Raw genomic sequence first — 576,716 nt, 5'->3', positions numbered from 1 at the left:
GTGGTGTACCTAATAAACTGGCCACTGAGTGTATGTGTGTTGGATATGAATGCCTTTTTTAATACGATTGAGTTTTAGAGAGCACACTCAAAGACAATGTTGAATGTGAATCTGAGGCCTTTCAGGTAATGAAACCAATTTCAGGGCACCGTTTGTTTCTGGTTGAGGCAATTATGTTGAATTATTTCATACCCATCATCAGAAGTCAATCATCAGAAAAATAAGTAGTAATATTGTTGTAATGACTTAAATGTTTTGTTGTTGCCTAGTTTCCATTTCTAGTCTACTAACTAGCTTAAAGCATTAGCTATTGATTTAGATTTTTAACTTGAATTTCTAAAGCACAAGGCAAACAACAGGTGTTTTCACACCTTTCTCGTGAGTTGATAGTGATGCAACACCAGGTGAAATGGAACAGAAGATGCTGCTTAAATCAAATTACTCTCAGCATTGCTTAAGACCTAAGATAATTTAACACTGTACTAATTGTGATTGTAGTTTAAGAAGTGTGGGGGCCTTTAACTCTACCCCGTTCACACATATAATTAGAAGGAAAAGTTCATCTGAGTATAAGTCAGCTGTGAAACTAATCAAATTCAAGCAGAAAGTCGAAAGTCAAAACCTCTACAAATATTTATTAATTTTTTTAGTCATTTTTAGCAGACGCTCTTATCCAGAGCGACTTACAGTTAGTGAATTTTTTTTTTTTTTATACTGGCCCCCCGTGGGAATCGAACCCACAACCCTGGCGTTGCAAACGAGAGGCCACTCTAACAGAAAAATATATCTCCTATTTCTTATGCTAGGGAACACATCATCAAATCAAATCAAATATATTGGTCACATACACATGGTTAGCAGATGTTATTGCGAGTGTAGCGAAATGCTTGTGCTTCTAGTTCCAACAGTGCAGCAATATCTAGCAAGTAATATCTAACAGTTCCACAACAAAAACCTAATACACACAAATCAAAGTAAAGGAATGGAATAAGAATATATAAATATATGGATGAGCAATGTCATTATCAGAGTGGCATAGGCTAAGATGCAATAGATAGTATAGAATACAGTATATACAGTGGTGTGAAAAAGTGTTTCCCCCTTCCTGATTTCTTATTTGTTTCCATGTTTGTCACACTTAAATGTTTCAGATCATCAAACAAATTTAAATATTAGTCAAAGATTACACAAGTAAACACAAAATGCAGTTTTGAAATGAAGGTTGTTATTATTAAGGGAAAACAAAATCCAAATCCACATGGCCCTGTGTGAAAAAGTGATTGCCCCCTACAACCTAATAACTGGTTGGGCCACCCTTAGCAGCAACAACTGCAATCAAGCGTTTGCGATAGGTCTTTTACAGCGCTGTGGAGGAATTTTGGCCCACTTATCTTTGCAGAATTGTTGTAATTCAGCCACATTGGAGGGTTTTCGAGCATGAACTGCCTTTTTAAGGTCATGCCACAGCATCTCAATAGGATTCAGGTCAGGACTTTGACTAGGCCACTCCAAAGTCTTCATTTTGTTTTTCTTCAGCCATTCAGAGGTGGACTTGCTGGTGGGTTTTGGATCATTGTCCTGCTGCAGAACCCAAGTTCGCTTTAGCTTGAGGTCACGAACCGATGGCCAGACATTCTCCTTCAGGATTATTTGGTAGACAGCAGAATTCATGGTTCCATTTATCACAGCAAGTCTTCTAGGTCCTGAAGCAGCAAAACAGGCCCAGACCATCACACTACCACCACCATATTTTACTGTTGGTATGATGTTCTTTTTCTGAAATGCGGTGTTACTTTTACGGCAGATGTAATGGGACACAAACCTTCCGAAAAGTTCAACTTTTGTCTCGTCACTCCACAGAGTATTTTCCCAAAGGTCTTGGGGGTCATCAAGATGTTTTCTGGCAAAAATGAGACGAGCCTTAATGTTCTTTTTGCTCAGCAGTGGTTTTTGTCTTGGATCTCTGCCATGCAGGCCATTTTTGCCCAGTCTCTTTCTTATGGTGGAGTCATGAACACTGACCTTAACTGAGGCAAGTGAGGCCTGCAGCTCTTTGGATGTTGTTGGGGGTCTTTTGTGACCTCGCTGCGCTCTTGGGGTAATTTTGGTCGGCCGGCCACTCCTGGGAAGGTTCACCACTGTTCCATGTTTTCGCCATTTGTGGATAAAGGCTCTCACTGTGGTTCGCTGGAGTCCCGAAGCTTTAGAAATGTCTTTATAACCTTTTCCAGACTGATGGATCTCAATTACTTTCTTTCTCATTTGTTCCTGAATTTCTTTGGATCTCGACATGATGTCTAGCTTTTGAGGATATTTTGGTCTACTTCACTTTGTCAGGCAGGTCCTATTTAAGTGATTCCTTGATTGAGAACAGGTGTGGCAATAATCAGGCCTGGGTGTGGCTAAAGGAATTGAACTCAGGTGTGATAAACCACAGTTGAGTTGTGTTATAACAGGGGGGGGCAAACACTTTTTCACACAGGGCCATGTAGGTTTGGATTTTGTTTCCCCTTAATAATAACAACCTTCATTTCAAAACTGCATTTTGTGTTCACTTGTGTTATCTTTGACTAATATTTAAATTTGTTTTGATGATCTGAAACATTTAAGTGTGACAAACATGCAAACAAATAACAAATCAGGAAGGGGGCAAACACTTTTTCATACCACTGTACATATGAGATGGGTAATGCAAGATATGTAAGCATTATTAAAGTGGCATTATTAAAGTGACTAGTGTTCCATTTATTAAAGTGGCCAGTGATTTTGTAGGCAGCAGCTTCTCTGTGCTAGTGATGGCTGTTTAACAGTCTGATGGCCTTGAGGTAGAAGCTGTTTTTCAGTCTCTCTGTCCCAGCTTTGATGCACCTGTTCTGACCTCGCCTTCTGGATGTTAGCGGGGTGAACAGGCGGTGGCACGGGTGGTTGTTGTCCTTGATGATCTTTTTGGCCTTCCTGTGAAATCGGGTGCTGTAGGTGTCCTGGAGGGCTGGTAGATTGCCCCCGATGATGCGTTGTGCAGACCGCACCACCCTCTGGAGAGCACTGCGGTTGCCATACCAGGCGGTGATACAGCCTGAAAGGATGCTCTCAAATGTGCATCTGGACAAGTTTGTGAGGGTTTTAGGTGACAGGCAAAATTTCTTCAGCCTTCTGAGGTTGAAGAGACACTGTTGCGACTTCTTCACCACACTGTCTGTGTGGGTGGACCACTTCATTTTGTCAGTGATATGTACGCCGAGGATCTAAAAACTTTCCACCTTCTCCACTGCTGTCCCGTCGATGTGGATAGGGGAGTACACCCTCTGCTGTTTCCTGAAGTCCACGATCATCTCCTTTGTTTTTTTGACATCGAGTGAGAGGTTTTTTGACTATGAGTGAGAGGTTATTTTCCTGGCACCACACTCCCAGAGCCCTCACCTCCTCCCTGTAGGCTGTCTCGTCATTGTTGGTAATCAAGCCTACTACTGTTGTGTCGTTTGATACTCTGAAAATAGTTCACCTACCTTCAGGATGATGACCAATTTCTGGGGTGGATGGCTGAAAAGCTTGACTAAGTGTGTGGTACTACACGGCCTGAGTGCCGTACCAGGCGGTGATACAGCCTGACAGGATGCTCTCAATTGTGCATCTGGACAAGTTTGTGAGGGTTTTAGATGACGGGCAACATTTCTTCAGCCTCCTGAGGTTGAAGAGACGCTGTTGCGACTTCTTCACCACACTGTCTGTGTGGGTGGACCAGCTTGACTAAGTGTGTGGTACAACACGGCCTGAGTTTGAGTGTACAGTACCGGTCAAAGGTTTTAGAACACCTACTCATTCAAGGGTTTTTCATAATTTTTAAAAATGTTCTACATTGTAGAATAATAGTGAAGACATCAAAACTATGAAATAACACATATGGAATCATGTAGTAACCAAAAAAGTGTTAAACAAATCAAAATATATATTTATATTTGAGATTCTTCAAATAGCCACCCTTTGCCTTGATGAGAGTATTGCACACTCTTCGCATTCTCTCAACCATCTTCACCTGGAATGCTTTTCTTGAAGGAGTTCCCACATATGCTGAGCACTTGTTAGCTGCTTTTCCTTCACTCTGCGCTCCGACTCATCCCAAACCATGTCAATTTGGTTGAGGTCGGGGGATTGTGGAGGCCAGGTCATCTGATGCAGCACTCCATCACTCTCCTTCTTGGTAAAATAGCCCTTACACAGCCTGGAGGTGTGTTGGGTCATTGTCCTTTTGAAAAACAAATGATAGTCCCACTCAGCCCAAACCAGATGGGATGGCGTATCGCTGCAGAATGCAGTGGTAGCCATGCTGGTTAAGTGTGCCTTGAATTCTAAATAAATCACAGACAGTGTGTCAAGAGAATTCTATCTCTAATACTCAAACTTTGAATTATCCCCAGAGGGTGTAAGACTCTAGTTAAGAATGAATTAAACAAATTGTCCGGTCTGCAAGGGATCAGCCATTTTTATTCAATGAGAGCGCTCTCCCGCTAAAAAAAATCACACAAAGAAACTTTGCTCTGCCCACCTTTAGGCGGCCTGTAAATTTCCACAGTATAGAATGTTTAAATAGGACAGTTTCTAAGTCTCCTTTCTCCTGGAATGTCTGTCTCAGCAGTTTCTATCCCCCTTCTCCGTTAGCGGGTTTATTGTCTTATAACTCTAACACAGTTCACACAGTCATACAGTATTGGGGTGGAAATATTTTAGAGGAATTTGTATGTGTAGATTAATTACTATCACAGTGTCACCAGCAAAGCACCCCCACACCATAACCCCTCCTCCTCCATGATTTACGGTGGGAAATACACATGCGGAGATCATTTATTTACCCACACCGCGGCGCACAAAGAGAAGGCGGTTGGAACCAAAAATCTCCCATTTGGACTTCAGACCAAAGGACATATTTCCACCCGTCTAATGTCCATTGCTCGTGTTTCTTGGCCCAAGCAAGTCTCTTCTTCTTATTGGTGTTCTTTAGTAGTGGTTTCTTTGCAGAAATTCAACCATGGAGGCCTGATTCTCACAGTCCCCTCTGAACAGTTGATGTTGAGATGTGTTACTTGCTAGAGAGAGAGGAAGTGGGAAGTAACTTTCTACAACCGCTAAAGATAAACACAGCAGACGCAGCCATCATGCTAATGAGCCACACTCGCATCTCGGTTCCCGGCTTGTGTGCTGGTGTCATCACTCGCCCTCCCCCATGAGACTTCTGCTTCAGAAAATAAAGATGCTCCCAGCTCAGGTACACATAATTTCATATCACTGTCATTTGTCTGTAAAAACAAAGTGGAGCAAATAAAGTTGCCTGCTGTCACACTGCAAAAATGAATTTATGGCCATCAACATTAGCTATAACTATTTTGCCAGGTTTTGACATTGTACATGATGCATTGTCATGCTCATCTTCTTGATACAGTGAGGGAAAAAAGTATTTGATCCCCTGCTGATTTTGTACGTTTGCCCACTGACAAAGACATGATCAGTCTATAATTTTAATGGTAGGTTTATTTGAACAGTGAGAGACAAAATAACAACAAATAAATCCAGAAAAACGTATGTCAAATTTTTTTATAAATTGATTTGCATTTTAAAGAGGGAAATAAGTATTTGACCCCTCTGCAAAACATGACTTAGTACTTGGTGGCAAAACCCTTGTTGGCAATCACAGAGGTCAGACGTTTCTTGTAGTTGGCCACCAGGTTTGCACACATCTCAGGAGGGATTTTGTCCCACTCCTCTTTGCAGATCTTCTCCAAGTCATTAAGGTTTCGAGGCTGATGTTTGGCAACTCAAACCTTCAGCTCCCTCCACAGATCTTCTATGGGATTAAGGTCTGGAGACTGGCTAGGCCACTCCAGGACCTTAATGTGCCTCTTCTTGAGCCACTCCTTTGTTGCCTTGGCCGTGTGTTTTGGGTCATTGTCATGCTGGAACGACCCATGTTCAATGCCCTGGCTGAGGGAAGGAGGTTCTCACCCAAGATTTGACGGTACATGGCCCCGTCCATCGTCCCTTTGATGCGGTGAAGTTGTCCTGTCCCCTTAGCAGAAAAACACCCCCAAAGCATAATGTTTCCACCTCCATGTTTGACGGTGGGGATGGTGTTCTTGGGGTCATAGGCAGCATTCCTCCTCCTCCAAACACGGCGAGTTGAGTTGATGCCAAAGAGCTCCATTTTGGTCTCATCTGACCACAACACTTTCACCCAGTTCTCCTCTGCATCATTCAGATGTTCATTGGCAAACTTCAGACGGGCCTGTATATGTGCTTTCTTGAGCAGGGGGACCTTGCGGGCGCTGCAGGATTTCAGTCCTTCACGGCGTAGTGTGTTACCAATTGTTTTCTTGGTGACTATGGTCCCAGCTGCCTTGAGATCATTGACAAGATCCTCCCGTGTAGTTCTGGGCTGATTCCTCACCGGTCTCATGATCATTGCAACTCCACGAGGTGAGATCTTGCATGGAGCCCCAGGCAGAGGGAGATTGACAGTTCTTTTGTGTTTCTTCCATTTGCGAATAATCGCACCAACTGTTGTCACCTTCTCACCAAGCTGCTTGGCGATGGTCTTGTAGCCCATTCCAGCCTTGTGTAGGTCTATAATCTTGTCCCTGACATCCTTGGAGAGCTCTTTGGTCTTGGCCATGGTGGAGAGTTTGGAATCTGATTGATTGATTGCTTCTGTGGACAGGTGTCTTTTATACAGGTAACAAACTGAGATTCGGAGCACGCCCTTTAAGAGTGTGCTCCTAATCTCAGCTCGTTACCTGTATAAAAGACACCTGGGAGCCAGAAATCTTTCTGATTGAGAGGGGGTCAAATACTTATTTCCCTCATTAAAATGCAAATCAATTTATAACATTTTTTACATGCGTTTTTCTGGATTTTTTTGTTGTTATTCTGTCTCTCACTGTTAAAATAAACCTACCATTAAAATTATAGACTGATCATTTCTTTGTCAGTGGGCAAACCTACAAAATCAGCAGGGGATCAAATACTTTTTTCCCTCACTGTATATTTTATTTAGCTGGCTAGCTAGCTGACTACTATAATTAGCTAGCTAGCTAATAACACTGTAAAAAAACATAGTTTGGTGGAACGTGACCTAGCATTGAATGTACAAAGAATTGTAAGTGTGCATGTTTGCCAGTTGTGTTATTATAATAACTTAATAACATTTAGCGACAATGTGATTGTCATTTATTATGTACCTGTCTAGCTAGCTAACTTGCAAGCTCGTTTTCCTTATTACCTAATAGATCCGGTGAAGAGGTCAATGGAACGCTGTCATGAACCCTGCATCCTGAGTCGGTTCCTGCCTGTGTTGCCATTTTTCTGCTCGGAATCTCCAGTTTCCTGAGGGTTCGTGAACGCTCCCGGCCTGGTTGCCGGGCGACGTTGCTAGGCGGGAGATCTCCCGATTAACCGCACCTGCATCTCATCAGCGGTCTGCACACCTGGTCCTGATCATCACCCTTCTTAAGCCCTGACCTGACATCCATTCAATCAATTTCAATCAATTTTATTTTATATAGCCCTTCTTACATCAGCTAATATCTCGAAGTGCTGTACAGAAACCCAGCCTAAAACCCCAAACAGCTAGTAATGCAGGTGTAGAAGCACGGTGGCTAGGAAAAACTCCCTAGAAAGGCGAAAGCCTAGGAAGAAACCTAGAGAGGAACCAGGCTATGAGGGGTGGCCAGTCCTCTTCTGGCTGTGCCGGGTGGAGATTATAACAGAACCATGCCAAGATGTTCAAAAATGTTCATAAGTGACAAGCATGGTCAAATAATAATCAGGAATAAATCTCAGTTGGCTTTTCATAGCCGATCATTAAGAGTTGAAAACAGCAGGTCTGGGACAGGTAGGGGTTCCATAACCGCGAGGCAGAACAGTTGAAACTGGAATAGCAGCAAGGCCAGGCGGACTGGGGACAGCAAGGAGTCACCACGGACGGTAGTCCCGGCAGTATGGTCCTAGGGCTCAGGTCTCTCAGTTGGCTTTTCATAGCCGATCATTAAAGAGTTGAAAACAGCAGGTCTGGGACAGGTAGGGGGTTTCGTAGCGCAGGCAGAACAGTTGAAACTGGAATAGCAGCAAGGCCAGGCGGACTGGGGACAGCAAGGTGTCATCATGCCCGGTAGTCCTGACGTATGGTCCTAGGGCTCAGGTTCTCAGAGAGAAAGAGAGAACGAGAGAATTAGAGAGAGCATACTTAAATTCACACAGGACACTGGATAAGACAGGAGAAGTACTCCAGGTATAACCAACTAACCCCAGCCCCCCGACACATAAACTACTGCAGCATAAATACTGGAGGCTGAGACAGGAGCGGTCCGGAGACACTGTGGCCCCATCCGAAGAAACCCCGGACAGGGCCAAACAGGAAGGATATAACCCCACCCACTCCGCCAAAGCACAGCCCCCGCACCACTAGAGGGATATCCCCAACCACCAACTTACAATCCTGAGACAAGGCCGAGTATAGCCCACAGAGGTCTCCACCACAGCACAAACCAAGGGGGGCGCCAACCCAGACAGGAAGATCACGTCAGTAACTCAACCCACTCAAGTGACGCACCCCTCCCAGGGACGGCATGAAAGAGCACCAGCAAGCCAGTGACTCAGCCCCTGCAACAGGGTTAGAGGCAGAGAACCCCAGTGGAGAGGGGAACCGGCCCGGCAGAGACAGCAAGGGCTGTTCGTTGCTCCAGCCTTTCCGTTCACCTTCACACTCCTGGGCCAGACTACAGTCAATCATATGACCTACTGAAGAGATAAGTCTTCAGTAAAGACTTAAAGGTTGAGACCGAGTCTGCGTCTCTCACATGGGTAGGCAGACTGTTCCATAAAAATGGAGATCTATAGGAGAAAGCCCTGCCTCCCGCTGTTTGCTTAGAAATTCTAGGGACAATTAGGAGGCCTGCGTCTTGTGACCGTAGCGTACGTATTGGTATGTACGGCAGGACCAACTCGGAAAGATAGGTAGGAGCAAGCCCATGTAACGCTTTATAGGTTAACAGTAAAACCTTGAAATCCATTCCCTGCCGGATCGTTAGCCATGAACCGTATGTTTGTCAGTGTATCAGCCTTGGAGTTTCTAGCGTTAGTTTTGTTGTTTTGCGCCTTGTTGGCTTGCCGTGTACTTACCTCCGTTTTGTTTCTATCTGCAGTCAATCTCCTGGAACCTTCACCCAACCCCTGCCTGGTTGTCGGCGGCTGCCGAGCCATTCTTGGATCTACCACTGCACCTCCACCAACTCATCTCCGCCGTCCGCTCTGTCCCCTGGATTATTCTACATCGTTTTTTGAATCTGTTAAATAAATACTCACCTTCGTTTCAACTCACCTTGTCCTGGTCTGCTTCTGGGTTCTGGCTTAGTAAACCGTGACAAACGCAGACAATAGGGGATGGAAGAAGGATGAGGGATTGGCGCACATTCAATAAAGTGGATATTCGTCAAATCCGTCATTATTGATGTATTGAAACAAGCCCACAATGTGTTTACTAAAGTCTGATTTCGATATATTTGGCTGTTTTTGCTGCATAACATTTAGAAGTTGTCCTTTTCAGGTTTAAAAGAAGTGACTGCTAAATGCTAACTTCCGTTCATATAAGCTGTTATCATAGCTAGCGTATTAAAGTCGTTTTTAACTGTAATGCAGTTGATTGGATGTTGATGACATGAACATGTATTGGGGTTGACATCCATACAAGCATTACACTGATTTTTACCTCAACATAGTGTGAAATACACATGTAAACAATTGCCTAAATGTAGGATAATTTTGCTGAGGGGCAATGATGAAATTGGGGATCTTTCCCCCTCGGGTTTCCATGGCATTTTCATTGTTTGGTCGGTTTCAATTGACCTTTTTACCGCAGTTATAACAGAGCTTAGCAAACAGTCTTATAATAATAATAATAATATGCCATTTATCAGACGCTTTTATCCAAAGCGACTTACAGTCATGCGTGCATCATTTTTTTTGTGTATGTGTGGTCCCGGGGATCCAACCCACTACCTTGGCGTTACAAGCGCCGTGCTCTACCAGCTGAGCTACAGAGGACCTATATATATATATATATATATATATATATATATATATATATAGTGGCTTGCGAAGGTATTCACCCCCCTTGGCATTTTTCTTATTTTGTTGCCTTATAAACTGGAATTCAAATTGATATTTTTTACACAACATGCCTACCAATTTTTACACAACATTCCTACCATTTTGCACTTTGAAGATGCAAAATATTTTTTGTTGTGAAACAAACAAGAAATAAGACAAAAAAACTGAAAACTTGAGCGTGCATAACTATTCACCCCCCAAAGTCAATACTTTGTAGAGCCACCATTTGCAGCAATTACAGCTGCAAGTCTCTTGGGGTATGCCTCTATAAGCTTGGCACATCTAGCCACTGTGATTTTTGCCCATTCTTCAAGGCAAAACTGCTCCAGCTCCTTCAAGTTGGATGGGTTCTGCTGGTGTACAGCAATCTTTAAGTCATACCACAGATTCTCAATTGGATTGAGGTCTGGGCTTTGACTAGGCCATTCCAAGACATTTAAATGTTTCCCCTTAAACCGCTCAAGTGTTGCTTTAGCAGTATGCTTAGGGTCATTGTCCTGCTGGAAGGTGAACCTCCGTCCCAGTCTCAAATCTCTGGAAGACTGAAACAGGTTTCCCTCAAGAATTTCCCTGTATTTATTGCCATCCATCATTCCTTCAATTCTGACCAGTTTCCCAGTCCCTGCCGATAAAAAACATCCCCACAGCATGATGCTGCCACCACCATGCTTCACTGTGGGGATGGTGTTCTCGGGGTGATGAGAGGTGTTGGGTTTGTGCCAGACATAGCGCTTTCCTTGATGGCCATAAAGCTCACTTTTAGTCTCATCTGACCAGAGTACCTTCTTCCATATGTTTGGGGAGTCTCCCACATGCCTTTTGGCGAACACCAAACGTATTTATTTCTGTCACGCCCTGACTCAGGGGACGGTTATTTGTTAAGTCAGGGTGTGTATATTTAGTGTTGTTTTTATTTCTATGTTTAGTTTCTAGATGGTTTAGATCTATGTTGGCCAGGGTGGTTCCCAATCAGAGGCAGCTGTAGCTCGTTGTCTCTGATTGGGGACCATACTTAGGCAGCCTTTTGGCACCAGTCAGTTGTGGGATCTTGTTCCGTGTGAGGTATATTATTTTGTCTACCTTGGACTTCACGTTTCGTTTGTTGTTTTGTCGTGTGTTCAGTACGTAAATGAATATGAATTCATATCACGCTGCGCCTTGGTCCTTCTCGTTAATGAACGATCGTGACAGAAGATCCCACACATCCTGGATCAAGCAGCGTGATGAGGAGAGTGGATGGACTTGGGAGGAGATGAGCGAGATTCTGGCAAGAGGGATGGAGGCAATGATCACGGGGGATAGACAAGCCCCAAAAATGTTTAGTCTTGAACACTATAACACAATGTACCCAATTGGCTACTAATAGGCCTATACAGTGCCTTCAGGAAGTATTCAATCCATTACATTTTGATAAGCTAACATATGGTATTGTTTTAAGATGGTCATATTATGGATCATTTAGCTATTTGAGTTGGAATTGTAGGACCCCTTTAGTTACAGTTGAAGTCGGAAGTTTACATACAACTTAGCCAAATACATTTAAACTCAGTTTTTCACAATTCCTGACATTTAATCCTAGTAATGTGAAATGTCAGAATAATAGTTTGGAATTATTTATTTATTTAAGCTTTTATTTCTTTCATCACATTCCTAGTGGGTCAGAAGTTTACATACACTCAATTGGTATTTGGTAGCATTGCCTTTAAATTGTTTAACTTGGGTCAAATGTTTCGGGTAGCCTTCCACACGTTTCCCACAATAAGTTGGGTGACTTTTGGCCCATTCCTCCTGACAGACCTGGTGTAACTGAGTCAGGTTTGTAGGCCTCCTTGCTCGCACACACTTTTTCAGTTCTGCCCACAAATGTTCTATGGGATTGAGGTTAGGGCTTTGTGATGGCCACTCCAATACCTTGACTTTGTTGTCCTTAAGCCATTTTGCCACAACTTTGGAAGTATTATTGGGGTCATTGTCCATTTGGAAGAACCATTTGCGACCAAGCTTTAACTTCCTGACTGATGTCTTGAGATGTTGCTTCAATATATCCACATAATTTTCCTTCCTCATGATACCATCTATTTTGTGAAGTGCACCAGTCTCTCCTGCAGCAAAGCACCCCCACAGCATGATGCTGCCACTTCCGTGCTTCACGGTTGGGATGGTGTTCTTCGGCTTGCAAGCACCCACCTTTTTCCTCCAAACATAACAATGGTCATTATGGCCAAACAGTTCTATTTTTGTTTCATCAGACCAGAGGACATTTCTCCAAAAAGTACTATCTTTGTCCCCATGTGCAGTTGCAAACCGTAGTCTGACTTTTTAATGCCGGTTTTGGAGCAGTGGCTTCTTCCTTGCTGAGAGGCCTTTCAGGTTATGTCGATATATAGGACTCGTTTTACTGTGGATATAGATACTTTTGTAACGGTTTCCTCCAGCATCTTCACAAGGTCCTTTGCTGTTGTTCTGGGATTGATTTGCACTTTTCGCACCAAAGTACGTTCATCTCTAGGAGACAGAACGCGTCTCCTTCCTGAGCGGTATGACTGCTGCATGGTCCCATGGTGTTTATACTTGCATAATATTGTTTGTACAGATGAACGTGGTACCTTCAGGCGTTTGGAAATTGCTCCCAAGGATGAACCAGACTTGTGGAGGTGTACAATTTTCTTTCTGAGGTCTTGGCTGATTCATTTTGATTTTCCCATGATGTCAAGCAAAGAGGCACTGAGTTTGAAGGTAGGCCTTGAAATACATTCACAAGTACACATCCAATTGACTCAAATGATGTCAATTAGCCTATCAGAAGCTTCTAAAGCCATGACATCATTTTCTGAAATTTTCCAAGCTGTTTAAAGGCACAGTCAATTTAGTGTATGTAAACTTCTGACCCACTGGAATTGTGATACAGTGAATTATAAGTGAAATAATCTGTCTTTAAACAATTGTTGGAAAAATTACTTGTGTCATGCACAAAGCAGATGTCCTAACCGACTTGCCAAAACTATAGTTTGTTAACAAGACATTTGTGGAGTGGTTGAAAAACAAGTTTTTAATGACTCCAACCTAAGTGTATGTAAACTTCCGATTCAATTGTATATATATATATATATATATATATATATATATATATATATATATATATATATATATAAACAAGAGTTTACAAGTATTTGATAAAATATTGAATTTGGCCTTTACTATTATAGCCAATAGAAACACATTGAATAACATATTCATAAATGGCAAAAAGACAGTCAAAACATGTATCATAAGGCATAAGGTTTTGAAGTGTCTGTCCTATATCTAGGAGATTTAAGAAAGCTCAGGAAATATTGTAGCTCTTTTGGACACATATTTAACCCCTTATTTTTGTTGACACAAAACTACTTCCATCCTTCCATTCTTTTGTATGGGTTACCTTCAGACAATTCCCGTGACACTTGTGTAGAGCAAAATGGAGAAAACCAGCGTGTTCATGAGAGTCTCCCCTTTCATACAAACAAAAGGATTGAGACGCAGTCCATGCAAAAAAAACTGATATCTCTAGCTTAAATTGATGGATTTTGATGGTGATTTTTTTATTATGTTACTTAGATTGGCACATGGGTGCACCTTTTTTATCCTGAGCTTATTTAGGCTTGCCATAACAAAAGGGTTGAATACTTATTGAGGCAGTGTATCTAGCTAATAACCTGGAGAAAACATTTTTATGCCATCACTTGTTGGTTTAGTAAAGCTACCCAATGACTGTACAGTAACTTGCCAATCCACAGTAACAGCTTATCCAGTACAATGTCTGCCTACTTATTAATTAACATTTATTAACATATTCATTAGAATGACTTTTATGAAAATGTATGTCTGAATATGTGCAGACATTCTATTTAAAAGTGATGTGAATGAATTGCATAAGATTCAATCATTCATAACTTATCTTCCAAAATAGAGGATAGTGATATAAACTGGAACAGGCTTTGCTAATATGAATGTTTACGATAGGTCCATTCCACTGATTGTTTACTGTCCTGCACGTGTTTGTGATCTGCAGGATGGAAACTACAACCCTGACAACTAGGACAGCAGTGGCAGCACTTTTGACTTAGGCCAGAGCCCATCCAGGGAGGCAGGCAGAGGGTGAGGGTGAGGCTGTGGTCGTGGTCGAGACAGGGGAGCAGAGGCTGAGGTGCTTCGGCACCCTGGCGTCCCGTTAGGGGTAGAGGTCGAGGAGGCAGGACCAGAGGACATCCCATAGGGGAAAGTGAGGACAGTGCCAGGATGGAGGGGCTTCTGCAAGACAGGTTTGTGTTGGTTGGGGCTGTCAGGTGATCCATCTCCATTCCTGGAGATCTGATGTGCATGCATGTTTTACATTTAGCATTTTGATTCCTATAATCAAAGTACTGGGGTTTATCTAACCTCTGGCATGTGAACTGTTCTTACCGTTACATATAGAAATATAATGAATGAGGCTAATATGGTTCCCCACTGTAATTTAACATCTACGGGATCAGTGTCCCGTATAGGGGATGGCTGAGGTAACGTGCGCTAATGTGATTAGCATGACTGTTGTAAGTAACAGTAAACCTTCCAGGACATAAACATGTCTTATATGGGCAGAAAGCTTAAATTCTTGTTAATCTAACTGTACTGTCCAATACAGTAGGTATTACAGTGAAAAAATACCATGTTATTGTTTGAGGAGAGTGCACAACAACAAAAAACGTATCACGGCAACTGGTTTGATACATTTGCCTCTGAAGGTAAATAATGTACTTACATTCAGTAATCTTGCTTTGATTTGTCATCCTAAGGGTCCCAGAGATAAAATGTAGCATCGTTTTGTTTGATAAAATCCATTTTTATATTCAAATGTAGGAACTGGGTTCTACAGTTTGAACCCCTGCTGTCTCTGGCTCCACACCCACCCCGTTCAGCCATCTAGATGTGTGAAAGTTAGTGTATAAGCTAATGATCCATCATGTATGACATTCCTGGGAGTGTGTAAACTTACATTTTATAATACCATATCATTTTTGTATGTTCTCTATAGTTATGTAGTTGAAAATGCAATGCTTCACTGGATAAATCTGAAACTTTGCACACACTCACACTGCTGCCATCTAGTGTCCAAAATCTAAATTGCGCCTAAACTGCAATATTTTATTGTGGCCTTTCTCTTGCATTTCAAAGATGATGGAACAAAAAAAAAATAGAAACTGCATGTTTTTTGGTTTGTATTATCTTTTACCAGATCTAATGTGTTATTCTCCTACATTAATTTCACATTTCCACAAACTTCAAAGTGTTTCCTCTCAAATGGTATCAAGAATATGCATATTATTGCTTCAGGTCCTGAGCTACAGGCAGTTAGATTTGGGTATGTCATTTTAGGCGGAAATTGAAAAAAAGGGTCCGATCCTTAAGAGGTTAATCAGGAGTGCTAGATTTGGGTTGGAGAAAAAGTATCATGTAGCTCATAGACACACAATGATTGACACTATGTTTCCTGCTGATCTGTTTTTTCAGGATTATATCAGGAACCTGAACCTGGAGGAAGCTTATCTAGAGGTGTTCGATGGATATGAGCCTGGACTTGTTTTTGATTTTCTAAGCTAAGGGCCTACGTTATCTGGAAAGCCAACTCCCCCTGATGTTCCAGACTGGTGTGGGTGCCATTGCTGCCGGCTGATGGCCACCGATCTGGCGAGGAAGTGCTGTGGCCAGGGACCAGACACATGCATCAGCCGGATATCGCATTTTGATCTGTATGTACTGTTGAGGGTTCATCTGATGCTGGCAAACCGGCTCCGGGATGACCTCCTAGTACAGAGTGAAAGGCGGAACCAGGAGCAGCCCACAAAGAGCTATGCCATGCAGCTTACAGGCAGTATGTAACATGGAGGTGTGGTGCCCTGGGAGCTGGCAACAGGGTTCTCATTCCAAACTGCTGTGTGTGGCAAATCAGGACTCCATGATCCAAAGTGGGCTTTTTTCCTGGGAGGTTGTAAATAGATAAGTCCTGCCATGTATATGTGTACTATTTATGTTTAATCAGTGTTCAGAGTTCATTACACCTTTGATAAAGATAGATACTTTGACAAATGTCTGTGTGGTCATTTTTATCATGCAGCAAGTAGTCCATTTCATCTGTGGTTATGTTACTCCAGCAGTGTTGATGCTGATGGGAGAGAAAAATAAAAAGTATTTAGTCAGCCACCAATTGTGCAAGTTCTCCCACTTAAAAAGATGAGAGAGGCCTGTAATTTTCATCATAGGTACACGTCAACTATGACAGACAAAATTAGGAAAGAAAATCTAGAAAATCACATTGTAGGATTTTTAATGAATTTATTTGCAAATTATGGTGGAAAGTAAGTATTTGGTCAATAACAAAAGTTTCTCAATACTTTGTTATATACCCTTTGTTGGCAATGACACAGGTCAAACGTTTTCTATAAGTCTTCACAAGGTTTTCACACACTGTTGCTGGTATTTTGGCCCATTCCTCCATGCAGATCTCCTCTAGAGCAGTGATGTTTTGGGGCTGTCGCTGGGCAACACAGACTTTCAACTCCCTCCAAAGATTTTCTATGAGGTTGAGATCTGGAGACTGGCTAGGCCACTCCAGGACCTTGAAATGCTTCTTACGAAGCCACTCCTTCGTTGCCAGGGTGGTGTGTTTGGGATCATTGTTATGCTGAAAGACCCAGCCACGTTTCATCTTCAATGCCCTTGCTGATGGAAGGAGGTTTTCACTCAAAATCTCACGATACATGGCCCCATTCATTCTTTCCTTTACACGGATCAGTCGTCCTGGTCCCTTTGCAGAAAAACAGCCCCAAAGCATGATGTTTCCACCCCCATGCTTCACAGTAGGTATGGTGTTCTTTGGATGCAACTCAGCATTCTTTGTCCTCCAAACACGACGAGTTGAGTTTTTACCAAAAAGTTATATTTTGGTTTCATCTGACAATATGACATTCTCCCAATCCTCTTCTGGATCATCCAAATGCACTCTAGCAAACTTCAGACGGGCCTGGACATGTACTGGCTTAAGCAGGGGGGACACGTCTGGCACTGCAGGATTTGAGTCCCTGGCGGCGTAGTGTGTTACTGATGGTAGGCTTTGTTACTTTGGTCCCAGCTCTCTGCAGGTCATTCACTAGGTCCCCCCGTGTGGTTCTGGGATTTTTGCTCACCGTTCTTGTGATCATTTTGACCCCACGGGGTGAGATCTTGCGTGGAGCCCCAGATCGAGGGAGATTATCAGTGGTCTTGTATGTCTTCCATTTCCTAATAATTGCTCCCACAGTTGATTTCTTCAAACCAAGCTGCTTACCTATTGCAGATTCAGTCTTCCCAGCCTGGTGCAGGTCTACAATTGTGTTTCTGGTGTCCTTTGACAGCTCTTTGGTCTTGGCCATAGTGGAGTTTGGAATGTGACTGTTTGAGGTTGTGGACAGGTGTCTTTTATACTGGTAACAAGTTCAAACAGGTGCCATTAATACAGGTAACGAGTGGAGGACAGAGGAGCCTCTTAAAGAAGAAGTTACAGGTCTGTGAGAGCCAGAAATCTTGCTTGTTTGTAGGTGACCAAATACTTATTTTCCACCATAATTTGCAAATAAATTCATTAAAAATCCTACAATGTGATTTTCTGGAATTTTTTTATTCTCAATTTGTCTGTCATAGTTGATGTGTACCTATGATGAAAATTACAGGCCTCTCTCATCTTTTTAAGTGGGAGAACTTGCACAATTGGTGGCTGACTAAATACTTTTTTCCCCCACTGTAAGTGTCAATGGCCATTGAAAACCAAATGATCATAGTTTTGATTCCAACTCAATGAAATGCAATATTTGTTTTTCATGTTTTTATTAGGAAAAGGTTATAAACCTTCTAATATTAAACACCTTCCTAATATTGAGTTGCTCTGTGTAGTCTCCGTAATGGCATCGCTGTTCCGGAATCCAGCCTCTTGCAGCTTAGTCGCCTCTTTAGTTCTGGCTTGTATGTAGCTGTATGTCTTTGGGGATTTGACCAAATTTACTGTCCATTTTCTGGATTATAATTATTTGGTCCAGATACACAAACGTTAGTGTACTGACCTACTGAACATTACCATTCCTTTGCCCAGATTTAGATTAGGTTTTGGCTGCATGCTTTTGTGCCATTGCTCAAGGCATTTAACCCCAAATCTGCAGCCGATCTGTGGCTGAAACTTTCTGCTCCCAGTCTTTCGTGTTTGTGTGTAGTGTGAAATCATGATCAAAGTTATTGATAATAGGATACAGTAGAGAACTTGCAGAAGGTATTTACATCAAGTACTATACACCTTTCTACCTCCTTTGGCCATCCTTCTTGAGCTGGGCAAGGTCTGTCTGTGAAAGTTGTAGTTGATGGCAGCCAAAAGAGTTCTAGCAGCATACTCGGTGGAGAGAAGGAATATCTCTTGGCTGCGTACATGAGCAGATAGTTTTGGAAGAACTCCAGCTCTGCTGTTGATCTGTGAAAATATATTTAGAATATGTCATTACTAATTCAACACATATCAAAAGTGTTAAACAAATATAAAATACTTGTTTGCCTAAATTGGAATTAGTGGTAATTGAGTATGTAATCAAGTAATACCCCATAAATTGAAATAATAAATTACCCACCATGACGACTTTGTGCATACCAACAATTCAGGTATTTGGTAATGTCCTTTAGCCAACTCTTGTTCAGCACAATCTCAGTCAGGGCCAGTTGAGCTGGTGATCCTCTTTCCAGCCATTCCTTGGAAAAAGGGTTCTCCAGACTACTGTGGTTACATTGTCCGAACATCCAGCTGTGCTCGTTGACAACGTGATGAATTACGCTGGTCCAGTTGTCCTACGAACACACAAGGAAAGTTACAAGTCAACAGTGCCTCGAAACGAGAGCCTTTTAATCACATACTGTAGGTGCTATGCCAGGATTACAGTATGTCCGGAAGTGATGCAACCTTATGTCTCAATTACTTCAATTATAATTTGCTAAGACTTTGTATCCAGCATGAACTGGTCGTGTGTCTGAGAGACCTTGCAAGAATGCCAGAAGTGATTGACAATGTCTTTGGCCCACTGAAGTAAGGCTGACGTGTGACGCTCCTGTCCTGCCTAACAATCATATGGGCCATTAGAATATATTACACAAACTCAAATATAGGTTTTTACAGATAAGAATTCAGTTTGTTGAAAAGTGCATGCGTGTAGAATCACTTAGTGCAACTATTTTCCTGAAAAGGTTTTTGGCTCCATGTAACATGTCCAGGCTGTTAGTAACACCTGTGTCTTTGAACGTACCCTTTTCTGGGTCTAAGACAGAGAATCATAATTCATATCTTATTCATTTTAGCTATGCAACTAATTCTAACAGGTTATAGATTAGTGACAACATAGTGTTGTGTAACTTAACTCGTTCAGGTCCACTTCTATTATCAGCCTGTCCATAGTCCTCACAAATGCTTCCTTCTCCATGATGGAAGAGTTACTCTGTGTTTCCCTCTTGTTGATGTTGACCACAGAAATTCTCTCTTTGGACTCATTTTCCATAACGCTGTATGAATGAAAGCATAACCAAACATGATTCAGCCAAGTTTCAACGAAAAAGGTAATCAGGAGCATGATTGAAGGACTTGATAACCCTAAAAAACATTCCTTACCTGTAAGTCCAGTACTGAGCTGAATGGCCAGGTGAATTCATTCTACCATCAGCTGAAAGACATAAAAGTTGGACAAGTGCATTGTAATAGGTGTAGCAGGTGAACAACAAGGAAAAGTAATATTAAGTATTAGATATGAAACATTTGGATTACGATATACTGTACCAGTCAAAAGCTTGGACACACCTACTCATTCAAGGGTTTTTCTTTATTTTTACAATTTTCTACATTGTAGAATAATAGTGAAGACATCAAAACTATGAAATAACACATATGGAATCATGTAGTAACCAAAAAAGTGTTAAACAAATCAAAATATATTTCACATTTGAGGTTCTTCAAAGTAGCCACCCTTTGCCTTGATGACAGCTTTGCACACTCTTGGCATTCTCTCAAACGGTCAGGTTTTCACTCAGGGAAGGATATGGAGAGGGAATCACTCTTACACATACTGATCTGTCTTGGGAAGCTGAGAACTGCTGAACAGCATTTATTTAGATGTCAAAATGTCAATTCTTCCTACTGATATATTGTCTTGTAAGCCAAAAAAACGTGCCATGTGAAGTTCATTGTAAAGCAGAAAGCAAAAGTGCAAGCGTCCATTGAATTTAGGGAGCCATACATGTCTTCTTAAAATCTAATTCTATATAGAAATGTTTTCAGCTTGAGTTATTTTATCGGCCAAGGCCACGAATACAGAGTTTTTACCCCCGCCCCGCCCCCACTGGAAACTTTGTTCTCAAATCTTAGGATCCAAAACACGTTCTGCACATGTGTTATTTACACACATTAACTTTTCTTTCTTTACTCACCCTCTTCTGAACCCTAAAGCAATTTGATCAATATGATGATGTAGTGGCAGCCTATAGACGGGTTGGTTGCTTAAGAGAGTGGAGATGGAACCAGACTCATTAATAAATTCGACACTCTCTCATTGCCCCCCGTACAAAAACTCCTCAACTACTTAATAATTAAGGATCTGCTTAACGTGGATCAGCCTCTTCCATCTAATCATTGGTTTTTAGGAGCATATCAACCCACATGGCTAATTGAAAGATGAACGAGGTCCACACATCTGTCCAGTTGGTGACGGTAATGCTCCTGGCCAACCGCCATATACTGTAAAATCCACAGAAGAAGAAGAAAAATTTGCTAGCAACAGCAAGCTAGCTAAATGTCCATAAATATTTGATTTCTGTTTTAACCTGTCCCAAATTGATATAGTTGGTTCACAGTTGGTTTTGGTATTTTAACTTGCGTTAAACGTGTCTGGTAGGGGTAGACAACATTTGTATTTTGTATTTATTATGGATCCCCATTCCTGGGGTCCAGCAAAATTAAAGCAGTTCATACAATTTTTTTTTACATTACAATGCAGTCACAGATTTCACAACACACTGTGAGCCCTCAGGCCCCTACTCCAGCACTACCACATATCTACAGTATAAAATCCATGTGTACGTGTATGTTATCGTGTGTGTATGCATGTGCCTGTGCCTATGTTTGTGTTTCTTCACAGTCCCCGCTGTTCCATTAGGTGTATTTTTATCTGTTTTTTCAATCTAATTTTACTGCTTGCATCTGTTAGTTGATGTGGAATAGAGTTCCATGTAGTCATGGCTCTATGTAGTAATGTGCGCCTCCCATAGTCTGTTCTGGACTTGGGGACTGTGAAGAGACCTCTTGTGGCATGTCTTGTGGGGTATGCATAGTGTCCGAGCTGTCCACCAGTAGTTCAAAAAGACAGCTTGGAAAATTCAATATGTCAATACCTCTCATAAATACAAGTAGTGATGAAGTCAATCTCTCCTCCACTTTGAGCCAGGATAGATTGACATGCATATTATTAATATTATAGCTCTCTGTGTACATACAAGGTTCAGCCGTGCTGCCCTGTTCTGAGCTAATTGCAATTTTCCTAAGTCCCTTTTTGTGGCACCTGACCACACGACTGAACAGTAGTCAGGTGCGACAAAACTAGGGACTGTAGGACCTGCCTTGTTGATAGTGCTTTTAAAAAGGTAGGGCAACGCTATATTATGGACAGACTTCTCCCCATCTTAGCTACTGTTGTATCAACATGTTTTGAACATGACAGTTTACAATCCAGGGTTACTCCAAGCAGTTTAGTCACCTCAACTTGCTCAATTTCCATTATTTATTATTTATTAGAAGATTGAGTTGAGGTTTAGGGTTTAGTGGATGATTTGTCCCAAATACAATGCTTTTAGTTTTAGAAATATTTAGGACTAACTTATTCCTTCCCACTCAGTCTGAAACTAACTGCAGCTCTTTGTTAAGTGTTGCAGTAATTTCAGTCGCTGTAGTAGCTGACATGTATAGTGTTGAGTCATCCACATACATAGACACACTGGCTTTACTCAAATTCAGTGGCATGTCATTAGTAAAGATTGAACAAGTAAGGGACCTAGACAGCTGCCCTGGGGAATTCCGGATTCTACCTGGATTATGTTGGAGAGGCTTCCATTAAAGAACATCCTCTGTGTTCTGTTAGACAGGTAACTCTTTATCCACAATATAGCAGGGGATGTAAAGCCATAACACGTGTTTTTCAGCAGCAGACTATGATCAATAATGTCAAAAGCCGGACTGAAGTCTAACAAAACAGCCCCCACAATCTTTTTATCATCAATTTCTCTCAGACAATCATCAGTAATTTGTGTAAATGTTGAATGTCCTTCCCTATAAGCATGCTGAAAGTTTGTTGTCAATTTGTTTACTGTAAAATAGCATTGTATCTGGTCAAACACAATTTTTTTCCAAAAATGTACTAGGGGTTGGTAACAGGCTGATTGGTTGTCTATTTGAGCCAGTAAAGGGAGCTGTACTATTCTTAGGTAGCGGAATGACTTTTGCTTCCCTCCAAGCCTGGGGGCACACACTTTCTAGTAGGCTTAAATTGAAAATATGGCAAATAGGAGTGGTAATATTGTTTTCCTAGATACGGCTACTATATTGTGATCACTGCATCCGATGGATCTGGATACTGCTTTCAAGCTAATTTCTGTAGCATTAGTAAAGATGTGATCAATACATGTTGATGATTTCATTCCTGTGCTGTTTGTAACTACCCTGGTAGGTTGACTGATAACCTGAACCAGGTTGCAGGCACTGGTTACACTTTGAAGCTTTTTCTTGAGTGGGCAGCTTGATGAAAGCCAGTCAATATTTAAATCACCCATAAAATATACCTCTCTGTTGATATCACATACATTATCAACCATTTCACACATGTTATCCAGATACTGACTGTTAGCACTTGGTGGTCTATAGCAGCTTCCCACCAGAATTGGCTTTAGATGAGGCAGATGAACCTGTAGCCATATTACTTCAACAGTATTTACCATGAGATCCTCTCTAATCTTTACAGGAATGTGGTTCTGAAATAAACAGCAACACCTCCACCATTGGCATTTCTATATTGTCTGTAAAGTTATAACCTTGTATTGCTACCACTGTATCATCAAAGGTATTATCTAAGTGAGTTTCAGAGATAATCAGAATATGAATGTAATCTGTTACTAGGAAATTATTGATTTCATAAACCTTTCTTAAGCTACATATGTTAACATGGGCTATTTTGAGCACTTTTCTACTGGGATGCTTGTTTTCATTGCTTTACTGGGAAGCTTAGCAAAAGTAGATATGCTTATGTTATTTATGTTAGTGCAGGGTGAGCTGCACACGGTGTACTTCCTCCTAGGGCACACCGCCTCTAACAGTATAAAGCCTGTTCATAGGCACATGATTACCGCAAACAATAGTTGTAGGATCAGCAGAGGCATTCAGGGCAGTTAGAGGAACATAAATTGTGCACAATGGCGGAAAACGTGCAGTGCCGGTTTGGTCAGCATGTTAGGCATTAGGGTTAGCTGTGTGGTTAAGGTTATGGTTAAGATTAGGTTTATAATCAGATTTTATGCTTTTGTGGCTAGTGACCACTGCAGCGCTGCCTCCATGGGAACGTCCCTGCAAACAGAAATTAGTCGTTAGGACGTCCCCAGAACATCACAAAATGGTTGCCTAAAGTGGTCAGGACGTTGTGTAATTGTCTCCTGGAGGTTCTTGTCTTGTTCCCGGTTTGTCCCAGGGACTTCCCCGAGGATGTTTTTAGGATGTTCTTGGGATGGAGACGTTAGCTGACTCATTAGTAGTTTGCTAAAATAATTTGAGCATGCATGCACGCACACACTCTCTCTCTCTCTCTCTCTCTCTCTCTCTCTCTCTCTCTCTCTCTCTCTCTCTCTCTCTCTCTCTCTCTCTCTCTCTCTCTCTCTCTCTCTCTCTCTCAGACAGACTCACTCACTGATCGACTGACTGATTCACTGACTGACTGACTGACTGATTCACTGACTGTCCGGGGTTGTAGTTGTGTATTGAGGGGGTCAATTGTGTCATTTGAAAGTCTTGATATTATTGCTAAAGTCAGGTTTAGAGCTTGGATTCAGGAATGTGGTTTGGTGTGTAGTCAGCTATTACTGAAGCATGAAAATAAAATATTCCATTAAAGTTAGTACACTATTGATGGAAAAAATTGACCCACTTCATAATGTAATAATAAACACATAGTGTAATTATTATACATGATGTGAAAAAACTTTATTACGTTATGCGTACAGCATATTTATTACATTATTGTCAAGTTATTACATTATCAGCATTTATTGCATTATAAATGCTATAGTTATTACATTATTTGCAGCTATTACATTATTGCCATGTTATTACATGATCAGTTGCTACAGACCATTCCAAAAATATATATGAAGACTACAACCTTCTCTGTCTGTTGTAACAGATATTGCCGTAGCACAAGCAAGACGCAGTCGTTGCATTGGGGCAAAACAATTTGTGTTTTGTGTGATTATGTAATCTTTAAAGTTATGCTGCCATACAGCCAGGAGTCTGCCTCCTGTTTAGCCAATGTTTGCAATGATGATGAAAAAAGAACATTAAATCGCTATTGACTGCCTGTCTGTATCCAGCTTGTTTTAATATGCTGTGTAAGCTACAATTAGCTTGCCTAAATAGCTGCATGTAGGCTAACTCCTCGATCAGACCGACAGAGTCATTGCATTTTGGTACATCAGAAGCACATTCATTTCCAATGAAATGCTGCATTTGTCTTGCAACATTGCGTAGCAGAGGCAGTTACAGTACTTTCTGTGTGTTACTAATGTTGGATTTATCCAACGTGTGCATCAAATTGTAAGCGTGGACTTGTCAGAAATAGTAGCGAAAGGTAAATGTTGAACTTTGGTTGCACACACATCCACATAAAAATTTGGATTACATATTGAAAAAAAGTTTGATTGTAGAATTTATTACTCAGCATTGATGCAATAAAGCTGTCCGTCTGATCTCCTCCTGAACTCTCCTCCTGAAAAAAGAACATGAAATTGCTAAACAACCTGTTTGTGTCGCAATGCCTACTGTTACCACAGACAAATAACAACGTTTGTTGCAAATGTTTAGTGTACAAGCGGCAGCTGAGTCGCAGAGTGACTGAGCACTGAGCAGCAGCTGACAGGAGGTAGGCTAGTCGATCCCGCATGAGCAGAAATCTCCATATTCTTTGCAACAGCAAGTTGGGTTCCAGAAAATCTGAAACCGCAGCCTCTCCATATATGATCTGCTTAACTGTGGAGTTCAAGAGCTTTGTTGAATGTATGACATGGCTCTCTCCTTGGTGTGACAACACTGATGTCCTGCTGTGTGTCATGTGCCTCTTGTGCCACAATGCTGTGAAATTAAATAACAAGTTTGGGAAAACATGAGCACATCTAAATGCATGACCAACGCAACACTTCCTTGTGTGTGAACGTGTGTGTTTGCTTGTTTGTGTGTTACTTTGCTTCTGTATGTGTATTACTTTGTGTGTGTGTGTTACTTTGTGTGTTACTTTGTTTGTGTGTGTGTGTGTGTGTGTGTGTGTGAATGTGTGTGGGGGGGGATGGGTGCACACGCACACGTGTATGTGTGAATAGGGGAGCGCTAGACAGTTTCAAAGTCGATGAGGTTGTTTTTTGCAGACTGCAATATGCTGATGCAGTTTTTCCACCCTGCCCACATAACTGCACATTGAGATCACACTCTGAAGCTGACTCTGAAGTTCTTGGAGGACATCATTCTGCAGTGGGGTGACGATCACACTAGTTAAAACCCCTGTGGGTCTAAGCCCTTAGATTGCAATATCTACTAAGCTAACATACAGTACCAGTCAAAAGTTTTGACAAACCTACTCATTCAAGGGTTTTTCTTTATGTTTTAAATATTTTCTATATTGTAGAATAATAGTGAAGACATCAAAACTGTGAAATAACACATATGGAATAATGTAGTAAACAAAAACGTGTTAAACAAATCAAAATATATTTTATATTTGAGATTATTCAAATAGCCACACTTTGCCTTGACGACAGCTTTGCACACTTTTGGCATTATCTCAACCAGCTTCACCTGGAATAATTTCTTTAACGGTCTTGAAGGAGTTCCCACATATGCTGAGCACTTGTTGGCTGCTTTTCCTTCACTCTGCCATCCGACTCACCCCAAACCATCTCAATTGGGTTGAGGTCGGGGGATTGTGGAGGCCAGGTCATGTGATACAGCACTCCATCACTCTCCTTCTTGGTAAAATAGCCTTTACACAGCCTGGAGGTGTGTTTGGTCATTGTCCTGTTGAAAAACAAAATGATAGTCCCACTTAGCCCAAACCAGATGGGATGGCGTATCGCTGCAGAATGCTGTGGTAGCTATGCTGGTTAGTGTGCCTTGAATTCTAAATAAATCACAGACAGTGTCACCAGCAAAGCACCCCCACACCATAACACCTCCTCCTCCATGCTTTACGGTGGGAAATACACATGCAGAGATCATCCGTTCACCCACACCGCATCTCACAAAGCCACAGCGTTTGGAACCAAACATCTCCAATTTGGACTCCAGACCAAACTACACATTTCCACCAGTCTAATGTCCATTGCTCCTGTTTCTTGGCCCAAGCAGGTCTCTTCTTCTTATTGGTGTCCTTTAGTAGTGGTTTCTTTGCAGCAATGAAGGCCTGATTCACACAATCCCCTAAGAACAATTGATGTTGAGATGTGTCTGTGACTTGAACTCTGTGAAGCATTTATTTGCGCTGCAATTTCTGAGGCTGGTAACTCTAATGAACTTATTCTCTGCAGCAGAGGTAACTCTGGGTCTTCCTTTCCTGTGACAGTCCTCATGAGAGCCAGTTTCATCATAGCGCTTGATGGTTTTTGCGACTGCACTTAAATACATTTTTAAAGTTCTTGAAATATTCCGTATTGACTGACCTTCTTGTCTTAAAGTAACGATGGACTGTTCTTTCTCTTTGCTAATTTGAGCTGTTGCAATAATATGGACTTGGTATTTTACCAAATAGGGCTATCTTCTGTACCCCCCTACCTTGTCACAACACAACTGATTGGCTCAAACGCATTAAGAAAAGAAATTCCACAAATTAACTTTTAACAAGGCACACCTGTTAATTGAAATGTATTCCAGGTGACTACCTCATGAAGCTAGTTGAGAGAATGCCAAGACTGTGCAAAGCTGTCATCATGGCAAAGGGTGGCTAGTTGAAGAATCTCAAATATAAAATATATTTTGATTTGTTTAACACTTTGTTGGTTACTACATGATTCCATGTGTGTTATTTCACAGTTTTGATGACTTCATTATTATTTTACAATGTAGAAAATAGTCAAAATAAAGAAAAACCCTTGAATGAGTAGGTGTGTCCAAACTTTTGACTGGAAGTGTATATACACTGAACAAAAACTATAAACACAACATGTAAAGTGTTTGTCCTATGTTTCATGAGCTGAAATAAAAGATCCCATAAAATTTCTATGGACAAAAAGCTTATTTCTCTCAAATTTGATGCACAAATGTGTTTACATCCATATTAGTGAGCATTTCTCCTTTACCAAGATAATCCATCCACCTGACTGGTGTGGCATATCAAGCAGCTGATTCAACAGCATGATCATTACACAGGCCACTCTGAAATGTGCAGTTTTGTCACACAACACAATGCCACAGACGTCTCAAGTTTTGAGGGAGCGTGTAATTGGCATGCCGACTGCAGGAATGTCCACCAGAGCTGTTGCCAGAAAATGGAATGTTATTTTCTGTACCATAAACCACCTCCAATGTTGTTTTTTGAGAATTTGGCAGTACATCCACTGGACTCACAACCACAGACCACATGTAACCACGCCAGCCCAGGATCTCCACATCCGGCTTCTTCACCTGCGGGATCGTCTGAGACTAGCCACCCAGACAGCTGATGAAACTGTGGGTTTGCACAAAAATCAGGGAAGCTCATCTGCGTGCTTGTTCACTTCACCAGGGTCTTGACCTGACTGCAGTTCGGCGTTGTAACAAACTTCAGTGGGCAAATGCTCACTGGCACGCTGGAGAAGTGTGTCCTCGGGTGTGTCCAAGGGATAAATGCACCTTTCCCCCATTCATTGTGCAGACTCTCTCCATGCAGACACACTGTTGAAGTTTGGTTGAGGCATTTTTGTGGCTGTATTGTTTGCTTTGGCACCTTTCACATCTATGCACGCATCCACTCACACTACTGATTACTGACTACACACACACCATTGTTAATTGTATATAGTGTGCTTTAGTTAATACATATATTTTGTTTTTCCTTATCTCCACATTATCTCCCTATTTGTTATGGTCTAGGAGCCGGTTCATGACACACCGCAACAAGATCCTGAGGCCCATTGTCGTGCCAGTCATCCTCCGCCATCACCTCATGTTTCAGCATGAAAATGTACGGCCCCGTGTTGCAAGGATCTGTACACAATTTCTGGAAGCTGAAAATGTCCCAGTTCTTTCATGGCCTGCATACTCATCAGACATGTCACTACACTGAGCATGTTTGGGATGCTCTGGATCAACTTGTATGACAGCATTTTCCAGTTCCCACCAATATCCAGCTACTTCGCACAACCATTGAAGAGGAGTATGACAACATTCCACAGGCCACAATCAACAGCCTAATGAACTCTATGCGAAGGAGATGTGTCACGGTTATGAGGCAAATGGTCACACCAGATACTGCCTGGTTTTCTGATCCATGCCCTTACCTTTTTTATTAAGGTATCTGTGACCAACATCTGTATTCCCAGTCATGTGAAATCTATAGGGTAATTCATGTATTTACATTGACTGATTTCCTTAACTGTAACACAGTGAAATCTTTGAAATTGTTGGCGTTTATATTTGTTTTCAGCGTACATGTAGTTAGGTGTAACAGTGACTAGGCCGACAGGATAGATAAACAGAGTAGCAGCAGCGTGTGTGAAAGAGTCAATGTGGTCAGTGTGTGTGTGGCGTCAATATGTGTGTGTGTCCCCATTGAGTGTGCATAGAGCCAGTGCAAGTGAGTCAGTGCAGAAAAACAATAAATAAAATGTTGTCAATGCAAATAGTCCGGGTAGCCATTTGACTAACTGTTCAGCAGTCTTATGGTGTTGATGTGAGCCATGACAAGCCTTTCAAAGTATTTCATGGCTACAGATGTGAGTGCTACGGGGCGATAGTCATTTAGACCGGTTACCTTGGCGTTCATGGGTATGGGGGCTATGGTGGTCTGCTTGAAATATGTAGGTATTACATATTGGGTCAGGGAGAAGTTGAAAATGTCAACAAAGACACTTACCAACTGGTCAGCACATGCTCTGAGTACGTGTCCTGGTAATTCGCCTGCGGCCTTGTGAATGTTAACCTGGTTAAAGGTCTTACACCAGCTACGGAAAGCGTGATCACATAGTCGTCTGGAACACCTGGTGTTCTCATGCATGGTTCAGTGTTGCTTGCCTTGAAACCAGCATAAAATATGTTTAGCTCGTCTGGTAGGCTCGCGTCACTGGTCAGCTCGTGGCTTTGTAATCCATGATAGTTTGCAAGCCCACCCACATCTGACGAGCACCAGAGCCGGTGTAGTAGGATTCGATCTTAGTCCTGTATTTTTTTTAAACTCTTTTTGTTGTTGATTATTCAACTACAGAACAATACAATACAGCAAGAGTAAGTACTACAACAAAAGGTAACTGAACCGTCCCCAACCCTCCCCCCAAAATAAAATTAAAACAATATTACAAAAGAAAAATTATAAATAAAACAATTAGAATAACGTTTATGCTAATTAGGACTATATACGACAAAAGACAAGAGAGACCAACACATACACAAAGCAATACAAACAGTACATTACAGAGAGACTGTCACGTTCGTTGTATAAAGGATTGGACCAAGGTGCAGCGTGGTATGCGTACATGTTTAATTTATTAAATAAACACTTGACAAAAGCAACTGAACGTGAAGTTCTAAAGGCTAACAGCAACAAGCCTAAACTGAAACAGAAACAAGATCCCACAACTAAAGGTAGGCAAAATGGCTGCCTAAGTATGATCCCCATCAGAGACAACGATGGACAGCTGCCTCTGATTGGGAACCACACCCGGCCAACATAGAAACAGAATAAACTAGATTCTATCCAAATCACACCCTGACCTAACCAAACAGAGACTACAGGTGATCTCTAAGGTCAGGGCGTGACAGAGACAATACGTACATCGATCTACAAGCCCACATCCACCAACCCCAATGGAAGTGTGTCCATATAGTTCAGGAAGGGTTGCCATATTTTCACAAAGTAGCTGAATTGATTACTTAAAGCATAGGTAATCTTCCCCATAGGAATGCAGTTATTCATTTCAGTGAGCCATCTTGTAATTTGGAAAGGGGGAACTGATTTCCATGTCAATGCAACACATTTTCTTGCAGTGGCAAAGGCAATTTCTGTAAATTTGATATTGAAGTTATTCCTCAAATTCACATTTATAAAGTTACCCAGAAGGCATATTTCAGGGTCAAGTGGGAAAGGGACCTCCATAATTAAGGCCACTGTATCACAAACATCATGCCAGAAGGCTTGTAATTTAGTACACTGCCAAGTAGAATGCAAAACAAGTGGCTTCTGCTGTTCCACATCTAAAACACATTTCTGATATTTCAGGGTTATATATATGTGACGTCGGAGGTGTCAGAGTTGGTGGAGGAAGTTGTAATGTATAAGTCTGTATCTAGAGTTGATGGTTGCTGATACACTATCTTGGATAGGTCTGACCATAGCCCCTCATCAATTGTAATATTAAAATCAGATTCCCATCGCTCTCTTGACTTATGTACATCTGGTTTTGGGCATTGTTGCATTAGCAATGAGTACACTCAGGATATACATCTAATTGAGCCATGGTTTTCATGGAGTAGTTGTTTAATATTTAATAGATTTGGTATGGTCATATCTCCAAGAGTGCTTCTGAGAAAGTTTCTTAACTGTAAATAACAAAATAAAAATTATTGGATAACTGTTATTTATTTCTCTTTCAGTTGCTCAAATGACATAAGCAGCCATCTACATAATAATGTTCTAAATGCGTTATTCCCTTCTCAAACCAATGTTGAACAATTTTGCTAGCCAAGATCATTGGCAGGAGTCTGTTTTGCCACAGGGGTGTTTTAGTCTTGTTTCAGACCAAATAAATTACACATTTCATGCCAAGATCTTACTAAATTGATGTTACAGGGATTACTAGTTTTGTTGATTTAGTCTTGGGGTTCCACTTGTAGATAATATTACTCCCAACCTCTTCATTAAGAGCAAACATTTCCATCTGAGTCCAAGATGGGGCTGGTTCAGTTTCAAATAATTTGCGCTGCCCAATAATACATCTTCAAATTTGGTAGGCTATAATCCCATGTTAATTTGTCCAGGCTCATCCTTTTACGGTTCCATAAACATTTTCTTATGGTCTTGTTAGGTCTTGGGTAGGGATATGAAATAGATTGAAATAGGTCCTCTGTAGCTCAACTGGTAGAGCACGGCGCTTGTAACGCCAAGGTAGTGGGTTCGATCCCCGGGACCACCCATACACAAAAATGTATGCACGCATGACTGTAAGTCGCTTTGGATAAAAGCGTCTGCTAAATGGCATATTATTATTATTATTATAATCTTAAGCAGAATGTTCATCTTAATATAGTTAATTCTCCCAAATAATGTATTCTCCCATCTATTCAAGTCATCCACCACCTTCTGAACCAAGACAGAGTAGTTAAGCTTGTACAAATTTCTTAAGTAATTATCAACTGTGATTTCTAGATATTTGAACCACTGTGGCGACCATCTGAAGGGACCTGTCTGTTCACAGATTATATAATCAAAGCGAGTCAGTGGAAGTATTTCACTTTTGTCAATGTTGACTTTGTAACCTGATGTAGAGCTGTATGTACCTAAAAGCGTCTGTAGTTTTGAGATGGATCCAATCAGGTCAGAGAGGAACAAAATGATGTTTGTAGAACAATGAGATCTTTTGCGTTACCTGGCCCACCTGAAAGCCCTTTATGCCAGGATCCGTTCTTATGGCCTCCGTCAGGGGTTCTGTGGCTAGCACAAAAAGGAGCGGGGAAAGTGAACAGCCCTGTCTACTACCTCTAAAGAGTGGGAAAGTGGCTGACATCATGCCATTAGTGGTGATCTTAGCTTGCGGTTTATGGTATAAAGTCTTAACCCAGTTGACAAACGACGGACCACAGTTAAACTTAGCAAGGACCTTGAATAGGTATGGCCACTCCAGCCTATCAAAGGCTTTTTCAGCTTCTAGAGGTACTGCTATACTAGGATCGCTCCTCACACTGGCCATGTGAATTACGTTAAATAACCTGCGCAAATTATTGGTGGAGGATCGTTTCTGTATAAAGCCCGTTTGATCAGTGTTGATCAGGTTTGGCAAATATTTTCCTAATCTATTAGCCATCACCTTAGAAATCAATTTATAGTCAGCATTGAGGTGCAAGATCCGGCTATAGGAAGAGCATTGTAGAGGATCTTTATTTTTGTCATGTATAACTGTTATAATAGCTGTGAAAAATGAGTCCGGTAGGTTCTGCATCTCAGCAGCTAAATTCAGAATCAATCAAGAGAGTGTCACGGTTTCGGCCGAGGCTGCTCCTCCTCCTTGCTCGGGCAGGCTTCGGCGGTCGTCGTCCCCGGAGTACTAGCTATCACCGTTGTATGTTATCGATGTTTGTTTGGTTTTGTCTTTATTGTACACCTGTTTCCGTTTGGGTTAATGATGTCCCCTATAAGTTTCTCGTTTTGTTAGTCGTGTGTTGTGTGTTGTTGTTCGCCTGTCATTTGGTGCTGCTCGTAATTTTCGTATGTTGTTTATTCTGGTCCGTCGCACTGTTTGTTTCGTGCGCCTAGGATTAGTGTTTTACGCACTGCTGCGTATCGTTCGCCTCCTGTTTTGTTGAGGCCCAGTGTCTTGTTTAAGTTGTGTGCAGTAAAGTCGGTTTGACTTAGCTTCTGTGTCCTGCGTGTGACTCCTCCACCACATCCACATCAGCCGGTTCTGACAGAGAGGAATAAGCAAATCCTTAAACTCTTTATAAAACTCTTGGGGAAAGGCATCATCTCCTGGGGATTTGCCGGATTGTACAGAGGAAATTGCCTTTTCAATTTCTGTTTTTGTAAAGGGGCGATCTAGTTCATTTTGGTCTTCCTGTGTGAGGTGCGGTAGTTCAATAGTAGACAGAAAGTGTATAACTTAGAATAGTATTGTTTAAATGACTCATTCATCTCTTCCGGGTAGTGAGACACTTGACCGTTCTGTGTTTTCGATAGAGTTGATGGTTCTCAAATTCTCCTCAGCTTTTATCTGCCAGGCCAAGACCTTGTGCGTTTTCTCCCCCAATTCATAATATCTTAGCATAGTTCGAAGAATAGCCTTTTCAGTTTTGTAAGTACTTAGGGTATTTTATTTTATATTTCTATTCACTAATGAGTGGTATGTTTCTAGAGAGACAGATTTTTGGTGTTCCTTTTCTAATAATAGGATTTCGTTATCTAATTCATTCAATTCAGCAGTGTATTTATTTTTGAGACCTTTGGTATAGGAAATGATTTGACCCCCAAGAAAGGCTTTTAATGTATCCCAGAGTACAAAACTATTAGGAGAAGACGGACAGTTTGTTTCACAGAAAAACTTAATTTGGTCTCTGATAAATGGACAGAATTCTGTCTGTTTCAAAAGAGTTGGGTTTAGGCGCCATGTATAGGTCCCTTGAACTCTATCCGGCATCCAAACAGAAATTGTGAGGGGAGAATGATCTGAGATAGTTCTGCATAAATACTCAGTTTCCACAACTCTATGGGTTAACTATTCTGATACGAAAAAATAATCAATACGGGTATGAGAGTAATGAGGGCAGGAGTAGAATGAGTAATCCCTATCTTGGGGTGGAGCTGTCTCCAGGTATTTCATAAATTATAAAGTGCATTTGGCTGACTTAGTCAATGAGGTTGCTTTAATTGAGGATCTATCCAGAATCAGATCCAGACAAAAATTCAAGTTGCCCCCAACTAAGAGTGTTCCCTGAAATTCTGCTACCTTGAGGAATACAGTGCATACGAAAAGTATTCAGACCCCTTCCATTTTTCACATTTTGTTACGTTACAGCCTTATTCTAAAATGGATTAAATAAAAATGTTTCCTCATCAATCTACACTCAATACCCCATTATGACAAAGCGAAAACAGGTTTTTAGAAATTTGTGAAAATGTATTAAAAATAAACATAAATATTCAGACCCTTTGCTATGAGACTCGAAATTGAGCTCAGATGCATCCTGTTTCCATTGATCATCCTTGAGATGTTTCTACAACTTGATTGGAGTCCACCTGTGGTAAATTCAATTGATTGGACATGATTTTGAAAGGCACACACCTGTCTATATAACGTCCCACAGTTGACAGTCCATGTCAGAGCAAAAACCAAGCCACGAGGTCGAAGGAATTGTACGTAGAGCTCCGAGACAGGATTGTGTCGAGGCAATGATTTGGGAAAGTGTACCGAAAAATGTCTGCAGCATTGAAGGTCCCCAAGAACACAGTGGCCTCCATCATTCTTAAATGGAAGAAGTTTGGAACTACCAAGACACTTCCTAGAGCTGGCCGCCCGGCCAAACTGAGCAATCGGGAGAGAAGGGCCTTGGTCATGGAACCCGACAGAGCTCCAGAGTTCCTCTGTGGAGATGGGAGAACCTTCCAGAAGGACAACCATCTCTGCAGCACTCCACCCATCAGGCCTTTGTGGTAGAGCGGCGATTGAACTCTTTGACCTGAATGCCAAGCGTCACGTCTGGAGGAAACCTGGCACCGTCCATACAGTGAAGCATGGTGGTGGCAGCATCATGCTGTGGGGATGTTTTTCAGTGGCAGGGACTGGGAGACTAGTCAGGATTGAGGGAAAGATGAACGGAGCAAAGTACAGAGAGATCCTTGATGAAAACCTGCTTCAGAGGTTCACCTTCCAACAGGACAACAACCCTAAGCACAAAGCCAAGACAAAGCAGGAGTTGCTTCGGGACAAGTCTCTGAATGTTCTTGAGTGGCCCAGCTAGAGCCTGGACTTGAACCCAATCGACCACACCTCTGGAGAAACCTGAAAATAGCTGTGCAGCGACGCTCCCCATCCAACCTGACAAATCTTGAGGGGATCTGCAGAGAAGAATGGGAGAAACTCCCCAAATACCAGTGTGCCAAGCTTGTAGCGTCATACCCAAGAAGACTCGAGGCTGTAATTGTTGGCAAAGATGCTTCAACAACATACTGAGTAAAGGGTCTGAATACTTATGTCAATGTATATTTCATTTTTTTATATACATTTACAAACCTGCTTTTGCTTCATCATTATTGGTTATTGTGTGTAGATTGATGAGAAAGAAAAACACAATTTAATCCATTTTAGAATAAGGCTGTAAAGTAACAAAATGTGGAAAAAGTAAAGGGGTCTGAATACTTTCCGTATGCACTGTAAATCTGGTGAAAACATATCGTTTGTTTACATGGATATTGGGATCTTCTCGCATTGATCTGTCCTTAGCAAGTAAGCTATGGTATAATCCAGCAAAGAAGTCCTACCGGTTATGCAAGTAATAAGGCAGGATAGTGGCACACAGCCCAGCTAGCAATGAAATTAGCCTGGTCCGCTTGCCAATCAACCATGTCCTGAGCCGGTCGCCTACAGTCCGCAGAGAAAAGTTGTGACTTCTTTGGGAGTTTTGAAGAATCTTCTCTGTCTGCCATGGATGATTCTCATTGTTGCAGGTTGAAGCAGCACAAAGGGAAAGTCCTTGGTGGTAAGTTATTATTTCACTCAGTCGAATTCCTTCCTGCAATTGACCATCCCGGGACTCATGTCTAGAAAGAATGTAATCGCCTCCCCGTTGTGTAGAATCCCTCCCTTCTCCTTGAAATGTTTGGCAGCGGTTCTGTGAACTTTTTCTCTGTCCTGGTACCTCAGGAACTGGACGAGGAAGGGTTGTGGTTTCTGATCAGGGGATGGGCGAGGGGTGAGTGACCTGTGTGCCCGTTGGATAACCAGGGGCTCAGCAAAATGTTCTTTGCCCAGTAGGGAGTGGATAATGGCAGCAGAAAAATGTATGTGGTCCATCCACTCACAGCCCTCGCAGAGACCGATAATTTTAATTTTGCTTCGCCTACTGTAGTTTTCCGATTGGTCAACCTTATTCATCAGGTATTTGTTGTTTTTGAACAGTTTCTGTAATTCCGTCCCCATGCCCTCTAGCTTGTCCTCAGCAGTGCTGCTGCGATCTTCAGCATCTTCCATTCGGGATCATAGCATGTTGATAGACGTTTTCAAACCTGAGATGGAGTTGTTGTTTTCAGTCAGCTGTGCGGAGATGGAGCAGCTTATCTCAGCCGTTTTCAAGTTAAATTGTGTTGTGAGTGAGTCATTGCCTTCTTTGATCACTTTGAGGATGTGAGCAATCCTAGCTTCTTCCTGAGGTGTCATGGTGCCATCTTGGGTTTCCAAGGAGGCCATGGTCAGAGGTTCTTTCTCTGTCATTTATTGGTCTGTTGCGGTGCTTCCCTTGCCTTTTTTTTTGTCTCGTAGGCATATCACCACTCTTGGCTACAGTGTGGTAATCAGTATGGGTGAAGTTATCAAGTTTTAGGATACATTAGAAAAATATTTATCGGGAGCTCTCAGTCACGCTTCTTCCTAGCTTCCTTAGTCTTGTATTGGCACTTTGCCTGTTTGATGGTTCGTCAGAGGGCGTAGCGGGATTTCTTATAAGCATCCGGATTACTGTCCCACTCCTTGAAAGCGGAAGCTCTAGCCTTAAACTCAGTGCGGCTGTTGCCTGTAATCCATGGCTTCTGGTTGGGATATTAATTTACGGTCATTGTGGGGATGACGTTGATGCACTTATTAATGAAACCGGTGACTGATGTGGTAAACTCCTCAATGCCATCGGATGAATCCCGGAACATATTCCAGTCTATGCTAGTGAAAGTCCTGTAGCTTAGTATCTGCTTCATTGGACCACTTCCGTATTGAGCGCGTCACTGGTAATTCCGGTTTTAGTTTTTGCTTGTAAGCAGGAATCAGGAGGAAAGAGTTATGGTCGGATTTGCCAAATGGAGGCGAGGGAGAGATTTGTATGCCTCTCTGTGTGTTGAGTAAAGGTGGTGTAAAGTTTTTTCGCCTCTAGTTGCACAGGTGACATGCTGGTAGAAATCAGGTAAAACGGATTTCAGTTTTCCTGCATTAAAATCACCGGCCACTATGAGTGCCGCCTCTAGGTGAGCATTTCTTGATTGCTTATGGTCCTATACAATTCGTTGAGTGTGGTCTTAGTGCCAGCATCGGTTTGTGGTGGTAAATAAACAGCTACGAAAAATATAGATGAAAACTCTCTTGGTAAATAGTATAGTCTACAGCGTATCATGAGGTATTCTAACTCAAGTGAGCAGAACCTCAAGACTTCCTTAATATTAGAGTATGTGCACCAGCTGTTGTTAAGAAAGAGACACACACCACCCCCCTTGAGTTTATTACACAATGCTGCTGTTCTGTCCTGCCGATGTGTAGAAAAAAAACAGCTACATTTCTATTTTCCATGTCATTGTTCAGCCACGACTTAGAGAAACATAGGATATTACAGTTCTTCTGATCACATTGATAGGATAGTCTCGAACAGAGTTCTTCCAGTTTATTCTTCAGTGATTGCACGTTCGCCAATAGAACGGAGGGTAGAGGCGGTTTATCCACTCGCCGATGTAGTCTCATCAGGAGTTGTCCTCTATAACGCTGACTCTTAAATTGTCGAGTGTCGGGGATTTGGGTCCGGGATGAGCAGTATGTCCTTCGCTGCCGACTCATTAATGTAGAAATCCTCATCCAAATCGAGGTTAGTGACTGCTGTTCTGATGTCCAGAAGCTCTTTTGGCTATAGGAAACATTGTTATTATCAGCAACAAACAAAAAAACACAAAATGACACAGTTGTTCAGGAGCCCGTATAATGGATGATATTCCCTCCAGCCCATTCTCTTTGGATAATAGCACACGTGATGAAACACTCTTTGTAAGATGATAACCAAATGGTGATAATTAGCATGCGAAAGCATGCATGTGAATTCATACAACTTGCCTCTGCTCTCTAACCAAATAGTTCCCTCCTAAAAACAGCCAGCCCTGGAGGACTCTGGGGAATTGGTGACAAAACATACAAACAAACATATGACAAAGAAAATGTAACTAGTCTGCCCACCAGGAGAATCCAAAATATTTTTCCCGAATAGCAGCTCATTTGCTAGGGAGGACTAAACAAAGAAAACCCTCCAAAAATGCCTACCTAATGTAAGGGACATAAACTAACAAACTTTTAGAGCAGCGATAAGTCTTCTCCAAAACTTTCTCGTTAATTTATCCAAAATAACGATATCACTTTTTTAGTTATCAAACTTGATTAAAAACACATGACACACATTGCAATGTTAATAGCGTATACCTTTTAAAGTTCCTAGGCTATACCCTGTTCCCAGCCCAAACACTCACAACCGGCTTCCAAGCCGCTTCTCCCCAAACAGCGTTGAAGATGTCACTGCAATGCAAATCATGGTTTTACATAGCTGTTATTTACTTGAGTAAGCGTTAAAACATTTACAGAAAATTAAACAATAGTTAGCTTACCAAAAGACGACAAACTTGCAACAAACACAGGCCACGGGCTAAGGACAAGGAGTGTGCACCCGCCTTTGTCATCCGTGGCAGAAACACAGGCTCACCCATCGAAAATTCCGTCTTGCTAACTTATCCCCAGTGGCACCTCGTCCCACACCAGCCACCAGTAGTGCAAGTATAGATCAGTGCATCTACTAGGCCTACTACTACTACTACTGGTTCAAAAACTAAACTACTGAAACCATATCAGCAAGAACACAACATAGCAGAGAAATAGGCTCAGGGTACTTGTTAAATGTTGGAGGGCTCCTACAGTGAATGCACACTGAGTGTACAAAACATTAAGAACTCTTGACATAGACTGACCAGGTGAATCCAGGTGAAAGCTCTTATCCCTTATTGATGTCACTTGTTAAATCCACTTCAATCAGTGTAGATGAAGTGGAGGAGACAGGTTAAAGAAGGATTTTTAAGTCTTGAGACAATTGAGACATGGATTGTGTATGTGTTCCATTCAGAGGGTGAATGGGCAAAACAAAATATTTAAGTGCCTTTGAACGGGGTATGGTAGTAGGTGCCAGGCACACCGGATTGTGTCAAGAACTGCAATGCTGCTGGGTTTTTCCACACTCAACAGTTTCCATTGTGTATCGAGAATGGTCCACCACCCAAAGGACATCCAGCCAACTTGACACAACTGTGGGAAGCATTGGAGTCAACATGGGCCAGCATCCCTGTGGAAAGCTTTCGACACATTGTAGAGTTCATGTTCTGAGGGCAAAATGGGGTGTAACTCAATATTAGGAAGGGGTTCCTAATGTTTGGTATTTTCAGTGTATAACAGTATTTCTCTAAGCCAGGCACACTCAGACCATGAACAGACCATGAACCCAACCGGATCAGGTCCTACACTGTAGAATAGAATACCAGAGCCAACAACCCTAAATCTGTGATAACCTCTGAATACGTAGGATTCTTTAGTGTAATATTGGTCCAGAATGCATTTGTTGTGGATGTGCATGCTTTACTGTACTGTGTTCATAACCTAAGAAATACAAACACTGAAGTCTATCTTACTGTGTTTTCTGATAGTAGACAGCATCCTGGTGAGAATTGTTTCAACTACTGGCATTCATACATGTATTTTTACATTATGATCATATAAGCATTTATCATATTTATGTATTATAATAATATAATATAATATGCCATTTAGCAGACGCTTTTATCCAAAGCGACATACAGTCATGCGTGCATACATTTTTGTGTATGGGTGGTCCCGGGGATCGAACCCACTACCTTGGCGTTACAAGCACCATGCTCTACCAGCTGAGCTACAGAGGACCAAAAAAGTATTCATGTTTATTGAGTGTTGATTTAACAGTATAGAATAAGTCCCTTTAGTAATATGGTACTTTAATACGTCAATGCAATCCTTTTTTTTTGTCCATACAGTAATATACTTACTGATCCACAATCCCTTAGTGGCTGTGGCCTTTTTTGCTTTCTAATACCCATTCCTGTGAAAGTAAATCATGAAATATATCACTGCAGATTTTCATCTTCCTACAAGCGTGGATGGTGCTGTCATTTCATTTGCTGTGCATATATTTACATGCCATGCTGTGGAAACTAGAGCAAATGCTCTATCTTACTGTTCGACTCTGTTTTGTGGGATGTCTTTCGAATGGATTTATTTCTCCGTGACATAGTGTAGGCTGTATGTAAATACTTCTATAATTTTAATGGTAGGTTTATTTGAACATTGAGAGACAGAATAACAACAAAAAAATCCAGAAAAATGCATGTAAAAAATGCTATAAATTGATTTGCATTTTAATGAGGGAAATAAGTATTTGACCCCCTCTCAATCAGAAGATTTCTGGCTCCCAGGTGTCTTTTATACAGGTAACAAGCTGAGATTAGGAGCACACTATTAAAGGGAGTGCTCCTAATCTCAGTTTGTCACCTGTATAAAAGACACCTGTCCACAGAAGCAATCAATCAATCAGATTCCAAACTCTCCACCATGGCCAAGACCAAAGAGCTCTCCAAGGATGTCAGGGACAAGATTGTAGACCTACACAAGGCTGGAATGGGCTACAAGACCATCGCCAAGCAGCTTGGTGAGAAGGTGACAACAGTTGGTGTGATTATTCTCAAATGGAAGAAACACAAAATAACTGTCAATCTCCCTCGGCCTGGGGCTCCATGCAAGATCTCACCTCGTGGAGTTGCAATGATCATGAGAACGGTGAGGAATCAGCCCAGAACTACACGGGAGGATCTTGTCAATGATTTCAAGGCAGCTGGGACCATAGTCACCAAGAAAACAATTGGTAACACACTACGCCGTGAAGGACTGCAGCGCCCGCAAGGTCCCCCTGCTCAAGAAAGCACATATACATGCCCGTCTGAAGTTTGCCAATGAACATCTGAATGATTCAGAGGAGAACTGGGTGAAAGTGTTGTGGTCAGATGAGACCAAAATGGAGCTCTTTGGCATCAACTCAACTCGCCGTGTTTGGAGGAGGAGGAATGCTGCCTATGACCCCAAGAATACCATCCCCACCGTCAAACATGGAGGTGGAAACATTATGCTTTGGGGGTGTTTTTCTGCTAAGGGGACAGGACAACTTCACCGCATCAAAGGGACGGGGCCATGTACCGTCAAATCTTGGGTGAGAACCTCCTTCCCTCAGCCAGGTCATTGAAAATGGGTCGTGGATGGGTATTCCAGCATGACAATGACCCAAAACACACGGCCAAGGCAACAAAGGAGTGGTTTAAGAAGAAGCACATTAAGGTCCTGTAGTGGCCTAACCAGTCTCCAGACCTTAATCCCATAGAAAATCTGTGGAGGGAGCTGAAGGTTCGAGTTGCCAAACGTCAGGCTCGAAACCTTAATGACTTGGAGAAGATCTGCAAAGAGGAGTGGGACAAAATCCCTCCTGAGATGTGTGCAAACCTGGTGGCCAACTACAAGAAACGTCTGACCTCTGTGATTGCCAACAAGGGTTTTGCCACCAAGTACTAAGTCATGTTTTGCAGAGGGGTCAAATACAGTGCCCTCCACAATTATTGGCACCCCTGTTTAAGATGTGGTCGAGGACTGGTCACACATTTAGAAAAAAAAAAAACTTGAAATCATGTGTCCCACAATTATTGGCACCCCTGATGTTAATACTTTGTACAACCCCCTTTTGCCAACAAGACAGCACTTAATCTCCTCCAATAACATTTCACAAGATTGGAGAACACAGAGAGAGGGATCTTTGACCATTCTTCTTTGCACAATCTTTCTAGATCATCCAGTGTCCTGGGTCCTCTCTTATGCACTCTCCTCTTTAGCTCGCCCCCACAGGTTTTCGATTGGGTTGAGGTCTGGGGACTGAGATGGCCATGGGAGGACCTTGAGTTTGTGACTGCTGAACCATTTTTGTGTAGATTTTGCCACATGTTTTGGATCATTATCCTGCTGAAAGACCCAATGACGACCCATCTTCAGCTTTCTGGCAGAGGCCATCAGGTTTTATTTAAAATGTCCTGGTAGTTCAAAGCGTTCATAATGCCATGCCACCTAACAAGGTTCCCAGGGCCTTTGGAAGAGAAACAGGCCCACAGCATCACAGATCCTCCACCATACTTCACGGTGGGCATGAGGTGCTTTTCGGCATACTCATCTTTGTTTTACGCCAGACCCACTTAGAGTGTTTGTTGCCAAAAAGCTCAATCTTAGTCTCATCTGACCAAAGCACCGATCCCAGTTGAAGTCCCAGTGCCGCTTAGCAAACTCCAGATGTTTACGTTTGTGAGTGTTAGTGAGAAAAGGCTTTTTCCTTGCATGCCTCCCAAACAGCTTGTTGGCATGTAGAGAGCGTCTGATGGTTGTTTTGGAGACTTTGTGACCCCAAGATGCCACTCTTTGATGCAATTCTGTGACAGTGAGCTTAGGACTTTTTTTTACTTCTCTTACCATCCTCCTCACTGTGCGTTGTGGCAAGATAAACTTGGGACCTCTTCCAGCCTTGTTTGTCACTGTTCCAGTTGTTTTAAACTTCTTAATGATTCCTCTGACTGTAGATACGGGCAAGTTAAGGCGAGTGGCTATTTTCTTGTAGCCATTGCCTGACTTATGAAGGTCGACACAAATCTGCCTTACTTGAATGGTGTGTTCTCTTGTCTTTGCCATGTTGACAAATGGGTAAGAGAATTAGGCCTCTGTGTCACGTCATATTTATACCCCAGGGAAACAGGAAGTCATGAATTACTAATTAAAAGTTCCTAGATACCCTGACCAACTTTAGCAACTACAGAAAAATGTATTTGTAAAAAAATCTATTAAAATTTTCTGCGGAATTGTTAGGGGTGCCAATAATTGTGGGACACATGATTTCAAGTTTTATTTTTTCTAAATGTGTGATTTTTTTTTTTACCACCAAAGTAATGTACTTAAATAAAAGGTTGGATTTTTCTTTTTTTTTTGCATTTGGGTTCTATGTTGTTTAAAAAAAATGAGAATTTTTGGAGGTCCTCGACCACATCTTAAACAGGGGTGCCAATAATAGTGGAGGGCACTGTACATATTTCCCTCATTAAAATGCAAATCAATTGATAACATTTTTGACATGCGTTTTTCTGGATTCTTTTGTTGTTATTCTGTCTCTCACTGTTCAAATAAACCTACCATTAAAATTATAGACTGATCATTTCTTTGTCAGTGGGCAAACGTACAAAATCAGCAGGGGATCAAATACTTTTTTCCCTCACTGTACACCATAGCCAAATACATTTAAACTCAGTTTTTCACAATTCCTGACATTTAATCCTAGTAAAAATTCCCTGTCTTAGGTCAGTTAGGCTCACCACTTTATTTCAAGAATGTGAAATGTCAGAATAATAGCAGAGATAATTATTTATTTCAGCTTTTATTTCTTTAATCACATTCCCAGTGGGGTCATAAGATTACATACACTCAATTAGTATTTGGCAGCATTGCATTTAAATTGTTTAACTTGGGTCAAACATTTCAAGTAGCCTTCCACAAGTTTCCCACAATAAGTTGGGTGAATTTGGGCCCATTCCTCCTGACAGAGCTGGTGTAACTGAGTCAGTTTTGTAGGCCTCCTTGCTCGCAAACGCTTTTTCAGTTCTACCCACATATTTTCTATAGGATTGAGGTTAGGGCTTTGTGATGGCCACTCCAATACCTTGACTTTGTTGTCCTTAAGCCATTTTGCCACAACTTTGGAAGTATGCTTGGGGTCATTGTCCATTTGGAAGACCCATTTGCGACCAAGCTTTAACTGCCTGACTGATGTCTTGAGATGTTGCTTCAATATATCCACATAATTTTCCTTCCTCATGATGCCATCTATTTTGTGAAGTGCACCAGTCCCTCCTGCAGCAAAGCACCCCCACAGCATGATGCTGCCACCCCTGTGCTTCATGGTTGGGATGGTGTTCTTCGGCTTGCAAGCGCCCCCCTTTTTCCTCCAAACATAACGATGGTCATTATGGCCAAACAGTTCTATTTTTGTTTCATCAGACCAGAGGACATTTCTCCAAAAAGTATGATCTTTGTCCCAATGTTCAGTTGCAAACCGTAGTCTGGCTTTTTTATGGCGGTTTTGGAGCAGTGGCTTCTTCCTTGCTGAGCGGCCTTTCAGGTTATGTCGATATAGGACTCATTTTACTGTGGATATAGATGCTTTTGTACCTGTTTCCTCCAGCATCTTCACAAGGTCCTTTGCTATTGTTCTGGGATTTATTTGCACTTTTCACACCAAAGTATATTCATCTCTAGGAGACAGAACGTGTCTCCTTCCTGAGCGGTATGATGGCTGCTTGGTCCCATGGTGTTTATACTTGCGTACTATTCTTTGTACATTTGAACGTGGTACCTTCAGGCATTTGGAAATTGCTACCAAGGATGAACCAGACTTGTGGTGGTCTAAATTCTTTTTCTGAGGTCTTGGCTGATTTCTTTAGATTTTCCCATGATGTCAAGCAAAGAGGCACTGAGTTTGAAGGTAGGCCTTGAAATACATCCACAGGTACACCTCCAATTGACTCAAATTATGTCAATTAGCCTATCAGAATCTTCTAAAGCCATTACATACTTTTCTGGAATTTTCCAAGCTGTTAAAAGGCACAGTCAATTTAGTGTATTTAAACTTCTGACCCATTGGAATTGTGATACAGTGAATTATAAATGAAATACTCTGTCTGTAAATAATTGTTGGAAAAAATATTTGTGTCATGCACAAAGTAGATGTCCTAACCGACTTCCCAAAACTATAGTTTGTTAACAAGAAATTTGTGGAGTGGTTAAAAAAACGAGTTTTAATGACTCCAACCTAAGTGTATGTAAACTTCCGACTTCAACTGTATTTCGCTCCAATTTTGTGCACAAATTTGTTTACATCCCTGTTAGTGAGCATTTCTCCTTTGCCAAGATAATCCATCCACCTGACAGGTGTGGCATATCAAGAAGCTGATTAAGCAGCATGATCATTACACAGGTGCACCTTGTGCTAGGGAAAATAAAAGGCCACTCTAAAATGTGCAGTTTTGTCACAAAACACAATGCCACAGGTGTTTCAAGTTTTGAGGGTGTGTGCAATTGGCATCCTGACTGCAGGAATATCGACCAGAGCTGTTTCCTCCAATGTCATTTTAGAGAATTTGGTAGTACGTCCTACCGGCCTCACAACGGCAGACCACGTCTTACCATGCCAGCCCAGGACCTCCACATCCAGCTTCTACATCTGCGGGATCGTCTGAGACCAGCCACCCAGACAAGTAATTCAGGATGCAAGAGAATAGTTAAACACTTAGTGGGAGAATTGTTACAAAGTATTTAATATTACAGTACCGGATTCACATGACAAGCGGTATGTGAGTAGCCTATTGTCATTTGAATGAAAGGCATACAAAATATCTCCGTTTATATACTGCTTTGCAAGCTAATTCCATTCAACAGTTGCCAACCATTATTGAGTGTCACTCCTCACCACAATAGCATCACCCTATATGGTATCGTGTTGCACCCTAGTCAGTATATTCCATCACGTACTCCTTCTAAGATTAGCACCAGTGGCCTCCCATCATCCCTGGCCCGCATACATTCTGGCACCCACCAGTGACAGAAATAAATACATGGAATGTCCTCATCCTCCAAATCCCATGCAGCTCACAATATCAAAGACATTAACAAATCCTGAGTAAAAAGACGTCATATCACACACCCAATTAATTTCTGCACAACACTGTCAGAAACCGTCTTAGGGAAGCTCATCTGTGTGCTCGTCGTCCTCACCAGGGTCTTGACCTGACTGCAGTTTGACGTTGCAACCAACTTCAGTAGGCAATATCAGGGGATATCGTTCTCTATAGTGGGGAGAACAAGTATTTGATACACTGCCGATTTTGCAGGTTTTCCTACTTACAAAGCATGTAGAGGTCTGTAATTTTTATCATAGGTACACTTCAACTATGAGAGAGATGGAATCTAAAACAAAAATCCAGAAAATCACATTGTATGATTTTTAAGTAATTAATTTGCATTTTATTGCATGACATAAATATTTGATCACCTACCAACCAGTAAGAATTCCGGCTCTCACAGACCTGTTAGTTTTTCTTTAAGAAGCCCTCCTGTTCTCCACTCATTACCTGTATGAACTGCACCTGTTTGAACTAAAAGACACCTGTCCACACACTCAATCAAACAGACTCCAACCTCTCCACAATGGCCAAGACCAGAGAGCTGTGTAAGGACATCAGGGATACAATTGTAGACCTGCACAAGGCTGGGATGGGCTACAGGACAATAGGCAAGCAGCTTGGTGAGAAGGCAACAACTGTTGTCGCAATTATTAGAAAATGGAAGAAGTTCAAGATGACGGTCTGGGGCTCCATGCAAGATCTCACCTCGTGGGGCATCAATGATCATGAGGAAGGTGAGGACCTGGTCAATGACCTGAAGAGAGCTGGGACCACAGTCTCAAAGAAAACCATTAGTAACACACTACGCCGTCATGGATTAAAATCCTGCAGCACACGCAAGGTCCCCCTGCTCAAGCCAGCGCATGTCCAGGCCCGTCTAAAGTTTGCCAATGACCATCTTGGTGATCCAGAGAAGGAATGAGAGAAGGTCATGAGGTCTGATGAGACAAAAATTGAGCTTTTTGGTCTAAACTCCACTCGCCGTGTTTGGAGGAAGAAGAAGGATGAGTACAACCCCAAGAACACCATCCCAACCGTGAAGCATGGAGGTGGAAACATCATTCTTTGGGGATGCTTTTCTGCAAAGGGGACAGGACGACTGCACCGTATTGAGGGGAGGATGGATGGGGCCATGTATCGCGAGATCTTGGCCAACAACCTCCTTCCCTCAGTAAGAGCATTTAAGATGGGTCGTGGCTGGGTCTTCCAGCATGACAACGACCCGAAACACACAGCCAGGGCAACTAAGGAGTGGCTCCGTAAGAAGCATCTCAAGGTCCTGGAGTGGCCTAGCCAGTCTCCAGACCTAAACCCAATAGAAAATCTTTGGAGCGAACTGAAAGTCTGTATTGCCCAGCGACAGCCCCAAAACCTGAAGGATCTGGAGAAGGTCTGTATGGAGGAATGGGCCAAAATCCTTGCTGCAGTGTGTGCAAACCTGGTCAAGACCTACAGGAAACGTATGATCTCTGCAATTGCAAACAAAGGTTTCTGTACCAAATATTAAGTTCTGCTTTTCTGAAATACTTATGTCATGCAATAAAATGCAAATTAATTACTTAAAAATCATACATTGTGATTTTCTGGATTTTAGTTTTAGATTCTGTCTCTCACAGTTGAAGTGTACCTATGATAAATGTCCAATTCACAGCAAAATTCGCCCAGTGGATTTTGTCTCCTTTTGACCATTTTAATAGAAAACAATTAAAGTAAGGTACTTAATTATTACACAGAAAATATTTGATATTGAGATAAAAACGGCTGCATTGGAACACTAAGAAGCATTAGGGACAGATTTTGACTATGCATCCTTCTAAACTAACCCCTGATGTGTACACCAAACTGTATTGCTCCTTACACAACCATAGGGATGGCATATTCAGGGGTTTTCTGATTGATGCTAAGATTTCAGTGGAACATTGGGATATCATGATTTTGTAGGAAATCATTTAGTTCTCTGTTAAAGGCTCTGCATGGTCAATCCGACATCTGCAGTGGCCCTACAGCATTTACTGTGATGGCACCTCAATTGCGTCAAACCCTCCATACGAAGCCTCCGACCACTTTTTCGGATCAAGCATAAATTGTCATTTAAAGTTAAACTTTGCAAGTGCAGTGTGTGAGAGCTTCTTTACTTTGAAGTTCTCTGTAACAACCCATGCACTAGCTACATAATACTAACTTCAGTGTAGCTATTAGTGGTGAGAAAATACAATTATAATTCCCATTTCATTTCTTATTATCTTTGTTTAAGGCCGGGACTATCAATGAAACAAAACAAAAACAAAATGTGAGGGAAAGTAATATTATGATAAAAGTAAGTATATGATTGATTCTAAGTGCAGTCATTAGACCATGCCCAAACCTGAGCTGGAGTTGATGAGGCATAATACCAGGCTCAGGATTTGAAGTTTAAAAAAATCTGCCAGCATGGACGCCTCCTTTTTCAAACGTGCGCATCCCAATCCCTAAACATCATACCAGACTGATGGTGTATGGATGCTTACCTTGATATGCAAAAGAGCGTGGCAAGACAACAGTAAGCAATAAACATGCTAAATTAAGTTTGTAGCAACCACTTCTCTGTGGCAAAATAAAGCACCACATCAAAAAGGCTTAACATTCTGTAAAGCTCAAGAACAGAGAGAGAAGTTAGTGGGCACGGCGGATGGCGCAGGGAAGAGGAGGTTGAGCCACGTAGTTTGATTTCTCTTTTCTGCCCATAAATTGTGCCCATAAATTATGCCCGTATAAATTGTGCCCGTATTTTGATTGGAATAAAATAATCATATAAAGTACTGTGCTTTAAATGGAATCATGCCTGTGCTCAAGGCCAGGATAATACTGTTTATGAAAGTGTAAAGCTCATCTATTTCTCTAAGCCTTCAATTTAAACGGAGTTAATGTGTGAGAGAGAGAGAGAGAGAGAGAGAGAGAGAGAGAGAGAGAGAGAGAGAGAGAGAGAGAGAGAGAGAGAGAGAGAGAGAGATGGGTAGACTATAAAAGTATAAGAGCCAGGAGTAAGAGAGTAAAAGCTATGAACACACATTCGGGGGAGGGGGGGAAGAAAGTGGGAAAAAAGAATGGAGAGAGGGCATAATGGGATAATGGAAGGGATTCTACATCAGTTGATTGGCGGAAACTAAAAAGGAGAGAGAGAGCAAGCGGATACATTAATGAGATTTCCCTCTCATCTGCCAATGTGTGTGTGTTTGTGTGTGGATCATCTCACAAAACACAAATCTAATCTATATCAAAATGAAAATATTTCCAAAGAGGATGCAGTTGTATGCTATCACAATGCTGTGATTCAATGGTTTCTAAACATAGAATTGGTGACACATTCCCAGCATATCAAATTTAGATTGCATCCAGAGTGTAATTATCAAATTCATTAATGTTGAATCTATTGATTGAAAAATCCAATCTTAATCGTTATTATTATATAACGCTCTTCACATACTGTAGTGGATGGTTGACTCTAGGTCAGTGGTTTGCAGGGGATGTAGCTCAGTTCGTAGAGCATGGCGTTTGCAATGCCAGGGTTGTGGGTTCGTTTCCCACGGGGAGTATAAATAAATAACAAATACAAAAAAAAAGAACAAAAAAAAGTTATGTATGCACTAACTGTAAGTCGCTCTGGATAAGAGCGTCTGCTAAATGACTAAAATGTAAATGTAAAATGTAAATGTTTGCAACCTTTTTCGGTTACTGTACCAACAACTGAATTTTGCTCTGCCCGGAGTACCCCTGAAGTACCCCCTCATTTGCATTTAACAGTAGGACTATGGTCTCATTAATCTTCTCATGTGCCCCATGTGGATACGCCAAGTACCCCCAGGGTGTAGGTAATACCTCATTTAATAGTCCTAATACCTCAATATCAAGAAAAAACATAACTTAACCTCTTCATCCCGAGGTTCCCCATATCCAGGGTACTCCTCCCGCAATCTCAGACAATGACGTAGTACGTATTTTAAACGTGTGAATACCTGAATGTTATAAACTACTGGAACGAAAAGCGTCTCAACTGTGAATCTAGCTAAACTGCTGTTGCCCAAATGAAATAATATTCCAACTCCAAGCAAATATATAAGCATATAGCAAAACCAGTACTGAATTTTGAAACCGTGCATGCACGTATATTCGTAGAGAGATAACTTATTTTTCTCAACCTATCTACACAAACGATACACCATTTGAAAGCTGCTACCTCACAGATTCCAACAGTGATAGCGGTGTTGCTCTATGATCAACACTCACTAAACTATTTATCAAAGAACGTCAATAACAAACGTCAATTTTTTTTATCACAACAAACTGCATCTTACCTTTGTTGTTTTGTTACCAAAAGTAGTGTCTGATCGAATAAAACCACTTGAAAAGATACTCTAGTGTGTCTCTCTCATTCCACGTCGATTTCAATGAGTTTACATCGTTTTACATGGCCAAGAATGTGTTTGAAGATGAAGTCAGTAGTTTGTTTCAATCACAACAGGCACTGTTTTGTTGCCATCTTCTGGATATATAATACAATCCCAGTGGCTTGCAATTGTGCTAATTTAATTCTACTGATCCAGAACTTTCGATAGAGGGGTCACATGTCAAAATTGACCAACCGGTTGTTGAAATATCCATGTGCGCACCTCATTGTATCACATTAGTTGACTTGCTGCATTACGCACGGTTACGCAGAGCGAACAACAGCACTTGACTTTCGGAGGGAAAACGCAAAGTTTATAAAATTATGGCAGGCTCTATTAAGAAATATACAGTTACAGAGGCGTTAGCAATTGTAACAGATGAAAGTTGGACTCCATGTATCCCCATTGACTCTGAATCGGACAATGAGGACCTGCTTAGACCAGACGAACCAGACCCCAACGACGAGAACAAAGGTTATCGTGACCAGGGCCCTACTCAAGCATCCTCTCAATCTTAAATAAGCATGCCCCATTCAAAAAATGCAGAACTAAGAACAGATATAGCCCCTGGTTCACTTCAGACTTGACTGCCCTTGACCAGCACAAAAACATCCTGTGGCATACTGCATTAGCATCGAATAGCCCCCGTGATATGCAACTTTTCAGGGAAGTTAGGAACCAATATACACAAGCAGTTAGGAAAGCAAAGGCTAGCTTTTTCAAACAGAAATTTGCATCCTGTAGCACTAACTCCAAAAAGTTTTGGGACACTGTAAAGTCCATGGAGAATAAGAGCACCTCCTCCCAGCTGCCCACTGCACTGAGGTTAGGAAACACTATCACCACCGATAAATCTACAATAATCGAGAATTTCAACAAGCATTTTGCTACGGCTGGCCATGCTTTCCACCTGGCTACCACTACCCCGGCCACCAGCTCTGCAACCTCCAACCCCCCCCCCCGCTTCTCCTTCACACAAATTCAGACAGCTGATGTTCTGAAAGAGCTGTGAAATCTGAACCCCTACAAATCATCTGTGCTAGACAATCTGGACCCATTCTTTCTAAAAATAGCAGCCGAAATTGTCGCAACCCCTATTACTAGCCTGTTTAACCTCTCTTTCGTAACGTCTGAGATCCCCAGAGATTGGAAAGCTGCCGCGGTCATCCCCCTCTTCAAAGGGGGTGACACTGTAGATCCAAACTGTTACAGACCTATATCCATCCTGCCCTGCCTTTCGAAAGTTTTTGAAAGCCAAGTTAACAAACAGATCACAGACCATTTCGAATTCCACCGTACCTTCTCCGCTATGCAATCTGGTTTCTGAGCTGGTCATGGGTGCACCTCAGCCACGCTCAAGGTCCTAAACAATATTATAACCGTGATCGATAATAGACAGTACTGTGCAGCCGTCTTCATCGACCTGGCCAAGGCTTTCAACTCTGTCAACCACCGCATTCTTATTGGAAGACTAAATAGCCTTGGTTTCTCAAATGACTGTCTCGCCTGGTTCACCAACTACTTCTCAGATAGAGTTCAATGTTTCAAATCGGAGAGCCTGTTGTCTGGACCTATGGCAGTTTCTTTGGGGGTGCCACAGGATTCATTTCTTGGGACGACTCTTTTCTCTGTGCATATCAATGATGTCGCTCTTGCTGCTGGTGAATCTCAGATCCACCTCTACGCAGACGACACCATTTTGTATACATCTGGCCCTTCATTGCACACTGTGTTAACAAACCTCCAAACGAGCTTCAATGCCATACAACACTCCTTCAGTAGCCTCCAACTGCTCTTAAATACTAGTAAAACTAAATGCATGCTCTTCAATCGAACGCTGCTGCCACCCGCCCACCCGACTAGAATCACTACTCTCGACGGGTCTGACCTAGTATGTGGACAACTACAAATACCTAGGTGTCTGGATAGACTGTAAACTCTCCTTCCAGACTTACATTAAGCATCTCCAATCCAAAGTTAAATCTAGAATCGGCTTCCTATTTCACAACAAAGCCTCCTTCACTCATGCTGCCAAACATGCCCTCGTAAAACGGACTATCCTACCGATCCTTGACTTCGGCGATGTAATTTACAAAATAGCCTCCAACACTCTACTCAGCAAATTGGATGTAGTCTATCACAGTGCCATCCGTTTTGTCACCAAAGCCCCATATACTACCCACCACTGTGACCTGTACGCTCTTGTTGGCTGGTCCTCACTACATATTCGTCGCCAAACCCACTGGCTCCAGGCCATCTATAAATCACTACCAGGCAAATCTCCGCCTTATCTTAGCTCATTGGTCACCATAGCAACACCCACCCGTAGTCTGCGCTCCAGCAGGTATATCTCACTGGTCATCCCCAAAGCCAACACCTCCTTTGGCCACCATTCCTTCCAGTTCTCTGCTGCCAATGACTGGAACAATCTCTGAAGCTGGAGACTCTTATCTCCCTCACTAACTTTAAGCATCAGTTGTCAGAGCACCTTACCGATCACTGCACCTGTACACAGCCCTTCTGAAATTAGCCCACTCAACTACCTCATCCCCATATTGTTATTTATTTTGCTCATTTGCACCCCAGTATCTCTATTTTTACATCATCTCTTGCATTTATCATTCCAGTGTTAATACTAATTGTAATTGTAATTATTTTGCACTATGGCCTATTTATTGCCTTACCTCCATAACTTGCTACATTTGTACACACTGTATATATATAGCTAGCTAGCTAGTCCTGCAAGGATCACAATCGAGTCTGTGTTTATTGTATGATAACACTTTTATTGGCTAAATAGAGGCCCACACGCAAGTTTACTTACAATAGAATGCTATGTGTATTATTTGTTGTCACTGAATTATCACTTTAGTCAACACCTATAGAGGTCTGGGAGAACATTGGAAACAACATCAAAACAGTTGTATTTTGATGGAATGTACACATATAGTGATATGTTAGTGAAATTAAATGACTTTTGCTGTCTGGTACCTGATAAAAGTCAAATGGCACTGATGGTGCCCAAATCAACCCAAATGTCTCCATTTGGAAATCCGCTGTGGTGAGTGTGGTGAAAGGAGTCAGGCGTAGGAGGGTAATCACCGAATTCAGAGTTTATTCCTTTGTTGACACACACATGCACTCCAATAGCGATCAACGAAACAGGCACAGGGGAAACAAACATCCCTGGCAATACACTGTAATGGAATCCAATAATACATAGGCACATGGGGAAAATCTACCCTGGCAACACAATGTTATGAGTAGCTCCACTGAGCTACATACTCTCACAATTAACAATCACCCACCAGGACAAGGGGGCAGAGGGAACACTTATACACAGACTAATTAGGGGATAGGAACCAGGTGTGTGTGATTGACAAAACAAGTGTGAAGATGATTGGGGCGGCAGTGGTTAGTACTCCGGTGACGACGAACGCCGAAGCCTGCCTGAACAAGGAGGGGAGGCAGCCTCGGCTGAAGTCGTGACAGTACCCCCCCCCCCCGACGCGCAGCTCCAGCAGCGCACCGACGGCCAGGAGGACGCAGAGCAGGGCAAGCCAGATGGCGACGGTGGAAATCCTGCAACAGGGAGGGATCGAGGATATTCCTCACTGGGACCTAGCACCGTTCCTCCGGACCGGCCCCCCACCTGACGCCTCAAATCCAGGATGGCACGGACAGAGTACGCCGGGGCCCCCTCGATGTCCAGAGGAGGTGGAGGAACCTCCCGCACCTCTGACTCCTGGAGCGGACCAACCACCACCAGCCTGAGGAGAGACACATGAGGGGTTAATACGGTAGTCAGGGGGGAGTAACAACCTACACATTTATATTTGAGTCATTTAGCAGATGCTCTTATCCAGAGCGACTTACCGTTAGTGAGTGCATGCATTTTCATACTGGCCCCCCGTGGGAAACGAACCCACAACCCTGGCTACCAACTGAGCTACAGGGGACTATACGTAACCTTGTTGATTCTCCTCAGGACTTTGAACGGCCCCACAAACCGCGGGCTCAGCTTCCGGCAAGGCAGGCAGAGGGGCAGATTCCGGGTCGAGAGCCAGACCCGATCATCCGGTACGAAGTCCGGGGCTTCACTGCGGTGACGGTCAGCGTTGGCCTTCTGACGATGCACGGCGTGCTGGAGGCGAACGTGGGCAGCGTCCCACGTCTCCTCCGTGCGCCAAAACCAGTCATCCATTGCAGGCGCCTCAGTCTGGCTCTGGTGCCACGGTGGCAGAATCGGTTGGTAACCTAAAACACATTGAAATGGTGTTAGGTTAGTAGAGGAGTGGCGGAGAGGGTTCTTGGCATATTATGCCCATGGCAAGAACACTGACCACTCCCCCGGCCGGTCCTGGCAGTAGGACCGCAGGAACCTACCCACATCCTGATTTACTCATTCCACCTGCCCATTTGACTCGGGGTGGAACCCAGAGGTCAGGCTGACCGAGACCCCCAGACACTCCATGAACGCTTTCCAAACCTTGGACGTGAACTGGGGACCTCGGTCGGACACTATATCCTCTGGCACCCCGTAGTGCCGGAAGACGTGAGTGAACAGGGCCTGCGCAGTCTGCAGGGCCTTGGGGAGACCAGGCAGAGGAAGGAGACGGCAGGACTTGGAGAAGTGAAGAACAACGACCAGGATGGTGGTGTTACCTTGGGAGAGGGGAAGATCAGTCAGAAAATCAATGCTAAGGTGAGACCATTGTCGTTGTGGAACTGGTAACAGTTGTAGCTTACCCGCTGGGAGGTGCCTATGTGCCTTACTCTGGGCGCACACCGAGCAGGAGGAGGCGTACACCCTCACGTTTAGCTAAGGTAGGCCACCAGTACTTTCTGCTCAAGCAGTGCACTGTACGACCGATACCTGGGTGACCAGAGGAGGGTGACGTGTGTGCCCAGAAGATCAGGATAAGAGCAGGCACGTACCGCAGCCCAGCTGGACACTGCGGTGGAGATGGATCTGTGCGTAATGCCCGCTCTATATCCGCGTCCATCGCCCATACTACCGGCGCCACAATGCAGGAGGCCGGGAGTATGGGGGTGTTGTCTCTGGGCCTCTCCTGTGTGTCATACAGGCGGGACAGTGCGTCTGCCTTCACTTTCTTCGTACCCGGAATGTAAGATAGTGTAAAATCAAACCGGGTGAAGAATAGGGCCCACCTGGCCTGGCGAGGATTCAGCCTCCTCGCTGCCCCTGATGTACTCCAGGTTACGGTGGTCTGTCCAGATGAGGAAAGGGTATTTCGCCCCTTCGAGCCAATGCCTCCACACGGTCAAAGCTCGGACAACAGCCAACAGCTCCCAATCACCAACGTCGAAGTTCTGCTCCGCCGGGCTGAGCTTCTTCGAAAAGAAGGCACAGGGGCGGAGCTTGGGTGGTGTGCCCGAGCGTTGGGACAGGACAGCGCCTATCTCTACCTCGGACGCATCCACCTCCACTACGAACGGTAGTGATGGATCGGGGTGGGCCAGTACCGGAGCTGAGGTGAACAGACCCCGCAGTCTCCTGAAGGCCAGATCCGGCTCAGAAGACCAGCGGAGCCGGGACAGCCCACCCTTCAACAAGGATGTGATGGGAGCTGCGACCTTGCCAAAGCCCCGGATAAACCTTCGGTAGTAGTTGGAAAAGCCAAGGAATCGCTGCACCTCCTTAACCGTGGTTGGAGTCGGCCAATTACGCACGGCTGAAATGCGATCTCCCTCCATCTCCACACCTGAGGTGATATTGGGCCATGGTCCCATAGTGTTTAGGGGCTGCAGCTGCATAAGTCCAATAAAGCATTCCCCATAAAACCTGAAGTTACTTTCAGGCGGAATCAAAACCTCCCAATTTATGCTGTGTTCTAGCTTCATGTAATCTGACACAGTAATACCCACATTAATTATTTCACTTCAAGATACTTCTCACATGTGTTACCTTTCTTTTGCTACCAAGATTATGTGTACAGCCCTTGTCGTTATGGAGATATACTCTATTCAATTTGGGCATGCATTTTCGAGGCAGGCACTTTAGCCAGGTGCCTAGTGATGAAGAGGTTAACTCCCCCACATTGTGTGCTTGCAGGGAAGTATCCCATCACAGGGCAAAACTGGCATTAATATTGCATTTTCCACCTTTACATCAGACCATTCATCATGTGTCAGGTAACTGCAAACACAATCTCACATTTACCATGCGTGTTATGCTGCCGAGGCAGACACACAGGAATCAGAGACACTGTCTGATCCTGCGATATTACCCCCCACAGTATCATGACAAGATCACGGCCCTGTTCAGCCACGTTCTGATGCATCTTAATGTGTCTTACATGTCTGGGCTTTTGTAACTTCTGGTGTTACACTTGATGGTGGGTGGACATATTTTTATGGTGCGTTAGGTTGGGTGGTGTGAAAGGTTTCTCATGGGGATAAGGGTTGCAGGGCTGCTAGAACTGACTGTTCTAAGACCGCTGAGGGGATGTCAGAGGCACAGCAGAGAGTTTTGTAGTGGATGGACAGGATCTCTAAACCATGTAGATCTATCTATTTACATGTAAAAGATGGACAGTATCTGTGCTTGAGAAGGCTTGCACTTCTACTGATCCCTTCCTCAGTGTTCAAATCTGTTTTGAGTGACACGTTCATACTGTATGGCTGATGGTTGGGTGATAATAAGTGTTGTTCACTCAGTTAAGTCATTACATTAGAGAGAGAGAGAGAGAGAGAGAGAGAGAGAGAGAGAGAGAGAGAGAGAGAGAGAGAGAGAGAGAGAGAGAGAGAGAGAGAGAGAGAGAGAGAGAGAGAGAGAGAGAGAGAGAGAGAGCAGAGAGAGAGAGCAAGAGAGTGAGAGGTGGAGAAAAAAAGATAGATCAAGAGAGAGAGGGGAGAGAGGGGGACAGAAAGAGAGATATGGGTGGGGGCTAAAAGTATGGGTGCAGGGGAGTGTTCTCCTGATATACTGGCTAAGGCATGGTTTCCCAAAACTCAGTCCTGGGGATCCCAAGGGGTGCATGTTCATTTTTTTGCCCTAGCACTACACAGCTGATTTAAATAATCAAAGCTTGATGATGAGTTTATTATTTTAATCAGCTGTGTAGTACTAGGGCAAAAAACAAAACGTCCACCCCTTGGGAGTTTGGGAAATGCTGGGCTAAGGTAAGAGGTCAAAGCAGACACTGTGTCTATGAAGTTGGGGGTCACTAAACTTCTTATTTTACTTCCTCTCACTGCAAGCTCACTGACCAGCTGTATCCTCAAGGGTGTGAGAGAAGTTCAAACATATTTACTTTTACTTTTACCAGGCCTCCTCCCTCCATTCCTGTACTCCCTCATTCCTCTAGAGTGGACTTAGAGCTCTGGAACCATTCCTCCAAAAGAAAGAAAGACAGTAACAAAGGTTCAGAATCCTTCAGGGCTTGGCTTTCACCTCACACATGTCCAAAGCAGTTGACTCTAGGTCAGTCTGACTTGTTTAAAGCACATTATAAAACTAAAGTGTTTGACCTCCAGAACGGCCCACATCAATCATCCCTAAATGACTGAAGTGGATAACACACCCCACAGTGAACCTAACACTTGAAAGTGCTCTAATTTAAACAGAATCACACACTTAATTTTTTTAAACCAGGTAAGCCAGTTAAGAACCAGTTCTCATTTACAACTGCGACCTGGCCAAGATAAAGCAAAGCAGTGCGGTAAAAACAACAACACAGAGTTACATATGGAATAAACAAAACCTACAGTCAATAACACAATAGGAAAATCTATTTACAGTGTGTGCAAATGTAGTAAGTTATGGAGGTAAGGCAATAAATAGGCCATAGTGCAAAATAATTACAATTTAGTATTAACACTGGAGTGATAGATGTGCAGAAGATGATGTGCAAATAGAGATACTGGGGTGCAAATGAGCAAAATAAATAACAATATGGGGATGATGTAGTTGGGTGGGCTAATTACAGATGGGCTGTGTACAGGTGCAGTGATCGGTAAGCTGCTCTTTAGTCATATACTCTATATTTACCAGACAGTTCAGTGCAGTGTAGTACAGTCCAGCGTGGGGGTTTTGTGCATAGCTAATTAGGCTCCATTACGAGTAAAATTCTGTATTTCATATTACTGTACACCTACTGTAATATAAATACGTTATCAAAGCAAGTACTGTGTAATGACACACAGTACAATACCGTAAAATGTACTTTATGAATGAATGAAATTCATTGGGTTTGTATTTCACAGTATGTTACTGTAATTAAAAGAGATTGGTACCTGCAGGTTGGCTGCTTTGTAAAGTGTTTGCACATTACAGCATATTATGAATAGTTGGTGTTTTATATCACTTGCAATTCTAGAGGCCTTAACAAAGGCTTCCAAACTGGCAGTGACTAAAGGGCAAAACAGATCAGAAGGACATGGCAAAATGCTCAACCATTTAAGGTTAAAGACTTGCTGCCACTCCAATCTGTCCCCTATACATTTTACACTTCATGGGGCACTATAACCACATATGAGTTAAATTGGTACAGCATTCTCACTCACTGGTGCATCAAATATAGCCTCTTACAAGGCACGCCTCAAAATATGTTAATGAGACAGAAACAACAATACCATGAACCCACGAGTGATCAAAAGGTTTTTGGCGCTCCAAAGATACAGTATGGGACTGTATTCTGTGGGGTGGAATTACAGTACCATTTGAAATACAGCAATTTTCCCACAATGTACCATAATTTACAGTATGCTGCAGTAACACATTTAAGAGTTTTTTTGTTGTTGATAATACCTAAAATTACAGTATAAATTACAGTTTTCAGTTACAGTGTATACATTCTGACAAATTGGCAGTCAGTCTAACCACTTGATAGCTATTTATTATCAGGCTATTCTCCACTGGTGGGATATCACAAGAGGTCAGGAACTAATCATAACCAGCATTGAGGCCCACTGTGAATGTCGTTTAATTCCAAAGCATAATACACAGATTCAGACACCATACCTGTTTGACTGTATTACACACAATAGAGTCACTGTCACATGAATATGATCCGCCGCTATAGGGATGGATACACTAACAGATAATGCTGTAAAAGACACATAAATAGCCCTCTCTGAAAGGAGAGCCATAACACGTTGAGGAGGAAATGCAAGGTCAGGGTGAAACCCAATGACTGCATTAACATTTGCACTTTTAGGTTTGCATTGATTACATGCTGCGCTTGGACTCGGAGGCTCTCTAAGGCAACACACTGTGCTCCAATAACTAGAAGGTGGTGATACTCAGCCACCAGAGATACAGTTGAAGTCAGAAGTTTACATACACCTAGGTTGGAGTCATTAAAACTCATTTTTCAACCACTCCACACATTTCTTGTTAACAAACTATAGTTTTGTGCATGACACAAGTAATTTTTCCAATAATTGTTTACAGACAGATTATTTCACTTATAATTCACTGTATCACAATTCCAGTGGGTAAGAAGTTTACATACACTAAGTTGATTGTGCCTTTAAATAGCTTGGAAAATTCCAGAAAATTATGCCATGGCTTTAGAAGCTTCTGATATGCTAATTGACATCATTTGAGTCAATTGGAGGTGTACCTGTGGATGTATTTCAAGGCCTACCTTCAAACTCAGTGCCTCTTTGCTTGACATCATGGGAAAATCAAAAGAAATCAGCCAAGACCTCAGAAAAATTATGGTAGACCTCCACAAGTCTGGTTCATCTTTGGGAGCAATTTCCAAATGCCTGAAGGTACCACGTTAATCTGTACAAACAATAGTACGCAAGTATAAACACCATGGGACCACGCAGCCATCATACCACTCAGGAAGGAGACGCGTTCTGTCTCCTAGAGATGAATGTACTTTGGTGCGAATTGCAAATCAATCCCAGAACAACAGCAAAGGACCTTGTGAAGATGCTGGAGGAAACAGGTACAAAAGTATCTATATCCACAGTAAAACGAGTCCATTATCGACATAACCTGAAAGGCCGCTCAGCAAGGAAGAGGCCACTGCTCCAAAACCGCCATAAAAAAGTCAGACTACGGTTTGCTACTGCACATGGGGACAAAGATCTTACTTTATGGAGAAATGTCCTCTGGTCTGATGAAACAAAAATATAACTGTTTGGCCATAATGACCATCGTTACGTTTGGAGGAAAAATGGGGACACTTGCAAGCCGACGAACACCATCCCAACCGTGAAACATGCGGGTGGTAGCATCATGCTGTGGGGGTGCTTTGCTGCAGGAGGGACTGTGCACTTCACAAAATAGATCTCAAGACATCACTGCAAAAGTGTTGCTCTCCCCTTTCTGGAGGACCGAGATCAAATAAAATCCTATTTTATTTGCCACATGCGCCGAATACAACAGCTGTAGACATTACAGTGAAATTATTACTTACAAGCCCTTAACCAAAAATGCAGTTTAAGATTTTTTTTTAAATAGCAAATAATTAAAGAGCAGCAGTAAAATAAAATAACAATAGGGAGGCTATAAACAGGAGGTACCGGTACAGAGTCAATGTGTGGGGGCACCGGTTAGTCGAGGTAATTGAGGTAATATGTACATGTGGGTAGAGTTAAAGTGACTATGCATCAATATTAAACAGAGTAGCAGCAGCATAAAAGAGGGGGTTGGGGTGGGGTGGGGTGAGGGGGCAGTGCAAATAGTCCTGGTAGCCATGATTAGCTGTTCAGGAGTCTTATGGCTTGGGTGTAGAAGCTGTTAAGAAGCATTTTGGACCTAGACTTGGCGCTCCGGTACCGCTTACCGTGCGGTAGCAGAGAGAACAGTCTATGACTAGGGTGTCTTTGATAATTTTTAGGACATTCCTCTGACTCCGCCTGGTATAGAGGTCCTGGATGGCTGTATCACAATCCGGCCGAGGAGAGGTTGTTATCCTGGAACCACACGGCCAGGTCTCTGACCTCCTCCCTATAGGCTGTCTCATCATTGTTGGTGATCAGGCCTACCGCTGTTGGCAAACTTAATGATGATGTCGGAGTCGTGCCTGGCCATGCAGTCATGTGCATAGTCAATATTGGACCTGACCTCAACTTTCCCCAAAATGCTGTGCTGCAGGATGACACACACTCTAAAGTGCATTCATGCACAGCAAAAAAACGTTGGTGAGGTCTCTAAAATCAGTTTATATGTTTTGCCTACTTCATTTTTACCCCCCCATATCCCATTTTCTCTGTTTTTTTTCTCTCCAGGTTTTCGACATCCCCAATTTGTTCAGGTTTTCCCCCAGTTTTATCACACTTTTTTAATAGAAAAACAACAACATTTGATTTTCTATGTTCACAACATGTCACGTTCGTTGAATGACGGGTCAGACCAAGGCGCAGCGTGATATGCGTACATGTTTATTTACTGATAAACACCATGACAAAACAACAAACTAAACAAAATGTGAAGTTTGGACCCTGGTGTGGGAGACCCCAAACCTGGAGAGGGGCTGAAGTCATGGTCTGGACTGGAGCCACTGACCGGAGCCGGACCAAGCACCGGTGGAGCGGACTGCTTTGGCTCCGGAGTGGAGCCGCTGACCGGAGCTGGATCAGGCACCGGTGGAGCGGACTGCTCTGGCTCCGGAGTGGAACGGCTGACCGGAACTGGATCAGGCACCGGTGGAGCGGACTTCTCTGGCACCGGTGGAACGGGCAAGGGCCGTGCCGGACTGGACAAATGCACCACTGGTCTGGTGCGAGGAGCAGGCACGGGCCGGACCGGACTAGGAACACGCACCACTGTCTTCTTGCGAGGGGCAGGAACGGGCCGGTCCGGACTGGCGACGCGCACCACTGGATTGGTGCAAGGAGCAGGAACAGGCCGGGCCGGACTGGCAATGCGCACTACTGGTGCGAGGAGCAAGAACAGGCCGATCTGGCGACGCGCACCACTGGCTTGGTGCCAGGAGCAGGAACGGGCCGGACCGGACTGTGAAGGCGGACTGGAGGTCTGGAGCGGAGAGCTGGCACAACCCGTCCTGGCTGGCTGCCCACTTTCGCACTACACGTGCAGGGCGCTGGCACAGGACGCACTGGGCTGTGCACGCGAACTGGTGATACAGTTCGTAGAACTGGCGCAGGATATGCGGGACCGAGGAGGCGTACTGGAGACCAGGAGCGTTGAGCCGGCACACCCCGTCCTGGCTGGATGTCCATCTTCGCACGGCACGTGCGTGGTGCAAGCACAGGACGTACAGGACTGTGCCGGCGCACTGGCGACACAGTACGTAGCTCCGCATAACACGGAGCTTGCCCAGTCATACGCCTCTTCGCGTGAGTACGGGGAGTTGGCTCTGCTCTAACGCTAGGCTCCGCCAACCACCCTGTGTGCCCCCCCAAAAAAAAATGTTATTGGGGCTGCTTCTCGGGCTTCCTCCTCGTCCGGCCTCCTCCGTGTTGCTGTTGCACCTCTCCTGCCTGGGCATCTACCTTAGCCCATGGTCCTTTCCCCGCAAATATCTCCTCCCATGACCACAAATTGGCCACCTGTGACATGGCCATCCGCTCCGCCTGGGCACGCTGCTTGGTCCTCGTTTGGTGGGATCTTCTGTCACGTTTGTTGAATGACGGGTCAGACCAAGGCGCAGCGTGATATATGTACATGTTTATTTACTGATAAACACCACAACAAAACAACAAATTGACAAAACGTGAAGTCCAAGGTAGCGCAAACACAACATACCTTACACGGAACAAGATCCCACAACTAGACAGTGCCAATAGGCTGCTTAAGTATGGGCCCCAATCAGAGACAACGAGCGACAGCTGCCTCTGATTGGGAACCACACCCGCCAACATAGAACTAGACATACTAGATCCTCATACATAGAACAAGCACAACAAGGAATATACACACCCTGACTCAACATATAAGCGTCCCCTGAGTCAGGGCGTGACACAACAATTCTTAAACCACATCAGGGGATGACTTTTGAGGTCTGTGAAAAATCTAAGAAACTTAGTGTAGTTGCCCTTTAATTCAGTGTGCATGCCCTGCACTGTTGTTTGGTTACAGGGTTTTCTGTAGCACAGTAATTGCACATGTGATGATTATGTATTCCATATACAGTTATTTGCATTGTGGCCACCAATATAATGGGTGGAGTAAAAGGCCAGCCACACTCCCTATTATTAAGAGGCCCATGAAATGACACCATATGTACATTCTACAGACCCTATTGAGTACTTCCTACAATGCTTTTACTGCGGCAACCAGAATAGTTTTTGCTCTATAAGCCAATATGTATTCCATATACAGCAATTCGCATTGGGGGCATTTATATGACCTTAGAACATGTTTTAAAACCCACATTTTATACAATGTCCCTTAAATATGAACAAATATGAATCATTGTTAATGTTTAGACAATTATTTTTCATATATCATTATATCTAGCAAAATCCAAGCCTAGCTACTAGATGGCAATAGCGCTCACTGTTGCCCCCTAGTGGCCGGTTTTGAAGGCATTTCCCGAAGTCCTCAGGACAAAATCTAATCTAATTGTATTGGTCACATACACGTGTTTAGCAGATGTTGTTGCGGGTGTAGCGAAATGCTTGTGCTTCTAGCTCTGACAGTGCAGTAATATCTAACAAGTAATATCTAACAATTTCACAACGTATACCCAATACACAAAAATCTAAGTAAGGAATGGAATTAAGAATATATACATATATGGACGAGCAAAATATAATATGCCATTTAGCAGACGCTTTTATCCAAAGTGACTTACAGTCACGTGTGCATACATTTCTAGTAATGGTTGGTCCCGGGGATCGAACCCACTACCCTGGCATTACAAGCGCCATGCTCTACCAATTGAGCTACAGAGGACCACGCAATGACAGAGCGGCATGGACTAAGATACAGTAGAATAGAATACATTATATACATATGAGATGAGTAATGCAATATATGTAAACATTATTAAAGTGACTAGTGTTCCATTTGACTAGTGTTCCAAGTGGCGAGTGATTTCTAGTCTGTCTATAGGCAGCAGACTCTAATGTGCAAGTGATGGCTATTTAAAAGTCTGATGGCCTTGAGATAGAAGCTGTTTTTCAGTCTCTCGGTCCCAGCTTTGATCCACCTGTACTGACCTCGCCTTCTGGATGATAGCTGGGTGAACATGCGGTGGCTCGGGTGGTTGTTGTCCTTGATGATATTTTTTGCCTTCCTGTGACATCGGGTGCTGTAGGTGTCCTGGAGGTTGGGTAGTTTGTCCCCGGTAATGCGTTGGGCAGACCGCACCACCCTCTGTAGAGCCCTGCGGTTTCGGGCGGTGCAGTTGCATTACCAGGCGGTGATACAGCCCGACAGGATGCTCTCAATTGTGCATCTGTAAAAGTTTGTGAGGGTTTTAGGTGCCAAGATACATTTCTTCAGCCTCCTGAGGTGCCTTCTTGACCACACTGTCTGTGTGGGTGGACCATTTCAGTTTGTCAGTGATGTGTACGCCAAGGAACTTGAAGCTTTCTACCTTCTCCACTGCGGTCCTGTCGATGTGGATAGGGGGGTACACCCTCTGCTGTTTCCTGAAGTCCATGATCATCTCCTTTGTTTTGTTGACGTTGAGTGAGAGGTTATTTTCCTGGCACCACACTCCCAGAGCCCTCACCTCCTCCCTGTAGGCTGTCTCGTCATTGTTGGTAATCAAGCCTACTACTGTTGTGTCGTCTGCAAACTTGATGATTGAGTTGGAGACGTGCTTGGCCACGCAGTCACGGGTGAACAGGGAGTACAGGAGTGGGCTGAGCATGCACCCTTGTGGAGCCCCAGCGAAGTGGAGGTATTGTTTCGGCGTCCAATTTCGAAGTCAATCTTGAGTGACCGGAACTTATGTGATACCCAACTGGGGACCAGAAATACCAAAGAGTTGCATCATTTGCTCATCCCGTATCACATGTTTACACAGCCACCATTTATCATTGGAGACAACTCTATGGATGGGTTTTCTTTTGGTTGATATAATTAATCAAGATCAAATCAAATATTTTCAAAAAGAACGGAAATCAAAAACATTTAAAGGGTCAATCTGCATTTGCTACATACATTTTGGACTTAAATTATTAATTATATGTACCCATTGATTGTAACCCATCAGAACCCAAAACATGAGTGTTATGTTTTGTTAATTACTGATGTCCTCTTTAAGAACGGAGCGCCCTTGGTCATGCACAGTGTTGCTTTATGTTATTCTTGTACTAACTAGCTTTAGTAAATTCCTTGTATTCGGAGTCTTTCTTATTATATCAATTAGTAATAAGAGCTAAGACACTACAATGAGCTTGTTTTACTGCAATGTTTTTAAACAAAGTAAATGTAAACAAACACCATCTAAAAACTATAATTTTGATATCATGGATGGTTAGTCTTTGCATCCATAGCTCTGTCTTTGAATTTGAGAGGGGTTACAATTCTCTAGCTTTTTACCGAAAAAGGGGTGGTGGGGGGGAACGCTTTGTTATTGTTTTAACTGCTGATTGCCGCTTTAAATACAGGTGGAGCTTGTCGTCTGAGTGTAGCGCCCATGTCTTCAGTAAATATTGCATGCAAATAAACTATAACGGTAAGCAGAAAAGGCATGGGAGAGAGCCCAATCGGCAAAAAGGAGGGTTGTCACACAACACTTTGGCCTGCAGTAACATCTAGATCAGGGCTCTCCAACCCTGTTCCTAGAGAGCTACCGTCCTGTAGGTTTTTGCTCCAACCCTAATCTAGTGCAGCTGAATCTAATAATTAGCTTGTTAATAAGCCAAATCAGGTCAGTTAAACTTGGGGCTGGAGCGAAAACCTACAGGAGGGTAGCTCTCCAGGAACAAAGTTGGAGAGGCCTAGTCTGGATGACACTGAGTGTACAAACATTAGGAACACCTTCCTAATATTGAGTTGCACCCCATTTTGCGCTCAGAACAGCCTCAATTCATCAGGGCATGGACCATGTTGACTCCCGTGTTTCCCACAGTTGTGTCAAGTTGGCTGGATGTCCTTTGGGTGGTGGACTATTCTTGATACACACAGGAAACTGTTGAGCGTGAAACTCAGCAGCGTTTGTCATGCTCGTTGATGGACGGGACGGACCAAGGCGCAGCGTGATATGCAAACATGTTTATTATAACGAATAAACACAATGACAAAACAATAAACCAATGACACATGAAGTCCTAAGGTAACACACAACAAACCTTAAACGGAACAAGATCCCACAACCCACTAGTGCCAAAAGGCTGCCTAAGTATGGTCCCCAATCAGAGACAACGAGCTACAGCTGCCTCTGATTGGGAACCACATCGGCCAACATAGATCTACACATAATAGACCTACAACATAGAATATATATAACAAAGAATATACACACCCTGACTCAACATATAAGAGTCCCCTGAGTCAGGGCATGACAGTACTCCCCCCCAAAGGTGCCGACCGCACAACATAAACATAACAGGGTAGGGGCCGGGTGGTCATTCCGCCTCGGAATGACCATTATCCCTGTTGCGCCCCTGGTCTGGTCTGGACCTCGGCGCGCTACTTCACCTCTCCTTCCTCCCACGATACGCCAGGCCCTGTCTGGACCCTGGTGTGGGAGACCCCGAACCTGGAGAGGGGCTGACGTCATGGTCTGGACTGGAGCCGCTGACCGGAGCTGGACTGTACACCGGTGGAGCGGACTGCTCTGGCTCCGGAGTGGCGCAGCTGACCGGAGCTGGATCAGGCACCGGTGGAGCGGACTGCTCTGGCTCCGGAGTGGAGCAGCTGACCGGAGCTGGATCAGGCACCGGTGGAACGGGCACGGGCCGTGCCGGACTGGACAAACGCACCACAGGCTTGGTGCGAGGGGCAGGAACAGACCGGGCCGGACTGGTGACGCGCACCACTGGCTTGGTGCGAGGAGCAGGAACAGGCCGGGCCGGACTGGCGACGCGCACCACTGGCTTGGTGCAAGGAGCAGGAACAGGCCGGGCCGGGCTGGCGACGCGCATCACTGGCTTGGTGCGAGGAGCAGGAACAGGCCGGGCCAAGCTGGCGACGCGCACCACTGTCTTGGTGCGAGGAGTAGGAACAGGCGGGGCCGGCGACGTGCACCACTGGCTTGGTGCGGGGAGCAGGAACGGACCGGACTGGCGACACGTACCACTTCCTTGGTGCGAGGAGTAGGACTGGGTTCCTTTATTAACCCCCGCTCCTTCTGCTGCCTAACCAGCTCCTCTCGCCGTGCCTCTACACCTTCCTTCTCCCGTCTAGCCTCCTGTAGCGCCTCCCTCTGACCAAATACCTCCTGCTCCCTCTGAACCAATAGCCCCCGTAATCTGGTGGCCTCCTCTCCTAACCAGCAGATCCGCCCTATCGCGGCCTCCTGCTGCCTCATCATCCACACCGTGTGCCCCCCCCCAAAATGTTTTTATTGGGGTTGCCTCTCCACCCTGATCCCTTTCAGGGCCTCCATCTTCCTTGCCAGATCCTCTCTTATCTCCTGCCAAATCCATCCTCTCTGCTCCTCGGCACACTGCTTGGTCCAGATTCTGGTGGGATCTTCTGTCACGCTCGTTGACGGACGGGACGGACCAAGGCGCAGCGTGATATGCAAACATGTTTATTATAACGAATAAACACAACGACAAAACAATAAACCAACGACACGTGAAGTCCTAAGGTAACACACAACAAACCTTAAACGGAACAAGATCCTACAACCCACTAGTGCCAAAAGGCTGCCTAAGTATGGTCCCCAATCAGAGACAACGAGCTACAGCTGCCTCTGATTGAGAACCACACCGGCCAACATAGATCTACACATAATAGACCTACAACATAGAATATATATAACAAAGAATATACACACCCTGACTCAACATATAAGAGTCCCCTGAGTCAGGGCAGTGCAGTTCTTGACAGACTCAAACCGGTGCGCCTGGCACCTACTACCATACCCCGTTCAAAGGCAATTAAATATGTTGTCTTGCCCATTCACCCTCTGAACGGCACACATACACAATCGATATCTCAATTGTCTCAAGGCTTAAAAATCATTATTTAATCTGTCTCCTCCCCTTCATCTACTGTACACTGATTAAAGTGGATTTAATAAATGACATCAATAAATTATCATAGCTTTCACCTGGATTCACTGGTCAGTCTATGTCATGGAAAGAGGAGGTGTTCCAAATGTGGTGGTTTTGAGGGACACCGAGATATGTCAATGGCATTGTTAGGTTCCTTGTGAAGACATGATAATTGACAGTTACTATATCCCTGTGTGTGTGTGTGTACGTGTGTGCTCCTGAGAAGAGAAGCCTTGAAAGGTCTCAATTACCACTTCATTATGTTTTTATTTTTTATTTATTTATTTAACCTTTATTTAACCAGGTGTTGAGAACAAGTTCTCATTTACAACTGCGACCTGGCCAAGATAAAGCAAAGCAGTGCGATAAAAACAACAACACAGAGTTACATATGGGGTAAAACAAAACATAAAGTCAAAAATACAACAGAAAATATATATACAGTGTGTGCGAATGTAGTAAGTTATGGAGGTAAGGCAATAAATAAATAGGCCATAGTGCAAAAATAGTTACAATTTCATAATTAACACTGGAATGATAGATGTGCAAAAGATGATGTGCAAATAGAGATACTGGGGTGCAAATTAGCAAAATAAATAACAATATGGGGATGAGGTAGTTGGGTGGGCTAATTTCAGAATGGCTGTGTACAGGTGCAGTGATCGGTAAGCTGCTCTGATAACTGACGCTTAAAGTTAGTGAGGAAGATAAGAGTCTCCAGCTTCAGAGATTTTTGCAGTTCGTTCCAGTCATTGGCAGCAGAGAACTGGAAGGAATGGCGGCCAAAGGAGGTGTTGGCTTTGGGGATGACCAGTGAGATATACCTGCTGGAGCGCAGACTACGGGTGGGTGTTGCTATGGTGACCAGTGAGCTAAGATAAGACAGGGATTTGCCTAGCAGTGATTTATAGACGACCTGGAGCCAGTGGGTTTGGCGACGAATATGTAGTGAGGGCCAGCCAACAAGAGCGTACAGGTCACAATGGTGGGTAGTATATGGGGCTTTGGTGACATAACGGTTGGCACTGTGATAGACTACATCCAATTTGCTGAGTAGAGTGTTGGAGGCTATTTTGTAAATGACATCACCGAAGTCAAGGATCGGTAGGATAGTCAGTTTTACGAGGGCATGTTTGGCAGCATGAGTGAAGGAGGCTTTGTTGCGAAATAGGAAGCTGATTCTAGATCTAACTTTTGATTGGAGATGCTTAATGTGAGTCTGGAAGGAGAGTTTACAGTCTAACCAGACACCTAGGTATTTGTAGTTGTCCACATACTCTAGGTCAGACCCGCCGAGAGTAGTGATTCTAGTCGGGTGGGCGGGTGCAAGCAGCGTTCGGTTGAAGAGCATGCATTTAGTTTTACTAGTGTTTAAGAGCAGTTGGAGGCTACGGAAGGAGTGTTGTATGGCGTTGAAGCTCGTTTGGAGGTTTGTTAACACAGTGTCCAATGAAGTGCCAGATGTATATAAAATGGTATTGTCCCCATAGAGGTGGAGCCGAGCGTCACCAGCAGCAAGAGCGACATCATTGATATACACAGAGAATAGAGTCACAGCATCCTGTTCAGTCTGTCCTCGGGAAAATAACCATTACAGCTCTACTGGTGTACAGTATGGGGTCCCTCTCTGAACTGATCCCTTGCACACAATACCCACATGAGATCCCTCCACGGGGCCATTAAATGGACGGAGATGATTTACTACGGAGCTGGACCGCCTGCTGTTGAGATACTTTCAGGGACAATGGAGCCAGTTGAGGTACAGTGCTATGGAAGTAGAGTGCCTAAAGTATTATATTAAGGTACAGCAGCTCATAGATTATTGCAGCCATTCAGATGTTGTTTTTCCGTACAGTATGCAAATCCACTCCAGATGCTTAGACTCTGAAGGACTCACATAGCACTCGCATACACATAGATACACACACATACACAGATACACACACAGGAACCCCTCGGCACCCACAAGCATGGTGTTCACGTGTTCTCCCAAGAGCAAAACAAAGCAGGGGAGGAGTGGGAAAGGAGAGCAAAGACAAAAGAGCAACCAGAGCAGGGATTCATGTAATAGGCATGATGGTGGTATGCCTGATCACCGACGATGATGAGACAGCCTATAGGGAGGAGATCAGTGACTTGGCAGTGTGGTGCAAGGACAACAAACTCTCCCTCAACGTCAGCAAGAAAAAAGAGCTGATCGTGGACTACAGGCAACTGAGGGCTGAGCACACCCCCATCCACATCAACAGGGCTGTAGTGGAGCGGGTCGAGAGTCATAGACGGTTCTCTCTGATACTGCACGGCAAGCGGTACCAATGCACCAAGTCTGGAACCAACAGGACCCTGAACAGCTTCTATCCCCAAGCCATAAGACTGCTAAATAGTTAACCAAATAGATACCCGGACTATCTGCATTGACCCTTTTTGCACAAACTATTTTGACTCATCACATGCTGTTTGTTATCTATCCTATTACCTAGTCACTTCACCCCTACCTATATGTACGTGTCTACCTCAATTACCTCGTACCCCTGCACTTCGACTCGGTACTGGTACCCCGTGTATATAGCCAAGTTATCATTACTCATTGTGTATTTATTCCTCATGTTGTAATTATTATTGACCACGAAGATTGTCATCTTTCCATTCACAATAATGGGGGATCCTGTTTTTTGCAAACAATGCCTGCAGTACCGCGGTCGGCCTTGAACTTTCGTGGCTTCAATGTGAGGGGGCAGTTGTGCTCCTCTGGAAACAACACATGAAAGGCGCATGATGCTGTTACTTCTTGTGGGAATTACGGAAATCATCTGAATCCATTCATATCAAAGCCATTTTGAAGCCATATCAAATAAGAGAACACAACGTAACCACCATACAACTGTTCATCTAGTGAGCCTAGCCCCAAAATAACCTCTTCATGCAATAAGAGGTGAGCACATGAGAGACTCTCAATGTGACCAATCTAGCAGGTCGATGTTGTGTGAAATCAAATGGATAGAATATAATGTTTATGCAATCGCCTGAATCGTTCAACTCTCTACTTTAGTATAAGAGGGCAACAAGAAGTCAGAGATAGGTGATAGCTCAGGAAGCTATGACTATGAGAGGAAATATACACTGAGTGAACAAACATTAAGAACATCTTCCTATAATTAAGTTGCACCCCCCTCTTTTGTCCTCAGAACTACCTCAATTTGTCGGGGCACGGACTCTATAAGTTCTCGAAAGCGTTCCAGAGGGATACTGGCCCATGTTGACTCCAATGCTTCCCACAGTTGTATCAAGTTGGCTGGATGTCTTTTGGTAGGTGAACCATTCTTGATACACATGGGAAACTGTTGAGAATGAAACACCCAGCAGCGTTGCAGTTCTTGACACAAACCGGTGCACCCGGCGCGTACTATAATAATAATAATATGCCATTTAGCAGACGCTTTTATCCAAAGCGACTTACAGTCATGCGTGCATACATTTTTGTGTAGTCCCGGGGATCGAACCCACTACCCTGGCATTACAAGCGCCGTGCTCTAACAGCTGAGCTACAGAGGACCACCGTACATACCCCGTTCAAAGGCACATAAATATTTTGTCTTGCCCATTCACCATCATGGACTGTGTGGCTCAGTTGGTAGAGCATGGCGCTTGCAATGCCAGGGTTGTGGGTTTGATTCCCACTGGGGACCAGTATGAAAAAGTAAAACGAATGTATGCACTCATTAGTACTACTGTAAGTTGTTTTGGATAATAGCATCTGCTAAATGACAAACATTAATCAATTAACATGTCTCTTCATCTTCACTGATTGAAGTGAATTTAACATTGTCATCAATAAGGGATCATAGACTGACCAGGTGAAAGCTATGTCATGGAAAGAGCAGGTGCTCTCAAGACTTTGCATAGTCAATGTATAATTCAACAATAGCTTTTTGGAAAATAGATTGGTTTACACTCATTTGAATAAACTAGTTTGACTTTTGACCCACTGGTGTGCCTGAAGTATTAAAATCCACTATAGCTATCAAAACTAATTACATTTGCTACCAAATGTGAAATTTTAACAGTCTTAATGCATTTCATCAAAATAGAAAGGACCAATATTTACATATTTACAATATATTACATGGCAATATTTAGAGAATAGAGTAGCAATATTTTGAGAATAAAGTCACAGTTAAACTTCAAGATTAAAGTAGGGAATTTGGTTAACTGCATTTCTCCCTGGTTCCCTGTTGCTGTGCGTGCCACCTTTGTAATGCCTGTTAGATGACCTTGTGAAACTATACTTTAGAATTCGCATAAGTAACAAGGAAATCCTTGCTCTTTTCGCACATAATAACCATATTATTATAGGTATTAGGACCTGGAAGAGGTTGTGCCACAGATTATTTTCAGATGCAGCAACCACAGGGACTCGGATGAAGTGTTTCATCAAAGTCTGTGTGGTTACATACATAGGTAGAAATGGGTGGATTGTGATGTCAGGACAACGAATGAAGTTAACGTTTTTGTGACCACATTTTTACTTATTTTGTATTTTTTGGGGGTGGGGTTACAGGTACAATTGGGGCTGTTGCGGTGACCATATTACTGCCACACCAGCAGTCAAGAGTCATGACCGCAGTAAAATTCCAAGTGACCCTTGAGTCATAGTAATCTCATTTGATATACTCTGGACAGGCTTTGGTAGTACCCAACTTGCTAACTACCATCAGGTCCTAATGGCCTGGTACTCAGGGGCTCTATTGTCTCTCTAACCACTCTGACATCAACGCAAATGCAATCGAAAATCACATCAAACACTTATCATCAAAACAAAATGCCTATCATACTTTAAAAAATCACCTCACTGTGATGATCAATTTGAAGAAAGAAGTTCAACAGCAGGTTGTAAAACATGGTTGTTGTGAATGTTGTTGCAAAGCCTAACACAACATAACGGACAGATGTTTCTAAGGTGATGATTCATTCAAAACTTACATACACATATTAGAGTTTCTGCATATGCATTGGCTTATGAGCCTAAGCCCAAAAATAAATCCTGATTTAAAATTATGATTGTGCCATTAAACAATACATAGCCTACCGCATATTATGCATGGAATAAAAACATAAAACTGATTTAAGATGTCTTTGGTACATATACTGAACAACAACCAAAAAACGCAACATGCAACAATTTCAAAGACTTTACTGAGTTACAGTTAGGCCTTAATCTATGGATTTCACAAGGGCAGGGGTGCAGCCATGGGTGTGCCTGGGAGGGCATAGGCCCCCCACTTGGCAGCCCAGGCCCAGCCAATCAGAATACGTTTTTTCCCACAAAAGGGCTTTATTACAGACAGAAATACTCCTGAGCACCCCCCGTCAGACGATCCTACAGGCGATGAAGACGGATTTGGAGGTCCTGGGCTGGCGTGGTTACATGTGGTCTTCGGTTGTGAGGCCGGGTGGGCATACTGCCAAATTCTCGCAAACGCTTATGGTAGAGAAACTAACATTCAATTCTCTGGCAACAGCTCTGGTGGACATTCCTGCAGTCATCGTGCCAATTGCACGCTCCCTCAAAACTTGAGACATCTGTGACATTGTGTTGTGTGACAAAACTGCACATTTTAAAGTGGCCTTTTATTATCCCCAGCACAAGGTGCACCTGTGTAATGATCATGCTGTTTAATCAGCTTCTTGATATGCCACACCTGTCAGGTGGATGGATTATCTTGGCAAAGGAGAAATGCTCACTAACAGGGATATAAACACATTTCTGCAAAACAATTTACCGAAATAAGCCTTTTGTGCATATGGAAAATTTCTGGGTTTTCTTATTTCAGCTCATGAATCATGGGACCAACACTTTACATGGTGCATTTATATTTTTGTTCAGTGTAATTGGTCTAGCCTATACTCCAAAATTAAACAAATTTGAGTAAACACCTTTGATTGTGGACTGTATTATTATACATACTGGGTGAACTGGTTACCTTATGCTACCCTCCAAAATGTCTATCCATTGGTCTGGGAGAGAACGTATAGCCCTAGGCGATGCTGTTGGTTAATTGCAGTTAGCCTACAATTAGTGAAGTCGTATTTTATTTTGAAAAGCATAGTAATAGGGAATTGTTTATATTTTCATAATTAATTGGGTGACACATTACCTTAGGCTATACAAAATATCTCACCACCATGCGTTTCTATCTCCTCTCGCTCCTTTATTCCTTTCTCGAGCGCAGATGGGCTGTCAGCAGTTTAGTGAAATACACTATATATACAAAAATATGTGGACACCCCTTCAAATTAGTGGATTCAGCTATTTCAGCCACACCTGTTGCTGACAGGTGTGTAAAATCGAGCACACAGCCATGTAATTTCCAAAGACAAACATTGGCATTAGAATGGCCTTACTGAAGAGCTCAGTGACTTTCAACGTGGTATCATCATAGGATTCCACCTTTCCAACAGTCTGTTCGTCAACTTTCTGCCCTGCTAGAGCTGCCCCAGTCAACTGTAAGTGTTGTTATTGTGAAGTGGAAACATATAGGAGCAACAATTTCTAAACGGTTCACCCGATATGGATGAAAATACCCTCAAATTAAAGCTGACAGTCTGCACTTTAACCTTATAGTCGTATCGTTTAAATTTTTTTGTCACTAGCTAGGTTTTATCGAATTGGCTAAAGGTTTTCATGCAAATACTGTAGAATCCACATGTGGTGTGTTTCCAACAAATTTACTTTTTGCGCATAAAAATCTAAATGTGCTTTTTCATGTACCGAATAAAAATCTAAAGTTCAACATGTTTTTATCGCATTTTCAACTCTACCGATTTTGTCACAATAACTGTTGCGTTAAATAGCAAATGTGTCTACTCTGGCAGACACAGTGTAGGTAGGCTGTGCAGGTAAACTAGTTTACATGATTAGATTGTTATGGATAAGAGCGAGAATATATTTTTTTGTCAAATGGCAGTCAAGCATGTCACCAGAATAAGACCCTAGATATTTATTGGAAAGGAGCATCAAGATCACAGTGCACTTTCCCACGCTGCGAAGTTCATTGCCTTTAAATTGTTTAACTTGGGTCAAACGTGTTGGGTAGCCTTCCACAAGCTTCCCACAATAAGTTGGGTGAATTTTGGCCCATTCCTCCTGACAGAGCTGGTGTAACTGAGTCAGGTTTGTAGGGCTCCTTGCTCGCACACGCTTTTTCAGTTCTGCCCACACATTTTCTATAGGATTGAGGTCAGGGCTTTGTGATGGCCACTCCAATACCTTGACTTTGTTGTCCTTAAGCCATTTTGCCACAACTTTGGAAGTATGCTTGGGGTCATTGTCCATTTGGAAGACCAATTTGCTTTAACTTCCTGACTGATGTCTTGAGATATTGCTTCAATGTATCCACATAATTTTCCTTCCTCATGATGCCATCTATTTTGTGAAGTGCACCAGTCCCTCCTGCAGCAAAGCACCCCCACAGCATGATGGTGCCACCCCGTGCTTCACGGTTTGGATGGTGTTCTTCGGCATGCAAGGCACCCCATTTTTCCGCCAAACATAACAATGGTCATTATGGCCAAAGAGTTTTATTTTTGTTTCATCAGACCTGAGGACATTTCTCCAAAAACGATGATCTTTATCCCCATGTGCAGTTGCAAACCGTAGTCTGGCTTTTTTAAGGCGGTTTTGGAGCAGTGGCTTCTTCCTTGCTGAGCGGCCTTTCAGGTTATGTTGATATAGGACTCGTTTTACTGTGGTTATAGATACTTTTGCACCTGTTTCCTCCAACATCTTCACAAGGTCCTTTGCTGTTGTTCTGGGATTGATTAGCACTTTTTGCACCAAAGTACATGCATCTCTAGGAGACAGACCCACTGGAATTGTGATACAGTGAATTATAAGTGAAATAATCTGTCTGTAAACAATTGTTGGAAAAATTACTTGTGTAATGCACAAAGTAGATGTCCTAACCGACTTGCAAAAACTATAGTTTGTTTGCAAGAAATTTGTGGAGTGGTTGAAAAAATGAGTTTTAATGACTCCAACCTAAGTGTATGTAAACTTCCGACTTCAACTGTACTATAAATTCATTTTAGTGTAAGGTATCCTGTCAGTTTAGTGAATGGTATCCTTTCAGTTGAGGGTAGTAGCGCTTCGCCTGTTTACCGGAAGTTGATGCTGTTGCTATAAAACGTATTGCTAGCTTGTTAGCGTAACAAATTAATATCTAGACATCTTACGACTTCATTAACAATGTCCATTGAGAACGCACAACAACTATAACACTTAGCTAAGCTAAGAATGACGTGAATAATCAAGTCAATAAATGTTTTCCTCCTCCATCTGTATTTGATGATTCATTATTTATGTCCATGCCTATGGTAAACCATATATGGCTCAAATTGGCACGCGATGCACTGTACACTGCTCAAGACAGACATACCACACACTGGCGGCAACTCACCACAAATTGTAGTCAGCGCTGTCTCTCTATAGTCATGTATTTAGTTTTCATGCCAGCTGTATTTGTTGTCAACTACCATCAGTTGGCTGTTCAAAGGACCGATGCTGGAAGGAGGAGGAGAAGACAGGTAGTTGGTCAAAGGAGGGCGCTGTTGAGGCGCTGTATTCTCCTTGACCAAAATGCAAATGTAAGTAGGCCACATTAAGTTAATTATTACACTCTGTACTGGTCTGTATGTATAGTGGTTCTTCCTTGAAAAGTTGCGTCGTACTGCAGCACAGCTTGCGGGCTGCCGCAGAATTCTATGGCACGTTATTTAAGTGTCAGCCATTGTTTCCATTAATGCTAGTTAGTGCTAGTTTGACCACCAGAGGGCATCTTTGAGATGCATTTGTCTGTTTTTAGTATTGGCTGTACTAGAGACATTAAACACTTTTTTTGTTAGAACAGACTATATGTGACTGGTTTTTAGAAATTTTGCTCAGTTCATTTGCTTAATATTATAGTGTGTCTATTCCAAGAAAAACGAAAATGCATAAAGGACTACTTTAGGGTCTTTCAGGAGGAACGGAAAATCTACTGGAGACATTTCAAAAATACTGTTAGACTTGGGGATTACGGTCACGGACAATGCTATTCGCAAACACTATCATCAGATGCCTGTGTTACGCCGAACACGAAAGCCCAGGAAAATGAGCAGGTACAATAGGCTACAATACTGTACAGTAGGCCTAATAATGCTAAAAGAATAATGCTTAAATTAATCCACTAATGGTCTTTACTGTCTGCTGCACATTTTTACAATGTATTCCATTTCCAGCGAGACTTTTCAAACCATCGACTCACTGATGGATGAAGATGATGAGCGATCGGCAAAGGCCATCTGCAATCTGCTGGCATCAAGGCACAACATCAACAACGCTCTAAATCACAGTCAGAAGACAGTTGAAGAAACTTGAGTGGACTTATGGAAATGCTCTGTAAGAAATGTTTTATATACAGCGCATTCAGAAAGTATTCAGACCCATTGACTTTTTTCCACATTTTGTTACGTTACAGCCTTATTCTGAAATGGATTACATTGTTATTTTAGCCCCCTCATCAATCTAAACGCAATACACCATAACACCTTATTTTTTTAAATTTATGTTTGATAATTTATTAAAAATAAAAACTGAAATCACATTTACATAAGTATTCAGACCCTTTACTCCTTACTTTCTTGAAGCTCCTTTGGCAGCGGTTACAGCCTTGAGTCTTCTTGGGTATGACGCCACAAGATTGGCACACCTGTATTTGGGGAGTTTCTCCCATTCTTCTCTGCAGATCCTCACAAGCTCTGTCAGGTTGGATGGGGAGCGTCGCTGCACAGCTTTTTTCAGGTCTCTCCAGAGATGTTAGATCGGGTTCATCCAGAATCTGGCTGGGCTATTAAAGGATATTCAGAGACTTGTCCCAAAGCCACTCCTGCGTTGTCTTGGCTGTGTGCTTAGGGTAGTTGTCCTGGTGGAAGCTCTGGAGCATTTTTTTCATCAAGGATCTCTCAGTATGGTGCTTTATTCGTCTTTCCCTCGATCCCGACTAGTCTCCCAGTCCCTATTGCTGAAAAACATTGCTACAGCATGATGCTGCCACCACCATGCTTCACTGTATGGATGGTGACAGGTGTCCTCCAGACATGACACTTGGCATTCAAGCCAAAGTGTTCAGTCTTGGTTTCATCAGTCCAGAGGATCTTGTTTCTTATCGTCTGTGAGTCCTTTAGGTGCCTTTTGGCAAACCAAGTGGGCTGTCATGTGCCTTTTACTGAAGAGTTGCTACTCTACCATAAAGGCCTGATTGGTGGAGTGCTGCAGAGATGGTTGACCGTCTGGAAGGTTCTCCCATCTCCACAGAGGAACTCTGGAGCTCTGTCAGAGTGACCATCAGGTTCTTGGTTACCTCCTTGACCAACGCCCCTCTCCCCCGATTGCTCAGCTTGGCCAGGTGGCCAGCTCTAGGAAGAGTCTTGGAGGTTCCAAACTTCTTCAGTTTAAGAATGATGGAGGCCGTTGTGTTCTTGGGGACCTTCTATTCTGCAGACATTTTTTGCTACCTTTCCCCAGATCTTTGCCTCGACACAATCCTGTCTCGTAGCTCTATGGATAATTATTTTGACCCAATGGCTTGGTTGTTGCTCTGACATGCACTGTCAACTCTGGGACCTTATATAGACAGGTGTGTGCCTCTCCAAATCATGTCCAATCAATTTAATTTATCACCGGTGGACTCCAGTCATGTTGTAGAAACATCTCAAGGATGATCAATGGAAACAGGATGCACCCAAGCTCCATTTCGAGTATCATAGCAAAGGGTCTGAATACTTATGTAAATAAGGTATTTCTGGTATTTATCTTTAATAAATGTGCTATAATGTCTGAAAACCTGTTTTCACTTCGTCATTATGGGGTAATGTGTGTAGATTGATGAGGGATTTTTTTTTAGAATAAGGCTGTAATGTAAAACAAAATGTGGAAAAAGTCAAGGGGTCTGAATACTTTCCGAACGCACTGTATATACAGTACCAGTCAAAAGTTTGGACACACCTGCTCATTCAAGGGTTTTTCTGTATTTTTTAAACAATTTTCTACATTGTAGAATAATATTGAAAACATCCAAACTATGAAAAATGTTCAACCAGGTTGGAGGCGAGGTGAGTAGTCATGCTGTACTTCGCTCCGCAGGTAATATGACACATTACATTACAATGGAACGATTTGATTAGTGTAATGTTAGCTAGCTACATAGTTGTATTTGTATCAAAGATAAAGGTGTAGTATAGAAAAACTATCGAGGTTAGCTAGCCAGCTACATTCGTTCGCAGCGACGCCGTTTTCCAAACAAAGTCAACACCACAGCCATTGCTAGCTAGCAGTACTGTAGCAAATAAATACAATATCCTTTTAGCCAGCTACATTCGTTCGCAGCGACGCCGTTTTTCAAACAAAGTCATCACCGCAGCCATTGCTAGCTAGCCAACGCTACCAGCACTGTAGCAACTAAATACAATATAATTTTAGCCAGCTACATTCGTTCGCAGCGACGCCGTTTTTCCAACAAAGTCAACACAGCAGCCATTGCTAGCTAGCCAACACTACCAGCTAGCAGTACTGTAACAGCTAAATACAATATAATTTTAGTCAATGAGAATTTTGCAACATAAAGCTTCCCTTTCTGAACATTCGAGATGTGTAGTCCACTTGTGTAGCTAGCATGACTGACTTTGTGCTAGCTAGCCAACGTTTAATTATTGCTGCGTTATGAAAGGAACTGGACACGAATGATCTGTTTAGTGTGTTAACACACTATTGGTAGTTTGTTGTAACCAAGTATTGGTGCTAAACCGTGTGTTATTAGATGCTAGCATGCTAGTTAGCTATGGCGTCATAGGATACGGTGCCCTGGGCGGCTTTCAAGTTAGCTAGCTGAATAAAGTAAGTTAGAGTCTATTCCTAGAAACATTGAACCGCTGTAGTTTACAACAATTCTAATTTCTAAAGAGGAAGTTGGGAGAGTTATATTCGGGTGTTTCAGTGAAACAATTATAGTTTCTGAGGTGGAAGTTGGGAGAGTTATATTTGGGAGTTGTGGTGAGGGAGGCCCCGCTCTCTCCTTTCCCAGATGTTTAGTTCATTTCATTCCGATCTCCTCTGCATTATTGTAGCCATTTGCTGCAGCCTGTCAACTATGCCTCTGCCTATCCCTGTTCTCTCCTCTCCGCACAGGCTACACAAACGCCTCACACCGCGTGGCTGCTGCCTCTCTAACCTGGTGGTCCCTGCACGCACCACACACCTGGAGTTCCAGGTCTCAGGCAGCCTCTGGAACTGCCGTTCTGCTGCCAACAAGGCAGACTTCATCCCAGCCTGTGCTACCCTCCAGTCCCTCGACTTCTTGGCGCTGACGGAAACATGGATTACCACTGAAAACACTGCTACTCCTACTGCTCTCTCCTCGTCTGACCATGTGTTCTCGCATAACCCGAGAGCATCTGGTCAGCGGGGTGGTGGCACAGGAATCCTCATCTCTCCCAAGTGGACATTCTCAATTTTTCCCCTAACCCATCTGTCCATCTCCTCATTTGAATTCCATGCTGTCACAGTCACTAGCCCATTTAAGCTTAATATCCTTGTCATCTATCGCCCTCCAGGTTCCCTTGGAGAGTTCATCAATGAGCTTGACGCCTTGATAAGTTCCTTTCCTGAGGATGGCTCACCCCTCACAGTTTTGGGGGATTTCAACCTCCCTACGTCTACATTTGACTCATTTCTCTCTGCCTCCTTCTTTCCACTCCTCTCCTCTTTTGACCTCACCCTCTCACCGTCCCCCCTACTCACAAGGCAGGCAATACGCTTGACCTTATCTTTACTAGATGCTGTTCTTCTACTAATCTCACTGCAACTCCCTCCATGTCTCCGACCACTACTTTGTATCCTTTTCTCTCTCGCTCTCCTCCAACACTACTCACTCTGCCCCTACACAGATGGTAATGCGCCGCCGCAACCTTCGCTCTCTCTCTCCCGCTACTCTCTCCTCTTCCATCCTATCATCTCTTCCCTCTGCTCAATCCTTCTCCTTCCAATCTCCTGATTCTGTCTCCTCAACCCTCCTCTCCTCCCTTTCTGCATCCTTTGACTCTCTATGTCCCCTATCCTCCCGGCCGGCTCGATCCTCCCCTCCAGCTCCGTGGCTTGATGACTCATTGCGAGCTCACAGAACAGAGCTCCGGGCAGCTGAGCGGAAATGGAAGAAAACTAGACTCCCTGCGGACCTGGCATCTTTTCACTCCCTCCTCTCTACATTTTCTTCATCTGTTTCTGCTGCTAAGGCCACTTTCTACCACTCTAAATTCCAAGCATCTGCCTCTAACCCTAGGAAGCTCTTTGCCACATTCTCCTCCCTGCTGAATCCTCCCCCCCCTCCCTCTCTGTGGATGACTTCGTCAACCACTTTGAAAAGAAGGTTGACGACATCCGATCCTCGTTTGTTAAGTCAAATGACACTGCTGGTCCTGCTCACACTGCCCTACCCAATGCTTTGACTTCTTTCTCCCCTCTCTCTCCAGATACAATCTTGCGACTTGTGACTGCAGGCCGCCCAACAACCTGCCCGCTGATCAACTCATCCTTGACCGCTGGCTATGTCCCTTCCGTCTTCAAGAGAGCGAGAGTTGCACCCCTTCTCAAAAAACCAACACTCGATCCCTCTGATGTCAACAACTACAGACCAGTATCCCTTCTTTCTTTTCTTTCCAAAACTATTGAGCGTGCCGTCTTTAGCCAACTCTCTTGCTATCTCTCTCAGAATGACCTTCTTGATCCTTACCAGTCAGGTTTCAGGACTGGTCATTCAACTGAGACTGCTCTTCTCTGTGTCACGGATGCTCTCCGAACTGCTAAAGCTAACTCTCTCTCCTCTGCTCTTGTCCTTCTAGACCTGTCTTCTGCCTTTGATACTGTGAACCATCAGATCCTCCTCTCCACCCTCTCCGAGCTGGGCATCTCCGGCAGGGCTCACTCTTGGATTGCGTCCTACCTGACCGGTCGCTCCTACCAAGTGGCGTGGCGAGAAGCTGTCTCCGCACCACGTGCTCTCACCACTGGTGTCCCCCAGGGCTCAGTTCCAGGCCCTCTCCTATTCTCGCTATACACCAAGTCACTTGGCTCTGTCATATCCTCACATGGCCTCTCCTATCATTGCTACGCTGACAATACACAACTAATCTTCTCCTTTCCCCCTTCTGATAACCAGGTGGCGAATCGCATCTCTGCATGTCTGGCAGACATATCAGTATGCATGATGGATCACCACCTCAAGCTGAACCTTGGCAAGATGGAGCTGCTCTTCCTCCCGGGGAAGGACTGCCCGTTCCATGATCTCGCCATCACGGTTGACAACTCCATTGCGTCCTCCTCCCAGAGTGCGAAGAGCCTTGGCGTGACCCTGGACAACACCCTGTCGTTCTCCGCTAACATCAAGGCGGTGACCCGATCCTGTAGGTTCATGCTCTACAACATTCGGAGAGTACGACCCTGCCTTTCACAGGAAGCGGCACAGGTCCTAATCCAGGCACTTGTCATCTCCCGTCTGGATTACTGCAACTCGCTGTTGGCTGCCTGTGCCATTAAACCCCTACAACTCATACAGAATGCCGCAGTCCGTCTGGTGTTCAACCTTCCCAAGTTCTCTCACGTCACCCCGCTCCTCCGCACACTCCACTGGCTTCCAGTTGAAGCTCGCATCTGTTACAAGACCATGGTGCTTGCCTATGGAGCTGTGAGGGGAACGGCACCTCCGTACCTTCAGGTTCTGATCAGTCCCTACACCCAAACGAGGGCATTGCGTTCATCCACCTCTGGCCTGCTGGCTCCCTTCCTCTGCGGAAGCATAGTTCCCCGCTCAGCCCAGTCAAAACTGTTCGCTGCTCTGGCACCCCAATGGTAGAACAAGCTCCTCACGACGCCAGGACAGCGGAGTCACTCACCACCTTCCGGAGACATTTGAAACCCCACCTCTTTAAGGAATACCTGGGATAGGATAAAGTAATCCTTCTACCCCCCCCCCAAAAAAAAAAAATAATAATAATAATAAATTAAAAAAACAAACAAAAAAATTGGTGGTAAAGTGGTTATCCCACTGGCTATAGGGTGAATGCACCAATTTGTAAGTCGCTCTGGATAAGAGCGTCTGCAAAATATGTAAATGTAAATGTAATGAAATAACACATATGGAATCATTTAGTAACCAAAACAGTGTTAAACAAATCAAAATATATTTTATATTTGAGATTCTTCAAATAGTCACCCTTAAATTCTAAATAAATCACAGACAGTGTCACCAGCAAAGCACCCCCACACCATAACACCTCCTCCTACATGCTTTACAGTGGGAAATACACATGTGGAGATCATCCGTTCACCCACACTGCGTCTCACAAAGACACAGCGGTTGGAACCAAAAATCTCCAATTTGGACTCTAGACAAAAGGACACATTTCCACCAGTCCAATGGCCATTGCTCGTGTTTCTTGGCCCAAGCAACTCTCTTCTTATTATTGGTGTCCTTTAGTAGTGGTTTCTTTGCAGCAATTCGACCATGAAAGCCTGATTCACACAGTCTCCTCTGAACAGTTGATGTTGACATGTGTCTTTTACTTGAACTCTGAGAAGCCTTTATTTGGACTGCAATTTCTGAGGCAGGTAACTCTAATGAACTTACCCTCTGCAGCAGAGGTAACTCTGGGTCTTCCATTCCTGTAGCGGTCCTCATGAGAGCCAGTTTCATCATAGCGCATGATGGTTTTTGTGGCTGCACTTGAAGAAACTTTCAAAGGCTTGAAATGTTCTGTATTGACTGACCTTCATGTCTTAAAGTAATGATGGACTGTCATTTCTCTTTGCTTATTTGAGCTCAAAAGAGCTAAAATAAACTTTTAACAAGGCACACCTCTTAATTGAAATGCATTCCAGGTGTTTACCTCATGAAGCTGGTTGAGAGAATGCCAAGAGTGTGCAAAGCTGTCATCAAGGCTATTTGAAGAATCTCAAATATAAAATATATTTTGATTTGTTTAACACCTTTTTGGTTACTACATGATTCCATATGTGTTATTTCATAGTTTTGATGTCTTCACTATTATTCTACCATATAGAAAATAGTAAAAATAAAGAAAAACCCTTGAATGAGTAGGTGTTCTTAAACTTTTGACTGGTAGTGTATATCAGGTTTAAAACGGTTACCTATCAACCACATACAAGCCTAACGTTGGGTAGTTAGTTAGATAGGATATAGTGCATATACTGGCAAGTTCAATGTATTAGTAGCCAACTAACGTTAGGTAGCTAGCTAACATACCGGTACATACTGCTGTAATGATATATTATGCAGTTCTTAAAGATGGCATAGCTAACAAATTGTCAGCCAACACAACGTGTAACGTAACTTATTTGAAAATGTCATACATTTTGTATTACATTGCTCAACATTTTCTTAACATTTGTTATAATTAGTTAAAGCAATGAATATATACTTTTTGGACTTCCATGTATATCTGCTCTCTTCGGACTTCAGCTGCATATTTTCCACCATTTTCTTCTAAATCTGAAAATGTTGTGAAGCTACGCCCATTTTCTGAAGAAAATAGATGCAGCGAGTCGTATTGCCTGCCCTGATAAGGGTGTGACAATTTCAACGGAAGGGGAGAAAGCGTGTCAATGCATGAAACACTGTCAGCAGTTCGAGGTAATTTACATGAGTGTGGCGGAGCTGTGTGGCCACAATCCATTTCTTGCTCTTCCCTCGGGATCTGTGCCTCACACTGTGAGTGGCACGTGTGTCGTCACCACCCTCCTCGATGACACTACCCCTAGGGTAGTGAGGTGCCATAGTGGATATAGGCAATGGGCCGAAACCCAACTCTGGAAGTATCTTATTCTCAGTGATCCTTGCTGTACAATTAAGATGGTGGAAGCCATCAACTCCAGTTCTCAGAGACACACACTGAGTGTGACCGAGTGTCCTATGTTGGACAGAGAGGTACCGGCGGAAATACTTGATTTGGTCATGCGATAGTGTAGCCCGATAAAATAAAGAATGTAGCTTGACGCCTAGGTACTCTATTCTCTAAATGGGCACCAAACAGCTCTTGAACCCCAGGCAGACCGTACACAAAGGGTGTGTGTCCTTGCCTGATAGCATAGCACCACACGGGTGTGCTGGTAGTGGGGGCAGTGGCAGGCCCTCTGCTTGGTTCTAACTGTGTAGGGGTAGCAGGCTCCATGGCTGCGAGAAATTGTTTTCCTCGAGGGAAGTGTGAGCTAGTTAGCGTTCGCCTCGTGGCTAATAGCCTAGCTAGTTAGTACACCGCTAGCTGGAGAAAAGCATGTGCTTCCCTTGTCTCTCAATGGACAAAGCGTGTCTCTCGATCATCAAGCTGTGAAGCTAGGGCGGTCAGTTTAGTCAACTCGGCACGAGTGAGAGTGGGTTGAGCTAAACGCGAGAGAAGAACTAGCAATTTATCCTTCCGGTAGAAAAGCTAGTTTGTTGTAGCTAGCCTTTCGGCAAGTTACCTGGGTTAGCTAAGCCTTATGGCGAGAGCGAGCCCTTTGTAGTGTCGTTAGCTAGCTTTCCAGCTAGCTAGATGAGAGACAGGAACTAGCAAAATTAATGTGTTGCAGGTAGTAATGCTGGTGTGGTTAGCTTGCTTTACAGTGAGCTAGCCAGGTGAGCTTAGCCCTTGCTGCGTGAGCTAGCCCTTGCTGCGTGAGCTTTGTTAGCGTGGTTAGCTAGCTTTGCAGCTAGCTAGCCACGTAGCTAAAACCTTGCGGCGAAGGCAAAAAAAGTATTGTGTGACGCTAGCTACAATGGAGACTGAAGAGTGGAAAATTAATTATACTCGAAGCAAAACTTTCCTTTCGGTCAGTACTCAACACTATCGACAGGAGCTGAGGTCCTACGTTCAGCAGCGTTAACCTCACGGTTCGCCTGAGAACAGTTCGGTAGGAAGACATGAATCTTGTCATGCTGAGCGCTTCAGTGAGCGTAGTCTCTTCTGCAAGGAAAAGAGACAGGAATGACCAGTTAGCGGGCGAGCGGCTACCTATATTGAGGAGAGGGGCTCACCTCATTCGTCATTCGACCTGTCTCCAACAGACACTGGGTGATTGGATTCTTCGAGCCAGTGATCCACCCGTAGGCGAATCCCAAAAGTGGCACATCAAAACGAGTATTAGAAATAGAAGAAGCCTCTTCTCACCATTACTGATGAAGTTCTTTGTCTGAAATGCAGGTCGTGAGACAAAGCACTATGCCTTTGTCCTCAAGGAGCCATTCAATCTTATATGTTCTTGGAAACATTTCTGACTATGATGGCCTGAAGGTTCTACATTTGTCTGTCTTTTATGGTTTTGGATACAATTCACATCTACAGAACTCATAGGTCTAAACGTCTGACTGATTTCACGATAAGCTTCCCTTACTCTTTAAATCGAAATATTTCCAGAATCAGTGACCCTGCAAAAATCTATCCAATTCAATATCATTCTGCAGATTATTGTATTGCACAAAGAATAAACTATTTCCCCTCAATGTCCTGCGTCATTGACGTCCAACTTGGCGTCTGATACATCGCAGTAACTGGGTTGTGGGAAATGTGCGCTGCCAAATGTGTCTTTGCAAAATAGTCTTCCTATAAGTCACATTTATTTTCTCCCTCTTGAATTATTCGGGAATAAATTATTCATTTGAGCTTTCTTAACTCTGCGGAGTGCAGAACAATCACTGAATCAGGTACAACATGTAGTTAGGCTTTTGTTAAAGTAACTCAAGCATTGCTAAACATGGAGCTACCAGGTTTCCCCTTACCCCTGTAGAGCTGTTTACCACTGACCAGCACAGGTTGCGTGATTAGAGCAATTCAAAAACCAACATACACACGAACACACACCATCTTACCCTGAAAGAAAAACACACGTTTCAGTGTTATCAGCATGCTGAGGTGTATGGTCACATATTCGATATTACATTGTGCATGAATAGATTCACCATACACAGCTATCTCTGACTAAGGTATAATGGGAGGCTATTAGTCTGGTAGGATTGCTGCACATGGATGAACTCAACAAAATATAATCTGTTTTAACCTAAACTAAAGGCTGTATTACACAAGTCATAACATTGCATTCATTGACTGAGCTTGGAGCTGTCCACTAGGACAATGTAAGCACTTTCTTCATGGCCATGACTACAGAGGCCTTGGCCAAGGCCTTGGTCCAAAGGCCTTTTAATCAATTCACTGGGCTGCACAGCAGCGTGGTTGTCTAAAATGCTAAACACATGTGAGTTGAGAATTTCAGACAACCACAAGTATGAGGTGTTTTTCCTGGCCGTCATGGTAATAAAGGATGATTCCATGATTGGTTTGGCTGGGTCGAGGAACGTTCACCGTCTGGGCGGTCAGCAGCTTCAAACAGAGTGACTCATATGAGTGGGCACTTCCTCTAAACAAGGACATTACTACTACCCTCTGCCATTAGAAAATACCAAATCAATGGCTAATGTCTGTGTGACTCAAGTGTACCACAAGGTTACTGTAGAGGGGTCTTGCCTTTCAGATTGTTGACTATATAGAAATTGAATAATTGACAAAGCAAATCGATAGGTCTTGATAAAAACTGTAATGAAATCAAGCTTACTTCTATTCCCTGAAAGTACGAGAAAATAACACTTAATGTTTCAATCATCAGACCTTTAACTGCCTTTAAATCGACATTATAGTGCATCTAAACAGCTTCCTTGCTTTGGACTGAATTGATAACCTTGTCTAAAGAAGGTGGATCCTCTGTTCTCTCACGTTATTGATGATCATCAGGGTGGGGGAGGAGGAGGAGGGGGAGGATATGTTCATAACTCACATTGTTGTGCTGTAAATCTGGCTGTCTCATGTGGGTGCATGGCATATTGATCGTTGTGCTGTTAGAAATATAGTCCTCCCAGCCCATTCCCACTGTGTTGATATATGGCCTTGTGATGCTGAGTCGAGCAGGTCTTCAGATATGTGCAAGGCTGAGACCAGGGCCGTATTGTGATTGGCTGACTCGCCCCATTTGGGGATGCCATACTGTACCTGTACAGCGTGAACAATGCAGGTGTGACTTTAATCAACAAAAATTACCCAAGAAATATTAGTACGCCAAACCCTGAAATTATGCCAAAACAAGAGCGAGATGGGGCCTTGAAAGGGAAGTCCTGCTTAATTGCCCAAACTGAAAGTAAACAAAGCTTTTTGAGGAATAGAGGCGCGTAGGAGGCAAGTTATTCCAATCAGTCCATTAAAATGACACCCCGCCAGGCGTCCCTCTGAGGAGGAAACTGTCTGTGGTTCAGTTAACTGAAGCCTTGAAGAGCAACAGAAAGACAAACGTTTATTTCCCTGTTTTGAAGTTGTTGGTCGATAGCCACTTGTCACATTTGTTATGTATTGCTTGAGGTAGAATAACTTTCTCGAGCATTGACAAGGCTTGAATCTGATTCCTGTCAAAGAAGCACAAACTTTTATGGATGATATGCAGTGTTGTACTGCATGCCCAAATGTGTGTATATAGTTATTTTAGTTTTGTCTCATCACTTATGTGCATATGGCTGGTTTCAAATCGGTATCCAAGTCAATTAAGCATTTGTATAGATTCAACAAAATATTTTCTCTCTCAGACGCCTGCAAGCCAATTTCAAAACAGTACACTTTTTCAAAGCAAATATGGAATGTTTTATGCAGATCACAGAAACACACCATAGACACATAATTCTTGCAAAAAACAGTCTACCAATCTATTATGCATTCAGAACGAACTGACAAAAATCTTCAGAGCGTAACGTCAGCTAACCGTAGTGGACTTAGTCAGCAAACTCAGCCAGATATAATTTCCAACCACAGTTTAAATGGAAAACGCAGGTTTTTGGATCTCCCAATACAGGCCAAGTATTTCAAGAGGCCGCCAGCAACTTCCATTGGCTGCATGTGCAGTGGAAACAGATGGGCTAGGGGCATTCAGTGGCAAAACGCCGTTATTATGGTAACACGGTGGTGAGTTACGGAAAAGGTTCCTCATAGTAACACAAGTCCCCATAGTTCACATTTGGATTGTTTTTAGATAGTTCCTCACCTAAAATGTTGTGAATTTACTATAGGCCTACACATTTCCGATCAGATCTATAAATGCCCATATGATGCAGTCAATACAGGATAAATGAATTTAGCATATTCATTATTTCAATGTGTTCCAGCCATACACTTCCCTTTCTATATTTGTCAAATATGGCTAATATTCCACCACAACTACAAAACAAAATATTTACATAGTTTCGCAAATCACTGTAAATGGAACCTCTTTTAGCTTATCTTTTAGCACATTTACAGTGTTAGCACTGCTGCAATAACATAATAATAACAGCAGAATGAACCGAGAGCATAAGCACAACCCGTAGGGTGACTGTATTTTGGCCATTTGTCCCACGTCCCGCAACCAAACAATCATGTTCCGCATTTTATTCACCTCCATTTGTAATTCATAGATAGAATAACCTCTATAAATTGGTCCAGTTTCAAGTCAAACAAAAGATTGATGCAGAAAGACAATGTTTCTGTCTGTATTCATTCGTCCCTCTTGACCTCATTAGATTTTGAATTGGAGCTGAAAAGATAATAGAGCCAGGTAACATTGGGAACAGATGGAGGCTAAATCTATTGCTCACTTCAGTACAATTGTCTATTATTTTGTACTAGAGTAAAAACTCACACATGATATGCAGAGCAAGCATTGTTTTTTCTGGTAATAGAAACAGCAACATAAGAGACAAATGTGGGAAGGTCATAACGTTTTCCAGCTGGTTGCTAATCCTAAATTGGTCCCAGTAGCCCGAATGAGGATGGATAGTGAGGTAAGGGAGAATCAGTGATCTGGGTTCAGTCTCTATCTGGGTTTAGTGGATAGCAGAGTCCACAGAGGGCAGGGAGATGGGTCAACATATCAGTTTATGTGTTCAGCAAATGGAGTCCTTACAGTGAAGACAGAGTAAGAAGAAAAGGAGGAGAGGTTAGGGGATACATAATAATACAATACATACAATTCAAACTATATATTAAGCTAGAATGTTGCAGACCTGCATTTAAAATACTAGAAACATAATTTGAAATACTTTAATGCGTATTTGAGTCAAATACTTTATTAGAAGCAATCTGCACAGGAATCGGCAACAGCAAGCGAGCACGGCCCACCAGTCAAAATATCACTTTCGTTCGAGCTGGAGAGCAGTCAGGCTCAAAAGCCAAACCACCATCAGGGATCCTAGCTACTGCTCAGCACTGGCAGCTAACAGCAGACCTGTAGGAGCAGCTGAAGTTCTCGCAGCACATTGTCAAGACAACTCTAGAGACCAGACATTACCCTGCACTCTTAGAAAAAAGGGTTCCAAAAGGGTTCTTCGGCAATCCCCATAGGAAAACCCTTTTTGGTTCCAGGTAAAAACCCTTTTTGGTTCTATGTAGAACCCTTTTTGGTTCCAGGTAGAACCCTTTTTGGTTCTAGGTAGAACCCTTTTGGGTTCCATGTAGATCCCTCTGTAGAAAGGAACCAAAAGGGTTCTACCAGCAACTAAAAAGGGTTCTTCAAAGGGTTATCCTATGGGGACAGCCAAAGAGCCCTTTAAGGTTCCAGACAGTACCTTTGTTTCTAAGAGTGTGCTCTCAGAGTCCACAAATAATATGCCATTATAATATGCCATTTAGCAGACGCTTTTATCCAAAGCGACTTACAGTCATGCGTGCATACATATTTTTTTTTTTGTGTATGGGTGGTCCCGGGGATCAAACCCACTACCTTGGCGTTACAAGCGCCGTGCTCTACCAGCTGAGCTACAGAGGACCACATTATACAAAGACCATCATTATTCTGGAGCTGACAGTCTTTGGGAAGATCGTCTGGAGGAGGTGTACGAGAGGAAGAGGGCCAAGTACGAGGAACTGCTCATTGACTGCCGGAAGCAGGGTTGGTAAGGTGCATGCCTATCGAGGTGGGCTGCAGGGGTTTTGCTGGGCAATCCCTCTACAGAGCCTACAGCACACTCAGCATCAATGGAGCGAAGAGGAGGAGAGCCATCAGAAACACCATTGAGGAAGCTGAAAAAACCTCAAGATGGCTCTTGATCAAGGGAGGAGATCCATGGGGAGCAGCGTAATGCCACCTGGACACAAGTTGGGGTCTGATCAACCTTGGCTGGGTCGCCTGGGCGAGGGTGTCTGATGTTGTAAGACACGAAACACCCTATGACCCCAGGTTACATCACTGATGATGTGTCCAGGGACATAAAGAGATGTATTCATTCCATCAATATCATAACTATGCAGTGTACCTCACTAACAGTTTATATATCTGGGAATGTTCCAGAAGTGTCCCAGGAGTGTTTTCCCAAGACTACTATGGAACAGTAAGAACGTTTTTAAAAGTCTCATAATTCTGAGAAATGTTCACTTCTGCAAACCTTACACATGTTCTAAGTCACAGGAATGATTTTCTGGTGGAAAGACTTAAAAGGAAAAGGGAGGCAGGGGAAAGTAACACTCTTAGAAAAAAAGTGCTATCTAGAACCTAAAAGGGTTCTTCGCTTATCCTCATAGAAGAACCGTTTGAAGAACACTTTTTAGTTCCAGGTAGAACACTTTTGGTTCTAGGTAAAACCCTTTGGAGTTCCATGTAGGACCCTTTTCACAGAGGGTTCTACATGGAACCTGTCGTGGATAATCATCACTATACTTATTAAAAATCAAAGTTCTTCCAGAGTTTTTGTAGAATCAAGATAGACTTTATTACATAGAGCAACAAAAGCCGAGCTGGTATGCAGAGCAACTAACTCACAACACTCGGCCTTCAGTTTATATACAATGTCCATTCCTGCTCGTTTTACATACTTTTAGCTTAAAACCCTCCCAGTTCAGTTTCTCCACCATTGTCTCCAAACTAGCATCTTTTGACCGCTCCGCCCACTCTCTTAATTTATGACAGTGGCGAAATCTGACTTCTCCTCCTATATTTATTTAGTTTGGATACAATGGTGGCCAAACCAAACTTTCCCATATAAAAAATAACAGAGCCATCTCCCGGCTCTGTTCTGTTTATTCCAAAACATACAAATCGATACTTAAATATGATTTAAACATAGCAGATCCATAACCCATTCTCAACCATATACATTTAAGACTTTCCTAATGCATTACCTCATACATAACAGTATAATCAATCAAGAGCCATCTCCTGACTCTGGCTCAGACTCCCTCCTTCTGTACCACTCGGTACCACACTCCACATCACTAAGTCTTATTGCTTCATCCTCCGTACCATTCTGTATCACACTCTGTCTTTATAATTAGCTATATTTTAATCTTTATAGTCTAGAAAGATTTACTATTTTTAACCTATGGTCTGACCTTGGGTACCACTCGTTACCATAAATAAATAAATAAATACCATGGCTCTGTATGGTCTCCTGAAAAAATACGCAACAAACCCGAAAGAGTTCTAACTGGAACCAAAAAGGGTCAAACCAACATATAAAAGCAACATGTGATGACAAGAAACTACACTTATAAAAACATTTGATCACATGTGAAAACATGATCTTATATGAAATAAATGTGACAATATGGGGATGCAAAATTTCAACATGTGATACCATGAAACTATATGTGAGAACATTTGAATGTTTTTCACATATAAAACTGCAAACTTGATTTTCACATGTGAATGTTTTTAACATGTGAAAATACTATTCCACATGTAAGAGTTAGATTCACATGTGAAATGCAATTCACATGAAATGGTGGTGTTAACATGTGGCGTCTACATTTAATACATGTGAACATATGGTTTCACATGTGAACAACTGACCTCACATATATCGATTTTCACATGTGAAATTGCACATTTTATGTGTTATTTTCTGCAAGAGAAGTAATGAAATGGTAAGTGGTACGCTGTTCAGCTAAAATAGAGTAAACATCTTTAATTAATATGATTACATTTGACATGATCACTTAGTGATGACTTTTGAATATGACCCCACCTGGGATTTGAACTCACAAATTATGGATTTGGGGTACACTGATCTTTCTGGTGTGCCATAATGTCCGTAGCATTCTCAGAAGTCCCCTACATATTCACTACCTATAATACATCTCTGCACTTAGCAAAAGAGTGCCATCTGCACTTCTGTTTTAGTTATGAGTTAATCTGACTATTCTCTCATCATTGATTTCCTTTACTTGCATTGCCTTCAGAAAGTATTCACACACCTTGACATTTACCACATTTTGTTGGGTTACATCCTGAATTTAAAATAGATTGAATTGAGATTTTTCTTCTTACTGGCCTACTCACAACACCCCATCATGTCAAAGTGGAATTATGTTTTTCAAGAAAATAAATGGTCTTGGGTCAATAAGTATTCAAACCCTTCGTTATGGCAAACATAAATAAGTTCACATAATAAGTTGCATGGACTATGTGTGCACTAATAATGTTTAACATGATTTTTGAATGACTACCTCATCTCTGTACCCCACACATACAATTATCTGTAAGGTCCCTCAGTCGAGCTGTGAATTTCAAACACAGATTCAACCACAAAGACCAGGGACGTTTCCCAATGCCTCGCAAAGAAGGGCACCGATTGGTCGATGGATAAACATTTTAAAAGCAGACATTGGAATATCCCTTTGAGCATGGTGAAGTTATTAGTTACACTTTAGATGGTGTATCAATACACCCAGTCACTACAACGATACAAGCGTCCTTCCTAACTCAGTTGCCGGAAAGGAAGGAAACAGCTCATGGATTTCACCATGAGGCCAATGATGACTTTAAAACAGTTACAGAGTTGAATTGCTGTGTTACCACAAGCTCCCATAATAGGTTGGGTGAATTGTGGCTCATTCCTCATGACAGAGCTGGTGTAACTGAGTCAGGTTTGTAGGCCTCCATGCTTGCACACGCTTTTTCAGTTCTGCCCACACATTTTTCGATAGGATTGAGGTCATGGCTTTGGTCACTCCAATACGTTGACTTTGTTGTCCTTAAGCCATTTTGCCACAACTTTGGAAGTATGCTTGGGGTCATTGTCCATTTGGAAGACCCATTTGCGACCAAGCTTTAACTTCCTGACTGATGTCTTGAGATGTTGCTTCAATATATCCACATAATTTTCCTTCCTCATGATGCCATCTATTTTGTGAAGTACACCAGTCCCTCCTGCAGCAAAGCACCTCCACAGCATGATGCTGCCACCCTCGTGCTTCACAGTTGGGATGGTGTTCTTCCGCTTTAAAACAAACCCCTTTTTCCTCCAAACATAATGATGGTCATTATGGCCAAACAGTTCTATTTTTCTTTCATCAGACCAGAGGACAATTCTCTAAAAAGTACGATCTTTGTCCCCATGTGCAGTTGCAAACCGCAGTCTGGCTTTTTTATGCCGGTTTTGGAGCAGTGGCTTCTTCCTTACTGAGTGGCCTTTCAGGTTATATCAATATAGGACTAGTTTTACTGTGGATATAGATACTTTTGTACCTGTTTCCTCCAGCATCTTCACAAGGTCCTTTGCTGTTCTGGGATTGATTTGCACTTTTCGCACCAAAGTACGTTCATCTCTAGGAGACAGAACGCGTCTCCTTCCTGAGCGGTATGATGGCTGCATGGTCCCATGGTGTTTATACTTGCATACTATTGTTTGTACAGATGAACCTTCAGGCATTTGGAAATTGCTCCCAAGGATGAACCAGACTTGTGGAGGTCTACAATTATTATTCTGAGGTCTTGGCTGATTTCTTTAGATTTTCCAATAATGTCAAGCAAAGAGGCACTGAGTTTGAAGGTAGGCCTTGAAATACATCCACAGGTACACCATCAATTGACTCAAATTATGTCAATTAGCCTACCAGAAGCTTCTAAAGCCATGACATCATTTTCTGGAATTTTCCAAGCTGTTCAAAGGCACAGTCAACTTAGTGCATGAAAACTTCTGACCCACTGGAATTGTGATACAGTGAATTATAAGTAAAATAATCTGTCTGTAAACACAAAGTAGCACAAAGTAGATGTCCTAACCGACTTGCCAAAACAATAGTTTGTTAACAATACATTTGTGGAGTGGTTGAAAAACGAGTTTTAATCACTCCAACATAAGTGTATGTAAACTTCCGACTTCAACTGTATATAGACCAAAAAATTTGAAAATTCTAATTAATAGATTTGCCTACAGGTATATGATTTCGTGAAGTGTCACTTCTTTCAGAGTAGATGTTTTCTCAGCAATCTACACACAATACCCTAAAACCTTTTTTTTTTATGTTTGCATATTTATTTAAAAAAATAAAAACACCAATACATTATTTACATAATTATTCAGACACTATGATACTCGAAATTGAGCTCAGGTGCATCCTGTTTCCATTGATCATCCTTGAGATCTTTCTACAACTTGATTGGAGTCCACTTGTGGTACATTCAATTGATTGGATAAGATTTCGAAAGGCACTCACCTGTCTGTATAAGGTCCCACAGTTGACAGTGCATGTCAGAGCAAAAACCAAGCCATGAGGTAGAAGGAACTGTCCGTAGAGCTCCAAGACAGGATTGTGTCGAGGAAGAGATCTGTGGAAGGGTACCAAAAAAGTTCTGCAGCATTGAAAGTCCCCAAGAACACAGTGGCCTCCATCATTCTTAAAACCTCTTAAGGATCGGACCCTTTTTTTCAATTTTCGCCTAAAATGACATACTCAAATCTAACTGCCTGTAGCTCAGGACCTGAAGCAAGGATATGCATATTCTTGATACCATTTGAAAGGGAACACTTTGACGTTTGTGGAAATGTGAAATTAATGTAGGAGAATATAACACATTAGATATGGTAAAAGATAATACAAACCAAAAAACATGTGTTTTAATCTATTTTTTTTTTTTTCATCATCTTTGAAATGCAAGAGAAAGGCAACAATATAACATTACAGTTTAGGCGTAATTTAGTTTTTGGCCACTAGATGGCAGCAGTGTGTGTGCAAAGTTTCAGATTGATCCAGTGAAGCATTGCAATACTGGACTATTTTGTATCAAGTCTGCCCAAATGTGCCGAATTGGTCAATTGATACATTTATCTCTGGGACCCTTAGGATGACAAATCAGAGCAAGATTACTGAATGTAAGTACATTATTTACCTTCAGAGGTGAATGTATCAAGCCAGCTACCGTGATACGTTTTTTGTTGTTGTGCACTCTCCTCAAACAATAGCATGGTATTTTTCACTGTAATAGCTACTGTAAATTGGACAGTGCAGTTAGATTAACAAGAATGTAAGCTTTCTGCCCATATAAGACATGTCTATGTCCTGGAAAGTTTGCTGTTACTTACAACAGTCATGCTAATCATATTAGCGCACGTTAGCTCAACCGTCCCATATACGGGACACCGATCCTGTAGAGGTTAAATGGAAGAAGTTTGGAACCACCAAGACTCTTCTTAGAGCTGGCCACCCAGCCAAACTGAGCAATCGGGGGAGAAGGGCCTTGGTCAGGGAGGTGACCAAGAACCCGACGGTCACTCTGATAGAGCTCCAGAGTTCCTCTGTGGAGATGTGAGAACCTTCCACGGACAACCATCTCTGCAGCAGTCCACCAATCAGGCCTTTATGCTAGAGTTGCCAGATGGAAGCCACTCCTCAGTAAAAAGCACATGACAGCCCACTTGGAGTTTGCCAAAACTTACCTAAAGGACTCTCAGACCATGAGAAACAAGATTCCCCGGTCTGATGAAACCAAGATTGAACTCTTTGTCCTGAATGCCAAGCGTCACATCTGGAGGAAACCTGGCACCATCCCTACGGTGAAGCATTGTGGTGGCAGCATCATGCTGTGGGGATGTTTTTCAGCGGCAGAGACTGGGAGACTAATCAGGATCGAGGGAAAGATGAACGGAACAAAATACAGAGAGATCTTTGATTTAAACCTGCTCCAGACCACTCAGAACCTCAGACTGGGGCGAAGGTTCACCTTCCAACAGGACAACAACCCTAAGCACAGAGCCAAGACAACGCAGGAGTGGCTTCAGAACAAGTCATGAATGTCCTTGAGTGGCCCAGCCAAAGGCCGGACTTGAACCCGATCGATTATCTCTGGAGAGTCCTGAAAATAGCTGTCCAGCGATGCTTTCCATCCAACCTGACAGAGATTGAGAGGATCTGCAGAGAAGAATGGGAGAATCTCCCCAAATACAGTTGTTCCAATCTTGTAGCATCATACCCAAGAAGACTCGAGGCTGTAATAGCTGCCAAAGGTGCTTCAACAAAGTACTGAGTAAAGGGTCTGAATACTTATGTAAATGTGATATTTCTGTTATTTTCTAAAAATAAATTTGCAAAAAAATCTGTTTTTGCCTTGTCTTTGCAGGGTATTGTGTGTAGATTGATGAGGGGAAAAAACGATTTAATCAATTTTAGAATAAGGCTGTAAGATAACAAAATGTTGAAAAAGGGAAGAGGTCTGAACACTTTCCGAATGCACTGTATATTATCTGATTAATGTGGTAGCTAGTTACCTGACAAGAACATGGCAGTTGATCAGAATATATCATGTTATCAGAAATTGCTGTCTGTCTAGACAGAAAAAAACTTTAGAACTGTGTATACATTTATTTTTATTTTTTTGATGATTTAGTTTTGCCTTTGTAGAGCAGTATGCTTATTCCAATGTTGGGATATGTAAATAATAATGTGGGGGGGGGTTGTCTCTATTAGTGAGACAGCGCCCCAGTCGGATAACTGTGACAAGACCGTGTAGCCTACTGCGCGCTCCTCAGCCGCCAGTGTTTGTACACACACATTCGCACACACACTCCCTGACACTCACGCGCACTCTCAGTGAAACCGTCTTCCCGGGACCAGCAGGCACGCACAATCTCTCGTCTATCACAGCGCATCGCGCACCACTGCAGTAAGACGGGAAGGCAGGCAGCGGAGCCCTGGCACTGTCACTTGTTTCAACACTCGGCATTCCAGGTAGTGCATCCGCAACTCTCCGGAAAATAAGAGGACTTACCACCGCCAGTCGAGGAGGAGGTATAAAACCACTAGGCTTATACCACTCAGAGACTAGCCCTACGGCTCGTGAAAAGTTATTCTACTTCGTGATTTCCCCACATTGGAAGTGAAACCTGCTATTTGAAAGAGGATGAGACTGTTACTCGTATCCATCGTCCTCTGCTTGAGCGCCGTTGTCCCACATTTTGTGAAAGGTGAGTAGAGGAGTGCAATTACTGGTTATGGATGGGGATAGTCGAGAGGAAGTATGCTATGCTTTAAGCCTGGATGGTTTTCTGTAAATCAAATGACATCAGCTAAAACATATTATCTGAGGCGAAAGGTGGCAAAATCCTTTAAATATGCACTGCTTGTCATGTTATGCAATTGGCAATACAGTAGACATATAACGTTACTGTGAGTGTTAAGTAAGTTATTTGGGGATTTGCCAATAGTGTATGACATTTTATGGAGATGATAATACCGATATTACGGAGTAATTCCCAGTTGCAATAGAATGTAAGCTATACATTTACATTTTAGTCATTTAGCAGACGTTCTTATCCAGAGCGACTTACAGGAGCAATTAGGGTTAAGTGCCTTGCTTAAGGGCACATCGACAGATTTTTCACCTAGTCGGCTCGGGGATTAGAACCAGCGACCTTTCGGTTACTGGCACAACGCTCTTACCCACTAAGCTACCTGCCGCCCCTATAGTCTAAGGCTCTATATGTTCTTATTTTTCTCAAATTCTGGCTATAAAACATTACTCTCCATGTCTACTCGTGTGGCTGGACCTCCAATTCTAACTAATAACAGTAAGAACTGAGGACTTCAGATTTTTTTTTTTCAGTCGCGTTATATCAAGTGCACTCTGTAGCCTATACGAGCGCAATTGATAGATACAGGAGGATATGCCAGAGCCACATCAGTGGAGTAAAATGATTTAACATTTTGATTATCTCGAAAGTTTGAAGATTGGCGAATATATTTGCTCTAGATCATTTAAGCCGACAATAATAGACTCGTGTTTAATTAAATAGCAGTGCATTAATGATATGTTCATTGTGCACATATGCAATTCCCAAATTAGGCCTAATCCTTTTGTTTAAGACTAAGACTATAGCATAATTTTATGCGTTGCCTTCTCACATATAATTAAGGCGACAGAAGCCAGAAAATGACAAATGTCCCGAGCTGATCAGAATGTGGAAGGTTTTAAGTAAAGAAGGATGGAACGAGATGTAATCTTGTTCGACATTTTCAGAGAATGACAAACCGTTGCTTCTTCTCCCCATTATTACATTAGTTGCAATGCAGAACCCATATTACGCATGATATCATAAAACATTTCGAGGCAATTCCACCTGGGATTCCATTGAATAGGCTACCAGTAGGACTGTTGCATGTTAAACTCTGCTGAGTTGGATTAGTCCAAAGATGGTGGTTAAAGGAAGATAGTTCACTCAAGCCATTTACCGTAAAAAAAAAGGTAAGTGCCGGTCTACTTAACTGGGTGTGTCTCCCATAGACACCAATGCAATAGCAGCTGGTTCTGGTCTACTTAGTTCATTGACTTTCATTGAACCAAAAAATAATAATAATACAAATAAAACAGTGAGTGGGGTGTCTCTCTTCCTCTTCCGTCTCTGATTAGGCTAAGGTTAATTGACTGCAGTTTGTGTAATGCAAATGAGTAATCAACATTGAGGGATTATGATTTGAGTTATCCCATGCAATTATGGTGACAATAGAAGATTTCATATTGCATTATGTTTTATACTGAGTAATTTTTACTTGATTAGCCTGCCAATTACCCTCCTTTGATATGTTCAACTGGTACTGAAAAATGTATGCACTCACTAACTGTAAATCGCTCTGGATAAGAGTGTCTGCTAAAATGACTAAAAATGTAAAAATGTTACTGAAGAGTGCAATGAGGGCAGTGTGTTGAAGCAATTAATTAATGAGCCATTATGAACATGTTTTCAAGTAATGCACATACAACTCAATGACTTCCAACATATAATGATATTTCTACTTCTGCTTTCAGTTTGTGTATGAGATGGTTAACATAAAGTAGAAAATGTATATATGAAAAAAAGTATGTATTCCTCTGTGTCTCTTGGCATTTGGCAACAGGTTAGTTAACCTCAGGAGCAGTGGAGGCTGCTGAGGGGAGGACGGCTCATAATAATGGCTGAAACGGAGCTAATTGAATGCCACCAAAAACATGGAAACCATACGTTTGATGTATTTGATACCATTCCTCTAATTCCACTCCAGCCCTTACCACGAGCCCGTCCTTCCCGAATAAGGTGCCACCAACCTCCTGTGCTCAAGAGTTCACTGTGTCAGTTAGGTCTCAGTCTTTCCTATTGGGCTCTGACTAGAGCAGTCATTGTAAGACTGCATGGGGCCCTAAGCCTCCCCGCTAGGCCCCTTAGTTCCAGTGAAGGGAAATCTTAAAGCTACAGCATACAATGACATTGTAGACGATTCTGTGCTTCCAACTTTGTGGCAACAGTTTGGGGAAGGCCCTTTCCTGTTTCAGCATGACAATGCCCCCGTGCACAAAGAAAGATCCATACAGAAATGGTTTGTCGAGATCGGTGTGGAAGAACTTGACTGACCTGCACAGAGCCCTGACCTCAACCCCATCGAACACCTTTGGGATGAATTGGAACGCCAACTGCGAGCCAGGCCTAATTGCCTAACATCAGTGCCCAACCTCACCAATGCTCTTGTCGCTGAATGGAAGCAAGTACCGCAGCAATGTTCAAACATCTAGTGGAAAGCCTTCCCAGAAGAGTGGAGGCTGTTATAGCAGCAAAGGGGGACCATCTCCATATTAATGCCCATGATTTTGGAATTAGATGTTCGACGAACATGTGTCCACATACTTTTGGTTATGTAGTGTAGGTGTCCGTGTGTGTTTGTGTGTGTGCGAGAGAGAGGAAGGGTAAGTATATTTTATTGAATGTCAGTGGTCTCTTTGTCAATCTGCAAGGAAATCATTATACAATTGAAGAACCCTTACATTTACCCATCAGCCCTGTGGACTGGAAATGAGTTCTGAGTCATGAGATTGTTTGTTTACACTGTGTGATATTGGCGATGACTGTTGATTTTACCTAGCGGATTGCCTTCGGATAATGTGGTGCTTGATTTGAGATGGGAGGGCAGCAGATGTTAGCTTAGTGTAACCTTAATTCTGAAAAGCTAAATGGTCACTGTGTCATAACATGATTATGAAGCTTTGTCAAGTGATGTGCATTATGTGTAATTCACTTAGATTTCCCTAAAAATTCCCAACCATACCTGGGTAATACTGTATGTGACCTGGCATAGTGCACTAGTTTCATAATCCTGTAGATGTCTATTAGAGCAGACTTGCAACTAAATTATATTCATTTACCATAATTGCATTAGGATATCCAAAACCTCAAATCAGTGTACAAACAAATTGCTGATATTAGTACAAGATGGTCTGTGGTATTTCTTAAGAACAACAGGCAGAGCATTATATATTTTATATATGCAGTGTCTTTGAAGACTAAAATACAATTTAAATTCCTAAATTGTCCTTGGTTAGTATTGAATTAAACATTTGAAGTCAATTGAAACTGATTGCCTCAAAAGAAATATGAAAAAGCTGCCCCCACTATAAAATAGAAAATAGATTTTGGTTTCTGTTACCAAGCAATTGCATATTAGTAAAACATGCGAGGCTAAAATAAATGCAGATGATAGCAATCTATCTGAAAGCCCATTACATATGTACACCATTCCATTACATATGTACACCATGGCTTATGTATAGGTCATTTTTAATAACACAGACTTGCAATCTACCTCACTGACCTTCACTCTCCCTGTAAATGGCATGGTCTTCAATCAATGGCGAGGGGTCAAACTATGAGATCATCAGCCGCGATAACTGTGAAAATCATGGGTGCTGATTGGACGACAACCCAAGCGTATGGAAATGCAACATAGGAACAACAGGAATTAATCTTTGCATAATGCCCTCTGCTCTTGATGAAGTGTCATTGACTGTACTACTCATTGTTCTCTTTTTTTCCTTGGGTGAAGTTTGATTGCATTATTCATTGGCAGGTTGACATTTATTGGGATGAATCTTGTCCCTGAGACACAACTGAGTGATTTCCGTTAGATGGGCCAGCTGCAAAGTCAAAATTGCCAATATTGTAATAATTCATGAAAACCAAAAATTGCTTTTTGGTCTTAATTTAAGGTTAGGGTTAGGCATTAGGGTAGGCATTAGGGTTAGCATCGTGTTTAAGGCTAGGGTTAAGGTTAGGGTTAGGTTTAAAATTGATTTTATAACTTTGTGGCTGTGCCAGCTAGTGCACTGTGACCACTATGCAGAGCTGCCTCCAGAACAAGAATCATGTTGAAAAACTCTAACCTGCTATTCATTGTCAGTGCAGATGCTGTTTAATCGTATTAATATTTGGCGCGTAGTTAATTTCTCTCTCGCTCTGACAGGCTAATGGCCGTTGTGGTATTTGTCTTTGCTGTGAAATTGTATGTGTTGTCCTCCCTGGCTTTCACGCCTGCCTTTGGGCTGGGCAATACGGCAAAAATATAATATCACAATTATGATTCAAGTGGGTTGCCAACGCGGTAAGCGTAACGCAACACTTTTTTTTGTGAATCACTTCCATCAATATCATGTTGAAATCAATAGAACAGGGGGAAAACGTTTGGAGTGTAACATTGTTTAAAGTGGCAATATGCAGTTGCTCCATCCATTTTTACTTTTACATGAATGATATATACCCATTGATTCTTGAAGAATATAACTTATAGATGCTCATGAGCTTAGTTCAACTGTTGTACCCCATCAGAACCCCAAATATAAGCTTGTTTTACTGCTTTGTTTGTAAACTAATTAAATTAAAACTCTGTATAGCCTCAAAACATGGCTAAAACTATAATTTTGATATCATGGATGGTCAGTCCTTGTATCCATAGCTCTGTCCATGAGTTTGAGAGTTGTTGCATCCCTCAGCCTTCTACGAAAGCAGTGGCGGGGTCTACCTTGTTATTGTTTGAACAGCAGATTGCTGCTTTAAACTAACACTATTCAAAGGCCACACATAAACTTGGAATAACCTATAGATGAGAAGGCTTATATTTATATTTTGGAATGTCGGATGTTCATTTCGGAAGGCTGCCATCACTGAAAAGGTAACAAACCACTTCAACAAATCAAGATGCGGCATAGGATATCAACAGTGATATCAACGGTTGGCTTCCATTTAAGTGATAGTTTGACTGTCAAATCCGTGTATTGGTGTGTGGCCAGCAACTTTTATAGAGAGACCGCCCTGAATATTCCGTGCCATTTGAGTTTGAAAATTAACTCTGCGTTTTAAGTCCTGTGCACCCCAGTGTGTGGCAAAATGAACGGTACAAAACAAAAAATATTGATCTGTTTTAAGCAATTGATCTTATGTCATCGTGATAACTGTAAACTTTTATACTAACATCACCAATCTGAGGTGTAATTCCACTACATGTTATAGGGTGAAAATGCAAGCTTGTGTAAGGTAGTAACACAAAGTGTCCAGATTAGGGAAATGAGCGCAATACAAAAATAATTTAATATGGAAAAATAATTCAATATATCAATTTGAGATGTTGCCCACTCACCAAAAATGACATCTAATTCTCACTCATTTAACCACTTAAAGAGTTTAAAAATGCTCTCAAACACAATTTAACCAAGCGTTTTAGACTAGAGCCTCCATAGTGTCTGTGCAGCAGCCTGAACGTTTGACGTCCCTACCATCAGTGACCTAAATAGGGCCCCATAAAATCTGTTTTATTTTTTGCGGAATTCCGTTTTAGTTTTCCCCAAATTCCGCTTTTTTGTTGTGTTTTTCCAGGTTTCAGAATGTTCCCTGTTTTTTCAGGTTTTCGCTCTCAAAATTATACTTTTTTAAATATAGAAAACCAACTACATTGGATGTTCTAAGTCTACAACAATGCTTAGACCACATCAGGACACCACTTTTGAGGTCTTGAAGAAATATAATATATTTTTTTATTTTTGAATGTAGTTACCCTTTAATTTAAGCCAGAATGTATTTAGCACTGTTGTTTGTAAAACAAATTTTGCTAAACAAGTTTGCAAAACAAATTCTTACTTGACTGATGCAATCATAATTTCATTCTGCCAGATAGGCATAGGCTACTTTATGGTTAACATTTGATTGAGAAGGTTTTTGGGAAAGCCTTTCCATCTACCAGAAGATGTTTATCATTAGCAAAAGTGGTAGACATACGCGCACCTCACACAGAAGGAACGGGCATTCCCGTGCCGTTGTCTCTTCAGAAAGTTGCATACAAATACGAATTGCTGATGCATTCTGTTCATGTCTTATTATAAACTTGGGCAAACTAATTAATTTTTCGAATAAGTTCAATACCTTTAGTTGATTTCCTACTAAGTTCAATATATTTTTGAATATTGTTAAATTCCGTTTTAATGTCTCGATTCTGTGATTCTTTCCGCGTTCTCCGTATCGCAGATTTTATAGGGCCCTACCTAAAGCTATAATACATGTTGTCCTATTAGAAATAGTATCATATGTAACAACATACAGTGCCTTCAGACCCCTTGACGATTTTTTCCACATTTTGTTGTGTTAAAGCCTGAATTTAAAATATATTACATTTAGATTGTGTGTAACTAGCCTACACAAAATAGTTCATAATGTCAAAGTGGAAATATGTTTTTCGATTTTTTTTATAAATTAATAACAAATGAAAAACTGAAAGGTCTTGAGTCAATAATTATTCAACCCCTTTGTTATGGCAAGCCTAAATAAGTTCAGGAGTAAAAATGTGCTTAACAAGTCACATAATAAGTTGCATGGACTCTGTGTGCAATAATAGTGTTTAACAGGATTTTTGAATGACTACCTCATCTCTGTGCCGCACACATACAATTATCTGTAAGGTCCCTCAGTCGAGCAGTGAATTTCAAACACAGATTCAACCACAAAGACAAGGGAGGTTTTCCAATGCCTCGCAGGGAAGGGCACCTACTGGTAGATGGGTAAAAAAAAAAAAAAAGCAGACATTAAATATCCCTTTGAGCATGGTGAAATTATTCATTACACGTTGGATGGTTTATCAATACACCCAGTCACTACAAAGATACAGGCATCCTTCCTAACTCAGTTGCTGGAGAGGAAGGAAACCGCTCAAGGATTTCATCATGAGGCCAATGGCAACCTTAAAACAGTTACAGAGTTTAATGGCTTTGATAGGAGAAAACTGAGGATGGCTCAACAACATTATAGTTACTCCACAATATTAACCTAAATGACAGAGTGAAAAGAAGGAAGCCTGTACAGAAAAACATTTTTCCGAAACATGCATCCTGTTTGCTATGAGGCACTAAAGTAAAACTGCAAAATGTGGCTAAGAAATTAACTTTGTCCTGAATACAAATCAAGATACAGTGTGGGGTTTTCTCATAAAAATAAAAAAAACACATTCAAATGTTTGAATTTTTCTTCCACTTTGACATTACAGAGTATTTTGTGTAGATCGTTGAAAAAAACAAACAATTAAATCAATTTTAATCCCACCTGGTAACTTTCTGAAGGATGTGCGGTGCAGGCTGGTTGGTTGGTTGAGGGTGGCAGAGAGTGTAAAAACCACGACACGTAATCAATGAGTGGCAGTGGATTGAAACGAGCTGTGTTATTTTTGTAATACTTTTTTTTAACCCTTTTCTAACCCTTACCCTTACCTTAACCACTAGAACCTAACCTCACCCTACCACTTACCCTAACCCTAACCACTCGCAAGATACTTATTAATGGCTCGGCCGGTCATCTCCTTAGCATTCTAATTATGTAAATGTTTCAATCCAATATGTGGCTCCTGGAAGCTGGACATAGGCAAATTGTAGTGATAGAGCCATTACGATAGAGCCCTCTGATCCAGTAAAACAGTTATTCGATTGTTCCGTTTGTGGTGTCAGTCTGTGTTACAGTAAGTGTGCTTAAACTTTGCAGTAAAGAACTCAGTAGCCCATTCGCTTACAGATTTGGAATTCATGAGAACCCTGGCTTGGATTAAGAACAAATGATGACTCAACTGCTGAAAGACTTTGTATATATGTCGAGGGGTGAGGGGTCATCACGTGACCTCGATGCTATTGTCCTTGGTAAGGTTTTGAAATAGCGGGTCAAATACAGTAGCATCGACTGGCAATGATCCACAAATATCCACATTTTGACTTTCCAAGTGATTCTGTACCAGAATTATGATTCTTGATGCTTTGTGATCTTTAGGCCTACGAGTGAGCTTGTTATTGTCATGTTACCTGGTAGTGATTCACAACTCTCTAACAACAGGGTAATACAATGATGATGATACTTTGCACTTCCATGCAAACTAAGTAAGTGGTATAAGGTGTTAAGTAAGTGTTTCCATTCATGTGTCTAAAAGGTTAGTTACATACCAGTTAAATAATGTTTCTCGGTAAGAGAATGTTATGTGACCACAATACAAAGACCAAATCAGAGGCCAATAGGTTTCCTAAGGTTTCCAGCGAGTTAGAGATTTGGAGTAAAACAGATTTTTTTAGCCTGTTTGTGAGATTAAAGTTGGACAGGCATTGTAAGGAGATTATGGATCCAGGAATTGAACAGAGGGATGACGCAGAGAGCTTTGGATGTGATTTATCTTTTATCTGTTCACAACAAACCAGAGCTAGATGCTTATTGCAATTTTTCGCTGGCCCTTTAAGGGCCGTTAGGGTCACACAATATTGTTTCTGTTTTGTTAATAATAGTATCCACGTTTTATCACTGATTTGGTAAAGGAGTGTTCCTCAAGATGGTAATGCTATTATCATTGTCTTGGCCTATATCTTTGAAAGTTTCTCCATGAATTTCAAAACATCAGAGTAGTTTTGGGTCAATCCAGGAATGTATAGATTTGGTTGGCCTGATATAGGTTTATTCAAGACCTCCAAAGTTGTTAAATAATTGATCAAGATGTACCGCCAATGATTTAGTAGTAGTAGTAAGTGCATAGAGCTTAAGCTTCCTTTAGTCAAAATACGATTGCAGAGTTAAAGAAATGAGCTCTATTTTGCTCTGATAAAATATCTCCATGAGAGACTGGATTGCCACTGCATTTTCAATAAGCCCAATTTTCTTATTATGGATAAAATGGGTGGAGGTGGCTTAAGATCTTTCCTCCGACATACCCCAGGAGATAGGGGAAGCTAATTTTAATTCTGGAGGGGTACACTCCAAATCATGGACTTCTTTACAATTTTGTTCTCCTGCAGCATGAATGCAGTGCATTCGGAAAGTATTCAGACCCCATGACTTGTTCCACATTTTGTTACGTTACAGCCTTATTCTAAAATGGATTAAATCGTTTTTTTCCCCCTCATCAATCTACACACAATACCCCATAATGACAAAGCAAAAAAATGTTTTTTGAGATTTTTGCAAATGGATTAAAAATAAAAAACTGAAATATCACATTTACATAAGTATTCAGACCCTTTACTCAGTACTTTGTTAAGACACCTTTGGCAGTGATTATAACATAGAGTCTTCTTGGGTATGACGCTACAAGGTTGGCACACCTGTATTTGGGGACTTTCTCTCATTTTTCTCTGCAGATCCTCTCAAGCACTGTCAGGTTGGATGGGGAGCGTCTCTGCACAGCTATTTTCAGGTCTCTCCAGAGATGTTCGATCGGGTTCAAGTCCAGCATTCGGCTGGGCCACTCAAGGACATTCAGAGACCTGCCACCACAATGCTTCACCGTAGGGATGGTGCCAGGTTTCCTCCAGATGTGACGCTTGGCATTCAGGCCAAAGAGTTCAATCTTGGTTTCATCAGACCAGAGAATCTTGTTTCTCATGGTCTGAGAGTCCTTTGGTGCCTTTTGGCAAACTCCAAGCGGGCTGTCATGTGCCTTTTACTGAGGAGTGGCTTCCGTCTGGCAACTCTAGCATAAAGGCCAGATTGGTGGAGTGCTGCAGAGATGGTTGTCCTTCTGGAAGGTTCTCCCATCTCCACAGAGGAACTCTGGAGCTCTGTCAGAGTGACCATCGGGTTCTTGGTCACCTCCCTGACCAAGGCCCTTCTCCCCCGATTGATCAGTTTGGCCAGGTAGCCAGCTCTAGGATGAGTCTTGGTGGTTCCAAACTTCTTCCAATTAAAAATGATGGAGGCCACTGTGTTCTTGGGGATCTTCAAAGCTGCAGAAATGTTTTTGTACCCTTCCCCAGATCTGTGCCTGAACACAATCCTGTCTCGGAGCTCTATGGACAATTCCTTCGACCTCATGGCTTGGTTTTTGCTCTGACATGCACTGTCAACTGTGGGACCTTATATAGACAGGTATGTGCCATTCCAATCAATTGAATTTACCACAGGTGGACTCCAATCAAGATGTAGAAACTTCTCAAGGATGATCAATGGAAACAGGATGCACCTGAACTCAATTTCTAGTCTCATAGCAAAGGGTCTGAATACTTATGTAAGTAAGGTATTTCTGTTTTTTATTTTTAATACATTTTCTAAAATGTTTCAAAACCTGTTTTCGCTTTGTCATTACGGGGTAACAAAATGTGGAAAATGGGAACGGGTCTGAATACTTTCTGAATGTGCTGTACATTTGGATTCAGTACAAAAAGCAACAATGCTAACTAACTGTGTGCAAACATAAAGAAACGTAGTGGCATAGTAATTCAAACTGTATTCAACACTCTCTCTCTCTTCAGAGCAATACATGTTTTACTTTAACTGAAAACCTAGTTGATTGAACAGGGACAGTTTCTTTAAGGCTTTGGGTCTAACAACCACTGGAAACCATGTGAATTATTGAAGATGTACTTTACACTGCAGAGGTGAGCTCTCTGCTTGATATACTCTACTTGTCAAGCCAGCACTTCTGGGTCATCTTTGGTACCCAAATATTGTTGATTATCTCTGTTGTAGAGCATGATAAAAAAAAAAGTGTTATGAAAGGTATAGTGGTTTTTATTGACGGTTGTGTCATGACATTTGCACATTAATGTCTGTTTTTATGACCAGATAAGCATAGACTGTACACAATGTCTCTGGGAATGTGGATTGGTATGCAAATGAGACTGTGTGTGCATTCATGTGTGAGTGAGAGCCATCCCCTTATTTAGTGTTGGCTAAATATTTTGGATGACATGGATGTCACAGATTTCTTACTCTGCTGCTGCAGCATTCCATCTACTCTATTCCACCCCCTTCCACTCTCTCTCTACCTCTCAACATCTATCTATCTCCTTACCTCTCCCTACCCCCTCTCTCTCCCTCTATTCCTACCCCTCCATCTCTGCATCTATCTCTCCCTCCGTCCCTTCCTTTGTCCCCCTCTTCCTATATTCCCTCTGCTCCTCTCTGCCTTTCTCTCCCACCCTCCCTCTTTCTGTCCTTCTCCCTATATCATCTCTCTCTCTCTCTTTCTCTCTCTCTCTCTCTCTCTCTCTCTCTCTCTCTCTCTCTCTCTCTCTCTCTCTCTCTCTCTCTCTGTCTGTCTCTCTCTCTCTCTCTCTCTCTCTCTCTCTCTTTCGCTCTCTCTCTCTCGCTCTCTCGCTCTCTCTCTCCTCTCTCTCTCGCTCTCTCCCTCTCTCCCTCTCTGCGTCTCTCCCTCTCTCCCTTAGCCAACACTCCTAGTGTGATGTTGTTAGGCATGTTAAGTGCATTAGACACAGGCAATATCCCAGGATTTGTCTGTGCATTTCATCCCTGTGCATTTCATCCCATTCTCAGACATCACCATGTGCTGTTAACTTTTATTTAATTTGATGTGCCAGAGCATGTAACTGTGTGTGTGTGTGTGTGTGTGTGGTGCAGGGATGCAACTGTTCATCTGTGTGTGTGTGTACAGTACAAGTGTGTGCGTGTGTGTGCGTGTGTGAGTGTGAGTGTGTGTGGGTGTGTGTGCTTGTGTGGGTGTGTGTGCATGTTTGTCATTGTGTGTGTACGTGTGTTTGTGAATACCAACTGTTTTTAACTCTGAAGCTTTGAGAGGTAACCCAGAAATGTCATCGCTAAAATAATAAATTATTTCAAGAATTGTTCCTCCAGTGTTTTGCTCGCAAAGATACTATATGACTGTAGAGCCAAAAGCTTCAGCCATCCCACCAATATAGACAGCATGTCAACCCTCTGATATGTTTCACCATACAGCCTAATACAGACTATTAGCCTTCTCCGTATATGTAAATGGTTGTCTTTTTTGGTATTATCAAGAATGATCACACCTATTGGACCTTATTGGAATAATACTATTGCGTATGAGAATGTGAGCAAGTGTGTGTGTCGGTAAGAGGAGCTCAGACAAGGCAAGAGCCTAATGTGATTTATTATTTGGGTTATTTGGGATAACAGATTATCCCAGGAAATTCTTGAGGGAGAACGAAGGTGCGATTAAGTTAAGTGGAATATCTCCAGTCCAGCTGTTTTAGATCACCCTTGGGGTGTTGGCTCAGACAGAGAGCAGCTCAAAAACAAAGCACAGGATGTTTGGGTGGTCCCTGCAACTGGTGTGCATTGCGTTGCAGTCCCTCACTCTCCAATCTTAAAAACATCAACACCAGAGGAGGAGATGTTAAGGAGGGTAAAAACTGATGGTTAGTGGAAATGTGCTCGCCCCTTCTGCTCTAGAGGCAGAGCATTGATCAAATAGGGCAAGGGTTACAGTCTCTTGCACCAGTACAGTGATTAAGAGGAATTCTTAAATTCAGAAGAGAGTTTGGGTTTGGGGAAGGAGGAGATTTTCTTTCTATCAGGTTTTTCCCTTTGATACGTTTCCCTGCTGCTTCCAAGGCACCTGCTCTCCCTTTAGGCTTTGTCATTCTCTCACTCCCCCTCTCCGATGATTTAGATGGTTCATTGTAGAAACTGATGGTTTTCAAAGGTCATGTTGTCTTTTATTGTAAAGATGTTCTATGTAGATCATATGTCTAACACTGCAGTGCACGTGTATGTTGGAAGAATGTGAAAGTGGAATGTTCATCGAATGTGGAATGTAGCATTAAATCTTATCTTGTCTCACTGATAGTCCCACTCATTTCACTAAAACACAGCAATCATCTGGGATGGGAATAAGGTCTGTTGGGAGAGAGAGTTTGTGTGTGTATGTCTGGAGAGAGAGAGAGAGTCTCTAGTCTGTACATTTAAGTCATTTTGCAGACGCTTTTATCCAGAGCGACGTACAAATTGGTGCATTCAACTTAGGATAGCCAGTGGGACAACCACATCTTGATCACAGTAAGTACACTTCTTCAAACAAGCAGCTGTGAGCAAAGTCAGTGCCATCAGGGACAACTACATCTCGATCACAATAAATTTCAGTCATTTAGCAGATGCTCTTATCCAGAGCGACTTACAGTTAGTGCATACATTTTCATACTGGCCCCCCGTGGGAATCGAACCCACAACCCTGGCGTTGCAAACGCCATGCTCTACCAACTGAGCTACAGAGGGCCACAAGTACATTTCTTTAAACAAGTCAGTGCTAGCAGGTGAAATAAGTCAGGTGTTAGTTTAGACAAAAGACAGTGGTAGTAAAGGGGGGGGTAGAAAGATTGCTATTATACTATTCACATCAGACAGGTGGGCTTTGCCACCTGGGTTTATTTTATATATTGATCTATATCTGTTAAATTTTGCATTTGCATCCAGTGTAGAATAGAATGGAAAACAACGAACAATATTTCCAGGAAAATGTTGGGTATCTGTGTCTAGCTGTGGTTTGTTAAATACCATTGTTAAGTTACTGAGTGGAGGAGTTATAACACCTAGTCAGGAAAAAAGTTAACTATTGAAAAGCAGATACTTTCCCCCCTCTATGTTTGTTTGCATGACATATTAAAATAACACAAAACAAGCAATTTCTTGTCCATTTGAAATTGTTATATTCTGAATACATTTTCTGTTACATTTCTGTCTTATTACTGACTCAGAAATATGTGGATTTATTATCTGATACTACATAAACATGCCAAAGACTGTGGTGTGTCCAGACGTTAGCTAATCGCTAACCACACCAGACCTTCCTCAGCTGTGTGTGTATATGTGTGTATGTGTGTGTGTGTGTGTTTGTGTGTGTGTGTTTTAACGTGTTGGTCATTGTACAGTAAGTCAGCTTGCACTATCAGCCTGTTTTGTAACTGCACAAGGACTTCTACTATACCAGGGGACTGAGCTATACCAGGGGACTGAGCTATACCAGGGGACTGAGCTAACATTCATTTTTTCACGGCACAATATGTTTGGCCGAACTTCTTCACAGTTACAGTGGAAGGCTAAAGGTTGATGTTACTGTATCTTTAGCACCCTTGCTACCATTTCGTTTGCACCTCCATTCACCAAGGCAGCCCACGTATGCAGGACTTGAGAAGCCATGGAATACTACAGTAGAGTACATTTGATTTGTTCACCTTGGCCCCTTTGCAGGCAGGACCTTGGTGATCTGGGCTGGCAGGATGCCAGGGTTAATCAGGGAGAGTTGTGTGTGCACACTGGGCATCCCCACCATAGCTGCAGGTCCTAGGCTGCTGGCCAGCCAAGCATGTAATCCATGGATCATGATGTGGGGTTCAGCTGCTTATTTAATGAAATCGTGTGCCCTTTAACCCCTCTGAGATTTTAATAAAAATGTATGTTTTTAGGTTGACGTACCATAGGCCTACAACATTTACATTGACATTTACGTGATTTAGCAGACGCTCTTATCCAGAGCGACTTACAAATTGGTGCATTCACCTTATAGCCAGTGGGATAACCACTTTACAATATGTTTTTTTTTTTTTCCTTCCCCGGGAGGAAGAGCAGCTCCGTCTTGACGAGGTTCAGCTTGAGGTGGTGATCCGTCATCCACACTGATATGTCTGCCAGACATGCAGAGATGCGATTCACCACCTGGTTATCAGAAGGGGGAAAGGAGAAGATTAGTTGTGTGTCGTCAGCGTAGCAATGATAGGAGAGGCCATGTGAGGATATGACAGAGCCAAGTGACTTGGTGTATAGCGAGAATAGGAGAGGGCCTAGAACTGAGACCTGGGGCACACCAGTGGTGAGAGCACATGGTGCGGAGACAGATTCTCGCCACGCCAATTGGTAGGAGCGACTGGTCGGGTAGGACGCAATCCAAGAGTGAGCCGCGCCGGAGATGCCCAACTCGGAGAGGGTGGAGAGGAGGATCTGATGGTTCACAGTATCAAAGGCAGCAGACAGGTCTAGAAGGACAAGAGCAGAGGAGAGAGAGTTAGCTTTAGCAGTGCGGCGAGCCTCCGTGACACAGAGAAGAGCAGTCTCAGTTGAATGACCAGTCTTGAAACCTGACTGGTTTGGATCAAGAAGGTCATTCTGAGAGAGATAGCAAGAGAGTTGGCTAAAGACTGCACGCTCAAGAGTTTTGGAGAGAAAAGAAAGAAGGGATACTGGTCTGTAGTTGTTGACATTGGAGGGATCGAGTGTAGGTTTTTGGAGAAGGGGTAAAACTCTCGCTATATTGAAGATGGAAGGGACATAGCCAGCGGTCAAGGATGAGTTGATGAGCGAGGTGAGGTAAGGGAGAAGGTCACCGGAGATGGTCTGGAGAAGAGAGGAGGGGATAGGGTCAAGCGGGCAGGTTGTTGGGCGGCCGGCCGTCACAAGTCGCAAGATTTCATCTGGAGAGAGAGGGGAGAAAGAAGTCAAAGCATAGGGTAAGGCAGTGTGATCAGGACCAGCAGTGTCATTTGACTTAACAAACGAGGATCGGATGTCGTCAATCTTCTTTTTAAAATGGTTGACGATGTCATCCACAGTGAGGGAAGGGGGGGGTAGGATTCAGCAGGGAGGAGAAGGTGGCAAAGAGCTTCCTAGGGTTAGAGGCAGATGCTTGGAATTTAGAGTGGTAGAAAGTGGCTTTAGCAGCAGAAACAGAGGAAGAAAATGTAGAGAGGAGGGAGTGAAAAGATGCCAGGTCCGCAGGGAGTCTAGTTTTCCTCCATTTCCGCTCGGCTGCCCGGAGCCCTGTTCTGTGAGCTCGCAATGAGTCGTCAAGCCACGGAGCAGGAGGGGAGGACCGAGCCGGCCGGGAGGATAGGGGACATAGAGAGTCAAAGGATGCAGAAAGGGAGGAGAGGAGGGTTGAGGAGGCAGAATCAGGAGATTGGAGGGAGAAGTATTGAGCAGAGGGAAGAGATGATAGGATGGAAGAGGAGAGAGTAGCGGGAGAGAGAGAGCGAAGGTTGCGACGGCGCATTACCACCTGAGTAGGGGCAGAGTGAGTAGTGTTGGAGGAGAGCGAGAGAGAAAAGGATACAAAGTAGTGGTCGGAGACTTGGAGGGGAGTTGCAGTGAGATTAGTAGAAGAACAGCATCTAGTGAAGATGAGGTCAAGCGTATTGCCTGCCTTGTGAGTAGGGGGGGACGGTGAGAGGGTGAGGTCAAAAGAGGAAAGGAGTGGAAAGAAGGAGGCAGGGAGAAATGAGTCAAAGGCAGACGTAGGGAGGTTAAAGTCACCCAGAACTATGAGGGGTGAGCCATTCTCAGGAAAGGAACTCATCAAGTCGTCAAGCTCATTGATGAACTCTCCAAGGGAACCTTGAGGGCGATAAATGACAAGGATGTTAAGCTTGAATGGGCTAGTGACTGTGACAGCATGGAATTCAAATGAGGAGATAGACAGATGGGTCAGGGGAAAAAGAGAGAATGTCCACTTGGGAGAGATGAAGATTCCTGTGCCACCACCCCCCTGACCAGATGCTCTCGGCGTATGCGAGAACACATGGTCAGACGAGGAGAGAGCAGTAGGAGTAGCAGTGTTTTCAGTGGTAATCCATGTTTCCATCAGCGCCAAGAGGTCGAGGGACTGGAGGGTGGCATAGGCTGAGATGAACTCTGCCTTGTTGGCAGCAGAACGGCAGTTACAGAGGCTGCCGGAGACCTGGAACTCCACGTGGGTCGTGCGTGCAGGGACCACCAGGTTAGAGAGGCAGCAGCCACGCAGTGTGAGGCGTTTGTATAGCCTGTGCGGAGAAGAGAGAACAGGGATAGACAGAGGCATAGTTGACAGGCTACAGAAAATGGCTACAATAATGCAAAGGAGATCGGAATGAAATGAACTAAATATCTGGGAAAGCGAGAGAGCGGGGCCTCCCTCACTTACGTTTCACTGAAACACCCAAATATAACTCTCCCAACTTCCACCTCAGAAACTATAATTGTTGTAAGCTACAGCGGTTCAATGTTTTCTAGGAATAGACTAACTTAGTTTATTCAGCTAGCTAACTTGGTACAGTATTCTTCCGTGAAAACCGTCCAGGGCACCTAGTCTATGACGCCATAGCCAACTAGCATGCCAGGCTCCAACAACACGGTTTAGCACCAAAACTCGGCCACAACAAACCACCAGTGTGTCAACTTGCCAAGCAGATCATACGTGTCCGTGTCTAACGTTGTGGGCTTGAGCGAGTCCGTCGTCAACTTATTCAGCCAGTTAGTTAGCTAGAATAGTTAGCATACTAGCTAGCCATTGCTTTCTGCCAACGAAAAAAAAACTCCACCCACGGCACGAACACACAGAGAGAGCCAAGCTAACGTTAACTAGTCACCCATGTCCCGAATTCCCTTGAACGACTCTGGCTACCAGTATGTAAAAAACAAAACACAAATGTAGGTTTTAACAACAAGTGAGACACTGTGAAAAAAAAGCTAGTATCGCATTGAAATGTTTTTATCAATGTTTCAGAGGCTGCTTCAAATCCCTCAAGTTTCCCAACACCCCCAGATCCAACATTCACAGCCCAAAAACATACAAAAATATTGTCTGCAACTGACAATTAGATATTGTAGATATATTTATTCCATTAGTGTAGGCAATCGGACTGACAAAATAATGTAATGTGGACTTCGGGTGGACCACCAAAGTAGAATTTTTCTGTTGGCTGTCAGTGTTCCTTTATCCGGTGTGAATGTGATAAATGTTCCTCACACTCCCTTCACTGAGTAACAGCCTCTTTGATCAGTGCTCAGGGTGCCCACCATCAACAAGTTGATGTAACATTGAACATATATCACAACCGTCAGTCTTACAAAACTGAGCTAAGAGTAATATCTTGTAGGGTGCAGTGATGTCGGCCTCAAAAGGCTTTTCTAGCAAAGCCCCTCGATTAAAAACTATCCTTATTCTAGTTGCATTGCACAGCATTCTCTCAGTCTCTATAGACAATCCAGTATTTGTTCTTCCCATGGAAAACATGGAGTAAATCTAAAAGTCCTCTGGGCAAATCAATAGGTTAATTTCTCCTTTCGGAGAGAATAGTAGCAATGCCAAGCCAGGTGGTACAGGAGGCTGTTCGCTGTGTTATGTTTGAGGAGTATGAAATATTCACTAGCATGTTCCCTCTTATCTGGCCCAGCTACAGTATAGCAGGCCTACTGTAAGTAATCTCTTCACACACTCAGACCTTGGAGTCTAAGACTGATCACACGTGTTCACAGAGAGCTCCAATTACAGTGGGGGAAAAAAAGTATTTAGTCAGCCACCAATTGTGCAAGTTCTCCCACTTAAAAAGATGAGAGAGGCCTGTAATTTTCATCATAGGTACATCCTATGATGAACAATCCAGAAAATCACATTGTAGGATTTTTAATGAATTTATTTGCAAATTATGGTGGAAAATAAGTATTTGGTCACCTACAAACAAGCAAGATTTCTGGCTCTCACAGACCTGTAACTTCTTCTTTAAGAGGCTCCTCTGTCCTCCACTCGTTACCTGTATTAATGGCACCTGTTTGAACTTGTTATCAGTATAAAAGACACCTGTCCACAACCTCAAACAGTCACACTCCAAACTCCACTATGGCCAAGACCAAAGAGCTGTCAAAGGACACCAGAAACAAAATTGTAGACCTGCACCAGGCTGGGAAGACTGAATCTGCAATAGGTAAGCAGCTTGGTTTGAAGAAATCAACTGTGGGAGCAATTATTAGGAAATGGAAGACATACAAGACCACTGATAATCTCCCTCGATCTGGGGCTCCACGCAAGATCTCACCCCGTGGGGTCAAAATGATCACAAGAACGGTGAGCAAAAATCCCAGAACCACACGGGGGGACCTACTGAATGACCTGCAGAGAGCTGGGACCAAAGTAACAAAGCCTACCATCAGTAACACACTACGCCACCAGGGACTCAAATCCTGCAGTGCAAGACGTGTCCCCCTGCTTAAGCCAGTACATGTCCAGGCCCATCTGAAGTTTGCTAGAGTGCATTTGGATGATCAATCAGTCAATTTTATTTTATATAGCCCTTCTTACATCAGCTAATATCTCGAAGTGCTGTACAGAAACCCAGCCTAAAACCCCAAACAGCTAGTAATGCAGGTGTAGAAGCACGGTGGCTAGGAAAAACTCCCTAGAAAGGCGAAAACCTAGGAAGAAACCTAGAGAGGAACCAGGCTATGAGGGGTGGCCAGTCCTCTTCTGGCTGTGCCGGGTGGAGATTATAACAGAACCATGCCAAGATGTTCAAAAATGTTCTTAAGTGACAAGCATGGTCAAATAATAATCAGGAATAAATCTCAGTTGGCTTTTCATAGCCGATCATTAAGAGTTGAAAACAGCAGGTCTGGGACAGGTATGGGTTCCATAACCGCAGGCAGAACAGTTGAAACTGGAATAGCAGCAAGGCCAGGCGGACTGGGGACAGCAAGGAGTCACCACGGCCGGTAGTCCCGACGTATGGTCCTAGGGCTCAGGTCTCTCAGTTGGCTTTTCATAGCCGATCATTAAGAGTTGATCCAGAAGAGGATTGGGAGAATGTCATATGGTCAGATGAAACCAAAATATAACTTTTTGGTAAAAACTCAACTCGCGTGTTTGGAGGACAAAGAATGCTGAGTTGCATCCAAAGAACACCATACCTACTGTGAAACATGGGGGTGGAAACATCATGCTTTGGGGCTGTTTTTATGCAAAGGGCCCAGGACGACTGATCCGTGTAGAGGAAAGAATGAATGGGGCCATGTATCGTGAGATTTTGAGTGAAAACCTCCTTCCATCAGCAAGGGCATTGAAGATGAAACGTGGCTGGGTCTTACAGCATGACAATGATCCCAAACACACCGCCCGGGCAACGAAGGAGTGGCTTCGTAAGAAGCATTTCAAGGTCCTGGAGTGGCCTAGCCAGTCTCCAGATCTCAACCCCATAGAAAATCTTTGGAGGGAGTTGAAAGTCCGTGTTGCCCAGCGACAGCCCCAAAACATCACTGCTCTAGAGGAGATCTGCATGGAGGAATGGGCCAAAATACCAGCAACAGTGTGTGAAAACCTTGTGAAGACTTACAGAAAATGTTTGACCTGTGTCATTGCCAACAAAGGGTATATAACAAAGTATTGAGAAACTTTTGTTATTGACCAAATACTTATTTTCCACCATAATTTGCAAATAAATTAATTAAATATCCTACAATGTGATGTTCTTGATTTTTTTTTCTCATTTTGTCTGTCATAGTTGACGTGTACCTATGATGAAAATTACAGGCCTCTCTCATCTTTTTAAGTGGGAGAACTTGCACAATTGGTAGCTGACTAAATTATTTTTCCCCCCACTGTATATCACATCAGTTCCTTGGCAGAATGCTGCAGCTTGATGTCAAGAACAAACCACTTTGATAGGGCAGGCCTGCACCTGGTGTGATTTGTGTGTGTGTTTGTTAGCAAGCATATGGTAAGATTTTGGTGTGTTTGTGTGTGTGAGTGTATGTGTGTGGTGAATAAAGTAGTATATATTTGATTGTATTTGAGTGGTGGAAAACGCTTTATACTCGCCATAACTAGGGCTGTGGCGGTCATGAAATCTTGTCGGCCGGTTATTGTCATGCAAAAGACTGCCGGTCTCATGGTAATTGACCGTTAATTAACATAAACAAGTTTAGCATCTGCAGGCCTCCACAAATCAAGCTGCATGCAAGCCACTGATGCACGCCTTTGGAACATCTAATACATCAATTTAATATACACCAACACAATAAATCCATTATTTATTTTAGTCAGGTCTAAAGAAATATTATGATATGAAGAAAATGTATATCAGAAGAACAGAATATGAGTTGGATTAATGTATGTTATCTGGCTATGCTCCATCCCATAGGCTGTAGGCTTGTTCATTTAGCAGACAATATATGCTTATAAGTCCAGTGCCATGGTTTTATATTATATGATTTTACAGTAAGAAGAATAAAAGTGAACTTAGCTGAATAAAATAGAAAGGATATTTTTCCCATATGCGGGTGCACATATGAAGTGGCTATGATGAGCGATGATTTGAAACAGGTCCTAAACACTAGATTTAGAGTTATTTGGCTACTTTAGTTGTGAATGATACAAACCTTAGAATGTCTTAGAAATTAAAACATACACTGAAGAAAAATATAAATGCAAAATGCAACATTTTCAACGATTTTACTGAGTTACAGTTCATATAAGGAAATCAGTCAATTGAAATAAATAAATTATGCCCTAATCAATGGATTTCACATGACCGGAAATACAGATATGCATCTGTTGGTCACAGACACTTTTTTTTAAAAGGTAGGGGCGTGGATCAGAATACCAGTCAGTATCTGGTGTGACAACCATTTGCCTCGCACTGGGCGAAAAGGGTCCATATCAGGGGATATCTTTACATAACACGTTTTTGATATTCTAGAGAATACAGACCATTTCCTATGCATATTTTGAGTTTTGTGGATATGCACCATATCCTGACACATTCTGAATCCAAATGTCTCTTTTAGGGATTACCCCGAATATCACACATGGACATTTCCTATGGCCGGATATGGACTCATTCAATATCCTGAGAGACCCCTTCACTTTTTCCACATTTTGTTATGTTACATCCTTATTCTAAAATGGATAGAATTATTTATTTTCCTCATCAACACAGTACGCCATAATGAAAAAGTAAAAACAGGTTTTTAGAAATTTTAGCAAATGTATAAAATTTAAATACAGAAATACCTTACTTACATAATTATTCAGACCCTTTGCTATCAGACTCGTAATTGAGCTCAGGTGTATCCTGTTTCCGTTGATCATCCTTGAGATGTTTCTACAACTTGATTGGAGTCCACCTGTGGTAAATTCAATTTATCGGACATGATTTGGAAAGGCACATACCTTTCTATATAAGGTTCCACAGTTGACAGTGCATGTCAGAGCAAAAACTAAGCCATGAGGTCGAAGAAATTGTCCGTAGAGCTCCGAGACAGGATTGTGTCGAGGCACAGATCTGGGGAAGGGTACCAAAACATTTCTGTAGCATTGAAGGTCCCCAAGAACACAGTGGCCTCCATCATTCTTAAGTGGAAGAAGTTTGGAACCACCAAGACTCGTCCTAGAGCTGGCCACCCGGCCAAACTGAGCAAGTGGGAGGGGGAGAAGGGCCTTGGTCAGGGAGGTGACCAAGAACCCGATGGTCACTGACAGAGCTCCAAAGTTCCTCTGTGGAAATGGGAGAACCTTCCAGAAGGACAACCATCTCTGCAGCACTCCACCAATCAGGCCTTTATGCTAGAGTGGCCAGACGGAAGCCACTCCTCAGTAAAAGGCACATGACAGCCCACTTGAAGGCACCTAAAGGACTCTCAGACAATGAGAAACAAGATTCTCTGGGCTGATGAAACCAAGATTGAACTCTTTGGCCTGAATTCCAAGCGTCACGTCTGGAGGAAACCTGGCACCATACCTACGGTGAAGTGTGATGGTGGCAGCATCATGCTGTGGGGATGTTTTTCAGCGGCAGGGACTGGGAGACTAATCAGGATTGAGGGAAAGATGAACAGAGCAAAGTACAGAGAGATCCTTGATGAAATCCTGCTCCAGAGCGCTCAGGACCTCAGACTGGGGGCGAAGTTCACCTTCCAACAGGACAACAACCCTAAGCACACAGCCAAGACAACGCAGGAGTGGCTTTGGGACAAGTCTCTGAATGTCCTTGAGTGGCCCAGCCAGATCCGGGTCTTGAACCCAATCTAACATCTCTGGAGAGACCTGAAAATAGCTGTGCAGCGACTCTCCCCATCCAACCTGACAGACCTTGAGAGGATCTACAGAGAAAAATGGGAGAAACTCCCCAAATACTGTTGTTCCAAGCTTGTAGCATCATAGGCAAGAACTCTAAACTGTAATCGTTGCCAAAGGTGTCTCAACAAAGTACTGAGTAAAGGGTCTGAATACTTATGTAAATGTGATATTTCCGTATTTTGTTTTACATATATTTGCAAACATTTCTTTTTGTTTTGTCATTATTTGATATTGTGTGTAGATTGATGAGAAAAAACAAACAATTTAATAAATTTTAGAATAAGGCTGTAATGTAACAAAATGTGGAAAAAGTCAAGGGGTCTGAATACTTTCCGAATGCACTGTATGTGACATCCTATTTTCTCTCTTCATGTTTACAAATACTGACTGTATACATCGCATATCTGTATTTTCTCAGCACATTCAAAATGTTAAACTATAGTGATTCCAGATATGCTTCTCTGGGCTGAGGTCCATGTCCTGATCTTGATATCAAATCAAATCAAATCAAATTGTATTGGTCACATGCGCCGAATACAACAGGTGCAGACATTACAGTGAAATGCTTACTTACAGCCCTTAACCAACAGTGCATTTATTTTAAACAAAAAAGTAAGAATAAAACAACAACAAAAAAAGTGTTGAGAAAAAAAGAGCAGAAGTAAAATAAAGTGACAGTAGGGAGGCTATATATACAGTAAAATAAAGTGACAGTAGGGAGGCTATATATACAGGGGGGTACCGTTGCAGAGTCAATGTGCGGGGGCACCGGCTAGTTGAGGTAGTTGAGGTAATATGTACATGTGGGTAGAGTTAAAGTGACTATGCATAAATACTTAACAGAGTAGCAGCAGCGTAAAAAGGATGGGGTGGGGGGCAGTGCAAATAGTCCGGGTAGCCATGATTAGCTGTTCAAGAGTCTTATGGCTTGGGGGTAGAAGCTGTTGAGAAGTCTTTTGGACCTAGACTTGGCACTCCGGTACCGCTTGCCGTGCGGTAGCAGAGAGAACAGTCTATGACTAGGGTGGCTGGAGTCTTTGACAATTTTGAGGGCCTTCCTCTGACACCGCCTGGTATAGAGGTCCTGGATGGCAGGGAGCTTTGCCCCAGTGATGTACTGGGCCGTACGCACTACCCTCTGTAGTGCCTTGCGGTCAGAGGCCAAGCAGTTGCCATACCAGGCGGTGATGCTAGTGATGCTTTTTGATATGCTGAAAATACAGCCTGGTCTAATAGACTAGACGTAACATCTGGGACACTCAAATTAGTATGATAAGTTACATTTGGTGTGGTTACATAAGTTCGAAAGTTATTTAAGGCAAAAACAAAAGGAGGGTAGTTGGTTGGGGTGGATGGGTAGGCGTATAATGCAAACGTCTACCAACCCAAAGGTTGTGTGTTTGAATCTCATCACTGACAGCTTTAGCATTTTAGCTAATTAGCAACTTTTCAACTACTTACTACGTTTTAGCTACTTTGCAACTACTTAACATGTTAGCTAATCCTTCCCCTAACCCTAACGTTAACCATTTTAGCTAACCCTTCCCCTTCCCCTAACCCTTTAACTTAAAACCTAACCTTAACCCCTAACCCCTAGCCTAGCTAACGTTAGACAGCTAGCTAACATTAGCGTTATCCACCTAGCCAACGTTAGCAACAACAAATTGGGATTCGTAACATATCATACGTTTTGGAAATTCGTAACATATTGTCCTATTGCAAATTCGTAACATATTGTACGTTAGCAAAATCGTAACATATCATATGAGTTGTAATTCGTAATATATTATACGAAATGGATGATGGACATCCACAAATTAATATATACCATACAAAACGTAACATATAGGGTCTCGGATTTACATACATAATCATACAAAATGCTCTGAGACCAGTTTGGAAAATAAGATTTCTGATGCATATCTGAGTTTTCAGTACATACTCAATAATTTGACAAATATGAAATTCATATTTTTCTTTCATGCACAAATCATTTTTGGATTCCCTCCGGATATCATACATGGTATGGCCGGATATTGACTCATTAGAGATGCTGAGATAGGCCTATGTGGACATCTTATTTTCTCTATATGATGACATACTGACAGTAGGCCTACATAGTATATTTTCTCACCACATACAGAGCATATGCTCTTGACTGAGGTCCATATCAGGATCTTGATATGCTTTTTGATATGCTAAATAAGGAAAATTTCTGATGCTTTATTTGAGTTGAGGACATGCTCAATATTTGACACATATTAAATCCTTATCAATCTTTCAGACACTAGCTATACTTGTTGTATTGCCTCTGCATAAAAGCACTGTAACTGGTAGCCTAGCAACAAGAATCACATATTTTCTGCTGTGGAGTTCCATCTGTCATTTTCTTATCTGGGCGTCACAAATGAGTGTGTAAACGGTGTGTGGTCGAACTGACAACTGGAGAAACAAAGAAGTGAGAAGCTGTTTAGAAAAGACCTCAAAGAAGTTCATATTAAAGTTAGTAGCTAATTTGAGATATTTTATTTATCTTAGTAACTAGAATCAAGAACGTTAGCTAGGCTTGATATAGGGGTAAAAGCTAACTTGTAGCCTAGCTAGCTAACAAATAATGAAATTACCTTCTCTACAGGGATTTTTTTTTTGCCTCCTATCAAACCTTAAGGTGACAGCTAATGTTTTTAAACATTTAGGCATATTTTGTATTACTTGTTAATATAAGCTAGCTAGCTAACTAACTTAACTAGCTAGCTAACTAGCAACTTGGCAAGCTAGCTTGTTACAGTGCACTTTGTCTTCATGAATGAAGTAGGTAGAGTAGCTACCTTGTGGTATGGGTATGTGAAATGAAAATATTTTCTTGCAATATCGACACAATTTTGATTAATGATTTATGCATTGACAGTTTGAAGTGGATCACAGACCAACACTACCACCATATTGGGTCTTGACTGCGAGGGGCCGCCGCTGACGACCCAAGCTGCACCCATCGCATCCATCGTCCATAACAAACAGGGCAGGCATGGGTATTGATGGTGTGCAACTTCTATTTTCTGTTAAATAATATAAAAAATGTTTCAGCAAAGATTGGGCTACGTTTGCAACTTTATAGAAAACATGTTTTTTGATTGGTGCTCTGGATTTTCTATGCTGCATTTAAAAAACAGAAATAGCAGAGATGTACTTTGGAAATAGCAACTTAGATTAAATATGACTATGCTTGCCTTTCCGTGCCTTTTACCTTACTAATGGATATGGTGCAAAGGCATGCTCAGATATGACATCTTCATGTGAAGAAGCACAATGATTTTTGGCGCCTGAACAGGTAAAATCATTTGGCCGCTTGACATTGATCATGAGTCGGATTTAGCCCATTTTCGATCAGGCATACGAGGATGAATTTTACAGGGGCTTGCGAAAGTATCCACCCCCCTTGGCATTTTTCCTATTTTGTTGCCTTACAACCTGAAATTAAAATGGATTTTTGGGGGGTTTGTATCATTTGATTTACACAACATGCCTACCACTTTGAAGATGAAAAATATTTTTTATTGTGAAACAAACAAGAAATAAGACAAAACTTGAGCGTGCATAACTATTCACCCCTCCCCCAAAGTCAATACTTTGTAGAGCCACCTTTTGCAGCAATTACAGCTGCAAGTCTCTTGGGGTATGTCTCTATAAACTTGGCACATCTAGCCACTGGGTTTTTTGCCCATTCTTCAAGGCAAAACTGCTCTAGCTCCTTCAAGATGGATGGGTTCCGCTGGTGTACAGCAATCATTAAGTCATACCACAGATTCTCAATTGGATTGAGGTCTGGGCTTTGACTAGGCCATTCCAAGACATTTAAAAGTTTCCCCTTAAACCACTTGAGTGTTGCTTTAGCAGTATGCTTAGGGTCATTGTCCTGCTGGAAGGTGAACCTCCGTCCCAGTCTCAAATCTCTGGAAGACTGAAGCAGGTTTCCCTCAAGAATTTCCCTGTATTTAGTGCCATCCATCATTCCTTCAATTCTGACCAGTTTTCCAGTCCCTGCCGATGAAAAACATCCCCACAGCATGATGCTGCCACCACCATGCTTCACTGTGGGGATGGTGTTCTCGGGGTGATTAGAGGTGTTGGGTTTGCGCCAGACATTTTCCTTGATGGCCAAAAAGCTCAATTTTAGTCTCATCTGACCAGAGTACCTTCTTCCATATGTTTGGGGAGAGTGTTTGCTTATTTTTATCTTTAAGCAATGGCTTTTTTTCTGGCCACTCTAGTGTAAAGCCCAGCTCCGTGGAGTGTACAGCTTAAAGTGGTCTTATAGACAGATACTCCAATCTCCGCTGTGGAGTTTTGCAGCTCCTTCAGGGTTGAAACCGTGATTTATCTGTGAAGAGCACACTTCTCCAGCCTGACAGTGGCCATCGAAGGTGAGCATTTGCCCACTGAAGTCTATTACGACGCCGAACTGCAGTCAGGTCAAGACCCTGATTAGGACGATGAGCACGCAGATGAGCTTGCCTGAGATTTCTGACAGATTGTGCAGAAATTCTTCAGTTTTGCAAACCCACAGTTTCATCAGCTGTTCGGGTGACTGGTCTCAAACAATCCCTCAGGTGAAGAAGCCGGATGTGGAGGTCCTGGGCTGGCGTGGTTACACGTGGTCTGCGGTTGTGAGGCCAGTTGGAGGTTGGAAGCAGCTTATGGTAGAGCAATTAACATTACATTCTCTGGCAACAGCTCTGGTGGACATTCCTGCAGTCAGCATGCCAATTGCATGCTCCCTCAAAACTTGAGATATCTGTGGCATTGTGTTGTGTGACAAAAGTTCACATTTGAGTGGCATTTTATTGTCCCCAGCACAAGGTGCACCTGTGTAATGATCACGCTGTTTAATCCGTTTCTTGATATGCCACATCTGTCAGGTGGATGGATTATCTTGGCAAAGGAGAAATGCTCACTAACATGGATGTAAACAAATTTGTGCACAAAGAGAGAAATACATTTTTAGTGCGTATAGAACATTTCTGGGATCTTTTATTTCAGATCATGTGTTGTGTTGTGTTTATATTTTTGTTCAGTATGTACTGTATAAGTTGCTTGATGCGACTATAAGCTATTGATGACTCGAGGAAGTCTCAAAAAAATTCCCTATTACTAGTCTATTTATAACAAATACAAATTCACTATAATTGTAGGCTAACTGTAATCCGCCCTGCACAATCAATGAACCAACAGCATTGCCTAGGGCAGGGATGGGCAACTGGTAAATTAGACTGGTAAATTAGTCTAGCGGCCGGCTATCTAAAGCATGGTCGAATTACCAACTGGCGTGGGACCCATTGATCATCAGTTATCATATTAAAAACTGCAAACATTTGCCCCTACTCTATGGCAAAATGTGTAGAATTGGAGGGAAATTAGCTGTAAAACTGAAAAATGTTCTCTCCACCACATGGCAAAATGAGTAGAATTGCATGAAATTAGTTATAAAATTGCAAAATCGTCTCACCACCTTGTCACGCTCTGGCTCCGGGACTTTGTATTTTGAGTCAGGGTGTGTTCGTTTTGGTTGTGTTTTGTTGGTTGGGTTGTCATATGGTTGGTTTTCCTTATTTGTTTGGTCAATGACTCCCAATCGGAGGTAACGAGTGTCAGCTGTCGGCTCGTTATCTCTGATTGGGAGCCATATTTAAACTGTGTGTTTTCACCTTGTGGTTGTGGGTTTTTGTTCCGTGTCGGTGTTGTTAACCGTGGACTTCACTATCGTCATTTGTTTATTTGTTTCGTGGTTGCTTTAACTTTAATAAAGTCAACATGTTCGCTCAACGCGCTGCGCTTTGGTCTCATTCGTCAGACGATCGTGACAGAAAAACCCACCATACCAGGACCAAGCAGCGTGTCCAGGAACAGGCAACCTGGACGTGGGAGCATCGTCGGAAGGACGAGAGGCACCCCCAAGAATTTTTTAGGGGGGGGCACACGGCATCGACGACGGGGCTGACGGAGGAGAAAAGGGGGCGGATCCAGGAGGCCACCAGGCCAGGGGTACACCGCCCTGTACGTCCTGTGCGGATGCCTCACACAGAGTGTGTGAGGGTAGGCATTCAGCCAGGACGGGTGGTGGCCGCTGTTCACTCCAGGCCTCCTATCCGTCTCCACAGCCCGGTCCGGCCTGTTCCTGCCACCCGCACCAAGTCTACGGTGCGCGTTGCCAGCCCAGCCCGGCCTGTTCCTGCTCCACGCACCAAGCCTACGGGGTGCGTTGCCAGCCCAGCCCGGCCTGTTCCTGCTCCACGCACAAAGCCTACGGGGTGCGTCGCCAGCCCAGCCCGGCCTGTTCCTGCCACCCGCACCAAATCTACGGTGCGTGTCGCCAGCCCGGTCCGGCCTGTTCCTGCCACCCGCACCAGATCTACGGTGCGCGTCGCCAGCCCGGTCCGGCCTGTTCCTGCCACCCGCACCAAGTCTACGGTGCGCGTCGCCAGCCCGACCCGGCCTGTTCCTGCCACTCGCACCAAACCTACGGTGCGCGTCGCCAGCCCGGTCCGGCCTGTTCCTGCCACCCGCACCAAGTCTACGGTGCGCGTCGCCAGCCCAGCCCGGCCTGTTCCTGCTCAACGCACGAAGCCTACGGTGTGCGTCGCCAGCCCAGCCCGGCCTATCCCTGCTCCACGCACCAAGCCTACGGGGTGCGTTGCCAGCCCAGCCCGGCCTATCCCTGCTCCACGCACCAAGCCTACGGGGTGCGTCGCCAGCCCAGCCCGGCCTGTTCCTGCTCCACGCACAGAACCTACGGTGTGCGTCGCCAGCCCGACCCGGCCTGTTCCTGCCACTCGCACCAAACCAGGGGTGCGAGTCGCCAGCCTGTTCCTGCTACTCGCACCAAGCCAGTGGTGCGAGTCGTCGGCCTGGTCCAGCCCGTTCCTGCTACTCGCACCAAGCCAGGGATGCGAGTCGTCAGCCTGGTGAGGTCCGTTCCGGCTCCACGCATCAAGCCGAGGGTGCGTATCGTCAGCCAGGTCCGGTCCGTTCCTGCCTCACGCGCCAAGCCAGGGGTGCGCGTCGTCAGTCCAGATCCTACCAGCTGGGTCAGATCGGACCGGGGGCGCTACGGGGGGGTTGAAGAAGGGTGGTGGTCAAGCCCGGAGCCGGAGCCGCCTCCGAGGAGTATGCCCACCCAGCCCTCCCCTGTTTGGGGTTTTTGAGGCGCGGTCGCAGTCCGCGCCTTTAGGGGGGGGTACTGTCACGCTCTGGCTCCGGGACTTTGTATTTTGAGTCAGGGTGTGTTCGTTTTGGTTGTGTTTTGTTGGTTGGGTTGTCATGTGGTTGGTTTTCCTTATTTGTTTGGTCAATGACTCCCAATCGGAGGTAACGAGTGTCAGCTGTCGGCTCGTTATCTCTGATTGGGAGCCATATTTAAACTGTGTGTTTTCACCTTGTGGTTGTGGGTTTTTGTTCCATGTTCGGTCAGTGTCACCGAGGACTTCACGATATCGTCATTGTTTTGTTGTTTTGTTTCGTGGACTTTAATTAAATAAAGTCATGTTCGCTCAACACGCTGCGCCTTGGTCCGCTCATTTCGTAGACGATCGTGACACACCTCATGGCAAAATGTGTAGAATTGCAGCAAACTTGCTTTAAAATGTACAATTTTCTCTACACCCCATGGCAAAATGTGCAGAATTTGTGAAAATGTATTTCATTTTGGAGTATAAACTAGACTAATTATGTGCCGAAGACATCTTAAATCAGTTTTATTTTATGTTTTACTGCCATGCGTAATATGCGGTAGGCTATGTATTGTATAATGGCAAAATCATAATTTTTATTCAGGTATTTAATTCGAGCTTGGGCTCATAAGCCTATGCGTATGCATAAGCTCTAATATGCTGATGGTCATTAGCAAATTGGGTACTACCAAAGCATGTCCAGAGTGCATAAGAGGAGATAACTGTGACTCAACGGTCACGTGGAATTTTACTGCGGTCATGACTTGTGACTGCCGGTGTGGCGGTAATATGGTCACCGCAACAGCCCTAAGCCCATAACTTGATAAAGACCTCTTGGTTTCTGATAGATTTCAACAACCATGCACATTTCAAACCGAGTGTAGAAAATTACTTCTGCTGTTGAAGGTAAAGCTCAGTTCCAAGAGACCTGCTGAGCTGGAGCAACAACAGTTAGAGAGGACGTGGAAAGGTGACAGGCAGCGTGATGGGACATTGGCAGGCATCTATATGGCACATCTGCAACAAGTGCCATCATCTCAAGATGCATCTGTGAATGACATCCAAAGAAATGTGGACCTGGATGGAAAGATAAAGTGCCACGGGGAGGGGTGTTGGTTAAGATGGTATCTGTTCTGATGCATTTGTGACTCGTTTCAGGAAACTATGCGTATGTCACTACTTCACAGGAGAGGCATTTGAATGTTGTTGTTTTTTGTTTTTATCAAAATGCGTTTTTTGGCCAGAAATGCCTTCTGGAACATGTGAACTTTCATGTTCCTTTATAACAAACTTATATGACATCTGTAAATATAAATACAGTTGTTAAATTAAGTTGGTTTAGCCACAGAAAAAGACAGGAACCTTCCTGATAGCCATGATTGGTTGAGATAATGAATGGGCTGGACATGCACCTTCTGTTTATAACTTGAGCTGCTCGGTATGTGTAGATAATCCTTTCTACTACAGCTTTTTTGAAAGATATCATGGAAAACTGTAAAAGTGTTTCTCCAGATTACATTTTCAAACTAAAGGCAACCATGACATCCGTGACAGAGAGGCAGAAAGATCTGATGATTCTTATGGCATTGCACACAGTCGGTGTGAACCAGAGTGACTTGACACAACGGGCCAAGCAAGCTGTACAAACAAAATGGAAACAACACAGGACGTCTTATTTAATGAAAGGGGCTGCAGTCTGCTGTGAAGCGTTAACCCATGTATACGGGTAAGAGTCTAGCTACATTTTCAGATATTATACGTTTCTAATTTTGTCAGAAAGCTATGACAATCGGTTTGTATTGCTACTACTCTATGGTTTGGGATTATGGTTCATTATTTAGCTAGCTAGCTAGCTACATGTCTAAACAAAAGACTCCAAGTTAAAGCGTACTGTTAGCTAGCTCGCTAATGTTAGCTGGCTGGCTCAATAGCTAACTTTACGTGTATGATCGGTGTAGTAATATTATTAGTATCTCAGAAATCTACTTATAGCCTAGTGTTAGCTAGCTAACTAACATTGAACCTAGTTGGGTAGCTTTAGCTAGCTATAACAATCAGTTTGTTTTGCTAGTACTCTATGGTTTGGGCTCCCGAGTGGCGCAGCGGTCTAAGGCACTGCATCTCAGAGCTTGAGGCATCACTAGAGACCCCCTGGTTCGATTCCAGGCTGTATCACAACCGGCTGGGATTTGGAGTCCCATAGGGCAGCGCACAATTGGCCCAGCATCGTCCGGGTTTGGCCATTGTAGGCCGTCAATGTAAATAAGAATTTGTTCTTAACTGACTTGCCTAGTTAAATAAAGGTAAAAATAAATAAAAACAATGGTTTGGGATTATGGTACATTGTTTAGCTAGCTACCTAGCTAGGTGTCTAAACAAAAGACTCCACTTCGCCAGATGATTAGATGACCCATCAAAGTTAGACAGGTATGTCTGGAGGTGATTTTGGCCATATCTTGTATAAACATGCTAAAATATTTGTCTTTGGAATTTGTCTTTTAGCATCAGTAGAACACGCCTGACTCTCCTCCACCAGTCATACAAGGAGAATGGTCTAATGCCTCCCATCAAAAAGAGAGCTGGCCCAAGCAATCACAGCTTACATCTGAAGCATGAGGACTTGCAGCGAGTTGTGAACTTCGTCAACAAATATGCAGAGGATAATGCAATAGTATTACCAGGACGCCACCCAGGACACAATCAATTTGGTGGAAAGCTGATGCTGTCTCATGTGACAAAGGAAGCTAAACTCCTAGGTATAACATTGGAGTGTCAATTATCATGGTCAAGTCATATTGACAAAGTTGATGTGAAGATTGGGGCGGGGTTTTGCTGTTATAAAAATATGTTATTCATTTTTTGACACAAAAATCAAATGTACTAGTTGTTCAGGCTCTGGTCTTGTCCCATCTTGATTACTGTCAAGTAATATGGTCAAGTGCAGCAAAGAAAGCAAAGTTGCAGTTGGCTCCAAACAGAGCAGCACGCCTTGCCCTTACCTGCCCATACAGAACTAACATCAACAACATGCATCCCAGTCTTTCCTGGTTGAGAGTTGATGAGGAACTCAAGTCCTTTTGTTCACCCGACCTAGAATACCTCACTATCAAATGCCGACTGTATTATCTCCCAAGAGAATTTTCCTCCGTTATAGCCACGGCCGTTTATATCCCCCCTCAAGCCGATACCACGACGGCCCTCAAAGAACTTCACTGGACTTTATGCAAATTACAAACCACATAACCTGAGGCTGCATTTATTGTAGCTGGGTATTTTAACAAAGCAAATTTGAGGACTAGGCTGCCGAAGGTCTATCAACATACCGACTATAGTACCCGCGCTGCTAAAACACTGGACTACTGTTATTCAAACTTCCGCGAGGCTTACAAGGCCCTCCCCCGCCCTCCTTTTGGCAAATCTGACCACGACTCCATTTTGCTTCTCCCTTCCTATAGGCAGAAACTCAAACAGGAAGTACCCATGCTAAGGACTATTCAACACTGGTCTGACCAATCGGAATTCATGCTTCAGGATTGTTTTGATCACACGGACTGGGATATGTTCTTGCGAAAATGTAGCTTGCGAAAATAATTTAGACGAATACACTGATACAGTAACTGAGTACATCAGGAAGTGTATAGGAGATGTCATACCCACTGTGACTATTAAAACCTACCCTAACCAGAAACCGTGGATAGATGGCTGCATTCGCGCAAAATTGAAAGCGCAAACCACTGCATTTAACCATGGCAAGGTGACTAGGAATATGGCAGATTACAAACAGTGTAGTTATTCACTCTGCAAGGCAATCAAACAAGCAAAACGTCAGTATAGAGACAAAGTGGAGTCGCAATTCAACAGCTCAGAAACGAGACGTATGTGGCAGGGTCTACAGACAATCACGGACTACAAAAGGAAATTCAGCCACGTCGCCTAGACCGACGTCTTGCTTCCGGACAAGCTAAACACCTTCTTCGCCCGCTTTGAGGATAAAACAGTGCCACGACGCGACCGCTACCAAGGACTGTGGGCTCTCCTTCTCCGTGGCCGACGTGAGTAAAACATTAAAATGTGTTAACCCTCGCGAGGCTGCCAGCACAGACGGCATCCCTAGCCGTGTCCTCAGAGCATGCGCAGACCAGCTGGCTGGTGTGTATACGGACATATTCAATCTCTCCCTATCCCAGTCTGCTGTCCCCACATGCTTCAAAATGGCCACCATTGTTCCTGTACCCAGGAAAGCAAAGGTAACTTAACTAAATGACTATCGCCCCGTATCACTCACCTCTGTCATCAAGAAGTTATTTGAGACACTAGTCAAGGATCATATCACCTCTACCTTACCTGCCACCCTAGACCCACTTCAATTTGCTTGCTGCCCCAATAGATCCACAGACGATGCAATCGCCAACACTCTGCACACTGCCCTATCCCATCTGGAAAGAGGAATACCTATGTAAGAATGCTGTTCATTGACTATAGCTCAGCATTCAACATCATAGTACCCTCCAAGCTCATCTATAAGCTCGAGGCCCTGAGTCTGAACCCCACCCTGTGCAATTGGGTCCTGGACTTCCTGACGGGCCGCCCCCAGGTGGTGAAGGTAGGAAACAACACCTCCACTTCGCTGATCCTCAACACTGGGGCCCCACAAGGGTGCGTGCTCAGCCCACTCCTGTACTCCCTGTTCATCCATGACTGCGTGGCCAAGCACACCTCCAACTCAATCATCAAGTTTGCAGACGACACAACAGTAGTAGGCTTGATTACCAACAATGACGAGACAGCCTACAGGGAGGAGGTGAGGGCTCTGGGAGTGTGGTGCCAGGAAAATAACCTCTCACTCAACATCAACAAAACAAAGGAGATGATCGTGGAATTCAGGAAACAGCAGAGGGGACCGCAGTGGAGATGGTGGAAAGCTTCAAGTTCCTTGGCATACACATCACTGACAAACTGAAATGGATCACCCACACAGACAGTGTGGTGAAGAAGGCACAACAGAGCCTCTTCAACCTCAGGAGGCTAAAGAAATTTGGCTTGGCACCTAAAAACTTTCACAAACTTTTACAGATGCACAATTGAGAGCATCCTGTCGGGCTGTATCACCGTCTGGTATGGCAACTGCACCGACCGCAACCGCAAGGCTCTCCAGATGGTGGTGCGGTCTGCACAACACATTACCGGGGGAAAACTACCTGCCCTCCAGGACACCTACAGCACCCAATGTCACAGGAAGGCCAAAAAGATCATCAAGGACATCAACCACCCGAGCCACTGCCCGTTCACCCCGCTATCATCCAGAAGGCGTGGTAGTACAGATGCATCAAAGCTGGGACAGAGAGAATAAAAAACAGCTTCTATCTCAAGGCCATCAGACTGTTAAACAGCCGTCACTAGCACATTAGAGGCTGCTGCCTATAGACATAGACTAGAAATCACTAGCCACTTTAATAATGTTTACATATCTTGCATTACTCATCTCATTTGTATATTCTGTATTCTAAACTATTCTACTGTATCTTAGTCCATGCCGCTCTGACATTGCTCGTCCATATATGTATATATTCTTAATTCATTATACTGTGGTATTTTAAATTTGTGTGACTGTCATGTTTTGTGTTTTTTGGGGACCCCAGGAAGAATAGCTGCTGCCTCTGCAAAAGCTGATTGGTATCCAAGTAAACAAATAAACACATTTAATGAACAATGTCTCCTAAATGCCTCAATGTACTGTTAAATATTCATTAATTTTCTTGATCACTGACACTGTTCTAAAAAGAAAAAAAATTGTGCACTACCCTAATCGCCTCGCACCTTTCCTTAATCCACCATGCCCCCTTAGCCAATTCGCATGCCCCACATTAATCACCATGTATTCAATGCAGATGTGAATTTCATTTAATGGCATGTTTTATGGATCATATTAACTGGACCACGAGAATTAATCAGGGCGATCTTCTCTCGGGAAGTGATAGCTGCAAAAGCCGGGGGAACCTCCAGGTCTCTAATGAATCTAGCAGCAGTAGGCTCTCCTGGCTCAGCTTGGGCCTGAAGTAGGGCATCAGTAATGAGACAGTAGAGAGAGGAGCAATCACACCACTCAGTGTTTGATGTGGTCAGCTCTGGGATCTGAGATCAGATGGATCAGTAACCTAGATGACTGGGTTGAACGGGTTGTCACGTAACAAGCTCTCTGCAGGAACTATTGGATGGGATGTGGGGCTCCTTCCATCTCGTCAATAATTCTGACTCCTGGTCTTTAGGATCATTTGATCCAATGTGAGAAAATGATTTTCTTATTACAGACATTAATTGTACTCAGGATTGTATATTTAAAATGTGTTATTGGGCTTAGTATGGTACATGTTCTGTATGATTATAGTTGGATTGTATATTGGTATTGAGTGGGTAGCAGGGAATGTCAAAGCTGTCATACTAGCAGACATCGGTTCCACCCCCATTCAGTGGCAGGGTGAAACCACAATGCCTTGGTGTTGGCAACAGCAGCAGAAAGTGAAGTGAGAATGTCAAAGGAAACACTCTGCTACTTAGAAAACCTCAAGATGTATCACTGTGCAGGGTTTAGATACACCATATGCCTGACTGGCATTGGCAATCCTTGAGAGGCACCTTTGTGTGAACGTCAGCTGGGTAACATTGTCTGCCAGAAGCTCCTTGGACTTCCTAGAGACTTGTCTATATTTGTGTGAAGTGTGCCTTGATTAGCTTTTGGTATTTTATGCAATTTGGCGCTGTCATATTTTGAATTCAAGAGACAAACAGACAAGACCACAAGCAAATTGCTGCATATGTTATTACATTACATTATCATCTATTCATTTTGGCATATGGTAGGCACGATAGAGTTTTGCAATTTGCCTTTGCAATTAAACAATATTCAATATTTCACAACAAGTTCAATTTAATAAAGTGGGGTGAAGAGTTGAAGTAAACATTCAAATAACCTTGAAGGCATTTACCACATACACTACAGTGCATTCAGAAAGTATTCAGACCCCTTGACTTTTCCCACATTTTGTTACGTTACAGCCTTATTCTAAAATGGATTTAGAAAAAAAATCCTCATCAATCTTCACATAATACTCCATAATGACAAAGCAAAAACAGGTTTTTAGAAATGTTGGCAAATATATTAGAAATAATATATAGTACTTTGTTGAAGCACCTTTGGCAGTGATTACAGCCTCGAGTCTTCATGGGTATGACACTACATGCTTGGCACATCTATATTCACTCAATGACATTCAGAGACTTGTCCCGAAGCCACTCCTGCGTTGTCTCGGCTGTGTGCTTAGGGTCGTTGTCCTGTTGGAAGTTCAACCTTCGCCCCAGTCTGAGGTCCTGAGCGCTCTGGAGCAAATTTTCATCAAGGATCTCTCTGTACTTTGCTCCGTTCATATTTCCCCAATCCTGACTAGTGTCCCAGTCCCTGCCGCTGAAAAATATCCACACAGCATGATGCTGCCACCATCATGCATCACCGTAGGGATGGTGCCAGGTTTCCTCCAGACGTGATGCTTGGCATTCAGGCCAAAGAGTTCAATCTTGGCTTCATCAGACCAGAGAATCTTCTTTCTCATGGTCTGAGAGTCCTTTAGGTGAATTTTGGTGAACTCCAAACAGACTGTCATGTGCCTTTTACTGAGGAGTGGCTTCCGTCTGGCCATAAAGGCCTGATTAGTGGAGTGCTGCAGAGATGGTTGTCCTTCTGGAAGGTTCTCCCATCTCCCGCAGAGGAACTCTGGAGCTCTGTCAGAGTGACCATCGGGTTCTTGGTCACCTCCCTGACCAAGGCCCTTCTGCCCCGATTGATCAGTTTGGCCGGGCGGCCAGCTCTAGGAAGAGTATTGGTGGTTCCAAACTTCTTCCATTTACGAATGATGGAGGACACTGTGTTCTTGGGGACCTTCAATGCTGCAGAAATATTTTGTTACCCTTCCCCAGATCTGTGCCTCGACACAATCCTGTCTTGGAGCTCTACGGAGAATTCCTTCGACCACATTGCTTGGTTTTTGCTCTGACATGCACTGTCAACTGTTGAACCTTATATAGACAGGTATGTGCCTTTCCAAATCATGTCCAATCAATTGAATTTACCACAGGTGGACTCCAATCAAGTTGTAGGAACATCTCAAGGATGATCAATAGAAACAGGATGTACCTGAGCTCAGTTTTGAGTTTCATAGCAAAGTGTCTGAATACTAATGTAAATGTAATTTCTGTTTTTAATTTTTTATACATTTGCAAAAATGTCTAGTTTTTCTTTGTCATTATGGATTATTTTGTGTAGATTGATGAGGAAAACAATTAATTTAATCCATTTTAGAATAAGGCTGTAACGTAACAAAATGTGGAAAAAAGGGAAAGGGTCTGAATACTTTCCGAATGCACTGTATATATGCGAAAGTATGTGGTGTAAAATTGAGTACCCAGCCATGCAATCTCCATAGACAAACATTGGCAGTAGAATGGCCTTATTGAAGAGCTCAGTGACTTTCAACGTGGCATTGTCATATGATGCCACCTTTCCAACAAGTCAATTCATAAAATTCCTGCCCTGCTAGAGCTTCCCCGGTCAACTGTAAGTGCTGTTATTGTGAAGTGGAAACTTCTACGAGCAACAACGGCTCAGCCACGAAGTGGTAGGCCACACAATCTCACAGAACGAGACTGCCGAGTGCTAAAGCACGTAGCGTGTAAAAATCGTCTGTCCTCGGTTGCAACACTCACTACCATGTTTCAAACTGCCTCTAGAAGCAACGTCAGCACAAGAACTGTTCGTCGGGAGCTTCATGAAATGGGTTTCCATTGCAGAACAGCCGCACACAAGCCTAAGATCACCATGCGCAATGCCAAGCGTTGGCTGCCATTGGACTCTGGAGCAGTGGAAACGCGTTCTCTGGAGTGATGAATCACTCTTCACCATCTGGCAGTCCGACGGACGAATCTGGGTTTGGCGCTACCTGCCCCAATGCATAGTGCCAACTGTAAAGTTTGGTGGAGCAGGAATAATGGTCTGGGGCTCTTTTTCATGTTTTGGGCTAGGCCCCTTAGCTCCTGTGAAGGAAAATCTTAACGCTACAGCATACAATGACATTTTAGACAATTCTGTTCTTCCAACTTTGTTGCAACAGTTTGGGAAAGGCCCTTTTCTCTTTCAGCATGACAATGCTATACAGAAATGGTTTGTCGAGATCGGTGTGGAAAAACTTGACTGGCCTGCACAGAGCCCTGACCTCAACCCCATCGAATGCCTTTGGAATGAATTGTAACGCCGACTGCGAGCCAGGCCTAATCGCTCAACATCCAACATCAGTGCCCAACCTCACTAATGCTCTTGTCGCTGAATGGAAGCAAGTCTCCGCTGCAATGTTCCAACATCTAGTGGAAAGCCTTCCCAGAATAGTGGAGGCTGTTATAGCAGCAAAAGGGGCACCAACTCCACATTAATGCCCATGATTTTGGAATGAGATGTTCAACAAGCAGGTGTCCACATACATTTGGTCATTTAGTGTATTATACAACATTGGACTATTCTAGATGTTAGTAGATGTCCAAGATAATAGTCAATCAGTATTGCATTTCTTAGCTCTTACTTCAGAAGATAGATCATGTCGGAAAATGCAGTTTTGGAGAGTTCCTTGAGAATATAATTACCATATCCTCTTGTATAAGTTTGGAGACAATTCAGATTGTTTCTCATAGTGTTTTGATAAACGCTGTGTCTGTGTTTATGGTTGTACATTATGGCTGTCCCTCGCCCATGATGAGTTGAGGTAGGATCTCTTCCAGAGACCGATGCCCTCTGTGTTCCTCTACAGGGCTTAGAGCTGGCCTTGCAGGCTAGGCAGTGCACAGTAATGAGGGTTATAGAAGTTAGAACAGGGACCAAATTATTTAACAATAAAAAATACCTTTACTACCACAGGGAAATAAACTGGGTGGACAACAATTTTGATTCAACCTCGGTTTTGAGGAAATGAAGTGGTGGAGGTCGTCTTATGTGGACGGAAGCACTTAACAGACAAAGTGGTGTGTGTTGATAAGCTAAGTCAAACCAGAAGGTGGTGTACTGTTGGCCTCTGGCTGGGAGGAAAGACCCTCAGTTCCTTTGAACGGTTTGGAAGGAGACATGGAGATGTCTGTGGCTGCTGAATCAGGTCTTTAGACATGGAAACCAAAGAGAAGAACACGTGTTTAAGTTCAAGTGATAATTGCGTTTGGGAGAAGCCACCTACCTCAAAGCGACCGAAGCACGACCACACCATGGTGATTATGGCTTCTGGTTCGGTCCCAAAATCACAGTCACCACGACTGTGACTGTAGGGGTTTGGGTTGCGAACACCAAGGGCTGACATCATCTTAATGAATGTCGGGTAAGCAAACAGTACGGTAGATGGAACATTCTCTGAGTTCAGGTCCAACATCAGATAATTCAAAGTAACCTCTCAAAGTTAACGAATGTTTGCGTGATATTGTGATACTTTGGCTTCCATCACATGCTGTATGTGTCATGCTATTAGTTTTGTTTATTTGAAATTAAGTCATCACTGTCTGAACCTTCCTCACAGCTTCGCTGCAGCCTGGATCCCATCAGCTCAGCAGAAGTATCTAACCCCTTAGGGGGCAAGTTTAAAGGATGCCTGCAGCGATTTACTGGATTCCCAGCACCACCAAAGGCCTCACTCATCTTCAAACCCCTAGCATGCTAGCAGCAGAGCAGATCCATCTCCCAGGGCTGCATCTTCCCAAAAGCAATTGAGCTATTTAGAGCTGAACGACCGACCTGTTCCCTGCCATTGCTACCTGCTACGGCTTTCACAGCGTTTGTGATGATCTCTTTTTATTTTCTCTTTTTTTTCCTCTTCTCGTCTGCTCAATTTTATTTCTCTTTGCATTGTTTTAGAGCTGCCTTTCTTTGAGAACAGATTCTTACTGTTGGCTTGTTAAGACCACAATGTCTGTCTTTCATGTTTGCCTGTGGTGCTTTGACTCTTTCTGCATATTTCTGTTGCGTTTATTCTCTCTGTTCTTTCTCTTACCCATGACCAAACAAGCTCATTACCTTTAGCCATTGCATCCAATTAACAGAAGAGAGTAAATTTTCTTTGATGAGAACCAATCATGTTCTAGTCACTTGCCATGTGTTCAAAAAGCCTCAATGTTCTTTTTCCCCCTTGTTGTGATTTTTTGTCATTTGGTGAACCGATGTGAAATGCAAGGATAGGCCTTTGATGTTCCCTTAAAATATAATTATATATATTGGCTTGTATCCAGTCAACCCATTCTCTTTGTGAAACCCAATAAGTGTTTTGGGGGGGATGGCGGTCACAGTCTAAATAGAGTTCTTTAAGTATTTATCACTGTGGAATCAATTTACAGCTAATCGTTCTGTAATGTCTCCTACTGAAAGTCTACCACAGGAGGTTGGTGGCATCTTAATTGGGGAGGACGGGCTCGTGGAAATGGCTGCAGCGGAATGAGTGGAATGGTATCAAATACATCAAAAACATGGTTTCCATTTTCTCCTTTCCAGCCATTATTCTGAGCCGTCCTCCCCTCAGCAGCCTCCACTGATGTCTACTTACCCCATAACGGGAACCGGGTTACCGAGATTTAACAAGAATTTCCGGCCAAACCCACTCCCTTTCCCATGGATAAATACAGTGCCTTCAGAAAGTAGTCATACCCCTTGACCTATTCCACATTATGTTGTGATACAGCCTGAGTTCAAAATGGATTAAATTGTTAATTTTTTCCCGCCCATCTACACACAATACCCCATAATGGCAAAGTGAAACATGTTTTTAGAAATTGTTCCACATTTATTGAAAATGAAATACAGAAAACCATTTCCATAAGTATTCACACCCCTTTGCTATGACACTCCAAATTGTGCTCAGGTGCATTACATTTCCCTTGATCATCCTTGAGATGTCACTGCAACTTGATTGGAGTCCACCTCTGGCCAATTCAATTGTCTGGACATGATTTAGAAAGAAACACACCTGTCTATATAAGGTCCCACAGTTGACAGTGCATGTCAGAGCAGAAACTATACCATGAAGTCCAAGAAACTGTCCGTAGTGCTCCGAGATAGAATTGTGTTGAGCAATATATCTGGGGAAGGGTATAAAACCATGTCTAGTGTTAAAACTTTCCAAGAGCACAGTGGTCTCCGTCATTGGGAAATTGAAAAAATATGGAACTACCCAGCCTAGAGCTGGCCATCCGACCAAATTGAGCAACTGGGCAAGAAGGACCTTGGTCATGGAGATGACCAAGAACCCAATGACCACTCTGACAGAACTACAGAGTTCTTTGGCTGGGATGGGAGAACCTGACAGAAGGACAACAGTTTCTGCAGCACTTCACCAATCTGGGCTTTGTCAGACAGAAGCCACTCCTGAGAAAAATGCACAGGACAGCACACCTGGACTTTGCAAAAAGGCATGTGAAAGACTCTGAGAGCATAAGGAAAAAGATTATGTGGTCTGATGAGACAAAAATTGAACTCTTTGGCCTGAATGCAAATCGCTATGTCTAGAGAAACCAGGCACATCTCATGACCCATCTAACACCATCACTACCGTGAAGCATGGTGGTGGCAGCATCATGCTTTGGGGATGCTTTTCAGAGGCAGTGACTGGGAGATTGGTAAGGATAGAGGGAACAATGAATGGAGCCAAATACAGGCAAATCCTTTATGAGAGCCTGCTTCAGAGTGCAAATGACCTTAGAATGGGGCGAAGATTTATGTTCCAACAGGACAATGACCCCAAGCATACAGCCAAAGCAACGCTGGAATTGCTTCAGAACAAGAATGTGAACGTCAGTGAGTGGCCCAGCCAAAGCCCAGACTTGATTCCCATAGAAAATCTGTGGAAAGACTTGAAGAGTGCTGTTCACTGCCGCTCCCAATCTAACTTAAGAGAGCTTGAGAAAATCTGCAAGGAAGAATGGGTGGAAAATCCACAAATCCAGATGTGCAAAGCTGCTACAGACATACCCAAGACAACTCAAAGCTGTAATACCCTTCAAAGGTGCTTCTAAAAAGTATTGACTCAGGCGTGTGAATACTTATGTAAATGAGATAATTCTGTATTTCATTTTCAATAAATCTGCAAACAGTTCTAAACATGTTTTCATTTTGTCATTATGGGGTATTGTGTGTAGATGGGTGAGAGAAAATATATTTAGTCCATTTTGAATTCAGGCTGTAACATAACAAAATGTGGAATAAGTCAAGGGTTATGAATACTTTCTGAAGGCATTGTAACTGCGAGAAACCGGTAAATTATAATACATTATTTATATGAACAGCATTTATATGGAACTATTAAATTAAATGCAATGTCTAAATCTGGGTGCTCTACTGCCTTCTCTGCTCTGCTATCTGTGTGATCAATCATCAACACTCAGGGTGGAGATAGACGGTGGATCTCAGTATGGACCGCAGTTCACGATGCATATATCATCTCTGGTAACTTTTTTTTGTGACAGGTACATTTGCTGCAGCATAGCCTTCCTACTATTGAGTTGCCCCCCCTTTTGCCCTCTGAACAGCCTCAATTCGTCGGGACATGGACTACAAGGTGTTGAAAGTGTTCCACAGGGATGCTGGCCCATGTTGACTCCAGGTTGGCTGGATGTCCTTTTGGTGGTGGACCATTCTTGATACACATGGGAAACTGTTTAGCATGAAAAACCCAGCAGCATTGCAGTTCTTGACACACTCAAACTGGTGCGCCTTGCACTTACTACCATACCCCGTTCAAAGGCACTTAAATATTTTGTCTTGCCCATTCACCCTCTGAATGGTACACATACACAATTCATGTCTCAATTTTCTCAAGGCTTAAAAATCCTTATTTAACCAATCTCCTTCCCTTCATCTACACTGATTGAAGTAGATTTAACAGGTGACATCAATAAGTGATCATACTTTAGCTTTCACCTGGTCAGTCTATGTTATGGAAAAAGTTCCTAATGTTTTGTACACTCATTGTATCTGAATGCTCGTCTAATTTATACATCTCCATCTGGCTTTCAGGGTCATCTTATCATTTTATAGTAAAGATTATTTTTTTAACAGCTGCAGAGTTTTAAAAACTTCTATCACTAGTATCATTGCTTTTATTCAGTGCACACGTGAGCACTCTCCCTGTCTTTCTCTCTCTCCATCAATTCCATTTAAATTGCATCCAAAATATATAATCCTGTTCAAGGTATATATACACTGTATGTCCAGTGGTGTGTTTTCATTGATGCCAAGGGAAGTCAGGCTTCTCCAAAAATGTACCATTGTGTTTAATAATTTTCCTTCAATTCGCAAGAGGCCGAATGTATCTCACAGGAGAAAGCATCCGAGCAAGCGAAATTGGTACTTTTTTTAATTAACCATGAATGGAGATAGGGATTTGGACTTGTGGTTCTACTTAATTCTCCATTAATTCATACATTGTTGTGCCCCTGGCTTGAGAGGATGGAAGTTCAATATGTAGCTAGATGTAGAAGGCTAATGTTAACTAGCTAACGTTGCCCATGAATGGAAGTTAGGCTAGCGATCAAGCATTTGGAAAGGTATCCTAGGAAAACAAAAAATAAAAATGTGTACTGTATGACAGCGTGATAGACTGTTTCGTCAACATGAAAGAGAGGGTGGCATTGGCATTTCTCTACAAGTATGGTGATTCAACAGACACACACACGCACACGGACACATAAATCAGAACCATGGAGAGCCACTTCATATTTAGCTGACGTTGATTGGACTAAATGGTTTTTGGTAACTTTTAGTTGACACTTTATTAGACTAAGCAGAGGTCATTTGATGATGTTGAAATGTTGACGTTGAAATGGTGCTGGAATAGTGGAGGCAGCTCCTGTTTTCTTTGCGACTTGCGGTAACACTCTGTGGTTCTAAATCAATAGTTGTTTAGTGGTCCGAAAATGTCTGAAACATTAACTTGCTTGACCATGCTGTAGGTCATGTAACTGTCTGTTACTGTACATGCAATATGCTTTGTGGACTTCACCGGACAGAGGTTGCTATCCAGATATGTGATAAAACAAAGGTGTGGTTGAATTTATTCTGCCACTGTGTCATCTTATTGTCTCGGCCTTTAGGCCTATATATCACGGCCGCAAGGCAAATGAATGAACAGCTTAAAGAGCAAACAACACAATTAACACATACAGTAGGCTTTTATTTGGGGGGTTACCCACGCACCGCTACTGTGTATGTCATAGCCAACCTCTTTCAGTTAATACATTCAATGTAGTATTAGACTTATATTTAGCTAATGAATGATGGGATAATATGCATAAGCTTCTAACCTATAGCCTCTGTCTTTACTTGCACAATACACACCTGCTCTCCACTGGCCTCTCTCCTTCTTAGCTCCTGTGGAGTCCCAAGAAAAGCTAGACTAGAATAGCTTGTTGGAGATTTTCTTTTAAATCATTTCTTATACTAATACACTATTCAAAGACGGATGCAAGCTTGCTCTTGTTTGCTGAATGTTAAATACAGCAGCCAAAATAACTCTCGGAGTTTGAAAGAAGAGAGACAATGTGCGGTTTTGATAGGTTATAGCTGTTATTTATTCAGACTGATAACCAATGTTCCCTCCAATTTTTTGGGCCGTTGAGCAAATTTTTGTTCTTGGGAGTGGAAACTTAAACGTTGTGAGAATTTTGTGCAACTTCCGGCGCGCGTTTACAGTGAACACTGAGGCTGTACCCTTACAGTTTTAGACAGTATTCAATAGGCTATTGTGGCTATTTGAGAATAATGTAGGCCTACCAACAAAACCAATGGAGCAAATCCCATAACATTTTCACATGGAAATAGCTTTTGATTTCTATGATATAGCCCACAGTAGCCTATATGTGGTGTTCAATGCAGGCCTACAATGCATGAGACTTAAAAAAAATGTTTTTATATTATGAAGGGCTTGACATTAATTCATTATTTTTTACTTGGTACTTTTTTACCATGGGCTAAATAGGTGACTTTAAATTGTATTGTGTTGTATGATGCAAGAAACCACAAAATCCAATTAATTATTATTACCATACAGAACATTTGACAATGTAGGCTACCCTTCTGCCTATTGGCTTATTTGCATATTCAAGCCTGTCTCAAAATACAAGACAAGCTTTTTACCTGACTGGCTTTTCAAAGACAGCTTGAAATGTAGCCTAAACATTTTCTGCTCCTGTAGAAAGCAGTAACTCCCCATTTCTGATCGATACTTATCTATAACTGGGCTAATAACTCGCTAACTAGCAACGAATATCAACAAATGTGCACACGCGAGGCTCTGATCTGAACTGATCTGAAAACTCGCAGGTGATTGAAAGACCACTAGTGGGATACCAAGATTTGCCAATCTTGGTGTTTTCTGGCAAATGCCAAACGTCCTGCACGGTTTTGCACATTTGTGGCCTGCTGGACATTTGTGGCCTGCTGGAGGTCATTTTGCAGGGCTCTGGCAGTGCTCCTCCTGCTCCTCCTTGCACAAAGGCGGAGGTAGCAGTCCTGCTGCTGGGTTGTTGCCCTCATACGGCCTCCTCCACGTCTCCTGATGTACTGGCCTGTCTCCTGGTAGCGCCTCCATGCTCTGGACACTACGCTGACAGACACAGCAAACCTTCTTGCCACAGCTCGCATTGATGTGCCATCCTGGATGAGCTGCACTACCTGAGCCACTTGTGTGGGTTGTAGACTCTGTCTCATGCTACCACTAGAGTGAAAGCACTGCCAACATTCAAAAGTGACCAAAACATCAGCCAAGAAGCATAGGAACTGAGAAGTGGTCTGTGGTCACCACCTGCAAAACCAGTCCTTTATTGGGGGTGTCGTGCTAATTGCCTATAATTTCCACCTGTTGTCTATTCCATTTGCACAACAGCATGTGAGATGTATTGTCAATCAGTGTTGCTTCCTAAGTGGACAGTTTGATTTCACAGAAGTGTGATTGACTTGGAGTTATATTGTGTTGTTTAAGTGTTCCCTTTATTTTTTTGAGCAGTGTATTTACAATGCCTTCCGAAAGTATTCACACCCCTTGACTTTTTCCACATTTTGTTGTGTTACAAAGTGGGATTCAAATGTATTCCATTGTACATAAAATACTCTGTAATGTGAAAATGGAAGAGAACTTTAAACATTTGTAAAAGAAATCATGAAAAATAAGACATTAATTCAAATCAAATGTTATTTGTCACATACACGTGTTTAGCAGATATTATAGCGGGTGTTGCAAAATGGTTGTGCTTCTAGCTCTGACAGTGCAGTAATATCTAACAAGTAGTATCTAACAATTTCACAACATATACCTAATACACACAAAACTAGTAAGGAATGGAATTAAGAAAATATACATATATGGATGAGCAATGACAGAGCTGCATGGACTAAGATACAGTAGAATATTATAGAATAGAATGCAGTATATACATGAGATGAGTAGTTCAAGATATGTAAACATTATTAAAGTGACTGTAAACATTATTAAAGTGACTAGTGTTCCTTTTCTTAAAGTGGCCAGTGATTTCAATAGGCAGCAGCAGCCTCTAATGTGCTAGTGATGGCTATTTAACAGCCAGATGACCTTGAGATAGAAGCTGTTTTTCATTCTCTCGGTCCCAGCTTTGATGCACCTGTACTGACCTCACCTTCTGGATGATAGCGGGGTGAACAGGCAGTGGCTCGGGTGGTTGATGTCCTTGATGATCTTTTTGGCCTTCCTGTGACATCGGATGCTGTAGGTGTCTTGGAGGGCGGGTAGTTTGCCCCCGATAATGCGTTCGGCAGACCGCACCCGATGATCATCAATATATCTTGATTAGATACAGTTGAAGTCGGAAGTTTACTGTACATATACCTTAGCCAAATACATTTAAAGTCAGTTTTTCAAAATTCCTGACATTTAATCCTAGTAAATATTCCCTGACTCATGTCAGTTAGGATGACCACTTTATTTTAAGAATGTGAAATAGTAGAGAGAATGATTTATTTCAGCTTTTATGTATTTCATTACATTCCCAGTGGGTCAGAAGTTTACATACACTCAATTAGTATTTTGTAGCATTGCCTTTAAATTGTTTAACTTGGGTCAACCGTTTCGGGTAGCCTTCCACAAGCTTCCCACAATAAGTTGGGTAAATTTTGGCCCATTCCTCCTGACAGAGCTGGTGTAACTGAGTCAGGTTTGTAGGCCTCCTTGCTCGCACACACTTTTTCAGTTCTGCCCACAAATGTTCTATAGGATTGAGGTCAGGGCTTTGTGATGGCCACTCCAATACCATGACTTTGTTGTCCTTAAGCCATTTTGCCACAACTTTGGAAGTATACTTGGGGTCATTGTCCATTTTGAAGACCCATTTGCGACCAATCTTTAACTTTCTGACTGATGTCTTGAGATGTTGCTTCAATATATCCACATACTTTTCCTTCCTCAAGATGCTATCTATTTTGTGAAGTGCACCAGTCCCTCCTGCAGCAAAGCACCCCCACAGCATGATGCTGCCACCCCCGTGCTTCACGGTTGGGATGGTGTTCTTCGGCTTGCAAGTACCACCCTTTTCCTCCAAACATAACGATGGTCATTCTGGCCAAACAGTTTTATTTTTGTTTAATCAGACCAGAGGACATTTCTCCAAAAAATACAATCTTTGTCCCCATGTGCAGTTGCAAACTGTAGTCTGGCTTTTTTATGGCAGTTTTGGAGCAGTTGCTTCTTCCTTGCTGAGCGGCCTTTCAGGTTATGTCGATATAGGACTTGTTTTACTGTGGATATAGATACTTTTGTACCTGTTTCCTCCAGCATCTTCACAAGGTCCTTTGCTGTTGTTCTGGGATTGATTTGCACTTTTCACACCAAAGTACGTTCATCTCTAGGAGACAGAACGTGTCTCCTTCCTGAGCGTTATGACGGCTGCGTGGTCCCATGGTGTTTATACTTGCGTACTATTGTTTGTACAGATGAATGTTGTACCTTCAGGCATTTGGAAATTGCTCCCAAGGATGAACCAGACTTGTGGAGGTCTACAAAAAAAATTCTGAGGTCTTGGCTGATTTCTTTTGATTTTCCCATGATGTCAAGCAAAGAGGCACTGAGTTTGAAGGTAGGCCTTGAAATACATCCACAGGTACACCTCCAATTGACTCAAATTATGTCAATTAGCCTATCAGCCAATTGACTCAAATTATGTCAATTAGCCTATCAGAAGCTTCTAAAGCCATGACATAATTTTCTGGAATTTTCCAAGCTGTTTGAAGGCACAGTCAACTTAGTGTATGTAAACTTCTGACCCACTGGAATTGTGATACAGTGAATTACAAGTAAAATAATCTGTCTGTAAACAATTGTTGGAAAAATTGCTTGTGTCATGCACAAAGTAGATGTCCTATCCAACTTGCCAAAACTATAGTCTGTTAACAAGACATGTGTGGAGTGGATGAAAAACGAGTTTTAATGACTCCAACCTAAGTGTATGTAAACTTCCGACTTCAACTTTAAGTATTCAACCCCCTGAGTCAATACATGTTAGAGTCATCTTTGGCAGCGATTACAGCTGTGAGTGTTTCTGGGTAAGTCTCTAAAAGCTTTCCACGCCTGGATTGTGCATTTTTTGCAATATTACTTCAGTGCCTTGTTGCAAACATGATGCAAGTTTTGGAATATTTGTGTTCTCTACAGGCTTCCTTCTTTTCGCCCTGTCAATTATGTTAGTATTGTGGAGTAACTACAATGTTGTTGATCCATCCTCAATTTTCTCCTATCACAGCCATTCAACTCTGTAAGTGTTTTAATGTCAACATTGGCTTCTTGGTGAAATCCCTGAGCGGTTTCCTTCCTGAGTTAGGAAGGACCCCTGTATCTTTTTTGTGACTGGGTGTATTGATACACCATTCAAAGTTTCATTAATAACTTTCCCATGCTCAATGGGATATTCAATGTTTTTACCCATCTACCCATAGGTGCCATTCTTTGCAATGCATTGCAAAACCTCCCTGGTCTTTGTGGTTGAATCTGTGTTTGAAATTCACTGCTCGACTGAGGGACCTTACAGATAATTGTATGTGTGGGGTACAGAGATGAGTAGTCATTAAAATAGAATGTTAAACACTATTATTGCACCAAGTGTCCATGCAACTTATTATGTGACTTGTTAAGCACATTTTTACTCCTGAACTTATGTAGGCTTGCTTATTGACTCAAGACATTTTTAATTGTACAAATTAATTAGGATAACCCTGCTTTAGAATGACACTTCCGGTTTTGGAAGGAAATACCAGAATACCTGGGTTTTGGCAGGAAATACCAGGTTACATGGGAGAAAAGTGATTTATTCTCGGGATGGAATATTTTAAAAATACCAGGAACATATTAAACCGTATTAGTGACGACACACATGGATCCACTTTAGAGGAGGGTGTTTAGGAGCCTTGTGTAAAGATGAGCAAACATCAGAGCAAAGCTAGGCCTATTAGAATGAGTCATCCCCACAAACTTTGACTTTGAAGATGGAGTAATGTTGTGTGCATATTACCAACCCCGTAGAAGCTTGTGACCAGTCTGACACCAGCTCACTCTCTGAACTAGTTTGAGTTCTATTCAGACTTGTGATTCCAATTCTCCCTCATTAGATTATTGTGCATGATCCAGCTGTCTGACCATTTCAATGAGCAGAGGGTTGTTCTCTAACCCCTTGGGACTCTGTGTTCTTGTCTCCCCGTGTCTTGCAGGGGAAGTTTACGAGCCCAATCCCTGCGAGAATGGGGCCGCCTGCCTCAATGTTCTGGCCGACGAATCCTTCTCATGTGAGTGTTACACTGGTTTCTCAGGAGCCAAACTTGTGTTAGTAGTGTGGAGGTTGATAAGTGAGATCAGAAACACCTGCTGAAATGACACAGGTGTCATCTGTGATTGTGTGTGCGTGAGTATATCCAAACCCATCATGGCCCTGTGCTTCGTTGGTGGTTGTGGATTGAAGGCTAGCGTTGCGCGTCTGTCAGTATGGTATCAGTGGTGTCATATTTAACTGTTCACAAGTGGCGAGGTGTGCTCTCTGTTTGAATTGTTAAGATGGTGTCCCATCTGGCGTGTGGCAGCTTGTCTCCTTGACTTCTGCTGTGCCCACCCCTCTTCATCACCCCTGCCTGCCCTCCTCATGGCAGTGAGACCCTTAATCCCAATTTACATGCTTCAGTCATCTGTACATGCCAATCCTAGAGATACTGTATACCATTTTCATGTACATTTCCCTCTCTCCTGCTCTATTTTGTGCTGCCTCTTTGTTGTCCCCCTTCCTCTATCTCTGCATCTCTCTCGCTCAAACCATATCCCCCCCCCCATGTGTATGTACTTTATGTATTATTTAAACATATGGCTTTAAAAGTCATGAAAAATGTAAACCCGAGAAGCTAGGGCTTTGACCCAACCACATGTTCACAAGAATGCAACTGAATGCAACTTTTAGAGAAGGAGAGCAGCAGCTGACTGGCATTTGCATATTATAACAGCTTTTACAAGACATTTTTGCAAACAACGCAATATGGCCTTTTCTCTGTTCTCAATTTATGTGACATATTCCGCAAAGTGCATTTGGAAACACACAATAAATCCATTGTGGAAATTATTTTAAGAATACTGCTGAACAGCACAATAGCTACTGAATGACATTTGGAGTCTGCCTTGTCCCTAACCCTCTGGGAAAGCTCTGTAGCATCTGACAGATTCTTAGCTCTGCCTGGAATAAATGTGAGCTTTGAGACCTTGACATGTCATCCACCTAACAGTTGGGGTTGTAGGAGAGCGTATTTGATGTACCAGAACAAAAACGTAAGAATGATATGTTAAAACACGGTGGGAGTGAATAAGCTCTGCTATGCCTGTGACAAAATATCTCCAAATCCCCTTAGTGTGCATGAATATTTGTTATCTGGCATTTGTCATCCGTAATTTTCTTCAGAAATCGACAAAGATTTGAAATGATTCAATCACGAAATGGATGTATCCCATTGCATTAAATGATGCGTCAACTTCTGTCTGCACCTCGGACCGCAATGCATCTCTCTACCATTAGGAAACACCATCATATCACACTCAATGTGGATACAAACACAATTGTTTTATTGCCATGTGTAGATGGGATGTTCCTCATTAAAGTCACCTCCGGTAACTTTGTAAGCAGTTGCTCCAACATTATGTTTATGTGGAATGGACAGTGCTATTGAGCACCTTACACACGATTCGTTTCTCACAGAGACACTTCAATGCAGATGTAGAAAACATATTGATTGAAAGTAGAAGACCGATGATCGTTCATGATCAGGAAGTTTATGTGTAACTATTGGCCTGAGCTGAAAGGGGGAAAGCATTCTTCCAGTCTGTCCCAGAAATGTTTTTTCTTTGACCTTTTCTTATGCTCAGAAGACCAATTTGATGCTCAATTTTACATTTGGTCTTTGGACACATTTGAAAAGAAAACAACCCCAAGGGGAGTACAATAATTATGTTATTGTTTACTTGCATATAATTATTATTTGGTTGCAAGACGTTTAAAAGACATGTAATGCATCCCTAATATGAGGCAGATGAGTGGTAACTCGAAGCTCATTCTTAAGAGTGCAGTATGTTAATTATTTTATTAAAACCACATGTCAACGTAGCAGCTAGTGGTTTGTGGATGGCTTCACCCATCACTTCTACAGTGCTGACGAGACTGGAAAATGGGGAAGGATGAAGACAGGACTAGAGAAAGAAACAGAGGGCCATTGTTTCTAATTCTACTGGGTACAGTGAGGAAGCATCAAACAACCTTGCATATGTCTGTGTGTGTGCAGGCGTGTGTGCAGGCGTGTAACTTACAGGGGGGGCAGCGGGGTCATGACCTTCCCCAATATTAGAGACAGACTAATTTGACCCCCTCAATAATATACCATGATGAATTTGTTGGATTGGAAATCATTTTCCCACCGTAGCTACTGGCTTTCTTTGTTTTTACACTACACAGTACTACTCAATTCATCATTTTATGCTTCACAGTTGGGATGGTGTTCTTCAGCTTGCAAGTCCCCCCTTTTTCCTCCAAACATAACAATGGTCATTATGGCCAAACAGTTCTATTTTTGTTTTATCAGACCAGAGGACATTTCTCCAAAAAGTACAATCTTTGTCCCCATGTGCAGTTGCAAACCGTAGTCTGGGTTTTTTATGGCGGTTTTGGAGCAGTGGCTTCTTCCTTGCTGAGCGGCCTTTCAGGTTATGTCGATATAGGACTTGTTTTACTGTGGATATAGATACTTTTGTACCTGTTTCCTCCAGCATCTTCACAAGGTCCTTTGCTGTTGTTCTGGGATTGATTTGCACTTTTCGCACCAAAGTACGTTCATCTATAGGAGACAGAACGCGTCTCCTTCCTGAGCGGTATGATGGCTGCGTGGTCCCATGGTGTTTATACTTGCATACTATTGTTTGTACAGATGAACGTGGTACCTTCATGCGTTTGGAAATTGCTCCCAAGGATGAACCAGACTTGTGGAGGTCTACAATTTTTCTTCTGGGGTCTTGGCTGATTTCGTTTGATGTCAAGCAAAGAGGCACTGACTTTGAAGGTAGGCCTTGAAATACATCCACAGGTACACCTCCAATTGACTCAAATTATGTCAATTAGCCTATCAGAAGCTTCTAAAGCCATGACATCATTTTCTGGAATTTTCCAAGCTGTTTAAAGGCACAGTCAACTTAGTGTATGTAAACTTCTGACCCACTGAAATTGTGATACAGTGAATTATAAGTGAAATAATCTGTCTGTAAACAATTGTTGGAAAAATTACTTGTGTCATGCACTAAGTAGGTGTCCTAACCGACTTGCCAAAACTATAGTTTGTTAACAATATATTTGTGGAGTGGTTGAAAAACAAGTTTTAATGACTGCAACCTAAGTGTATGTAAACTTCCAACTTCAACTGTATATACTGTATATATATACAGTTTTACAGCCCTCTAACCAATTGTACTATTATGTGTGTTTTTCCGCGTTATTTGTAATTTATTTTGTACATAATGTTTCTGCCATCGTCTCTTATAACCAAAAAGAGCTTCTGGATATCAGGACAGCGATTACTCACCTCGTATTGGACGAAGATTTTTTCTTCAACGAGGCGGCCGCGAAGGATATCATACAGACACCCGACAAGGCCCAAATCCCTGTCATTCGCGTGAGGAAGAGACGGAGATATCGTGGACGTAGATCGGGGTGCCTTGTAAGGATCCGACGGCGAGCGAGTAAACTGCCTCTTCCATCAATCCTATTAGCCAACGTTCAATCATTTGAAAATAAAGTGGATGACTTAAGATTACGGTTATCCTACCAACGGGACATTAAAAACTGTAATATCTTATGTTTCACCGAGTCGTGGCTGAACGACGACAATGATAACATTCAGCTAGCAGGCTATACGCTACATTGGCAGGACAGAACGGCTGACTCCGGTAAGACAAGGGGTGGCGGTCTGTGTATATTTGTAAACAACAGCTGGTGCACAAAATCAAATACTAAGGAAGTCTCAAGGTTTTGCTCGCCTGAGGTAGAGTATCTTATGATAAGCTGTAGACCACACTATTTACCAAGAGAGTTTTCATCTATATTTTTCATAGCTGTCTATTTACCACCACAAACCAATGCTGGCATTAAGATTGCACTGAATGAGTTGTACAAGGCCATTAATCAACAGGAAAACGCTCATCCAGATGCAGCGCTCCTAGTGGCCGGGGACTTTAATGCAGGGAAACTTAAATCCGTTCTACCTAATTTCTACCAGCATGTTAAATGTGCAACCAGAGGAAAAAAAAACTCTAGACCACCTTTACTCCACACACAGAGACGCATACAAAGCTCTCCCTCACCCTCCATTTGGCAAATCTGACAATAACTCTATCCTCCTGATTCCTGCTTATAAGCAAAAACTAAAGCAGGAAGCACCAGTGACTCGGTTAATAAAAAAGTGGTCAGATGACGCAGATGCTAAGCTACAGGACTGTTTTGCTAGCACAGACTGGAACATGTTCTGGGATTCTTCAGACAGCATTGAGAAGTACACCACATCAGTCACTGGCTTCATCAATAAGTGCATCGATGATGTCGTCCCCCACAGTGACCGTACGTACATACCCCAATCAGAAGCCATGGATTACAGGGAAACATCCGCACTGAGCTAAAGGGTAGAGCTGCCGCTTTCAAGGAACGGGACTCTAACCCGGACGCTTATAAGAAATCCCGCTATGACCTCCGACGAACCATCAAACAGGCAAAGAGTCAATACAGGACTAAGATTGAATCGTACTACACTGGCTCTGACGCTCGTCGGATGTGGCAGGGCTTGAAAACTATTACAGACTACAAAGGGAAGCACAGCCGCGAGCTGCCCAGTGACACAAGCCTACCAGACGAGGCTAAACCACTTCTATCCTCGCCCTGAGGCAAGCAACACTGAAGCATGCATGAGAGCACCAGCTGTTCCGGATGACTATGTGATCACGCTCTCCGTAGCCGATGTGAGTAAGACTTTTAAGCAGGTCAACATTCACAAGGCCGCAGGGCCAGACGGATTACCAGGACGTGTACTCTGAGCATGTGCTGACCAACTGGCAAGTGTCTTCACTGACATTTTCAACATGTCCCTGACTGAGTCTGTAATACAAACATGTTTCAAGCAGACCACCATAGTCCCCGTGCCCAAGGACTCTAAGATAACCTGCCTAAATGACTACCGACCCTTAGCACTGACGTCTGTAGCCATGAAGTGCTTTGAAAGGCTGGTCATGGCTCACATCAACAGCATTATCCCAGAAACCCTAGACCCACTCCAATTTGCATACCGCCCCAACAGATCCACAGATGATGCAATCTCTATTGCACTCCACACTGCCCTTTCCCACCTGGACAAGAGGAACACCTACGTGAGAATGCTATTCATTGACTACAGCTCAGCATTCAACACCATAGTGCCCTCTAAGCTCATCACTAAGCTAAGGATCCTGGGACTAAACACCTCCCTCTGCAACTGGATCCTGGACTTCCTGACGGGCCGCCCCCAGGTGGTAAGGGTAGGTAACAACACATCTGCCACACTGATCCTCAACACAGGGGCCCCTCAGGGGTGCGTGCTCAGTCCCCTCCTGTACTCTCTGTTCACCCATGACTGCATGGCCAGGCACGACTCCAACACCATCATTAAGTTTGCCGACGACACAACAGTGGTAGGCCTGATCACCGACAACAATGAGACCGCCTATAGGGAGGAGGTCAGAGATCTGGCCGTGTGGTGCCAGGACAACAACCTCTCCCTCAACTTGACCAAGACAAAGGAGATGATTGTGGACTACAGGGAAAAAAAAGAGGACTGAGCACGCCCCCATTCTCATCGACGGGGCTGTAGTGGAACAGGTTGAGAGCTTCAAGTTCCTTGGTGTCCACATCACCAACGAACTATCATGGTCCAAACACACCAAGACAGTCGTGAAGAGGGCACGACAAAGCCTATTCCCCCTCAGGAGACTGGAAATATTTGGCATGGGTCCTCAGATCCTCAAAAATTATACAGCTGCACCATCGAGAGCATCCTGACTGGTTGCATCACCGCCTGGTATGGCAACTGCTTGGCCTCCGACCGCAAGGCACTACAGAGGGTAGTGCGTACGGCCCAGTACATCACTGGGGCAAAGCTTCCTGCCATCCAGGACCTCTATACCAGGCGGTGTCAGAGGAAGGCCCTCAAAATTGTCAAAGACTCCAGCCACCCTAGTCATAGACTGTTCTCTCTGCTACCGCATGGCAAGCGGTACCGGAGTGCCAAGTCTAGGTCCAAAAGACTTCTCAACAGCTTCTACCCCCAAGCCATAAGACTCCTGAACAGCTAATCATGGCTACCCAGACTATTTGCACTGCAAACTATTTGCACCCATCTTTTTACGCTGCTGCTACTCTGTTAATTATTTATGCATATTCACTTTAACTCTACCCACATGTACATATTACCTCAACTAGCCGGTGCCCCCGCACATTGACTCTGCAACGGTACCCCCCTGTATATATAGCCTCCCTACTGTCACTTTATTTTACTTCTGCTCTTTTTTTCTCAACACTTTTTTTTGTTGTTGTTTTATTTTTACTTTTTTTTGTTTAAAATAAATGCACTGTTGGTTAAGGGCTGTAAGTAAGCATTTCACTGTAATGTCTGCACCTGTTGTATTCGGCGCATGTGACCAATAAAATTTGATTTGATATATATATATATATATATATTATTATTATTTTCTGTGCTCGTGTTTAGGCTGGTAGTTAAGAGTAACATTTTCTATGTTATGTGGATAGCGGAGATTATGTCTTTATTTGTAGAACAACGTGATAATACTCAATAGTGAACCTTTATATGTTCTTACATGACTACAAGGCCAGTAGGCCTACTGTGGTATATTGTACTTTATTGAAGAAACAATGCCTCAATTGGAAAGAAATGTGATAGGGAGAGTCATTTCTTATTATTTGGTTGTTTTTATCTTAACCTAAGAAACCGATGCAAAGTGCTTTGTTTTATAATAATATTTAAATTGTCTGTCACTGTTGCTGCATTTCATGTCACTTTCATTTACAATGTGGTGTTCATTAAAAGTTGGTCTTCAATCACTTTATTTTCACAGAAGAGTAACCTCAATGTTGGCATAATTTGGCTTAGTAATTGTCTGCAATTAAACATGTTAACTACTGTAAATCATCGTAATTGACATAGGCTACATTTCCAGCCGAATATTTTTATTTAAGTTGTAATATGTCATATTCTTCCATTTTTCTTTTTCATATTTCGATTTTGTTGTTCCTGATAGGCTGTTATTTCATTGGAGTGGGAGTAGTGAACTTAGACAATGACCATTTTCCATGCCATTTCCGTTGTCTAATATCAAGCCAGTTTAACGTCATAGCAAGGTCAGATCAGCTGGTCTTATAGTTTTATTCCTCAGTTTCGTCGTTGTAATCAAGCTTAGTTTATCCTGCAGGTGCATGTAATCTTCCGTTAGTAGCGTTTTAAGAAATCCAGTGGTAACCTGCAGGAGCAAGTTAAATTCTGCCATGATCTATTATATTGAGTAGATAGCCAAGTGACCACTCTAACAATGGAAATGCATGTCCTCAAAGATGGAAGGCAGGCGGGAGGAGGTGAGATCAGGTGGGACCATTCTAGCCAATGAGAGAGCAGATACGCTTATGAACAACAGGCACAACTCTGATATAAAGTAGTTTTTTTCAAAGTTGCCGAGATGCCACGTGTGTCCACTTATATCAGTGCATTAGTAACAACCTTACCATTTCAAAACTTCTATTCGATCAAATAAGCCTCACGTAGCATATTAGCAGTTACATTTTTTGTTGACTAAATTCGATACTCTCTCACTGAATTCCTCACTTCCTGGTATATTTTCGTGAACAGATTTTGGGTGGAGTAAACCCTCTCGCTTTGCCTCTTCCTCTATGGTTCTGCCTGTTTGTTGCAATCGAGCCATTACGTCTAAGGAGTGTTCAGATGGTGTGAGTTGAGCTCCAAGTAAAACATGGACTAAAATCAAGAGTACATACTGCTCCTACACAAGAACAACAAGAAGTTCACAGAAAGAAAAACATAATGAAATAGCATTACCATTTCCGGCCATCTTTACTGAAAGGAATCAGGCACAACATTATCCTTTCAAGTCTTCAATAATAATAATAATATGCCATTTAGCAGACACTTTCATCCAAAGCGACTTACAGTCATGCGTGCATACTTTTTGTGTATGGGTGGTCCCGGGGATCGAACCCACTACCTTGGCGTTACAAGCGCCGTGCTCTACCAGCTGAGCTACAGAGGACAGCCACATTAAGTACATCCATGATGATAATAATGATAATAATGATAATAATAATAATAATAATAATAATAATAATATAGAACTTGTTAGGTTTAACAGGATTAAGAAACACTTTCTCATTATTTAGTTCACGCTCTGTATTCTTCACTTTTACCTAAGCCCTTGTCTTCTAGAGAGAGCCTTATAACCAGACAATATATCAGTTATACATATCATGTTTTATACCTATGCTTCAAACCGCTTTGATCCAAAAAGAGGTTCTCCTTATGTGAATCATCAACCAATGGGTCTGCGAAAAGGCACTAGTGATGACTTATTCAAATGGTTCCCCTCCTCTTTCCCTGAGATGGTATTGTCCGTCGCATGATAAGACTGCCCTGGGACAGATTGGCTTAATCTGAATGACAACCAGGAGGAAGTAATAACCATCCATAATGTAAACAGGTACCAGCCCAGCAGCCCAGCACAGGCCAGATATGACCCCAAGGTGTTCTGAGGAGATAGAGGGAACCATGCGTAGCACACACGTACAACACCCCACAGATATCTGTGGGTGGATGTGTTAGAATAATCACAAGTTGCATTTGCCCAATAGTGGGGCCAGGAAATAGACGACATGGTTGCCATAGTGTAAACACAATCCGCCCCTACATGCTGTGGAACAATCAAGGGGTGTTTGAGCAAGTAATCTGTGGTTGTAGATATGCAGACGTATAAATTGCCCAATTCTGAATTAAAATATGCATAGATAAGTATCAATTTGCATTTGACAAATGATGGCCTTGTCCACATTACATACCGTTAATGGTAAACATAATGTTTTTGGCTGTAACATGTTACTTAGATCACTATTACTTCCACTGCTTTGACAGATAGTGTACCATTACGCAAAATGACATGGCATGAATTGCACAAGCCGTTTTTACCAACAGTGATTTCCCATTATTTTATTTATTTTATTTTACCTTTATTTAACTAGGCAAGTCAGTTAAGAACAAATTCTTATTTACAATGATGGCCTACACAGGCCAAACCCAGACGACGCTGGGCCAATTGAGCGCCGCCCTACGGGACTCCCAATCACGGCCGGTTGTGATACAGCCTGGAATCAAACCAGGGGGTCTGTAGTGACGCTTCAAGCACTGAGATGCAGTGCCTTAGACCACTGCAGGATTAATACTCATTCAAAGAAGAATGGGCAATTACAGAAAATAGGAACATGCTTACTGTGAGCTCTGAATAATCATATTCAAATCACTCGTAGTCAGATTCCTTGAACAATCTGACAATCATGGTCTCAGTGGGAGATAATTTGGTAAATCCAGGCAGAGCAGCATGTAGCTAGCAGTGGATCAGTGCGATAACAGCTTTTGGATGGCCTCGGACTCATAAAAGAACCACATGACTGGAGTTTCACAGCCCTACTGATACCCTGAGAGTCAGCCAGAGGAGAGAGAGCTCTGAGCTTCTGCCCAGAGGTAGTAGATAGGGGGGACCACACTGATGTTGGACCATCTCAAATCAATCAGACCTGGCCCACATACAGTACTTTCAAATACTTGAGATGCGCTTTCTTGCCTGGTACAATAGAACAAATCGAATAGTCCCAGAAGTGCAAATTCTGTCCACTCTGCACGCTGTTCATAAGTATAACCAGTTAACTGTAGAGTACATCTTAAATGGACCGGTGGTACATTGAGGCATAAGAATTGACTAGTAATTTATAAAGCAGGGCAACGATGACCTCGATGAATAACTAATGCATTATATAATAACTGATTAAATCCTTGGGCATTGAGAGCTCACAGTGATGTTTGAACAATGCTGAGCAGTGATGTCGTCGAGGGGTAATGCATATCACTCCTGCTGTGTGCCCTACAGCCCACGGCCCAACGACAAGTTCACAACCAATCTGGGTAATGGATCTTATCTCCATTTAGCAGTGTGGCATCAGGAGTGACAGTGCTGTCACCACTAATGCTGGCAGCCCAGACGCCACTCTCAGAGGTTGACAAATCCTGTTTGTGTCTGTCTAGTGGCCTAGTAATAAATCTAGGACGCTAGAACTTGGGTTGGAGATTTCGTGGATCTATTGGTTTAGCATTCCAGTGTTGCAGAAGGCCAACTGACGTAATGAATGGGTGTCTGTAATAGAACTGGTTTGTTTTGCAGTGAGTACACTCGTTTTTATAATAAAAGCTATATAATGCATCCATATAACTGTCTATGAATCATTGACAGATGTATGTTTTGATTTATGTAATGCGGTGAATGTGCATCAAATAATATTACTTGAATTGAATGCTTTGCGTTTACTGTGCCATAAATATATTATAAAAAATGTACAGTATATAGAGAGAGACAGATGTATATTAAAATGTCATCGCTGGAGATGGAGGCTTGTCAGACTATGAGCGGCAGGTAGCTTAGTGGTTAAGAGCGTTGTGCCAGAAACCAAAAGGTCGCTGGTTCTAATCCCCGAGCCGACTAGGTGAAAAATCTGTCGATGTGCCGTTGAGCAAGGCACTTAACCCTAATTGATCCTGTAAGTTGCTCTGAATAAGAGCTAAATGTATGAAATGACTTCTTTTTTAATGAAACCTCCCCTCATGTGGTACTATGATTGATGCTCACAGGGAAAGAACAGGCTGTGAACTTCTCGATTGGTTTGGTTTGGCTATTGTATGAATTCCGAGAATGGACTTCCCATGGAACCATTCACAGTAGGTAAAGAATTACATATGCAATTACATTGGTAAAGAATTACATCAAACCATGACATTCCCAGTATAATTCGATTATGTGAAGTATTTTTTCCGGGAAATTAGAGTGAGTGACAAATATCGGCACAACTCCAGCAAAAAACAAGAAGTATCTACTGATTAGAGTAGATTCAGCTCTGGTTATGATTGGCTCGTCCAATCACAGTCACTCATTCCTCTGCCAAACACCTGTAATTGGACAAATAGATCAGCCAATTAGTGAGGCATACATGAGAGGAATTATACAATGCATTGGCAAATGACGAAGATGGTTGAGTGGTTAAAAAGACCACCTTGTTGTGGGTGGTAAGCTAATATAATTATTTATTATAACTTTTTATGTGACATAATCTTCAAGGGCAACTGTATTGCTAGATTTAATGAGCAGAAAATAAAGATTATTCTCTCTCTCTGTTTCTCCCTCCCTCTCTCTCTCTTTCTCTCTCTCTATCTCTCTCACCCTCTCTGAGAAGCAACTGCTCATCTCACATACATCCTAGATATCATCACTCCTCCATTGTTTGTTCCATAATATAACAATCGGTGAGACTTAAGAGTGGGTGGGCTGAGCAGTGAAGTGACTGAGTATCAGTATTGGAAATGGCGCCAGAGAAGATGGCTGCCGTTTTACAGCCCTCTAACCAATTGTACTATTATGTGTGTTTTTCCGCATTATTTGTCATTTATTTTGTACATAATGTTTCTGCCATCGTCTCTTATAACCAACAAGAGCTTCTGGATATCAGGACAGCGATTACTCACCTCGTATTGGACGAAGATTTTTTCTTCAACGAGGCGACGCGACGGATATCCTACAGACACCCGACAAGGCCCAAATCCCGTCATTCGCGCGAGGAAGAGACGGAGATATCGTGGGCGTGGGTCGGGGTGCCTTGTAAGGATCCGGCAGAGTGAGTAAACTGCCGCTCCCATCAATCCTATTAGCCAATCTTCAATCATTTGAGAATAAATTGGATGACCTAAGATTACGGTTATCCTACCAACGGGACATTAAAAACTGTAATATCTTATAATTCACCGAGTCGTGGCTGAACGACGACATGGACAACATACAGCTAGTGGGCTATACGCTACATCGGCAGGATAGAACGGCTGACTCCGGTAAGACAAAGGGTGGCGGTCTGTGTATATTTGTAAACAACAGCTGGTGCACAAAATCAAATACTAAGGAAGTCTCAAGGTTTTGCTCGCCTAAGGTAGAGTACCTTATGATAAGCTGTAGACCACACTATTTACCAAGAGAGTTTTCATCTATATTTTTCATAGCTGTCTGTTTACCACCACAAACCAATGCTGGCATTAAGATTGCACTGAATGAGCTGTATAAGGCCATAAGTCAACAGGAAAACGCTCATCCAGAGGCAGCACTCCTAGTGGCCGGGGACTTTAATGCAGGGAAACTTAAATCCGTTCTACCTAATTTCTACCAGCATGTTAAATGTGCAACCAGAGGAAAAAAAACTCTAGACCAACTTTACTCCACACACAGAGACGCATACAAAGCTCTCCCTAGCCCTCCATTTGGCAAATCTGACCATAACTCTATCCTCCTGATTCCTGCTTATAAGCAAAAACTAAAGCAGGAAGCACCAGTGACTTTCAAGTTAATAAAAAAGTGGTCAGATGACGCAGATGCTAAGCTACAGGACTGTTTTGCTAGCACAGACTGGAACATGTTCGGGATTCTTCAGATAGCATTGAGGAGTACACCACATCAGTCACTGGCTTCATCAATAAGTGCATCGATGATGTCGTCCCCACAGTGACCGTACGTACATACCCCAACCAGAAGCCATGGATTACAGGAAACATCCACACTGAGCTAAAGGGTAGAGCTGCCGCTTTCAAGGAGCGGGACTCTAACCCGGACGCTTATAAGAAATCCCGCTATGCCCTCCGACGAACCATCAAACAGGCAAAGAGTCAATACAGAACTAAGATTGAATCGTATGACAACGGCTCTGACGCTCGTCGGATGCGGCAGGGCTTGAGAACTATTACAGACTACAAAGGGAAGCAGAGCCGCGAGCTGCCCAGTGACACAAGACTTCCAGACGACCTAAACCACTTCTATGCTCGCTTCGAGGCAAGCAACACTGAAGCATGCATGAGAGCACAAGCTGTTCTGGATGACTATGTGATCACGCTCTCCGTAGCCGATGTGAGTAAGACTTTTAAGCAGGTAAACATTCACAAGGCCGCAGGGCCAGACGGATTACCAGGACGTGTACTCTGAGCATGTGCTGACCAACTGGCAAGTGTCTTCACTGACATTTTCAACATGTCCCTGACTGAGTCTGTAATACCAACATGCTTCAAGCAGACCACCATAGTCCCTGTGCCCAAGGACACTAAGATAACCTGCCTAAATGACTACCGACCCGTAGCACTGATGTCTGTAGCCATGAAGTGCTTTGAAAGGCTGGTCATGGCTCACATCAACACCATTATCCCAGAAACCCTAGACCCACTCCAATTTGCATACCGCCCAACAGATCCACAGATGATGCAATCTCTATTGCACTCCACACTGCCCTTTCCCACCTGGACAAGAGGAACACCTACGTGAGAATGCTATTCATTGACTACAGCTCAGCATTCAACACCATAGTGCCCTCAAAGCTCATCACTAAGCTAAGGATCCTGGGACTAAACACCTCCCTCTGCAACTGGATCCTGGACTTCCTGACGGGCCGCCCCCAGGTGGTAAGGGTAGGTAACAACACATCTGCCACACTGATCCTCAACACGGGGGCCCCTCAGGGATGCGTGCTCAGTCCCCTCCTGTACTCCCTGTTCACCCATGACTGCATGGCCAGGCACGACTCCAACACCATCATTAAGTTTACCGACGCACAACAGTGGTAGGCCTGATCACCGACAACGATGAGACAGCCTATAGGGAGGAGGTCAGAGACCTGGCCGTGTGGTGCCAGGATAACAACCTCTCCCTCAACGTGACCAAGACAAAGGAGATGATTGTGGACTACAGAAAAAAAAAGAGGACTGAGCACGCCCCCATTCTCATCGACGGGGCTGTTGTGGAACAGGTTGAGAGCTTCAAGTTCCTTGGTGTCCACATCACCAACGAACTACCATGGTCCAAACACACCAAGACAGTCGTGAAGAGGGGACGACAAAGCCTATTCCCCCTCAGGAGACTGAAAAGATTTGGCATGGGTCCTCAGATCCTCAAATAATTATACAGCTGCACCATCGAGAGCATTCTGACTGGTTGCATCACCGCCTGGTATGGCAACTGCTTGGCCTCCGACCGCAAGGCACTACAGAGGGTAGTGCGTACGGCCCAGTACATCACTGGGACCAAGCTTCCTGCCACCCAGGACCTCTATACCAGGCGGTGTCAGAGGAAGGTCCTCAAAATTGTCAAAGACTCCAGCCACCCTAGTCATAGACTGTTCTCTCTGCTACCGCACGGCAAGCGGTACCGGAGTGCCAAGTCTAGGTCCAAAAGACTTCTCAACAGCTTCTACCCCCAAGCCATAAGACTCCTGAACAGCTAATAATGGCTACCCGGACTATTTGCACTGGCCCCCCACCCCATCTTTTTACGCTGCTGCTACTCTGTTAATTATTTATGCATCGTCACTTTAACTCTACCCACATGTACAGTGGGGAGAACAAGTATTTGATACACTGCCGATTTTGCAGGTTTTCCTACTTACAAAGCATGTAGAGGTCTGTAATTTTTATCATAGGTACACTTCAACTGTCCAGAAAATCACATTGTATGATTTTTAAGTAATTAATTTCCATTTTATTGCATGACATAAGTATTTGATCACCTACCAACCAGTAAGAGTTCCGGCTCTCACAGACCTGTTCATTTTTCTTTAAGAAGCCCTCCTGTTTTCCACTCATTACCTGTATTAACTGCCCCTGTTTGAACTCGTTACCTGTATAAAAGATACCTGTCCACACACTCAATCAAACAGACTCCAACCTCTCCACAATGGCCAAGACCAGAGAGCTGTGTAAGGACATCAGGGATATAAATTGTGACCTGCACAAGGCTGGGATGGGCTACAGGACCATAGGCAAGCAGCTTGGTGAGAAGGCAACAACTGTTGGCACAATTATTAGAAAATGGAAGAAGTTCAAGATGACGGTCAATCACCCTCGGTCTGGGGCTCCATGCAAGATCTCACCTCGTGGGCCATCAGTGATCATGAGGAAGGTGAGGGATCAGCCCAGAACTACACGGCAGGACCTGGTCAATGACCTGAAGAGAGCTGGGACCACAGTCTCAAAGAAAACCATTAGTAACACACACACATGGATTAAAATCCTGCAGCGCACGCAAGGTCCCCCTGCTCTAGCCAGCGCATGTCCAGGCCCGTCTGAAGTTTGCCAATGACCATCTGGATGATCCAGAGAAGGAATGGGAGAAGGTCATGTGGTCTGATGAGACAAAAATATTGCTTTTTGGTCTAAACTCCACTCGCCGTGTTTGGAGGAAGAAGAAGGATGAGTACAACCCCAAGAACACCATCCCAACCGTGAAGCATGGAGGTGGAAACATCATTCTTTGGGGATGCTTTTCTGCAAAGGGGACAGGACGACTGCACCGTATTGAGGGGAGGATGGATGGGGCCATGTATCGCGAGATCTTGGCCAACAACCTCCTTCCCCTCAGTAAGAGCATTGAAGATGGGTCGTGCCTGGGTCTTCCAGCATGACAACGACCCGAAACACACAGCCAGGGCAACTAAGGAGTGGCTCCGTAAGAAGCATCTCAAGGTCCTGGATTGGCCAAGCCAGTCTCCAGACCTGAACCCAATAGAAAATCTTTGGAGGGAGCTGAAAGTCCGTATTGTCCAGCAACAGCCCCGAAACCTGAAGGATCTGGAGAAGGTCTGTAAGGAGGAGTGGGCCAAAATCCCTGCTGCAGTGTGTGCAAACCTGGTCAAGACCTACAGGAAACGTATGATCTCTGTAATTGCAAACAAAGGTTTCTGTACCAAATATTATGTTCTGCTTTTCTGATGTATCAAATACTTATGTCATGCAATAAAATGCAAATTAATTACTTAAAAATCATACAATGTGATTTTCTGGATTTTTGTTTTAGATTACGTCTCTCACAGTTTAAGTGTACCTATGATAAAAATAACAGACCTCTACATGCTTTGTAAGTAGGAAAACCTGCAAAATCGGCAGTGTATCAAATACTTGTTCTCCCCACTCTACATATTACTTCAACTACCTCAACTAGCCGGTGCCCCCACACATTGACTCTGCACCCTACTGTTATTTTATTTTACTTCTGCTCTTTTTTTCTCAACACTTTTTTGTTGTTTTATTCTCCTTTTTATTAAAAATTAATGCACTGTTGGTTAAGGGCTGTAAGTAAGCATTTCACTGTAATGTCTGCACCTGTTGTATTCGGCGCATGTGGCCAATAACATTTTATTTTATTTGAACAGCTGGAAGCCATGCGGAAACTAGAAGCAGAGGAGTCATGCCCATAGGGGACACAGGGGCAGATTTCTCCTGTTTAAAAAAAATATTTTTTGTTGTTGTTTCTCTGTAATACTTACTAGGCACCTAGCAATTTTATTAAGTTGGCTTTAGCTAGCCCAGATAGGTTCCCAATCTCCAAACCTCATAACTAGCTACCAAGAAGCCATTTTAGGCTATTAATCAAGTTAGAGTAGCTAGCTTGTCTAACTATCTTAGCTGGCATGCCTGCTGGCAAGGTTGGTAGACCTAGAAAATACATATGATTCACTGCATCTCTGCTAAAATCTGGGTAAAAGATTGAAAGGAATGTGAGTCTTATTCATTACATTTGGTAATTGCCTGATTTTCAAAAATCAAAAATAACCACCAGTCAGGAGGATACAGACAGCTCAAGAGGTATGCTTAGATATGCAGAAAAATATACTGTACATAAATTGGAAACAAAATAATAATCCTACACCATGATTTCTTCCATTCATAAAGTGTGTAGGGTATGGCTCATTGGCATAGTAGATTTAGCGTGGTAAACAAGGAAATTATTAAAGAGTTTATTTTAGTTGTACAGAATGATTGTCAAATAGATAAATCGCCCTTAGTCTGCTCAAGAAGCAACATTAAAATGTTCCGATGATAATACCCACCAGAGGGTGAAATCATCTTGAAAAAGTTTGGTTGCAATCAGGACTAAAAGATAACACCAACATCGGCGCTATGGGGCGGTGAATCGGTGGTGGATGATGGTTGCAATTGAGATCAGCTGTGCATTTGATTTGAGCCCATATTGATGGTTTAATTAGATATCAGCTAGTGATAATATAGTGGCCATCAGTGGTTGCAATTGGCCCAACATTTTCAAACAATGTATTTATTTGCCTCAGAAAATATATGCAACAGTTGGCACGAGAGCAGATCAGTTGGGCAGATCTCCACTGAAAACATCTTCCCTAAGCTATATGTAAACTGAAGTATACACTCTTAGAAAAAGGGTTCCAAAAAGGTTATTTGGCTGTCCCCATAGGAGAACCCTTTGTGGTTCCAGGTAGAACCCTTTTTGGTTCCAGGTATAACTCTTCTGGGTTCCATGTAGAACCCTCCGTGGAAAGGGTTCTATGTGGAACCAAAAATGTTTCTTCAAAGGGTTCTCCTATGGGGACAGCCAAAGAACCCTTTTAGGTTCTAGATAGCACCTTTTTTTCTAAGAGTGTATGAAACAAATGTTAGGCCTAATGTGCAGCTCTTTTGCATAATGTTCATTATATTTCCATAACTCAGCACACATAATGATAGCACATTGGTTTATTGCACACAGTGGTTGAAAGGAAGTGAGAAACAATTAAGGACAAATAGAAACAAAATACAATGCAAAGCAAAGCACAATAGACCCATGAGTGTGCAGTTGAAGGGAGTCTGATCTGGAGCGAGACACAGCCAGATGTCTCAGATCACGCAGCCTTAAATCACTCTGACATGGACTGTTAAGTTTTTATAGGAGAAATTGGCCAGAATGTCTGCTACAGTGAAAACAAGTGTACTGCAGGAACCCAACGCATACATACTATTTTTCTCAGGAGGAGAAAATAGTTTGGGATGGTGAAGCATCCTAAAATGGTTGCTAAGAACTGTATTTTCATAGGATTTTTTTTATCTGAAACTATCTGAAACATCAGTTTGCTTTAATACCGACCTATGATTATTGCAGTTTTAATCAGTGTTGACATTTAGACTTTTTTTTTTTTATCTGGCAACTTCTTAAGTATAATACCGCCTTTAACATGTCATCAATTTTGACAGGATACAATAATTTCAAGTTGTATGACTGATAATGCAATAGTCATGTTATTTTCTCTTAATAAGGATTTGCAAATTGTAAGGAAAGTGCAGTTGGAACTTTTCCCATTATGGTCAAGCCTTTGAGTAGTTTTATAATGTTGTCAGCATTGCTTGAGTTTATTTATATTGTGGTGCTAGGGAAATGACAACCAAACCCTTATGCAAGCCTTATTTCATAGAATCGTACAGTGTAAAATGTCTTGCTGGAAGCCATTTTTACCTAACTATGTAACAAAAAACATAGTATTTATCAACAATATACAGAAATGTTTGGAGGCATTGGGAAAATAAAATAATACCAATAGTTCATTTGAGCGTTTGTTAGTTCTCCAATTTAAAAGAATGTTTGTTATGCCCCTAGTCCAAATTGTATTGAGCTGAGCAAAGTCAACAATATGTTTTTCTTGGCAAGCCACAATAAAATAACATTGCAGAGAATAATTCATCCTCATCCAACTAGCTCCAACAACAGCATACTGTATGAATGATCATACATACTGTAGATGTACTCGTACACACATACAAATGCACACACACACACGCACACACACAAGTCTGGACCGCTGGCCATGTTTTTGTGTGTGCTATCCAGGACAATTCCCCAGTGTTGGTGGGCTAGTCACAGACAAAGATAACATTGGGCTTACCGTCATCTTTGGAACACACACTTGATGTTGGAGGGGAAATTGGCCTGGATAATATATCATGGGAATAGCCCATATCTGTCTGTCTGTGTGGGTGTGGGTAAGTGTGTGCTCGTGTGTGCATACATGTGCACACTTATTGGTCCATAGAGTGGGTAAAGAGTAAGCCAAACAAGGAAACCGTAATAAGAGAACTGTGGAATGTGTTTGTTCTCTTGGTCTTGGGATCAGAGGAGTCCTCTGGTGCATGGGACAAATCCATGAGGAGCTTCTTCTGCCAGACATATTTCTCACATCAAGATTTAAAGAAAAATGTATTTGTCACATTCTTCATAAACAACAGCTGTAAACTAACAGTGAAATGCTTACTTAGGGGCCTTGTATAGTTGTTTATGGATGTTCATTCGTATGTGTGTGTTTTATAGTGTTCTTATGTGTGTGTTTTTATGCATATGTGTTTTATGTCAACTCTCAGCTAACAGATGAGCTGTCATAATACTGTAATCACCGCTATGACACTGTCCAGATGATAAAACATTAGAGGAGCCATGAGTTTTTCCAGACCATATGACCTCAACAGGCCCTAGTCATGAGTCATGTGTGTTTAGATGGACTGATGAGAAAAGTAATTTCATTAGCTTGGTAATGTGCAAGGTATTAGAAGTCTTAGAGACGTTTTTGCATCTGTCTGAGAAGTTACGCATGTTTTTAGGACAAGGGCCCCTCCAGAGAATATTGGCAGAGATAATGTTGATGTTTGGTTCTGAGAAAAGGAAATTGAGTTTGTTCCATGCATCTCTCTCTCTCTCTCTCTCTCTCTCTCTCTCTGTATTGTATTTGGAAAGAGAGGACTTGGCTAAAATGCTCAACAGGCTTTTAAAACACATGAAGTATCTTTATATTCCGTTAATTTTGTCCTCCAAGAATGGCTGAATATGTCCAGTCTGTCTCTGATTTCATGCACCTTGGTTGGAATGAAATGTTATTTACAGTGGACAGTGAAAAGGAGACTAGATACAGAGATGTACTGTATACAAAATATGCAAATGAAAAAATAGATGACAAAATTCTTAACTTGCTTGAAAACCAATAATTTATTTGGCCAATATGATAGCCAACTAACTCAACTCGAGTACAAAGGCAAAAATGCCTATACAATTGACAGTAGGCCTAGCAATAGAATAAACTCACACAACTGAGTATATCTGGCAGAGCTAATAACTATAGGACTACTTAGAGAAACAGCTACCATGAATAGGGAGAAAGGACCTGCGCTAACCTGGCATAAACCATTCACAACATTTCATCGATAATACACCGTCTAACTTTTCAATGAACAGACTGATAATAGGTTACACTTCACAGGCAATGCTATTGCACACTTGACATAACAATGGCCAACAATTAACATGTTCATCAATTCAAATACATGATTTGCATAAACATTAGTGTTTCTGGTAAACAACAAAAACACCCACTAAATGCAGAGCCGGCCCTAGGCATAAGCGACGTAAGACTGCTTAGGGCCCCGCAAACAATGTTTGTAGCTGAAATGTGTGGAATGGAGGCAAATGTTGCGACGTCGTCACAACTTTGAATACTGATGTCAGCATAGCCCTGATTCTCTCTCTCTCTCTCTCTCTCTCTCTCTCTCTCTCTCTCTCTCTCTCTCTCTCTCTCTCTCTCTCTCTCTCTCTCTCTCTCTCTCTCTCTCTCTCTCTCTCTCTCTCTCTCTCTCTCTCTCATGAGCACCTTACCCTTCCATTATGCACATTTGTCATTAGTATGCAGTGTTTAAGATGAAAATGTGCACATAAAATTGTATCATAATTCGAGAGGCCTCTCCTTATTATTAGACAGGCCCTCAACCCCTGAGAAATACAGACATACTCACCTTAGATTGCAATCTCATGTTTACATCACTAAAGTAACAGAACATGCATTCTATACACCCAGCCAGGAGCAGATTGTCCATCTGGCAATTCTGGCAAATACCAGATGGGCTGAAACATTTTCTAGTTGTGTGGGCTTGTTGAAATTGACACACACAAATATTTGTTTTATATAAAAATACAACAATGAAAAATGTGGCATGGCCGGCAGCTATGATTTTTGCATACTTTCTCTGTTATACTAGTCTACACTGAACAAAAATATAAACGCAACATGCAACAATTTTTTTTTTACTGAGTTACAGTTCATATAAGGAAATCAGTCAATTGAAATAAATAAATTAGGTCCTAATCTATTGATTCCACATGACTGGGAATACAGATATGTATCTGTTGGTCACAGACACCTTAAAGAAAAGGTAGGGGCGTGGATCAAAAAAACTGTCAGTATCTGGTGTGACCCCCATTTGTCTTATGCAGCGCCACACATCTCCTTCGCATAAAGTTGATCAGGGTGTTGATTGTGGCCTGTGGAATGCTGTCCCACTCCTCTTCAATGTTGCTGAATATTGGCGGGAACTGGAACATGCTGTCGTACACGTTGATCCAGAGCATCCCAAACATGCTCAATGGGTGCATGTCTGGTGAGTATGAAGGCCATGGAAGAACTGGGACATTTTCAGCTTCCATGAATTGTGCAAAGATCCTTGCGACATGGGGCTGTGCATTATCTTGCTTAAACATGAGGTGATGGTGGCAGATGAATGGCACAACAATGGGCCTCAGGATCTCGTCTCTGTATCTCTGTGCATTCAAATTGCCATTGATAAAATGCAATTATGTTCATTGTCCGTAGCTTATTCCTGCCAATACCATAACCCCATCGCCACCATGGAGCACTCTGTTCACAACGTCGACATCAGCAAACCGCTCTCCCACACGACACCATACATGCTGTCTGCCATCTGCCTGGTACAGTTAAAACTGGGATTCATCCATGAAGAGCACACTTGTCCAGCGTGTCAGTGGCCATCGAAGGTAAGTATTTGCCCACTGAAGTCAGTTACGACGCCGAACTGCAGTCAGGTCAAGACCCTTGTGAGGACGACCAGCTTGTAGATGAGCTTCCCTGAGATGGTTTCTGACAGTTTTCACAGAAATTCTTCGGTTGTGCAAACCCACAGTTTCATCAGCTGTCTGGGTGGCTGGTCTCAGATGATCCCGCAGGTGACGAAGATGGATGTGGAGGTCCTGGGCATGCGTGGTTATACGAGGTCTACAGTTGTGAGGCCGGTTGGACGTACTGCCAAATTCTCTAAACATTGTTGGAGGTGGCTTATGGTAGAGATATTAACATTAAATTATCTGGCAACAGCTCTGGTGGACATTCCTGCAGTCAGCATGCCAATTGCATGCTCCTTCAAAACTTGAGACAGCTGTGGCATTGTATTGTGTGACAAAACTGCAGGTTTTAGAGTGGTCTTTTATTGTCCCCAGCACAAGATGCACATGTGTAATGATCATGCTGTTTAATCAGCGTCTTGATATGCCACACCTGTCAGGTGGATGAATTATCTTGGCAAAGGAGAAATGATCATTAACAGGGATGTGAACTAATTTGAACACATTTGAGAGAAATACGGTTTTTGTTTATATGGAACATTTCTGAGATTTTTATATTCAGCTCATGAAACATGGGACCAACACTTTACATGTTGTGTTTATATTTTTGTTAAGTATGTAATGAGCCGTTGGCTGATCAGTGGGCAATGGCCGGCCGGTCATGCAAACTCGCATTCGAAATGCGCACCGGCCATTACGAGGGCATTGACCTGTATGTCTCATGGGTATTAGCCTACAACTGTGAAGTTCTTTTAGGACATTACATTTACTGTTGGATGAATACATGTCTAGTAGCAGTGGGTATTGCATTTGAAGTTAGCAATCTATATAGTTAATGTGTTTTGAGTTTCCACTTCCTCAGGTGTTGAAACCCAAATTATTTAGCCTATGATATTAGTTAGTGCACATAAAGATGTATGTTATTCATGTCTATTGAAAAAACGAACATCTGAAGTCCTATTTTGACAGTAATATATAGCAACTATAGTCTAATTGTCAACCCAAAATGATGTGGTAAGTTGGTGGCGCACATAATGATGTTGTTTGGTGTGGATAACATGCCAGGGGCAAATTCTTGTCCCAGTCCGCCCCGCAATACTAGTCTATTTTACATTTTTTGTCATTTAGCAGGCACTCTTATCCAGAGCAACTTACAGTAGTTAGTGCATACATTTTCATACTGGTCCCCCGTGGGAATCAAACCCACAACCCTGGCATCGCAAGTGCCATGCTCTACCAACTGAGCCACACAGGACCACAAATCCATTCAATGCGGCTGATCATTTGGAACGAGAAAGGAGAGAAGAGAACCCATTTTCTCTTGATGATGTCTCAGAGAGATGGAAAGAAAAACAACATGTAGATGTCATACAGTCTGGGAAAACAACACCATTACATATACCTCTTCCCCTTGGTCCTCTGTGTTTGGCTGGGTTTGTGTCTCTGTGTGTGAGGCAGACAGGCCTGCTCTAGTATATGATGGGGCAGAGATAGAGAGCTGTGATAATGATGGGAGACAGCCCAGGCCTCAGCCCTGCCACTCACCCATGGCATTGGAATCGGATTAGGATAGGGATTCAGCCGTGTATGCCTAGCAGAGTAATCCTACTGTACACTGGTCCAGAATGAGGAGTCCACATTAGTCAGAGGCCACTAACCAGTCTTTAAAAGCCACGGGCTGATGGGGTTTGGTCAAGTACTTGCATTTCATGATGGCACTGTGTACAAGTAGGCTTTTCTGTGGTTCTGTGTCTGGTTGATTGTCACCAGCTAACCTGTTCAATCATACATTATGCATGCATACTATTGTGTTCTGATGAAAAAATATATTGTGTCTGCAGTGTTGGTTGTACTGTACATGTGACTCAAAGTGAGATTATTAACTGAGTGTTTTAGTCATTCATCCATCCATCCATCCATCAATCAAAGGATTAGTCAATTATTTGATAAATTGAGTTTATTGCAAATGCAAAACATTCAGTGTTCACAATGGAGTTACACCATTAAATCCTTTAAAATTACCTCACAATAAATTAACTGGTCTCTCTTTCTCTCCTTTCTCCCTTCCTCCCCTCTTCCCTCCCTCTATCTCTACAGCAGCAGATAGTGAGGAGACTTCAGCAGGTGGGATATTTCTACACTTGGTAACTTGTGTTCCCCTCATTTGTGTGTGTTTGTGTGTCTGTGTTTGTGTGTGTGTGTTCTACTCATCAGCAGTACAATCATATGACCGTTCCTGTATCCATTCAACAGCTTTCTTACTCTTTCTCACTCTTTCACACTCTCAATTCACACACACACACACACACACACACACACACACACACACACACACACACACACAATGCAGTAACACCAACTCCCATTCAAGATAATACATAATGTGGTGTAACAACACACACACACACACACCGCACACACACACAGAACCATGTCGTTTTCAAGACCTTATCCCACCCTTCTCCTTCCTCATTGACTGGTGTGGCTCCTGCTGCATTGATTGATTGATCATGCCTAGTCAGCACTCTTAGGTTGACTGATCTCCAAGTGTCTTCCTTTTTTTTGTTAAGTCTTCTAAACTTTTTACCCCTTTTCTTTTTACAAGCTTAGATCATCACTTTTAGTGCCTCCTTCTTGTCTTTGAACCAATCAGAGACATTTGCTGTTCTCCCTTGCAACAGCAAATTTCACTTAACATTGATCTTCGTTGTTTGTCATTGAACGAGAACTCGAAACCACATTGGTCCCAAACACTGCCAAAAATCTAAACAAGTCAACAACATTTGATCACGCAAATATGAATGAAAGAATTAAACTCATGTTAGCCTGTTTCTTATTGAGTGATCTGTAATTGAGTCAATGTGAAAGTAGTGATTCTTCCATTAGATAACCTTTTTTGAGAGTCCTCTTCTATAAATAAGCCTCAATAGGCATTGTACACATTTTTCTAACTTGAAAATAGTTATGAATCAGGGTAGTTAGTTAGTGGAGAACTTTCCATCCCTGTAGCAAGTTCATATCTTAGCTTAGCTCTGGTTAGTGTACTTCCATAAGCACTCTTCCCCAAGGAGCTGGCTAATGATATTTAATTAACTTACTATTAGCATATGGTGCACAGCAGGGTTAAGATCAGCACAGTTGATTATCATAAATGCCCTCCAATGCAGCCTCTGCTGCCTCGGAAAGCATGTTTAGCAATCACATGCAATTTCCAGTTACCCTGAAAGTAAGGAACTTCTCAGAAAAGCTTTTTAGAAGCTCTGTAAGAATTTAATGGAGCAGTTAACAAAAGAATAACTGAAATATTATTTATTGTCATTTTAGACAGAAAAGCCACATGAATTTCACATGATCTTATGTGAAGTTAATGTGATAACATATGACAACATTTAAAAGCAACATGTGATAACATGAAACTACACTTATGAAAACATTTGAGAACGTGAAAATATGATCTCATGTGAAACAAATGTGACAACATTAGGATGCAACATCTTTACATGTGATACCATGAAATTACACGTGACAACATTTGAAAGATTTTCACATGTGAAACTGCACATAGCACGTGTTTTTTTTAAAGGGAAGTAATGAAATGGTTTGGGGGTTTTAAGGTAAGTGGTACACTGCTCAGCTAAAATAGTGTAATCATCTTTAATCAATATTATTACATTTGACATGAGATTTGAACTCACAACCTCTAGATTTGGGGTACACTGATCTTTCTGCTGTGCCACAAAGTCTGTAGCAGTCTCAGAAGTCCCCTACATATTCATTCAAAAGAGTGCCATATTTTAGTTATCAGTTAATCTAACTATTATCTCATCATTGATTTCATTGACTTATTTCAGCAATTTGAGGGTTATATGTATAGTTGTCTAAAGTTGGCATATTATTCTGTTTTAATGTTACTCCTGAATCACTATGATAAATATAATAGTTGTACTTGAGTGTATTTTTAACTAAATTGAGATTTACTTTAGTAAATCCAAAGGGTAGGAATACAGTTGAAATCAGTTATTGATACAGACATGGTGGCGTAGCAGGAAGCTCTGAATGCCGTGAACCAAGAGGTTGTAACTTAAAATCCTAGGTGAGGACATGTTCAATAATAACTGTATAAATAAACAAACACAATGTAATCAAGTGTGTCAAATATGTGAGTTGAAAAGACTGCATGAAGTTCCGGGGACATCCTAACGACTCATTTTTGTTTGCAGGGCATCAGCTGTGAAATCTCATGTGAAAACTATCCACGTGATAGTGAAACTTCATGTGAAATATCATCCCATTAAGTGTTACAGCACCACATGGTTTCATATGATTTCACATTGTGAAATCACGTGATTTTCCACATGTGAAATCATGTGTTCTTTCCGTAAGGGTTGAGCGAGTTCAGGCGATCTCAGTTGTTATTGTTTCTGGTTGTAATGGGACCACTTTGGGTATACAGGAACATCACATCTCTTAGCTATCTCCCTGATATTAATAGTCAGATAGATTAGCCTATGTATTGTTGGGGTCAATTCCATTTCACTCCCAGTCAGTTTTATTTGAACATTGAATTGTTCAATTGGAATGCAACTGAATTCCTGAATCCATGCATTTAGATGGATTTGACATATTCAACTGTGGCCAACTGTCAAGGGGTGCTGAAGGTGGGTGTGGTGCATGAATCAAGCGCAGGACGCAGAAGCTCAGTCCAAAATACTTTAGTGCAATATTCACGTAGAAAATAAGCACAATAAGCCCGAAGGCAAAATAACGGCGCACACAGGCGTCAAACAAACGGCGCACTAACATGTGCGAAAACCTCTCCAAAACACTGGAGGGAAGTACGTAGCTCCAACACAAAAACAGAAGAGCAATCACACACAAAGACAAACACACACAACGAGAACTAAATAGGACACTAACGAGGACTAACAAGATACAGGTGTACAACATCAAGACAAAACCAAACGAACATAAAACATAGATCGGTGGCAGCTAGTACTCCGGGGACGACGACCGCCGAAGCCTGCCCGAACCAGGAGGAGGAGCAGCCTCGGCCGAAACCGTGACAGTACCCCCCCCTTGACGCGCGGCTCCAGCCGTGCGCCGACCCCCGGCCTCGGGGACGACCAGGAGGACGCGGAGCAGGGCGCGCGGGATGGTCCCGGTGGAACTCCGACAGGAGAGATGGGTCTAGGATGTCCCTCCGCGGCACCCAGCACCGCTCCTCCGGGCCGTACCCCTCCCACTCCACGAGATACTGGAGACCCCCCATCCGGCATCTTGAGTCCAAGATGGACCGAACGGTGTACACCGGAGCCCCCTCGATGTCCAGTGGGGGCGGAGGAGTCTCCCCTATCTCATTGTCCTGGAGTGGACCAGCTACCACCGGCCTGAGAAGAGACACATGGAACGAGGGGTTAATATTCTTATACTCAACAGGTAGATGTAACCTATAACATATCTCGTTCAATCTTCTCAGGACTTTAAAGGGCCCCACAAACCGCCGACCCAGCTTCCGGCAGGGCAGGCGGAGGGGTAGGTTTCTGGTAGAGAACCAGACTCGATCTCCGGGTGCGTACACCGGCCCCTCACTGCGGTGGAGATCGGCGCTCGCCTTGTGACGAAGGACGGCCCGCTGCAGGTGGACGTGGGCAGCGTTCCACTTCTATTCCGAGCGCCTCATCCAATCATCCACCACAGGGGCCTCGATCTGGCTCTGCTGCCAAGGTGCCAGAACCGGCTGGTAACCTAACACACATTGGAAGGGGGTTAGGTTGGTAGAGGAGTGGCGGAGAGAGTTCTGGGCCATCTCGGCCCAGGGAATGTACCGTGCCCACTCCTCCGGCCGGCCCTGGCAATACGACCTCAGAAACCTACCCACATCCTGGTTGACACGTTCTACCTGCCCGTTACTCTCCGGGTGGTACCCTAAGGTAAGGGTAACCGAGACCCCCAAACGCTCCATGAACGCTCTCCAAACACGGGAGGTAAACTGGGGGCCTCGATCAGACACTATATCCTCGGGTACCCCGTAATGCCGGAAGACGTGGGTAAATAGGGCCTCAGCGGTCTGTAGGGCAGTAGGAAGACCCGACATAGGGAGAAGACGACAGGCCTTAGAGAACCGGTCCACAACGACCAGGATGGTGGTATTCCCCTGATAGAGGGGAAGGTCTGTCACAAAATCCACCAAGAGGTGGGACCATGGTCATTGTGGAACGGGCAGGGGTTGTAACTTACCCCTGGGCAGATGTCGGGGCACCTTACACTGGGCGCACACCGAGCAGGAGGAGACATAAACCCTCACATCCCTAGCCAAAGTGGGCCACCAGTATTTAGTGCTAAGGCAATGCACTGTCCGGCCAATACCCGGATGTCCAGAGGAGGGTGACGTGTGAGCCCAGTAAATGAGTCGATCCCGAATCTCGAGCGGAACGTACTTCCGACCCTCAGGACACTGTGGAGGGCTGGGGTCGGTACGCAACGCTCGCTCGATTTCGGCATCGACCTCCCACACCACCGGTGCCACAAGGCAAGACTCCTGTAGTATGGGAGTAGGCTCAACGGACCTCTCCTCCGTGTCATACCGCCGGGACAGCGCATCTGCCTTACCATTCTGGGACCCAGGGATGTACGTGATTTTAAATACGAACCTGGTGAGATACATACTCCATCGAGCCTGGCGAGGGTTCAGTCTCCTCGCTGCCCGGATGTACTCCAGGTTCCGATGGTCATTCAAAATGAGGAAAGGGTGTTGAGCCCCCTCAAGCCAATGCCTCCACACCTTAAGGGCTTGAACTACAGCTAACAGCTCCCTGTCCCCAACGTCATAGTTACGCTCCGCCGGGCGGAGCTTTTTTGAGTAAAAAGCACAGGGGCGGAGTTTAGGTGGCGTGCCGGACCGTTGAGAGAGAACGGCCCCTATACCAGCCTCAGACGCGTCTACCTCAACCTGAAAGGGTAATGCGGGATCCGGATGCGCCAGCACCGGAGCCGACGTAAACAGGTCCTTCAGTCTCCTAAAGGCCCTGTCCGCATCAGCTGACCACTGCAGGCGCACCGGACCCCATTTCAGAAGGGACGTGATGGGAGCTGCCACCTGTCCAAAACCCCGGATAAACCTCCGGTAGTAATTCGCAAAGCCCAAGAACTGCTGCACCTCTTTTACAGTGGTTGGAGTTTGCCAATTACGCACAGCGGACACACGATCCACCTCCATTCTCACCCCTGACGCGGACAACCGATAACCCAAAAAGGAGACCGACTCCTGGAAGAACTACACTCCCGAGTGGCGCAGTGGTCTAAGGCACTGCATCGCAGTGCTAGCTGTGCCACTAGAGATCCTGGTTCGAATCCAGGCTCTGTTGTAGCCGGCCGTGACCGGGAGACCCATGGGGCGGCGCACAATTGGCCCAGCGTCGTCCAGGGTAGGGGAGGGAATGGCCGGCAGGGATGTAGCTCAGTTGGTAGAGCATGGCGTTTGCAACGCCAGGGTTGTGGGTTGAAATATATAATCTAAGTCGCTCTGGATAAGAGCGTCTGCTAAATGACTAAAATGTAAATGTAAGAACAGAAATTTCTCTGCCTTGACATATAGGTCGTGCTCCAACAGCCTCCTCAATACACGACGCACCAGGGTTATATGCTCGGCTTGGGTAGACGAGTACACCAGAATGTCATAAATGTACACGACCACCCCTTGTCCCTGCATATCCTGGAAAATGTCATCTACGAAGGATTGGAAGACTGATGGAGCATTCATCAACCCATATGGCATGACGAGATATTCGAAATGACCTGACGTGGTACTAAACGCTGTCTTCCATTCGTCGCCCTCCCTATACGCGCTCCTGAGATCCAATTTTGTGAAAAACCGCGCTCCATGCAATGACTCTGTCATGGTCGCAATCAGAGGGAGTGGATAACTGTATTTCACAGTAATCTGATTGAGACCACGGTAATCAATGCACGGTCGCAACCCTCCATCTTTCTTCTTCACAAAAAAGAAACTCGAGGAGGCGGGAGAAATGGAGGGCCGAATGTATCCCTGTCTCAAAGATTCGGCTATGTAAGTCTCCATAGCTTTTCTCTCCTCTTGAGACAAAGGATACACATGGCTCCGTGGGAGCGCTGCTCCTGCCTGGAGATCAATCGCACAATCCCCCTGTCTATGAGGAGGCAACTGCGTCGCCCTAGTTTTACTAAACACGAGAGCTAAATCCCCATATTCAGGCGGAATGTGCAGTGCGGGCAATTGGTTTGGACTTTCCACCGAAGTCGCCCCCACGGAAACACCCAGACATCGCCCCTCGCACTGAGCAGACCACCCATCGAGAGCCCTCTGTTGCCACGAAATAGCAGGGTTGTGGGTGCTTAACCAGGGAATTCCCAGCACCACTGGGTACGCAGGAAAGTCGATCAGATACAGCTGCATAGTCTCTTCATGACCCCCCTGCGCACACATCCTAAGTGGTGCTGTGATCTCCCTAATCAACCCCGACCCCAACGGGCGGCTATCTAAGGCATGAACGGGAAAAGGTTTGTCAACAGGTAGGAGATGGATCCCTAAATCTAAACAATACTTCCGATCAACAAAATTCCCAGCTGCGCCTGAATCTACTAGTGCCTTATGCTGGGAATGAGGTGCAACCTGTGGAAAACACACAGGTATACAAAAGTGCGCAACAGAAAGCTCTGGGTAAGTGGGACGTCTACTCACTTGGGAGGCCCCCCAGTGCGTGGCCTGTTGTCTTCTCCCCGGAGAACCCTCCCCAGCACCTGGCCGCAGTGTGCCCTCCACGACCGCACTTGGTGCAGGAGACAGGCCCCCCTCGGGTTCCTCCTCCCTCCTTTCTCTAGCGCCCGGCACCCCGGGCTCCAGGGCTCGGCTCGGAGGTGCCGGAGGGCGGAATGGACGGACCCCCTCGGGACGTCCCACGGGTGGCCAGCAGGGTGTCCAGACGGATGGACATATCGACCAACTGGTCGAAGGTGAGATGGGTATCCCTGCAGGCCAACTCACGTTGAACGTCCTCCCGTAGGCTACATCGAAAATGGTCGAATAGGGCCCGTTCATTTCCACCCTCGTCCGCCGCTAGAGTCCGGAACTCTAGAGCAAACGCCTGTGCGCTCCTCCTCCCCTGTCTCAGGTGGACTAGACGCTCCCCTGCCGCTTTGCCCTCAGGTGGATGGTCGAACACGGCCTTGAAGTGGCGGGAGAACTCGGCGTGGGAGATGTTGTTGGCGTCCATCTTCCCTCCACTCGGCGTTAGCCCACTCCAACGCCTTGCCCGTGAGACAGGAGATGAGGGCGGAAACGCTCTCGTGTCCCGAGGGCACCGGGTGTACAGTGGCCAGGTAGAGCTCCACCTGCAGGAGGAACCCCTGACACCCGGCAGCTGTTCCGTCATACGCCCTCGGGAGCGAGAGCCGAATCCCCCTGGGTTCCGGACCTGGGACTGGTGGACCGGCCGATGGGGTTGGCAGGGTAGGTGGAGGTGTGGGTACCCCGCTGGCCTCCCATCGGTGCAGGGTGTTGATGACGTCCTGTAGAGCGGTCCCCAGTTGTCGTATCTGGTCATCTTGGCCGCAAACATGCTCCTCGAGCGACTCAGCCGTAACTGCAGATCCTGCTGATTCCATAGTGGTGTGTGATTCTGTCAAAGGGTGCTGAAGGTGGGTGTGGTGCATGAATCAAGCGCAGGACGCAGAAGCTCAGTCCAAAAGACTTTAGTGCAATTTTCACGTAGAAAATAAGCACAATAAGCCCGAAGGCAAAATAACGGCGCACACAGGCGTCAAACAAACGGCGCACTAACATGTGCGAAAACCTCTCCAAAACACTGGAGGGAAGTACGTAGCTCCAACACAAAAACAGAAGAGCAATCACACACAAAGATAAAAACACACACAACGAGAACTAAATAGGACACTAACGAGGACTAACAAGACACAGGTGTACAACATCAAGACAAAACCAAACGAACATGAAACATAGATCGGTGGCAGCTAGTACTCCGGAGGGGACGACCGCCGAAGCCTGCCCGAACCAGGAGGAGGAGCAGCCTCGGCCGAAACCGTGACACCAACACACTGCATTGCTGGATCTCTAGAAAACAGCCTTTATATAACCATTGTGATGTCACGAGAGGCTGTGTCCTGGAGGGACGTTACATCCCCCTGAGGTGGCTGCAAACCCAGACAGCTATGGCTCCATCTGCTGGTATGGTCGGGAACTCCACCCCTCTATGGCCAATCTTCCCACGCAGCTGAAACAAATGAGGAGCTGATGAGCTGAAGGTTTGGGAAGGGAAGAGAGACAGTCTCCAAGCTGGGCTCTCTGGAGAACAAGAGTGCTGCACGTCCACTTCCATGAGGAATATAAGGATTTGGAGATACTTACCTTTGGGAAATACTCACCTTTGGATATATGCACCTGTGGAAATACGTGAGAGACATTTGGAAGGACTTTTTGCTGGGTTGGCCACTAGCTGCAACGTGGACTACAGTAAGGCTGGGGAAAAGTTATCTGAGCGAGTGAGAATTATGATTTTGGATGTGGAAGAGACATACCTGAACTGTTAACCCTTAAAGAGCCACAAGAGAACAGAATTTTGTTATATTTTAGTTAATTTCCCAAGACCTATAATAAAATCCTTGTTTTGTTTGAACCTTGTCTCCTTGCACTACTTGAGCAATCCCGCTGAAAGCTGTGTAGCCTCTCGTGACGTCACAGATGGTGGAGAATACAGGCAAGCTCAAGCGTTAATAGTGCATGTCATAGGAGGATACCGAAGGTTTGATCACCCAGTTTTCCAAGTTGGCCGTAGGCTCCCCGCCGACTGAAATGGAGGACATATTGAAAGCCCTTGTTGCTGGCCAGCAAGCCCAGATGCAAGCAAACGTGGCTCTCTTGGAGGAGCAAAGAAAGCCAACCTTCTGAAGGCAGAGGAATTGCAGTTGCAGAGACAGAGGGTGGTCCAAAATACCCGCCCAATAAAGGCAAGTGACTTTATATCTAAGATGGGAGCTACCGATGACATTGAGGCATACCTGCATGCATTTGAGGCCACGGCCACTAGGGAAGCCTGGCCCAAGCAACAGTGGGTTGGTCTGTTAGCCCCCTTTCTAACCGGGGAATCGCTGAATGCTGTCCGGGACCTGGGCCCTGACCAGGTTACTGACTATGATGCCCTGAAGTCTGAGATCCTCAGCAGATATGGACTCACAAAGTTTGGTATGGCCCAGCGCTTTCACAGCTGGACCTTCCAACCAGACCAACCTCCTCGGGCGCAGATGCATGAACTGGTCCGAATCGCAAGGAAATGGCTGGATCCGCAGAGGAATACAGCAGCGGCGGTGGTGGAGGCCGTTGTGGTGGATCGTTACCTACGCGCCCCTGCCTTATGAGGCAAAAACGGGTCATCAGTCAACAGGCCTTGACCACGGCTGATCTGACCGTGGAAGCTGTGGAAAAGTACCAGGCCACAGCGGAGATGCTGAATGCTTCCCGAAAAAGACCCCCAGGAGTGCGGCCCCACCACAAATGGGAAGAACCCGTCCAAAGGACTCCAAGGTCTCGAACCCAGCCACGTCAGGACTTATCCCGGCTCAGGGGGAGCCAGAAACCAGGCGGGTCCAAGAAGAGTACACCAGGAGGGGGAAACTTCGACAGTGTTACCGGTGTGGGGGAGATGGGACATATCTCCTGGCAGTGTGGGAAACCAGCCGATGAACCTATGCCCACTGCGGAGTCCTCCAGCTCAGCACCCACACACCGTTTTGCCTCGCTCTTGGGAGTCGTAGATGGCGGCCCAGATCGACCCCCACCTGCCCGGTAACTGTGAATCACCATGATGTGGAGGCCTTACTGGATTCTGGTAGCCGGGCCACCCTGGTGCGTAAGGATTTGGTGGGCCCAACGTGTCTGACCCGGGGAAAGTCCTCCCAGTTTCCTGTGTCCATGGGGACACCAGAGAATACCCCATTACTGAACTTACAATGACCAGCACACGGGGGAACCATACACACGACGGCGGGGTGGTTGATTCCCTCCCCGTCCCTGTCCTAATTGGACGAGACTGCCCAGCCTTTTACCCACTCTGGAGAGAGTCTCAGGAGAGGATAACCCGAGTACCTCGGAAACGGAGAGGCAAGACTCATCCTGGGAAGGCTCCGGTGCAATCCTCCGAGTTACTCACTCCCGCCCCGGGCTCTGATAGGGATGGCAGGTGCCCAGACCGACACAGAGACGGAGCTACAGAATCTGGACAAAGAACTGTCTGGTCTGAAGGGGACCGCTGAGAGGTATCGTTTGTTAAAGCAACAGTTAGACATGAAGACAGAAGAGTTAGATATCCTCCAGGCTAAACTCCAACAGAGCTCCTTCCCTAAGCAACAGGAGGAGCTGGAGAGGCTGCGCAGGACCATCGAGGAGTGTGAGGAGACCCTGCGCAGTAGTAAGGAGGTCCAGAAGAAGGCAGAGGAGAAGTACAAGGTGTTGGAGAACAAGATGAAGAATGCGGAGGCAGAGAGAGAGAAGGAACTGAAAGCTGCTCAACAGAAGCTAAACTCTGCTAAAACCAAGGCTGATGCGTTCAGTAAGAAACTCAAGGAGAGACAACAGGAGGCTGAGTCCCTGGTCCTAGAGGTGGAGGAGTTGAAGAGAGAGCAGGCTGGCAAGCACCACGGCAATGCGGGACGCCCTCTCCCGGCGTGATGCCTTCTTAGCTGCCTTTACCCCGACGAGGACGTCGGTCCCGAGGGAGGGGATGTGTGATGTCACGAGAGGCTGTGTCCTGAGAGGACGTTACATCCCCTGAGGTGGCTGCAAACCCAGACAGCTATGGCTCCATCTGCTGGTATGGTCGGGAACTCCACCCCTCTATGGCCAATCTTCCCACGCAGCTGAAACAAATGAGGAGCTGATGAGCTGAAGGTTTGGGAAGGGAAGAGAGACAGTCTCCAAGCTGGGCTCTCTGGAGAACAAGAGTGCTGCACGTCCACTTCCATGAGGAATATAAGGATTTGGAGATACTTACCTTTGGGAAATACTCACCTTTGGATATATGCACCTGTGGAAATACGTGAGAGACATTTGGAAGGACTTTTTGCTGGGTTGGCCACTAGCTGCAACGTGGACTACAGTAAGGCTGGGGAAAAGTTATCTGAGCGAGTGAGAATTATGATTTTGGATGTGGAAGAGACATCCCTGAACTGTTAACCCTTAAAGAGCCACAAGAGAACAGAATTTTGTTATATTTTAGTTAATTTCCCAAGACCTATAATAAAATCCTTGTTTTGTTTGAACCTTGTCTCCTTGCACTACTTGAGCAATCCCGCTGAAAGCTGTGTAGCCTCTCGTGACGTCACACCATGTTCATGTCCTGTTTATGTCTTCTCAATCCCATCTCCTTCTTTAGATGGTTATAAAGATTTTCCTCTTTCTTGTTCAAGTATATGGCTTATTTGATCTTTTTTAGGGATAAAGTCTCTGTTTTCTTCCATACCAAAATAGATATTCTGCGTTTGGCATTCCACATCACAAGCCCTTTGAGTTTGTGAATGAAAAAATAAAAACAAAATGTAAGACAAAACACATGCAGTATAGGTTGATGCCATTTCAGTTACTCACTAATTTATGCACAAACATGCACACAAGCAGGCAGACACGTATGCAAACACACACACACACACACACACACACACACACACACACACACACACACACACACACACACACACTTCTCTGCCTAGTAGCCTCTACAGTGCATTCGGAAAGTATTCAGATCCCTTGACTTTTTCCACATTTTGTTATGTTATAGCCTTATTCTTAAATTGATTCAATAGTTTTTTGCCCTCATCAATCTACACACAATACCCCATAATGACAAAGCAAAAACAGTTTTTGTCTTGGGTATGACACTACAAGCCTGGCACACCTGTATTTTGGGAGTTTCTCCCATTCTTCTCTGCAGATCCTCTCAAGCTCTGTCAGGATGGATGGGGAGCGTCACTGCACAGCTATTTTCACGTCTCTCCAGAGATGTTCAATCGGGTTTCAGTCCGGCCTCTGGCTGGGCCACTCAAGGACATTCAGAGACTTGTCCCGAAGCCACTCATGCGTTGTCTTGTCTGTGTACTTAGGGTTGTTGTCCTGTTGGACGGCGAACCTTCACCCCAGTCTGAGGTCTTGAGAGCTCTGGAGCAGGTTTTCATCAAGGATCTCTCTGTACTTTGCTCTGTTCATCTTTCCATCGATCCTGACTAGTCTCCCAGTCCCTGCCGCTGAAAAACATCCCCACAGCATGATGCTGCCACCACCATGCTTCACCGTAGGGATGGTGCAAGGTTTCCTCAAGATGTGATGCTTGGCATTCAGGCCAAAGAGTTCAATCTTGGTTTCATCAGACCAGAGAATCTTCTTTCTCATGGTCTGAGAGTCCTTAAGGTGCCTTTTGGCAAACTCCAAGCGGGCTGTCAGGTGCATTTTACTGACGAGTGGCTTCTCTCTGGCCACTCTACCATAAAGGCCTGATTGGTGGAGTGCTGCAGAGATGGTTCTCCTTCTCGAAGATTCTGCCATCTCCACAGAGGAACTCTGGAGCTCTGTCAGAGTGACCATCGGGTTCTTGGTCACCTCCCTGACCAAGGCCCTTCTCCCCCGATTGCTCAGTTTGGCCGGGCGGCCAGCTTTAGGAAGAGTCTTGGCGGTTCCAAACTTCTTCCATTTAAGAATGATGAGTCCACTGTGTTCTTGGGGACCTTCAACGCAGCAGAAATGTTTTGATACCCTTCCCCAGATCTATGCCACGACACCATCCTGTCTTGGAGCTCTACGGACAATTCCTTCGACCTCATGGCTTGGTTTTTGCTCTGACATGCACTGTCAACTGTGGGACCTTATATAGACAGGTGTGTGCCTTTCCAAATCATGTCCAATTAATTGAATTTACTACAGGTGGACTTCAATTAAGTTGTAGAAACATCTCAAGGATGATCAATTTCGAGTCTCATAGCAAAGCGTCTGAATATTTATTTAAATAAGGTATTTCAGGTTTTTGTTTTTTATAAATTAGCAACAATTTTGAAAAACCTGTTTTCACTTTGTCGTTATGGGGTATTGTGTTTAGATAAATGGGGATTTTTGTTTATTTAATCAATTTTAGAATAATGCTGTATATTAACAAAATGTGGGAAAAGGGAAGGGATCTGAATTTCTTCCGAATGCACTGTATTTGCTGTTTGTAGACATCTCTCAAATAGAGGGGATATGTAAGTGTGAGATCAATGGAACCTCTCTATGAAAGGATGCCTGACATCGAGGCAACACAGCCTTCATTTGACTCTGTTCCCCAACACCATTCATGGCGTATCACACAGGAAGCAGCCAATGTTTGCTGTTTGATAGGGTCAGGTGTTAAACTATAAGCTTTAGTTGTGTTTATACAATGTGTACAAAACATTAGGAAAACATTAGGAGTGTACAAAACTGCTCTTTCCATGACACAGACTGACCAGGTGAATCCAGGTGAAAGCTTTGATCTGTTATTGATGTGACTTGTTAAATCCACGTCAATCAGTGAAGATGAAGGGGAGGAGACAGGTTAAAGAAGGATTGTGTATGTGCCATTCAGAGGGTGAATGTGCAAGCCAAAATATTTTAGTGCCTTTCAACGCAGTATGGTAGTAGGTGACAGGCGGTTTGAGTGTGTCAAGAACTGCAACGCTGCTGGGTTTTTCACACTCAACAGTTTCCCGTGTGTATCAAGAATGGTCCACCACCCAAAGGAAATCCAGCCAACTTGACACAACTGTGCGAAGCATTGGAGTCAACATGGGCCAGCATCCCTGTGGAATGCTTTTGACACCTTGTAGAGTCCATGCCCCGACGAATTGAGTCTGTTCTGAGGGCAAAAGGGTGTGCAACTCAATATTAGGAAGGTGATCCTAATGTTTTGTACACTCAGTGTAAATAAATAAGTGGAGAGAATCCTGTACCTGTAAAAAACTAAATGGTGCGCGTCTGACCCCATGGTGGAATAGAAACTGGGTAAATGTACAATATATGTTTTCTGCCTACCTTAGGTCATACAAAACCACAGATGTAGTATTGCTAAAGTTTTAATATGAAGCAGTGATTAATAAAACCAAGTGTGACACATTTGCACATTGTAGCAATCCCCATCATCTTAAGAAATTATCTGCAATTTTATGAGCATCAGGCCTTATCACTTCTCTTTATTGGATACAAAATGCACATTACTTTTAATTACTGGTTTTAATTAATGATGAATTTGATATTTATTTTTAATATGTGGTAAGGGAGCATCCATTCTTTCACCTGTGAGGGCCTTATTAGTCACCATAAACTTGTGTAATACATTAATAATGTATTACACGTTTAATGGGCACTGATCGGCCATTATGTTACAAAATACTTGACTTTCGGGGTAAAGTAGCACCTAATATATGGGCCTTGGTCAGCATTTCTGTGCTTCACATCAACTCCGAGACCTGGCCCACTCAGACTTTGACATGCTAAAACTTCCTCACCATCCTGGTACATTCAGCATGCTTTCTTGCACAGTGCGAGCTGCTTACAGTATGCATAATGGTGCTCCTAAAATAGCCAAGTCCATTCTCTTTCAATCTGCATATAATCTGTGCGATTCCACGTTGATGTTGGAGAAAAGGTACTGTGAAGCTGAAGGGAGTGAACAGCTTTGCACGCCATGTTCGTCCTCTTGTGAATTCAAGTGTGGGAGGAAGACCCTGTATGCACTAACACTACAGTCCCTCTGGGATTTTGCATGATATTTTATGATACTTGCGGACTAAAATGCTTAATTTTACTTCAGCAATTCTGACATTTTGCATGGCAATATGCAATGATTTTGTCCAATTTGTTGTGAAAATGCGCTGACGAGAGAAAACGTTTTATGCAATAATATTGCGATGATTTGACTGTTTTATGTGGAAATAGTGTGGTGATTTGTCAAATTTGCAAACCCTTACATAATATGCAGGTAATTGTTTATTTAGCAAAAAACATATTATCGCAGAATTTCAGAATCCTGGATGGACTGAATGCTAATTCCACATTATTGCAGATTTCTTCACATAATCGCAGTATGATCCTCTCCATGCAGTCTACTACACTATTTAAAACAGTCTTTGAACATGTTGCGGATGTTGAACAGATCACTTGCACACATAATTATGTGCTGATTTATTTCTAATTCATGTGGTGTCAGAAGCAGTGCTGACATGAAGCCTGGTCCTTAAGAAAGTAGCCATGTCTGTGTGCTGCACAGATGTACCTAAGAGGAGTCAGCTGAGGCTTATTCTGTGAATATTAAGGTCTCCTCGGAGGACAAAAATAAACTTTGTTTTTTATTTTGTTGTTACATGTACATTCTACACACATGTTCATACATGTTTTGTTTTTTTACAGTAATTACAGTAATTACTTAGCAAAAATAAAGTAATTTGATATTTTTATATGAATTGTGTTTTCAGTCATAACTGTTTTAGAACATGAGCTTTTCTCCGTAAACCGCCCTCTTATGATTTACATGTGCCATGTACTGTAACTGTGCTGTGATGTTTCACATACATTCTGAACCTGTCTAATTATATAGTATCTACAGATTGTAAGTTAAAGATAAATATTTTTACTAAAAATTTGTATTATATTGTTGATTGACTATGGTTTTCCAAATCTCCCAACAGTGCTATTTGTAGGGTTAATTTTAGATAAATGTTGTAGTTTTTCAGCCATTCCTGAACCTGTGACCAGAAACAAGCTACAGTTGAAGTCGGAAGTTTACATACACTTAGGTTGGAGTCATAAAAACTCGTTTTTCAACCACTCCATATATTTCTTGTTAACAAACTCTACTTTGTGCATGACACAAGTCATTTTTCCAACAATTGGTACAGACACATTATTTCACTTATAATTCACTGTATCACAAATCCAGTGGGTCAGAAGTTTACATACACTAAATTGACTGTGCCTTTAAACAGCTTGGAAAATTCCAGAAAATGATGTCATGGCTTTAGAAGCTTCTGATATGCTAATTGGCATCATTTGAGTCAATTGGAGGTGTACCTGTGGATGTATTTCAAGGCCTACCTTCAAACTCAGTGCCTCTTTGCTTGACATCATTGGAAAATCAAAAGAAATCAGCCCCAAAACATTATAGACCTCCACAAGTCTGGTTTATCATTGGGAGCAATTTCCAAACGCTTGAAGGTACCACATTCATCTGTACAAACAATAGTATGCAAGTATAAACACCATGGGACCACGTAGCCGGAAGGAGATGTGTTCTGTCTCCTAGAGATGAACGTACTTTGGTGCAAAAAGTGCAAATCAATCCCAGAACAAAAGCAAAGGACCTTGTGAAGATGCTGGAGGAAACAGGTACAAAAGTATCTATATCCACAGTAAAACGTGTCCTATATCGACATAACCTGAAAGGCTGCTCAGCAAGGAAGAAGCCACTGCTCCAAAACCGCCATAAAAAAGCCAGACTACGGTTTGCAACTGTCCTCTGGTCTGATGAAACAGAAATAGAACTGTTTGGCCATAATGACCATCGTTATATTTGGAGGAAAAAGGGGGTGATTGCAAGCCGAAGAACACCATCCCAACCGTGAAGCACGAGGCTGGCAGCATCATGCTGTGGGGGTGCTTTGCTGCAGGAGGGACTGGTGCACTTCACAAAATAGATGGCATCATGAGGAAGGAAAATTATGTCGATATATTGAAGCAACATCTCAAGACATCAGTCAGGAAGTTAAAGCTTGGTCGCAAGTGGGTCTTCCAAATTGACAATGACCCCAAGCATACTTCCAAAGTTGTGGCAAAATGGCTTAAGGACAACAAAGGTATTGGGGTGGCTATCATAAAGCCCTGACCTCAATCCTATAGAACATTTGTGGGCAGAACTGAAAAAGTGTGTGCGAGCAAGGAAGCCTACAAACCTGACTCAGTTACACCAGCTCTGTCAGGAGGAATGGGCCAAAATTCACCCGACTTATTGTGGGAACTTGTGGAAGGGTACCCGAAACGTTTGACCCAAGTTAAACAATTTAAAGGCAATGCTACCAAATACTAATTGAGTGTATGTAAACTTCTGACCCACTTGGAATGTGATGAAAGAAGTAAAAGCTGAAATAAATCATTCTCTCTACTATTATTCTGACATTTCACATTCTTAAAATAAAGTGGTGATCCTAACTGACCTAAGACAGGGAATTTTTACTAGGATTAAATGTCAGGAATAGTGAAAAACTGAGTTTAAATGCATTTGGCTAAGGTGTATGTAAACTTCCGACTTCAACTGAGATGGTTGTATGCCCCGTATATTTAACATTGTATTTGTGGCAAGAATTTTGTTTAATAATTTAAATGGAAAAACTCTAAGTTTTGAATCAAGCGCTGTTTTGCGTATAAGTTCATAAACAATGTAACATGGAATCGGCACATCAAAAATGTAATCCCAACTATTGTCCAACCTGTATGGCGCTGCCTTCAACATTTGTTCCTCAAGAAAAACATATATATTTTTTTATTTATATTTTTTTTTTGTTGTTGCCAATTTTGGTCTTTAATAAAGGGAAAACAAACATACCTTCTCCCACTTGCCTCCTCCATTTTTGCAGTAATGCTGCAATCAGTTGATTGTAATTTTGGATAGAGCAAACATTTCCATATACAGTATGTTTGTTAATTGCTACATACAGTCCCTTGCAAAATTATTCATCCCCCTTGGCGATTTTCCTATTTTGTTGCATTACAACCTGTAATTTTAATGGATTTTTATTTAGATTTCATGTAATGGACATACACAAAATAGTCCAAATTGGTGAAGTGAAATGAAAAAAAAAAACTTGTTTCAAATAATTCTAACAAATAAATAAAGGAAAAATGGTGTGTGCATATGTATTCACCCCCTTTGCTATGAAGCCCCTAAATAATATCTGGTGCAACCAATTACCTTCAGAAATCACATAATTAGTTAAATAAAGTCTAAGTGTGCAATCTAAGTGTCACCTGACCTGTCACATGATCTCAGTATATATACACCTGTTTTGAAAGGCCCCAGACTCTGCAACACCAATAAGCAAGGGGCACCACCAAGCATGCGGCACCATGAAGACCAAAGAGCTCTCCAAACAGGTCAGGGACAAAGTTGTGGAGAAGTACAGATCAGGGTTGGGTTATAAAAAAATATCCGAAACATTGAACATCCCACGGAGCACCATTAAATCCATTATTAAAAAATTGAAAGAATATTGCACCACAACAAACCTGCCAAGAGAGGGCCGTCCACCAAAACTCACGGAACAGGCAAGGAGGGCATTAATCAGAGAGACCAAAGATAACCCTGAAGGAGCTGCAAATCTCCACAGCGGATATTGGAGTATCTGTCCACAGGACCACTTTAAGCCATACACTCCACAGAGCTGGGCTTTACGGAAGAGTGGCCAGAAAAAAGCCATTGCATAAAGATAAAAATAAGCAAACACGTTTGGTGTTCGCCAAAAGGCATGTGGGAGACTCCCCAAACATATGGAAGAAGGTACTCTGGTCAGATGAGCTTTTTGGCCATGAAGGAAAATACTATGTCTGGCGCAAACCCAAATCCTCTCATCACCCTGAGAACACCATCCCCACAGTGAAGCATGGTGGTGGCAGCATCACGCTGTGAGGATGTTTTCCATCGGCAGAGACTGGGAAACTGGTCAGAATTGCAAAAATCCCAGTGGCTAGATGTGCCAAGCTTATAGAGACATACCCCAAGAGACTTGCAGCTGTAATTGCTGGAAAAGGTGGCTCTACAAAGTCTTGACTTTTTTTTTTGGGGGGGGGTGAATAGTTATGCACACACAAGTTTTCTGTTTTTTTCTCTCATTTCTTGTTTGTTTCACAATAAAAACTATTTTGCATCTTCAAAGTGGTAGGCATGTTGTGTAAATCAAATGATACAACCCCCCCAAAAAATCCATTTTAATTCCTGGTTGTAAGGCAACAAAATAGGAAAGATGCCAAGGGGGGAGAATACTTTCGCAAGCCACTATATTTCCACTAGTTATAATGTGTCCATGATATTCTTAATTTCTTGGCTTTCTTAATTAAGAGGGTGATAGTTTGTAGTGTGATTTACGATATATTGGGGTACTTAAAACATTATTATAATCTACCCCCATAATAATAGTCATTTGTTGCATGTGAGCTCGAATGGTTAGTATACAGTGAGGGAAAAAAGTATTTGATCCCCTGCTGATTGTGTATGTTTGCCCACTGACAAAGAAATGATCAGTCTATCATTTTAATGGTAGGTATATTTGAACAGTGAGAGTGTCAGTGTTGATGTGGATGTGGTTGAGGAGTCAGACGCAGGACGCATGGGCTCAGTCAAACAAGACTTTACTGAACTGTATAAACAAAACAAAATAAAGGACCTCAAACAAGGAGGCGAGCGACAACGCAAACACAGTGCGTCACAATAAACAAAGTCCAGAGTAGTGCACGGGTGACACCAACGGACAGGCGGAAAATAACACACAAACTCACAAACACAAAGCCGGAAACTTATAGGACACATGATCAGACACAAACGGACACAGGTGCAACAGACAGACCAAACCAATCAAACATCGAAATATCTAACGGTGGTAGCTAGTACTCCGGGGACGACGAACGCCAAAGCTTGCCCGAGCAAGGAGGAGGAGCAGCCTCGGCAGAATCCGTGACAGTACCCCCCCCTTGACGCGTGGCTCCAGCAGTGCGCCGACCCCGGCCTCGGGGATGACCAGGAGGACGCGGAGCCGGGCGCGTGGGATGACCACGGTGGAACTCAGTCAGGAGGGATGGATCTAGGATATCCCTCCTAGGCACCCAGCACCTTTCCTCCGGGCCGTACCCCTCCCACTTCACGAGATACTGGAGACCCCCTATCCGACGTCTCGAGTCCAAGATGGTCCTGACCGTGTACGCCGGAGCTCCCTCGATGTCCAGTGGGGGCGGAGGAGTCTCCCGTATCTCACCTTCCTGGAGTGGACCAGCTACCACCGGCCTGAGAAGAGACACATGGAACGAGGGGTTAATATTCTTATAATCAATAGGCAGTTGTAACCTGTAACACACCTTGTTCAATCTCATCAGGACTTTAAAAGGCCCCACAAACCCCCGACCCAGCTTCTGGCAGGGCAGGCGGAGGGGCAGGTTTCGAGTCGAGAGCCAGACTCGATCTCCCGGTGCGTACACCGGTCCCTCACTGCGGTGGCGAACGGCGCTCGCCTTCTGTCGACGGATGGCCCGATGCAGATGGACATGTGCAGCGTCCCACGTCTCCTCCGAGCGCCGAATCCACTCATCCACCGCAGGAGCCTCGATCTGGCTCTGGTGCCATGGTGCCAGAACCGGCTGATACCCTAACACACACTGGAAAGGGGTTAGATTGGTGGAGGAGTGGCGGAGAGAGTTCTGTGCCATCTCTGCCCAGGGGATATACCTTGACTACTCCTCCGGCCGGCCCTGGCAGTAGGACCTCAGAAACCTACCCACATCCTGGTTGACTCGTTCTACCTGCCCATTGCTCTCTGGGTGGTAACCCGAGGTAAGGCTCACCGAGACCCCCAAGCGTTCCATGAACGCCCCCCAGACACTGGAGGTGAACTGGGGACCTCGGTCAGACACTATATCCTCGGGAACCCCATAGTGCCGGAAAACGTGGGTAAATAGGGCCTCAGCGGTCTGTAGGGCAGTAGGGAGACCCGGCATTGGGAGGAGACGACAGGCCTTGGAAAACCAATCCACAACGACCAAAATGGTGCTATTCCCCTGGGAGGTGGGAAGGTCGGTCACAAAATCCACCGAGAGGTGGGACCATGGTCATTGTGGAACGGGCAGGGGATGTAACTTTCCCCTGGGCAGGTGTCTAGGCGCCTTACACTGGGCGCACACCGAGCAGGAGGAGACATAAACCCTCACATCCCTAGCTAACGTTGGCTACCAGTATTTCACGCTAAGGCAGTGCACTGACCGGCCAATACCTGGATGTCCAGAGGAGGGTGATGTATGAGCCCAATAAATCACGAACCTCGAGCGGAACGTACGTCCGCCCCACAGGACTCTCTGGGGGAGTAGGGTCGGTACGTAACACCTGCTCAATCTCCGCATCGACCTCCCACACCACCGGAGCCACCAGACAAGACTCCGGCAGTATGGGAGTAGGCTCAATGGACCTCTCCTCTGTGTCATACCGCCGGGACAGGGCGTCTGCCTTACCGTTCTGGGACCCTGGGATGTACGTGATCTTAAAAACAAACCGGGTCAGGAACATGTTCCACCTAGCCTGACGAGGGTTTAATCTCCTAGCTGCCCGGATGTACTCCAGGTTACGGTGGTCAGTCAGAATGAGGAAAGGGTGTTGAGCCCCCTCAAGCCAATGCCTCCACACCTTTAGGGCCTGAACCACGGCTAACAGCTCCCTGTCCCCTACGTCATAATTACGCTCCGCCTGGCTGAGCTTCTTAGAATAGAACGCACAGGGGCGGAGTTTAGGTGGCGTGCCGGACCGTTGCAACAGAACTGCCCCAATACCGGCCTCTGACGCGTCTACCTCAACTTGGAATGGTAAAGCGGGGTCCGGATGCGCCAGCACCGGGGCCGAAGTGAACAGGTTCTTCAGTTTAACAAATGCCCTGTTCGCTTCAGCTGACCACTGCAAACGCACCGGGCACCCCTTCAGCAGGGACGTAATGGGAGCTGCCACCTGTCCAAAGCCCCGGATAAACCTCCGGTAGTAATTAGTAAAACCCAAAAACTGCTGCACCTCTTTTACAGTGGTTGGAGTTTGCCAATTACGCACGGCAGACACACGGTCAACCTCTATCTTCACACCAGACGCGGACAATCAATAACCCAAAAAGGAGATGGACTCCTGGAAAAACAAGCATTTCTCTGCCTTGACATACAGGTCATGCTCCAACAGCCTCCTCAACACTCGGCGCACCAGGGCTACATGCTCGGCTCGTGTAGAAGAGTACACTAGGATGTCGTCGATGTACACTACCACACCCTGCCCATGCATGTCGCTGAAAATCTCATCCACAAAGGATTGGAAGACTGAAGGAGCATTCATTAACCCGTATGGCATGACGAGATACTCGTAATGACCCGAGGTGGTGCTAAATGCTGTTTTCCATTCATCCCCCTCCCTAATGCGCACCAGATTGTACGCGCTCTTGAGATCCAACTTTGTGAAGAACCGCGCTCCGCGTAATGATTCAGTCATAGTCGCAATCAGAGGAAGAGGATAATTGTACTTAACCGTGATCTGAATGAGACTTCGGTAATCAATACACGGGCGCAAACCCCCGTCCTTCTTCTTCACAAAGAAGAAACTCGAGGAAACCGGGGAAGTGGAGGACCGTATGTATCCCTGTTCCAAGGACTCGGCTATGTAAGTCTCCATAGCCGCTGTCTCCTCTTGAGACAGGGGATACACACGGCTCCGCGGAAGTGCCGCTCCTGTTTGGAGATCTATCGCACAATCCCCCTGTCTATGAGGTGGCAACCGTGTTGCCCTAGTCTTGCTGAACACAAGTGCTAAATCCTCATATTCAGGGGGAATGCGCATTGCGGGCACTTGGTTCGGACTCTCCACCGAGGTCGCCCCTAAGGTAACCTAGAAATCTCCCTACACACTGGGCAGACCACTCCATAAGAGCCCTCTGTTGCCATGCAATGGTAGGATCATGGGCGCTTAACCAGGGAAGCCCCAGCACCACGGGATACGCAGGAGAGTCGATCAGAAAAAACTGAATAATCTCCTCATGACCCCCCTGCGTCGTCATCTTAAGTGGTGCTGTGACTTCTCTAATCAACCCCGACCCCAGCGGCCGGCTGTCTAGGGCATGGACAGGGAAGGGGCTTCCACCGGCCGAAGGGGAATTCCTAACCTAGAACAAAACTCACGATCAACAAAATTCCCAGCTGCGCCTGAATCGACTAGCGCCTTATGCTGGGAATGAGGTGCCACCTGTGGAAATCTCACAGGTATACACAGTTGACCAACAGAGAGCTCTGGGTAAGTGGGGCGCCTACTCACCTGAAATGACTCCCCAGTGCGTGACCTGTTGTCCCCTCTCCCAGGAGACCCTCCCCAGCACCTAGCCGCAGTGTGCCCTCCACGGCCACAGTTGGTGCAGGGGAGGGCCCCCCTCGGGTTCTCTCTCCTCCTCTCCATAGCGCCAGCACCCCCGAGCTCCATGGGAATCGGCTCGGGGGTGCTGGAGGGTGGAATGGACGACCCCCATTCGGGACGTCCGCGGGGAGCCAGCAGGGTGTCGAGACGGATGGAAATGTCCACCAACTGGTCGAAGGATAGGTTGGTGTCCCTGCAGGCCAGCTCACGACGAACATCCTCTCGTAGGCTGCACCGATAGTGGTCGATGAGGGCCCTCTCATTCCACCCCGCATCCGCCGCTAGAGTCCGGAACTCCAGGGCGAACTCCTGTGCACTCCTCTTCCCCTGTCGGAGGTGGAACAGACGCTCCCCCGCCGCCTTCCCCTCAGGTGGATGATCGAACACTGTCCTGAAGCGGCGGGAGAACTCTGCGTAGGTGATGGTGGCGGCGTCTATTCCCCTCCATTCGGCGTTGGCCCACTCCAACGCCTTGCCGGAGAGACAGGAGATGAGGGCGGAGACGCTCTCGTATCCCGAGGGCGCCGGGTGTATGGTGGCCAGGTAGAGTTCCACCTGCAGGAGGAACCCCTGACACCCGGCTGCGGAACCATCATATGCCCTCGGGAGCAAGAGCCGAATGCCACTGGGTTCCGGTGCTGGGAGAGGAGGACTGGCCGATGGTGATGGTAAGGTGTGCGAAGGTGTGGGCACCTCTCCGGTGACCAAACGGCGCAGAGTGTTGGACACCTCGTTCATGGCGACCCCAAGTTGCCGGATCATGGTGTCTTGATCGCTGATCCGTTCCTCCAGCGACTTGGGTGGCGCCGCTGCTCCTGCTGACTCCATAAGTTGTGTTATTCTGTCAGTGTTGATGTGGATGTGGTTGAGGAGTCAGACGCAGGACACATGGGCTCAGTCAAACAAGACTTTACTGAACTGTATAAACAAAACAAAATAAAGGACCTCAAACAAGGAGGCGAGCGACAACGCAAACACAGTGCGTCACAATAAACAAAGTCCAGAGTACTGCACGGGTGACACCAACGGACAGGCGGAAAATAACACATAAACTCACAAACACAAAGCCGGAAACTTATAGGACACATAATCAGACACAAACGGACACAGGTGCAACAGACAGACCAAACCAATCAAACATTGAAATATCTAACGGTGGTAGCTAGTACTCCGGGGACGACGAACGCCGAAGCCTGCCCGAGCAAGGAGGAGGAGCAGCCTCGGCAGCATCCGTGACAGAGAGACAGAATAACAACAATAAAATCAAGAAAAACGCATGTCAAAAATGTTAGAAATTGATTTGCATTTTAATGAGGGAAATAAGTATTTGACCCCATCTCAATCAGAAAGATTTCTGACTCCCAGGTGTCTTTTATACAGGTAACGAGCTGAGATTAGGAGCACACTCTTAAAAGGAGTGCTCTCCACCATGGCCAAGACCAAAGAGCTCTCCAAGGATGTCAGGGACAAGATTGTAGACCTACACAAGGCTGGAATGGGCTACAAGACCATCGCCAAGCAGCTTGGTGAGAAGGTGACAGCAGTTGGTGCGATTATTCGCAAATGGAAGAAACACAAAAGAACTGTCAATCTCCCTCGGCCTGGGGCTCCATGCAAGTTCTCACCTCGTGGAGTTGCAATGATCATGAGAACGGTGAGGAATCAGCCCAGAACTACACGGGAGGATCTTGTCAATGATCTCAAGGCAGCTGGGACCATAGTCACCAAGAAAACAATTGGTAACACACTACGCCGTGAAGGACTGAAATCCTGAAGCGCCCGCAAGGTCCCCCTGCTCAAGAAAGCACATATAGAGGCCCATCTGAAGTTTGCCAATGAACATCTGAATGATTCAGAGGAGAACTGTGTGAAAGTGTTGTGGTCAGATGAGACCAAAATCGAGCTCTTTGGCATCAACTCAACTCGCCGTGTTTGGAGGTGGAGGAATGCTGCCTATGACCCCAAGAACACCATCCCCACCGTCAAACATGGAGGTGGAAACATTATGCTTTGGGGGTCTTTTTCTGCTAAGGGGACAGGACAACTTCACCGCTTCAAAGGGACGATGGACGGGGCCATGTACTGTCAAATGTTGGGTGAGAACCTCCTTCCCTCAGCCAGGGCATTGAAAATGGGTCATGGATGGGTATTCCAGCATGACAATGACCCAAAACACACGGCCAAGGCAACAAAGGAGTGGCTAAGAGAAGCACATTAAGGTCCTGGAGTGGCCTAGCCAGTCTCCAGACTTTAATCCCATAGAAAATCTGTGGAGGGAGCTGAAGGTTCGAGTTGCCAAACGTCAGCCTCAAAATCTTAATGACTTGGAGAAGATCTGCAAAGAGGAGTGGGACAAAATCCCTCCTGAGATGTGTGCAAACCTGGTGGCCAACTACAAGAAACCTCTGACCTCTGTGATTGCCACCAAGGGTTTTGCCACCAAGTACCAAGTCATGTTTCGCAGAGGGGTCAAATACTTATTTCCCTCATTAAAATGCAAAACAATTTATAACATTTTTGACAAGCGTTTTTCTGGATTTTTTTGTTGATATTCTGTCTCTCACTGTTCAAATAAACCTACCATTAAAATTATAGACTGATCATGTCTTTGTCAGTGGGCAAACGTACAAAATCAGCAGGGGATCAAATACTTTTTTCCCTCACTGTATATAATTTTGAAGATGTGTTGATCATCATTGTTTGGACCATATAGATTAATTAGCCAAATATGTTTATGATCCAATAGCATATTTAAAATGATCCACCTTCCTTTTGGATCTGTTTGGACAGTTTGCACATTCGGATTGAAATTGTTATTAATTCATATCATCACCCCTTTTGAGTTTCTTTGCTCATGACAAAATATATTTATCCCTCCCAGTCCTTTTTCCATACACCCTTATCTGTAATTGTATAGTTTCCTGTAAACAATAGATATTATATTCCTTCTCTTTTAGCCAGGTAAAGATTGATCGTCATTTTTTATAATCTGCAATGCCATTACAATTATAACTAGCTATACTTATTTCACTACTTACCATAATGAGAAACAAGTTTCAATTATACTTACCATAATACTGTATATGCCTGTAAACTTACTACCAAAAATTACCATATCCATACTTACCAATACTACCAGAATCAATGTCTGACATCTATCCATGTACTGTAGCTGTACCATTATATATGTACTGCTAAACATACTGCAGATGTAACTAACTCTAAGTAAACCTCCAATTGTGTTCCAATACCCCTCCTGCCAAATCCTCCCCCATCCCAGAAGGGGGTGTTGTCCCTGATACTATCATACCACCCCCGTACCCGTAACATGCCTTTAGCGTCCTAAAACACACCTTCAACCACCGATTGGCGTGGTCCAGGTAAGAAATTGAGACTGTTCCATAAACCTGTTTCAATGCTTCCACCCCTCCAGTGCCCAGCCAAAAACCCTATAAACCCATGGCATGACCATGAGAGGAGCATCCTCTTTAGGAATTAGCCACATAACAAAACAAACAAACAAACAAAAAAAAGAACAGTTAAAAAATAGAGAAATAAATTAGGTAATACTGAGGACAATAAGACCAAAAAAATAAACAAATACCCAGACAACAGCAAAACATAGAACATAATACTAATGATAATAACAAAAATGATATCATCCTTATCATTGTCATCATCAACAACAAAAAATGTCATGGGCAAATATCCATATACAAATATCCATATACAGCGGCTCATTATCGGCTCACTTTGCAAGTTGGCACTTGAATACAACAAAGGAAAGCCATATCGGACCATTTCATTCAGTTCATTAGATTTGTTTGCCAAATAAAAATTCTGCAAAAACATTATAGGCTCACTTATTCACATTCCTACAATCACAACAGAGGAAAGGCATTCGTTCAGTTCATTAGATCAGAATGTCAGTAAAACGAGAGAAAGAAATTGAATTAAACAAGAACAATTCTTAATGTTCACAACCCGCACAATTTGTCATCCTTGTTGTCCTTGTTATATTGTAGCATTAAATATAATTTAATGAACCTGCAATATCTGATGATGGGTATCCGATTTATACATCACAACACACTTGCAAAGAATACATCATCCTAATGTATAATCATCCTTGACACTAAAGGACAAATGGGGCAAAAATATTAATAAAGCACAGTATGCAGATCAGCAAATTGTAGTGTTTGTTATATATGTATTTTTGTGACCGACCGCCTCGATTCGGGCTTATGTAGCAACATTTGAAATTATGTTTTTTACATTGGATAAAAGTAGAGACTCAGAGCTAGAAAATGGTATAGCATACATTGCAGTTGAGAAACAATGCGAAAGTCATTCTGCTTTGAAAGTTGATAAAATTGTAACTCCACTTTTGAGAAAATATTCCTTGAATGTTTTGGTACACTTACTGGAAAGCTCTTCTTTGTCTACACCCATTCAGCATCGTTCACACCATCTCTTTAAGGATTCACATGTGAGGCCATGTGGTAAACACACACTATATCAAATAAAATCTATGTTTATTTGTCACATGCACAGGATACAGGAGGTGTAAACGGTACAGTGATAGTACTTGCATACTTGCATAGTAGCAATATGAAAAACAGAAAGTGTCCAGATAAAAATATTTTAAATATTTTATCGTTATTAGACTACGCTTAACCGACACACAAATTGATGGTCATGTGAAGGAAATGCTATAACCACCCCCCAGCCACACCTAGCTAAGTGCATGGGTCACTATTGTCCAGACATGTACACATGTTCATGAAATACAATAGATGGCCGTAATCAACCCCAGACACACCTGGCTAATTTGATGGGTCATGTAGTAATCTGGCCGAAGTGGAGTCTTTTGTTTAGACATGTAGCTAGCTAGGTATCTAGCTAGCTAAACAATGAACCGGCATAACCCCAACTCATACTACTACCAGTACAAACATTGTCATAGCTGTAGTATGAATCTGCAGGTAGCTAAAGCTAGCAAACTAGGTTCAATGTTAGCTAACTAATGTTAGGCTAAAACTAGCAATGAGAAGGCATTTCTGCCAAAAAAGTGACGTGCGATATATGCCTAGTTTCCTGAAACGAGTCACATTTTAACTTTAGATCTATATAAAATATTATTCCAGGACATCCCCTTTTGCACCAGGGACACTGTTCCAACGCTTAGGATGTTTTACAAAACGTGGAAAAGGTGTGGAGAGAGAACGATATAGCGTAGACAAAGCGAATAAGATCAAAATGTCCGGCCCCATTGGAAAGTGTTGGTTTAATATGTACTTTCTTAAACCAGTTACTGTTGGCTTTACCAATTTAATTTAGCCTACCATTAGTTTTACCAAGTGTTCATTTACCAGCCGCGAGTGGGTGGATTCAACCGACCCTGGCGACCATAGGCCTAACCGATTGCCGATGTGCATCGGAGCAATATTTAATCCTTTACATTTATATATCTTATCATAACCTTCTTAAATTGGTCAATTATCTCTATCAAAATTATTTGTTCCGATTCACATCCGCTAGGAGAGTAGCCACAATATAACAATATTCAGACTTCCTTACATTCATCTTAGATCAAAGACTAAGAATAGACCTAAATACCAAACCATTAATTTAACATTTTAACGCCAGTGCAATTGTGAAAAACAGTCCGCCTATCATCACCCGTTTTTGTTAGCCTTTTAACTCAAACTTAAATTGACGTCTGCATATTCCAAGAGTCCAGATGCGGTCACATACTCCAAAAGTCCAGATGCAGTCAAAAATAAGCTATACCAAAAAAACGTTTATAGGACTGTAAGGGCACCTCACCCGTTATGTATGGTTCGAGGCCTAGTAGCCTGATGGAGCCAAAAAACAGCAATAAAAGTTGATGAGAATTTTTAAAAAGAAAAAGACTGTTAATGTGTAGTGTGGTGTAATGCTGTGAATTGGGAACTAGCTTAGCATGCCAGAATTACTCACAGACACGTTGTAACCTTTGAGTCCCTGAAGAGCTGGTTGTTTATGTACAGCTTATCCAATACTAAGGGCACATTCTGGATCTCTGCTCTGTGTTTTTTGAAAATGGAATAAAGGATGCGTCGTCTCTCTATTATTTCATGGGGGAGTTGTTAGTTGATAGAGAATGGTGTACCCTTCAACTCCCTACCCCTTTCCAACACAGCCACCTTCATCTTGTAATGCGACAGTCTAGCAACAATGGGTCGGGGTTTCTGGGGAACCCTTCGGCCAAAATGATGCACCCTTTGGAAATCAATCTTATCCACCTGTTCGTTGGTTATTTTAAGAATATGTTTCATGAAATCCTTCACCTTTTCTTCGGTTTCCAGATTGTTTTCATTTTCATTCTCCTTCACTCCCATAATGACAATATTGTTTCTCATGCTTCTGCATTTTATGTAGCTCCGCTTTCATTTTAGTGTTATCACTCAGAAGTTTCTCCGTCGTTGATTGTAGGGAGTCTACTGTCGCTTTCAAGCTTTTGTTTTCAGCCCTTATTTCTTCCATTATTTTTTTGCTGTAATCCATTCCTACCTTGAGGGCCTTAATGTCCTCCATTACTCTGGGCAATAGATTAAGCTTTTGTAGCTGTATGTTAAGGCTTGCCAGCAATGCACTGTCCTTTTCACTCCTCTTTCATTGATTTATTTGATTGCTGTTCAAGCATCTATAAAACATTTTCTATGTTATCCAGAGTGTAGTTATAGGCTAAATTCTTAGATTTTAAGCTATATTCATGGCACAAGTTGTGCCTACCATGCCGCCACCTGCCACGTAATTTTCCCCCTAATTCCCCCTAAAACTGTATATGCTTCTACCTAGAACCCTCTATGTGTCTCTTTGTTGTGGCTTTTCTTCATGTACTTTCTTTTGTTTGAGAAATGTGCTTGACAGACTTCCATGCTGTATAATATGAGTTTGACTGGTAATGGAATGGAATGAAGCACAGGCTTCATTCCATTCCATTATGAGCTGGGCAAAACAGGACTAATGAATTGCCAATAATAAGTGAATCAGTGAATGCCTGACTGTCTTATGGAGAGACCTATGCCAGCGAACTTTTCTTGACCACCCCAGTCTGGAGCAGTCTTTGTCTGATTGGCTCATGCTTTATTTGGTCTGATTTTCTCACATTGTCAGAACAGGAAGTGCTTTCTTCCAAGGTCCCCTCTGCCACTTGTAGTGACATTTCCATGGCATTTAGTCTGGTCTGACTACTCTTCCCTTCTCTTCCTGTTCTGTCAACGTCTTGAGAGGTGAACTTTGTCTTGACCCCACTGGGAGATATATTTGACACGCCGGAGTCTCAAACCATTCCATCTTACGTCTTTGATGATCCTTTATACTGTCTGACTTTGCATGTGCATTCAGCTGTCATTGTCAAATGTCAATGCGTCTGATCCATTTTGTCATGTCAGGGTGCAAGAACACATAAAAATAGAAAGGTAAAGAGGAAAGGACTTACTAAAAGCATCAAGGGATGTAGTCTGATGAGAAGGCTGCTGTCCCTTTGTGGATCCATGCCAGTTGCTATCAGAGTGTACTGGAAAGGGACGGTGCATTGACCATGAGCCTGTGAACCAGTGAAACCATCACAACAGGCTGAATAAGCAGGAAGTGACATAATCAAGCTAACGTTAGATCCCTCTACCAGCTGACCAAGTATACATATAGAGCAGATGCTCTCTATTGGAAAATCTTAATTGACCGCCCATGAATGCATGCAACTGGCAAAGACACACAATGTAAAGACCTGAGGGTTAACAATGCGTGATGAATGACATTTTATTGCTTATGTCTGTAAATTGCTTATGTCTGTAAATTGACTATGTGATGATGCTAAAAAAATAATTGCCCGCGCTACAGATGGCTGTATCGGTCCGCTAATACAGGACTAGTAAAGGACCAGTGCATAACTTTTGAGATGTTCTATTATTTAAATATATATTTTTTCAGATTTTTCAGGGGGTGCTGCAGTGCCCTCAGCAGTCCTACTTCCCACGGACATGGAGGGCGGTGCCAGCTTATCTGAAATATTCTGCGAATGTAGATACAAGGTGGTTGGTTCAATTTGCCCCTGATTGAACCTGGAGTAACCCCAGCCAAAGACATAAAGGTTGTTTAGATGTTTTAAATGTTAACCATATTGTTCTTTGGATGAAAAATGCACTTTAATGCAGATTTATGTGGCATGTGGTATGTACAGTAAGGCATAGAGAAATGATTTCTGTCCTTTGATGAAAATCCCTCTAACATAGTCATGTATGCTCAAATATCGTTATTCAGCTTTAATGGTGCATGGTCTGTATGAGTTGACTGAAGAGTTTAGATTGCAGGATATAATGTATATGGAATATCGCTCGGCCTAATTAAAATTAACTTGGTAAACATACTATCCCTTCGGCATCGGAATGAGGTATGTTCCTAAAAGCTGCACTGTAGGACTTAGGGGCTTAACTGTACCCGACACACCGAAAATGTCAACCTTTGGTGATTGATCTTAGAGGAAACAGAGGAAGCTTTTGTGTGTTTAACCACTGGTCAGGTTTTCAGCGTTGATTGATTGGTCTCTCTTTGCAGCCTGAAAGGAAATGTTGGCGCTCGCGCAGGCCGTAATGCGGTCCACATCAATCACGGCCCATGGGCTAGCTCATACAAGACTACAGCGGCTGACATTCGCACAGCAAAGCCCCCAACCTCTTATCAACACACACCGACAGCAAAGAGAACAACGTCGTAGGACAAAGACCGTTTCATCAGGTTGACGTCTCAAAGGACCCTGTGCAAATATAGACCCTCTCTCTCTCTCTCTCTCTCTCTCTCTCTCTCTCTCTCTCTCTCTCTCTCTCTCTCTCTCTCTCTCTCTCTCTCTCTCTCTCTCTGTATGTCCCTCTTTCTCTCCGTTGTGGCTGCACTTTGAGCAGGGATGCGTTCTCTATTAGACAGACTGTCAGTGTTCCTTTGTGCCGTTATAGATCGTCACGTCAAAACAGCCATGACACCTGTCACCCTCTCCCCCTCAGAGAGCGGGGCCTTTTTGAAAGCTATTATACTTTCCTCTGTTCAACTAATTAGCCAACAGTCTCATTATTACTGATACAGGGCCAAGGCGGAATGGGCTTGACCGTGATAGGGTTACCCTAATTTGAAATTAATATCCAATGGCAGGCCACTGCAAGCAACACATAGTAATAAGCTAGACCGTGTTCATTCTAAAGGCTAATTCTCCCCTGGATTTAGATGATGTTGTGGCAGGGCCGGCTCTAGCCTTTTGGCGGCCCTAAGCGATATTTGGTTGGGGGGACCCCACCTCGCGGGAAAACATTTTAATGGCCCACCTCTTGATGGTGGAGATAATTGCAATTCTACACATTTTGCAATGGGGTGTAGAGAAAATCTTGCAGTTTTAAAGGCCCAGTGCAATAAAAAACATGATTTTCCTGTGTTTTATATACAGTGCTGTCAGAAAGTATTCATACCCCTTCAATTATTCCACATTTTGTTGTGTTACTGCCTGAATTCAAAATTGATTAAATATGTTTTAATACACACAGTACCCCACAATGACAAAGTGAAAACATGTTTTTAGAAATGTTTGCTAATGTATTGAAAATGTATTACATAAATATCTAATTTACATAAGTATTCACACCACTGAGTCAAGACTTTGGCAGCGATTACAGCTGTGAGTCTTTCTGGGTAAGTCTCTAATAGCTTTCCACACATGGATTGTGCAACATTTGGCCATTTGTCACGGTTTCGGCCGAGGCTGCTCCTCCTCCTGGTTCGGGCAGGTTTCGGCGGTCGTCGTCCCCGGAGTACTAGCTGCCACCGATCTATGTTTCATGTTCGTTTGGTTTTGTCTTGATGTTGTACACCTGTGTCTAGTTAGTCCTCGTTAGTGTCCTATTTAGTTCTCGTTGTGTGTGTTTGGTGTTGTGTGTGATTGCTCTTCTGTTTTGGTGTTTGAGCTACGTACTTCCCTCCGTTGTTTTGGAGAGGTTTTCGCACATGTTAGTGCGCCGTTTGTTTGACGCCTGTGTGCGCCTGTATTTCGCCTCCGGGCTTATTGTACTTGTTTACTACGTGAATATTTCACTAAAGTATTTTGGACTTAGCTTCTGCGTCCTGCGCTTGATTCCTGCACCACACCCACCTTCAGCACCCCTTGACACCATTATTATTTTCAAAATTCTTCAAGCTCTGCAAATTGGTTGTTGATCATTGCTAGACAACCATTTTCAGGTCTTGCCATAGATTTTAATGTAGATTTAAGTCAAAACTGTAACTCGGCCACTCAGCAACATTCACTGTCTTCTTGGTAAGCAACTCCAGTGTAGATTTGGCCTTGTGTTTTAGGTTATATTCCTGCTGAAAGGTGAATTCATCTGAACCAGGTTTTCCTCTAGGATTTTGCCTGTGCTTAGCTCCATTCTATTTACTTTAAAGAAAGTATCACTGCCTCCTTCTCACAAATGATCCAAAAAATATAAAAATTAAATAAAGTTGGTTCAACACAGTGGCGGGTCATTTTGACACTAGGACAACGGGAGGGCTAACCAACTAATTATTTGCCTACTTTTGAAGTGTTATCGTGTTTCAAATATGAGTTGTCTTGAGGTAGGCTAGTTAGGTAGCTAGCTAGTTATGTAGCTAGCTAACTATTTAGGTAGCTAGCTAGCACATGTCAGCTATGCTAGTGATGATATTGATAATGATTATCAAAATATACATAACCAGCAGTCTATGGTCTAGCTACCGGTATACTCACCACCACTCCAACCACCTATTCCGCAAGATAGGGTCCTTCGGCAAGGCATGCAAACCATAGTTGGTCAATCCATATAAAAAACCTACTCAAGGGTTTTTCTTTATTTTTACTATTTTCTACATTGTATAATAATAGTGAAGACATCAAAACTATGAAATATCACATATGGAATCATGTAGTAACCAAAAAAAGTGTTAAACAAATCAAAATATATTTTAGATTTTATATTCCTCAAATAGCCACCATTTGCCTTGATGACAGCTTTGCACATTCTGTCATCAAGGCAAAGGGTGGCTATTTGAAGAATCTCAAATATAAAATATATTTTGATTTGTTTAACACTTTTTTGGTTACTACATGATTCAGTATGTGGTATTTCATAGTTTTGATGTCTTCACTATTACAGTGTAGAAAATAGTAAAAAATAAAGAAAAATCTTGAATGAGTAGGTGTTCTAAAACTTTTAACCAGTAGTGTAGCTATTTTCAGTCTCAAACTGCTGTAACCTTTGAACATGTTTGTGGGCGATGAAACAGCGGAGCGCCATTTAATGAAGGGAAGCGAAGTGGGTGGAGGGTTGATTGGCATGTGGAGCTTGGCATTAGCGGGCATGATTTGTTGACCTTATTGAAATCCAAACCCAACCTTAATTTACTCGTTGTGAAGGACTGAGGTTACAAACTCTCTTTTAGATGAACAAAATGCCAGCAAGCTAACATTTTCTAGCTATCTAATGGTACGCTTTAACTTGCAATGAAAACAGCTTTCTGACAAAAATAGAAACTTATAATATCTCAAAATGTAGCTAGACTCTTGCCCGTACACATGGATGAATGCTGGTGTTCCCGTTGTGTCAAGTCACTCCGGTTCACACTGACCGTGTGCAGTCCATCACAACTTTTTCCCACTGATCTTTGTCGATTATGCCTGCTAAATTTAGGGCAGCAATGTTGTTGAGAGCAGTAGCAACACTTTTGCAATTCTCCATGGCTAACATATCTTTCAAAAAAGCCACAGTGGCAAGGATTATCTACACATACTGAACAGCTCATGTTATAGACAGAAACATGCTACATGGCAGACCAATCCGAACTCATCTCTCGGCATGTCCAGCCCATCCATTATCTCAGCCAATCATGGCAAGTGGGAAGGTTCCTGTCATTTTCCGTTGCGAAACCAACTAGGCTAGTAATTTAACAATCGTATTTTGTATTTAAAGATGGCATACACGTTTGTTATTAAGGAACATGAAAGTTCATGTTCCAGAAGGCATTTCTGCCAAAAAACACATTTAGATAAAAAATTTAAATTACGTTCAAATACCTCTCCTGTGAAGTAGCTTCCTAAAATGGGTTACATTTGTCTACATAGATCATAAAGTAAAATAGATCTAAAACAACTGTAATTTATATTTATAATCCCGTTAAACAGTGCCTTGTAAAAGTATTCATCCCCCTTGGCGTATTTCCTATTTTGTTGCATTACAACCTGTAATTTAAATTGATCTTTACTTGGATTTCATGTAATGGACATACTAAAAATAGTCCAAATTGGTGAAGTGAAATGAAAAAAATAACTGGAAAGGTAGTGTGTGCATACGTATTCACCCCCTTTGCTATGAAGCCCCTAAATAAGATCTGGTGCAACCAATTACCTTCAGAAGTCACATAATTAGTTAAAGAAATTCCACCTGTGTGCAATCTAAGTGTCATATGATCTCAGTATATATACACCTGTTCTGAAAGGCCCCAGAGTCTGTAACACCACTAATCAAGGGGCACCACCAAGCAAGCGGCACCATGAAGACCAAGGAGCTCTCCAAACAGGTCAGGGACAAAGTTGTGGAGAAGTACAGATCAGGGTTGGGTTATTTAAAAAAAATCAGAAACTTTGAACATCCCATGGAGCACCATTAAATCCAATATTTAAAAAATTGAAAGAATATTGCACCACAACAAACCTGCCAAGAGAGGGCCGCCCACCAAAACTCACGGACCAGGCAAGGAGGGCATTAATCAGAGAGGCAACAAAGAGAACAAAGATAACCCTGAAGGAGCTGCAAAGCTCCACAGCGGAGATTGGAGTATCTGTCCATAGGACCACTTTAAGCCATACACTCCACAGAGCTGGGCTTTACGGAAGAGTTGCCAGAAAAAAAGCCATTGCTTAAAGATAAAAATAAGCAAACACCTTTAGTGTTCGCCAAAAGGCATGTGGGAGACTCCCCAAACATATGGAAGAAGGTACTTTGGTCAGATAAGACTAAAATTGAGCTTTTTGGCCATCAAGGAAAACACTATGTCTGGTGCAAACCCAACGCCTCTCATCACCTCGAGACCACCATCCCCACAGTGAAGCATGGTGGTGGCAGCATCATGCTGTGGGGATGTTGAAGGAATGATGGATGCGCTAAATACAGGGAAATCCTTGAGGGAAACCTGTTTCAGTCTTCCAGAGATTTGAGACTGGGACGGAGATTCACCTTCCAGCAGGACAATGACCCTAAGCATACCGCTAGATGTGCCAAGCTTATGGAGACATACCCCAAGAGACTTGCAGCTGTAATTGCTGCAAAAGGTGGCTCTACAAAGTATTGACTTTGGGGGTGAATAGTTATGCACGCTCAAGTTCTGTTTTTTGTCTTATTTCTTGTTTGTTTCACAATAAAACATATTTTCATCTTCAAAGTGGTAGGCATGTTGTGTAAATCAAATGATACAAACCCCCAAAAAACTCCATTTGAGTTCCAGGTTGTAAGGCAACAAAATAGGACAAATGCCAATGGGGGTGAATACTTTCGCATGCCACTGTACAAACGGACTACTCATTTACCTAGCTCTTATCAATAGTTGTTAACAATGTGTAAATTATATTGCATAGAGAATGCAGTTATTTCTATTGGGATTTTTTTGTGTGATGTTTTTCCACTTCGAACCGACAGGTTGCTCAACCTTATTAATCGTTTCCTCGTTCGTAAAGGTGGTGGAATTATGAGGGAATTAAGTCAAGGTCAGAATAAGACATATCGGTAGACACACCATTAATTTTATCTCCATCCCAAACACTTACCTTGCTGGCACTGGCTTTTCCTCATGTGTAAATTCAAGATCAGAATACGCATAGAGAGAAAAATGCATAAACTTTTAATAAAGTTCAATTTACACGTGTAACTCGGGTCTGCATTCCCCCCTCAGAGATTAAATTGTAGCAAAAGTGAATCTTAAAAATAAAAGAGGCTCAGGTAAATAGCGAGCATGTTAATTGTCCAAGTTATTAATCATCATCAACCAAGACAGACATGGCACTCTGTCCTTTCAAATAAATATATATTGAGATTTCAGCATTGCTTACTTAAAGGACAATTTTGCTTTTTTACAATCAAATCTCTGTTTTTGATGGAAATGGCTTGTTATAGGAGGGGCCAGATTCTTTTTTTGCGATTTCACTTGTTTTTGAGAAACTTTCCTCATCCTAGTTGTGCAGTATATGGGCTCTGACAAAACATGAAGAAAGGCTCCAAAAACACCCAATTACGTCTTTTTAGGAACTGAAAATCTCTCAGGATATAGTGATGCAGGTCTTTAGATGTTGTACACAGGAAATTGTGTCATTCACTTTATCCAGAACATTATTCTATTTTGTTGCGACTCGAGCGATACCACTCCGTTGACACGGAGCAGCAGGTGACACGGAGAATAAAATAGCTGGATAGGGAAAACAGCTCTAGTTTCACAAAATGGAATATAACGTTGCAGATAAAGTTCGGAATGACACAATTTCATGTGTACAACATAAAGACATGCATCACTATACTGAGAGGGTTTCCGTTTCTAAAATTACGTTTTTTTTGTTGTTGCATTTGTTCATGCTTTTTCAGAGCCCACGTACTGCACAACGAGGATGAGGAAGTGAATCCGTGGTTGGGGTAAGTTTTAAGAAAAACTTACGGTCCCCTCTATAACATGCCATTTATATCAGAAATAGAGATTTGGTTGTAAAAAAGCAATCTTCTTATAATGGCAAAACACCCTTTTCACAATGATGACCCTGTTTTGTCTCCTTCCATTTGTTTTTTCTACACTCAGGACCTTGCCATCCGAACCCATGCCACAACAGAGGAATATGTGAAATCAGTGAAACCTACAGAGGCGACACGTTCATAGGTTACGCCTGCAAGTGTCCAACCGGCTTCAACGGGATCCACTGCCAACACAGTAAGTTGGATGATCATCATTATACCTCATAGCTACCGGTGCTAACATTTCTAGGCAAGAAATTCAAATGAAGAAAGAGAGAAGTAGAGATCTTAGAGAAATATACACATTCTGCCCTTCATATAAATACTTGCCACTGGTTAATACTAGAACCACTAAAGCAGTCATTTTGACTGCTCATTATTTTTATCTCATACCCCCCTCCATCCTTGACTTTTCATAAATACGTATATATAACACACTGCCCTTGTTAGAATCGTAATATCACAAACAGAACTGGAGTTATAACCAGTTTTAGGAGGGCATGTCATTTTTTTGAATGGTTTCCCCCGTTGCCCCTCCTCCCAACAGTAGGGCCTGCTCGGCTCCTTCTTACGACAGTTGAAAGTACAGTACCCAGTTGAAAATCCCCCCCGACAATTGCCTCGAAACTGAACCGACACTAATTTCACACATATAACAAAGGATGAAATAAATTAAGTAAAGTATGATGGGAAAAATGGTTGAGTTGATGAGCGAGGGTAAGCGAAATAAGCATAATTACAGCGAGGGGAAAAAGTATTTGATCCCCTGCTGATTCTGTAGGTTTGCCCACTGACAAAGAAATGATCAGTCTATAAATTTAATGCTATGTTTATTTGAACAGTGAGAGACAGAATAACAACAAAAAAATCCAGAAAAACACATGTCAAAAATGTTATGAATTGATTTGCATTTTAATGAGGGAAATAAGTATTTGACCCCCTCTCAATCAGAAAGATTTCTTGCTCCCAGGTGTCTTATATACAGGTAACGAGCTGAGATTAGGAGCACACTCTTAAAGGGAGTGCTCCTAATCTCAGCTTGTTACCGATATAAAAGACACCTGTCCACAGAAGCAATCAATCAATCAGATTCCAAACTCTCCACCATGGCCAAGACCAAAGAGCTCTCCAAGGATGTCAGGGACAAGATTGTAGACCTACACAAGGCTAGAATGGGCTACAAGACCATCGCCAAGCAGCTTGGTAAGAAGGTGACAACAGTTGGAGTGATTATTTGCAAATGGAAGAAACACAAAAGAACTGTCAATCTCCCTCGGCCTGGGGCTCCATGCAAGATCTCACCTCATGGAGTTGCAATGATCATGAGAACGGTGAGGAATCAGCCCAGAACTACACGGGAGGATCTTGTCAATGATCTCAAGCCATTTTTTCACTGCACTGTCATTGGCGAACAAGTTGCTTGCAAAGAAAACAAGTCTGACCGGCACCATGAACAAAGTGAGACGGGAGCTCCCTCCCTCCCTCTGCGTAGAATAAGGCACCTCCATAGCCATTGTACTCCACAACGGTGCTGAAGAATGACAAGACAACAGGACACAATCAAGAGAAAACCAGATACTATTACGCACTACAACCAAACAAAGGTAGTCAAAGTGTGTCAAGCAAGTGAAAGTTACGAAAATTGTGTCAAGTGTTAGGACAAGGGATAACAGCTAAATGAAATCCAACTGATGCCATTGCGTGAAGATGCACACAAGCACAAGCTGACAATAATTGACTATTTTTGACTGCTGTCGTATCAACATATATTTATTATAATGCCATTATTGCTTTTGTGCCCAGTTTCACTATTTATCAAGGCCACTAGGCGCTTATACTGATGTTTTCGCATTTTGACCACAGGTCTTTTGATCGTGCTTCTTGGTGGTTGGGGTATTTTTTATTTTATTTTGTAGTTATAAAAATAAGCTCTTACCATGTTCCAATGCATTTGCTTTCTGTTTCATAGTTGTAACAAAGGCACTCCACTAATAAAATGTATTAAGGGTCGGACCCTTTTTTAAAATGTTTGCCTAAAATGACATACCCAAATCGAACTGCCTGTAGCTCAGGACCTGAAACAAGGATATGCATATTATTGATACCATTTTAAAGGAAACACGTTGAAGGTTGTGGAAATGTGAAATTAATGTAGGTGAATATAACACATTAGATCTGGTAAAAGATAATACAAACAAAACAACATGCGTTTTCTATTCATTTTTTTGTTCCATCATCTTTGAAATGCAAGACAAAGACCACAAAATAATATTGCAGTTTAGGCACAATTTAGATGTTGGCCACTATATGGAAGCAGTTTGTGTGCAAAGTTTCAGATTGATCCAGTGAAGCATTGCAATACTGGACTATTTCGTATCAAGTCTGCCCAAATGTGCCGAATTGGTCAATTGATACATTTTCAAGGACATAACTATAGAGAACATACAAAAATGATATGGTAATACAAACTGTAAGTTTACACACTCCCAGGAATGTCATAGATGGCCGGGTGGGCTGGGTGTGGAGCCAGAGGCAGCAGGGGTTCAAACTGTAGAACCCAGTTCCTACATTTGAATATAAAAATGGATTTTATTAAACAAAACAAATTCACATTTTATCTCTGGGACCCTTAGGATGACAAATCAGAGCAAGATTACTGAATGTAAGTTTCATTATTTACCTTCAGATGTGAACATATCAAACCAGTTGCCGTGATAAGTTTGTTGTTGTTGTGGACTTTCTTCAAACAATAGAATGGTATTTTTTCACTGTAATAGCTACTGTAAATTGGACAGTGCAGTTAGATTAACGAGAATGTAAGCTTTCTTCCCATATAAGACGGGACACCGATCCTGCAGAGGTTAAAAAACATTTTTTTGTTTTTTTTGTTTTTACAAATAGCCTACGGTAACATAAACTAATAAAAATGGTATTGTGTTATTTGAAATAAAATACAAATCGTATTCTAATGTTACCCAAGGCCTTCATGAACACAACCAAATTATTATTTTTGCTATAGCATATATGCAATATATTAATTACACTGTTAGAATGTTGCAGTCAGAATGACTGCTCATTAGCTTGGAGGGGGTCCATCGATGCCCAGCGGTTCTAGTGTTAAATGCTCACCTGTCATGTCAATTGGAGAGGTTAGAGAAAACAAATGATAGCCCTTTATAGAAAATTGGTGATGCGATTAGGGTTGATCGATGTCAACCTTTGTCCAATTGTGATTGTGTAGTCATAAAACATAGTATAATATAAACCAGTGGTTCCATAACGTTTTTGGTTACAGTACCACAAACTGAATTTTTCTCTACCCGGAGTACCCCTGAAGAACCCCCTCATGTACATTTGTGACCGACAAACTCGATTCGGTCTTATGTAGCAAAATTTGAAATTGTGTTTTTTTTACATTGGATAAAAGTAGAGACTCAGAGCTAGAAAAATGCCTGTCATACACTACAGTTGAGGAACAATGGGAAAGTAATTCTGCTTTGAAAGTTGATAAACTTGTAACCTCACTTTTGAGAAAATGTCCTTTGAATGGTTTGGTACACCTACTGGAGAGCACTGCTTTGTCTACACCCATTCAGCATCGTTCACACCCTCTTAAGCTTTAGCCCCACCCATCTCTTAAAGGGTTGATCCGAGCATTCTGTACTAACAACAGCAGTCAAGCACCCAAGCTAACTGGCTAACCGTTGGCTAGCTTGCTAGCTACTTCCAGACACAAATGAGAGAACAGCTGACTCTGACCATTTTACTCGCCCTAGCAGAGCTGGTTAGGCTGTTTTTATGTTATCCAGAGTGTTGGTGACTGCAACTGTGCTGCTGGCAACAATTTAATTATGCTTTTTTGCCAACATTTACTGACACCGGCCATATTCAACGGGTGTTGAGCGTTCGTAAATTCGTCAGTTAATCTGCGAATTTACCAGCTACGTCTATCAACAGCTGTCATGTCGCAGTGACATCATGAACATTCTATTGAAATGGATACTTGCATAGTGTAGTCTTTTGTTAAGACATGTAGCTAGCTAGCTAAACAATTAACCATAATCCCAACTCATGAATCTGCAGGTAGCTAACCAACCAGGTTCAATGTTAGCTAGATAACATTAGGCTATAACTAGCAAAGCAAATGGATCTGAGATACGAATAATATTACTACACAGATCATACACGTAGCTAGCTCGACTTTGTTACCCGTATACATGGATGGACGCTTCTCCCTCTCTGTCACGGATGCCATGGTTGCCCTTACTTTGAAGATGTAATCCGGAGACAGGCATTTTCTCCATCTCCTTAGCTATCATACTCTAATACTCCACTGATTTCAAAACTCGGTTCTCCAGAAAGTGGAGAGCACTTATGCAGTTATACTAGCGATATATTTAAAAAAAAAGCCACGTTAGACAGGATTCCCTACACATACTGAACAGCTCAAATAGACAGAAGCGTGCTACATGGCAGACCAATCTGAACTCATCTCTCTCGTGTCTGTGTTGTACCCACATGATGGAGCAAATAGACAGTCAATTGATGAGGAACGAGCTGTCTTGCCATAGTGAGTTAGTTTATGAATCATGAGCTGGAAAGAAGCAAAGTCTACTGCCTTCAGAAATGGATAATAATAGCTTTATTTGCCTCATCCTCCTCTCTTAATATTGTTTGTTCAATCTCTCATAAAGCCTATGCCTAGGTCTATAGACTACTTTCATTCTTGTTCTTTTTGAAGCGGCACCTTAGGACAACACCTTCTTAGGCTATTCGAATATGTGGGAAATAGGTTACTGTTCATCATTTTAATTTGTCTTAAAGCTTGATGATAGGTCTAGTAGGAGGACTGGCCATTTGGTTTTGACATGGAGGGATTTCTCCGGCCCTCACAGATAATTTCCTTCTTAATAAGATTGAATTTGATTAAACTTAACATTAGATTTTTCTATAGGCTTTTGATATTGTTTGTTCCCTCTCATTATTAGTCGTCTGGCTACCATACATTTTTAGGCCATTCAGACAACTTTTTGAGATGGAACCCCATTAGATAATTCATTGTTTGATCAGGAGAAAGGCATGCATAAAATGATGAAAGCGTAGCCTAGCACAAAGTCATATTCATAGCCTATCGAATGGAGAGAAAAGGGAATATAACCTTTTTTTTTTTTTAAACAGCTAGACACAAATAGATAAGGAGTGTCCGTTATATAAAAAAAATCCAAATTTATGAGCATTAATATGGAGTTGGTCCCCCCTTTGCTGCTATAACACCCTCCACTATTCTGGAAAGGCATTCCACTAGATGTTGCAACATTGCAGCGGGGACTTGCTTCCATTCAGCTACAAGAGCATTAGTGAGGTTGGGCACTGATGTTGGATGTTGGGCGATTAGGCCTGGCTCACAGTCAGCGTTCCAATTCATCCCAAAGACGTTCGATGTGGTTGAGGTCAGGGCTCTGTGCAGGCCAGTCAAGTTCTTCCACACCGGTCTCAACAAACCATTTCTGTATGGACCTCGGTTTGTGCACGGGGACATTGTCATGCTGAAACAGGAAAGGGCCTTCCGCAAACTTTGACACAAAGTTGGAAGCACAGTATCGTCTAGAATGACATTGTACTGTATGCTGTAGCGTTAAGATTTCCCTTCACAGGAACCAAGGGGCCTAGCCAGAACCATGAAAAACAGCCCCAGACCATTATTCATCCTCCACCAAACTTTACAGTTGGCACTATGCATTGGGGCAGGTAGTGCTCTCCTGGCATCAGCCAAACCCAGATTTGTCCGTTGGACTGCCATATGGTGAAATGTGAATCGTCACTCCAGAGAACGCGTTTCCATTGCTCCAGAGTCCAATGGCGGCGAGCTTTACACCACTCCAGCCGACACTTGGCATTGCGCATGGTGATCTTAGGCTTTTGTGCGGCTGCTCGGCCATGGAAACCCATTTCATGAAGCTCCCGACGAACAGTTATTGTGCTGTTTCCAGAGGCTGTTTGGAACCGAGGACAGACGATTTTTACGCGCTTCAGCACTCGACGGTCCCATTCTGTGAGCTTGTGTGGCCTACCACTTCGCGGTTGAGTTGTTGTTGCTCCTAGACGTTTCCACTTCACAATAACAACACTTATAGTTGACTGGGGCAGCTCCAGCAGGGCAGAAATTTGACAAACTGACTTGTTGGAAAGGTGGCATGATGGTGCCATGTTGAAAGTCACTGAGCTCTTCAGTAAAGCCATTCACCTGTCAGCAAAGCGTGTGGCTGAAATAGCCGAATCCACTAATTTGAAGGGGTGTCCACATACTTGTGCATATATAGTGTAGGTTTAGGCTATAAGGCCCATGCATCCGACAGAGAGAGAGAGAGATACAATATTTTCTGACTGGACATTTTGCACTGCTTTGGTGGAATTCTCCGCTCTGTCTAGCCTACATTAATCTCTTGCGTTCTGTGTATAATATATTTATTGAAATAGGCTTTAGCAAATAGGAATAGGCAAATTACTCAGAATGTCACTGGTGTGCTGCCCTGCTGTGTTCGTTCTTCAGCCTACTGTTCGGCGCCAGTCAAGTTCAAATACCATCGTCTGTCACATCACGATGTCATCAACATCGACGATGGCTGTCAATCATCGTCGATAGACTATACTATCGTAATATCGCCCAACCCTAGATGCGATGACAACATGAAGTTGTGTTTCAAGCAAAGCTGTGTTTAACTTGAAAGCAAAATGATAGGACAGTGTGTCAGGTACAGAAAAGAAAAGTGCTGAATTTGCTTTCCTTTGTAGAGTATGCACTTAAAAAGGTTAGTGTTAGAACATGTGTGTTGTTACACATTTACATTTTCGTCATTTAGCAGACGCTCTTATCCAGAGCGACTTACAGGAGCAATTAGGGTTAAGTGCCTTGCTCAAGGGCACATCGACAGATTTTTCACGTAGTTACCTCGGGGATTAGAACCAGCGACCTTTCGGTTACTGGCACAACACTCTTAACCACTAAGCAACCTGCCGCCCACAACGTGATGTATTACCTTGAATGGGAGTTGGTGTTACTGCATCTTGTGTGTTTGTGTGTGTGTGTGTGTGAGTGCGTGGACATTTCCTTAAAAAAGTTTGATAATGAAGCTCTACATTGTATTGACAAATCCCCACACTGAAACCTGCTTTTGAGTCTTTTCTTCTGAGGGTTGGCCATTTTATTGGATGAATCAAAGCACACACAACCACTGTTTACAGGGGATTGTCAAAACACGTTCATCTGTGTTTTTATATTGCACAAAACCAACACAAAGCCATGGCAACAATGTGAATAGGTCAACATGAGAGCAACATGTAGTCATACAAATGCATGCGAAAGTATTCACCCCCCTTGGCATTTTTCCTATTTTGTTGCCTTACAACCTGGAATTAAAATGGATTTTTTGGAAGGTTTGTATCATTTGATTTGCACAACACTTTGAAAATGCAAAATATTTTTTGGGGTGAAACAAACAAGAAATAAGACAAAAAAAACTGCTATCTTGAGCGTGCATAATTATTCACCCCCCAAAGCCAATACTTTGTAGAGCCACCTTTTGCAGCAATTACAGCTGCAAGTCTCTTGGGGTATGTCTCTATAAGCTTGGCACATCTAGCCACTGGGATTTTTGCCCATTCTTCAAGGCAAAACTGCTCCAGCTCCTTCAAGTTGGATGGGTTCCGCTGGTGTACAGCAATCTTTAAATCATACTACAGATTCTCAATTGGATTGAGGTCTGGACTTTGACTAGGCCATTCCAAGACATTGAAATGTTTCCTGTTAAACCACTCAAGTGTTGCTTTAGCAGTATGCTTAGGGGTCATTGTCCTGCTGGAAGGACAACCTCCGTCCCAGTCTCAAATCTCTGGAAGACTGAAACAGGTTTCCCTCAAGAATTTCCCTGTATTTAGGGCCATCCATCATTCCTTCAATTCTGACCAGTTTCCCAGTCCCTGCCGATGGAAAAACATCCCCACAGCATGATGCTGCCACCACCATGCTTCACTGTGGGGATGGTGTTCTCGAGGTGATGAGAGGTGGTTGGTTTGCGCCAGACATAGCGTATTCCTTGATGGCCAAAAAGCTCAATTATAGTCTCATCTGACCAGAGTACCTTCTTTCATATGTTTGGGGAGTCTCCCACATGCCTTTTGGCGAACACCAAACGTGTTTGCTTATTTTCTTCTTCAAGCAATGGCTTTTTTTCTGGCCACTCTTCCGTAAAGCCCAGCTCTGTGGAGTGTCCGGCTTAAAGTGGTCCTATGGTGTCACGCGACGTGTATGCGGTCAGCGAAGTCAAACGCAGGACACAGAGCGGCTGGCAACGTACTTTTAGTGAACACAGTAATTAACGTTCAAAAACAACAAACCTCCAAACAGGGAGGAAAACACAAATACCCGTAATACAAAGCAACTGCCGAAATGACAAAGAACAATCACACACAATAACCAATGAGAGACAGGGGGTAATATAGGGAATACAATCCAACATAATGGGAAACAGGTGTAAACAATAAAGACCAAACAAGACAAACATCGAAACATCGATCGGCAGTAGCTAGTACTCCGGGGACGACGAACGCCGAAGCCTGCCCGAGCAAGGAGGAGGAGCAGCCTCGGCTGAATCCGTGACAGTACCCCCCTGACGCGCAACTCCAGCCGTGCGCCGACCCCGGCCTCGGGGAGGGCCAGGAGGACGCGGAGCAGGGCGAGTCGGATGACTCCGGTGGAAATCCCTCAACAGGGAGGGATCTAGGATGTCCCTCCTAGGGACCCAGCACCGTTCCTCCGGACCGTACCCCTCCCACTCCACGAGATACTGCACACCCCCCATCCGATGCCTCGAATCCAAGATGGAACAGAGTGAGTACGCCGGAGCCCCCTCGATGTCTAGTGGGGTCGGAGGAGCCTCTCGTACCTCATTCTCCTGGAGTGGACCAGCTACCACCGGCCTGCGGTGGCGATCGGCGCTCGCCTTTTGCCGTCTGATAGCCCGCTGCAGATGGACATGCGCAGCGTTCCATGTTTCCTCCGAGCGCCGAAACCACTCATCCACTGCAGGGGCTTCGATCTGGCTCTGATGCCAGGGTGCCAGGACCGGCTGATAACCCAGCACACACTGAAAAGGCGTAAGATTAGTGGAGGAGTGGCGGAGTGAGTTTTGGGCTATCTCTGCCCAGGGGATATACCCCGACCACTCCTCCTGCCGGTCCTGGCAATAGGACCTCAGAAACCTACCCACATCCTGGTTTACTCTCTCCACCTGCCCATTACTCTCAGGGTGAAAACCAGAGGTAAGGCTAATCGAGACACCCAGACGTTCCATAAATGCCCTCCAGACTCTAGAGGTGAACTGGGGACCCCGATCAGACACTATATCCTCAGGCACCCCGTAGTGCCGGAAGACGTGAGTAAACAGGGCGTCGGCCATTTGTAGGGCTGTAGGGAGACCTGGCATAGGAATGAGACGGCAGGCCTTAGAAAACCGATCCACAACGACCAAGATCGTGGTGTTCCCCTGGCAGGGGGGAAGGTCCGTGACAAAATCCACCGATAGGTGAGACCACGGCCGTTGTGGAATGGGTAGGGGTTGTAACTTCCCTCTGGGCAGGTGTCTAGGCGCCTTACACTGGGCGCACACCGAGCAGGAAGAAACGTAAACCCTCACGTCCCTAGCTAAAGTGGGCCACCAGTACTTCCCACTAAGGCAGTGCACTGTCCGACCAATGCCAGGATGACCAGAGGAGGGTGACGTGTGAGCCCAATATATCAGTTGATCACGGACCTCGAGCGGCACGTACTTCCGCCCCTCTGGACACTGTGGGGGAGTAGGGTCGGCACGTAACGCCCGCTCGATATCCGCATCGACCTCCCACACCACCGGTGCCACCAGACAAGACTCCGGAAGTATGGGAGTGGGCTCAATGGACCTCTCCTCTGTGTCATATCGTCGGGACAGGGCGTCTGCCTTAGCGTTCTGTGACCCTGGTCTATAAGTGAGCTTAAATACAAATCGGGTAAGAAACATGGCCCACCTAGCCTGACGAGGATTCAGTCTCCTCGCTGCCCAGATGTACTCCAGGTTACGATGGTCAGTCAGAATGAGAAAAGGGTGTTTAGCCCCCTCAAGCCAATGCCTCCACACCTTCAGGGCTTGAACCACCGCTAGTAGCTCCCTGTCCCCCACGTCATAATTGCGCTGCGCCGGTCTGAGCTTCTTAGAATAGAAAGCACAGGGGCGGAGTTTTGGTGGCGTGCCTGAGCGCTGAGACAGTATAGCACCGATCCCCGCCTCGGACGCATCCACCTCAACTTGGAACGCAAAAGAGGGATCCGGATGTGCCAGCACCAGAGCCGAGGTGAACAGGTCCTTCAGATGTCTAAATGCCCTGTCCGCCTCAGCCGACCACTGCAAACGCACCGGGCCCCCCTTTAGCAGGGAGGTGATGGGAGCTGCTACCTGTCCAAAACCCCGGATAAACCTCCGGTAGTAATTGGCAAAACCCAAAAACCGTGGCACCTCCTTCACCGTGGTGGGAGTCTGCCAATTATGCACGGCTGAAACGCGGTCAATCTCCATCTCCACCCCTGACGCGGACAACCAATGTCCCAGGAAGGCAGACATTTCTCCGCCTTCGCATACAGGTCATGCTCCAACAGTCTACCAAGCACCCGACGCACCAGGGACACATGCTCGGCTCTTGTAGCGGAGTATATTAGAATGTCATCAATATACACCACTACACCCTGTCCATGCAAATCCCGGAAAATCTTGTCCACAAACGATTGGAAGACTGAAGGAGCATTCATTAAACCGTATGGCATGACAAGGTACTCATAGTGACCCGAGGTGGTACTGAATGCTGTCTTCCACTCATCTCCCTCCCTAATGCGCACCAGGTTGTACGCGCTCCTGAGATCCAATTTTGTGAAGAATCGCGCCCTGTGTAATGACTCCGTCATACTAGCAATCAGAGGGAGAGGATAGCTGTATTTGATTGTAATCTGATTGAGACCACGGTAATCAATACATGGGCGTAAACCCCCATCCTTCTTCTTCACAAAAAAAAAAAACTTGGACGCAGGGGAAGTGGACGTGCTCGGGCACGCCACCAAAACTCCGCCCCTGTGCTTTCCTCTTGCCCGAGCAAGGAGGAGGAGCAGCCTCGGCTAAATCCGTGACATATGGACAGATACTCCAATCGCTGTGGAGCTTTGCAGCTCCTTCAGATTTATCTTTGGTCTCTTTGTTGCCTCTCTGATTAATGCCCTCCTTGCCTGGTCCGTGAGTTTTGGTGGGCAGCCCTCTCTTGGCAGGTTTGTTGTGGTGCCATATTCTTTCAATTTTTTAAATATTGGATTTAATGGTGCTCCGTGGGATGTTCAAGGTTTTTGATATTTTTTTATAACCCAACGCTGATCAGTACTTCTCCACAACTTTGTCCCTGACCTGTTGGAGAGCTCCTTGGTCTTCATGGTGCCGCTTGCTTGGTGGTGCCCCTTGCTTAGTGGTGTTGCAGACTCTGGGGCCTTTCAGAACAGGTTTTATATATCCTGAGATCATGTGACAGATCATGTGACACTTAGATTGCACACAGGTGGACTTTATTTAACTAATTATGTGACTTCTGAAGGTAATTGGTTGCACCAGATCGTATTTAGGGGCTTCATAGCAAAGGGGGTGAATACATATGCACGCACCACTTTTCCGTTATTTATTTTGTATAATTTTTTGAAACAAGTTATTTTTTAAATTTCACTTCAGCATGAAATCCAAATAAAATATATATTTAAATTACAGGTTGTAATGCAACAAAATAGGAAAAACGCCAAGGGGGATGAATACTTTTGCAAGACACTGTAGGTACAAGGTGATCTTTTGACAGCGTGAAAAAAATGAAGCTATTGTCAAAACAATTAGTGATTCCACTGCACATCTCTTGGGAAAGAGAGAGAGAGAGAGTGATTGGGGGGAGAAAGAGAGGGTGAGAGAGAGTAAATTTAAGGAAGATGCATCTGGATCATACTGTAACTCCACCGGAGAATTTGAGACATAATTATGGCTGTCTAAAGTGAAAGGAGGGACAGTGGAGATTGACTGCAGTCTTTTACATCTTCTATCTTTTACTGTTGATTTTTGTAGCATTAACATCTGAAAATAATTCCAGTTACTTTGCATAATAAATGCGTGGAATTAGTTATTAATGGTCTTCTTGCTCTCCCTTTTTGGGTGATATATACTGTAGCTGTAATTTCTACTCTAAAATGCTGCAAAATGCTACCAATCTTTGAACTTAACCAATAGTTTTATTTTCTTCAAAGTGAAAGTATCTAAATAAAACACAATGGGACATTGTAATTTATTGCTCTACAGAAAGGCCTGATGAGGACTGTATCACCCATGTGCATTAGTTGTACTGCTGTCCTTTTGTGTGATCAAGTGAAAGGGCGTACGTTATTTGACTGAGTGACAGCATAGCGCCACATTTAATCCTGACTTTGTCAACATTTGCCACATGCATTTGGCCCAGGGCTGATTTCAGAATGAGCGAGACATTAGCATGCGAGTCACAATTCAGTTATTGTTTCCAATTAAGGCCTGAGGGCGATATGGCCTGAATACGTACTAATGTCTGCCACTTTTCTTTTCACCTATTACAGTCTAATTATAAAATAATCAGAATCTTAAGACATTATTAAACAAAATCTAGCATCTGTATAATTTGAGCACTTCAATGATAAAGGCGTGGCTATTATTGTTCTCTCAGAATGACAGCTTAGCTGACTTCATTGTGGTGTGGGTGGGCTTTTAATTGCTGATGAGCTTAATGGAAAATATACAATTTAGTTGATCCGATTTTATCGGAGAGGAACAAACTCGGGTTGAATGGCTGCCTGCATGTCAGGCAATCCAGCAGAAACCAGAATGACAAGTAGGGAGAAGGAGCGAGAGAGATGTGTTTGCATATTGAACATTGGTCAAAACTGAATATTGTCCGTCTTGACACCATTGCACTGCTTCTTTTGCTTCAAAAAAATTACAAGTCAAAGAAAGTCACTAGAGTACTTCACCATTTCATTTACTACTATACTAACCACAGTCGGTTCACCAAGCCACATTTTCTAATCTGTATTAGTCACGAATCTGCGCTCAGTGTATTCTCTATCAAATCAAATCAAATCAAATTGTATTGGCCACATACGCCGAATACAACAGGTGCAGACATTACAGTGAAATGCTTACTTACAGCCCTTAACCAACAGTGCATTTATTTTTAACAAAAAAGTAAAAATAAAACAACAACAAAAAAAGTGTTGAGAAAAAAAGAGCAGAAGTCAAATAAAATAACAGTAGGGAGGCTATATATACAGGGGGGGTATCGGTGCAGAGTCAGTGTGCGGGGGCACCGGCTAGTTGAGGTAGTTGAAGTAATATGTACATGTGGGTAGAGTTGTGACTATGCATAAATAATTAACAGAGTAGCAGCAGCGTAAAATGATGGGGTGGGGGGGCAGTGCAAATAGTCTGGGTAGCCATGATTAGCTGTTCAGGAGTCTTATGGCTTGGGGGTAGAAGCTGTTGAGAAGTCTTTTGGACCTAGAATTGGCACTCCGGTACCGCTTGCCGTGCGGTAGCAGAGAGAACAGTCTATGACTAGGGTGGCTAGAGTCTTTGACAATTTTGAGGGCCTTCCTCTGACACCGCCTGGTATAGAGGTCCTGGATGGAAGGAAGCTTGGCCCCAGTGATGTACTGGGCCATACGCACTACCCAAGCAGTTGCCATACCAGGCGGTGATGCAACCAGTCAGGATGCTCTCGAAGGTGCAGCTGTATAATTTTTTGAGGATCTGAGGACCCATGCCAAATCTTTTCTGTCTCCTGAGGGGGAATAGGCTTTATCGTGCCCTCTTCACGACAGTCTTGGTGTGTTTGGACCATGATAGTTCATTGGGGATGTGGACACCAAGGAACTTGAAGCTCTCAACCTGTTCCACTACAGCCCTGTCGATGAGAATGGGGGCGTGCTCAGTCCTCAGTCTTTTTTTTTCCTGTAGTCCACAATCATCTCCTTTGTCTTGGTCACGTTGAGGGAGAGGTTGTTATCCTGGCACCACACGGCCAGGTCTCTGACCTCCTCCCTATAGGCTGTCTCATCGTTGTCGGTGATCAGGCCTACCACTGTTGTGTCATCGGCAAACTTAATGATGGTGTTGGAGTCGTGCCTGGCCATGCAGTCATGGGTGAACAGGGAGTACAGGAGGGGACTGAGCACGCACCCCTGAGGGGCCCCCGTGTTGAGGATCAGTGTGGCAGATGTGTTGTTACCTACCCTTACCACCTGGGGGCGGCCCGTCAGGAAGTCCAGGATCCAGTTGCAGAGGGAGGTGTTTAGTCCCAGGATCCTTAGCTTAGTGATGAGCTTTGAGGGCACTATGGTGTTGAATGCTGAGCTGTAGTCAATGAATAGCATTCTCATGTAGTTGTTCCTCTTGTCCAGGTGGGAAAGGGCAGTGTGGAGTGCAATAGAGATTGCATCATCTGTGGATCTGTTGGGGCGGTATGCAAATTGGAGTGGGTCTAGGGTTTCTTGGATAATGCTGTTGATGTGAGCCATGACCAGCCTTTCAAATCACTTCATAGCTACAGACGTCAGTGCTACGGGTCGGTAGTCATTTAGGCAGGTTATCTTAGAGTCCTTGGGCACGGGGACTATGGTGGTCTGCTTGAAACATGTTGGTATTACAGACTCAGTCAGGGACATGTTGAAAATGTCAGTGAAGACACTTGCCAGTTGGTCAGCACATGCTCGGAGTACACGTCCTGGTAATCCGTCTGGCCCTGCGGCCTTGTGAATGTTGACCTGCTTAAAAGTCTTTCTCACATCGGCTACGGAGAGCGTGATCACATAGTCATCCGGAACAGGATAGTCCATTTTATATTGATGAAAGTCAAAACCTTCCATAATTTCAAGGACCAGATGCCCAATCTTGTGGACCTAGACTGGCACTCAGAGGCTGCGATACAGCCTATAATCACAATATTCTCTCAGTGATGTTTTTCTAGGTCGCACAGCTAGATATCTACGAGCTATTTAGAGCAGACCGAAATGGCTTTTGTCAACTTGAGCTAGCTAGTTAGCAAACGATAGCCAGCTATCTAGCTAGGTTAGCTAAGGAAACATGCAGTAATTCAATGTTGGCTAGCAATAAATATGCTTATAAACAAGGCAAGGTACCTAGCCAGCAGCTGCTGACAATATTCTTCCACTTCACAGCCGCCTCAAGAAGATATTTACTAAAATAGTCTTATACTGTGCATCCCACAGTGTTTTACTGTTGAAATTACAGAAAAGTCTGCAGTGTACTGTAGTTCTCTCTAATAGAATGGGAATCCTGTGAACATTTGGTTTTGTTACACCAGTGATTCTCTGATTCAGAACAAGATTGGGTCCTTGAAATTATGGAAGGTTTTGACTTTCATCAATATAAAATGGACTATCCTTTTAGACACAGTGCCAAAACAAAGACTGGGAATCCATGGATTGTGAAGATTATATTATGTGACTGAAAGTATATTGTTTGAAATCCCTTGGGAGCATATGGATGTACCCTCACTTATCCAGCCTCTCCTAGGTAAAATGGGGTCTGTGCACATTCTGTCTGCTGTGAAAATACATGGGAAATGTAAACAATGTATTGTAGAAAAGCTTAACTTAAATAAAATAAAACAGAGAAATAAAGCACTTGATAGTCCTTGAATCAGGACTTTGTATTGCACACACAGTCGGTAAAATCAACCTATTTTCTGGCATGCATACATGCGGTAAATAGATCAATGGAACACAGACCGTGGGGGAAAGAACAAGGACACATTCAAAAAATCTGATCTTACAAAGTATATATTTATCAAACCGTCTTGATTTTTGTATTCTAACAGGCCCACAATGTGGTTACTATATATATAGTATATTCTGTATGTGGCTGTTTTCACTAAATAATATTTAGAAATAGTCCTTTTCGGGGTTAGAAAAAAGTTCTGCTAAATGCTAACTCCCGTTCGTATAAACTGGTAGAATAGCTAGCCAAATGCTGTAGAAATCGGTGGTGGTACTTGAAGCATTTTTTAAGTGTAATGCAGTTGATTGGTGACAATGACATGAAGATATTTTGGTATTGACATCCATACAAGCATTATGCTCTGATATTTACCCCCAAATATTGTGAAATACACATATACAATAGCCTAAATGTAGGATAATTTTGATGAGGGGCAATGAGGAGATTCTGAATCGTTCCCTCACGGGGGACGTGTGAGTGGCGTTGCCATTGCATTTCTATTGTTTTGGTCAAGTTATAGATTAATCTTTTTATCACATACAGTGGGGAAAAAAAGTATTTAGTCAGCCACCAATTGTGCAAGTTCTCCCACTTAAAAAGATGAGAGAGGCCTGTAATTTTCATCATAGGTACACGTCAACTATGACAGACAAATTGAGAAAAAAAAATCCAGAAAATCACATTGTAGGATTTTTTATGAATTTATTTGCAAATTATAGTGGAAAATAAGTATTTGGTCACCTACAAACAAGCAAGATTTCTGGCTCTCACAGACCTGTAACTTATTCTTTAAGAGGCTCCTCTGTCCTCCACTCTTTACCTGTATTAATGGCACCTGTTTGAACTTGTTATCAGTATAAAAGACACCTGTCCACAACCTCAAACAGTCACACTCCAAACTCCACTATGGCCAAGATCAAAGAGCTCTCAAAGGACACCAGAAACAAAATTGTAGACCTGCACCAGGCTGGGAAGACTGAATCTGCAATAGGTAAGCAGCTTGGTTTGAAGAAATCAACTGTGGGAGCAATTATTAGGAAATGGAAGACATACAAGACCACTGATAATCTCCCTCGATCTGGGGCTCCACGCAAGATCTCACCCCGTGGGGTCAAAATGATCACAAGAACGGTGAGCAAAAATCCCAGAACCACACGGGAGGACCTAGTGAATGACCTGCAGAGAGCTGGGACCAAAGTAACAAAGCCTACCATCAGTTACACAGTACGCCGCCAGGGACTCATATCCTGCAGTGCCAGACGTGTCCCCCTGCTTAAGCCAGTACATGTCCAGGCCTGTCTGAAGTTTGCTAGAGTGCATTTGGATGATCCAGAAGAGGATTGGGAGAATGTCATATGGTCAGATGAAACCAAAATATAACTTTTTGGTAAAAACTCAACTCGTCGTGTTTGGAGGACAAAGAATGCTGAGTTGAATTCCAAAGAACACCATACCTACTGTGAAGCATGGGGGTGGAAACATCATGCTTTGGGGCTGTTTTTCTGCAAAGGGACCAGGACGACTCATCCGTGTAAAGGAAAGAATGAATGGGGCCATGTATCGTGAGATTTTGAGTGAAAACCTCCCTCCATCAGCAAGGGCATTGAAGATGAAACGTGGCTGGGTCTTTCAGCATGACAATGATCCCAAACACACCGTCCGGGCAACGAAGGAGTGGCTTCGTAAGAAGCATTTCAAGGTCCTGGAGTGGCCTAGCCAGTCTCCAGATCTCAACCCCATAGAAAATCTTTGGAGGGAGTTGAAAGTCCGTGTTGCCCAGCGACAGCCCCAAAACATCACTGCTCTAGAGGAGATCTGCATGGAGGAATGGGCCAAAATACCAGCAACAGTGTGTGAAAACCTTGTGAAGACTTACAGAAAACGTTTGACCTTTGTCATTGCCAACAAAGGGTATATAACAAAGTATTGAGAAACTTTTGTTATTGACCAAATACTTATTTTCCACCATAATTTGCAAATAAAATCATAAAAAATCCTACAATGTGTTTTTCTGGAAAAACAATTCTCATTTTGTCTGTCATAGTTGACGTGTACCTATGATGAAAATTACAGGCCTCTCTCATCTTTTTAAGTGGGAGAACTTGCACAATTGGTGGCTGACTAAATACTTTTTTTCCCCACTGTATATTGTAGTTTGTTTATTGAGTTTCCCCGTATGATTGCTCCTCATGCTGGCGACCTTGCAGGAGTCGCCACATGGTCTGTGAAAGGCACAACAACTCTCTGGCGGTTTGGCCTATTATTAACACTGTTATTATCACAGCTCTTATTTTGAGAGAAAGTGCCGCTGCGTTGTGATTACTCAAATGAAGAGCTGTCATGTTCCCATGGCGACAGGGGGCCGACTGGCAGACCACAGTATTGGGAAAATTGCCAATTATTTTAATGAAGTGTCACAAATGTGATTGGGAGTGATCAACCCTGTGACTATAGGGATTGAGCGTGTCCTGGACACACATATGGTATCTTCCGTCTACCAAGGTCAGACACATTTTTATTTTACTTTTTTTTTTTTCGGTAACGTTTTTGCAGCATCATGTTTTTTTGCTTTCTCTACGTGTTGCTTCTGTCTTTTGTGGAGGGTTAATGTGGCATGATACAACCAGTTGTCTTGGGGCTTTCAACTCATCCATTGGACAACATTGGTTGTACTGTACAGTATCCCCTGTTGACTCCATTGCAGAATTGCCAGCAGCAATCAGAGGGCCGACTTCAGTCACTTTAGACATTTCCTTTTCAAAACATGAGACCTATCCTGTCAGAAAGAGATGATAAAGTAGGCTTACCGGTAATTAAAAAAGCACCCCATCATTATAACAGGCCCAGTTATTATTAATGCTCTCGCTAGGATCTCAGGGTACTCCATTATCCTCTCACTGATGTAGAAGAAAGTTAAAGCACATCAGCTCAGTATGAGTAAACAGTGAAGCAGTTCACTGTGCACCTATTGATGTCTTCAACACTCTCCTCTTGAAATAGGATAACGTAGGCAGAGAGGACACAGAATCAGAGCCAGCGGGGAAAGGCTTTGTGGTGATATGTACAGGGTTCCTGAGCCGGCTCCATGGAAAGCAAGGTTAAACGTGGCTTCTACTCCGAGTGGGCTGGGGCTGTGCTTCCGCTCCATCCCTATATTCCTGGGCCAGAAGTCTCGGAGCGCATTTCATCTCCCTTTTTTACCAATAAGCAGTCTTTGCCCTCTTTTTTTTCAACCTGTGCCAGCAGGGCACAATTGATTGGTGCTAAACGTAGGATGTCTGGGTTTTTTAAAGAGGCTGCTCCATATGTGATCACAATATTGACAGGTGCTAATATGTCTTGTTAGCGCTGCCACCTATTCGGCTCCCTTTTCCGGGGTAATCAGCTCGCGTTTATGGTGTGGTCTAATGTGAGCCATTACTGTAAGTCAATACACCTGGGCAACATCAGAGCAGCCTTTCATCTGCACAGCCGACAGAGACACTAGCTCCACATCTGGGCATACTCTTGGGCTCTCCAATTTAGGCCTGTATTAGAAACTTAGTAAATGTATTTGATATGCAGCTGGATAGATGCTGTGGTACTGCCATTTCTGTCTTTCTCTTTTTAGAACACACAGTCAAACACACACACACACACACACACACACACACACACACACACACACACACACACACACACACACAAACACACACATGCACACACAGAGGGAGAAAGCATACACACTTTTCACACTCACCAATACACTTATATTCACGACACACACACACACACACACAGAGGGAGAAAGCAAACACACTTTGCACACGCACCAATACATTTATATTCACCTCACAGCATCCCATCTTCATGAAATGCTCTCAGTGACTTTGATCCACTTCCCCTCCATTTGTTGTGCTCTAGCTGCTGCTCAAGAGCGTGTGCTGATCTTATAAACACAGCAGCAGTCCATTTACAGACTGAGAGGCAAGGTGTGTGTGTGTGTTTTTGTTTTATTATCCTTGTGGGTACCAGAAGTCTTCACAAGGATAGTAAAACAATGAATATTCGGACAAGTGGAGGCATTTTGCTGGTCCCCACGGGGGAAAATGCAATTTTAGGCTTAGGGGTTAGGTTTAGGGTTAGGGTTACAATTAGGGTTAGGGTTAGAATTAAGGTTAGGGTTAGGGTTTACGGTTAGGGTTAGGAGTTAGGGTTAGGTATAGTTTTAGGGTTAAGGGTTTGGGGTTAAGGTTAGGCTTAAGGTTAGGGTTATGGTTAGGTTAAGGGATAAGGTTAGGGTTACATTTAGGTTTAGGGGTTAGTGAAAATGTGTGTGGTTTGGTTTTACCATCCTTGTGGGTACCAGAAGTCCTCACAAGGATAAAGGATAGTAAAACAAGAACAATTCGGGCAAGTGGGGACATTTTGCAGGTCCCCACAAGGAAAATGGCTATTTTAGGCTTAGGGGTTAGGTTTATAATTAGAATTAGGGTTAGGAGTTAGGGGTTTAGGGTTAAGGTTAGGGTTAAGGTTAGGGTTAGGTTCAGGGTTAGGTTTAGGGTTAGGGGTTAGGGAAAAAGGATTTGGAAAAATAATAAATGTTTTGGTCCCCATTAGGATTGTAAAACAAACATGTGGGTGTGGGTGTGTGTCTGTGTGTGCGTGCGTGTGTGTGTTATCGTGAGAGATGGCTTATATGTTTAAGTGAGTGAGTGAGAATGAGATACAGTGTGTGTACATTAGTGTGTGTGTATGTGTACGCCAGTCTGTCAGGGTGCATTAAAGGACCACGGTGGGCAGTCTCATATAATCATAAGCATAGATGGGGCTGTAATTTCTCTCTACGACAGAGCTGACTTTTACAACAGCCCCTGCCTCACCCCTCTTGCCTCCTCCTCTCCGTCTCTCCCCCTCTCTTTATACAATCACCTCAGACAGTTTAGCTGCCTCTGTCCAAGCGAAAAATATGTTGCCCTTCTCAAAGTCACTGCTGTGCCCAAGTGCCCAAATCTGTTGAGAGGGACGTATATTTTGAAAATGCCTCTGCTGCTGGAACATTAGTCACTTCCCCCACCCTCCCTGACTGCTCTGTTCTTACTCTCGGTTGTTACAAGCAGTGTGGCAGTGTGTGAGTGAGATAGAAGGCACTGTGCAGCACCACCATCATTACTCACTGCACCGTAGAGCCCTGCACGGGCATGCATTTTATGCCCGAGCCCTACCCATGCCCGCGACATTCAGGCCCTACCCTACCCAGGCCCATTGCTTCTGCCAAATTTAAAGCCGAAACCCGAAACCTGAAATCAGAAATAACTTTCTCCATTAGTATATCCATTAGCTGCTCCTCTCTGTCTGTCACTCACTCACTGAGCGCAGGAAGCTCGCTCTGCATGCACTCTGCTCATGGCGGTTCTGAGTCTGTGAGTAACCATAGCAACATCTCTACTTGGGCTGCTCTGCATGAGAGAGCAGTCAGCTCTTAGCAATTTTTCGTCACTGTAAACTCAGACAAAACTCAAGGAACATTATTATTTTCTGTGAAATAATCTCTCCTGTTTTATATTTGACGTGGTTGAAGCACTTCTGACACCATGTTATGATCTTAGTCAGATATGGCTATACTGAGCAACAGAGCACGAGCAACTGGTTCAGCTTCAAAATGTTAGTGATCAATTTAGTGATACCCAAACCCTACCCGAACCCTAGCTATTGATGAAAAAACAGGCCCTACCCAGCCCTAACCCGATGTATAATGTTGGGGCCTGTTGGGCTCGGGTCGGGTAGCTGAGCTCTACCGCACCTGGTAAAGTAATTGTTGTTGGCAACAGCAAAGTAAGTTTAAGTAAAAAGTGTATGAATGTGAATACACTTTGAAATGTTAGAATGAATGTGAGCAACTATAAGCTTTCTGGCTAGTAGCTAGTTAACTTTAAAAATATAGGTGTCATTTTTAGCAGTGTCAGGTTTGATCTAAATAGCTGGGTAGTTCTGGCTGTGTGAAAAACTGATAGTGAATGTTTTGAAGCCAATAATATTTGCTAGCTACATAATTAATTGCACAATCACTGTCTTAGTCTTCATCATAGTTAAATTTAGCAACGGATGTGCCACCAGTCAAGAAGAGAAGAAAACGAGCACCTAAGATTTTTTTTGAAAGGCGTGCAAAGGACTGTAAGTATGATTCTTGGCAACTGCCCGCACACCACCCCCGGCAAACTAGCTTGCAAATTTGAGTGCTTTAAGCTTAGATGTCTTTAACTTCATCACAGTGATTATGGGCCATGAAGGTGTGTTCCATGTGTTAAGACTTTGTTTGGTGCTATCATGATCATGGCAGGAGATTGACAGCGATGAACAGACAGGCAGGCAGAGAGGGAGAGAGAGGCCACAAACCAACAGGTAAGATAGTGAGAAGTGCCTCTCCAAGCCCATAGAGTTCATAGACTGATGATCTCTCATGGTGTGAATCAATCTGAATAACCATATACAGTATGATCTCTGATGAAATCTTAGCATCTTAAGTATAGAGGATGTATTGCATGTGTTAACTTTATGCAAGAGAGAGGCAGCCATGATTATATTTTATTTTGGATAATTATGTAGAGCAGAGATTTCAGTTTGACCTTTCAAATGTATTTATTTTTTTACAGTTTTTAAGTATGTATGTTGCTGGTTATTTTTACAGTATAATAACTATATTATATGTTTAAAATATTATGTTACGTTTCAAACCATACAGCATGTAGAGCAGCAGTAGTAACAACCTGACATAGGGGAAGTGAGGAAATTAATCATACAGTAACAGAGAAAGAGTACAAAATGGTTGTTTAATTGAATATATCCACATTAACAGTCACACTGGCATTCAGTGCAGTATGAATGGCCATGGCCCTAAGACTGATTGAACTGCACCAGCGTAAGTACCCCTCTGCAAGGCCCCCCTTAGCCTTGTAAATGTGCCAATTTGGAAGTTAAGATGTGTCGGTATCCTTTTCTCAAAAGTCACTAGAAATGTCACCGACCGGCTCGATTCGGTCTTATGTAGTAAAATAATTTGAAAGGGTGATTTTTACATTGGATAAAAGTAGAGACTCAGAGCTAGAAAATGGTATATCATACACTACAGTTGAGGAACAATGGGAAAGTAATTCTGCTTTGAAAGTTGATAAACATGTAACCTCAATTTTGAGAAAATGGCCTTTGAATGTTTTGGTACACCCACTGGAGAGCTCTTCTTTGTCTACACCCATTCAGCATCGTTCACACCCTCTTAAGTGATAGCCCCGCCCATAAACTCAGAGCATTGTCAGATTGTCCGTTCGTAAATTCAGAGCGTTTCGCTCCCGGAGTGTTCAGAGCTGGAGGGGATGGATGCCGTTTTACATTACTCACCTCGCACTGGACAAATAATTTTTCTTTAACGAGTCCGACGCGAAGGATATACTGCTTTCTCGGGCCCAAATCCCCGTCATTTGTGTGAAGAAAAGACGGAGAAAAGGAGGTCGGGCTGCCTTCTGAGAATTCGTAGGCGAGTGAGTAAACTTCCACTACCATTCATTCTATTGGCCAACGTTCAATCATTGGAAAACAAAATGGATGATCTACGATCAAGAATAGCCTACCAAAGGGACATTAAAAACTGTAATATCTTATGTTTCACTGAGTCGTGGCTGACGGCGACACGGATAATATAGAGCTGGCAGGATTTTCCATGCATCGACAGGAAAGAGAAGCTACGTCTGGTAAGATGAGGGGCGGGGGTGTGTGTCTATTTGTCAATAACAGCTGGTGCGCGATGTCTAATATTAAAGAAGTCTCGAGGTATTGCTCGCCTGAAGTAGAGTACCTTATGATAAGCTGTACACCACACTATCTACCAAGAGAGTTCTCATCTATATTATTCGTAGCCGTCTATTTACCACCACAAACCGATGCTGGCACTTAGACCACACTCAACGAGCTGTATAAGGCTATAAGCAAACAAGAAAATGCTGATCCAGAAGCGGCGCTCCTAGTAGCCGGGGACTTTAATGCAGGCAAACTTCAATCAGTTTTACCTAATTTCTACCAGCATGTCACATGTGTAACCAGAGGGGAAAAAAAACTCTATACCACCTTTACTCCACACACAGAGACACATACAAAGCTCTCCCTCGCCCTCACCCTCACCCTCCATTTGTCAAATCTGACCATAATTCTGTCCTCCTGATTCCTGCTTACAAGCAAAAACTAAAGCAGGGAGTACCAGTGACTCGCTCAATATGGAAGTGGTCAGATGACACGGACGCTACGCTACAGGACTGTTTTGCTAGCACAGACTGGAATATGTTCCGGGATTCATCCAATGGCATTGAGGAGTATACCACCTCAGTCATCAATAAGTGCATCGACGACGTTGTCCCCACAGTGACCATACGTACACATCCCAACCAGAAGCCATGGATTACAGGCAACATCCGCATCGAGCTAAAGAATAGAGCTGCCACTTTCAAGGAGTGGGACACTAATCCGGATGCTTATAAGAAATCCCGCTACGCCCTCAGACGAACCATCAAACAGGCAAAGCGTCAATACAGGATTAAGATTGAATCCTACTACACCGGCTCTGATTCTCGTCGGATGTGGCAGGGCTTGAAAACTAGTACGGACTACAAAGGGAAACTCAGCCACGAGCTGCCCAGTGACACGAGCCTTCCAGATGAGCTAAATGCCTTTTATGCTCGCTTCAAGGCAAGCAACACTGAAGCATGCATGAGAGCACCAGCTATTCCGGACGACTGTGTGATAACGCTTTCGGTAGCCGATGTGAGCAAGACCTTTAAACAGGTCAACATTCGCTGATGATTACCGCCCCATAGCACTCATGTCAGTAGCCATGAAGAGCTTTGAAAGTCTGGTCATGGCTCACATCAACATCCCAGATACCCTAGACATTAACATTTTAGTCATTTAGCAGACACTCTTATCCAGAGCGACTTACAGTTAGTGCATGTATTATTTTTTTATTTTTCATACTGGCCCCCCGTGGGAATCGAACCCAAAACCCTGGCGTTGCAAACACCATGATCTACCAACTGAGCTACATCCCTGTCAGCCATTCCCTCCCCTACCCTGGACCAATTGTGCACCGCCCCATGGGTCTCCCGGTCACGGCCGGCTACAACAGAGCCTGGATTTGAACCAGGATCTCTAGTGGCACAGCTAGCACTGCGATGCAGTGCCTTAGACAACTGCGCCACTCGGGCACATTCCAATTCGCACATCGCCCCAACAGATCCATAGATGACGCAATCTCAATCGCAATCCACACTGCCCTTTCCCACCTGGACAAAAGGAACACCTATGTGAGAATGTTATTCATTGACTACAGCTCAGTGTTCAACACCATAGTGCCCACAAAGCTCATCACTAAGCTAAGGACCCTGTGACTAAACACCTCCCTCTGCAACTGGATCCTGGACTTCCTGATGGGCTGCCCCCAGGGGGTAAGGGTAGGCAACAACACGTCTGCCACGCTATAAGGCCCTCCCCCACCCTCCCTTCGAGCAAATCAGATCACGCCTCTATCCTGCTCATCCCTGTCTAAAGGCAGAAACTTAAGCAGGAAACACCCGTGGAAAGGACTGTTCAACATTGGTCTGCCCAATCGGAATCAATGCTAAATACATATAGCCTGTGTGTGTTCGACCCCTGACTCTAACTGGAAATAAACAATACAACATCTGAACTGAACATGGAGATAACTGGACAGTCTCAGAGAGTGAATGGAAACCACAGCCCTATCTCTCTCACTCTTTTGTTGTTATAATGTTATTATAGTTGTCGTGACGTGACTTTGATTATTGTGATTACTAGTATTTATAGAATAATTACCTACTATGTTTAATTGTTACTAGATTAAATTAATCATGTAACAATTAACTCATTAGGAATTTGGGGCACCACGGGAAAAGTTGTTTAACGAGTTACCGTTTCCTGAATTAACTCTAAAGATATCTAGTTATCTCTTATCATTTAACAGTCATTTATTAATCATTTACCTCATATCAGTCTCATTCTGAAAGTCATAGGCTCTTTAAGTCTGCACAAACCCAGGTCTTACTGATCATTCCGTACCACACATATTGATTTAATTATTTATTGACTAACAAATTTAAAATGATAACACAAGATACAAACATGTACACGGTATAGGTAGGGATTAGAAACTTACTACAATGAAAACGGGTCCCTAGCTGACTAAGACAATATGACACTTGTTACAAAAAATGCTGAGTTAAAGAGAGATAGAGAAAACACTTGGATACACATGGACCTATGCTCACAGTAATCCTAAGACTTTGCCGCCCGTTTGGGAAGAAAAGCAATGCATGTATTTACGTGTTGGAGTTCTTCGTTGTGTATCTCTGTTGGACTCATGGCCTTGGTGGGAAGGGGGCGATTGGGCCTTCTCTTTCAGATGGCCTTTTGGCTGTAAGGCTCAGATTATCCAAAAGGGGTCACAATGTCCTTCTTCTTAGTTGTCTGTGTACTTTCACTCGTTCTGGAAGCGGTCTTCTGATGATGGCTAATCAGCCGTGTCGATGATCCCCTGTGGGGTGATGAGAGCAGTGTAGTAGACGATGGCTTGAAGAGAGTAACAGGATGGTCCCACTTAAATTCACCTTCTTAGATACAGTACTTAGAACAGCTACTCAGCCGTAAAATTGATTATTAGTGGAGGCAACTTTGTCGTCTTCACCGCATGTTGATTTTCAGGGTCAGGACAATTATGGACAAAAGCTGCAGCTTGAGGTCTGTCTAGTCCATTTCTCATCATTCCCAACGTTTGGATGTTGAAATATATTGTATCAATGTTCATTGTTGGATGTTGAAGTTTTTGGGCGGCAAAAAGTCTCTGAAACAAAGGCATTCCTTTCACCATACTAGAATGCCAGAGATATATTATCCTCCTCTCAAATTTATGGCAGTATTAAGGTGTCAAGACTGGCACAGCCCCCTGTGGGTAAGAGGATCTGGTTGTTGTCGGCCATTTGCCAAGCTGATGTGAGGCCTTTGATCCTCACCCAGGGAGAGTCATGACATAGTGCAATTGTCTTTGTCTAGTTTGTGTGTGCGTGCGTGCTTGTGTGTGTTTGTGGCTGTCTGTCACTGTGTCTGTGACTGTGACTGTGTCTGTTCATGCGTGGATGAAAGGTCCAGACAGAGATCAGTGTTATGCTTCAAATTGCTCGGGCCCAAGAGGAGTTGGCCTTATCTAAGGTTTGTCAGAAGGTATCTGGGATAACATGCTGGGGAAACAAGCTGGAATCAAGGCGCTTAGGGGAGTCTGGGAGGCCTGCCTCAGACACAGATGTCTTGTTCAGTCTGTCTCTCTACACCCTTAGCCCCACAGATCAGGATTGACCTTTCCATCTCTGGGTAGGGTCATTGACTGAGCGACACGATCTTCCTCCACATCCAGCACTCATGAGAGACTGAGCTTAGCTGTCAGTCAAATGATTGCCTGTCTGTGCTGAGGGAGAGGGAGAAAAATAGAGGACATAAAGAGAGATAAACAGGGGGAACTGAGGTAAGGAGAAGGAGAGAGAGAGAGAAGAGTAGTGGCAATGAGAGAATAGTAGAGACAGAGCTGGTAGTGAAGAAAGCCAACCGAAGGTGAGAAGAGGAACAACAGAGATACACAGATAAAAGTTTTGGTTTAGACAGAGAGTACAGGAAACAAGATAGTCTGGCAAAAAACTGGTGATGTAATTGGAAGCCTGCGAACCAAAGAGAGAAATAAAAAATCAAAAACATGTGAGAGAATCGGGCCAAAACTGATCCTGAACCCATTTGTTCCAGTTGTGGTGTTATTATATTTGGCCCCTGCTTCCCTCTCTGTCTGTGTGCACTTATTTGCCTGGTTTATCTTTCCTGTGGAGGAGTCACCAGGATCGAGTGGTTATCGAGCCTAATTGTGCGGACATACTTGGGTTGTGCTGTCACCCCGGCCTCTACAGCAGGCAGGGGCAGCCCCACTGGCTCACCGCCAAGCAGCAAAAATAGAGACACATTCCCAAGTCCCAGGTGACAGTTGCACTTACAACAGGATCTACCCTGGGTGTTTAGCTAGCACCAACAGCCTAAACATTACAAGCAAATGTTCAGGTCGAACAGCCAAATACCTATTAATTCTAGGTGGTCGGTTATGGGGCCAAAAACATACTATTCCTAATTGTTCAGCGCAGCTGTAAGAGTGTACTTCATCACCAATAAGAAAGTAGATAGGTGGACGAAGGGAAATATGGCAAGAGAGAACAAGTAAGAGAAGATAAAATATTCTGCTATCGTATAGTGCTGGGAATGATTTAGCAACTTTTACTTAATCATTAATTTGACTCCAAACCAAATGGATGTGCCTCAACCAAAGCCGAATATTCTACGTTCCCAGGCCAGTTTTGCCTGTTGAATATGTATCTATTACTCTAATTGAGTAGCTTTGTATTGTATTTCTACTTGAGTAAAATGTAATTAAAGTAACAGTACTTCTACTTGAGGAGGATAATTTGGTAACACTTTATTTGGATAGTTCATCTGTAGATGCTCTACATACTATCAGTAACATTTCAACTATCTACTAACCCTAACCCTAACCTTAACCCTTATCCTAACCCTAAACTTAACCCTTACCCTAACCCTAGCCCTAACCTTTACCCTTACCCTTAACCCTTATTCTAAACCTAACCCTAAACGTAACCTTAGCAAGCAGTTGCTTATCAACAGATAGTTTGTTGATAGTATGACCATCTGTTGAGCATCTACAGATGGACAATCCAGACTATCCAAATAAAGTGTTACCAATATTTCAGTACTCTTTCCACCCCTGGTGAGTGAGTGAAAGAGGGAATAAGTGAGTGAGGCAAAGAGTGCAAATTGGTGAGTGAAGGATTGAATGTCAGCCTGTCCCATGGGCAAGTAACAAGTAATAGAGGGGTAATGAGGGATTGAATGGGTGAAATAATTAGAAATGTTTATTTCTGGAGTCTGAAGTATATTGAAGTCTGGCAACTTTAATGTTTATACACTTTATTTGTCTTGCTTTTTTATTTATCAATACATTTTAATCGCTTGGAATGTTTAATTTATTTTCATATGTTAATAGTATATTTTGTACATTTATTTTTTCACATACTGAAGTAGAGGGCAGTGCCTCTGTTACTGAAACACTGATTGAGTAGGTGAATTTATGGAGATTTTACTCCTATGAGTGAGACAGTTCCTCAGTTTAGGGTTCCTTAATGTTGATTGGAGATTAACAAATGTGCACACTTCTGTGCCATATCACTCATATGGGATTATCCAATTAACTGTCCATTTTTCCATACAAGCTGAGGTCTGGAAATAATAAACATGATTACAATGGCATCAATACTAAGATAAGGCACATTCATTTCGTAATAACAAAACAGGATAGACAGCTATAATCTGTAACGACTGAAACAAAAATACACGTAACTAACAACAGCATGCTAGCCAGCTAACAGTAACCAGGTTTCCATCCAACCTTTTTATGCAGGTAAAGTCAGATACAAATGTTCATGACAGGCCTGATGGAACAGCAAATTTGTCGGTAGAATTTCCAAATGTCGACAAAACAAAATACTATAGACAAGGTGGGATCTTTTTGTGTCTGTAAAATTAATTATTTGAGAAATGGCTGTGGACACGCCTTTATGCGCTGATATTTATATAATAACCATCATTGTGGTCCTCTGTAGCTCAATTGGTAGAGCATGGCGCTTGTAAAGCCAGGGTAGTGGGTTCGATCCCCGGGACCACCCATACGTAAAAATGTATGCGCACATGACTGTAAGTCGCTTTAGATAAAAGCGGCTGCTAAATGGCATATTATATATTGTATTATTATATCAAAGTAAACTTGGAGTCACGCGATGATGTGTTGTGTGGTACTCCCACTATGACTCGGGAAAGCATGCAGTTTATTAGGCTGAACTTCACAGGGTGGTGAACTTCACAGGGTGGTAAAAGTGCACGGTGATGAGTTGGATGCTCCTTTCCAATAAATATTGAGGGTCTTATTCTGGTGACATGATGATCGATCCTTGGCTGCCATTTGACAAATAAAAATGATCCATAATAATCTTATCATGTAGGCTAGCTTACCCGCACTGGATCTGCGAGCTGTTGGTTAGAGCGCAGATGCCAAGACCAGAGTGGGCACATTTGCTATTTAACGCAACAGTTTTTGTGACTATCAGAAGGGTTGAAAATGTGATGTAAACACATTGAACTTTGGATTTCTATTCGGTACATGAAAACCTAAGTGAAACAGTTCCTTGTGCACTACATCATCACACACTGCTTTTTATCCGCAACAAGTCAGTTTGGTGGAAACTGTGCATATTTTCTTTTAGAATATTCACATGAAAATCTGTTGCCAATTGGATAGAAACCTAGCTACTGATAAGCAAAAATTAAGCTAACAATAATACAGAGCTAGCATAAACATGGGATGCATAAATGGTGCACTAATAAATGGTACACGCTGTAGAAATTCCTCATTGTAGGTTCGGAGCGGTCCATATCAGCAACGCCACATCCTGTTCCAGGACTACCACCATACCCTGTTCCAGGTGAACCTTACTTACCTCCAGGACAAAGCATGCCTTATCCATCTACAGCAGCACCAGGTTTCCATCCAGGCTTAGGCGTGCCCTATCCCAAGCCGCAGGTGCTGGTCGAGGGTATGGAGCCGCAGTTGCTGGAGGAGGCTGTGGAAGCAAGGGCGCTGGACCAGGGTGCAGAACCACAGGAGCTGGAGCTCGATCGGGAACCACAGGAGCTGGAGCTGCATATAGCACCACGAGAGCTGGGTATGGAACCACGGGAGCTGAAGCTGTGTGTGGAACAACAGGAGCAGGAGCTGGCTGCGGAAGCATGGGTGTTGGTGATGAGTGCCTCTGGTAGGCAGGGAGGAGAGGATGTTGAGTCTTCAGGCACCAGCGCCTGCGGTTTCTGGGAAGGGGCCATTGCAGGGTCCCCCACACAATATACGCATTTATGATAGAAATGTTGAGCACCCCCCAAAACACATACTTCCTCAATGTTCTGCCTGTCTGTCCAACATTGTAATAGCTCCTCAGTTGGTCAAGATGGTCTTGTTGTTATCCATTACAAGCTCTGGAACAGATATTAAAAACAACTCCAAAACCCATGCCACTGTCACTTTAGGCCCAGGCTGTGTGGTACAAGGATGAATGGTAGAACTTGGGGCAGACACACTCCATGGAAACATAGACTCCCCTCTCGGGTGTGCTCTCCCTCTTCCCCTCCCTCTTCCTCCTCCTCTTCCTCTTCCTCTCCCTCTGCTTCCTCCTCCCCCTCCTCCTCTCCCTCTTCCTCCTCCTCTTCCTCTTCCTCCTCTTCTCTCTCTTCCTCCTCCTCTCCATGGTCCTCTTCCTCTCCATCTTCCTCTCTTTCCTCACCTAATTGTTAGCTGATTAGTTATGAAGCTGGGACAGTGTCCAAATGAATTGCATCGGTAGAAACAGGACAAAACAAGAAACTTGTTAGCTGGTGTCACACTCTGGCTCCGGGACTTGTATTTGAGCCAGGGTGTATTCGTTTTGTTGGGGTTTGTTTTGGTTAGGTTGGGAATAGGGTGTGTTCATTTGGGTATGTGTGGGTTTTGTTAGTTCTTGATTAGTCATATGACTCCCAATCGGAGGTAACGAGTGTCAGCTGTCGGCTCGTTATCTCTGATTGGGAGCCATATTTAAACTGTGTGTTTTCACCTTGTGTTGGTGGGTTTTTGTTCCATGTTCCGTTTCAGTCATTTGTTACTGTTGGACTTCACGTTTCGTCAGTGTTTATTGTTTTGTAGTTCGATCACGTTTAATTAATAAAGTCATGTTTCTTGGACACGCTGCGCCTTGGTCTCCTTCGCTCCTAGACGATCGTGACAGAAAAACCCACCATAATAGGACCAAGCAGCGTGTCAAGCGGCAACAGGACCCAGCTCCAAAGGATTTATGGACGCCTATCAAGGATTCATGGACATGGGAGGAGATACTGGATGGAAAGGGTCCTTGGGCACAACCGGGAGAATATCGCCGTCCTCGTGAAGAGCTGGAGGCAGCTAAAGCCGAGAGGAGGCGGTATGAGGAGGCAGCAAGGAGTCAAGGCTGGAAGCCCGTGGGTACTACCCAATAATTTCTTGGGGGGGGGGCTTAAAGGGAGTGTGGCGAAGTCAGGTAGGAGACCTGCGCCTACTCCCTGGACTTACCGTGGAGAGCGAGAGTACGGGCAGACACCGTGTTACGCAGTAGAGCGCATGGTGTCTCCTGTACGCAGGCATAGCCCGGTTCGGTACATTCCAGCTCCACGTATCGGCCGGGTTAGAGTGAGCGTTGAGCCAGATGTCATGAAGCCGGCCCAACGCATCCGGCTACCAGTGCGTCTTCTCGGGCCGGGCGTACATGGCACCAGCCTTACGCATGGTGTTCCCGGTTCGCCCACATAGGCCGGGTGCGGGTTATTCCACCTCCCCGTACTGGTCGGGCGACGGGGAGCATCAACCCGGGTAAGGTTGGGCAGGCTCAGTGCTCAAGGGGGCCAGTAAGCCTGCACGGTCCGGTATTTCCGGCGCCACCTCCCCGCTCCAGCCCAGTACCACCAGTGCCTACACCACGCACCAAGCCTCCTGTGTGTTCCCGAGTCCTGTGCGTCCTGTTGCTGCTCTCCGCACTAGGCCTTATGTGCGTCCCCAGGGTCCAGCATGCCCTGTTCCTTCTCCCCGCACTAGGCTTTATGTGCGTTCCCAGGGTCCAGCATGCCCTGTTGCTGCTCTCCGCACTAGGCCTTATGTGCGTCCCCAGGGTCCAGCATGCCCTGTTCCTTCTCCCCGCACTAGGCTTTATGTGCGTTCCCAGGGTCCAGCATGCCCTGTTGTTTCTCCCCGCACTAGCCCTGAGATGCGTGTCCTCAGCCCGGTACCTCCAGTTCCGGCACCACGCAACAGGCCTACGGTGCGCCTCAGACGGCCAGAGTCTGCCGTCTGCCCAACGGGGCCTGAGTCTGCCGTCTGCCCAACGGGGCCTGAGTCTGCCGTCTGCCCAACGGCGCTTGAACTGCCCGTCTGCCCAACGGCGCCTGAACTGCCCGTCTGCCCAACGCCGTCTGAACTGTCCGTCTGCCAAGCGCTGCATGAACTGCCCGTCTGTACTGAGCCTGCAGAGCCTTCCGCCAGACAGGATCAGCCAGAGCCTTCCGCCAGACAGGATCAGCCAGAGCCTTCCGCCAGACAGGATCAGCCAGAGCCTTCCGCCAGACAGGATCAGCCAGAGCCTTCCGCCAGACAGGATCAGCCAGAGCCTTCCGCCAGACAGGATCAGCCAGAGCCTTCCGCTCAGACAGGATCAGCCAGAGCCTTCCGCCAGACAGGATCAGCCAGAGCCTTCCGCCAGACAGGATCAGCCAGAGCCTTCCGCCAGACAGGATCAGCCAGAGCCTTCCGCCAGCCATGAGCAGCCAGATCCGTCAGCCAGCCATGAGCAGCCAGATCCGTCAGCCTGCCATGAGCAGCCAGATCAGTCAGCCAGCCACGAGCAGCCAGATCCGTCAGCCAGCCATGAGCAGCCAGATCCGTCAGCCAGCCATGAGCAGCCAGATCCGTCAGCCAGCCATGAGCAGCCAGATCCGTCAGCCAGCCATGAGCCGTCCAGCCAGGATCCGCCAGAGCCGTCCAGCCAGGATCCGCCAGAGCCAGCCAGCCAGGATCCGCCATTCAGTCCGGTGCTGCCCCTTAGTCCGGTGCTGCCCCTTAGTCCGGTGCTGCCTCTTAGTCCGGTGCTGCCCCTTAATCCGGTGGGGGTCAGTTGGAGGAGGCTACGAAAGCGGGTAGTGACTATGGTGGGGTGGGGACCACGACCAGAGCCAGAACCACCGCCGAAGAGGTATGCCCACCCAGCCCTCCCTTGGTTAGCCCTAGTTGAGGCGCGGTCGCAGTCCGCGCCTTTAGGGGGGGGTACTGTCACACTCTGGCTCCGGGACTTGTATTTGAGCCAGGGTGTATTCGTTTTGTTGGGGTTTGTTTTGGTTAGGTTGGGAATAGGGTGTGTTCATTTGGGTATGTGTGGGTTTTGTTAGTTCTTGATTAGTCATATGACTCCCAATCGGAGGTAACGAGTGTCAGCTGTCGGCTCGTTATCTCTGATTGGGAGCCATATTTAAACTGTGTGTTTTCACCTTGTGTTGGTGGGTTTTTGTTCCATGTTCCGTTTCAGTCATTTGTTACTGTTGGACTTCACGTTTCGTCAGTGTTTATTGTTTTGTAGTTCGATCACGTTTAATTAATAAAGTCATGTTTCTTGGACACGCTGCGCCTTGGTCTCCTTCGCTCCTAGACGATCGTGACAGCTGGCTATGTAAACAAATATCCAACTCAATATCATATGAGCTCCACTGTGCGGGCATCTACACTAACATGACAGTCAAATAATAGGAAAACGAGGCAATGTATAGCCTATGAATATCTGCACCTAGCAAACATGACAAACCATAACCTAAGCCCAACAGATAAACACAAATTACTCTAACTGTACAGTGGGGGATAAAAGTATTTAGTCAGCCACCAATTGTGCAAGTTCTCCCACTTAAAAAGATGAGAGAGGCCTGTAATTTTCATCATAGGTACACGTCAACTATGACAGACAAATTGAGAAACAAAATCCAGAATATCACATTGTAGGATTTTTAATGAATTTATTTGCAAATTATGGTGGAAAATAAGTATTTGGTCACCTACAAACAAGCAAGATTTCTGGCTCTCACAGACCTGTAGCTCCTCTGTCCTCCACTCGTTACCTGTATTAATGGCACCTGTTTGAACGTGTTATCAGTATAAAAGACACCTGTCCACAACCTCAAACAGTCACACTCCAAACTCCACTATGGCCAAGACCAAAGAGCTGTCAAAGGACACCAGAAACAAAATTGTAGTCCTGCACCAGGCTGGGAAGACTGAATCTGCAATAGGTAAGCAGCTTGGTTTGAAGAAATCAACCTTGGGAGCAATTATTAGGAAATGGAAGACATACAAGACCACTGATAATCTCCCTCAATCTGGGGCTCCACGCAAGATCTCACCCCGTGGGGTCAAAATGATCACAAAAATGAGCAAAAATCCCAGAACCACACGGGGGGACCTAGTCAATGACCTGCAGAGAGCTGGGACCAAAGTAACAAAGCCTACCATCAGTAACACACTACGCCGCCAGGGACTCAAATCCTGCAGTGCCAGACGTGTCCCCCTGCTTAAGCCAGTACATGTCCAGGCCCGTCTGAAGTTTCCTAGAGTGCATTTGGATGATCCAGAAGAGGATTGGGAGAATGTCATATGGTCAGATGAAACCAAAATATAATTTTTTGGTAAAAACTCAACTCGTCGTGTTTGGAGGACAAATGCACTCAACAAAGGGTATATAACAAAGTATTGAGAAACTTTTGTTATTGACCAAATACTTATTTTCCACCATACTTTGCAAGTAAATTCATAAAAAATCCTACAATGTGATTTTCTGGATTTTTTTCCCTCATTTTGTCTGTCATAGTTGACGTGTACCTATGATGAAAATTACAGGCCTCTCTCATCTTTTTAAGTGGGAGAACTTAGACAATTGGTGGCTGACTAAATACTTTTTTTCCCCCACTGTATGTATGGTTAGCTAGTGAAAGTGACAGCCGAGGTTTATGATTTATGAGCTCAGCCCAAATTTAAAAATTGCCTGACAGACTGACTAGGTAGCTAGCTATAGCATTCATCTTGGGCTGTTTACATAAACATATTGCAGTCAGAGTGCAGTATAACTGCAATATGCTGCAAATACTGCTTGCAAAATAACACTTTTTTTTATTGCAGCAATTTTGCAGTGTAACTGCAGTTACAGTGCAGTATAACTGCAATTCAACTGCAGTACACTGCAGTTATTCTGCAATTACTGCATCCAAAATACCATAGTTGACTGCAGTTACTGCAGTTTCAAAACTGCAATCTTTTTTTGTAAGGGTAGTTAGCTGACTATATACAGCTAAACACTGCAACTTCCTGTCGACGCTGAGCTTCTTCCTGTTGTTGCTGAGCTTCTTTCTGTCAACACTGAGTTTTTTCCTGGAGCAGCTGAGCTGCTATGTGTTGACACTCTACGTCAACGTTGTGATCTTGCTCTAGCTGATGTTGTAGGTCATTGAAGTCCATGACCTTCATTCTCTCCTCCAGCATAGCTGCTTGGAGGGCGAAAAGGTCTGGGAAGCGGCTCACCGATGAGCGGGCACTATATCTGGAGCTGGTAGCACTCTTCTCTGATTAACTACTCCTTCGTCCTAATGACGGGGGTGCCTGTGTTGCGGCTAGGTGCTGTTCCTGGTGAGGGAGATATTCAACAACATTATAAGCCAGTTGAGCTGGGGGATGTCTCTCTCTTTGCATACAGGGCCGCACGGATGGGTAAGGTGTGTCCGTATGTGCTGGATCTATATCATTGGGTGGTTTGCTCACTCTGGCTCGAAGGAACATGAAGTAGAGGGTGGTGCCTATATTATTAAAACACTGATTGAGTAGGTGAAGTTATGGAGATTGTCCTCCTATTAAAGAGACCGTTCCTCAGTTTAGGATTATATAATGTTGATTGGAGATTAACAAATGTTCACACTTCTGTGCCATATCACTCAGCTGTGATTATCCAATTAACTATCCATAAAAGTTGTGATCTGGAAATAATAAACATGAATACAATGGCATCAATACTAAGATAAGGCACATATTAATTTAGCGTTAACAAAACAAGATAGACAGCTCTAATGTTAGAATAATACAATGACTGTAACTAGCAACAGCAACCTAGATAGCTAACAATATTATGGAGCCAGCATAAAAACAGGAAATGGTGTAATAATAATGAGAATATGATTTACCAGTTCACAGTGATTAATAAATAGTTAGAAAATAATAATGTTCAAAACCGGAGATTTGTGTTCACAGCAGTAAGTGGTGAGCTGCACTTAGTAATGAACTGAACACTCTGCAAGCTCTTGATAGCTGTGATGTCTGATGTCATCAATGAGTTATTAAAGGGACAGGCTTTCTTACACATACAGATATGCCTTGTTGCAACTAATGAAATACATTAACTTAGTTCCTACTGTACATTCATTTCCTCTCTTCCTTTTTCAATTTAATGCAAGGAAAATATCATGTGTAACAACGTTCAGGTAACCTTTGCAAAATTAGCAAATTATCAAGGCCAATGTTTTTATTTGAATAGTAACTCAGTTACTTTTACTCTGAGTCCTTTTTAAATTAGCTACTTTTTACTTTTACTTATTTATTTATTTTACACCAGTAATTTTCCTTATATGTGAGTTAAATGTAATTAAAGTAACAGTTCTTCTACTTGAGTAGGATATTTCAGTACTCTTTCCACCCCTGGATAGAGAAACATCAGTGTGATCTCCCAGTGTGTTCATTAAACAGTGAAAGGAACAGCACAGAGATAGAGTGTCAAGAAGCAGTGGTGTAAAGTACTTAAGTAAAAATACTGTAAAGTACTACTTAATTTTTTTTTTGGTATCTGTACATTACTATTTATATTTTTGACTACTTTTACTTTTACTTCACTACATTCCTAAAGAAAATAATGTACTTTTTACTCCATATATTTTCCGCGATGCTCAAAAGTACTCGTTAGATTTTGAATGCTTAGCAGGACAGGACAAGGGTCCAATTCACACACTTATCAAGAGAACATCCCTGGCCATCCCAACTGCCTCTGATCTAGCGGACTCACTAAACACAAATGCTTAATTTGTAAGTTATGTCTTACAGTGAGGGAAAAAGTATTTGATCCCCTGCTGATTTTGTATGTTTGCCCACTGACAAAGAAATGATCAGTCTATAATTTTAATGGTAGGTTTATTTGAACAGTGAGAGACAGAATAACAACAAAAGGAGGATCTTGTCAATGATCTCAAGGCAGCTGGGACCATAGTCACCAAGAAAACAATTGGTAACACACTACGCCGTGAAGGACTGAAATCCTGCAGCGCCCGCAAGCTCCCCCTGCTCAAGAAAGCACATATACAGGCCCGTCTGAAGTTTGCCAATGAACATCTGAATGATTCAGAGGAGAACTGGGTGAAAGTGTTGTGGTCAGATGAGACCAAAATCGAGCTCTTTGGCATCAACCCAACTCGCCGTGTTTGGAGGAGGAGGAACGCTGCCTATGACCCCAAGAACACCATCCCCACCGTCAAACATGGAGGTGGAAACATTATGCTTTGGGGGTGTTTTTCTGCTAAGGGGACAGGACAACTTCCCCGCATCAAAGGGATGATGGACGGGGCCATGTACTGTCAAATCTTGGGTTAGAACCTCCTTCCCTCAGCCAGGGCATTGAAAATGGGTCGTGGATGGGTATTCCAGCATGACAATGACCCAAAACACATGGCCAAGGCAACAAAGGAGTGGCTCAATAAGAAGCACATTAAGGTCCTGGAGTGGCCTAGCCAGTCTCCAGACCTTAATCCCATAGAAAATCTGTGGAGGGAGCTGAAGGTTCGATTTGCCAAACGTCAGCCTCGAAACCTTAATGACTTAATGCCACCAAGTACTAAGTCATGTTTTGCAGAGGGGTCAAATACTTATTTCCCTCATTAAAATGCAAATCAATTCATAACATTTTTGACATGCGTTTTTCTGGATTTTTTTGTTGTTATTCTGTCTCTCACTGTTCAAATAAACCTACCATTAAAATTATAGACTGAACATGTCTTTGTCAGTGGGCAAACGTACAAAATCAGCTGGGGATCAAATTCTTTTTTCCCTCACTGTAAGTGTTGGAGTGTGCCCCTGGCTATCCATAAATTTAAAAAACAAGAAAATGGTGCCGTCTGGTTTGATTAATATAAGGAATTTGAAATTATTTATACTTTTACTTTTACTTCTGATACTTAAGTATATTTGAGCAATTACATCTACTTTTGATACTTAAGTATATTTAAAACCAAATACTTTTAGACTTTTACTGAAGTAGCATTTTACTGGGTGACTTTCACTTTTACTTGAGACATTTTCTAGTGAGGTACTTTTACTCAAGTATGACATTTGGGTACTTTTTCCACCACTGTCAAGAAGGATTTGAGCAACCACTGCAGCATTCTAATTTGTCATGATAACATCAATATTGAAGTCTGCATAAACCATATATTTTCAGATCATTATGAAATCCAGCGAGATCTAGCTTACTATGACTATTTGTCTATTTGTCAAATTTGACTAATTATTGCTGGATATCATCCAGGTTTAAACACATGTTGTGTTGGCTTTTCCAGTGGTACAGTGGTATTTTGTTGCCTTAGATGTTAGAGACATGTAGATGGATGTAAATTGCACAGCCTAATAATGCTGCAAATACTCTGAAGCAGGTCTTAATACATTTTTCGAAATGTCAGCGCTTTGGTGGCACTAGCATTAACAGTTTTCTGACAGTTGGTTAGCAATGGAGATAATTTCTCAGCGTTACTTATTAGACATAATTAATTTGACGGCATGAAGGCAAATGTCCACAAAGATCGTGAGATGCTTGGCAACAGATGACTCGAATGCAGAACTAGGCAGAGCTTGAGAGTGGACTGTGTGTCAGCTTTTGAACCAAACCCAGGGATTGGTGGGGGGCCGTAGATTGTCTTGAAGACATACTCATTTCTTACTGAGCTGTACTTCCTAGATTCTGTCAGGAAGCAGTAGAGGTCCAAGCTGACAAGTTCTTGGTGCTGGGAGCACTAACATAGTTGGTACAATTCCACTAAGGGTCGCGTGTACTGAACAGCCAACACTCTTTGGATAGGAATGTCTGCCAAATGACCATATAAAGCACTAAAGGTGTTTGGACCTTACTGTTTTATTTCTTTATTTGTTGTTGAATTTTAACAGTGGATGAGCAGGTATACTTTTCATTAACATTCCAACAGTGTCACCTCTTTCTCCCTAAAGCCCACATCTACCCCACACTCCTTCTCCTTCTCTGACCTCATCTCCTCCTCATCTCTCTCAACCACTGGGCTTACTCTTTGAAGGTCTTTCTTAGAACATCTCAATGATGTTAAGTGCACCAGTTGTGGATCAGACCCTCTTGTTCTGACACAGATTAATATTCCTTTCACATATCTCGTGCATGCTCACTCTCTGAGTTTAAGATGACTCTCACAGAGCTCTCCTCAGAGTGCTATTCGGCCAGGGAGTCGAGGGCTCTTCACATCTCCCCTGAATCCCAGGCATACAACCTCTGGTGTCTCCGTCTCTCCCATGGATGCTTTGCTTCTTACATGACTCCATTCGCCCCAGCATTCTAAGATGCCTTTTCAACAGTCACCATGCACAGTGTGCCTCTGAACAGCTCCCCGCTAGCCTAATCCCACTTCAATATGTGTGTCCTTTCAATACACTGCTCTTAATCCCTCATTCACCACTAAATGTGTCATCATGTCCCTCAGTAGGGATCTCATACTGTACATGACACTTTACAATACAGCAAAGGGGAAGGTGAGTAAGCTGTACCGTGCCTTCGGAAAGTATTCAGACCACTTTACTTGTTCCACATTTTGTTACGTTACAGCCTTATTCTAAAATGGATTAAATAAAACAAATTCTCAGCAATCTACACACAATACCCTATATTGACAAAGCGAAACAGGTTTTTATAATTTTTTTCAAATCTATTAAAAATAAAAAACAGAAATACCTTATTTAAATAAGTATTCAGACCCTTTACTAATTTAACACAGGTGCATCCTGTTTCCATTGATCATCCTTGAGATGTTTCTACAACTTCATTGGAGTAAATTCAATTGATTGGACATGATTTGGAAAGGCACACACCTGTCTATATAAGGTCCCACAGTTGACAGTGCATATCAGAGCAAAAACCAAGCCGTGAGGTCGAAGGAATTGTCCGTAGAGCTCCGAGACAGCATTGTGTTGAGACACAGATCTGGGAAAGGGTACCAAAACATTTCTGCAGCATTGAAGGTCCCCAAGAACACAGTGGCCTCCATAATTATTAAATGGAAGAAGTTTGGAACCACCAAGACACTTCCTAGAGCTGGCCGCCCGGCCAAACTGAGCAATCGGGGGAGAAGGGCCTTGGTCAAGGAGGTGACCAATAACCCGATGGTCACTCTGACAGAGCTCTAGCGTTCGTCTGTGGAGATGGGAGAACCTTCCAGAAGAACACCCATTTCTGCAGCACTCCAACAATCAGACCTTTATGATAGAGTGGCCAGACGGAAGCCACTCCTCAGTAAAAGGCACATGACAGCCCTTTTGGAGTTTGTCAAAAGGCACCTAAAGACTCTCAGACCATGAGAAAGAAGATTCTCTGGTCTGATGAAACCAATACTGAACTCTTTTGCCAAGCGACACGTCTGGAGGAAACCTGGCACCATCCCTACGGTGAAGCATGGTGTTTCCAGCATCATGCTGTGGAGAAATTTTTCAGTGGCAGGGACTGGGATACTAGTCAGGATAGAGGCAAAGATGAATGGAGCAAAGTACAGAGAGTTCCTTGATGTAAACCTGCTCCAGAGCGCTCAGGACCTCAGACTGGGGCGAAGGTTCACCTTCCAACAGGACAACGACCCTAAGCACACAGCCAAGACAACACAGGATTGGCTTTGGGACAAGTCTCTTAATGTCCTTGAGTGGCCCAGCCAGAGCCCGGACTTGAACCCGATCGAACATCTCTGGAGAGACCTGAAAAAAGCTGTGCAGCAACGCTCCCAATCCAACCTGACAGAGCTTGAGAGGATCTGCAGAGAAGAATGGGATAAACTCCCCAAATACAGGTGTCCCAAGCTTGTAGTGTCATACCCAAAAAGACTCAATGCTGTAATCGCTGCCAAAGGTGCTTCAACAAAGTACTGAGTAAAGGGTCTAAATACTTATGTAAATGTAATATTTCAATTTTTTATGTTTTATAAATGTGAAATATATTCTACAAACCTGTTTTTGCTTTGTATTTATGAGGTATTGTGTGTAGAAGGGGGGGGGCAATGTAATCAATTTTAGAGTAAGGCTGTAACACATAACATAATGTGGAAAAAGTAAAGGGGTCTGAATACTTCCTGTTGGGATGATGTTTAAGCCATTACTTTATGGGAGAAACATTTACAATGATGAGCTGTGAGATATACAGTGGGGGAAAAAAGTATTTAGTCAGCCACCAATTGTGCAAGTTCTCCCACTTAAAAAGATGAGAGAGGCCTGTAATTTTCATCATAGGTACACGTCAGCTATGACAGACAAAATGAGAAAAGAAATTCCAGAAAATCACATTGAAGGATTTTTTATGAATTTATTTGCAAATTATGATGGAAAATAAGTAATTGGTCATTAACAAAAGTTTCTCAATACTTTGTTATATACCCTTTGTTGGCAATGACACAGCTCAAACGTTTTCTGTAAGTCTTCACAAGGTTTTCACACACTGTTGCTGGTATTTTGGCCCATTCCTCCATGCAGATCTCTTCTAGAGCAGTGATGTTTTGGGGCTGTCGCTGGGCAACACGGACTTCCAACTCCCTCCAAAGATTTTCTATGGGGTTGAGATCTGGAGACTGGCTAGGCCACTCCAGGACCTTGAAATGCTTCTTACGAAGCCACTCCTTCGTTGCCCGGGCGGTGTGTTTGGGATCATTGTCATGCTGAAAGACCCAGCCACGTTTCATCTTCAATGCCCTTGCTGATGGAAGGTGGTTTTCACTCAAAATCTCACGATACATGGCCCCATTCATTCTTGCCTTTACACGGATCAGTCGTCCTGGTCCCTTTGCAGAAAAACAGCCCCAAAGCATGATGTTTCCACCCCCATGCTTCACAGTAGGTATGGTGTTCTTTGGATGCAACTCAGCATTCTTTGTCCTCCAAACACGACGAGTTGAATTTTTACCAAAAAGTTATATTTTGGTTTCATCTGACCATATGACATTCTCCCAATCCTCTTCTGTATCATCCAAATGCACTCTAACAAACTTCAGACGGGCCTGGACATGTACTGGCTTAAGCAGGGGGACACGTCTGGCACTGCAGGATTTGAGTCCCTGGCGGCGTAGTGTGTTACTGATGGTAGGCTTTGTTACTTTGGTCCCAGCTCTCTGCTGGTCATTCACTAGGTCCCCCCGTGTGGTTCTGGGATTTTTGCTCACCGTTCTTGTGATCATTTTGACCCCACGGGGTGAGATCTTGCGTGGAGCCCCAGATCGAGGGAGATTATCAGTGGTCTTGTATGTCTTCCATTTCCTAATAATTGCTCCCACCGTTGATTTCTTCAAACCAAGCTGCTTACCTATTGCAGATTCAGTCTTCCCAGCCTGGTGCAGGTCTACAATTTTGTTTCTGGTGTCCTTTGACAGCTCTTTGGTCTTGGCCATAGTGGAGTTTGGAGTGTGACTGTTTGAGGTTGTGGACAGGTGTCTTTTATACTGATAACACGTTCAAACAGGTGCCATTAATACAGGTAACGAGCGGAGGACAGAGGAGCCTCTTAAAGAAGTTACATGTCTGTGAGAGCCAGAAATCTTGCTTGTTTGTAGGTGACCAAATACTTATTTTCCACCATAATTTGCAAATAAATTCATTAAAAATCCTACAATGTGATTTTCTGGATTTTCTTTCCTCAATTTGTCTGTCATAGTTGATGTGTACCTATGATGAAAATTACAGGCCTCTCTCATCTTTTTAAGTGGGAGAACTTGCACAATTGGTGGCTGACTAAATACTTTTTTCCCCCACTGTATATGTAACTGTGACTGAAAATGACCCAAGCCAGGTTTGAGTGCCATAAATGCATTTTTAAGGATGCATGAATAGACTGTACAGACAGAGATGGGGTCCCACTGGTTTCGTCGTATGACTGTATCATCATGTATGACTTCTAATCCTGACTAACAATAATTCACTGCATGGGGCCTGAGCAAAACACACACAGACTGACATATTTAGATGGACAGCTCTGTGATATGAGTGTTAGAGATGGGCCATGCCCTGGCCTTGTCTGTTGACAGACATGAACAGGACACATTTCACCTCACAGGCACCCAGCACCCCATCACATGCACAACACTCAAGTCTGCAGTATACACCCATATTTAAGAAGTGTCAACTCTGAAGAAGTGTCAACACTTGTGAATTAATGCTGACTGTTTCCTGTCTGTGCAATTCACACAGCAAATTATTTTCACCCTGAGGTCTGACATTAATTACTCTAGTCAAATAATTTCCTTTGTGAAAATAGCCTTAAATTAAGAGATCAACAGACCAAAAAGAGCACTGATACTTCACACCGAGCTGTGTGTATGCATACTCATGTGTGTTAGTGTTAGTGTTAGTTGTGTGTGTGTGTGTGTGTGTGTGTGTGTGTGTGTGTGTGTGTGTGTGTGTGTGTGTGTGTGTGTGTGTGTGTGTGTGTGAGAGATAAATAGAGTGCTACTTCTAGAGTTAAAAGTAGATCATTGTATTAATTCCAGTTTATTTCAGCTACTCTTAATAAAGTCCTCACTCTCAACCCACTGAGGTATGAAGTCTGTCTTTCCCTGAGAGATGATGTGAGATGATGGTTATTGTATTCTGCTTTGTGAGGGTACACTGTAACCTCAAAACTGTCAGGAACGAGTGAAGATATTCACAAAGAAACAAACACAAGACTAGGGTTGAACTACTGAAGTGGTGAGAGGACAAGCGCTAGAGGCAGCTGAACACAGAACTATAGGGAAGTATCATCCACCATCTGCATTCTGTCCTAAAGACAGTAAATCATCACCATAAGGAACCACCTAATGGTAAAATACCATTCCATTTATATCCCCCTATCCGGAATACCTATAATCAATGGCTGCAATTTTTCCCACACCAAAGTGTGCTGTAGCATGACTGATAAGCTAATGATATATGTTCCTCTACTTGGCAGATTGAGATGTCTGCCAGCACAACCTGGAAATCTGTTTTTAATTTCCCATATGGATTTATTTCAGGCATCTGTGAAGAGAGATGGTTTGCCATATATTTCAACATCAAATAGAAAATCAGCTTGAAAGCCCACTATGACCCTGTTCTTGAGTTCACCCTGACCCCTCTCAAGTAGGATATTGCTATATATGAAGTGGAGTAAGGGAGGAGAAGGTCAAAACACTTGAATGGCAGGAGTCAGGAGTAAACAACTGGAGCTTGCTCAGGAGGGCACAACATTACGGAACTTTCAGATATAAATGTATTCTGTTGAATAAACATAACTTTAGTCTATCATGTGCAATGACGAATTGTGGCTGCTCGACGTATTACATTTCTATCGGCTGGTATTATAATGTTTCACCCTTCTGAATACACCCCAGATTGCTGTAATTCTCCCACCAGCAACTCATAGTCACCAATGCAACACAACTACTGTAAGAGGCCAGGATCATTTTCTCCCCTTAGGCCTGGCAAGTCTGGGAGAAAGATACTGTACTAAAAGCCAAACAGGTGATTTTTAGCAACACCAAAATGGGATCATAACCTTGAGTAGGCGGTAGTTGTGATGCGGGGGCAGCGCCTGTGAAGATATTAACTTTCATTCTGCTAATTAAGTTTGGGGTGTTTACAAATATGACAGGACGACAAGCTATTAGTGGCCATTTATTTTAATGAGGGTCACTCGACTGTGCTCTTTATCAGGCTTACTGACAGTCTGTTGAATATGTATAAGCCACGTGTCACTTCCGAAACCCCTTTCGATGGGAAACGCAAATATTATAGCAATTACAATTAAGTCACACAGCTAAGTATACCTAGGTCGCACAGTGGTTGATTACTGTTCTGGTAGGTTTCGTTCGGAGTCATTGTGACTCTGTCAATTGTAAAGCTAATTCCCTATTCCCTGGGATTTGACATAGTCACTCTGATGTCATTGTGACTGCTATGAGATGGAGCTGACTATGGCTGTAGTGCATAGCATGGCTGCAGTGTAGCAGTGCTGTAGTGTAGCATGGATGCAGTGTAGCAGTGATGTAGTGTAGCATGGCTGTAGTGTAGCAGTGCTGTAGGGTAGCATGGCTGTAGTGTAGCAGTGCTGTAGTGTAGCATGGCTACAGTGTAGCAGTGCTGTAGTGTAGCAGTGCTGTAGTGTAGCATGGCGGCAGTGTAGCAGTGCTGTAGTGTAGCATGGCTGTAGTGTAGCAGTGCTGTAGTGTAGCAGTGCTGTAGTGTAGCATGGCTGTAGTGTAGCAGGGCTATAGTGTAGCAGTGCTGTAGTGTAGCATGGATGTTGTGTTGCAGGGCTGTAGTGTAGCAGGGCTATAGTGTAGCAGTGATGTAGTGTAGCATGGCTGTAGTGTAGCATGCTGTAGTGTAGCAGGGCTATAGTGTAGCATGGCTGTAGTGTAGCAGGGCTATAGTGTAGCAGTGCTGTAGTGTAGCATGGCTGTTGTGTTGCAGGGCTATAGTGTAGCAGTGCTGTAGTGTAGCATGGCTGCAGTGTAGCAGTGCTGGAGTGTAGCAGTGCTGGAGTGTAGCATGGCTAAAGTGTAGCATGGCTGCAGTGTAGCAGTGATGTAGTGTAGCATGGCTACAGTGTAGCAGTGGTGTAGTGTAGCAGGGCTGTAGTGTAGCAGGGCTGTAGTGTAGCATGGCTGTAGTGTAGCAGGGCTGTAGTGTAGCATGGCTGTAGTGTAGCAGGGCTGTAGTGTAGCAGGGCTGTAGCTGTAGCAGTGCAGTCTCAGTAGGGGTCAGTGCAGCCCAATAGAGAGGGCAGCACTGTCCCCTTAACTCCACACTACAGGCCTATTCTTGGTCCCTGGACACGGTGCAGCCAATTTAGCGCTCGCTGCAAGTGTCCTTCCTGCCACAGAGTGCTATTCATCACTCTCATTATCGTCCGACTGAGACACGCTTTGTAAAGTACAGGAGGCAGGAGGGGGCAGGGATTGAGTCATCATGCTCGTCCAATCAGAATGGGCCCCAGGTCTAACTATAGACTAAGGTGTTGTCGGAGGCCGGATGAAAGGGGAGATGGGGGATGAGGAAGGGGTTGGGAAGTGCAGAGAGCTTAGTGGCAGGGGCTAGCTGGCATGCATTATCACTGGTCCATCCAAAGCCTACTGCAAATGATATGATTTAGGTTCTAGTGCTTTAAAAATCTAATTAACGCTATGATTTAGAATGGACATACTGAAATTGAAAGTAGTTCAACAGTGATTAAATGCATACTTTTGTGAAATACTATGTAACATTTGTACTTGAAATGTTACATACCACAACATTTTCATTTACCATCAAGAAGCCTCCCCTTATACTCTAGCTATAGTAGCAGCTAAGTCAAGAAACTGAGATGTTTATGCAAATGCCAGGGAATGCACAGGGCAGTCTGGACACTGTTTTTGAGGGAGAAGAGCAAGTCAGTGGAGGATATAGAGAACCTTGATATGCTCCAGTCCCAAATACACACACACATACACACACACACACACACACACACACACGCACACACACACATCCTTAACCTGACAGCCTCCCCCTCTGTCCCTCCTCACCCCTCCTACCCTGATGTTGACAGCGTGAAAACCACCTGATGTGCTCTGAACACCAAATCAGGTTAAGCCTCTGCTCTGCCGGTCTCCTCTGTGCCAGAACGCTTCATTTATCTCACCCAGACAAGTGCCTCGGGATCAACTGAATTTTCACTCTCTCCCTGACTCACCTCGGTAAAATTATAAAAATGGTAGTACTTGCATAATGGTACATTATATGATGAAGCCGTTGAAATCACTGATCGCTTGGAATATTCACAAGGTTATTTTGTGTTATTCTCTCTTTGTACATAATGTAGTGTAATGACTAGACACTAGTTGGTTATCAGCTACAATAACTTGCACATGCCTGAATGATGTGTTATTCAAAGATGGAAGTTGGGTTCTTGGAAAACCCATTGCATGACATTCTATGTAACAGATGAATGATTCTGTGCCCTTGAAAATATCTATAGAATAAAAGAAGGAAAAATAGATGAATACAGTAGATGAAAACATGTTTGAAACACATCATCCAACCCTGCTTAATAGTGATTGCACATAATCATGCTAATCTCATGACCTTAGCAAATTGAACCATTTGGCAATGTGCAGTGCATTACATGCTTATTATATGTTAATGACAGAATCAAATGCATAGAGGCTGCCTTGGACTCGTCTCAGTTCCTAAGTCTTTGGCCCTGTGCCTGTGGATGTGCCTGTGGTGTAACGAAATAGAACAGGGGATTGTTTGTCGAACTGACCTGTGGACTAGCACATTCCCGTCTCTCGCTGGGCGGATTAACTGCATTCCCCTAGGTAATCCGGTCTCTCTCACCTGATTTACCGACTACACAGCGCTTTGAAGTCTCACCTTTCCACCGCTGATTTTCCGGGGGTTGCTGGCTTCTCACAAAGGAGCAAATAATGTCCCAGGCTGTGTTTTTCTCTCTGTGTTATGGGCTGCTGCAGGCAATCGGAATGGCTCAGTCGTATAAAGCGGTGGCTGTGAACTGGACAAAGGGAGTGTAGACCTTTAGATGGATAACACTGAGAGCAGCTCGGCTTACTCAGGCACAGGTTGTTCACTGGAGTGACTGTTATACCTCCTATGGTACCTGTGGTGTCATACATGTGTATTCTGCCTGCTATGGTTCTATTGATGCCAGGTGACAACCATATTAAATACCCGAGTGTCCCAGTCAGCCAATTAGATACTCTGCTGTATGTACAGCTCTGAATGGAATCACTGATTTATGTTTGCAATATGCATTAGACTCACTTTGGTGTGAGTAGACCCCTCGTTGATCATTCATACTGTTTTCTCACGCAATTCTATGAAATAATGTAGGATAACGATTTTGAAAAGCAATTTTGAAAATCTCAAAAGCTTGAATAGCTTAATGATGATTGGCTGTTGTTGTCGTCAGTAATGCAGACACTAGTCATCGTTTGTCAGGTTAATATTTCTTAACGAGATCATTAGGCCCCTCTAGGTTGAATTAATTAAAACATAATCTCCCTTGATTGCGACAGCCTCTCGCTGTCAAGATGGCGTCCCTCCGACAAGTGCTTGTTTGTTCATTTCGGCGCTAATAATGTGTTAGTCAGTGGGGTACTGGGTCTCTAACCGGGTGCTCTCATTTCAATCACGCTGCCCTTTGCATGCACAGATAATTACTTGTGATTGTCCTCTGGTGACACCACATAGCACAATTACAGCCAAGGTCTCCAACAGGAAGAAATTGAGGTTAACAGGAAATGTGCTGTTTCACGTCGGCAGTGTTACAGGGTTTCTTTGGATTCCTTTCAAACTAATCGTAACACACTTGTGTCACTTTGCCAGGGTCTCCAATTGACACCAATGATCAGCAACAGTGCCTTTAGAAATAATTCACACCCTTGACTTTTTCCAAATGTTCTTGTGTTAAAGCCTGAATGTAGTGTAGAGGATCATTGTACCATTTAAACCGCTGTGAAATGTATTTTCAATAACTGTTTGAAGCTGGTGTACAAAACCTAAAGAACAAGAATGAAAAAATGAAACGTAAGAACGGGACGCATAGAAATAGCGCATGTAGAACAGATCTACCACTTCTTAGACTTGCTTTCAATGAGAATGGCCGGCAGGTAGCTTAGTGGATAAGAGCATTGTGCCAGCACTAATCCCAGAGCCGACTAGGTTAAAAATCTGTTGATGTGCCCTTGAGCAAGGCACTTAACCCAAATTGCTCCTGTAAGTCGCTCTGGATAAGAGCGTCTGCTAAATGGCAAAACAATATAAATAATGAATGAATGACATATCCATAACTCACATTTCTATGTGAATTTGGTCGGGTCACCCAAAAAGTTACATATTACAGCTTTAAAATTGATTACATTTAGATTTGTTGGTCACTGGCCTATACACAATAGTATAATGTGACAGTGGAATTAAGTTTTCAACCCCTTTGTTATGGCAAGCCTAAATAAGTTCAGGAGTAAGAATTTGCTTAACAAGTCACATAATAATTTGCATGGACTCACTCTGTGTGCAATAATAGTGTTTATACCACAGCATTGCTGAATACTCGTTTCTGATTGGCTAGAAGGGTATTATAGATTGGACATTAAAAGCAGATAATGGGACAGTAGGAAAAGATATCGGGACAGTTGGAAAATATATTGGGACACCTTGCAATCATGACGCAATAAGCGCCTACACGTGCACACCGTACTTGCTTCAAAGTTACAGAAAGCTAAACCTACAACCACACAAACCGAAATTGTAAATGCAGGTCCAACGAGGAAAAAACTTAGCTAGCTAGCATTGATTTGTTTTTTTTCAGAGACATATTTTTTTCGAGCATCTGATGACCTAACTTGGTGAGTGATTTACATGAATTTCTCTGGTCCCTACTGTTGCAGTCATGACGCAAGTGGCGTTATGCTGTCAAATCCTCCCACGTTTCTAGTTTGACCAGCTGTTTTAAGCAACTGATATTTTTTTAATTTGGTTGTCATATTGGCAGGTTTGCTAGCAACAAACAATTTAGCTAGCTTCTAGCCTAGTGTTTGATATGCAATGCGATCTCCTCATAATGAACAGTGTCGAGTGTTCTGACGAGAAGGCAAACTTGTCTAGCTATGCCAGGCGAAATCGGGCATTATCAGCTCATTGTTATGGATGTATCCAAATGAATGGCAATAGAAAAAAGCTACTTTGCTGTTATTCTGGCTGTAAGAGGTCGTGACTGTGTTAGCTGTAGCTAACTAGCTGGCTAGCTAGCAAGCAAGTGATAAGAAGACTGAACGACTGGGTCGCGTCCATAAATATCAAACCAAACGAACGACTGGGTCGCGTCGCTATCGTCCAAAAGATGAGAAAGTATGAATTTGCTTATATATATGAAAATATCAACGAAAGCGTTTTATTTCTACCGGCGAATATGTGCTTAAGTATTGTTTTCTTTGGCAACTGTGGTATAAGCGGGATAAACGTCTTTTAAACAAACGCAACGGAATAAACGTTGCTGTTATTATGGCTGCAGAGGTCGTGACTGTGTAGCCGTAGCTAGTTGGCTAGCTAGCAGCAAGCAAGGGATAAGAATGTTGCCACTGAGCATGGCAACGGAACATAAAGAACAAACTACAGGGTTGTGTCCATAAATATCAAACTAATCGAACGAACGACTGGGTCATGTCTCTAGCAACCCAAAGATGAGAAAGTATGAATTTGCTTATAAAGAGGAAAACATAAACAAGTATTTCTAAATACACTGCTCAAAAAAATAAAGGGAACACTAAAATAACACATCCTAGATCTGAATGAATGAAATAATCTTATTAAATACTTTTTTTTTTACATAGTTGAATGTGCTGACAACAAAATCACACAAAAATTATCAATGGAAATCAAATTTATCAACCCATGGAGGTCTGGATTTGGAGTCACCCTCAAAATGTAAGTGGAAAACCACACTACAGGCTGATCCAACTTTGATGTAATGTCCATAAAACAAGTCAAAATGAGGTTCAGTAGTGTGTGTGGCCTCCACGTGCCTGTATGACCTCCCTACAATGCTTGGGCATGCTCCTGATGAGGTGGCGTATGGTCTCCTGAGGGATCTCCTCCCAGACCTGGACTAAAGCATCCGCCAACTCCTGGACAGTCTGTGGTGCAACAACGCCACGTTGGTGGATGGAGCGAGACATGATGTCCCAGATGTGCTCAATTGGATTCAGGTCTGGGGAACGGGCGGGCCAGTCCATAGCATCAATGCCTTCCTCTTGCAGGAACTGCTGACACACTCCAGCCAAATGAGGTCTAGCATTGTCTTGCATTAGGAGGAACCCAGGGCCAACTGCACCAGCATATGGTCTCACAAGGGGTCTGAGGATCTCATCTCGGTACCTAATGGCAGTCAGGCTACCTCTGCCGAGCACATGGAGGGCTGTGCGGCCCCCCAAATAAATGCCACCCCACACCATGACTGACCCACCACCAAACCGGTAATGCTGGAGGATGTTGCAGGCAGCAGAACGTTCTCCATGGCATCTCCAGACTCTGTCACGTCTGTCACGTGCACAGGGCGCCAGTGGCGAATTTACCAATCTTGGTGTTCTCTGGCAAATGCCAAACGTCCTGCACGGTGTTGGGCTGTAAGCACAACCCCCACCTGTGGACGTCGGGCCCTCATACCACCCTCATGGAGTCTGTTTCTGACCGTTTGAGCAGACACATGCACATTTGTGGCCTGCTGGAGGTCATTTTGCAGGGCTCTGGCAGTGCTCCTCCTGCTCCTCCTTGCACAAAGGCGGAGGTGGCAGTCCTGCTGCTGGGTTGTTGCCCTCCTACGGCCTCCTCCACGTCTCCTGATGTACTGGCCTGTCTCCTGGTAGCGCCTCCATGCTCTGGACACTACGTTGACAGAAACAGCAAACCTTCTTGCCACAGCTCGCATTGATGTGCCATCCTGGATGATCTGCACTACCTGAGCCACTTGTGTGGGTTGTAGACTCCGTCTCATGCTACCACTAGAGTGAAAGCACCGCCAGCATTCAAAAGTGACCAAAACATCAGCCGGGAAGCATAGGAACTGAGAAGTGGTCTGTGGTCACCACCTGTGGTCAGTCCTTTATTGGGGGTGTCATGCTAATTGCCTATAATTTCCACCTGTTGTCTATTCCATTTGCACAACAGCATGTGAAATGTATTGTCAATCAGTGTTGCTTACTAAGTGGACAGTTTGATTTCACAGAAGTGTGATTGACTTGGAGTTACATTGTGTTGTTTAAGTGTTCTCTTTATTTTTTTGAGCAGTGTACAGTGGGGAAAAAAAGTATTTAGTCAGCCACCAATTGTGCAAGTTCTCCCACTTAAAAAGATGAGAGAGGCCTGTAATTTTCATTATAGGTACACGTCAACTATGACAGACAAAATGAGATTTTTTTTCTCCAGAAAATCACATTGTAGGATTTTTAATGAATTTATTTGCAAATTATGGTGGAAAATAAGTATTTGGTCAATAACAAAAGTTTCTCAATACTTTGTTATATACCCTTTGTTGGCAATGACACAGGTCAAACGTTTTCTGTAAATCTTCACAAGGTTTTCACACACTGTTGCTGGTATTTTCGCCCATTCCTCCATGCAGATCTCCTCTAGAGCAGTGATGTTTTGGGGCTGTCGCTGGGCAACACGGACTTTCAACTCCCCTCCAAAGATTTTCTATGGGGTTGAGATCTGGAGACTGGCTAGGTCACTCCAGGACCTTGAAATGCTTCTTACGAAGCCACTCCTTCGTTGCCCGGGCGGTGTGTTTGGGATCATTGTCATGCTGAAAGACCCAGCCACGTTTCATCTTCAATGCCCTTGCTGATGGAAGGAGGTTTTCACTCAAAATCTCACGATACATGGCCCCATTCATTCTTTCCTTTACACGGATCAGTCGTCCTGGTCCCTTTGCAGAAAAACAACCCCAAAGCATGATGTTTCCATTCCCATGCTTCACAGTAGGTATGGTGTTCTTTGGATGCAACTCAGCATTCTTTGTCCTCCAAACACGATGAGTTGAGTTTTTACCAGAAAGTTCTATTTTGGTTTCATCTGACCATATGACATTCTCCCAATCCTCTTCTGGATCATCCAAATGCACTCTAGCAAACTTCAGACGGGCCTGGACATGTACTGGCTTAAGCAGGGGGACACGTCTGGCACTGCATAATTTGAGTCCCTGGCGTCGTAGTGTGTTACTGATGGTAGGCTTTGTTACTTTGGTCCCAGCTCTCTGCAGGTCATTCACTAGGTCCCCCCGTGTGGTTCTGGGATTTTTGCTCACCGGTCTTGTGATCATTTTGACCCCACGGGGTGAGATCTTGCGTGGAGCCCCAGATCGAGGGAGATTATCAGTGGTCTTGTATGTCTTCCATTTCCTAATAATTGCTCCCACAGTTGATTTCTTCAAACCAAGCTGCTTACGTATTGCAGATTCAGTCTTCCCAGCCTGGTGCAGGTCTACAATTTTGACAGCTCTTTGGTCTTGGCCATAGTGGAGTTTGGAGTGTGACTGTTTGAGGTTGTGGACAGGTGTCTTTTATACTGATAACAAGTCCAAACAGGTGTCATTAATACAGGTAACGAGTGGAGGACAGAGGAGCCTCTTAAAGAAGAAGTTACAGGTCTGTGAGAGCCAGAACCAAATACTTATTTTCCACCATAATTTGCAAATAAATTCATTAAAAATCCTACAATGTGATTTTCTGGAAAAAAAATTCTCAATTTGTCTGTCATAGTTGACATGTACGTATGATGAAAATTACAGGCCTCTCTCATCTTTTTAAGTGGGAGAACTTGCGCAATTGGTGGCTGACTAAATACTTTTTTCCCCCACTGTATATATTATATTTCTAAATGTATGCTTTCATATTGTTTTCTTTGCAACTGTGGTATAAGCAGGATAAACGCATCTGTTCTGTACATTACCTTGGAAAAATTAACACCGCAAAGGTGCGTCATCCATTATTTCCAAGGTAATGTACAGAATGGAGGCGTTTGACCCTTACTTAACATGATTTTTGGATGACTACATCATCTCTGTACCCCACACATACACATATCAGTAAGGTCCCGCAGTCTAGCAGAGAATTTCAAACACAGATTCAATCACATAGTCCAGGGAGGTTTTCAATGCCTTGCAAAGAAAGGTAGATGGGTAAAAATAAAAAGAGCAGACATTAAATATCCCTTTGATCATGGTGAAGTTATTAGTTACACTTTGGATGGTGTATCAATACACCCAGTCACTACAAAGATACAGGCATTCTCCCTAACTCAGTTGCTAGAGAGGAAGGAACACACTGCTCAGGGATTTCACCATGGTGACTTTAAAACAGTTACAAAGTTTAATGGCTTTTACAAGAGAACTTGAGGATGGATCAACAACATTGTAGTTACTCCACCATACTAACCTAATTGACAGGCATTGAAGTGGGGCAAATCCAACACAACACATCACTGAGTAACTGCCTCCTTCTTTTCAAGAATGGTGATGGCTGCATCATAGTATGGGAATGCTTGAAATCGGCAAAGACGAATGAAAAGAAACAGGGTGAAGCTAAGCACATGCAAAATCTTAGAGGAAAACCTGCTTCAGTCTGCTTTACACCAGACACTGGGAGAGGAATGCACCTTTCAGCAGGACAATAACCTACAACACAAAGCCAAATCTACACTGGACTTGCTTACCAAGAAGACAGTGAATGTTCCTGAGTAGCCAAGTTACAGTTTTGACTTAAAACTGTTGAAAATCTGTCAAGACCTGAAAATTGTTGTGTAGTCATGATCCCCAACACCTTGACAGAGCTTGAATAATTTTGAAAAGATGCAAAGCTCTTATGAGACTTACACAAGAAGACTTACAGCTGTAATCGCTGCCAAAGGTGTTTCCCCCTGTTCAGAGAAATTAGTCATTGAAGTTGTTAGGTTCATGTCACATTATACATCTTGATGTTTACAGGTTTTGCCCACTAGATGGTGTTGTTCCTGCTATTAGGTGGATATTCAATATTAAAGGGATAATTCATCCAAATTATAAAATTACATATTGGTTTCCTTACCCTATAAGCAGTCTATGGATACCAATCCATGCTTTGGTTTTGTTTACCTGGTCACAGTTTCAAATGCAAACGTTTTAGCATTTATGGTACAAATCCAATGCAATTCAATGATACCTATATCAGTATTTTTGCACTTTGTGTCCAAATCATATTATGTAACTTCATTGAGTTACTCAATCAATCTTTTTATACTTTAGAATGACTTCGACATGAACCGCGAAAATGCTAATATATGTACAATTGCATTGGATTTGTGCCATGACAGGGATATTGGGGAAGAGATGGATATTCCAGCGGAACAATCCATCCCTCTGACCCATGATCTTAAGACCCCATTTCCACTTTCTCTGCATTGCTGGGAGTGGCGGCAAAGCTGTACCCTTTCCCTCTGGTTAGACCAGACGTTGCAGAAGGGTTATGCCATCCAATTTCATCTGACCCCTCTCCCATTCAGGGGGGTGATGGAGACGGTGATGAAAACGGCTAAAAAAGTTGCCGCTCTCATTGCAGAGGTTATGGAACTTTTGGCGAAGGAGGCGGTCACAGTAGTTCCCTGGGAGCAAAGGAACAAAGAGCTATATTAGCCCTATTTCCTGGTGCCTAAAAAGACAAGGGGAATGAGACCGATATTGGATTTACGCATTCTCAACGAGAGCGTAGCCAAATGGCCCTTCCGAATGCTAACGACAAAACGTCTACTGGAATGTGTGATTTTGTACGAGTATAGACCTAAAGGACGCGTACTTTCATGTGCCGGTGCAGCCGCGTCATCTCGCACGTTTTCCAAATGTGTGGAGGCGGCATTGGAACTGTTGCGTCGTCAGGGAATAAGGCTACTAGCCTACCTAGACGACCTAGGGGTTCTCGCTCCGTCAGCAGAGCTGGTGTTCACTCACACAACACAGACAGTGATTCATCTCACGCGTCTGGGGTTCGCTGTGAATTGGAAAAAGAGCGCACCCTGGCCCATTCATCAGATTGTCTATCTGGGGATACAGATAGACACTGTAACGATGAGAGCTCGAATTTCGGACCCACGAAGGGTTGCTATGTTGCTAGCCCTACGAAGGTTTCGTCCGAATCACACGGTAACGGCGCTTTCGGTCATGTCACTCTTGGGTCTCATGTCGTTGGCCCATTTCGTGGTTCCGCTGGGACTCCTGCGCATGCGCAGGATACAGCGATGGTTCGCCCAACTACGACTAGACCCAGTGCGTCAACGTTGTCAGTTGGTGGTGGTTCCCCTATCGCTCAGTGCAGATCTGAACTATTGGAGAGACCGTGTGTTCTCACACACGGAATCCCAATAGGCAAAGTGTAATCCTACATTTTACAGATGCCTCTCTGACTGGATGGGGAGGAACATGTCAGACCCAAGCGATAGGAGGTCTGTGGCCTCTTTCGAGTCGTCACATCAACCTCTTAGAGTTGGAAACGGTTCTACTGGTTCTGACCCACTTTGCGTCTACCCTTCGGGGTCGCGATGTGCTGGTCTGGTCAGACAACCGAACCACAGTAGCCCACATCAATCGCCAGGGAGGAGTCAGGTCTCCTGCACTCCACCGGGCGGCGGAAGAATTGTGGCTGTGGGCTCACGAGCACCTTCGCTCATTGAGAGCAACACACATTCCAGGCTACTTGAACGTAGGGGCAGACATCATGTCTCGAGGGGGTCCTCGGGACGACGAGTGGCGTCTGCACCCGAACATCGTTCTCCAAATTTGGGAACGGTTCGGGAGAGGTGGATCTATTTGCATCACGCGTGAACCCGCATTGCCCTCTTTGGTTCTCTCTTCGAGCTCAGGACGAACCGCCACTTGGAAGGGACGCATTTGTGCACTGACCGTGGCCGAGAGTTCTCCTGTATGCTTTCCCACCGCTGTCCTGCATTCTCCCACTGTTAGCCAGGATGAGATCAGGCGGGCTGTCAATCATATTGGTGGCTCCCGATCGCCCAGGGGCTCCATGGTTCGCGGAGATGATTCAGATGTTGATTGCACCACCTTGGCCAATTCCACATCAACGGGACACGTTGTCTCAGGCGGGAGGCACGATAGGGCAGTTGCCCATAATCGGCCAACCACTGAAGGCTTGGCTCCTGAGAGAGACAGGCTAGAGCGCCGTGGGTTATCTGATTCTGTAATCAGAACCATACAGGGTTCACGTGCCAGTTCCACTTCCAGGGTTTATGCCAGCAAATGGAACGTGTTTTCACAGTGGTGTGCCACAGAAAATGTGGACCCCGTGTGCTGTCAGGTTGAGAGTGTTCTATCGTTCCTATAGTTCTTATTTGATAAGCAACGATCGCCCACCACCATTAAGGTGTTTGCAGCGGCGATTTCGGATTGTCATGAGGGATTTGGCAGAGACATTGTCTTCAGCCACCCTCTGGTGAAACGTTTCCTTTTGGGAACACGGCGGCTTAGGCCAACGCCTAGAGCCACGGTTCCTCAGTGGGATTTGGATCTGGTACTCGAAGCGCTCTGCGAGCCACCGTTTGAACCATTGAACCAAATTCCCCTCAAGATGCTGTCTTTGAAGACGGCACTGTTGCTCGCTTTGACTACTGCTAAGCGTGTCAGTGATTTGTGTGCTCTTTCGACGAGACCCGACTGCCTTGCCATTAATGGCGATTTGAGCAGAGCGGTGTTACGTCCTAACCTGGCATTTATGCCGAAGGTTATTAAGAGCTCATATAGATCACAGACCGTGGAGCTGTGGGCTTTTTCTCCCCCTCCCCATTGGGAGAGGAGAGAGGAAAGGCTCCATCGCCTGTGCCCAGTGTGCGCTTTGGCGTGTTACGTTGAGCGCACAGAAGCAATTAGGTCATCACGTCAGCTGTTTGTGTGTCACGGTGCGGCTGCACTAGGTAGACCACTTTTGAAACAGCGTCTATCTCATTGGCTTTGCGAAGGCATTAAGACAGCTTATGAGGCAGCGGGGCGACAATTGCCTCAGGGTATAAGAGCCCACTCCACTCGTGGAGTAGCGGCTTCTATTGCCCTTTTCAGAGGAACAGGGGTAGAGGATATTTGTGCAGCGGCGTCGTGGTCGTCACCATCTCCATTTATCAGTTTCTATCTCTTGGATATGTCTTCTAACTCTTTGGCTCGGTCTGTACTCAGTGTAGCTGATGGGAGGCCTTGAGCTAGGAGAAAGGAATGCAGGACTAAAGAGGTAGGTCTCTTTCAGGTCCGCTCCTGTTAGAGGGAGAAATAAATGACTGACATGTTCAGTACAGTAGAGGGAATGTTATTAATCTGCCCACCAGTGTTACTGGGTTGGGGGAGGATGATGAGGGAAATAGTTTTTGTAACTTTGTTACATTACTATTAGATCGGTCATAAAATATTGATGGAATTGTGACGTCATCTATCTGCGCAGATTAGTATGGCTCATATTCTGGTTATCTGCCCACTAGACATTGGCAATGCCATTGGACTAGGTGGGGCGGATTTGTACCGAGGACACAGTATATTGTGACACAGTGTGTTACAGTACTGTGGGACTTGGTCGCAGCCATTGCTAGGCCCGACCTTTTCATTTAAGTGGAAAGTGTTGGGCTCGGCAGGGAGTACATTTTGGAGCGTTGCGCTCCACCTTAAACCAATAGGAGCAGAGCTCCCCTAGGGGCAGAGCTCCATGATATAGAACGATAGTTACCGGAGTTGTAACTCCAGTTCTATGAGTGGAGCGGAGCCCCATAGGACTTAAGGCCTTGCCGACCCTCCAGTCTCGCTGAAGATAATTCTCGGGAGGCTGATTGAGGGGAAGCGTCCCCTCTTATAGGGACACCTGTACTCCTATTGGCTGCAGGTGTGTGCATAATTTTGTTCGCTGCCTAGGCAGCGGGGTAAACCAATAGGAGCAGAGCTCCCCTATGGGGCTCCGCTCCACTCATAGAACTGGAGTTACAACTCCGGTAACTATCGTTTCATGTCTCTCCATCCCATCCCCACTCCCAAAGTTTAAAGAGGGGAGTATGTCACCTCTTAAGTATTATCAAAGAGGACTAAACCCTGAGGTGTGATTTGATCAGCCTATCTTGTGCTGCAACTTAGAAGAACTCCACAACCCCCTACCTACCTACCTACCTCCCTACCTACCTACCTACCTACCAGTGGAGACTCCTCAGAGGAGGAAGGGGAGGACCATCCTCCTCAGTGAATTTCATTACCAGTTCAAAACATTACCAGTTATCATTTTTAGATAAAACTATGCTAAATATAATCACGTCACCAAATAATTGATTAAAACACACTATTTTGCAAATAAGGTATACAGTAGCCTCCAAAGCACTCTGTAGGGTAGCACCATGGTGTAGCCGGAGGACAGCTAGCTTCCATCATCCTCTGGGTACATTGACTTCAATACAAAACATAGGAGGCTCATGGTTCTCACCCCCTTCCATAGACTTACACAGCAATTGTTTATGACAACTTCCGGAGGACGTCCTCCAACCTATCAGAACTCTTGCAGCATGAACTGACATGTTGTCCACCCAATCAAATCAAATGAAATTGTATTTGTCACATGCACCGAATACAACAGGTATAGACCTTACCATGAAAAGCTTACTTACAAGCCCTTAACCAACAATGCAGTTAAAGAAAGAGTTAAGAAAATATTTACTAAATAAACTCAAGTTTAAAAAAAAGCGCTATAAAATAACAATAATGAGGCTATATACAGGGGGTACCGGTACCGAGTCAATGTGCGGGGGTACAGGTTAGTCGAGGTAATGTAGGTAGGGGTAAAGCTGTAGCTTATGAAAGCATAAGCTACAGCTAGCTAGCACTGCAGTGCATAAAATGTGGTGAGTAGTTGACTCAAAGAGAGAGAAAGACAATAGTTGAACAGTTTTGAACAAATTAATTTCTTACAAAATGACGGAGATTACGTCTTTTTTTTTCACTTACTTAGCTAGCAAATGCAGCTAGCTAGTTCAGTCTACTGAAACACCCTGCTCAAACAGAGGGATGATATGTTAGCTAGCTGGCTATGACTATCCAACACAACACTGGAACTCTTCCAAGTCAAGGTAAGCTTCTGTAACTGCTTACTGACTGTCTTGTTTTGCACGCTTTGTACAAAATAATAAAATGCAGTACGACAGGATCTTTATAAATGTAGCTCTTTATTAACTAGTTAAAACTGGCATGTTCACGTGTCTCCGGCCATGATCAACTGAAAATGACTTCACAACCTGGGTGGTCTTAACCAATCATAGCACAGTATGATACGACTGTAGAATGCAACCAATTACAATTCAGTATGTTGACACATATGAATATTACACTGACTGTACACCGTAACGTTACTGCATGATTGTAGCGGGTTTACTAACGCGTATTAGCTATGCTGACTATGACGTTACTTTAGCAAATATGGTGACAACGATGTAGGCTGTGTGTAGCAGTTTGGCTTGGAAAGGTATTTTTGCCTGGTCACATACAGCTGATGTGTTGTGCATTGAAGTCCACAAGCGAAGGGAAGAGGTAAGAGGAGGAGAGCGCATGCGAGAAGGAATACAACATGGCTGCTATGAAAGTGAACTGTGTTTTACGCGTGATCAGGGGTGTATTCATTCCGCTGATTCTGTTGAAAAACGTTTCTTCAACGGAAGGAAACGGAACAAAACGGGGATAACATACCTGAATTTGTCCAATAGAAACTCTTGTTTGTAACTGTTGGACTAATGATTACACCCTATATAAGCTAGATGCAGGCAAGAGTGTGCAAGGTGGTATTGAATGTCACTGTCAGTCCATGTGTCACTGTCTGTCACCTCAAATTTGTCTCTCGAGCTGTGTGCATCTACATAGTAAACTTTAATTCATAGGCTAGGTAGTAGCAACCTCATGATGGACACTCATCTTAAACAGCTCTGACCGCCACTGCTACCTACCTACCTACCACACGAGGCCGATACCAATGTCTTTCTCTGTAGAGGCAGCGGTGAAAGCCCTTGTCTTTCTCACTTTGAACTTACAGTATGATCCAGATGATGATATGCTTCTCAAAATATAATGTTATTTTGTTTCCTTTGTGTCCCAGCGGGATGCATGTTCTAGAGGATTCTACTCAGTTATGGAGGACTTTTCCTAATTTATTTCAGTGCTTGACTTCTTACCACCATCAGGTTGAGAAGGTTGATACCAGCAGCGATGTTCTCACCATATTCACAAACATCATGTCAGTGGTGGGCTACTGTGGTGCTCTGTAGGTCTACAGGCTAGGCTCTTTATAAATAACGGTGGATATACAGTGCATTCAAAAAGTATTCAGACCTTTTGACTTTTTCCACATTTTGTTACATTACAGCCTTATTCTGGAATTGATTAAATTCTTAGATGTTGAAGATAACATTTCAGAAAGATTAAGCAATCAAACAGGCTTAGACTTTAATCATATTTGAGTTCTTAAGCTTGCTGACTATGTTCCATATTCATGAAGTCAGTGTGTATAGTCACTGAAGAGTAGGGGCATGCTTTAGAGTGGGATTAAGTGTTTTGGTACTCACTTTACTAGATGGGGAATGAGCCCTTTGCTTATGGGTATGTTGCCAAATGTAATTAATGCCAAGTTATGGTTCTTCTCAAAATCGAATGAAACCTTATACTTTTGTTCATGAGGCTGTGGGTTCCTTTATGAGATATACTATACAATCACAAAACACATCCTATTCTCAGCAGGACACAGGTTATTCTCAGCAGGACTTGGCCCCATACACTAAACACTGTCCGTAACAGATTCCAGACATAGAAAACCGAGACTGAGGGCCAATGGTGATTTTTGGAAAGAAAGCATTGTTCGTTGATTTCGATCTGCCTCAAAAGAACATGATGACTGACTTTTATCACGGTTCTCTGATCTGTAGATTAAATGGCAAGAGACCCGCTAATTGCAGCCAGATTGAAGACGAATACATTCCTTTAACCTCTTAAGGATCAGACATATCCAAATCTAACTGCCTGTAGCTCAGGACCTGAAGCAAGGATATGCATATTATTGATACCATTTGAAAGGAAACACTTTGAAGTTTGTGGAAATGTGAAATAAATGTAGGAGAATATAACACATTAGATCTGGTAAAAGATAATACAAACAAAAAAACATGCGTTTTTTAGTTTTAGTTTTTCGTCATCTTTGAAATGCAAGAGAAAGGCCACAATATAATATTGCAGTTTAGGAGCAATTTAGATTTCGATTTTGGCCAATAGATGGCAGCAGTGTGTGTGCAAAGTTTCAGATTGATCCAGTGAAGCATTGCACTACTGGACTATTTTCTATCAAGTCTGCACAAATGTGCCGAATTGGTCAATTGATACATTTTCAAGTACATAACTATAGAGAACATACAAAAATTATATGGTAATACAAAATGTAAGTTTATACACTCCCAGGAGTGTCATACATGATGGATCATTAGCTTATACACTAACTTTCACATATCTAGATGGCCGGGCAGGGTGGGTGTGGAGCCAGAGACAGCAGGGGTTCAAACTGTAGAACCCATTTCCTACATTTTAATATAAAAATTGATTTTATCAAACAAAACTATGCTATATTTTATCTCTGGGACCCTTAGGATGACAAATCAGAGCAAGATTACTGAATGTAAGTACATTATTTACCTTCAGAGGTGAATGTATCAAACCAGTTGCCGTGATACGTTTTTTGTTGTTGTGCACTCCCCTCAAACAAAAGCATGGTATTTTTTCACTGTAATAGCTACTGTAAATTGGACAGTGCAGTTAGATTAACAAAAAGTTCAGCTTTCTGCCCATATAAGACATGTCTATGTCCTGGAAAGTTTTCTGTTACTTACAACAGTCATGCTAATCACATTAGCGCACTTTAGCTCAACCGTCCCGTATACTGGACACCGATCCCATAGAGGTTAACACTTATTGAAACCTACTTTCTTCACATTGCATTGCTAAACTCTACACGACGATTGGTGCAATAGCCTGCTATATGTGTTTGTTGAGAGTCCCAAACCCAAATTGGTGTGTAGCATTAACGGTCAATCCCAGGAAACCATTAGACTTATTAGATTCAGGAAACCAGCCCCTCTGTCTCTGTGAAAGCATCTTGGGGGAGGCAGAATCAAGTAACAAACGAAGCAAATTCAATACATTCTCCCCACCAATGCATTCTAATGAGAATGAGGTCCTGCTAATTGCCAACATGTGTGCTTTAAATAAGTTAATGGGCCTCTTTTCTGTTTTCTTGGCTCTTGCAGATGTTAATGAATGCGAGAAAGACCCGTGTAAAAATGGGGGGATCTGCACAGATCTGGTTGCCAACTACTCTTGCGAATGCCCTGGGGAGTACATGGGAAGGAACTGCCAATACAGTAAGTGCTGTGTTTTTTGTTTATTTGATCTTCCTCTTATCTTTTCTCTTCTATTTCATGATCACCCTTGCCTGGCTTTTCTGCGTACAACTGATGACGTTGGTAGCTACTGCTGGCAAACAGGGCAAGAACATTCTTTCATTTTGTGAGGCTTTAGGGAATGGGATAATTCCATCTCTTTCTTTATCTCTCTATCCATCTTTCTGTATCTAAATCCACACGCGTCTTCATCTGTGTGCTGCGGAGATTGTTGTGAAGATTCAGGGTTGTTCAAGATGAGACTGACTTTGTCAAAAGCTCCTCCATGACTGCAGACAATCAATGAGCAGACGTTGCAAGACACACAAACACACACACCAACACACACACACATACACACACACACCCACACACACACACACACACATATATTCTTAACCTTACCCAGACATCACTAGACATATTCCCTGTATAGGGACAGGCACAATCTCTTATAGTTACAGCAATGTGCTAGTTTTGAGTAGTCCGGTGGGAGCTGAACTGAATATTTTATAACTCAGGCATTGGAGCAACTTGTGGCACCGTCTAGCAGAGATTTTTTGAAAGAGAAGCAAAAGATGTTGCCAGAGAATGTATAATATGTAGTCAAGTACAGCTGCGGTGGTTTAGTATTAAAGTTGTCATTGAAAACGATAAGACCACACACATTTATGTATAATCAGTCCTTGTATTATAATTTACCTGTAGAGTACAATCTTCTATTATTTACATTTACATTTTAGTCATTTAGCAGACGCTCTTATCCAGAGCGACTTACAGTTAGTGAGTGCATACATATTTTTTTTATTTTTCATACCGGCCCCCTGTGGGAATCGAACCACAACCCTGGCGTTGCAAACGCCTTGCTCTACCAACTGAGCTACATCCCTGCTGGCCATTCCCTCCCCTACTCTGGATGACGCTGGGCCAATTGTGCGCCGCCCCATTATTGTCTCATTGGATCCATATCAAATCTTAAATTACGATCATATACTACATCATTTCATAATGTGTGGCTATGAGGAATGTTTGGGCTTTAATTTGAAACATCTTGCCATGACATCACAACCAACACATATGGATAGACCACTCACTCACCCCCCCCCCCCCAAAAAAATAATAAAATAAAATGGATGACAAACTTTTTCCCAGAAAGCATAGTTAATGCTTTTCAGGAAGAAGACAAATCATTTCCTTCATTTCCTGTCTTTTATTTTGTGGTGGGTCAAATAAGTGAAGTCACTCATTAACAAATATCCGGCATTTTCTCCTTAGCATTGCTTATTCATAGAAACCCCTTCATATCAGTTATGCAACCACAGTTATGAGTTCCGAGACGATTACCCACTTATTTGATCAGCATCAATCAGCGGAAATATGGCACCACAGTGGATACCATTTCCACCAGCATTGTTTGGTCTCTTTGATGCCCTGACTTTTTGAATCAGACCAGGGTTGGGAGCCTTGAACTATTTTTCAACCTGGCTTCTGTGCTTCGGCACAGCCGTTGCTGTGAAGAAGGTTGTTTGCGGGATTAACTGAAGTCTGCACATGCCAGATAGCAGAGTTTTTTTCAAACAGAGGGAAATATCACTAAAAAGTGCCTCAGCATTTACAGTCTGTAAACAATTTAATCTAGATATGCTCCAGAAAATCGTCATTATTTCCTTATGTTTGTATTTTGTAAAGACCCCAAGTGTGAAGGTTGTCTTTTTTACCTTATCATCATGACATTTTCAATGTCTGAACATTTCTATGGATTAATAACAACCCTATTGTGTTGTAGAACATTGTTATTGTGCACTGCAACCCATTGAAATGGGAAATACATTTAATTGTTTGCTATAGATATTCCATCTGAATAATGGTTCTGTAAAGTTAGCCAGGTTGGCAGTAGAAAGCTCAAGCAAACAATGTCTGTGTGAACTGTTTCATAAAATGCGTAACATGAAAATCCATGTAAAGTTTGATTTTACCATCTGAAACCATGTCAAGTTGTCACGATCGTTTACGGATGAGACGGACCAAGGCGCAGCGTGATAAGCGTACATATTTATTAACGTACTGAACACGAACAAAACAACAAACAAACGATACGTGAAGTCCAAGGTAGACTAATAACATGCCTATACGGAACAAGATCCCACACAGACTGGTGCCAAACGGCTGCCTAAGTATGGTCCCCAATCAGAGACAACGAGCTACAGTTGCCTCTGATTGGGAACCACCCTGGCCAACATAGATCAAAATGATCTAGAACTAAACATAGAAAACAACACAACACGGAATATCCACACCCTGACTCAACAATTAAACGTCCCCTGAGTCAGGGCGTGACAGTACCCCCCCCCCCCAAAGGTGCGGACTCCGACCGCGCCACATAAACATAACAGGGTAGGGGTCGGGTGGGCATTCCGCCTCGGAGGCGGATCCGGCTCCGGGCGTGACCACCACTTTCTCTCCACCTCCCTGTTGCGCCCCTGGTCTGGTCTGGACCTCGGCGCGCTGCTTCCCCTCTCCTTCCTCCCACGACGTACCAAGTCCTGTCTGGACCCTGGTGTGGGAGACCCCGAAAATGGAGAGGGGCTGACGTCTGGGTCTGGACTGGCACCGCTGACTAGAGCTGGACCCGACGACGGTGGATCGAACTGCACAGGCTCCGGACTGGAGCCACTGACTGGAGCTGGACTGGGCACCGGTGGAGCGGACTTCTCTGGCTCCGGAGTGGAGCGGCTGACCGGAGCTGGACTGGACCCCGGTGGAGCGGATTGCTCTGGCTCCGGAGTGGATCCGCTGACTGGAGTTGGACTGGACCCCGGTGGAGCGGATTGCTCTGGCTCCGGAGTGGAGCAGCTGACCGGTGCCGGACCAGGCACCGGTGGAACAGGCACGGGCCGTGCCGGACTGGACACACGCACCACTGGCTTGGTGCGGGGAGTAGGAACGGGCCGGACCGGGCTGACGACGCGCACCACTGGCTTGGTGCGGGGAGCAGGAACGGGCCGGACCGGGCTGATGACGCGCACCACTGGCTTGGTGCGGGGAGCAGGAACGGGCCGTACCGGACTGGCGACGCGCACCACTGGCTTGGTGCGAGGGGCAGGAACAGGCCGGACCGGGCTGGCGACGCGCACCACTGGCCTGGTGCGAGGGACAGGAACAGGCCGGACCAGGCTGGCGACGCGCACCACTGGCTTGGTGCGAGGGACAGGAACAGGCCGGACCGGGCTGGCGACGCGCACCACTGGCTCGGTGCGGGGAGCAGGAACGGGCCGGGCCGGACTGGGAACACGCACCACTGGCTTGGTGCGGGGAGCAGGAACGGGCCGTACCGGACTGTGGAGGCGCACTGGAGGTCTGGAGCGGAGAGCTGACACAACCCGTCCTGGCTGAATGCCTACCTCCACACAATATGTGTGAGGCATTAGCACAGGACGTACGGGGCTGTGCACGCGTACTGGCGATACAGCACGTAGCACCGGCGCAGTGTATACGGGACCGAGGAGGCGTACTGGAGACCACGAGCGTTGAGCCGGCACACCCCATCCTGGCTGAATGCCCATCTTCGCACGACACGTGCGTGGTGCTAGCACAGGACGTACAGGACTGTGCCGGAACACTCGCGGCACAGTACGTGGCTCCGCATAACACGGAGCCTGCCCAGTCACACGCTTCTTTGCATGAGTACGGGGAGTTGGCTCTGCTCTAACACTAGGCTCCGCCAACCACCCTTTTAGCCCCCCCAAAAAAAATTATTGGGGCTGTCTCTCGGGCTTCCTCCTCGGCCGGCACCCTCTGCGTTGCCGCTGCTCCTCTCTATAGCGTGCCTCCACAGTCTCCTCCCAAGGACGGCGATCCATTCCGGCCTGAATCTCCTCCCAAGTCCAGGATCCCTTCCCGTCCAGGATCTCCTCCCAGGTCCAGGCTGTCTGTTCCTGGACACGCTGCTTGGTTCTTAGTTGGTGGGATCTTCTGTCACGATCGTTTACGGATGAGACGGACCAAGGCGCAGCGTGATAATCGTACATATTTATTAACGTACTGAACACGAACAAAACAACAAACAAACGATACGTGAAGTCCAAGGTAGACTAATAACATACCTATACGGAACAAGATCCCACACAGAATGGTGCCAAACGGCTGCATAAGTATGGTCCCCAATCAGAGACAATGAGCTACAGCTGCCTCTGATTGGGAACCACCCTGGCCAACAGAGATCTAAACGATCTAGAACTAAACATAGAAAACAACACAACACGGAATATCCACACCCTGACTCAACAATTAAACGTCCCCTGAGTCAGGGCGTGACACAAGTCCTGAAAAAGTCTGGTATTGTGAACACAGGAGGCTGCTGAGGGGAGAACGGTTCTTAATAATGGCCGGAACGGCGTACATGGAAACCATGTGCTTGATGTATTTGATACCATTCCACTAATTCTGCTCCAGCCATTACCACAAGCCTGTTTTCCCCAATTAAGGTGACACCAACCTCTTGTCATTGTGAAGCATGCTGAAAGGAAATCCATAACAAACTCTTTGAAATACATATCATGCATGTGAATAAACCAATCCATAAATCAGTAGCAAAACTCAAGGACATGTTATTGTAAATCTATCAGGCAATCTTCATCAGTTGAAAAGTAATTATTGGAAATGAACAGTGATACTTGTCTGAGATTTGACAGCACACATTTACTCATGGCAATGTCATGGGGGCAACCAGTGTCAGCCAATTGAATGCCTTGAACCAAAAATAATCTATTCCTTCAACCAGACCAAGGCAGCTTTCATCGAGTGCAAACCCTGTCTTTGATTTGGATGAAAGCTGGAGATCAGACAAAGGTAGACAAATACCTACTAAATGCTATTCTGAGAGCTTATGGAGGAGAGAGGAAGTAGCCTACTCTAGATAGTTATTTGCTTATTTCCATTGCTGCACAGAATGAGAGGACTGCTCACTGTCTCATCATCTTCAAAAGTGGTTTGTTTTTCCAAACCCTGAAGCTTGTTGGCTCAAATAAACCTTGTTCATTAGTTAGGCCATTTCTGGGAATTAGGTCTGGTTTCCTGTCACTGTTAGCACCCTACTGTTATTGTCTCTGTGTAGCCTCGGGCTAATAGACATTTTACATTTTAGTCATTTAGCAGACACTCTTATCCAGAGCAACTTACTGTTAGTGAGTGCATACATTTTCATACTGGCCCCCCGTGGGAAACAAACCCACAACCCTGGCGTTGCAAGCGCCATGCTCTACCAACTGAGCTATATCACCAAGCAACTGCTACTGCCTGGAATGATTTTTTGGGAAGTCTTGAGTGTGTCATTCAATGGGGCCAATCCAGGGGTGGTTTACCTCAAGCAAAATGAGGGTAAGTGAGTTAAAGGACTGCCATGAGGATTGGTGAGAGTTCAGTTGGGACTCAATCACGCTAGTAAATGCCCACTGGCATGGTGTGTGTGTGCATTCACAGGTGTGTGTGTTTCTGTGTGTGCGTGCATCAAGTCAATGGGTATTCACAGTAAATGAGTAAAACATAATTCTGTGAGTGTGCATAAAAAATAAATAATAATCCACATATCAGAATGTTTGCTATTCTCTCCCCATTCCTCCAGTCTTTCTTCTCCTGAGTATTGTTGCGGTTGCGTTAATTTCAGTGTGGTTTAATTTGTTTGCGGCTGTAGGTAGGCCTTGAGGGAGATGGATTCAGCTTTCACATGGTAGCGACGGTGGCATTAGTGATGTGTGCTGTCGGAGGGGCTGATGTATGCACAGGGGGCAGCAGGCCGAGGCCTAGGGCCACCAACCACAGCTGCTCTGCTCTGACGGACGCACGGCTGGCAGACAGCTCATTAAAGATGCCCCTTCATCCCGACAAGGTGAACGTTGTCACAGAGTTGGAGTAGCGTTGTTAAAGTGTTGCTGCTAGGGTTGCTGCTATGGTTGGTAGAGAATGTCTACAACATTGTTAGTGTTTCGAACGCTTCTACAGTATTGATAAAGTGTTAGAGCATTTGCTAAGGCTTAGTTGCTGCAATGTTTTTCAGTGTTATACAATGGCTTCCCTGGCAGTACAGTTGGGGAGTGCGGTGGGCGGGTAAACTGAACTAGTTTTCTGGACAGGCATTATATGATAAGGACATGGTTCATTGTGCATGATGCTGCCAGAGATTCCCTGACGAGTGTTTTAAAATACCCATTTCAAAAATAAATTGAATGTCCTTGAGAGAGAGCAATAGATAGCTAGTGAGAGAGATTTTCAAACAAACTGTTTAGCATTTATGTCTACAGGTGTAAACTATGTTTAATCAGGAAGATACTTTTGGTCATGTAGTGTATGTGGACACCTGCTTGTCGAACATCTCATTCCAAAATCATGGGCATTAATATGGAGTTGGTCCCGCCTTTGATGCTATAACAGCCTCCACTCTTCTGGGAAGGCTTTCGACTAGATGTTGGAACATTGCTGTGGGGACTTGCTTCCATTCAGCCACAAGAGCATTAGGGAGGTTGGGTACTAATGTTGGGCGATTAGGCCTGGCTCGCAGTCGGCATTCCAATTCATCCCAAAGGTGTTTGATGGGGTTTAGGTCAACGCTCTGTGCAGGCCATTCGAGTTCTTTCACACCGATCTCGACAAACCAGTTCTGTATGGACCTCGCTTTGTGCAAGGGGCATTGTCATGCTGAAACAGGAAAGGGCCTTCCCCAAACAGTTACCACAAAGTTGGAAGCACAGAATTGTCTAGAATGTAATTGAATGCTGTAGCGTTAAGATTTCAGTTCAGTGGAACTACGGGGCGTAGTCCGAACCATGAAAAACAGCCCGAGACCATTATTCCTCCTCCACCAAACTTTACAGTTGGCTCTATGCATTCGGGGCAGGTAGCGTTCTCCTGGCATCCGCCAAAACCAGATTCACCTGTCGGACTGCCAGATGGTGAAGTGTGATTCATCACTCCAGAGAACGCGTTTCCACTGCTCCAGAGTTCAATGGCGGCGAGCTTTACTGCATTCCAGCCGACGCTTGGCTTTGCGCATGGCGATCTTAGGCTTGTGAGCGGCTGCTTGGCCATGGAAACCCATTTCAAGCTCCTGACGAACAGTTATTGTGCTGATGTTGCTTCCAGAGGCAGTTTGGAACTCGGTAGTGAGTGTCGCAACCGAGGACTGACAATTTTTACGCCTTACGCGCTTCACCACTCGCCGGTCCCGTTCTGTGAGCTTGTGTGCCCTACCACTTCGCGGCTGAGCCGTTGTTGCTCCTAGACATTTCCACTTCACAAAAACATCACTTACAATTAACCGGAGAAGCTCTAGCAGGGTTGAAATTTGACGAACTGACTTGTTGGAAAGGTGGCATCCTATGACGGTGCCATGTTGAAAGTCACTGATCTCTTCAGTAAGGCCATTCTACTGCCAATGTTTGTCTATGGAGATTGCATGGCTGTGTTCTCGATATTATACACCTGTCAGCAACGGGTGTGGCTGAAATTGTCGAAACCACTCATTTAAAGGGGTGTCAACATATACTTATATATAGTGTAGTTTGCATCGTGCATCACACCAATTTACCGTTGTACTTTGAAAATATCACACAAATGAACAATATGACTTTGATAAATGCTTGCACTGATTTTCCTCAGTGTAGCTTCATGACAAACACACAGTATACCTTACAATATCCAATTCCAGATATGACAGAGTGCCCTATTATAATTAAAAACATTAGATATGTTAGACTGTGCACCTGTGGTCACAACACTGACTCGGATGTCCGGTATTAAAATGGCATTTAAATTAAATTTTTTGTGGTTACATTGCATGCTACTCATATCAGCTATACATTACTACTAATACAAAAAATCCAGGTGCGGTATTGAGTCATACAATGAGGGAAAATCAGTGTAGGAAATGTCAGAAAAAATCAATAATGAAAAAAAGAAGCCTTAGAAAATGAGTTATTTGTAGTGAAGATAAAATAACTAAATAAAGAGAAAAGAAGAAAGAAACAAGGCATATTGTTTTGACATTATTGAACTCTGAGTCACGAACGCAGCTCCGGAAAATAATTATTGTGGAAACTCGTCATGAATAGGTAGGTGTCATAAGTTTATCCTGTGATGTGCTTTTCTTTGATTCCCCCCAAACCCTCTTTTGATTGAGGAATGAAAGGATGAAGAAAAATACAGAAATGTATTATATTCTCTGGTCTGGCATAACAAGATTTAGATGGTTTCTGCCATGTACCACCGAGAGGCAGCCTTTGGTAAACATTAGTATTCATTGCCAACCTGCAAATGGAATTGGGATTATATGTCAACACAATGGTACCATGGCAATGCTTAGCCATCACTTTAATACTAATATTTGTTAAGACAGGTTCCCTCCCCTCAAACCAGTCCCTTCTTTGAGGAAAAATATGAGCAAAGACATTTATTCTCCCCAGTTGGGGTATTTTGAAAAATAACCCTTTTCCATAAATAGATTTCTGTTTGTAGAAGGAGAGGACCAGGCGAAGATGGAGGTTCATCACTCCCGAGTGGCGCAGTGGTCTAAGGCACTGCATCGCAGTGCTAGCTGTGCCACTAGAGATCCTGGTTCGAATCCAGGCTCTGTCGTAGCCGGCCGCGACCGGGAGACCCATGGGGCGGCGCACAATTGGCCCAGCGTCGTCCAGGGTAGGGGAGGGAATGGCCGGCAGGGGATGTTGGTAGAGCATGGCGTTTGCAACGCCAGGGTTGTGGGTTCGTTTCCCACGGGGGGGGGCAGTATGAAAAAATAAAAAAATAAAATTTTTGCACTCACTAACTGTAAGTCGCTCTGGATAAGAGCGCCTGCTAAATGACGTAAATGTAAAAAATTTCAGATACCAGACTTAAGCAAGCACAAAGGCCTTTTGGGGAGACTGACATCTCTCACTTGCCACTATGCTCTTTCAATGAATTGACCTTCTGGCTGGCCAGGGAAAGTTCATAACATATTGCACTTAATATACAGCAGGTAGAGTTATGACCATATTACACGTAATAAACCGTCTTCTCAGATGTTTGAGGATGAGTGCAATACAGACATGGATGCTGTCCCCAAGGCTGCAGCACACACACACACACACACACAGACACACACCCACACACACACTCTCCCTTAGGACAATCCTCAGACATCACCGGCTCCCTGCTCGCCCAGCTACGTTGTTACAGCAGCTGGATCTGCTCTTGGTGTTGTTTTAAATGTTGCCATTGTGTCTCCCACTGTGGTGAGAGTGGTCTCCTTGCTTTTCAGGCTACACAGGTTCACAGTGTTTGTATTTGTGTTTTTCACCTTACGGGGGAGTGTTTTGCCAAAAAGGTGAAGGTTACATCACAGACTTTGATGACTGGTGCTGCAGGCTAACCCTGCAGGCTAGAGTTTCGTGACACATCCTATTGGCTAGGGGAAGCAATGCCCAAGGCTAAAACATGTAGTTGAATTTTGCTCCATGTTTGAGGAGTCTTCTAAAAAGTGGACAGTTTTGTCAACATTTTAGTCATTTAGCAGACGCTCTTATCCAGAGCGACTTACAGTTAGTGAGTGCATACATTTTTTTTTTTTCATACTGGCCCCCCGTGGGAATTGAACCCACAACCCTGATGTTGCAAGCGCCATGCTCTACCAACTGAGCTACACGGGTCAACATGCTGACCAAAGTGAGTAGACATCAATTAGGCATACCTATTGTGACCCATTTAGTTTATACACATCTCATCTCACATAAGTGTTAAACTAAGGTATATTGTTGTGTGTCATAAACTATCAGCATGCTAGGACAGCGGGGGAGGGGCGGGTCTTGGATGGTTGGGGTCCACAGGTGGCCTGGCGGCTGGGAGCGTGTGACCGGTGGCCGAGAGGTCGCTGGCTCGGGTCCCCAAGTCGGTTGGGTGGGGGATCTGTCGATGAGCAGGGCGCTTCACCCTGATTGCTCCTGTGGGTCGCTCTGGATGGGCGCATCTGTTAAATGACTGGAATCTAATGTAAATGTTGAGCGCCTTCACTGCAGGTGGAGTGTATCTTTTCAAATTCAATTAAAAATAAATCAATAAAAAAAAGTTGATGACTAGGTAGGGCAGTATTTGCTGTTGATGTGCATGGTCCATTTTACACATCAGAGTCTCACATTGCTCTGATATAAGATCCAGTTCAGTCTTAAATTATCTCCTAACTGCATTAGAAGTTCTGAGAATACTAGCTACTGTGGCCAACTATTGGCAGCAGAAAATCTAAAGAGAGAAGATAGCTTTGGAATAAATAACCGCACCAACCTTATCTAAGGTGGATACAACAACTAAATCAGCCAACAACATTGTTATAGCCGCTAATAATAGACCATTACATTTACATTTTAGTCATTTAGCAGACGCTCTTATCCAGAGCGACTTACAGTTAGTGAATACATATTTTTTTTATACTGGCCCCCCGTGGGAATCAAACCCACAACCCTGGCGTTGCAAACGCCATGCTCTATCAACTGAGCTACATCCCTGCCGGCCATTCCCTCCCCTACCCTGGACGACCATATCTGGCATAGCCAAAGATCTATAAGAAAGAGGTTAACCTTATTGTCATCTGTTACCTGTTGTCTGGAAAAAGCTGGAAGAAATTCTAATTAGTACAAATTAAAACAAAATTAAAACAATGGACTGTAAACGAAATCACTCCTCAATGTTTCATTGTTCTCTTTGTTTTTAGTCACTCAGACAACAATAGTTTCAACCCTGTGACTTCCTTTAAAAATGCAAAAGTTATGGTTTCTCCCAAGTCCTGATGATGTTCATTTTGTTCATGCCTGCATGTATGCATATGCGTTAGCCAGAGAGGGGTGGGTGTTTAGGGGATACGTAGTCGTGGCCAGCTTTTAACTTACCCAGGTTTTACAATTCATCCTCAATCAGAAGTGTTATGTCAGTTTAAAAAAATACTTATCTGTAATTATATGCAAATATGTGAAGTCGGTGCCTGATGGAAAGTACTCATTACAAACTAAGCATACGAAGCAGGTCTGAAAACACAAGACACCTTTATGCTTGAGCCTAGCTCAATGACATGCTGGTTTATTCGCCTAAGGAGAGTGCCATAGTTAGCTACTCAGCAGTATTTTTGCCCAGCGAGGCTGTTAGTTGGGAGCGCTCAAGGACATTGTTTACAGAGGCCTAAAATACGCGTTGCAACGCAGTGTCATAACAGCCTTTATATTGCACCACTGAGCAAAACACTCTAATGGCATTAAGCCCAAAGTATCAGGGCTGCACTAACACCAAATCAAATCAAATGTTATGTGTCACATGCTTCGTAAACAACAGCAGCAGACTAACAGTGAAATGCTAACTTACGGGCCCTTTCCAGCGATGCAGAGAGAAAAATTGAAAAGTAATAGAAAGATAATAACACGAGGAATAAATACACAATGAGTAACGATAACTTGGCTATATACACGGGGTATCCGTACGTAGTCGATGTGCAGGGGTATGAGGTAATTGAGGTAGATATGTACACATGGGTAGGGGTGAAGTGACGAGGCAACAGGACAGATAATAAGCAGTAGCAGCAGCGTATGTGATGAGTCAAAAGAGTTAGTGCAATGGGAGGTACAGAGGAAGCTGTGCTGTACCCCTTTTTACCTCTTAAAATCCCTACAGGGGTCCTGTTCACCTGAAACACAGGGACGGATGGTTGAGATGCAGCACATTGAACTGGTCTATTTTGAAAAGAGAATGACATTTTGTCAAAAGATTGTCAATCTCCTATTATCTACTTGCATTGACTTTATAAAGTGTCCATTATTTGTTGTGGAGTTGAAGATAAAGACTAATTTCTATAACACAACTGGCTTTTTCCGGATAGCACCAATAGATCCAAAAACTGACAGTTATTATTGCTACATGGTCAAATCATTCCATTCCCAGGGATATTAGATATCACTCTAATTGACCACAGCGTAGGTGAAACCTAACAAACTGTTGTGTGATTTGAGAGCAAGCCAGATGTCTTTGCAGACAGACTAGCAATTATACAAACTCTTATCTAGGATAGTAGGTGCTAAACACCTGCCATTCGAGGGCTGTTTTGCTTAATTGTTAAAATCAAAACAATTGCTGTTTATGCTTCCACTTCCAAGTACTAATGTAAGAGCAGCCAGAATTTGCCATTCCTTGGCCCACAGTCACTCACTGGGATGGGCATGTGACAAATCTACCTCTCTTTATAATGAGACTTTCTAAGAATTGTATGACTATACTTAAGAAATGACACCATTGACAAGGTGCACATTATAGCAGGGGCACAACAAAAATAAGCACTCCAAGTTCAGCACAAGAAGTCTTTTATCTTTGAAGGCATTGGCAGAGTTTCAAATCCACAAATGTGGCTGTTAAAAGGCTGCTATTGTGCCTGGAGATGCTGCTTAGCAGTTCCTAAGTAGGAAGAAACAAGGCCTGGAAAAAATTTGTGTGCTCTGAAAAGAGTTCTAACACTTTGGGTGATTTCATTAGAGCCATATTGGTGTCATGCCTCTCCACTTTAGCTCTGCAGCCTTGAATGTATATAACTCTGTTGCAGTCTGTTGACTGTGGTGATGATGTTGTCCAGACAGAATAGTCGGAGCTCCTTTGGAGCCAGTTTGAGGTCTCTCTTTTTGTTAGAGGACTTGGAGAAGAGACCCATGGCTCCTGTGCATGTGGATGGCCCTGTAATCAAGGGCTACGATGAGAGAGGGCTGTGGCCTAGTGGAAACATTGAGGATGTCCTGGCTATGAACCAGAGCAATAAGGAAAGTTGTATGGACACGAGTCAAGGTGACCTGTCTCTCGACGACATCAAGGACAGGAATTCCATGAGAGAGAGCAGCAATAAAGATACAATTTCAGTTAGCGAAGGCAAAGACACGGTGTCTACGATTGAGACTCTGCCTGATGTAATGGAGGGGAGCCCAACCAAGGAATACATCTTGTTCATCTCTGAGACAGAGATGGACTACGACAGAAAATCATGGACAGAGGAAGGAACATTGAAAAGCAGCAGTGTTGTAGAGAATGGGACTGTGGACGATGAGATTATTCCTATGAAGAAAGAATGCTGCCCCTTTGGTACACAGCTATGCATATCTGTCTTATTACTATATGCATCCTGTATGTCTGTAACTCACTAGACAGATATGTGTGAAACGAATTGTTGCATACATATTTCATCCTTCATCTAACCTCATACATATGTCTGTCCTCTCAGAATGCTCTGGAGCACTGGGCATGGAGGGGGGCATCATCTCCAACCAGCAGATAACAGCCTCGTCCACCCACCGTGCTCTGTTCGGCCTGCAGAAATGGTACCCCTACTTTGCCCGGCTCAACAAGAAGGGCCTGGTCAACGCCTGGACGGCTGCCGAGAATGACAGATGGCCCTGGATCCAGGTAAGACACAGACACCGGCCAGGAGACACGAGTCACTCAGGTTACTAGACAGAGACGAATGTGTACACTAAAATCCTCGCACACCACACCAGAGAGAATATTGATCTGATAAGTGTGTGTGTACATCTGAATATTGGCATCAATGCAATATTAACTGAAGTTTAGGAAGTTATGAATTGTCCCTTCACTGTCAGAAATGTATCTGTTTGGATAGTTGAAGGGACTTATAAATACTTTGGTCCTAATTCAGGTCCTTTACAGTTAATTAGTGTTTCAGTTAAGTGGCTAATTAAACTGTGAGCACTGGACAAAAATGCTGTTGGTTCCACTCCTGTGTGTATTACTAGTGATGTTACGTTTGATATCGGAGCTCCGAGGCATGAGTTGAAATCGCTACACAGCTAACTTCGAAGCAGTGTGCCGATGCATGTTTCGCTTTTCAGAAGTACGTCATCAATGACGTCCGAAGCTTCGTTTGATCACATGATCACGTGATTTTTCAAACCGTGTGTTACAAAATGCGAGTTCCCACTGATTTTGCCGTGGTGCCGGTGCTTTCTTCAATTCCAAGCTGCTTTCAAACACCGACCTCTACTGCACACCGTACTTACAAATATAGTTAGGATGTTGTTCAAAAGTTTCACCTGACCGGTAGCTAAGCAAGTAGAGTAGGGAACTATAGAACATTCAGGGACGTGATGGTATGAGGTCGAATCACGATGAAAGCACACTTTCGATTTTTTCTGTGAAACAACACTTTCTGCACTGTTGTTCAAATCATTTGTTACGTTTTGTATAGTATAATAACTTCTGTCTTAAGCAGTTTTTGAAAAATAGTCAACTTGAATGCAAAAAAGGGAAACATGATGTAAACTGCGAACCTGGTATTTCAACTGATTATAAGCTACTAAAGCCAACAACTTACCTGCACCACAAAGTTTTACTTAAAACAGTGGAGGAAAAAAAAGTATACAGTTGAAGTCGGAAATGTACATGCACTTAAGTTGGAGTCATTAAAACTCATTTTTCAACCACTCCACACATTTCTTGTTAACAAACTATAGTTTTGGCAAGTCGGTTAGGACATCTACTTTGTGCATGACACAAGTAATTTTTCCAACAAGTGTTTACAGACAGATTATTTCACTTATAATTCACTGTATCACAATTCCAGTGGGTCAGAAGTTTACATACACTAAGTTGACTGTGCCTTTAAACAGCTTGGAAAATTCCAGAAAATGATGTCATGGCTTTAGAAGCTTCTGATAGTCTAATTGACATCATATGAGTCAATTGTAGGTGTACCTGTGGATGTATCGCAAGGCCTACCTTCAAACTCAGTGCCTCTTTGCTTGACATCATGGGAAAATCAAAAGAAATCAGCCAAGACCTCAGAAAAAAAATTGTAGACCTCCGCAAGACTGGTTCATCATTGGGAGCAATTTCCAAACGCCTGAAGGTACCACGTTCATCTGTACAAACAATAGTACGCAGGTATAAACACCATGGGACCACGCAGCCGTCATACCGCTCAGGAAGGAGACGCGTTCTGTCTCCTAGAGTTGAACGTACTTTGGTGCGAAAAGTGCAAATCAATCCCAGAACAACAGCAAATGACCTTGTGAAGATGCTGGAGGAAACAGGTACAAAAGTATCTATATCCACAGTAAAACAAGTCCTATATCGACATAACCTGAATGGCCGCTCAGCAAGGAAGAAGCCACTGCTCCAAAACCGCCATAAAAGATCCAGGCTACGGTTTGCAACTGCACATGGGGACAAAGATCATACCGTTTGGAGAAATGTCCTCTGGTCTGATGAAACAAAAATAGAACTGTTTGGCCATAATGACCTTCGTTATGTTTGGAGGAAAAAGGGGGTGCCTTGCAAGCCGAAGAACACCATCCCAACCATGAAGCACGAGGGTGGCAGCAACATGCTGTGGGGGTGCTTTGCTGCAGGAGGGACTGGTGCACTTCACAAAATAGATGGCATCATGAGGAAGGAAAATTATGTGGATATATTGAAGCAACATCTCAAGACATCAGTCAGGAAGTTAAAGCTTGGTTGCAAATGGGTCTTCCAAATGGACAATTACCCCAAGCATACTTCCAAAGTTCTGGCGAAATGGCTTAAGGACAACGAAGTCAAGGTATTGGAGTGGCCATCACAAAGCCCTGACCTCAATCCTATAGAAAATGTGTGGTCAGAACTGAAAAAGTGTGTGCGAGCAAGGAAGCCTACAAACCTGACTCAGTTACATCAGCTCTGTCAGGAGGAATGGGCCAAAATTCACCCAACTTATTGTGGGAGCATGTGGAAGTCTACCCGAAACGTTTGACCCAAGTTCAACAATTTAAAGGCAATGCTACCAAATACTAATTGAGTATATGTAAACTTCTGACCCACTGGGAATGTGATGAAATAAATAAAAGCTGAAATAAATAATTATCTTTACTATTATTCTGACATTTCACATTCTTAAAATAAAGTGGTGATCCTAACTGACCTAAAACAGGGAATTTTTACTAGGATTAAATGTCAGGAATTGTGAAAAACTGAGTTTAAATGCATTTGGCTAAGGTGTATATAAACTTCCGACTTCAACTCTATCTGATAATCAAACGCTGCTATTTATTGCTGACCAGTAGATGTCACTAATGTGCATTGTGAACAAATAATGAAGCTCTGAATAATGAACCGTTTTTCAGCACAATTTGGTGAATGTGCCGAAGCCTTCAGAAAGCCTCAGTTTCCCATCACTGTATTACCAGTGGGGTTGCTGAAGTGAATCACAGCGCGTATGTGATACTCCTCCAAAGTTTTTTGTTCTAAAATGCAAATACATACCCTTCACTCAGATATACACACTACTCCGACGTTTGTCTCAGAGGGGCCAGTTCAGGAATCTACACTCTTCGAAACCTAAAAGGGTTATTCGACTGTCCCCATAGGAGAACGCTTTGGATATTTTTATTTTTTATTTAACATTTAACTAGGCAAGTCAGTTAAGAACAAATTCTTATATACAAACCCGGAAGACGCTGGGCCAATTGTGCGCCGCCCTATGGGACTCCCAATCACGGCCGGATTGTGATACAGCCTGGAATCGAGCCAGGGTCTGTAGGATAACCCTTTTTGGATCCAGATAGATTGTAGATTATAGGCTACTAAAGCCAACGGCTTACTGGTGCACCACAGAGTTTTACTTAGTTAAAAAAAAATCTACGAGTGTAAGGGTCTGTTTAGTTGGAATAGTATTAGCAACAATGGGTACATTACATTGTGGGGATATTGACAGCAGTTAGTAACTCCCATTGTGTCTCTAACGATTTATTTTCCACCTGTTATTTCGAAATGTGTCCAACAAATCAATATATTGTGTCGTTCGCTCTGTAACCCAGTGTAAATCTTTCTCGGTATCTCTGACAACAAGCACATAAAAGAGGACCTGAGGAGGGTGTGATGAAATGTAATTAGGCCCGCAGTACAGTGAGAGGCTGTTACTGGCAACACTGTGTTCATTCCTAGCAGGTTAACCAATAAACACTATCAGGGGTTGATCACAGCAACAGGGCCAGGCGGAAGAGGGGGGCGAGAGAACGAGGGGCGAGAGAACGTGTCAAAGAGCAAGAGAAGGAGAGCGTGTAGAGAGAGAATGCTCCAACTACATCATCTGAGGATAGAGGCAGCGCGAGAGAAGACATAGACGTGGAAGGGAAAGGTGAGAGAGACAGATATAGAGCAAGAGAAAAGCAGCCAAGCGCATGTAGTGTGTAAGGAAAATCAGATATGAATTACTGAGGCGGTTTGGTTGGCTTTAATGACGCCACGTGGGATGATGCTGTGGATTCTGGGAGCGCTCTGGGTTTCAGGAGAGGGACTTCTTGGTAATTGGGACGTGAGTAGAGAGGTGTAGACTTCTCTCAGCGCTATGGAGTTTTAGGCACAGGGGCAGTTTGTTCTGAAAGTGTGTGTGCGTGTGTATGTGCTTGTTTTCTCATCTGAAATCAGTTTGAGGGTTCGGGCTGTCAGCCCTGTCATTGTTCAGGTATAAAACTCCTGCTCTGTGTGTCTGTTTGTCCTTCATGGGGATCCATAGCTCTCAAAACTTCCTGACTCTGCCCCCAGCCCTGTAATACTGAAGTGCAAATAAATCATTCAGACTGTGTCATACTTTTAATAATACTGAAATAGTGTATATATACCCTATGTGTGGGTATACACTGAGTGTACAAAACATTAGGAACACCTGTTCTTTCCATGACAGACTGACCAGGGACTCCAGGTGAAATCTATTATCCCTTATTGATGTCACTTGCTAAATCCACTTCAATCAGTATAGATGAAGGGGAGGAGACAGGTTAAATGATTTTTAAGCCTTGAGACAACTGAGACATGGATTGTGTATGTGTGCCATTCAGAGGGTGAATGGGCAAGACAGAAAATGTAAGTGCCATTGAACGGGTAATGGTAGTAGGTGCCAGGCACACCGGTTTGAGTGAACTACAATGCTGCTGGGTTTTTCACGCTCAACAGTTTTTTGTGTGTATCAAGAATGGTCCACCACCCAAAGGACATCCAGCTAACTTGACACAACTGTTGGAGGCATAGGAGTCAACATGGGCAAGCATCCATGTGGAACACTTTCGACACCTTGTAGTCCATGCCCCGACGAATGAGGCTGTTCTGAGGGCAAAAGGGGGTGCAACTCAATATTAGGAAGGTGTTCCTAATGTTTTATACACTCAGTGAATGTTGAAGTACAATAGTTAATATAGGTGCTGCAGAAACCCTCACTGGGATTATCATATCTCAGTATAGTATGAACAGATGTGAACAACAACAATTAAATTAAGTAATAATAATGATCTGTCATGTTTACAGTTCAGTGCTGACTTCCTCCACACACTAAGATTTAAACTACTGCCTAGAAACAGTGTTCACATTCACAACATTAGGTGTCTACTAAGTCAGCTGGACTAATCAGCCTGGCATGAAAGTGTGTTCTTAATTATTTTATTTATTTTATTTTTATTTCACCTTTATTTAACCAGGTAAGCCAGTTGAGAACAAGTTCTCATTTACAACTGCGACCTGGCCAAGATAAAGCAAAGCAGTGCGATAAAAACAACAACACAGAGTTACATATGGGGTAAAACAAAACATAAAGTCAAAAATACAACAGAAAATATATATACAGTGTGTGCAAATGTAGCAAGTTATGGAGGTAAGGCAATAAATAGGCCATAGTGCAAATTAATTACAATTAGTATTAACGCTGGAATGATAGATGTGCAAGAGATGATGTGCAAATAGAGATACTGGGGTGTAAATGAGCAAAATAAATAACAATATGGGGATGAGGTAGTTGGGTGGGCTAATTTCAGATGGGCTGTGTACAGATGCAGTGATCGGTAAGGTGCTCTGACAACTGATGCTTAAAGTTTGTGAGGGAGTTAAGAGTCTCCAGCTTCAGAGATTTCGTTCCAGTCATTGGCAGCAGAGAACTGGAAGGAATGGCGGCCAAAGGAGGTGTTGGCTTTGGGGATGACCAGTGAGATATACCTGCTGGAGCGCATACTATGGGTGGGTGTTGCTATGGTGACCAATGATCTAAGATAAGGCGGGGATTTGCCTAGCAGTGATTTATAGATGGCCTATAGCCAGTGGGTTTGGGACGAATATGTAGTGAGGACCAGCCAACAAGAGCGTACAGGTCACAGTGGTGGGTAGTATAAGGGGCTTTGGTGACAAAACGGATGGCACTGTGATAGACTAAATCCAATTTGCTGAGTAGAGTGTTGGAGGCTATTTTGTAAATGACATCGCCAAAGTCAAGGATAGGTAGGATAGTCAGTTTTACGAGGGCATGTTTGGCAGCATGAGTGAAGGAGGCTTTGTTTTGAAATAGGAAGCCGATTCTAGATTTAACTTTGGATTGGAGATGCTTAATGTGAGTCTGGTAGGAGAGTTTACAGTCTAACCAGACACCTAGGTATTTGCAGTTGTCCACATACTCTAGGTCAGACCCGTGGAGAGTAGTGATTCTAGTCGGGTGGGCGGGTGCCAGCAGCGTTTGATTAAAGAGCATGCATTTAGTTTTACTAGTGTTTAAGAGCAGTTGGAGGCTACAGAGGGAGTGTTGTATGGCATTGAAGCTCGTTTGGAGGATTGTTAACACAGTGTCCAGTGAAGGGCCAGATGTAGACAAAATGGTGTCGTCTGCGTAGAGGTGGACCTGAGAATCACCAGCAGCAAGATCGACATCATTGAAATACACAGAGAAAAGAGTTGGCCCAAGATTTGAACCCTGTGGCACCCCCATAGAGACTGCCATAGGTCCAGACAACAGGCCCTCCGATTTGACACATTGAACTCTATCTGAGAAGTAGTTGGTGAACCAGGCGAGGCAGTCATTTGAGAAACCAAGGCCATTTAGTCTGCCAATAAGAATGCGGTGGTTGACAGAGTCGAAAGCCTTGGCCAGGTCGATGAAGACGGCTGCACAGTACTGTCTATTATCGATTGCGGTTATAATATCATTTAGGACCTTGAGCGTGGCTGAGGTGCACCCATCACCAGCTCGGAAACCAGATTGCATAGCGGAGAAGGTACGGTGTGATTCGAAATGGTCGGTGATCTGTTTGTTAACTTGGCTTTCAAAAACGTTCGAAAGGCAGGTCAGGATGGATATAGGTCTCTAACAGTTTGGATCTAGAGTGTCACCCCCTTTGAAGAGGGGGATGACCGTGGCAGCTTTCCAATCTCTGGGGATCTCAGACGTTACGAAAGAGAGGTTGAACAGGCTAGTAATAGGGGTTGCGACAATTTCGGTTGCTAATTTTAGAAAGAAAGGGTCCAGATTGTCTAGCCTTACAGGAACACAGTATGCAACTGATACTTTTTGACTCTAAAGAGTGTGTGCCAGCATTATTACAGCCTGTGTGAATGACACAGTGTCAGTGCTAAAGGTGAATGGATCAAATTCAAGGACTTTCAGGGACATTTTCAAGGACCTCAACGTTATACAATTGTATAATTTATATAATTGTACATAAAGGTTCTAATATAGAGCCCCCCACATCCCTCCCCCCAAAAAGCATGCAAAACATGTAAAAGAAGTAGGTCATTACCACTTTAAGAATAATGCATATTGAATTATTATTACATTTTAAAATATATGAGAATAATTTGAAGATTGCCTGACTAAATAGATTGGATGCATGCATGACGATTTTTCTGTAGCCTACATTGCCGACGCAGGCACACATAAAAAATCCAAGAATAGCGGTAGCATTAATGTCACCTTTTGAATCTCAGCATCGCTGTTTTTATAATGAGAAAGTGACCAAAAAGCAGGTTCCCTTTTTAATGGAAGGATGTGTATGGAAGCCAAGATGAAGCCAACATTAGATGTTGTCATCCTCATAATAACCATGCGTGGTTTACCGCTTCAATTTAAGGGGCGGGAAACAAACAAAAACAGCCACATCTCTCACAAGAAATTATAAAAAATGTAATCACATATAATTATAAGGGAGCAGGAACTCATAAATTGGCTACAATAATTACAAGGACTTTCCAAGCACCAAATTGAGAAAATGTCTGAGTTTCAAGGTAGGCCTATTCCAGTACAGCTCCAAATTCAAGTTTGAGTAGGCTACATCAAGCCCCTTGTATTGTTTAAGATTGCAGGTGTAACATGAAAGACAAAATGTATTTGTCATGTCATTTCAGTACCAGATCATATTGTGAATAAGCCCACTAGGCTATGTAATGTTTTGTCATTATATCCAGAATAATTCATAGGAATAGCGTTGGGTTTTGTGCAATAGTCTATTTTACACAATTGTGCACGCTAGACTTGGTGTCCAATCCGAGGCACACAGACATATGAAAACATGAACACATTACCTTGACACTTTCTCTGTTAAATCTAACGAGACCCTGCTGTAAAGCAAGCAGACAACAACAGATGATCAACCTCAATTCGCTAGGGATATTAGATCCAATGTGGATCAAGGCACAACTGTCTTCACCGGCGTAACGAATGGACATTTCTCACAAACACCTTTTTACCAGCACTCGGGCTGTTATTGCATTGAATGTGCTATCACAACAGCTGTTCGTCACTTGACCGTCATTCAGAAAATTCCTTTGTGGATCAGATGATAATGTGTGAAAATGTATAAGTCCCAGCCCTTCTTCCCTACAAGTACTGATCACCTTCAGAAGAAGCCACTGCTCCATAACCACCATAAAAAAACCAGGCTACGGTTTGCAACTGCACATGGGGACAAAGATCGTACTTTTTTGAGAAATGTCCTCTGGTCTGATGAAACAAAAATATAACTGTTTGGCCATAATGACCATTGTTATGTTTGGAGGAAAAAAGGGGTTGCTTGCAAGCCGAAGAACACCATCCCAACCGTGAAGCACGAGGGTGGCAGCATCATGCTGTGGGGGTGCTCTGCTGCAGGAGGGACTGGTGCACTTCACAAAATAGATGGCATCATGAGGAAGACAAATTATGTGGATATATTGAAGCAACATCTCAAGACATCAGTCAGGAAGTTAAAGCTTGGTCGCAGATGGTTCTTCCAAATATACAATGACCCCAAGCATTCTTCCAAAGTTCTGGCGAAATGGCTTAAGGACAACAGTCAAGGTATTGGAGTGGCCATCACAAAGCCCTGACCTAAATCCTATCGAAAAATGTGTTGGCAGATCTGAAAAAGCATGCGCGAGCAAGGAGGCCTACAAACCTGACTCAGTTACATCACCTCTGTCAGGAGGAATGGGCCAAAATTCACCCAATTTATTGTGGGAAGCTTGTGGAAGGCTACCCAAAACGTTTGACCAAAGTTAAACAATTGAAAGGCAATGCTACCAAATACTAATTGAGTATATGTAAATTGGGACCCACTGGGAATGTGATGAAATTAATAAAAGCTGAAATAAATAATTATCTTTACTATTATTCTGACATTTCACATTCTTAAAATAAAGTGGTGATCCTAACTGACCTAAAACAGGGAATTTTTACTAGGATTAAATGTCAGGAATTGTGAAAAACTGAGTTTAAATGTATTTGGCTAAGATGTATGTAAACGACTTCAACTGTATATGTGAACTGAAAGACAATTATATCAAGTCCCCTGATGCTGCTGCCCAAGCCAACTACAAGGTAGAGGTCTATGAATATGGGAACTTCCCTGGAGTCACTGGCTGTATAGATGTATGTCATATTCCCATCAAGTGTCCTTCTACAGCAGATGCTGACGATTACAAGAACTGTAAAAAGTGGTTCTCAAGAAATGTACAAAGTGTGTGCACTCCCAATTTGCAGTTCTCCAACATTGTTTCACGTTGGAAAGGTGCAACTCATGACTCATGCACAGACAAACTTCTTGTTCACCCGCTATCTTCATGCAATAGGACCTGAGCAACAATGGTACATCCAAGCACATATCCTCACTAGAAGTGTAGTGGAGCGCATGTTTGGTGTATGGAAGAGTCGTTTCCAGTGTCTCTTAAAAACATTGTGCTTTCAACCAAGAAGATGCTGCATTGTCATAGTTGCAACAGCAGTGCTTCACAATTACCTCAAACACAATGGCTGCCCAGATCCTCACATTGAAGATGAGGATGACCCAGATGTTCCCATGGTTGAGGCAGACAATATACCCGACATTGGTACTGCTGCTGCTTCATGTTTCTCTCCTCCTCCTTCATCACCAACTCAACATGAAATAGTTGCATCTTCATATCATGCTCTTCTTTTAAATACATTAGTTTGAGCTCATTACATTTCATGGCTAGTTTCTCATGCATGCTCAGCCTCTTTGTCTTTGTCCTCTGACCTGGGTTAGTGACACAATCTTCCCTCCTTGCTGCTGTAGTTGTAGCAGGCTGGCCTTAATCCTGTCTTATCCCCTCCAAGCTAAGTTTCTTCAAGAGTTGAGTTCATTACATAATTTTTATTATGGGAGTGCAAGAGATGACTGACAAATTCCCTGCAGTCCAGGGATGGCACATGTTGAATGAATGTGTCCTATCAAATGAGGATTGGAACAGTCCCCCATCTGAACTGTCCAAATGGTCATCTTCGGGGATACCTTCCAGGAGTTGCTGGCTATCAATGATCCCGGTCAACGAGTCTCCCAGCTCATCCGCCACCAGTCTTGAAACGCTCCCTGCGAGCAACAGCATGTCTTCTTTAAGTTACATTTCATGGTTTTCCACAGGACCATAGAAAGACATTATAGAAATCATATTAGTAATTATGTATGATATGGTTTCTTTTACATTTCTGTCACACAAATACATTTAGGCTCCACTGTGTTGTGTTACACAAGATAACTAACATTTCAAAGTGACTCTGATTTGTAAAAGTGGGCCAACAATAATTACAGAATCTTACCTGAAGTTGTTGTAGCGTCCTTTTGTTTACTTTTTCATTTGAGTTGAATTCATTACAAATGGTAGTCCAGGCATTCTTTTTCTTGTTTTCTGTTGACGAATCATGCTGTTTGTTCTCGATAATTGGGTGGTTTGACACAATTCACTTTAAGACGTTTTTTTCAAAGTCACTGACATTTTTTGAACATTTTATTTTACCTCTGTCTATTGTTTGGTTTAGGTGACTTGCTCCAATTCCAGACAATGCTTATTTATTAGTGTCCTATCCCTGGTTTTTGATGGAAACTCAGGTCAACACCAAGTGCACATTGTTAATCTAATTAGGCTTCACAAAGATGAACTGGTTAGTCCTTACTTACCTTAGTCTGGGACTCCATAGTCTAGAACTAATTAATCTAAAGGTCAGCAACGTCTCAGAAAGCCATTTTTTTAAATCTGTATTAATTAGAATTAGCCTAGTCCTGACGTAAATTAAACTCCTGGAAACCACCCCCAAATACACATCCAACAAGTATTATGCATAATTATTGAAGAACCACATTAATGACAGTATTGATTTAGTTTTTAAGTATCAAGGTAAGGTGACTCTTTTGGTTAGAAGCATTCAATTTTGCAATCACATGTATTATTTAATATTTGTTTGCCCATGAAAACTGTTTAGGATACATAAGGAGAGACAAAATGTTGAGTTGTTACTCTGCATTTCTGAGATCTTTATACAAAAAACTGTCTGACAGCTAGATCCAAGATTCTTGCAGGGTTCACGTTCAATGTCTAATTTAACTGATTAATGCTTAATATATGATATAACTAAAACTTACGCTGCCATAAATGCAAGGACAGAAAAGTTTTATGACACACGATTTTGGACAAATCTGTAAAGACACCAACCATGATAAAGGGTTAAATTATAGGTTTTAAATCAACTTGTGAATTTGATTGAATAAGCTATGATCCCCCTTTTATCTTAATGTAATGACATGAAATCAATTGGCATATTATTATCAATGACTTATGAACAGCTGTAACAAGTTGTCCAATGTAGGAAATCCTCACTGGTACCCTAGTTTATAGAAAGACCCATATACCGTTTGCAGATGGGTTTGGGTGTATGTAATACACTACCAGTCAAAAGTTTGGACACACCTACTCATTCAAGGGTTTTTCTTTATTTTTACTATTTTTTACGTTGTAGAATAATAGTGAAGACATCAAAACGGTGAAATAACACATATGGAATCATGTAGTAACGAAAAGAGTGTTAAACAAATCAAAATATATTTTATATTTGAGGTTCTTCAAATAGCCACCCTTTGCCTTGATGACAGCTTTGCACACTCTTGGCATTCTCTCAACCAGCTTCATGAGGTAGTCACCTGGAATGCATTTAAATTAACATGTGTGCCTTCTTAAAAGTTAATTTGTGGAATGTATTTCCTTCTTAATGTGTTTGAGTCAATCAGTTGTGTTGTGACAAGGTAGGGGGGTATACAGAATATATCCCTATTTGGTAAAAGACCAAGTCCATATTATGGCAAGAACAGCTAAAATAAGCAAAGAGAAACGACAGTCCATCATTACTTTCAGACATGAAGGTCAGTCAATACAGAACATTTCAAGAAGTTTGAAAGTTTCTTCAAGTGCAGTCGCAAAACCATCAAGCGCTATGATGAAACTGGCTCTCATGAGGACCACCACAGGAATGGAAGACCCAGAGTTAACTCTGCTGCAGAAGATAAGTTCATTGGAGTTACCAGCCTCAGAAATTGCAGGCGAAATAAATGCTTCATAGAGTTCAAGTCACAGACACATCTCAACGTCAACTGTTCAGAGGGGACTTTGTTTATCAGGCCTTCATGGTCGAATTGCTGCAAAGAAACCACTACTAAAGAACACCAATAAGAAGAAGAGACCTGCTTGAGCCAAGAAACACGAGCAATGGACATCATTTGGTCTGGAGTCCAAATTTTAGATTTTTGGTTCCAACCTCCGTGTCTTTGTGAGACGTGGTGTGGGTGAATGGATGATCTGTGATTTATTTAGAATTCAAGGCAGACTTAACCAGCATGAATACCACAGCATTCTGCAGCGATACTCCATCTGTGATGCGTGACTTGAAGGCGTCAGTCTCAGGTGGGTAAATCACAGTATACAGAGTTTAGTACGTAATCCAGCGTAACCAGTCCAGTGCGCAAAACAGGCGCACTGGAACAAACGTGCACACAGAGAAAATACCCCGGCAATAAAACATACTGAGCTCAACCAAGCTACTAATCCTCACAATGAACAATCACCCACAAGGACAAGGGGGCAGAGGGAACAGTTAAACACGTACTAATGAGGGGAATATGAACCAGGTGTGTGATGAGATATGGAGCGGCAGTGGATAGAAGGCCGGTGACGACGAACGCCGAAGCCTGCCCGAACAAGGAGGGGAGGCAGCTTCGGAGGAAGTCGTGACAGTACCCCCACCTTGACGCACAGCTCCAGCAGCCAGCAGCCAGGAGGACGCAGAGCAGGGTGATCCGGATGGCGACGGTGGAAATCCCGCAACAGGGAGGGATCGAGGATATCCCTCACCGGGACCCAGCACCGTTCCTCCAGACCATACCCCTCCCACTCCACGAGGTACTGAAGGCCCCCCACCCGATGCCTCGAATCCAGGATGGAACGGACGGAGTACACCGGGGCCCCCTCGATGTCAGACTCCTGGAGCGGACCAGCCACCACCGGCATGAGGAGAGACACATGAAACGAGGGGTTAATATGGTAATCATGGTGGAGTAATAACCTATAGGTAACCTAGTTGATTCTCCTCGGGACTTTGAACGGCCCCATAAACCGAGGGCTCAGCTTCCGGGCTCAGCTTCCGGCGGAGGGGCAGATTCCGGTTTGAGAGCCAGACCCGATCACCCGGTACAAAGACCGGGGCCTCACTGCGGTGGCGGTCAGCGTTGGCCTTCTGACGACGCACGGCGCGTTGGAGGTGGACGTGGGCAGCGTCCCACGTCTCCTCCGAAAGCCAAAATCAGTCATCCACCACAGGAGCCTCGGTCTGGCTCTGGTGCCACGGTGCCAGAACCGGTTGGTAACCTAAAACACATTGGAATGGCGTTAGGTTAGCGGAGGAGTGACGGAGAGAGTTCTGGGCATATTCGGCCCATGGCAAGAACACCGACCACTCCCCCGGCCAGTCCTGGCAGTAGGACCCAGGAACCTACCAACATCCTGATTTACCCGTTCCACCTGCCCATTAGACTCGGGGTGGAAACCAGAGGTCAGGCTGACCAAGACCCCCAGACGTTCCATCAACGCCTTCCAGACCTTGGATGTGAACTGGGGACCCCGGTCAGACACTATATCCTCTGGTACCCCGTAGTGCCGGAAGATGTGTGTAAACAGGGCCTGCGCAGTTTGCAGGGCCGTGGGGAGACCGGACAGAGGAAGGAGGCGGCAGGCCTTGGAAAAGCGGTCCACAACGACCAGGATGGTGGTGTTACCTTGAGAGAGGGGAAGATCGGTAAGGAAATCAACACTCAGGTGAGACCATGGTCGTTGTGGAACTGGTAAAGGTTGTAACTTACCCGCTGGGAGGTGTCTAGGTGCCTTACTCTGGGCGCACACCGAGCAGGAGGAGACATACACCCTCACGTCCTTAGCCAAGGTAGGCCACCAGTACTTTCCGGTCAGGTAGCACACTGTACGACTGATATCTGGGTGACCAGAGGAGGGTGACGTGTGTGCCCAGTAGATCAGATGGTCACGGATAAGAGCAGGCACGTACTGCAGCCCAGCTGGACACTAAGGTGGAGATGGCTCAGTGTGTAACGCCTGCTCTATATCTGCGTCCATCGCCCATACTACCGGCGCCACAATGCAGGAAGCCAGGAGTATGGGGGTGTTGTCTCTGGGCTTCTCCTCTGTGTCATACAGCCGTGACATTTCATCTGCCTTCAGGTTCTTTGTACCCGGGATGTATGATAGTGTGAAATCAAACCGGGTGAAGAATAGGGCCCACCTTGCCTGGCGAGGATTCAGCCTCCTCGCTGCCCGTATTGACTCCAGCTTATGGTTGTCCGTCCAGACGAGGAAAGGGTGTTTCGTCCCTTCGAGCCAATGCCTCCACACGGTCAGGGATCGGACAACAGCCAACAGCTCCCGATCACCAACGTCATAGTTCTGCTCGGCCGGGCTGAGCTTCTTAGAGAAGAAGGCACAGGGGCGGAGCTTGGGTGGCGTGCCTGAGCATTGAGATAGGACAGCATGTCTGTCCCTACCTCGGACGCATCCACCTCCACTACGAACGGTAGTGATGGATCGGGGTGGGCCAGTACCGGGGCTGAGGTGAACACACCCCTCAGGTTACTGAAGGCCCTATCAGCCTCAGCAGACCAGCGGAGCCGGGATAGCCCACCCTTCAACAGAGATGTAATGGGAGCTGCGACCTTGCCAAAGCACCGGATAAACCTCCGATAGTAGTTAGCGAAGCCAATAAAGCGTTGCACCTCCTTAACCGTGGTTGGAGTCAGCCAATTACGCATGGCTGAAATGCGATCTCCCTCCATCTCCACACCTGAGGTGGTAATGCGGTATCCGAGGAAGGAGACGGACTGCTGGAAAAACAGACACTTTTCTACCTTGGCATAAAGGTTATTTTCCAACAGTCTGGCCAGCACATTGCGAACCAGGGACACATGCTCGGCGCGCGTAGTGGAATACACCAGAATGTCATCGATGTAGACCACTACACCGCGACCAAGCATGTCCCAAAACACCTTGTTCACAAAGTACTGGAAGACGGATGGAGCATTCATCAAACCGTAGGGCATCACCAGGTATTCATAATGCCTTGTGGTTGTGCTGAATGCTGTCTTCCACTCATCCCCCTCTCGGACACGCACCAGGTTGTACGCACTCTGGAGATCTAATTTGGTGAAGAAGCACGCCCCATTCATTGACTCGATCACTGAAGGAATGAGGGGGAGAGGATAACTAAATCGTATCGTCTCCTTGTTCAGTGATCGATAATCAATGCAAGGGCGCAGACCGCCGTCTTTCTTCTTCACAAAAAAGAAACTTGAGGAGGCGGGTGAAGTGGAGGGACGTATAAACCCCTGGCACAGGGACTCGGTGACGTATGTTTCCGCCTGTGACAGGGGATAAACATGACTCCTGGGAGGCACAGCATCTACCCGGAGGTTTATCGCGCAATCCCCCGCCCGATGAGGTGGTAACTTGGTCGCCTGCGTTTTGGAAAATGTGTGCGCCAAATCGAGGTATGCGGGGAGAATGCACACAGTGGAGGTACTATCTGTACTTTCCACCGTGGTTGCACCAACGGAAACACCGATACACCTAACCTGACACTCTCCTGACCACCCCGTGAGAACCCTCTGCGGCCATGAGAATGTGTGGTTGTGGAGTGCTAACCAAGGGATACCTAGTACCACAGGGAAAGCAGGAGACTCAATGATATAAAACGTGACTTGCTCGCAATGAGTCTCATGGGTAACCATGGTGATTGGTGTGGTAACTTCCCTAACAAACCTGGACCCTAATGGTCGACTGTCAAGTGCTCTGATGGGGAGTGGAATGGATAGGGGAACCAATGAAAGGCCTCGACTGTGTGAGAATGCCCTGTCCATAAAGTTCCCAGCTGCGCCTGAATTGACTAGTGCCTTACACTTGGGAACTACAATGTGATCAGGAAAGTGGATGGGTAAGGTACAGTGCGCCGCAGAGGGCTCTGAACAAGTGTGGGTGTTTGATACCTGGGGTGATGCGAGAGTGCCCTGCCTGCCGCCTCCAGACCCAAAAGAACGCTGACGACATCGTGCGGTGTAATGTCCCTTCGTGCCACCAGAGTGACACTGGTGCTGTCGTCCTCCGCTCTCTCGGATTGCGGCTCCACCCAGCTCCATCAGCTCGTGATCCGAGTCGGCCGGGGTTGGAATGGGCAGACCCCCTCCAGGACGTCCTCTGGCCGCCAGCAGGTTGTCCAAACAGGTGGCCATGTCCACCAGTTGCGTGAAGGACAACATGGTGTCCCGGCAGGCTAGCTCCCATAGGACGTCCTCCCGCAGATGTCACCAGAAGTGGTCGATAAGGGCCCGCTCATTCCACCCGGACCCAGCTGCTAGAATCCAATACTCCAAGGCGATGTCCTGCGCAGTCCTCATCCCCTGCCTCAGGTGGACCAGCCGCAGTTGTCCAACGTGGCTCCTCCTTCATTCCAGACCGCGTTGGCCCACTCCATGGCTTTCCCCGAGAGGCAGGAGACCTTCTCCCGCTCTGATGGGGCCAGCATGATGCTGGATAAGTAGAGCTCCAGTTGGAGGAGGAATCCCTGGCAGAGAGGAGCTGTCCCGTCGAACTCCCGTGGTTGGGATATATGGATCCCTCTGGGTGCTGGGATGTGGGTGGCTGGATCCGGTTGCCCAGCTGGTCTCGACAGATCGGGTCCTCTACTCTGCAGGCGTCGGACGACCTGGAGAACCCGATCCATCGCTTCTCCCAAGCTGGCTAGCATTGAATGCTGGACCCGTGCCACGACTCCAGGCATGCACTCCTCTCCTGCTGACTCCATTTCGGGTGGGTGATTCTGTGAAGCGTGATTTGAAGGAGTCAGGCGCAGTAGGGTACATCACAGTATACAGAGTTTATTCCGTAATCCAGCATAACCAGTCCATTGCGCAAAACAGGCGCACTGGAACAAACATGCACACGGGGAAAATACCCCGGCAATACAAAATACTGAGCTCAACCAATCTATTAATCCTCACAATGAACAATCACCCACAAGGACAAGGGGGCAGAGGGAACACTTAATCACGTACTAATGAGGGGAATATGAACCAGGTGTGTGTAATTGACAAGACAAGACAAATGGAATAATGAGATATGGAGCGGCAGTGGCTAGAAGGCCGGTGATGATGAACGCCGAAGCGTGCCCGAACAAGGAGCGGAGGCAGCTTCGGAGGAAGTCGTGACACCATTCTGCAGCGATATACCATCCCATCTGGTTTGGGCTTAGTGGGACTATAATTTGTTTTTCAACAGGACAATGACCCAACACACCTCCAGGCTGTGTAAGGGCTATTTTACCAAGAAGGAGAGTGATGGAGTGCTGCATCAGATGACCCTGACCTAAACCCAATTGAGATGGTTTGGGATTATTCGGACGGCAGAGTGAAGGAAAAGCAGCCAACAAGTGCTAAGCATATGTGGGAACTCCTTCAAGACTGTTGGAAAAGCATTCCAGGTGAAGCTGGTTGAGGGAATGCCAAGAGTGTGTAAAGCTGTCATCAAGGCAAAGGGTGGCTATTTGAAGAATCTCAAAAATAAACACTTTTTTGGTTACTACATGATTCCATATGTGTTATTTCATAGTTTTGATGTCTTCACTATTATTCTACAATGTAGAAAATAGTAAAAATAAAGAAGAACCCTAGGTGTGTCCAAACCTTTGACTGGTACTGTGTATGTTGAATAGTTTTGTTTTATGAAAAGGGGTGGGTTTGTTTTGAGTACATGCTTTACACTATACTGTTTGTGTGTGAATTGTGAACCAATTTACAGACAAGTGAGGTCCCATAGTCCCAATAAGCAGCAGCACAGGACAAACATTTGAAGAGTAGCCAAGTTGGGTGCCAGATAAAGGCCCTCTGACGTCAAACCCTTTCCCGTCTAAGAGACTCTCGACTGGGCCATCTCTTCCAGACCTCCACCCTTCCTCTCGTGCGTCCATGGAGCTCATGCTGAGCTCATCCCTGTCACTGCCAAACTGAGATCATGATTGGGGAAATGATCCTTGTGATGCCGTGTCATTTTGATATACGGCCGGGGGAATTAAGGGCCTTTTATGTCAGTTGGCTCACACTGAATCGATTTCCTCAAACTGACAAACACCACTGAGCAGATTCGTGGCAGATGTTCTCAACAGTGCCACATTGACATGTAATGCCAGCGTGAACAGTCATCAGTATTAGGTGGGGTGACAGGTGTGTTTGGAAGTAGTCATTATTGGTGTGAAGGATCACGCTTAAATCCATGATGGTGTAGTAGTGAGGTCGTTTATTCTGTTGTGTCCTCGTGTAAATAGCCAGTTTTTTGTCTATTTTTCGTATATATTTCTCTCTCACTTTCCATCCTTTAACTAAATATACCTCCCTGCAACCCGCCTCACCCAATGTGGAACGGATTCTATTATTTATTTATTTTTATCAAGAACCTATGGCTGAAACTAGCCAGCTAGCCAGCTAACTAGCTACTTGCTATTAGCCACCGTTAGCGGTCTTCACCACTGTCCGTGGCCTGCACTAGCCAGCTCTAGCAGGACAATTATCGGCCAGTCTGCACAGCGTGCTATCGACCCAGAGCATACAGTGAGGGAAAAAAGTATTTGATCCCCTGCTGATTTTGTACGTTTGCCCACTGACAAAGAAATGATCAGTGTATAATTTTAATGGTAGGTTTATTTGAACAGTGAGAGACAGAATAACAACAAAAAAATCCAGAAAAACACATGTCAAAAATGTTATATTCCTCTGGTGATGTAGAGGTTAACCCAGGTCCTGTAGTCCCCAGTATCACTCCTACCCCCCAGACGCTATCATTTGTTGACTTCTGTAACCATAAAAGCCTAGGTTTCTTAAATGTTAACATCAGAAGCCTCCTCCCCAAGATTGAGTTATTCACTGCGTTAGCACATTTTGCCAACCCTGATTTTTTAGCAGTGTCTGAATCTTGGCTTAGGAAGGCCACCAAAAATTCAGACATTTCCATCCCGAACTACAACATTTTCTGTCTAGATAGAACTGCCAAATGGGGCGGAGTTGCAATCTACTGTAGAGATAGCCTGCAGAGTTCTATCATACTATCCAAGTCTGTGCCCAAACAGTTTGAGCTTCTACTTCTAAAAATACACCTTTCCAGAAATAAGTCTCTCACTGTTGCCGCTTGCTACAGACCCCCCTCAGCCCGCAGTTGTGCCCTGGACACCATATGTGAATTGGTTGCCCCCCATCTATCCTCAGAGTTCATACTGCTTGGTGACCTAAACTGGGATATGCATAACACCCCGGCCGTCCTACAATCTAAGCTAGATGCCCTCAATCTCACAAAAATTATCAATGAACCTACCAGGTACAACCCTAAATCCATAAACATGGGCACCCTCATAGATATCATCCTGACTAATTTACTCTCTAAATACACCTCCGCTGTCTTCAACCAGGATCTCAGCGATCACTGCCTCATTGCCTGCGTCCGTAATGGGTCTGCGGTCAAACGACCACCCCTCATCACTGTCAAACGCTCCCTAAAACACTTCAGCGAGCAGGCCTTTCTAATTGACCTGGCCCGGGTATCCTGGATGGATATTGACCTCATTCCGTCAGTAGAGGATGCCTGGATATTCTTTAAAAGTGCTTTCCTCTCCATTAAATAAGCATGCCCCATTCAAAAAATTCAGAACTAAGAACAGATATAGCCCGTGGTTCACCCCAGACTTGGATGCCCTTGACCAGCACAAAAACATCCTGTGGCGTACTGCATTAGCATCGAACATACCCCGCAATATGCAACTTTTCAGGGAAGTCAGGAACCAATATACACAATAAGTTAGGAAAGCAAAGGCTAGCTTTTTCAAACAAAAATGTGCATCCTGTAGCACTAACTCCAAAAAGTTTTGGGACACTGTAAAGTCCATGGAGAATAAGAGCACCTCCTCCCAGCTACCCACTGCACTGAGGCTAGAAACACTGTCACCACCGATAAATCTACGATAATCGAGAATTTCAATAAGCATTTTGCTACGGCTGGTCATGCTTTCCACCTGGCTACCCCTACCCCGGCCACCAGCTCTGCACCCTCCGCTGCAACTTGCCCATGCCCCCCACACACACTTCTACTTCACCCAAATTCAGATAGCTGATGTCCTGAAAGAGCTGCTAAATCTGGACCCCTACAAATCAGCTGGGCTGGACAATCTGGAGCCTTTCTTTCTAAAATTAGCCACCAAAATTGTTGCAACCCCTATTACTAGCCTGTTCGACCACTCTTTCGTATCGTCTGAGATCCCCAGAGATTGGAAAGCTGCTGCGGTCATCCCCCTCTTCAAAGGGGGTGACACTCTAGATCCAAACTGTTACAGACCTATATCCATTCTGCCCTGCCTTTTGAAAGTATTTGAAAGCCAAGTTAACAAACAGATCACTGACCATTTCGAATCCCACCGTACCTTCTCCGATATGCAATCTTCTTTCCGAGCTGGTCATTGGTGCACCTCAGCCACGCTCAAGGTCCTAAACTATATAAAAACCTTGATCGATAAAAGACGGTACTGTGCAGCCGTCTTCATCGACCTGGCCAAGGCTTTTGACTCTGTCAATCACCACATTCTTATTGGCAGACTAAATAGCCTTGGTTTCTCAAATGACTGCCTCGCCAGGTTCATCAGCTACTTCCCAGATAGAGTTCAATGTGTCAAATCGGAGGGCCTGTTTTTTGGACCTCTGGCAGTCTCTATGGGGGTGCCACAGGGTTCAATTCTCGGGTTGACTCTATTCTCTGTGTATATCAATGATGTCGCTCTTGCTGCTGGTGACTCTCAGATCCACCTCTACGCAGACGATACCATTTTGTATACATCTGGCCCTTCACTGGACACTGTGTTAACTAACATGCAAACGAGCTTCAATGCCATACAACACTCCTTCCGTGGCCTCCAACTGCTCTTAAACACTAGTAAAACTAAATGAATGCGCTTCAATCGAACGCTGCTTGCACCCGCCCGCCCGACTAGAATCACTACTCTCGGCGGGTCTGACTTAGAATATGTGGACAACTACAAATACCTAGGTGTCTGGTTAGACCGTAAACTCTCCTTCCAGACTCACATTAAGCATCTCCAATCCAAAGTTAAATCTAGAATCGGCTTCCTATTTTGCAACAAAGCTTCCTTCACTCATGCTGCTAAACATGCCCTCGTAAAACTGACTATCCTACCGATTCTTGACTTCGGCGATGTCATTTACAAAATAGCTTCCAACACTCTACTCAGCAAATTGGATGTAGTCTATCACAGTGCCATCCGTTTTGTCACCAAAGCCCCTTATACTACCCACCATTGTGACCTGTACGCTCTCGTTGGCTGGCCCTCACTACATATTCGTCGCCAAACCCACTGGCTCCAGGTCATCTATAAATCACTTCTAGGCAAATCCCCGCCTTATCTTAGATCATTGGTCACCATAGCAACACCCACCCGTAGTATGCGTTCCAGCAGGTATATCTCACTGGTCATTCCCAAAGCCAACACCTCCTTTGGCCGCCATTCCTTCCAGTTCTCTGCTGCAAATGACTGGAACAAACTGCAAAAATATCTGAAGCTGGAGACACATATCTCCCTCACTAACTTTAAGCATCAGTTGTCAGAGCAGCCTACCGATCACTGCACCTGTACACAGCCCATCTGTACTTAGCCCACCCAACTACCTCATCCCCATATTGTTATTTACATTGTTATTTATTTTTCTCATTTGCACCCCAGTATCTCTATTTGCACATCATCTTCTGCACATCTATCACTCCAGTGTTAATACTAAATTGTAATTATTTTGCACTATGGCCTATTTATTGCCTTACCTCCATAACTTACTACATTTGCACACACTGTATATCGTTTTTCTATTGTGTTTTTGACTGTACATTTTGTTTATTCCATATGTAACTCTGTGTTGTTGTTTTTATCGCACTGCTTTGCTTTATCTTGGCCAGGTCACAGTTGTAAATGAGAACTTGTTCTCTTATATTAGGGTTAAGTGCCTTGCTCAAGGGCACATAGGCAGATTTCTCACCTAGGCACTTGGGGATTCGAACCAGCAACCTTTCGGTTACTGGGCCAATGCTCTTAAAGGAGCATATGATGCTACATTTTACATCATCTGATGCAAAATGCATCATACCGGCTGTATTTCTATATTTTGAAAGTTATATATCTTAAAAATGTGATTGCTGACATACAAAATATTTTGGGACTATATCAACAATACACTAATGAAAGAAATACCAAAAGATAGTTTTTGGGTGGAACTTTCCTTTAACCGCTATGCTGCCTGCCACTAGGCTACCTACCAGGACATTTTAGCCCCAAACCTTGGCCGCAAGTTTTTTATTTTATTTATTTCACCTTTATTTAACCAGGTAAGCCAGTTGAGAACAGGTTCTCATTTACAACTGCGACCTGGCCAAGACAAAGCAAAGTAGTGCAACAAAAACAACACAGAGTTACATATGGGGTAAAAAAAAAACATAAAGTCAGAAATACAACAGAAAATATATATACAGTGTGTGCAAATGTAGCAAGTTATGGAGGTAAGGCAATAAATAGGCTATAGTGCAGAATAATTACAATAGTATTAACACTGGAATGCTAGATGTGCAAGAGATTATGTGCAAATAGAGATACTGGGGTGCAAAAAGAGCAAATTAAATAGCAATATAGGGATGAGGTAGTTGGGTGGGCTAATTTCAGATGGGCTGTGTACAGGTGCAGTGATCGGTAAGGTGCTCTGACAACTGATGCTTAAAGTTATTGAGGGAGATAAGAGTCTCCAGCTTCAGAGATTTTTGCAATTCGTTCCAGTCATTGGCAGCAGAGAACTGGAAGGAATGGCGGCCAAAGGAGGTGTTGGCTTTGGGAATGACCAGTGAGATATACCTGCTGGAGCGCAGAGTGGATCTTCCAGCAAGACAATAACCCCAAGCACACATCAAAATCCACTACGGCTGACCCCATTTAGTCGACTGGTCGATTGTTTGGTCGATAGTCTGTCGGTCAACCGAGATTTCTTTAGTCGAGCATGTACTAATCCATTGTGAAGGCCATGGGGATGGCATAGTCCATCGCTCTAAGACATGTGCTACTGAAATTGTAGCGTAGATGGTTAAATTACGTTAGAACAATGGTGCAACACTAATAAATATAATATTATTTTATAACTAATGTGCTTTCTCCTGCATTGGATAGTAGTCGCTGTCCGCGGTTCTGAAACATCAGTGCGCTGTTGAATTGGCGCCTTTTCCTAGACCATGTTCCTATGTGCATAATAGCAAAATTACCCAGCATATTGGTGTTGAGAACAATGCGGCGGAAGCAGCAGTGGAGTTAGGAGACAAGAATACAGCCCTTGCCTTAATTGTATAAGAATAGTGAGGAGAGAGGAAACCCCAACTTAATTAGGTCTATAATCAACAGCCTAACTGTTAAATGTGCCTGGCTTTATAAATCATTCATATACAGTCCATTCGGAAAGTACCCCTTGACTTTTTCCACATTTTGTTACGTTACGGCCTTATTCTAAAATTGATTAAATAGTTATTTTTCCCTCATCAATCTACACATAATACCCCATAATGATGAAGCAAAAACATCTGCACAGCTATTTTCAGGTATCTCCAGAGATGTTCAATCGGGTTCAAGTCCGGGCTCTGGCTGGGCCACTCAAGAACATTCAGAGACTTGTCCAAAAGCCACTCCTGCGTTGTCTTGGCTGTGTGCTTAGGGTCGTTGTCCTGTTGGAAGGTGAACCTTCGCCCCAGTCTGAGGTCTTGAGCGCTCTGGAGTTTGTTTTCATCAAGGATCTCTCTGTACTTTGCTCTGTTCATCTTTCCCTCGATTCTGACTAGTCTCCCAGTCCCTGCCACTGAAAAACATCCCCACAGCATGATGCTGCCACCACCATGCTTCACCATCGGGATGGTGCCAAGTTTCCTCCAGGCGTGACGCTTGGCATTCAGGCCAAAGAGTTCAATCTTGGTTTCATCAGACCAGATAATCTTGTTTCTCATGGTCTGAGAGTCCTTTAGGTGCCTTTTGGCAAACTCCAAGTGGGCTGTCATGTGCCTTTTACTGAGGAGTGGCTTCCATTTGGCCACTCTACCATAAAGGCCTGGTTGGTGTTGGGCTGAAGAGATGGTTGTCCTTTTGGAAGGTTATCTCATCTCCACAGAGGCACTCTGCAGCTCTGTCAGAGTGACCATTTGGTTCTTGGTCACCTCTCTGACCAAGGCCCTTCATCCCTGATTGCTCAGTTTGGCCAGGCGGCTAGCTCTAGGAAGAGTCTTGGTGGTTTCAAACTTCTTCCATTTAAGAATGATGGAGGCCACTGTGTTCTTGGGGACCTTGAATGCTGCAGACATTTTTTTGGTACCCTTCCCTAGATTTGTGCCTCGACACAATCATATCTCAGAGCTCTGCGGACAATTCCTTCGACCTCATGGCTTGGTTTTTGCTCTGATATGCACTGTCAACTGTGTGACCTTAATGGACAGGTGTTTGCCTTTCCAAATCATGTCCAATATATTTAATTTAACACAGGTGGACTCCAGTCAAGTTGTAGAAACATCCCAAGGATGATCAATGGAAACAGGATGCACCTGAGCTCAATTTCTAGTCTCATTGCAAAGGGTCTGAATACTTATGTAAATAAGGTATTTCTGTTTTTTATGTTTAATACATTCACACGTGTCTAAAAACCTGTTTTTGCTTTGTAATTATGGGGTATTGTGTGTACATTGATGAGGGGAAAAAATAATTTAATGAATTTTAGAATAAGGCTGTAACGTAACAAAATGTGGAAAAAGTCAAGAGGTCTGAATACTTTCCGAATGCAATGTATATCTAGCTACGGAAATAGGACAGGTCCTGCTTGTGTAGCCTGTTTGAGTGTTTATTTAATAGCCTACTGATTCCATGAGCACCAAGCCTCAATCAACCACAACGTCTGATAAACAATTTCACAAATTCGGCTGTTTTTAATCTTTGCTATGCTGTAATAAAGGCTTTAGACTTTTTTTTTATCTCGTTAGAACAGCCTCTCTGGTATTACTTATTTATTTAGTGTTTACACTGTTCCAAATTGTCAGAAAAATGATTCTTACGATAATGAATAATAATAATAATAACCCTCTATTTTCTTGATCTCCTTCTTATTGTTATTATTACAATTATTATTATGATCATCATTATAATAAGTAATGCCATTATCATTAGTAGGCTTAGTATAGCATCCTTGTATAACCACCATCGAGCTGTAGGCCTAAAAACACATCTTGTTTAGTCTTAATACCTCAATTTAGCCCTACAAGAGTAAGATGGCGCCAACAGATACGCCAGCTCTGCTTCTAGCTCCTAAGCAACTTTGCAGTATTATAATATTTTTTTTGTTATTTCCTACATTATTTCCCCAGAATATTTTTTGTGTTATTACATACAGCTGGAAATAACTTTTGGATGTCAGAGCGGTGGTAACTTACCAGAAATATGACTTTCCCGAATTGGATCCTTTGTTCATACCCCCCAAGGCAATTGACATTATCCCAGAGGCTGATCCAAGACACCGCCCACAGAGAAGAGGTATTCGGAGTGGTCTTCTAGTCCGATTCAGGAGGCGTGCACACCATCCACGGCTTCCGAGTATAGTACTCGCTAATGTTCAGTCCCTGGACAATAAAGTAGACAAGCTCAGGGTGAGGATTTCCTTCCAGAGAGACATCAGGGACTGTCACATACTCTGTTTCACGGAATCATGGCTATCTCTGGATATACTGGCCCAGCCATACAGCCAGCTGGGTGCTCATTACATCGTGCAGACAGGATAAAAAACTCTCCAGGAAGAAGAAAGGCGGAGGTGTATGTTTCATGATTAACTACTCATGCTGTGATTGTGATAACGTACAGGAACTCCAGTCCTTTTGTTCACACAACCTAGAATACCTGAAAGCGCAAACCATCGCATTTAACCATGGCAAGGTGACTGGGAATATGGTTGAATACAAACAGTGCAGTTATGCCCTCCATAAGTCAATCAAACAGGCAAAATGTCATTACAGGGACGAAGTGAAGTCGCAATTCAACGGCTCAGACACGATACGTATGTGGCATGGACTCCAGACAATCACAAATGTTTTAAGGGAAAACTAGCCACGTCGCGGACACCAACGTCTTGCTCCCGGACAAGCTAAAGACCTTCTTCACCCACTTTGAGGATAACACAGTGCCACCAACGCGGCCTGCTCCCGAAGGACTGTGGGCTCTCGTTTGCCATGGCCGACGTGAGTAAGACATTTAAGAGTGTTAACCCTCGGAAGGCTGCCGGCCCAGACGGCATCCCTAGCTGCATCCTCAGGACATGCGCAGACCAGCTGACTGGAGTGTTTACGGACATATTCAATCTCTCCCTATCCCAGTCTGCTGTCCCCACTTGCTTCAAGATGTCCACCATTGTTCCTGTACCCAAGAAGGCAAAGGTAACTGAACTAAATGACTATCGATCCGTAGCACTCACTTCTGTCATCATGAAGTGCTTTGAGAGGCTAGTTAAGGATCATATCACCACCACCTTATCTGACACCCTAGAACCACTGCAATTTGCATACCAACCCAATAGATCCACAGACAATGCAAAGCCATCGAAATGCACACTGCCCTATCCCATCTGGACAAGAGGAATATCTATGTAAGAATGCTGTTCATTGACTACAGCTCAGCCTTCAACACCATAGTACCCTCCAAGCTCATCATTAAGCTCGGGGCCCTGGGTCTGAACCCCGCCCTGTGCAACTGGGTCCTGGACTTCCTGACGGGTCGCCCCCAGGTGGTGAATGTAGGAAATAACACCTCCACTACGCTGATCCTCAACGCAGGTGCCCCACAAGGGTGTATGCTCAGCCCCCTCCTGTACTCCCTGTTCACCCATGACTGCATGGCCACACACGCCTCCAACTCAATCATCAAGTTTGCAGACGACACAACAGTAGTAGGCCTGATTACCAACAATGATGAGACAGCCTACATGAAGGAGGTGAGGGCCCTGGCGGAGTGGTGCTAGGAAAATAATCTCTCTCTCAACGTCAACAAAACGAAGGAGCTGATCGTGGACTTCAGGAGACAGCAGAGGGAGCATGTCCCTATCTACATCGACGGGACCGCAGTGGAGAAGGAGAAAAGCTTCAAGTTCCTCGCCGTACACATCACTGAAAATCTGAAATGGTCCACCCACACAGACAGTTTGGTGAACAAGGCGCAGCAGCGCCTCTTCAACCTCAGGAGGCTGAAATTTGTCTTGGCCCCTAAGACCCTCACAAACCTTTACAGATGCAACATTGAGAGCATCCTGTCGGATACGCCAACTGCACCGTCCACAACCGCAGGACGTTGCAGAGCGTGGTGCGGTCTGCCCAACCCATCACCATGGGCACACTGCCTGTCCTCCAAGACACCTACAGCACCCGATGTCACAGGAAGGCCAAAAGATGATCAAGGACATCAACCACCCTAGCCACTGCCTGTTCACCCCGCTATCATCCAGAAGGCGAGGTCAGTATAGTTCCATCAAATCTGGGACCGAGTGACTGAAAAACAGCTTCTATCTCAAGGCTATCACACTGTTAAATAGCCATCGCTAGCCGGCCTCCACCCAGTACCCTGCCTTGAAGTTAGTCACTGTCACTAGCCTGCTACCACCCGGTTATTCAACCCTGCACCTTAAAGGCTGCTGCCCTATGTACAGTTGAGGTCGGAAGTTTACATACACCTTAGCCAAATACATTTAAACTCAGTTTTTCACAATTCCTGACATTTAATCCTAGTAAAAGTTCCCTGTCTTAGGTCAGTTAGGATCACCACTTTATTTTAAGAATGTGAAATGTCAGAATAATAGTAGAGAGAATTATTTATTTCAGCTTTTATTTCTTTCATCACATTCCCAGTGGGTCAGAAGTTTACATACACTCAATTAGTATTTGGTATCATTGCCTTTAAATTGTTTAACTTGGGTCAAATGTTTCGGGTAGCCTTCCACAAGCTTCCCACAATAAGTTGGGTGAATTTTGGCCCATTCCTCCTCACAGAGCTGGTGTAACTGAATCAGGTTTGTAGGCCTCCTTGCTCGCACACGCTTTTTCAGTTCTGTCCACAAATGTTCTATAGGATTGAGGTCAGAGCATTGTGATGGCCACTCCAATACCTTGACTTTGTTGTCCTTATGCCATTTTGCCACAACTTTGGAAGTATGCTTGGGGTCATTGTCCATTTGGAAGACCCATTTGCGACCAAGCTTTAACTTCCTGACTGATGTCTTGAGATGTTGCTTCAATATATGCACATAATTTTTCTTCCTCATGATGACATCTATTTTGTGAAGTGCATCAGTCCCTCCTGCAGCAAAGCACCCCCACAGCATGATGCTGCCACCCCCGTGCTTCACGGTTGGGATGGTGTTCTTCGGCTTGCAAGGTACCCCCTTTTTCTTCCAAACATAACGATGGTCATTATTGCCAAACAGTTCTATTTTTGTTTCATCAGACCAGAGGACATTTCTCCAAAAAGTATGATCTTTGTCCCCATGTGCAGTCGCAAATCGTAGTCTGGCGTTTTTATGGCGGTATTGGAGCAGTGGCTTCTTCCCTAATGAGCGGCCTTTCAGGTTATGTCGATATAGGACTCGTTTTACTGTGGATATAGATACTTTTGTACCTGTTTCCTCCAGCATCTTCACAAGGTCCTTTGCTGTTGTTCTGGGATAGATTTTCACTTTTCGCACCAAAGTACGTTCATCTCTAGGAGACAGAATGCGTCTCCATCCTGTGCGGTATGACGGCTGCATGGTCACATGGTGTTTATACTAGCGTACTATTGTTTGTACAGATGAACGTGGTACCTTCAGGCGTTTGGAAATTGCTCCCAAGGATGAACCTGACTTTTGGAGGTCTACAATTATTTTTCTGAGGTCTTGGCTGATTTATTTTCATTTTCCTATGATGTGAAGCAAAGAGGCACTGAGTTTGAAGGTAGGCCTTGAAATACATCCACAGGTACACCTCCAATCGACTCAAATGATGTCAATTAGCCTATCAGAAGCTTCTAAAGCCATGACATCATTTTCTGGAATTTTCCAAGCTGTTTAAAGGCACAGTCAACTTAGTGTATGTAAACTTCTGACCCACTGGAAATGTGATACAGTGATTTATAAGTGAAATAATCTGTCTGTAAACAATTGATGGACAAATTACTTGTCATGCACAAAGTAGATGTTCTAACCGACTTGCCAAAACTATAGTTTGTTAACAAGAAATTTGTGGAGTGGTTGAAAAACGAGTTTTAATGACTCCGACCTAAGTGTATGTAAACTTCCGACTTCAACTGTACATATACATGGAATAACTGGTCACTTTGATAATGGAACACTGGTCACTTTAATAATGTCTACATACTGTTTTACTCATTTCATATGTATATAATGCATTGTACTGTATTTTAGTCAATTCCACTCCGACATTGCTCGTCCTAATATTTATATATTTCATAATTCCATTCTTGTACTTTGATATTTGTGTGTATTGTTGTGAATTGTTAGATACTACTGCACTGTTGGAGCTAGGAACACAAGCATTTCGATACACCAGCAATAACATCTGCTAAATATGTGTATATGACCAATAACATTGTATTTTATTTTATTATATTTCAATAATTATATAGGCTACTGTATCAATCAATCATTAATTTGTTGATGTCATCACACAGCATACAAGTCATCCATGATTTGAAATGCAATCAAGGATTTTAGTTTTAAAATAACAAAGTGACACTTCAATAATTTGTTTAAACAATAAATAAACTGTTCCATGTCGGCAATTGAATTCACGAATGCATGCGACTGTTTTTAGTCTTTGCTGTAATAAAGGCTTCCCCCCAAAAAATAATTTTACAACAGGCTCTCTGGTACGCTTATAATTTACTTAGTGTTGTTTACATTGTTCCAAATGGTCAGAAAAATGATATTGAAAACTAACAGCACTTGTTTGGCACACATAATATGCACGCAGCACTTGCTCCTTACCTTCTTTTTCTATGTCTCCAGTATTTTCCACAACTAGTCAAGTTTATTCCACACATCTGACTTCCCCTTTACCTCCTGAGCAACCAGTAAACATTCCCCTGTTTCGAGTTATTTGTCATGTCATCTGCATCCATTTTGCTGTCACATATGTTATTGTGTTCAGAGTTTGTTATAACCAATTTATTGATGTGATTATGATATGCTATAGGTCAGGCCCTGTTGGTCACGTGAATGCGATGCATATATGTGTCACATAAAGAGAGCAAGGGTTGAGGGAATAGGGAATGTTTTTGCTAAACAAATGAGGGATTTCGGTAACAGAACTTTTCAGTCAGAAATGGCTGTAATTATTTTGCAGCTTCAGCAACACGGACAGCATGATACACACTGTTGATGTTCTGTGGTGGTCGCTGCAGCAGGGAGGAGAGAGCGAGACAACGGCTGCTAGTCACACAGTCACTTGCTGTCATTTTTTTTAACAAAGCGCAGCAAGTCTGAGTCCGGCCTGGCACAATCAAATCAATTGTGGTTGGACTCCCTCTATTCATCGCTGTATCTTAATTATTTCATCTAACAGTGCACTTAAAGCATCAGACAAGCTCAGTGCATAGAGTTGATTTGATTAAAACACATAGGATGTGTCAATTAATGGACAAATACACGTTTAAACATTTCAACCAATCGATTGGTCGAAAGAACAGACGACCCTCGGCCAACCAAGATTTTCTTTAGTCGGGCATAGCTCTAAAATCCACAAAGAAATGGTTAATTGACCACAAAATAAAATTTTGCAATGGCCATCTTAATCTCTGGACTTGAACCCCATTGAAAACCTGTGGTTTGAATTGAAGAGGGCAGTCCATAAGCGCAGACAAAGGATATCAAGGATGTTGAAATATTCTGTATGGAAGAATGGTTTAAGATCCCTCCCAATGTGTTCTCCAATCTCATAAAACATTTTAGAAAAAGCCTCAGTGTCATTATACACACAAGGGGAGGATGCTGGAGTATTGAAAACAGGGCTGCCAAACATTTTGACACCTACAGTATTATTTTGAGATGTTTTTTTATTACTTGTTAATTAAACAAAATCTCTTTCTCTGACCAATTGTGTTAGTATAAAACAATATAATTTCCCCCAAAACACACACACACACAAACACAACGTTTTTGATTGCTATTCCTTTTTTCCCCACAGATAAACCTACAGAGGAGGATGCGGGTCACAGGACTAATTACCCAGGGTGCAAAGCGTATCGGCAGCCCAGAGTACGTCAAGTCTTACAAAGTGGCCTCCAGTGACGATGGCAAGACCTGGAGGACATACAAAGTCAAGGGCACAGACGGGGACATGGTGAGACACACACACACACACACATTATTTATCTTTGTTTTACACACATGCCCGCACGCACAGATGCAGCAACTGGAGGCCACGCACTATGTCAAGGTCAGAGTGGAGGACATGATGAGATGGCTTTTTAATTAGCCAGCTCACACCAGGATTATCTTCCTGACACTTAACCCCCTCTTCTTTTATGACTTTTAGATTGATTTTGTATGATATTTGGGGATAAATGTCCACCAAATAGGCTCCCCAGCACTCTGTAATTTTTGAGGTCCCATCCTCCAACCAGGTCCAAACTCCTGGTCAAATGATGTCTCTGTACTTCGCTACTCTCTTCTGTGTTTTTAATTTTCTTGTCTCTGAAGCCTTTTTTATTCTCTGATTTGTTGTTACTCTAAAAACTCTAAGACTAATGAAGCATGCAGAACATCGGGTTGAGAGACTAAACTAATTTTCTTGCCTGAGATCTTTGAGAGGTATCTCTGACTGTAAGAGGGTGCTAGCCAGAGTGTTGTCTCAGTGATGCTCTGACCCATAGGGACCACCCTTTTGAGTGCACTACTGTGCACTACGGACCTGAAATCATCCAGAGACAGCTGCTTTCCTTAACACACACATTCCTTCACCTCAGAGTACAGGCCTTCATGGGTCCAAAAAGTTGGACCTGTTCCGAGACGGATCCGAGGGCAACTAGACCCATTCCGCATATACCTGATCGGATCCAGACCCGGTCCGATCCGATCCGCGTGATGGAAGCAGCAGAAAAGTCTATTTTTATGATACTTTATTAACCGGAGCTGATAATGCGCGAGGGAGAGGAGGTAGAGAGAGGTGACGCTCTAGCACGGGCCGTGCTGTGTGTGTAGCCTACTGTGAGTGTGAGCGAGTGACACAGGAACAGGGAGGAGGAAGGGAGAGACGAGAGACAGCAACCAACCAAGCCGACTCGCGCTATAGTAGATTAATAGCTGCCATAGCTAGGTTATCATCCAATATGATTACGTAGTAGGTTCCTGTCTTGACTGCATCAAACCGGGAGATGCTAGTTTAGCTAGCTAGCTAGGCTAATTGAGGCTGCATGCGCTTTCTCATCCTACAATTACAAACAACAACAACTCCATTCAGAATATAAAGTAGCAGCTTACCTGTTGGATCTTGGTCGTTATAGCCTATAACTTTTATTCCATCTTCCATTGATTAGATATCTCCTAACTTTAGCCCCACACGGAGGCTCTATGACTGTATCCTATTGCGACTTTGATGACTTGGCCAACAACAACAAAAAGCTACACACGCCACTCTCTTGAAAAGCAAAGAGCAGCAGCATAAATTATACAATTTCTTTCTCTCTCTCTCGCTCTCACTCTCTCTCGCTCTCACTCTCTCGCTCTCACTCTCTCTCTCACTCTCTCTCTCAATTTCAATTCAATTTAAGGGCTTTATTGGCATGGGAAACGTATGTTAACATTGCCAAAGCAAGTGAAGTAGATGGTAAACAAAAGTGAAATAAACAATAAATAGTAACAGTAAACATTACACTCAGAAGTTCCAAAAGAATAAAGACATTTCAAATGTCATATTATGTATATACAGTGGGGGAAAAAAGTATTTAGTCAGCCACCAATTGTGCAAGTTCTCCCACTTAAAAATATGAGAGAGGCCTGTAATTGTCATCATAGGTACACGTCAACAATGACAGAGAAAATGAGATTTTTTTTCTCCAGAAAATCACATTGTAGGATTTTTTATGAATTTATTTGCAAATTATGGTGGAAAATAAGTATTTGGTCAATAACAAAAGTTTCTCAATACTTTGTTATATACCCTTTGTTGGCAATGACACAGGTCAAACGTTTTCTGTAAGTCTTCACAAGGTTTTCACACACTGTTGCTGGTATTTTGGCCCATTCCTCCATGCAGATCTCCTCTAGAGCAGTGATGTTTTGGGGCTGTCGCTGGGCAATACGGACTTTCAACTCCAGGACCTTGAAATGCTTCTTACGAAGCCACTCCTTCGTTGCCCGGGCGGTGTGTTTGGGATCATTGTCATGCTGAAAGACCCAGCCACGTTTCATCTTCAATGCCCATGCTGATGGAAGGAGGTTTTCACTCAAAATCTCATGATACATGGCCCCATTCATTATTTCCTTTACACGGATCAGTCGTCCTGGTCCCTTTGCAGAAAAACAGCCCCAAAGCATGATGTTTCCACCCCCATGCTTCACAGTAGGTATGGTGTTCTTTGGATGCAACTCAGCATTCTTTGTCCTCCAAACACGACGAGTTGAGTTTTTACCAAAAAAGTTCTATTTTGGTTTCATCTGACATTCTCCCAATCCTCTTCTGGATCATCCAAATGCACTCTAGCAAACTTCAGACGGGCCTGGACATGTACTGGCTTAAGCAGGGGGACACGTCTGGCACTGCAGGATTTGAGTCCCTGGCAGCGTAGTGTGTTACTGATGGTAGGCTTTGTTACTTTGGTCCCAGCTCTCTGCAGGTCATTCACTAGGTCCCCCTGTGTGGTTCTGGGATTTTTGCTCACCGTTCTTGTGATCATTTTGACCCCACAGGGTGAGATCTTGCGTAGAGCCCCAGATCGAGGGAGATTATCAGTGGTCTTGTATGTCTTCCATTTCCTAATAATTGCTCCCACAGTTGATTTCTTCAAACCAAGCTGCTTACCTATTGCAGATTCAGTCTTCCCAGCCTGGTGCAGGTCTACAATTGTGTTTCTGGTGTCCTTTGACAGCTCTTTGGTGTTGGCCATAGTGGAGTTTGGAGTGTGACTGTTTGAGGTTGTGGACAGGTGTCTTTTATACTGATAACAAGTTCAAACAGGTGCCATTAATAAAGGTAACGAGTGGAGGACAGAGGAGCCTCTTAAAGAAGAAGTTACAGGTCTGTGAGAGCCAGAAATCTTGCTTGTTTGTAGGTGACCAAATACCTATTTTCCACCATAATTTACAAATAAATTCATAAAAAATCCTACAATGTGATTTTCTGGAAATGTCTTTCTCATTTTGTCTGTCATAGTTGACGTGTACCTATGATGAAAATTACAGGCCTCTCTCATCTTTTTAAGTGGGAGAACTTGCACAATTGGTGGCTGACAAAATACTTTTTTTCCCCACTATATACAGTGTTGTAACAATGTGCAAATAGTTAAAGTACAAATGGGAAAATAAATCAACATAAATATGGGTGGTATTTACAATGGCGTTTGTTCTTCACTGGTTGCCCCTTTCTTGTGGCAACAGGTCACAAATCTTGCAGCTGTGATGGCACACGGTTGTTTTTCACCCAGTAGATATGCGATTTTATCAAAATTGGGTTTGTTTTCGAATTCTTTGTGGATCTCTGTAATATGAGGGAAATATGTGTCTCTAATATGGTCACACATTTGGCAGGAGGTTAGGAAGTGCAGCTCAGTTTCCACCTCATTTTGTGGGCAGTGTGCACACAGCCTGTCTTCTCTTGAGAGCCAGGTCTGCCTACGGCGGCCTTTCTCAATAGCAAGGCTATGCTCACTGAGTCTGTACATAGTCAAAGCTTTCCTTAAGTTTGGGTCAGTCACAGTGGTCAGGTATTCTGCCACTGTGTACTCTCTGTTTAGAGCCAAATATCATTCTAGTTTGCTCTGTGTTTTTGTTAATTCTTTCCAATGTATCAAGTAATTCTCTTTTAGTTTTCTCATGATTAGGTTGGGTCTAATTGTGTTGCTGTTGTTGTCCTGGGGCTCTGTGGGGTCTGTTTGTGTTTGTGAACAGAGCCCCAGGACCAGCTTACTTAGGGGACTCTTCTCCAAGTTCATCTGTCTGTAGGTGATGGCTTTGTTATGGAAGGTTTGGAAATCGCTTCCTTTTAAGAGGTTATAGAATTTAACGGCTCTTTCCTGGATTTTGATAATTAGCGGGTATCAGCATAATTCTGCTCTGCATGCATTATTTTGTGTTTTTGCAGAATTCTTCATGCAGAGTCTCAATTTGGTGTTTATCCCATTTTGTGAATTATTGGTTGGTGAGTGGACCCCAGACCTCACAACCATAAAGGGCAATGGGGTTCTATAACTGATTCAAGTGTTTTTAGCCAGATCCTAATTGGTATGTCAAATTTTATGTTCCTTTTGATGGCATAGCAGGCCCTTCTTGCCTTGTCTCTCAGATCGTTCACAGCTTTGTGGAAGTTACCTGTGGCGCTGATGTTTAGGCCGAGGTATGTATAGTTTTTTGTGTGCTCTAGGGCAATGGTGTCTAGATGGAATTTGTATTTGTGGTCCTGGCAACTGTACCTTTTTTGGAACACCATTATTTTTGTCTTACTGAGATTTACTGTCAGGGCCCAGGTCTGACAGAATCTGTGCAGAAGATCTAGTCCTTCCTTGCTTGGTGACAGAAGCACCAGATCATCAGCAAACAGTAGACATTTGACTTCAGATTCTATTAGGGTGTGGCCGGGTGCTGCAGACTGTTCTAGTGCCCTCGCCAATTCATTGATATATATGTTGAAGAGGGTGGGGCTTAAACTGCATCCCTGTCTCACCCCATGGCCCTGTGGAAAGAAATGTGTGTGTTTTTTGCCAATTTTAACCGCACACTTGTTGTTTGTGTACATGGATTTTATAATGTCGTATGTTTTTCCCCCAACACCACTTTCCGTCAATTTGTATAGCAGACCCTCATGCCAAATTGAGTCAAAAGCTTTTTGGAAATCAACAAAGCATGAGAAGACTTTGCCTTTGTTTTGTTTTCGTTTGTTTGTTTGTTTGTCAATTAGGGTGTGCAGGGTGAATACGTGGACTGTCGTACGGTAATTTGGTAAAAAGCTAATTTGACATTTGCTCAGTACATTATTTTTACTGAGGAAATGAACTAGTCTGCTGTTAATGATAATGCAAAGGATTTTCCCAAGGTTGCTGTTGACACATATCCCATGGTAGTTATTGGGGTCAAATTTGTCTCCACTTTTGTGGATTGGGGTGATCAGTTTTTGGTTCCAAATATTGGGGAAGATGCCAGAACTAAGGATGATGTTAAAGAGTTTAAGTATAGCCAATTGGAATTTGTGGTCTGTATATTTTATCATTTCATTGAGGATACCATCAACACCACAGGTCTTTTTGGGTTGGAGGGTTTGTATTTTGTCCTGTAGTTCATTCAAGGCAATTGGAGAATCCAGTGGGTTCTGGTAGTCTTTAATAGTTGATTCTAAGATTTGCATTTGATCATGTATATTTTTTTGCTGTTTGTTCTTTGTTATAGGGCCAAAAAGATTGGAGAAGTGGTTTACCCATACATCTCAGTTTTTGATAGATAGCTCTTCGTGTTGTTGTTTGTTTAGTGTTTTCCAATTTTCCCAGAAGTGGTTAGAGTCTATGGATTCTTCAATTACATTGAGCTGATTTCTGACATGCTGTTCCTTCTTTTTCCGTAGTGTATTTCTGTATTGTTTTAGTGGGGTCTTCGGATAAGTCAGTTAAAATTACACATACCTGAGACCCATATTTCAAAATCTGGATCCGGAACTACTTGGTTTCCGGATTGGGTCTCGGGAATTCGGGTACAGGTGGAGCCTTGAAGACCTCTACCTCTGAGGGCTCTGTGAAACACTATATAAGGTCTTTCTGGGATAGTATTGTAAAACAGTCTATACGGTATGACAGCGTAATTGGTCCACAAAATCAAAACACATTAAGTGCTTATAAATAAGCAGCTTAAATGGTTGGAAGAAACTTATATTTTTCTTGTAATTCGAGCTCATTGACCTTGAATGGCAGCAATTTGTTGAGGGTTGAGTAGACACTAGAGACACTGCGAGAGACTCTTACATCCTCTTTTAACCCTTCTTCTCGCATATAATTTCCCTCCTCAGATATTCCGTGGAAATGTGGAGAACAACGCTCCCTCTGCCAACTCCTTCACCCCTCCCATTGAGGCGCAGTATGTGCGCATCTACCCCCAGGTCTGTAGGAGACACTGCACCCTGCGCATGGAGCTGCTCGGCTGTGAGCTCACAGGTGGGTCCAAGTCCTGACCGTAACTATTAGGGGTTCAAACACAATCATTCATGACTAAAGGTTCAAACAGGTGGCTCGCCATCTAGCTGTAGGTAGAAGTGGCCCTTTAGATCAGAATCTAGGAAGTAGGACAGAAGGACAGTTTCTGCATTGCTCAATAATTACAATAGTGGGCACCATTGAGTATCATAAAATTGTGTATTTTAGTTTTTTTGCCTTTGTAAAAAGGACTGTGTCTAGTAACTCGTTTGTTTCTCCAGGCTGCTCTGAGCCCATGGGGATGAAGTCTGGCCACATCCAGGACTACCAAGTCACAGCGTCCAGCCTCTTCAGAACACTCAACATGGACATGTTCACCTGGGAGCCCGGCAAGGCCCGTCTTGACAAACAGGGCAAGGTCAACGCCTGGACGTCTGGACACAGTGACCAATCCCAGTGGCTACAGGTAGGAGGCTACCCCCTTCTTCCTTTATCTAAGGAAACATAGGAACATGTGTTTCTCCGGGCCACATGACCAGGAAAAACAGAGGACTGTAGTAATAGACTAACCACATGGTCATGAAAACCTCCTGGCCCAAATAAATTACTTATTTTTTTGGCATAAACTTGCATAAAGGAACTTATGACATACCATACTTGTGGCCCATTAAGTGATCAAACCAAATGAAATTGTAATTGCCACATGCTTCATAAACTAACAGTTAAATGCTTACTTATAGACCCTTCCCAACAATGCAGAGAAAATAAAAAGTAAACAATATTATAATAACACAAGGTGTAAGGGGGGGCTGTTCAAAATAGGGGAGGGTTGTCAAACATATTTTTTTTGCTTTGGGGAGGGTTGTGTTTTTTTATTTTTTTATTGGGCACAGTGCATTTTTCCCCCTGGTTTACATTCAGTAGTTGCAGGTTTTACTATATAATTTCTTCCATCCTAGCCAAAACTCCTCATCTGCTTGTATGCGCCTCTATATCAAGGTGTTTTGGTACTTCCCTTATGCACTACGCTTCTCTGTGTGCTAACTTTTACTATACCACAAGTCAGTATAGTCGATCAGTCAAACGGTCCATCCTGCCCTCTATCCACCATTCATAGTGACAATAGTGCTAGGTGGATTGTTTGACCAGATCTGCAATAGGCAAACTAGCAATCATACCACACATAAAAGCATTCAAAGCTGCATACCTTTTCAATATGAATCCACAAGAACAAATAGGAATAGCTGATCGGCAGCAGAGAGGCTACATTCATCATTGCGCATGAAAGAACAGTGAAGACATGAGACACACAGCTCAAAAAACTCCCCTATTGATTTTGTTTAGGGACACTAAAATTGTCCTACCTAGTCTAGCCTACAACACCACAATGCAATTAATATTTCATTATTGTTTTCAAGCCAGTACAAAATTATATTCTAGGCTGCAGTGAAAATTTAATTTGAGCAATTGTGCAAAGGCCCTGTGACTTGAATGTTTCATTCAAAAGTTTCTATCTCTGGGGCTAGGCCTAAGCTTCTCTTCCTTTATATAGACTATATATTTTTTTATATATCAACTCAGCAAAAGAAGAAACGTCCCTTTTTCAGGACCCTGTCTTTCAAAGATAATTCGTAAAAATCAAAAAACTTCACAGATCTTGATTGTAAAGGGTATAAACACTGTTTCCCATGCTTGTTCAATGAACCACAAACAATTAATGAACAAGCACCTGTGGAACTGTCGTTAAGACACTAACAGCTTACAGACGGTAGGCAATTAAGGTCATAATATGAAAACTTCGGACACTAAAGAGGCCTTTCTACTGACTCTGAAAAACTCCAAAAGAAAGATGCCCAGGGTCTCTTCTCATCTGCGTGAACGTGCCTTAGGCATGCTGCAAGGAGGCATGTGGACTGCAGATGTAGCCAGGGCAATAAATTACAATGTCCGTACTGTGAGACGCCTAAGACAGCTCTACAGGGAGACAGGACGGACAGCTGATTGTCCTCGCAGAGGCAGACCACGTGTAACAACACCTGCACAGGATCGGTACATCTGAACATCACACCTGCGGTACAGGTACAGGATGGCAACAACAACTGCCCGAGTTACACCAGGAACGCATAATCCCTCCATCAGTGCTCAGACTGTCCGCAATAGGCTGAGAGAGGCTGGACTGAGGGCTTGTAGGCCTGTTGTAAGGCAGAACCTCACCAGACATCACCGGCAACAACATCGCCTATGGGCACAAACCCACCGTCGCTGGACCAGACAGGGACTGGCAAATAGTGCTCTTCACTGACGATTGCGGTTTTGTCTCACCAGGGGTGATGGTCGGATTTGCGTTTATCGTCGAAGGAATGAGTGTTACACCGAGGCCTGTACTCTGGAGCGGGATCGATTTGGAGGTGGAGGGTCCGTCATGGTCTGGGGCAGTGTGTCACAGCATCATCGGACTGAGCTTGTTGTCATTGCAGGCAATCTCAACGCTGTGAGTTACAGGGAAGACATCCTCCTCCCTCATGTGGTACCCTTCCTGCCGGGTCATCCTGACATGACCCTCCAGCATGACAATGCCACCAGCCATAATGCTCGTTCTGTGCGTGATTTCCTGCAAGACAGCAATGTCAGTGTTCTGCCATGGCCAGCGAAGAGCCCGGATCTCAATCCCATTGAGCACGTCTGGGACCTGTTGGGTCGGAGGTTGAGAAATGTCTGGGATCTTGCAGGTGCCTTGGTGGAAGAGTGGGGTAACATCTCACAGCAAGAACTAGCAAATCTGGGGCAGTCCATGAGGAGGAGATGCACTGCAGTACTTAATGCAGCTGGTGGCCACACCAGACACTGACTGTTACTTTTGATTTGGACCCCCCCTTTGTTCAGGGACACAGTATTCAATGTCTGTTAGTCACATGTCTGTGGAACTTGTTCAGTTTATGTCTCAGTTGTTGAATCTTGTTATGTTCATACAAATATTTACACATGTTAAGTTTGCTGAAAATAAACACAGTTGACAGTGAGAGGACGTTTCTTTTTTTGCTGAGTTTATATTTATATCATACAGTGGACACCTAAGCCTATAGGCCTATGCATGCAATGCTCTGATGCATTGAGTGCTCAAATCTCTCTAACAGCTGAACCATGTGGTGTACAATTATTGTTTTAGGAAAGTAGCCACACAAAAAAAATACAAATATGCAATAAAGTTTTACATATGCCACACATTGAAACCCAAGAAATAGTGTTTTTGTCATTTGTTATGGGCTGTTTTTAAGGACAAGTAAATGTGGCTCATTTGGCCAATATCCCTCATTTATTGATGGTGCTGGCTTCGTCATGTCCGATCTGAAGGCATATGGATGTCCAGTAAATTTCTCAAATGTCCAGTTAATTAAAATGTTCATGGTCCCGTTGTCTGGCACCAAATTTTCCTAAAGATAACTGAAATGCACATATAGTTTTTATGTTGATTTTAGAACATTCACATGAAAGTCTGTCGCCAATTGGATCGAAACCTAGCTATAGACACCCTAAAGACTCTGGCATGTGCGCTAGCCCAGTGTCACTTTGATTATGCCTGCACATCATGGTTCACCAGCAGCGCCAAACATCTAAAGAATAAGCTACAGACCAGCCAAACAAGCTTGTACGATTTGTACTTAAACTCCTCCCTCATGGTCATCTGGAGGTTGAGCATTTTTTTGTCTGTATATCTGTAGTGTGTCTGTATCTATGCAACTGTGTATGTATTTATGTTAAAAAATAGGGTCCACAATGGAAATAAGTCCCCTGAATTTATTGTGCAATCCCGGTCACTTTTACAAATCTTTGTGTATATATGTATTTTTTTAACTGATGAAATCAACCAATCCAAACTGTGCGGCAGCCATTTGATGAATTGAAAGAGACATATGTATGTTATAAATATAGGCGGCAGGTAGCTTAGTGGTTAAGAGCGTAGTGCCAGTAACCGAAAGGTCGCTGGTTCTAATCCCCGAGCCCACTAGGTGAAAAATCTGTCGATGTGCCCTTGAGCAAGGCACTTAACCCTAATTGCTCATGTAAGTCGCTCTGGATAAGAGCGTCTGCTAAATGACTAAAATGTAAAATGTAAATGTAATAAAACACCAAAACGTTTAATGACATTTGGAGATTGTAAAAGTTAGCACATGGAGAAGCGTAGTGCCAAGCCTTTGATACTGGGTAAGCCTACAAGGTAGGGAGTAGGGCTGTCCCCGTCTTGGTCGACCGAGAGATGTCTGTTCTTTCCACCAATCAAATTTTAAAACGTGCATTTTTCCATAGTCCTATAAAAACAACCTATGTATTTTAATAAAATCAACTGCAGTATATGCACTGAGCTTGTCTGATATCATTGAATAGTCCTAAGCACGGGTGCTTCCTGTTTGAGTTTCTGCAAATAGGAAGGGAGGAGCAAAATGGAGTCGTGGTCAGATTTGCCGAAAGGAGGGCGGGGGAGAGCCTTGTATGCATCGCGGAAATTAGTGTAACAATGGTCCAGTGTTTTTCCAGCGCAAGTGCTACAGTCAATATGCTGGTAGAATTTAGGTAGCCTTTTTCTCAAATTTGCTTTGTTAAAATCCCCAGCTACAATAAATGCAGCCTCAGGATATATGGTTTCCAGTGAAGTTCCTTGAGGGCCGTCGTGGTATCGGCTTGAGGGGGGATATACACGGCTGTGACAATAACCGAAGAGAATTCTCTTGGGAGATAATACGGTCTGCATTTGATCGTGAGGAATTCTAGGTCAGGTGAACAAAATTACTTGAGGTCCTATATGTTGTTACAATTACACCATAAGTCGTTAGTCATGAAAGATACCCTTCTTCTTCCCGGAGAGATGTTTATTGCTGTCGGTGTGATGTACTGAGAACCCAGATGGCTGTATGGACGGGGACAAAATATCCCGAGAGAGCCATGTTTCCGTGAAACAGAGTATGTTACAATCCCTGATGTCTCTCTGGAAAGCAACCATTGCCCTGATCTCATCAACTTTGTTGTCTAGGGACTGGACATTAGCGAGTCATATACTCATAAGCGATGGGTGGTGTGTGCGCTTCCTAAGTCTGACTAGAAGACCGCTACCGCTCCCTCTCCTCCAGCGGCGTTGTTTTGGGTCGGCCTCTGGAATCAGTTCAAATGCCCTGGGTGGTGCGGACAAAGGATCCGCTTCGGGAAAGTCGTATTCCTGGTTGTAGGGCTGGTAAGTTGACCCCATTCTAATATCCAATAGTTCTTCCCGGCTATATTTAATAACACTTAAGATTTTCTGGGCTAACAATGTAAGAAGTAATACATAAAAACAAAATACAGCAAAGTTTCCTAAGGACTAAAAGCGAGGCAGCCCTCTCTGTCGGCGCTATCTTGCTGTGTTGACTTTGATATTATGCACATAGAAACATGGTTTAGGAAAAGGCACCAATCAATGCTACACTGAAGATTATGTTTCAGAACCGCAGACAGCGACAGCTATCCAATGCGGCATTTGTTATAGAATAATATTATTTTTATTAGTGTTGTACCCAACTAAAGAAATCTCAGTCGACCAAAATGGGGTCAGACCTAGTAGGCAGGGATGTATTTTCTGTTTGTTGAGATTGCCATAGTCTATTATTGTGGTGGTCAAACCATTTTATTGAAATGCCTGAAGTCGGTATGCTTTGTTAATTGGTTATGTGGTTCATTGGCACAGAAACCTGTTGGTTTGACACCTTGAGTTGGAACAGCAATTTCTATCTGTCCCTAACGATAAGTTGGCTATATACATGGGGTACCAGTACCGAGTCGATGTGCAGGGGTACGAGATAATTGAGGTAGATATGTACATATACTGTAGGTAGGGATAAAGTGACTAGGCAACAGGATAGATAATAAACAGTAGCAGCAGCGTATGTGATGAGTCAAAAGAATTGCGGTCGAATGCCAAGCAGTTGCCATACCAAGCGGTGATTTAGTCAGTCAAGATGCTCTCAATGATGCAGGTTTAGCACTTTTTTGAGGATCTGAGGGCCCATGCCAAATCTTTTCAGCCTCCTGAGGGGGAAGAGGTGTTGTCATGCCTTCTTTACGACTGTTGGTGTGTGTGGACCATGATAATTCCTTAGTGATGTGGACACCGAGGAACTTGAAGTTCTCGACCCTCTTCACAACATCTCAGTCGATGTGGATGGGGGCATGCTTGGCCCTCCATTTCCTGTAGTCCACGATCAGCTCCTTTGTCTTGCTGACATAGAGGGAGAGGTTGTTGTCCTGGCACCACACTGCCAGGTCACTGACCTCCTCCCTATAGGCTGTCTCAACGTTGTCGGCGATCAGGCCAACCCCCATCGTGTCGTCAGCAAACTGAATGATGGTGTTGGAGTCGTGCACGGCCACGCAGTCATGGGTGAACAGGGAGTACAGGAGAGGATGAGTACGCACCCCTGAGGGGCCCCCGTGTTGAGAGACAGCATGGTGGATGTGTTGTTGCCTTCCCTCACCACCTGGGGGCGGCCTGTCAAGAAGTCCAGGATTCAGTTGAAGAGTGAGGTGTTCAGTCTCAGGGTCCTGAGCTTAGTGAGGAGCTTGGAGGGCACTATGGTGTTGAACGCTGAGCTATAGTCAATGAAAAGCATTTTTCACATTGGTGTTCCTCTTGTGCAGGTGGAAGAGGGCAGTGTGGAGTGCAATAGAGATTGTGTCATCTGTGGATCTTTTTGGGCGGTATGTGAATTGGAGTGGATCCAGGGTGTCTGGGATGATGCTGTTGATGTGAGCCATGATCAGCCTTTCAAAGTATTTCATGGCTACAAATGTGAGTGCTATGGAGCCATAGTCATTTAGACAGGTTACCTTGGCATTCTTGGGGTCTGCTTGAAACATGTAGGTATTACAACCTGGGTCAGAGAGAGGTTGAACATGTTGGTGAAGACACTTGCCAGCTGGTCAGCGCATGCTCTGAGTACGTGTCCTGGTAATCTGTTTAGCCCCGTGGCCTTGTGAATGTTAACCTGTTTAAAGGTCTCACATCGGTTACGGAGAGCAAGATCACATAGTCGTCTGGAACAGCTGCTGCTGTCTTGCATGGTTCGGTGTTACTTGCCACAAAGCGAGCATAGAAGGAATTTAGCTCGTCTGGTAGGCTTGCATCACTGGGCAGCTTGTGGCAGGGTTTCCCTTTGTAATCCGTAATAGTTTGCAAGCCCTGACACATTCGACGAGCGTCAGAGCCGGCGTAGTACCCACAAGTTACTTTTTCAAGTATAATGTCCCTCCTAACTTATCCATCAGAACCTCATAACCCAAACTAGCCCCAATTCAAAACACATTTTCCCTAACTACTCCTGAAGGCAACACCCACAACTCTTGCGCTGTGCCTGTGGATCTGTCCTCCTCTAGTCCTGTTATTTTTGTCTGCAGCCTGGTGCTGTCACACTTCAGCCATGTGTCATCCTATTTGTGGTCATTAAGGTAACTGATTGTCTCCGACGACTCCAGACGGGGCCTTAAGCAAAGACACAGTCCTCTACGGTCGCTTATGCACTTAGTGTACAAAACATTAGGAACACCTTCCTGATTTTGAGCTGCACCCCCTTTTGTCCTCAGAACATTGGCTCTACAAGGTGTTGAAAGCGCTCCACAGGGATGCTGGCCCATGTTGACTCCAATGTTTCCCACAGTTGTGTCAAGTTGGCTGGATGTCGTTTGGGTGGTGGACCATTCTTGATACACATCGGAAACTGTTGAGCGTGAAAACCCAGCAGAGTTACAGTTCTTGACACAATCAAACCGGTGCGCCTGGCCCCTACTACCATACCCCATTCAAATCCACTTAAATATTTTGTCTTGCCCATTCACCTTCTGAATGGCACACATACAGAATCCATGTCTCAATTCTCTCCTTATTGTATTGTAGTGCCGTAGTCAACTTAAGATGCTGAAAAGTTCCAGGGCAGGAGACAAGACGGGTAGTTAGACTGTCCTCAGACAGGCCATGAAGCTCAGTTGAATTGATTGCTATGGATAAAGGGAAACTTGTGGTTTGATGTTACATGCTGTGCCTACAGGAGCAGGGAAAGGCTATGTTGGAAGCTGTAAAATCAATGACTTACTAGACCTATGGCAAGGAAAATAAATAGAAACATTGATGTTTTCAACTCACATTAGTGTGTTTGTCATAGGAAGTATTGATGTACGTATGGGAACACAGATGTGTTTGTTTTTGTGTATGTGTGATGTGTATGAATTGATGTACATATGCATGTTGGTGCCTGGTACTGACAGTTCAATATCTTCTCTGCACCAGTTGCCATGGTGAATAATTGATTCCCAGTGACATTACTGGATGACTTTAAACTTAGATTAATGGAATTAATCAGACTTAATGATACATTAAGTTATTCCAATTAATCAACACAACTGCCGTGCAGGAACAGCAAAAAATATATATTTTACAGAGTGCAAACACACCAGACTAGATTTTGTCTGGCAAGAGACCCACTCTCATCTGACTAACGAACCAGTCACTGTAATGAAAGGTTGATATTGTGACCTATGTGTCTTTATTTTGAGGAGACCAAACATGATACCGGTGAGCCAGATGGTTGACTTGCCTTGTGACTTTCAATAGCCCTTCTAGTAGCTATTGAGTTAGTTAGCTGAAGCCTAGTACAATTGATTTGCCATGTGAACTGCATACTCTACAATGATGATGCAAATGTTCAACATTCCTTGACTCTCCTGATACCATTGTTGGATGTTCTACATTGATAGTAGTTGAAATTGGAAAAGAATGCTTAATAAATAATACACACAAAAGCTCAAAATTATGTTTTCATTCAGGCAACCATTTAATTTTTCAGTAGACTGCCAAACAGTACAGAAACTGGATTAACACACATATGTATTTTTTTCTTCTTTCTTCTCTTTTATCAGTCCATATTGTTTTATTCCGGGTCACCATTCATTTCTCCAGTAAAGCCCCCGTCACTCTAGGCATGGCATTCCTTTGACACCTCCGAATGTCATAAATGTTCCTCTTAATGAGTGCATAGTGACCTAGCACATTGCCCTGCAGCATCTTAGGGAACCTCTGGGCACACATGTGCAGGATAAAGTTCTTAACGTTGTGGCGCAGTGGCCTAAGGCACTGCATCGCAGTGCTAGCTGTGCCACTAGAGATCCTGGTTCGAATCCAGGCTCTGTCGTAGCCGGCCGCGACCGGCTACGACAGAGCCAGTCGCGGCCGGGGCGGCGCACAATTCGTCCAGGGTAGGGGAGGGAATGGACGGCAGGGATGTAGCTCAGTTGGTAGAGCATGGCATTTGCAACGCCAGGGTTGTGGGTTGCAGGGTAATCTGTACGCCAGTTTTATTGCTCGGTTCTGTATTCTTTGTGATAAAATGAACGTGAGTTTTTTTCTTTATAGGTTAAGTTCCCACCTTGCCCCTTAAAGGTGTTAGAGGTGCGGCTATAAGTGGTCCCTGGTTTGCATATGAACATTGTGATGTCACGAGAGGCTGTGTCCTGGAGGGACGTTACATCCCCCTGAGGTGGCTGCAAACCCAGACAGCTATGGCTTCATCTGCTGGTATGGTCGGGAACTCCACCCCTCTATGGCCAATCTTCCCACGCAGCTGAAACAAATGAGGAGCTGATGAGCTGAAGGTTTGGGAAGGGAAGAGACACACTGAGGGGGTGTGTGGGGGGTGAAGAGACACAGTCTCCAACCTGGGCTCTCTGGAGGACAAGAGTGCTGCACGTCCACTTCCATGAGGAATATAAGGATTTGGAGATACTTACCTTTGGGAAATACTCACCTTTGGATATATGCACCTGTGGAAATACGTGAGAGACATTTGGAAGGACTTTTTGCTGGGTTGGCCACTAGCTGCAACGTGGACTACAGTAAGGCTGGGGAAAAGTTATCTGAGCGAGTGAGAATTATGATTCTGGATGTGGAAGAGACATCCCTGAACGGTTAACCCTTAAAGAGCCACAAGAGAACAGAATTTTGTTATATTTTCGTTAATTTCCCAAGACCTATAATAAAATCCTTGTTTTGTTTGAACCTTGTCTCCTTGCACTACTTGAGCAATCCCGCTGAAAGCTGTGTAGCCTCTCGTGACGTCACAGATGGTGGAGAATACGGGCACGCTCAAGCGTTAATAGTGCATGTCAGAGGAGGATACCGAAGGTTTGATCACCCAGTTTTCCAAGTTGGCCGTAGGCTCCCCGCCGACTGAAATGGAGGACATATTGAAAGCCCTTGTTGCTGGCCAGCAAGCCCAGATGCAAGCAAACGTGGCTCTCTTGGAGGAGCAAAAGAAAGCCAACCTTCTGAAGGCAGAGGAATTGCAGTTGCAGAGACAGAGGGTGGTCCAAAATACCCGCCCAATAAAGGCAAGTGACTTTATATCTAAGATGGGAGCTACCGATGACATTGAGGCATACCTGCATGCATTTGAGGCCACGGCCACTAGGGAAGCCTGGCCCAAGCAACAGTGGGTTGGTCTGTTAGCCCCCCTTTCTAACCGGGGAATCGCTGAATGCTGTCCGGGACCTGGGCCCTGACCAGGTTACTGACTATGATGCCCTGAAGTCTGAGATCCTCAGCAGATATGGACTCACAAAGCTTGGTATGGCCCAGCGCTTTCACAGCTGGACCGTCCAACCAGACCAACCTCCTCGGGCGCAGATGCATGAACTTGTCCGAATCGCAAGGAAATGGCTGGATCCGCAGAGGAATACAGCAGCGGCGGTGGTGGAGGCCGTTGTGGTGGATCGTTACCTACGCGCCCCTGCCTTATGAGGCAAAACGGTTCATCAGTCAACAGGCCTTGACCACGGCTGATCTGACCGTGGAAGCTGTGGAAAAGTACCAGGCCACAGCGGAGATGCTGAATGCTTCCCGAAAAGACCCCAGGAGTGCGGCCCCACCACAAATGGGAAGAACCCGTCCAAAGGACCCCAAGGTCTCGAACCCAGCCACGTCAGGACTTATCCCGGCTCCAGGGGGAGCCAGAAACCAGGCGGGTCCAAGAAGAGTACACCAGGAGGGGGAAACTCAACAGGGTTACCGGTGTGGGGAGATGGGACATATCTCCTGGCAGTGTGGGAAACCAGCCGATGAACCTATGCCCACTGCGGAGTCCTCCAGCTCAGCACCCACACACCGTTTTGCCTCGCTCTTGGGAGTCGTAGATGGCGGCCCAGATCGACCCCCCCACCTGCCCGGTAACTGTGAATCACCATGATGTGGAGGCCTTACTGGATTCTGGTAGCCGGGCCACCCTGGTGCGTAAGGATTTGGTGGGCCCAACGTGTCTGACCCCGGGGAAAGTCCTCCCAGTTTCCTGTGTCCATGGGGACACCAGAGAATACCCCATTACTGAACTTACAATGACCAGCACACGGGAACCATACACACGACGGCGGGGGTGGTTGATTCCCTCCCCGTCCCTGTCCTAATTGGACGAGACTGCCCAGCCTTTTACCCACTCTGGAGAGAGTCTCAGGAGAGGATAACCCGAGTACCTCGGAAACGGAGAGGCAAGACTCATCCTGGGAAGGCTCCGGTGCAATCCTCCGAGTTACTCACTCCCGCCCGGGCTCTGATAGGGATGGCAGGTGCCCAGACCGACACAGAGACGGAGCTACAGAATCTGGACAAAGAACTGTCTGGTCTGAAGGGGACCGCTGAGAGGTATCGTTTGTTAAAGCAACAGTTAGACATGAAGACAGAAGAGTTAGATATCCTCCAGGCTAAACTCCAACAGAGCTCCTTCCATAAGCAACAGGAGGAGCTGGAGAGGCTGCGCAGGACCATCGAGGAGTGTGAGGAGACCCTGCGCAGTAGTAAGGAGGTCCAGAAGAAGGCAGAGGAGAAGTACAAGGTGTTGGAGAACAAGATGAAGAATGCGGAGGCAGAGAGAGAGAAGGAACTGAAAGCTGCTCAACAGAAGCTAAACTCTGCTAAAACCAAGGCTGATGCGTTCAGTAAGAAACTCAAGGAGAGACAACAGGAGGCTGAGTCCCTGGTCCTAGAGGTGGAGGAGTTGAAGAGAGAGCAGGCTGGCAAGCACCACGGCAATGCGGACGCCCTCTCCCGGCGTGATGCCTTCTTCGCTGCCTTTACCCCGACGAGGACGTCGGTCCCGAGGAGGGGGATGTGTGATGTCACGAGAGGCTGTGTCCTGGAGGGACGTTACATCCCCCTGAGGTGGCTGCAAACCCAGACAGCTATGGCTTCATCTGCTGGTATGGTCGGGAACTCCACCCCTCTATGGCCAATCTTCCCACGCAGCTGAAACAAATGAGGAGCTGATGAGCTGAAGGTTTGGGAAGGGAAGAGACACACTGAGGGGGGTGTGTGGGGGTGAAGAGACACAGTCTCCAACCTGGGCTCTCTGGAGGACAAGAGTGCTGCACGTCCACTTCCATGAGGAATATAAGGATTTGGAGATACTTACCTTTGGGAAATACTCACCTTTGGATATATGCACCTGTGGAAATACGTGAGAGACATTTGGAAGGACTTTTTGCTGGGTTGGCCACTAGCTGCAACGTGGACTACAGTAAGGCTGGGGAAAAGTTATCTGAGCGAGTGAGAATTATGATTCTGGATGTGGAAGAGACATCCCTGAACGGTTAACCCTTAAAGAGCCACAAGAGAACAGAATTTTGTTATATTTTCGTTAATTTCCCAAGACCTATAATAAAATCCTTGTTTTGTTTGAACCTTGTCTCCTTGCACTACTTGAGCAATCCCGCTGAAAGCTGTGTAGCCTCTCGTGACGTCACAACATATTAACCTAAAGCATGTATCACTAATGAGGTCATTAGCCCTCACAACAGAAAGCCCATGCCAAGGATGAGTGTTAAATTACCCATTGACCCTACTGCTGTGGCTGTAGTAAGAGACTGCACTGTAAACACATTCCATTAGAAGGTGTGGAGTGTGTCCTACACTTTGTAAGACACTACATTGGCAACATGCAACAACACATTTGGGAGAGTAAAATAGGGTCAACTGTCTTGATTTATTTCCCCAATGAAAGCAATGGCCTTGACATTAAACATTACAAAAAAAGGGTGTAGTCACTGAGCAGACATTAGGAGTCCTAGAACTATGAATATAAAAAGAATAACAGTATGGCTGTTATGGCATGGGGAGTTGATCTGAGATAATGGTGAGCCTTGTGTTTTTTCCCAAAGAACAACACGGCCTGTGAACAATCAATCTTACTGACAGGGCTGGAGCCACTGGGTTATCTAATGACAAACACATATAAACTAATGCAAGGGTCTCTTTGTCTCTTTGCTCGAATGCCATGGCTTCCTAGCTCTCCTCTTGGATGTCTTCAATACAGAGATCCTTAGATTTTGTTTGCCTCCAAGTTTGTTTATGCACGTCCACCACTAACTACTCTCAGAATTACTGAGCCAGCAGAAAGTCTGACAGGCAGGCCTCTGCAAAACCTGACGGTGAAAACCATGGACTTCTTTCCCTCCCTGTGAGTGTATCTCGCCTGTCTGACTTAATCGGTTTCAGACTGACTTTCCTAGCTGTTATCCTAATTATGGTTTTTAATTGCTTTTCCATGTTCCCCTGCTTCCTGTCCTCCCTGTTTTGTCTACCAAATCAGTTGGGTTTTCCTGTTGAAGACCCTCAGTATTCTGGTTGGATGTGTCTGATGTGCCTGTACAGATAGAACAGAGCTACAGCTCTTGTCTGTCCATATCTCAAAGGGGGTATGGAGTGGCATTGGATTATATATATGTTTTTTAGGGGAGACGAAAGCCAGGCATAGTTGTAGTTCAGGGACAGCGTTAGAATCATGGACAGACACTGGGATAAAAATATTAGATAAAGGGATGGAAATTGAAGATAAAATAACATTAAAGTATACATGTGTTCATGTTTTCTGTTCTGTTTAAAGTCCTAAACTTACTTACAACCAAAAGTTGTATAGTATAATTAAGCAGCTCAAAAATATTTCATCTTATTTGTCACCCCTATGTACAGTTAACTGTCAAAATAAAGGATACACCAACATAAAGTGTCTGAATAGGGCGTTGGGCCACCACGAGTCGCCAGAACAGCTTCAATGTGCCTTGGCATACAGTGCATTCGGAAGGTATTCTGACCCGTTGACCTTTTCCACATTTTGTTACATTACAGCCTTATTCTAAAATGTATTCAATTGTTTTTTCTCTCATCAATCTACACACAATACCCCATACTGACCAAACAAAAACATGTTTGTAGACATTTTTGGAAATGTATTAAAAATAAAAAGTATTCAGACCCTTTATTCAGTACTTTGTTGAAGCGCCTTTGGCAGTGATTACAGCCTTGAGTCTTCTTGGGTATGAGGCTACAAGCTTAGCACACCTGTATTTGGAGAGTTTCTTCCCATTCTTCTCTGCAGATCCTCTCAAGCTGTCAGGTTGGATGGGGAGCGTCGCTGCACAGCTATTTTCAGGTCTCTCCAGAGATGTTATATCGGGTTCAAGTCAGGGCTCTAGCTAGGCCACTCAAGGACATTCAGAGACACCACTCCTGTGTTGTTTTGGCTGTGTGCTTAGGGTCGTTGTCCTGTTGGAAGGTGAACATTCGCCCCAGTCTGAGCGCTCTGGAGCAGGTTTTTATCAAGGATATATCTGTACTTTGCTCCGTTCATCTTTCCCTCGATCCTGACTAGTCTCCCAGTCCCTGCCGCTGAAAAACATCCTCACAACATGATGCTGCCACCACCATGCTTCACCGTAGGGATGGTGCCAGGTTTCCTCCAGACGTGACACTTGGCATTCAGGCCAAAGAGTTCAATCTTGGTTTCATCAGACCAGAGAATCTTGTTTCTCATGGTCTGAGTGTCCTTTAGGTGCCTTTTGGCAAAATCCAAGCAGGCTGTCATGTGCCTTTTACTGAGGAGTGGCTTCTGTCTGGCCACTCTACAATAAAGGCCTGATTGGTGGAGTGCTGCAGAGATGGTTGTCCTTCTGGAAGGTTCTCCCATCTCTAGAGAGGAACTCTGGAGCTCTATCAGAGTAACCATCGGGTTCTTGGTCACCTCCCTGACCAAGGCCCTTCTCCCTGATTGCTCAGTTTGGCCGGGAAGCCAGCTCTAGGAAGAGTCTTGGTGGTCCCAAACTTCTTCCATTTAAGAATGATGGAGGCAACTGTGTTCTTGGGGACCTTCAATGCTGCAGAAATTGTTTTGGTACCCTTCCCCAGATCTGTGTCTCAACACAATCCTGTCTCGGAGCTCTACAGACAATTCCTTTGACCTCATGACTTGTTTTTTGCTCTGACATGCACTGTCAGCTGTCGGACCTTATATAGTAGGCCTGTGCCTTTCCAAATCATGTCCAATCAATTGAATTTGCCACATGTGGACTCCAATCAAGTTGTAGAAACATATCAAGGATGATCAGTGGAAAAAGGATGCACCTGAGCTCAATTTCGAGTCTCATAGCAAAAGGTCCGAATTTTTAATACATTTGCAAAAATGTCTAAACACCTGTTTTCGCTTCATCATTATGGGGTATTGTGTGTAGATTGATGAGGTAAACAAATGTTTAATCAATTTTAGAATAAGGCTGTAACGTAACAAAATGTAGAAAATGTCAAGCGGTCTGAATACTTTCCGAATGCATCTGTAGATTCTATAAGTGTCTGGAACTCTATTGGAGGGATGCGGTGACCGTATTACCGCCACACCAGCGGTCACCAGTCATGATGGCATTTGTCTCCTGAGTGGCGCAGTGGTCTAGGGCACTGCATCGCAGTGCTAACTGTGCCACTAGAGATCCTGGTTCGAATCCAGGCTCTGTCGCAGCCGGCCGCGACCGGGAGACTCATGGGCGGCGCACAATTGGCCCAGCGTCGTTCAGGGTAGGGGAGGGAATGGCCGGCAGGGATGTAGCTCAGTTGATAGAGCATGGCGTTTGCAACGCCAGGGTTGTGGGTTCGATTCCCACGGGGGGCCAGTATAAAAAAATAATATATGTATTCACTAACTGTAAGTCGCTCTGGATAAGAGCGTCTGCTAAATAACGTAAATGTAAAATGTAATGGCAGTCAAAATCCATGAGACCATTTAGTCATGGTAATTAGGCTTCTCCAAGCTCTGATGCTGCAGATGGTAATTAGTAGCCTACCAAACTTGCTAACTGCCTGGTACTCCACACTATATTGTCCTTCTAATCACTCTGACATCAATGCAAATGTGTTGAAAATCTAATCAAACAGGTCATTAGAACCCTTGAGCTCGTGTTGCGCAACATTTCTATAGGCTATGCAATTGCGTGAGAAAACAGAGTGATGGCCTCTATTACAAAGAGGAGGATCCCATCAGCTTTCTATAGGCTAGGCCTACTATATTTATTTCTCAACCTTCCTAATATTAAGTACAGTGAGGAAAAAATATTTTGATCCCCTGCTGATTTTGTACGTTTGCCCACTGACAAAGAAATGATCAGTCTATAATTTTAATGGTAGGTTTATTTGAACAGTGAGAGACAGAATAACAACAAACAAATCCAGAAAAACACATGTCAAAAATGTTATAAATTGATTTGCATTTTAATGAGGGAAATAAGTATTTGACCCCCTCTCAATCAGAAAGATTTCTGGCTCGCAGGTGTCTTTTATACAGGTATCGAGCTGAGATTAGGAGCACACTCTTAAAGGGAGTGCTCCTAATCTCAGCTTGTTACCTGTATAAAAGACACCTGTCCACAGAAGCAATCAATCAATCAGATTCCAAACTCTCCACCATGGCCAAGACCAAAGAGCTCTCCTAGGATGTCAGGGACAAGATTGTAGACCTACACAAGGCTGGAATGGGCTACAAGACCATCGCCAAGCAGCTTGGTGAGAAGGTGACAACAGTTGGTGCGATTATTCGCAAATGGAAGAAACACAAAATAACTGTCAATCTCCCTCGGCCTGGGGCTCCATGCAAGATCTCACCCCGTGGAGTTGCAATGATCATGAGAACGGTGAGGAATCAGCCAAGAACTACGCAGGAGGATCTTGTCAACGATCTCAAGGCAGCTGGGACCAAGAAAACAATTGGTAACACACTACGCCGTGAAGGACTGAAATCCTGCAGCGCCCGCAAGGTCCCCCTGCTCAAGAAAGCACATATACAGGCCCGTCTGAAGTTTGCCAATGAACATCTGAATGATTCAGAGGAGAACTGGGTGTAAGTGTTGTTGTCAGATGAGACCAAAATCGAGCTCTTTGGCATCAACTCAACTCGCCGTGTTTGGAGGAGGAGGAATGCTGCCTTATGACCCCAAGAACACCATCCCCACCGTCAAACATGGAGGTGGAAACATTATACTTTGGGGGTGTTTTTCTGCTAAGGGGACAGGACAACTTCACCGCATCAAAGGAACGATGGACGGGGCCATGTACCGTCAAATCTTGGGTGAGAACCTCCTTCCCTCAGCCAGGGCATTGACAATGGGTCGTGGATGGGTATTCCAGCATGACAATGATCCAGCACACACGGCCAAGGCAACAAAGAAGTGGCTCAAGAAGAGGCACATTAAGTTCCTGGAGTGGCCTAGCCAGTCTCCAGACCTTAATCCCATAGAAAATATGTGGAGGGAGCTGAAGGTTTGAGTTGCCAAACGTCAGCCTCGAAACCTTAATGACTTGGAGAAGATCTGCAAAGAGGAGTGGAACAAAATTCCTCCTGAGATGTGTGCAAACCTGGTGGCCAACTACAAGAAACGTCTGACCTCTGTGATTGCCAACAAAAGTTTTGCCACCAAGTACTAAGTCATGTTTTGCAGAGGGGTCAACTACTTATTTCCCTCATTATAATGCAAATCAATTCATAAATTTTTTTACATGCGTTTTTCTGGATTTTTTTGTTGTGATTCTGTCTCTCACTGTTCAAATAACCCTACCATTAAAATTATAGACTGATCATGTCTTTGTCAGTGGGCAAACGTACAAAATCAGCAGGGGATCAAATACTTTTTTTCCTCACTGTACATTGCTTCTCTTTAAAACAGGAGTATAGCCTACCTGGCTGGCATGAAAATTAACCACAGGAAAAGTGTTCTCCATTTGCTATTTAAGTGAATAGATGTATAATTTTTTTTCACTGCCCCTGTTTCGAGACAGGTGCATGGTAATGGTCCATTCTAAATAAAATAAAACATATTCACACATATATTATTTAGTATATGTAAAGACAAGATTAAATCAAGAATAGTGTAATGGTGACAATATTAGCCTATCACTTGTGAATGGTATATTATCACTTGTGAATGATGCCCAGCATAAGGCAAACAGTGCATGCTTTTTTAGCAACATTTTCAAATCATAGTTGCACACCTCATGTAGCCTAGCCCATAGGCCTACATGTTTTGATAAGGTTTGTTTCACAAATAAAGTGACCAAATAACTTCTTAAAATTAAGCATATTCATCCGCTTTACAACAGGTGTCGAGCCTAACTGGTATACATACGCAGAGTTTTGGGAAGATCATTTTCACCATAAAAATGCACCTTTTATAATAAAAGCATTACATGCATAATCACATTTGTGTTCACTTTTGAGAATGGTGTTTTCCTGCTAATGGAACATTTGCGCTTATAGCCTACTGCCGTGTGCGCATTGCTGCGCTTGTAATTTGAAGAAATAGCCTAATAGTTTATCAACATTTTAAGCTAAACGTTCTCTTCAGTTGCATCAGGCTTATTGCTTAAAACAGGTTTTTTGATGCTAGCGGTTTTAGTTATGTGGGTTCTATCGCATCCCATCACATCGGGGATAGTAGATTGACATAGGTTAGTGCTTTTGCTGTTCGTTAGTCCTACTCATCTTGTTGGCTGATGAAAAGTAAATGTGGACAGTTCTTCCAATATCTTCAATATGCGCCTCGGAATTGGATAAGGACACGCGCAGTTGCATCCCCGATGTGTCTGTTTTCACTTGTAGCCTGTGAGAAAGACCCGCTCAGGTGACTGAGAGCATTGTGAGTGAGAGGTGCTTCGGCATGCAGCCGGGAGAAGGGAATTATAATTATTATATTCAGCCCAAGGGCACAACGGCCACTGGCTGCAAAAGGCATGGATTTTTCAAGCGGTATTATGGCCACACAAAGGGGGTGCAGCTGGGAAATTCGAGGCATTATCAAGTCCATGTCAAATTGTGAATGAGAGACTGATGACGTGTGTATAGCCTGCGCAAAAAAAACAAAGCAGAGCTCATGCCTTTCATGCAACTTTTTTCAAATCATCATTAGAGTCACATCATGCAGCCTTAGAATGTATAAAACATCAAAACGTATAGCCCAACATTTTCATCACAACCAAAGTTACATGAATAACTCAAAATTAAGCATATAGGAGTACCTGTTTCTTTGTTAACCGCTCAACACAGAATAGCCGCATGTGCGCACTCCCTCAAATCGTTTGGAGAAAACATCCTTTCTATTTTATTCAGCTATGTTCAATTGTATTCTTCATACTATAAAATAATATGAAATAATGCCACGGAATTCTAAGCAAATCTTGTCTGCTAAATGAACTAGTTTTGCCCACAGCCATATGGCATAGCCAGATCAGGGCCTAACATAAGGACAACTCAGAGTATGCTATTCTGTTCTTCTGAAATAGACTACATTTTCTTCATATCATGTTTCTTTAGACCTGTCTAAAATAAATCATGGATTTATTGTGATGGTGTAGGCTATATTACATGAATTTATTAGACTTTTTTAAATGTAGATGTTCCAAAGGTCTGAATCAGTGGCTTGTAGGCTATGCGTGGAAGACAGGAGATGCTAAATGTGTTTATGTTAAGTAACAGTCAATTACCGTGAGACCAGCAATTATTTGCTTGACAATCACCGGCTGACAAAATGTCATGACCGCCACAGCCCTAGATGTGACACTGTTCTTTCACAATAAAGTCCATAATTAGGTGTTTTGTTGATGGTGGTAGAAAACGCTGACTCAGTGTTCAAATCAATTCCAATCAAGTCGGTTGAGATTTGGTGACTAAGACAGACATACAGACACACACACACACACTTTAAACCCCCTATGCTCCTTTGAGACCCCTCTTTTAAAGTCACAGATCTTTTCTTGCAGCCATGGTAGCCAAAATAATGGGCAACTGGGCAGTTTTATACACACATTTTTAGCATGATGGGATGTTAATTGCTTAATTAACTCAGGATCCACACCTGTGTGGAAGCACCTGGTTTCAATATACGTTGTATCCCTTGTGGCGGAATCCTGTACGGAGCCTTCACCGTGCGCTGACACTTTAAGAGCGCATCAGCAGTCAGGAAGGAGGAAATAAAGATGGCTGACACTCTCTGTGTGAGAGCTCTCTGTTGGCGCTGCAGTTTTGACAGTGTGTGCCGCTCTTTGCAGAAGTCTTGTTTATTTCCAGCGTGCTTAGTTTGTAAAGTTTTTAAGTTGATCGCCAGTGTTACTGTTGGGTTTGGAATCTGTGGGACCACTATTGTCTTGTCATTGATCGCATGGATTAGTAGCAACATTGTTGCGAAGCTTTTACCAACAAACCAACAGGGTGTATCGGACGGACAGACGAGTGCAACTGCAAGCCTGGAGTTTACAGCAGACGCTGCACGCCATGGTATGTTAAGTGCTGCTGGACAATTATTGCTTTCAGGACGTAAGTGTGCATTTCAGATTGTGTATTATTTTGGATTATTGATTGAACTATATTGATTTATTTTGGTTCCCATGTTTTTCTGGCCTAGAGTCTTTGGGACATTTTTAAGGCCTTTTTTGTTTTGCCTACACCCACGCAACTTAATACACCCATTCACTCTTTCCTCTGGGAATTAATACAGATTATTGCAAATCATGTGTTGATGACTGGATTCTTTATTGTTGGTTGCCTATGAGTCACTCTAATCCTTATTATTGTATGAGGTATTATTGGTTGGGTTACCCCTGTGCTGTGACGTGTGTTTTTATATGGTGTGTCTTACCCTTTCTCTCCACTGGTTATCTGGCAAACAGGCTACACTCTAGACAGTCTCTTCTGCTGATGTATGTGTGTGTGTGTGTGTGTGTGTGTGTGTGTGTGTGTGTGTGTGTGTGTCTGGTAGCAGTACTCTATCTATCCTACTCTTTTCCTTTCGACAGGGTTAATACCTGCCTGGTGCCCAAATAAAACATCTTTATCTTTACCCCTCTCTAACAATACCACTACAGAACTGGCGCCCGAACAGGGACCCCTGGAGAAAAGCAGCCATGACACCACCCACACAAAGTTGTTGAACCTAATACTGTGTCAATGTGGACACGCGTAATGGAAATTATGACTGGCTTCTGGCTTGCCTATAACCTCTACACCATTACCCACCCCTCAACCTCTTCCTGTTACCCTACCCATACACACTGGGAGAGGTGTCTCTGTGCTCACTGGACAAATGGAACAACCAATGGACACACACCAACAATGCAGTAGAATGCCATTTGCAAACTCAGTGACAGTATGGAGGCTCATCAGAAAGTTGTGCAGCTGAGGTTGGCTCACCTCCGTCAAAATATTATTTGAAGCCGGATGTTCAAGGGAAAATACAAAGTCTCAAAACACTCATAGAAACTAGCCATCATCTCGCCATGACCTATCTTGAGGTGGAACAAAAACAGAGAACATAGGAGTCAGCCTCTGTTGTGAAGGTAGTGTGTTATCTGAAAGATGTTATGGAGGACATGAAGAACTCTCTCACAGGGGAAATACGATTTTTGATTGAACAATCTTAAAAGGAGACCTCTAATGAGATGGAAAAAGCACAGAAGGCCACAGAACTTCAACTGGAGGAGCTTCAGCAGGAGGTAATGCAGTGCTTTTCCCTTCTGGACAAATGCTCTGCACCTCCCTCAGTGTTTACCTCTGCCACTGGCTCTGCCATTAAGGGAATAGGAACAGGTAGCACTAGAGAAAATCCCTCTGAAGACACTGTTAAACAACAGAACTCTCATTTCACCAAGACTCCTTGCCACTGTCATGCCTCCTCTAGAGCGCTCCCTACCTACTTTTTCCCACTTTTGGCAGCCCAGAAGATTATGTTGATCCGCTGCTTTTCCTATCTAACTGTAATGATGTCCTTTCTATCCGGCCTCTTACTGACTTGGAGGTTCTTGTCACCCTCTGCAGTGTTCACCATGGTACAGCAAGAGACTGGTGGGAGATAGCCCGTGAACAGGTGTCAACCTGGGAGTAGTTTGAGAAACTATTCCTCTCAGCCTTCCTCTCAGACGACTATGAGGATGAACTGGAGGAACGGGTTCGTATCAGAGTCCAGGGTGAAGCAGAGCCAATACGGGACTTTGCCTTCTCCTATCGAGTTCTATGTAGGAGATGGAAGGCTGACATTACTGAGCAGGAGATGGTCAAACTCATTCTTAAGAACATTGTTCCCCGCCTTGCCAGTCAAGTTTGTGAACGTGTGCAGAATGTGGATGATCTGGTGCATCTTGGGACCCAGTTTGAGAAGGACTGGAAGCACCACTTCCAAACTCAAAACCATTTTCCCATATCCCGGTATCCCAGCAACTCTCCTGGGGCTAAACCGTCTCAGCCGATTGTGTCCAAGAACCAAGACAAAAGTCCAGTGATGTGCTGGATGTGTAAGGTCCAACATCCTCCAGGTTCATGCCCTCTCTATGGCCAGTGTCAGGATTCAGAAAAAGGACAGAAGACTGAAGTTCCTTGGTCATTTGGTTAATGCAGAAGGTATCCATGCAGATCCAGCCAAAGTTACAGCAGTGCAGGAGTTCCCAATTCCCACATCAGGTGGAAATTAAGGTAGTTGACTGGTTCAGCGTTTCCTGGGTATGGCTGGATGGTACCACAGGTTTGTGCCAGACTTTTCAAAGGTCGCCGAACCAGTGAACTACCTTAAGAAGAAGGGGCTAAATTTCCAATGGTTCATGCATGCCAGAGTGGATTTGAAGCACTCAAAAACAGTCTCCTCACTCCTCCAGTGCTTGGACATCCTAACCTGAATGATCATTTCATAGTGTACACGGATGCAAGTCAAACAGTCTTTGCTCAACAAAGAGGACCTGGAACAAAAGTCATTGCCTATGCACATCGCACCCTTAATTCAGCCTAGAGGAATTATTCAACGACTGAACGGGAGTGCCTCGCTATGGTCTGGGCACTGGAGAAATGTAGCTACTACCTGGAGTCCAAGGTCTTCGCCGTTGTCACAGACCACGCTGCTCTGCAGTGGGTTCTGGCATCAGGCAAGACCAACAGCTGTCTCATTCACTGGTCTATCAGACTCCATAGGTTTGACTTCATCAATGAGTATCGCAAAGGAAAGATTAATGTTGCACCAGATGCCCTCTCTCGGATTACAGAGACTGCCAATGTCTGTATTCCATTGTGCAGCACTTAGACTACCGCTAAGTGTCTGGATGATTATTTCCCTCTGGATGATGAGTGTGTGGAGAGCACAGCAGAATGATGTCGCCATCATGGAGATCCACAAGAGTCTGTCTGAGGAAGACTCGAAGATCCGCTTCAGTGAGAAGTTCAGCATAATTCAGGATAAAATGTATCGAAGAAGTCCAAGAGGAGACGGAACACAGCACCCATTACTTTGTCTTCATCCCCTCTACATTGACTGACCAGATGATCCAGGCTTATCATTCTAACCCCATGAGTGGCCGTCTTGGAGTCTTCAAATCCTATCAAAGATTACAGGAGGTGGTGTACTGGCCAGGCATGTGGGTTGATACCAAGACGTTTGTACAGCAGTGTGAAGTCTGCCAGAAATACAAACCAGACATTGACAGACCTGCCGGGAAACTAAAGCAGACCGTTGTGAACCATCTCAGTTAAATACTGTGAATTGACCTCATGGGGCCTTTTCCTCCCAGCAGGGGGACCTGGAATGAATTCTTATTGGTGGTAGTGGACTACTACACACACTGCGTGTGTGTGTGTGTGTCTGGTAGCGGTACTCTATCTATCCGACTCTTTTCCTTTTGGCAGGGTTAATACCTGCCTGGTGCCCGAACAAATATCTTTACCCCTCTCTAACAATACCGCTACACCCTCCTGTTTCCTTTATTTAGGCAGTTACCTGTATGTTCATGCTTATCAAAAGCAGAATATGTTTCTACAAAAGCAGTTTGGTACTCTATTGAAAGCCCTATTGTTATTAAGTTGTCAATCAAATCTCTCCCAGACAAGTGTGATGGGCTTCCACTCAATTGTGTTGTCTGACACGAACAAAGAGACAAGTTGTGTCATTGTTGATTGATGTCCACATAAATGTATTTTTTAATACTGTCCTGACATAACAGCTGGAGAGAACATTTAGCTTGAAGTCATGTTTTTATGACATGCATTTTTCACAAAGGAAATAGACTTTTACTCGATATGCTGTTTGAAAAATGGCAGTGGTTGCGGATCCGACTTTTCTGGACCTTTGTTCCCGAGCGCTAAAGGTCACGAAGCTTCTGCGCATGTGCAGGTTCTATACTCTACGCACAGTCTCCACTCTACTCATAGAGAACAGGCTACTCTGGTGAATGGTGCTGGTGTAATCTTCAAAGTTACGTTTTAATGACAACTATTACTTTAATTTGTTTTTTAACACAACATATAATATCTTAACAAACTATCTATTCTGGTATATATCTGCTTAATATATTCACGCCTTGTGGGAGATGTTTCCAACACGGAATCTGGAAGCTGTCGAAAGGAGCTTTCAAATGTTCCAGCTGGCTTAAGCTGATTAGTTAATTATGAACATTAACATGTCCATATAGCAAAGGGAAAATGCCAGAGACTGTGCTTTTCAAGTTTCACAAGGTCCCTGCTACAGCACTGAATACATATGGAACTTCTAGCAGTACTACTGTTAGAACAGTATTAAGACTTTAGCTGATTATGCTTTACAGTCCTCAGAAAAGAGATGAACAAAGGAGGAACGGAGTGCTTAAACTCTGCCTCTTAACTTCTGATAGTCTGTTTGTCTGAATATAATCTAGGCATTATGCTGGACTAGTGTAATTATTCATAATGCACCTTTCAGTTTGGTCTTCGTCGTTGTGTCCTTGTACCTAATATCATTAGACAGACGACAGAATGCTTTCTAGTTTGTTATTCAAACTGATATACACTAAATTGCAAACCTTTGACATTTTGATGTACTAAGTGTTTTGATTCAAGTTGCTTGGGAAGAGTGAACGGTTATGAAAGCATTCTCCTCTCCAAGTCACCCATCCAGATTGTTTGGTGATAGTTTAGCAGTGTTGCCGCCCAAGAACAGCATCCCATAAAATAATATTATCCTATTTGTCTAACCAAACTCCCTCATTTTCTATGTACCCCAGCACTGCTTTCCACTGTTTCTCTTTGTACTGCTACTTTAACCTTTCATATAGCCTATTGAGGAGCCCAGTGGTGAGAAAAGTGTTGAAATCATTGTTGTTACAAAGTGAGTGAGCAGAATGCTTGGAGCTGTGGGAATGCATTCCTCTCATCTCCACGGGAAGCTAAACATCGCCATCACTCAATCTCCATAAGACACAGGGATACACTGCTATGACAACACAAACCAAAAAACAGTATAACCCCATTATCTTTGAGATCTTGACCTAATTGATGTGTCTGTGTTAGACTAACAGTGGACTGTGTAGACCATGATAAGCCTCTAGTTAATCCTAGTTAATGGTACTGGGACATTTTCTGAGTTAGTCCCACACCTTTCAGAACCCCCCAACCTCTCTCTAAAATACCCCTAACTGCGCGCGCACACGCACACGCACACACACACAAGATATGCTTGAGACATCTGTGTTTATGTATTCTCAATGTGTTACGCATTCCACTATGAACAGAAACAGGAATTCAAATTTGGTATACCAATAGATGTGCATGTCCGTACTTCATAACTGACTGTTTATTAGTTTCAAAATAGGCCGACCCTACCAACATTCTTGTTTTCATGTGTAAAATGTAAAATAGTATTTTTTAAACAGATACAGCGACAGGTGCTGCTTCCTATTTAGTTGTAAGTGTGGAACCAGAGGAGTTTAAGCAAATTGCTTTCACCTCGGTAGACCAGGTTTAAGCCCCTCTACCCAGCATATCTTATAAGCTTACATGTCCCTGTGGCAAAGGCAAATAATGAAATGTCCATATCAACAATCGAAAATACTGAAGAATGCAGTTCAAACATGAAAAAAGTGTCTCATCAAAATTAAATTCTAGCTTGATAAATCAAATGTATCAAAACGATATTGTCTAGTCTCATGTTCATTCAACAGTAGGCTAACCTGCAAATTGCAAAGGAAAAATACATTTATTTGTAAATTAAGTCCATCTGTCCTTCAGGGTGAACCTCTCAGTGATCAAACCAATCATAGAAAGTGTCAAACTCTTGTCGCCAGGCATCCACAACTTTCATTGTGTCACTGATACGTGCACAGAAGAAATCCATGTCCATTATTTTATCTGCAGAACATGAAGGAGTGCATCAGTTACGTTGAAAATCTCCCCATAGACCATCAGCAGAAAGCCGGTTGATGCCCTTTGACAGCCAGGTATCATAGCCAGAGGCCATCAGCAGCGTTTCATTTTCCTAATTTGGATGATTTTCTATCCCTTCCTCTGATGAAGGTCAGGAAACGCAGGTGTTGGTCTCCCCCTCTGAATTATACCAAGTTTTCCTTGGAAATCCAACTTGGAAAATTGTTTTAGGTGTAGTTATAGTGTCCATTTATCAGGTTGTTTTTGCTAGCTAGCTTCGTTCAGTTCAAGGGATACGAGCGCCAAATTATTTAGATGCCCAAATGTGCAGAGTTTCCCGCAGGCTTACTCACACAACATGTTTAGGCAATACTCATACGTAAAATATGAAATTTGCTCAATGTAATGAATAAAGCCAGGTCTATGGCAAAACAGCCAGGTCTATGCTGACCCTGTCTATCTGGAGTCAGGATCGGCTGCACGCGTCAATGATTTGAATGGATGGGACGGAAGGCATGCATACCCTGGTGCCTTTCCTGAGGAAAAGCACCAGGGTGCAGTTTTAGCAAACTTTTAGATTTTAAGTATAAAAACCACCAGAATCGTTGTGAAATAACATTAGATGACAAAAAAGTGACATTGTTTAATTTAGCTTTTCATAACAGCTTTTTTTTATGCACTGCCTGCCCTGCCTACCCTGACTGCATGTCACTGGCTTTGAGTTGTTTGAGTGAAACAACTGCCATAACAAATCACTTTGCCAGTCTGCTGCAAGGACAACGTCAGCCAGAAATCGGAGAGAACCACCTGCACAATGTCTGGGTCGTCACGCTACTTCAGTTCTGATGTATCCATTTATTCTGGTCTCAACAACCTGCTAAGGTTATAAACAAGCTATAAAGAAATCTCATTTTGCCTGCTCGTTTGTCATCCCTCGGCCCCTTCGTTTTCACAGTTAATTATCTCCAGTACAGTGATAAATATGTGTGGTGCGTGTCTGTGACATCCTGATAATTATACCCAGCTCTGAAGATGTGGAGTGGGGGTGAGAACTAATGCTTGGAAACTTTGAGAGAGAACCAGTTTGGTCTGTATGTAATTGCTCTGCAGATGTTAAACGCAGCGTACTGCACCTTAGTCACGCATCAGTGAGTCTCCACGCTAATGTAGTAGCAACAGCCCTACAGATGTAGGATCTTAATTTGAGCCAGTTTGCTACAGCGGGGAAATAATCGTACAACAACAGGAAATATGAATTATTATGTGGATTATAATTAAGGTCGTGGCTGCGAATACAGAGTTTTTGCCCCCGCCCCGCCCCTCCGGAAACCTCTTTCTCAAAGCTAAGGATCCGGATCACGTTCCCTTCCATTCATGTTTCTCTCTTTACTCACCCTCTTCTGAACCATGATGATGTATCCTATGTCTCTGCCTCATATTTCTGAACAGCTGAAAAAAAAACAAAAAAAACAGCCATTTTAAACTAACATTCCAAAAGAGATACAGTGGGGGAAAAAAGTATTTAGTCAGCCACCAATTGTGCAAGTTCTCCCACTTAAAAAGATGAGAGGCCTGTAATTTTCATCATAGGTACACGTCAACTATGACAGACAAAATGAGATTTTTTTTTCTCCAGAAAATCACATTGTAGGATTTTTTTATGAATGTATTTGCAAATGATGGTGGAAAATAAGTATTTGGTCAATAACAAAAGTTTCTCAATACTTTGTTATATACCCTTTGTTGGCAATGACACAGGTCAAACGTTTTCTGTAAGTCTTCACAAGGTTTTCACACACTGTTGCTGGTATTTTGGCCCATTCCTCCATGCAGATCTCCTCTAGAGCAGTGATGTTTTGGGGCTGTCGCTGGGCAACACGGACTTTCAACTCCCTCCAAAGATTTTCTATGGGGTTGAGATCTGGAGACTGGCTAGGCCACTCCAGGACCTTGAAATGCTTCTTACGAAGCCACTCCTTCGTGCCCGGGCGGTGTGTTTGGGATCATTGTCATGCAGAAAGACCCAGCCACGTTTCATCTTCAATGCCCTTGCTGATGGAAGGAGGTTTTCACTCAAAATCTCACGATACATGGCCCCATTCATTCTTTCCTTTACCCGGATCAGTCGTCCTGGTCCCTTTGCAGAAAAACAGCCCCAAAGCATGATGTTTCCACCCCCATGCTTCACAGTAGGTATGGTGTTCTTTGGATGCAACTCAGCATTCTTTGTCCTCCAAACACGACGAGTTGAGTTTTTACCAAAAAGTTCTATTTTGGTTTCATCTGACCATATGACATTCTCCCAATCCTCTTCTGGATCATCCAAATGCACTCTAGCAAACTTCAGACGGGCCTGGACATGTACTGGCTTAAGCAGGGGGACACGTCTGGCACTGCAGGATTTGAGTCCCTGGCGGCGTAGTGTGTTACTGATGGTAGGCTTTGTTACTTTGGTCCCAGCTATAACTACTACTTTGACTGCCTGTCTGCCCCCTGCTTAGCCAATGTTTGCAATGATGGTGTGAAATAATATTAATTAGAGTGCTTGTGTTTGATATGCTGCATGTAACTCACCACTTGAGTTTTGCATTGGGGCAAAAAACTGTGTTTAACACACACAGGCCCTAAATTGCTATTTTGTTTCTCAATGATCATGCAAGTATCACACAAGTAGCTCTTCCACCTCTGGGCAGCCGAATGTTGTAGGCAGCCGAGCGTGGATCCGGACCGGTAACCAGAGTCTGATAATGGACAAGTTAATTTTGCATCGCCCGGTGCCCCAAAATGTAAATAGCTGCATGTACCCTAACTCCTCTCCTGAAAAAAGTAAATGAAAGTGGGCTTATGCTTAATAGCCTACTGAGGCATGGAATGCAATAGTTCGAAAAATGTCGACCATGTCTTTTGTGTACATGATGACATTTTTGGCAAAACCAGAAACATTGATCAAGGAGGGGGATTGGGGGAAGCAGCAGAGGAGCACTGAGCAGCAGCTACGTGTAGGCAGCGGAGTGAGCTCAGCTACTGTACATTAAAAAAATCTGAAAGGAGGGGAAGTGTAGTGGGCAGCAGCTACGTAAAATAAAAATAAAAACTGCACATGCTCAGAAATCTCCATCTTTAGCTATTGCAAATAGGGTTCCAGAAAATCTGGTACCGCAGGCACCATAATTAATAGACATTTATGTAGGTTTGAAAAAATCAAGTCTGACATTTCAAAATGGAAATTACAAACTTCACAAGTATTTTTCAATCTCAAATACACTACAAGTTTTGAATTTCCTGCATTGCAGGAAAGTTGCCCTGCAACAGGGTGATCAAATTAAGATCCTACATCTGTAGCTGTACAACTGCCCTGCTGGCTATTTGCTAATCTAGTGGGTTGGACTGTGTGCCTGTCAGATTAATGTGTGTCATAATGGAGTAAGGGACCATAGGCCGCCCTGTCATAATTGTCAAGAGTGCAAAGGGATCTGGTCCAGCAGGGAATTGGAGCAGAAAAGGACAATAAACCGTTTCAAAACAAGGGAATGATTGGATCACTGATGGTGTCTCCATTACTGCTGAGATTGATGCATTGAGAGGAATGTTTATGATTGATGTGCTTTTAAATCTTAATGTGGGTGAAAGCATAGGTACAGTATGTCTTTAATCGCATATCATTAGCAGTACATTTCTTAAAGGAGAAGTTTACCCAAAATCCAGAAACTCCCAAGTGAGTATATTGAAACTAGTTCAGTGGAGTCTACCCTCTCCCCCTTGCTTTGCCTGTAGTGCTGTACTGAAAAAATGGGTCATATGACTAGTGACGTTGCTGGTTGCAGGCCTTGCTCTGCTCCATTGTCAGTGAATTCATGATTCAGAAATCTGCAAAATGAGGACAATTTCGTTGTTTTATTGAAAGTGTACAACCGAATGACCTATTTTTGTCTATTGGTTTTGAGTCAGGAAATGTGCACTTTCCACCTAAAACATTTGCGATTATTTTATATCATTATTTTATAGCCGACTGCCACCGCAGCGGAGATGGGTAACAATGCTGCATGTGCGCTCTCGGGGGAATCCCTGCTATGTAGAAATTGCAAGATATGCCCTTATTCACAGATGCAAGTTTTGTTTGGCGGAGAAGTGAAGACAGCAGTAAACGACAACCTACAAATAAGTCTGACAACAAAATACTCGCGAGTGATGAAGAACACTACTGGAGGGGTGCCGATGGTGTCGTCGAACCTTATTTATTTGAAACTGAGTATTCAGACTAAGAATTTAGGCAAACTGAGCTTCAGATGGCCACCACAGCTCTAGCCACCGAAGCCGTACTACTGCTGGACCACAGCCCCAACCCATCCCTGGATCAACACAGACTGGTGGTGCAGTTGTGGCAATTGGTCTCCAATGCCACGGATGAGGAATGTTTGTGCTGCAGAGAGTTTGAATACGGTGACTACAATTCTTACAGAAATGGAGGAGCATAATGATGATGAGGAGCAGTTAGCTTGCAGTTAGCCCACATAAACTCTGGTGTCAAGGATTTTTTTTCATATTCCAAAAAGGAATTGGAGACACACCACTGTTCCAGCTCTGCCAAATGGACAGTTATCTAATGAGTTAGTAGCTGCGCTAAACTCAGTGGTGGAAAAAGTACCCAATTGTCATACTTGAGTAAAAGTAAAGATACCTTAATATTTGAATAAGTGTGGCGTTAAGTGAGTGAGAAAGGAAATGGTTGCATATCCCAGAACCAACGTGTATCTGTGAGCAGGGGTTGTGAGAGAGAGCTTTCAATATTGTGCAGATGAGGGATATACATTTTAAAATAAAGTCTAATCTATTATTTTATTGTCCTATCATGATGGAACGATCCCCAACCCTATATCCTAGCCACCCACCTGAGTAACCCATACACCAAAGAGAAGTCCCCATCTGTTTTATGGACCTGCTGTGAGTTGCCTATATGCAGCCAAAACAGAAAGATAAATGCGGTCAGAGACCTACTTGAGCAGCACCGCCCCCTCAAGATTCTGAGCCTGTCTGGCAGGGTTGGTCCTACAAAGCCAGAGCCCCTGATGGGAGAGCATAATATACAAGGAAATTCTCAAAGCTGCTAATGAGAACCTTGACGACCTTGTACCTAGCCGGTGGGGATTCCGGTGGGGTACCCCACCCAGGTAGTGGCAGTGCTGGCAACACTGGCTGCAGTAACCCCTTGGGAGGGGGTCACACTCCGACAATCAGAGGGGGCTAATTATTGAGGCACAAAATAATCAAAGGTCTGACTGCACAGAGATGCTTGGGAAAAATGGTTACAACGGGGTACCAGAGTAGTTGTGTCTCAGGTGAAGAGGGTGGATCTGATCTCCATCACCTAGGACTTGACATAGATTAAATTGATTAATCAAATCTCACATTGTTGTCCATTTTTGCTCAATCTTGCATGCTTTCTCAAACAGCTGTAACTGTATATGCATTCGTAAATCAGGTCCTTTCTTGAGTTGGGCTCTGGGATGTAACAACCATTGAGCATCTGATCTTATGATTGATTGTGGAGGAAAGGGGTTGAGTGTGTTAGAGTATGTGCGTGTATGTTTATCCCACATCTGTTGCAAGGGGGTAAGGATGTTAGGGAGGATATAGGATGAACCACAATAATTGTTTGCTAAAATAATAATTGCTTGTCAAAAATGTAATGTAAAACAATGGCTATCCGGGTTATAGGTTAAAATCCTATGCATGAACTGCCGACATTATTACACATATTAATCCATAATGATGGAAAATAAGATATGCAAGATATTTGAATGCATATATATTTTTAAATAGCTATATATATATATATTGAGGAGAGAGCATTGGAAATGCTTTTGGCGGTTGACCTGCTTCTGTTTTGTGGGTGGCACTGTGTGCTGTTTAATAATTTAATAACCTTCTCCCATGGGCAAAGAAACTCAAAAGGGGTGATGATATTAATTAACAGTAATTTCGATCCGAATGTGCAAATTGTCCAAACAGATATGCAAGGTAGATGGATTATTTTAAATATGTTATTGGACCATAAACAGATATGGCTCATTAACCTTTACGGACCAAATAATGATGATCCACACTTCTTTAACAATATATATAATAAATTGTCAACTCTGCAAGCAATTCAAGACTCTATTATTATTGTGGTCCTCTGTAGCTCAGCTCGTAGAGCACGGCGCTTGTAACGCCAGGGTAGTGGGTTAGATCCCCGGGACCACCCATACACAAAAAATGTATGCACACATGACTGTAAGTCGCTTTGGATAAAAGCGTCTGCTAAATGGCTTATTATTATTATTATAATTATTATTATTATTATGGTGGGAGATTATAATACCGTTTTAAATAGCTCAATGGACCATAAAGGAAATCACACTACAAACAATCACCCTCATGCTCATTGCGTTCATCCACCTCTGGCCTGCTGGCTCCCCTTCCTCTGCGGAAGCATAGTTCCCGCTCAGCCCAGTCAAAACTGTTCGCTGCTCTGGCACCCCAATGGTGGAACAAGCTCCCTCACGACGCCAGGACAGCGGAGTCACTCACCACCTTCCGGAGACATTTGAAACTCCACCTCCTTTAAGGAATACCTGGGATAGGATAAAGTAATCCTTCTACCCCCCCCCCCCTAAAAAAAAAAATAGATATTGTAAAGTGGTTATCCCACTGGCTATAGGGTGAATGCACCTAATTTGTAAGTCGCTCTGGATAAGAGCGTCTGCTAAATGACGTAAATGTAAATGTAAAATGTTAAGGAAATCGTGAATGTCATGGATACATTAGAACTAGTAGATATATGGAGGCTTAAATATCCTGATCTAGTGAGATATACCGTGGGGGGAAAAAAGTATTTAGTCAGCCACCAATTGTGCAAGTTCTCCCACTTAAAAAGATGAGAGAGGCCTGTCATTTTCATCATAGGTACACGTCAACTATGACAGACAAATTGAGAGAAAAAAATCCAGAAAATCACATTGTAGGATTTTTAATGAATTTATTTGCAAATTATGGTGGAAAATAAGTATTTGGTCACCTACAAACAAGGTGGCTCTCACAGACCTGTAACTTCTTCTTTAAGAGGCTCCTCTGTCCTCCACTCGTTACCTGTATTAATGGCACCTGTTTGAACTTGTTATCAGTATAAAAGACACCTGTCCACAACCTCAAACAGTCACACTCCAAACTCCACTATGGTCAAGACCAAAGAGCTGTCAAAGGACACCAGAAACAAAATTGTAGACCTGCACCAGGCTGGGAAGACTGAATCTGCAATAGGTAAGCAGCTTGGTTTGAAGAAATCAACGGTGGGAGCAATTATTAGGAAATGGAAGACATACAAGACCACTGATAATCTCCCTCGATCTGGGGCTCCACGCAAGATCTCACCCCGTGGGGTCAAAATGATCACAAGAATGGTGAGCAAAAATCCCAGAACCACAAGGGGGGACCTAGTGAATGACCTGCAGAGAGCTGGGACCAAAGTAACAAAGCCTACCATCAGTAACACACTACTCCGCCAGGGACTCAAATCCTGCATTGCCAGACGTGTCCCCCTGCTTAAGCCAGTACATGTCCAGGCCCGTCTGAAGTTTGGGAGAATGTCATATGGTCAGATGAAACCAAAATAGAACTTTTTGGTAAAAACTCAACTCATCGTGTTTGGAGGACAAAGAATGCTGAGTTGCATCCAAAGAACACCATACCTACTGTGAAGCATGGGGGTGGAAATTTCATGCTTTGGGGCAGTTTTTCTGCAAAGGGACCAGGACGACTGATCCGTGTAAAGGAAAGAATGAATGGGGCCATGCATCGTGAGATTTTGAGTGAAACCTCCTACCATCAGCAAGGGCATTGAAGATGAAACGTGGCTGGGTCTTTCAGCATGACAATGATCCCAAACACACCGCCCGGGCAACGAAGAAGTGGCTTCGTAAGAAGCATTTCAAGGTCCTGGAGTGGCCTAGCCAGTCTCCAGATCTCAAGCCCATAGAAAATATTTGGAGGGAGTGGAAAGTCTGTGTTGCCCAGTGACAGCCCCAAAACATCACTGCTCTAGAGGAGATCTGCATGGAGGAATGGGCCAAAATACCAGCAACAGTGTGTGAAAACCTTGTGAAGACTTACAGAAAACGTTTGACCTGTGTCATTGCCAACAAAGGGTATATAACAAAGTATTGAGAAACTTTTGTTATTGACCAAATACTTATTTTCCACCATAATTTGCAAATAAATTCATTAAAAATAGTTGACGTGTACCTATGATGAAAATTACAGGCCTCTCTCATCTTTTTAAATGGGAGAACTTGCACAATTGGTGGCTGACTAAATACTTTTTTTCCCCACTGTACATTACTCTTACTGAATTTCCACGTGGGCGAGGATATTGGAAATGTAATCAAAGCCTATTGGATGATATCTTGTTTTTAACTAGGACAGAGGAATTCATAACTGATTTTTTCCGACATAACATAGGTACAGCAAATCCCCTTATTGTATGGGACACCTTTAAATGTGCCTTTAGAGGCCATCAATTCAGTACTCATCTCGAAAACAAAAGCAATTTAGGTCAAAAGAGTCCACACTAACAAAGGAAATACAGTGGGGAGATTTGATACACTGCCAATTTTGCAGGTTTTCCTACTTACAAAGGTCTGATTTTTAAGTAATTAATTTGCATTTTATTGCATGACATAAGTATTTGATACATCAGAAAAGCAGAACTTAATATTTGGTACAGAAACCTTTGTTTGCAATTACAGAGATCATACGTTTCCTGTAGGTCTTGACCAGGTTTGCACACACTGCAGCAGGGATTTTGGCCCACTCCTCCATACAGACCTTCTCCAGATCCTTCAGGTTTTGGGGCTGTCGCTGGGCAATACGGACTTTCAGCTCCCTCCAAAGATTTTCTATTGGGTTCAGGTCTGGAGACTGGCTAGGCCACTCCAGGACCTTGAGATGCATCTTACGGAGCCACTCCTTAGTTGCCCTGGCTGTGTGTTTCGGGTCGTTGTCATGCTGGAAGACCCAGCCACGACCCATCTTCAATGCTCTTACTGAGGGAAGGAGGTTGTTGGCCAAGATCTTGCGATACATGGCCCCATCCATCCTCCCCTCAATACGGTGCAGTCGTCCTGTCCCCTTTACAGAAAAGCATCCTTTGCAGAAAAGTTTCCACCTCCATGCTTCACGGTTGGGATGCTGTTCTTGGGGTTGTGCTCATCCTTCTTCTTCCTCCAAACACGGCGTGTGGAGTTTACACCAAAAAGCTCTATTTTTGTCTCTATTTGAAAAGGAAATAATCTCCCAAATATCACTATTTCTAAATCAAGCCATAGAAAGCTGGTTGCAATTTCAATTTAATCCTCCAGAAATGACAGACAAACTTAGAATTGTTCTATTTAAATTATTATATAAAATTATTGCTACCAATAGAAAGTTATTTATATGGGGGATACAATCTTCCCAGCTCGGCAGATTTTGCTGCGAAGAGACAGAATCATTAGATCATTTGTTTTGATACTGTCCATTTGTAGCTTGTTGCAATATTTACCTGGAGCTAACCCTGCAGATAGCACTACTGGGTAATCTGAAAAGTCATAGTCAATCGATCAATAATATAATAATACTTTTAGCACAAATGTATATATTCAATTTACGATCTGTAGAAACAATGAGAATAGAAAGGTTCAGAACTTTTGGAAAAACATCACAGTACAGTTGAAAAATATATGGCAAATCGAAATCCAATATGGATGGTGTTAAGAGATAGATGGGAGGTGTTGAATGGAGCTGAAGGATGGGACTAATAACAACAACTAATAACAACAAGATAACTAATGTAAAGCATACTGTGTCCATACTAATATATAGGTTATAGGTTGAGAGCTTTTGTGAAAGAGCACAGTTAGAAAAATATGGCATATAGAAGCAAACCAGATGGACATCATGAAAATCATCAGAGGAAGTTCAGGAGTAAAAACAAACCAAATATAATTATTGTAGAATTTGACTGTGTCCATAAAATGTATATAGTATGTATGGGCTGGAAGAAGAGGCCTAAGCGTTGTTGTTCACTAGTTTACTCCAATTAGGGAAAGGGTGGTGGGGTGGGAAAGTAATGAAGGGCAATATAATTTAAAAAAGGATATGTGTGTGTGTGTGTGTGTGTGTATGGATGTATGTTTATGTGTGTGTGTGTATATACAGTTGAAGTCGGAAGTTTACATGCACTTAGGTTGGAGTCATTAAAACTTGTTTTTCCACCACTCCACGAATTTCTTGTTAACAAACTATAGTTTTGGCAAGTCGGTTAGGACATCTACTTTGTGCATGACACAAGTAATTTTTCCAACAATTGGTTACAGATAGATTATTTCACTTATAATACACTGTATCACAATTACAGTGGGTCAGAAGTTTACATACACTACGTTCACTGTGCCTTTAAACAGCTTGAAAAATGATATCATGGTTTAGAAGCTTCTGATAGGCTAATTGACATAATTTGAGTCAATTGGAGGTGTAGCTGTGGATGTATTTCATGGCCTACCTTCAAATTCAGTGCCTCTTTGCTTGACATCATGGGAAAATCAAAAGAAGTCATCCAAGACCTCAGTAAAAACATTGTAGACCTCCACAAGTCTGGTTCATCCTTGAGAGCAATTTCCAAACACCTGAAGGTACCACGGTCATCTGTACAAACAATAGTACGCGAGTATAAACACCATGGGACCACGCAGCCGTTATACCGTTCAGGAAGACGCGCTCTGTCTCCTAGAGATGAATGTACTTTGGTGCGAAAAGTGCAAATAAATCCCAGAACAGCAGCAATGGACCTTGTGAAGATGCTGGAGGAAATAGGTACAAAAGTATCTATATCCACAGTAAAACTAGTCCCTATATCGTCATAACCTGAATGGCCGCTCAGCAAGGAAGAAGCCACTACTCCAAATCCGCCATAAAAAAGCCAGACTATGGTTTGCAACTGCACATGGGGACAAAGATCTTACTTTTTGGAGAAATGTTCTCTGGTCTGATGAAACAAAATTAGAACTGTTTGGCCATAATGACCATCGTTGTGTTTGGAGGAAAAATGGGGTGACGTGCAAGCCGAAGAACACCATCCCAACCGTGAAGCACGGGGGTGGCAGCATCATGCTGTGGGGGTGCTTTGCTGCAGGAGGGACTGGTGCACTTAACAAAATAGATGGCATCATGAGGGAGGAAAATTATTTGGATATATTGAAGCAACATCTCAAGACATCAGTCTGGAAGTTAAAGCTTGGTCGCAAATGGGTCTTCCAAATGGACAATGACCCCAAGCATACTTCCAAAGTTGTGGCAAAATGGCTTAAGGACAACAAAGTCAAGGTATTGGAGTGGCCACCACAAAGCCCTGACCTCAAAATTCACCCAACCTATTGTGGGAAGCTTGTGGAAGGCTACTCAAAACATTTGACCCAAGTTAAACAATTTAAAGGCAATGCTACCAAATACTAATTGAGTGTATGTAAACTTCTGACCCACTGGGAATGTGATGAAAGAATTAAAAGCTGAAATAAATAATTATCTCTACTATTATTCTGACATTTCACATTCTTAAAATAGTGGTGATCCCAACTGACCTAAGACAGATAATCTTTACTAGGATTAAATGTCAGGAATTGTGAAAAACTGAGTTTAAATGTATTTGGTTAAGGTGTATGTAATCTTCCGACTTCGTATGTATGTATGTATGTATGTATGTATGTATGTATGTATGTATGTATGTATGTATGTATGTATGTATGTATGTATGTATGTATGTATGTATGTATGTATTTGCGAGGGGAAAAATAACATATGGGGGATTGGAAGTGATGCAGACAATTACATTGATGGAAGTTACAATATATCTGAAATATTAAAGCTGATCTACCCCCTAAAAAAAAAAAAAAAAAGATGCCTTAATAGAAAATGGCTCGAGTAAAAGTGAAAGTCACCCAGTAAAATACTACTTGAGTGAAAGTATATGGTTTTAAATATACTTAAGTATCAAAAGTAAAAGAATACATCATTTTAACATTCCTTATATTAAGCAAACCAGACGGCACAAATTCTTTTAAATTGTTTTTATTTACAGATAGCCAAGGGCACACAGCAATACTCAAACATAATTTACAAATGAAGCAGTTGTGTTTAGTGAGTCCGCCAGATCAAATACAGTAGGGATGACTATGGATGTTCTCTTGATAAGTGCGTGAATTGAACCATTTTCCTGTCCTGCTAAGCATTCAAAATGTAATCAGTACTTTCGGGTGTCAGAGAAAATGTATGGAGTAAAAAGTGCATTATTTTCTTTAGGAATGTAGTGGAGTAAAAGTCAAAAATATAAATAGTAAAGTACAGATACCCCCAAAAACGTAGTACTTTAAAGTATTTCTACTGTAGTACTTTACACCAAAGGCTAAATGTTACTTTATTGAATGATTGCTTATCATAAACCTCTATGACCGGGACCGTTATCCCAAAACACTAATATAGCCTATGTTTATTTATCACATTGATTTTGGGATATTCTATTCTGCTACATAAGGTGACACAATGGCTATCCCCCCCGACATCATAAATACATAGCTCATAGCTTACATATGCTAACCTGTATAGCACCTACAGTATATGTCTACATGATATGTAGATAACGCTATAAAAACACCTTGAACGTCAAGAATCAGGCTTTGTATTTTGGCACTGCGCCAGCTCCGGTCCATGAAAATACAATAGCAACAGCTGTATCTTTTAGTATCCTTCGGGTTTCTGTCCCCATGATTTCAGATTGCATATCTCGTTCATATGCATCGTCGCTGAAGTGCTTGCTACACACAAGCAGTGATGCAAGGTTGCCTGCTTGAGTATTTACATCGTCTTAACTACACTGAACAAAAATATAAACCCAACATGTTAAGTGTTGGTCCCATGTTTCATGAGCTGAAATAAAAGATCCCAGAAATGTTCCATACGCACAAAAAGCTTATTTCTCTAAAATGTTTAGCACACATTTATTTACAACCCTGTTAGTGAGCATTTCTTCTTTGCCAAGATAATCCATCCACCTGATAGGTGTGGCATATCAAGAAGTTGATTAAACAGGATGAGCATTACCCAGTTGCACCTTGTGCTGGGGACAATAAAAGGCCACTCTAGAATGTGCAGATTTGTCACACAACACAATGCCACAGATGTCTCAAGATTTGAGGGATCGTGCAATTGGCATGCTGACAGCAGGAATGTCCACCAGAGCTGTTGCCAGAGAATTGAATGTTAATTTCTCTACCATAAGCTGCATCCAACGTCGTTTTAGAGAATTTGGCAGTATGTCCAACCGGCCTCACAACCACTGACCTCGTGTAACCCTGCCAGCCCAAGACCTCCACATCCCACTTCTTCTACTGCGGGATCGTCTGAGACCAGCCACCCGGACAGCTGATGAAACTGTGGGTTTGCACAACCGAAGAGTTTCTGCACAAACTGTCAGAAACAGTCTCAGGGAAGCTCATCGGTGTGTTCGTCGTCCTCACCAGGGTCTTGACCTGACTGCAGTTCTGTGTCGTCAATGGGCAAATGCTCACCTTCAATGGCCACTGGCATGCTGGAGAAGTGTGCTCTTCACGGATGAATCCCAGTTTCAACTGTACCGGGCAGATGGCAGTTGTGTGGGCGAGCGGTTTGCTGATGTCAACGTTGTGACCAGAGTGCCCCATGGTGGCGGTGGAGTTATGGTGTGGGCAGGCATAAGCTACGGACAACGAACACAATGGCATTTTATTGATGGCAATTTGAACGCACAGAGATACCGTGACGAGATCCTGAGGCCCATTGTCGTGTCATTCATCTGCCGTCATCACCTCATGTTTCAGCATGATAATGCTCGGCCCCATGTCGCAAGGATCTGTACACAATTCCTGGAAGCTGAAAATGTCCCATGGCCTGCATACTCACCAGACATGTCACCCATTGAGCACGTTTGGGATGCTCTGGATCGACGTGTACGACAGCATGTTCCAGTTCCTGCCAATATCCAGCAACTTCGCACAGCCATTGAAGAGGAGTGGGATAACATTCCACAGGCTACAATCAACAGCCTGATCAACTCTATGCGACGGAGATGTGTTGCGCTGCATGAGGCAAATGGCGGTCACACCAGATACGGACTGCTTTTCTGATGCACGCCCCTACTTTTTTTTTTTTTTTTTAAGGTATCTGTGACGAACAATTGACATTTCCTTATATGAACTGTAACTCAGTAGAATATTTCAAATTGTTGCATGTTGCGTTTAGATTTTTGTTCAGTGTATTTCAAATTGCTACTAACCATCTTCGGCCTCTCTCCGTATATTGTATCGGAAAACAGTGACATTTTTTGCTTCTTCCCTTGATTTATTGTGTGAAGTGCAGCTAGGGACCGAACACCAGCTTGCTCTTGTTGCCATCTCTTTTTCCACTTTGCGTAACTAACTTTACCTGCGATTTATAATTGATCAACTTTCCCACCAGCCTCACCCCCCCTGGATCCAGCAACATCACAAGTCACGTTACCCTTTTTTGCAGCTGTTTCAGTACAGCACTACACAGAGAGAGAGAGAGGGGGAGAGGGCAAACTCTACTGAACTAGTTTTAATGTATTGCATCACTACGGAGTTTCTGGATTTGGGGTAAACGTTTCCTTTAAATAGACTGAAGGAAGACAACTGTAGAGTGAATGGTGGGGTTAGAAGGACTAAGTCAAGTTGCAATGTAATGCTTGGCTCACAATATGTAATGCACGTAATAGGGTTGAATACCGGTGACCAGGATACTGAGATTTCCCAACCAAACTCCTTCCCATTTTCGGAGAGATGAGAACCGGGACCAATAATATACAATTTCTTTGCAGTAAAAATACAAAATATGCACGTACGAATAGCTGCAGGAAATGAACATACCAACTATCTGGCATCATTTATACATTAGACCAGTCATCACAACGCTAGCAGCCTATTACTCAACATAAAGTCCCCTATAGAAAACATAATTTACTTGCATGACTTCTTTAAATATATTGATGACTAATACGTATAGGCTACACGCAACCTCTCGACGCAGTTGGGCAATCGCCATCTCACATTCACAAATCTCCTAACTTTAGCTGTGTGGCGCTGGCAGAGGCTCCAAAATATAAACTACGGCACTAACTGCACCTAAACTATATTGAAACTAATTTCACACACATTATAATAGATGTAGCCTAAAGACAATATTATATTGACAATAGTCAGATGGGTGACAATATCAATTGTGAATGAACAGTGCAGCGTTTGTAGGCTAATTTACACCGAGGCAGGGAATGGAGCAAATGCTTCTTCTTACCGAAAAGCGTTTTTCTTTTTTTTTTATCTTCCTACAGAGTTGCATGCAAGAGCACGGGCCTGACTAGTCAGATTAAGGGGGGGAATTTATCAACCGCGGCGCTATCCATGGTTCCGACTCTCCCGCTTTTGCTTATCTGTGTATTTAGCGCAGTATCAGATATGCCACAAAAAGCGGGTTATCATTTAAGTAAAAGCCATGACAAGGTTTCCAAATTCCCCTGACAGCCAGATGCAAGGGGAGAGAAAAGGACTTAACAAGCTGGCTGACATCTTCCAGTCAAAGGTAGGCTCAATCGAAATGCATTTTACCAGTGTGCCAATAGTGCTTCATAGGCCTATATTAAAGCTAGGCTACATCAATGAAATAGTGTGGTGACTTTAAGAGAACCTTGAGTTGATTTAAATTGCAGCAAATACAACAAGAACCCATTTCCTTTGTATATTTATACATTTACAGTGCTATAATGATATGTTTTATATTTTTCTGGTATTATATGCTTTTAAATGGCATTTCCGGTTCTTACAGGAATATCCGGTAGGGGCTTGCAAATTTCTCGGGAAGGAAAAATGTTATATTTTCGGGAAAGTATTCAACTTTTGCAGATGATGTAAATTGAATGAGATTATTTTATGCAGATGAGTTGAGTTTGGAAGCTGCAGGCTATTTATAATATGAAAACATGTTAATGACAGGAAAGAAGCACGTTGTATCCAAACTAGGGTTGTAAAGGGAGGGTATATTACTGTAAACTTTTTAAGTTCACCAGTAAACTACCAGAATTTTGGTAACTTCCAAGGATTTTATGTAATTCTTCACATCTAGTGGCCCCTTTTGGGTACTTCAGATTATCACAGGTTTCTGTAATTATCTCTGGCCCTCTCTGTGCCCTTATCACATGTAAAATATATGAAATAATTAAATAAGATGTAAACCGTTATCCTAAATATAAACCAACTTAGTGAATACCCTTGGTCTTTATTATGAGGATTTCAGCATGAAATATCATTTTTTTCTTTTTACACACTTATCTATTTTACTAGGTCAATATGTATTTGTTAATGTTTTACTATATATTAATAAATTTTTAAAAAGTTATTCGAGTATACGTTTCCAGAATTACACTAGATTGCCATGTATTTTCTGTTAATTACCAAAATTGCGGAAGATTACGGTGACTTTGACTCTTAAGGGCAACAGTGTTTTTGGAACTCATTCAAGTAAAAGTGAGCTGAGTGGCTAATGGGGGAAAAATACATGGCGTGGCATGTATTTCACACATGAAAGTGAGATGTTAGAAGGAACACTAGCCAACATTAAAGCTAGGCTGTCATATCCTTTGGAATTTCATACAATTCAAGTCTACTTCCTAGTATTCTGCTTCCTCTAGTCTAGAATATTCTGAATTGAACCTAAACTTTTGCAGATAGTGTTTACAGTAGGCTAGCTCTTTTTAAATGCATGATCCTGATAATTAATCTGCTGCAATGGTCCCTAACACGTCAGGGACACTGACAAACACCAAGGTAGGCTTGTGAAGAAGAGGACATTAATTAGAAGTAATGCTAGATCGATTCCCGCTCCGTTCCTCTTCGCGTGAATTTGCGGTAATCAAAAAGGGGTTTTATGATTACTCAGCTTCTGCAAGGCACTGCTTCCCTAATAAAATTGGTGCAATACTGCTCTGACAACAAACTCAATGTCTCAATGTCAATAGAATTAGCTGGATGTTTGTTTCTATCTAAACTGGATAACTGTTCTATTGCCTCCCCGTTGGCACTCACAAGTGTTTTCCCTGTTGACACTGTAGTGTTTATGCAGTACACAGCTCAGAGAGGAAGCATGTCTCTCTCCTAAGGAGTGAAAAGCTCTGAGAGGAAAAAGGCAATCTGCTATGAAAGGATTTAAGAGGGATTTTGATTATCTGGGAGAAAGAGACACTGGGGTTTTGATTATGACATACATGGGGAAAAACTGGAATGCAACAAGTCATTGGGAACGTTGAAGGGTGATCTGTCCTCAGTGTCCTTCAGGATGAGCCCACCATGGGACCACTGAAGGCATCTGGTCATGTATTCTAAGGCAGTCAGCAGAGTCCCCTGCAGCCTTACTATTGCTATCACCAGCCTTCCCTATTGATCTAGTCCAAAGTATTAATGATGGCGTTTCGTCCCCACAGACTCAGGAACCATGAGCATTCAAAATTCGAAATCACTTTAAATGCATTCTTTATTTGCGATGCTGCCCGGCATTTCGTTTTTTTATTTAACCTTTATTTTGACAGGGAGTCAATGCTGAGACCAAGTTCTCTTTTCCAGATGAGCCCTGTTTAGCACAACAATACACATCAAAATACAATAAACATTAAACTACACATCCATATACACAATAAAATACACGTTATTATACACAACAATACATGAAAAGCAAAACACAATCATAAAAAACAGGCACATTCTTTAGTAAAAAGGTCCCTTAAAAGACGTCTGAAATGCCCTAGAGGCACCAATTCCTCCCATTTTAAAGTGCATTGGAGCCTATTCCATTTGTAAGGTGAGAAAAAACTAAAAGCAGATCTACCCAACTCAGTGGAGATTGAAGAGATCTCCAAAGTTAGCCATCCCTGAGACTGGTTTGGTATCTCATACGTCTATATGTAGCTAACATTGTTGATGTCATTAAGAGTGGGGGCTACAGCTACAGGACTATGGACATATTGAAACCCAATAAAGTCAGTGCAATGATGGCATATCACCATGCCAGAGCAGCTAAGAAGGATCCCATCTAGTGGCGTTCAAGGACATCTTTACCCCCCAAAGAGGGCGGGAGTGCTGCAAAGACTGATCCATGGAAGTGATGCAGACAATTACATTGATGGAAGTTACAATCTATCTGCAATATTAAGCTGATCTACCAACAAAAAAACAAAAAAAAGACATCCATAGGGAGAAAAATAAGTAAAGGAAATACTAATCTGAAGCATGCGTAATTAATAGTTTATATGACCCTCACTAGGTAGATGGATTCATTGTAGCTTGCTATTGCAGAATAAAAGGAACAGGGCAGACCAGTCATAGACAGGTGTTATAGACGTTATACACAGCACGTGTTTTCTTTAATTCAGTGTCCAGGGCAATCATTCTCTTTACTGACTCAGCATGGCACAGTGTGTGTGTGTGTGTGTGTGTGTTATTGTTTGTCTTATTACTACACACGCATAAGGGGATCAATAGGAACAGCACCTGCGGCCAAGTTGCCTTGCTGAACTAATTGAAGAAACAGAGTGTTACAGAGACAGGCTCCAGGTGGTTCCCAATGCAAATCGGAGAGAAGCACACAACCATTTAGCCACAGCTGTGATATTTGATGAAGGTGGCAAAAATGAAATGTGTGTGTGCATGCATGTGCATATGTTTGCACCCACATCTCTATAAATGCACCATCCCAAAACAAGTTAATCTATATGAACAGAAAAGGCTTCCACTCTTAATGTGCAGGTGATAGGTTATGTGATGCACAAAAGACGCCGCTGAATGTGGTGGCATGTGGGCAGGTGGAACACATGACTCGTTCATTCTGCAGAACAGCAATGTCGGCCTATACGCCTACAGGAGGGAGCTGTTGAGGATGGATGGCTTATTGGTGAGTGCTGCCTACTCATTTGAAGGGTATTTGCCATTGCTAAAGCAACTTGAATTGTCCTAATGGTCCTGTCTTTGTAGCTATGTTTACATTTTTACTGGTCAAGCCACAACTGAGCCTGCCAAATAAAACCTTTTTTGACACTTTTTTTTACACTAGCAGCTCTATTTCAGTCTTGTAAAGTTTTGATTTCTTTGCTTTTTTTTTGGTTATGCCGTTGTATTTCATGGTACGGTGTTGTATATTCCCCACAGGCTTTAAATATTTTGACCATATATGGTTAAATAGGGGTATTTCAAAATGCAAATAGCCAAGGTCGTGCATTAGCACCCTTGGCTGAGAACAATTGGTATTTATCAATGATTATCTCCTACCGGTGTGCGTATGACGCTCATAGGATTGTTTGACAAATCACACCTTTTCTATGGGTACGAACATTCAAAATGTTGTTCGTAAGTAGTATTTTAGAATAGTTTCTACGCAATGTTGATAAATGAGGCCCCATGAATACCTAAAGCATTATCGGCAGAGCCTCATTTTAATCCAGTCCGATATGGCAATTACTTTGCTCTATTTTATTCAATTTCCCCACAGCTACCATGCTAATTCAATTAACCTCCAAATGAAATTACTGTGGGGACACTAGCTCCATCTGCCTCCCTGTTTCAATTGTGTGCTTTGTAGTGTCCCCATTACATCTTTAAATAAACAGCCCTCCTTTGAACCTGGATAATGCTACACCTCTTCTATCTCATCTTCTAGCACATGTCGGCCACATCCCACTGTCTCTTTTCTCTCTTCGCTGATACTGGGTGCTTGAATCTTTGTTTAATCTCTGAATTATTGATTCATGAGTTTCCAGCAGAGCTAGCCTTAATCTGAGGGATATGGAGGAATGTAGAGATTGAAGGAGCCTCGACTCAAATCAGTGCTGCCCAGATTGGGTCTGATGTGTTCTGCATGTGTATCTGGCTGTTTCAACATGTCTAAACCAAACTCCCACTCCAATAAAGACTGTATCTATGTGCTCATCACATTGCTTTATTTTTAATTTATTTTTATCAGAGATTCTTATTGAACCTACATAAGTAGATGGAGCACCTTGTCAGTCACATATATGATGACACAGGTACTATGATTAATTTGGGCCATTGTAAGCAAGAGAGCAACCCGAAAGAAAACAGATTATTGACTAATAGGACATATGAGTGGTGTTCACAGTTTGTGTTTGTGAACAGACCTTTTTCATAATTAGGTAATCATCTCACAGATGCCATTTGTGTGTGCATGGGTGCATGTATGCATGCAAGTAGCGGTGCATGGGTAAAATCACTAGGGAAGCCAAGCCAGGAAAACTATGTGTGGTGGTAATTGCATTGTTTGCTCTATAAACTGTTAGTTCATATGCCTTGCCACCGTGATATATATATATATATATATATATAGGCCTAAGACGGAGACAATAAGAAGACACAGTGGCAGAATCAATTCAACCACACCTTTTTATCACAAAACCGGAGAGCAACATCTGTCCGGTGAAATCCACAAAGCATATTGCATGTAGCAAACAGTTACATGGCCTACAATATGGTCAAGCAAGTTAATGTTTCCGACACTTTCAGACTAATTAACAACCATTAATTTAGAACCACAGAGAGTTACAGCAAGTGGAAAAGAAAACAGGAGCAGCCTCCACTATTCCAGCTTCAACATCATCAAATCACATTTTAGTCATTTAGCAGACACACTCATACAAAGTGACTTACAGTAGTGAGTACAGACATTATCATTCGTACTGGTCCCGGAAATCGAACCCACAACCCCGGCGTTGAAAGTGCCATGCTCTACCAGCTGAGCCACACCTATGCTTAGTCTAATAAAGTGACAACTAAAATATACCCAAAACTATTTATTCCAATCAACGTCAGCTAAATCTGATGTAGCTGTCCATGGAACTGATTTCTGTGTGCGTGTGTGTGCAAGTAGAAAAAGCATGTAGACTCACCCTACTTGTAGAGAAATGCCTATGACATCCTCTTCACAATGTATGAATTTATGGTTGGATCAGAATCGCCATTATAATCATTGGCCAGGACGGAAAATTAAGTAAAACCAGAAATCCAAATCCCTATCTCCATCCATGGCTAATTTAGGAAAGGGAAGATTTTAGCTTACTAGCTAGCTAGCCAGCCACAGCATGACAACGACACAACGAGATGCAACAATTCATTTTTTTTTTTGTAAATGACGTTTTGCGTAATGTGATTGGTGTGAAGCCAAATCCAAACTGGCTTCCCTTGACACTTCTATTTTTCACTCAGTTTAGCTCAATGCTGATTGGCTATTATTATTATTATTTTTTATGTTTTATCAAGGGATGCCAAATGCTCACTGGCTTCCCTTTCATTCAATGCTACGGGCGGCAACAATATCACTCTTTTTGACCAAACAGCCTCAGATGAGTTACACATACAGAGAAAGAGGGGTGCTGTTTCGCTCGCTCTGATACTTTCTCCGGTGAGAAACATTCAGCCTCTTGCGAATTGAAGGACAATTATGAAACACAGAGAGATGAAAGATACATTATTTTATGTGGGATTTTTTCTTGGTAAACTTTGGGGGGAAGCCTGGCTTCCCTTGGCAACCAAGAATACATGCCAATGGTGCATGTGTGTGTGTGTGTGTGTGTGTGTGTGTGTGTGTGTGTGCAGGCTTGCTATATATATATACACACACTGTATATACACATATACAGTGGGGGAAAAAAGTATTTAGTCAGCCACCAATTGTGCAAGTTCTCCCACTTAAAAAGATGAGAGGCCTGTAATTTTCATCATAGGTACACGTCAACTATGACAGACAAAATGAGAAAAAAAAATCCAGAAAATCACATTGTAGGATTTTTAATGAATTTATTTGCAAATTATGGTGGAAAATAAGTATTTGGTCAATAACAAAAGTTTCTCAATACTTTGTTATATACCCTTTGTTGGCAATGACACAGGTCAAACGTTTTCTGTAAGTCTTCACAAGGTTTTCACACACTGTTGCTGGTATTTTGGCCCATTCCTCCATGCAGATCTCCTCTAGAGCAGTGATGTTTTGGGGCTGTCGCTGGGCAACACGGACTTTCAACTCCCTCCAAAGATTTTCTATGGGGTTGAGATCTGGAGACTGGCTAGGCCACTCCAGGACCTTGAAATGCTTCGTACGAAGCCACTCCTTCGTTGCTGAAATACCCAGCCACGTTTCATCTTCAATGCCCTTGCTGATGGAAGGAGGTTTTCACTCAAAATCTCACGATACATGGCCCCATTCATTCTTTCCTTTACACGGATCAGTCGTCCTGGTCCCTTTGCAGAAAAACAGCCCCAAAGCATGATGTTTCCACCCCCATGCTTCACAGTAGGTATGGTGTTCTTTGGATGCAACTCAGCATTCTTTGTCCTCCAAACACGACGAGTTGAGTTTTTACCAAGCCTCAGTTACCAGCCTCAGAAATTGCAGCCCAACACTCGCTTCAGTGTTCAAGTCACAGACACATCTCAACATCAACTGTTCAGAGGGGACCGTGTGAATCAAGCCTTCATGGTCAAATTCCTGCAAAGAAGCCACTACTAAAGGACACCAATAATAAGAAGAGACCTGCTTGGGCCAAGAAACACGAGCAATGGACATTAGACAGGTGGAAATGTGTCCTTTGGTCTGGAGTCCAAATTGGAGATTTTTGGTTCCAACCGCCGTGTCTTTGTGAGACGCGGTGTGGGTGAACGGATGACCTCCGCATGTGTAGTTCCCACCATAAAGCTTGGAGGAGGAGGTGTAATGTGGTGGGGGTGCGTTGCTGGTGACACTGTCTATGATTTATTTAGAATTCAAGGCAAACTTAACCAGCATGGCTACCAAAGCGTTCTGCATCGACACGCCATACCATCTGCTTTGGGCTTAGTGGGACTATCATTTGGTTTTTTAACAGGACAATGACCCAACAAACCTCCAGGCTGTGTAAGGACTATTTGACCAAGAAGGAGAGTGATGAAGTGCTGCATCAGATGACCTGGCCTCCAAAATCCCCCGACCTCAACCCAATTGAGATGGTTTGGGATGAGTCGGACGGCAGATTGAAGGAAAAGCAGCCAACAAGTGCTCAGCATATGTGGGAACTCCTTCAAGACTGTTGAAAAAGCATTCTAGGTGAAGCTGGTTGAGAGAATGCCAAGAGTGTAAAAAGCTGTCAACTAGGCAAAGGGTGGCTATTTGAAGAATCTCAAATATAAAATATATTTTTTGGTTACGACATGATTCCATATGTGTTATTTCATAGTTCTGAAGTCTTTACTATTTTTCTACAATGTAGAAAATAGTACAAATAAATGAATGAGTAGGTGTCCCCAAACTTTTGACTGGTACTAATATATACAGTTGAAGTGGGAAGTTTATATACACCTTAGCGAAATACATTTAAACTCAGTTTTTCACAATTCCTGACATTTAATCCTAGTAAAGATTCCCTGTTTTAGGTCAGTTAGGATCACCACTTTATTTTAAAAATGTGAAATGTCAGAATAATAGTAGAGTGAATTATTTATTTCAGCTTTTATTTATTTCATCACATTCCCAGTGGGTCAGAAGTTTACATACACTCAATTAGTATTTGGTAGCATTGTTTAACTTGGGTCCAGCAACCTTTTGGTGACCACTCGGCTACCTGCCAATTTAAAAGATGTGAGAAAATGTGGAATGACTGCTTTTATAAACATCATGAGAAAGTGCTGCTGCTGAGACTGCAGGGAATGCAGGTATTTTTAACATCACCAAGTATACTAGAAGAAAACAGAACACAGACAAACTATGCACCTGATCTGAAAGTGTTAACCCTGTCACTCGCCAAATCCAACGTGAATGCTGTTCATGGGAATCACAGTGGATGTAATTCCCAGCGTCCTCTCTGCTCTGGTAAGACCATGCCTATGTCCCAATAATCTCTCTTTTCTCCCGAAGTGTGCACTTGTTCACTTCCCTTCATGGATTTGAAAGGAAATGATCGATATAGGTCAACTTCATTTTAACCCATTCCTGCACCAATCCAATGCTTTTAAATTTAAGGTGAAGAGTGAACGAGTGCATACTTCAGGAGAAAGGAGGTATTATTGGGATGCACCCCATGGATTGTCACACGTAGATCAGAGTCCCTCTCTCCTCTCCAACAGATATCGGACACGACACACTGAGCCAATGGAGGCCCTCCATGCTGTCATAACTTTTAAATGATCTGTCAGCCTGGTTGATTCTCTGCCCGTTTTCTTCCACCATTTGAGTTAACCAGACAAGCAGAACCTATTTCCACCCCATCGCTAGATACATAGTATGGAATTTGTAATCCAGAAGGATGTTTAATGTTACGAGATGTAACGTTTTCTATTAACTGGATTTGACTAAGCTTTTTTGGGGGAAATTGATCGTCCACCTTAATTGTGTTTTTATAATCTCTTTGTAATATATAATATATAATCTCTGTCTTTTTGGCACCCAGGTGAATTTTATGCTTAAGTCTTCTTCTTATGCAGTTCACTTGGGCCTGCTGGTTTAAATTATGTATGGGGAAAAAAGGCTCCCACTAAATGAAAAGCTGTGAAGTTTTTTCAACTGTGTGTGCAATGTCAAATTCAGAGAGCAGTTTTCACTCTTACAGTAGTCTCTCCTCACAGGCACTCAACAGTTTCACACCTCTATGTTTTAGCATGGAGGTGCTAAGTTTAGCACTCCACAAATTTCTTGTTAACAAACTATAGTTTTGGCAAGTCGGTTAGGACATCAACTTTGTGCATGACACAAGTAATTTTTTCAACAGTTGTTTACAGACAGATTAGTTCACTTACAATTCACTGTATCACAATTCCAGTGGGTCAGAAGTTTAAATACACTAAATTGACTGTGCCTTTAAACAGCTTGGGAAATTCCAGAAAATGATGTCATGACTTTAGAAGCTTCTGATAGGCAAATTAACATAATTTAAGTCAATTGGAAGTGTACCTGTGGATGTATTTCAAGACCTACCTTCAAACTCAGTGCCTCTTTGCTTGACATCATGGGAGATTCAAAAGAAATCAGCCAAGACCTCAGAAAAATAATTGTAGACCTCCACAAGTCTGGTTCATCCTTGGGAGCAATTTCCAAACGTCTGAAGGTACCACGTTCATCTGTACAAACAATAGTATGCAAATATAAACACCATGCAAATCAATCCCAGAACAACCGCAAAGGACCTTGTGAAGATGCTGGAGGAAACCGGTACAAAAATGTCTATATCCACTGTAAAACAAGTCCTATATCAACATAACTTGAAAGGCCGCTCAGCAAAGAAGAAGCCACTACTCCAAAACCGCCATAAAAAAGCCAGACTACTGTTTAAAAAAAAATATATATATAACTCTTTGGCCATAATGACCGTCGTTATGTTTGGAGGAAAAAGGGGGTGACTTGCAAGCCGAAGAACACCATCCCAACCGTGAAGCACGGGGGTGGCAGCATCATGCTGTGGGGTGCTTTGCTGCAGGAGGGACTGGTGCACTTCACAAAATAGATGGAATCATGAGGAAGGAAAATGATGTGGATATATTGAAGCAAAATCTCAAGACATCAGTCAGGAAGTTAAAGCTTGGTCGCAAATGGGTCTTCCAAATGGACAATGACCCCAAGCATACTTCCAAAGTTGTGGCAAAATGGCTTAAGGACAACAAAGTCAAGGTATTGGAGTGGCCATCACAAAGCCCTGACCTCAATCCTATAGAAAATCTGTGGGCAGAACTGAAAAAGCGTGTGCGAGCAAGGAGGCCTACAAACCTTACTCAGTTACACCAGCTCTGTCAGGAGGAATGGGCTAAGTTAATCAATTTAAAGGCAATGCTACCAAATACTAATTGAGTGCATTGAAACTTCTGACCCACTGAGAATGTGATGAAAAAAATAAAAACTGGAATAAATCATTCTCTCTAATATTATTCTGAAATTTCACATTCTTAAAATAAAGTGGTGATCCTAACTGACCTAAAACAGGGAATTTTTACTAGGATTAAATGTCAGGAATTGTGAAAAACTGAGTTTAAATGTATATGGCTAAGGTGTATGTAAACTTCCGACTTCAACTTTATGTGAGAAATCAGCGTTTGAGGACTGTGTTGGTTGACCGCCCAGGAGACAGCAATTTACGAGTTCTGGTCCCGCTTCCACTTGACCTCTTGGATGGCCAGTCCAAGCGGATTATTATTTGTTCAGATGGTGAAGAAACATGAAATATGTACAAAAAGGAAAAATACCAAACGCATGTCAAAACTAAAACCTAAAAAAACTACGAAAGGCCTCATGGCCTGCAAACCAGCCCAGCAGTCTCATGGCTTGCCAGCTTGGACACTGACTGACAATCACCCTAATTGGCAGCACTAGAGGGGTATACTACGATGGAAGCTAGATCTACTCAGGATTTTATAAAGCTAGTCAGCTTCAGTCAGCTTCACATTCCAGCTCAGGCGTCATTCATACTACGAAGGTGGATATTGATCATGCAGCTGCCGCTAAGTCAAGCAGGCTTGTAACGGTGCATGCATGTCACACATGGCTAGTCAAACTATTCATTGAGAAAATGCTGAACCATCAATCCATGGGCGAGTCAGTGCCAAATTGTCATTTTAGCCGAAATCAACATAAAATAAAAGCTATCTTGCAAATTCAGCAGGCTATGGCATGTTAGACGTGCCGTCTTTCTTTTATTACGTATCGTTAATGCCGTCTTTGATGTGCTTATCAATGCACATGCACCTTTCTTTCCACTCCTATCAATTAAAATAATTGTATTAAGTTTTACAAAAGTTTTACTGTGTGTGTGTGAACTTTCAAATGCATTCTGTCAAAATGTGTAATGTGATAGGTATTTTATTTAACTATTTTTAACACACACAAAAAAGATTTGATTCATAAAATATTTAATCAGTTGTCGTCCTCAAATGAAGGGGATGATGACGCAAGAGGGATGGATTCACTGTTACTGTAATGCTAAAGACTACCACTCTGGTTTGAAGATGCACACTTTTTTATTAGCTCACTTTGGACCAGTCTTACCAGCAGGTGAAGCTGTCAACAATATTTCTTCACAATTTTCTAAACATAGACACGTTTTTCCACTCAACACTTGACGTAATTTTTTTCCTAAAGTGGATTCAGTACACGCCACAACTGCAACTGTCATTGGACCTTTGCTCTAGGAGGGCAAGGCGACGTGGCACATTTAAAAGCAATTCACACTGGTCGATATCAGAGCGAGCAGGAGTTTCTGTGTTTCCGTGTCTGGCACTTAGCACATCCCGGCAGGGGCTCATGCCGATACAGCCAGTACAGAGACTTTAGTTCGTGACCGTATCTCCGATGGGAGTTAGGCCCCAAGGCAACGGAGGTGTCCACACTTCTTACTGGACAGAACCCACCTTTTGCAATGTCAGTACTCAGCAGACGCCTTATGTGATTTGACATCCCGCCACCTCAAGTGGAAACGGTAGTCATGAAAGGAGTTGGGATTGTGTGTGTATGTGTGTGTGTGCATGCATGTGCGTGTGTGTTAGGTGTTTCACTCTTATATTCCCATGTGGTGTCACCCAGTTGGGCCGGCCTGAGTGCTGCCTGGAGTTAGAGTCAAGACTGTGATTATCCGATCAACATGCTTAAGGCTCGACACGACAACCTCTTCAAAAGGCTTTCCCAGAGCATGTGGTTTGACCTGTTAAATCCATTGAGGTGGTATTCTAGAACCTGCTTGGAGTCTCTTCTGTGTGATTCGAGGGTCTGGGTCTGGATCTGTAGCGCCTCAAACAGTTGACATATTGGATTTATTTTTTCTCCCTTCATAATTGTGCTTGCATGTCTCGATAATGTGATGTTGTATTCAAATACAGGGCCCACTGCTAAGATACAATAAGATACATTTATATCCAGTTTTCTGAGCACAGATGCCAAGTTAGGGAAAACCATGGGAATTGACCTATTCCTTCTCACACCTCTGCTTTAAGCTTTAATGATGGCGGCCCCATCGTGGGGTTGATGGGCCGTGATATCATCCTGTCGAGTCCTATTGCCTGTTTGAGCTGTACTTACAGTACACTACCCTGGCTCTCTCACACACACACACACACACACACACACTCACACACACACACACACTTCCCGCAGGCTAGAAATTGGTTATATGAGCAGTGTAGATTAAATGAGTCTTCAACACAGACAATTAAATTAGCACAGCTGGAGCTAGCTGCTAGCTGGGTGCTATGGATGTATACAGTGTGGAGTAGTAGAGGGGCTAATTGTATTCCTATTCAGCAGCCTCACACTCTTTTCATCCCTCTGACAACACCACCACTTCAAATGTGGACATGGGCGTTACACGCCAACTCTCATCTCAATGAGTAGATGAGGGGGTTTCTCTCTCCTCTTTTCTCTTTATATTCTATTTCCCTCTTTGTCTGTGAGAAACACATGCATGTGTCGCCTTGAAGCGGCATGCAGGGGCTGGGGTGAGGGATTCATTAATTATGCCACATTTTGTGAATGTTTTCCACTGTTGTGGGAAACAGACGGTGATGGAGGAGGACAGGGGATGGGGTGAGGGAGGAGGGGGGGTGAGACTGAGAGGTGTAGCTTGTATCGACTTCCACTCACCCATGGAGAAGGAGCAAGAGAAAGAAAGTAATGCTGGGATGTTTTTTTTGTGGCTCTCCGTCACGAGGATCCAGAGGTTGCCGCAAAGACTACAAAGCCCCTGGTGTGTCAGGGTTAATTGTGTTGGGAGGTGGATTTTGGGGGGATGCCTGGCTCTAACAAGCTTATCTCTTCCTTTAATTCACTTTGGGGCACTTTTGACTGCTACCTATGACCGCAAATACAGCTTCCCCTTCAAGCGTGCCTTTGTTTTGGTTGCAGACTCGACTGGTTGGCCAGAATGAGATTACCTCTACGATGTGCTCTGCTTGGAGGGTAATCGAGGCTCACAATGCAATTTGTCACTCCTTCACCCTGAAGCAGCCACAGCCTCCCATTCCTTTAGAGTCCCTTCATGCATAAGGCTGTTTGCCATTATTGTAATTATAAAAGAGAGGTTATTTATACCCCCATTTATATGTACCATAGGAACATACTGATCCCCCCAAAACAGACATGAACACTCCATTAAACAAAGGGGTGAAGCATCTGTACAGTTCTGGTTTTGAAGGAGGTATCTCTGTTTTTCATAGAAAACGATGTAAGCCAATGTGTATAATTGCCTACATGACATCAAGGTAAAGTGCCCTTGTACCAAGACTTTAAATTAGGACCATAGTTGTTCAACTAACATACTGCCTCAGAGAGCCAACCCTTTTTATGTTGTTTTCAGAACCCCAAGAGCTGGCTGCTTACTCCATATCATGTAACTCTTGTTCTATAAGAGCACAGAAAGATTAACAGCAAGACATGGCTTTGGCTCCCTATAAGTCAGGGACCCAGGCCTGACCTGCCTGCTCCTCCAAACAGATGTCTACAGTGAAAACCTCTATGAATCCCTGGGGAAAGTCTGTCAGAGACAGTTGAATAGGACTGAAGACCGGCTCGGGAGCAATCTCTGGGCTTCATGACAGTTGTTGTGGAGATGTGGGCTCATGTGCACCACGCGCCATAGTGAGGCATGTTTGTGTGCTGTGTTTGTGCATGTAATGCATTGTGATATGTTGTAATGTGTTGCAATGCATAATAATATAATGTCTGGGATGATGTACAGTAACATTAGATAGAGTCAGGCGAGAGTCTTGAGAACATAAGAGAGAGCGAGAAGCCTTTGAGTTTTGGCCCACATGTATCACATTCTGTATAGCAGGCTTGGGTTCAATTCTTAATTGAGTTGTAAATTGCTCTTTAATTCCAATTACATTTTTGGATTAGAATTTGCCACACCCCACAGGGAATTGAATTTGTAGATTTTAATTGCATGAAATTCAAATGGCTTATTTATTCTACACATCACTATACACAGGTTTATTTAGACATTTTGTATGGTTACCAATACACTAATAAATATTATAAGAAAATGTTGTGGGTTGTCTGTAATAATTTATAATTCCCTTAATGTTTAACTGCAGATCAAACACTGCAATATCAAAGGGAGCAATCTAACATCTCATGACAATCTGAGTTATAATCAAACTAATATTTGAAATGGTATGTATAATCTTTGCATTAATAAGTGGCAGATCCTTTTCATGTATCAGTTGAATTGCTTTTAATTAAATTATCCTTCCTTCAATTCAAATTCTGCTTCCTGTGGTGTGTGGCCAATTCAAATTCATTGGTTGAATTTAATAAAATTCGGAAATTCAGAATTGACCCCAACCCTGGTAAATAGTGCACTCAGAACAGACAAATCAGGATGATATATGGGCTCCTGTGTATTGTAAATGCAGCTCAAGAAATCTCTCTCTCTCTCTCTCTCTCTCTCTCTCTCTCTCTCTCTCTCTCTCTCTCTCTCTCTCTCTCTCTCTCTCTCTCTCTCTCTCTCTCTCTCTCTCTCTCTCTCTCTCTCTCTCTCTCTCTCTCTCTCTCTCTCTCTTATATACAGGGGATTGGTGTGCATGGATCTAGTAAGACAGTTACTGTACGGTCATAGTGTTATTGACATTGAGCCAAATCAAGAGCAGACTTCTGGATCATTTGTGGTTATGGTTTCAAACTATGTCATGGTTGCCATGTGTGTAAAACCTTGCCTGATGCCAGTCATGAATATATATTCATGAGATGTGAATGAAGCCTTTGATCCTTAAGCCATGAATTGAAGTGACCTTTTTGTTGGCATGTGAAAGAGATTCAAATGATGTTATCTTTGACAGAATGCACATTTCATGTTTTTCACCCTAGTTCCTCTGTGGGATGCAGCCTGGGATGATTAGGGATTCCACATGCACACATTGGTTTGTTTTTCTCCTCTGATTCAAAGCTATGCTGATTCATGCTCAATTATAAAAGATGAACCGAAAACGCCCATAATTCAGTAATTCTGCTCAGATATCTCGCTTGATCTCCCTAAATGCACAGTTTTATGCTCCACGGAAACCCATCTTATCATGCACTGCTCTCAGGTTCTTCCACTTTAGATTCAAATTATTTGTGATTTTCTGCATTATGAATTCCAATACATTATTCATTGAGCATAATTAACACCGAATAAATATAGGGAAGCTAACCCTGACAATCCATTGACTTCATTGCATTGAATCCTGCATGGGCTTGGTAATAGTGAAGCAGAAAGTAACGGTGCATTCTGTACTCTTTTGTTATTTCGTGTTAGTCCAGGTTTAACACACTAGTGATAAACCTGCACTGTCGTGTTAGCTCTAAATAATGAAGCATAATTTAACCTTAAAAGTCAATGGACCTAACAGCTATGTGTTTACTGCCAAATCCCATGCTGTAAAGTGCAGGCTACAAATGAGAGCGTATAAAAAGTGTACCCAAATGGTGTTGCCTGGGTCTCAGAAGATGCTGTGGCCGCCGATTTCTGTTATGCTGAGGAGAGGTTGTGGCTTAGCCTGTTGTTCAATATGCTGTGAATAATTGAAGCTGACTTCTTGCAACCAAATGTACAATGTCTTTTATAAATCCTCTCAGGAGATAAGAAGAGAAAAGATGCTGACGAACTGGATGGAGAAAATTGAGCATCTCTGACACTTTCGTTTAGCTGAGTCAGAGATCTGATAAAGTTTATCTCTGTTTCTATCTCTCTCCCTCACCCACCCCACTCTTTCGCTCTGTCTCTCTCAGGTTGACATGCTCCTGCCTACTAAAATCACCGGCATCATCACCCAGGGGGCTAAGGACTTTGGCCATGTCCAGTTCGTCGGCTCCTACAAGGTGGCCTACAGCAACGATGGAGAGAGGTGGCTTGTATATCAAGATGAAAAACAGAGGAAGGACAAGGTGAGCCATCCTCACTCCATGAACAACACTGCTTTCCTATAAAAGGAACAGTATCCACTAAATTTCAAGCATAATATTAGTAGCTGTAAAAGGCCAACACTATTTTGACAAGCAGTAAAATCCCAAATGCATCCAAATAGAAATGTCCATTATGCAAACAATAATTTTATCCAATTGAATGAAATAGCGAATGAGGGGAAAAAAGACAATAAATGCTAAAGCGAACAATTAAACACAAAACAACGATTGACAGAATGAATGGAGAAATGTATTGTGCAGCCTATAGTTGTCGAGCTCTGACCCTGTCTCATAGCTCTGTGTTAGCACTGCATCTTCTTATCTCGGGCTCCAGCACAGCTTGCTGAGGCCTCTCTCTGACTTTCTCTTGGCTCCAGGATCAGATAAGGGCACGTTGTCTAGCAGTCCTGGTTGGCACGCTGCCTGAAATTGTGTTTACGGTCCTTCAACAGAGTACATGTGACCATTCCAATCGCCCACGCCAGCCAGCAGAAAGGGAATGAGGCTGTGGCAGCACCCTGCTATCAGGAGAGCAGCAGCATTACTGGGCCTGTTGTTTTAGAGGAGGCCTGTTTACTTTGTTACTCTCGCTGTGTTGTTTAACGATAAGGACTTCCGGGAGCTTCTGATGATGGTCAGAGCAGGGCTAACCGAGGAGGAAAAACACTGACACATACACCTAAAAACATACACACAAACACACACACACTCGCAGATCTCTTGATTTATGCAAGCCTGTAAAGCACACTGACAGCTTTCATTCTCTCTTTAACAGGCTACAGTGAACTAGATTCTCCCGGAGCATGAATTGACAAAATAAGCATATGACAAGTGATCAAATTAGTTTAATACAGTAAATTGCTGTTTTTTGAAGCAGTCTTTCATATGGGGAGCAGGGTGAAGATAAGGATTTGAATATATATATATATATATACAGTGGGGAGAACAAGTATTTGATACACTGCCGATTTTGCAGGTTTTCCTACTTACAAAGCATGTAGAGGTCTGTAATGTTTATCATAGGTACACTTCAACTGTGAGAGACGGAATCTAAAACAAAAATCCAGAAAATTACATTGTATGATTTTTAAGTAATTAATTTGCATTTTATTGCATGACATAAGTATTTGATACATCAGAAAAGCAGAACTTAATATTTGATACAGAAACCTTTGTTTGCAATTACAGAGATCATATGTTTCCTGTAGGTCTTGACCAGGTTTGCACACACTGCAGCAGGGATTTTGGCCCACTCCTCCATACAGACCTTCTCCAGATCCTTCAGGTTTCGGGGCTGTCGCTGGGCAATACAGACTTTCAGCTCCCTCCAAAGATTTTCTATTGGGTTCAGGTCTGGAGACTAGCTAGGCCACTCCAGGACCTTGATGCTCCTTACAGAGCCACTCCTTAGTTGCCCTGGCTGTGTGTTTCGGGACGTTGTCATGCTGGAAGACCCAGCCACGACCCATCTTCAATGCTCTTACTGAGGGAAGGAGGTTGTTGGCCAAGATCTCACGATACATGGCCCCATCCATCCTCCTCTCAATACGGTGCAATCGTCCTGTCCCCTTTGCAGAAAAGCATCCCCAAAGAATGATGTTTCCACCTCCATGCTTCACGGTTGGGATGGTGTTCTTGGGATTGTACTCATCCTTCTTCTTCCTCCAAACACGGCGAGTGGAGTTTAGACCAAAAAGCTCTATTTTTGTCTCATCAGACCACAAGACCTTCTCCCATTCCTCCTCTGGATCATCCAGATGGTCATTGGCAAACTTCAGACGGGCCTGGACATGCGCTGGCTTGAGTAGGGGGACCTTGCGTGCACTGCAGGATTTTAATCCATGACGGTGTAGTGTGTTACTAATGGTTTTCTTTGAGACTGTGGTCCCAGCTCTCTTCAGGTCATTGACCAGGTCCTGCCGTGTAGTTCTGGGCTGATCCCTCACCTTCCTCATGATCGTTGATGCCCCACGAGGTGAGATCTTGCATGGAGCCCCAGACCGAGGATGATTGACCGTCATCTTGAACTTCTTCCATTTTCTACTAATTACGCCAACAGTTGTTGCCTTCTCACCAAGCTGCTTGCCTATTGTCCTGTAGCCCATCCCAGCCTCGTGCAGGTCTACAATTGTATCCCTGATGTCCTTACACAGCTCTCTGGTCTTGGCCATTGTGGAGAGGTTGGAGTCTGTTTGATTGAGTGTGTGGACAGGTGTCTTTTATACAGATAACGAGTTCAAACAGGTGCAGTTAATACAGGTAATGAGTGGAGAACAGGAGGGCTTCTTAAAGAAAAACTAACAGGTCTGTGAGAGCCGGAATTCTTACTGGTTGGTAGGTGATCAAATACTTATGTCATGCAATAAAATGCAAATTAATTACTTAAAAATCATACAATGTAATTTTCTGGATTTTTGTTTTAGATTCCGTCTCTCACAGTTGAAGTGTACCTATGATAAAAATTACAGACCTCTACATGCTTTGTAAGTAGGAAAACCTGCAAAATCGTCAGTGTATCAAATACTTGTTCTCCCCACTGTATATATATGATAGTGACTTGTTATGACACATACAGTTGAAGTCGGAAGTTTACATACACCTTAGCCAAATACATTTAAACTCTGTTTTTCACAATTCATGACATTTAATCCTAGTAGAAATTCCCTGTCTTAGGTCACTTAGGATCACCACTTTATTTTAAGAATGTGAAATGTCAGAATGAGAGAGTGATTTATTTAAGCTTTATTTCTTTCATCACATTCCCAGTGGGTCAGAAGTTTACATACACTCAATTAGTATTTGGTAGCATTGCCTTTAAATTGTTTAAATTGGGTCAAACGTTTTGGGTAGCCTTCCACAAGCTTCCCACAATAAGTTGGGTGAATGTTGGCCCATTCCTCCTTACAGAGCTAGTGTAACTGAGTCAGGTTTTTAGGCCTCCTTGCTCGCCCACACATTTTCTATAGGATTGAGGTCAGGGCTTTGTGATGGCCACTCCAATACCTTGACTTTGTTGTCCTTAAGCCATTTTGCCACAACTTTGGAAGTATGCTTGGGGTCATTGTCCATTTGGAAGACCCATTTGCGACCAAGCTCTTGTTGGCTGGTCCTCACTACATATTCGTCGCCAAACCCACTTGCTCCAGGCCATCTATAAATCACTGCTAGGCAAATCCCTGCCTTATCTTAGCTCATTGGTCACCATAGCAACACCCACCCGTAGTATGCGCTCCAGCAGGTATATCTCACTGGTCATCCCCAAAGACAACACCTCCTTTGGCCGCCATTCCTTCCAGTTCTCTGCTGCCAATGACTGGAACAATCTCTGAAGCTGGAGACTCTTATCTCCCTCACTAACTTTAAGCATCAGTTGTCAGAGCACCTTACCCATCACTGCACCTGTACACAGCCCATCTGAAATTAGCCCACCCAACTACCTCATCCCCATATTGTTATTTATTTAGCTAATTTGCACCCCAGTATCTCTATTTGTACATCATATCTTGCACATATATCATTCCAGTGTTAATATTAATTGTAATTGTTTTGCACTATAGCCTATTTATTGCCTTACCTCCATAACTTGCTACATTTGCACACACTGTATATATATTTTCTGTTGTATTTTTGACTTTATGTTTTGTTTTACCCCATATGTAACTCTGTGTTGTTGTTTTTATCGCACTGCTTTGCTTTATCTTGGCCAGGTCGCAGTTGTAAATGAGAACTTGTTCTCAACTGGCTTACCTGGTTAAATAAAGGTTAAAAAAAACATTTTCTGGAATTTTCCAAGCTGTTTAAAGGCACAGTGTATATAAACTTCTGACCCACTGGAATTGTGATTCAGTGAATTATAAGTGAAATAATCTGTCTGTAAACAATTACTTGTGTCAAAGTAGATTCTAACAAGTCCTAACTGACTTGCCAGAACTATAGTTTATTAACAAGACATTTGTGGAGTGGTTGAAAAACGAGTTTTAATGACTCCAACCTTAGTGTATGTAAACTTCCGACTTCAACTGTATCACCCTCCAATGGGCACACATCAATTTATGCCCGCATGTGCCAATAAATCTTCAGTTTAGCGGCCCATGCCTGAAAACACTTCTCCATCCGCCGCTCAAATGCCTCGCTTGAGGAGTTTATAATTTCAACCCCAAGATGATCTTTGGATGTGGGCCACTGCTTACTGAGTGTGGTTTTCAGCCGAGCAATCTCAATTTTAAGTACTGGAAGAATTCCAAACGTTTGGCAAGCCTGGCAGGGCCGAGAGAGAAGAGATAAAATATACACTGTCAAGATCGTAGCAACCTTTGTGTTGAAATCTATAGTTCCTCCTCAGGATTTGTGGCAGAGTACTGACTGAGAATACAGTGATACTATAATGATGCTATTCATAGGTAGTAATACAATAAAATATGCATTCCACAAACAAAGCATCCTATCAAAACATCCTATGTCCTTATATCCTTATTCAGGTTCTACTGCATCTTTTAGAGCAAGGCCTGGGGGGATATTAATCAGTGCGTCCCAGCATAGAGCTGTGAGGAGCTTTCCAAATATATGACTTTTCAAGGTGTTTCCACCTCTCAGTCGAGTGGAGCAGGTGATTAATGCTAGAGGACACATTAGGCTCCCGGACTCCAGAGACTTTTCCTGTCACGCCACAGGCTTGGAGAGGTTGGTCTGGGCTAAGATGTGTGTGTGTGTGTGTGTGTGTGTGTGTGTGTGTGTGTGTGTGTGTGTGTGTGTTTGTCAATGGATTCAAGCATGAGTGCCTGTGAAAGAGAAGATCTGAGTGAGAGAGTGTGTCTGTGTGCGTGTGTTTTTATGTGCACATTCATGCATGCATCTTTGCATGCAAGACCGAGAGAGTGTGTATGTTTGTGTGTGTGTCTCTGTCTGGCTGGGCACAGTGGCGGAGCATTGTAAATATTCTCCTCAGGTCTCTCCCCTCCTGAGCCCGAGTGTGGCAGAGACTGCAGGCAGATCTAGATTGAGAGAGGAGAGGCCTCTGTCAGCATATAGATACTCGTGGACACCGTAACAACCAGGGACACACAGGTTGTCACTCACTTATATATTGCATGTAGTTATAGACATACATTCCCTCTCTCTCTCTATCTTGCAAACAAATGCACAATTCACACAGGAACACACACCTTCATTTATACACTAATACATGGAAACATTGACACATTCACATAGTGATTCGCAGCAGCCCTCCTAACTGCAATATCCTAGGTGCCAATATTTACAGACTATGTTGATGGGGGCAATTAAGCACAAAAGTAACTGATTCATGTTTAATGCTGTTCCACTTAGGTGCCAAAGGGTTAATTAGCCAGTGGAACCGTCACTTCCCCCCAGGTCAGAGGGTAAATGTCTGTTAGATGGAGTTAAATACAATCATAGTTTAAGATTAGCCACTAAAAACTATTGTTTCCTCCCCTTAGAAGATATCAGCAGTGCTTTGTATGCCACCACATCTGAAACACGTGCTCAAGGGTCAAGATTAGCTTTGATTTGATCTATATTGCCTTCCCGCTTAAAGAAGTGGATGGCTTGCGGACGTGAGTTTGAGCGTAACTCTGGTGGCCCGCTATCAGCTTTCCAGTAAAGGCAGGGTTGAGCTAAGATTGCCTCACGTCACCCTAGCTAGCCACCAGCGACATAAGGGCATGCGTGTGCAAAGGCTAGGAGACCTGCACTCTTGGCCTCTGCAGTAGTTTTTAAATAATGGAGTATGGTCAGTGGTCAACCCCCTGGATCCACCCAGGCTTCCCCAATAATGTACACCCTTGACTGGCTCAGCCAGCAAAATCAATGCTGAAGAAAAGGACGGCTCCTGGGTCAAACTAAAGCCGCGCCGCAGAACGGACGGAGATGGATCATTCAGTACACAAACATTGGCCATTTGACTAGAGCAAAAGGGAGAGAGGGAGGGTCAGTCACCCAGAAAGGACATGCAGTAAGCAATCATTGCAGAGCAGAGAGAAAGCAAAGCACACTTTGTAGCATAGCAGTCAGTCAAACATTGGCAGTCCTTCATAGACAGTCAGTGAGGACAAGTGAGGACACATGAGATGATGTCTTTGTTTATGGATGTTTGGAACATGTGTCTCCTCTGACTTGGGTTGCAAAGCTACCGGTAATTTACTGAAGATTCCAGTAACTTTGGTAATTTTGGTAATTAACAGAAAATCGATGGCAATCTATTGTAACTTTGGTAATGTACTCGTATAGTATATTTTTTTGATTATTCATATATAGTATTCATTCAAGTCAGGGAAATATTTTCCAGACCTGGGTTCAAATATTATTTAGGGTATTTCAAAGACATTTAGAAGTAACTATATGGATATTGTTTCATTGAATATTTGAATGTATTTCGAAATACACTAGGAAAGTATTGGAATGTATTTGAATACACTCAAATACACAGACAAATGTATTTTCAAATGCAAATATTTAAATTCTCCAATGTATTTGAACCCAGGTCTGTTTGGTATTTGAAGTAATGTATTTGTAAATAAGTATTTTTAAATGTTTTCAAATAGTAGGCTATGTATAGGAAATTATTTTACAATTCTTTAACATACTTCCAATATAAGTAGTTTATTCAGGTCATATGATTTGAAAATACTAAAATACACAGAAAATAAGTATTTAAATAACAAAAAATCAAATACACATGTATTTGAACCCAGGTCTGCTATTTTCCAAGTAAAAATTACAAAGGCAACTCAGTAGGATACAGTGAGGGGAAAAAAGTATTTGATCCCCTGCTGATTTTGTACGTTTGCCAACTGACAAAGACATGATCAGTCTATAATTTTAATGGTAGGTTTATTTGAACAGTGAGAGACAGAATAACAACAAAAAAATCCAGAAAAACGCATGTCAAAAATGTCATAAATTAATTCGCATTTTAATGAGGGAAATAAGGATTTGACCCCTCTGCAAAACATGACTTAGTACTTGGTGGCAAAACCCTTGTTGGCAATCACAGAGGTCAGATGTTTCTGGTAGTTGGCCACCAGGTTTGCACACATCTCAGGAGGGATTTTGTTCCACTCCTCTTTGCAGATCTTCTCCAAGTCATTAAGGTTTTGAGGCTGACGTTTGGCAACTCGAACCTTCAGCTCCCTCCACATATTTTCTATGGGATTAAGGTCTGGAGACTGGCTAGGCCACTCCAGGACCTTAATGTGCTTCTTCTTGAGCCACTTCTTTGTTGCCTTGGTCGTGTGTTTTGGGTTATTGTCATGCTGGAATACCCATCCACGACCCATTTTCAATGCCCTGGCTGAGGGAAGGAGGTTCTCACCCAAGATTTGACGGTACATGGCCCCGTCCATCGTCCCTTTGATGCGGTGAAGTTGTCCTGTCCCCTTAGCAGAAAAACACCCCCAAAGCATAATGTTTCCACCTCCATGTTTGACGATGGGGATGGTGTTCTTGGGGTCATAGGCAGCATTCCTCCTCCTCCAAACACGGCGAGTTGAGTTGATGCCAAAGAGCTCAATTTTGGTCTCATCTGACCACAACACTTTCACCCAGTTCTCCTCTGAATCATTCAGATGTTCATTGGCAAACTTCGGACAGGCCTGTATATGTGCTTTCTAGAGCAGGGGGACCTTGCGGGCGCTGCAGGATTTCAGTCCATCACGGCGTAGTGTGTTACCAATTGTTTTCTTGGTGACAATGGTCCCAGCTGCCTTGAGATCATTGACAAGATCCTCCCGTGTAGTTCTGGGCTGATTCCTCACCGTTCTCATGATCATTGCAACTCCACGATGTGATATCTTGCATGGAGCCCCAGGCCCGAGGGAGATTGACAGTTATTTTGTGTTTCTTCCATTTGCAAATAATCGCACCAACTGTTGTCACCTTCTCACCAAGCTGCTTGGCGATGGTCTTGTAGCCCATTCCAGTCTACAATCTTGTCCCTGACATCCTTGGAGAGCTCTTTGGTCTTGGCCATGGTGGAGAGTTTGGAATCTAATTGATTGATTGCTACTGTGGACAGGTGTCTTTTATACAGGTAACAAGCTGAGATTAGGAGCACTCCCTTTAAGAGTGTGCTCCTAATCTCAGCTCGTTACCTGTATAAAAGACACCTGGGAGCCAGAAATCTTTCTGATTGATAGGGGGTCAAATACTTATTTCCCTCATTGAAATGCAAATCAATATATAAAAATTTTGACATCAGTTTTTCTGGATTTTTTTGTTGTTATTCTGTCTCTCACTGTTCAAATAAACCTACCATTAAAATTATAGACTGATCATTTCTTTGTGAGTGGGCAAACGTACAAAATCAGCAGGGGATCAAATACTTTTTTCCCTCACTATATATGTGGTCACTCTATCTACTGATTCCCCATTGGAGTTTTGTTCCTTCAGAAATCAATTTCCATCTATTTTGTTTTCTTAATGTTTATTTCAAGAAAGTTATCTGCACACCACTGGACGAATTTTGCCATTTCTCTGTCAAAACCTTGAAGAGAGGCTTGGTCTGGGTGGAGGAAACCCACAACAGCGGTGTCATCTGCATATTTAAAGAATTTGTGGGCTGCGTCAGAGGCTTGACAATCCTGTGTGTACAGTGTGTATAGTATCGGTGAAGGTATGCAACCTTGAGGGGCTTTTTTCCCTTTATTCAGATTACAACCTCTCACTTACGGTTATTTGAAAATGAAATGATGTCCAAAATATTGATATTTTTAAAACAAGCGATAGAAAGTTGGTTGCAATTTCAGTTTAATCCACCAGAAAAGACAGAACAAATATTACAAAAAAATGATGGTTAAACTCAAATATACTAATTGATTTAGTCCCTTGTAGCTCAGTTGGTAGAGCATGGCGCTTGCAACGCCAGGGTTGTGGGTTCGTTTCCCATGGGGGGCCAGTATGAAAATGTATACACTCACTAACTGTAAGTCGCTCTGGATAAGAGCGTCTGCTAAATGACTAAAATGTAAATGTAAAATTTACTCAAAACTAATTGCAGCATTACTGCAAAAATGGAAGAGGCAAGTGGAAGGGGGAGAAAGTAAGGAACTTGTCCGTCGGCCCTGCATTAAAGACCAAAATTGGATAAAGAACATGTTGATGAAAACATTTAAGTATACCAGTTTCATTTAACGACCCAAAAATTGACCGCTGTGCCATATAGATTGCAAAATATTTGGGAAATGATTTTCAATATACCGATTCCATGGCACATGGTTTATGAACTGATACACAAAACGACGCTGGATTCAAAACTTAGAGTTTTTCAATGTAAATGCATCCAATATAATGTTATATAAACGGGTGATACAACCATCCAGATTTTGCTGCAAAGAAACATAATCATTAGATTGGTACTATCCATATGTAGCTTGTTTTTGGTCGCAGGTTAAGGAATGTCTGAAGAATTGCAACGTTTACCTGGAGCTAACTCTGAAAATAGCACTGCTGGGAGATTTAAAAAGTCATATTCAATCAATCAATAATATAATGATACTCTTAGCAATAATGTTTATCTTTAATTTACAATATGTAGAAACTATGAGAATAGAAAGTTTCAGAACTTTTATATGGCAAATAGAAATCAATGCTGGATGGTCTTCAGAGATAGATGGGAGGGGTTGAGGGTAGCTTAAGGATGGAACTAAAAACAAACAAAAGATAACTATTGTAAAATATACTGTGTCCGTAAGCCTAAGTGTTGTTGTCAATTACTTTACTCAAATTAGAGGGGTGGTAGGTTTAGGGGAAAATAATGAAGGGAAATATGTTTAAAAAAATAATATATATATATATATATATATATATATATATATATATATATATATATATCACAGTGCATTCAGAAAGTATTCAGACCCCTTGACCTTTTCCAAATTGTATTACATTACATCAATGATCATGAGAACGGTGAGGAATCAGCCCAGAACTACACGGGAGGATCTTGTCAATGATCTCAAGGCAGCTGGGACCATAGTCACCAAGAAAACAATTGGTAACACACTATGCCGTGAAGGACTGAAATCCTGCAGCGCCCGCAAGGTCCCCCTGCTCAAGAAAGCACATATACAGGCCCGTCTGAAGTTTGCCAATGAACATATGAATGATTCAGAGGAGAACTGGGTGAAAGTGTTGTGGTCAGATGAGATCAAAATCAAGGTCTTTGGCATCAACTCAACTCGCCATGTTTGGAGGAGGAGGAATGCTGCCTATGATCCCAAGAACACCATCCCCACCGTCAAACATGGAGGTGGAATCATTATGCTTTGGGGGTGAGAACCTCCTTCCCTCAGCCAGGGCATTGAAAATGGGTATTTCAGCATGACAAAGAACCAAAACACACGGCCAAGGCAACCAAGGAGTGGCTCAAGAAGAAGCACATTAAGGTCCTGGAGTGGCCTAGCCAGTCTCCAGACCTTAATCCCATAGAAAATCTATGGAGGGAGCTGAAGGTTTGAGTTGCCAAACGTCAGCCTCGAAACCTTAATGACTTGGAGAAGATCTGCAAAGAGGAGTGGGACAAAATCCCTCCTGAGATGTGTGCAAACCTGGTGGCCAACTACAAGAAACATCTGACCTCTGTGATTGCCAACAAGGGTTTTGCCACCAAGTACTAAGTCATGTTTTGCAGAGGGGTCAAATGCTTATTTCCCTCATTAAAATGCAAATCAATTCATAACATTTTTGACATGTGTTTTTCTGGATTTTGTTGTTGTTATTCTGTCTCTCACTGTTCAAGTAAACCTACCATTAAAATTATAGACTGATTATTTATTTGTCAGTGGGCAAACGTACAAAATCAGCAGGGGATCAAATACTTTTTTCCCTCACTGTAACTGCATCCCAAAGTTCGTTGAAACCATGGTAAAAAGCAGTAACTGACGAGTGATTAGGGTTACTGCTTTTTTCCTTGGTTTCAATTTAACTTTTACAGTTACTGCAAACATGACAATAAGCTCCGTGTGTATTAGCGATTTGTGGAATAATTTGGGAATTGAGCAGCCTGAAGTGGCTTTCAGTTGGAGGATAACGCAGGCGTTCTAATTGCTCTCTTGTTTCAGTAAGGAGCAGGATTATTTGAGTGGAAATGCGCTGCAGCTTGCTCAAGTGTCATTATTTCACTCAAATCCTGTGCACGATGAAGCAGAACACGTCAAAGTATATCACAAACGGAATATGTTTCACTTTTCAGACCTACCAAACATACCAGTTAGAGTAACATCATAATTTTATATCCCTGGTCTTGGGGACCCTCAGGAATGCACTTTGTAAGAAACGTGTTTGCACCCTGGTGGGGCCCCAGGACTGATAAAGCCTACTTTCCATAGAAAGGGTTCTGGTTGAAGGTTTTCTAGGGGTCATAGTTGGTTAATTTCAACCACTCAATGGCTGAATGTTTTCAGCACCTGCTGGGGTCCGGCCCACTGATTTTACATTTCACATAATGATGATGACGAGTCCCATTACATCCCAAATAAATAGTCATAATTACACGTATTTAATTGAAACTATCATGGCCTTTAGTTAAGCTGTCCCAATAGGTACCCATATTCCATTTCATTCTACTGCCGATTAACCACAATTAGACACAAGGCTTCTAATGATCAACAACACAGTATACATCCAAATACGTCCGTTATGCTTGTTTATATTTGAATATTTTATGCTCGCACGTTTAACTACATATCAGAGGAGAGATTGATAATTTGCTTCTGGGCTGTTGTTTTGCTTCTGGGCTGTTGTCTATTGGGTCTTGTTGGATGCTACTGCACTAAGAATGGTCTGCCGTGAGGCAAAGGACAAAAGGTCACCAACTCCACTGCCATGTGATTTCTATGGACAAAAAGCACAGGTCGTGACCATACCTCTGGGCATTATGGAAGCGTACCATCAGAATGATGTAGCCTACACAGCACGTCCATCACTCTTCTTCTCCTTCTAACCTTTGCTCTTTCTATCTTTTCCTATCTCCCTTCTGTGCATAATGAGGCTCACATACACTAACGAGCTTGCTGAGATCTGTGTGGGTGTTCAAGATCCCCATTAATTTAATCTCATTCCCACTGTCCTTCCTTTTGCAGGTGTTCCAAGGAAACTTTGACAATGACACGCACAGAAAGAACGTGATAGAGCCGCCCATCTACGCCCGATTTGTCCGGATCCTTCCATGGTCGTGGTACGGAAGGATCACTTTGCGTGCAGAGTTACTGGGATGCACAGAGGAAGAGTGACCACCCTTTACCCTCCTCTGTCCACCTATCCCCCTATCCCCCCTTTAATACTGGATCATCTTTCCCAGATCTAGTGTTTCAATATAAACTGCGCAACCTGTAAAAATAAATCATTTTCAAATGGATTTTTCAAGAATACGTGTTTGGTTGTGGTGGGTTGCTGTTTGATTTAAACCTGCCCTTGTCCTAGTTTTGTCCCTTTTGATTTCTTGTTTTTGTGGTCAATGTCTTCTTATTCCTCTCCAGATTTTTCCCCATCATGTTTGGAATTAACTTGTGTAACATATTTGATGGGAGGGGGCTGGGGAGTGGATAGGGGAATCACACTGTGGTTTAAACATATTGCCATGGAAGCTACTGTACAGTGTTACTTTTTAACAAAGACAACATGAAACCTGTCTACCATGCTTCATTGGACATTATTAACCCCACTTAAACTTATAGCGGAACTATCCCAAAAATCATTAAACGTTCACGGCTAAATACTACAGTGACGGCTATATTTGTACTTTTGATTATAACACCTCTTCAAGCCAGGCTTTTACCATTACTGACACTGACATTGTAGCGCGAATAAAAAAACTAACAATGCTCAATGCTGTTGTATTATATGTAAAACACAAAATAATTGCATGGTGCATAAATGATGATGTTAAATGTATATTATGACATAATTTAAAACTCCTTCCCTAAGAGCAATCGCTTTGGTGTAGGGATCTATTTTTACGTGCATTTCTAAATAGTTCTGATATTCACTGCAAAAGCTTAAAGAGCGATCTACTAGACAAATAACAAGCAAAACACTGGCACTGCAGTATAGACACAGAGGGTGATGGGCTGGCTGATTGAAGTGTCCAAATGCGCTCACATTTCTATCTCATCTTTAATTTATTTCAATGTAATTAGCATTTACATTTAATGTTTGCGAGATATTTAATTTGGAATTATGTCACATTTGTAGAATTGTATACATTGTTTAGTTTTTTGTTTCTTTTGTCAGCTTTTGTATCCTTGTGCCCAATCCTTGTTGTTTTCTGTCTTTACAACATCACTTTTTATCAATGTGAAAAGCTCAGGATAGAAGTCACCCATCCATACCCACACAAAGAGTAAGCCCTCCTTTAAATATAATATTTGACAATATTTTATGTTTACAGACATTACCAGGCTAATGAAATAAATCAAATTATATTAAACATATATCACACAAATTATTATATAAACAGCATCACACAAACAGCTTTCTATTCATGCGTTTTCAAAAATATATAAATAAATGTAAGAACTTTGAACTTATAAATATCTATACAATGGACATTATCAGTTGTTGTTACTGTATGTCACTGTATTTCAGTGTTGCATTTGAAAGTATCATGACATGCATCATGAAAGTCTAATATTTCTTAGATCCATGGACACAGCATAAGCATCATGCCATGCAACTCACTTTTTATAATGGATGTGTTTGGCACTGCATAATGGTTTTTATTTAATGTTTTGATATCTTGGCTTTTGATCAAGCTATTTGAGTATATCTTGTCCAAAAGTGTCCATAAGATTGCCTTCTTGATTGATCATTCTAGATCGCTGTCTGTGTGCACTTTTCACACAATGGGATTGTTACCAACCAATGGAGATGTCAGCATGACATATGAGGAGGGATACAGTATCAAATATGTCCATGTCCACAGGCACATTATGTTACAGGTCCTTTACCTTGCACTCACCATTGGTGCATTGTAAAACTTTGGCTAACTGGTGAAGGGGAACCAATAAGTCAATTTTGTGTTTCTGTGTCTACGCCGTCTGAGTATCAAGCATTATCTAGCAAAGTGTACCAATGATATGCTAATTAATCCAAGCCTGCAGAACAGAGATTCAGAAACTATGACTGTGTGCAGCTGAGAAAGGATTCTGCTTTTTTCGGTCTTTCCGTTTGACCAATAAAAAAGATGTCTGTGAATCGAATGGCTTGCCTTCTTTTTGGTCGCAAAGGTATCACATTACCCGTCTTTGTTAATATAATACTCTTCTCTTGTTCTCTGTGGTCATGCTCTACTTTCTCCCAGCATCGAATTTCACGTGGCTGTGCTGCAGTGTGTCGCCTTCATTGATTTACCTTAGGCTGCCATGCTTAGTTCCTTTGTAGCGCGTTCAACTTCATTTTCTTTGCTGTGACAGGGGATCAATACGTGATTCGAAGGCCAAACATGGAAATGCATTGTCCGGTAATGATTAAATTATATGTGAGCCCGTATGGGGAGATACAGTGCCTTCAAAAAGTATTCACACCCCTTGACTTTTTCCACATTTTGTTGTGTTACAAATTGTGATTAAAATGAATTTGTGTTTTTTCTACGATGTACACAAACTACTCTAATGTCAAAGTGGAAGAAAACTAAAGGTAGGCCTTGTCAAATAGGTAGGGCTGTAGGAGGGACTGAAAGATAGTGATGGACTCCGAGTCATGGATGGCTGGAGGGAGGGAGTTCCAGAGCCTAGGAGCAACCCTGGAGAAGGCCCTGTCGCCGACGCTCTGGAGCTTCGACCTGGGGATGACAAGGTGGCCTGCTGTGGTGGAACGGAGTGCGCGTGTGGGTTGGTATTGGAGAAGAAGGTCTGAGAGGTAAGGGGGGCATGGTGAAATCAATGTGTTGGGAGACAGGGAGCAGGTGGAGTTCACAGAGGACAGGTATTCAAATAATGAGACAGTAGGGAGAGACAGTTCAGTTATTTTCATTTTGGAGTTATACAGTACATTGAGGCTGTTCTGTTGGAGATGAGTCTACACAGTAAAGTTTTTTCCCCAGAGTCAATTTCTAATGCGTGTGTTCCAGCGCTGAGGGTTAGTCGCCTGGACGCATCTTACCACCTAAATTGAGTGCTTCACGTATTCCCTTCATTCCTACAGACCCTGGCTCCGTTGTGAGACACTCTGTGATTGGCACATGGTGCTTCCATGGGCAGGGTTTTACACCGCTATAACATTGGATGCGCCCCTCCGGTGGGGAGCGTTGTACAAGGGCGGTTCAGTACGGGGGTGCTCAGTCCTCCCCTCATATCTAATACCTGGAACGCCGGATGGTGTTCTTGGCGTTCAGACGACAAGGAGGGATTCGGTCCCGGATTTGGAAATCCTCTCCAATAAAACTTCCCTGATCCTGGCTTTAGCTTTGACGTGGTGTTTATGCATGCATTATCTGTGCACCCTTCCTGTACTCACTTCGCCCCTGGCGAATTTAAGGTGACATTGCGTCCTAATGCGGCCTACTTTCCGAAAGTCATGGCTATGTCCTACAGGTCCTTAGAATTTGAGCTATTCCTCTTTTCGCCTCCTCTCCCACTGGATTGTGGAGGTTATCTCCATGGCATGTAGCAGCAAGGGGCAGTAGTTACCTAATGGTGTACACACCCACTCCACCAGGAGTCTGGCGGTGTCTTCTGCATTTATTTAAAGGGTGGGCTGTATAGGGGATATTTGTGCAGGGCCGAGTTGGGCATCACCACACACTTTTGTGAGGTTTTATCGCTTGGATGTCACTGCTCCCAGTGTGGCCCACAGTGTGCTTAAAGCTGGGACAGGAGTGGGCAATTAGGCAGCACACAGTTTGTGCAATACCCAGACTACCACTTTTTGCGGTTTAGATATCTTGGTCTGCCATTGGTCGTTTCATTTGGTATCCGTTGGGGTCGGCTTGGGGCTGGATTGCAGTTCCCTATTGTGATGTATTGTACCGAGAGTACCGACTCAAAGGGAATGTAATGTTATGACTACTGTTCCCCGAAGATGGGAAACGAGGTACAACACCTGTTTGGCCCAGCGCCACCGGTTTTGGGCTCAGTGAAAAGCGGTACTGAATTGAAGGAAGGAATCCGAGCCTCAGTGTTATCACCTGTGGAAGGCAGGGCTTCCAGCGAAGCACATATTTCATTGGCCTTGTCAGGCGTGATTGTAGTTCTTAAGTCGCGATAACGCGACTCCCCATAGTGATGTATTGTACCTCGTTTCCCTCCTTCAGGGAACAGTAGTTATAGTCATAATATTACGTTTCAGAGCCTTTTTCAAACCAGACAATCTAACAGAGCTACCAGTAAGATTTTGCAGAAAGTATGAATGCAGTTAACTAGCTTCCATCCAGACAGCCACCTATAACATTTTAATTTAATAGCCCTATGGAATTAGATCAGCTGCAAGTTAACATGTTTACAGATGCTATTCCAGAGATCAGATTAAACTTCTCTTTTATCTCTAGAGCCCTTATGTTCTGTAACATTGTCTAATATAGGTTCTCTCTAATACAGTTAAAATCACAAAACTGATTATAATATGCTTTCGATCATACAGTAAACTCAGGACCATACAGTAAACTAACTTTGTATATTAAGCAGTGTGAGGACAAACATAACTATTCAGTCAAATAATTGAGTAACATTTGATATGCGAACCATCAAAGGACCTTGTCAGCAGTTTTCCAAGAGGGGACTGAATTACCTAAGAAGCCAATGATAGTTATTTATAGCAGATTTTTGTCGTAAACACTTACCTAATTTGTCGGCATGGCTCTGTGCTTGTCACACTCATGATTGAGGGCGCATGGATTTCACGCACAGTACAAAAACGTTCTCGTTATCTTGTTTGTGTAGTCTGTGGGGAGTCTTTGGCAGAACTAGGCCAATCTTGTGTGCGGCATTCACTTCTCTAATGAAATTGTTGCTAATGTTATTTGGCATTCCAGTTACCTATGGAACATTAAAGTGGGTCAAGTATGTGACCAAAAAGCTTCAAAGACCGCCAAACAAACTCCTCTCCTGTATCTTATTTAGGTCAGATCTACCATGAGCATTGATAGATATGATATATTCTGCACCAGATGTATCTGGGAGCAGTGTGACTTGATTAGGCAACACACATCTACCCTATCTGTTGGAGAGGAGAATAGACTCCCAACAGAGCGGATGTATGCATTGTATTAGGCTGAACTTTCCCTCAAGGTGCATGCATGTACAACCAATTTGTTGTCTAAGACCTCCCCGATGTCCCCCAGATAAGATGTTACAGGAGCAGTGCATTCTGCTGTTGTTGACCTATTTTGTTGTTTGTGGTGGGAGAGGGCATTAAGTCCAGAAAGTCTGTGGGTTTACTCTGTAGTCATGAGTTGACCAACCAGAGAGAAACCAGCTTTCACATTGGGAAAAGATTTGCAGAGAAATTGTTAATATCAATATAGATTTTATCCCTTGAACTTGCACTGTGATTTAGTGCTTCCAATCCCTCTTAATTAAACATTGTGTGTTTGACTTCTGGGTTTTTGCATTGAATTTGTCTATTTCTTCTGTATCCACAGATACCAACCATTAGCCTGTACGATTAACAGGGGTGAGCTAACATGACCCCACTAAGAAAAGATAAGACATACACAGAGTACCAGTCAAAAGTTTGAACACGCCTACTCATTCAAGGTTTTCCTTTATTTTTACTATTTTTTACATTGTAGAATAATAGTGAAGACATCAAAACTATGAAATAACACATTTGGAATCATGTAGTAACCCAAAAGGTGTTAAACCAATCAAAATATATTTTATATTTGAGATTCTTCAAGGTAGCCACCGTTTGCCTTGATGACAGCTTTGCACACTCTTGGAATTCTCTCAACCAACTTCATGAGGTAGTCACCTGGAATGCATTTCAATTAACAATTTATTTCCTTCTTAATGTGTTGTGTTGTCACAAGAGGGGTAGTATATGTCCTTTGGGTGGTGGACCATTCTTGAGACACAGAGGAAACTGTTGAGTGTGGAAGAACCCTGCAGCGTTGCATACAGAAGATAGCCCTATTTGGTAAAAGACCAAGTCCATATTATGGCAAGAACTGCTCAAATAAGCAAAGAGAAACGACAGTACATCATTACTTTAAGACAGGAAGGTCAGTCAATCCGGAAAATTTCAAGAACTTTTAAAGTTTCTTCAAGTGCAGTCACAAAAACCATCAAGCGCTATGATGAAACTGGCTCTCATGAGGACCGCCACAGGAAAGGAAGACCCAGAGTTACCTCTGCTGCAGAGGATAAGTTCTTTAGAGTTACCAGCCTCAGAAATCGGCAATTAACTGCACCTCAGATTGCAGCCCAAATAAATGCTTCACAGAGTTCAAATAAAAGATACTGTGATGTCACGAGAGGCTGTGTCCTGGAGGGACGTTACATCCCCCTGAGGTGGCTGCAAACCCAGACAGCTATGGCTCCATCTGCTGGTATGGTCGGGAACTCCACCCCTCTATGGCCAATCTTCCCACGCAGCTGAAACAAATGAGGAGCTGATGAGCTGAAGGTTTGGGAAGTGAAGAGACACAGTCTCCAACCGGGGCTCTCTGGAGGACAAGAGTGCTGCACGTCCACTTCCATGAGGAATATAAGGATTTGGAGATACTTACCTTTGGGAAATACTCACCTTTGGATATATGCACCTGTGGAAATACGTGAGAGACATTTGGAAGGACTTTTTGCTGGGTTGGCCACTAGCTGCAACGTGGACTACAGTAAGGCTGGGGAAAAGTTATCTGAGCGAGTGAGAATTATGATTTTGGATGTGGAAGAGACATCCCTGAACTGTTAACCCTTAAAGAGCCACAAGAGAACAGAATTTTGTTATATTTTCGTTAATTTCCCAAGACCTATAATAAAATCCTTGTTTTGTTTGAACCTTGTCTCCTTGCACTACTTGAGCAATCCCGCTGAAAGCTGTGTAGCCTCTCGTGACGTCACAGATGGTGGAGAATACAGGCACGCTCAAGCGTTAATAGTGCATGTCAGAGGAGGATACCGAAGGTTTGATCACCCAGTTTTCCAAGTTGGCCGTAGGCTCCCCGCCGACTGAAATGGAGGACATATTGAAAGCCCTTGTTGCTGGCCAGCAAGCCCAGATGCAAGCAAACGTGGCTCTCTTGGAGGAGCAAAAGAAAGCCAACCTTCTGAAGGCAGAGGAATTGCAGTTGCAGAGACAGAGGGTTGTCCAAAATACCCGCCCAATAAAGGCAAGTGACTTTATATCTAAGATGGGAGCTACCGATGACATTGAGGCATACCTGCATGCATTTGAGGCCACGGCCACTAGGGAAGCCTGGCCCAAGCAACAGTGGGTTGGTCTGTTAGCCCCCCTTTCTAACCGGGAATCGCTGAATGCTGTCCGGGACCTGGGCCCTGACCAGGTTACTGACTATGATGCCCTGAAGTCTGAGATCCTCAGCAGATATGGACTCACAAAGTTTGGTATGGCCCAGCGCTTTCACAGTTGGACCTTCCAACCAGACCAACCTCCTCGGGCGCAGATGCATGAACTTGTCCGAATCGCAAGGAAATGGCTGGATCCGCAGAGGAATACAGCAGCGGCGTTAGTGGAGGCCGTTGTGGTGGATCGTTACCTACGCGCCCCTGCCTTATGAGGCAAAACGGTTCATCAGTCAACAGGCCTTGACCACGGCTGATCTGACCGTGGAAGCTGTGGAAAAGTACCAGGCCACAGCGGAGATGCTGAATGCTTCCCGAAAAGACCCCAGGAGTGCGGCCCCACCACAAATGGGAAGAACCCGTCCAAAGGACCCCAAGGTCTCGAACCCAGCCACGTCAGGACTTATCCCGGCTCCAGGGGGAGCCAGAAACCAGGCGGGTCCAAGAAGAGTACACCAGGAGGGGGAAACTCGACAGTGTTACCGGTGTGGGGAGATGGGACATATCTCCTGGCAGTGTGGGAAACCAGCCGATGAACCTATGCCCACTGCGGAGTCCTCCAGCTCAGCACCCACACACCGTTTTGCCTCGCTCTTGGGAGTCGTAGATGGCGGCCCAGATCGACCCCCCCACCTGCCCGGTAACTGTGAATCACCATGATGTGGAGGCCTTACTGGATTCTGGTAGCCGGGCCACCCTGGTGCGTAAGGATTTGGTGGGCCCAACGTGTCTGACCCCGGGGAAAGTCCTCCCAGTTTCCTGTGTCCATGGGGACACCAGAGAATACCCCATTACTGAACTTACAATGACCAGCACACGGGAACCATACACACGACGGCGGGGGTGGTTGATTCCTCCCCCGTCCCTGTCCTAATTGGACGAGACTGCCCAGCCTTTTACCCACTCTGGAGAGAGTCTCAGGAGAGGATAACCCGAGTACCTCGGAAACGGAGAGGCAAGACTCATCCTGGGAAGGCTCCGGTGCAATCCTTCGAATTACTCACTCCCGCCCGGGCTCTGATAGGGATGGCAGGTGCCCAGACCGACACAGAGACGGAGCTACAGAATCTGGACAAAGAACTGTCTGGTCTGAAGGGGACCGCTGAGAGGTATCGTTTGTTAAAGCAACAGTTAGACATGAAGACAGAAGAGTTAGATATCCTCCAGGCTAAACTCCAACAGAGCTCCTTCCATAAGCAACAGGAGGAGCTGGAGAGGCTGCGCAGGACCATCGAGGAGTGTGAGGAGACCCTGCGCAGTAGTAAGGAGGTCCAGAAGAAGGCAGAGGAGAAGTACAAGGTGTTGGAGAACAAGATGAAGAATGCGGAGGCAGAGAGAGAGAAGGAACTGAAAGCTGCTCAACAGAAGCTAAACTCTGCTAAAACCAAGGCTGATGCGTTCAGTAAGAAACTCAAGGAGAGACAACAGGAGGCTGAGTCCCTGGTCCTAGAGTTGGAGGAGTTGAAGAGAGAGCAGTCTGGCAAGCACCACGGCAATGCGGACGCCCTCTCCCGGCGTGATGCCTTCTTCGCTGCCTTTACCCCGACGAAGACGTCGGTCCCGAGGAGGGGGATGTGTGATGTCACGAGAGGCTGTGTCCTGGAGGGACGTTACATCCCCCTGAGGTGGCTGCAAACCCAGACAGCTATGGCTCCATCTGCTGGTATGGTCGGGAACTCCACCCCTCTATGGCCAATCTTCCCACGCAGCTGAAACAAATGAGGAGCTGATGAGCTGAAGGTTTGGGAAGTGAAGAGACACAGTCTCCAACCGGGGCTCTCTGGAGGACAAGAGTGCTGCACGTCCACTTCCATGAGGAATATAAGGATTTGGAGATACTTACCTTTGGGAAATACTCACCTTTGGATATATGCACCTGTGGAAATACGTGAGAGACATTTGGAAGGACTTTTTGCTGGGTTGGCCACTAGCTGCAACGTGGACTACAGTAAGGCTGGGGAAAAGTTATCTGAGCGAGTGAGAATTATGATTTTGGATGTGGAAGAGACATCCCTGAACTGTTAACCCTTAAAGAGCCACAAGAGAACAGAATTTTGTTATATTTTCGTTAATTTCCCAAGACCTATAATAAAATCCTTGTTTTGTTTGAACCTTGTCTCCTTGCACTACTTGAGCAATCCCGCTGAAAGCTGTGTAGCCTCTCGTGACGTCACAATACATTGTGACGAGTACTGAGGATACGAAGAGGTAGGACTCAGACACAGGAATCAACAATGTAAAGGTTTACTTAACACTGAGCAAGAGAACAACAAAGAGCGAGTACACGACATGACACTAACAATCACACACAACACAACACTAAACAGTCCAGGGCTATATAGGGGTGGTGATGAGATGATGAGGTGCAGGTGCGCTGGAGGTGATTAGGGTGCGTTTTGTTTCCATTCCGGTGTTGCCGAAGTGGTGCGCTCAGACCGGTGGTTCAGTAGACCGGCAAATCAGAGCGCCGGAGGGGAGCAACGGGAGTAGACGTGACACTCATCTCAACATCAACTGTTCAGAGGAAACTGCTTGAATTGCTGCAAAGAAACCACTACTAAAGGACACCAATAAGAAGAGACTTGCTTGGGCCAAGAAACACGAGCAATGGACATTAGACCGGTGGAAATCTGTCCTTTGGTCGGATGGGTCCAATTTTGAGATTTTTGGTTGCAACCGCCATGTCTTTGTGAGACGCAGAGTAGGTGAATGGATGATCTCTGCATGTGTGGTTCCCACCGTGAAGCATGGAGGAGGAGTGATGGTGTGGGGGTGCTTTGCTGTTGACGCTGTCAGTGATGTATTTAGAATTCAAGGCACACTTAACCAGCATGGCTACCACAGCATTCTGCAGCGATACACCATCCCATCTCATTTGCGCTTAGTGGGACTATCATTTGTTTTTCAACAGGACAATTTTCCAAAACATTTACATTTTAGTCATTTAGCAGACGCTCTTATCCAGAGCGACTTAGTTAGTGAGTGCATACATTATTTTTAAATTTTTCATACTGGCCCCCCGTGGGAAACGAACCCACAACCCTGGCGTTTCCAACGCCATGCTCTACCAACTGAGCTACATCCCTGCCGGCCATTCCCTCCCCTACCCTAGACGACGCTGGGCCAATTGTGCGCCGCCCCATGGGTCTCCCGGTCGCGGCCGGCTACGACAGAGCCTGGATTCGAACCAGGATCTCTAGTGGCACAGCTAGCACTTCGATGCAGTGCCTTATACCACTGCGCCACATCCAGGCTGTGTAAGGGCTATTTGACCAAGAAGGAGAGTGATGGAGTTCTGCATAAGATGGCCTGACCTGCACTATCACTCGATCTCAACCCAATTGAGATGGTTTGGGATGAGTTGGACCGCAGAGTGAAGGAAAAGCAGCCAACAAGTGCTCAGTATATGTGGGAACTCCTTCAAGACTGTTGGAAAAGCATTCCAGGTGAAGCTGGCTGAGAGAATGCCAAGAGTGTGCAAAGCTGTCATCAAGGCAAAGGGTGGCTAGTTGAAAAATCTCAAATATAAAATATATTTTGATTTGTTTAACACTTTTTTGGTTACTACATGATTCCATATGTATTATTTCATCGTTCTGATGTCTTCACTATTATTCTAAAATGTGTCCAAACTTTTGACTGGTACTGTATGTGCGTGTCTCATATTTTCTTATTTTTCATAATAGAAATATACAAATTCAATGCAAAAACCCAGAAGTCAAACACACAATGTTTAATTAAGAGGGGTTAGAAGCACTAAATCACGGTGCAAGTTCAAGAAATAAAATCTATATTGAAATTAACAATTTCTCTGCAAATCTTTTCCCAAAGGGAAAGCGATGTAGAAAATAGTAAAAATAAAGAAAAACCCTGGAATTAGTTGTTGTGTCCAAACTGGTACTGTATATACAGTATATATATATATATATATATATATATATATATATATATATATATATTCGGGTTCTTTTCCCCTGATTGCTCAGTTTGACCGGGCGGCCAGCTCTATGAAAATGATTGGTGGTTCCAATCTTCTTCCATTTAAGAATGATGGAGGCCACTGTATTCTTGGGGACCTTCAATGTTGCAGTCATTTTTTGGTACCCTTCCCCAGAACTGTGCCTCAACACAATCCTGTCTCGGAGATCTACGGACAATTCCTTTGACCTCATGGCTTGGTTTTTGCTCCGACATGCACTGTCAACTGTGGGACATTATATAGACAGGTGTGTGCCTTTCCAAATCATGTCCAATCAATTGAATTTACCTCAGGTGGACACCAATCACATTGTAGAAGCATCTCAAGGAAGATCAATGGAAACAGGATGCACCTGAGCTCAATGAGTCTCATAGCAAAATGGTCTGAATACTTATGTAAATAAGGTGTTTCTGTTTTTTAAATTTCTAAAAACCTATTTTTCCTTTGTCATTATGGGGTATTGTGTGTAGATTGCTGAGGAAAGTGTTTTATTTAATCCATTTTAGAATAAGGCTGTAACGTAACAAAATGTGGAAAAGGTCAAGGGGTCTGAATACTTTCCGAGGGCATTGTACATACACACTACATGACCAAAAGGGGGGACCAATAGGACACCTGCTCATTGAACATCTCATTCCAAAATCATGGGCATTAATATGGAGGTAGTCCCCCCTTTGCTGCTATAATAGCCTCCACTCTTCTGGGAAGGCTTTCCACTAGATGTTGGAACATTGTTGCGGGGACTTGCTTCCATTCAGCCACAAGAGCATTAGTGAGGTTGTGCACTGATGTTGGGCGATTAGGCCTGGCTCGCAGTTTGGCGTTCCAATTCATCCCAATGGTGTTCGATGGGGATGAGGTGGGGGCTCTTCGCAGGCCAGTCATGTTCTTCCACACCGATCTCGACAAACCATTTCTGTATGGACCTCGCTTTGTTCATGGGGGCATTGTCATGCTGAAACAGGAAAGGGCCTTCCCCAAACTGTTGCCACAAAGTTGGAAGTACAGAATCGTCTAGAATGTAATTATATGCTCTAATGACAGATTTGTCCGTTGAACTGCCAGATTGTGAAGCGTGATTCATCACTCCAGAGAACGTGTTTCCACTGCTCCAGAGTCCAATGGCGGCGAGCTTTACACCACTCCAGCCAATGTTTGTCATTGTTCATGGTGATCTTAGGCTTGTGTGCTGCTGCTCGGCCATGGTAACCCATTTCATGAAGCTCCCGAATAACAGTTATTTTGCTGACGTTGTTCCATAGGCAGTTTGGAACTCAGTAGTGAGTGATGCAACCGTGGACAGACAATTTTTACATGCTACACGTTTCAGCACTCATTGGTTCCGTTCTGTGAGTTTGTGTGGCCTACCACTTCATGGCTGAGCCGTTGTTGCTCCTAGACATTTCCACTTACAGTTGACCGGGGCAGCTCTAGCAAGGCAGAATTTTGATGAACTGACTTGTTGGAAAGGTGGCATCCTACGACGGTGCCATGTTGTAAGTCACTGAGCTATTCAGTAAGGCCATTCTATTACCAATGTTTGTCAATGGAGATTGCATGACTGTGTGCTGTGGGCAGACCGCACCACCCTCTGGAGAGCCCTGCGGTTGCGGAGGGTGCAGTTGCCGTATACAGCCAGAACAGGATGCTCTCATTGGTGCATCTGTAAAGGTTTGTTAGGGTCTTAGCCGCTGTTGAGCCTTCTTCACCACACTGTCTGTTTTGGTGGACCATTTCAGATTGTCAGTGATGTGTACACCGAGGAACTTGAAGCTTTTCACCTTCTCCGCTGTGGCCCCGTTGATGTAGATGGTGCGTGCTCCCTCTGCTGTCTCCTGAAGTCCATGATCGGCTCCTTCGTTTGGTTGACGTTGAGGGAGAGGTTATTTTCCTGGCACCATTCCGCCAGGGTCTCATCGTTGATCATTTCCCACTGAGCAATCCATTTCTGTACTTACAGCATTCTTCCAAATTCATTTTTATCAGGTTTTTGCTTGGCGGGCCATTTGTCAATAAAACTCATGAATGCAACTGTTTATGTCAAAGTAGTGAAAAAAAACAGATTTTTGCTGGGGTCCCTGGACTGATGAAGTTAATTAGTATTACTAAAGGCATGACTGTTACAATTGTGGTCTTCACTGTGGATTTGACTTTCACTTGACCAGATTCAAGGGTTTTCTTGGAACTAATCCTATAACATTAACACAGCATGCCAGCATAGAAATGGTCTCTGACATTGTCTCTGAAAAAAAGCATTATGTAATAGCAATTAGAAGTCACAATGTTGAGCTTCACCTTGGACACGTATGTCCTCTTGTAGAAAGATGTTCTGTCTGAGTGTCTGAGTCCAGAAGGACATTCCTTTGGCAAGTCTTAATATGATGAAATTAACAGCCAAGTAGAGTCATTGAAATCACTGCCAGCATCAGAGGATCAGTACAATGAGTCAAGGTTTTGATTGAATACTGTGGGAGCAACTCTAATCAAATACACTGCTCAAAAGAATAAAGGGAACACTTAAACAACACAATGTAACTCCAAGTCAATCACACTTCTGTGAAATCAAACTGTCCACTTAGGAAGCAACACTGATTGACAATACATTTCACATGCTGTTGTGCAAATGGAATAGACAACAGGTGGAAATTATAGGCAATTAGCAAGACACCCCCAATAAAGGAGTGGTTCTGCAGGTGGTGACCACAGACCACTTCTCAGTTCCTATGCTTCCTGGCTGATGTTTTGGTCACTTTTGAATGCTGGCGGTGCTTTCACTCTAGTGGTAGCATGAGACAGAGTCTACAACCCACACAAGTGGCTCAGGTAGTGCAGCTCATCCAGGATGGCACATCAATGCGAGCTGTGGCAAGAAGGTTTGCTGTGTCTGTCAGCGTAGTGTCCAGAGCATGGAGGCGCTACCAGGAGACAGGCCAGTACATCAGGAGACATGGAGGAGGCCGTAGGAGGGCAACAACCCAGCAGCAGGACCGCTACCTCCGCCTTTGTGCAAGGAGGAGCAGGAGGAGCACTGCCAGATCCCTTCAAAATGACCTCCAGCAGGCCACAAATGTGCATGTGTCTGCTCAAACGGTCAGAAACAGACTCCATGAGGGTGGTATGAGGGCCCGACGTCCACTGGTGGGGGTTGAGCTTACAGCCCAACACCGTGCAGGACGTTTGGCATTTGCCAGAGAACACCAAGATTGGCAAATTCGCCACTGGCGCCCTGTGCTCTTCACAGATGAAAGCAGTTTCACACTGAGCACATGTGACAGACGTGACAGAGTCTGGAGACGCCGTGGAGAACGTTCTGCTGCCTGCAACATCCTCCAGCATGACCGGTTTGGCGGTGGGTCAGTCATGGTGTGGGGTGGCATTTCTTTGGGGGGCCGCACAGCCCTCCATGTGCTCCCCAGAGGTAGCCTGACTGCCATTAGGTACCGAGATGAGATCCTCAGACCCCTTGTGAGACCATATGCTGGTGCGGTTGGCCCTGGGTTCCTCCTAATGCAAGACAATGCTAGACCTCATGTGACTGGAGTGTGTCAGCAGTTCCTGCAAGAGGAAGGCATTGATATTATGGACTGGCCCGCCTGTTCCCCAGACCTGAATCCAATTGAGCACATCTGGGACATCATGTCTCGCTCCATCCACCAACGCCACGTTGCACCACAGACTGTCCAGGAGTTGGCGGATGCTTTAGTCCAGGTCTGGGAGGAGATCCCTCAGGAGACCATCCGCCACCTCATCAGGAGCATGCCCAGGTGTTGTAGGGAGGTCATACAGGCACGTGGAGGCCACACACACTACTGAGCCTCATTTTGACTTGTTTTATGGACATTACAACAAAGTTGGATCAGCCTGTAGTGTGGTTTTCCACTTTAATTTTGAGGGTGACTCCAAATCCAGACCTCCATGGGTTGATAAATTTGATTTCCATTGATAATTTTTGTGTGATTTTGTTGTCAGCACATTCAACTATGTAAAGAAAAAAGTATTTAATAAGATTATTTCATTCATTCAGATCTAGGATGTGTTGTTTAAGTGTTCCCTTAATTTTTTTGAGCAGTGTAGAATGTATTTGATGAAAGAGTGTACCAGACCTGGGTTGTTTGCTGAAGCATAAAGACCTATTTGAACACACGAGTGAAATACTTTCAAATACTCGAGGTGCACTTTATGTAAGGGATAAACGGCAACGTTCTGTACACTACCTTGGAAATAATGGACGACGAAGCAGGCCGAGGCGGAGCCGAGACCCTTTGCGTAGTTCATGTTTTCAAGGTAATGTACAGAACGGAGGCGTTTATCCCACTCATACCACAGTTGCCAAAGAAAACAATACTCAAGCACAAAGTTATGATTTTGTAAAATATATATATATATATATATATATATATATATATATATATATATATATATATATATACATATATATATATATATATTCATTTTATAAGTAAATTCATACTTTCTCATCTTTTGGTTGCTAGAGACATGACCCAGTTGTTTGTTCGTTTAGTTCTATATTTATAGGTGCGACCCAGTTGTTAGTTCTATATGTTCAGCTGCAATGCTCTCTGACAGTAAAGTCTCACTAACAATTCTTCTTCATCCAGAGCTCTGGCACCATATCATAGATGTTACACTCTATTGCATGCTATGTGTTTGACCACATTGACCCATGGGAATGACTACAGAGGACTGTGTCCAATTGTGTATAACATTTTGCTGGAAAAAAATGGAACCAGAGGTGCATTCCTTGAGGTTCTTTGAGGTCCCGTGTGGCTCAGCTGGTAGAGGATGGCACTTGCAATGCCAGGGTTGTGGGTTTGATTCCCACGGGGGACCAGTATGAAAATGTATGCACTCACTACTGTAAGTTGCTCTGGGTAAGAGCTTCTGCTAAACGACTAAAATGTAAGTATAGCCATGTATGGTAAAACAATTCATGAGGATTTGGTAACCAATGACAGGTTATGGTAAATCAAGACTTACTTGTCATAATATATGCCTAAATTATTGTGATAGGATTGGCTTTATGTCATTTATATTACGTTGTTATGATCAGAACTTGCATGATTATTCCTGAAAAGTTGTTCTTTGTTATAAAATAATGAGACTATACACATTATATACAGTGAGGGAAAAAAGTATTTGATCCCCTGCTGATTTTGTACGTTTGCCCACTGACAAAGAAATTATCAGTCTATAATTTTAATGGTAGGTTTATTTGAACAGTGAGAGGCAGAATAACTACAAAAAAATCCAGAAAAACGCATGTCAAAAATGTTATAAATTGATTTGCATTTTAATGAGGGAAATACGTTTTTGACCCCCTTTCAATCAGAAAGATTTCTGGCTCCCACGTGTCTTTTATACAGGTAACGAGCTGAGATTAGGAAGACACTCTTAAAGGGAGTGCTCCTAATCTCAGTTTGTTACCTGTATAAAAACACCTGTCCACAGAAGCAATCAATCAGTCAGATTCCAAACTCTCTACCATGGCCAAGACCAAAGAGCTCTTCAAGGATGTCAGGGACAAGATTGTAGACCTACACAAGGCTGGAATGGGCTACAAGACCATCGCCAAGCAGCTTGGTGAGAAGGTGACAACAGTTGGCGCGATTATTCGCATATTGAAGAAACACTAAAGAACTGTCAATCTCCCTCAGCCTGGGGCTCCATATAAGATCTCACCTCGTGGAGTTGCAATGATCATGAGAACGGTGAGGAATCAACCCAGAACTAAACGGGAGGATCTTGTCAATGATCTCAAGGCAGCTGGGACCATAGTCACCAAGAAAACAATTGGTAACACACTACGCCGTGAAGGACTGAAATCCTGCAGCGCCCGCAAGGTCCCCCTGCTCAAGAAAGCACATATACAGGCCCGTCTGAAGTTTGCCAATGAACATCTGAATGATTCAGAGGAGAACTGGGTGAAAGTGTTGTGGTCAGATGAGACCAAAATGGAGCTCTATGGCATCAACTGTACTCGCCGTGTTTGGAGGAGGAGGAATGCTGCCTATGACCCCAAGAACACCATCCCCACCGTCAAACATGGAGGTGGAAACATTATGCTTTGGGGGTGTTTTTCTGCTAAGGGGACAGGAAAACTTCACCGAATCAAAGGGACGATGGACGGGGCCATGTACCGTCAAATCTTGGGTGAGAACCTCCTTCCCTCAGCCAGGGCATTGAAAATGGGTCAAGGATGGGTATTCCAGCATGACAATGACCCAAAACACACGGCAAAGGCAACAAAGGAGTGGCTCAAGAAGAAGCACATTAAGGTCCTGGAGTGGCCTAGCCAGTCTCCAGACCTTAATCCCATAGAAAATCTGTGGAGGGAGCTGAAGGTTCGAGTTGCCAAATGTCAGCCTCAAAACCTTAATGACTTGGAGAAGATCTGCAAAGAGGAGTGGGACAAAATCCTTCCTGAGATGTGTGTAAACCTGGTGGCCAACTGCAAGAAACGTCTGACCTCTGTGATTGCCAACAAGGGTTTTGCCACCAAGTACTAAGTCATGTTTTGCAGAAGGGTCAAATACTTATTTCCCTCATTAAAATGCAAATCAAGTTATACAATTTTTGACATGTGTTTTTCTGGATTTTTTTGTTGTTATTCTGTCTCTCACTGTTCAAATAAACCTACCATTAAAATTATAGACTGTTCATGTCTTTGTCAGTGGGCAAACGTACAAGATCAGCAGGGGATCAAATACTTTTTTCCCTCACTGTATATATATATATATATATATATATATATACAGTGGGGGAAAAAAGTATTTAGTCAGCCAACAATTGTGCAAGTTCTCCCACTTAAAAAGATGAGAGAGGCCTGTAATTTTCATCATAGGTACACGTCAACTATGACAGACAAAATGAGAAAGAAATATCCAGAAAATCACATTGTAGGATTTTTAATGAATTTATTTGCAAATTATGGTGGAAAATAAGTATTTGGTCAATAACAAACGTTTCTCAATACTTTGTTATATACCCTTTGTTGGCAATGACACAGGTCAAACGTTTTCTGTAAGTCTTCACAAGGTTTTCACACACTGTTACTGGTATTTTGGCCCATTCCTCCATGCAGATCTCCTCTAGAGCAGTGATGTTTTGGGGCTGTCGCTGGGCAACACAGACTTTCAACTCCCTCCAAAGATTTTCTATGGGGTTGAGATCAGGAGACTGGCTAGGCCACTCCAGGACCTTGAAATGCTTCTTACGAAGCCACTCCTTCATTGCCCGGGCGGTGTGTTTGGGATCATTGTCATGCTGAAAGACCCAGCCACGTTTCATCTTCAATGCCCTTGCTGATGGAAGGAGGTTTTCACTCAAAATCTCACGATACATGGCCCCATTCATTCGTTCCTTTACACGGATCAGTCGTCCTGGTCCCTTTCCACCCCCATACTTCACAGTAGGTATGGTGTTCTTTGGATGCAACTCAGCATTCTTTGTCCTCCAAACACGACGAGTTGAGTTTTTACCAAAAAGTTTTATTTTGGTTTCATCTGACCATATGACATTCTCCCAATCCTCTTCTGGATAATCCAAATGCACTCTAGCAAACTTCAGACAGCCCTGGACATGTACTGGCTTAAGCAGGCGGACTTGCACTGCAGGATTTGAGTCCCTGGCGGCGTAGTGTGTTACTGATGGTAGGCTTTGTTACTTTGGTCCCAGCTCTCTGCAGGTCATTCACTAGGTCCCCCCGTGTGGTTCTGGGATTATTGCTCACCGTTCTTGTGATCATTTTGACCCTACGGGATGAGATCTTGCGTGGAGCCCCAGATCGAGGGAGATTATCAGTGGTCTTGTATGTCTTCCATTTCCTAATAATTGCTCCCACAGTTGATTTCTTCAAACCAAGCTGCTTACCTATTGCAGATTCAGTCTTCCCAGCCTGGTGCAGGTCTACAATTTTGTTTCTGGTGTCCTTTGTCAGCTCTTTGGTCTTGGCCATAGTGGAGTTTGGAGTGTGACTGTTTGAGGTTGTGGACAGGTGTCTTTTATACTGATAACAAGTTCAAACAGATGCCATTAATACAGGTAACGAGTGGAGGACAGAGGAGCCTCTTAAAGAAGAAGTTACAAGTCTGTGAGAGCCAGAAATCTTGCTTGTTTGTAGGTGACCAAATACTTATTTTCCCCTATAATTTGCAAATAAATTCATAAAAAATCCTACAATGTGATTTTCTGGAAAAAAAAATCTCAATTTGTCTTTCATAGTTGACGTGTACCTATGATGAAAATTACAGGCCTCTCTCATCTTTTTAAGTGGGAGAACTTGCACAAATATTGGCTGACTAAATACTTTTTTTCCCCACTGTATATATATATATATATATATATAGTATATATATTTTTTTTATATATATATTTTTTTACGTTGAACATATTCTGACATCCATACCGTACACAATATACATTTGGAAAGGGAGAAATATAGAAGTTGATTGAAATTCATGGCTGTCTCATTGTGACATTCTGTCTGAGCTGTCTAGATGAGTTTCTAGGCCTACATTGATTACAAGGATTACATCAAATCAAATCATATTTCATTTGTCACATGCACGTGTTTAGCAGATGTTATTGCGGGTGTAGCAAAATGCTTGTGCTTCTAGCTCCGACAGTGCAGTAATATCTAACAACTAATATCTAACAATTTCACAACATATACCCAATACACACAAATCTAAGTAAGTAATGGAATTAAGAATATATACATATATGGATGAGCAATGACAGAGCGGCATGGACTAAGATACAGTAGAATAGTATAGAATACAGTATACACATATGAGATGAGTAATGCAAGATATGTAAACATTATTAAAGTGACTGGTGTTCCATTTCTTAATGTGGCTAGTGATTTCTAGTCTCAGTCTATAGGCAGCAGCCTCTAATGTGCTAGTGATGGCAATTTAACGTTCTGATGGCCTTGAAATATAAGCTTTTTCAGTCTCTCGGTCCCAGCCTTTATGCACCTGTACTGACCTCGCCTTCTGGATGACAGCGGGGTGAACAGGCAGTGGCTCGGTTGGTTGATGTCCTTGATGATCTTTTTGACCTTCCTCTGACATCGGGTGCTGTAGGTGTCCTGGAGGGCGTGTAGTTTGCCACCGGTAATGCGTTGGGCAGACCGCACGGGCGGTGCAGTTGCCGTACCAGGCAGTGATACAGCCCGACAGGATGCTCTCAATTGTGCACCTGTCACATTTTGAGAGGGTTTTAGGTGCTAAGCCAAATTTCTTCAGCCTCCTGAGGTTAAAGAGGCTCTGTTGCGCCTTCTTCACCACACTGTCTGTGTGAGTGGACCATTTCAGTTTGTCGGTGATGTGTACGCCAAGGAACTTGAAGCTTTAAACCATCTCCACTTCGGTCCCGTTGATGTAGATAGGGACATGCTCCCTCTGCTGTTTCCTGAAGTCCACGATCATCTCCTTGTTTTGTTGACGTTGAGTGAGAGGTTATTTTCCTGGCACCACACTCCCAGAGCCCTCACCTCCTCCATGTAGGCTGTCTCGTCATTGTTGGTAATCAAGCTTACTACTGTTATGTCATCTGCAAACTTGATGATTGAGTTGGAGGCGTGCATGGCCACGCAGTCATGGGTGAACAGGGAGTGCATGAGTGGGCTGAGCATGCACCCTTGTGGGGCCCCAGTGTTGAGAGCGAAGTGGAGGTGTTGTTTCCTACCTTCACCACCTGGGGGTGGCCCATCAGGAAGTCCAGGACCCAGTTGCACAGGGTGGGGTTCAGACCCTGGTCCTCGAGCTTAATGATGAGCTTGGAGGGTACTATGGTGTTGAATGCTGAGCTATAGTCAATGAACAGCATTCTTACATAGGTATTCCTCTTGTCCAGATGGGATAGGGCAGTGTGCAGTGTGATGGCGATTGCATCGTCTGTGGATCTATTGGGGCGGTAAGCAAATTGAAGTGGGTCTACAGGTGTCAGGTAAGTTAGAGGTGATATGATCCTTGACTAGTCTCTCAAAGCACTTCATGATGACAGAGGTGAGTGATACGGGGCGATAGTCATTTAGTTCAGTTACCTTTGCTTTCTTGGGTACAGGAACAATGGTGGCCATCTTGAAGCATGTGAGGACAGCAGACTGGGATAGGGAGAGAATGAATATGTCCGTAAACACACCAGCTATCTGGTCTGCCCATGCTCTGAGGACCCAAATAGGGATACCGTCTGGACCGGCAGCCTTGCGAGGGTTAACACGCTTTAAATGTCTTACTCACGTCAGCCACGGAGAAGGAGAGCCCACGGTCCTTGGTAGTGGGAAGTGTCGATTGCACTTTGTTATCCTCAAAGCGGGCGAAGAAGGTGTTTCGATTGTATGAGAGCAAGACGTCGGTGTCGCCGATGTGGCTGGTTTTCCTTTTGTAGTCCGTGATTGTCTGTAGCCCTTGCCACATACGTCTTGTGTCTGAGTCGTTGAATTGCGACTCCACTTTGTCTCTTGACCGACATTTTTCTTGTTTGATTGCCTTGCGGAGTGAATAGCTACACTGTTTGTATTCTGCCATATTCCCAGTCACCTTGCCATGGTTAAATGCGGTGGTTCGCGTTTTCAGTTTTGCGCGAATGCTGTTATTTATCCACCGTTTCTGGTTAGGGTAGGTTTTAATAGTCACAGTGGGCACAACATCTCCTATACACTTCCTGATAAACTCTGTTTCCGTTTCAGTGTATTTTCTAAATTATTTTGGCAAGCTACGCGGTTCATATCCATTTTTACATTTTACATTTTAGTCATTTAGCAGACGCTCTTATCCAGAGCGACTTACAGGAGCAATTAGGGTTAAGTGCCTTGCTCAAGGGCACATCGACAGACTTTTCACCTGTTGGCTCGGGGATTAGAACCAGCGACCTTTCGGTTACTGGCACAACGCTCTTAACCACTAAGCTACCTGCCGCCCCAGTCCGCGTGTTCAAATCAATATTGAAGCGTGGATTCCGATTGGTCAGACCAGCGTTGAATAGTCCTTAGCACGGGTACTTCCTGTTTTAGTTTCTGCCTATAGGAAGGGAGGAGCAAAATGGAGTCGTCGTCAGATTTGCCGAAAGGAGGGCGGGGGAGGGCCTTGTAAGCATCCCGGAAGTTTGAATAGCAATGGTTGAGTGTTTTAGCAGCGTGAATACAACAGTCAATGTGTTGATAGAACTTCGGCAGCCTAGTCCTCAAATTTGCTTTGTTAAAATTCACAGCTACAATAAATGCAGCCTCAGGATATATGGTTTCCAGTTTGCATAAAGTCCAGTGAAGTTCTTTGAGGGCCGTCGTGGTATCGGCTTGAGGGGGGATATAAACGGCCGTGGCTATAACCGAGGAAAATTATCTTGGGAGATAATACAGTCGGCATTTGATTGTGAGGTATTCTAGGTAGGGTGAACAAAAGGACTTGAGTTCCTGTATGTTACTACAATTACACCATGAGTTGTTAATCATGAAACACATACCTCCACCCTTCTGCTTCCTGGAGATATATTTATTTCTGAGAACCCATCTGGCTGGATCGATTTCGACAGAATATACAGAGAAAGCCATGTTTCCGTGAAACAAAGTATGTTACATTTCAGTGCTATGAAGGAAGTTCCAATTGTCATCAGACATGGTTTACTATATTGACCTTAGATGGCATTCAAATATTTATTTTACAACTTTAATCCCTGTGCTAAAATGTCAAATGCATAAGAGTAAGAGGGAATTTAAAGGGTCAGTGCATTTAAAATTGTGATATTCCTATTGTTTTATGCTATATCCACACTATGAGGTCGAAATAAAACTCTACCCAAAATTACAACCAAATAATTGCAGCATTACCACAAAAATGGAAAAGGAAAGTGGAAGGGGGAAAAAGTAAGGAACTTGTCTGTCGGCCTTGCATTAAAGAATATAATTGGTTAAAGAAAATTGTGATAAATAAAAAAGTTTACCAGTTTCATTTAAGGACCAAAGGATTGACAGCCGTCCCATATAGATTGCAAAATAGTTGGGAATTTTTCAATTTAAATTATTATAGTATAAAATTCTTGCTACCAATAGAATGTTATTTATATGGGGAATACAATCTTCCCAGCTCTGCTGATTTTGCTGCGTAGAGACAGAATCATTAGATCATTTGTTTTGGTACTGTCCATTTGTAGCTTATATTTGGACACAGGTCCAGGAATGGCTAAAGGATTGCAATATTTACCTGGAGCTAACCCTGCAGATAACACTACTGGGTGATCTGAAAAGTCATTCGATCAATAATATAATAATACTTTTAGCAAAAATGTTTATATTCAATTTATGATCTGTAGAAACAATGAGAATAGAAAGGTTCAGAACTTTTGTAAAACATCACAGTACAGTTTAAGAATATATGGCAAATATAAATCCAATATGGATGGTGTTAAGAGATAGATGGGAGGTGTTGAATGGAGCTAAAGGATGGGACTAATAACAACAACTAATAACAACAAGATAACTAATGTAAAGCATACTGTGTCCATAATAAATATATAGGTTATAGGTTGAGAGCTTTTGTGAAAGAGCAGTTAGAAAAATATGGCATATAGAAGCAAACCAGATGGACATCATGAAAATGATTGGAGGAAGTTCAGGAGTAAAAACAAACAAAATATAATTATTGTAGAATTTGACTGTGTCCATAAAATGTATTTAGTATGTATGGGCTGGAAGTAGAGGCCTAAGCGTTGTTGTTCACTAGTTTACTCCAATTGGGGAAGGGGTGGTGGGGTTGGAAAGTAATGAAGGGAAATATATAATTTTAAAAAGGATATGTGTGTGTATGGATATATGTATGTATGTATGTATATATACTGTATATGTGTATGTGTATGTGTGTATATATATATATATATATATATATATATATATATGTGTGTGTGTGTGTATGTATGTATGTATGTATGTATGTATGTATGTATGTATGTATGTATGTATGTATGTACAGTGGGGGAAAAAAGTATTTAGTCAGCCACCAATTGTGCAAGTTCTCCCACTTAAAAAGATGAGAGAGGCCTGTCATTTTCATCATATGTACACGTCAACTATGACAGACAAATTGAGAAAAAAAAATCCAGAAAATCACATTGTAGGATTTTTAATGAATTTATTTGCAAATTATGGTGGAAAATAAGTATTTGGTCACCTACAAACAAGCAAGATTTCTGGCTCTCACAGACCTGTAACTTCTTCTTTAAGAGGCTCCTCTGTCCTCCACTCGTTACCTGTATTAATGGCACCTGTTTGAACTTGTTATCATTATAAAAGACACCTGTCCACAACCTCAAACAGTCACACTCCAAACTCCACTATGGTCAAGACCAAAGAGCTGTCAAAGGACACCAGAAACAAAATTGTAGACCTGCACCAGGCTGGGAAGACTGAATCTGCAATAGGTAAGCAGCTTGGTTTGAAGAAATCAACTGTGGGAGCAATTAATAGGAAATGGAAGACATACAAGACCACTGATAATCTCCCTCGATCTGGGGCTCCACGCAAGATCTCACCCCGTGGGGTCAAAATGATCACAAGAATGGTGAGCAAAAATCCCAGAACCACACGGGGGGACCTAGTGAATGACCTGCAGAGAGCTGGGACCAAAGTAACAAAGCCTAACATCAGTAACACACTACTCCGCCAGGGACTCAAATCCTGCATTGCCAGACGTGTCCCCCTGCTTAAGCCAGTACATGTCCAGGCCCGTCTGAAGTTTGCTAGAGTGCATTTGGATGATCCAGAAGAGGATTGGGAGAATGTCATATGGTCAGATGAAACCAAAATATAACTTTTTGGTAAAAACTCAACTCATCGTGTTTGGAGGACAAAGAATGCTGAGTTGCCTCCAAAGAACACCATACCTACTGTGAAGCATGGGGGTGGAAACTTCATGCTTTGGGGCTGTTTTTCTGCAAAGGGACCAGGACGACTGATCCGTGTAAAGGAAAGAATGAATGGGGCCATGTATCGTGAGATTTTGAGTGAAAACCTCCTTCCATCAGCAAGGGCATTGAAGATTAAACGTGGCTGGGTCTTTTAGCATGACAATGATCCCAAACACACCCCCGGGCAACGAAGGAGTGGCTTCGTAAGAAGCATTTCAAGGTCCTGGAGTGGCCTAGCCAGTCTCCAGATCTCAAACCCATAGAAAATCTTTGGAGGGAGTTGAAAGTCCGTGTTGCCCAGCGACAGCCCCAAAACATCACTGCTCTAGAGGAGATCTGCATGGAGGAATGGGCCAAAATACCAGCAACAGTGTGTGAAAACCTTGTGAAGACTTACAGAAAACGTTTGACCTGTGTCATTGCCAACAAGGGGTATATAACAAAGTATTGAGAAACTTGTGTTATTGACCAAATACTTATTTTCCACCATAATTTGCAAATAAATTCATAAAAAATCCTACAATGTGATTTTCTGGATTTTTTTTCCTCATTTTGTCTGTCATAGTTGACATGTACCTATGATGAAAATTACAGGCCTCTCTCATCCTTTTAAGTGGGAGAACTTGCACAATTGGTGGCTGACTAAATACTTTTTTGCCCCACTGTATGTATGTATGTATGTATGTATGTATGTATGTATGTATGTATGTATGTATGTATGTATGTATGTATGTATGTATGTATGTATGTATGTATGTATGTATGTATGTATGTATGTATGTATGTATGTATATATATATATATATATATATATATATATATATATATATATATATATATATTTGAGAGAAAAAAACATATGGAGGATTGGAAGTGATGCAGACAATTACATTGATGGAAGTTACAATCTATCTGAAATATTATCTGATCTACCCCCTAAAAAAAAGAAAAAAAAGAAAACAGTAAAAAAATGTAAATGATGATAATGCCCTTTTACTGTAAGAGCTTTTTGTGTAAGTAAATATTTTAAAATTTGTATCAACACGCCCATACATCAGACTAAGCATTTCAATGGCAAAAGAAGGCTCAGGGACATAAATGATAAAAAAAATATAATAAACACACACAGTGATTTTTTTGACATACAGTGATGGTTTAAAAATAAAATATAAAATACTGCATTGGGGCTTTAACTTCCAGGTCATGGACCTAGGCCTCAGATGATTTGATAAGACAAAATGACTTTATATGTTTTAGGACTCTATCATCTAAGAGGACATCATTGCAAACGGCTCTATGATATTGTAACATTAGATAACATGTCTGGTCCTCCCTCATTCCAAACACCTGCCCCACAGTCAGATACCCAACCTTGCAATGCCTCTCTCTCTCTCTCTCTCTCTCTCTCTCTCTCTCTCTCTCTCTCTTCTCTCTCACACTCTCACTCTTACTCTTTTACTCTCACTCTTTTACTCTCACTCTCACTCTCTCCCTCTCTCTGGCTGTCTCTCTATCTCCCTCTCTCTCTCTCTCTCTCTCTCTCTCTCTCTCTCTCTCTCTCTCTCTCACACTCTCACTCTTTTACTCTCACTCTCACTCTCTCCCTCTCTCTGGCTGTCTCTCAGAGGATTTGTAAGTCACAATCCCTCCTCTTTTAACAATTTTTTCTTCTTGAATCTCGATTCCAGAGGGGGCCTTTTTCCTAAGGCACATTTTGTATTATATAGAGAGAGAGCACTTCCAATGGTAAACACATTGATCCAATGCTTTGTCATCTAATAACTTTGAGATTTGAATAGCTTATGAAGGCTTTTATCTTCCTTTGGTTCCATAGGCTTATGAAACACAGCCAACATGCTCAAATAGCTTGTTTATCTTCACTTCAAATATGCATGCTGCTCTCAACTCACTTTGGACCTAATTAAAATCACATCATATAAACAAAAGACCCTCAAGGTAGCATTAGTGAGGTTTGGATAGTTGATTGTGGACAGCAATATATGGTGTTTGTGGGGCTTTGTATCTTTAGGGAGTGAACATCATTTATAATAAGGGTTACATAGAGAAAAAAAGACCTATTAAATTAAAATGGATGGCCCTCTCTTCAGCCAAATATATTTTATGTAAACCCTCCCTGAATGCTTAAAGAAATCAAGTGACCATCCCCTATAACCAAAAAAATAATTGAAACATAGTGGATATCAGAGAACATGCCTTCTGTTTACCCTCACCTCTTGGACAGACCAGAGCCTTATATATGATGTTTTAGAAACTGTTCTTTGTCTTGCAAGCATTACATGGCAAAGCAGGAATTTTGATAGCACACAAGGATGTGGGCCAGAAGGTTGTGGGTACACAGACCACCATGGAGAAGGGTAGGGGTGGAAAGATTTCCTTCATACTAAAAGCATTGTAAGAATCTATCAATGTATTTGCAGGTCTGAAAAATAAAAGTCATTTATCAGAATATTTTTTAATACCACACAAATTACCTAAATTAAAGGCTAAGAATGGACAGAGAGATAGGCCTATGTGTTCATCTTATCATATTTCTCCAATGCTAAATCAGTGTGTGTTGTTTTCAATGAAACTGTCCCTGTTTACAAATAATTAAATAATTAGGAATCTGAGCAGGTACTTTCAAAAGTTAGGCCTACCACCCCAGACAGAGTAGGCCTACCAATGCAGAAAAACGAATGGTTTAACTGCTGGCTACTCTTCTTCTGTGGCTTAACCCAAGGAGAGGTCACAAGTGTTTCCCTAAAAGCTGTCTGGGTTTAAACATCTTCTAATGTACAGAAAGTGAATAGCTTAATCAATTCATATTGACAGAATTAGATTACTTCCCAAGCAAAGTAAATGTTTTGTCTCCTTGGCTATAGAAAGTTGTAGCTCAGCCTCTGAATATCAAAGCAGGTAATGATATCCCCATATTTAACAGCTTGTTTCTAACATAAAGCATAGAGGACCAAAGCGCTTTTATAGATCACTTTATATAATCTGATCTGTTTTATTTTCTTCAAAATCATACGCTAACAATGGGTAGGCCTGTGCTTTTTGCCATTTTCTTTCATAAAAGGTAGTACTATGGCATACCCTCTCATACCCCCTCAAATCGAGTCCTGGTTTTCACTCAACAGCCCTTCACTGACATGGAGGTACTGTATTTGAAAGAGTGCATGGTGGGTGGAGGAATTATTCAAATCAAATGTTATTTACCACATGCGCCGAATACAACAGGTGTAGACATTACAGTGAAATGCTTACTTACAAGCCCTTAACCAACAATGCAGTTTTTTTTAATTTTTATTAATTTGAGAAAATAAAATAAGAAGAAGTTGTTAAGTAAAAAGTAGATAAGTAAAGAAAAGCAAATAATTAGACAACAAATCTATGGATATAGCAGCCAATAGCTTAATTTTGTCTGTCAAACAGGTAGGCCTACCTCTTAATTCTTAAATAGGAAGAAATAGGCTCCAACACAAAGCCCTCTTGTTAGTAAAGTCTAATCAAAATGAAGATAGTTGAAATCAATTATGCCTACAAGAATTTGCCTACTTTCCGCACCATGAGCTGTCCATTTCCGATTGAGCTTCAAGTTTCAGCACCACAATGTAAGTTACTCGAATCTGGCTTATTGTGAGATCAATAACTCTGATAAATACATTATGGGAAAGAAATATATTGTTTTTTATTAAAATCAATTATAGTAGTAGTTCACCACTGTGTTGGTGTGTGTGTGGACCATGATAATTATTTAGCGTTGTGTACACCAAGGAACTTGAAGCTCTGGACCCACTCTACTACAGCCCTGTTGATGTGTATGGGGGCGTACTTGGCCCTCCGTTTCCTGTAGTCCACGATCAGCTCCTTTGTCTTGCTGACATTGAGGGAGAGGTTGTTGTTCTGGCACTACACTGCCAGGTCACTGACCTCCTCCCTATAGGCTGTCTTAGCGTTGTCGGTGATTAGGCCAACCACCATCATGTTGTCAGCAAACTTAATGAGGGTATTGGAGTCGTGCACGGCAACGCAGTCGTGGGTGAACAGGGAGTACAGGAAGGGACTAAGCACGCACCCCTGAGGGTCCCCCGTGAGGGTCAGCTTGACGGATGTGTTGTTGCCTACCCTCACCACCTGGGGGCGGCCATTCAGGAAGTCCAGGATTCAGTTGTAGAGGGAGGTGTTCTGTCCCAGGGTCCTGAGCTTAGTGATGAGCTTGGAGGGCAACTATGGTGTTGAAGGCTGAGCTATAGTAAATTAACAGCATTCTCACATAGGTGTTCCTCTTGTCCAGCTGGGAGAGGGAAGTGTGGAGTGCAAATTAGATTACGTCATCTGTGGATCTGTTGGGGCAGTATGCGAATTGGAGTGGGTCCAGAGTGTCTGGGATGATGGTGTTGATGTGAGCAATGACCAGCCTTTCAATGCATGTCATGGCTACAGATGTGATTGCTACGGGGCGATAGTCATTTAGACAGGTTACGTTGGTGTTCTTGTGCACAGGGACTATGGTGGTCTGCTTGAAACATGTAGGTAATACAGACTAGGTCAGGGAGAGGTTGAAAAAGTCAGTGAAGACACTTGCCAACTGGTCAGCCCATGCTCTGAGTACACGTCCTGTTAATCCATCTGGCCCAGCGACCTTGTGAATGTTAACCTGTTTAAAGGTCTTACTCACTTCGGCTACGGAGAGCGTGATCACACAGTAGTCCGGAACAGCTGGTACTCTCATGCATGGTTCAGTTTTGCTTACCTTGAAGCGAGCATAAAAGGAATTTAGCTTGTCTGGTAGGCTTGTGTCACTGGGCAGCTCACGGCTGGGTTTCTCCTTGTAATCCATGATAGTTTGCAAGCCCTGCCACATGCGATGAGCATCGGAGCCGGCATATTAGGATTCAATATTTGTCCTGTGTTGACGTTTTACTGTTTTATGGCTCATCGGACGACGTAGCAGGAGTTCTTATAAGTGTCCGTATTAGTGTCCTGCTCCTTGAAAGTGGCAGCTCTAGCCTTTAGCTCATTGCGGATGTTGCCTGTAATCCATGGCTTTGGGTTGGGATCCATGGCTTTTGGACCTGTCCATTCAGTCAGTAAGGTTTTCCGTCCATTGCACGGACAGGAAGAAAGAACTCTCCATAAAATGGAAAGGCGGAGGGTTTTGTTTCATGATTAACAACTCATGGTGTGTTGTGGTAACATACAGGAACTCAAGTACTTTTGTTAACCCAATCTGGAATACCTCACTATCAAATGTCAACCGCATTACCTCCCAAGATAATTTTCTTCTGTCATCGTCACTGCCGTGTATATTCGCCCCCTAGCCAACACAGCGAAGGCTCTCAAAATACTACACTGGACTATGTGCAATCTGGAAACCATATATCCTGAGGCCGCATTTATTATAGATGTGGACTAATAAAGGAAATCTGAGGAATACGCTACCAAAATTCTATCAACACATTTCCTGTGCTATACGCACAACACGGAACATGGGTCATTGCTACTCTCCCTTCCAGGACAGCTACATGCCCTCCCCTTTGGTAAATCAGATCACATCTCGAATCTGCTCCTTAACTTAAACTTAAACAGGTGGTAAGGACTGTTCAACGTTGGTCTGACCAATCATAATCTATGCTTCAAGATTGTTTTGATCACGTGGATTGGGAAATGTTCCAGGTCGCCTCTGAGAATAGTATCGACGTATACACTGATTTGGTGATGGGGTTCATAAGGAAGTGCATTGAAGATGTTGTTCCCACTGTGACGATTAGAAGTTATCCAAACCAAAAACTGTGGTGCAAACCACTGCATTTATCCATGGCAAGGTAACTGGGAACATGGACATATACAAAAAGACCAGCTACGACCTCTTTAAGGCAATCAAAGGTGCAAAACAACAGCACAGGGACAAAGTGGAGTAGCAACACGAGACGTATGTGGAAGAGACCCCATACAATCATGGATTATAAAGGGAAAGTCACGGACACCGATGCCTTGCTCCCGGATGAGCTAAACACTTTCTTCGCCCACTTCGAGGAAAACAACATCGAGCCGCCAACGTGGGCCCCCAACGCTTACGAAAACTGTGTGCTCTCGTTTGCCGTGGCCGTCGTGAGTAAGTCATTTAAGCGTGTTAACCCTTGTAAGGATGCCGGCCCAGATTGCATCCCAAGCCAGGTCCTCAGAGCATGTACAGACCAGCTGGCTGGAGTGTTTATGAGCATATTCAATCTCTCCATATCCCAGTCTGTTGTCCCCACTTGCTTCAAGATGTCCACCATTTTTCCTGTACCCAAGAAAGTGAAGATAACTGTACTAAATGACTATCACTTGTACTGTATATATGTATATATATATACAGGCTGACTTCGGTCGTCAGTTGAACAGTGTTTCCTCCGACACATTGGTGCAGCTGGCTTCCGGGTTAAGCGAGCGGGTGTTAAGAAGCGCGGCTTGGCGGGTCATGTTTCGGAGGACGCATGACTCGACCTTCGCCTCTCCCGAGCCCGTTGGTGAGTTGCAGCGATGAGACAAGATCGTAATCACGAAATTGTGGTAAAAATAAAATAAAAATAAACAAAATTAAAATATATACATATATACAGTACAAGTCAAAAGTTTAGACACACCTAATTCAAGGGTTTTTCTTTATTTTTACTATTTCTACATTGTAAAATAATAGTGAAGACATCAAAACTATGAAATAACACATATGGAATTATGTAGTAACCCAAAAAGTGTTAAACAAATTAAAATATATTTTAGATTTTAGATTCTTCAAAGTAGCCACCCTTTGCCTGGATGACAGATTTGCACACTGTTGGCATTATCTCAACCAGCTTTACCTGGAATGCTTTTCCAACAGTCTTGAAGGAGTTCCCACACATGCTGAGCACTTGTTGGCTGCTTTTCCTTCACTCTGCGGTACAACTCATCCCAAACCATCTCAATTGGGTTGAGGTTGGGTGATTGTGGAGGCCAGGTCATCTGATGCATCACTCCATCACTCTCCTTCTTGGTCAAATAGCCCTTACACAGCCTGGAGGTGTGTTGGGTCAACAAATGGTAGTCCCACTAAGCGCAAACCATGTGGGATGGCGTATCGCTGCAGAATGCTGTAGTAGCCATGCTGGTTAAGTGTGCCTTGAATTCTAAATAAATCGTAGACAGTGTCACCAGCAAAGCACCCCCACACCATCACACCTCCTCCTCCATGCTTCACAGTGGGAACCACACATGCGGAGATCATCCATTCACCTACTCTGCGTCTCACAAAGACACAGCGATTGGAACCAAAAATCTCAAATTTGGACTCATCAGACGAAAGGACAGATTTCCACCGGTCTAATGTCCAATGATCGTGTTTCTTCGCCCAAGCAAGTCTCTTCTCCTTATTGGTGTCCTTTAGTAGTGGTAAATATTTTTTTACACATATTTTACCCCTTTTTTGGGGTAGGTAGAAAACCACCTTCATACGTTCATTCATTTTTTTTACTTACCTTCAGACGAGTCCCAGACACTTGTGATTGGTCACAGAGCAAAACAGAGAACACCATCGTGTTTGTGATATTCTCCCCTTTCCACAGGGCTGTCACATTAGTTTGTAGAACAAACTGTTCGGACGCTACCAAACAGAAGTTGGCACATCGACGGTATTGACTTTAGACGGTTAGATTTGCCAAATGGAGAACAAGGAAAAGCTTTGTATACATTTCTGTGTGTTGAGTAAAGGTGACCTAGAGTTTTGTTGCCTCTAGTTGCACAGGCGACATGCTGGTAAAAATTACGTACGACGGATTTCAGTTTCCCTGCATTGAAATCAGTGGCCACTAGGAGCGCCACCTTTGGATGTCCGTGTTTTGTTGGCCTATACAGCTCTTTGAGTGCGGTCTTAGTGTCAGCATCGGTTTGTGGTGGTAAATAAACAGGGATGAAAAATATTGATGAAAACTCTCTTGGTAAATAGTATGGTCTTCAGTTTATCATGAGGTATTCTAACTCAGGCGAGCAAAACCACAAGACTTCCTTAACATTACAGATTGTGCACCAGCTGTTGTTAACCAAGAGACACACACCTCCCCGCTTAACCTTACCCAAAGCTGCCATTCGGAGGTTAGAGGTGGTTCATTTATTCGCTGACGTCAGGGAGCTCATTTGCTTCTCTTACGCTGTCTCTTCCTCGTTCGAGTCCCGGGGATTAGGGCCTGGTCCAGAATGAGCAGTATGTCCACAGCTGCCGACTCGTTGAAATAGAAATGTTCATCCAAATCGAGGTTAGTAATAGGTGTTCTGATGTCCAGAAGCTGTTTCGGTCAGAGGAAATTATGGTGGAAATATTATTTACAAAAAAAGTTAAGATCAGTGTAAAAACACATAAAAAACAGCAGAATTCTTCAGGAGCCCGTAAAATGGCAGCTATCCACAGCAGCGCCATCTGCTTCAGTTGCCAGCTAACCTGAATTCAATGTGAAATCAACAGAAAATGTCACCATGTTTTTGGATTTAGGTTAAAAGTTGGTAAAAAAATATATGAAATTCCCTTATGTTGATGACTTTTTGCAAATCCAATCACTTTTCCATGTTGATTCAACTTCGTCACATATATTATTTTGTTGTTGAAATTACGTGGAAACAACATTGATTCAAGCAGTTTTTGCCCGGTGGGTAGGCCTACACACTTAGATCTTAGACCACCCTGGCTGTGAAGATGTTCCCTACCATCTGCCCTCACTCTCCTTTATAGATCGCATAGGACTGGATTTGTGGAAGCAATATGGCAGCAGTGGTGGAAAAGGTACCCAATTGTCATACTTGAGTAAAAGTAAAGATACCTTAATAGAAAATGACACAAGTAAAATTGAAAGTCACCCAGTAAAATACTACTTGAGTAAAAGTCTAAAAGTATTTGGTTTTAAATATACTTAAGTATCAAAAGTAATTGTAATTGCTAAAATATACTTAAGTATAAAAAGTAAAAGTATGAATCATTTCAAATTCCTTATATTAAGCAAACCAGACGCCATCATTTAATTTTTTATGTAGGGTTAGCCAGGGACACACTCCAACACTCAGACATAATTGACAAACGAAGCATGTGTGTTTAGTGAGTCCACCAGATCAGAGGCAATAGGGACGACCAGGGATGTTCGCTTGATAAGTGTGTGAATTGGACCATTTTCCTGTCCTGCTAAGCATTCAAAATGTAAGGAGTACTTTTGGGTGTCAGGGAAAATGTATGGAGTAAAAAGTACATTATTTACATTAGGAATGTAGTAAAGTAAAAGTTGTCAAAAATATAAATAGTAAAGTACAGATACCCCAAAAATGTACTCAAGAAGTACTTTAAAGCATTTTTACTTAAGTATTTTACACCAATGTATGGCGGGAAATAGGTGGAGCTGTTACTTACACTTACCCAGTTGTCTCATATTCATGGAGAGGAGTGAACAAGGGTAGAATGAAACACATACAGTGGGGAGAACAAGTATTTGATACAATTCCGATTTTGCAGGTTTTCCTACTTACAAAGCATGTAGAGGTCTGTAATTTTTATCATAGGTACACTTCAACTGTGAGAGACGGAATCTAAAACAAAAATCCAGAAAATCACATTGTATGATTTTTTAATAATTAATTTGCATTTTATTGCATGACATAAGTATTTGATCACCTACCAACCAGTAAGAATTCCGGCTCTCACAGACCTGTTAGATTTTCTTTAAGAAGCCCTCCTGTTCTCCACTCATTACATGCATTAACTGCACCTGTTTGAACTCGTTACCTGTATAAAAGACACCTGTCCACACACTCAATCAAACAGACTCCAACCTCTCCACAATGGCCAAGACCAGAGAGCTGTGTAAGGACATCAGGGATACAATTGTAGACCTGCACAAGGCTGGGATGGGCTACAGGACAATAGGCAAGCAGCTTGGTGAGAAGGCAACAACTGTTGGCGCAATTATTAGAAAATGGAAGAAGTTCAAGATGACAGTCAATCACCCTCGGTCTGGGGCTCCATGCAAGATCTCACCTCGTGGGGCATCAATGATCATGAGGAAGGTGAGGGATCAGCCCAGAACTACACGGCAGGACCTGGTCAATGACCTGAAGAGAGCTGGGACCACAGTCTCAAAGAAAATCATTAGTAACACACTACGCCGTCATGGATTAAAATCCTGCAGCGCACACAAGGTTCCCCTGCTCAAGCCAGCGCATGTCCAGGCCCGTCTGAAGTTTGCCAATGTCCATCTGGATGATCCAAAGGAGGAATGGGAGAAGGTCATGTGGTCTGATGAGACAAAAATAGAGCTTTTTGGTCTAAACTCCACTCGCTGTGTTTGGAGTAAGAAGAAGGATGAGTACAACCCCAAGAACAACATCCCAACCGTGAAGCATGGAGGTGGAAACATCATTCTTTGGGGATGCTTTTCTGCAAAGGGGACAGGATGACTGCACCTTATTGAGGGGAGGATGGATGGGGCCATGTATCGCGAGATCTTGGCCAACAACCTCCTTCCCTCAGTAAGAGCATTGAAGATGGGTCGTGGCTGGGTCTTCCAGCATGACAACGACCCAAAACACACAGCCAGGGCAACTAAGGAGTGGCTCTGTAAGAAGCATCTCAAGGTCCTGGAGTGGCCTAGCCAGTCTCCAGACCTGAACCCAATAGAAAATCTTTGGAGGGAGCTGAAAGTCCGTATTGCCCAGCGACAGCCCCGAAACCTGAAGGATCTGGAGAAGGTCTGTATGGAGGAGTGGGCCAAAAGCCCTGCTGCAGTGTGTGCAAACCTGGTCAAGACCTACAGGAAACGTATGATCTCTGTAATTGCAAAGGTTTCTGTACCAAATATTAAGTTCTGCTTTTCTGATGTATCAAATACTTATGTCATGCAATAAAATGCAAATTAATTACTTAAAAACCATACAATGTGATTTTTATGGATTTTTGTTTTAGATTCCGTCTCTCACAGTTGAAGTGTACCTATGATAAAAAGTACAGACCTCTACATGCTTTGTAAGTAGGAAAACCTGCAAAATCGGCAGTGTATCAAATACTTGTTCTCCCCACTGTATCTTCTCAAGTCTACACAAGTGCCTAGCCATGGGGGGCAGGGATTAGGGTTTGTTTCTGGACGGGGCCATGGTGAACTATATCAAGTGCTGAACCCTTTCTCCTCACAGGGTTTTGTATTCATGGGACTTGGGGAAAAAATATTGTTATCTTGAATATGGTAGCTTTCTTAAACATGTTCACATAGAGGTCATCTCAAGTAGACAAAGACTGACTGTTTGATATACAGTATGTACCATTCTCTTGATCAATTTTGGTTCCAGTCCATTCCACATTGCTATCCAGTTAATGTGTTATTCATTGATAGTAGATAGCAACACAGTTGGATTCACGTGTGTGAAATTGAAGATAACCTTTAGGGGTTTGCTAACAGTGCATAGCTTTCCATTTATATTATAATTTCAACCAAGCTTGAGTGTAAGTACTTTAAAAAGACTGACAGTTATTGATGAGTCGGTGAACATCATATCTTAGGAAACTGTCTGTTTAAAGGGGGAATGGTGAACATTTAATTATATTAAATTATTTTCAAAACTGTGTCAGAAATGTGGTCATAATTTGTCATCTTCCAAGTAAAAGTTTGACTAGATGGTGGAAAATATCTATACATTTAATTTGTATAGGTATTAATATACATTTTCCTCCCACTCAGAAATGTATATTACATTTGATATGGCAAAGATCTGACCAAACTGACATCAAAGCCCACAGGATTTGAGGAATTTAAGACTTTATCCTTGCAAAAACATGTTCTCCTTTAAGTTAGTGTATGTCTCAATAGGGAAATATAGACATGAAGCCCATGATATAGGCATTCATTTACTTTTTTCCTCCCACTCTGAAATTTCCTTTAGATTTGTGATTGACATCAAAGCCCAATAAGTCATTACAGCAAAACAGCATTCACTCCAGAGAGCGTTTCAAACCAGCCGCCCTCTCATCTCCTCCAATGAAGACTCCATGTCATGAAAGTTTAATGACCAAACATTCGCAGAGTCCTCTGAAGTATCAAAAATATAAATAAATGTGACTTGAAAATCACAAGAGGAGGAAGGAGATGAAGAGATGGTCAAATTAAATAAAAGGTGAGTGTTTATTACTATAACGTTCAGGTGTATAAGAAAGATAATAATAATAATAATAATAATAATAATAATAATAATAATATGCCATTTAGCAGACGCTTTTATCCAAAGCGACTTACAGTCATGCGTGCATACATTTTTTGTGTATGGATTGTGAGACTGAGATATTAAAGTGGAACTGACAGCATTTTAGCAACATGAAATCTTATAAAAATCTGTTCATATACACCCCCAGGAAGAATATGACACTTTAAAAAAAAAATCTGACAGTTAGATATGGTCATTTTCACGTTTTCATAAATTCTTAGAATGTTTTGGAATTACGTATACTAAGGCATTTGTGAAAATAGAGTGGGAAAGTGGCAGAGCGATTGGACAATTAATAGACATTGCAGTAAATAAAACCTAATAAAAACATCTGTCTCGTCCAAGACCGGAGTCTACACAGACCGGTGCGCTATAGTCAATCAGAGTTACAGTTGTCCCAACCAAGCCAACTGGGCTAAAGTTGGCTAGCTTGCTAGCTAGCTACTTCAAGACACAAATGCGAGAACACTCTGACCATTTTACTCACCATAGCAGAGCTGGTTAGGCAGTTTACATGTTATCTAGAGTGTTTGTGACTAACTATGACTTTTTTTGCCTACATTTACTGACATCGGACATATTCAACGGGTGTTGCACGTTCATAAATTCATCAGTTATTCTGCACTCTGGCACACTCAGATGAAAGTCTTCTGAAATCGGAATAGATAGCCAGAGTGAATTTGCGAATGGAAGAGAGATGCTAACTGGATGACAGTCGTTCAAGTTCTTGCTAGCTAACCAAATGACACCTGCTCTTTAGCTGTGTATAGCCACTGAAAAACGATATGAGGGGAAAAAGTCAGTCACCCACCCACTCCTCCAATGGCATGATCCTCTGTAGCTCAGCTGGTAGAGCACGGCGCTTGTAACGCCAAGGTAGTGGGTTCGATCCCCGGGACCACCCATACACAAAAAAAAAAATGTATGCACGCATGACTGTAAGTCGCTTTGGATAAAAGCGTCTGCTAAATGGCATATTATTATTTTTATTATTATGACATGACATCCTCCTAGCAGCTAGCCAGCTAGCTATCTAGCTAACGTTAGGCTCCGTGTTTTTAGCTTGCTTCATAAATAGATACGGTAGCCTATTAGCCACGTTATGACTGACTTGTGATCATTGCCCTTGCTAGTTTGATTGTATTGACATTCTCAGCCTTAGTTACATTCGTCAGTTTTTGTCCAAAATATTGAGTAATTGAAACTGAAACAGTGCATTCCGAATGGAGGCAGCAAACAATGTACCAGGCCAGCTGTGATTTACAAACTGATAGCAATAGTTTTGGGACTACAAAGAAATGTATTGGTGAATTATATTAATCATGAGTGGCGCAGAGGTCTAAGGCACTGCATCGCAGTGCTAACTGTGCCACTAGAGATCCTGGCTCTGTCGCAGCCGGCCGCGACCGGGAGTCTCATGGGCGGCGCACAATTGGTCCAGGGTAGGGGAGGGAATGGCCGGCAGGGATGTAGCTCAGTTGATAGAGCATGGCGTTTGCAACGCCAGGGTTGTGGGTTCGATTCCCACGGGGGGCCAGTATAAAAATAAAATAAAAAATATGTATTCACTAAACTGTAAGTCGCTCTGGATAAGAGCGTCTGCAAAATGTAAAATGTAATGCATTGAACGGCATCCATCTATTCTGCCAACAATACCTTAGAGTACGTCATGGAATATTGAGTCAAATATAACCTATTTTTAAAAACTCTTATGAAGTTGGTTTTGTAGCATAAACTGGGAATTTGATATTTGTCACTGATATTATGATTGTCTGTTTGTTTTATATTTGCAAAGTAGTTAAAATGCTGTCAGTTCCACTTTAAGTGTCTGGATAAAATTGACTACAGTGTGAGACCTCGATCCATCTCTTTTTCGGTGTAAAACTTCACCAGCCAAAGAACTTTCAGCTCCAGTTTAATTTCTCTCAGCAGAGAGAGAGAGAGAGAGAGAGTAATCAGGCCTGTGCAGAACAAGAGTAGCGCTTGCCGGCCAATGTGATACAAAATGCTGCAAAGTAATGTCAACATGTGCAAACTACAGTTCAGATAAAGTTGTAAGGATGAACCTTTTACTGCAGTGGGCTAAAACAAACAAATCTACTTTGAAACAAAAGTCTACACCTCACACACATGGTTATGGGCTTAAAACAAAGAAGACACCTGTACCATGTCAGATATAGAATTGAAATATATTACATTTTTAGTTTACACTACCATTCAAAAGTTTGGGGTCACTTAGAAATGCCCTTGTTTTCGAAAGATAAGCAATTTTTTTGTCCATTAAAATAACATCAAATTGATCAGAAATACAGTGTAGACCTTGTTAATGTTGTAAATGGTTATTGTAGCTGGAAACGGCTGATTTTTTATGGAATATATACATAGGCCTACAGAGGCCCATTATCAGCAACCATCCAGACGAGACTTCCATCAGCAAGACTTCCAGACGAGCTAAACCACTTCTATACTCGCTTCGAGGCAAGCAACACTGAATCATGCATGAGAGCACCAGCTGTACCGGATGACTATGTGATCACGCTCTCCGTAGCCGATGTGAGTAAGACTTTTAAGCAGGTCAACATTCACAAGGCCGCAGGGCCAGACGGATTACCAAGACGTGTACTCCGAGCATGTGCTGACCAACTGGCAAGTGTCTTCACTGATATTTTCAACATGTCCCTGACTGAGTCTGTAATACCAACATGTTTCAAGCAGACCACCATAGTCCCCGTGCCCAAGGACTCTAAGATAACCTGCCTAAATGACTACCGACCCGTAGCACTGACGTCTGTAGCCATGAAGTGCTTCGAAAGGCTGGTCATGGCTCACATCAACAGCATTATCCCAGAAACCCTAGACCCACTCCAATTTGCATACCGCCCCAACAGATCCACAGATGATGCAATCTCTATTGCACTCCACACTGCCCTTTCCCACCTGGACAAGAGGAACACCTACGTGAGAATGCTATTCATTGACTACAGCTCAGCATTCAACATCATAGTGCCCTCAAAGCTCATCACTAAGCTAAGGATCCTGGGACTAAACACCTCCCTCTGCAACTGGATCCTGGACTTCCTGACAGGCCGCCCCCAAGTGGTAAGGGTAGGTAACAACACATCTGCCACACTGATCCTCAACACGGGGGCCCCTCAGGGGTGCGTGCTCAGTCCCCTCCTGTACTCCCTGTTCACCCATCACTGCATGGCCAGGCACGACTCCAACACCATCATTAAGTTTGCCGACGACACAACAGTGGTAGGCCTGATCACAGACAACGATGAGACAGCCTATAGGGAGGAGGTCAGAGACCTGGCCGTGTGGTGCCAGGACAACAACCTCTCCCTCAACGTGACCAAGACAAAGGAGATGATTGTGGACTACAGGAAAAAAAAAGAGGACTGAGCACGCCCCCATTCTCATCGACGGGGCTGTAGTGGAACAGGTTGAGAGCTTCAAGTTCCTTGGTGTCCACATCACCAACGAACTATCATGGTCCAAACACACCAAGACAGTCGTGAAGAGGGCACGACAAAGCCTATTCCCCCTCAGGAGACTGAAAAGATTTGGCATGGGTCCTCAGATCCTCAAAAGATTCTACAGCTGCACCATCGAGAGAATCCTGAATGGTTGCATCACCGCCTGGTATGGCAACTGCTTGGCCTCCGACCGCAAGGCACTACAGAGGGTAGTGCATACGGCCCAGTACATCACTGGGGCCAAGCTTCCTGCCATCCAGGACCTCTATACCAGGCGGTGTCAGAGGAAAGCCCTCAAAATTGTCAGAGACTCCAGCCACCCTAGTCATAGACTGTTCTCTCTGCTACCGCACGGCAAGCTACCGAAGTGCCAAGTCTAGGTCCAAAAGACTTCTCAACAGCTTCTTCCCCCAAGCCATAAGACTCCTGAACAGCTAATCATGGCTACCCAGACTATTTGCACTGCCCCCCCACCCCATCCTTTTACGCTGCTGCTACTCTGTTAATTATTTATGCATAGTCACTTTAACTCTGCCCACATGTACATATTACTTCAACTACCTCAACTAGCCGGTGCCCCCGCACATTGACTCTGCACCGGCACCCCCCTGTATATATAGCCTCCCTACTGTTATTTTATTTTACTTCTGCTCTTTTTTTCTCAACACTTTTTTTGTTGTTGTTTAATTTTTACTTTTTTGTTAAAAATCAATGAACTGTTGGTTAAGGGCTGTAAGTAAGCATTTCACTGTAATGTCTGCACCTGTTGTATTCGGCGCATGTGGCCAATAAAATTTTATTTTATTTTATTTGATCAGTCCTGTGTTCCAATGGCACGTTGTGTTTGCTAATCCAAGTTTATCATTTTAAAAAGCTAATTGATAATTAGAAAACCCTTTTGCAATTATGTTAGCACAGCTGAAAACTGTTGTGCTGATTAAAGAGGCAATAAAACTGGCCTTCTTGAGACTAGTTGAGTATCTGGAGCATCAGCAATTGTGGGTTCGATTACAGGATCAAAATGGCCAGAAATAAAGAAATTTCTTCTGAAACTCGTCAGTCTATTCTTGTTCGGAGAAATGAAAGCTATTCCATGCAAGAAATCGCCAAGAAACTGAAGCTCTCGTACAACGCTGTGTACTACTCCCTTCACAGAACAGCACAAACTGGCTCTAACCAGAATATAAAGAGGAGTGGGAGGTCCCGGTGCACAACTGAGCAAGAGGACAAATACATTAGAGTGTCTAGAAACAGATGCCTCACAGGTCCTCAACTGGCAGCTTCATTAATAATATGCCATTTAATAATATGCCATTTTAACAGACACGTTTATCCAAAGCGACTTACAGTCATGTGTGCATACATTTTTACGTATGGGTGGTCCCGGGGATGGAACCCACTACCCTGGCGTTACAAGCGCCATGCTCTACCAATTGAGCTACAGAGCTACAGAGGACCACATTAAATAGTACCCGCAAAACACCAGTCTCAACATCAACAGTGAAGAGGCGACTCCGGGATGCTGACCTTCTAGGCAGAGTTGCAAAGAAAAAGCCATATCTCAGACTCGCCAATAAAAAGAAAAGATTAAGATGGGCAAAATAACACAGACACTAGACAGAGGAAGATTGGAAAAATGTGTTATGGACAGACAAATCGAAATTTGAGGTGTTCAGATCACAAAGAAGAACATTTGTGAGTCGCAGACCAAATGAAAAGATGCTGGAGGAGTGCTTGAGCCATCTGTCAAGCATGGTGGAGGCAATGTGATGGTCTGGGGGTGCATTGGTGGTGGTAAAGTGGGAGATTTGTACAGGGAAAAGGGATCTTGAAGAAGGAAGGCTATCACTCCATTTTGCAACGCCATGCCATACCCTGTGGACGGTGCTTGATTGGAGCCAATTTCCTCCTACAACAGGACAATGACCCAAAGCACAGCTCCAAACTATGCAATAACTATTTAGGGAAGAAGCAGTCAGCTGATATTCTGTCTATAATGGAGTGGCCAGCACAGTCACCGGATCTCAACCCTATTGAGCTGTTGTGGGAGCAGCTTGACCGTATAGTATGTAAGAAGTGCCCATCAAGCCAATCCAGCTTGTGGGAGGTGCTTCAGGAAGCATGGGGTGAAATCTCTTCAGATTACCTCAACTAATTGACAACTAGAATGCCAAAGGTCTGCAAGGCTGTAATTTTTGCAAATGGAGGATTCTTTGATGAAAGCAAAGTTTGAAGGACACAATTATTATTTCTATTAAAATCCTTATTTCTAACCTTGTCAATGACTACATTTCCTATGCATTTTGCTATATTTCCTATTCAAACTCATTTCAAGAATGTTTTCATGGAAAACAAGGACATTTCTAAGTGACCCCAAACTTTTGAACGGTAGTGTACATCACAATATCACACTTTATATACATCATTGAAGACTGAAATATAACAAAACTGATTGACATAAAAATACTGGATTTTCGGCAGGTTGTCATTGTATGTCATTGTCAAGTTTATAGAATTTAGACTATACATTGATCCATGACAGACAGACTGTGATTATTCACTAACTCCACCTTTGTGTCTGTGTTTCAGGAGTCAACAGACAACAACAGTTTGTCCAGAAAAATGTAGTGTACACATTCATTGAGTAGCTTATTGTGAAGGTAGGCCTATGTCACTGTAAATAACATCATAACTCACACATGGCCCAGAAAACTGACAGAGGATTCTCTTTCTAAACAAAAAATGCAAATCAGGTCACCGTCCATGATTGTTCAACCCTGCTAAAATGCCTACACCACCTAGGTGAAGTAGAGTAGAGTCAGGACTACAACAAGGCTGGACAGTCATGGGTGGCTTGACCCAGGTGTTGATGTACACAGTGTGTAGGACCCGACAGCACTGTCTTGACTGTATACAAAGAGAGAGAGAGAGAATCCCTGCCTGATTCTCAGTTCTCTGGGCTAAACTAAAAATAGCAAAATAGTAATGTATGTACAGGATCCATGACAGACATAATGACATAACCTATATTACATTATACACAGTCTGTTACAGGAACACTGGTGTTATTGTTTGGAGAACACATGCTAACTAGTAATGTTGCACTCCATTCACATCAACAGTGTACTATCCAGGGCCAGCGTTATGGGCGGGCTTTAGGGGGCCTGGCCCCCCCTACCGTACCTCCTTGCCCATCCAAATAAAACATTTACATATTAATAATTTATTTGACAGAGACACGCGCCGACAGAAAGACGCATCAATCTCAGATAAATCATCAGAGCGAGTGCAACAGCGCCACTCTCTCAGTATGTGTATCCAATGTATCTGATGCTGTCTGGACAAAAACAGTATGGCATGTCATACTCTTTTTTGCCAGACCGTATCAGATACATGGACTACATATAGTAAGACAGAGGGGCGCTGTTTTGCTCGCTCGGATGCATTCTCCGGTGAGATAGTAGTTTAAGCCACTTCAGAATTGAAGGAAAGTTGGCGGGTGCACTGTTCGGATGCTGGAATTATTTTGGAAGAACGTGCAAAGGTAACCTACTTTTTGAACTGATTTGTTAGACAATCAGATGAAAACATCATGACTGGTTGTGTCCATAATCATTACAAGGTAGTACATTTTAAGTTAAATTACATTTCTTTACTATAAAATCCACAGTAGAACTGCTAAAGCAGTCATTTGGACTGCTCTTAATGAAAATAAATGCTACCCTCCGTCCTTGACTTTTCCTAAATAAGTCTACAAACCACACTGTCATTGTTAGCATCTTAATATCACAAACAGAACTGGTGTTATAACCAATTTTAGGTGGGCATGGCGTTTTTTGAATAGTTTTCCCCCATTGCCCCTCCTTCTCCCGACAGTAGGGCCTGCTCCCATCCTTCTCCCGATAGTTGAAGATGCCATGCCCAGTTGAAAATCACCCCGATAATTGCCTCGAAACTGAACCTAAACAAAACCGAAACTATTTTCACACACATAACAACAGATGAAAAAAATTAAGTAAAATATGATGGGGGAGAATGGGTGAATTGATGAGCGAGGGAAAGTGAAATCGGCAATTTTGAATGAAGAACAGGGTGGGCCATTCTAATTATAATAATTATAATCTCAAAATGGTATGTACCATCTATCAGTCCACTGCATCCAAGCAGTCTTATCAGTGTACTCTGGCCTACTTTGAGTACATAGTGAGAATGTGCATAATTTACAATGGCAAGAAGACCCAGACAAATGGATGCACATGCTGCGTTAGCGTTGCTACAAAATCTGAATGAAATCGACTCAGATGGTGGGGAAGAAATTAATCATTAATCATTCTTCTGATTCTGTGCCTCAGCGTGAACCTACAACCCACAAGGCCTAATCGCAAAAAATCCAGAACAGTGCACGCTGAGCAGGTGCCCGTGCCACCACCAAATGAAACAGTGAGACAGGAACCGTTTGGATAGAACAAGCTGGTGACATTATTACGGGCTGAATATCAGCACAAAATGTCATCACTGAGAGCAGGCCCTACATCTCAAGCAAAAAACAACATCAGCAACGCACTCACCAGCTTTCATTGTTTATGTAACATCCCAGTGGGCAAAACCTAGTTGAAAAATGTTGTTTTTTTAAACGTATCTTTACTGATCAGAATATGACGTATTTTTCTGATCACCATACGACCAGTATAGCGGTTACACCAGTGGGGCCTGGTAGAAATAAATTAATAAAACCAAAAGCTTACCTTGACTTGGAAGAGTTCCAATGTTGTGTTGGATAGTCATAGCCAGCTAGCTAACATAACATCCCTCTGTTTGAGCCGGGTGTTTTGAGTAGGCTAAACTAGCAAGCTGCATTCGCTAGCTAAGATGAAACAGAAAAAAAATGCCAATCTCTCTCTCTCTCGCTTCTCCTTCATTTTTGAAGAGATTAATTTGTTAAAAACTGTTCAACTATTGTATTTCTCTCTCTTTGAGTCAAACACTCATCACATTTTAAGCACTGCAGTGCTAGCTAGCTGTAGCTTATGCTTTCAGTACAATATTCATTCTCTGATCCTTTGATTGGGTGGACAACAGGTCAGTTCATGCTGCAAGAGCTCTGATAGGTTGGAGCACGTCCTCCGGAAGTTGTCATAATTACTGTGTAAGTCTATGGAAGGGGGTGAGAACGAAGAGCCTCCTACGTTTTGTATTGAAGTCAATGTACCAAGAGGAGGACGGAAGCTAGCATTCCTCCGGCTACACCATGGTGCTACCCTACAGAGTGCTGTTGAGGCTACTGTAGACCTTCATTGCAAAACAGTGTGTTTTAATCAATTATTTGGTGACGTGAATATATTTAGTATAGTTTTATTTAAAAAGGATAACTTTTCTAATGTTTTACCCTTTTTTATTTTATGAATTTCACTGAGGAGGATGGTCCTCCCCTTCCTCCTCTGAGGAGCCTCCACTGGTAGGTAGGTAGATAGGGGGTTGTGGAGTTCTTCTAAGCTGCAGCACAAGTTAGGCTGATCAAATCACACCTCATGGTTTCGTCCTCTTTGATAATACTTAAGAGGTGACATACACTGGTAAAAAACAACAGTAATTTTGTAAAGGCAGGAATGCAAGGCTGAAATCCAAATAAGTGTGCGTGCTCTAGTTCCTCAACGGCACTGCTAGGAGAGCTCAAAAAAGCAATTTATAGTTGGAGACTCTTCTTTGAGTCATAAAGTGCAACAACCCAGTATGGCGCAGCACAGACCTCGCCACCTAGAATGTAACAGAGACACCTTGTATCAGACAGCGTTCATAAAATAATTTTACAATAGGGCAGAAAACCATGAAGAGAGGAAAGGGACAGCGGACCATCCTTAACAGATGCACCGGGTATCAGACGCAGGTTGACGTTTATTAGGATGAGTCTTGTCCTTGAGGCAGAACTAAGCGATTTCCGCTAGATGGGCCAGCTGCAAAGTCAAAATTGGCTATATTCTATAACAAACGTGCTTTTTAGTCTTAATTTAAGATTAGGGTTAGGCATTAGGGTTAGCAGTGTGGTTAGGGTTAGGTTTCAAATCTGATTTGATTACTTTGTGGCCATGCCAACTAGTGACCACTCCGCAGAGCTGCCTCCAGAAAAATAGTAATGATGAAAAATGCTAATCAGGCAGTGTTACAAGAGAACTGAATTGAGATCCTTTTGTAGGAAGGGAACAGCAAGGGAGAGTGGAGTATACAGCACCGTACACACCTGTAATCAATTTCAAAACATAGCAAACTATGGTGACGTGTGCAAAGTGTGAATGTGCTCAATCAATCAATTGATAGATGCAGAATTCTCACAGGTGCCAATAATTTAAAATATGAAAACGAAATATGTGCTCAGTCAAACCACACTAGTGACAGAAGTAATGATGTTAAACAGGTTTGTATCACCCCGTTACAGATTAATTATACATTTGCTAAAACAGCAATTAAAGTTAATTGAAGGGCTAATAAGACAAACCAACACTAGGACCCAATACTATCACTGGGCCTGAAGCAGAATTAAAGAGTGATAAAAGCTCTGGGCTGTGAGTATCGGCCTGCTTGTGGACTAATCTTTAATGATGATGGCATGGTGCAATGAATGGGCTCCCGAGTGGCGCAGCGGTCTAAGGCACTGCATCTCAGTGCTTGAGGCATCACTACAGACCCCTTGGTTCGATTCCAGGCTGTATCACAACCGGCCGTGATTGGGAGTCCCATAGGGCGGCGCACAATTGTCCCAGCGTCGTCCGGGTTTGGCTGGTGTAGGCCGTCATTGTAAATAAGAATTTGTTCTTAACTGACTTGCCTAGTTAAATAAAGGTAAAATAAAAAAAATGGGTTGGTAAAGGCAACAGTCTTAAGTGAAAATCAATTTAATCCTGCTCTCAAGTGCTTTAGAAGTTGTTTTGTCTTTGATACATCATTAGTTTGACTATCAACAGATGCAACACTGCCTGAATGTCCACAGTCTAATAAGATAAAGTGAGCTTCCCAATCTGATGGCGTTGAGAAGTTTACCACATCAGTCACCGGCTTCATTAATAAGTGCATTGACAATATCGTCCCTACAGTGACCGTACATACATATCCCAACCAGCAGCCATGGATTACAGGCAACAGCCTCATAGAGGATCTAGATAATTATTTCTAACCATATTACGTATTGGATCTCTAAAAAATAATACTTTTACATTATCTTGTAGTTTACCAATAAAATGGTCCGATGGCGAAGTGGACATACTCAGTATTCATATCCCGAATGAAATAAATTATTTCACCACAATACATTTTTATAGAAAGTAAATTAGATAAGATTTTGCTATCATGGAAAGGACACAAACCTGTCTGATTAATTCATTTGTCATATCCAAGTTTACCTACAGTGGGGAAAAAAAGTATTTAGTCAGCCACCAATTGTGCAAGTTCTCCCACTTAAAAAGATGAGAGAGGCCTGTAATTTTCATCATAGGTACACGTCAACTATTACAGACAAAATGAGAATATTTTTTCCAGAAAATCACATTGTAGGATTTTTTATGAATTTATTTGCAAATTATGGTGGAAAATAAGTATTTGGTCAATAACAAAAGTTTCTCAATACTTTGTTATATACCCTTTGTTGGCAATGACACAGGTCAAACGTTTTCTGTAAGTCTTCACAAGGTTTTCACACACTGTTGCTGGTATTTTGGCCCATTCCTCCATGCAGATCTCCTCTAGAGCAGCAATGTTTTGGGGCTGTCGCTGGACAACACGGACTTTCAACTCCCTCCAAAGATTTTCTATGGGGTTGAGATCTGGAGACTGGCTAGGCCACTCCAGGACCTTGAAATGCTTCTTACGAAGCCACTCCTTCATTGCCCGGGTGGTGTTTTTGGGATCATTGTCATGCTGAAAGACCCAGCCACGTTTCATCTTCAATGCCCTTGCTGATGGAAGGAGGTTTTCACTCAAAATCTCACGATACATGGCCCCATTCATTCTTTCCTTTACACGGATCAGTCGTCCTGGTCCCTTTGCAGAAAAACAGCCCCAAAGCATGATGTTTCCACCCCCATGCTTCACAGTTGGTATGGTGTTCTTTGGATGCAACTCAGCATTCTTTGTCCTCCAAACACGACGAGTTGAGTTTTTACCAAAAAGTTATATTTTGGTTTCATCTGACCATATGACATTCTCCCAATCCTCTTCTGGATCATCCAAATGCGCTCTAGCAAACTTCAGACGGGCCTGGACATGTACTGGCTTAAGCGGGGGGACACGTCTGGCACTGGAGGATTTGAGTCCCTGGCGGCATAGTGTGTTACTGATGGTAGGCTTTGTTACTTTGGTCCCAGCTCTCTGCAGGTCATTCACTAGGTCCCCCCGTGTGGTTCTGGGATTTTTGCTCACCGTTCTTGTGATCATTTTGACCCCACGGGGTGAGATCTTGCGTGGAGCCCCAGATCGAGGGAGATTATCAGTGGTCTTGTATGTCTTCCATTTCCTAATAATGCTCCCACAGTTGATTTCTTCAAACCAAGCTGCTTACCTATTGCAGATTCAGTCTTCCCAGCCTGGTGCAGGTCTACAATTTTGTTTCTGGTGTCCTTTGACAGCTCTTTGGTCTTGGCCATAGTGGAGTTTGGAGTGTGACTGTTTGAGGTTGTGGACAGGTGTCTTTTATACTGATAACAAGTTCAAACAGGTGCCATTAATACAGGTAACGAGTGGAGGACAGAGGAGCCTCTTAAAGAAGAAGTTACAGGTCTGTGAGTGCCAGAAATATTGCTTGTTTGTAGGTGACCAAATACTTATTTTCCACCATAATTTGCAAATAAATTCATAAAAAATCCTACAATGTGATTTTCTGGAGAAAAAAAATCTCAATTTGTCTGTCATAGTTGACGTTTACCTATGAAAAAATTACAGGCCTCTCTCATCTTTTTAAGTGGGAGAACCTGCACAATTGGTGGCTGACTAAATACTTTTTTCCCCCACTGTATATACTTATGGCCCTGCCTACTGTACAACGACTTGTTTTTAAAAATTATATGAGCATAAAATATACCTCTTTATTTGGAACGAAAAGTCAGACAAAATTAAACAGGCCTATTTATATAATGAATATGAATTCGGAGGGCAGAAATTATTAAAGCATTGCAACCTTTCACTTCCGGCTATTTGAAAATGAAATAATCTCCAAAATATCGCTATTTTTCAAACAAGCAATAGAAAGCTTGTTGCAATTTTAGTTTAATCCACCAGAAAAGACAGAATAAATATTATGGTTAAACTCAAATGTACTAATTGATTTTTTATTTTTTTTTAATCTAGAAAATGTTTAAAAACTGTATAATCTTTGTAAATGATTTCATAAATAGGACTGGTGGAGTTATGTCACACATGCAGTTAACAAAAATATATGGAAGTGTCTGCTCTATCCAAAATTACAACCAACTGATTGCAGCATTATCACAAAAATGGAGGAGGCAAGTGGAAAGGGGAGAAGGTCAGGAACTTGTCTGTCAGCCCTGCATTAAAGACCATCTAAACTGAATGGTCTTCAGAGATAGATGGGAGGGATTGAGGGTAGCTGAAGGTTGGGACTAAAAACAAACAAAAGATAACTAATTTCACTGTCAGTGAAATGTACAGTATGTAGTATGTATAAGCTGGAAGTGGAAGCCTAAGTCTTGTTGTCCATTAGTTTACTCCAATTAGGGAAGGGGTGGCAGGGTTAAGGGGAAATAATATAGAAGCAAAATATATTTAAAAAACATTCGCACTGAGCTAAAGGCTAGAGCTGCCTCTTTCAAGGAGCGGGACACTAATCTGGACGCTTATAAAAAATCCTGCTACGCCCTCCAATGAACCATCAAACGGCAAAGCGTCAATAGAGGACCAAGACCAAATCCTACTGCACCGGCTCTGACACTGGTTGGATGTGGCAGGGCTTGCAAACTATCACGGATTACAAAGGAAAACCCAGCTGCGAGCTGTTCAGTGATGTGAGCCTACCAGACGGGCTAAATACCTTCTATGCTCGCTTCGAGGCTACCAACACTGAACCATGCATAAGAGCACCAGCTGTTCCGGACCACTGTGTGATCATGTTCTCCGTAGCCGATGTGAGTAAGACCTTTAAACAGGTTAACATTCACAAGGCTGCAGGGCCAGACGGATTACCAGGACGTGTACTCAGAACATGTGCTGACCAACTGGCAAGTGTATTCACTGACGTTTTCAACCTCTCCCTGACCCAGTCTATAATACCTACAGTACCTTCAGAAAGTATTCACACTTCTTGGCCTTCTCCACATTTTGTTGTGTTACAGCCTGAATTTAAAATGGATTAAATTGAGATGTTGTGTCACTGGCCTACACACAATACCCCATAAAGTGGAATTATATTTTAAGACATTTCTAAAAATGAATTAAAAATGAAAAGCTGAAATGTCTTGAGCCAATATGTATTCACAACCTTTGTTATGTCAAGCCTAAATAGGTTCAGGAATAAAAATGTGCTTAACAAGTCAATCATTTGCATGAACTCACTCTGTGTGTAATAATAGTGTTTCACATGATTTTTGAATGACTACCTCATCTCTGTACCCCACACATACAATTATCTGCAAGGTCCCTCAGTCGAGCAGTGAATTTCAAACACAGATTCAGCCACAAAGACCAGGGAGGTTTTCCAATGCCTTGCAAAGAAGGGCACCTATTGGTAGATGGGTAAAAAATAAAGCATACATTAAATATCCCTTTGAGCATGGTGAAGTTATTAATTACACTTTGGATGGTGTATCAATACACCCAGTAAAAAGACAGGCATCCTTCCTAACTCAGTTGCTAGAGAGGAAGAAAACCGCTCAGGGATTTCACCATGAGGCCAATTGTGACTTTAAAAAATGTACAGTTTAATGGCTGTGATAGGAGAAAGCTGAGGATTAAATCAACAACATTGTAGTTACTCCACAATACTAACCTAAATGACAAAGTGAAAAGAAGAAAGTCTGTACAGAATAAAACTATTCCAAAACATGCATCCTGTTTGCAATAAGGCACTAAAGTAAAACTGCTAAACAAAAATGTACTTGAATGTATGTCCTGAATACAAAGTGCTATGTTTGGGGCCAAATCTAACACAACACATCACTGAGTACCACTGTCCATATTTTCAAGCATGGTGACTGCATCATATTATGGGTATGCCTGTTGTTGGCAAGGACTGGGGAGTTTTTCAGCATAAAAATAAATGAAATAGAGCTAACAGGCAAAATCCTAGAGGAAAACTTGATTCAGTCTGCTTTCTACCAAACACTGGGAGACAAATTCACCTTTCAGCAAGACAATAACCTAAAATACAAGGCCAAATACACACTGGAGTTGCTTACCAAGATGACATTGAATATTGCTGAGTGGCTTAGTTACAATTTTGACTTAGATTTGCTTGAAAATCTATGGCAAGACTTGAAAAGGACTGTCTAGCAATGATCAAAAGCCAATTTGAAGAATCTTTAAAGAATAATGTGCAAATATTGCACAATCCAGGTTTGCAAAGCTCTTAGAGACTTACCCAGAAAGACTCTCAAATGTAATCGCTGCCGAAGGTGATTCTAACATGTATTGACTCAGGCGTGTGAATACTTATGTAAATGAGATATTTCTGTATTTCATTTTCAATACGTTTGCAAACATTTCTAAAAACATTTACTTTGTCATTATGGGATATTGTGTGTAGATGAAAAAATCAATGTAATCAATTTTGCATTCAGGCCGTAAAGCAACAAAATGTGGAATAAGTCAAAAGGTATGAATACTTTCTGAAGGTATTGTACATGTTTCAAGCAGACCACCATAGTCCCTGTGCCAGAACGCCAAGGTCACCTGTCTAAATGACTATCGCTCCGTAGCACTCACATGAAATGCTTTAAAAGGCTGGTCATGGCTCACATAAACACCATCATAGCAGATACCCTGGAGCCACTCCAATTCGCATACCGCCCCAACAGATCCATAGATGACGCAATATCTAATGCACTCCATACTGCCCTTTCCCATCTGGACGAAAATAACACCTAGATGAGACTGCTTTTCATTGACTACAGCTCAGCTTTCAACACCATGGTGCCCTCCAAGCTCATCACTAAACTAAGGACCATGGGATTAAACACCTCACTCTGCAACTGGATCCTGGACTTCCTGACGGGTCACCCCCAGGTGGTGAGGGTAGGCAACAACACATCCGCCACGTTGACCCTCAACACAGGGGCCCCTCAGGGGTGCATGCTTAGTCCCCTCCTTTACTCCCTATTCACCCACGACTGTGTGGCCACGCACAACTCCAACACCATCTTTAAGTTTGCAGACGACACAACGGTGGTAGGCCTGATCACCGACCACGGTGAGAGTGTGTTGCTAGGAAAAAAAAACTCTCCAACAACGTCAGCAAGACAAAGGAGTTGATTGTGGACTACAGGAAACGGAGGGGCTGTAATGGAGTAGGTCGAGAGCTTCAAGTTCCTCGGTGTCCACATCACTAAGGAATTATAATGGTCCACACACACCAATGCAGTCGTGAAGAGGGCACAACAACACCTTTTGCCCCTCAGGAGGCTGAAAAGATTTGGCATTGGTCCCCAGTTTCTCAAAAAGTTCTCCAGCTGCACCATTGAGATCATCTTGACTGGCTGCATCGCCGCTTGGTATGGCAACTGCTTGGCATCCGACTATAAAGCACAACAGAGGTTTGTCCATACAGCCCAGCATTCTAAGGCACTGATCAGTGCTAGAGGCGTCACTACAAATCCGGGTTCGATCCCGGGCTGTGTCGCAGCCGGCCGCGACCGGGAGACCCATGAGAGGGCACACAATTGGCCCAGCGTTGTCCGGGTTAGGGGAGGGTTTGGCCGGCTGGGATGTCCTTGTCCCATCGCGCTCTAGCGACGCCTTGTGGCGGCCGGGCGCATGCACGCTGTCTTCGGTCGCCAGCTGTACGGTGTTTCCTCTGACACATTGGTGCGGCTGGCTTCCGGGTTAAGCAAGCAGTGTGTCAAGAAGCAGTGCGGCTTGGCAGGGTCGTGTTTCGGAGGAAGCATGACTCTCGACCTTCACCTCTCCCGAGTCCGCACGGGCATTGCAGCGATGGGACAAGACTGTAACTACCAATTGGATATCATGAAATTGGGGAGAAAAAGTGGTAAAAAGTACAAAAATGTAAAATAAATAAATAAAATAATTGTCTCTCCTAATGATAAATTGTAATATGAAGGCATGAAAGCATTGTTTATTAATGTGACAGAAAGTTATTGAATGCAGAGCGAGCTCACTAAACATAGAAGGCCATATGATCCCATCAGTAGCTGAGCTACTAGCATGCCCCTGTTTCCCATGTAAGCATAGTCTGGTATCTCTCTCTGTGTGTATGTTTGTGTGTGTGTGTGTGTGTGTGCGCGACCGTGCAGGCTTGCATGCATGCATGTGTGTGTTTGTGTGTGTGTGCGCGTATATGCGTGTGTATGCATGTGTGACAGTGAGGGAGAGAAAGAGAGGGAAAATATAGAAAACAGAAAGAGCAAAAAGAAAACTTGCAGTGCAATAGCAAAACAGATTTCCTCTCCCCCTCCTGCATAAGAACTTGGACGAGTTGGCGGTCACACAAGTTAATTTCAATAAAATAGTGTGGTGAGGCAGAGAGATCCTGCCTGTCCTATCTGGGCTCCCAAACAATATACTTTGCCTGCCACCCTCCTCATCAGAAAGCTGCCTCAGTGACCCAACACAATAACATGGACGATTAAAAACCCTGCTTCCGCTCTCCAAACGCTGCATCTGTCCCTGGCAGCTGTCCTGACTCATGTTCTCATCTGCGGTCAGGCCACCCACAACCCCTGGGCTGGCCAGGTGCCCTTGAGCATGGGCCGCTTGGCCGCCAGTTGCTCAACCACCCGCTCAGATGAATGGTCTTGGCTGCTTCCAGGCTTTTGATCTGCCCTGTTTTCTGAGAACAACAAGCACTCATGCCACGACCAGTTTTGTTCAACACCAGGCCTGCTCTGAAACGACGGCTGTTAAACTCCCCCGGGTTTCAGGTACAGGGAAGCCAGAGAGAACCCTGGACAGAGCTGCATCTGTGGTTTCCAACACCCAGTAGGAATAATGCTGTTATAAACATTAAAATTGATTATTGTGCAATGTCCAAGTAAGAAATGGCTTTGACAATGGGTTAAGTCTCCAATCAGGGAATAATGATTTGGTCTCTCTCTCTCGCTCTCTCCTATCTAACCCTTTCTCCCTCAAATATATAGGGCCAATAAATCTTGGTAGTAAATTATCTAATAATAGGAAGTGGTTGTTGTGTTGGGGTTGTCTGTTGTTCCTGTCAGTATCCGATGGAGTGGCTGGGCCCTTTATAGCAGCTGGGAAGACACAGTTAAATAGTGATCTACTGCTGGATTATTAATTGCACTCTCTGCTGCGCATATTGGCCTTTATGACCTGCCAGTTCAGTGATGATGGAATTCAATTGTAACCCTACAACGTCAAGTTGCATAACTCGTATTTGTCTGGTAAGTAAGAATAGATTGTCCTAGATACTGTTTGTTGACTTTTAGGATGTACTAGGAGAAATTGTACTAGGAGACTTTGTACTAGGAGAAATTGCAATTTTATTCCATATTTTTTTAGCTGCGGAAAATATCTATAAATATAAATTTGTCTATCTATTTAGGTCAGTGTAATGACAGCAACATTTTAAACATAAATCCTAATTCAAACTGCACATTGGATTTTTTGAATGAGCAAGTACCCTTGATCATTGAAACAGCATTTAGATTGTTTGCCATTAATGGGCATTTGCTAAGATGCATTGTCACGCCCTGACTCAGAGGACGCTTATATGTTGAGTCAGGGTGTGTATATTCCTTGTTGTGATTTTCTATGTTGTATTTTCTATGTTTAGATCTAGTATGAATAGATCTATGTTGGCCGGTGTGGTTCCCAATCAGAGGCAGCTGTCGCTCGTTGTCTCTGAATGGGGACCATACTTAGGCAGCCTATTGGCACTAGTGGGTTGTGGGATCTTGTTCCGTGTTGAGGTATGTTGTTTGTGTACCTTGGTCTGACCCGTCACTCAACGAACGTGACAGAAGATCCCACCAAACAAGGACCAAGCAGCGTGCCCAGGCGGAGAGAGTAGCCATGTCACAGGTGGGCAATTGGTGGTCATGGGAGGAGATATTTTCGGGAAAAGGACCCTGGGCGAAGAAGGAAGCCCAGGCAGGAGAGGAGCAACGGCAACACGGAAGCCGGCCGAGGAGGAAGCCAGAGAAGCAGCCCCAATAAAAAAAATTTGGGGGGCAAAAGGGGTGGTCGGGGAGCGAGAGAGAAGAGACCCGACCACTGCACCCGGTTGGTTTCAAGATTGGGTCCCCACGACCATGGGAAGAGGAGTGGGAACAGTATTATACTGAGGAGTCGGAGGATGACGACGACGACGAGTTTCTGTTCCCTAACTCGTGGGGGCTCCCGGAGGAGTCCTCACGGGAAGAGGAGTGCCGACGACGGAGACCCGAGAGGCAACCCCACGAACATTTTTGGGGGGGCACACGGGGTGGATGACGAGGCAGCAGGAGGCCGTGGAAGGGCGAATCGGCAGGTTAGGAGAGGAGGCCACCATGTTACGGGTGCTATTGGTTCAGAGGGAGCAGGAGTTATTCGGTCAGAGGGAGGCGCTACAGGAGGCTAAAAGGGAGAAGGAAAGTGTAGAGGCACGGCGAGAGGAGCTGGTTAGGCAGCAGAAGGAGCGGGGGTTAATAAAGGAACCCAGTCCCGCTCCTCGCACCAAGCAAGTGGTGCATGTCGCCACTCCGGTCCGGCCCGTTCCCGCTCCTCGCACCAAGCAAGTGGTGCATGTCGCCACTCCGGTCCGGCCCGTTCCTGCTCCCCACACTAAGCCAGTGGTGCGCGTCGCCAGCCCGGTCCGGCCTGTTCCTCCCCTCGCATCAAGCCAGTGGTGCGCCTCGCCAGCCCGGTCCGGCCTGTTCCTGTCCCTTTCACCAAGCCAGTGGTGCGCGTCGCCAGCCCGGCCCGGCCTGTTCCCGCCCCTCGCACCAAGCCAGTGGTGCGCGTCGCCAGCCCGGCCCGGCCTGTTCCCGCCCCTTGCACCAAGACAGTGGTGCGCGTTGCCAGCCCGGCCCGGCCTGTTCCCGCCCCTCGCACCAAGCCAGCTCCACTCCGGATCCAGAGCAATCCGCTTCACCGGGGTCCAGTCCAGCTCCGGTCAGCGGCTCCACTCCGGAGCCAGAGTAGTCCGCTCCACCAGTGCCTGATCCAGCTCCGGTCAGCTGCTCCACTCCGGAGCCAGAGCAGTCCGCTCCACCGGGGTCAAGTCCAGATCCGGTCAGCGGCTCCACTCCGGAGCCAGAGCAGTCCGCTCCACCGGTGCCCAGTCCAGCGGCTCCAGTCCGGAGCCTGAGTAGTCCGCTCCACCGGTGCCCGGTCCAGCTCTGGTCAGCGGCTCCAGTCCAGACCCAGACGTCAGCCCCTCTCCAGGTTCGGGGTCTCCCACACCAGGGTCCTGACAGGGCTTGGAGTATAGTGGGAAGAAGGAGAGGGGAAGCAATGCGCCGAGGTCTAGACCAGACCAGGGGCGCAACAGAGAGGCGAAGAATGAGAGGTCGTCACGCCCTGAGCCGGATCCGCCTCCGAGGCGGAATGCCCACCCGGCCCCTAACCTGTTATGTGTATGTTGTGCGGTCGGAGTCCGCACCTTTGGGGGGTACTGTCACGCCCTGACTCAGAGGACGCTTATATGTTGAGTCAGGGTGTGTATATTCCTTGTTGTGATTTTCTATGTTGTATTTTCTATGTTTAGATCTAGTATGTCTAGATCTATGTTGGCCGGTGTGGTTCCCAATCAGAGGCAGCTGTCGCTCGTTGTCTCTGATTGGGGACCATACTTAGGCAGCCTATTGGCACTAGTGGGTTGTGGGATCTTGTTACGTGTTGAGGTATGTTGTTTGTGTACCTTGGACTTCACGTTTCGGTTCTTGTTTTGTCGTTGTGTTTATAAGTCAAATAAACATGTATGCATATCACGCTGCGCCTTGGTCTGACCCGTTCCTTAACGAACGTGACATGCATCATATTTATTAATTGCATATTACTGTGTGTCTATCCATCTCTAACAATTAATTTCTCTTCACTGCTCTGACCATCTAATCCATCTACTTTATGTAAGCCATGAAACCGTCCTTTGATTTCTCTCAAATAGCCCAAGTTTTAAAAGCCTTATAACTCAGACATTATTGTGTCCCCATATGGTGTGGAATGGTGACCTGAGTGGAAATCTATATTACAATGACCACATTTTAAATTACACAACTGAAAAAATACAAATGTGGATATATCTAGCTGTGGTGAAAGCAAATTCATTAAAAATATCAAGATGAAAATGCTTGTCACAGCCCAACATTATAACGCTGCCACACTCAATATATTAATTTGCATAAGGGGACAAAAGTGTCACAGAGGGAATAAATGTGTGTATGCATGTCTGTGTGTGGGTGCAGGCACGTGTGTGTATTGGGATGATTGGGTTGAGAAATCATCAAAGCCACTGAACTAGGTGAAACGTAATGTATTTTTTTAATGAGATATTTGCAGGGAGCGACTATTTCTACAAATTAAACTCAATATAACATGGATGAAATGTAATTGGGTAATTGTGAACACGCCATGCAGTCTGTTGCAGGCACATATATTTGGAATTCATAGGCTATTGATTCGTGGTACATATTTCCCTTTGTTTCACCTCAAGTCTTTCCCCAAAACCTAACAACAGGAACAACCATCTGGAGCTGGCTGACCAAGAGTGTCATGCAGATCTGAGAAAAGTTTGAAGATCCAGGTAAGTTGACTGGGTTACACTTTATTTGCGTAGTCCATCTGTAGATGCTCTACAGATGGTCATACTATCAACAAACTATCTGTTGATAAGCAACTGCTTGCTAAGGATACAGTTAGGGTTAGGGTAAGGTTTAGAATAAGGGTAAGGGTTAAGGTTAGAGTTAGTGCTTAGGTTAGTAGATAGTTAGTTGAAATGTTACTGATAGTCTGTAGATTGTCAAGTAGAGCATCTACAGATGGACTATCCAAGTGTTACTGTTGACTGCCTCTAGTTACAACCGACACACACCCTCCCGTCACTGTCACGTTAAACTGCTAGGAATAGCCTATTTTAGGGTTTAAAAAAGCCTAAATATGGCCTCTTGATAGCGACCTCCCTTCTCCTGTATTCAGCCAGCCAACACAAATGGACTCTTTGGCTGGCGTGTGCAGCGCTAAGTGGCTATTTGTTGTTTTTGTGGTATCTTCTGTGTTACAGTGTTAGAACTGGGTGCAATAAGACTATTTTGTGCTCAGTTCTGTTCTTTAAAAGTTGAGCCAATTTGGATTAAATACTGTGAACAGGAGTCGAATGCAGTTAATTCCCATTCCATTTGGGACTGAATGCCTAGTACATTTGGTGAGTATTTCTTAATTGTTACATTCTCTTAATTTAGGCAAGCTAAAGTTCATACCAGGACGCCAACATTGTCTCCAATGTGAAGTAATGTTTTTGAATAGCATCACTTTGACTTTAAAAACAATCAAATGCTGGTATTGAAAAGTCATACTGCACAATGCAACTGCTTCACAATTTTCTCAGAGGGCCTCTTCTGCTGAATCAAAGGGTGGAGGCCAGGTGATTATGGCTACTCAAAGTTGCATCTTTATCTTGTGGAATTGTTCCATTACTCTTCTGTTATGATGTCTACGTTTTTAATATTGATAAGAAAATAACAATATTACCTCTTTTACAAGACTCTTTAACGACGCATCTCGATATCAAGAATCATATCTTATGATTTCCAGCGTGTAACCAGAGATTACATGCCGGAGAGAAAAAGGTATGAAAAAAAAGCATGAAAATGGCATTACTTAAATTGCAATCAGATGGAGACGGGATAGGCTGAAGTGTCAATCTCCTGAGATGAGGCTAGGGACGTATCTTTAAATGAAAGAGAAAGCGGGATAAAACCTTTCGGAGATAAGCTGAGTGGCCGTTTTCATCTTCTTTCACCTCTGTCCCCTCATTTTCCCTCCTCCACCCTCATTATTTATTTGTCTGCTGTTTTTGTCCAGACTGTATTGTGGTTTCTGCATTGTGTACTGAATTATTGTGAGCTACACCTATTTGATTTTTAGGGGGACAGATATTTGACTAGAATGCTTGCCTATAGTGGCTCAGTCAATCCGATATAGTAATGTCAGTCAGTGTGTGTTGTTCCTTGCTCACATAACTAATCAACATTCAAATTTCACAGAGTTGGTATTTTTGTATTTTAATGACTCTTACCTAGGTAGGCTCAATACAATCTCCCCCAAGTGTTAAGCCTATTGGAGCAGTAGTTTGCAAATTGGCCTACGGTCTGGGCAAAGTGAGTTCGCCAACTGCAAGGGAAGTTGCACTATTGCCGTCCACTACAGTATGCTCAGTGATCAGTTACCCATCCACTGCTCTCCTTATCAGAAAAGTAATTCCCTGACTTACTGTCATTGAATCACTGGTGCCAATGAGTGCACATACAGTATCATCCGTCAGGCAAATGACAACATATTAATTCTGGCCTAACGAGCTGTTCGTGGTCTGTGGTATCGAGGCGGGCCACACGGCTCCGTGATGCAGTAATGAGGAGCAATGGCTGGGGCGAGAGGAGAGGCTGAGCAGAGGAGTGAAGGCCGCTAATTCTCCTCCTCGCCTGGAACAGGAGATATGAGACAGATTGAGATTAACAATGTCAAGTCTGTTAAAGGCGTCATTATTAAACACTCAGAACAGCCGCTAACGTCCTTAATGGCACTTCACAGAAGAGGGGGGAGGGAGGGAGGGAGAGGGTGAGGGAGAGATCGTGTGTAAAGCACAGACCAGGAGCAATGCTTGTCATCCCTCAGAACATGTCTGTGTAGATACATACAGTGAGGGAAAAAAGTATTTGATCCCCTGCTGATTTTGTACGTTTGCCCACTGACAAATAAAGTATCAGTCTATAATTTTAATGGTAGGTTTATTTGAACAGAATAACAACAAAAAAATCCAGAAAAACGCATGTCAAAAATGTTATAAATTGATTTGCATTTTAATGAGGGAAATAAGTATTTGACCCCTCTGCAAAACATGACTTAGTACTTGGTGGCAAAACCCTTGTTGGCAATCACAGAGGTCAGATGTTTCTTGTAGTTGGCCACCAGGTTTGCACACATCTCAGGAGGGATTTTGTCCCAGTCCTCTTTGCAGAACTTCTCCAAGTCATTAAGGTTTCGAGGCTGACGTTTGGCAACTCGAACCTTCAGCTCCCTCCATAGATTTTCTATGGGATTAAGGTCTGGAGACTGGCTAGGCCACTCCAGGACCTTAATGTGCTTCTTCTTGAGCCACTCCTTTGTTGCCTTGGCTGTGTGTTTTGGGTCATTGTCATGCTGGAAAACCATCCACGACCCATTTTCAATGCCCTGGCTGAGGGAAGGAGGTTCTCACCCAAGATTTGACGGTACATGGCCCCGTCCATCGTCCCTTTGATACAGTGAAGTTGTCCTGTCCCCTTAGCAGAAGAACACCCCCAAAGTATAATGTTTCCACCTCCATGTTTGACGGTGGGGATGGTGTTCTTGGGGTCATAGGCAGCATTCCTCCTCCTCCAAACACGGTGAGTTGAGTTGATGCCAAAGAGCTCCATTTTGGTCTCATCTGACCACAACACTTTCACCCAGTTTTCCTCTGAATCATTCAGATGTTCATTGGCAAACTTAAGACGGGCATGTATATGTGCTTTCTTGAGCTGGGGGACCTTGCGGGCGCTGCAGGATTTCAGTCCTTCACGGCGTAGTGTTTTACCAATTGTTTTCTTGGTGACTATGGTCCCAGCTGCCTTGAGACCATTGACAAGATCCTCCCGTGTAGTTCTGGGCTGATTCCTCACCGTTCTCATGATCATTGCAACTCTACAAGGTGAGCTCTTGCATGGAGCCCCAGACCGAGGGAGATTAACAGTTATTTTGTGTTTCTTCCATTTGCGAATAATCGCAACAACTATTGTCACCTTCTCACCAAGCTGCTTGGCGATGGTCTTGTAGCCCATTCCAGCCTTGTGTAGGTCTACAATCTTGTCCCTGACATCCTTGGAGAGCTCTTTGGTCTTGGCCATGGTGGAGAGTTTGGAATCTGATTGATTGATTGCTTCTGTGGACAGGTATCTTTTATACAGGTAACAAGCTGAGATTAGGAGCACTCCCTTTAAGAGTGTGCTCCTAATCTCAGCTCGTTACCTGTATAAAAGACACCTGGGAGTCAAAAATCTTTCTGATTGAGAGGGGGTCAAATACTTATTTCCCTCATTAAAATGCAATTGAGTTTATAACAGTTTTTCTGGATTTTTGTGTTGTTATTCTGCCTCTCACTGTTCAAATAAACCTACCATTAAAATTATAGACTGATCATTTCTTTGTCAGTGGGCAAACGTACAAAATCGTACTTTTTTCCGTCACTGTATATTCCTCAGTCAATGTTATCTTTCATACTCTGCTTCCTTCCAACACTGCTTCATTATCCCTGGTGTTTGTTTCTAAGATCATAGCCACAGCTCTAAAGAAACCACCAATCTGCCATTATTAGAATACAGCAGATCTAGGTAACTATCCTTTCTAGGTAGGCTACAAGTAATACCAAACACTTGCTGTATTTGACCAGCATACATTGAATTTCTTTCCATAGTATTAATATCCCATTTATGGATTGACATTACGCCACCATTCTCAATCGTTTAATCTAGCAAACCCGTAGGCAACGCAAAAAGATTACTACCACGAAATCGTCTCACTATTCCTGTTAAATAATGGTCTTTCCATTCGATTAATCCTCCATTCTTCATCACCAAACCAAATATTTTGTAGTATCTGTCTAAGCAACACATACCAACTGTCACGTTCGTTCATAGACGGGTCAGACCAAGGTGCAGCGTGATATGCATACATGTTTATTTGAACCAAATAAACACAACGACAAAACAATAAACCAACGATACGTGACGTCCTAAGGTACACACAACAAACCTCACACGGAACAAGATCCCACAACCCACTAGTGCCAATAGGCTGCCTAAGTATGGTCCCCAATCAGAGACAACGAGCGACAGCTGCCTCTGATTGGGAACCACACCGGCCAACATAGATCTAGACATACTAGACTATAAACATAGATCTACACCACATAGAAAATCACACCCTGACTCAACAAATAAGAGTCCCCAGAGTCAGGGCGTGACACAAACAGTAGAATTACACTCAGAAACCCAGATTAGTTTACTCTATGCCATTACCCCAATGCTATTGAAATGACACAGACATCCCACAAATAGCGCGTGACAGTATCCCCCCCACCCCCAAAGGTGCAGACTCCGACCGCACAACCTTTACTTAACAGGGTAGGGCCGGGTGGGCATTGTCACGCCCGGATCCGGCTCCGGGCGTGACAACCACCTATTCTCCGCCTCCCTGTTGCGCCCCTGGTCTGGTCTGGACCTCGGCACACTGCTTCCCCTCTCCTTCCTCCCACTATACTCCAAGCCCTGTCTGGACCCTGGTGTGGGAGACCCCGAACCTGGAGAGGGGCTGACGTCTGGGTCTGGACTGGAGCCGCTGACCGGAGCTGGACCGGGCACCGGTGGAGCGGACTACTCAGGCTCCGGACTGGAGCCGCTGACCGGAGCTGGACTGGGCACCGGTGGAGCGGACTGCTTTGGCTCCAGAGTGGAGCCGCTGACCGGATCTGGACTGGACCCCGGTGGAGCGGACTGCTCTGGCTCCGGAGTGGAGCCGCTGACCGGAGCTGGACTGGACCCCGGTGGAGTGGACTGCTCTGGCTCCGGAGTGGAGCAGCTGACCGGAGCTGGATCAGGCACTGGTGGAGCGGACTGCTATGGCTCCAGACTGGAGCAGCTGACCGGTGCTGGATCAGGCACCGGTGGAGCGGACTGCTCTGGCTCCGGACTGGAGCTGCTGACTGATGCCGGACCAGGCACCGGTGGAACGGGCACGGGCCGTGCCGGACTGGACACACGCACCACTGACTTGGTGCGAGGAGCAGGAACAGGCCGGACCAGGCTGGCGACGCGCACCAGTGTCTTGGTGCGGGGAGCAGGAACGGGCCGTACCGGACTGGCTACACGCACCACTTGCTTGGTGTGAGGAGCAGGACTGGGTTCCTTTATTAAACCCCGCTCCCTCTGCTACCTAACCAGCTCCTCTCGCCGTGCCTCTACACTTTCCTTCTCCCTTTTAGCCTCCTGTAGCGCCTCCCTCTGACCGAATAACTCCTGCTCCCTCTGAACCAATAGCCCCCGTAACATGGTGGCCTCCTCTCCTAACCTGCAGACTCGCCCTTCCACGTCCTCCTGCTGCCTCGTCATCCACCCCGTGTGCCCCCCCAAAAAACTTTTTTGGGGTTGCCTCTCGGGTCTCCGTCGTCGGCACGGTTGGCGCCGTTTCTCCTCTCCTACCTGGGCATCAACATTCATCGCCTCCCGATAACGGACTGCCTCCTCCTCAGTAATTCTCCCCCAACCGAGGAGGACATCTATTAAAGTTACCTCCCGTTGAATCCCCAGCGTTTGCTCCTTCTGGGCACGCTGCTTGGTCCTTGTTTGGTGGGATCTTCTGTCACGTTCGTTGAAGGACGGGTCAGGCCAAGGCGCAGCGTGATATGCATACATGTTTATTTGAACCGAATAAACACAACGACAAAACAATAAACCAAAGATACGTGACGTCCTAAGGTACACACAACAAACCTCACACGGAACAAGATCCCACAACCCACTAGTTCCAATAGGCTGCCTAAGTATTGTCCCCAATCAGAGACAACGAGCGACAGCTGCCTCTGATTGGGAACCACACCGGCCAACATAGATCTAGACATACTAGACTATAAACATAGATCTACACCACATAGAAAATCACACCCTGACTCAACAAATAAGAGTCCCCAGAGTCAGGGCGTGACACAAACAGTAGAATTACACTCAGAAACCCAGATTAGTTTACTCTATGCCATTACCCCAATGCTATTGAAATGACACAGACATCCCACAAATAGCGCAATTACAATGGTTTGTCGTCTTACCATCTGATACAAAATGAAGTTCCTTCACTTCACCACCTTAGCTCCGCAATGATAATTAGTTTAATGGAAGCCCTAATTTGGCTTTGTACTATATTATAAATTACGTCTGTGAATTCCAACCTTATGGGCAGTTAATTTCTTAAATCTTATCTCTATCAAAGGATCTAACAACGGTACAAACTTAGAAAACCCATATTAATTACTTCCCCACCCATGACGTACGTCTACGTTTGGGTGAGCAAGTTAATACATATATAACGTCAAAAACATCCAAGAATCAACACAAATCCACCTCTAATCATACTCCCAGCGGACCAAAAAAACAGACTGTAATTTCCAGGACACTGCCCTGTCTGTCCCAGAAAATACAGACTTGTCCACTACTCTCTAAAACAGCATCACAATATCCATACCACTCCTTGATATTATATGACTTAATTATGTTATATATTGTAACTTCTTATCCTAACTTATATCAAATTATCATATCCATTTCTATAACTTATTATGCACCCTTCAGATTCAAATTACTTTCTGCTCTTTGTTCATAATATAGCCTGTGTGGTCCTCTGTAGCTCAATTGGTAGAGCATGGTGCTTGTAACGCCAGGGTAGTGGGTTCGATCCCCGGGACCACCCATATGTAAAAATGTATGCACGCATGACTGTAAGTCGCTTTGGATAAAAGCGTCTGCTAAATGGCATATTATTATTATTATTCAATTACTTAACTGCGTTAGCTGAATTTGACTCCTTATTACTTATATTTCCTTGCCATTGTGCGCTCATTAAATCGCATGCTTTATACGCCTCTTTCATATAATGTAAATCCCATTTCGTGTTGCTAATGACGATATTGTCAATGACATATTTTCACGCTATCTGTAACTTATCCCTTAAAAAAAAAAAACATACTCCTTATCTGTCCATGTGGATAAATCACCAAGATATGGTCCTCCATTGAAAAATCCAAATTTACTTAACATCTATTACTTTTACAACACACTTATTCTAAATGCATATTTGCTTGTAATAATTTCGCCATTTCCTGTCTCTCTCTTCGAGATAAATGAAGCTCGGCTTTACTCTTAATGGTGACTGTTTTTCCAGATACCAGTCTACTAAACTGGCCATTCATTACTGCTATTAGTTCATGCCATATTAGTAATTAAATACTTAAATCAAATCCCCATTCTGTATTAAAATGTCGTTTGCCTATTTTGACTTTTTTGGTAATATGATTCAATATGTTACATTGCATTGGCTCCCTCTCCTGGCCATTTTTGAATAATTCACAAAATACTAATTCTCTCTTCACCACATTATCTCTCAGAGGATTGAACCTCCTTAATTTGTACACATCAAAGGGCCTCAAACCCACTCATTTATAATGCTTTTAACCATTATGACTTGAACATCATGATAAAGGTCTCTAACCTTTATCCCTAAGCCTGCTGAGGACTTGAACCTCACAACTTTTCACATTCATGTCTTCTTTCTACCAAGGACTCTAAACTTCAAACAAAATATTAATTTCTCTTTAGAGCTTTTATAACACGGTTGAGGCCTTGAACCACTTCACATCTAAATCAATTATAATTCCTTGAGGACTTGAACCTCTGAAAAATATATCTCTCTTACTTATATCTCTCTGACTTAGGCCTCAAACCTACACCAACATACCTTATAGGGCCTTTATAACCTTCTACCAAGGACTTGAACCTATGAACAATGTTTATTATATTTTATAATGTTGTACACTCCATAATCTCGTCATGTTGAGGACTCGAACCTCTGACCTATGTTATAATGTCGTACACATTAAAAGACCCTATGCCCAATATTGTTACACACATTCTCCTTCTTCTCTGTTGTTTTTAGTCATTACTCTGACCAAACCCTTCTGAGAATCATAGCACCCTGTTATTGTATAATTTGATAATTCTCCTTACATCTCACTAAATAACTCAATACCACTCATCGTCCCCCTCCAAAATATTGAATTTTAAAAGTTTGTTACAGCTCAGCTTCACCACAGATAAGCAGAATTTGACATAATCTAAAAAATGAAAGTCTGCTTACCTGTTAGTTCAGCTGTGAACTGCATCCTGTTCGTTTAGACACCAATCTGTTATGATGAGTTTCTCGGGTATCAAGTAATTCATGATGCAAGAAGATATTTAACACTTAGCTGGGGAGTTCATATAAATATTTAATAGGTACCATGGTTCGCATAGCAAACAGACAGTGCTTTGCCTCTAGCTATTCCAAACTACTGAACAAAGAACATATCTCAGCTTATATAGCTTTGATTACACGTATCTTCAACACATCTGTTAACCATCAGTGGGCACTCCCTTCTCTGATGTTCTTACCCTGTACCCAAGTCAGTATATCATGTCCATCAATCATTCTAAGATAAACCACCAATAAGCTCCCTTGACATAATGGACTCCTTTGGCTTTCAGACTGGTTCACACAACACTATGAAATGACATCTAGAATGGCGCCGGAGAAGATGGCTGCCGTTTTACAGCCCTCTAACCAATTCTTAGTGTTTTTTGGCGTTATTTCTAATTTATTCTGTACATAATGTTTCTGCCACCGTCTGTTATGACCAAAAAGAGCTTCTGGATATCAGGACAGCGATTACTCACCTCGTATTGGATGAATATTTTTTTCCTTCAACGAGTCGGATGCAAAGGTTATCCTGCAGACACCCAACAAGGCCCAAATCCCCGTCATTCGCATCAGAAAGATACAGAGATATCGTGGACGTAGGTCGAGGTGCCTTGTAAGGATCCGACGGCGAGCGAGTAAACTGCCTCTTCCATCAATCCTATTAGCCAATGTTCAATCATTTGAAAATAAGGTAGACAACCTAAGATTACGGTTATCCTAAAAAGGGACATAAAAAACTGTAATATCTAATGTTTCACCGAGTCGGGGCTGAACGACGACATTGATAACATACAGCTGGCAGGATATACGCTACATCATCAGGATAGAACAGCTGACTCCGGTAAGACAAGGGGTGGCGGTCTGTGTATATTTGTAAACAACAGCAGGTGCAAAAAATCTAATACTAAGGAAGTCTCAAGGTTTTGCTCACTTGAGGTAGAGTAGCTGTAGACGACACTATTTACCGAGAGAGTTTTCTTCTATTTTTTTCGTAGCTGTCTATATACCACCACAAACCAATGCTGGCACTAAGACTGCACTCAATGAGCTGTATAAGGCCATAAGTAAACAGGAAAATGCTCATCCAGAGGCAGTGCTCCTTGTGGCCATGGGCTTTAATACAGGGAAACTTAAATCCGTTCTACCTAATTTCTACCAGCATGTTAAATGTGCAACCAGAGGAGAAAAAAAACTCTAGACCACCTTTACTCCACACACAGAGACGCATACAAAGCTCTACCTTGCCCTCCATTTGGCAAATCTGACTATAACTCTATCCTCCTGATTCCTGCTTATAAACAAAAACTAAAGCAGGAAGCGCCAGTGACTCGGTTAATAAAAAAAGTGGTCAGATGACGCAGATACTAAGCTACAGGACTGTTTTGCTAGCACAGACTGGAATATGTTCCGGGATTCTTCAGATAGCATTGAGGAGTACGCCACATCAGTCACTGGCTTCATCAATAAGTGCATCGATGACGTCGTCCCCACAGTGACCGTACGTACATACCCCAACCAGAAGCCATGGATTACAGGCAACATCCGCACTGAGCTAAAGGCTAGAGCTGCTGCTTTCAAGGAGTGGGACCCTAACCCAGACGCTTATAAGAAATCCCGCTAAGCCCGCCGACGAACCATCAAACAGGCAATGAGTCAATACAGGACTAAGATTGAATCATACTACACCGGCTCTGATGCTCGTCGGATGTGGCAGGGCTTGAAAACTATTACAGACTACAAAGGGAAGCACAGCCACGAGCTGCCCAGTGACACAAGCCTACCAGATGAGATAAATCACTTCTATGCTCGCTTCGAGGCAAGCAACACTGAAGCATGCATGAGAGCACCAGCTGTTCCGGATGACTATGTGATCACGCTCTCCGTAGCCGATGTGAGTAAGAGTTTTAAGCAGGTCGACATTCACAAGGCCGCAGGGCCAGATGGATTACCAGGACATGTACTCCGAGCATGTGCTGACCAACTGGCAAGTGTCTTGACTGACATTATCAACATGTCCCTGATTGAGTCTGTAATACCAATGTTAAGCTATGGTTAAACCCAGCACTCAGAGAAACAAAACACGACTAAGGGAGTGGAAGAAACAAAAATTATTTTAATAAAAGTTCAATTTGTTTTAGTCCAAAAACAACTGAAGAAAAGGAACAGAGTGGGCTAGTCGGCTCCGGAGGAAGGAGAGGCTGAGGCAGGCAGGCAGGCAGGTTGGGAGGTATGTCTGAACTGAAGACAAAACAAACGACAGGTTAAGGAGAGTAAAGAGCCAGGCTGAAGACAAAGACAATGTAACTCTACTGGTGAGCCAAGTTACCGCTCTAGTAAGAACAACGATCTGGCGCCGGTGGTGGGCCATGCCCAGGAATTAGTAGTGCAGGTTGATGAGAGAATAGGATGCAGCTGCGTAGGCAGGTATCACTGGAAACAACCCGCAGCTGCACAGGAGAGGCAGATCCTGAGCACGCCCCCCGATCCACTCCAGACACACACCGGCAGATGCACCAACATAATGGGGACAAACACACATACAACAGACAAAGAGGGGACAAAACAAGGAGGAAGGGAAACAGAAAAGGGAAAGACAAGCTGCCCACATAACAACCAACATGTTTCAAGCAGACCACCATAGTCCCCGTGCCCAAGGACTCTAAGATAACCTGCCTAAATGACTACCGCCCTGTAGCACTCACGTCTGTAGCCATGAAGTGCTTTGAAAGGCTGGTCATGGCTCACATCAACACCATTATCCCAGAAACCCTAGACCCACTCCAATTTGCATACCGCCCCAACAGATCCACAGATGATGTAATCTCTATTGCACTCCACACTGCCCTTTCCCACCTGGACAAGAGGAACACCTACGTGAGAATGCTATTCATTGACTACAGCTCAGCGTTCAACACCATAGTGCCCTCAAAGCTCATCACTAAGCTAATGATCCTGGGACTGAACACCTCCCTCTGCAACTGGATCCTGGACTTCTTGACGTGCCGCCCCCAGGTGGTAAGGGTAGGTAACAACACATCTGCCACGCTGATCCTCAACACGGGGGCCCCTCAGGGGTGCGTGCTCAGTCCCCTCCTGTACTCCCTGTTCACCCATGACTGCATGGCCAGGCACGAATCCAACACCTTCATTAAGTTTGCCGACGACACAACAGTGGTAGGCCTGATCACCGACAACGATGAGACAGCCTCTAGGGAGGAGGTCAGAGACCTGGCCGTGTGGTGCCAGGATAACAACCTCTCCCTCAACGTGATCAAAACAAAGAAGATGATTGTGGACTACAGGAAAAAAAAGAGGATTGCGCATGCCCCCCATTCTCATCAACAGGGCTGTAGTGGAACAGGTTGAGAGCTTCAAGTTCCTTGGTGTCCACATCACCAACGAACTATCATGGTCCAAACACACCCAGACAGTCGTGAAGAGGGCACGCCAAAGCCTATTCCCCCTCAGGAGACTGAAAACAACGTTTTCTGCCGGAATAACTGAATCACTGGACATTAACTCCGGATCGCATCTAGCTAGCCGCAACCAAATGGATGTTGATGTTGGCTAATCAGCACTGCCCCCGAAGCAAGCACCAGTTAGCCTTGAGCTAGCCTCGAGCCAGGCCCATATCCCAGCTATCTACCTCTCTGTCTACCGGACGAGAGTAGCCAGCTAACTAGCTACGTGCTATTAGCCACCGTTAGCGGTTTTTCACCATTGTCCGTGGCCTGCACTACCTACCAGCCAGCTCTAGCCTGGACTATTATCGGCCAGTCTGCACTGTCTGCACAGCGCGTTATCGACCCAGAACATATCGGTTTTTCTGCCAGAATCACTGAATCACTGGACCTTTAACACCGGATCATCGCAACTAGCTAGCTGCAACCAAATGGATGTTGTTGTTGGCCAATCAGCCTTGAGCTAGCCTCAAGCCAGGCCCATCTCCCAGCTATCTACCTCTCTGTTAACCGGACGGGACCTCCTAGTGTTGACACGGAGCCCCGCCGATCCAACACGACTGGTCTGCCGACTAAATCGTCTGATGCGGTTTCAACAGGCTTCCCGTTACGACGTCGACCACGAAGATCCATCTGCTAGCCCCGGCCCGCTAGCACACGCAAGCCGTGGCCTCTTGCTCGCCAGTGCTGTAGCAGCCCCCAAACTACCTCCGACCTCTCCTCTTGCTGTTCACCGGACCTTATGATAACTCAGCTATACAGCTGATGCCTGCTGGACTGTTCCTTTATACGGTACCGCATCCTGTTTATGTTTAGCCTCAGCCCAAACTTTGTCGCCATTACCAGCTGTTGTCTTAGCTCTCTCGAATAACACCTGTGATTGCTTTATGCCTCTCTCCCATGTCAATATGCCTTGCTTATTGCTGTTTCGGTTATTTCTTATTGTACTATTTCACTGTAGATCCCCCAGCCCAGCTCAAACTGCCTTAGATAGCTCCTTTGTCCCACCCCCCATACACGTGGACACCGACTCAATCGGTGGCTCCAGTTTATTTTTATTTATTTCACCTTTATTTAACCAAGTAAGCCAGTTGAGAACAAGTTCTCATTTACAACTGCGACCTGGCCAAGATAAAGCAAAGCAGTGCAATAAAAACAACAACACAGAGTTACATATGGGGTAAAACAAAACATAAAGTAAAAAAAAAATACAACAGAAAATATATATACAGTGTGTGCAAATGTAGCACGTTATGGAGGTAAGGCAATAAATAGGCCATAGTGCAAAATAATTACAATTAGTATTAACACTGGAATGATAGATGTGCAAGAGATGATGTGCAAATAGAGATACTGGGGTGCAAATGAGGAAAATAAATAGCAATATGGGGATGAGGTAGTTGAGTGGGATAATTTCAGAATGGCTGTGTACAGGTGCAGTGATCGGTAAGGTGCTCTGACAACTGATGCTTAAAGTTAGTGAGGGAGATAAGAGTCTCCAGCTTCAGAGATTTTTGCAATTCGTTCCAGTCATTGGCAGCAGAGAACTGGAAGGAATGGCGGCCAAAGGAGGTGTTGGCTTTGGGGTTGACCAGTGAGATATACCTGCTGGAGCGCATACTACGGGTGGGTGTTGCTATGGTGACCAATGAGCTAAGATAGGGCGGAGCTTTGCCTAGCAGTGATTTATAGATGGCCTGGAGCCAGTGGGTTTGGCGACGAATATGTAGTGAGGACCAGCTAACTAGAGCGTACAGGTCACAGTGGTGGGTAGTATATGGGGCTTTGGTGACAAAACAGATGGCACTGTGATAGACTACATCCAATTTGCTGAGTAGAGTGTTGGAGGCTATTTTGTAAATGACATCGCCGAAGTCAAGGATCGATAGGACAGTCAGTTTTACGAGGGTATGTTTGGCAGCATGAGTGAAGGAGAATTTTTTGCGAAATAGGAAGTTGCAGCGGAGGGTGCAGAGCTGGTGGCCGGGGTAGTGGGCAGCTGGGAGGAGGAGCTCTTATTCTCCATGGACTTTACAGTGTCACAAAACTTTTTGGAGTTAGTGCTACAGGATGCACCTTTCTGTTTGAAAAAGCTAGCCTTTGCTTTACTAACTGCTTGTGTATATTGGTTCCTAACTTCCCTGAAAATATGCATATCGTGGGGGCTATTCAATGCTAATGCAGTATGCCACAGGATGTTTTTGTGCTGGTCAAGGGCAGTCAAGTCTGAGGAGAACCAGGGGCTATATCTGTTCTTAGTTATGATTTTTTAAAATGGGGCATGCTTATTTAAGATTGAGAGGAAAGCACTTTAAAGAACAACCAGGCATCCTCTACAGACGGAATGAGATCGATATCCATCCAGGATACCTGGGCCAGGTCAATTAGGAAGGCCTGCTCGCTAAAGTGTTTTAGGGAGCGTTTGACAGTGATGAGGGGTGGTTGTTTGACCGCGGACCCGTTGCGGATGCAGGCAATAAGGCAGTGATCGCTGAGATCCTGGTTGAAGACAGCTGAGGTATATTTAGAGGGTAAGTTAGTCAGGATGATATCTATGAGGGTGCCCATATTTACGGATTTAGGGTTGTACCTGGTAGGTTCCTTGATAATTTGTGTGAGATTGAGGGCATCTAGTTTGTAGAATGGCCGGGGTGTTAAGCATATCCCAGTTTAGGTCACCAAGCAGTACGAACTCTGAGGATAGATGGGGGGCAATCAATTCACATATGGTGTCCAGGGCACAGCTGGGGGCTGAGGGGGGTCTGTAGCAAGTGGCAACAGTGAGAGACTTATTTCTGGAAAGGTGGATTTTTAGAAGTAGGAGCTTGTAGGCAAATCTTGTAGGCAAATCCCTGTCTTATCTTAGCTCACTGGTCACCATAGCAACACCCACCCGTAGTCTGTGCTCCAGCAGGTATATCTCACTGGTCATCCCCAAAGCCAACACCTCCTTTGGCCGCCATTCCTTCCAGTTCTCTGCTGCCAATGACTGGAACAAACTGCAAAAATCTCTGAAGCTGGAGACTCTTATCTCCCTCACTAACTTTAAGTGTCAGTTGTCAGAGCAGCTTACCGATCACTGCACCTGTACACAGCCATTCTGAAATTAGCCCACCCAACTACCTCATCCCCATATTGTTATTTATTTTGCTCATTTGCACCCCAGTATCTCTATTTGCACATCATCTTTTGCACATCTATCATTCCAGTGTTAATACGAAATTGTAATTATTTTGCACTATGGCCTATTTATTGCCTTACCTACATAACTTACTACATTCGCACACACTGTATATATATTTTCTGTTGTATTTTTGACTTTATGTTTTGTTTACCCCATATGTAACTCTGTGTTGTTTTTATCGCACTGCTTTGCTTTATATTGGCCAGGTCGCAGTTGTAAATGAGAACTTGTTCTCAACTGGCTTACCTGATTAAATAAAGGTGAAAATAAAAAATAAAAATAAAATAAAAAATTGGCAACCGATCGGCCTCCGACCGCAAGGCACACGATATCCATCCAGGATACCTGGGCCAGGTCAATTAGGAAGGCCTGCTCGCTAAAGTGTTTTAGGGAGCGTTTGACAGTGATGACCGGAGCGCCAAGTCTAGGTCCAAAAGGCTTCTCAACAGCTTCTACCCCCAAGCCATAATTATCCTGAACAGCTAATCATGGCTACCCGGACAATTTGCACCGCCCCGCCAACCCCACCCGTCCCCCTTTTTTACTCTGCTGCTACTCTGTTTATTATTTATGCATAGTCACTTTAACTCTACCCACATGTACATATTACCTCAATTACCTCAACTAGCCGGTGCCCCCGCACATTGACTCTGCACCGGTACCCCCTGTATATAGCCTCCCTACTGTTATTTTATTTTACTGCTACTCTTTAGTTATTTGCTTTATTTTTTTTTACTTAACACTTACAACAAAAAAAAAGTTGTATTCGGCACATGTGGCAAATACATGTGGATTTGATTTGATTTGATATCATAACAATACATTTACATTTACGGCATTTAGCAGACACTCTTATCCAGAGAAACTTACAGGTAGTGAGTGCATAAAATTGTTTTATACTGGTCCCCCGTGGGAAACGAACCCACAACTCTGGCGTTGCAAACGCCATGCTCTAACAACTGAGCTACACGGGACTGTATACCCCAATACCCCAAGAGACTTGCAGCTGTAATTGCTGCAAAAGTTGGTTCTACAAAGTATTGATTTTGGGGGGGTGAATAGTTATGCCTTTTTTTGTCTTATTTCTTGTTTGTTTCACAATAAATAATATTTTGCATCTTCAAAGTGGTAGGCATGTTGTGTAAATCAAAAGATACAAACCCCCCAAAAATCTATTTTAATTCCAGGTTGTAAGGCAACAAAATAAGAAAAATGCCAAGTGGGGTGAATAGTTTCGCAAGCCACTGTAACTAAGTTACCTATGCAAAATTGTCCAGCAGAATATCTGTATCCAATAAATTAAAACAAAATGCATTGAAAACTTAACCTTCTCTCTCCTGTGTTGATGTTTTTGTCTCGTCTTCAATATTTTATTTATTTCACGGCAATCTCGTCTGGATTTTGCACACTGACCTTCTTCTCGATCCCGGTTCTTTGCGAACTGTCGCATGATGTCTGTGTCAACAAATTGTGGGCACTTTTGAGGCCATCTTTTCGAGTATGTTGCGCAGATGGGCAGATCTTTCATTTCTGGGATAAATAAATAAGTGCACCAATGCATCCCATCCAAAAGTGAGAATGTTCTTCAACCGTGAAACCCTTGCAAGGTTACATGATGGAATAAGAGTTTGTTTTAAGACCATTTTAAGTGCATTTATAAACCATTATTCAACCAAGCTTAATGGCAAATCTGGTTTAGTATGAGGATATGTACTGGTTCACTCCAATAGAAATCCCAGATCACTCTTGTAGGCATTAGCTAGCTAAGCTCATGCGCAGAAACTGTCGTGTCTTGCCGAACTGCGCATGTGCATGCAGTCAAATTAAAGGCACGCCTTCGATATGAACTTGTTTTTGGAAGAAAATGAAAACGTGTCAGTTTGTCACTTCACGAGGTTGGCGTAATAACATGTTCAGCTACTTAAGACTTTAGCTCGAATCTAGGTTGTGCCTTTAGAAATCAAGAAAATTAACAACTAAGGAATAATTTTTCAATTCTCTCATTTACCACAAACCCTGGTCTGGTCTGCCGAGTCTGCTTCGCAAGCGTTCCCGGAAGTCTCGAGATGTTGGACCTCTGGGTTTAGAAACTGTGTTAATAGGCTCACAATTTGGCAAGCACTGAATGACTATCTCACAATTTTAACCATAATGATTTATTAATGGTTCCAAAAATGTTTAATTAATGACGGTTAATAAAGTAATTAACCCATTTTCAAGCTTTTCAACATACTGTTGCTATCCAGGTCAAATGCACTGTTAAATGATTTAACAATTTAAACTATTTTATTTTTATGTGAACCCCCCGTTTTTGCTATAGTGCTCATAAGCTCACATGATTTTGAAAAGAAAGTTTGACCTGGGTCTAGGCCTCAGACACCAGAACCCTTTATTGCAGAGTTGTGTCAATAAGGTTGTGAGGTTGTTGGTTTTCAATTGGTTAACACAGGCTGAAATATGGTGCGTTCAGATGCTTTACAGACTGCAATTTCCACCAGTTACATGTTGTTAGTACAATATAACTATTCATTATTATAATTAATTACAATACTTGATATATAATTACATTGTAATTAGGACCCCTTAAAATGAAGTGTTACCAAACGATTTTAGGATCTAAGAGGACATGGTTGGAAATGTCTCTATGATTCTGTAACATAAGCCAACATGTCTTATCCTCATCCTCATGTGGTAACATGGTCCTGTGTTGCTCAGTTGGTAGAGCATGGAGCTTGCAACGCCAAAGGTAGTGGATTTGATTCCCGCTGGGGCCACCCACACAAGACATTTACAGATGCCTTTTTTAAACCTAAAATACGCTACATATGTTAAATGTCCTCTATTGCAGGAAAGTTGTCCTGCAACAAGGTGATCAAATTAAGATCCTACATCTGTTTGCACACTGACTTTAAAACAAATGTCTGCTAAATGGCATATATTAATTACATAATTATATAATATATGTCCTCCTCATTCTAAACACCTGCACTATGGTCAGATTCCCAACATTTCTCTCTCTCTCTTGCTCTTTCTCTCTGTGGCGAGTGAGTCAGGCACAGGAGGGTCAATCACAGAATAAAAGGGTTTATTCTGATGGCACAGCAGAACGCCGCTGCAATGCGTCAAACACTCCAGTGCATAAACAGGTGCACTGGGAAACAACAAGGCACACAGGTGAAATATCCTTTCCTCGCGCTCTCGCTCTCTGTGTATCTCTCCCGCTTTATGTCTCTCCTTGTATCTCTCTCTCTGCCTCTGTTTTCATTTCAGCCATATGTCTCTCCATGTATCTCTCTATTTGTCTCGCCGGTGACGACGAATGGCGAAGCCTGCCCGAACAAGGAGAGGAGGCAGCTTCTCCACCCCCTTGATGTGTAGCTCCAGCAGCGCGCCGACACCGGCCTCGGGGATGGCCAGGAGGACGCGGAGCAGGGCGAGCCGGATGGCGATGGTGGAAATCCCGCAACAGGGAGGGATGGTGGATATCTCTCACCAGGACCCAGCACCGCTCCTCCGGACCGTACCCCTCCCTCTCTACGAGGAACTGAAGGCCCCCCGTCCGACGCCTCGAAACCAGGATGGAACGGACGGAGTACGCCGAGGCCCCAGAGGGGGCGGAGGGACCTCCTGCACCTCAGACTCCTGGAGCGGACCAGCCACCACCGGCCTGAGGAGAGACACATGAAATGAGGGGTTAATACGATAATCTGGAGGAAGTAGTAACCTATAGGTAACCTCGTTTATTCTCCTCAGGACTTTGAACGGCCCCACAAACCGTGGGCTCAGCTTCCGGCAGGGCAGGGGGAGGGGCAGATTCCGGGTCGAGAGCCAGACCCGATCACCCGGTACAAAAACCGGGGCCTCACTGCTGTGGCGGTCAGCGTTGGCCTTCTGGCATGCTGGAGATGGACGTGAGCAGCGTTCCACATCTCCTCTGTGTGCCGAAACCAGTCATCCACTGCAGGAGCTTCGGTCTGGCTCTGATACCACGGAGCCAGGACCGACTGATAACCTAATCCACATTGAAATGGCGTTAGGTTAGTGGAGGAGTGGCGGAGAGAGTTCTGGGCATATTCGGCCCATGGCAAGAACACAGAACACTCCCCCGGCCGGTCCTGGCAGTAGGACTGCAGGAACTTACCCACATCTTGATTCACCCGTTCCACCTGCCCATTATACTCTGGAGACATACACCCTCACGTCCTTTGTCAAGGAAGGCCACCAGTACATTCCGGTCAGGGGGAGCACTGTATGGCCGATACCTGGGTGACCAGAGGAGGGGGACGTGTGTGCCCAATAGATCAGACGGTCACCGACAAGAGACGACACGTACTGCAGCCCAGCTGGGCACTGAGGTGGAGATGGCTCTGTGCGTAATGCCCGCTCTATGTCCGCGTCCATCGCCCACACTACCAGCGCCACAATGCAGGAGGCCGGGAGTATGGGGGTGTTGTCTATTGGCCTACTACTCTGTGTCTTACAACCATGACAGTGTGTCTGCCTTCACATTCTTCGTACCCGGGATGTAAGACAGTGTAAAATCAAACCGGGTGAAGAATAGGGCCCACCTTTCAACAGAGAGGTGATGGGAGCTGCGACCTTGCCAAAGCCCGGGATAAACCTCTGATAGTAGTTGTAAATCACTGCACCTCCGTCCCCGTGGTTGGAATCAGCAAATTACGCACGGCTGAAATGTGATCTTCCTCCATCTCCACACCTGAGGTGGTAATGCGGTATCTGAGGAAGGAGACAGACTGCTGGAAAAACAGACACTTTTCTGCCTTGGCAGTACACCGCGACCAAACATGTCCCGAAACACCTTGTTCACAAAGGACTGGAAGATGGATGGGGCATTCATCAAACCGTACGGCATCACCAGATATTCGTAATGCCCCGTGGTTGTGTTGAATGCTGTCTTCCACTCGTCCCCCTCTCAGACACGCACTAGGTTGTACGCACTCCGGAGATCTAATTTTGTGAAGAAGTGCGCCCCATGCATTGACTCAATTACAGATGGAATGAGGGGTAGAGGATAACTATAACGTATTGTCCCCTTGCTCACTGCTCGGAAAATCAATGCAAGGGCGCAGACCTCCGTCTTTCTTCTTCACAAAAAAGAAACTTGAGGAGGTGGATGAAGTTGGGGGATGTATGAACCCCTGGCGCAGGGACTCGGAGACTTATGTCTCCATCGCCTCCGCTTCAGCCTGCGACAGAGGATATACATGACTCCTGGGAGGCACAGCGTCTACCCGGAGGTTTATCACGCAATCCCCAGCCCGATGAGGTGGTAATTTGGTCGCCTGCGTTTTGGTTAAATGCCTGCACCAAATCGAGGTATTTGGGGGGCATGCGCACGGTGGAGGTAGTGTCTGGACTTTCCATTGTGGTTGCACCAACAGAAACAGCTAGACACCTACTGTGACACTCTCGCGACCACCCCGTGAGAACCCTCTGCGGCCATGAAAAGGTGGGGTTGTGTAGTGCTAACCAGGGAAGACCCAACACAACAGGGAAATCCGGAAGCTCAATAATAAAAAAAGTGACTTGCTCTCTATTGGTCTCGTGCGTAAACCATTGTGACTGGTGCTGTAACTTCCCTAACGAACCTGGACCCTAATGGTCGTCCACCAGCTGGTCGAAAGTCAACATGGCATCCCGGCAGGCTAGCTCTCTTCGGACATCCTCTGGCAGGCTGCACCAGAATCCTTCGATGAGGGCCCGCTCGTTCCACCCGTACCCAGCTGCTAGAGTACGAAACTCCAGGGCAAAGTCCTGCACGGTCCTCGTCCCCTGCCTCAGGTGGACCAGCCGCTCGCCCGCCTCTCTACCTTCGGGCAGGTGATCGAAGACGGCCCGGAAGAGGCGAGCGAACTCCCCGTAGTTGTCCAACGTGGCTACACCTTCACTCCAGACTGCGTTGGCCCACTCCAGGACTTTCCCCAAGAGACAGGAGATGAGGGCGGACACCTTCTCCCACTCCGATGGAGCCGGGCTGATGGTAGAGAAGTATAGGTCCAGATGCAGGAGGAATCGCTGGCAGCGGGCAGCTGTCCTGTCATAATCCCTAGGTCGGGATAGATGAATTCCTCTGGGTGCTGGGTTGTGGGTGGCTGGATCCGGTCGCTCAGCTGGTCCCGAAGGGTTGGGTCCTCTCCTCTCCAGGCATTGGACGACCTGGAGAACCCGATCCATCGCTTCCCACAAGCTGGCTAGCATAATTGAATGCTTCCGGACCCGCGCCACAACTCCAGACATGTACTCTTCTCCTGCTGACTCCATGTCTTGGTGTGTGATTCTGTGGCAAGTGATTTGAAAGGAGTCAAGCGCAGGAGGGTCAATCACATAATAAAAGGGTTTATTCAGAAGGCACAGCGGAACGCAGCAATGCATCAAACACTCCAGTGCGTAAACAAGCGCACTGGGAAACAACAAGGCACACAGGTGAAATATCCCAGCAATACAAAATACAAGGAGCTCCACCGAGCTAAACTAACCTCCACAATAAACAATCACACACAAAGACAAGGGGGCAGAGGGAACACTTATACAGGTACTGATGAGGGGATATGAACCAGGTGTGTGTAATAAACAAGACAAAACAAATGGAATGATGAGATGAGGAGCGGCAGTGGCTAGAAGGCCGGTGACAACGAACGCAGAAGCCTGCCCGAACAAGGAGAGGCGGCAGCTTCGGAGGAAGTCGTGACACTGTATCTCCCTATTTGTCTCTGTCTCTCTCTATTGTGAATTGTGGTCTACTCTGAGCTCACCGGACACCACTGCATTCTGAATCTACCTTATTGAGCGCTCTTCAGCAGACAGGAGACCCAGTCAGGGCCACTAACCCAGGATCAACTTCAAAAGTGGGTTTGAGTCCAAAACCGTGACAAAGAGTTACAGTCCCAGTATCAGTGAAACTGGTGACCAAAGCAAAAGAAAAAAGCTGTGTCAGACTGTGTTGGGTAGGAGCCATAGGTCCATAATCAATGGAAATGGAGAGTCTGTGTAGTAATAGGGTTACTTTCAGTGTAGCTGGGCCCCATTTTGACAGCGAGCAATTCTGGAGCTGCTACCATAAAACCATATTACTCACATTATTGAATACTGAGCATTGATTAAAAAATCTGTATTTTTGCAGCCTGAACCTCAGAGTTCCACTGGGGACGATGGAGAAGCACACTCAGGATCAGCAGTAAAGGAGAGACTATGTTAGAGTCAGTGTGGCAGATGTCTTGGGAACAGTGGCTCAGGAATTATTAGGTTGGAGTCAGAGGCCACATGGCCACATTAGCTTGCAAATTGAGTTTTTTTTTTTTATCATCTCTGAATGTGAGCCTGTCGCTCTATTTAACATCAATGATGCTCAGTGCAAGGGCCTTATCCTTATCAACACGTGCTAATGGAAAAACGTATTACAAAGTGTTTGGATCGAACATCAAATAAGACATGGTTTTTCATTTCCAGATTGAAACATGCACTGTGGTGATAAAACAAACAAACATGGTGGCAGTGAGAGCATTGGGTTCTATCCGAACCAGCACTGACTACCACATCATACAAGTCTCTCTCAGTCTGCTCCCATACAAACCATATTACAAAAAACTGTCACTTTTAAACCCGCTCATTTGTGGAAACAAAACGCATCATTGAAGAGGCTCTGGGGCATGTGCCTCTAATCTAGGGGGAATGGTTAACAAAAGGCCATTTGGGATCCAAGGGATATAATTCCAGTGCTATTGTTAAGGCTAGACTTTCTGTCACTGGTATGTGTGGGGCCAAGCATATTCTGGACACTTTCTGAAGCTTCTTAAATTGTCACACGGAAAGAGAGGGAGATGGGAGAAAGAGAGAGGGAGAGGGAGAGGGAGAGAAAGAGGAAGACGGGAGAGAGAGGGAAAGAGAGCAAGAAAGAGAGTGAAAAGGCAAAGCACGCTCTCTGTAGCAAACAAATGCATTTAAAGAGAGTGGGTTAGGGGTAGAGAAAGAGAAAGAGAAAGAGAAAGAGAAGGCTGGAGATTGTGACAAATCATGACATGCAATAGAACCCAGACAATATGGGTCCTGTATTTGCAGTTACCGCCACACAGTACAGGAAAAGCAAAGTTGTTCCTCTCCTGAGGTGGAAAATGTGCTGTTCTGTCTACATTTCCACTCTTTTCAGAGAACATGACTCCAGTGGGGTGTGAGGCCCATGCTTTAGCAGTTTTCCTGTGCCAACGGGATCACCAGGAATGCCAAGCGAATTAATATTTGACATTCTCTGGGTTGCAGAGGAGACAGGCATGGGCAGAATTCCATTACCTCAGAGTGAAGTGAGTAAAAAATTTGACAGGGAAAATGGGTCTATTGGAACAAGTACTGTGAAATGGTGTTAAAAGGCGTGCTTATATCTGTTCCATATGCATACCTTATCAAACTGGTGTCTATTCATGAACATAACAGCTGCAGGTTATATTGTACTACATTGCTCAGGCAGTGTTTCCAATTATTTTTTTCAGTAGCGGTGGCAAAGTTAGCTTGGGGAGGAGGGTCTGGGGGAAAGTATCCGTGTTTTTTTTTGTTTTGTAGAACTACTGGGAGAAGGTCAAAATATGTTGAAACCATCTGACATATAATTTTCCCTTTAAAATCATCATAACCTTTAGCCCAACTGATGCAGCATAGCAGCTTTAAATAAATAGGCGGAAGCATGGGGTTGACCATCTGCATTTAGCTAATTGAAAGAAAAACAAAAGACTGAATGCATCAAATTATTTAGATGTTGGTGACATTGCTGGATAGATTGAGATTGAGATAGTGAATAGTGGTAGTTGAGCATTTCTGGGATATTATTCAATTCAAATTAGTTTCTGTAACTACAGGAGATGGAGGAGGTAGATTATATATTGTTTTCTTGGTTTTAGAACTTTATTTTTGTGTCGAGTTAATGCCATTTATTTCAATTTGTCCTGCTAACTTTAGTAGAAAGTAGCTAGCTACCAGTGTGCCGTTTTCTCCAACAGAATGGCTATCTAACGCTAACTACAATGTAGTGGATTTTTTGTTGAAGAACACCTTTCATTGCCCACATCACATTCAAGCTTCTCGGAAAAAGCCTCATCGATTATGTAATGGCGAAGGTAAGAAGAAATGGGAAACTGCATTTTTGGGCACGTAAGAGTTGGCTTTTGTAAACACTGGCTCGTTGCGGGACGAAGTAAAGGGGCACGGTGAGAGGGAAAGATCCCCTAACAATGGCAACCACAAGTACAGTGGGGGAAAAAAATATTTAGTCAGCCACCAATTGTGCAAGTTCTCCCATTAAAAAGATGAGAGAGGCCTGTAATTTTCATCATAGGTACACGTCAACTATGACAGACAAAATGAGAAAAAACAATCCAGAAAATCACATTGTAGGATTTTTAATGAATTTATTTGCAAATTATGGTGGAAAATAAGTATTTGGTCAATAACAAAAGTTTCTCAATACTTTGTTATATACCCTTTGTTGGCAATGACACAGGTCAAACGTTTTCTGTAAGTCTTCACAAGGTTTTCACACACTGTTGCTGGTATTTTGGCCCATTCCTCCATGCAGATCTCTTCTAGAGCAGTGATGTTTTGGGGCTGTCGCTGGGCAACACAGACTTTCAACTCCCCTCCAAAGATTTTCTATGGGGTTGAGATCCGGAGACTGGCTAGGCCACTCCAGGACCTTGAAATGCTTCTTACGAAGCCACTCCTTCGTTGCCCGGGCGGTGTGTTTGGGATCATTGTCATGCTGAAAGACCCAGCCACGTTTCATCTTCAATGCCCTTGCTGATGGAAGGAGGTTTTCACTCAAAATCTCACGATACATGGCCCCATTCATTCTTTCCTTTACACGGATCAGTCGTCCTGGTCCCTTTGCATGATGTTTCCACCCCCATGCTTCACAGTAGGTATGGTGTTCTTTGGATGCAACTCAGCATTCTTTGTCCTCCAAACACAACGAGTTGAGTTTTTACCAAAAAGTTATATTTTGGTTTCATCTGACCATATGACATTCTCCCAATCCTCTTCTGGATCATCCAAATGCACTCTAGCAAACTTCAGACGGGCCTGGACATGTACTGGCTTAAGCAGGGGGACACGTCTGGCACTGCAGGATTTGAGTCCCTGGCGGCGTAGTGTGTTACTGATGGTAGGCTTTGTTACTTTGGTCCCAGCTCTCTGCAGGTCATTCACTAGGTCCCCCCGTGTGGTTCTGGGATTTTTGCTCACCGCTCTTGTGATCATTTTGACCCCACAGGGTGAGATCTTGCGTGGAGCCCCAGGTCGAGGGAGATTATCAGTGGTCTTGTATGTCTTCCATTTCCTAATAATTGCTCCCACAGTTGATTTCTTCAAACCAAGCTGCTTACCTATTGCAGATTCAGTCTTCCCAGCCTGGTGCAGGTCTACAATTTTGTTTCTGATGTCCTTTGACAGCTCTTTGGTCTTGGCCATAGTGGAGTTTGGAGTGTGACTGTTTGAAGTTGTGGACAGGTGTCTTTTATACTGATAACAAGTTCAAACAGGTGCCATTAATACAGGTAACGAGTGGAGGACAAAGGAGCCTCTTAAAGAAGAAGTTACACGTCTGTGAGAGCCAGAAATATTGCTTGTTTGTAGGTGACCAAATCCTTATTTTCCACCATAATTTGCAAATAAATTCATTAAAAATCCTACAATGTGATTGTCTGGAAAAAAAATTCTCAATTTGTCTGTCATAGTTGATGTGTACCTATGATGAAAATTACAGGCCTCTCTCATATTTTTAAGTGGGAGAACTTGCACAATTGGTGGCTGACTAAATACTTTTTTCCCCCACTGTAGCTTGCAGAGGTAATTGCGATCAACAATGTTTTCATTTCTGAGCATATGGAAGTTTCTACTGTCTTCTCTGGGATGTCGAAATCAATTAAAAATGATTTGATAGCTTCCTTCGGATCATCCATTAAAAGTGAGATCAAAAAGAGAGTTTGACACAGCACATTTTTCCACATAGCAAATGGATGAAACTACAGACATCAGCGGTCACTTGCAGTTGTTAGTTTTCATCAGGTATGTGGATGATCAGTGCTTTATTCATGAACATTTCTTATCTTGGGCTACTTTGATGTGTCAGGTGGGCGAGATGCGCAGTCTGTGTTTGACTTTGTGAATTCTGAGATATCTGCATTTAACTTCATGGAGAAACGTGTTGCCCAAACCTATGATTGTGATGCTGTTATGGAATGTATAGGCTATTTGTATTTACAGCTAAGTCCCCTCCTGTTCCCTGATTAAGAGGTGATGACCATTCCACTAACAGTGTCTCCTGATATGAACTGGCGCCATGTCTCATGTGCCCTCTCATCCACTGGGGCAATGAATGACTCTTCCAAGCACTGTGAGTAGCCCTGTTAATTTTCTCTCATTACTGTATGTAGAGTCAATCACATCCACAAACACAATCCCATTATTACATATCAATGTGATTTCAATCCTTGCTTGGACTAACTCATTCTTAGCTCTTTTGTTCAACTGTTGTGTGTTATTGTTCTTTGTCTTCCTAGTCAAATCATGTCCTGCCCTCAGTGGAAGAGTTGAGCTCTTCTCCAACACCATCCATCCATGATGAGCCTGTCCTGCACTGAAGCCTGAAGATTTCCATCCCTGTCCTGCACTGAATTCAAGCCTCTGAACACCTCAACTCATGCCTCATACACTCATTCAATCCCTGCTGTGATCCCTTCCCAACACTGTGTAAGAGCTCTCTCATTCCTATATTTTACTATAAATGTCTTTATTAATTTTTTCGATTAACATAATTTGTCTTTGCCGATTTTTGAAACACCCTTTGTCATCTCAGAGTGGTCCGTGCATATACCGTGGGTCTCCGATCCTCCTCAAATCTTCAAGTCACCGGCCTCCACTGGTGTCAAACATTTTAGAGACCCTCCTCTTGCCCGCAGAGTCAACATTTAGCTGTTTTAAAGCAAATTTCCTGCAATTCTACACATTTTTGCAATGATGTGGAAATACAATTTTACATTTTTCAAGCTAATTCCCTGCAATTCTACATATTTTGCCATGGGGCTGAGAGAAAATGTGCAGTTTTAAAGCAAATTTACTGCAATTATACATATATTGCTATGGCTTTTACCGTGTTGTTATGGTATCTGAGTGACTCAAACATTATAATAATTTATGTGGGCCCCATGCCATGGCATTTTTTACATTTAGATTCTCCCTGACTGTCTAGTTTTTATTTTGGTGATTGTTTGTTTTCAAAGACGATCTTTAAAAAAAATACATAGGTTCATTATATTTTCTACATATTTTATATCTGGATTTAGCAATTGAAGTTTATACTGAAAACGTTTTACCATCCTGAAAATTATTACTATTATTATAATAATATTTGTTTTAAATCATATTGTTTGGAGTGACAGCAACGACTTCTCAGTGGTGGCCCGCCGCTGCTAAATTAACATAGGGGACACATTGGCTCAGGAGAGTCAAAGAAGCTTCAAAATAATTCAAAGAAGCTTTATGAGAGGAATTAAACCATGTGACCTAGACAGCACAGCAGTCTGGATGGCTCATTATCCAATCACTGGTTTACATCACTAGACTAGACCTTGAATTACTAATTCCACTGGTACACGAGAATAACACTATATAACACTATGACCTCAAATTGAATTAGATTGAATGCTATGGGAGGTGAATGGAGGTGTGTGATGGTGTGATAGCATAGTGAGGAGAGGAATGGATTTTATCTTCAACCTTGAGTTTTTTTTATATCTATCTGTGTATGTACGAGCATGCATGTCTGTGCGTGTCTGGCATATGTTTTTGTCAGTTTGTTTTCATGATTGTTTGTTTTTAATGGTGTGCCTTGTGATCTTCTTCACTCCGTCTCCCTAGTTGCCTTCTAAATGGGCTGCCTGGCCCCTAAAAGCAAGACCACACTGAGCTAATCTTGGAAGAGAAGCTAGCACACAGCCAATCCTCCACATGGTAACAGGTGGGCCGCGGTAAGCACTAACGTTTGCTGATTGCCAGACGATAGCTTCACAGCGTCTGAGGGGCTCAATAACACTGGGGGAGCAGGAGAGGAGACAATACTGCCTGGAGAAAAGAGGGTGTTATGCTTGTTTTCATGCCCAATGTTGATCTGCACAGCATCCATACTCACAGCCCGACTCCCTGCTGACTGCCCCAGGGAAGCCCTTAAGTCAGGGCTGAATCCATGGCAGCCATCTTGGATGAGCCGAGGGTATTTACATCCAAGCAGCACTCTATGGGCTCCCGAGTGGCACAGCGTTCTAAGGCACTGCATCTCAGTGCTTGAGGCGTCACTACAGACCCCCTGGTTCGATTCCAGGCTGTATCACAACTGGCCATGATTGGGAGTCCCATAGGGCGGCGCACAATTGGCCCAGCGTCGTCCGGGTTTGGCCGGTGTAGGCCGTCATTGTAAATAAGAATTTGTTCTTAACTGACTTGCCTAGTTAAATAAAGGTAAAAAATAAATATAATGTACCCTGTTATGAGACACTGAAACCGCTGCCTCAGACCTATTGTATAGTATGACTGGTTATGGAAACTGGATGTATAATCAGGAAATTAACCAGATAGACATTATGAGAATGAATAATGTAAAAAACTAAAATTAAGTTCAAAGATAATTCCTGCTACACTGGGAGCCTGGTGTAGAGGAATGTATACTGAAATCCATACAATTATACACATATACTTTATGTGAGAAAACCCCAGACCTTGTGACACCTGTGTTGGGTGTTATATTAATCATTTGTTTATTTATTTATTTGGATTCCCATGAGCTTTTGTGGAAGAATCAGCTATTCTTCCTGGGGTCCACAAAAACAAAAAAAACATGACAAGTAACAAAACACTGATACACTGGTAGACAAGAACAGTCACACAAATGTAAAATAGAATGATATACAAACAATACAACAACAACAAAATAATAATACTAACAATACAACAACAACAAAATAATGTGTGTATTAGAGTGTCTGTGTGTGCGTGCATTTGTTTCTGTGTATAATACTGTGCGTTGCCGTGAATTTGTTTTGAAGAGACCCCTGGTGTCATGTCTTGTGGGGTATGTATGGGTGTCTGAGCAGAATGTTATTTGATTATGCAGACAATCTGGAATTTCCATTAGAGTAATGCTTCTCATAAAAACTAGAAGAGAAGCAGTTAATCTCTCATCAACCCTCAATCAGGAAAGACTGGGATGAATGTTGTTGATCTTAGATCTGTATGTGCAGTTAAGAGCAAGGTGTGCTGCTCTGTTTTGAGCCAGTTGCAGTTTTCCTAGGTCTTTCTTTGCTGCACTTGACCATATTACAGGACAGTAATCAAGATGAGACAAGACCAGAGCCTGAACAACTAGTACAGTTGATACGTGTCAAAAACGCAGAACATATTTTTATAACAGACATACCTGTAATGAATACTCGGACAGAGTGGTAAGATCCAATCGCAGAATTGCGATGCTTTATTAGAGTACAGACAAGGGAATAGCTTAATCGTAGTCGGGCGGGCTGTGGTCAAAACCGGGCCAGGCAGAGACAGGCAGAGGTACCAAGGGAGCGGGCGTAGTCGTAGTCGAGGGCACAGGCACAGGGTCAGAGTACGGTAATCACTGGGATAAACAAGCAGAGGATTAAGCAATACGGGGAGTCAAACAACAAGGCACAGGTCGGATACACGGGTAATCACAAAACAACAAACTCTCTCTCGGAACAAAACGCTTAGCAAGTCACAATGGAACAATACCTCGCACCGACTGAGCTTCTGAGCACACCTTAAATCCTACACTAATTACTGACAGGTGTGCTCAGAACTCAGGTGAACCAGATCGAGTCTGATGACTCCCCCTCTCAGTAGATCGGGGAAGTGTCAGACTCTGTCTAGACCCAGCCAACCCCCGATCCCTTACAATACCCCTCCCCATCATCACAACAACTTCGTCAATCTGACTTGACCATGATAATTGACCATCCAATGTTATACCTAAGAGTTTAGCTTCCTCAACTTGTTCAATGGTCACATGCTTTATAGACAACTCTAGTTGAGGTTTAGGTCTTAGAGAACGTTTTGAACCAAATACAATGCTTTTAGTTTTAGATGTATTTAAGACCATCTTATTATTAATCACCCATTCTGATTCTGACTGTAACTCCTTATTTAGAATTTTAGTGAGCTCTCTGGCTTTGGGTGCTGATATTTAGAATGTGGAATCTTCCGCATACATAGTCATTCTAGCTTTTTGTAAGACCAGTGGCAAATCATTTGTAAAAATAGAGAAGAGTAATGGCCCAAGGCAACTGCCCTGAGGGACACCACACTGTAAATATCTGATGTTAGAGAAGCTTCCATTGAAGAACACTCTGGGTTCTCCTGGATAAATAACTCTCCAACCATGTAATGGCAGGTGATGTAAAGCCATAGCAATTGAGTTTCTTCAACAACAATTTATGATCAATAACATCCAAGTCTACACTGAAATCTAACAATACAGCTCCAACTATCATCTTGTTATCCATTTATTTTAACCAATCATCAGTCATCTGAGTCAGTGTAGTACAAGTTGAGTGCCCTTCTCTATATGCATGCTGAAAGTCAGTAGTTAACCTGTTCTCTGCAAAATAACATTGTACAGTATTTGGTTAAATACAATTCCCTGTTTACTAAGAACAGGCAGCAAACTAATTGGGTGGCTGTTAGAGCAAGCAAAGGGTGCTTGACTATTTTTAGGCAGTGGAATTACTTTAGCTGCCTTCCAAGCCTGTGGACACACACACACTCCTTTAGGCTTTGATTAAAGATATACCAAAATAGGGGTGGCAATATGGGCTGCTAACATTCATAATAGTTTCCCATCAAGGTTGTCTATACCTGGTGGCTTATCATTATTGAGGGATAACAATAGTTTTCCAACCTCTCCCACACTAACTTGACGAAATTCAAAACAGCAATCCTTCTCTGTCATTATTAGATCTTTTATACAAAAATATGAGGGTTCACTGTTCAATGTAATTTCAGTTCTGAGTTTTTCTACTTTACTAATGAAATAGTCATTGAAATGATTGGCAATATCGAAAGGTTTTGTTATAAATGACCCATCAACTTCAATGAACGATGGAGATGAATTGTAGAGCTATCTGACCGAGCCTGATAGGGCCCTGACATTATACATCGGGATAGGGATGGGTAGGGCCTGTTTTTCATCCATAACTAGGGTACGGGAAGGGCACATTTGCTTGTACTCTGCTGTGCAGTACAGTAATATATGACTAAGATCATAACATTGTGTCAGAAGTGCTTCAACCTCGTCAAATATAAGACAGGAGAGATTATTTCACAAAAAATAATAATGTTCCTTGAGTTTTGTCAGAGTTTAGAGTGTTGAAAAGTAGCTAAGAGCTAACTGCTCTCTAAGGTCTTGTCATGGAGCAGAGCAGCCCAAGCGGAGCCGTTGCTATGGATATTCATAGACCCAGTGCCGCCATGAGCAGAGCGCATGCAGACGGAGCAGCATGCAGGAGCGAGTGACAGGCAGAGATGAGCAAGTTATTGTCCTGCTGAAAGGTGAATTAATCTCCCAGTGACGGGTGGAAAGCATACTTAACCAGGTTACCACTTCGCAGATGAGCCGTTACTTCACAATAACAGCACTTACAGTTGACCGGGGCAGCTCTGGCAGGGCAGACATTTGACGAACTGACTTGTTGGGGAGGTGGCATCTTATGACAGTGCCACATTGGGGGTCGCTGAGCTCTTCAGTGGGGCCGTTCTACTGCCAATGTTTGTCTATGGAGATTGCATGGCTGTGTGCTCATTTTTTATGCACCTGTCGGCAACGGGTGTGGCTGAAATAGGGTCCACTGTAGCTCAGTTGGTAGAGCATGGTGTTTGCAACGCCAGGGTTGTGTGGGTTCGTTTCCCACGTGGGGTCAGTATGAAAATGTATGCACTCACTAACTGTAAGTCGCTCTGGATAAGAGCGTCTGCTAAATGACTAAAATGTAATGTAACATTTTTCCTATAGAAATTCATCCTCCTCAGTGAATTTCCAAATAAAATGAAATAGTGAAAGAATAAAAAGTTATTCTTTTTATACTGAACAAAAATATGAACGCAACATGTAACAGTTTCAAAGATTTTACTGAGTTACAGTTCATATAAGGAAATCAGTCAATTGAAATAAATAAATTAGGCCCTAATCTATGGATTTCACATGACTGGGCAGGGGTTCAGCCATTGGTGGGCCTTGGAGGGCATAGGCCCACCCATTTGGCAGCAAGGCCCACCCACTGGGGAGCCAGGCCCAGCCAATCAGAATGAATTTTTCCACACAAAATGGCTTTATTATAGACAGAAATACTCCTCAGCACCCCCCATCCCCCCTCAGACAATCCCGCAGGTGACGAAGCCAGATGTGGAGGTCCTGGGCTGGTGTGGTTACACATCTTCTGCGGTAGTGAGGCCGGTTGGATGTACTACCAAATTCTCTAAAACGACGTTTGAGGCAGTTTATGGTAAAGAAATGAACATTCAATTCTCTGGCAACAGCTCTGGTGGACATTCCTGCAGTCAGCATGCCAATTGCACGCTCCCTCAAAACTTGAGACATCTGTGGCATTGTGTTGTGTGACAAAACTGCACATTTTAAAGTGGCCTTTTATTGTTCCCAGCACAAGGTGCACCTGTGTAATGATCATGCTGTTTAATCATCATCTTGATATGCCACACCTGTCAGGTAGATGGATTATATTGGCTAAGGGAAATGCTCACTAACAGGGATGCGAAAAATGTGTGCAAAACATTTGAGAGAATAAGCTTTTTGTTGCGTATGGATAATTTCTTGGATTGTTCATTTCAGCTCATGGGACCAACAATTTACATGTTGCGTTTATATTTTCGTCACCAAAATATATTCACGTCACCAGCTAATTGATTAAACACAATGTTTTGCAATGAAGGTCTACAATAGCCTCAACATCATGCTGTAAGGTAGCACCATTGTGTAGCCGGAGCAGGGACGGCTTGTTCAATAGGGCGATATGGGCGACGCACTGCCAAACGGGAAAAGGAAGGGATTTTTTTTCTAATCAATTATATCACGGCAACAGCAGTTATCAGTGTTCACGTCTGATCTGCCAGCCACTAAATGTCAAATCAGGCTAAAGTCGTGCTTCAAATGGCCCCGCCCGTTTTTGGGGCGATTTCAGTCAAGTTGAAAATCGCCCAGAAGTCTCTCATAGCCTGTCATGTAAAATCAATTTTTTTCACATTTCAAAGCTTTCAATACATTCTCTATGGGTGTCTGTGGGCTTGCACTTACGCGCTTTCGTCATACGTGACGTAACGTTGAACGTAACTAAGACAATGGCGGCTACCAGCGTCTCTGTTGCGACCTGCAGTGCGGCGTTATTTTATGTTTTTAATTTGTAGACTTAGTTTACAAACATTCTGCCAACCATGGATTTCCAGTGGTTGGTTTTGGACTGATCTTGTTGATCGTGTACATACCCGCTACTGAACGGACTAAATAATGAAAACGCTGCTGGCAGCTGAATCCCAATACAGCTGGGAGACTTGGCTGGATGAGTCCCGGACAGAGAAGTGGAGCCGGCCACCTTCACCCTGGTCAGAGCGGACCGCGATCCTGGTAAGAGAGCGACTCTGTACCCCGACATTGAACTGCTTTCTGTGTCATTGCGACCTTACTATCAATTCAATTCAATTTAAGGGCTTTATTGGCATGGGAAACGTGTGTTAACATTGCCAAAGCAAGGGAAGTAGATAGTAAACAAAAGTGAAATAAACAATAAATATTAACAGTAAACATTACACTCAGAAGTTTCAAAAGAATAAAGACATTTCAAATGTCATATTATGTATATATACAGTGTTGTTACAATGTGCAAATAGTTAAAGTACAAATGGGAAAATAAATAAACATAAATATGGGTTGTATTTACAATGGTGTTTGTTCTTCACTGGTTGCCCTTTTCTTGTGGCAACAGGTCACAAATCTTGCAGCTGTGATGGCACACTGTGGTTTTTCACCCAGTAGATAAGGGAGTTTATCAAAATTGGGTTTGTTTTCGAATTCTTTGTGGATCGCTGTAATCTGAGGGAAATATGTGTCTCTAATATGGTCATACATTTGGCAGGAGGTTAGGAAGTGCAGCTCAGTTTCCACCTCATTTTGTGGGCAGTGTGCACATAGCCTGTCTTCTCTTGAGAGCCAGGTCTGCCTACGGCGGCCTTTCTCAATAGCAAGGCTATGGTCACTGAGTCTGTACATAGTCAAAGCTTTCCTTAAGTTTGGGTCAGTCACAGTGGTCAGGTATTCTGCCACTGTGTACTCTCTGTTTAGGGCCAAATAGCATTCTAGTTTGCTCTGTTTTTTTGTTTGTTCTTTCCAATGTGTCAAGTAATTCTCTTTTTGTTTTCTCATGATTTGGTTGGGTCTAATTGTGTTGTTGTTGTTGTTGTTGTTGTTGTTGTCCTGGGGCTGTGTGGGGTCTGTTTGTGTTTGTGAACAGAGGCCCAGGACAAGCTTACTAGGGGACTCTTCTCCAAGTTCATCTCTCTGTAGGTGATGGCTTTGTTATGGAAGGTTTGGGAATCGCTTCCTTTTAAGTGGTTACTATCTGCCCCGTGAGTTCCCCCAATTGTTTGTTACCGTTGTGTACTGTTGATAATCACAAGTTTACTGGAGAACTGAGACCAAGTAGAGACTTTGGACAGGGTGGATATGGTATAATAAAGGCAGTTTATTCAGAGGTAAAGATATCTGGAATCGCGTGCACGGACTCGTGCACGTGTGTAGGTCACCTAAATCATCAGAAAAATTGCCCCTCCTGAGAATTTTTTCAGGAGCCGCCACTGAGCCGGAGTACAGCTAGTTTCCGTCCTCCTCTGGGTACATTGACTTCAATACAAAACGTAGGAGGCTCTTGGTTCTCACCCCCTTCCATAGACTTACACAGTAATTATGACAACTTCCGGAGGACATGCTCCAACATATCAGAGCTCTTGTAGCATGAACTGATATGTTGTCCACCCAATCAAAGGATCGGAGAATGAATCTTGTACTGAAAGCATAAGCTACAGCTAGCTAGCACTGCAGTGCATAAAATGTGGTGAGTGTTTGACTCAAAGAGAGAGAAAGACAATAGTTGAACAGTTTTGATCAAATTAATTTCTTAAAAAATGAAGGAGAAGCAAGAGAGAGAGAGCTAGCTATATTTTGTTATATTTTTTTCACTTTCACTCACCTAGCTAGCAAATGCAGCTAGCTAGTTTAGCCTACTCAAACACCCGGCTCAAACAGAGAGATATACTATGTTAGCAAGCTGGCTATGGCTATCCAACACTGGAACTTTTTTACCTGGTCACAGACAGCTGTTGTATTGTGCACTGAAGTCCACAAGCGAAGGGAAAAGGTTACAGGAGGAGAGCACCTAGATGAGAGAAGGAATTATACAATGAGCAAATGGTCACGCTGTTTGTATGTGGCTGCTATGATAGTGAACTGTGTTTGCGGTGATCAGGGGTGTATTCATTCTTCAGATTCTGTTGAAAAAACATTTCTTAAACGGAAGCAAACGGAACGAAATGGGAATAAACATACCTGAATTTGTCTAATAGAAACTCTCATTTGCAACTGTTGGACTAATGATTACACCCTAGATCAGCTAAATGCAGGCAAGTGTGCAAGGCAGTATTAAATGTGTCACTGTCTGTCACATTGATTACTCAAATGTTTCTCTCGACCTGTGCACCTACATTGTAAACTTGCATTCATAGGCTAGGTTGTAGCATGCTCATGATGGGTGTAGGGAAAATGTGAATATCATGTAGTAACCTAAACCTATAGTCACATTGTGCTGGGTGAATGGAATATGAATGACAGTCATCCAATATGCTGTAATAGAAATAAGGCCATGCTCATAAAAAATATATAGTACCAGTCAAAAGTTTGGAAACACCTACTCATTCAAGGGTTTTTCTTTATTTTTACTATTTTCTACATTGTGAAATAACACATAGGGAATCATGTAGTAACCAAAAGAGTTAAACAAATCAAAATATATGTTATATTTGAGATTCTTCAAAGTAGCCACCCTTTACCTTGATGACAGCTTTGCACACTCTTGGCATTCTCTCAACCAGCTTCATGAGGTAGTCACCTGGAATGCATTTCAATTAACATGTGCACCTTGTTAAAAGTTAATTTGTGGAATTTCTTTCCTTCTTAATGTGTTTGAGCCAATCAGTTGTGTTGTGACAAGGCAGGGTTGGTATACAGAAGATAGCCCTACAGTGAGGGAAAAAAGTATTTGATCCCCTGCTGATTTTGTACGTTTGGCCACCGACAAAGCAATGATCAGTCTATAATTTTAATGGTAGGTTTATTTGAACAGTGAGAGACAGAATAACAACAACAAAATCCAGAAAAACGCATGTCAACAATGTTATAAATTGATTTGCATTGTAATGAGGGAAAAAAGTATTTGACCCCCTCTCAATCAGAAAGATTTCTGGCTCGCAGGTGTCTTTTCATACAGGCAACGAGCTGAGATTAGGAGCACATTTTTAAAGGGAGTGCTCCTAATCTCAGCTTGTTACCTGTATAAAAGACACCTGTCCACAGAAACAATCAATCAATCAGATTCCAAACTCTCCACCATGGCCAAGACCAAAGAGCTCTCCAAGGATGTCAGGGACAAGACTGTAGACCTACACAAGGCTGGAATGAGCTACAAGACCATCGCCTAGCAGCTTGGTGAGAAGGTGACAACAGTTGGTGTGATTATTCGCAAATGGAAGAAACACAAAAGACCTGTCAGTCTCCCTCGGCCTGGGGCTCCATGCAAGATCTCACCTTGTGGAGTTGCAATGATCATGAGAACGGTGAGGAATCAGCCCAGAACTACACGGGAGGATCTTGTCAATGATCTCAAGGCAGCTGGACCATAGTCACCAAGAAAACAATTGGTAACACACTACGCCGTGAAGGACTGAAATCCTGCAGCGCCCGCAAGGGCCCCCTGCTCATGAAAGCACATATACAGGGCCGTCTGAAGTTTGCCAATGAACATCTGAATGATTCAGAGGAGAACTGGGTGAAAGTGTTGTGGTCAGATGAGACCAAAATGGAGCTCTTCGGCATCAACTCAAGTCGCCGTGTTTGGAGGAGGAGGAGGAATGCTGCCTATGACCCCAAGAACACCATACCCACCGTCAAACATGGAGGTGGAAACATTATGCTTTGGGGGTGTTTTTCTGCTAAGGGGACAGGACAACTTCACCGCATCAAAGGGACGATGGACGGGGCCATGTACCGTCAGATCTTGGGTGAGAACCTCCTTCCCTCAGCCAGGGCATTGAAAATGGGTCGTGGATGGGTATTCCAGCATGACAATGACCCAAAACACACGGCCAAGGCAATAAAGGAGTGGCTCAAGAAGAAGCACATTAAGGTCCTGGAGTGGCCTAGCCAGTCTCCAGACCTTAATCCCATAGAAAATCTGTGGAGGGAGCTGAAGGTTCGAGTTGCCAAACGTCAGCCTCGAAACCTTAATGACTTGGAGAAGATCTGCAAAGAGGAGTGGAACAAAATCCCTCCTGAGATGTGTGCAAACCTGGTTGCCACTACAAGAAACGTCTGACCTCTGTGATTGCCAACAAGGGTTTTGCCACCAAGTACTAAGTCATGTTTTGCAGAGGGGTCAAATACTTATTTCCCTCATTAAAATGCAAATCAATTTATAAAAATGTTGAAATGCGTTTTTCTGGATGTTTTTGTTGTTATTCTGTCTCTCACTGTTCAAATAAACCTACCATTAAAGTTATAGACTGATCATTTCTTTGTCAGTGGGCAAACGTACAAAATCAGCAGTGGATCAAATACTTTTTTCCCTCACTGTATATGGTAAAAGACAAAGTCCATATTATGGCAAGAACAGCTCAAATAAGCAAAAAGAAATGACAGTCCATCATTACTTTAAGACAGCAAATTCAATCCGGAAAATGTCAATAACTTTGAAAGTTTCTTCAAGTGCAGTCACAAAAGACATCAGGCGCTATGATGAAATTGGCTCTCATGAGGACCGCCAGAGGAAAGGAAGACCCAGAGTTACCTCTGCTGCAGAGGATAAGTTCATTAGAGTTACCAGCCTCATAAATTGCAGCCCAAATAAATGCTTCACAGAGTTCAAGTAACAGACACATCTCAACATTAACTGTTCAGAGGAGACTGTGTGAATCAGGCCTTCATGGTTGAATTGCTGCAAAGAAACCACTACTAAAGGAAATCTGTCCTTTGGTCTGATGAGTCCAAATTTGAGATTTTTGGTTCCAACCTCCATGTCTTTGTGAGACGCAGAGTAGGTGAATGGATGATCTCCGCATGTGTGGTTCCCACCGTGAAGCATGGAGGAGGAGGTGTGATTGTGTGGGGGTGCTTTACTGGTGACTGTCAGTGATTTATTTAGAATTCAAGGCACACTTAATCAGCATGGCTACCACAGCATTCTGCAGTGATACGCCATCCCATCTGGTTTGCTCTCAGTGGGACTATCATTTGTTTTTCAACAGGACAATGACCCAATTCACCTCCAGGGTGTGTAAGGGCTATTTGACCAAGAAGGAGAGTGATGGAGTGCTGCGTCTGATGGCCTGGCCTCCACAATCACCCGACCTCAACCCAATTGAGATGGTTTGGGATGAGTTTGACCGCAGAGTGAAGGAAAAGCAGCAACAAGTGCTCAGCATATGTGGGAACTCCATCAAGGCTGTTGGAAAAGCATTCCAGGTGAAGCTGGTTGAGAGAATGCCAAGAGTGTTCAAAGCTGTCATCAAGGCAAAGGGTGGCTACTTTGAAGAATCTAACATTTAAAATATATTTTGATTTCTTTAACACTTTTTTGGATCCTACTACATGATTCCATATGTGTTATATCATAGTTTTGATGTCTTCACTATTATTCAACAATGTAGAAAATAGTACAAATAAAGAAAAACCCTTGAATGAGTAGGTGTGTCCAAACTTTTGACTGGTACTGTATAACATCCTCCCTCATCTTAAATGGCACCGTCCGCCACTGCTTGAAAGTCAGGACAATCCTTTTCCTGCAAAGACACATTTTTACGGTTGAATAAAAGTATTTTGCAAGCAGTAGGCATTAGAATTAAATGTGGAGTGGAGCTTAAAGTTACTTGATGACATCACGTGCCCAACTTAACTTCAAAAGTATTCAGCAATCATAATTTATTTAAAAAATACAGTTACCCTCATTTGTCGCAATAAAGAAAGTTTGACAAAAGAAAAGTCCACGGACAAAAATGTTGTCGATCTTTAGAAAATGTATCCTATATCTGCCGTTTCCATTACACATGTCGCAATGATTGTTTGGGCGAAATTGCTTTTTTCGAATAAACCTGGGTCAATGGAAACCTGGCCTAGTCTTTCATGGTGCTATCTGCTGGTTACTGCACTCCCTGCCACAAGGTAGAACCTTTTAGGCAGTGTAAACAACATCAGGAGATTATTTTAGGAGATTATTTTTGTCATGAAAATAATCTTATCTCACACTGATCATTTATATAATTGTTGGGGAATATATAAATATACATTCTCAGTCTCTGTTTTAGCATTGTTCTCCTAAAATATAAAAAGCAGAAAATGATTTGTATTAGGGCTTAATGATATGGGGACATTAATGAAATATTTAGGATGAGTCATATCTAATCTAATGAAACTAAACTGCAATGCAGACCAATTCAGAACAGAGAGTTGGACTGAGGTCTGTGAACAAGGGAGACAGCCCCCCCTGCTGGCTTTCTTGGGGTTACACGTTGTCAAGAGAGAAATGTAAAGAGACCGACTCAGCCCAGAAACAACCCCTCATTTTAAAATGTTAAGACAATGTGTAGGCAGATCATTGATCATCACATGATCATATACTATCCAAGAAGCCGGCATTGCAGTTAAAGGGGTGGAAAATCAGGGAATAATTGAGAACACTCATCCCTCATGGGATATTGATCTTAGCCTCTTCTCTCTCTCTCTCTCCTTAGGGGCTAAAACTGTACTGCCTGTCCCGTTTTCACCAGCAGATTAAGAGAACACATGACTTATAATACCCAGCACCAAAGAGCTTTCATTTAATCTTCACTCCTAGACTGAACAAAGCCCTATGCAAGAAAAATAGAAAATCTATAAATGAATCACATTTCATTTTATAGTGTTTTCTTTCTTTTACAAATGTATTAGCCTGCAAAAATCTCTTAGGTTATGATGAGTTGCACACTGAAACACAAATGGGCCAGAAATTTGTGCGTAGCTATTTGGGCCGTGTACATCTGTCTTAGAAGACGTGTAAGTGCATTCTTTCTGTGGGTGTAACGGATCTATATATAACCATCTTCAGCACCGAGTAGCATGTTCCTGTGAGCAGGTTGACACACATCTTGCTCAATGGAGAGAATTACTCTCTGATCTATCATAAGAAATAGGCTCTTTACTGTTAGTCATTTAATCCTACTTTTCCTCCCTGCCCCTTTTTTCTCCCCCACCTCCTCACTACTCCTTCCATCTTGGTAACTAGGTGTAGGGGTGGTCCAGCCCCCTTACTCGTCCCCCTTGATGAACGGTATCCCCATGGTAACATCTGTCATACCCACAGCCCCTAAGGAAGAAAAAAAAGGGCCATAGAGATGGGGGTCAACGTGCACAACCAATCATAGCTCAATAACGGCAACACTAAGGAGGAGGGAAGGCTGCATTAGACGTGTGTGTGAGCGTGCGTGTTTGTGCATGAGTGTGTGTGTGCATGTTTGTGTGTGTGTGTGTGTGTGGTGTGTTTGGAGGGGCGGGGGCAGGCAATGGATGTGGGCGGGGGCAGGCAATGGATGTGAGTCTTTAGAAGTCAAAAAAAGTGGTTTGGGGAGCAAAGAAAATAATAGAAGAATGTGTTTTGACACAACATTCCACAGGTTTGAGACCAGAAAAAGACTGTGAGTCAATTGTGATAGCAAAGTCTAGAAAGATTGAGGTAAGAGAGCTAGAGGTACTTCAATCTTTAGCCAGAGGACTCCTGATATCTCCAGGAGTGATAAGTATACTTGTTGTCTTAATCTGTTGTTGTCTAGTACTGTCTTTTAGCTACTTTAAGTGCTGTCTGTCTTCCCAGTGGCCTACTTGGTGTGTGGACTTGCAGTTGATTGATCAACCAGGATTAAGGGGCAATTTGTGACTGATGTTGTTTTGGTAATCAGTGGCTATATTGGAGGGGGATGGGTTTCACTTCTTTACCGAGTATATAACCAGCTTCTAAGGCTCAATCTCAGTGTGCTTCAATATATAGCCTGAGGACTCCTGAGGTTCCTGAGGACTCATGAGGCTGCATTTATTGTAGCTGGGGATTTTAAGAAAGCAAATTTGAGGACAAGGTTGCCAAAGTTCTATCAACATATCGACTGTAGTACTCACGCTGCTAAAACTCTGGACCAATGTTATTCAAACTTCCGCGAAGCGGAGTCGCAATTCAACGGCTCAGACACGAGACATACGTGGCAGAGTCTACAGACAATCACGGACTACAAAAGGAAAACCAGCCAAGTCGCCAAAATCGTCGTCTTGCTTCCGGACAAGATAAACACCTTCTTCGCCAGCTTTGAGGATAAAACAGTGCCACCGACGCGGCCCGCTACCAAGGACAGTGGGCTATCCTTCTCCGAGGCCGACGTGAGTAAAACATATAAACGTGTTAACACTCGCAAGGCTGCCGGCCCAGACCGTATCACTAGCCGCGTCCTAAGAGCATGCGCAGACCAGCTGGCTGGTGTGTATACGGACATATTCAATCTCTCCCTATCCCAGTCTGCTGTCCCCACTTGCTTCAAGATGGCCACCATTGTTCCTGTACCCAAGAAAGCAAAGGTAACTGAACTAAATGACTATCGCCCCGTAGCACTCACCTCTGTCATCATGAAGTGCTTTGAGAGACTAGTCAAGGATAATATCACCTCTACCTTACCTGCCACCCTAGACCCACATCAATTTGCATACCGCCCCAATAGATCCACAGACGATGCAATCGCAATCACTCTGCACACTGCCCTATCCCATCTGGACAAGAGGAATACCTATGTAAGAATGTTGTTCATTGACTATAACTCAGCATTCAACACCATAGTACCATCCAAGCTCATCATTATGCTTGAGGCCCTGGGTCTGAACCCCGCCCTGTGCAACAGGGTCCTGGACTTCCTGACGGGCCGCCCCCAGGTGGTTAAGGTAGGAAACAACACCTCCACTTCGCTGATCCTCAACACTGGGGCCCCACAAGGGTGCATGCTCAGCCCACTCCTGTATTCCCTGTTCACTCATGACTGCGTGGCCAAGCACGCCTCCAACACAATCATCAAGTTTGCAGACAACACAACAGTAGTAGGCTTGATTACCAACAATGACGAGACAGCCTACAGGGTGGAGGAGAGGGCTCTGGGAGTGTGTTGCCAGGAAAATAACCACTCAATCAACGTAATCAAAACAAAGGAGATGATCGTGGACTTCAGGAAACAGCAGAGGGTGCACCCCCCTATCCACATTGATGGGACCGCAGAGGAGAAGGTGGAAAGCTTCAAGATCCTTGGCGTACACATCACTGACTAACTGAAATGGACCACCAACACAGACAGTGTGGTGAAGAAGGCACAACAGAGCCACTTCAACCTCAGGAGGCTGAAGAAATTTGGCTTGGCACCTAAAACCCTCTCAAACTTTTACAGATGCACAATTGAGAGCATCCTGTCGGGCTGTATCACCGCCTGGTACGGCAACTGCACCGCCCGCAACCGCAAGGATCTCCAGAGTGTGGTGCGGTCTGCACAACGCATTACCGGGGGCAAACTACCCACCTTCCAGGACACCTACAGCACCCGATGTCACAGGAAGGCCAAAAAGATCATCAAGGACATCAACCACCCAACCCACTGCCTGCTCACCCCGCTATCATACAGAAGGCGAGGTCAGTACAGGTGCATCAAAGCTGGGACCAAGAGACTGAATAACAGCTTCTATCTCAATGCCATCAGACTGTTAAACAGCCATCACTAGCACATTAGAGGCTGCTGTCTATTGACATTAACTAGAAATCACATGCCACTTTAAGAAATGGAACAGTAGCCACTTAAATAATGTTTAAATATCTTGCATTACTCATATAATAATAATAATAATAATAATAATAATAATAATAATAATAATAATAATAATAATAATAATAATATGCCATTTAGCAGACGCTTTTATCCAAAGCGACTTACAGTCATGTGTGCATACATTTTTACGTATGGGTGGTCCATATCATATGTATATACTGTATTCTATACTATTATACGGTATCTTAGTCACTTTAATAATGTTTACATACAGTTGAAGTCGGAGGTTTACATACACCTTAGCCAAATATATTTAAACTCAGTTTTTCACAATTCCTGACATTTAATCCTAGTAAAAATGCCCTGTTTTAGCTCAGTTAGGATCACCACTTTATTTTAAGAATGTGATATGTCAGAATAATAGTAGAGAGAATGATTTATGTCAGCTTTTATTTATTTCATCACATCCCAGTGGGTCAGAAGTTTACATACACTCAATTAGTATTTGGTAGCATTGCCTTTAAATTGTTTAACTTGGGTCAAACATTTTGGGTAGCCTTCTACAAGCTTCCCACAATAAGTTGGGTGAATTTTGGCCCATTACTCCTGACAGAGCTGGTGAAACTGAGTCAGGTTTGTAGGCCTCCTTGCTCGCACACGCTTTTTCAGTTCTGCCCACACATTTTCTATAGGATTGAGGTCAGGGCTTTGTGATGGCCACTCCAATACCTTGACTTTGTTATCCTTAAGCCATTTTGCCACAACTTTGGAAGAATGCTTGGGATCCTTGTCCATTTGGAAGACCCATTTGCGACCAATCTTTAACTTCCTGACTGATGTCTTGAGATGTTGCTTCAATATATCCACATAATTTTCCTTCCTCATGATGCTGTCTATATTGTGAAGTGCACCAGTCCCTCCTGCAGCAAAGCACCTCCACAGAATGATGCTGCCACCCCCGTGCTTCATGGTAGGGATGGTGTTATTCGGCTTGCAAGCGCCCCCCTTTTTCATCCAAAAATAACGATGGTCATTATGGCCAAACAGTTCTATTTTTGTTTCATAAGACCAGAGGATATTTCTCCAAAAAGTACGATCTTTGTCCCCATGTTGCAAACCGTAGTCTGGCATTTCTATGGCGGTTTTGGAGCAGTGGCTTCTTCCTTCCTGAGCGGCCTTTCAGGTTATGTCGACATAGGACTCGTTTTACTGTGGATATAGATACTTTTGTACCTGTTTCCTCCAGCATCTTCACAAGGTCCTTTGAATGTTCTGGGATTGATTTGCACTTTTCGCACCAAAGTACGTTCATCTCTAGGAGACAGAATGCGTCTCCTTCCTGAGCGGTATGACGGCTGCGTGGTCCCATGGTGTTTATACTTGCATACTATTGTTTGTACAGATGAACGTGGTACCTTCGGGCATATAGAAATTGCTCCCAAGGATGAACCAGACTGGTGGAGGTCTACAATTTTTTTTCTGAGGTCTTGGCTGATTTCTTTAGATTTTCTCATGATATCAAGCAAAGAGGCACTGAGTTTGAAGGTAGGCCTTGAAATACATCCACAGGTACATCTCCAATTGACTCAAATTATGTCAATTAGCCTATCAGAAGCTTCTAAAGCAGGGGTGTCAAACGTCTGGCCCGCGGGCCGAATCAGGCCCGCAAACGGGTTTAATCCGGCCCGCGAGATGATTTTGTAAAGTATAAAAATGCGCTGCAATTTTTCAATAAAATAAACTACTGTTCCAATTCCGTCCACTGGATGGCGGAATAGCAATTGTGTTAAGCAAGCAAACTGTTTATACCTGGGCAGAGCAAGTAGGTCAAGCACGTGCAGCCAGTCCGGATGAGCTACTTTGTTTTGCCCGCGATATTTATTACGGCTTCTACTTTTAACATTATGTGCTTTGGCACCCTCATTGCCCCAATATGTCTCTGTCAAAAAAGAGAAAAGTGGACGCAGAGTGCAGAGTGTTCCAAGAAATATGGTTATCCTCCTATTTATTCACGGAATTGAATAGGAAAGCTGTATGTTTGGTGTGTTCACAGCATGTTGCAGTGCTGAAAGAATATAACCTTCGTCGCCACTATGTGAGTCTTCATGCCGACAAATATGACAACTTTCAAGGACAGCGGAGAAGAGAGAAGGTGAATGAACTGTTGGCGGGTCTGAAGAAACAGCAGTCTGTGTTTACTCACAGCCGAGAGATCCGTGACACTGCAGTGAAAGCTAGCTACCTCATTGCTAATGAAATCGCAGTGGCTTCAAAACCATTTAGTGAGGGTGAATTTGTAAAAACATGCATGATGAAGGTAGCGGAGATTGTGTGCCCTGAAAAGCGTCAGGCTTTTGTAAATATCAGCCTGACAAGAAACACAGTTGCAGACAGGATTTCCGATCTTTCAGTGGATTTGGACAGCCAGTTGAAGCAAAAAGTAAAGTCATTTATTGCGTTTTCGGTTGCAATTGATGAAAGCACGGACATTACAGATGATGCACAACTGGCCATTTTCAAGGTGGTCATCCAAACTGTTAATTTCATCCGATCCAGAAGCCTGAATCACCGTCAGTTTGACAGCCTTCTCAGAGAGAAAGACCACATCTATGGCCTGCCATACCACACTGAGGTAAGATGGTTAAGCCGAGGTGCTGTGCTGAGGCGTTTCTTTGATTTACGAGAAGAAATTGAACAGTTCATGGAAGAAAAGGGCAAACCAGTGTTAGAATTTCATTCCGCAGAATGGATGCAGGACCTTGCATTTATGGTGGATGTTACAGAGCACCTGAATAACTTGAACAAACAGCTGCAAGGGCGCAACAAAGTTGTCACGCAGTATTATGACAGCATACGTTCTTTCAAGTTGAAGCTGTCATTGTGGGAGACGCAACTCGCCGGTGGTGATGCAGCTCACTTCCCCTGTCTGAAAAATGTGTGTGCGACCCAACATGTGGCAGACATGAAGCGGTTCAAAGATAAAATAACGGGTCTGTTACGGGAGTTTGAGCAACGCTTTCAGATTTTTGGTGAACTGGAGAAAGACTTCAAAGTTTTTTGCTCGCCATTCACCGTGAATCCCTCTGATCTGCCCGTCAGCATCCAACTTGAAATAATAGACTTGCAGTGTGACTCGGATTTGAAGGGCAAATTTGCCGCAGCTGGCTTGGACACATCTTATCAGAATCTCTTGCCAGGTTACCCCAACTTGACAGCCCTCGCTGCAAAACTGTTGTGCATGTTTGGAACCACATATCTTTGTGAGCAAGTTTTCTCTGTAATGAGCATAAATAAAACAAAGCTGCGCTCAAGGCTCACACACAAGCACTTGAATCACATCCTGAAGTTGGCTGCCACTCAGGATGTGACGCCTGATATTGATGCGCTGGTGAAAGCTAAAAGATGCCAGGTATCAGGAGTCAAATAAACTATGCAACCCCACTTAAAGTGCTGCATGAGACACCCTGATATAGTTCTGTGATCTGTGATATACTTCTGTGAATCACTGAGGCATTGTGTGTTTGTGTGTTCTTTGTCCTCAGAACTTTCAAATAACTTGAGGTGTTTTATGATTAATAGTGACGTTGTGCTTTTGGACACACTGTCCTCAGGCTCCAGCTTTATGTTTATATGTTTTTATGTTGATGTGCTATTGTTTTTAATTGATTTTATTTTATTTGTATATTTAACCTATTCTTGACTCTGTGGTTCTTGCACTTGTTTGGGGAACAGGATTTCATTATTTTTATCTACATTTCTGCCTGAGAAATGACACCCTGATATAGTTCTGTGATCTGTGAAACAGTTCTGTTAATCACTGAGGCATTGTGTGTTTGTGTGTTCTTTTTCTTTAGAATTTTCAAATAAACTTGACGGGTTTTATGATTAATAGTGATGTTGTGCTTGTACTATTTTGGACACACTGTCCTCAGGATCCAGCTTTATGTTTTATGTTGATCGTATTAAAACAAAGAAAACAATCTGAAGTTCTTGTTTTTAAGTTATATATACCATGATTTTTCCGGTCCGGCCCACTTGGGAATAGATTTTCCTCCATGTGGCCCCTGAGCTAAAATGAGTTTGACACCCCTGTTCTAAAGCCATGACATCATTTTCTGGAATTTTCCAAGCTGTTTAAAGGCACAGTCAACTTAGTGTACGTAAACGTCTGACCCACTGGAATTGTGATACAGTGAATTATAAGTGAAATAATCTGTTTGTAAACAATTGTTGGAAAAATTACTTGTGTCATGCACAAAGTAGATGTCCTAACTGACTTGCCAAAACTATAGTTTGTTAACAAGAAATTTGTGGAGTGGTTCAAAAACGAGTTTTAATGACTCCAACCTAAGTGTATGTAAACTTCCGACTTCAACTGTATCTGCATTACTCATCTCATATGTATATACTGTATTCTATACTACTCTACTGTATCTTAGTCCATGCCGCTCTAACATCGCTTGTCCATATATGTATATATTCTTAATTAATTCCTTAGATTTGTGTGTATTGGGTATATGTTGAGAAATTGTTAGACATTACTTTTTAGATATTACTGCACTGTCAGAGCTAGAAACACAAGCATTTCGCTACACCCGCAATAACATCTGCTAAACCTCGACTAGCCGGTGCCCCCGCACATTGACTCTGCACCGGTACCCCCCTGTATATAGCCTCCCTACTGTTATTTTATTTTACTGCTGCTATTTGGTTATTTGCTTTTATTTAAAATTAAAATAAAAAATAAATGCATTGTTGGTTAAGGGCCTGTAAGTAAGCATTTCACTGTAATATTCGGCGCATGTGGCAAATAAAATTTGATTAGATTTGATTTAAACACGTGTATGTGACCAATACAATTTTATTTTATTTGATTTGACTACTTATATCTCCAGGAGTGATAACTATAATCTTTATCTTAATCTGTTGTTGTCTAGTACTTTCTTTTTGCTAGCTAAGGCCATCTACTTTAAGTGTTGTCTGTCTCCCCAGTAGCCTACTTGGTGTGTGCTGAGTGCTCATAACTTGCAGTTAATTGTTGACATATCAACCAGGATTAAGGGGCATGGCCATTTGTGACTGTTGCTGTATTGGAGCGGGAATGGTTTCTCCTCTCCTAGGCAATCAGCAATTAGTACCGGGAGGTGTGCTTTTCACCTCTGCTAGGCAATTAGAAATTACTGTTTTCTCAGTTGTAAGCGACAGTTGTGTCAGCGGTGGTCTCATCACCAAAACTAAGACGGTTCTGTCGAGGTGATCGTCTGAGTTAATTGAGGAAGGAAAGAGAGGAAGGCTCCTCACCACTCTCACTTGAGTATCTTACCTAGTTATTTTCAGATAACATTTTGATCTTTTGAAGCATTGTCAACTATATATGTGTTTTCTATACCTGTTTGCTCCTATCCCTGTAGACTCTGGTGCTACGGTTGTCGGGAGAGGTCGTGTTTTTCTCTAGCTGGAGGTAAGCAGGAGGTAAGCTTCTCATATGGTGTTGAGTAAAGCTTAACCATGTTTTAGATCGTAGGTACAGTGGGGAAAAAAAGTATTTAGTCAGCCACCAATTGTGCAAGTTCTCCCACTTAAAAAGATGAGAGAGGCCTGTAATTTTCATCATAGGTACATGTCAACTATGACAGACAAAATGAGAAAAGAAATTCCAGAAAATCACATTGTAGGATTTTTTATGAATTTATTTGCAAATTATGGTGGAAAATAAGTATTTGGTCAATAACAAAAGTTTCTCAATACTTTGTTATATACCCCTTGTTGGCAATGACACAGGTCAAACGTTTTCTGTAAGTCTTCACAAGGTTTTCACACACTGTTGCTGGTATTTTGGCCCATTCCTCCATGCAGATCTCCTCTAGAGCAGTGATGTTTTGGGGCTGTCACTGGGCAACACGGACTTTCAACTCCCTCCAAAGATTTTCTATGGGGTTGAGATCTGGAGACTGGCTAGGCCACCCCAGGACCTTGAAATGCTTCTTACGAAGCCACTCCTTCGTTGCCCGGGAGGTGTGTTTGGGATCATTGTCATTCTAAAAGACCCAGCCACGTTTCATCTTCAATGCCCTTGCTGATGGAAGGAGGTTTTCACTCAAAATCTCACGATACATGGCCCCATTCATTCTTTCCTTTACACGGATCAGTTGTCCTGGTCCCTTTGCAGAAAAAACAGCCCCAAAGCATGAAGTTTCCACCCCCATGCTTCACAGTAGGTATGGTGTTCTTTGGATGCAACTCAGCATTCTTTGTCCTCCAAACACGATGAGTAGAGTTTTTACCAAAAAGTTATATTTTGGTTTCATCTGACCATATGACATTCTCCCAATCCTCTTCTGGATCATCCAAATGCACTCTAGCAAACTTCAGACGGGCCTGGACATGTACTGGCTTAAGCAGGGGGACACGTCTGGCAATGCAGGATTTGAGTCCCTGGCGGAGTAGTGTGTTACTGATGGTAGGCTTTGTTACTTTGGTCCCAGCTCTCTGCAGGTCATTCACTAGGTCCCCCCGTGTGGTTCTGGGATTTTTGCTCACCGTTCTTGTGATCATTTTGACCCCACGAGGTGAGATCTTGCGTGGAGCCCCAGATCGAGGGAGATTATCAGTGGTCTTGTATGTCTTCCATTTCCTAATAATTGCTCCCACAGTTGATTTCTTCAAACCAAGCTGCTTACCTATTGCAGATTCAGTCTTCCCAGCCTGGTGCAGGTCTACAATTTTGTTTCTGGTGTCCTTTGACAGCTCTTTGGTCTTGACCATAGTGGAGTTTGGAGTGTGACTGTTTGAGGTTGTGGACAGGTGTCTTTTATACTGATAACAAGTTCAAACAGGTGCCATTAATACAGGTAACGAGTGGAGGACAGAGGAGCCTCTTAAAGAAGAAGTTACAGGTCTGTGAGAGCCAGAAATCTTGCTTGTTTGTAGTTGACCAAATACTTATTTTCCACCATAATTTGCAAATAAATTCATTAAAAATCCTACAATGTGATTTTCTGGAATTTTTTTTCTCAATTTGTCTGTCATAGTTGACGTGTACCTATGATGAAAATGACAGGCCTCTCTCATCTTTTTAAGTGGGAGAACTTGCACAATTGGTGGCTGACTAAATACTTTTTTTCCCCACTGTAGGTAGTTAGCTGTAGTTAGGTATTGTATTTATTATAGGTTAGTATTGTTGTTATTGTAGGTTTCCGTAGGTAATTGTAGGTTAGTATCGAAGCACGAGGCTAGCTAGCTAGCGGGTTGCTACTGGTATCGATTAGCAACGCTGGAGAGCTGTTTCCAAATGTTAATGTAGTCCTAGCCAACGTAGGTAGGTAGTTAGCTGTAGTTAGGTATTGTATTTATTATAGGTTAGTATTGTTGTTATTGTAGGTTTCCGTAGGTAATTGTAGGTTAGTATCAAAGCACGAGGCTAGCTAGCTAGCGGGTAGCTACTGGTATCGATTAGCAACGCTGGAGAGCTGTTTCCAAATGTTAATGTAGTCCTAGCCAACGTTTAATTTTTGCTGCGTTATGCGTTATGAAAGGAACTAGACACGGACTTGAATTATCTGTTTAGTGTGCTAACACACTCTTGGCAGTTTGTCGTAACCAAGTATTGATGCTAAATTGTGTGTTAATGGATGCTAGCTTGCAGGTTAGCTACGGCGTCATAGCTAAGCATCGTGGGTTGTTGTGGGTAGTTACTGTGTCCTGGCAGTGCCGGCTGTAGCACGAAGCGAGCTACCTAGCCGTTTTTTCGAACTGAGTTAGAGTCAACACAATAGCCATTGTGTGCCGGGTGTAGCACGAAGCTAGCCAGCTAGCCGTTCTTCAAACAAAGTCAACACAGTGGCCATTGCTAGCTGGATTAGCTACTACCAGCTTAACTGTACGGTAGTAGCTAAATACAATATACTTGTCCTAGCTAGCCAATGTCTAATCATTGCTGTGTCATGAAAGGAACTTGACACAGACACGAATGATCTGTTTAGTGTGTTATCACACTATTGGTGGTTTGTTGTGACCAAGTGTTGGTGCTATACGGTGTGTTATTGTTATTGGATGCTAGCTTGCTAGTTAGCTATGGTGTCATAGTTGAATAAAGTGGGTTGAGTCTATTCCTTTAAACATTGAACCGCTGTGGTTCACAACAATTCTGATTTCTAAAGGTGGAAGTTGGGAGAGTTTTTGTTCGGGTGGTTCAGTGAAACAATTTTAGTTTCTGAGGTAGAAGTTTTGGTGAGGGAGGTCCTGCTCTCTCCGCTCCCAGATGCTCAGCTCATTTCATTCCGATCTCCTCTGCATTTTTGTAGCCATTTGCTACAGCCTGTCAACTATGCCTCTGCCTATCCCTGTTCTCTCCTCTCTGCACAGGCTACACAAACGCACCACACCGCGTGGCTGCTGCCTCTCTAACCTGGTGGTCCCTGCACGCACCACCCACGTGGAGTTCCAGGTCGCAGGCAGCCTCTGGAACTGCCGTTCTGCTGCCAACAAAGCTGACTTCATCCCAGCCTATGCCAACCTCCAGTCCCTCGACTTCCTGGCGCTGACGGAAACATGGATCACCACTGAAAACACTGCTACTCCTACTGCTCTCTCCTCGTCTGACCATGTGTTCTCACATACCCCGAGAGCATCTGGTCAGAGGGGTGGTGGTACAGGAATCCTCATCTCTCCCAAGTGGACATTCTCAATTTTTCCCCTAACCCATCTGTCTATCTCCTCATTTGAATTCCATGCTGTCACAGTCACTAGCCCATTTAAGCTTAATATCCTTGTCATCTATCGCCCTCCAGGTTCCCTTGGAGAGTTCATCAATGAGCTTGACGCCTTGATAAGTTCCTTCCCTGAGGATGGCTCACCCCTCACAGTTTTGGGGGATTTCAACCTCCCTATGTCCACATTTGACTAATTTCTCTCTGCCTCCTTCTTTCCACTCCTCTCCTCTTTTGACCTCACCCTCTCACCGTCCCCCCCTACTCACAAGGCAGGCAATACGCTTGACCTCATCTTCACTAGATGCTGCTCCTCTACTAATCTCACTGCAACTCCCCTCCAAGTCTCTGACCACTACTTTGTTTCCTTTTCTCTCTCGCTCTCCTCCCACACTACTCACTCTGCCCCTACACAGATGGTAATGCGCCGCCGCAACCTTCGCTCTCTCTCTCCCACTACTCTCTCCTCTTCCATCCTATCATCTCTTCCCTCTGCTCAATCCTTCTCCCTCCAATCTCCTGATTCTGCCTCCTCAACCCTCCTCTCCTCCCTTTCTGCATCCTTTGACTCTCTGTGTCCCCTATCCTCCCGGCCGGCTCGGCCCCTCCCCTCCAGCTCCGTGGCTTGATGACTCATTGCGAGCTCACAGAACAGAGCTCCGGGCAGCGGAGCGGAAATGGAAGAAAACTAAACTCCCTGCCGACCTGGCTTCTTTTCCTCCCTCCTCTCTACATTTTCTTCATCTGTTTCTGCTGCTAAGGCCACCTTCTACCACTCTAAATTCCAAGCATCTGCCTCTAACCCTAGGAAGCTCTTTGCCACATTTTCCTCCCTCCTGAACCCCCCTCCTCTCTCCCTGTGGATGACTTCGTCAACCACTTTGAAAAGAAGGTTGACGACATCCGATCCTCGTTTGTTAAGTCTAATGACACTGTTGGTCCTGCTCACACTGCCCTACCCTATGCTCTGACTTCTTTCTCCCATCTCTCTCCAGATAAAATCCTGCGACTTGTGACTGCAGGCCGCCCAACAACCTGCCCGCTTGACCCCATCCCCTCCTCTCTTCTCCAGACCATCTCCGGTGACCTTCTCCCCTACCTCACCTCGCTGATCAACTCATCCTTGACCGCTGGTCATGTCCCTTCCGTCTTCAAGAGAGCGAGAGTTGCTCCCCTTCTCAAAAAACCAACACTCGACCCCACTGATGTCAACAACTACAGACCAGTATCCCTTCTTTCTTTTCTTTCCAAAACTATTGAGCGTGCCGTCTTTAGCCAACTCTCTTGCTATCTCTCTCAGAATGACCTTCTTGATCCAAACCAATCAGGTTTCAGGACTGGTCATTCAACTGAGACTGCTCTTCTCTGTGTCACGGAGACTCTCCGCACTGCTAAAGCTAACTCTCTCTCCTCTGCTCTTGTCCTTCTAGACCTGTCTGCTGCCTTTGATACTGTGAACCATCAGATCCTCCTCTTCACCCTCTCCGAGCTGGGCATCTCCGGCGCGGCTCACTCCTGGATTGCGTCCTACCTGACCGGTCGCTCCTACCAAGTGGCGTGGCGAGAAGCTGTCTCCGCACCACGCGCTCTCACCACTGGTGTCCCCCAGGGCTCAGTTCTAGGCCCTCTCCTTTTCTCCCTATACACCAAGTCACTTGGCTCTGTCATATCCTCACATGGCCTTTCATATCATTGCTACGCTGACGATACACAACTAATCTTCTCCTTTCCCCCTTCTGATAACCAGGTGGCGAATCGCATCTCTGCATGTCTGGCAGACATATCAGTATGGATGACGGATCACCACCTCAAGCTGAACCCTGGCAAGACGGAGCTGCTCTTCCTCCCGGGGAAGGACTGCCCGTTCCATGATCTCGCCATCACGGTTGACAACTCCGCTGTGTCCTCCTCCCAGAGTGCGAAGAGCCTAGGCGTGACCCTGGACAACACCCTGTCGTTCTCCGCCAACATCAAGGCGGTGACCCGCTCCTGCAGGTTCATGCTCTACAACATTCGGAGAGTACGACCCTGCCTTACACAAGAAGCGGCACAGGTCCTAATCCAGGCACTTGTCATCTCCCGTCTGGACTACTGCAACTCGCTGTTGGCTGGCCTCCCTGCCTGTGCCATTAAACCCCTACAACTCATCCAGAATGCCGCAGCCCGTCTGGTGTTCAACCTTCCCAAGTTCTCTCACGTCACCCCCTCCTCCGCACACTCCACTGGCTTCCAGTTGAAGCTCGCATCCGCTACAAGACCATGGTGCTTGCCTATGGAGCAGTGAGGGGAACGGCACCTCTGTACCTTCAGGCTCTGATCAGTCCCTACACCCAAACGAGGGCATTGCGTTCATCCACCTCTGGCCTGCTGGCTCCCTTCCTCTGCGGAAGCATAGCTCCCCCCTCAGCCCAGTCAAAACTGTTCGCTGCTCTGGCACCCCAATGGTGGAACAAGCTCCCTCACGACGCCAGGACAGCGGAGTCACTCACCACCTTCCGGAGACATTTGAAACCCCACCTCTTTAAGGAATACCTGGGATAGGATAAAGTAATCCTTCTAACCCCTCCCCCCAAATTGTAAAGTGGTTATCCCACTGGCTATAGGGTGAACGTACCAATTTGTGAGTCGCTCTGGCTAAGAGCGTCTGCTAAATGACGTTAATGTGCCCTTGAGCAAGGCACTTGACCCTAATTGCTCCTGTAAGTCGCTCTGGTTAAGAGCGTCTGCTAAATGACTAAAATGTAAATGTAAATGTAAAATGTACTATACAGATGCTCTCCAACCCTTGGCTAGAACCCTTGTAATTTGTGTACCCCGTGCACACAACCCATGTGGAATTCCTGGTCTCCGGCAGCATTTGGAACACCTGATCTGCCGTCAAGAATGCCGAGTTCATCTCAGTCTATGTTGCCCTTCAGTCCCTAGACTTTTTGGCCATGACAGAGACATGGATCACCCCAGTGAATACTTCTACTCCAGTTGACTACGTGTTCTCTCATAGTCCGAGAGCATCTGGTCATCGCGGTGGTGGCACAGGGCTACTCATGTCTCCTAAGTGGAGATTTTCTCTTTTCTCCCTCACTCACCTGTCCATCTCCTCATTTGAATTCCATGCTGTCACTTGTCCACTCAAGCTTAACATTATTGTCATCTATCGCCCAGCAGGTGCCCTTGGAGAGTTCCTTAATGTGCTTGACACCTTGATATACACATTTCCTGACAATTCCCCCCCTCCCACCCTCCTCCTGATTCTGCCTCCTCGATCCTACTCTCTTTCCTTTCCGCATCCTATGACTCGCACTGTCCCCTTTCCGCTCAGCCCTCCCCTCCTGCTCTGTGGCTAATTGACTCATTGCGAGCTTACAGAATAGGCCTGCGGGCAGCTAAGTGAAAATGGAGGAAAACTAATCTTCTGGAGGACCTATCATATTTTCACTCCCCCTTCTCTTCCTCTATATCTGCTGCTAAAGCCACTTTCCATCACTCTAAATTTCAAGGTTCTGCCTTTAACTTTGGGAAACCCTGATCCACCTTCTCCTTCCTCCATAATACTACACCCCTCCTCCTCCCTAATTGTGGCCGACTTTGTCAAACACATTGAAAAGAAGGTTGACAACATCCGCTCCTCATTCTCTCAGACTATAGTCTCACTGGTCCCACTCACAAAGAACTACCCTACTCCTTGACCTCTTTCTCTCCTCTCTCTCGATGAAATCCTGTGACTAAAGATGCCCGACAACCATCCCCTTCTCCAGATAATCTCTGGAGACCTCCTCACTTCCCTCATCAACTCATCCCTGACCACTGACTTCAAAATGGCCAGAGTCACTCCCCTCCTCAAAAAAACAGCACTCAACCCTTCTGACGTCAAACTACATACCGGTATCCCTTTCTTTTCTTTCCAAAACACTTTAGTGTGCTGTCTATGACCAACCCTCTTGCTATCCCTCTCAGAACTATCTTCTTGACCCTAACCAGTCAGGCTTCAAGACGGGTCACTCAACCAAGACTGCACTCCTCTGTCAGGGAAGCTCTCCGCACTGCCAAAGCTGACTCTCTCCTCTGTTCTCATTCTCCTAGATCAATCCGCTGCCTTCGACACCGTGAACCATCAGATCCTCCTCTCAGGGCTGTGTTTCTCAGGCTCTGCACACCCTTGGATTGCATCCTACCTGGCAGGCCACTCCTTCCAGGTGACGTGGAGAGGATCTGTCTGCACCACGAACTCTCACCACTGGTGTCCCCCAGGGCTCAGTTCTAGGCCCTCTTCTCTTCACTCTATACACAAAGTCGATTGGCTCCGTCAAATCCTCACATGGTCTCTCCTATCATTGCTATGCGGATGACACTCGATTACTACCCGCTTGTTCCATCAAACCCCTGTAAATTATCCAGAACGTTGCGGCTCGCCTGGTTCTCCCATGTCACCCCGCTCCTCTGCACACTCCACTAGCTACCAGTCGAAGCTTGCATCCACTACAAGACCATGGTATACTGAACAGAATAAACGCAACATGCAACAATTTCTAAGATTTTAGTACAGAGTTGAAGTTCATATAAGGAAATCAGTCAATTGAAATACATCTCATTAGGCCCTAATCTATGGATTTCACATGACTGGGAATATAGATATGCATCTGTTAGTCATAGATAACTTAAAAAATGAGGTAGGGGAGTGGCTCAGGAAGCCAGTCAGTATCTGGTGTGACCACCATTTGCCTCATGCTGCGCGACACATCTCCTTCGCATAGAGTTTTATCAGGCTGTTGATTGTGGATTGTTGTCCCTCTCCTCTTCAATGGCTGTGCAAAGTTGCTTGATATTGGCGGGAACTGGAACATGCTGTCCTACACGTTGATCCAGAGCATCCCAAATGTGCTCTGAGTGACATGTCTGGTGAGTATGCCGGCCATGGAAGAACTGGAAAATGTGTGTACAGATCCTTCCGACATGGGGCTGTGCATTATCATGCTGAAACATGAGATGATGACGGCGGATGAATGGCTCGACAATGGGCCTCAGGATCTCGTCACGGTATCTCTGTGCATTCAAATTGCCATGGATAAAATGCAATTGTGTTCATTGTCTGTAGCTTATGCCTGCCCATACCATAACCCCACCGCTACCATGGGTCACTGTTCATAACGTTGACATCAGCAAACCGCTCGCCCACACAACGCCATGCACGTAGTCTGCGGTTGTGAGGCCATTTGGACGTACTGCCGAATTCTCTAAAACAAATGTTAGAGGTGGTTTATGGTATATAAATTAACATTAAATTCTCTGGCAACAGATCTGGTGGACATTCCTGCAGTCAGCATGCCAATTTCACAATCTGTGGCATTGTGTTGTGACAAAACTGCACATTTTAGAGCTGCCTTTTATTGTCCCCAGCACAAGGTGCACCTGTGTAATGATCATGCTATTTAATAATCTTCTTCATTTGCCACACCTGTCAGGTGGAGGATTATCTTGGCAAATGAGAAATGCTCACTAACAGGGATGTAAACAAATTTGTGCAGAACATTTGAGAGAAATAAGCTTTTTGTGTTTAAAAAATTTCAGAGATCTTTTTGTTCAGCTCATGAAATATGGGACCAACACTTTACATATTGCTTTTATTTTTGTTCAGTGTACTTGCCTATGGAGAAGCAAGAGGAACTGCCCCTCCCTATCTTCAGGCTATGCGCTCAAGCACCCCAACCAGAGTACTCTGTTCTGCCACCTCTGGTATCTTGGACCTTCCACCCATACCGGAGGGCAGTTCCGTCTCAGCCGAGTCAAAGCTCTTCTGTACTGGCACCCCAATGGTGGAACCAGCTTACCCCTGAAGCTAGGATAGCAGAGTCCCTGCCCATCTTCTGAAAACATCTGTAACCCCATCACTACTTCACAGGAGAGGCATTTCAACGTAAAAATTGTTTTTTAAAATCAAAATGCATATTTTTTCTCTCACAGACATACCTTCTTGAAATCATGAACTTTCATTTGCCTTAATAAAAAATGTGTATACCATCTGTAAATATGAATACAATTGTTAAATTACGAGCCTAGTTGGTTTAGCCACGGAAAAAGACAGGAACCTTCCCGCTAGCCATGATTGGGCTGAGATAATGGGTGGGCTGGACATGCCGAGAGATGAGTTCAGATTGGTCTGCCATGTAGCGAGAAGCTTCTGACTATAACATGAGCTGGTCAGTATGTGTAGATAATCATTGCTACTGCAGATTTTTTAAAAGATGTCATGGAGAACTGTATAAGTGTTGCTACTGCTCTCAACAACATTGCTGCCCTGAATTTAGTAGGCGCTATCGACAGAGATCAGTGGGAAAAAGTTGTGATGGACTACTTTGTGTAGGACGATTTTGCCATGCTGACTCAGAAAATTAATCAGACAATGAGGAAATCCCTGATTTAGATAAAATATTTTTCATTGAACCAGACATTGTAGAGTCTTCTGATGACAGTGATGATGACATTTGCATTGCTAGTTATAGACTAATGTTAGCTAACAAAAGACTCCACTTCGACAGATGATTACATGACCCATGAAGTTAGCCAGGTGTGTCTAGGGGTGATTACAGCCATCTATGTTATTTCATGAACAGGTCTAGACAAGAGACCCATCCACTTAGCTAGATGTCGCTGGGGGGGTGGTTTTAGCCTCTCTTTCACGACATCAATTTAGATAAGTTTGTGTCTCATCTAATAATGCTAAAATACTTTCAGCATCAGTAGAACACGCCTGACTCTCCTCCACCAGTTATAGAAGGATAATGGTTTAATGCCTCCTATCAAAAACAGAGCTGGCCCAAACAAGCACAGTGAACTTCATCAACAACTATGCAGAGGATAATGGAATAGTATTACCAAGACGCCACCCAGGACACAAACACTTTGGTGGAAAGCTGCTGCCATCTCGTGACAAAATCTGATTATTTAATTTACCACCAACATAAATGACACTACTTTTATTGATCTTACATTATTTGTGTATTTAACAATTTCACTGTACCGTTTACACCTTCTGTATCCTGTATTTGTATTTATTATGGATCCCCATTAGCTTCTGCCAAGGCAGCAGCTACTCTTCCTGGGGTCCAGCAAAATTAAGGCAGTTATACAATTTTAAAATCTTACAATACATTCACAGATTTCACAACACTCTCTGTGCCCTCAGGCCCCTACTCCACCACTACCACATATCTACAATACAAAATACATGTGTACGTGTGTGTGTGTGTATACTGCGTATGTTATCGTTTGTGTGGATGCATGTATCTGTGTGTGTTGCTTCACAGTCCCCGCTGTTCCATAAGGTGTCTTTTTATGTTTTTTAAATCTAATTTTACTGCTTGCATCAGTTACTTGATGTGGAATAGAGTTCCATGTAGTCATGGCCACATGTAGTACTGTGCGCCTCCCATAGTCTGTTCTGGACTTGGGGACTGTGAAGAGACCTCTTGTGGCATGTCTTGTGGGGTATGCATGGGTGTCCAAGCTGTGCGCCAGTATTTCAAACAGACAGCTCGGTGCATTCAACATGTAAATACCTCTCACAAATACAAGTAGTGATTAAGTCAATCTCTCCTCCACTTTGAGCCAGGAGAGATTGATATTCATTATTATTAATGTTAGCGCTCTCTGTACATCCAAGGGCCAGCCGTGCTGCCCTGTTCTGAGCCAATAGCAATTTTTTGTGGCACCTCACCACACGACTGAACAGTAGTCCAGGTACAACAAATCTACGACCTGTTGGACCTGCCTTGTTGATAGTGCTGTTAAGAAGGTAGAGCAGCGCTTTATTATGGACAGACTTGTTGTATCAATATGTTTTAACCATGACAGTTTACAACCCAGGGTTACTCAAAGCAGTTTAGTCACCTCAACTTGCTCAATTTCCACATTATTTATTACAAGATTTAGGTGAGGTTTAGGGTTTAGTGAATGATTTGTCCCAAATACAATGCTTTTAGTTTTAGAAATATTTAGGACTAACTTATTCCTTGCCACCCACTCTGAAACTAACTGCAGCTCTTTGTTAAGTGTAGCAGTCATTTCAGTCGCTGTAGTAGCTGACGTGTATAGTGTTGAGTCATCTGCATACATAGACACACTGGCTTTACTCAAAGCCAGTGGCATGTCGTTAGTAAAGATTGAAAAAAGTAAGGAGCCTAGAAAGCTGCCCTGGGGAATTCCTTATTCTACCTGGATTATGTTGGAGAGGCTTTCATTAAAGAACACTCTCTGTGTTCTGTTAGACAGGTAACTCTTAATCCACAATATAGTAGGGGGTGTAAAGTCATTACACAAGTCTTTCTAGCATCAGACTATGATCGATCATGTCAAAAGCCGCACTGAAGTCTAACAAAACAGCTCCCACAATCTTTGTATCATCAATTTCTCTAAGCCAATCATCAGTCATTTGTGTAAGTGAGAGCAATGGCTAGCTAGTATGCTAACTATTCTAGCTAACTAACTGGCTGAATAAGTTGACGACGTACTCACTCAAACTGTCAAAACTAACCCAAAACATTACACAACGTTAGACACGGACACGAATGATCTGCTTGGCGTGTTAACACACTGGTGGTTTGTTGTAACCGAGTATTGGTGCTAAACCGTGTTATTGGAGGCTGGCATGCTAGTTGGCTTTGGCGTCATAGGATTTGGTGCCCTGGACGGTTTTCACGGAAGAATACTGTATCAAGTTAGCTAGCTGAATAAACTAAGTTAGAGTCTATTCATAGAAAACATTGAACCGCTGTAGTTTACAACAATTATAATTTCTAAAGTGGAAGTTGGGAGAGTTATATTTCAGTGTTTCAGTTAAACATAAGTGAGGGAGGCCCCGCTCTCTCGCTTTCCCAGATGTTTACTTCATTTCATTCTGATCTCCTTTGCATTATTGTAGCCTTTTTCTGTAGCCTGTCAACTATGTGTCTGTCTATCCCTGTTCTCTCCTCTCTGCACAGGCCATACAAACGCTTCACACCACGTGGCTGTTGCCACTCTAATCTGGTGGTCCCTGCGCGCACGACCCACGTGGAGTTCCAGGTCTCTGGCAGCCTCTGGAACTGCCGTTCTGCGGCCAACAAGGCAGAGATCATCTCAGCCTGTGCTACCCTCCAGTCCCTCGAATTCTTGGCGCTGACGGAAACATGGATTACCACAGAAAACACTGCTACTCCTACTGCTCTTTCCTTGTCTAACCATGTGTTCTCGTATACCCCGAGAGCATCTGGTCAGTGCGGCGGTGGCACAGGAATCCTCATCTCTCCCAAGTGGACATTCTCTATTTTTCCCCTGACCCATCTGTCTATCTCCTAATTTGAATTCCATGCTGTCACAGTCACTAGCTCATTCAAGCTTAACATCCTTGTCATGTATCGCCCTCCAGGTTCTCTTGGAGAGTTCATCAATGAGCTTGACGCCTTGATAAGTTCCTTTCCTGAGGATGGCTCACCCCTTACAGTTCTGGGTGACTTTAACCTCCCTACGTCTGCCTTTGACTCATTTCTCTCTGCCTCCTTCTTTCCACTCCTTTCCTCTTTTGACCTCACCCTCTCACCGTCCCCCCCTACTCACAAGGCAGGCAATACGCTTGACATCATCTTTACTAGATGCTGTTCTTCTACTAATCTCACTGCAACTCCCCTCCAAGTCTCCGACCACTACTTTGTATCCTTTTCTCTCTCACTCTCCTCCAACACTACTCACTCTGCCCCTACTCAGATGGTAATCCCTTTCTGCATCGTTTGACTCTCTATGTCCCCTATCCTACCGGCCGGCTCGGTCCTCTGCTCCTGCTCCGTGGCTTGACATTGCGAGCTCACAGAAGAGGGCTCCGGGCAGCCGAGCGGAAATGGAGGAAAACTAGACTCCCTGCGGACCTGTCATCTTTTCACTCCCTCCTCTCTACATTCTCTTCCTCTGTTTTCGCTGCTAAAGCCACTTTCTACCACTCTAAATGTCAAGCCTCTGCCTCTAACCCTAGGAAGCTCTTTGCCACCTTCTCCTCCCTGCTGAATCCTCCTCCTCCTCCCCCTCCCTCCTCCATCTCTGTGGATGACTTCGTCAACCATTTTAAAAAGAAGGTTGACGACATCCGAGCCTCATTTATTAAGTCAAATGACACTGCTGGTCCTGCTCACACTGCCCTACCCTATGCTTTCACTTCTTTCTCCCCTCTCTCTCCAGATGAAATCTTGTGACTTGTGACGGCCGGCCGCCCAACAACATGCCCGCTTGACCCTATCCCCTCCTCTCTTCTCCAGACCATTTCAGGAGACCTTCTCCCTTAAGTCACTGCTAAAGCTAACTCTCTCTCCTCTGCTCTTATCCTTCTAGACCTATCCGCTGCCTTTGATACTGTGAACCATCAGATCCTCCTCTCCACCCTCTCCGAGTTGGGCATCTCCAGCGCTGCTCACTCTTGGATTGCATCCTACCTGACAGTTCGCTCCTACCAGGTGGCGTGGCGAGAATCTGTCTCCGCACCACGTGCTCTCACCACTGTTGTCCCCCAGGGCTCAGTTCTAGGCCCTCTCCTATTCTCTCTATACACCAAGTCACTTGGCTCTGTCATATCCTCACATGGTCTCTCCTATCATTGTTACGCAGACGACACACAATTAATTTTCTCCTTTCCCCCTTCTGATAACCAGGTGGCGAATCGCATCTCTGCATGTCTGGCAGACATATCAGTGTGGATGTCGGATCACCACCTCAAGCTGAACCTCGGCAAGACGGAGCTGCTCTTCCTCCCGGGGAAGGACTGCCCGCTCCATGATCTCGCCATCACGGTTGACAACTCCATTGTGTCCTCCTCCCAGAGTTCAAAGAACCTTGGCGTGACCCTGGACAACACCCTGTCGTTCTCCGCTATCATCAAAGCGGTGACCCGATCCTGCAGGTTCATGCTCTACAACATTCGCAGAGTATGACCCTACCTTACACAGAAAGCGGCACAGGTCCTAATCCAGGCACTTGTCATCTCCCGTCTGGATTACTGCAACTCGCTGTTGGCTGGGCTCCCTGCCTGTGCCATTAAACCCCTACAACTTATCCAGAACGCTGCAGCCCGTCTGGTGTTCGACCTTCCCAGGTTCTCTCATGTCACCCCGCTCCTCCGCACACTCCACTGGCTTCCAGTTGAGGCTCGCATCTACTACAAGACCATGGTGCTTGCCTACGGAGCTGTGAGGGGAACGGCACCTCCTTACCTTCAGGCTCTGATCAGACCCTACACCCAAACGAGGGCACTACGTTCATCCACCTCTGGCCTGCCAGCTCCCCTACCTCTATGGAAGCACAGTTCCCCCTCAGCCCAGTCAAAGCTATTTGCTACTCCGGCACCCCAATGGTGGAACAAGCTCCCCCACGACGCCAGGACAGCGGAGTCACTGACCACCTTCCGGAGACACTTGAAACCCTACATCTTTAAGGAATACCTGGAATAGTATAAAGTCATCCTTCTACCACCCCCAAGTCACAAACGTTTACTAAGGGTTGGTAACAGGCTGATTGGTCGGCTATTTGAGCCAGTAAAGGGGGCTTTACTATTCTTAGGTAGCGGAACGACTTTTGCTTCCCTCCTGGCCTGGGGGCACACACTTTCTAGTAGGCTTAAATTGAAAATATGGCAAATAGGAGTGGCAATATCGTCCGCTATTATCCTCAATAATTTTCCATCCAAGTTGTCAGACCCCGGTGGCTTGTCATTGTTGATAGACAACAATACTTTTTCACCTCTTCCACACTCACATTATGGAATTCAAAATTACAATGCTTGTCTTTTATAATTTGGTCAGATATACTTGGATGTGTAGTGTCAGCGTTTGTTGCTGGCATGTCATGTGTAAATTTGCTAATCTTGTCAATTAAAAAGTAGTTGGCAATATCAGTCGGTTTTGTGATGAATGAGCCATCTGATTCAATGAATGATGGAGCTGAGTTTGCTTTTTTCCCATAATTTCATTTAAGCTGCTCCAAAGCTTTTTACTATCCTTCTTTATGTCATTTATCTCTGTTTCATAGTGTAGTTTCTTCTTCTTTTTATTCAGTTTAGTCACATGATTTCTCAATATGCAATACGTTTGCCAATCGGTAGTACAGCCAGACTTATTTGCCATTCCTTTTGCCTCATCCCTCTCAACCATACAATTTTTCAATTCCTCATCAATCCACGGGGATTTAACAGTTTTTACAATCATCTTCTTAATGGGTGCATGCTTACTAGTAAATGGAAAAAGCAATTTCATAAATGTGTCAAGTGCAGTGTCTGTTTGCTCCTCATTACACATCACGTACCAACAAATATTCTTTACATAAACAACCTTTCGGACTTTGGTTTGCCTAGATATGGCTACTATATTGTGATCACTACATCCAATGGATCTGGATACTGCTTTCAAGCAAATTTCTGCAGCATTAGTAAAGATATGATTCATACATGTTGATGATTTCATTCCTGTGCTGTTTGTAACTATCCTGGTAGGTTGACTGATAACCTGAACCAGGTTGCAGGCACTGGTTACAGTTTGAAGCTATTTGAAAGCCACTTAATATTTAACACCTCTTAAGGATCATACTTATTTTTTTTGTTGCCTAAAATGACATACCCAAATCTTACTGCCTGTAGCTCAGGACCTGAAGCAAGGATATGCATATTCTTGGTACCATTTGAAAGGAAACACTTTGAAGTTTGTGGAAATGTGAAATTCATGTAAGAGGATATAACACATTAGATCTGGTAAAAGTTAATACAAACAGAAAACATGCGTTTTCTATTCTATTTGTTTGCATCATCTTTGAAATGCAAGAGAAAGGCCAGACAGTGATGTAGGAAACTCTGTGTAGATTTTGTCCAGAAGATGGAAGCATTTTGTTTGCAAAGTTTCAGACTGATCCAATGAAGAATTACATTACAACACAATGTTTTGTATCAAGTCTGCAAGGAGTTTTCCCAAATTTTCCAAATTGGTCAATTTATACATTTTCAAGTACATAACTATAGAGAACATACAAAAATGATATGGTAATAAGAAATGTAAGGTTACACACTCACAGGAATGTTGCAGGGGGTCAAACTGTAGATCTCAGTTCCTATAGTTGAATATAAAAATAGATTTTATCAAACAAAACTATGCTATATTTTATCTCTGGGACCCTCAGGATGACAAATGAGAGCAAGATTACTGAATGTAAGTACATTATATACCTTCAGAGGTGAATCTATCAAACCAGTTGTCGTGACAAAAGTGTTTTGTTGTTGTGCACTATCCTCAAACAATAGCATGGCATTGTTTTGCTGTAATAGCTACAGTAAATTGGACACTGCAGTTAGATTAACAAGAATTTAAGCTTTCTGCCCATGTAAGACATGTCTATGTGCCAGAAAGTTCTAGTAACATATTGCATATTGAGCAGCAACCGTCCCGGTATAGGGACACCGATCCCGTAGAGGTTAAATCACCCAGAAAATATACCTCTCTGTTGATATCACATACAGTGCATTTGAAAAGTATTCAGACAACTTAAATGTTTCCACATTTTGTTATGTTACAGCCTTATTCTAAAATTGATTAAATTATTTTTCCCCCTCATCAATCTACACACAACATCCCATAATGACAAAACGAAAACAGGTATTCAGACATTTTTGCAAATGTATTAAAAATAAAAAACATAACTATTCAGACGTTTTGCTATGAGACTCAAAATTGAGCTCAGGTGCATCTTGTTTCCATTTATCATCCTTGAGATGTTTCTACAACTTGATAGGAGTCCACCTGTGGTAAATTCAATTGATTGGACATGATTTGGAAAGGCAGACACCTGTCTATATAAGGTCCCATAGTTGACAGTGCATGTCAGAGCAAAAACCAAGCCATGAGGTTGAAGGAATTGTATGCAGAGCTCCGAGACAGGATTGTGTCGAGGCACAGATCTGGAGAAGGGTACCAAAACATTTTTGCAACATTGAAGGTCCCCAAGAACACAGTGGCCTCCATCATTCTTAAATGGAAGAAGTTTGGAACCACCAAGACTCTTCCTAGAACTGGCCGCCCGGCCAAATTGAGCAATCGGGGGGGAAGGGCCTTGGTCAGGGAGGTGACCAAGAACCCGATGGTCACTGACAGAGCTCCAGAGTTCCTCTGTGGAGATGGGAGAACCTTCTAGAAGGACAACCATCTCTGCAGCACTCCACCAATCAGGCCTTTATTGTAGAGTGGCCAGATGGAAGCCACTCGTCAGTAAAAGGCACATAAAATCCCGCTTGCTGTTTGCCAAAAGGCACCTAAAGACTCTCAGACCATGAGAAACAAGATCCTCTGGTCTGATGAAACCAATATTGAACTCTTTAGCCTGAATGCCAAGCGTCACGTCTGGAGGAAACCTGGCACCATCCCTACGGTGAAGCATGATGGTGGCAGCATCATGCTGTGGGGATGTTTTTCAGTGGCAGGGACTGGGAGACTAGTCAGGTTCGAGGGAAAGATGAACGGAGCAAAGTACAGAGAGATCCTTCCTGTAAACCTGCTCCAGAGTGCTCAGGACCTCAGACAACGACCCTAAGCACACAGCCAATACAACGCATGAGTGGCATCAGGACAAGTCTCTGAATGTCCTTGAGTGGCCCAGCCAAAGCCCGGACTTGAAACCGATCAAACATCTCTAGAGAGACCTGAAAATAGCTGTGAGGATCTGCAGAGAAGAATGGGAGAAACTCCCCAAATACAGGTGTGCCAGACATGTAGCATCATACCCAAAAATACTTGAGGCTGTAATCGCTGCTAAAGGTTCTTCAACAAAGTACTGAGTAACGGGTCTGAATACTTATGTAAATGTGATATTTCCGTTTTTTATTTTTAAGAAATGTGCAAACATTTATTTCCCCCTGATGGCAGATTGTGTGTAGATTGATTTTAGAATAAGGCTGTATTACAACAACACGTGGAAAAAGTCAAGGGGTCTGAATACTTTCTGAATACATTGTCAAACATTTCACACGTTATCCATATACTGACTGTTAGCAATTGGTGGCCTATAGCAGCTTCCCACAAGAATGGGCTTTATATGAGGCAGATTAACCTGTAGCCATATTACTTCAACAGTATTTGTCATGAGATCCTCTCAAAGCTTTACAGGAATGTGGTTCTAAATATAAACATCCACACCTCTACCATTGGAATTTCTGTATTTTCTGTAAATGTTATAACCTTGTATTGCTACCACTGTATCATCAGAGGTATTATCTAAGTGAGTTTCAGAGATAGTCTGAATATGAATGTCATCTGTTACTAGCAAATTATAGAAAATCACATCGTATGATTTTTAAGTAATTAATTTGCATTATATTGCATGACATTAGTATTTGATACATCAGAAAAGCAGAACATAATATTTGGTACAAAAACCTTTGTATGCAATTACAGAGATCATACGTTTCCTGTAGGTCTTGACCAGGTTTGCACACACTGCAGCAGGGATTTTGGCCCACTCCCCCATACAGACCTTCTCCAGATCCTTCAGGTTTTGGGGCTGTCGCTGGGCAATACGGACTTTCAGCTCCCTCCAAAGATTTTCTATTGGGTTCAGGTCTGGAGACTGGCTAGGCCACTCCAGAACCTTGAGATGCTTCTTACGGAGCCACTCCTTAGTTGCCCTGGCTGTGTGTTTCGGGTCGTTGTCATGCTGGAAGACCCAGCCATGACCCAACTTCAATGCTCTTACTGAGGGAAGGAGGTTGTTGGCCAAGATCTCATGATACATGGCCCCATCCATCCTCCCCTCAATACGGTGCAATCGTCCTGTCCCATTTGCAGAAAAGCATCCCCAAAGAATGATGTTTCCACCTCCATGCTTCACGGTTGGGATGGTGTTCTTGGGGTTGTACTCATCCTTCTTCTTCCTCCAAACACGGCGAGTGGAGTTTAGACCAAAAAGCTCTATTTTTGTCTCATCAGACCACATGACCTTCTCCCATTCCTCCTCTGGATCATCCAGATGGTCATTGGCAAACTTCAGACGGGACTGGACATGCGCTGGCTTGAGCAGGGGGACCTTGCGTGCGCTGCAGGATTTTAATCTATGACGGCGCAGTGTGTTACTAATGGTTTTCTTTGAGACTGTGGTCCCAGCTCTCTTCAGGTCATTGACCAGGTCCTGCCGTGTAGTTCTGGGCTGATCCCTCACCTTTGTCATGATCATTGATGCCCCACGAGTTGAGATCTTGCATGGAGCCCCAGACCGAGGGTGATTGACCGTCATCTTGAACTTCTTCCATTTTCTAATAATTGCGCTAACAGTTGTTGCCTTCTCACCAAGCTGCTTGCCTATTGTCCTGTAGCCCATCCCAGCCTTGTGCAGGTCTACAATTGTATCCCTGATGTCCTTACACAGCTCTCTGGTCTTGGTCATTGTGGAGAGGTTGGAGTCTGTTTGATTGCGTGTGTGGACAGGTGTCTTTTATACAGGTAACGAGTTCAAACAGGTGCAGTTAATACAGGTAATGAGTGGAGAACAAGAGGGCTTCTTAAAGAAAAAATAACAGGTCTGTGAGAGCCGGAATTCTTACTGGTTGGTAGGTGATCAAATACTTATGTCATGCAATAAAATGCAAATGAATTACTTAAAAATCATACAATGTGATGGATCTGGATTTTTGTTTTAGATTCCGTCTCTCACAGTTTAAGTGTACCTATGATAAAAATGACAGACCTCTACATGCTTTGTAAGTTGGAAAACCTGCAAAATCGGCAGTGTGTCAAATACTTGTTCTCCCCACTGTATGTATATGTATATGTATATATATATATATATATATATATATATATATATATATATATACATACATACATACATACATACATACATACATACATACATACATACATACATACACACACACACACACACACACACACACACACACACACACACACACACACACACACACACACACACACACACACACACAGACACACATATATACAGTGGGGAAAGAAAGTATTTAGTCAGCCACCAATTGTGCAAGTTCTCCCACTTAAAAAGATGAGAGAGGCCAGTAATTTTCATCATAGGTACACATCAACTATGACAGACAAATTGAGGAAAACAAATCCAGAAAATCACATTGTAGGATTTTTTATGAATTTATTTGCAAATTATGGTGGAAAATAAGTATTTGGTCACCTACAGACAAGCAAGATTTCTGGCTCTCACAGACCTGTAACTTCTTCTTTAAGAGGCTCCTCTGTCCTCCACTCGTTACCTGTATTAATGGCACCTTAATCCACAACCTCAAACAGTCACACTCCAAACTCCACTATGGCCAAGACCAAAGAGCTGTCAAAGGACACCAGAAACAAAATTGTAGACCTGCACCAGGCTGGGAAGACTGAATCTGCAATAGGTAAGCAGCTTGGTTTGAAGAAATCAACTGTGGGAGCAATTATTAGGAAATGGAAGACATACAAGACCACTGATAATCTCCCTCGATCTGGGGCTCCACGCAAGATCTCACCCCGTGGGGTCAAAATGATCACAAGAACGGTGAGAAAAAATCCCAGAACCACACGGGGGGACCTAGTGAATGACCTGCAGAGAGCTGGGACCAAAGTAACAAAGCCTACCATCAGTAACACACTATGCCGCCAGGGACTCAAATCCTGCAGTGCCAGACGTGTCCCCCTGCTTAAGCCAGTACATGTCCAGGCCCGTCTGAAGTTTGCTAGAGTGCAGTGGAGAACAGGAGGGCTTCTTAAAGAAAAACTAACAGGTCTGTGAGAGCCGGAATTCTTAATGGTTGGTAGGTGATCAAATACTTATGTCATGCAATAAAATACAAATTAATTACTTAAAAATCATACAATGTGATTTTCCGTCTCTCACAGTTGAAGCGTACCTATGATAAAAATTACAGAGGTGGAAACATCATTCTTTGGGGATGCTTTTCTGCAAAGGGGACAGGATGACTGCACCGTATTGAGGGGAGGATGGATGGGGCCATGTATCGCGAGATCTTGGCCAACAACCTCCTTCCCTCAGTAAGAGAATTGAAGATGGGTCGTGGCTGGGTCTTCCAGCATGACAACGACCCGAAACACACAGCCAGGGCAACTAAGGAGTGGCTCCGTAAGAAGTATCGCAAGGTCCTGGAGTGGCCTAGCCAGTCTCCAGACCTGAACCCAATAGAAAATCTTTGGAGGGAGCTGAAAGTCCGTATTGCCCAGCGACAGCCCCGAAACCTGAAGGATCTGGAGAAGGTCTGTATGGAGGAGATGGCCAAAGTCCCTGCTGCAGTGTGTGCAAACCTGGTCAAGACCTACAGGAAACGTATGATCTCTGTAATTGCAAACAAAAGTTTCTGTACCAAATATTAAGTTCTGCTTTTCTGATGTATCAAATACTTATGTCATGCAATAAAATGCAAATGAATTACTTAAAAATCAAACAATGTGATTTTCTGGATTTTTGTTTTAGATTCCGTCTCTCACAGTTGAAGTGTACCTATGATAAAAATGACAGACCTCTACATGCTTTGTAAGTAGGAAAACCTGCAAAATCGGCAGTGTATCAAATACTTGTTCTCCCCACTGTATATAATTACTATTGTGGCACATGTATGTGTAGGTAGTACATTTTATGTTTATGTTTTCAATATATCACAAATTGTTTATTGATTATTGATTTGGACACTTCAAAACAGTGTTTTGACATTGGGCTATTTATCAAAAGTTATTCTCAACAGAAAGCAGCAACAGCATAATTTTCCAATTACAGCATGTTTTAGGAATATACTGTAAATGGAACCTTTAACATTAATTTATAATAGAATTCTACTTAATTAGGTAAAAAGTGCTGAATGATTCCAAAAATGTGACTAATTTCAGGAAACTAGGCGTATGTCGCGCGTCACTACTTGTTTGACAGAAATGCCTTCTGGAACATGTGAACTTCATGTGCCTTAATAACAAATGTGTATGCCATCTGTAAATACGAATACAATTGTTAAATTACGAGCCTAGTTGGTTTAGCCACAGAAAAAGACAGGAACCTTCCCGCTAGCCATGATTGGCTGAAATAATGGATGGGCTGGACATGCTGAGAGATGTCCAGCCCATCTCTCAGCAGTTCGGATTGGTCTGCCATGTAGCACGCTTCTGTCTATAACATGAGCTGGTCAGTATGTGTAGGTAATCCTTTCTAACATGGCTTTTTTTTATAAAAGTTATCACGTAGTAGAACTGCAAAGGTGTTGCTCTCCACTTTCTGGAGGACCGAGTTTTGAAATCAGTGGAATGCACGGTGGAAATAGAGTATAATAGCTAAGGAGATGGCGTTTGATTGCAAATATGCAGACGGAGTAGAAAAGAGAACTCACAGAAGGCTGTTGTATAAAACACCTGTCTCCAGATTACATCTTCAAATCAAGGCAACCATGGCATCCGTGACAGAGAGGAAGAAATGTCCATCCATGTATATGAGTAAGATAGTCTAGCTAGCTACATTTTCAGATATTACACGTTTCTAATTTTGTCAGAAAGTCGTTTTCATTTTAAGTTAAAGCGTACTGTTAGCTAGCTATCTAACGTTAGCTGGCTGGCTCGCTAGCTAACGTTACGTGTATGATCTGTGTAGTAATATTATTTGTATCTAAGAGCTTAGCTAACATTGAACCTGGTTGGTTAGCTACCTGCAGATTCATGCAGGGTAGTAACGTTATGAGCTGGGATTATGGTTCATTGTTTAGCTAGCTAGCTAGCTACATGTCTAAACAAAAGACTCCACTTTGCAAGTTACCATTTCAATAGAATGTTCATGATGTCACTGCGACAACTGTTGATAGACGTAGCTGGTAAATTCGCTCTGGCTATCTACTCCGATTTCAGAGCACTCATCTGAGTGTGCCAGAGTGCAGAATAACTGACGAATTTACGAATGCTCAACACCAGTTGAATATGTCCGGTGTCAGTAAACGTTGGTAAAAAAACGTTATTAAATTGTTGCCAGCAGCACAGTTGCAGTCACCAATGCTCTGGATAACATAAAAACAGCCTAACCAGCTCTGCTAGGGCAAGTAAAATGGTCAAAGTGAGCTGTTCCCTCATTTGTGTCTGATAGTAGCTAGCCAACGTTAGCCAGTTAACTTGGGTGCTTGACTGCTGTTGTTAGGTCAGAACGCTCGGATCAACCCTCCAGAGCATCCAGTGTGCGCTCTGAGTGCTCCGAGAGCAAAAATGCTCTGAATTTACCAACTGACAATTTGAAAACGCTCTGAGTTTACGAACGCCCAGAGCTCACTCTAAGCGCACTCTGAGCACAATCTGGCACTCCAGATTGAATTTACGAACACACCCGTAGTATAAACCAGCCTTTAAACTTGACATTTTTGGTTGTTTAGTACATGGCCCACATGTGAATCCTTAAAGAGCTGGGTGGGGCTTAAGAGGGTGTGAACGATGCTGAATAGGTGTAGACAAAGAAGAGCTCTACAGTAGGTGTACAAAAACATTCAAGGGCCATTTTCTCAAAAGTGAAGTTACAAGTTTATCAACATTCAAAGCAGAATTACTTTCCCATTGTTCCTCAACTGTAGTGTATGATATACCATTTTCTAGCACTGAGTCTCTACTTGTATCCAATGTAAAAAAAATAACCACAATTTCAAATTTTGCTACATAAGACCGAATCGAGCTGGTTGGTAAAAAATGTGATGTGATTTATTTATTTTGATGATCTACCAGAAATCATGAAATATAATAAGTAATAAGTTGCAAGTTAGCAATAACAAACAAGAAAAAAAAACATTGCTCATCTGTTATAACAATAAAGTGACTCAAAAATGACATACAAATGGTTACAATTTAGCTATCTAGTCAGTTGACAGGCAAAATGTGGTTAAAAGTAGTTTCTTCACTAGCATAAAAATGAATGCATAAAATGCTCTTCAGTGACGGAAATATGACTAAAACATTGACAACTTCATCAGGAAACATAAGGAAACAAATACTGTACTCACAGTTCTTGCATTCTCGCACAGTAAAGGGTAAAACATTTAGAATAATACGATTAGAAAACCAGAGATTATTTGCACAGCCACAGGTGGCAAGCTGAATTTGGGTGTTAGGCTAATTAACACTGCGAGCTTGCGCTAGCTGTGACGTCATCAGTCACTCTTAAAGGGACAGGCTTTCTTACACGTGAATAAAACAGAAATGAATATAGAACTGCTGTTTCCTAACAAGAAATATGTTGTAGTTAATGTTGTTGTATTGTACTGGAACTAATGGGAACAAACTAGAAGAATGGCCTTTTCCCCTTTATTCAGATTACAACCTCTCACTTTCAGTTATTTGAAAAGGAAATAATCTCCCAAATATCACTATTTCTAAAACAAGCCATAGAAAGTTGGTTGCAATTTCAATGTAATCCTCCAGAAACGACAGAACAAATAATGCAACAAATATTGTGGTTAAACTAAAATATACTAATTGATACTTTTTTTTTTACAAAAGGTATAATCTTCGTAAATAATATCATCGGTAGGACTGGTGGAGTTATGTCGCACATGCAGCTAACAAAAACATATGGAAATGTAAGTTCTACCCAAAATTACAACCAAATAATTGTGGCATTACCGCCGGATTCAAAACGTATAATTTTTCACTTTAAATTATTATATAAAATTCTTGCTACCAATAGAATGTTATTTATATGGGGGATACAATTCTCCCAGCTCTGCATATTTTGCTGCGAAGAGACAGAATCATTTAGATCATTTGTTTTGGTACTGTCCTTTTGTAGCTTGTTTTTGGACACAGGTCCAGGAATGGCTAAAGGATTGCAATATTTACCTGGAGCTAACCCTGCAGATAGCACTACTGGGTGATCTGAAAAGTCATAGTCAATTGATCAATAATATAATAATACTTTTAGCAAAAATGTTTATTGTCAATTTACAATCTGTAGAAACTATGAGAATAGAAGGGTTCAGAACTTTTGTAAAACATCACAGTACAGTTGAAAAATATATGACAAACAGAAATCCAATATGGATGGTGTTAAGAGATAGATGGGTGGTGTTGAATGGAGTTGAAGGATGGGACTAATAACAACTAACAACAACTAAAAACAACAAGATAACTAATGTAAAGCATACTGTGTCCATAATAAGTATATAGGTTATAGGTTGAGAGCTTTTGTGAAAGAGCACAGTTAGAAAGATATGGCATATAGAAGCAAACCGGATGGACATCATGAAAATGATCGGAGAGGTTGAGGGTAGAGGAAGTTCAAGAGTAAAAAGAAACAAAATAGAATTATTGTAAAATTGACTGTGTCCATAAAATGTATATAGTATGTATAAGCTGGAAGTAGAGGCCTAAGCATTGTTGTTCACTAGTTTACTCCATTAGGGAAGGGGTGGTGGAGTTGGAAAGTAATAAAGGGAAATATATTTTTTTAAAGGTTATGTGTATATATATATATATATATATATATATATATATATATATATATATATATATATATATATATATATATATATATTGTATTTATATGTATGTATGTGTATATGCATGTATGTATGTATGTATGTATGTGTATGCGTGAAGAAAAAACATATGGGGGATTGGAATGATGCAGACAATTACATTGATGGAAGTTACAATCTATCTGCAATATTAAAGCTGATCTACCCCCTAAAAATAAAAAAACATAAAAAAAACATTTAAAAAATGACGACAAACTATAATTTGTCTGATTACTTTTGATTTCCAATTGGAAAAAAAGTAGTCCAATAGGATTCTGATAGAGGTGATACAAAATCCTATAGGATTACGAGAATTATATACTGTACGGTCCAATAGGATTCCTTTTGATTACCAATAGGAAAAAAGTAGTCCATTAGAATTCCAATAAGATTCTGATACAGGTGACACAAAATACTACAGGACTGCGAGAATCCTATAGGATCCAATTTGATTCCTTTTTATTTTCAATAGGACAAAAGTAGTCCAATAGGATTCCAATAGGATTCTGATACAGGTGACACAAAATCCTATAGGATTCTATTCGAAAAATCACTCATCCTATAGGATTTTTTGACTAGGGGTTTCCAACCCCCATATCACACACTCACAAACTGTGTGTACATTGTACTATCAGTTGGTGAGAGAGAGCCTCAAATATCACATTCATTTGTACATATCTACTGTATTCATAAATGTGCAAAGTTGGTTCCAGTTTCAGTCATGTCTTTGGTCACATTCGTGTGGGTCAAACAAAAACACCCTAATGATTGGTTGACAATAGAGCCTCCCACAATACAGGTGATAGCTACAAGTTGCAGCTGGTGAAGAGCAACTGCAGAAAATTGCAGTCGACTGCAGTCAAAACTTCACGAACTTTGATCACATGGTTGTTGTAAAGTTCATGCAGTCAGCATGTAGGCGCAAGTCAGACAGTTTTTATCCCCATAATGCTTCACACGTTGAAAGGCGATGGTCACCAACTTGACAAATATGATCCGCTTGAATGAACTCCTTGACATATTACAACTGAAATAAAATGATTTGACTGGAAATGTAGCCTATGTAATTACTATAATTTGGTTAACACATTTATTTGCAGACAATTACTTAGCCAAATTATGCATACATCTAGGCTACTCTTTTGCGAAATTAAAGTTATTTAAGACCAACTTGTAATTCATTAACATTGATATGGAACGCAGCAGTGTGATAGACAATTTCAATAACAAAGCACTTTGCACCTGTTTCTTTGGTTAAGATAATGACTTTCAAATAATAAGAAATGACTCTCCCTACCAGATTTCTTTCCAATTCAGGCATTGTTTCTTCAATAAAGTACAATATACCACAGTAGGCCTACTGGCCTCGTAGTCCTGTAAGAACATATACAGGTTCACTATTGAGTATAATCACACCATTCACATAATCTCTGCTATCCACACAACGTAGGAAAAGTTACTACCAGCCTCACCACGAATGTGATAAAAAAAAAAAGCATAATTATAATATATACCCGGAAAGCTGATGAAACTGAGGAGTATTTCTGTCTGTAATAAAGCCCTTTTGTAGGGAAAAACTCATTGTGATTGTCTGGGCCTGGCTCCCCAGTGGGTGGGCCTATGCCCTCCCGGGCTCACCCATTGCTGAGCCCCTACCCAATCATGAAATCCATAGATTAGGGCCTAATGAATTTATTTCAATTGACTGATTTCCTTAAATGAACTGTAACAGTAAAATCGTTGAAAATGTTGCATTTGTTTTTGTTCAGTATAATTTGTGCAACTTTAAATAACTTTATTAGAATACAGTATAATTTGATTCAACATACAACAAGTTCCCAGTTGTCTTGAAAGCACCATAAATCCAGAGAATGCCAGACTTTGATGTCAAAGTTGAATGATAAAATTTGCCCACAAGAAGGACCGCCGCACCACCTTCCTGTTCAAGTGAGCACAGCACAACGGTGAGTCCAAAAATGTATTGCATGCTGCTGCATAAATGATGTAATATGCCAGGGAGATATGTACAGTATACTGTAGCTAAGAAAGTCATACTAAGTGTATGTTGTGTAGTAAGCTGTTAGTAGCACATGTGCCTCACCCTAATAATTTGGTCCTTTTCCCCGTCTTACTTCGCCTACTGTTCTGACTTGGTGGTGCACATGTAGCCTATAGCCTGTTTTAGAGAATGTCATCATCGAATATTGTAAGAGCTTTCATTGTCTACTTATTTGCCCCCTTCCTTTATCCTACGGTTCTGACTTGGTGTACAGGGAGAATACTGTAAGAATGGCCCATGTTCTGAATTATGTCGCAGTACATTTCAAGTGCTGAACAAATAGTTATATTTACTACGTCCGTCTTAGCTCGCTCATTACTGTCTTAATCGAAATTATGGATTGCCTCTTATCTACTCATTGTCCCTTATGCCATAGTTTGTACATCTCAATTGTCAGTAGAAACCACATTTGTTTAAGCAAGTCAGCCATATCAGCTATGTTTTTTTTTTTTTAAGGCAGTAAATGATGCTGAATGAACTGTTTCGCTGCCAGACAAGGCTCCGCTTATAGCCAGGTGTAGCGGTGGTAAGGGATTCACTCCATGGTGCTGAAAAGAAAGCTCTGCTGTTGGAACAGCTTTATGTAGGCCCTAACAGTTTGTTGGCACTGTTTGTCACCATTATACTGCAATTAATATATTGTTTAGTGTTGTGTTGTGTTGTGTAGTGGCTTTGCTGGCATGGCTTAAAACAAATTGTTGAGTTTGCCCCACCAAGATTGACATGCTAAAATCGCCACTGGTGGTTCTAAATCAGTAGCTGTTTAGTAAACTGCTTTATTTGCTTTGTGGACTTTACAAGACAGATGTTGCTCTCTGGTTTTGTGATGAAATACATGTATTTGTGGTTTAATTTATTCCACCACTGTGCGACTGTTGTCTTTCTGTTGTCTCTGCCTTATTGCATATCACGGTGGCGTTTCAACTAATGGGTTATAGAGCAAACAACACAATTATCACAACATACCCACTGGGTACAGACGTCGTCAATTCAACATCTATTCCACGTTGGTTCAATGAAATCACATGGAAAAAATGTTGATTCAACCAGTGTGTGCCCAGTGGGTAGGTTGTATGGCTTTTCTCCTGGCTTGGCTTGCCCAGGGATTTTACCCACATACATTTTTACATTTTAGTCATTTAGCAGATGCTCTTATCCAGAGCGACTTACAGTTAGTGAGTGCATACATTTTTCATACATTTACATACAACTACTGCCTTGTAGAATAATATTTGTTGGTTTAAAAGATGTTTCACCTGCGTAAGCGTGACATTGTCCTCTTCTTTGTTTGGCATGATAGCAGCCTTAGGAGAGGAAAAGGAGAGGAGGGAGGGAGGGAGGGAGGGAGAGAGAGGAGGGAGGGGAGAGGAGAGGAGAGGGAGGGAGGGAGGGGGAGAGGGAGGGAGGAGGAGAGGAGAGGAGAGGGAGGGAGGGGGAGAGGGAGGGAGGGAGGTGGAGAGGGAGGAGAGGAGAGGGTACAGTTATTGTATTGATGTTGCGTCCAGAGGCAGTTTGGAACTCGGTAGTGAATGTTGCAACTGAGGACGCTACGCCCTTCAGCACTCGGGCGGTCCCATTCTGTGAGCTTGTGTGGCCTACCACTTTGCGGCTGAGCCGTTGTTGCTCCAGGCGTTTCCACTTCACAATAATAGCACTTACAGTTGACTGGGGCAGCTCTAGCAGGGCAGAAATTTGACGAACTGTCTTGTTGGAAAGGTGGCATCCTATGACGGTGCCACATTGAATGTCCCTGAGCTCTTCAGTAAGGCCATTCAACTGCCAATGTTTGTCTATGGAGATTGCATGTCCGAGTGCTCTATTTTATACACCTGTCAGCAACGGGTGTGGCTGAAATAGTCGAATCAACTAATTTGAAGGGGTGTCCACATACTTTTGTATATATAGTGTATGCGTGGTTTGAAAAAGAAATATATATTGTCAAATATTGCTGTGTATACCACATCGACAGTGTCATTACTGAAATATCATGTCATCACACTGCTTTTATTTTTTATTTGCTAGTTTGATTTCATACTTAATTTTCCATACTTTTAATAATGATTCAAAAAGTCACTTTTTTTTCTCAAAACGTACATGGTTCTTCTTCTGTAGGATTCAAACGTTATTATCATCTACTCACCTCACCAAAAGTAACCCCACCCTCGTCCACCACCACATACACACACCCTCCACTTAATCCTATTGAATCCAATATGATTCTCGCAATCCTATATTATATATATATATATATATATATATATATATATATATATATATAATAAAATATATATATTATTGGGTCACCTCTATCAGAATCCTATTGGACCACTTTTGTTTCCTATTGAAAATCTATCCTATTGGATCCTGTAGGTTTTTGGTAAATCTTGTAGGATTTTGTCACCTAGGGCTGTTGCAGTGACCATATTACCACCATACCGGCAGTCATGAGTCATGACCACAGTAAAATTCCACGTGACCGTTGAGTCACGGTAATCTAGTTGTATGCACTCTGGACATGCTTTTGTAGTACCCAACCTGCTAACTACCATCAGGTCGCTAATGACCTTGTACTCAGGGCTCTATTGTCCCTCTAACCTTCTGACATCAATGCAAATGCGTCGAAAATCACATCAAACACTTATCATCAAAACAGTAGGCCTATCATACTTTTAAAACTCACCTCACAATTTGAAGAAAGAAGTTCAACAGCAGGTTGCAACAGTGTCAAACTTAGTTGTTGTGGGTGTTGTTTCAAAGTCTAACACAATGAAATGGACAGCGCTTTCTAAGTTGATGATTAATTCAAAACAGTCAAATGCATATTAGAGCTTATGCATATACATAGGCTTATAAAAAAAAAAACTGAATTTAAATTATGATTTTGCCCTTATACAATACATAGCCTACCGCATATTACACATGGCAGATAAACATAAAACCAAACTGATTTAAGATGTCTTTGGTACATAATTGGTCTAGCCTACTCCAAAATTAGCCTAAATAAATTTGAGTAATTACCTTTGCGTGTGGACTATATTATTATGCATACTGGATGGACTGGTTACTTTATGCTATGCTCCAACATTTCTATCCATGAGTCTGCGAATGTATAGCCCTAGGAGATGCGGTTGGTTCATTGATTGTGCAGGGCGGTTTACAGTTAGCCTAAAATTAGTGAATTTGTATTTGATTTTGAATAGCCTAGTAATAGGGATTTGTAAAAACATTTTCATAATTAATTGGGTGACACATTACCTTTAGCTATTCAGAATATCAAACCACCATGCGTTTCCATCTCCTCTCTCTCCTTTATACCTTTCGCAAGCGCGCATTTTAGTAGTTTAGTGAAATACTGTTTTGTAGCGAAAATATGTTACTATCAATTTTTCCGAACATATTTAATTTGGTTTCCCAAATTAAGCATTGGGTAGCTGTGCGAACAAGGTTGAAGAGCCCATGGCATACAGAGTTTGGGCAGAATATCAACTGTCGGGCAGCGAGAGCATGCTCCTCAAACAGTGGTTGACCCGTGGAGTGAAACAAGTGTTCTTATATGTATTTTTCAGCTGCTTATAAGGGCATACTCTGCTATAAAACCAAAGTAGCCAAAACTGACCCGCGGGAAAGCGCTTGGCCTCCATTCGCTATTCGAGTGCATACTGATGACATGTCTTTTTTCCCCTGCCCCTGTTCCTGCCCATTTGATAATGGGCCATTCTAAATCGAAACTAATTTTCGCATATTAGTAAAGACAAGATTAAATTGAGAATGATCTGATTTAAAAATATGATCTCTTGATGAGAGAACAACTCTGAGGCAAAGAACAGAGAGCAAGCTTTTTTTTCTACTTTCTCAAATCATCAAAAGCCTACAGTAGCACCATGCAGCCCATATGCCTATATGTTTTGATTTCTAAGACATTCTGAGATTTGTATAATTCACAACTAACATTGCCAAATAACTCTAAATCTAGCATAGTGTGTGTATTGGTAAAGTGGGAAACTTTCTAAAAATGTGTTTTCCGGAACACCTTACAGAATCATTCCATTGTCTTAACCCCCAACATAATGTCTGCTAAATGGCATATTATTATTATTATTATTATTATTATTATTATAATACCGCTCTAAATAGCTTAAAACTACACACACAAAAAAAAAAAATAATAATAAATTATATATATATATATATATATATATATATATATATATATATATATATATATATTAAACACAGGATGATGACTCTTCTTCAAACACAAATTGTATTGAGACCACATATTAAGTGTATGCTGTCAAATTGGGACACCTTGATTGGCAGTGGGACACTTAAATTAGAGAGTATATGAGTTACTTCAATATGTTAATGATAAACTTCAATTATTCATACAAATGATATGTATTAAAACATTCTTTATGTATTTATGTGGAACATTAAGAATTAAAATGTACTATTATCATTATTAATATTATTTATTATTATTATTATTATCACCATACTTGATTATAATTATACGATGTAGCCTATATGTAATTGTATAAAATAAAATAAACTTCATCAAATCAAAACATTTTAATTGGTCACATAAACATATTTAGCAGATGTTATTGCGGGTGTAGCGAAATGCTTGTGTGTCTAGCTCCAAAAGTGCAGTAACATCTAACAATTCACAACAATACACACAAATCTAAAAGCAAAATATTAGGACGAGCAATGTCATAGTGGCATAGACTAAAATACAGTAGAATAGAATAGAATACAGTAAATACATATGAGATGAGTAAAGCAAAAATATGTAAACATTATTAAAGTGACTAGTGTTCCATTATTAAAGCGGCCTGTGATTCCAAGTCTATGTATATAGGGCAGCAGCCTGTAAAGTGCATGGTTACGTGAAGTTTTCCACCTTCTCCACTGTGGTCCCTTCGATGTGGATAGGAGCGTGCTCTCTCTGCTGTTACCTCAGCTACTTTGTTTTGTTGACGTTGAGAGAGAGAGGTTATTTTCCTGGCACCACACTCCCAGGGCCATCAGCTCCTCCCTGTAGGCCAGGGTTCTTCAATTCCGGTCCTGGAGGGCCGAAACACTTCTGTTTTTTATTTCTACCTGGTAGTTAATTGCACTCACCTGGTGTCCAAGGTCTGAATTAGCCCCTGATTAGAAGGAGAGGATGAAAAACAGAGGTGTCTCGGCCCTCCAGGACCGGAATTGAAGAACCCTGCTGTAGGCTGTCTCGTCATTGTTGGTAATCAGGCCTACTAATGTGTCGTCTGCAAACTTGATGATTGAGTTGGAGGCATGCATGGCCACACAGTCATGGGTGAACACAGAGTACAGGTGGGGGCTGAGCACGCACCCTTGTGGGGCCCCTGTGTTGAGGACCCCCACCTGGGGGTGGCCCGTCCGGAAGTCCAGGACCCAGTTGCACAGGGCAGGGTTCAGACCCAGGGCCCGAGCTTAATGATGAACTTGGAGGGTACTATGGTGTTGAATGCTGAACTATAGTCAATGAACAGCATTCTTACATAGGTATTCCTCTTGTCCAGATGGGATAGGGCAGTGTGCAGTGCGATGGCGATTGCATCGTCGGTGGATCTATTGGGGCGGTAAGCAAATTGAAGTGGGTCTAGGGTGAAGAAGGTGTTTAGATTGTCCGGAAGCAAGACGTCGGTGTCCGCGACGTGGCTGGTTTTCCCTTTGTAGTCCGTCATCTAGGCCTATGAGCTCAATATTCTGAACACTACATTCTAATGGACATTTTGTAGAATGAAACTAGAAAGACCTTACCCCTCAACAAATTCAATGACTGTATTACCAGAGTCAAATACAGCAAAATAAAAATACAAACTTTCATTTTATACAGTGAGGGAAAAAAGTATTTGATCCCCTGCTGATTTTGTACGTTTGCCCACTGACAAAGAAATGATCAGTCTATAATTTTAATGGTAGGTTTATTTGAACAGTGAGAAACAGAATAACAACAAAAAAATCCAGAAAAACGCATGTCAAAAATGTAATAAATTGATTAGCATTTTAATGAGGGAAATAAGTATTATAGAGGTGTGCGGTGAAGTCTAGCAGCTGCTCCTTCAGTTGTGACTCTCCTGAGTCATTGTCTGATAAGCCTATGAATAGGGATTAAAGAACAGGTGAACATGTTACAAACAGTTACCTATTCTTACATTTCACACTATGATACATAACAGACAGATGACTGAACGTGGGATGCAGGTAAACAAGGGGAAAATGGAACAGAGCATCTTCCCCCTCGTCAAAAAATAAATAAATCCTATTAGAATGCAGAAGAAAATCCTATTAGATTTTGGAAACCATCCTATAGGATTGTATCCTATAGGATATGACAGCTTACAGACTGGCCTAGGAGAGGAAACACAGTGCAAAACCTTTCTTGTGAATCATCTTTCAGAGTCTATTGACGCACCCGTGCGTCTATTAATTAACATAATAAAAAAGATCCCCATCAAAATCTGCGTTGGAAGGTGGCTGAGCTACAGCGGTGTTTGTCAGACCATGAGACATCCCGAAAATCGGTCTTCTCATGAAAACATCTGTACGGTTGCTGAACGGTTTGGCCTAAAATCAATTATCACCACTCTATGGAAAGGGGAGACTCTCATTAACACGATGGTGTTCTCGTCTGAAGGTAACCCCTACAAACGAATGGAAGTATGGAGGTAACTCATGTAGACTAAGAGGGTGGTACTTTGCTATAAAATATATTTTGATTCTTTGTGTCAGGGCTCTCAGCACAACAGTCAAGACTGTTGAGCCGACCAGCCTCGGTTATTGCCTTATTGATACGTTTTGAATAAAGTAATGTCCTGATTGGTGATTGACCCTGTCTCTCCTCATTATTGATTAACATTTCCGCTACACTACTTTGAAGAATTTCAAATATAAAATGTACTTTTTTGGTTACTACATGATTCCATATGTGTTATGTAATAGTTTTGATGTATTCACTATTATTCTACAATGTAGAAATTGGTTAAAATAAAGAAAACCCTTGAATGAGTAGGTGTGTCCAAACTTTTGACTGGTAATGTATATATATTTCCTGAGATCTCCTAGATATAGGACAGACGCTTCAAAACGTATTATTTTTTACAGTCTATTTGACCATTTATGAATGTGTTATTCAATGTGTTCTATGGGCTATAGTAGTAAAGGTAAAATTCAATATTTTATTTAAGAAAAAGAAAAACTAAAGGGGTCATAAAATTAGCAAAATAGCTAAATGATCCATGGTATGACCATCTTAAAACAATTCAAAATGTTAGCTTAGTACCCCCCCTCCACCCAACAGCTTAGACTTTTAGAGGTTAACAGAGGGGCTTGTTTCAATACAGCTCATTTACCCAGCTTCCCTGCCTGTGGAATTTATCCTTTTGATGGAAACTTTGGTAGTGGGAGAGACAGAAGGGGCTAGATTGCTGCCCATCTCAGACTTGATCTTGCTTTGGTCCGCAGAAATAACTGTCTTGCATAACGCATGATCTATTGGGCAATCAGTTAGCATTATATACTGTATGGAAAACAAAATATCTATCAGGTTGAATGGGTGCACTTCAGCCACGCTCAAGGTCCTAAACGATATTATAACCGCGATCGATAATAGACAGTACTGTGCAGCCGTTTTCATTGACCTGGCCAAGGCTTTCGACTCTGTCAACCACCGCATTCTTATTGGCAGACTAAATAGCCTTGGTTTCTCAAATGACTGCCTTGCCTGGTTCACCAACTACTTCTCAGATAGAGTTCAATGTGTCAAATCGGAGGGCCTGTTGTCTGGACCTATGGCAGTCTCTATGGGGGTGCCACAGGGTTCAATTCTTGGGCCAACTCTTTTCTCTGTGTATATCAATGACGTCGCTCTTGCTGCTGGTGACTCTCAGATCCACCTCTACGCAGACGACACCATTTTGTATACATCTGGCCCTTCATTGGACACTGTGTTAACAAACCTCCAAACGAGCTTCAATGCCATACAACACTCCTTCAGTAGCCTCCAACTGCTCTTAAACACTAGTAAAACTAAATGCATGCTCTTCAACCGAACGCTGCTTGCACCCGCCCACCCGACTAGAATCACTACTCTCGACGGGTCTGACCTAGAGTATGTGGACAACTACAAATATCTACAGTGAGGGAAAAAAGTATTTGATCCCCTGCTGATTTTGTACGTTTGCCCACTGACAAAGAAATGATCAGTCAATAATTTTAATGGTAGGTTTATTTGAACAGTGAGAGACAGAATAACAACAAAAAAATCCAGAAAAACGCATGTCAAAAATGTTATAAATTGATTTGCATTTTAAGGAGGAAAATAAATATTTGACCCCCTCTCAATCAGAAAGATTTCTGGCTCCCAGGTGTCTTTTATACAGGTAACGAGCTGAGATTAGGAGCACACTCTTAAAGGGAGTGCTCCTAATCTCAGCTTGTTACCTGTATAAAAGACACCTGTCCACAGAAGCAATCAATCAATCAGATTCCAAACTCTCCACCATGGCCAAGACCAAAGAGCTCTCCAAGGATGTCAGAGACAAGATTGTAGACCTACACAAGGCTGGAATGGGCTACAAGAGAAGGTGACAACAGTTGGTGCGATTATTCGCAAATGGAAGAAACACAAAATAACTGTTAATCTCCCTCGGCCTGGTGCTCCATGCAAGATCTCACCTCGTGGAGTTGCAATGATCATGAGAATGGTGAGGAATCAGCCCAGAACTGCACGGAAGGATCTTGTCAATGATCTCAAGGCAGCTGGGACCATAGTCACCAAGAAAACAATTGGTAACACACTACGCCGTGAAGGACTGAAATCTTGCAGCGCCCGCAAGGTCCCCCTGCTCAGGAAAGCACATATACATACCCGTCTGAAGTTTTCCAATGAACATCTGAATGATTCAGAGGAGAACTGGGTGAAAGTGTTGTGGTCAGATGAGACCAAAATGGAGCTCTTTGGCATCAACTAAACTCGCCATGTTTGGAGGAGGAGGAATGCTGCCTATGACCCCAAGAACACCATCCCCACCGTCAAACATGGAGGTGGAAACATTATGCTTGGGGCTGTTTTTCTGCTAAGGGGACAGGACAACTTCACCGCATCAAAGGGACGATGGACGGGGCCATGTACCGTCAAATCTTGGGTGAGAATCTCCTTCCCTCAGCCAGGGCATTGAAAATGGGTCGTGGATGGGCATTCCAGCATGACAATGACCCAAAACACACAGCCAAGGCAACAAAGGAGTGGCTCAAGAAGAAGCACATTAAGGTCCTGGAGTGGCTAGCCAGTCTCCAGACGTTAATCCCATAGAAAATCTGTGGAGGGAGCTGAAGGTTCGAGTTGCCAAACGTCAGGCTTGAAACCTTAATGACTTGGAGAAGATCTGCAAAAAGGAGTGGGACAAAATCCTTCCTGAGATGTGTGCAACCCTGGTGGCCAACTACAAGAATCGTCTGACCTCTGATTGCCAACAAGGGTTTTGCCACCAAGTACTAAGTCATGTTTTGCAGAGGGGTCAAATACTTATTTCCCTCATTAAAATTAAAATCAATTTATAAAATTTTTGACATGCGTTTTTCTGTATTTCTTTGTTGTTATTCTGTCTCTCACTGTTCAAATAAACCTACCATTAAAATTATAGACTGATCATTTCTTTGTCAGTGGGCAAACGTACAAAATCAGCAGGAGATCAAATACTTTTTTCCCCTCACTGTAGGTGTCTGGTTAGACTGTAAACTCTCCTTCCAGACTCACATTAAGAATCTCCAATCCAAAGTTAAATCTAGAATCGGTTTCCTATTTCGCAACAAAACCTCCTTCACTCATGCTGCCAAACATGCCCTCGTTAAACTGACTATCCTACCGATCCTTGACTTCGGCGATGTCATTTACAAAATAGCCTCCAACACTCTACTCAGCAAATTGGATGTAGTCTATCACAGTGCCATCCATTTTGTCTCCAAAGCCCCATATAATACCCACCACTGTGACCTGTACGCTCTTGTTGGCTGGTCCTCACTACATATTCGTCGCCAAACCCACTGGCTCCAGGCCATCTATAAATCACTGCTAGGCAAATCCCCGCCTTATCTTAGCTCATTGGTCACCATAGCAACACCCACCCGTAGTCTGCGCTCAAGCAGGTATATCTCACTGGTCATCCCCAAAGCCAACACCTCCTTTGGCCGCAATTCCTTCCAGTTCTCTGCTGCAAATGATTGGAACAAATTGCAAAAATCTCTGAAGCTGGAGACACTTATCTCCCTCACTAACTTTAAGCATCAGTTGTCAGAGCACCTTACCGATCACTGCACCTGTACACAGCCCATCTGAAATTAGCCCGCCCAACTACCTCATCCCTATATTGTTATTTATTTTGCTCATTTGTACCCCAGTATCTCTATTTGCACATCATCTCTTGCACATCTATCATTCCAGTGGTAATACTAATTGTAATTATTTTACACTATAGCCTATTTATTGCCTTACCTCCATAACTTGCTACATTTGCACACACTGTATATATATATATATATGTATTTCTGTTGTATTTTTGACTTTGTTTTGTTTTACCCCATATGTAACTCTGTGTTGTTGTTTTTATCGCACTGCTTTGCTTTATCTTGGCCAGGTCGCAGTTGTAAATGAGAACTTGTTCTCAACTGGTTTACCTGGTTAAATAAAGGTTAAATAAAATAAAAATAAATATAAAAAGCACATAGCCCATTTCATTTGGTTTTAATATTTAATTAGTAGGCCTATTTGCTAACATTTAAATGCTTATTGATCATGTAATTTCATAACAAAAAGGATTTAAGCTAAATGTCAAACTTTAGTACATTTCAACAAACTCCACATAAACTGAAGCTTGACTGTTTCTGGTAATGTTCTTTACACCTTTGGTTCCAACACCCATTTCTGCCTTGGGGGGATTATTTTGAGCTTTGATGATAGCAGACAAAGCATTTTCCATTGCCCAGGGTCCTATCTGAAGGGAGAAAGCCAGCTGGCGCTGCTCGATCAGTCTGACAAAATAGCAGCAAGGCTGTAGAGATAATCCCTATAGCAGACTCCGCCCAGAGACACAGATAGGACTGGCCCAGGCAATGTCTAAAACTTGATTTATTTGAGCACACCAAGGAGAATTAAAACTGTATGCCAGCTATTGTCCTCCCTGTGCTTAAAAAAATCGGCAAAGGGATAATGCCAGTGTGTGAAATGGTTCCCTTGGGTGATGTTGAAGGCAGTCACCCAGAGACAGTTCCCCTGGATTCTAGAGAATGGCACCTCATCTGCCACCAGTCTGCCCAAGAGCATTGGTACAACCCAGAACAATCTCATCTCTTTTTAAAATAAGATATTGCTAATGCCAACGTTGTTTTTAACCAATAAGACTCTAAGCCCTATCAAGCCCTGTCTAATAATATAATAATAATATGCCATTTAGCAGACACTTTTATCCAAAGCGACATACAGTCATGCATGCATACATTTTTGTGTATGGGTGGTCCCGGGGATCGACCTGGCGTTACAAGCGCCGTGCTCTACCAGCTGAGCTACAGAGGACTAAGCTATATACTAAGCGATATGGAATTGATTTAAGAAGGTCATACCAAGGATCATTTATGACTCGTTTCAGGAAACTAGGCGTATGTCGCGCGTCACTACTTCACAAGAAAGGCATTTGAATGTAAACACAATTTTTTATCAAAATGTGTTATTTGGCAGAAATGCCTTCTGGAACATGTTAATAACAAACTTGTATGCCATCTGTAAATACGTATAAAATTGTTAAATTAAGAGCCAAGTTGGTTTAGCCACGGGAAAAGATAGCAACCTTCCTGCTAGCCATGATTGGCAGAGATAATGGATGGGCTGGACATTATGATGAGTTTGGATTGGCCTGCCATGTAACACGGTTCTGTCTATAACCTGAGCTGCTCATTAGGTGTAGGTAATGCTTTCTGACACAGCTTTTTTTTTAAGATGCTCACCACTTTCTGGAGGACCGAGTTTTGAAATCAGTGGAATGTCCGGTGGAAGCAGAGTATGATAGCTAAGGAGATGGAGAAAATTCTGGCGTTTGATTACAGATATGCGGAGGGAGTCGGAAAGAGAACACGTCAGAAGGCTGTTGTATAAAACACCTGACTCCGGATTACATCTTCAAACTAAGGGCAACCATGGCATCCTTGACAGAGAGGGAGAAGCGTTCATCCATGTATTCGGGTAAGAGAGTCTAGCTATCTACATTTTCAGATATTATACTATTCTAATTTTGTCGGAAATTTGCCAACACAGTCTTGAAGAGGGCATGACAAAGCCTATTCCCCCTCAGGTTAATGTGTACTGTTAGCTAGCTAGCTAACATTAGCTGGCTCGCTAGATAACGTTACGTGTATGATCTGTGTTGTAATGTTATTCATATCTTGGTGCCATTTGCTTTGCTAGTTATAGCCTAACATTAGCTAGCTATCTAATATTGAACCTAGTTGGTTAGTTTGAGCTACCAGCAGATTCATGAAGGGTAGTAAAATTATGAGTTGAGATTATGGTTCACTGTTTAGCTAGCTAGCTACAGTGCGGGAAAAAAGTATTTGATCCCCTGCTGATTTTGTACATTTGCCCACTGACAAAGACATGATCAGTCTATAATTTTAATGGTATGTTTATTTGAACAGTGAAAGACAGAATGACAACAAAAAAATCCTGAAAAATGCATGTCAAAAATTTTATAAATTGATTTGCATTTTAATGAGGGAAATAAGTATTTGCGTCTGCAAAACATGACTTAGTACTTGGTGGCAAAATCCTTGTTGGCAATCACAGAGGTCAGACGTTTCTTGTAGTTGGCCACCAGGTTTGCACACATCTCAGGAGGGATTTTGTCCCACTCCTCTTTGCAGATCTTCTCCAAGTCATTAAGGTTTCGAGGATGACGTTTGGCAACTCGAACCTTCAGCTCCCTCCACAAATTTTCTATGGGATTAAGGTCTGGAGACTGGCTAGGCCACTCCACAACCTTTATGTGCTTCTTCTTGAGCCACTCCTTTGTTGCCTTAACCGTGTGTTTTGGGTCATTGTCATGCTGGAATACCCATCCACGACCCATTTTCAATGCCCTGGCTGAGGGATGGAGGTTCTCACCCACGATTTGACGGTACATGGCCCCGTCCATCGTCCCTTTGATACAGTGAAGTTGTCCGTCCCCTTAGCAGAAAAACACCCCCAAAGCATAATGTTTCCACCTCCATGTTTGACGGTGGGGATGATGTTCTTGGGGTCATAGGCAGCATTCCTCCTCCTCCAAACACGGCGAGTTGAGTTGATGCCAAAGAGCTCGATATTGGTCTCATCTGACCATGACACATTCACCCAGTTCTCCTCTGAATCATTCAGATGTTCATTGGCAAACTTGAGACGGGCCTGTATATGTGCTTTCTTGAGCAGGGGGACCTTGAGGGCGCTGCAGGATTTCAGTCCTTCACGGCGTAGTGTGTTACCAATTGTTTTCTTGGTGACTATGGTCCCAGCTGCATTGGAATCATTGACAAGATCCTCCCGTGTAGTTCTGGGCTGATTCCTCACCGTTCTCATGATCATTGCAACTCCACGAGGTGAGATCTTGCATGGAGCCCCAGGCCGAGGGAGATTGACAGTTATTTTGTGTTTCTTCTATTTGTGAATAATCACACCAACTGTTGTCACCTTCTCACCAAGCTGCTTGGGAATGGTATTGTAGCCCATTCCAGCCTTGAGTAGGTCTACAATCTTGTCCCTGACATCCTTGGAGAGCTCTTTGGTCTTGGCCATGGTGGAGAGTTTGGAATCTGATTGATTGATTACTTCTGTGGACAGGTGTCTTTTATACAGGTAACAAGCTGAGATTAGGAGCACTCCCTTTAAGAGTGTGCTCCTAATCACAGCTCGTTACCTGTATAAAAAACACCTGGGAGCCAGAAATCTTTCTGATTGAGAGGGGGTCAAATACCTATTTCCCTCATTAAAATGCAAATCAATTTACAATTTTTTTGTTGTTGTTATTCTGTCTCTCACTGTTCAAATAACCTACCATTAAAAATTATAGAATGATCAATTCTTTGTCAGTGGGCAAACATAAAAAATCAGCAGGGGATCAAATACTTTTTTCCCTCACTGTACATACTCTAACACACTCAACCCCTTTCCTCCACAATCAACCATAAGCTCAGATGCTCAACGGTTGTTACATCCCAGAGCCCAACTCAAGAAATGACCTGATTTACGAATGCATATACAGTTACAGCTGTTTTAGAAAGCATGCAAGATTGAGCAGAAATTGACAACAATTTGAGATTTGTTTAACCTATGTCAAGTGCTAGGTGATGGTGAGCAGAGCCACCCTCTTCCCCTGAGACACAAACACTGTGGTCCCCCGTTGTAACCATTTTCCCCAAGCATCTCCGTGCAGTCAGACCATTGATTATTTTTTTGCCACCAGGGCCACAATAATATGCCCCCTCTCTGATTGTCTGTGTATGACCCCCTCCCCATGGGTTACTGCAGCCAGTGTTGCCAGCACTGCCACTACCTGGATGGGGGTACCCCACCGGAATCCCCACCGGCTAGGTACAAGGTCGTCAATGTTCTCATTAGCAGCTTTGAGAATTTCCTTGTACATTATGCTCTCCCATTAGGGGGCTCTGGCTTTGTAGGACCAACCCTGCCAGGCAGGCTCAGAATCTTGAGGGGGTGGTGCTGCTCTAGTAGGTCTCTGACTGATTTGATCTTTCTGTTTTGGCTGCATATAGGCAACTTACAGCAGGGCCATAAAACAGATGGGGACTTCTCTTTAGTAATTCAAGTATTTTTAGCCAGATCCTAATTGGTATGTTGAATTTAAAGTTCCTTTTGATGGCATAGAAGTTCCTTCTTGCCTTGTCTCTCAGATTGTTCACAGCTTTGTGGAAGTTACCTGTAGAGCTGATAATTAGGCCGAGGTATGTATAGTTTTTTGTGTGCTCAAGGGCAACGGTGTCTAGATGGAATTTGTATTTGTGGTCCTGGCAACTGGACCTTTGGAACTCCATTATTTTTGTCTTACTGAAATTTACTGTCAGGGCCCAGGTCTGACAGAATCTGTGCACAAGATCTAGGTGCTGCTGTAGGCCCTCCTTGGTTGGTGTCAGAAGCACCAGATAATCAGCAAACAGTAGACATTTGACTTCAGATTCTAGTAGGCTGAGGCCAGGTGCTGCAGACTGTTCTAGTGCCCTCACCAATTTGTTGATATATGTGTTGAAGAGGGTGGGGCTTAAACTGCATCCCTGTCTCACCCCACAGCCCTGTGGAAAGAAATGTGTGTGTTTTTCACCAATTGAACCACACACTTGTTGTTTGTGTACATGGACTTTATAATGTTGTATGTTTGTCCCCCAACACCACCTTCCATCAATTTGTATAGCAGACCCTCATGCCAAATTGAGTCAAAAGCTTTTCTTGAAATCAACAAAGCATGAGAAGACTTTGCCTTTGTTTTGGTTTGTATGTTTGTCAATTAGGGTGTGCAGGGTGAATATGTGGTCTGTTGTATGGTAGTTTGGTAAAAAGCCAATTTGACATTTGCTCAGTACATTATTTTCACTGTGGAAATGAACTAGTCTGCTGTTAATGATAGTGCAGAGGAATTTCCCAAGGTTGCTGTTGACGCATATCCCACAGTAGTTATTGGGGTCAAATTTGTCTCCACTTTTGTGGATTGGGGTGATCAGTCCTTGGTTCCAAATATTGGGGAAGATGCCAGAGCTAAGGATGATGTTAAAGAGTTTAAGTATAGCCAATTGGAAATGGGTGGTCTGTATTTTTCATAATTTCATTGAGGATAACATCAACACAACAGGCCTTTTTGGGGAGGAGGGTTAGTATTTTGTCCTGTAGTTCATTCAATATATTTGGAGAATCCAGTGGGTTCTGGTAGTTTTAATAGTTGATTCTAAGATTTGCATTTGATCATGTATATTTTTTTGCTGTTTGTTCTTTGTTGTATGGCCAAAAAGATTGGAGAAGTGGTTTACCCATACATCTCTGTTTTGGATAGATAGCTCTTCGTGTTGTCGTTTGTTTAGTGTTTTCCAATTTTCCCAGAAGTGATTAGAGTCTATGAATTCTTCAATAACATTGAGCTGATTTCTGACATGCTGTTCCTTCTTTTTCCGTATATTTCTGTATTGTTTTAGTGATTCACCATAAAGAAGGCGTAGGCTCAGGCTTTCTGGGTCTACATGTTTTTGGTTGGATAGGTTTCTCAATGTCTTTCTTTGATTTTTGCATTCTTCGTCAAACCATTTGTCATTGTTGTTACTTTTCTTCAGTTTTCTGTTAGACATTTTATCATTTGATAGGGAAGCTGAGAAGTCAAATATACTGTTTAGGTTTTCTACTGCCAAGTTTACACCTTCACTAGGCTCTCTCTCTCTCTCTCTCTCTCTCTCTCTGTTTGTTCAAAACTGTTCAACTATTGTCTTTCTCTCTCTCTCTGAGTAAACTACTCACCACAATTTATGCACTGCAGTGCTAGCTAACTGTAGGTTATGCTTTCAGTACTTGATTCATTCTGTGATCCTTTGATTGGATGGACAACAGGTCAATTGGATGTAGTCTATCACAGTGCCATCCGTTTTGTCACCAAAGCCCCATATACTACCCACCATTGTGACCTGTACGCTCTTGTTTGCTGGCCCTCACTACATATTCGTCGCCAAACCCACTGGCTCCAGGTCATCTATAAATCACTGCTAGGCAAATCCCCGTCTTATCTTAGCTCACTGGTCACCATAGCAACACCCACCCGTAGTCTGCGCTCCAGCAGGTATATCTCACTGGTCATCCCCAAAGCCAACACCTCCTTAGGCTGCCATTCCTTCCAGTTCTCTGCTGCCAATGACTGGAACGAATTGCAAAAATCTCTGAAGCTGGAGACTCTTATCTCCCTCACTACCTTTAGGCGTCAGTTGTCAGAGCAGATTACCGATCACTGCACCTGTACACACCCCATCTGTAATTAGCCCATCCAACTACCTCATCCCCATATTGTTATTTATTTTGCTAATTTGCACCCCAGTATCTCTATTTGCACATCATCTCTTGCACATATATCATTTCAGTGTTAATACGAAATTGTAACTATTTTGCACTATGGCTTATTTATTGCCTTACCTCCATAATTTACTACATTCGCACACACTGTATATATATTTTCGGTTGTATTTTTGACTTTATGTTTTGTTTACCCCATATGTAACTCTGTGTTGTTGTTTTTATCGCACTATTTTGCTTTATCTTGGCCAGGTCGCAGTTGTAAATGAGAACTTGTTCTCAAATGCCTTACCTGGTTAAATAAAGGTTAAATACTGCAAGAGCTCTGATAGGTTGGTGGGACGTCCTCTGGAAGCCATCATAATTACTGTGTAAGTCTATGAAAGGGGGTGAGAACCATGAGCCTACTAGGTTTTATATTGAAGTCAATGTACCCAGAGGAAGATGGAAAATAGCTGTCCTCCGGCTACACCATTGTTCTATCCTAGAGTGTTCTGTTGAGGCTACTATAGACCTTCATTGCAAAACAGTGTGTTTTAATCAGTTATTTGGTGACAATATATTTAGTATAGTTTTATCTAAAAAGGATACATTTTTTAATGTTCACTATTTTTATCTTCTTAAATTCCCTGAGTAGGATGATCCTACCCTTCCTCCTCTGAGAAGCCTCCACTGAACAAGAGAAAAAGAAAGAAAGAAGGGGGATATTAAATGCAAATGGCTTGACTGGTATGAATTTCAGACATCGCCTGAGGAGTTCGATTGGTAGTCATTACAGCCACAGAGGAAGCAAAGGAAGGGGTCTCTTTTTGAACTTTGCGTAATTGTTTCAGAGTTTGCTTCCAATTTTCCTGGCTAAGTCACATCCCTCAGGGTAGCATTGGGTTTTCAATGTGTACATGTCACACACACTTTCAAAGCTGGGGTTTTAAATGGATTTGATACAATCACCAGTCATCACTATAGATTTCAACACAGCAATGTTTGGATGCTCATTTGGTACATTTATGGAATAATATATACACTTTCAAGACACAACCTTCAAATGCTCTCTCCATAGACTGAGTGTTATTGTACAGTCAGACCCAACCTTATTACTACTGATGATATCTGGAAATGCGCATGTGCACCCTGGCCCGTCTACAGTTGCTAGCCCCAATTCTGACTTGTGCTTTGATTTCTGTTTCACAAATTTCTGCTCTAGCAACAGCCTGGGTTTTCTGCACATTAACACTAGAAGCTTATTACCTAAAATGTATCAATTGAAAGTGTAGGTTCACAGCTTCAATCCAGATGTGTTGGTCATTACTGAGACGTGGTTAAGAAAGAGTGTTTTGAACACTGATATTAACCTTTCTGGATATAAAATGTTTCGGCAAGACAGATCTTCCAAAGGTGGTGGAGTGGCAATCTTTACCAAGGAACACCTTCAGTGCTCTATTGTCTCCACCAAGTCTGTCCCCAAACAATTTGATGACCTGGTTTTAAGCATTAAGCTTTCAAGTACCTCTTTGTTAACTGTTGCTGGGTGTTAACGTCCACCATCAGCACCGGCCTGTACCCTACCTGCCCTAAGCTCTCTCCTGGCCCCTTAAGCGAAGTCTGAAAATTGTCCTACTAGGTGACCTAAACTGGGACATGATTAAACCACCTGACAAAGTCCTAAAACAATGGGACTCCCTAAATCTCTCTCAGATTATTACCAATCCCACAAGGTATGACTCCAAACACCCAGAAAAGGCTACTCTTCTTGATGTTATCATCACTAATAATCCTGATAGGTATTGTTGTGTAGCACACTGTATTACTTATACAACTAATATAAGGACCGGACATGAGACAGGAGTAGAAATTAACGTGGGCATTGTTTATTGCGTTTCACAGGACAAAAAACATTCCAAGCATTCCAATGTACGTAAGCAGGGGAGTGTTACAGGTGCCCTAAAGTGACAAACTAGAAAATCAATACACAACATATTCCTCCCCCTTTACTTTGATGCATCATAAGGAAAAAGTAAATATTCAATGTTTTGCATATTATATTATTTTTAATGTAAATAAAGGAACTTTTCAGAATAACCTTTTTCTGAACTAGAGAAAGAGGGTAGACTGCCTCAGTTCCCAGACTTACCCCTGGGTTGTATTCTGCTCCAATGTCGGAGGTTAGTCTGAACTAAATATTCAACCTTTCAGAGGGTCGTCTTTCTCTTGGAGGGTAATGACGACGTACAGGTGAGTCTACTGTCACATTGTCTCTGAGTCTGAGTGGTGATGGTGTATGCCCAGACTGGGGTGCAACAGTACCCTGAGTAGGCACTCTGGCTGGTTCAGGTGAGTCTGGAGTACTTTCCACATTTGTAGGTGGCTGCAGTGGATGTTCAGGTGATGGCTCGTAGTCATGGTAGGTCTCCAGTAGCTGATCTTGGTTTGTCACTTGACATGAGTCATCTCTGAGGTTGGTTCCTGGCAACAGTTGATCCACGTGTCTCCTCCAGAGGATGTTCTCCGGTGTGTGAACTGTGTAGGACACAGACCCTGTTTGTGCGACCACTTTTGCTGGAATCCACATTGGACCTTTGCAGTAATTCCGAGCAAGAACTCTCCAGCTCTGAAGCTTCTGTCTTTTGCTTTGCTCCGTCTCTCCACCTGTGCTCTCTGTTGTGTCTGTACAACCTGTTAAGTCTGGAGGTCTCAGGAGGTCAAGTCGCATGCGAAGCTGTCTTTTCATCATGGCTGATGCGGGTGCCACTTTGGTTGTAGCATGGGGGGTGTTTCTGTAGGTCAACAGGAAGGCGTTTAGGTGCCTATTGAGGGACCCGTTCCCTTGTGATGTTTTTAAAGCTTGCTTCATCGTCTGGACACATTTCAGCGAGGCCGTTCGTTGCAGGGTGATATGGCGCTGACTTGATGTGCTGAATTCCACTTGCTTCCATGAATGACCGGAACTCTTCAGACACCAATTGGGGGCCATTATCGCTAACGAGTTGCGTTGGCAATCCGAAGGGACTGAAGATTGACCGTAGCGTTTTGATGGTTCTCTCCGCTGAGGTGCTCTTCATCACTGTGACCTCAGGCCATTTGCAGTGTGCATCAACTACGACTAAGAACATACAATCCTCCAGTTGGCCTGCATTGTCTATGTGAACTCACTGCCAAGGCTCCTCTGGGTAGTCCCATGAGTGTAGTGGCGCTAGCTGAGGCATGTTACTCATCTTTTGACATGTAGAACAGGACTTGGCCTTGTCTTCAATAGCTGCGTCCAAACTTGGCCACCAAAAGTACAGTGGGGGAAAAAAATATTTAGTCAGCCACCAATTGTGCAAGTTCTCCCACTTAAAAATATGAGAGAGGCCTGTAATTTTCATCATAGGTACACGTCAACTATGACAGAAAAATCCAGAAAATCCAGAAAATCACATTGTAGGATTTTTAATGAATTTATTTGCAAATTATGGTGGAAAATAAGTATTTGGTCAATAACAAAAGTTTCTCAATACTTTGTTATATACCCTTTGTTGGCAATGACACAGGTCAAACGTTTTCTGTAAGTCTTCACAAGGTTTTAAAAATCCTACAATGTGATTTTCTGGAGAAAAAAAATCTCAATTTGTCTGTCATAGTTGACGTGTACCTATGATGAAAATTACAGGCCTCTCTCATCTTTTTAAGAGGGAGAACTTGCACAATTGGTGGCTGACTAAATACTTTTTTTCCCCACTGTAGCTGCGTGCAATCTCCTTCATTCGCACCATGCCACAGTGCCCTGAATGGAGTTCTTCAAGCACCTGCCTTCTCAGTGGCGGCTGTATGATGACTCGAAAGCCCCATAGGAAGAATCCAGACTGAACTGTGAGCTCATTTCTCCTCACTAGGTAAGGTTTTAGGCTGTCCGACATCCCTCCTCCTTTCCTATGAGTGACAATGTCCACGACTTCAGACATCACTGGATCAGTGTCGGTTAACTTTTCACTTGGACAGACGTAACTGGGGCGTTCATCACTTCCTTGAAGTAGAAGATTTCAGCCTGGGAGTGCTCAGTGTGTGCGACAGGTAAGGGAAGCCTTGAGAGGCCATCTGCATTGCAGTGCTGCTCAGGCAGTGCTGCCTTCTGTACTTGATATCGTACTGGTGAGCAGATAACAGTAATGTCCATTGCTGCATGCGTCTGGCTGCGAGCGACGGAATGCCAGTGTTGGGACCAAAGATGGAGGTCTATGGTCCGTCAGCAGTGTGAATCTTCGGCCAAACAGAAACTGATGAAATGTCTTAACTCCAAACACGATGGTGAGCGCTTCACGCTCTATCTGTGCATAATTGCTCTCGGCTTTACTTAAGGTCCGTGATGCGAAAGCAATTGGCCTTTCTTCATCTGATGGCATGATGTGTGAGACAACAGCACCAACGCCATAAGGAGATGCATCACATGCCAACTGTAATGGCAAGTTGTGTTTGAAGTGGGTTAGGCCCACTGGCTGAGCTAAGGCTGTTTTGACTTTCTTGAAGGCCTCCTCACATCTGTCTGTCCACTTCCACTGTTTGGTTTTGTACAAAATTGGCTTGATGTGCTGAATTCCACTTGCTTCCATGAATGACCGGAACTCTTCAGACACCAATTGGGGGCCATTATCGCTAACGAGATACGTTGGCAATCCGAAGGGACTGAAGATTGACCGTAGCGCTTTGATGGTTCTCTCCGCTGAGGTGCTCTTCATCACTGTGACTGTGACCATATGAATTTCCTGCCAGTTTAATTTGATATTTTCCAGCCATGTGTGTCCTAGAGTGGTAGCTTTACCTTCTGTTTGTTGAGCTCCACTGTAACAATCACATATCCTCTCACTGGAACAATCTCACCAGTGTATGTTTTCAGCATCATCTTTGTGGGCTATGGTGTGAGGTGATGTAGTTTCTCCTTGTATACAGCCTCAGACAGCAAAGATATGGCTGTTCCAGTGTCCACTTGCATTCGTACTGCTTTTCTATGAAGTAGCGGTGTCACCCAGTATCCGTATCCATTGTCTGAAATGGACAAAACATGCAAAGATTCTTCCCCTTCAGACAGGGTATCACTTTGTCCGTCCTCTGTGTGCTCCATTTTATGCACTTTCTTTTTTGTACTTCCTGAAGTCGCTTTTCCTTTGTTCAGTACTTTTGTTTGATTGTGTCTTTTTGTTTTACATGCACATTCGATGTGACCCTTTTTTCCACAACTTCTGCAGTCTAAGTCTTTGCACCAACACTCCTCTGCTTGGTGACCTGGTTTCCCACAGCGATAGCATGGCATGCTAACCACTACCTTGTTTTTGAAATCCGTAGACATTTCATGCACTTGGGTCGATGCACTTAGATGCTGTGCATCTTTATTTGCCATTTCCATTGACGTACTCACTTCTATTGCTCTCTGTAATGTTAAGTTACTCTCAGTCAAAAGGCGTTTCTGAATTGGCTCGTTGCGCATGCCACTAACCTATCACATATAATGTAACTCATTGATTGCCCAAATTCAGTGTTCAGATAACTGTTTCAATACAGCCACAAATTGTGAGATTGACTCCCCCTCCTCTTGATTGCTCTTATGCAACCTGAATCTATCTGGGATTATCAGTGGTTTGGGAGAATAACGTCCTTTTAAGGTAGCCACAATTTCATCATATGATTTATCACCAGGTTTTTCAGGCGTTACTAGTCTGCACAGTAGATTGAATGTTTTCCTGCCCATAACAGCCAAAAATGTTGGCACAACTACTTCTGCTTTAATTTCATTTGCCAACACAAAGTACTCAAAATGTTCTGTGTAAGATCTCCATTGTTCCAAAGATTCATAAAATTGTTCCTATATTTCCAACCAATGCAGACATATTTTTCTTTCTAACACTTTTCAGACTGTCCCTTACTCCCAGACCCTTTTTTTAACTTCTTCTTTTCACTCACAATGACTGCACTTTCTCCCGCAGCGAAACTCTTCCTATCCCTCGAGGCCTTAGTTGCTGTGACATCAGAAGCTAGTTAGCATCACTCGACTGGCTAGCTCCACGTTTTCTTTGCATCTTTCTACAGCGAAAACCCCCCAAATTAAACTATGTCTTTCTACTGAAAATAATGAACACAAACGTGAGAACGTTTCTTCCTCCTCGCCAGTTTTGTTGTGTAGCACATTGCATTACTTATACAAGTAATATAAGGACCGGACATGAGACGGGAGTAGAAATTAACGTGGGCATTGTTTAATGCGTTTCACAGGACAAAAAAACATTCCAAGCATTCCAATGTACGTAAGCAGGGGGGTGTTACAGGTGCCCTAAAGGGACAAACTAGAATAGCAATACACAACAGGTATCAGTCTGGTATCTTCTGTAATGACCTTAGTGATCACTGTTTTACAGCCTGTGTTCGTAATGGCTGCTCAGTTAAGTGAACTGTCCTGATTTGTCATAGACACTTGCTAAATAACTTGAATGAGCAAGCCTTTCTTCATGACCTGGCCTGTGTCAATTGGTATAGAATCAGCTTGATCCCCTCTGTCGAAGACACTTGGACTTTCTTTGTTTACATTTTCAGCGCTATTGTTAACAAACACACCCCCATAAATGGAATTAGCATTAAAAACAGGTTCATCCCCTGGTTTGACTGTAATCTGGCAGAGTTACTCATTTACATTACATTTACGTCATTTAGCAGACGCTCTTATCCAGAGCGACTTACAGGAGCAATTAGGGTTAAGTGCCTTGCTCAAGGGCACATCGACAGATTTTTCACCTAGTCGGCTCGGGGATTAGAACCAGCGACCTTTCGGTTACTCCACCTCAAGAACACCATTGGGCGAAAGGCTCGGCACAGAAATACTGGCTGCCGTTAAGGCAAATGAAAAATAAGTGCACTCAGGCTATCCAGAAGGCCAAAGTTAGTTACTTTAAGGAGCAGTTCTCTCTCTGTGGGTCTAACCCCAAGAAGTTCTGAATAACCGGTGAAAGACCTGGAGAATAAACCCTCCTCCTCACAGCTGCCAATGTCTCAATGTTGATGATGTGGTTGTTACTGACAAGGAGTGTATGGCTGAGTTCTTTAAGTCAGGATTCCTATTTGACTCAGCCATGCCTCATTGCCCGTCCAACATTTCCTCATCTCCCAGCCCTTCTAATGCGACTAGCCCCGATGCGCCTCCCTCTTTTTCCTCCTGCCCTCCTAAACAGTTTCTCCCTGCAGGCGGTCACTGAGTCTGAGGTGCTAAAGGAACTTGAACTTGAACCCCAAAAAACATCTGGGTCAGATGGTTTGGATCCTTTCTTCTTTAAGGTTGCAGCCTCTATCATCACCGAGCCTATCTCCTCTCTGGGGAGGTTCCCATTGCTTGGAAGGCAGACACGGTGGGTCCTTTATTTAAAGTGGGAGATCAAGCGGATCCCAACTGTTATAGGCCAACTTCTATCTTTCCCTGTTTATCAAGTGTGAGTTTGTGTCTAACTGTGTGTTTAGTTGTCTGTAAGGGAATGTCTCACGGTCCCTCTCAGCCAAGAATGGCACATTTTCAGTCTAAACATCCTCTCCGGCAAACATGAGAGCCAAACAAGTTTAATGAATTGGAAATGTATTCCCCTGGTGCCAATGGAAATAACACAAGCCATGCTAGAGATTAGAGAAGGAGCACATTCAGAATGTACTCTGTGTGCGTGCGTGTGTGTGTGTGTTTGTGTGTGTGTCTGTGTGTGTGTCTGTGCGCGTACGTGCGCGTACGTACGTGCGTGTGTGTGTGTGTGTGTGTACATAGAAAGCAATAAACACTGGCTTCCCCTCACAGGGGAGAGGCTGTGTTAGGTTTAAAAGGTCAAAGGTCTTCTCGTAGCACTGCTATATGTTTAACATACCTGCTTCTCATACACCAGCCCATTAAACTTTCAAACAAATACTCTGCTGTCTGAACAAAGCTCCCTCCCTTGAAGAAACGCTGACTTTGAGAAGTTCTGGTGTTTTCTCACCACACATGAATGTTGCTGTACTGTATGCATCTATTAGAAACGTATTATTTTAATATAAGAATTTACATGTTACATTTATATTTTTGTTCAGTATATTTTGATCTGTACCTTTTACCTAAGTGACATTGTCACAGACGACAAAAAGCTTAAGAGATGAGGAGTGGAGGTGAGAAGAAGCAGAAGCCTGGTTTATATAGAGCTATGGTTGCTATCTATTTTTTTGGGGGGGGGGTAGATCAGCTTAAATATTGCAGATAGATTGTAGCTTCCATCAATGTAATTGTCTGCATCACTTCCAATCCCCCATATGTTTTTTTTTCTTCGCATATATATATATATATATATATATATATACAGTGAGGGAAAAAAAGTATTTGATCCCCCTGCTGATTTTGTGCGTTTGCCCACTGTCAAAGACTTGATCAGTCTATAATTTTAATGGTAGGTTTATTTGAACAGTGAGAGACAGAATAACAACAAATACATTCAGAAAAACGTTATAAATTGATTCGCATTTTAATGAGGGAAATAAGTATTTGACCCCTATGGAAAACATGACTTAGTACTTGGTGGCAAAACCCTTGATGGCAATCACAGAGGTCAGACGTTTCTTGTAGTTGGCCACCAGGTTTGCACACATCTCAGGAGGGATTTTGTTCCACTCCTCTTTGCAGATCTTCTCCAAGTCATTAAGGTTTCGAGGCTGACGTTTGGCAACTCGAACCTTCAGCTCCCTCCACAGATTTTCTATGGGATTAAGGTCTGGAGACTGGCTAGGCCACTCCAGGACCTTAATGTGCTTCTTCTTGAGCCACTCCTTTGTTGCCTTGGCCGTGTGTTTTGGGTCATTGTCATGCTGGAATACCCATCCACGACCCATTTTCAATGCCCTGGCTGAGGGAATGAGGTTCTCACCCAAGATTTGACGGTACATGGCCCCGTCCATCGTCCCTTTGATGCGGTGAAGTTGTCCTGTCCCCTTAGAAGAAAAACACCCCTAAAGCATAATGTTTCCACCTCCATGTTTGACGGTGGGAATGGTGTTCTTGGTGTCAAAGGCAGCATTCCTCCTCCTCCAAACACGGCGAGTTGAGCTGATGCCAAAGAGCTTGATTTTGGTCTCATCTGAAAACAACACTTTCACCCAGTTCTCCTCTGAATCATTCAGATGTTCATTGGCAAACTTCAGACGGCCCTGTATATGTGTTTTCTTGAGCAGGGGGTTCCTCACCGTTCTCATGATCATTGCAACTCCATGAGGTGAGATCTCGCATGGAGCCCCAGGCCGAGGGAGATTGACAGTTATTTTGTGTTTCTTCCAATTGCGAATAATCGCACCAACTGTTGTCACCTTCTCACCAAGCTGCTTGGCGATGGTCTTGTAGCCCATTCCAGCCTTGTGTAGGTCTACAATCTTGTCCCTGACATCCTTGGAGAGCTCTTTGGTCTTGGCCATGGTGGAGAGTTTGGAATCTGATTGATTGATTGCTTCTGTGGACAGGTGTCTTTTATAAAGGTAACAAGTTGAGATTAGGAGCACTCCCTTTAAGAGTGTTACAAATCTCAACTTGTTACCTGTATAAAAGACACCTGGGAGCCAGAAATCTTTCTGATTGAGAGGGGATCAAATACTTATTTCCCTCATTAAAATGCAAATCAATTTATAACATTTTTGACATGCGTTTTTCTGGATTTTTTTGTTGTTATTCTGTCTCTCACTGTTCAAATAAACCTACCATTAACATTATAGACTGATCATTTCTTTGTCAGTGGGCAAACGTACAAAATCAGCAGGGGATCAAATACTTTTTTCCCTCACTGTATATATGTATATATATATATATACACACAGTGGGGAGAACAAGTATTTGATACACTGCCGATTGTGCAGGTTTCCCTACTTACAAAGCATGTAGAGGTCTGTAATTTTTATCATAGGTACACTTCAACTGTGAGAGACGGAATAAAAAACAAAAATCCAGAAAATCAAATTGTATGATTTTTAAGTAATTAATTTACATTTTATTGCATGACATAAGTATTTCATACATCAGAAAAGCAGAACTTAATATTTGGTACAGAAACCTTTGTTTGCAATTACAGAGATCATACATTTCCTGTAGGTCTTGACCAGGTTTGCACACACTGCAGCAGGGATTTTGGCCCACTCCTCCATACAGACCTTCTCTAGATCCTTCAGGTTTCGGGGCTGTCGCTGGGCAATACGGACTTTCAGCTCCCTCCAAAGATTTTCTATTGGGTTCAGGTCTGGAGACTGGCTAGGCCAATCCAGGACCTTGAGATGCTTCTTACGGAGCCACTCCTTAGTTGCCCTGGCTGTGTGTTTCGGGTCGTTGTCATGCTGGAAGACCCAGCCACGACCCATCTTCAATGCTCTTACTGAGGGAAGGAGGTTGTTGGCCAAGATCTCGCGATACATGGCCCCATCCATCCTCCCCTCAATACGGTGCAGTCGTCCTGTCCCCTTTGCAGAAAAGCATCCCAAAGAATGATGTTTCCACCTCCATGCTTCACGGTTGGGATGGTGTTCTTGGGGTTGTACTCATCCTTCTTCTTCCTCCAAACACGGCGAGCGGAGTTTAGACCGAAAACCTCTATTTCTGTCTCATCAGACCACATGACCTTCTCCCATTCCACCTCTGGATCATCCAGATGGTCATTGGCAAACTTCAGACATGCCTGGACATACGCTGGCTTGAGCAGGGGGATCTTGCGTGCACTGCAGGATTTTAATCCATGACGGCGTAATGTTTTACTAATGGTTTTCTTTGAGACTGTGGTCCCAGCTCTCTTCAGGTCATTGACCAGGTCCTGCCGTGTAGTTCTGGGCTGATCCCTCACCTTCCTCATGATCATTGATGCCCCACGAGGTGAGATCTTGCATGGAGCCCCAGACCAAGGGTGATTGACCGTCATCTTGAACTTCTTCCATTTTCTAATAATTGCGCCAACAGTTGTTGCCTTCTCACCAAGCTGCTTGCCTATTGTCCTGTAGCCCATCCCAGCCTTGTGCAGGTCTACAATTGTATCCCTGATGTCCTTACACAGCTCTATGGTCTTGGCCATTGTGGAGAGGTTGGAGTCTGTTTGATTGAGTGTGTGGACAGGTGTCTTTTATACAGGTAACGAGTTCAAACAGGTGCAGTTAATACAGGTAATGAGTGGAGAACAGGAGGGCTTCTTAAAGAAAAACTAACAGGTCTGTGAGAGCCGGGAATTCTTACTGGTTGGTAGGTGATCAAATACTTATGTCATGCAATAAAATGCAAATGAATTACTTAAAAATCATACAATGTGATTTTCTGGATTTTTGTTTTAGATTCCGTCTCTCACAGTTGAAGTGTACCCATGATAAAAATTACAGACCTCTACATGCTTTGTAAGTAGGAAAACCTGCAAAATCGGCAGTGTATCAAATACTTGTTCTCCCCACTGTGTGTGTGTGTGTGTGTGTGTATATACATACATACATACATACATACATACATACATACATACACACACACACACACACACACACACACACACACACACACACACACACACATATATACAGTGGGGAAAAAAGTATTTAGTCAGCCACCAATTGTGCAAGTTCTCCCACTTAAAAAGATGAGAGAGGCCAGTAATTTTCATCATAGGTACACGTCAACTATGACAGACAAATTGAGGAAAACAAATCCAGAAAATCACATTGTAGGATTTTTTATGAATTTATTTGCAAATGATGGTGGAAAATAAGTATTTGGTCACCTACAAACAAGCAAGATTTCTGGCTCTCACAGACCTGTAACTTCTTCTTTAAGAGGCTCCTCTGTCCTCCACTCATTACCTGTATTAATGGCACCTTAATCCACAACCTCAAACAGTCACACTCCAAACTCCACTATGGCCAAGACCAAAGAGCTGTCAAAGGACACCAGAAACAAAATTGTAGACCTGCACCAGGCTGGGAAGACTGAATCTGCAATAGGTAAGCAGCTTGGTTTGAAGAAATCAACTGTGGGAGCAATTATTAGGAAATGGAAGATATACAAGACCACTGATAATCTCCCTCGATCTGCAGCTCCACGCAAGATCTCACCCCGTGGGGTCAAAATGATCACAAGAACGGTGAGAAAAAATCCCTGAACCACACGGGGGGACCTAGTGAATGATCTGCAGAGAGCTGGGACGAAAGTAACAAAGCCTACCATTAGTAACACACTATGCCACCAGGGACTCAAATCCTGCAGTGCCAGACGTGTCCCCCTGCTTAAGCCAGTACATGTCCAGGCCCGTCTGAAGTTTGATAGAGTGCATTTGGATGATCTAGAAGAGGATTGGGAGAATGTCATATGGAAACCAAAATATACATTTTTGGTAAAAACTCAACTGGTCGTGTTTGGAGGACAAAGAATGCTGAGTTGCATCCAAAGAACACCATATCTACTGTGAAGCATGGGGGTGGAAACATCATGCTTTGGGCCTGTTTTTCTGCAAAGGGACCAGGATGACTGATCCGTGTAAAGGAAAGAATGAATGGGGCCATGTATCGTGAGATTTTGAGTGAAAACCTCCTTCCATCAGCAAGGGCATTGAAGATGAAACGTGGCTGGGTCTTTCAGCATGACAATGATCCCAAACACACCGCCCGGGCAATGAAGGAGTGGCTTCGTAAGAAGCATTTCAAGGTCCTGGAGTGGCCTAGCCAGTCTCCAGATCTCAACCCCATAGAAAATCTTTGGAGGGAGTTGAATGTCCGTGTTGCCCAGCGACAGCCCTAAAACATCACTGCTCTAGAGGAGATCTGCATGGAGGAATGGGCCAAAATACCAGCAACAGTGTGTGAAAACCTTGTGAAGACTTACAGAAAACGTTTGACCTGTGTCATTGCCAACAAAGGGTATATAACAAAGTATTGAGAAACTTTTGTTATTGACCAAATACTTATTTTCCACCATAATATGCAAATAAATCATAAAAAATCCTACAATGTGATTTTCTGGATTTGTTTTCCTCAATTTGTCTGTCATAGTTGACGTGTACCTATGATGGAAATTACAGGCCTCTCTCATCTTTTTAAGTGGGAGAACTTACACAATTGGTGGCTGACTAAATACTTTTTTCCCCCACTGTATATATACACATACATACATATATAAATACATACATATCCTTTAAAAATATATATATTTCCCTTTTTTACTTTCCAACCCCACCACCCCCTCCCTAATTGGAGTAAACTAGTGAACAACATTGCTTAGGCCTCTACTTCATGCTTATACATACTATATACATTTTATGGACACAGTCACTAATTATATTTTGTTTGTTTTTACTCCTGAACTTCCTCCGATCATTTTCATGATGTCCATCTTGTATGCTTCTATATGCCATATCTTTCTAACTGAGCTCTTTCACAAAAGCTCACAATATATAACATATATACTTATTATGGACACAGCATGTCTTACACTAGTTATCTTGTTGTTATTAGTTGTTGTTATTAGTCCCATCCTTCAGCTCCATTCAACACCTCCCATCTATCTCTTAACACCATCCATATTGGATTTCTATTTGCCATATATTTTTCAACTGTACTGTGATGTTTTACAAAAGTTCTGAACCTTTCTATTCTCATTGTTTCTACAGTTTGTGAATTGAAAATAAACATTTTTGCTAAAAGTATTATTATATTATTGATCGATTGACTATGACTTTTCAGATCACCCAGTAGTGCTATCTGCAGGGTCAGCTCCATGCAAATATTGCAATCCTTCAGCCATTCCTGGAGCTGTGTCCAGAAACAAGCTACAAAGGGACAGTACCAAAACAAATGATCTAATGATTCTGTCTCTTCACAGCTAAATCTGCAGAGCTGGGAAGATTGTATCCCCCATACAAATAACATTCTATTGGTAGCAATAATTTTATATAATAATTTAAATTGAAAAATTCTAAGTTTTGAATCCGGCGTCGTTTTGCGTATCAGTTCATAAACACTATGCCATGGAATCGGTACGTCAAAAATCTCTTCCCAACTATTTTGCAATCTATATGGGACGGCTGTCAATCTTTTGGTCCTTAAATGAAACTGGTAAACCTTTTTATGTATCACAATTTTCTTTAACCATTTATGTTCTTTAATGGAAGGCCGACAGACAAGTTCCTTACTTTTTCCTCCTTCCACTTTCCTCTTCCATTTTTGCAGTAATGCTGCAATTATTTCGTTGTAATTTTGGGTAGAGCAGACATTTCCATATGTTTTTGTTAGATGCATGTGCGACATAACTCCACCATTCCTACCGATAATATCATTTACGAAGATTATACTTTTTTTTACCATTTTCTCAAAAAAGAATGTTTAAAAAAAAAATCAATTAGTATATTTGAGTTTAACCACAATATTTCTTGCAATATTTGTCCTGTCATTTCTGGAGGATTAAATTGAAATTGCAACCAACTTCTATGGCTTGTTTTAGAAATAGTGATATTTGGGAGATTATTTCCTTTTCAAATACCTGAAAGTGAGGGGTTGTAATCTGAATAAAGGGAAAAAGTCCCTTCTTGAACACTGGGTGAGAAAATCTTACTAGTTTGCTAGAGAACCAGTTCGGATTTAAGTATAATTTTTGTATGATTGAACCTTTTAGTGATAAGTCTAATACTTTAATATTTAATAATTTCTGTCCTCCTAATTCGTATTCATTATATAAATAAACCCGTTTAACTTTGTCTGGCTTGCCGTTCCAAATAAAATGGAAAAAATTTTTCTCATATCATTTAAAAAACAGTTAGGCGTAGGCAAGACCATAAGCAAATAGGTAAACTGGGATAATACTAAAGAGTTAATTAGGGTGATTTTTTCACAAATGTACAGGTATTTACAGTTCCATGGTAGCAAGATCTTATCTATTTTTGCTAACTTTCTATTACATTTTTTTGGAGTGAGATCATTTATTTCATTTGGGATATGTATTCCGAGTATATCCACATCACCATCAGACCATTTTATTGGTAAACTACATGGTAATGTAATTTTTTTATTTCTTAGTGATCCAATACGTAATATAGTACATTTATCATAATTTGGTTGTAATCTAGAGTGGTTAGAAAATGTATCTAGATCCTCTATGAGGCTGTGGAGGGATTCAAGTTGTGGATTTAAAAGTAAACATGAATCATCAGCGTACAAAGACACCTTTGTTTTTAAGCCCTGGATTTCTAATCCCTTGATATTATTGTTGGATCTGATTTTAATAGCTAACATCTCGATGGCAATAATAAATAGATATGCCAATAGTGGACAACCTTGTTTCACTCCTCTTGACAGTTTAAAATGTAATATAAGAAATTAATGAATTTGTGTATAGTGAATTTCATCGATATTCTGCATCGATTCCCTCTCTGCAGGTCATCACGGATCTCTTGAAAAAAAAAACTAAGAGCTGCAGTAAACCAAATTGAAACTGAAATCACTATTCCTTAGTGGAACACCAATGCTGTGGAGGGCCTAGACATGCATTCTGATATGTGTGAAATGAGTCTGCAGTACACACAGTTTATTAGGTACACCAACTCGTTCAGGAAAATGGATCGCTTCTACAGACAGTGAGTCATGTGGCCGCGGCTTACTATATAAAGCAGGCAGACAGGCATCGATGCATTCAGTTACTGTTGGATTGAACATTAGAATGGGCAAAACGAGTGACCTTGGGACTTTGAGCTTGGTATGATCGTCGGTGCCAGGCACGCCGGATCAAGTATCTCAGAAACCGCCACCTTCCTGGGCTTTTTACGCACTACAGTATCTAGGGTTTACCGATAATGGTGGGACAAACAAAAAACTTCCAGTCAGCGGCAGTCCTGTGGGCGAAAGCAGCTTGTTGATGAGAGAGGCCGAAGGAGAATGGCAAGAATCGTGCAAGCTAACAGACGGGCCACAAACAGACAAATAACAATTGTGTGCAGAACGGCATCTCAGAACGCACAACTCGTCAATCATTGTCACGGATGGGCTATTGCAGCAGATGACCACACTGGGTGTCACGCCTATCAGTTAAAAACAAGAAGAAGCGGCTCCAGTGGGCATGTGATCACCAACACTGGACAATTGAGGAGTGGAAAAACATTGCCTGGTGCGGCGAATCCCGGTTCCTGTTTTGTCATGCTGATGGCAGAGTCAGGATTTGGTGTAAGCAGCATGAGTCCATGGACCCATCCTGCCTGGTGTCAATGGTACAGGCTGCTGGTGGTGGTGTATTGGTGTGGGTAATGTTTTCCTGGCACACGTTAGGTCCCTTGATACCAGTTGAGCAACGATTGAACGCCACAGCGTATTTGAACATTGTTGCTGACCAAACCCAATAGAGCAGCAACTGCGTGATGCCATCTTCCAACATCCCTGTGGAACGTTTCTGACATTCCCGAAGCATTCAGGCTGTTCTGGTGGCAAATGGGGGTCCGACCCGGTACTAGATGGGTGTACCTAATAAACTTTACAGTATGTATGGTATCCAAACATATGACTTTACAGTATGTATGGTATGTACGGCTTTATGTAGGAGCCATTTGACTCTAGAAACACATTCTGATAAAGGATTCTTTAGTCATAGTTGGTTTCTAGAGGCTAAATTGTCTTGTTCACGTAACTCATGCTTATGTTGGGTTATTGAGCTAGCACCCAATCGACTCCCATTGACTCCTTGAAGGAGTGCACTCCTTGACCCAGAATGACCCAGAATACACCACACGGCCCATTGACAACGCACAGGCAAGGTCTAATGGAGTTTCCCATCTCCTCATTTCTTGAAGTATTTCTGGTTTATATGAATGTAAACACATTGCGGCCATGAGGTAGGCTGCACTTGAAGCCTGAGCTAGAGGTAAGGTTCTATTGAGAGACATTGGCAGAATGGTTGAGGCTAGAAACCCAATATTCAACTATGGGAGCATTCAGCAGACTCTCCTGATGAACGCAAGTGTACACTCGACTGTGTGAAATTAGCACTTCACAGTGAAAACAGAGTACAAGTTGGCTACACACGGAACCAAGCACTTTTCCCACACTAAAGCAACCAAGGTGCATGAATTGAGGAGCAAACGGAAGTGAAAAGGACATTCAGTAACTCTTGCTGGCAGATTGATTAAATAAAGTTCAGTCATCAGGTGAGAATTGAAACTTGTCATGTTGGTTGATGACAATTAAATTCAGTTTTATTGGTTGAAATTGTTTCAAGTTCCTTGGTGTCCACATCACCAACAAACTATCATGGTCCAAACACACCAAGACAGTCGTGAAGAGGGCACGACAACACCTTTTCCCCCTCAGGAGACTGAAAAGATTTGGCATGGGTCCCCAGATCCTCAAACAGTTCTACAGCTGCACCATCGAAACCGGTTATATCACCGACTGTAAGGCGCTACAGAGGGTAGTGCGTAAGGCCCAATACATCACTGGGGCCAAGCATCCTGCCATCTAGGACCTATATACTAGGCGGTGTCAGAGGAAGGCACAAAAAATGGTCAAAGACTCCAGTCACCCAAGCCATAGACTGTTCTCTCTGCTACCGCATGGCAAGCGTCTAGATCCAAAAGGCTCCTTAACAGCTTCTACCCCCAGCTATAAGACTGCTGAACAATTAATCAAATGGCCACCTGGACTATTTACATTTACACTTTACCCCTACCTACATGTACAAATTACCTCGACTAACCTGTACCCCCGCACATTGACTCGGTACCGGTACCCCCTGTACATAGCCTCGTTATTGTAATTTCATTGTGTTATATTTTATTGTATTTTTTACTAAATATTTTCTTAACTCTATTTCTTTAACTGCCTTGTTGGTTAAGGGCTTGTAAGTAAGCATTTCATGGTAAGGTCTACACCTGTTGTATTCGGCGCATGTGACAAATAACATTTGATTTGATCACCATTTTTGGTTTGTTCTCATTAGGTCATGGCTTCAGGCAACCAGACGTCTTCATCCACTGGCCCCTCAACTCTCTGTTTCACTTGGGTTGGACCAAGAGCAGGATGGAGACAAAATAAATGGACTTGAAGCCCTCTTCAAAGGGGTTCTTCATATACTTTTTACTGATGTTATTCTAGAATATATCCTTGTCAAATCTTAGTCTCCCCTTCATTGTCTGTCATATTGAATTTAAATGTCACATTCTGTCACGCCCTGAGTCAGGGGCCGCTTATATGTTGAGTCAGGGTGTGTATATTCCTTGTTGTGCTTGTTCTATGTATGAGGATCTAGTATGTCTAGTTCTATGTTGGCCGGTGTGGTTCCCAATCAGAGGCAGCTGTCGCTCGTTGTCTCTGATTAGGGTCAATACTTAAGCAGCCTATTGGCACTGTCTAGTTGTGGGATCTTGTTCCGTGTGTGTGTGTGTGTGTGTGTGTGTGTGTGTGTGTGTGTGTGTGTGTGTGTGTGTGTGTGTGTGTGTGTGTGTGTGTGTGTGTGTGTGTGTGTGAGAGTGAGAGAGTTACCTTGGACTTCACGTTTCGTTTCATTTGTTGTTTTGTCGTGGTGTTTATCAGTTAATAAACATGTACGTATATCACGCTGCGCCTTGGTCTGTTCCGTCATTCAACGAACGTGACACATTCATTTGAATCGGGATATGGGGCAATGTTATTGAGGACCATAGATTGATTTTATTGATTTGTTAAACCATGTTGGTTATCAATTGGGAATGTTTTTCTGATGACCATTTTGTGTGTTGGTATGAATGAGACCCGGGTCTTTATGTGTATGTTTGTTGGTTTAAATATAACATATGTCTGGTATGGAGTTTGGTAGTAGTTAGGAATGTCTTATCAGGGGTATTGGAGGTGTGTCAGGAATGTGATCAATGTGACAGTTATTTGATTTGGAAGACTATGTGTTCAACCTCAGGGTTCAGTGATGTCATTTAGACAATTATATAGGATACATAGTATCCTGTTTGTGTTAGGGTTAGTTTAATCATCTCAAGGTTTATAATATGATTGTTTGTAGGAGCCTTTTGACTCTGTAAACACATTCTGACAAGTGTTTGTTCTACTGTAGGATTATTTCCATGTAATTAAATGTTTGTACAGGAAGGAAACACAGCATCAGTGCAACTACACATGCCCCAGTGTTAGGACAAAAATATTCTGATATACTATAGGACTACAAATGGAAAAATAAGCACAGCTGCATGAATACTACTGTAATATGTAGACTACACTGTACATCTGTTTCCACCAGCACAGAAAAGGCCTTTTGACCTGGTGATACAGTACAAACTAAATTATGCATTTTTGTTATTTCGTCTTTCCCTCTACCATCCTGCTAGTCATTGGGATAGGAGAGCTGAAAGGAAACTTTCCCAAAAACAATTACATGACCGTTGCTGGTAAGACCATATTGCAAATGCATTTTAATTTTACTGCAGTGTGCTAAATCAGGGTGTGTTTCTTGGTAGTCTTAAACAAATCTACTTTGAAACAAAAGTATACACCTCACACACATGGTTATGGGCTTAAAAAAAACAAGACACCTGTACCATGTCAAATATAGAGTTGAAACGTATTCAATTTTGATATTACACTTAATATACATCACAGAAGGCTGAAATATAACAAAACCATTTGACATAGAAACACCGGATTTTCTGCATTAAAAATAAATATGTTTATTAATTATGAAAAATATTAATAACATTCCACCCATGAGGCCACTAGGTCATTTGACTGCAGGAAAGGGCTACAACATGTATTACACTTGAACAACTACCTGTAAAAACCTGCTGCTCCTGTGCCATCTGTATGTTGCATCTGTCAACAGGTTCTGTGACTGTTCTGCAGAGGCACACTGGTTGACCTGCCTCAGACGGCCTGTGTCCCGCTCGCTCTGAGGGAAATCCTTACTCCAAATGAATAATTCACAACACAATTCGCACTCAGACATTTAAGTGTGGGAGGGGAACCTGGAGGACCTGTATTTGAAGTTAATATAATGACAGTTTCGTAATGTCATTTTGAAGGCAGGCTGCTCTGTCATCGACCGTGTAAGGTACTGTAAAGGCAATGGTTATCAAGACCTAGGCTGGGGGAGTGGAAAATAAAAAAAATTATCCATCCCTTATTATAGTTGAACATTTGAACCTACAACATTCCCACAAAGTGACACAATCATTTGTGGACAATAAAGATGTTATATTCCAATCTATCATATTCCTTTTAAGCCAGACATAAGAGAAATGCTACTGGACTGTCGTCTGTTTGCTCTGTGGCTTCAGAGGTCAAGGATCAACTACTACCGTAGCGTCCCCAGTAGACAGGGTTAGAGGTCTTTGAACTGGACTAACATCAGAACGCCCATGTGCAAGGGCAGCACACAGACACAGCGTCAGGGGAAGAGTCATTAACAGATGACAGCCAGAGTGAAACTCTCAAACAGCATTCAAGCCAACATTGTCCAGTGGGCCAATTAAAACAATAAATAAATTATACATTGTGCTCCATCTGGCAAAATAAGACACACAGTAGTTGGCCATAAATATCCCAGTTCCAGTTGTTATTTGCAGTATAAACTATATAAATAAAACATATGTACAGAAAAAAATGCATACATTTTGCAGAATGTCTGGGGATGGCACTAAATCAAGGGTGTCTAAGTAAATAGTAACTAAAGGTTAGAATGTGTTTATAATTAAGGGTATTTCCATCTTTGATTCATTACATAATTGAAAAGGTACCCTCGATCGAACATCTGTCATGCAGGTGTTATCAAAACTCATCCCAACACTAAGCAGGTGACTCACTGCATGGCAGAATGATTACCTTGTCATCGCTTGTATATCTCTCTCCATAACCCCAATATCTCATGCCATATTTACAGAAGCATATGCGATATTCAGTAGACACACTCGTCTGGCTAACCCTAACTAACACTTATTTGTTGTTGTTTTCACTTTTTCAGTGGCACATTCTTTGGGGGGACATAACAATTCGCCTAATTACCTAATTATAAGTGCTACACAGATATCATTTCATTGATTCGCTTCTCCATAATCATGCCTACTAACTGCCCTAATACTTGTACTACCTCTGCAGCTCAGGGACAGGATAAGACACCTCCTTGTCAGACTGAACTAAGATTAGCGGTATTAATGTCTGACAATGTATTCTGATGAGAGTCGAAATGCTTCAAGGTAGTCTGTCATGCATTGAGCAATGAAATTGGTTTACAAATATGCGATGCAATTTAAAGACTTGATAAACAACAACAACATACAGTGGGATCAGAAATTATTGACACTTGATAAAAATGACTGTATAATTCTCAAAAAGATAGGGGTAAAAATTATTGACACCCCTGTATTTCTCACTACATGTCATCATTGAAGTGACCCGCTTGGACAGTATGTGTGCCTATGTTCTGACTCGCTTGTATTGTGTGTTGTTGGTGTGCATTACCAGTTAGTTGTCTAGGTTTCCCGGGGTCCAGCATGGCAGTCATCCTGCTGTCTGCCAATCAAAGGAATGTCTGGAATGTTTTGGTGTCAGGCAGGGGCGGTGTGTTCAATAGGGCGATATGGGCGACGCACTGCCAAACGGGAAAAGGAAGGGATTTTTTTTCTAATCAATTATATCACGGCAACAGTAGTTATCAGTGTTGTAATCTAGACGTCTGATCTGCCACAGTGCCACTAAATGTCCAATCAGGCTAAAGTCGTGCTTCAAATGCCCCCCCTTTTGGGGGCGATTTCAGTCAGGTTGAAAATCGCCCAGAAGTCTGTCATAGACTCCCATGTAAAATCTATTTTTTCAAATATCAGAGCTTTCAATACAATCTCTATGGGTTTCTGAGGGCTTGCACTTACGCGCTTTCGTCATACGTAACATAACCATGAACGTAACTAAGAAAAGAGCGGGTAGCAGCGTGAATCAATTCACTACTACTATCAAAATGGCTAGGCTTCAGTGCAACTCGATTGTGTCTTTGAAAGAAGTTCCTTTTTGTCGCTGAACAAATGAAGATAAATTGGCAACGAAACAATTAGGACCTCCCAGACCAAATTTAATAATTCAACAGGTTTCTACTAAAGGGGGAAGTCCTACACCCGAGGATTTTCCAAAAATTGGTACGAACGAAAAACCTGGCTAGCAGGCTGCGATGTAGCTAATGCAGTCTTCTGCTACCCCCTGCTTACTCTTTCACCCTGAAGGCGGCACGGCAGACAGCACCGCTTGGACAGCGACTGGTGTGTAACGGACATGCACCATCTTTCAGGAAAGATTAAGAAACATGAGCTGTCAAAGACCCACATGGATAGCTGTTTGAGATTGTCTGCTTTGGGGAGAGTGAACATTCCCACTCAACTGGATGAGGGATACAGGCTAGCTGTCCGCCGCCACAACGATGAGGTTAGTGTTGATAATCACAAGTTTACTGGAGAACTGAAACTGACAAGGCTGACAAGATAGGACCCTTTTGTCCATTGTTATTGGATAGGAACAGAACTTATAACCAGCTCCTGACCTAAATAGATCTTAGCACAACATTTTACTCAACATATCATATTCCATATTCACTATAACAAATATATTTACCTACGACATTAGCAAGAACCGCCCACATCCTCAGCCGGCTAATCCAGTGTGTGAAGTTTTAGGGAGTGTTTGAGTTAGCTTCGAGGCAAAGATGAAACTGAGGGCTCCACCAACCCTGGTAAGCCAACACTTTTGAGATCAGTCAATAAATGCTTCTGGTATTGACTTATATGCTGCCCCTGTCTTCATGTTGTTGCTGGACATATCTTTTTTTAAATGTGTGTAGGTCACCTAAATCATCAGAAAAATTGCCCCCCCTGAGAATTTTTTCAGGAGCCGCCACTGGTGTCAGGTGTAATTGTAGTTGGTGGACAGCAAGGGGCTGGGCACCACAGGGTCTGTTATTTTCATGCTTCCATTGTTCTCTCTCTTTTCATGTCCCGAAAGTGAGTTGGATAGCTACCTGTAATTGTTATCAGATTTATTTGGAGTAGGCTACGGCCAGTTCTGGGTCAGCTATGTGGATCAGCGTAGCATATAAAAAGGACTGAAAATGCTTTGTGGTAGTCCGAGAATGAAGGAGGAAGCGTGGGACGAATACGGCGACGGAGATGTGTGTGCTTGGACGTCGGAGGATCTGGCGGAGGAGTTTATGAATGCATAGGGGCACAAAGCTCGCTTGAGGGAGACCGCTAGACGAAAGTCAGCTGAAGCAGGCATGGTGTCTTCCTCTTCGCATGGATTCTGTTGGGCAGACCGAATGTGTAACCGTGCATGACGGGAAGGCTGAGGCTTATATATTAAGACCCCAAAGTACTCCGCTAAGGCGGATTGGTAAGCTTTTCATGCCCAGTTTGAACTGTTAGCTCATTCACACTTCAGCTGGGGCTGTAGCACTATACACAGCATGCAACACACACTCTGGCCCCATGGTCTGCTTGGGGTGTGCCAGCCAGTCCATCTGCACAGGGATTGTCTCCGTGGCTGAAGCAAATTTGGCTTGGCACCTAAAACCCTCAAACTTTTACAGATGCACAATTGAGAGCATCCTGTCGGGCTGTATCACCGCCTGGTACGGCAACTGCACCGCCCGCAACCGCAGTGCTCTCCAGAGGGTGGTGCGGTCTGCCCAACACGTCACCGGGGGCAAACTACCTGCCCTCCAGGACACCTACAGCACCCGATGTCACAGGAAGACCAAAAAGATCATCAAGGACAACAACCACCCCGCTATCATCCAGAAGGCGAGGTCAGTACAAGTGCATCAAAGCTGGGACCGAGAGACTGAAAAACAGCTTGTTAAATAGCCATCCTGGTTCGAATCCAGGCTCTGTCGTAGCTGGCCGTGACCGGGAGACCCATGGGGCGGCGCACAATTGGCCCAGCGTCGTCCAGGGTAGGGGAGGGAATGGCCGGCAGGGATGTAGCTCAGTTGGTAGAGCATGGCGTTTGCAACGCCAGGGTTGTGGGTTTGATTCCCACGGGGGGCCAGTATGAAAAATAATGTATGCACTCACTAACTGTAAGTCGCTCTGGATAAGAGCGTCTGCTAAATGACTAAAATGTAATGTAAATGTAAATATGTGTATGTGACCAATAAGATTTGATTTGATATGTCCCTTTGTGAGTCCTCTCCAACGCAGCAGACAAAAATGTGTTGGAGATGCAGCAGTTGGACTTCATCGAGCCCTCAGACAGCGGCCCCAGACATCATGGTTCCTAAAAAGGGGGACAAGCTGAGTTTCTGCCCGGACTACGGTAACCAGGAAGGACTCATACCTCACGCATCGATATGTCGTTGGATCTGGTTAGGTGGTCCTCCTGGTTCAAGGTCCTTTGCTTCGGCCTGTGCAACGCTCCAGTGCTTTTTGAGTGGTTGATGCATAGGGTGCCGGCTGTCATCCCCCGACAGGAGTGTCTGGTCTACCTCAACGATAACCTGGTCCATGGCAGCTCCTTCCAGTCTGCACTGGGAGCGCTATGGCGTGTGCTGGAGAGGGTGGCTGCTGCAGGCCTGAAGCTCCACTTCATGAGAAGAGAGGTATGTGGGCGGAAAAAACATCAGCACCATGGATGACAAAGTGTGGGCTGTCCGAGACTGGCCCACCCCTACTGACCAGCAGCAGCTGAAGAGTTTCCTGGGCCTGGCCTCGTAATACAGCAGGCTTGTACGGGGCTTCCCCGGTGTCAACCGTTCCCCTTAACCGCCTGCTGTAGAAGGACAAGGCCTTCACATGGACAGTGGTGTGCCAGGAGGCCTTCACAACCCTACAACGTGCACTGATCGAGGCCCCCGTACTCGCCTCTCCTGACCCCACCTTGCCCTTTATCCTGGACACAGTGGGCATGGGTTGGGTGCTGGGCCAGGTGGGGCCAGAGGGGTAGAAGGGGTGGCGTACTTTAGCAAGACATTCAACAAACACGAGCGGCGCTACAGAGTCACACGGCCGGAGCTCCTAGCTGTAAAGTACTACTTGGGTGGCCTGCCCTTCATGATAAGGACTGACTAATCTGCTCTCCAGTGGGTCATGTCTTTCAAATTGCCAGAGGGGCTGGTTGCACGCTGGTTGGAGGAGCTTTAGCCATACAACTGGGACTAGACACTTTGGTGTCACAAACTCTCAGCCGCTTCCGTCAGGGTTTCTACTGGGATCAGCACAAGAGGGATGAGAAGGACTTTTGTGTTTGCCACTATGTGTGAGTGGCTAAGCATGCACAAAACCTGCACTATTCTGCTCCACCCACAGAACGATGGACTAGTGGAGTGCTTCAACAAAACGCTCGCACAGTGGCTGGCTACTACTCTGCTCCACCAACAGAACGATGGACTAGTGGAGCGCTTCAACAAAACGCTTGCACAGCGTCTGGTATACCATTTTGAATCCCTGAGTCTTTACTTTTATCCAATGTAAAAAACACAATTTCAAATGTTGCTACATAAGACCGAATAGAGGTGCCTAGATTCAGTCTTATGTAGCAAAATTTGAAATTGTGTTTTTTACATTGGAAAAAAGTAGAGACTCCGAGCTAGAAAATGGTATATCATACACTGCAGTTGAGGAACAATGGGAAAGTAATTCTGCTTTGAAAGTTGATAAACTTGTAACCCCACTTTTGAGAAAATGGCCCTTGAATGTTGGTACACCTACTGGAGAGCTCTTCTTTGTCTACACCCATTCAGCATTGTTCACACTCTCTTAAGCCCCACCCATCTTTTTAAGGATTTTACATATGAGGCCATGTGCTAAACATATTAGTTTAGTAAACAACCAAAGATTTCAAGACAAAAAGTGGTAAAAGTAGTAGCTTACAATAAGGAAAAACTCCAGGTAAATTAGGCCTATATCCTAATCTGATTTTGGTGCAGGTCATATTGTACACTATATAGGTCACACATTATATCAAATAAAATCGAAGTTTATTTGTCACATGCACAGGATACAGAAGGTGTAAATGGTACAGTGAAATGGTTACTTGCCTAGCAGCAATATCAAAAACAGAAAGTGTCCAGATAATTATATATTATATAAATACTTTATAATTATTAGAGAATGCTTACCCAACACACTTGTCTAAATTGATGGGTAATGTGGAGAAATGCTATAACCACCCACATCTAGCTAACATGGGTCATGTTCATGAAATACAATAGATGGCCGTAATCACCCCCAGACACACCTGGCTAACTTGATGGGTAATGTAATCACCTTGCGAAGTGGACAATGATCCGGCATAATGCCAACTCATACTACTACCAAAACAAACATCGTCATAGCTGTAGTATGAATCTGTATGTAGCTAAAGCTGACAACTAGTTTCAATGCAAGCTAGCTAACATTAGGCTATAACTAGCAATGCAAAATTCTTTCTGATTCAAATAATATTACTACACTGATCATACACGTAACATTAGCTAGCGAGCCAGAAAGCTAATGTTCAC

At 43.3% G+C, this 576,716-nt stretch overlaps 1 protein-coding gene across 3 annotated transcripts; it reads left to right on the top strand.

Annotated features, from left to right (window-relative positions):
- The first annotated feature begins 98,576 nt into the window (after positions 1-98,576).
- Positions 98,577-399,702, top strand: LOC121550311 (EGF-like repeat and discoidin I-like domain-containing protein 3). Of its 3 annotated transcripts, none has more exons than XM_041862526.2 (11): positions 98,577-99,015; positions 149,951-150,025; positions 173,967-173,990; positions 211,967-212,095; positions 275,680-275,793; positions 289,076-289,257; positions 320,785-320,940; positions 326,806-326,950; positions 327,211-327,395; positions 385,321-385,476; positions 397,590-399,702. In XM_041862526.2, the coding sequence occupies exons 1-11, from the start codon at positions 98,952-98,954 to the stop codon at positions 397,737-397,739; spliced, it is 1,380 nt and encodes a 459-aa protein (XP_041718460.1). In that variant the 5' UTR covers positions 98,577-98,951; the 3' UTR covers positions 397,740-399,702. The 3 variants fall into 3 exon arrangements, with proteins under 3 accessions (XP_041718460.1, XP_041718459.1, XP_041718461.1); XM_041862525.2 differs by having other exon boundaries at positions 173,964-173,990; XM_041862527.2 differs by lacking the exon at positions 149,951-150,025 and having other exon boundaries at positions 98,578-99,015; positions 173,964-173,990.
- Positions 399,703-576,716: the final 177,014 nt, after the last annotated feature.

This window comes from Coregonus clupeaformis, chromosome 18 (assembly GCF_020615455.1).
Source record: "Coregonus clupeaformis isolate EN_2021a chromosome 18, ASM2061545v1, whole genome shotgun sequence".
Taxonomy (NCBI): Eukaryota; Metazoa; Chordata; class Actinopteri; order Salmoniformes; family Salmonidae; genus Coregonus; species Coregonus clupeaformis.
This window is presented reverse-complemented; position numbering and strand designations above follow the sequence as displayed.

Bases quoted from the DNA above. Each gene is read 5' to 3' on its own strand.
- LOC121550311 (XM_041862525.2), top strand. From the start codon at position 98,952: ATGAGACTGTTACTCGTATCCATCGTCCTCTGCTTGAGCGCCGTTGTC. The intron at 150,026-173,963 runs GTGAGTGTTACA...CTATCTCTACAG, and splicing joins GGCCGACGAATCCTTCTCAT to CAGCAGATAGTGAGGAGACT. The intron at 385,477-397,589 runs GTGAGCCATCCT...TTCCTTTTGCAG, and splicing joins AAAAACAGAGGAAGGACAAG to GTGTTCCAAGGAAACTTTGA.